This window comes from Rhinolophus hipposideros (assembly GCF_964194185.1).
Source record: "Rhinolophus hipposideros genome assembly, chromosome: 19".
In the NCBI taxonomy this organism is placed as follows: Eukaryota; Metazoa; Chordata; class Mammalia; order Chiroptera; family Rhinolophidae; genus Rhinolophus; species Rhinolophus hipposideros.
Window position 1 is genome coordinate 46,782,472 of NC_138065.1, and position 487,587 is coordinate 47,270,058.

The window sequence follows — 487,587 nt, forward strand, 5'->3', positions numbered from 1 at the left end:
AGGCTCCAATCTGTCCTTTCTGATGACTCCAACTGCACTCATCCTCAAGGGCCTGTCTGAGGCCCCCTCCTTCTAGGAAACTCATTTCTCGCTTTCTCTGTCTACCAGAGCATGTGTGGTATGCGCTACACATTCGGAAACCCCAAAGTTAATGAACTTCAGAGAACACTGTCCCAGCTCCCAGGCAACTCTGAACTCCTTCCCCACCCTCCCTTTGGTTTCCATCCTCTGCCTGGCTCCTGCCTCCCCAGGGAGCCTACTCCTTGCTGAGCCAGCGCTAAGCATCTGAACATTCTCCAGTCTTGGAGCAGAAACATGCTTCTCCCTGGGACCCGCCTTCTGCACTTGGAGCGGGGCAGCCTCCACATCTTTGAAGAGCACTCTCAGGCCCCCTCCAGGTCTTCTAGTTCCCAAACAAGACAAGGAGAACCTCAGCAAAACCCAAGGAATGTGTTTCCTAGAGGCTGTGCCTTCCGACGGCAGTGCCACATGGGGCCATTGGCAGTTGCATTGGGACATGGCTCCCACTGTATTTATTTGTTCACTGTTCGTGGAAGGCCAGTCCTTGGGTTCACAGTCTGCTTCTGTGGAAGGTTCTAGCTGGTGGGACCCACTGGCCTCCTCCTTGGAGAGAAACATCGGCGTGTCCTGGCTCAGAGGGGACTTCCGTCCTCTGGGCTTTGGTTCCCTCTCTATAAAATCCCGCTGTTAAACTCGATTCTCCGAGGGCCTTCCAGTGACGACATTCTCCAGCCTAGGGTCCAGGGGTGGGCCTTGCTGACCCTGCTCTCTGGGACACCCAGAACGGGGCCGGGGCCATTAAAACCCTGTCCTTGTGGGCCTGCCTCTAGCAGGTGGCTCCTGGCACAGCTGGGAGAGTGAGCTGCTGCTTCTCCCCAGACAGCAGGCCTTGGAAATTATTCAGGAATAACAAACGGGCCAGAAACATTTGCATAAGGAATCACACAGAACAATACATGTTATTTAAACCATCTCTGGTTGGCAACAGAAGCAAAAAGCAGCTGAGATAAATCTGCAATGCAGATCAGCCTGATTTGGGGGTGGGGGTCCCTTCAAGAGACGGAGAAAACAAGGCGTCATTGTCTCCACCCCCAACTGTGCCTTCTCCCCCTGACTCTGGCTCCGTAGGTAGGTTTTCTCATTTCTGTCCTTCCCTCCCTTCTTCAGCGATTAATGGAAACAATTTGTCATCTACGGTGACTGTAGCTTATGAATTCTTTGTCTCACTCTAATCCTTTAAATTATCCACATAATAAAATATGTATCCAGTGATTTCAAGTCATAATTTGATCTTCCAGGGAAAGTGGGGGTGGGGTAGGTGAGCAGAAGGGAACCCTGCTCATAGCTTGTTCCTCTTCATTTGTCTTTGCCATCCGTCCGTCCGTCCGTCCGTCCGTCCATCGATTGCTTAATGAGCTGCTCTTGCTTCCTTCCCGCTCTGTTCACCGCACTTCCGTGGTGTTCCTGGGGTCCCGGGCGCAGGGCGGCAGCTCGGGGCTGGGAGGCAGGCCAGCAGCCTGCCTGGCCTCTGGCACAGGTGGCCTCTGGCACAGGTGGCCTCCCTCCGACAGCAGCGGGGAGGCCCTGCCCTCCCAGGGCAGCCCGCCCTAGAGGACGAGGCTCTGATTACCTGAGGTCTAAGGGGCTTCAAACCCCAGGTCTCCCCGTTGTCCGTGCGTTGGGTCTTAAGGACGTGACAGTTCAGGTCACGGTCTGGGTGGTGTCCCTCATCTGTATGACATCAAATGACAACTCCCTGCAAAACAACCCGAGTCCTTCTGAGGAGGGTCTGGCCGACTGTGTTCCATCATCCCCCAGGACCTCAGAGCCGTGTAAGGGGGGCCGGCCCCACCGTCCATTCTGAGAAAGGTGCCCCTGGACTGCACACCCCCGCGGGCCATGCACTCAGCCCACCTGCCCCAAAGCCCCCGTGTTCCCCATGGAAGTCGGGAAGGTGCCTCCTAGGGCCACAGTGTATGATTGTGCATCTGGTGGGCCTGCACATGGCCCTGAGCCTGCACGTGGAGCTGAATGTGCACATGGAGCTGAATCTGTGCATGGCACTGAATGTGCACACGGCCCTGAGACTGCACACGGCACTGAATGTGCACACGGCCCTGAGACTGCACACGGCACTGAATGTGCACACGGGCCTGAGACTGCACACGGCACTGAATGTGCACACGGCCCTGAGACTGCACACGGCACTGAATGTGCACACGGGCCTGAGACTGCACACGGCACTGAATGTGCACACGGCACTGAATGTGCACACGGCCCTGAGCAATGTGCACACAGCCCTGAGACTGCACACAGCCCTGAGCCTGCACACGGCACTGAGCCTGCACAAGGCACTGAATGTGCACATGGCCCGGAGCCTGCACACGGCACTGATTCTGTGCAAGGCCCAGAGACTGAATGGGCTCTGAGACATCAGTGGGGCAGTGTCCAAGGGACAGGGTGGACCATGGGCCTTCGGGCTGTGCCTGCCCGGAGAGGGAGGCTTTTTATAGTTTGCACAAAAGCATCCTAAGGTGAGGCTTGGCCCTGCCCTCATCACCATTCTATTTTGCACATTGTGTCCTAGTCCCAAAAGGAGCCTCGCCTGTGCCCACCCTCACCACCGAGAGGGCAGTGCCCGGGTGAACCCGCCTGCGGTGCCAGGTGTCCTCCTCAGTCCCCTCCCTCGCAGCCGGCCTGCACCCGACCCACCACTCACGTGTCAGCTAAGAGCATCCAGACCTGCAGAGAATGTTCACAAAAAGCAGAGTCAAACAGGGGGTGTGCTTGGAAGTGCGTTCTCCCCCGGCTGAGAAAATGCTTTTGAGAAGAAGGGTTCTGCACGTTCTCTTATGCGTTGGAGATTTAGGAGGGAACGGAAGGAAGCGTCCCTGAAGGTGGTGGCAAAGCGTGCAAGGCGGGCTGGGATGACAGGGCAGTGAAGACTCGCCCTCCCACTTCAGGAGACGAGGTCTGATGGGGCAGAGCACACAGGCTCCCGACTGGAAGCACAGCCAAGATCACCGTTTCCTAAAGACGTTGCAGCCTGGGGCGTGACCGCCCGCCATGACCTGCCCAGTTAGGCATTTAGGACCCAGTCACTCTGAGGTCACTTGCCACCGAGTCCCCTTTTCGCCCACACATGTAAACCCCTCCTGTCACAAGGAGAAGCATCTCCAGCTTCCCGCTCAGCGGAGCCTGTGCAAGGAGAAGCCCTCTGCCGGGTCAGAGAGCGCCCGGAGCCCGCGCTTGCCTGGGGAGCAGCAGCTGAGGGAGTGAGGGAGGCACTGGCGTTGCCTGGGGGTCTCTGAGCAGACGGGAGGGATGAGAGGAGCAGGCGCAGGAGACCACGGGGGTGGCAGCAGGGAGTCTGTGGCCGGAGGGGGAGGTCGGTCAGGCCTTGTCCACAGAAACCAGCAAACAGCGTCTTTATCTACCTCCTTTGGAGGCAAAACCTGTCCTGAGCTGAGGCTTTTATTTCTAGGCTTTATTTATCCCACTTGGTGTGAATATTCATGGTGCTCCCTGAAGAAGTAGGAATGTGCCTGGTTGCAGGGAGTTGGCCCCCAGCTTGCGGGGACGTTACCCAGCAGCGGGGCCACGGGTCAGGTCACCTCCCTGAAAGCTGAGCTCTGAAGCGCGTCAGGCCCCTGGGGTCAGGAGAAGGGCCTGTGATGTAGGTGAAAGCACGTGGCCTGTGTGAGGGGTGGCGCTGGGCACCGGAGGGCAGGGACTGGGGGCCAGATGTTTTGAAGGAGGTGGGATTAGATCCAGGGGCAGGAGACTAGAGGGAGCAGACGGGTGGGGGCCTCAAGGGTGCAGAGGGGGCTCGGTGGGATGACCGCTGAGTGGGGACGGGCTCCTTTGAACTTTGCCAAGAATGGTGATGAGTTTCACGTCAGCTGTTTTTCTATCAGAAACTGTGTTTGGAAGGAATTCTCAAATGCACTGTCTCCCCTGGGGAAACAGGCTTTGGTTGTAGGGCAAGAGGTGCCAGGATTGTACAAAGACCAACAGGGCAAGGTGGCGGGTTTGTGTCTGGGGCACCCGCGGCTGCAGCCCCTTGGTGACCTCTCTGGTGTGAAAGGGCTGCGGCTGTGTGGGGCTGAGAGGGAAACACAGCGGGAAGTCAGGACGGCAGACCCCTTTGCTCAGGGATTCTCTGCCCAGGCGTCTGGATGGGGTTCTGTGGATCCCACTCTGAAAATGGCTTCAGGCAGTGCCCTTTCCAGAACCAGGAGTAAACCCTTCCAGGAGCCCGCTCTGCCTCCCCATTCCACCCCTCACTCTCTAGACCGAGTCTTCCCACCTTGCCGTCCCGGAACCATCCAGCTAAAGTAAACTGAGGCAGGGAAGGCAGGAATGACAGGAAGCCACATCACGTGGCTGCGATGCCCCAATGCCTGGTTCCTCACAGGCGAGGGGACAGGACACAGTGCCTTGCTGTCTGATGTAAAAGCTGTTTTTTCAAAAAAACACTCCAGAGTTGGGCTGACCTCTGACCTTAGAGACCATTCAGTCCACCCCACTTACTTTACAAGGGGAGAAACTGAGGCAGAGCAAGGGAAAGTGGCTCTGGGCCCAACTTGTGGGTTCTTCCTCTCCCCGGAATCTTGTACCATTGCTCCCCTCCTAGTGCTTCCCTTCTGGTTCCAGGCTAAAAACAATGCCCCATCCTGACGACTCACACGTTTTAAATATTAGGAGACTGTTGTCGCATCATTCTGCTTGTTGCTTAGCCCAGCAATCCAGCAATGTATATTTAAAGGCTTTTTTTGGGGTCTAATGCAGCCTTCCCAGCTCCCTCTCCCTCCCTCCCCCCCTCCCTTTATCCTGTGGTTGCCCCGCAGGTCTCATCCCTCCCCCTCCAGGAGATTGGGGGTTGGGGGCATGGGCCTCTGGAGATGTGTGTGGGTGGGTGGTTATCTGGGAGCGGGGCACAGGGAAGGGCCTCTCGCCCCCTGTGAGCAGCACTGGAGCCCACTCCCCCACCCCCTCCTTCTGGACTGGGGTGGGCGGCCTAGGGGGTCCTGGAGGCCCTTCACATAGTGAGAAAGTTGGAGGAGTGCGGCCGCTGGCTCCAGCCCACGGGCAACGGAGTCCAGGTCTTGTGTGACCCCGATCGGGTAACTCAACATCTCAGCCTCAGTTTCCTCATCTACAAAGTAACCTAACAATCGCCACCTTAACGGGAGGCCAGAACTAGGACCTCCATTGTTACCTGACTTTGTTTACTGATGGCATCTTCCAACCCCCAAAGCAAGACAGACCTGACCAGGCAGGCAACTTACGGGGACAATGGGGAGATTATCTGAAGTTAGGTTTTCCATGAAAAATCCAGAATGCATATTTGGGTTGTTCTTTTCAGTGGCAAAAATAGGTATCTCATTACAATTATTTAATAATACGTGTATTTACCATTTATTTGGCATGTTTTAGTTTACATACTCTATTTTCATTTAATTCCCACAAGTCTTAAGGCAAGTGTTAGTATTATTGAGATTCCCATTTTTAGAGGAGAAAGCTGAGCTCAGGTTAAGTGACTTTACCAAGGTAATCTGCGTAGTACACAGAACCAAGACTAAGTCACCCAGTCTTGTCCTCTAGACTTGGTAAGGCTTGTGCCGTGTTAGCCCATTCTAAAGCCAGGAAGATAAATCGCTTCCTTACCTACCAAAGTCATTCCCTGGTAAAGACTTGATGCCTTCCAGAATTGGAATGAGAAGGCATAAATACATCGTAGTATATATTCACGCAATGGAATACTAGGTCAGGACAAATCAATAACCTAGAGCTCCATAGCTCAACGTGGTTTCAGATTGAGGGAAGACACGTCGAGAGGGAAGTGAGTTGGGGAAGAATACACAAACAGTGTGATACCATTGTATGTTTAAAAGAAGTGGATCAATACCATGTTTTAAAATAATAGTATGTGCTGACCAGATAGTCCGGACATTCACACCAGAAGAACAAAAACTTATGTTTTCCCCAAAGCTGCTACACGAATGTTCATAGCTGCTTTATTTGTAAGAGCCCCAAACTGGAAACAACCCATATGTCCTTCAGTGGGTGAATAGTTCAACACACCCTGGTGCATTAAGGTTTGGTTTGGACATTGCAAGGATTTGGTGTCTGTCAGGTGTCATTAGTGCATTGGGAACTGGGCCAGCATTAAGAGCCAGGCTATGTCCCTGTCTTGTAGGCTCACCCCATAAATGACTTGGGGACTGAGACTCAACAACACTTAAATCGACATAGCAGCCGCAGCCGCCTTCCTTGTGCCAGCTTTGCTGAGAATAAAGTAGCCCGTGATAGCCCAACACCCTTTTGCTACCTAGGGGCCAATGTAGCCCAACCAGGTCCCCAAGCACCCAGGCCGGAGAGCCCAGCCCAGGGCGGGGGCAGGCAGCACACTTCGTATCAGAATTCAGCGACTGGCCCTAAAAATGATCAGAAACTAAAGATGTAGGTAACCCTTGAAGGAGGGAGGAAAGGAAGCAGACTGCCCCTAGTTTTGTCCACACTGCTTTCCTGGCTGGCTCTACTTCCTAGACTCTCCACCAATGGGGTGATTTAAGGCTGGGGAAAAGCACGTGGAAGGTTAGGAAAGTCAGCTGAGTGTCGAAGTCCCGGATTGGTTTGTGTCTGCTCTGAGTAAGGGGCAGGCCCTCAGCAGCCTACCGTGTATGGTGGTGCGGGCAGTACACTGCCCAAATCCACGAAGGGCCATGCCCGTGGAGTCTGTGGGACAGGGAGTCTATGGGACCCGCATGGTTGTGTGTGAGTGGACCTGGGTGGGTCCACTAACATCTATTCAGCACAGAATAGGAAAACTATTCTGCATCAGGCCCCATGCAAAGAGTATTACGGATGTGATTTGATTCTCAGCAGTTCTGCAGGTAGGGATTTTGCCCACTCTATAGATGCAACAGGAAGATGGCAAGTGTTTGCTTCCCACATGAAGAGTCCCTCCTGACTCGCTGACTCAGCATATCTGACCACTCATAAGATGGTGGGAGACAGAGAGGGCAGCTTTGACCACCAGTCACCTGCCACCTGTCACAGCTTCTTACAAATCTATCACCACAGGAAGCCCTACCTCTGCTGTCCTGCAATGTCCTAAAAGCCTGTGAGAAACCCTCCAGGGTGCCCTCACACCCTGCACAGGGAGAGGGGGAGGGGAGTTCGGGGGGGAGACAGTGGATGGGAGTGGAGATGGGGGTGTGGGGCCAAGAAGCAAAGAGGGGTTTCCTTCTGCAGCGCAGGTCCCTGGGCTGCCACTCGCTCTCACGCTCCCCTTCTGGATTGAGGCACCTCACGTGTTCCCTGTCTTGGGGCACAGGCCAGAGACTCCTAGCAAAGGCCAGGTCCGTACCGTTGATGGCTCCCAGTTGGCCCAGCTGAAGTTGCTCCGTGGGCCTCCAGGATTTATTCTCCAGCCCAGCAAGGCTGCCTCTCGGTTCTGAAGGAAGCCCAGGTCCTTTCTGTCTGCACGGCAGACACATCCTGTATTGCAGAATGCTCACTTCCTCTTTCTTGGACGCCCCCAGACTTCTCAAGTTCCAGCAGCAGCACTTCCTCAGCACTTTTGTCCCCACAAACTAACAGCCCTCCTCTCACTTCTCATCTCCCCCCGTTCGCTGCGTCCACACTTCACGCTGCGTCCACACTTCAGTCTTCTCTTTGTCCCACCCGCAGCTTAGCTTGTGTTCCAGACATCTCAGGGTGTCTGTTCCCATCATTCTGTTTCCAGTGGGTTAACTGCTCCCTCGGAACTCCCCCCTCACCGACCAGCGGCCCCTCCATCACATGTGGTTCTTCCAAAGAGTTCAAAACACATTTAGATGTCTGCTCCCTTCTCCTCTCCCTGTGAGCTGGGGAGAGACAGGAGGAAGGAATAGGAAAGATTTCTGTTGCACAGCATTGCCTGCCAAAGCATTTGTCAGTTATTTGACTCCAGATACCACGGTAATTAATAATGTAATAGGATGCAATTTATAGGCACTCATGCCTGAAGGCCTCCCGTCTCCAGGCCCTTGGTAAAAAACAAAATGAAAAGCATCTATAATCTCAAAGCGGATGGCATGATCAGCGCTCCCCGCGGCTGAAGCTAACGGGGCCACGGGTGCTCCGTACTCAGTGGACAGCAGTCCAGGCTCTCAGCTCCCAAGAGAATCCCACCCCCAGTAGCTAGACTCAGCCAGGTGGGAAGCTGGTCCGCTGCACTTGACTGCCAGCCTCCCTTCAACGGGCTCACAACAGACCTCCTAAGGAGAGCCGCCTGTTCTTTACGGCTCCTATTGGAAAGGGAGGTACAGGAAAGCCACAGGCGGACATCGGCTGGCGTCCCCTCTATCGGGTCATGGCTGTTGACCTCGAATGCCTCTCGGCACCTCAGTTCCCACTTTATAGGATGGTTGGGTGGGTGACTGAGAAGAGCTGCAAAGCCCATTTGAGTTTACAAAGTGCTTTTTGTGGGCATTATTTCCGGTCAATCTTTAACAACTGTCTGAGTTTTTACAGCAGGGACGACCTGCCCAGTATCTATTCTCATCTCCTTCCTTCCTAACAGATTACAGTAACTGCTGCAACAATGGTGTTTGTAGAATCGATTTCTAGAAGTGTAACTATGGGTCTAATAATACAGATATTTAAAATGTTTAAGAACCGCCAAATTGCAATCCAGACAAATTTTGCCAGATATCATGTCCACCAATAGAATCCAAGGCTGGTCGTTCTCTCCTGACAACGCTGGGTAGTCTCAATGTTCCAAATTTTTGTTTCTCCAGTGGGTGAAGAATAACACCTTGTTGTTTTAAATTGAATTTCACTTGATTACAAGGTTGAGCACCTTTTAAATATATTTATTAGCCATTTGTATTTCTTCTTCTACAAGATGTCATTCATATCCTTTCCCTCTTCTTCCATTGGGTTTGGTGTTTTCTCTATCAATACGTAGTAACTCTCTATTCCAGATACTGATTTTATGCCTGTTACATGATATGTATGGCAAGCATTTCCCTCTGGTCTTTCTTTCTTGTCGTTTAACTTTGTAGTGTCTTTTGATGTATGGATGTTTTTCATTTCTATGTAAGTATTGCCTCTCTTTAATTTTTCAAATGATCAAATGTTCCAAACTTATAAACAAATACAAAGAATAATATATAATCTATAGACGTACCAACAGCCATATAAACCCTTAACATTTCGCCACCTTTAAATATTCCCGTCATCCTGTCATTTTGATGTGGAGTTTTAGTTTTATTCTTTTAAAAAATGACAAAATACTATTGGTCTTTTACAGTAAACTGGCATTACTGACATGTTTCCTATCCCTCTGTGCTCGCCGGCACTCCTTGTGGTCCTGGTCTTCTCTCTGAGTTGATTTCTAAATGAAGTGCGGCCTTGATCCCGCTGGTAGTGAGAGGCAGTGGCGGTTAAATTCTTTTAGTACTTCTGACGGCTAAGAATGCCTTTATTTTGCTCGCACCCTTAAATAATAGCTGCAGCAGTGCCAGCTAGCTGCTCAGCCTACGTCCTCATCCTCCTGCTTCCTTAGAAACAGAACTGGAACACTGATTTTATTTAGGGCAGTTGTGTGCTCAGCAGAAAGACTATATTTTTTAGATTCTTGTAGCCTTGAGTGGCCAGTGAGATGTAAGCAGAAAACATCCCGGGGTCAGGGAGGGAGGTGGGCTGGGGCGGGGGGGGGAGGGGGGGGGTCTTTCTAAAGAGGGCTGACTAAGCTAAGAGGGGTATACTTCTACCCTTGCTCCTTCTTTCATGGGACAGGGAGGCTTCATGAGACAATGAGCCACAGCTAAGGAAGCAGAACAGAAGCAAGGGGAGTGGGTCTTTCGGGCTCGATGGCATCTCATCCCACTCCTGGGCTGTCACGTCCTCTCCCCCGTGATATGACACATGAACCCTGTATTTAATTCATTTAAGCCTCTGTTCTTAGGTCTTTGATGCTGACAGCAAAATCCAATTTCAGGTTGACATTTATTTTCCTTCACCCTTGGAGGGTGGTGTTCTATTGTCCCTGGCACCTGTTATCGCGGCGAGAGGTCTGCTATTGGTCAAATTGTTCTGTCCTCTTGCCTGGTAATTTGAAAGATTTCCCTGTGATCCTTCTTATTCCTTAATGTGTCTGTGAGTGGATTTATTTTTATTTACTTTGGTAGATGTGTAGAATCATTTTCCATTAATGACTCCTGTCTTTATTTAATTTTGGAAAGATTTCAACAATTATCTTCAAATATTGACTTTCTGCCATTCCTCACCATTCTCTCTTTCTCTGGAATTAGATGAATGTTAAATCCTCTCTCTCAATTGTTCTTTCTTATCTCTTAACTGCATTACATATATTATGTGTATGTGTGTTTCGGGGTTTGGTTTTGAGTGAATTTCTTGGTTCTATCTTCCAGATTATTTAAAAAAAAATAAATTAACTATCCTATCTTAGTTTTTACCAACTACTAAATTTGTAAACTTCAAAGACATTTGCCTTTAATTTCTAGGATTTCTAATGGATTCTCTTTCTTATCTTCCTATCCGTATTTTACTGCTGCCTAGTTTGGTTCAATAATTTCTTTTTTCAATGCATAAGTTATGGCTTCCCTTTTCTCTAAGAACACACTGAAGATTCTGTCCTTCCTTAGCTCTCCTGCAGCATCAGGGCAGCACTTTCTCTCCGATGTCACCAGGCTCATCATTTGTGAGCCGAGCCAGTCAAAAGAGCGTCTGTTGTGAAGTCATGATTTGCAAAAGAAAGAGAAGACGTTTTGCTTGTCCCCACAGAGCTGATAATCTATTTTGAAGTCAGGAAAAAAGAAAAACACATGGAAGGAAATTTTCCAAACAGAAGCAAGAGTCAGTACCAACCAGTGACACCGAGGCTGGCAGTGAGGAAAGCAGTGACTTGAGGTGGTGTTCCAGAAAAGGAAGCCACGTAATTACTGAGCATCAATTGGAAGCCCCCTAGGTGATCTCACTTAATTCCCGTTACCGTTTTATGCGGCAGGCTTTGCCATCCAGGTTTTATAGAGGAGGAAACTGAGGCTCAGAATGATTAAACGCCTTTGCCCTAGGTCACATGACCAATGAATTCATCTTCTAACCCCACACTGTTCTCACAAATCCATGGGTCAGTGCTGGTTAGTTGGCACCGCGAAATGTTGGCAAGACAGGTCATATCATAGTGCTCACATTTTAAGATGAAACGCAAAGTTGGTAAAACACACAGTCTGAAAGGACTACCCTGCCTGCCGTATTTGTCATCAGTTTTTCCTGTGCTTTCCTAGAGACAGGCAGACCTTGGGTGGATGAAAAGATACTGAAAAGGGAAGGAATTCAGAACTGAGGCTATGGATGGTTCTGGTAGTGTATTTCTATGTCTATGCCCTGACTTCTCTGAGCCTTAGACTGATTCTGGAGGGCTCATAGTAATTGGAATCGCCACCCTGAATGATGTTATGAGATACACCGTGGCTGGGTGTGGATGGATTCCCTCACGGTGAGTTATTATGCTCTGAGAACTGGGTGCTCTGGAGTTTTATATCCCCGAGTTGGGCATGATGACTTCCTCCGAGTGGCAGAGACGCCAGTAACTTATTTCTGTCTTCTCAAATATGTGGCAGTGATGTTTATGACATCGCACACCCCGTCCTGTATGCTGTCACCACTAGTTTTCGGGTGCCTTCTCAGCCTCTTCCACAAATTTTGGGACGCAAGATGGGGCATATTGGCTACAAGTTGAGCTTGCAGGCTGCCTGCAAGTAACATGGAAATGTACTTGTGCTTCCGCTGTAGAAAATGACCATATTTACGTGATGCTATCTGAGCACTGAATTGGGGGAAATGGTTAATTGTGCTGGAAACAAGTTGGGAAACCTCACAACTGAGTTTGTGGGCCTGAACTAAAAGTATAGGCGAAATCAGAGAGGCGGAAGAATGTGTTCCCTTGAGCATTCCCCTCCCTCCAAAAAGCCTTGAGGAAAGCGACAGAGAGAACTGAGCCAGGAGAGCGCCGACTTTAAATTATCCGCACCACTGCTTCCCAGTGTTAGCAAGTATGATCAGGAGATACGACGGACTCAAATCTCGCTTCATAATAGAACCTTATGCTTGAGTTTCCTTTCTAAGTTTCCATTTGCATGCATTCATTCTCTTATTCATGCATTTATTCAGTGAGTGTTGATGGAGTGCCTGCTTTGTATCCAAAAGGTTATTGAGTCCCGGGATACAATGATGAGTAGACATTAATACAGTCCCCACTCTGATGGCGCTCACAGTTCGGTGAGAGAGGCAGCTGCTTGTCAGTCAGAAACCACTGTGATGATATTACCAGCAAGAGTTCCTGCTGTTCTGAAGATCTGTATGTCAGGTGCTGGCCTGGGGGCTAAGACATAGCAGTGACCAGGGCAGAACTGGGTGCTCAGCCACAGGAGACGAAACCCACATAAACATACAGATTCAAAATAAATGCATCATGTAATTCCAGGTATTAACAAGGCTACATGAAAAATAAAGTAGCGTAAGTGGTCAGAGGAAGCGTCCCGCTGAAGGGATGACTCTTCAGCAGAGAACTGGAAGAACTGAGAGAGGATCCCGCATAGCTCTGAGGGAAGGTTGTTCCAGGCCGAGAGAACAGCATGTACAAAGGTCCTGAGGCTGGAGGGACCTTGGCTGTGTGTTGACACAGACTGTCGGTGCCCAAAAGCGGCAGGAATGAGGCCCACAGGAGGCTGTTGCAGGAGCCTGGAGGGGAGATGACGGGGCTTGGTCCAGGTTGCTCGTGGTGGGAGTGGTGAGGTGGTGTGGGCTATGGGATTCCCTGTATCATGAGAGGATTTGGCCTGGGAAGGGAGATCAGAGCAGACTCTCCTGGGGAAGTAACGGCTTCAGTGTAAGTAACTAGGCAAAGTGGAAGGACTAAATATTCCAGCACATGAATGAGCAGGTTCGGGGGCAGTGGGGCGGGGGGGCAGCAAGTCAAGTTGGAGGCACTAAAAGAAGATCTGTGTGCCTAGCATAAAAGAGGAGTGAGGGAGGGAAGGAAAGATGGGTGGCACAGACCAGGTGGGGCCTCGTCAGCTGTGTGGAGAACCTGGGCTCTTTTCCACGTGCTGTGGGAGTCATGAAAGGGTTTCCAGCAGGAGCGACCTAGTCAGATGTATGTCTTAGAAAAGCTTCCAAATGCAGAGTAGAGGAAGCTCCATTTTCCTACTGACAGTCGCCCTCTGAGGAAGGTTCTCCTATCCCCATTCTACAGACAAGGAAACTGAGGCTCAGAGAGTTGATGGCACTTAGCTAGGCACACAGCAATAGCTGACTCTGGAGTCTAGAGCCATCACTGGTCACATTGGCTGCACTTTCCCCTTCTCTCCCCAGCAACCCCTCCCCGCCCCCCTTGACTAAAGCACTCGGTAGTGACCAATGCAATTATGGTGGTTTCGACCTCTTCCTTATCAGACGGGGAGCTACTGTCATCCCCTTTCCATCCTTCCAGAGCTTCGACTTCTCTCTCTGTGTTGGACAGTTCCAAGGATGCAGTTCCCTATACTAATTAGCATTTTTGAATTCAGCTTTTTGTCTTTTTCATGCAGTCCTGAAGGGGTAACATTCATTTCTTCCCACCAACATCATCCCTCCCTCCTTTCCATCCTCTCTCCCTCCAGCTTTGACTGGATTCTATCTATACACCAGGCACCAGGTTTCTAGAAACAATCCTTGGCCAGTCTAGGGAACAAGATATGAAAACCAGCTGTTACTGATTCAATTGATAACGGTGTGTGAAGAAGTTGGCCAGATGTTTCCCTTTGCTGGAGACCCAGGGGGGGTGAGGGGTGTGGAGAGAGGCAGGGATTGGGCCTCGAAAGAGGGAAAGGGATTCAGAAATCACTTCCCAAAGAAACTTGCAACTTTGCCTCAGTCCAATCCAAGAAGAGACACTGAGTTTTAGAAAAAGCCTCGCTGAAAAAATGTTCTTGGTCTTTCCAGTCCTTACGGGTTGCGATTATAAGGAAGATATGAACTGAGGAAGTATGCGATTTCCAGCAGCTCTGGAATAAGGGGCCCAGCAATGGGGGCAAGTACTCCTTGGACCGCCAAGGGAAAGAGACCCTGCGAACAGCAGACACTCTGGGGGCCTGGTCTTGGCCTTGCTGGCCTCTGCTCCCCTGCCCTGCCCTGTAGGCACAAAGGCCAGTTGGTCCTATGGGGGCATGCGTGGCTGTTATTGTTTCGGGTGACTGTGGGTTGTGTTTACTTATTTACTGATTTATTTTGCCAGCCAAATTCAGCTTTATTGACAGGGCTCGGCCTGCCCCTGGGCCCTTCCACCTGCCGACCTGTAGTACACAGAGAAATAATTAGTTGCTGAGGTGTCAGGAGCAGATGTCGAGCTGACATCTTCCCTTTCCTGGTGTCAAATTCAGCAGTTTTCCTGCCTCCCAATAAATTACCAGTGGCTTGCTGCTTTCCTCTCGCTGCCGCCTACCTGGTGGGGCCTTCCTCTCCCCTTAGGAGCAGAGCCAAAGCGAGGGTGCTGACCTCGGCCTATAATGGGCCCCCCTTCTTCCCTATCAACCCTTTCATCTTATTTATTCCTTTTTGATGGGCGTGGAGGAGAGTGTGGCTCCGGTAGGCTCTGGTTCCCTCCCCCCTCCCCCCACAAAGCTCTGGCTCCCACTGTTTCTCACAGGCCTGAGCCCCGGGAGCCTCTGGCAGGGGCGCAATTAATTGCTTCATATCAGGGCTGTGACCTTTGTCTCCTTGGGGCACCCTGAGACTTTTCTGCAGATGCCTTCAAAGTCAGGTGCACTTTCAAAGGCCATGCTCAGTTCTGAAAAGACTATAACTTCTGTTCTGAAACCACTAGAAAAGGCAGGGCGGGGTAGTGGGGGGGAATGTAGGGAAATGACATGAGGTAGGGCTAGACAGGTTGAGAACACGTCAGAATACAGAGGCGTGTCAGGCATTGTGCTTTAGAGATGCTGTCATTTGGGGCTGACATCGGGATATTGTTATGTCAGGGCTGGCAGGAAATCTGTTAGTCACTCACTGAGCTAATATCCACAGAGCTCTTTCCTGGGATGGGTGTGTTGCTTGGTCCCGGGGATGCTGGCATGAGCTGCAAGTGGTCCCTGCTCTTAGGGGCCTACAGCCTGCAGGCTGGGGAGTCTGATGGGCCATACTCATCATACTCAGGAGGCCGTCCCTTGCACGGTGGCACTGGGGAGCCTCTGAGCAATGGTAAGCAGGGGAGTGACGTCACGCACTCTGCGTTTTAGAAAGATCACTCTGGAGGCTGGATTAGGGGTTAGACTCTGGAGGACACCAGGGATCTCCTTAGAAAACTCGTGTAATAGTCTGGCTGAGAAATGACCAGGGTCCAGCAGATGCTGAGGGGATAGGTATGAAGAGAAAAGACGTTTTGGAGGTACAGTCAGCAGGATTTAGGGATTGGGGTTAAAATACATTTAAACCCATTCTCTTACAGCCTAAAGAAAGTTCAAGGGTCTGTTTCAGGTCACGTAGCCTGTAAGAGTTGACAGACCAAGATATGACTTCAGCGCCCTGATTTCCTTCCGAGGATTCTGTTCACCACTTACACGCAGCTGCCGCTCCCTCCATATGAAGACCTGGAAGTTGCCTTCTGTTCCCTAATCTCACAGAACCTCAGGTTAGCCGGTGGTCTCGTCTAGCAGTTCACATGATAACCACCCTCGTCTACAGTCTTCCCACCAAAGATGTACCCAATACCTGACGCAGAGAGCTCTCCACCTCCTGGGGCTGCCCGCTCTATCCCTGCAGGACTTCTTCCCAAAACTATACCCAAATCAGTCTCCAAGGTTCTGCCCCTGTTGTTATTTCTATGCGGGGAGGTCACAAAACAAAACAAAGCACAGCACACAGCAGATTGGAAAGCTCCTGATGGATAGTGAGCTCCCATCCCAGAAACAAAATCTGCTTGAGAGAGAGAGCTGTGAGCTCAGAGCTTGTCAAGCATCAAACATGGGGGATTGGTGAGGCAGGTAAGCCACCTCCTCACACCTGTCAGCTGACCGAGCCACTCCTCACTAGGGAACACATTGGGTCATCTGGTCAATGCAGGGAACACACGGATAATATTTCATTGTCCAGACCCTGGCTTTTCTAGATTCCACACCCATGCCCCCCCCCCCACTCTTGCTCTCTGTGAGGGACCTGGCGATCCACCAGGATTGTTTGTACCTGTGACAACTTCAGGTGAGGAGTGAGCCTGTGAGAGCTGAGATCTGTAACCTTGTCTTGTCACTAAAACTACATACCCAACCTTATCTGCGTTATCGGCTCAGATAGGAACAGCCATTAGGTTCCATTTCTAACTTTTCATTGGCTGTAAAGTGTATGATCATGACCTCTTACTAAACTCTTCCCATTAAGCTTTCAGGTTTACAAAGCACCATAAATTTGGCTCATCCATCTTCTAGAAACTTCTCCAATTTCTGCCTCTTTCTGTGAGGCCAGTTATCTTCCTGTTTGTCTTGCAGGTCTATTTGAAGCCTGAGACTTTGTGAATTACAAGACAGAGAGTGTGTGAATCTGCGCTTCCTTCTGCCCCCCACCCAACCTGGAGATGCTCCAGGTCTCCTCTTTTTCCCATCAACTTCCTTTTGGAAACAGCCTCTGGTTTCCTCTCTTTCAACCATCTCTGGGTCAATTAACTCTTCTCTTCCTTGGGTCACCTATGACTTTTATCATTTGGACCTGTCCTCAGCCAGGCACTGGCACTTTTCAACATTATTCAAAGGACCTATGCCCCCCTGCTGCTGAAAGTAACCCAAATTTATTAATACAAGTTCTGAAGCAGGAAAAAAAAAATCTGTAAAAGCCCAGGAAAAATGTGAATAGTGACAGAAATGAAACAAATATACATCCAAGGCAGGATTCAGGAAACAGAGAAAATATGCCTGGAAATAAATGAAAGAAAATTTAAGTCTGAATAATTAATAATAATAATCACAAATAGGTTGAGACTATAGTTACATAATATCATGTAAAAAAAATCGAATGTGGTTAGAAATAAAAATTCTAGAATTGACTCTGAAACAATAAGTAAGATATAAGGTGAGCTGCAAAATTAAACAAAAACATAGATTAAATAAATAGATCACTGTAATGCATGAAAAACATCACAGACTAACAAAAATGCGAAGATTCCCTCTATGGAAAATAGCAGACAAGCTTAACAAATATGGAAATAGTAAATAAAGACAGTTTCCCTGAGCTTTTTTATGAAGACTTTAATCTGCACAGCACCCCTTTCAAGATTAATTACTGAAAAAAGATGATCAGAAAATGCCATTGTGAAGCTTTAAAGACAGAGGATATATGAAGTAAATAAGAAGCGAAATATAAAGTAGCTGGGATCTTACAACCCAAATATCAGAAGCAAGGGGTATTAAAGTACAGCGTATAAAATTCTTAAATACAGTGTGACAAACCTACAGTTCTACACTCCCATCCAAAAGGAGGAAATCTTACTCCCGAGTGACAAAGCAAGTACAGTAAATGACAGCATTCTCTTGCAGCTTTGATCCTATAAAAATTAACAGTGAAAATACCCCATAGAATTGGGGTTATTGTAAATCTTGATACATAAGAATAAAAACATCTGGAAAGCTTTGCATGTTCATTTCTTCTGTGAACACTGGATGAGCCCCTGTTGTATACCAGGTACCGTGCTGGTTGCTAGAAACTTGCTCTCGCAGGGTTTTTTTTCTGTTTGTTTCTGTTTTTTTTTTTAAATACAGTGACAATTATTAAGATGCTATAGTACTGGCTTAAAAACAGAATATAGGTCATTGGGAGATAATAGATACTCCAGAAATAGAGGATAAAGAAAAAATATTTTTAAAATATTTGACAAGAGAAGTGTAAGGAACCACAGGGAATCACACGATTGTATGTTTTTTTGGGCTCAGTAGTAGCAGTGTGGAGAAAAATCCGGATCTGTAACTTACGCCTTATAGCATCCTGCGTCCCAGTGGAGTAGGGACACTGTATTAAGAAAATAAGATGAAAATGGAATATTATCCTTATACAACTGTGAAGGAGAGTTCATTTCTTCCTTGCTTGAATCATTAGCATTTTCAGTAATAAGGATGGCAAGTTAAGACCCACATTGACTTAAAACCAAATGAAAAACAACAAAACGCAGAGACAGAGGAAATGAATGGGACATGTGTACCATGGACATGGCGGAGAAAAGTCTAAATTCAAAATATACGAAGAGCCTACACCCGCACATCTCTAAGGGATGAAACTGCTGTCCATTGAATCAGTGGCTGGAGAATGTAGACAAATGCTAAATACAATAGTAAGTCAGTGAGGAAGGTAATCCATCTCATATATAACTAATTAAAGAAAAAAAAGAAAAAGGTAAAGCAAGTATGAGGTCCCACTTCATATCTATTAGCAAAACAAGCTAAAATACTAAAACCCGGAGCCAGTGCACTTCTCTGCACACTGGACTTCCCCCCCATCACCAGTGTCAATCTTCATATTGAGAGGACACACCCACACATGAGTCCATACTTTGAACCAGTGTTTCCCCTTCTGGGAGAGCCAAGGAAATGACTGCCTATAGTGTAAAACCTATTTTCTACAGGTGCTTATGGGAGCATTGCTTTTAATGGTAAAGACCGAAATACAAACGGGGGAGAAGTTAAGAAACCAGAATCTTATTAGTTCAAAGGAATATTATAAAACCATTGGCCACAAATGGAAACCTATTCAGATACAGGTAACACGGGGAAAGTATTAATATATACAAAATTTTTAAGAGGACACCATGTAAGAGCCATTGAGTAGAACCATTAGGAATTCTATGTATTTTATGGAAAATTACAAGAGATTCTAAGAAGTGATGGTTGTGATGATAGTGACAGCCAGCTGTCATTGATCTTTTATTTTCACCATGCTCTGTGCTATGTCCTTTATGGACATTATCTCATTTAATTTCCTCACCACCCTATGCAGTAGGTATGAGCTGCAGAGAAAACTGTAAGTGCCTGGTGAAGCACCTTGCCCAAGGCAGCTAGTAAACTATAGGGCTGGGATTTGGACTCTAGAGTCCGAGCTAACGTATGGCCTAACAGCACCTCAGTTATTTCTTGAGACCTACAGTCTACGGGTATGTGGTGTTTATTTTCCTGTCACCTCCTTTTCCATTTCAGGCCCATGGAATGAGTCCCTGCAGAGGAAACACAGTGTTTGTGACCATACTGACCCATGGCCCAGCGAGGGACTGAGAGCTAGAGGCAGAATGATTCTAGCATGTTCCCAACACTAGAGAGATGAATTCCGTCCCATGGGAGCCGAATCATAACCATCAGGACACAGCAAACCCACTTTCTTCACCAGGAATATTTCCTGGTTCACCACTGGCCTCACGACACTAGAGGTACATTTTTTTTTTTTTTTAATCTATCTCCCAACTGTTTCCTTAGAACTCTCAAGAAGGGATTTTCACTTAAAAAGAAAAAGAACTTAGGCCCGGCTCTGAGCCCAGAGAGTTTATCTTACAAAGTTGTCTCAGCAAGAGAGACGAGCTATGACTCATTGTAATAAGGTAGATATTGTGACAAGAAAGATGTTAACATCTTAATAAAAGCCCTGAGGGCAAATTTGCATAAAACACTCTCTTTGTTGCTTAAAAAGAGCCACTGATGCCTTATTAAAGAAAAATCAAAACCCAATTTTGTTAAATATTCAGTCCAGGAATGATTTTGGAGCATTTTCCTTATCTCCCGGGGTTTTTTTTGTTTTGTTTTGCTTTTCTTCTTAACAGAATCACAGATGCTTGGCGTTGAGGAGGCCCCACCCTCTCTCAGCCCTCCCTCCCTGAGGGCGCTGTGCTGAGTGCATTGTCTCACTCCTATGTTCCGGAGCTTCCTGAAGTCCGGGAAGAACCAGAGGACAGAGACTTGAACTCCAAAAAGAGAATAGGAAATCCCTTTGCTCCGTCCCCCTCTATGCCCACACGCGTCCATTCCTTCCACTGAATTTTAAAAAGATTGAGCTCAATTGCAATTTGAGTCTCCTGAAATCTATTTTTTGTTTTGAAATGTGTCTGACATTTTTGACAGATTATTTTTTGAATACTCCCCGTGACGGGGAACTTACCACCTCTAGAGGCTGGATATGGTACACCTGGCTGGAATTGGCCTCCCACTAACCTCCAGCTCTGGCCTAGCACTTCCTCTGGGATTAATAAATGATCGACTCCAAACCCTATTCTTTATGGCAGCTTTTCACAGGGTTGTAGACATTGATTGTCTATCTTCTTAGGGTCCCACAATAGCAGGATTCTTTTCCCCCAGTCACAGTTACATCAAAGAGTTCTGTAGAGCCCGGCCCCTCTGGCTGCTTTCTGGGGGCATCACAAAATCAGTAGAACTTCTACAAGGAAATATCTCCCTGCTGGAAGCCAGGTGGTTCTCTCTTCTTATGCAGATGCTCCTCGAAAAACAAAGGCAGGGGAAGCAGGGGCCAAACCTGGTGTTTGAGGGAAGTCAGAGGGATTCTGCAGCAGTGGCCATGGTCACTTTTTACCAGAAGTACTGGATTTACACTCTGCACTCTCTTGGGAGATATGGCAAGTTGGGAGGTGGGCTGGACTCCACAGCTCCAGACAGTGTCATATACATGGTGGGAAGTTTGGGGGAGATGCGTGTATCCTCCTGGGGTACCCAGAAGAGGGACAAGGAGGGCAGAGCATCCTTGCTGGGGACAGGGACATTTGATCAGTGGGGTCTCACTGGATAGGAGGAGAAGGAGGGTCCTAAATGAACCAGGTCAAGGTTACTGGCCTAGCCCAAGGTCAGGAAGTGGCTCAGAAGGGGGTGGTAACATGAGGTTTCCTCCCTCATTCATTCCCCTGGCCACACGCCCCTCCCTAGTGTGAGGAAGTCCATTTGCCAGTTGCACAGATGCAGAATGTTTGTTTAGCTAAGCACCAGCAGCACCAGTGGCAGCCTGACTTCCTGTGGGCCCCTGTCTTACCTGCCTCCCCACGCTGCAGCACTGAGTCCTGGCCCTGTGTCACTGTCCTTTGCAGAGCTTCTAGAGACAGAAACAAATGGCCAGCCCTTCTGTGGCCCAGATGCCAAGGTAGAGCGTCTCTGAGTACGCCTTCCAGGGCAGCTCAGCTCCAGGTGAGGGCCCTGCTCCTGGGGCGTCTGAGACAGAGAGCTGAGCTCCCCAGAAGAATGTTCTGGGCTCTTTGTTTTAGATCCACAGCTGGTCTCACTGTGACTTTGTGAATAACAAAAAGTATCCTGCAAAAAACTGTCCCCATGTTTTCCTACTTCACGACCTGCCTCCCTCACTACCCCACAGACAGTGTCCGTGTAGTGGTCAGAAGTGGCCTGTACACTTCCCTTTCCTCCTTCCTCCTTTTTGCCGAAGGAGCATTCAGGGGTCCACAGAGAGCTGACAAACACACTTTGACAACTGGGCTCTTGTGCCCTATGGGGTGGCCAAACCCAGAAGGACCTGCGCAGTCATTTACTCAATGCTCGTGTTTTTTCAAGTGAGAAGAACAAGATTCTGAGGGGTCGAGAGCAGAGCCTCTCAGCTGTGGAGAGACTCCTGGGCCACCTCAGTATTTTCTGAGGCTCCTTGTGTATTACAATGAAAGAAGCAATTACAAATGTGACCTAAAAATCAGAAATCTTCCTAGAAAAAAATGCAGCTCAACGTATTTTGGTCGTCACAAGGTCTAGAACAATATGAATTCACAGTCATCCTGCACTACAGGCAGGCAGTGTTGTACAGTCACGAACGCAGTGTAGGTTGAATGATGAGTTGTCGCCTTTCTGTCCTGTCAGTGTATTTTCAGGCCTGTATGAGGAACTTCATTTGCAGAGAAGATCACAAGTCTAATGTGAGGCCCTGGTGAATACAGAGGCCAGCGGGTTCTCCTGCCCTGTCCCTTCTGAGCTCTTCCAGAAACCAGCTGTACGGTCGTGACCACTCACATCTTAATCAGGAAGAGGATCTAACTGTGTTTTTGGCTTTCTTCGATTTGCTCTCTCACTGCTTGTTTAAAACACATACCTGGGTCACCCAGCTTCCTGCCTATGGTTATTCACCACCTTCTCCTTGCCTGGCCTGGTGTCCGAAATTCTTGCAGCTGAGGGGCTTACTCTTTTGGACATCGTTTTCAGCAGTGTCATCGTAAAAGGCAAAGACCTCTGTATGTGTTTTTATCTTCACCCTTAAACGACAATGAGCTAACCCCTGAATGGACGGTGGTTCATAGCCAGCTGAGAGGACGGTACTTCTGGGAGAAAGGACTTGTGAGTAAGAGATGAGAATAAATTTTATCATTAATTAGAAAACAACTGAGCGTAGATGCAGAGTTCAGGGAACCCAGCTTGAGCTCTTGCTTCATCTATAAGTTATGTGATTATAGGCAAGCCATGCAACCTCGAGCCTTAGTTTTCTCATCTGTACAATGGGAACAATACTAGTATGTAATTCACAGGTTTCCCCTTCCCAACTCCCCTGAGGATAAGCAATGGTAAGACATATGCAAGTATTTATATGTCAGAAAGATTTACACAAAAGTTAGCTTATTTAAGTATAATCTGTAAACAACAAAGTCAGCTTCCCAAAATTGGAATAAGTGGGCTCTTCCCCCATTTCTTAAGTGCCTTTTCTGTGCTATGAAATATTAGAAATGGGGACATACCAATGAATACAATAAGTTTCCTGTCCTCCAGGAGTTCACAGTACTTGGAGTGATAAATGAGAAAACAGGCAATTACTATAGAGCGTAAAAAGTGCTAAGCGCAGAGTAACTGACTCATTTCTTCATCACACATTTATTGAGTGCCTTTCCCCACAAATCAACGTGCGGGGTGCTGTGGATTCATGAATGACGATTAGGATGTCCATAGAGAAGGCCACAGGAGGAGATATCATGAGCTCAGTCGTCCAGTTGGAGGAGACAGTCCAGCGAAGTTCAAGAATAAGGGTCCTGCCGGCGGGACGCGTGAAGGCGTGGAGGTGAGCACCAGTGTGGTGGCTTGAGGCCCCTTCCGGCGTCTCAGCACTGGTAAAGTTAGCAACATTAAGAGAAACCATCTCTGAAGGGTGGCTGGAGAGTCTGGGGGCCTGTTGACCCAGAACCCTGTGTAACCAGTTTATACCCAGTCAACGTGTGCCTGATGCCCTGGGGGGGAGAGCCTGTCAACTCCCAATTACCTGTCAGTGTGACAGCCCCAGTCCTCCTGCTTCTGTACTGGGAGTGACTTAGTACCAGCTAACTTAACTATTAGTCCAACCGATACTGGGGTTGATTAAGCTAATAGTTAGGAGGATACATTTGTTGTGCAAGGAGTCATCTGGGGTAGGCCAAAGCCGATTAAAATTAACATTAAAATGAACTGCCACTTGGGGTTCCCTGTATCCCTGACCTCTCTGTTGGCTCAGACCACCCCTCCCGGACTGGACACGAAGGAAGGCCCTTTTCTTTCCTTCATGTTCACGTCTGCTGCTCAGAGCGTATAGCTGCCGGGATGAAGTAGGGAGAGCAAGTGTCCTTTGGGGTCACACACCCATTCTCTGATGCGGAGAAATGTCTCATTGCTTTCAAAGGAGCAAAGTAAAAGATCAGCTGATTTCATTTCCTCGTCAAGATGGATGATTTCCAAGTGTCGAAACTGAACTAGATGCTTAAACCCATTTCCTCCCAAGTCCTAGCCCTTCTGGCAGCACTTCTCCCTCACCTGCTGTGCCCAGCCCTCGGTGACAAGCGAGATGAGCTCAATATGAATGGGCATTTAATTTGATTTCCAGGGTAATGTATCCCCTACAGGTGTAGAATCCCCTAAGGAGGTAAGATGGGCTTATTATTCACAGGGAAGAGTTATCCAGACACCCTGAGTACAAGACGGAGCTGAAACAAGTCACATAAATGCATCCTAGGAGCCTGGTGTCTCTCCCCAAATAAGACGCGCTGTTTTGAGGGATTACCCTTCTGGGCAAGGAGCCTGAGGATTTTGTGTCGCTCCTGCTTGTCTCTTACATACGGGCTTCCGCCATCCATCACGTCCTGGCCAACATGCTGTGCTCTAAGTCATTTCTACTTCGGATAATAAAAGGGATATGAATCTTCTTGCTGATGGGGAAGTAAGGATGTTAGCTCGTCTCTTTGCCTTGGTTCTGGGTGTAAGCTGCACATGGGCCTTGGTGAGCTCAGCCCAGCTCTGGGCTTCCATCTCGGGCTCAGATCAGCTTGTCCTGCTCGCCTCTCTTTGTCAGAGTTCCCAGGAACTAAGCTTCCCACCGGCAGCCACTCTGCCCTGGGGTTCTTTCCTCTGAGGTCCGTTGTGAAGCGCAGTGCTGCCGTGTCAGTTTCCTCCCTCCTTTTTGTTCTCAGAATGACAAGTACCCATGTGCCATTAAGTCATCTGCTACAAATCCGGTGCTTTGGCTCTCAGGTTTCATTTCTGAGTGTGGGACTCAACAAGTCCCAGGATGTTTGGCTCGCTCACTGCTAAATGGTTTCACTCACGGTCAGAAGCCTCGTAGCATATGTGGTTGAAATCTGTGCCTCTGAAAAGTTATACATCTCCACATGTCAGAGATCTTTGGGGCTGCTGGTAAACAGTGAAGGTGATAATGTTAGCTTCTTGGATGCCCAGGATCTACTGAATCACAGTGTCATTGGGCCACAAAGTGTAAACAGAAAATAAGCAGTTAATTGGGAATGGCTGCCATGATTGTTTATCTATGCAAAGGATAGCTGCTATGAACACTGCCGTTGCTGGAAACTTTCCCAAGTGTATCTTCTGCCTATACCAACGCTTCAACCCCTGGAAGCTTCTTAGAAGTCCTGTTATTGAGTTCAGAGGATCAGTTAGGCGTACCCTTGACATTTTTAAAGGATCTTTTTGTTTTTTACTGGAATCGGATACTGAGGTATATCTGATATACTTTGATATTTCTGAGGTTTTAACAAAGAATATTACAGCTGTACACTCAGCCATTTGTAGAAGATGTTTTCCTGGCAGTGCCCTGGATTGATCTTGGCTCAGTAAGCCATGTCTTAATTTCAGTGTTCTCTGCTGTCCAGAGTGGCTGAGGATTTTCAAAGCCATAAATTCCCATTTCCTTCATGTTTAATAGTTCTTCTTTTGGTATGTCTTTCTCCTCTTATATTTCCTATAACCACTTCAAGCATTTTGCCTGTAGATATCTCCAGCTAGATCACGCAGTTCATTGGGTATAGTTTTTATTTTCCACATTACTGCAAGTGGCAGTATTGCTAAACTTTCTGTCACTACATAACAAAGATCCCCTTTCCTCCAATTTCTGATACTCAACAAACCATATGAAGTCGTCATGTTTATAGGTAAAAAATAGTTGAATGTTGGACAATTTCATAGAACTCAACCTCACAAATACCCCATTTCTGGTAGTTTTGTGAGTGGGAGGGATTAACGACTGGCTTTGATTTCGCACCTTCACGACCTTGCCTGCATGCCAGAATCACCTCCGGGAGATTTGGAACTTCATGATACTCAGGCTGTACCTCAGAGCAATGAGATCCGTCCCTCGTCCCTCGGGAGGCTTGGCTCAGGCCTCATTGGTTTCAAAAGCTCCACAGGTGATTCCAGGGTGTGGCCAACCTCCAGAACTGTGGATTCAGGGTATGTATGCAGCTTATTTTCTGGTGTAAGTCTATCCACATGTCACTGTGGCCTTAAGTTACCTGGAACACTATCCTGATTCTCCAGCCCTAACACTGACTTGAAAGTTAAAACTGTCATGTCAGAACTCTCATTTTAGAGAGCAGTATTTAAAATTTGAGGTAAACACTGAAATAAATTGTTCTGAAAATAGGAAATTAGAATGGCTGTTCCGTCACCCTGTGATTAATTCATTTCCCTTATTCTCTGGTGCTCATGATTTTAAGGGTTCTCCGGAGGACCAATGGGAAATTCGCTTTTTTTAAAGAGCTCTCCTTTTTCACCTGTTGGATTCATGGCTTCCTTAGTTTTGTGGGCTTTGTCGTCAATTTCCCCCCTCTTACCTTTCAGAAAATTCTTCTGCTGTGAACTGCTAGTTGGCTCCTCTCTTGACTTTCCGGTGCTGCTGTGAATTTGTTTTTATAGGTCTTTTGTCATTTCTGTGATAACGGAAGAGAAGCACTATTCCGTGTTCAGTTGGTTAACACTGAGCACTTAGCGTATGCCAGCTTCTTTCCCAAGAGCCCTCCATCTATCAAGTCGTTAACCTGACTTGTCAGAAAGGCATCATTATTTGTATTCTCAGGGCTCGCCAGAGAAACAGAACCAATAGAGAAAAGATTTATTATAAAGAATCAGCCCACGTGATTATGGAGGCTGATGAGTCCTAAGATCTACAGTTAGTAAGCTGGAGAACCCAGGAGAGCTGACAGTGTAGCTCTAGTCCGAGCCCAAAGGCTTGAGAACCAGGAGAGCTGATGGTGTAACTTCCAGTCTGAAAGCCTGCAGGCTCAAGACCTAGGAAGAGCCAGCATTTCAGCTTGAGTGCAAAGGCAGGAAAAAGCAATACCCCCGTCCAAAGGTAGTGAGGTAGGAGGAATTCTCTGTTTCTCAGGGGAGGGTCAGCCTTTTTGTTCTATTCAGGCCTTCAACTGATTACATAAGACCCACCCACATGAGGGAGGGCAATCTGCTTTACTCAGTCTACCAAATCTGCTTTACTCAGTCTACCAAATGAATGTCATCCACAACACCCTCACAGAAACACCCACAATAATGTTTAACCAAATATTTGGGCATTATGTGGCCTAGTCGAGTTCACACATAAAATTCACCATCACGTTTCTTATTTTGTAGATGAGAAAATCAAGGCACAAGAGAAGTTAATTAACCAAAGCTCAGGGAGCCATTGAGGGATAGCGCTGGGATTGAGACCCAGAGGGTCTGGCGCACATGTTCTTAACCACTACAGATACCTCTCTACCCATAATGCCTAGTTCTATGTGTACTTTAAGGAAGGCTAGGGTACAGTAGGGAACTTGGGGGCATGCTGAATGTTTGTAATAACTGTTGTAAGTAGGGAGAAAGAGAAGTTTCATTAGGGATAAGGGAAAAGGTTGCCACCCACACTGAGAGCACAGGTGAGGCTGGAGAGCTGGGATTCATGAGCAAAGCAGAGTTCGCAGGGCTGGCCACATTTCTAGAATAGGGGGGGACACAGTCTCCCTCACTGCTCTCTTATTTGTGGTCCCATAAAATAGACCTATAGACCTTCTTTTGCTTTAAGGGTTCTATCATCTTTAAAGTGTTCTCTACTGAGAAAGGGCAAGGAGAAAGGGAAAAAGAAAAAAACTTGTGGGAATTAAAAAAGTTGTGGAACCTTACAGCATTCTTATAAGAAATTCTCCTGTTTATGATTCTTTTCCTATATCAGTAACTGGAAGCCCTGATTGTTCCCTGATCTCTTTTTCAATATACGATGATGGAACTCATCTAAGCCTCTCTTTCCCTCTGTCTACGGGATTCTTTAGACAGGCAATTAAAAAATATCAGGAACATAATTTTTTCCAGATATAATCTTACACAGTCTCCCAAGACATGAAACACACAAAGGTAGCATTGTGTAAATATAAATTTATTTTATGAACTCATATTAATACTTTTTCCTAATTCTTACAAAGTCAGTCAAAGAGAATGCTGAGTCTACTTTGATAAACACGAACATTGGAAATCATGATTGTGGCTGACATTTGTAGTCTTACACAAGTCTCAATATCCAATTTATTTCTGTAATCTATTTTGGACAAACAGTATCAAGAAAATCCTGATCCAAACAGATAAGCAGCTTACCTTGCAATTTCAAGATTCTCTTCAATCAAATGGATCCAAAAGTGTTCAAGAGGATTTGTAGAACTTTTTGGTTTCAAAATTGAATCACAACAATATCTAACAACTAGCTCACTTCCTTATCATAGATATAAAAATCAATCAATAAATACCCTGCACTGATGAATAATGCTAAACGTATCAATTTTATGACAGTGACACAATGAAAAGTGTTCTGATTTTACTTGCTATTGCATGGTACTGTAGTTCAGTACAGGCTGGATAAATGTGCCTGAACTTTGTTCGTGGCGAGAAAAAAGTGCCTAGATGGGCCGGCCAGGTGGCTCAGGCGGTTGGAGCTCCATGCTCCTGACTCCGAAAGCTGCCGGTTCAATTCCCACATGGGCCAGTGGGCTCTCAACCACAAGGTTACCAGTTCAATTCCTCGAGTCCCGCAAGGGATGGTGGGCTGTGCCCCCTGCAACTAAGATTGAACACGGCACCTTGAGCTGAGCTGCCACTGAGCTCCCTGATGGCTCAGTTGGTTGGAGTGCATCCTCTCAACCACAAGGTTGCCGTTTGACTCCCGCAAGGGATGGTGGGCTGTGCCCCTGCAACTAGAAGACGACAACTGGACCTGGAGCTGAGCTGCGCCCTCCACAACTAAGATTGAAAGGACAACAACCTGACTTGGAAAAAAGGCCTGGAAGTACACACTGTTCCCCAATAAAGTCCTGTTCCCCTTCCCCAATAAAAAAATAAAATTAAAATAAAAAAAATGAATTAAAAAAAAAGTGCTAGAGAAGAGCTCACCACCTAGTTGGCATAAAATAAATGTTTTATGAGTGAGTGAATGAACAAACCAACCTTGCCTGATCTCCCCTGAAGGATTAGATTATACATACAATTTTATTTTTACTTTTTGATTTGTACTTGCACATGCTTGAATTTAAAACAGATCAGTCAGTGCAGAGCTGCAGACTTCATGATCAATGACTCCCCAGTTTACAAGAGTTTCAAATATATCCCCAGCTAGGACAGTGGACGTTTTTTTCCAAGGTCTGCATGAAAATGAATTAATGAGGCTGCACGAAGTTAATCTGTTGGTTAGTTGTCTCAGCACCAAAGTTAGCGTAGAGCACATCTGAGATTGTGTTGAGTCTCATTACAGTTTAAAGAATTATAAGTGTGAGTCAAAACATTTGTAGAACCAAAACATGTCGCGGAACTCAGGGTCCCCCTGGGTCCCAAGGAGCACAGTTGGAAACCACTCCTGAAGTGTATGTAGACCACGTCCTCCACGAAGGCCTCTCTCTCCAGCACGCAGCTCTGAAGGCAGCTCCACGTGGAAGTATTTGCATTGAACAGGAGAAAATGCTTCATACCACAGCTCTGAAGGCAGCTCCACGTGGAAGTGTTTGCATTGAACAGGAGAAAATGCTTCATACCACAAGGTCTTTGGTTAGGGGCCATTCAGTGAGACTAATGGGATACTTGGTATTTGCTAACTGCCCTTTCTCTACAATGGTTTTAAACACTGAGCCGAAGGTGAGAGTCAGGAGGCCAGTTGAGGGGAGCTTCCAAACAGCTGTGTCTGAGGCATGGATTCCTTGAGGCTCTGGGGTCACTAGAGCACTTTGGCCTTTATGGCTTAGAAGAACCTGTAACGGTGCTCTGAGTGCACCCCAGTTAGCCCAGTATGCTGTGTCAGTATTGCCATCTTATCTCTGTACCGTGTCTTTAAAAGGTTTGCGTTCACTGAGGAGAAAGTGTCCTTGAGAAGGGGTTGTTGGTGTCCTGAGACGTTGTTGGTTTGATTTTCCTGGACTACAAGCTGGAGTGTCAGACGTAGGAGGCAGTGACATCATTCTTGTCTTCTTGACTCATCCAGGGCTGGTGTCCTTGTGTATGAAGAAGGAGGCTTTTAGAGTATGTGCCAATTTTTGCTCAGAAAGTTGAAGACGCAAATTAAAAGGTTTTACTGGCAGGATGTTGCCAGTATACAGGGAGGTATTTGTTAGAATCCACATGGGTCTAAGGCAGTAATAGAGGGAGCTATTTTCTGAGCTTTTCAGTTGAGTGATGGGTAGGGTCAGTGTATTTGGCGAGAGTTGTCCTAATCTCCCGGAACTCAGTAAGTACTGGCCCAACTGCCGTTCCTCCTCTGTCTTATTTACCAACGGTGCCAAGAAACTGTTCTTCAGACTCATCATAAGGAATTTTGGAAGAGTCACAGGAGCAATCCAGAATCACAATGCTGAGAGGCACAATTATGGGCTGGCAGGAAAGGGTAGGTAGATGGCAGAAAATGCTGCAGGCTTTGGAAGCACAAGACTTTGAATGATCTATGTGAAGCTGTTCTAAAGGGCACAGATGTTTAAAAGAACTATGTGGAGAGAAACTCCATAACCTCCCCGAATTTAGCCCCTGTAATAGGAACAAAGCCTGTAGATATTTTACCATGGCTTTCCTGGTCTATCACCTATGTGTCATCTATCTTTCCAGATGTGCATGTGATTGATGCCTTTTCCAATCTTACCGGAAGAAATATAAGTTATAGACATTCACTATAGAAAAGACTTGTTTTTTTGCAAAGCAGCTCAGGACCAAGGTTATTCGGCAAAAGAGTCCTGTCTTTTCTTTTTAATGAAAATTAAGAATTTATCTTAAGCAAGTTATGGAAAGGCTGGTTCATTTATTTGCATAATGATAAAATGTGCCAGCAGTTCTCTTTGCTACAAGCAAAGAATAGAGAGGCACAAAACCTCAGTAAAAGGAGATGACAAGCACCGAAGCACTCTTTAGATCTCTTTTATAAACCAGTTAGCTTTTCAGCAAATGAAACTGGCACTTCTAGAAAAATGTATTTTTATAAAAATCTTTTGTAACCAATAAATGCCTGTTTAAATGCATGCTAGGCAATGTGCTACTTCCTTCCTCACGTGTGGTGTCTGCTTATTATGTTACCTTAACACACAGAAATGCATGTGTTCCAATAACTGCATTTAATTACTCTGTAAACAGATTAACACTGACCCAGGAAATGGAAGCAGTTTCTGACAACTTACTGGGCGTGGGGATTGAGAAAAGAGAGAAGTCCAGGGTAATTCCCTGCGTCTGGCCTTCATGTCTAGAAAGGCCGTTGTCTGAGATGGGAGAAGCCGCAAAGCTCAATTGCCTTTGAACATTACACCCCTTCAGAACAGAGCCAAATCTCTGTGATTCATTTTAAGAACTGCTATCAGACTGAGCTAAAAGAATTTGTTAAATGTTTTCTGAAACATCGTAAAAGGAACTGACCTCTAACAAAAACACTGGACGCTAATGCCCGGTGAGCTTTCTGAGGGGCAGCAAGCGTTGTCACACATCGTTGCTGGGAGAGCTAAATGTGCCCCCATGAGAATCCCCTGGGAGGGGACACCTGGTTTATGCCTGGTTTTTCCTGGACTTTGACCCGTGTACCTCTCCCCTTTGCTGATTTTAATTTGTGTCCTTCTGCTGTAATAAACTACTTGAATATAACTACTTTTCTGAGTCTTGTGAGTCCTTCTAGTAACTTTTGAGTTTGAGGGTGGCTTTGGGCACCCCTAACACAGAACCTCAGATGCAAAAATGAGGCTGGAAAAGGGAGATTGGAATAAACTTGAGTGTGTCCTGAAAGACCCTGAATTGCATAGGAAAGCAAAGTGGTTCACAACATCTCCAGGTATTGAACAAGGTATTTTGGAGTGTACCCTCAGAGTTTGTCCTGAGAAAATAGATGGCATTCCAATTTCATCCCACAGGCAAAGAAAGGATGAGTGTGTTGAAGACTTCAGGGAGAAACCCTTCGAAACCTTTAGGTAGCAGTCAGGAGTCCATGCTTGATTCAGAGGTAACCTTGGCTCCACCTCATGTCTCTGAATGACCTTGAGCCAGAAATAGGACATTTGATATGTAAGCAAAGCCTGGAAAGGGAACTAGCTCCATTACCAGATCTCCAACACATTGCTGAACATTTCCAAAGAGCTTTAGGACAAAAGCAGAATAAGGCTAATGCCTTACAGATAAAACAACTAGGTAGTCCCACCCTAATCAATAAAATCAGATAAAGGATCCTCTTATTTTACATACCTGTAGATTCTATAAACAAAAAGGACATGGGACAAATGATTGTTCTCTGGTAGCTAATAAACTGCAAGAAAAATAATAGGGTGAGACTTGAACAAGGGCCCCAAGCGTCAGGCCACCTTCGAACATCTCCAAAAAGATTTCATATCACCCTCCACAAAGGTCTGAGTATGACCATTGCTTGCTTTATTCTCAGAGTAGGATTTTCTTTTCCTTGCCAGAGAGGTGTGGCTCCAAAGGTAGTGAAACATGTCTTGAGTCTTGTGTTCCAAGTCTTGGGAATTCCAATCTAGCTTTCTGGTAACAGGACATCCGTTTTGCTGGGACTTTAATGACAGTACCAAGGTTTTAATGACAGTGAGATCAAGTCCTGGGGTTCCTCAACTCTCCCTTTATGAGAAAGCAAAAAGCTGAGCCCTGTTTCTAGCAATATCACTTCTGACCCTAGACTCTGCTCTGTTTCATGCAAATTTGTTCAAATATGCAAGAAACTCGTGTAACGCACCTAATGTTAGCACCAGTAGGTGTGGGCAGCCTTTTTTCAACATCCTTCTAAACAACAGTTGCATGACCTAATCCCTGAAAATACGGTTTTCTGGAAGAGACATCAGAGACAGATTTCAAACTCCAATAAAAAGAACCTTCTTAGGTACTGTGAAGAAATAACTAGCCTGGTAATAAAACTCCAAGGGGTTGACCCTTGGATTTCTATCTCTCAAATAAAGAAGATACAAGAAATCCTCGGATCACTGGAAGACTCTTCTAGCTGGAGACTTTAATAAGCTGAGGATTCTGACATTCTTCAGAAAGGAGAAGACAGCTTCTACCCAGTACCTGGGTCGAGTGGACAGGGTAGTCATTTGTTTCTGCAAACTTCCACTCAAGACCCACAAAACAAAATCCAGATTCCCAGTGCCAGATTATCATGCTTTAAATTGCATTTCTTGTTCTTTGTTTTCTTAGCCAGTTATTCTTTCCTCTTTGCTAGTTAAAAAAAATCTGTTAACAGGCACTTGTTAACCTAAAGTATGATACCCTGTCCCTGTCTTACTACTGCTCTTAGATCCCTAGGCACTCCTTGATAAGTGTATACTATCTGTCTATGATTTGCTCATGATTTGGCTAAACTATACAATAATACCCACTGTCAGTGTTTTGCTTGGTTTTCTTTGGTCACCACCCATCTTTCTTCAGTACCAGTCCTTTATAAAGAATCAACTGGTTTCCTCAATCACTTGGTGACGTTTTAGATGGCAAACACCAAAAAGGCCAGAGAGCCAAAAATCTGAGACTTGCTGTCACATGACACCTAGGATGGACGTTTCCTATTTCCACTGCAACAACACCTGGGAACCTCTACAGGAACCAGCCTATGTAACTGAGCATTCCCAGAAACAGATCTTGGAAAATAACTATGAAAACATGTGGGCCAGGGGACTCTGAACATTTGGGAGCTGCCTTACTTTTGCAGACCCTTCCAGAAAGGCTCACTGAGAAAACCCAGCTTCATGTGCTTTTTGTTTCAGATCTACCTAATGCTCTCTCTTCTATAAATCTCACTGGCTAGTGCCAAACCCCTCTTGTCAAGTAATGCCCAAACCAGATAATACTATTCAACATATGCGTAAGGATATTTTGGCTGATTACTGATTACTAGGTTCCCAATAACTAGGATTGGATTTTGGGCCCAAAAGCCTACAGCTCATAAGCCAGATGGGCATGTGTTATCTCGAAAAACTGAGGCCTGCCTTCAAGTAGTCTCTGATATCACCCAGAATTTGTTTTGCCTATTCTTTTCCCCTCTTGGAGGAAGAGATTTTTAGGTAACTCAAAGAGATGAGCCTTAATCATTAAGGAGAATTTTGAACTATTTTCTTTTTCTGAACCCTTTTTATTTCATGTGCAAAATTTTAAAGGCCCCCAAAGTCTGGAAATTCCTATATTTTATGTCTCACCCCTTGACGGGGGAGCTGGACAATGCTACTAATGTCACAGAAATTCTGACTTGAGAAGTTCTAAGGTTGGGCAGATGGTGGTTCAAAACACAGCAGCCCAGATATGTTGGCTTTTCATGGTGCAACCTGTGCTATCGTAGGGAAGGAATGTGGTACTTCAGTTTCTAGAGATCTGGGAAACTAGCATAGAAATGAGGAAAGTGGGTTATTTAATCAATATCTCCATGTATGGTTCTGGGAGCTGTTCCCATTGGAATGGGATCTTTTCTGTCAGACACACTTGGTGCCCAGCTGAGATGTAAATTCCGAGTTCTAATCACAGCCCCTTTCTCTGTATCTGCTACATTGCAGTGCTCAGATACCAGTGTGCGCTCTGTTCCATCGAAAGATTGAAACAGTGACCAGCCAACACAAGGCAGTGTGTCCGTTTCCTACTGTGGCTGTAACAAATTACCACTATCTTAGTGGATTGAAACAACATGACTTTGTCATGTCACAGTTTTGTCGGTCACCAGTCTGGGCTGGTTTGACTGTTTCTCTTGCCTGGTTTTCAAAAAGCCAAAATCAAGGTGTTGGCAGATTGGGGTCCTATTGGGAGGTTCTGGGAAGAATGTGCTTCCAAGCACATCTGGGCTGCTGCCAGAATCCAGCTCCTTATAGCTGTGAGCCAGAGGGGCCCATTTCCGTGCTGGCTGTCAGCTGGGGACGACCCTTAGCTCCCAAAGGCCTCCCTTTGGTCCTTGCATGCAGTCCCCTGCCAGCAAAGGCACGTCCAATCCTTCTCGCAGGGAATCTCTCTGACTCGCCCTCTGCTACATCTTTGCTGCTTCCAGCGGAGAGTGTTCTTAGCTCTCCAAGGCTCTTGTCATTAGACTGGGCCCACCGGATAATCCAGTATATTCTCCCTATTTTAAAATCAGCAATGTCAATGACATTTGCAAAGGTCCCTTTGCCCTGTAATCTGACATAGTCACAGATTCCAGGGATTGGGTGGGGAAGGCCCACCACAGACAGGAACACCTGATGCTTGGAGAGGACCAACAGCGACACCGGAACTTGACACGTGGGTCACAACACCTCACACATCTGTGCACATCTGGGCTGATCACAACCCTAGAAGGAAGGGGTTTATCCTCCAGCTGAGGCTGAAGAAGAGCTACAAGGGTGACAATGCAATCTCCCTGTTTGCAAACCAATGTACGTAGGCGAACACTTCCTGTGTGCACTAACAGCTCACTTATCAGAATAATAATTTGTTTACCTAAATAAACAACTTGCTTATCCAGCAAGAGTGTGCATATCAATATTTCCATCAAGGCCCTCTCTCTGCTGTCTCCACTAAACGGTGCCTAATTCCACCTAGGTCCTTCCCTTAAAAGACCCGCCTTAAACACTCTGAGACTGGACGTCCAAGTGCTGTCAATACGCTTCCTTAACTTCCCCCTTTTGAAACACTGGTGGCTGACGCGATGATGTTTTCCTTTCTATAGTAAGTTTGATAACCTCGGTTTCGCTTGTTCAACAGGTTTGTCTGAGAGGCAGTTGACACGTCCCTGTGGGCGCCCCTTCTCTCCTGATTGCTGAAAAGCGGGAATGGGGCGGGAGTGGGGCGCAGCAGAGGTCCAGCCAAGGTCCAGCCAACGTCAGTAGGTTCGGCTGATGTCATTGATGAGACGGATGCCTGAGGGGCTGCGTCTGCATCCCCGTTAAAGCTGCCGTCCTAGGAGAGCCCTGGGCATCTTATCAGTGCAGCACCACACCCTCTGGAGCGGCAAGCTTCCCATTATCCCCGGAGGACCGATAGTGTTTCCGGCGTGGGGGCTCTGCTGGAGCCTGCCTTCCCTGCAAAGTGGGGTAAGTCTGAGGGGGGAGAATGGGGAGACAATCCTGTCACGGACCCTTTTACTCCAGGACAGTACCCCGTTGTGCATGACAGGAAGGGGGTTGTTCGCGGGCCTGTGAGAGTTTGAGCGCTGAAGACCCTCTGTGGTCTCCAGCTTCACCATGAAGGAGAAAACTACAGGCCCCATTGGCATCTTTGTGCTAAAGCCCGTGACACCAAACCTAGATACTCCCTGACCTAAGTGCAGTTTCGACCTTCACCATGAATCACCTAATAACACCATGAGAGCTTCAAATTTACCTGGTTGCTATTTATTCTTTAACAATCCCCACAGGCACCTACAGGTGGGGCATCAGGGGTTGAGGCAGAGGGTCTTGGGACAAGGCCTGAGAACCTCCTGGAAGTCTGGAATAAGGGGATAGTGATGACTGTTGGAACTAAGAACTTGTCCCCACCCCTGCCGACTCAGGGTCCCAGGTTCCTTTCCAGAATATTCAGATCTTGGGAGCAGTGGAAGACGAGTGTATAGGTGAGGGAAGCAGAGATGATTAGACATTTGACTTCTGTTTGTGGACTCGTGTGACTACTTCCTAGAAAAGAGGAGACTTTCCTGAGTGTCCCATCACTGAGGAAACTCATGTCCCCCCATCTTTCATTAGAGCGGTTTTCTAGTCCCTCGGTTTCTGGGGTCACAGGCAGCTGCCCTGCTGGGCTGGGACTGAGGTGGGGCCCACGTGGTTCCTGCCTTTTCGGGGCCTGTTCTGGCCACACCCATGCCGCAGCAGTTGGGAAGCTGGCCCCTCGGACATTGGCTCTGCACATCGCTTTGTTATTTCTTGATTCTAGAACACATAGACCAGGAAGGAGAAAGGCTGAAGGCCCAGAAACAAGAGTCTGAGATCCTGAAACTTCAGAGTTGTGATGAGCCGAACTGTGTCCTCCCTCAGCTGAGGTGTTGAAGTCCTGATGCCCAGGGCCTCAGAATGTGACTGTACTTGGCTCTTGAGTCATTAAGGTAAAACGAGGTCATTAGAGTGGGAGCTGATCCAATGGCTGGTGTACTGACTAGAATCTGAGAAAAGCATACAATTTTTATTGAAATTTTACTCGTACATGGGAGCTGTCACAAGAGAATGTGGACTCAAAAAAGGTGACCAGAGCAGGATGCTTTTATACCTTTGAGACAAAGGAACAATAAATTTGTGAAGAATTGACAAGACAGATGGGTTGGGCTGGGTGGGGGTAATTAATTAGTAAAGGGTGAAGAAGTAACCAGGAAGATAAGGGTTAGTTGAATGAAGTTTGTTTTTATAGATTTCTTTCACTCCAGTTCCTACCTCAGGTGAAAAGAATATCTTCCTCTTGGTACAGAGAGTAACTTTTGCATGAGGGTTTTATGACCTGTTTCAGGAGAGAAGGATGAGGGCAGGAGGTCAGTGTGACCCTCACGCTTCCACTGTTTCCTCAAAGTCCTTCAGCTTAAGAGAGCCGAGGTGCCATATTGGTAGCGTGACCTGAACCCCATCCCCACTTCATACATTTTCATGGAGGTGAAATCAGGTGAATTTAATAGTAATACATGTTTCTTTATTTTAAAAAATTGAAGTTTTTTTTTTTAATGTTAGTGGCTATACACCCTTTTCCATTGTTTGCTCCTTGAGTCTCAGCTGCAGCTTTCCTACCGTCCTGAGAGAATTGACCAAGTCAGCCTAGGAAAGGCAGCACTGAGACTGCGCCCCACCTCCTGCCAGAGCCCTTTCCACGCTTGTCAGCATCCCAGCAATGCTGCAGTGCCCTCCCTGTCCCCATCCTTAGATTCTGGTGGATCCAGGAGCCTGGGAGAAGCGTCATGCCATTTTTTCTTGATCTACTACAAAGTATTTTTTGGAACCTGCTGCACACATAGCTTTTCCAAGATGCCTCCTCTTTAAAATGTGGGGAAATAATTCCTACCACACAGAGTTACAAAGATAAAACAAGGTATAACACATGTGGCAGTATTTTGTAAGCTCCAAAGAACCAGTGTCCGATATTTTATCCAGCATAACGTATTCACAAAGCCACTAGAAGGCAGGGAGTGAAGAAGAGACTGGGGAATGGGAAGAACAACAAGGTGGGGTTCAGAGGAAGGAAATGTTCCTCAAACAGGTGTGAGGAAATGTACATTTCCCTTCTCTCACTTTAGGGACTGGGCAGAAAAGAAGGAGTGAGACTGGGACCTGAGCCAGGCTTGGAAGGCATGGAAGAAGAAGGGAGACATCCCCGAGCATGGGGCAGCATGAGCGCATTCCAGAGACCACAACACAGAGAGTGTGTTTAAGGAACAGCGAGGAGCAGAGATGCAGTGAGAACCAGAGATCCTTGGGAAAGACAGGGCGGGGCCTGACAGCCGAAAGCTCTTCGTACTAAAGGGTTTGGTCCTCACGTGATCTCTAACAGAGCTCTTCCAGTCTGGGGGTAGAGAAGTGACACTACCAAAGGGATATTTTAGCAACATGACCATTGAGCTTACCATTGAATTGTAGGAGCGAGAAGTTAAGTGTTAGGATCCCAGTTGCACAGTCCAGGAATGAGGTGACAAGAGCCAGATGACCTTAGGAGATCATGCTGGAATGGAAAAGGGAAGCAGAAAGAAACAAGACAGAGACGGAATAGGAGAATGAAGGAACTGTCTCAATTTGGCAGCCCGAAAGAGAGAGGGAGAGGGAGAGGGAGGTAAAGCCAGCATGCTTTCAAATCTGAGTGACTAGGTGAATGGTGGATCAGCCATAGAAAGGAGGAAGTCACCAGGTGGCCCTGATTTGGAGGGCAAGTAATAAAATCCAAAATTAGGCATTTTGTGGTTTGATTTAATATTGAGACAGCAGCAGGTGAAATACTCAAGAAAAAGATCAATCCTGGAAATAGAGAGTTGGGCAGTATTCACCGAGAAGGTGACATATTTGTGAAAATAACAAGCTTTCCACGTGTGAAAGTCTGAATACCACCACCTTTAGATATTTACACATATTTCCAAGGGGAAGGTTTTAAAAATTATTTTGTACACCAGGTGATTTATAGACGAGGTCAAAGCAAAGGCCAAACAACACTCCAGGTCCTTTAGAAAGTTCTCACTGTCACTTCACTACATCTTCTAGCCTGAAATGTGTGTCCCTGTGTGGGGTCCAGAAGGATTTAGAGCAGGAACTGTCAGGGAAGGGCACAGGGCCGCCAGATGGAAGCCAGGGGAGGGAAGTTTCACAGAGGAGGGTGTGGTTAAATATTGACGCTGGGGAGGATGGGGAGAGTGATGTCATGATGTTTTAAAAAAAGCCACTGTATTGACTGCTCCACTGTGGTTATGCAACCACCTAAAAACTCACTCTTCTGAGAATGAGACGCATCACAAATAATTTATTTTAGGAATTGGTTATGCAGGAGTCAGTCCTAAAGAGTGTTAAAGCATGTCACTGAAAAGTGGTTAGCTTAATGACAATGTGTAGCTGTGTCCTCAATGAGCAGAAGAATAAATCAATGGGACAAAAATGAACTATTTTCCATTCATTGATTTTGTTGCCCTTCAGAGTCACGTCTACTCACTCACTTTTGGCGCTTTCTGGGCTGCCCCTGGGGAGTCCAGTCAACATGGAGGGTTGCCTCAGAGACATAAAGGGCCAGACTTCTCCCCAGAGAAGGCTCCACCTGGTCCCCAGGCAAACAGGAGTGTGGCCCGCAGGCTGCCTCTCTGCTTTTCCAGGAGAAAGAGGCGCTCCCTGGGGACTGCGGGCTCCTGCACCCTCGCTGACTTTGCTGCCCCGAGGCACTGTCTCCTGATCTCCCTAAGCCCCAGCTGCCCGTGTTTCTGCTCCCTCTCCAGGCGCTGGGTGGCCCCGGGTCACTGCAGGTCTCTGCTGGCGCTGGTCCTCACTATGCTACCTGGCAACCCTCTTTGGCGTGTTGGCTCCCTCAGCAAGGCTTACAATGGCCACTCCAACTTTTCGTGTTTTTTTTTTTTTCCATTTTCCTTAAGCTCTAGATCTAGTCTATTTCTGGGGGGGGACTTGAGAAAATCAAGAACCTGTCATGATCGTCACCATCCTCCATCATTACCTGTGCGTCTCCTGTCCATGTTTCAGAGGGCAAGGCAACCTGGCACATTGATTGCAAAGCTGACCTCAAGTCTTTACTTTCCTGTATTTGTGCCCCTGGCAATGTGACTTAGTGCTTCCTCCAATCAAGAGGTGGGAGCTTCTCTGCTCCCCTTGAATTGGGGATCGCCTTGTGACTTGCTGAGACCAAGAGCATACAAAAGAAGTGATGGTGGGCCAGCTGGAGACTGTGGGCTTTTGCTGTCTCTCTCAGAATCCCTCCACAGCCATGAGAATAAGCCAGGGTAGCCTGCTGGGAGATGGGGACCCCAGAGAGGACAGCTAAGGCGCTCCATCAGAGCCATGTCAGACCACCTGAGCCCCTCGCCAACTCAACAGCTGACTGCAGATGCCTGAGCCAGCCTCGCTGATAGCGGCCAGGCCTGGGTCAGAAAACTACTGACCAGCCTACGTGGAAACCTGTGATACAAATTAAGTGTAATGGTTTGCATTGCTGAGTTTTGAGGTGATTTGTTATGCAGCAATAACTAACCGGTACAGAGAATATTTCCCTTTCTGGGGCGAATCTATCCCAGTCACCTGCTCCATTCTCTCTCTGGAGGGTTCTGGCTCCCTCACTTGGTTTTCTAAAGCCGGTCCCCGACTGCCCGCCTCCTCTGCACACTGAAGGGGGCAGTACACCACCGCTTCTAGCTCCGATTTCCTGCCTTTCTCTTTCTGGTAGTGAAGTCGGTGAGGCAGTGGTGATTTTTTCTGTCAGGTTGTCCCTCTGGTCTCCAGCAGGTTGGCCTCCCTCCTCGGTACTCTGCTGAGAATGTCTCTCAAAATGGGCCCCCAAGGGCCATTGACCGGGTCACTTTCTCTCTAGGGGGTCTGTCAAGGTCACTTTTACAATGAGGGTCTGAAGTCCTCTCTGGCCATTGACCCTGTCTGTCACACTCCCATGGACCTCTGCGGCACTGTCCGCTCCTCTCTCCCGTCCTTCTTCCGTTGCCATGCCTCCTTCTCCTCTGCCCACTGTTCCTTCCACTTCTGGAACTATAGGCATCTTCAATTTTCTGTCACATGCTTCCCTCTTGTCATTTAATTTACTTTAGGCAAGTGACTCGCAAACACAATTTCAAGCCCTGGCCTTAAATTCCATCCTATCATTTTAAAGGTCTAATTGGACCCACTTTCACTTGGCTGTCTGGCTGTCACCTCAGACTCAGCATTTCTGAAGATGATCTTGCTTTCTCCTCTAAAATTGCACCCCCTTCATTCTTTCCACCATTTTCACCGTCATTTTCTCTATCAGGCAAGTTGGGAAATCTTTGATTTCTCCCCTACGTTAGGCCCAGATGTAAACCTTTGTGGAGACACACACAGTGTTATGTTTTCCACCATCAGCATGGCCACCCCCCTCATTCAGGTGGTTATGATTTCTTGTCTAACTGTCACAGAAGCCATCCAATGCCTCTCCCTACATCTGATCTCTTCACCAACATCTTACCCTGACATTCCAGCCAGATTATCCTCCTGGAACACCTCTTTCATCGTGGCAGCCCTCTGCTCCAGAACCTTCTATGGCTCCTATTTTGTTTCTGCCACCGGACTTGCCAGGACACTTCCTTGGAGAGCCATTTGGTACTAGGCTATTGGAGTCCCCACACTTGGTGGGGGGAGGGTGCAAAAAGATGGCAGCTGGCCCAGCTCCTCCTTTATATGGGGTCAGGTTCTGAAGTTTTCTTCCTGTTAGATTACGCTGGGAGGCAAACCCCACAATGAGGGCCTCAGTGGTGATGTCTGAGCTGTCATGTGCCTCTCTGATAGCAAGGCTCCTACACCCAGGGTCCCCTGTGTGCCCCATTTTGTCTGGACTCTTGTCTAACTTCCGCCTTTCCCTGTAATCTGTCTTGACAATGGGTGGATCTTCCAGCCCTTAAAATCTAGGTTCGATTTCCTCCGGCAGCCACTACACACCCCGTGGAATCTCAATGCCTGTATCAAGGTCGCCCTCCTCGGGACGTGTGAGTTCTCTTCGCTGCCTCCGCCCCGCATGTCTGCCGCTGTGGAATGAACTCATTTTATGGAGCTTCACATCATCCCAGGGCATCAGCTGCTTTTCTCGGCCCCACATTGACCCAGCTGGGAAACATGTCTATTTTCTTTGATTCAAAATCTTTGAGTGTAAAACAGATTGTAATGTCAATTTGGAAGGGGGTGGGGTGGGCGAAGGTGGTTTATTTGCATTGCAGCAGTCCACATCTTCAAATTAAACAGTAGGCATTTCTGTTCTGAAATACTGGTGGGTCATCTGCCCCTCAGGTTTTTTTTCAAGGCTTCTCTACCTCTGTATGACACCCATCCTCACCCCTCACTCCAGACTGAACCCCTGGACCTTGGATTCTTCTAGCTCCATTTACGAAGAGCCAGATAGAAGGTGCTAGAGAAGGAAGGCCCAGCCTTGGTTTCTCCATATCCATCAGATGCTCAGCAAAACAGAGCTTTCGTGGAACCAGATGTGCCCTCCTTAGAAAGCTGTTGGGGTTTAACTACCACCCCCATGCCCTCTCCCTACCATGCAGCAGTTCTTGGGGTATATTCTGCACCTTCCAGCCCCTTCCCTGCTAACCCCGCTCCTGATCATCCCAGCCTGGCTGCCACTATGGCTCTGAGAATCATCTGATGCCTGGGTTTCCCAGCTGCTGCCAACTGTGAGAATGTTCTGGAAGTTCAAAACTTCGGGGTATACCTGGGAATTCGGCCTCTTGAACCTGCCCATGCTCTTGGGTCCTGTGTCTTTCTGAGGCACGCTTGCTGGTAGAAGGGAGCATGCCCTGCCCCCACCCCCATGTGCAGGCCTAGTCCACCCAGATTAATTCACTGCAGCTCGATAGCTACTGGCTCCCTGCCCCTGGCACCCAACATGCTCGTGTCTCTGGCAATGGGCTGGGGAACTCTAACCTCTGTGTCCCTGGCAGTCATTTTCCCTGCAAGACACAGTGGCTTAGGTTCTTTGGGGTCCTGGGAATTTAGTGGACTGGCTCCTATGAATGACATGAGTCTACCCATTTGGTTTGGATTTAAAACAGTCATTTACTTGGATGAGCTCGTTTAAAAACTGGCCACCAGCTTCTGAAGACAAGCGGCAGGTCTGCCATTCACTGAGGATGCTGCATTCGTCACAGTGTGAGCCTGTGGGGTCGGTGGCGTTTTCCCCGCTTAAAATACCTCCAGCTCTTTGGCCTTCAAATGAGCCTTTCTGGCTGCTTAAATTTAGAAACTGGAGGTGTCTTTGCCAAGTGAGGGCTCACACATTGCACAGTGGGGCATGAGCTAGGAGTCTCACCTACAAGCTGTAGGCAGTTTCCGGCCTGCCCATATCCCTGGGAGCCACTGACGGGGGCTCCAAGCCCCTCCTCCCTCTTCCTAGGCTCATGACAGCTGCTGGGAGGCCTGACAGAGAAGGTCACGTGTACGGCCAGCCTATGACAAGGATGGAGGCCCTCCTTCTCCCTGCCCCTCATGTGTCAGTGACTCCATAGTTGGTGAGGGGTTTGCCTAATAGAGACCTTGATGCTCATTCCTGGATCTAAGAAAGGATGGTCGGTGGGGAGAGGAGGAGGCAGGCACGGGGATTTTCTCTGCTCTGCAAAGACAGCCAGTTACACAATGAAGTGGCAAGCGGTAGTCTCCGCGAGCAGGGACCTCACAGTCCAGCCGAGGTGACGGGATTCCCGCAGCTGAAACACTCCTGTGTGTGAGTCATTCACCCATAAAGCACTTGGGCACACAAAGCTCGAGGAGTCCATGTGTGATGGGGACCCAGGTGTGCAAGGGGACCAGTCCCATACAATGTGGCCGGTGTGACAAACGCCCCACCGTGCCTCGGTTGGGTCTCTAGGGAGAGTTCATAGGAGCAGTGAGTTTTCAGTTTAATTTTTAAGGATGAAATGAGTGTCACGCGGGGTGTCAGGCGGGGTCTCAGCTCCCGCTCCCCACATAAGAACGCAGGACATGGTGAGGCCAAAAAGGAACACCCACGGAGCCATAAGTAGGGGAGTCATATCACTATAGTCTCGCTGGCGGCATCCGCCTCTCTGCAATCCGCTCTTGCTAGCTCAGCCACCATCTTCTTGCTAGCCCCCATTTTGCTGCTAGCGTAGCCATGGCAGTTATATTAGTGGCCAAAGGCTCACTGGTTACAGCTGACGGCCAACTAGCCACAGCTGATGGCCATCCAATCACAGCTGATGGCCATTTACTACTTGAGTGAGCACCTTTCCACGTGAGGCCAAGAGCCTGGAAACTGCTTTCTGGGGCTATGTCCCCACAATGAGATTTTCTCATAGAGAAGGTGGTTCCAGCAACAAAAACAGCAGGTGAAACAGCAACAAAAACAACTGTCAAAGCATGTTGACTACAGTAGCTCCTGAAGCGAAGCCTGGGATAGAATGAAACCAGAAAGGATTGACACTTAGTATGGGCAGAGGGAAAGGACTGGGGGATTTAGGCTGAAAAGAGACCAAGTCAGATTTGTGTTTTAGAAAGAAAGTTGAGGAAAGGGTGGAGAGAAGGGACTGATGGGGGAAGGCCGGGTCTGAGGTTAGAGACCAGGATGGAGGCAATGAAAATCATCTGGGTGAGAGGTGATGAAGGAAAACGGGCAGATGGGAAAGATGTGCATAACGTTAAGTCCGTGGGGCGTGCCCACTCCCTGGGTGTTGTGGTGAGAGAGAGGACCTGGATGGCCGTGTGGCCTGAGGAAAGACATGGAGAGGAACGCAGAAACGGCTTCCACTCAGCTGGAGCACATCATAGGATGAGAACGTGGCTGGAGGTAAGGATGGAGAGTACTGGGGGGTGGATCTTGGAGGGTTTTACGGGCTCGACTAAGACGTGTGACATTCATTCTGTATGCTGTCAAGTGCCTGGAAAGGTTTGGAGAGGAGATAAAATGTGAATAGATTTGTGTTTGAATTATCACTAAGTTTATAGGTGATGGAGGCTAGGAGACCACCCTGGAAGGGGGATAGTTTGAATAAGAGGGTCAAAGACTGAACCTTGGGAAATACTCTCTTATAAGATGTAATATTGGGGGTTAGGGAGAAAGATACAGTGAGAAAACTATTGAAATTTTAAAGTGAGTGGTTCTGAAAAGGAGAGAAGAACATGGGCTGGGATAGGCAGCCAAGACCTTATGAATAGATGGGACTTGACACATGGAGAGATATAAATATGACAGACATATTAGAGATAGAGGAGGGCTGGGGTAAGGTATGTAACTCAGTGATTCGGTCTCTTTCTCTGTGAAAGAGGGTATAGGAAACCTCAGAACCAGCCATCCAGGTAGGTTGCCTTACCCATGAGATGATGGGAAGTGCTTACCACACTGGAGCCTCATGGGTCACTGGTTAGAGTAGAGCTTCGAATCTTTCCCAGGGAACTTCTGTGTCTGACATAAGAGGCCCCTCCCAGCCCCCAGGACCAACCAGACAGACTTGCTATTCTGACTTCTCTTCCTGGGAAGACTGAAATATAGCAAAGAGAGACCAAGGATGAGACCAAGACAATTCTAGCTGCCCGTAAACAGAGACATCACTGAGACCAGGGGCAGCCTTGGAGATGTGGGAAGGGCTGGGACCTTGTCACTGGGTCTGGGTTTCTCCAGGTTGGTGCTGCTCCTGGGCTGTGGTGCCCTGGCCACATTTGCTTCTGCTCTCTTTGTGACCTAACCCCCCAGATGGCCAGTGGGCCACCACAGCTCCCCCATCTTCACTGCACAGCAGAAAATGATGTCATGCTTATTTTTAATGGCTCCTTAGGATTCTGGTCCCATCCCAGCACTCACACAGCTATTTCTGCTGTGTGCTTCACCAGTAGGTCCGAGATGTGAGCTGGGGCCGTGCACAAAGGAGCAATCCTGCTTACTGCCTTTTCACATGGGATGTGGCCCTCTGTGTGCCCCTGCCAGCCCATCCTGGTCCCTGCCTCCCTTCCCCTCAGGAGCAGTTCAATGCACCAAATATTCCCCAAGAACCCACTATGTGCCATGGGCTGATGCTAAAAGTGTGCACCCCATTCTTTGTCTTAAGAAATTAGAGTCAGGGTTGGGAATGATGGAACACATCTGTTCCAGTGATGGAGAACTGACTGTCACCCCACCAATCTCTGCCTCTCATTGTCACAGCCTGAAATGCCCACAGAGTGTGGTCTTGAGGGTGCCTGGACAGGACTTTTAGCTGAAGAAAATGTATACACATACCCGCATGTACACAACACATGTATTACATACTATTTTTTCCTTTTTCCCAACTGAGGTGAATAGAACTGGAAAGAAAATCCTGTCATTCAATGAATGATGGAGGAAGTCACCAGGGTTTTGACGTCAGAATAGTTTTTCTCACATGAGCTGGTTGTCACCTTGGAGAGCAGATGCCTCAGTCTTTGGAGGCACAAAGATCAAGGTTCAAACCCCAGCTTCACCAATTACCAGCTGGGACATGCGAGAGTTCATTGTCCTGCAGGGTTATGACCCTTGGTAGGAGCCCTAGATGCAAATCATTGCATTTAAGCCCACGACAGCCAACCAGGTAGAACCACAGCACCGGTTTCCCTGGGAGGTCGTGGGGGTGAATGGTGTTACTACCGAGAGCACCAACAAGCCACCTGCAAACCCACAGTCATCATGGCTGGTCTTTGCACCAGAGTGGGACACAGGACATGTAAAGTCCGACGGTGTGTAGAGGGCGAGCTGCAGGAGTGCTGTGGCTGGAGCCTAGGGTGCGGGAACAGCCCCAAGACCCTGGGACTGAGGGTGGGGATGGGAGGAGGAGGAGAAGGAGAGGGCTGTGCTCCAATGTGCTCGGAGGAGGCACTCCTGGCATATTTTGCCTGCATCATAAGTTTGTCTGGCTTCGTGCCCCACTAGATGGTGGCCTGGTGTATCGGTCTGCTCAGGCAGGGGGGCCTACACAACAGACATTACTTTTTCACAGTCTGCAGGCCAGACATTCAAGATCAAGGTACAGTCAGGGGTGGTTTCTGGTGACACCTCTCTCCCTGGCTTGCAGACAGCTACCTTTTCATTACCTTCTCATCGGCTTTCTTCTGTGCACACATGGAGATCAGCAGCGCCCTCTTATAAGGACACCAGTCCTTGCGGGTTAGGGCCCAACCCTTATGCCCTAACTTAACCTTACTACCTCCTGAAGGGTTCTGTCTCCAAAGATGCTCAGATTGGGGGTTAGGGCTTCAACATATAAGTTTTAGGGGGCACAAACATTCAGTCTATAACGCCTGGTGGTGTCAGGAACAGATCGACAGTCCTCACCCACACGTGCTTGGCCTTTTCAACGTAAAGTAGTGGTTGAGAGCAGGCCAGACTGCCTGGGTTTGTATCCAGGTCATTACTTACTGTCTAGATAAACATGGGCAAGTTGCTTAACCTCTTTGTATCTCAGTTTCCCCATCAGTGAAATGGGGATATTCCCTCCTCATAAACTAATATTCCCTCCTCATAAACTAATTGTATGGGTTACGTGGAATGAAGCATACAAAGCTATTAGAGCAGAGCTGGGTCCAGTGGACACACTGTAAACATTTGTCAACAAATCTAAACCCAGGGAGGGGGTGGTTTTCCACTCAAATCTTCTTTGATTGAGTATCCAGCCCAGCCTGTGCAGCTGCCTGGCCCCATTTTAGATTGTGTGTGTATGGGGGATACAGATTAATTTAAAGACACATGCTCTTTCCTAAATAACCTACAATTTTCTTAGGGCAATTTATATCCAGGAAACAATTTTAGAAAGAACCAGAATATTGTTCAACATCTAAGGCAATTTCCCCGATGTCACATCCAAGGTCTTTCTCAGTCTGCAAGGCCAGTCCCGCTTGTGTTTCCCTGGGAAGGAAGTTCAACAGGGTCCACTTCTAGTTGCAGCTGAAGAAATCTTGGGCTAACCCCCCATCAGCTTCCTGTAACCTGAGTCCCCCTTTTCGGGAGGTTTCTGAGTGGAGTTTTCCGTTTTCTACCCTGTTGTTTTCATATTGACTTTTGCCTGTAGCGGCAGAAAGACAGTTCATTTCTGTTCTAAACCTTTCCAGAGAAGATACTTACCTCCCTTCCCAACTCGCTTCATTACTAGGCCCACTGAGCAGGGCTGCCCTGTGTTCACGTTGTTAAAATCCTTCTACGGCACCCACTCATGTATGCCATTTCCTCTTTTCCCAGCAGGTAAAAACATGGGTGTACCACAACCCAGGGCAATTATGCATCTTGATTCTTGCCACTGTCCCTCCCCGCCCCCACGAGAACTTATTCCCCATCTGATTTATTTCCAATTAATTAATTATCCAAGCACTTGCTAAGCATCTGTAATGTGCCAGGCGTAGTACCAAAAGACGGAAATGCAAAGATGAATAAGGCAGTCCTTACTCAGATTCTCATGGGGAAACAGACGAGGCAGCAGCTACGGAAGAGAATGACAGGTCCTATAATATACGGGTGCTATGGGCAACCATGCGCAGGAGGCAGCATCTGAATGAGAGCAAGCATTCAAGGAAGCCTTCCCAGCAGAGCTGATGTGGAGCTGAGTTTTAAAGGATGAGCCGCAGCTGAGCAGTAGTAGACAGCCAGAGGAAGAAGTAATGGCAGAGTAATTGTAAATATATGAAAGCTTGGAAGCCCAAGAGTTTAGTGTGGCTGAAGTCAAGTGTGTATAGAAGGAGAAAGAGGGGAGGAGGCTGGACAGATAAGCCAAGATCAGCTTTTCATTACTCTTATTCACAGAGGGAACGACTGAAAGGTTACCTCTAGTCTCCACGTTAGGTATTGGCAGAGCTGGATGGACACCCGGGGACTTGAACTAGAAGTAGGAGGAAAAAGGAATTCTCACTGCTTCTGTATTTTCATATTTGTCTTGATGGCGTTTCTTCCCTCCTCATATTTCTTCCTGGGCTTGGCAAAATTACCCCTGTTCCCTTCCAAGGACTTACTATGTGTTCTCTATAGACTCTGCTCCTGGGAATGGAAGAACCAGTCGTTTCTCATTTATCTTACTTTAGGTGCCGCAATCAAAGGCATTAAATATTTTTGGTGGATTAAGTCATGTTATCAGGCTCTAGCTCGGCACCCACCCTCTGGATAAGACATAAAATTAAAGTCTTAACTGTAGTTCTGTACTAAGAATTCCCCAGATGCTATTCTCAAGGACAAATGGACATTTTGAACATTGAAGCGACTTTTCTAAGTGACTCCTATCTTCTGGGAGGTGGGCTAAGAGTTGGGATACAGAGACGAGCAAGGGACATTTGCTTCCTTCGCTCCATACAACGTGGCGGGGACCTCTCCTTAGACACCGTGAATCAGATGGTCATGGTTGGGGTGGGTTGTGGCTGCTGCATTTTTAACAGGCACTCTGGGTGATTTTTCTGCGTACTGAAGTTTGAGAACCATGGTTCAGATGGCTTGGAAGGAATTGTCACTCAATTCTAATTACTTTTCACATGGGAATTACACATATATTCTTCATTTAAGCTCCAAAATAATTCCCAGATATGAAAATAGCACTAGTTATTACTTATCGTTTACTATGCTCTAAGTATTGAATCATACACTCTGCTTTCCATCCTGGTTAAATGGCCCAACCATTTCTTGAGATCCATAGTATTAACCCATTTTACAGATGATGGGTCATGCGGTTAAGTAACTTGCTAGTAAATGGTCCTGACTCAAGCCCCTGTACAACCCTGACCAAAGTACTTGCCCTCCTAGAGTTCCTAGTCTCTGTGCTATGACTCCAGGACATCCACCCACATCTCTTCCTGCCCCCAAAACCTCCTGGGAGGATGAGCTCATTAGCCTAGCAGTTGCCTGTGTGATGAAGAAACAGTGTGGAGCTTGGGGTGTGGCAGCCGCAGGCTGGAAAAGCAAATGGCCGCAGTAACCATGGAGCGGGGCTCCAGTGACCCTCAGCTTCCAAAGTTCTCCTCCAGACCCTGTTTGTGGTCTTCTGTGTTTACATTCTACCTCGTAATGAAGCAATCAGCTTTTTCTCAACGGTTACTCATAGTCTCCTCAGCTGGCAAAAGTCACTTGACCTTTGGCTCTACGCCTTCCAGTCAGAATGTGGCCCAATGCATGGGCTAATCACCCAGAAGCCGCGCTGCCCACCTGGCCTGCTTGCCAGGTGCAGCATTGTGCCCTCGGTTGCAGCTGCCTCACCTGGCCTGGCCAGGGTACCTGTCACCGAAGTTTCTCTACAGGAAAACAGGCTTTATAGATTTGGTTGAGATTTGCTGTGCCCTTTGGGTTGTGGGTGAGGGCAGCTGTCTCCTGTTCACACTTGATGGGAAGGCACCTGGGAGGGTTTCTGCAGACAGGGAGCCCACGGGTGTGTCTTTGCAGAACTTGCTCTGTTGCTGGACCAAGCACCGGAGAAGATGTGGTGCCCAGCGAGCCCCTGGGAGGAGACTAAATCAGAGCTGTGCGGCTTGGTATTTATGAAGCGTTTGAACAGTCTGCAAGCTCACAACTGAAGTTTCTTACCTGTTTACTGAATAACTACATGGTTGTGGGTTTTTACAAATATATGCTGAAGGTTTATAGTGCGAATATTTTACGGTTATAAAACACATTCTCTCTTTTCTCTCTCGTCTCCTTTAGCTCTACGTTTCATTTTCCTCTTCTCCAGTGCAGTCAGCTTCCATCTCTGCATTTTCTCTCCCTGCCTCCCCCTTCTTAATCATACTTTGACAATCCTTCAATGCTTGTGTAATCTGGGCAGGAGCTCAATTGGATTTTGTGTCGTGTCATGGGAGAGGATGCCCTAAGATAAAAGAAAAGCATCAAAAACAACCAAGGGATCGCAGGACTTGTCTAAACGTTTGTAGGCTCCTTGAGGACACAATTTATTTCTTATTATTCTTTATACCGTCTTTGTCTCTGATCAGTTACTAATATTTTCTACATGTGCATTTAATTAACAAAAGGGTGAATGCAGAAGCGAATTGGAGCTTAGGTTTTGTGTTCGTTGGGACCAGCGTTGGTCATCTCTAAAATGATTACCTTTAAGTAATTTGCAGGGCCCTTATTACATCTGGGGTTTGCTGGTTGATGAGTGACAAAGACGGGGGTCAGGGTGGTGCCGCTCCTATGCTATGCAGCGCTCCTCTCTGCAGATTCTATGCCTGCTGACATCTTCTTCTGGAGTCTCTGATACACCTTCATCAAACTCCTCTCCCACATGCCAGTCTGACCCTGTCCCCCATGGCACAGGAGTAGGAGGAAAAGGAAGTGGGGAAGGGAAGGTACAGGGTAGCGCAGGAGGGGTAAATAAGTCATAGAGCCTCTTAGAAGAGGGCGTAGTACATGAGATCAGAGAGGAAAGCCCAGAAATCCACCCATTCGGTTAATATTTTGTAAGCATCTACTTATTTGCTAGGCACAGTGGTCAGTACCAGGAATACACAGGGCAAAACCAATCATGGAGTTGGCTGTCAGAAACACATCTTCTAATTTGGATGGAGTTGCTTAATCTTCAATGTGCACACAGATCAGCTGGAGACCATATAAGCAGGATTCTGGTTCAGCAGGTCTGGGTGGGGCCTGAGATTCTGCGTCTCTAACTAGTTCTTAGGTGGTACCTGTGCTGCTGGTCCATGGACAGCACATTGGATACCAAGGATCAAAAGGAGAAGGTGAGTCTTGAAGGGGCTGAAAATCTTGGAGGGAGGAGGAAAACCCAAAGTGCATCAGCAGCCAAACTGGACAGGGGAACAGTTTAGAACAGAAGGAGGGGTAAGCACTTGAGGAATCAAGGAAGCAGTCAATGGAAATGGAGGGAAAAGACAGAGACAGACAGAGAAGGCAAACAGAGAAAAAGATGGGTGGTAGGAGCCTGCCAAGAGGTGGAGTGGATGAATGCTGGAGATGAAGGTTCAAGGCCTCATGCTGGCCTTCCTCCAGAAATAGGCTCCCACAAAAGCCAGGACAGGACAGAAAAGGCCTGAAGCCAAAGGAGTTAGGATGTCAGGAATGGAAAGGCCCTCTGAATTTGGGCCACCTGTATGGCAAGAAGAAAGAGAGAGATGGAAGATGAGCACATTAATAACACCTATGTAGTATGTACCAAGAGCAGGGGCGAGCCAGAGCAAATTAGTGAAAAGCACCAATTTTAGAGAGAAATAATGCTTTGTGCTATTGTTGAGGAGATCTTGTAACTCAGAGTAGGTGAACAAAGGCTGACTAGTTCTTAAGGGACCTCATTAAATGAAGAGATGAAAATGGTTTGTAGTCAGCCTGATAATAGACAGGTACTATGTAAATGAACCTTTCAAGATGGCTAAGGGTACTTGAGAACAGCTCTTCCTGACACGATTGAAATGTCCTCTGTGCGGTTTAAAGTCATGAGTTAGTGACTCATGAATGGATGAGGTGCTCCTTCGTCCCCATCCCCATCGCCACCATCTCGGGCAGAATGGAGGTGTGTGAGCCAATAGCTCCCAGCTGTGTCATTTGGAGATAGCCAGGGACGGGTCACCAGCTGCAGGACTGATGGAGTTCATGCTTCCCATGTGGTTCCAGGGAATGGGTGGACCAGAGATGGTTCTGAACGAATCTTCCCTCCAGAGTCTTCTTTTCCCCTTTCACTTCTCCTATCTTGGCATTCAGTGGGCCCTGCCAGCCCATAATAACACCGTGATGAGATGCGGGGTCTGCGTCTGGCTCTCAGTAATCAGAAAATTCTATGCGACCGAGCTTAGGGTCACTGTTGCAGAGGTTCTGTTGCTGTTGAGAAAGCACATCGCTGAGATGGGGAAGGAAAGACTCCATCTGTTCATGTGTGTGCCTGACCAGCCCTGCCTCCTCGAGCCCTTTGCTCTTTCTCTCCCTCGCCTCACGGGAGGGTTTTCTCTGGGTCTCTTGCTCTCCTCAGCAAATGACACTCTAGTTGTCACTAGAGAAGCAACAGCAGGTGGGCAGGGACAAGACCAGGGTTCACTGGGCCGGCAGTGGGGCACACGGCCACTCTCTAGCTCCTGAAACATGTCTCCTGTAGAAGAGAAGCAGGTGGGCCAGCTTCGCTCCACTCCCTAAAAGAGAAAGCTGGTGCACAAGAGAGAGCGGTTAGAGTGGGGGAGGGGTTCTGCCAGAGCACCCACTGGGGGCTGTGACAGACCAGGGGACCTCCCAGGGGTCGAGAGAGACAGGAGGGATCTTCCTTTCTCTTGGGATATTGGAGTGCGATCCCATATTGAGATCACCTGAGGTTACTTAGCTCTTTCTGACACTCCTGCTTATATCACGGTGGGGACAGCCACGGGTGGTCTCCAGCTGCAGGACAGATGGCGTCCACACATCCCATGTCAAAGCTGCCCCAGTCAGGCCTTGTCTTCCTGGTGTGAGGAAGCCCCAGCTCTGCTCTTAAGGCTTTTCACCTGGTTGAATCAGACCCATACAGATCACTAAAGGAAGACAACCTTCGTTGAAGTCCTTGGATGATGGACTTTGATCAAATTTACACAATATCTTTTACCTATTGTAGTATTTGAGTGACTCACTGGAGACTGTCCCCTTGTCATACCCACTAAACCATTAGCTCCCTGCATGCTGGGGCCAGGATGCCGTCTCTGCATTCACTGGCCTGGCGTTAAGCTGCCACAAGGCAGCCACCATTTGTTGAGTGAATACATGAGAGGAGGCCAGATTATGGAGTCCCTGGAGGGTCCTAAGTAGGTTGAGTTTTATCCCAAAGGCAGTGGGGAGCCATTGCAGGATCTTGAGCAGGGGTGGGGGGTGGGGGAGGACATAGCTGCTGCTTTCTCTGTTCAAGCCCTGTGCCAGCAGATAGCTGCTCTCTGGGAAAGGGAAGACTGAAGTCTGGTGCCCGTGTCCCTTGGGGTTGGGCTGCTCCTGCTCGGGGGAGATTTCTCTGGAGTTCTTTCTAAAGGGTAGAGACTCCCTGGGGAACGTGTTCTAGACAAGCCGCTAAATTTAGTCCTTTGCCTTTTTACTAAAGCAAACCCAAACTATCATATAAAAATTACATAAAATGTTATAATTATATAAAATTATACCCAGGCTTTTGAGGAGAGCAAGTTGCCCAAGTGGCTGAGGCAGAGGGTCCCTCTCAAACGTGACCCTGGAGTCTCCTTTCTTGTGGCTGCTTCTCTGATGCGAGGGGAGATAGATCTCTCCCGCTGGTGGCTGGATGGTGACTTGGAGAAGGCGGCCAGTGGGCTGGCCCCACGTGCAGAGAGGAAGGGAGAGCAGGTACCAGCCCGAACGGAGTCCCTGCCCTCGAGTCTTCTGTCCCAGCGAAATTATCCAGGCTACAATAGACACGAAGCATGGGCTTTCCACATCTCAATCAGAAAACAAAGGACAAGGTATCTGTCTCCTTTATTGCGATGCCCCCAGGCCCCTGCGCAGCGTCCACCGCCTCAGAACCTCAGTAAACCCTGTCAGAACCCCTGGCTGCATGGACATCTGGGAGTCTTACCGCAGAGCCGAGACTTGGGTGTCCTTGCCCATCTTACAAAGAAGACCCAACCGGCCCAGGACGGAGCCAAGCCAAAGGGCCACCAGCAACTGCGAACACAGAGAAACATGCTTATTTCTTCTTTCAATGCTCTGATCAAAGCCTCAGATCCCCTCCCCTCATTGAAAGGATTTAATATTACTTCAATCACATCAATATTATAATTCTCAATGAGATTTTTGGGGTTTGGGGGGGAGTTCCTGCTGCTTCTGGAATTCCTTGAGGATGTTGGAGGGTTCCCCATGAGGTCTAGAGACCCGCATTTTGGAACCTCACACGTATTCTATGTGAGCCTGAGGATCAGAGGCCCCTGGAGCCTGGGCAGTTTGTCCGGCGGTCCTGGGCTGCCCCAAACTAAGTGAGTTCAGTTCTAAGCAGTTCAACCAGTATGGACTAAGCCCCTCCCATGCCATCCCGTGTGTATGAAAAGATGAGTTAGACGTGGTGCACTGTCCTCTAGGGACACCGCAAAGTTGGGGAGACAGATACAGACTGTGATGATATAGGATGGTCCGGGCAATGCCAAAGAGGTGCCCAGGGTGCCACATGAGGCTGGAGGAGGGCACTGAATCCACTGGGCCAGCACAGGCTTTCCAGAGGTGGACCTGCATTGAGTCTTGAAGGATGAGTACGAGTTTCCCAGTGATGAAGAGGATGAAGTGAAGTAGAGGAGAAGGGGACATTCAAGGCAGAGGGAACAGAACACGCCGAGTCACGGAGCTGAAAACAGCACGGGACAAGGCAGAAAACAAAGCCTAGATTGGTGTTGCTGGAAGGTAGAAGTGACAGACCACAGGGCAAGCACCTGGGCCTTTATCTGGGAAAGGGGGTGGCATGGTCAGACCTGGTTTTGCAGATACCTCTGTCCGCGGCGTGGAGGATGGTTTAGAGGAAGGCAAGACCAGAGCCAGTTAGAACTAACTGCCATTGCGTGAAAGGTGGTGTGTCGTTGACCTTGGAGAAGAGAGGACAGCTTCAAGAAAGTTTGAGAGAAATCATCAGGCCTTGAGCATTTGGGATACCATGTCCTTGAACTTGTTGAAGCAGCACACCTGATACTGTGAAATTCCTTCTGTGACCTCCCTCCTAATGCGACGCAAGCACAGTCCCGGGCACGGCTGGGAAATCCAGAGCTGAGACCCTCAGGCGCAACCTCCACTTCACTCAGCTGGGTCTGGTGCTCAGCTCGCATTCACTGTGATGCACGTGGAACGCGCTGAATGTCGTCGGGGAGGGAAGCCGTGGCTGGGGCCTCCTCTGCCAGGCCCCTCGGCCCGTGCGAGGCTTCTCAGATGATCCCTCTGCAGTCCCAGATGAGAACACCCCCAGGTTCCCTTCAGAGACTCGAGGGCGCAGTGTTCAGTTAGATGATTAATGGTCTAAATTGGGGCACGAAGCCCCAGAGAGCATGTGTCTACCAAAGTCCCTGGGCATGATGCCGGTGGAACCCTTATCCTTGGTGGGCATCTCTTTTCTCATCTGTCAGGGGAGCTAGTAACACTGTCACTGCATGAGTCTCACTGGAATACGGTGACCTGGGATGTGCCGGGAAGGTAGTGCCTAGGTAGTGTGAGCCACGTGGTGTGGGTGCTGGGACATGGGCAGGGTCTGACCACTTTCTGTCCATGCCCTGAAGGATCCCTCCCTGTCCCTCTCGTGCTGGGAGGCTCTGGAGCTGAAGGTGGGGACCTTCCTAGATGCCCCTCATCTCCAGAGCAGGGGAAGAAAAAGCAGTGTGCTTTTCTCTGCCCACTCCCAGCCCTGAGAATGAGGCCATGGCGTTCTGAGCTCCCCCTGGAAGATGCCTCACCCTCACCGTCAGGAAGCAGTGAGGGCTGCTTAAAGAGCGGGTCCTACCGTGTGCTCATGGAAGCTGCTCACGGAAGCCCTGGGCCGCGTCGTCCCCAGGAGGCGAACAATCAGACATAAAAGTAAAGCTTTATGGGGGAACTGAGCTCTTAGTAGATAGCCCTGAGGTACTTCATGCAGCTCCTCGCAGCCAAACCATAAGGAAATGAGGCTTCTGAGAATTTCCTGAGAAATTTAAAGCTCCTGTTAAATAGGAAGCAGAACTTCTGACAGTAGGGAGGGGATTTCTGGGGTGCTATATTTTCCTCAAGTGCATGGAACCTCACTTCTGAGGCACCTACCTGCCTTCTGCACCCAGAGTAGGAGACTGTCTTTATGGGGCTCCCCATCTGGGTCTTCAAGGCCTGCTTCACAGCTTCCCTTTGCACACATGGAGATGAAAAAGGAGCAGAAACAAGGAATGTTGGGGAACAGCATCAAATAGAATTTCCTCATTCTAGAACTCAAGCAAGCATTGCAGCCTCTTTGTGGAGCTTTTCTTAGATTCTCAGGGAGCCACTTGGTGGGTGGGGAAGATGTTTTTGGCTCTATCTTCATTTTAAAGATGAAGAAACTGAGTCAGAAAATGGCAAACTTTGTGGAAAGGGAATGGGGTTGGGGATAAGGAGACGTGGTTTCTAGTCCCTAACGCACCTAGACTTGCTGAGTTGTGGACCCCTCATCTGTGAAAGGAACAACTGGTGGGATGAGAATCAGTCGCTTTCAGGCTGGAGTTCCTGGGACGATGCGTGCCTCTTAGGCTCCTGAGGGGTGGGGTGGGAGCCAGGAAGCCAGGGAGCCAGGTCTCAGAATTGCCATGCCTACTGCCATCAGAGCCCCCACTTTTATGTTTTATATTGAGATCCCACATGGAATTTCATTGGAAGAGATAGGGTTTCTCACTCTGAAAAGTTTGAAAACCACTAGACTAAACAGTGTCTAACCCCCTCCGATTTCTAAATTGTGTGACTCCCTTGAGTCAGGTCTCCTCAGCCATGATCCGGTGCCCTCTCCACCCCAACTTTGGGACAGGTGGGTGACCAAGAAGCAGGACAGCTTCTCCTCCCCAGGGTGGGTGGTCTGTCTCAGATAGGTTGCCTTCACTTTGATCAGAAGTGTCTCCCCCATGGAGACGGAGTGAGGACTGGGTTTTTCCATTTTGGTGTCTCTAGTGCTAGGCCTGCTGGCTGACTCCATCCCGTTTGCCACCAGACCCTGCCATTATGCTTTATTTTCATACCTGGAAAATGTATTGGGGGCAAAAATTAAGTTTTAGTTGACATATTTGGATTTATCGCCTCCCTTGTATCACGTTGGCGCTAGTATTCAGGCCTGTTGGGATGTCGGGTGAAGCAAAGCTCTGAGGAGCCTGCAATGGGCAGACTGGGGTCTAACTGAGTGGAGTGCAGGCACCTACACTCAATTCAGTGACAATGAGCCATCCCCAGAATGGAGGGGCCATTTGAAAACTCGCCGTGGTCTTCCGCTCAGATAGCCTTCATTCAGCCCCCAAGGTCTCCTGCCTCAACTTCAGGACGAGGAGCTTGCCAAACGTATTGTAAACACCCAGAGAGTAATTTCTAGATCTTCTGAGAGGCACGGAGAGCCCAGCCGGACAGTCGCCTCAGGGCTGGTGTCGGCAGGTTTGCTAACAGAAGCTGGCGATGTGGGCAGTGGGTTGGCTCTGTAGGAACCAGTGCTGGTGACACTGCTGGCGGCCTTGCTATTGTGGCGTGGCCATGGCAGCCCTGCCTGCCGGGGTTAGTGATATATGTGGGCCCACCGTTGGAAGCAGTCTCTTTAGCTTTCTGCTGCCAACCTTGCCGGAAGGGTCACCTGGAGGACCTTAGGGGACACTAGCCGTCAGTCAGGGGGTGACAGAAGTGGGTATCAAGGGCATTGCTGACATTTTGGTAGAGGCACCACCAGAGTGAGCCTAATTTGAAGCTGAGCAAAGTGGCACAGGTACCCACAGCTGCGCTCTCAGAATCCACGAGACACCGCTGGCCGTGAAGGGAGCAGAAACTCCCATAGAGCAGCAAGGTGTGGAGTGGCGAGGGCCCTCTTTTATGCTTGTAGTCACAGTGTTCCCCGTGAAGGCTGGGCGTGAGGGGTACATGGGTCGCCCTAAAGCTGGAGCATCCAACACCCAGTTTGAGTGGACTGAGACATGTTTCAACTGGCCAGGAATCTCACCAGAGGCGCCACTTTCTTAAAAGGCTGACATTTCTGAACAGGTAGAGACGGTTCTGGACCCCTGTCCCTACTGAGAGGAAAAGGAGACGTGGGACCCTTGGAAAGATAATAATGTGTTAGAGAAATTGCTGAGGATGTCGCCTCGACACCGGGCCCAGCTGGTGGCCTTGTCAGGAGTTCCCAGAATCATTCTCTCTCTGCCCTAAGCCCTTGCTGTCCTTTTAGCAAATTCCTTTCTTTTCACTTTCCAAGGCCAAAGGGGTATTGGCATGACTTGTTCCCACAGCTCAATTTAGTTTTATTCAATTCAATTCAATAAATATTTACTAAGAAAGGCAGCCCTGAGCCTGGGTATAGAGAATATGCATATGAGCCAGCCACTATTTGGCTCATTATCAACCCAACAGGTTTGTGATTATTAGGGGGATGAGGTGGCATGAGACAGGTGCACGTGGTCTCACACACACACACACACAGAGTAATGCTCAGAGCCCCTAGTTCTCTCAGCGAAGGGTGGCAAGCTCTTGGCTTGGGATTCTGACTGAATTACACATGCGGTGAGATCTTTTATGGGGCCCCGCGCCTCTCACCTCATGAGCAATTCATAAAACAAAAAATAGTTAGTGACAGATTTGGAATGCAAGCTCTTTGGAATAGAAGACACTTTAAAAGCCTGCCAGGATTGTAGTCTATATTCAGGTTGCATATTTCTTCCACTCTACAAACCTATGCGTGGGGTCGAGCATGATTGAGTAGTGGGTGATTTTATTATTGGACTTAGTGACCTTGGAATGAAGAGAAATGAAAAGAATTGTGTTTTTCATTTTTTTAAACCATAATGTCTATGTTCATCTCTTCCTGGGGGATGGCCCCACAATCATGTCCCAGGATACCGTGGCCCTGCAGCCTGCCTTTCCCTGAGGTACAGAACCCACACTGGAGAAGCAGAGGATGGAGTCCACCGGCCTGAAGGCTGGGCACATCCCCAGCGATGGTCAGCTGTGGCAAGCTGTCCCCTCAACCAGGCTGTGCTAAGGAAGCAAACACCATCCCACCACCATCTCGCAGCTCAGCTCTGTTCAAATATCTCGTTTTCTCTCCTGCAACTTCTGGCAAGTCCTCTGTTTATCCTGATCTTTCTCTTTCCCACCTGTGAACTGGCATGTTCTTTCCTCCCTGGGATTTTCACTTCAACGCCCACCCCTTTCTGTGCCTGAACTCACTATCTACTCAGTTACTCTTGGTACCAGATAATTTGGTTTTTGATTGTAGGGCATTCTATGGATTTAAAGATGTCAGTTTGTTGCTTTCTAGGTTGCTCTTAATAGCACTGTTGTTTAAATGCACTGCCCAAGCTACCCAGCCTGCAGGAGCCCTGGGTCCTGACACTTCCCCGTCTTCCCTCTAGGGGAGCCCTTGGCACCCTGGGCCGTTGCCTCACTGCAGACCCGGGACGTTTCTCCTGGAGGAGGAGTGTGGGCTGCTCTGTGCACGACAGGGCACCTCTGCATCCAGCCAGCGCTGCCTCACACCGAGGGCTCGCCCCCACATCCAGCTGTGTCAAGCGGAATTTTCTTTCCTCTTGTTGTTGTTAAGCTTAAGATAGAGATCCTGGGTGACTCAGAAACATAACAAAAGGTTCAAGGAACCTCTTCTGGGCTTCGGGCCAGCTCTTTTTCTGGAATAAAGAAAGTATATGTGTGGGGCGGGGGACAAGGGGGGTGGATGGTGAGAAGCTCACCAGGAAAGGAACGTTCTGTGTATCTTTGAATGGTTTGGGAGCTGTGAGCTGGGGCCAGATTCTATGAACGGAAAGCCCTGGGCACAGTATTGCTATTTGAATATGGTTTTGCTTAGAGTATTGTTTGAACCTCTCTAGCTTTCAGTATCTATGAAATGGGGATGGTAGCGCCTAACTGAGTCAGGCTATCATGAAGAATGAATGAGAATATATATATGTAGTGAGTATATATAATATACTTTCTTTGGCCTCTGTCCGTGTACACACGTGAACAACAGTTATCTGGCACCTGATCAATGCTAAATAAATGTTATTAATTATCCTGACTATGATTGTGTAAGAAACACAGCCCTAGAGACATAGGCCCCCGGGCTCCATAACGTACTTGCTGTGTGAATATAGTCGAATATTTAATACTCTATTATTGTCATTTATTATTTATATTAAGCTTTTATCGTGGACATTATTATTTATAATCAGTTAGGTGTTATCTTTGAGCCCACACACTCTCGTTGGGAAATGGGATAGAAAACCGCTGCTCTGTGTCCTTCACTGGGGGCTGAGGAGACGGAAATGTGTGGGGCAGAGCAGAGCAACTGGGTCCGTGCAAGGGCAGGGCGCCTGCGCCGGTGTGTGGTGGGCAAACACCGGCTGCATAGACGCTGCGTGTTCCCACCACCAGGCCTCCGTTCACCCCTGCACCCTCTGTCCTTACTCTGCGATGCTGGCGCAGCACCCCAGTTCCCATCAGTGCTGGGAATCGACTAGTACTTGTAAACCACGGTGATCCACTCTAGTAGTTTCCTCGGGGAACGGAGGAGACACACTAGTCTGCCCCTAGTGCACTCTGGGAAAGTCATCTGACTGCTCTCTGACGGGTGGGGTTGAGCCAGATGACATGTGGGCTCGGCCAGCTCCAATGTTCTGTGACTCTACGTTTCCAAGGAACAGCAGGTCCAAAGGACAGATACCAAGTCTTGAGTTTTGGGACTGTCCGCAATCAGGACAGTGGGGCCACAATCCAGCAAAGGTCAGCTGGCTGCTGGAGTGGGTGCACATGGAAACCAAGGAGAGCGTGTCATTCGGGGGCTTAGATCGGTAAGCCTGGTGGTCAGCAAGAGCCTTTGCTATGCCATGAGCCGCTGCGATGACAAATGGCACTAACAACCCATGCACAGGTTCACAGAGGACTGCAGTACTTGAGAAATGACCCTTCCGCCCAGGACATGTGTGACTTAATCTTGCTGCTGTGGGCACAGAGACACACTGTTAGGTTTCCCTGGATGACCCCTGGCCAAGGAGGGACACTGGTTACAGCCAGCGGTGTCAGGGGGTGTGTGTCACTTCCCTGCTTTGAACCTTGGCACCCTCATCTGTAAAATGGGACAGACAGTGAGTGGAAAAGATCAGTTTGCGGCTCTTTTTAGTTCTGACATTCTATAAGTTTATTATTTCCTTTCTTCTAGATACCTCTGGCTAGCAGCCCAGACTAAAACTGGGCTCTGTGTAGGATCTTTTTAGCTACTTCCTTACCAGGCCTTTTCATTCATCTTCATTCTCTGGTGCAGGATAAATGTACGTTTACAGCTATTTAGAAACCTTTTTCCTCCATTTTTCTTCCTTAGCATTTAAATAAATGGAATCTAGTATGTAAAGTGCTTAGCACAATGCCTGGCTCATAATAATATATTCATAGATATATATAATATTCTATGTATATATATTATATGTTCTCCTAATATATATCTTATCACTTTTTCCTCTAGCCTAAATATTTGTGTCATTTAAACTACTTTTTATTTTTTTACAATTCAGGGCCACTTAGCTTGCTCTTTGCAAAAAAAAGCTTTCTTGCGAGACCTGCACATATGAATATATGCAGCTCATATATTGAGGTTCACAGCACGGTGGGTCTCATTCCCTTTGAGGTGCTCAGCACCATTTCTGAGGCTCCTTCTTCCTCAGATGCTGAGACCCCCCCACCCACCGCCACCCCCCGCAGCCTCACATTCACTCCCAGAACACACTGTATGGGACGCAGAGCCCAGATTAGAAAGTATCGTTCTCATTCTTTGAAGGGGAAATGTAAACTCAAGAGCCTACACACAGAGGATGATGGGGAAGGCAACTGGCCTTGGGGAAGTGGCAGGTCCCCTGTTGGACCAAGATTAGAAGCTGTGCTCTCTGAGCGGCCTGTGGGTGGCGTACAAACATCTTACAGGCTGACTCTTGGATGGGGGTAGGCAGATCATGGAATAAACTAACGTGGACACAACAACCCTTATCACCTCCTTCAGGAAGCCCATGGAAAGTGCATTGTCTCTGTACTTATTCTAACTCTGCAAGCTAGTGTACTTATTAATAGAAGCATATAGAAAATGTCACAATAGGGCAAACCCACCGCATTCACTCTGACAGCTGAAATAGGGAGGGACAGGCAGCGAAAAGTGTCACTTGTCTCCCATGACAAGGCCTCTCAATGTTGGGCCTTCTACCTCCATATCTAAGTCTTGGAATCTTATCGCCCTCTGGCCACTGGAGAGAGGACGTTAAAGAAAGGAGGGTGGCGGAGAAGATAGGAGACGTGGGGAATCAATATCACTGGAAAGAGTCTCTAAGGGGTAAGGGGTAAGGGGTCCGCTTCTTAAGGAAAGAAGAGGACAAAAGCCAAACAAGGAGAGAGGAGACGGAGGATGACTCTTTACGTAAGAGTGAAGACACAAAAGATGGAAAGAGATACCGGAAGTGAATATTACAGACCTTACAGAAGAATCAGACATGAAGCCAAAAGTGCCCGTGGGTGCTGGTGACAACTTTCTGAAAATTGGAAAAATGTTCTTTTGGCCACTCTGGTGCCTCTGGTGAAATGTGTTCCATGTTTGTGGCCCTCAAGCTAAACTAGTGGCCGATGCTTGCTTTAAAGGCTAGTAACTTCTACGGCAGACCCAGAATACTGCTGCCAGCAGGAACTCAGAGAGACAAACACCCTGTGGTGTAAAGGAGTAGCGGGAGTCCCAGCGATCCTCAGAGAGCAGGAAGGCTGGAAGAAGAGACCGGCTGGAAGGGAGGAGATCAGAGAGAGGGCCAGTTCATGCCGTCTTTCCTTTCCTTCCGTCACTTACCCATTCACCAAGGATTTAATGAGCTACCCCCGCATGCCAATCACTGTTTCAGGCACCATTATCTCCGTTAATCTTCACTATACCCCTATAGTATAAATATTATTTTCTCTATTTTACAGATGAAGAGGCAGGTGCGCAGAGTACATTTCTTAAGGTAGAAAAGGGAAGGTTTAAATTTTGTTCTGCCTGATTCAAAACCTTACTGCTTGTAATAAAACACGCTACGAGGGAGCTGAAAACGACTAGGGTATGAAATATGCTTTGAAGTGGCAATATTTATTGAACAAGTTTGCAACAACCAGATGCTGTTCTGGGCTTTGGGGTACAATCCAGGCGGAGGCCCTGCCCTCCTGGGGTGAAGTAGGTGCAGTGGGGGATGGGACAGTAAACAAATAGATGGACTGTATGACACGCCAGCTAGTGTCAGAGTGTGACAAAAAGTAATGCTGGGAGGGGCCCTGGGAAGGTGGCAACACCGCTGGCCATCTGAAAGGGGGTGTCCGAAAAGCCGCTCTGAGCGGTGGCCTGGGAGCAGTGCGGGGCAAGTTCAGGGGCCTGCAGACAGACATGACACCCACTCAACAAGCAGCTGTGGTGTTTTTACCGTGTTTTTGACTCTGCTCCTGAAACTTGCACACGTTATTTCATTTGATTGATACAATACCATGGAGAGGGTATCATTATGCCCCCCCTGTTTTAAATGAGGGAATTGAGATGTGAAAAGATAAGTGAATAGCCAGAGGCCGCACATCTTATAAATGGCGCAGGAGAAGTTTAAACCCAGATCTGTCCAACCCCAGCTTTAAGCTCTCATGTCCTTGAGACCACAGAGGTCTCCTGAGGCAGACGCTGCCGAAGCCCGTGGAGCCAAAGTTCGGTCAATCAGGAGCCCAGGGGCAAGGGCTGAAGCCAGAAAAGACATGTATTCGTAAAGCCGGAACAAGCAAAAGCCAAGTCAAGAGAGATTTTGTTTTACGTGTATATTCAAAAATGCTTGGCAAATAATAGTGCGTGAATGGAACGCTCATCGTAGTAGCTGCTGTTCCACAACCTGCACACCTCCCTGTGTCAAAGGTACCTTACCATCCCCAGTGTCCACATGGGCAAACCCAAGAGAAAGCTGCCTTTCCCCGCTGACAGAGTGGAAGTGCCGGAGCAAGGATTCAAACCCAGGCTGGCCATCGTGGGAACAAGCTGCTGTTCTTATGCTCTGGTGCCTGCAGGGAAGGCAGAGGGAGGTGTGAGCTAGGCCATCGGGTGGGGAGGTGTCAGCTGCTGCAAAGTCAGGCTGAGGAAGACAGGAGGGTGGAGGGTCACAGAACAGTGAACCGGAACGGACCCTGGCCCTCCACGCCTCATGCTGCTGCTAAGGAGCTTAGGACGCAAGGCAGCAGCGGATAGCAGCTGGAGAAGGGAGGAAGCCTCGTCTCTGCCACAGGGGAGAGGGCTGGGGAGGAAGTGGGGGCTAAGGATTTGACATTTCTATTATAATAAGGCCAACACAACCAGAAGACGAAACCTAAAAGAAGGCCTCCATTTTCCTCTTCAGAGACCAAAGGAAATGAGTATTGGGGCTCCAAGAACAAATGAGAGTAAGAAGTTTGTAGAAGGAAATCCATGCTCAGGGCAGCTAGAGGATGTGGGGCAGGAAGTGAGGACCGTGGAGGAAGAGTGAGGGGTGAGGGTAGCTGTGACCCCAGGCTGCCTGACCGTGACGTGTTCCCGGAGCACCTACCCGGAGTCCCCAAACATGCTCTTGTCTATAGGGAAAGGGGAAGAGGCTGACTCTATCCCATCTCATCTTTTGCTGCACTGAAGGCAGACATCTGCTTTGCTCTTGCTAATTTAGTGTGGGAAGCCTGGCCCGCTCTCGGGTGTAGATAATGATCCCTGCCAGCTGGCAGGCAGGCTGGGGAGCCAGGGGCCCAGTCGCTTCGCTCCCTGGCTAGCATTCCATCACCCGGTGGCTGGCACCCCAGGCAGGCTGCAGCTGCCCAGTCACCCTAAACGCCCAAGTCTCCCCCAGGCTCGGGGCTGCGGCCTCCCGGAAGAGGAGGACTCTGCTCCAGCCCTCGAGCCAGCTGTGCCCAGACAGGAGCCAAGAGATGAAGAGGTATTTGGAGCAGATGTTCCAGGCTGGGTATGCCGGGAGCCTGGCAGGCATGGGAAGAACAGATTTGTCAGGGACGGGCATGGTCCCTGGGGTTGCCATCCTCAACCAGAGGGGCACTCTACAAGCAGGGCAGCAGAGCCCATGATGCCCATGGTGACAGGTCCTGGGCACAGTATCTCTCTACCTGGAAAAGCACAGGTAGAGAGATTACACAGGCTTCAGAATGAATGTGTGCTCTGGGGCAGGCCCACCTCACACCTCTTGTGTTCCACCAGCTTCTACGCCCACAAGGCAATGGCTGCCTTTTGCTTCACTGAGCCTTCTCTCTGCTCGCCTCAAGAAAAGGACTGAGACCTCATACTTGTTCTCGCAGACTGACAAAGAAGGAAACGTTTACCTTTCTTCCCTGCCCCCCACTGGCATGTTTACCCATCCTCCACTCTGCCGCCATGCCCTGAGCACTGATCTACCCTTAGGCTCCCAGTGAAGCATTCCTCACCCAGGCTGAAGGCATACTCCCTGAGAGGAATTTAAATTTTCCCAGGCTCCTTAGGAAAACCAGGGGCCAATGATTGCCAGCTTCCAAGAAGGAGACTGCGACAGAGGGGCTTTGTCTCTAAGAGTAGACCAGAAGCTACGAAATCCACAACTGATGTCAGTCCCAGTATCGTCTTCCACTAACATTACGAGCCAATGAGCAAGTATCGTGTGGCTATCTACTGGATACGAAGACTTCAGCTACAAGAACTAGAGAAGAAATATAAAGTTTGATCCAGGGACCAAGGTAATAGAGTCAGGATTCATTCAGGCCTTAGTCTTAGATTTATCTCCCATTGATGGTCTCCATCCAGCAACTAGCACGTCCATGCAAATGGCACCATAGCTATATCACCAACCTCAGGTCTTTGATCTCTAGAGATTTACTCCAACCACTGCCTAAACATCTCTAGTGTGATATATACCTAGCCCTCCCCAAATTTGATGTGTGCAAAGCCAACTTTATCCATCAACCTCACTTCCCCTCTACCCCTCCCAAATCTGTTCATATTCCAAAGTTTGACATCCTTCTGCCTACAATGAGCTTTTATTCTCTTCTTTCCATGACCACTGTTCTCACAACTCAGATCTCCTGTCTCCTATGTATGAAATGCCTGGGTTCCGTGGAGCACAGCGTGGTTTGTCTAGGCTCTGTCTCCTGAACCCCCATTCAGGAGAACTCTCCTTCCTTAGCACTTAGTCTGAATCTCCTTTAGCCTTTTTTGCATCCCCCCCCGTTCAAATACAAGTCTCTAATGTACCTCTGAACTAGCCCTACTCTCCAATACACTTAGTAATTTCACATCCACCAGAAACAATGCTGCCATTCTGAATTTCTCCTTTTTTGTACCGCTTGGTGCCTTCTTGTGTCCTCATCTAATACGAATGGAGCACAATTCCAGCTTCCTCGCTGTCGCCACCTCAGCACTCAGGTACTATGTGCATCTTATTGAAACCCCCATGACATTGTGTGTGATGATAGACGACAACCTGCTGCTTCCCAAAGATGATGATTTCGGAGTCACATGGATGAACAGTTGACTTGGGTTCTCCCTTTACGAGGTGTGTGACCTTGATCGGGCCACTAACATTTTCTGAGCCTCAGTTTCCCCATTTCTAAATAGGGTGCTGCTTACCTTGGAAGTCTCACACGGTGCTCTCTCACCTCTAAGTGTGCACCTGCTGTGCTGTGTGCTTAACTCTCTCCCCCACTCTTTGCTGCCTCAGCTTAGATGACACCTTCCTCAGGAAGTACCCGGGGCTTCCAAGACCATCACGTGGGTCATCCTTCTGTGTGATCATGTGTTACATTGCATTTGCCCATGTTCTAGCACTTACCCCCCGAGCCTAGTGGTCTTTCCTGCTCCTTCTTCCCCCTTGGAGGAATTGGAAACTCCATGAGTCGGGGATCACGATTTATTAACTATCACGTCCCATCTTTGTCCCGTTCCATCCACTTTTGATCCAAAGAAAGTCAGAAAAAGTAAACGACAGTAGGTAAGGAATTCATCATTCTGAAATTCTGAAGAAAATGTCAACAGCTCATTGAGTACATTTTGCAATAATTCAGCTCCCCTCCTAATATTGTATCAGGCACTTGGCAACAATCTGCTTTTGGTACAGAAATCGAGTGACGTGTCTTCTGAACTGATGTTAAAGCCCAATAGTTTCCAACTTCATGAGATTGACAGCCAGTTTTGTACATGTGAAACTCCCCAAATCACCAAGAGAATTTGCTTTTTTTTCATCAGTGATAGCAATTTCCACAGTTTGTTTAGCACTGATAGTTGGAAATAATTTATTTTAAAAAATTCAGCCGTATATCAATTTATTATAACAATCTAGATACTTTGTCATGAGCAAAAATAACAGCCTTGGTGCTATCTTCTATTTATTTCAGTTGCTGTCACTTCTGAAGTGCCCATTTATTGTATATAGTGGTTCATAATGAATGCCCCAGGATCAGATGGCCTGTATTTCAACCCCAACCCTGATATTCACAAGCTGTGTGATCTTGGGCAAATCATTTTATCCCCTCTGTACTTCAGTTTCCTGGTCTATAAAACAACAATAATAGCATCTGCATTATGGGGTTATTGTATGGACTAAATGAGCTAATACATATAATGGTTTACAGCAGTGCCTGACGCCTGCTAAATACTCAATAAAAATGCTAGTGATTATGATTTGCTAGGGGTGAAGCAAGCATAAGGAAAGCGTTTGCACATGATCACTTTTATTTTTTATTTTTTTGTATTATAAACATTTTTTCAGAGAATTACACATGTATAGTTTATACGTATACTTTTAAATTCCCTTCCAACGCTGAGGTTCTGTGTGTCTATGTCATTCCCATCCCTCAGCATTCCCATTCAGTAGGGAGGGGGCAGCATTATCCACATTTTACAAACAGTGCAATTGAGCCATACAGAAGCAAAGTGTCCAGGAAGCGAGTGGCAGTCTGAAATTAGAACGCAACTTTGTAGAAATAAGTATGAGGACTCTTTCCGGGATGCTGGGAGACTGTACATTTATTGAAGGGTGTGAGACATCCCTTGGGAGCCTGTGAGCAGTGACCCCTTGATGGCCCTTCTCTGCCACGGTTCTCCATGGATGCTTAACAAGGTCACTTTTCTTTCCATTTCTGAGATGATCTCAGGCTGTGGCTTCCCAGAGATTTTTCTTACCAGTGTTTCAAAAAAGCCATATCAGGGCATTAGATGAGGTGCCGGCTAGGTACTCTCCCCTTAAGAACTCCCGTCCTGGGTTACCTGAGTATGGATCTCTCTCACCTGGCTGCAAAGCCTGATGCTTTGGAGTCTGTCTGTCTGCTGAGCCAGGACCTTAACTCACGTGCCCCCCCGCCCCCAACAGGATGTACCAAAACGTCCTTTCCACAATCCTCTCACCCCATTCCACCCTTTACTTCTGCAACTGTGGGCAAAGGATCTGCAAAAGCTCCTCCCTTTTCCTCTGCTTCTGTCTTCCCACCTGGGTTGGCCAGAGGGAGGAAGCTGGCTGTCCAGGACCCTATCTGAAGGGGAGCAGCCCCCGGGGAATGTGTGGGTACCGGGAGTGTTCTGTGCTGCATCTGGACCGTTCAAGACTCAGGATGCTTCCTTCTTCTGTCCACTAGGCGGCTGCTGGTAGGGGGATGGAAAAAACGGAGGCTTAAAAAAAATCATGCTGCTGAAATTTCAGCAAGAGGGGAAAAGAGAGAGCGCGTGAGAGGGAGAGAGAGAGACACGGAGACAACACAGCAGTCCAGGCTTTCTCCTCTCCTTCCCGTCAGAGGCAGGAACCGCCTGTGCGAAGGCTGTGGGCACAACACGCAGAGCCGGAGAAAGGTGTAGACACAGACAGTGTGAGAAGGGGGTCCTCCTGACCCAAGGAATTACCACTAGTGGAGTAAAGCCGCCAGACTTTTTGATCTTATTTTGCTTGCCTCCTCTTTCCCTTTCCACTCCAGCCAGCTTGGGTTTCCTTTCTTTGGTGGCGCCTCCTCTCTTCCTCCCAGAAGAGGAGGAAGAGAAGGGAGAGAGGTGGGCTGGCGAGGTGCGCGCATCAGCTGGCTGCAGCCCCCACGGGCAAGAACCCTCTTCGCAGGAAGCGCCTTACTCCCCTGCTGCCCACCCAGAGCCCGGTGAGTCCAGCGCACTTGCTCCTTTGATTTCCTCGCTAGCGTGATTTCAGCACCACGGAGAGCTATGAGATGCGTTTTGGTTCCTGTGTCTCTGTGTGTTCCTGCAAGGCGTTTGGCACTGGGGTTTCATCTATCTCTCTGCTGCCAGTTGAGCCGGGTTCTGCGTAGGGAAAAGCAGGGCACAAAACTATGCCTACCGAATTAAAGGGGGATGTGGACTCTGGCCTTAGAGGGGTGTGTGTGTGTGTGTGTGTGTGTGTGTGTCTTATGCTGTTACATAAGACAGGTGAGGTCTGAGCTAAACTGACAGTGGGTTCCTGCATATCTCGGTGTAGGGCTGTTCGTTTTCTATGTAGATAAGAGGGAGGGTTTGGGGAATTAGTCGTGTGCACCTTCTTTAACTCTTTCCCGACAACGATAAGTCATCCATGGAGGGAAAGTGTTGCAAAGGAAATCTGGGGGGGGTTGGGAGTGGAGGTAGAGTTAAAAGTTATGCCCTTCTGAGAGGGGTTGGAAGAGGTGGTATTTTAAATGTCACTTTCCACAGGATTCTCTGGGTTCTTGCTGTGGAGACAGCCCAATCTGACCTTTTCCTTTCTCTCCTGGTGGGAATCTGTGGCAAGTGGGCAGGTGCAACAGGTGAGCCCCAGGATGAGGTGGTTCATGGGCTGAGGTCCCCAACCTCATAGTGGTAGAAAAGTGTCTTGAGCTTTGCAGAGGTTGGCCAAGGTGGATTGCACTACAGTTGCAAGGAGGCAGGAAATGTTCTCCACTTGGCTGTCATCCTTGACTGTGCACGGTTGGAAAGAGGACAAAGTCTGTTCTGCCCTGTTTTCTGCCAGGGGAAGACAGCTCAGGGGAAAGGTTTGTCTCTTCGTGTCTGGGGAAACAGAAGTGAACCTAGACAGGTCCTAACCTAGGAAGACGTGAAGTAGTACTATGTCCTCCGGCACTGAGAGACTCCACAAATGGGTTTGTCATTACTTTAGACTTCACTGCTGCTTCTTTTTGCAAGGTGCTGCTCTGTTTCCTCTGCTTCCTGCCTCTCCGAAATATATTCAATGAGTTCCCCACATCTACCTTCGGTTTGCCTTGGAAACACTATCTGCCTGCCCTCCAACCCCAACCACTTCAGTCTTACCCACAGCTGCCTGGGTGGGGCCATTCCACAAGTGGTGTTAGGGGCTTCCTTCAATCATCCAAGTCTCCATGGAACCAGCATCCCAAAGAGGATTTAAAGAGATGTAGCTGCTGGAAAGAGCAAACCTTGCCTTGAATTGGTCCCTAACTTTTAAAGGTTCTGGCCACTTTCTCCAAGAGGAGGGGGTTCACTCCTTCCAACACTCAATGAACTCTAGGGTAGTGTTTCTCTTGCTTTTAATTCAGCTCCCTGGGCCCCTCCTCCAAGCTGAACAAAATTCTCTCTGCCTCTGTTTGGGGAGCCCTCTGGGTGAGTGAAATGGCTCCACTTTTGTTTTGATTTGTTTTATTTTGTTTCTCCCCCGCCCCATCCTTGCTATGGAAGATCCAGAAATCTGAGCATCCTAGAATGCAGTGAGGAAAAGCATGAAGTCAGAGGTTTTAATGGTAGGGGAAAAAGACTGAAATAGAGAAAGCAAAGCATCAGAAACCAACACTGACTCATTCATATTTCAACTCTCCCTGCTCCTCCCACTCTTGCAATTTTTCAGTTTGAACAAGAGAGTGGATGGATTTCTGCATGACATGTCCCTGAAGGATTGAAAACAAAAAATTCATGTCCTTGCAGCGGACCCCATCCAAAGCCACCATTTATTACTGAAGTCACCGTACTTAGCGGTCATTATCTCATTAATGCCGTTAAATTCTCCCTGAAAGAAGCGCTCCGTGTCATTACTGGGCCCATTTAAAATATGGGGCGACATAGGCATTAAAAGTGCTAGGCCAGAGGGTAGCCAAAGTGGAAAGAGAACTTCTAGTCTCCTAACATCTCATCCCCTGTGAAACGTAGAAGTGCTCATGTGTAGGAGAGGAGAGCAGGGATGGATAGTTCCCCAGTGGACAGATTTGCAACTGAAACCTTTTAGTGAGCTCAGTGTAGAGGAGTGAGTTTCCCTCTGGTAAGAGTAAAAATCAGCCAGGAGTCTCAAGGTTTTGCTGGCCCTAGGTTCTCAGTTTAGAAGATGGCCAGCAGCGTGAGCTCTCTGAGCTGACTCTGAAGAGGGTCCCCCAGGCTAGAGGCCTCTAGGCTGAACTGGTGTCAGACACCTGGTTGCCCCACTTGCCTTGTCCCAGAAATCCTAGTTGAAGACACCCTTCTGGGTGGCCATAGCCATACATGTCTCAGTTTTAGGTGTTTGATGACTTTTCTGTCCTCTGAACATTCTTTGGGAGCATCTCCACCGAGACCTCTGTGGCTCAGAATATGGGCAGCATGACTCAGGAGCAGAAAACAGCTGGGCTCTGAGCACGTAAAGAAACCTTAGGAGAGGAGTGGGAGACTGGACACAAACCCACCTCACTTATAAAACCTCTGTTCCCTGGCAGCCCTCACCCTCACATCGGGCCAGCATTTTAGAGAAAAAGCCATTGTGTTCTCCTATCCAGCCCTCGTTCACAGAGCAGGGAAGACTGCTGGGCTGCCTCTGAGATCTGGAGACAAGCGATGTGGGGAAAGTGGAGGGTAGGAGAAGGTCAGCATCCTGTCCAATTCTGTACAGTCATGGGTTGCCATCTTTAACCTGGAGAGCACTGTTACAACTTTTTTTAAAAAATCAGGTATAGTTTGCATATAATCAAATGTACTGATCTTAAGTATTTACTTAAGATTAGTAAGTTTTGACAATTGTATGCACTCATTTAACCACTACCACAAACAAGGTGTACAAAAGTTCCCTTGTGCTTCTTTCTAATCCATCTTTCCTTCCTCTAACCCCATCACTTTCTGACTCCCACGGCCACAGCTTCCACTGCTACATTTTGCAGTGGGAATATATTGCTTAATACATTATTTAACAGATGTGTCGTGTAGACTCTAGACTTTTAAGGGAACATTTCAGAGGTCTGAGGCTACTCTTACTGGGTGGATGGCAGAGAGGGTGGGAGAGGGGTCCATTCTTTGTTCAAGTTTATGGTCATGGAGTTGGAAAGTCAAGTGGTCATTTCAAGTGTGAGTGTGTGTGTGTGTGTGTGTGTGTGTGTGTGTGCATGCATGTAAGCCACAGTTAAGTCTAAACAAGAACCACTGAAGCCCCTGCAGGCCCCTACCTCTGAGCTGACCGGAGTTATGTCATGGTACAGTACATGGAAATGATGTTAAAATTTCTAATAAAAACTTGGAATTTAGCATTTAGGTGTCTGGGCATGAGTCATCCCGTCTGGGCTCCAGGAGGAAAGAGTACCCGTGTGAGATTACTAGGGGAAAAAAGAGGAGAGTTGGCTGCTATAGTGCTTATGCCATGAAATGCAGCTCCATCCACAAACATCGTGGCTCGGATTGCTATTCCTCCTTATTCAGGAGCGGTTTTAGAACCAGAAGACACTTTTCAGAGACTTACATGCCATTGTACTATCATAGCTCCCTTCAGAGACATCTCCATTCATCCTGCTCCCATCCCTCCTGGTAGGTCAGGGTAAGGGGTCGCTCTTCTATTTTACCACGAAGAAGCAGTGGAGTTATCAGATGGCGATGACTGCTAACAAGGTACACACACATAAACCTCTGCATAACCAGTCCTGACACCTCTCTTACCCTTAACTGTAGATGCTCTGTGTTCAGAGAATGTTAGATAGAGATGGGGCATTTTGTGCACAATTCGAACATGAGGTCCTCAACTGAAAATGTAAATAAACAAATCAGAGGTTCTGACAGATGAAGGAGTAAATCAGAGTCTTTAGTAAACCTCAAAATTTGTCCAAGTAGGTCACAGAGCTGTTTACCTGCTTGGGAGATGAACAAGTCCTTCTGCCTGCCTTCACTTGGAGACTTCTCTGAGCACCTTCTCCTAGGCTCCGTCCCTTTCTGGGGTCACCTGTCTCAAAGCATGCACCGTGCATCCAGAACGAGCTCACTCATGGGAGTCTCCTTCCTGAGTCAGCTCTCCCAGCGAGGATCCCAGAGTGCAGTGGGGGCTGCTCAGCCACTGGGTCATGGCAGGTTAGAAGACAGCCACAGTGAGGACTCCCTAATATCCAGGCAGATATTTGTGCAGAAATGCATCCTCTGAGTGGTTTGCACCAGGCCACTTCCAGCAGATGACTTGGGAGAAGTCCATGGATACATTTGGCCTCTTCTTGACGATTGGCTGTTAACAGAGGTCAGATGAGACTCCCGCCTCACTGATATTTCATCTTAAGCGCAAGTTCAGTAGGAAGGGGAAATTGGAAATTGGTATTTTAAAAGTTATTTCCAACCATACATAAGAATCACTACATCTTTACCTTGGAACATGACTTTGGACTGGATTTGTACTGACACATGTAGAACACAGCAAGCAATCAATACACCAGTTGGCAAAGGAAAGTTAAGTAGTCGTGCCCTCTTCTCGTTCCCTCCTTTGTTTTCTTGTGATAAAGTATGCATACCATATAATTGACCATTTTAACCATTTCTAAGTGTACAGTTCAATGGCACTAAGTACATTTACATTGTTGTGCAACCATCACCACCATCCGTCTTTACAACATTTCTATCTTCCCAAACGGAAACTCTGTACTCATTAAACAGGAACTGTCCACTCTCCTTCCCCGCCAGCCCCGCGACCACCATTTTACTTTCCATCTCCATGAATTTGACTACATAAGGTACGTCATATAAGTGGAATCATACCATATAAGCCCTTTTGTGACTGGCTTATGTCTCTTAGCATAATGTCTTAAAGGTTCATCCATGTTGCAGCATGTGTCAGGATTTCATTTCTTTTTAAGGTTGAGTAATCCATTGTATGTGTTCACCACGTTTTGATTATCTTTTTGTCCATTGATGGACAGTATGTTGCTTCCTCTTCTCCTCCTTTCATTCTGGACAATTGCCTCTGCTTATTCTCCAACAGAGTAGGAAAGGGAGATCTGATCATGGCTCCCACTGGAGCTGAAATTCTTCCCTGTTCCTATGAACACCAAGCAGGCGGCTCCCTGGATGCAAATCAAGGAGGATAAGTGGGGGTGGTGCACTGCCCTCACCGCAAACCAGATGAGTTGGGTCTGGCTCTTGCACTCTGGCCCTCATTGTTGAGTATACAACAGACACAGTTGAAGTAGACGGGGGTCCCAAACTCTCTTCCACTCACTCAGTAGAGTGCCCCAAATCTTACCCCAGAGAGGTAACAGGGGACAGGGAGGGGCCAGCCCTCACCGTGGGTGGGCACATCTCTGGGTTGAGGTGAGACTCCACAATGAGAGAAGGAGTTCTGGGCTCAGGGACAAACGACCACAAGACTCATCCTAGGTTTCTGAAGGATTCTAGTCCTGATCTCCTAGGGGCTTCTGTCCTCAGAGCAGGCACTGCCAAGCCCACGCCCATCTGGCTCCTATATTAACATCTTATGCTCTGGCTCTAGATGACTCCATAAAAGTTTATTACCAGGACCCAGGAGGAATTCACAGATCTCTTAATCTAGATGAGACCTCATCTTACTACATGGTATGCAGGAGACAGAGAGGACAAATCCTAGAACATTGGTCCCAGGACCGTATGAACCCCGAGTGGCTAATATTTGACAATGGCTTAGCAATGTCTCTGGCCTGGATTTTGGTCTTTGATCCTAGTTCTCCTAAGAATTCATATTCCCAAGCCCTGGCAGCTTGGACCTTTCTATTGCATAATGATAGTACTAGCAGCACTGACTGCGTACTTGCTATGGGCATCAGCCATGTACTTGGCACAGAGAATGCCCTTAATAAACTTCTGTTGTTATTATTAACAAGTACTTTACATTATTTCGTGGCTAGAAAACATTATGACATATACCCATTTTACAGATGAGGAAACTAAGGCATAGTGATTTAACTGACTTGTTCAACTTTTCACAGCTAAGAGGGGCTAGAAGAGGGACTCCAACCCAGGTTCACAGCCTGCGTCTTAACCGCTTTCTTCTATTGCTTTTATCGTTCACTTGGCAACTAACGATGGCTCCCCTGTGATTCCTCCTAAGCATTTTTAGAGGAATTTTTCTGTCTTGCATTATCGATAACCTTATATGTGAAAGTCTAGGTGTTTCTCCAGCTAGATCACCTGTTCTACGAAGGCTGGGAGAACCCAGCACAGGGCCTGGCACATAGTAGGGCCCAATCAAAACTTTCTCATTTGTTAGTTCTGCCCAATTTAAGTATGAGAGTTCCTATGCTTGTTTCCATTGTTTAATAATAATAATAATAATAATAATAGCAGCAGCTATTATTTATGGAGTGTTTGTGACGTGCACTGTATCGGGCCCTGCAAATGGTACCACACTGGATCCTCACAATAAGGGGAACCGGTAACTCATCTTTGCAGGTTGCTGTATAGATGTTGTCCATACCTTCTCTTACGTCATCCTCACAACATCCCAGGAGGAAGGTTGGCCAAATGAGAAAAGGAGACCCTAGTCACAGCTTTCCCCTATGAAGACCAAAGGGGACAGAACGCATAGATGAGGGAAACAGAGCCCCAGAATTCAGAGGCTGAACAGCTCGCCTGAGGACACACAGCTAGTAGGTGGTGGGGCTGGTTTTAAACCTAGTCTGTTGGAAACAGAGCCCAAGCTCTTACTCTCCTTTCTGCTTCTGCTGTCTTAGCCACACCCTTTCCTACCCTGGGTATGCAGCAAAAAGCAACACCGGGGGGTTTATTACCAGGCTATGTGGCTTCAAATTCCCATTCCACAATGTCCTGACCTTGTGACCTTGGGCCATGACTTAGCCTGTCTTAATCTGAGTTTCCTCATCAGAAATCTCTCTACCACCCTCCCCACCCAAAAATATTCTGTAGAGAATATCATATCTTCTTTCAGGGGTTCCTATGAGAATTAAATGGGGGCACAAGTACAAAGCGCCTAGGACAGTGCCTGGCAGAGACCATAAATGATTGTGCCACTTGCTATTTTCTGTGGCCTGGGGACTGGGTGCCACCTGGGGCCTTGGCATTTTAACATGCTAACAATTACCTGGGCTGACCTGGATTTTATATTCTCCTCAAGAGCTAATGGGCTGGGCTGGCCCTTGTCTTACATCACCTTGATTTTAGGAGCATGTGTTGGCTATTTTTCCTTCTCCTCCTTTAGCACCAACAGCCTGGCAGGCTGATATTTAAAAATATCTGAAAGATGACTCTTGCCAATTAATTACCTGAAAATTGTACTAGACTGAAATTAATTTGAGCCTTAAGGAGACACCAGGTTTTTGAGCCCCATTCCACACTCGACTGGAGACCACAAAGCTTAGGAATCCTGTCCTCTTGCCTTCCCCTCCCGCCAGATTCTTCTGCCATTCTGTGTTTTATTTATGAAACATTTTCCCTTCCTTTATAATTATGTTTTCCATAAGAAGTACATCAACAGCCACCTCCTGGCTAGGCGAGAGTAATTGTGTGAATTTTTTGACTGTGTGCAATTTCAAAGGCTTGAGTTTATATGGATTACCTTGAATTTATCTCCGTAAATGCATCAGGAGAGAAAGCTGCTGCCTGCCTCCTGATGTACTGTAAACCTCGTAGCCATTGAGTACCTGCATCTGTGTACGGTCTGTTTATCTAAATGGATTCCCGTAAAACAGATTCATTAATAAACCAGATTTTGCCAGCCTGCCTGCCATCTCCTATGAGCCTGTCAATACCAAGGTCAGTGGTGGGGCCTGGGCCAAGGGACAGGTGTGGAGAGGAAATCAGGTGACAGCCGGGTGCCCTCCACCTCCCCCTGACAGCAGGCCGGGCCAGCTGTGAGCCAGGGGTGAGAGAGGAATGCTAGGCAGCATCAGAGCGGGGAGCCCCGCCAGCAGAAGGGGCAAAGCTCTGAATACCAGACGAGAGTCCTGCAAATGGTGATGCTGGAAAGGGCAGAGGCCATGCAGTCTGTAAGGGGGCTGTCTTCTCGGTGCCCCCGTGTCTGCCCTAGGGAGATGGAACTAATAAACCCAGCATAAAACCTCTCGCTCAAAGCCGTATATATTTATAGAGATATAAATGAAGTTTAAGGCTGATGAAACTCACTATAAAAGCAAAAGACTTCATCTGTATCTATACTTCAGGAGCAGAGCAGTTCAGGGCTTTTCCAGCAGAGAGCCACCCACGTGCACGCCCCCATGTGCACGCGCCCACGCGCTCCCCAAGCAGCCCGGGGAGTGGGGGAGGCTCCCGGCAAGGATGCCTTTTATCTCTGAGGGCTGTTTAAAAGCAGCGAGGAAAAAGCACTGCCAAAATTAAGTGGCTTCAAACATCAGGAGTCTGGCTTTACATAAAACAATTTGGGGGAGGTTGGCTTTTCAACTGCCTCGGCAGCTGCCAGGTTTCTGCCCCTCGTAGCTCCAGATGGGATATGGCTATGAGACTGCAAAGCTGGCCCTGCATGGCCTCGCGCTGCTGTCCCCACTGCCTGCCTTGCTGGGCTGGCAGAAGTGCTTGATGAAACCCTGCCAAACAAGGTTTGAATCCTGGCTTTGCCACTGACAGGCTGTGTGGCCTTGGGGGAAGTCACCTGACTTCTTTGAGCCTCAGTTTCCTTCCCCGTGAAATAGGGTAAGTGGTTCCTACCTCTCAGGATTGCTGTGTGGGTGAAATGAGATGTCATTTTCTATACTGAGGCTCATAACAGCCCTTAGTATATAGAGGTCTTCAGTCAATAGAATTTTTTTCTTGATGGAAATGACTAGGGAAGAAGAGGTACACTTTGAAAATAGAGGTGGAGTCCCATGGCTACTTTGACGTATATTCTCCCCTCCCAGGTGGGAGAGACACTGTGTGGCCTGAAACTGACCATAGGAGCAAGTGCACTGGGATGATAGGCATTGGCCTTGACCCCGGCCCTCTTTTCACTCCACACCCGCTCTCCTCACTCCTGCAAAGGCCTCCGGGCCAGAGTGCCTGGGGCAGCCACTCAGGTGACGGCTGACTGACCACATAAGATGGCTCTTACCTTCCTGGAAGTGCACCTGTCAATACCCGTTTGGTATTGGACCCGTTTGCATGCCTGTAACTGGCTCTGTGGAAGGAGCAGGGCGGCAGTGCTACTCACCGGGCACAGGTCCCTAAGGGGTGGCCCTTCCAGACCTGACCTTCAAGAGGTCAGCACATCATGCCAAGGGCATGGCATGCTTCATCCAAGGTAGGGGCTGAGTAGAATATTCTGGAAAAGAGAGACAGAAAAGGGGACTGTTGATCTGGATCCTGATATGTACAGATGGGGGTGGGGCGGAAACCACTATCAGTCAATCTCTTATTAAAAATGATCTGAGGCACCGTGCGAGAGTTATTAAAATGCAAAGAGTGTGCCAGACCCTCTTCCCCACCCCACCTCTTTTTCATTTGTATTTTATCAGCTTAATTTAGTGAGAATGAAAGGCTCAGGCGGCCATCCTTGGAGACTGGGAGGGACAGGGAAAAAGCCACCGGAGAGGGTCTGTGGTGGCTTTCCTGGAAGCATCCTCCGTCCAACCCCACCAGGGTCCCCTCCCAGGGTCCGCAGCACTTCCTCTGGGTGGCTGGAGCCCAGGAGACAGTGCACAGTTTGGAGCTCTCTCTCTCTGCACATGTATCCATCCATTGCTTCTGTGCTGTCCAGACGGCCTCCTGCGGGGGGGGGGGGGGCTCTGGTGACCACATTTGACAGAGGGGCCCAGGGATCTCACCTGACACCCACAACTCTGCCATGGTAGGAAGCTTGAGAGGAGACCCACTCCTGCTCCTTGAAACATTTTGCCCTTTTCCTTTTAAGTTATTTGTTTAGATAATAGACTTGTGTTGTTTTGTTTATGTTATTGTATTCTTTAAAAGTTAAATGTATGGGGGTAACATTGATGAATAACACGATCTAAATTTCAGGTATACAGTTTTATAATAAGACATCTAATGGGGCGGGTGACTCATGCTACTTGGGGTGCCCCATTCACTAGAGAAGGAACAGCCTATGCGAAGGTTCAGAGTCCTAGAAAGTATGTTGGAAGGTAACTGAGGAATACGATGCAGCTGGAACACAGGATCATTGGGTCATGGTGATGAGGTGCTGAGAATGGTGGGAGGTGGTGCTGAAGAAGGAGATTGGAATTTGGACCTTCCTGTAAGCGTACCCACGGGGAGAATTACCGACAGCTTGGGTGCTGTAGGTATGAAATCTTAAGCCATGTTGTAGGATACAAGCAAGCTTGTTGCCTCTTGCATCAGAAAATTAAAGGCACAGCTTAAGCCAATTTTATTTGTTGAGATATTCTTTTATATTAACCATATCTTTTACTGCAACATCTCCGAGCCAGAGAATGATGGGGGAGACTTGGAGGGGAGTGGAGGGCGGGCCCTGCAGAAATCCACATCCCTTATCTGACAGAGCACAGGAAGGCTGAGCTGCTCTCCTTTTAAAAACTTGAGGCCAGTTCCCAGCCGCACGAGGCTTTCTCTACTTCCTCCCATGAAAATGACACCACTCTGATTGTAATGCAGAGGTTACTGGTGAGATTGTTTCATGAGAAGGAGGAACCGGGAACGAAAGAAAAGCCCCCGAGACCAGAAACCTCGAATGCTCATTCTGTTTCCTTTAACTGTGGCTTGTTGAAGAAAATCGTCTGCTCTGTTTCTTCAACTCCTTCTCTTCTGGAGAGTGGATGTGCCTGGGAGGCTCCCAGGCCAGGTCTCCAGTCCGAGGAAAGTGCTTTCCTATTGATTTGTGTGTCAGCAATTCAAATGGGGGTATTTATCCTGTGGCTGAGCACCTAATAAAAATTTAAATTATCGTTTAAAAAAACCAGAAGGGAGGGAAAAAAAACCCTCAAGGAACAACCTCAGAAGGAAAGTAAGAAAACAGCCACACGCACGATTCAAGGGCCTCCGGAGGGAGCTGGAAGACGAGGATTGAGGATTGTGAGGTTTGCCAAGATGTGCCTCGGGCCCTTGCATTTCTCCTTTTAAAAGCCTCTGCCTCCCATCCAAATGCCTTTCCAGGCTTTGCAGCTCTGACCTCAGATTCGGCTTCATTACTTGTTAGCTGTGGGTCTTGGGCAAATGACAGACATTTTTCTCTGAGCCCTCCTGTTGCATAAATAGGAGAAAACAAGAGCGTCACACACGCGAAGCTCTTGGAGCAGAGCCCAGCACATAGTAGGTGCATAATAAATGTTTCGTTCCGCTTTGCAGATGCCCTATTCCAATTCTTTCTTAAAAGCCAGGCCCTATAGCCTATTAAAATCTGATTGCAGCCAGCTGCTGCCTTACTCGAAAGGTTCTGAGCCACTAAATCACACCTATGTATAAATGATTGATAATAAATTAATAGCTTAGGTGGCAGCCCGTATGGAAAGCAGAAGAAAAGAAATGAAGGGAGCTTTAATAGCAGAATGTCAGAAACCAGTCACAGGCCTCCGCAGAGGTATTTAAGGCAATGGGGCTTTTGCAGCATTAAATCATGCCTATTAGAAACCCACCCCTCGGTCATCTCACCACAAGTCAGGAAAGCAGTAAATGGGTCTCTGAAATTTTAATGACAGCGTCAGAGGGCTACCCTCTCCTATGACCACATCCTGACTTTTGACATCACCTTCTCCAAAGTCCTGATCTCAGGCTTGCCAACTCCGGCCCCTCCTCTTCTTCTTCCGCCCTACTGTGCCAACTCCAGCAGTTACACAATGGAATCGATGTCTTCAAGCCCCTGACTTCTTTTTCTTTGCTGTCCATTGCCTCACGTTACCAGGCTTAGATTCTATCCTCTCTTTCCCATTAATCCCTTGCGAAAACCTCTCTGGACTTCTTGTCCTGTTCTCACCTGATAAAACGCCAACCTGCTGAAATCTGACGACTGGCCGTGCTTACATCTCAATAACTGCACATTGCCAGAGAAAAATAGGTAGTAGTGTGGACTGTTGTTGCTTTGCAATTATGACTGTAAATCTCAAGTAGATCCTGGGAACAGCCTGTCGATTCCACGACACCTTCCTAGTATGTTTACATTTCCACTCTCCAAAATGACAATTTTACGTCTTTCTCCAAAGACTGTCTACCCTTACCTTTAACATTTCTTTTCTAGCTGAATACCTTCTCAGGCATCTTAAAGACAGGTGCTCCCTCATCTTCCTGCCACTGACTCCACACCTCTCGCTGTCACTGTGCATGTCCTCTGGGTACCCCCTCCTTCCTCCTGGGTGCCATGGCCCGGCTCCCTGCAAAGGACCTTGTATTTGAACCTCATCACCTTGCACTTCCTAAGGACTTCGTTCCTACAAGTCTCACCACTCCTCTCTTGAGTCTTCAGTTTCTTTTTCACTGTTGCATTTTCCTATAAAGCATATAAATGTGCTCTGATATCTCCCACCTTAAAAACATGAAAGCCTCTCTCTACTCTCCTACCAGTTTCCATCCTATTTTTCAGCTCTCATCAAAATGTTCCCAATTCTCATCACTGTTCCCAATTCTCACTTCCAGTGTCTCTTCATCCAGTCAGGCACCAGTGGCCTTCATGTTGCCAAATATCGTCGTCATTTCTCTGTAACTTTCACACTTGACCTCTCGGCATTGTTGGGCAATGATTCCTTTCTTTAAACCTCTATCTTCCCCGTGGCACTGGTGACATACACTTCTTAGGTTTCCTTCTATCTCAAAGGCTACTACTTTGATAGTTTCTCTTTTTATACTCCATCTCTAAAAGTTAGAGGGCTCTAGAATTTAGCTATGAACCTCTTTTTCTTCTCTAGTCTCACTGTCAACTCAGGTGACCACATACTTGTCCACCAATTGGGTACCAAACCCACGCCTTTAGCTCAGACATCTTTTTAGAACCAAGCTTGGAGAACCCAATAGGCCACCTGGTGTATCTGCTTTGATAGTAAAGTCCTCCAACTTTCTTGTGTCCAAAGAAAACTCCTGATTCATTGATGTCCTACAGTTGTTCCTCTTCTAGTCTGGCTCTTCTTGGTAAAAGGTACTACATCTACCCAGTTGCTGAAGTAACCAGAAGTCATCTTTAACTCCTCTTTTCCCTCACTCAGTACTCCATATTCAATCCATGAGCAAGTGCTGTTGACTCCCTCTAATGAACTTTTCAAATCCTTCTTCTAATGCCCCCAGCTTTTCCCCTGGAGCCAGTCTATACCTAAAACCAAAATGATTTATTGAACATTTAAATAAGATTATATTCCTTTCTTTCTTAAAATCCTTCAATGATTTCCCTCACACTTAAAATAAAATTCAAATGTCTTACCCTGATCAACAAAATACTACATATCTATCTCTTTGACCTTCATTATCTCCCTCTTTCTACTGTTGACTCTGTTCCAGTCATACTAGTTTATCAAATGCCAATCTCAGCACCTCGGGACTTCTGTCATATCTGTTCCCTAGAATTTACAGAAATCTTTTGAAGCATCTAATTCAATTCTCTTATTTTATGGACAAGGAGACTGAGGTAAGAGAAGGGAAATCTCACAGCAAGTCAGGGGTAAAGCCAGGACCAGGTCTCTCGGTCACCCACAGTGTTCTTTCCACTGGAGCATGCTGGGTCATCACTGCCCTCTGAATGCTTCCTTAGTGGCTCGTCTTGTGAACTGCAGAGACCTCCACCTTCGTAGAAGCATAGATCTGGGATTTGGTTCAGTCTTGGTTATAATTTTAAGCAAGTTGACCTGGTTAGTTTTAAGCATCGTTGTGGGAATTATCCTTGAAAGTTGCTATGAAGAGATTTGGAATTTTTGACAAAGATCTCATGGATCTAAAATTTCTGGACAATATATGACTCCTCGGGAAAAGAGTCACCATTTTTTTTAACCCCACATGGACTGTTTAGTAGACAACAAGGTCAAACCATCATTAGAGTTTTCTTATCATTCCTTAAGCAGACCCCTCGTCATAGCATGGCCCCTTTCTCATCTACAAGTAGTTTGGTCAAGAGGATCTTCATTTCAGGCTAGCATAGATCTGTGGCCTCTTCGTGTCCTTATTTTCACTTGTCTGTCACTTTGTACATGCCATATTTGGGCTCAGTCAACCTGATTTCCCCAGTTCCTCCCACTTCCACCTCTCTGTTGATTTGCCTATAATCAAGGGTTATTTGTATATCAGATTTAGTTCACTGAAAAACAGCCATCACTTTGAAGGATTTCACATCGTGCTACCATATAGATTATTTTGGAAACATAAGTTTTGTTTTGTTTTAAAATACCCAACCTTTGGTATACTGTGTGATTACATTTTTTCTTTTTGGTTTTCCTCTTATATTTTCTATCACTGCCCTGACTTTGGGCTTTAAAAGTCTACCCTTCAAATGCAGATCTTGCCCCAAATGCAGATCAGGCTGACCTGCCATTGACAAAAAGGGTATCACTCACAGAGCATATTCTGCTTTGTATATGTGTTTTCTCTGACCACAGACAGGAAGGGGAGAAGGACTTTTCTTGTGCAACTGTATGAACAACACCCTCTAATTCTTATATGACTACATGTAATTTATGAGATGGGGGAAGGATATTTGGGGTATAATTTTACTATCATGTTGAGGTTCAGGCCCAAACTGTAGAGAACCTCTCAAATCAAAATTTTAAACTTAAAAAGTATTAAATAGCAACAACCTGGACATCATCCTACAACTCCAACGATTCCACCAATGATATTGCTACTCTTCCTTTCTTGGTCTTTTGCAATCTGGCCATATGTAGAGTGGATGCCCATATCATCTGTTTGAGTAACGATTCATTGGCTGCTGTTTGTCATTTATTCCTTATCTGGGTGCTATTTGAGATGTTCTTGAAGATTGGTGTTTTAGCATACCCCGTAGCACTAGGAACTTTATGTGTTCTCCTTTCATCATATTTACTATCATTTAAATAATCCATTTTCTGCTTCATTTACTTGCTCATTCTAGGAAAGAAGTACGGGAATCCTCAGGGTGGCTCCTAAACACTCTAATCTTTTTGTCTTCATTGCATTTTTTATGTACTTGACACCTCAGAAACATTCTCCCATTATTTCGCTTCCATTTCCACGACACATTCTGGAATGCAGATATGAGCACATTGAAGAGTCCTCAGGTAAGAGACACTGGTACTCCAGAAATTGTCCTAGGTTCTGAACATCCAGGAGTGACGAAGACTCTGAGCTCATGAAGTGTACATTCTAGGGGAAACATGCAACAAATCCATTGCCAAGTTCCTATGATTTTAACTCCTCAATATCTCTTATATCTGTCCATTTCTCTCCATCTCTAACTTATTCAAATTTTTATCATCTTTTCTACAATTGAGATAAGCTTCCCAGTAGCCTCCCCACATCCTCTCTTGCCTTCTTCTAAACTATTCCTACGCCTTAGTTAGAGATCTCATCAATTTGTGTAACTGATCATGTCCCTCCCCTGCTTAAGACCTTCAAGCACCTCCCATTGATCTTAAACAAATACGTTTAACAAGACTGCGTGGTCCAGCTCCCACCTCTCCCTCTAGCTTTGTTCGTCTTCACTCTCTGGGCTCTAGCCACACTGGGCTCCACTCCGAGTCCCCCAGGCTTCCTAGGATCTGTTTGTTCTGTGCTATGTTCTTCCCTCTTTTCCTTCTTCCTCTCCCTGCATCCCATCTCTACACACCTTCCTCCCTCTGCCTAACTCATCTCCCTCTACAAATCTCAGTTCAGATGCTCCTTCTTCCAGGAAGCCATCCCTGGATCCCCAGACCAGGCCTGGTGCCCCTGTTTCATGCTCTCATGAACTCTTGCAGGTTTCTCTTTATTGTTTAAAGTTTTTAAGTTGTGAAACGAAATGTATATACAGAAGCATACATAAAACCTAAACATCAAATTTAATAATAATTTTCCTAGTGCCCTGGAACTGCCATAGAGGCCAAGCCAGAGAACATCACTAAGATTCCCAGGACACCCCCATCGCCCTCTTTCTGATCACAAAGCCCTCCCTCCCCTGGTTTCCTGACATCAGGGTAAGAATTTCTTTATTTTTAGCAGGTTTAGAATCTATCTGCTCAGAAATATGTATATTAGGAGATGGGGGAAGAGGGATATTTGGGGTGTAATTTTACTACCATAAATCTATAAATATATTCAGATGATGCCAAAAAGTGCATACACATTTTAAGAAAGGAAAAACCTGTATTAAAATGACACTGATGGTAACCACTTTGAGCACCTCTTATAATTGCAGAAGTCAAACGTTACTTACATTCATCTTTTGTCATCGGTATATATGGAGTATTACAATTTTAATACAGTTATTTCCTTTCTTAAAATATGTGTACATTTTTTGGCACCCTCTGTATTTATAGTTTACATGTTAATATCAATTTTATCAAAATATTAAAAATAAAACCATCAAATTTCATATAAACATATCACATTTATCGGTATATACACATGAATCGTTTATACATAGGACCCCTTAACTAATCTCCAGTTTCCCAGTTGTTGGTAGGTTCCAGAAGGTCAGGGATTGTGCTTATTTGCTCACTTTGTCTTCCCAGGGTCTTTCTCAGTTCCTGGTACACAGTAGGTCTTCAGTAGACATGTGAGGACTGAGTAAATGAGCTGACACTCAGGTAGACTCTAGGTAGGAGCTGAGTTGTTATGAGGGTCCTGATGAGAACTGCATTTCAGAAGGGGGGGCTCCCGATTGGGGGTTGAGACATCCACTGCATGGGAAGAGCTGCATGTTCAAAAGCAGCTTCCACTCTCTTCCCAGAAACTTTAAATAAATAACAAAGGTGACTGAGGTAGGCCCTGTGGGGAAATAATTCTGTCTATTTGTGCATCTGTTTATTTATGTAACGATTCATTTATCTATCTATCTATCCAACCATGTAATGTGCAAATATGCACCTATTAAAATATACTAGGAAAATAGAGCATCGGAGAAGAGCAGAGTAGGAGACATGATAAGTGTCTCACACGCAGGCATAAGTATTGGCCTCCATTCGTGACCTACAGGAATAAACTATGTCAGCAACTCAGACCAGAAGATGGTGAGAAAATAAACTGTGTCTCGGGGATTTGATTCATGAGGGAGAGAAACCATGGCAGGATCATGGAAACACATGAATTATTCACAATTCAAACTAGGTAAAGGGAACGAGGAGGAGGGAATGACCAGGAAACACACATCAAGAAAATGAAGCTCTCTATGCCAGGGAGAGACCCAGAAAGGTGGCGATGGGAGCAGCCTAACATGAGGACTGAAACCGAGTGACAGAGGAGGAAAACCAGCGTGTCCCTCAGACAGGTTAGCTGATCTTGTTTTGACAATGGGAAGGGTGTCGGGAGTGTGGGAAGGGACAGACAACAGTGCGGAAATAAAGGAGCAGTTGGTGTATCTTCCAGCAAAGCCTCTGGGGCCATTCATTTCATCATGGCTTTTCTATTGAGGAATGCTGGAGCTTGGACGTCTTTGCTGCAAGACTATAGTCTTTCCACGTGAGCAGCCAGGGGCCAGCCAGGCAGGAAGAACAGCAAAACGAAGGAGCACTTTTTGATTGCTTACTTTGTCCCAGGACTAGTCTAAGTGCTTTCCCTATACTCACTTGCTTCCTCCTCATATCGGCTGCCTCATTTTAATGGGAAAACTAAGGAAAGTGAAGTAACTTGCCTACATTCTCACAGCTGGAAATGGCATCTGTGAAGCTCAGATGTGAACTTCTCAGGCAAGACCCTAACCACGGCACCGTGCTGCTTCTGCTGTCACCCTCCCGTGGGAGTGCTGCAAAGGAGGCCTGAGGACCTTTGCTAGGCACCAGGAGCCCGGTCCTTTTTAGATCATGCCCTGACTCCCAGGACATGGGCTACAGCACACACAGAGCTGCCAGCTCTTCTGAGGATTGGGGGACACTAGATGGGTGGGCTGGTGTTTGCCCCATCCCCTCCCCGTTGGGCTTTTCCTCACCCTGACTTGTGTAGGGCGGGGGCCAGAGAAAGGGAGGATTATAGGATCTGAGGAGAAAAGAGAGAGAAAACTGAGAAATGAGGCCACAGAAAGGTCTGTGTGGCCACAGGTGACAAACAACCGCAGACTCATGTGACCTCCTTATCTGCAGTTGGGCAGGCTGCAGCCATTGAGAGGAGGGTAAGTACATGTCCCTGATAGTAAAATTCAGGGAAGCCCTTGGCCAGGAAACATTCTTCTTGCCCAGCACCCCAAGACGGTGGTAGACATAGAAGCCTCGACTCTTAGAGTGGCGAAGTATGCTTCCTACAAAAGTACTGACTGAACTCAGGAGACCTGAACTATAGACCCACCTTGACCATGAATGACCCATGTAACCTTGGACAAATCAGAATCGTCCTGGGCTTCTGTTTATATGATGTAGCTATTGATGGATCTCCAAGGCCCTTCCAGCTCTTGCACATTCTTGAGCCCTCAAGAGACACCATTAGGAGTCTCAGTTTATCAGTTTATTTAGGCTGCTGAGTATTAATGGGCCCATTAATGAGAGAAGAAAAGAAGTCTGTGTGACTTTGCCAAGCTCCCAGGCCAACCCAACTTACTAAAACTGCCTTGAAAACTGCCGCAGTGACCAGCACTGTGGGTTCTGCCTGCTCCCCCCTTGCTTTTGCCTAACTGTGACCTCAGCCACCTCATTCCCCATCCTGTCCTCCAGGTCCTCAGCTTCAGGGGGAGCTGTGACAGGCCTTGCCATCTGCCTTTCTCTCCTGGGTTTTATGGGATGAATAGGATAATGTTTTCTAATTACTTTGTGCTCCTTGGAGCGCAAGAGCTCTGAGTCAGGCTAAAGGACTCTTCTAATCTAGTTGCTTTCAGAGATTATTCATCCAGAAACATAAATGAGCATTTCAATGAGCTCAGAAGCTGGGGGGATACAGGCCAGAGGAGGCCACGCAGAGGGGTGGCAGGAGGGGCTGGGGCAGAGCCCTGAGGGTTGCTTGGCACTTGCCCTCTGATCTGCAGGATGTTTTGTTGGACACAGGATCTCAGGCCTCCCAAGCTTCCGCATGTTTATTTTTTTTGCTCCAGAATTCCTCCAGACTCATGCCCCTCTCTTGCAAAATATATTAACTCAGTAGGTGGCTGCCCAGAGGGGACAGGCTATTACCTACTGACAGTGGGAACCTTTGGTATGTAAGAGAACACTTCGCCATGCGTTACAGAGGTGGGTGGACCAGGACCTCTAGGCCCAGGCCTGTCCCTGGAATGCTGGCTTGGAGGGTGTTTGCTGGAAAGCTGGTTTTCTTGATTATGCAGGTAGCCGTGAAAGGGCAGCATGATTTATTAGCTGTGTGTGTGTGCGTGTGTGTGTGTGTGTGTGTGTGTCCACGCACGTGTGCGCACTCATCCATTAGGCCAGCCTGCATGAAGACAGTGAAACTGTGACATCTTTGCTCTTGGCTTTGACACCTGACAAAAAGGACATGGTTTAAATGTCACAGCAAGGGCCTGTGACAAGGGTAGTTAGGAAAGCAGATGTCTCTGTGCTTGACTCCACTGTAGGAGGCGCTGGGCTCGTGACCCTAGGTGCCAGGGGATAGTGGATGGATTCTCTAATTTGGAATTCTTTTTAGGAGGAAGAAAAAAGTCTATGCTAAAAATCCAAATATATTCATTCCTGTTTTCAACCACATATTAAATGCTAATTGGCCCGAGCCACTGTTAAGCAATGTGAAAGACAAAAATTGTTGCACTAACAATTATTGTTATCGTCAGAACTCCCATGAACTAGATAGTAAGCATGATTCCCATTTTGCAGAACGAGAAACTGAGATTTTAAATAACCTGTCCAAAGTTATATAGCCCACGTTTTATTCATGAGGTGTCGGAATGCAGACTTAGCTCTTCTAGCTCCAACTCAGAAGCTCCCAGGAGGTGACAGTGAGGCAAAGGGATTATGACACGACCACATACCATAGCCTAAGGACGAGCAGGGTGTGTCTCACCCGTGATGTATAAGTGCTGCAGGAATTCTGGGAAGGGATCTGGAAAGGTTCCCTAGAGGAGGGAACATTTGGGCTGGGCCTGGAAGGATAGGGAGCATTTCTATCATTGGAGGGAGAAGTGGAGGCAGAAGGAAGGGTGGGGACCCAAGGGCACAGGAGGAGGAAGCAGGGAGTTTGCACACAGCAAACAGCCTGGCTTGGCTGAAGCAATGGTCCTCATCCTGGCTATGTATTCAAATCACCTGAGTAGCCTTTCAAATGACCTTGGCCTCCTGTCCAGCTATTCTGATTTCATGGGTCTTAGCGATTGGTCTCATCATTGATGTTTTCCAAAAGTGCTCTGGGTGCATCTATCGTGCAGCTTGCTTGGATTGAGATCCTCTGGCACTGGGGAAAGCTAGGAGCTTCCAAACGGAGGCTATCACAGCACCCAGGTCCAACATAAACGGGGTCTGAATAAAGGTGGGAAAAGAGGGAGCGTTCTTTAGAAGGCGATGCCTCGAGGACTGATGGACAATGGTCTACGGGCGTACACAAGTCGTGATCAGAAGGTGGAAGCCTGGGCACCATTCGCAAGAGTTCAATCTACAGGATGGAAAACAACATGGTTTGTGTGGGTGGATGTGGGGAAGAGGATGGCTTTGCTTTTAGACATCTCGCGTCTAAGAGTAATAATTACTGGGCCAGGAGGCAGGAATGCGCAGCTAGAGTCCTGTGAGAGAATTCACCTCTGAGAAAGTGGTAGCTGAGGCCGAGGATGTACTTGAATTTGGAGAGAAGAGCAGAGGGCTCAGGTGGGAACGCCTACGTGTGGGAGGCAGAAGGACAAAGAGAGGCTTAGAAGCAATTCCTAAATGGAGAATTGTTCCGTTTGCATTAGCCAATGTCTGAGTCGGGTGGGGTGATGGGCAACAGAGTCGTTTTTCATGGGCCTGGCTCCCTGCGACTTGGAAATTGATCAGCTGAGTCAATAGCTCCGTGCTCAGACTCAAAGCCCTGGCTGGTGTGTGTGCAGGAAGTAGGGCAGTTGTGGCCCAGCTCTCCTTCCCCAGAAACGGCCTTCTCGGGCATCTGGAGGGACAGCCAAGTTCATGTTGTCACCAGCTTTGTTCTCTAAGCCCCAGTAGCATGAAGGAGGAATCAGCTCCAGACACACACAGTTATGAATTCACCTATCACAAAGAAGTCCTTTATTCTGAGTCCCAAAGATGAATTCCTGTTTTCCCGGGGAAAACAATTCCCTCAGTCCTTGCTGTTTTAAGGGAACCCCATGAGAGCATTTCTTGGGACATCCCAGCCTTGTCCTATGGGACCAACATAGTCCCTGAGAGGAACCCTGAGGATTTCCCTGATACCCACCCTTTGAGGTTCCTCAGATGAATGAACCCTGGCTTCAGAGCTGAGGGGACAATAATCAGGAGTACTTCAGCATTGGGGGCTTGACCCATGTCCCCACTGGTTCTGCCCTGGGATCCCTTTAGGGACTGCCTCCCCCACTGCTGACCAGGGAAGGGTACCTGGGAAGGGAGTGGCAGGAAAGTGGGTAGGGAGGTGGTCTGGGGCAGGTGTTCTCAGAGGGCTCCACCCAGGCTGAGTCATAGACCCTGGCTTCTCCTCTGGCACATTATCCATTGCCCGGCTCTCAGCTTATTGGCTCCAGAGGCTCCCGGCTTAGGCAGAGTAATTACAGTTGAGGCCCTGATGAATTGGGGGCCAGTAATTAAAGCGCCTATTGATTTTCTACTTAGAAGTTCCCTGTAGCTGGAAACAAAAGTGGGAAAAAGAGAGAGATAAACAATTCAGGCGAGGTATTTCCAGACACCCCTGTTGTTCTGTGTGCATTAGGGGGGCCTGGCAGTCACTGAGGAGGGGCTGTGGGGTAGTCGTTTATCACTGCCCCATCTGTCTAGAATTTGAGAATTGATCGGCTAGTCAATATGTTTCTGGGGTGTAGTGCCAGCAGAGTAAGGGGAAGGAGAACTGTCTTCTGCAGAGCTCATCCTTAGATCTGCAAGCCATGAATCCGTCTTGTTTTGCTGCTTCATTTGGCTATTTTAATTATGAGTTCAAGCAATTACCTCGTTTGTATCATCTGCCTTCATCAGCAACAATGGGCTTTCTGTCTCTAGAAATTTGGCTTCTGGTGGCTTCTGAAGCCAGATACCAGAAAGTGGGTTTGGGAGAGGGGCATGATGGGGAGGAGAAGGTTGAGGAAGGAGAAGGGCTGAAGGCAAGTAGAGGGAGCTGGAAAGAGAATGGATTCAAAAAGAGTGCTTCAGGCTGATCAGGGCTGAAGGATAGGACGGGTTTCAAAGAGAGGGCAAAGTCATTGAAAAGAAGCAACTGTACAAGCAGAGGACATGACAGAATCCAGAGAAAGAATGGAAGCAAGGAAGAAAAGAGGTCCTGCCCTTAACAGTTCTTAGAGGGAGGAGGAAGAAAGGCCCAGAGGACATAGATAGCCAGAGAGAGAGAGAGAGAGAGAGAGAGAGAGAGAGAGAGAGAGAGAGAGAGAGAGAGAACCGGAAGAGGGATTTTGGTGGAAACAGAAAACGCATTTAAGTCTTATTTAAAGATTGCTTAAGTTATTTTGGTGCATTTAACTCTTAATCCGTCTTCCTTTCACTGAGCTAATGTGAAGTGTGAAAGAAAAACGAATGAGAAGAAGGCCTAACTGGCAATTTTATTTTCATCAGCTCTGGGAGCTCTCTCTTCTCTCATGCTGGGTCACTTGATCAGAGCTGATTCTTTTGTTTCTCAGGGAGATGTCGCTCTTCTCCTAAGCCGTTTCCTTTCCCCCATCTTCACTGCTGCAGCTGGTTTGGCTGCTTAATGATGATGAAGTTAGATTAAAATCTGGGTTTTGATAATGAATGAAGCTGAGCAAAAAGAAGTGTTTTAGCATAATGCATGTTGGAACACAATTACCCTTTATCCCAGTCAGTAGACAATAGAGGTTTGGGGAGTAGAGAGTTGTGGAGAAGTAAGCAGGCTGTTACTTGTTATAAGTTGGATTTTTTAAAAACGTTCCATAGAAATACTAAATGGATTTATTCAGCTTATTCAACCTCATTGCACAATGCACTTGCATCTGAAAAAAAGTATTCTGCAAGTATGCCCAATCAATGGCAAAAAGGGGGGTTTTTAAGAGTGTTGCTTATTGTGTTAAGTAACTGCTGTGTGGATATGGTTGTACAGCGCACTGCACACAGAAAACCCAGGTCCTGCCCTCACAATGCTTGGAGGACTACAGCGCTTGATTCCTACGTGTCACTACATTTATCTGGCTCGAATCTTAATGGCTCCCTCGTCTGCAGAACAAAGTTAAACTCCTAAACCTCAAAGGAAAGACTTAGGTTGGATTGATCCCAGCCTATCCCAGCATCATCCCTCTGCTTCTTCATGCGCCCTTCTGCCCCCGCCTTCCAGATCCTGACCACTCTCCCGTGTTCCCTGCCTCAGCTAGAGGCACCATCCTTTACCCAGTTCTCCCAGTCAGAAGTCCATAGACATGCTGGATTTTTCCCTATGCCTCCAATTCAATGGGTCATCAAGCCTTGTCATGCTACCGGGTCACGCTTGGGCTTTGTTCCCTCTTTCCCATCCCTGCAACCCCAGCCTGAGTATGGTCCCACATTACCTCTTCTTCGGACTCTTGGGTTATTGCAGTGGCCTCCGCGTTGGTCTCATACCATCCTGATCTAACTTCTGGGCTATCCTCAGAGCAATTTATCCAAAATGAACATCTGACAATGTTATTCTCTCTCTCTCTCTCTCTCTCTCTCTCTCTCTCTCTCTCTCAATGTCTCTTCACTGCCTGCAGAATGAATGAAGTTCTTTCCAGCTGTGTGAGCTTCGGCAAGACAGGTCAATTCTCTAAGCCTAAGATTCCTCATCTGCAAAAATGGGGATTACAATGGTTGTTTTGTGGGGTCATTGTGAGAAGTAAATGAGGTCATGTGAGAAAAGCCCTGGGACATAGAAATTACCAACACTGAGGCGGGGTGAGGTGGTGATGGTATGAGAACAATGGTTCCTATTGTTATTAGTACAGAGGAAAGTCTTTAGGATCAGGACCTAGATTTATACCTACAGCTTTGACTTGCCCCCCTGAGCTCCAGATTGAGGTGTGTGTGTGTGTGTGTGTGTGTGTGTTTGTGTGTGTGTGTGTAACTGGCTACACAGTGTTTTATTCACTTGGATGTCTAATGAACATCATAAATTTAACAAGCTCAACCCTGAACTCCTTATATTCCAACCTCTAAACATCTTCTACCCTCAGTTTTTCCCAGTTGTCAGTAAATGACAACGCCTTCCAGTAGCTCAGAACAAGAACCTTGACTGGTCCCTTTCTCTCATCCTCCACATGCAATCGCTCTGTAAATCCCATTGTCCCTATCAGCAGAATCTACCCCAAATCCAGCCCCTGGTCCCAGCCACTCTCCTCCTGCCCAGATTACTGCAGTGGCCTCCTCCCCAGCCTTCCACTCCTGTCCTCTGCCCTTTATGATATAGTCTCTGCACAGCGGCCAGAGAGCTGCTTTTACAATAGACGAATCACTCCTCTGCCCCCAAACCTTCCAGGGGTGCCATTTCAAGGCACTTCTCCATCTGATCGCCACCCCTTGTAACATTAACTTTGTCTTCTCTGTCCTGGCCCTCACTCACTCTGCTCCAGCCAAACTGGGCTCCCTCTTGTTTCTCAAATGGGTCAGACAAACTCCTGCCCTCGGCTGTTGCATTGACCATTCTCTGTCTGCCTGAAACACTCATTCCCCACACATCTACATGCTTCATTCTCTCATCTCCTTCAAGTCTGTGGCTCCAGTGGCACGTTCCTTCTCCGAGATGCCTGCCCTGGTGGCCTTATATAAAATTGCACACAGACCCCTCCCTATCACTGCCCATCTCCCATACTTGGTTCCCTTTTCCACACAGTGCTTAGCAGCTTTAACATAGTATACTATCTACTTATTTACTATGTTTTTAAAAAATCTCTCTCCTTCCTCTAGAGTGTACGTTTATGAGAGCATTGATTTTTGTCTAATTTGTCACTGTTTTCTTTGGCGTATAGCACATAGTAGATGGTTGACAAGTCTTGCTGAAGGAGTCTTTTGCCATTTATACTACCCTCCAGCACGAGAATTGTATGCCAAGGAGCTCTCCTTCATGCACATTGGGACATTTGTTTGTACCTATTTCCCTACAAGACTGCACATTCCATTTCCCCTCCAGGGATGCTTACAGAACTAGATACACATTTCCATTAATATCATTGACATGCTGGTTTTAAGGAACTCGTACAATTAAAGATGATAATAGCATTTTCTTTCATAAAGTTCTTTCAAAATGGACTAAGGTTCCGTTCATCTGAATTGGTTGGTTGGCAGCTGAAATGCTGCCCTCTTAAAGACAGAAGAGTGTTCCCCTCCTTACCTCCCCATCAAGTCCATATTTCATTTGTCTGTTGGTGTCACAGAAACAGGTCTTGAAACCTGGGAGAAACCAATGTCAGAAGGTGGATATCTGTCTCTAAGTGCTGGGGCCTGTCCTTTTACTCAGTGCAGTGAGTAAATGCCCCCGTAGAATGTAAAAATGGAGAAATGGGGGAGGAGAAGGTTAAGTCACTTATGAAAGGTCATATATATCACCTTTGAGGCAGAGCTGAATAAATAGAGGGCAGCAGCAAAGCTATGTCTGTGTAGTCTGAGGCCATCTGATGGAAGGCCTCCAGTCACAGGGTGAATTGATTATACTGTATTTGTGAGAGGATGGGGAAACATTAGAGGGTCACCATCTCCACCCCTCCTGTCCCCATGGCTCAGGAGAGGCTCCTCTATCCAGCCAGGAACTAGGAAGTTATCCTAGGTCCCGCCCTCCCCATCTCACCTACTCACCATGTTCTGCCAGTCATGCTTTATATACCTATAGAATCTGTCCACTTGTTTCTCTCTCCTGCCACCACTACTCTCGGCCTGGCAGCCACTCTGTCTCCTAGACAATTGCAGTAACCTCCCACGTGACACAGTGGCTACTCTTGCCACTTTGCAATTCATTCACTCTAATGAAGTTTTATTTATTTTTAATATAGCCTGAGTGATCTTTGAACAATGCAGACCTAGTCATAGTTTTTATTTTATTTTTTCTGCTACTGAAATGCACGGGTAGCTTCCCATCGTCTTTAGAATAATCTGCTAAATCTTTAACAGGGGTTCAAAGACCTACTACTGCAATCTCAACCCATATCTGTCTCTTCCTCACTTTGTATTAGAGGGAGATGCAGAGATGTTGGTGTCACCTGAAAACTATTGAGCTCTCTGAAAGTGGGATCACATCTGAATACCAAGGTGAGTATCTGACATGTGTATTAGGGTTCTCCAGAGAAAGAGAACCAATAGGGAAAAAAAAAAATTCATCTATCTATCTGTCTGTCTATCTATCATCTGAGAGAAATTTTTATAGGATTGGCTCCTATGATTCTGGAGACTGCCTGCTGTCTGCACCAACATTACAGAGCTGTCATGAGGACTGCATGAGATAACATGCTTGAAATACCTCGAAGCCTGGCCTGGCTCCCGGTAGGCACTTATTTCCTGTTCCATGGCTGGAAACCAAAATGTGAGGAAAAACACAAAAGTGGTAGAATACATCCTTGCAAGATGCAGATGCTCAATGAGGAGAATTCGGCTTTCTTGCTTGCTCTTAAAAAACATTTTTACTCCTAAAAATTAAGAACACAACAGAAAATAGTTAATTAAAGGTGTTAGTTAACCCAGATTTTACTTTTCATTATTTCTCGCCTCCTAATTATAACAGAGAAGTGTTGTGGTTTGGAGAAAGGGAGGAAGCCCTAGGGTGAGATCATTATTCTTTCCCCCTAACCCCAGGAAGGTACAGGGAAGGCACTGCCAGGAGAGCCTGTCCTTCCAGCAGGAGCTGAATCTGCCTCCAGGCCAAAGCCGTACTCACCATCAGCCCAGGGCAGGGGCCTGTGGCTACAGCTCTGTCTGAGATGGGCTTTCCATATTGCTGACTCTCAGTAAATGGAAAATAGTAAGTTATGCTGTGCTAACACTTCCCCAGCATTGCTGCACTAAGATGGAAAATTATATCTACGTTAAATATATATATATATATATATATATATATATATATATATATATATGCATGGCTCTTTGTACCTGTTCTTTGTCGGTTAAAAATGTGTTTCTGAAGTGTTAAATATATAGTGAATTGCACAGTTAATTCATTATGTAGTGCTATTTTTTTTTCTTTATAGAACTCCAACCAAAGTGAACCCAACCAATTACTTGAAGTCTTAGAGATATCACAAAAAGAATGACTTAATTTAGTAAATAATTTTAACTTAAGTAATTATTTACTGAAAGAGAGAGTTTGCCGAGTGCCTCAGGAGATTGCTTGCTATTGGCTTCATAATAAACCCGTGTAATTCTTGATTAATTACTTACACAAGCAACATTTTATTTACTTTGAGCAAGTTGGGTTTTAAGAAGAGATTATAAAATATCAATGAAGCCACACTTCTTGGTCTTTTTCAGGCCTGTGAACAAAAGAGTGGGGAGTCGTTTCAGACTCCCCGTATCTCGGTGTTTCTTTTGTAAGTTAGGGATATTCTTCCAAACCAGGATATTTACAAGCTCACCCCATTTTATTGTTTTGCTCTTGTTTGCTACATACTATGTCACACACATAGTAAGCATTTGAACAAATATCAGATAATTAAATATAGCAACACCAACAATGGCATTTTAAAAAAATACACATCTGTCAAATACAGAATAGCATTCATGTTTTTTCGGAAATAGAAGAAAAACGGCTAAATGAGCCAACAATTTTCAGCTTGCCTGGAATTGCAACCTGGACTTTCGAGAATATTCCTGCCATGCTCGTGGGCATATGTTTATTCTTTAAATGAACGTGAGTTAAAAGAGTGTTCTGAGAAATTTGTGTAAACCAGAAATACCCTCAAGTGTCAGAAAAGTCACATGTAGGGATTATGGCTCCAATTTTTATGCCTCTCTAGGCCTCAGATGACAGGCTGGGATCAACACGAGAAAGACCAAGCCGAAAAGCGCTCCTCACTACAGGCCTGCGTCGTTCTGGTCATGAGGACGGTTTGGTCAAGAGGGGTGGTTTCTTAAGTTGATAATGGAGCTGAAAAATGCCTATGGCCTAGTGACGCCATAGCTGTCGTAAAGTCTTAGCGTCATAGCATCGTCGCCATAGTAACAGCGCAGCCGTAACCTTTGTCAGGTGGGAGCTATGATTAGGTGACTATCTGCATCAGGTTGCAGCGGAGGCAGGGTGGTAGCGGTTGGAATGTCTGTAGCCCTTGCCAGGTGGTAGCGTGACACGTAACTCACAGTTATTAATATCGAATAAGGATATCAAAAAAGCAGTATTTTTGGATAGCTATACAGTGCGTCTGTGCTTTAAGCTAAAGTGTTATTACAAAAGAATTGAAACGTTAACAAAAATTACACGTTTACAAAGGAAACCAGTTATAGCAAGCTAAGGTTAATTAGGAACTGAAGGGGAAAGTATTGATTTAATAAATTCCGTGTAGCCTGCGTGTGCAGGGCCTGTGAGATCTACAGTAGCGAGCAGTCATGGCCGAGGCCGTCACCCTCACTCTCCGCTCACACACCGACTCACCCAGAGCAGCTTCCACTCCTGCGAGCTCCGTTCCTGGTAAGTGCCTGATGCAGGTGGACCATTGCTGATCTTGTATACCGTTTGTTGACTGTACCTTTATGTTTGGATACGCTTACGTGCACAAATACTTACCATTGTGCTTTGGATACGCTTACGTGCACAAATACTTACCATTGTGCTACAGTTGCCTACAGTATTCAGTACAGTAATGTGTTGTACAGCTTCGTAACCGGGAGCAATACACAGCCTAGGTGTGTAGCGGGCTGTACCCTCTAGGTTTGTGGAAGTGCCTCTGTGATGTTGGCACAGCGATGAAATCGCCTAACGGTAACGTGTCTACATCCGGAAGCGATGCATGACTGTCCTCAAGTTTGCTTCTGAGCGGTGCAAAGAGGAAAGAATGACAGTGGGGCCTTCGTGTCTATAATATAATGTTCTAACCCTGAGGGGCAGGTGGCCAAAAATCAGCCATCTGGAGGATTAATCTTTAAAAACAGTCCAAATTTACCTGGAAAGTTTTCTGGTATGTGTATGTTGGAGGAAGGGGAACTTTGGGGAACAGGGTGGGGTGGGTGCGGGTGTCATTCTCTTGATTTATTTGAACGGCTGTTTATGGAGAAGGGAGTGTCGTGCGGGGCGGCCTGCGGGGTCTCAGCTCCCGCTGCCCACATAAGAATGCAGGATATGGTGAGGCCAAAAAGGAACACCCACAGAGCCATAGGTAGGGGAGTCACACCACTATAGTCTCGCTGGCAGCTGGGTTGGAGAAACAGGAAACAGGAGCCACACAATCCCAATCCGCAACCCTCTGCTCTGCTTGCTGACTCACCCACCATCTTCTTGCTAGCCCCCATTTTCTGCTAGCAAAGCCATGGCAGTTATATTAGTGGCTAATGGCTCACTGGTTACAGCTGACGGCCAACTAGCCACAGCTGTGGCCATCTAATCACAGCTGATGGCCATTTACTACCTGAGCCAGCACCTTTTTACGTGAGGCCGACAGCCTGGAAACTGCTTTCTGGGGCTCTGTCCCCACAGGGAGATTAAAATGGACCTGTGTGGTCCCAGGGTGCTAGAACCTGGAGCAATGAGTGGAAGAGTCGTAGGGAATGAGATTACCACTCAGGGTAAGAAAGAAGTTTCTAATAGCCCAGGAAATGGTGGGTTCTCATTGCAAAGTCTTCCAGCCAGGACATGCATGCTGTGCAGTAATGATATGAAAGCGTTAAGCCAGGTGTGGTGAGGAAGCCAGGTATGGTGAGGTAATGGCAAGTCTGTCAGGACTGGGAGAGACTAGAGGAGCCCCCTGGTCCTTACCACACCCTTTAAGATCTCTTACCACCCTCTTTTCCCTCTTCCCTGGATATTCTTTGGTTGTCAATGTTCTTCTTAATGGATGATGCCCAGTACTGAACACGGTATTCCAAATTCAGGGTCTAGTGTCGAGTGGGACAATGAGACCCTTTGGTTTGGACCCCATATTTTATTAATACAGTCTAGCTCATTTCAAGTCTTCCTTTGCACCCAGGCCTGACATATACCCTTCTGATGTTTGATACTGAATTGAAAGCAACCAAATTCCGGTGATTTTTCTTATCTGAACTGCTACCAAGATAGATCTCCAATATGCTGACCTTATAGAATGGATTTTTTAAAATCAGAACTTCATACTGTTACATTTTATCTCATTAGTTTCAAACTATGATGTATTGACTTGGGAGGGGAGAGTGGTAATTTTGAATGCTGATTCCACCCTCTAAGGCAATAAATATTCCTACCGTTGTGTCTTCTCTGGCTTTGGAAACATGTCTCTACATTTTCATCCAAGTTAGGACAGGTTTTGGCAAATCTTGGGAAATGGCTCTTGGGACCTTCCTCCAGGTAAATGACTCATGGGCCGAAGAGATGGCTAAGACCTTAGTGAATGTCTACTTCAACATTTTTTATTTCATAGAGGAAGAAATCTGGATTTAACAAAATCAGTAATCTTGGGGCAACATTATTTAGTCAGTTACAAATCAGCCTACATTTGTTAATATCCTGACCATGTTTTTCCACTTTGTCCTTGAAACATTTAAAAAAAATCTTGCGGATTCAGACACCATTGGTTTGTTATCTATTTTTGTATTATGTTGGCTTGAATGGATCAACTTTTTCTTTCCAAAGGCTCATAAGCCATCGCTTTATCCCTCTAGAATGTAGATCAATCTTCAGTGTAGAGAATATTTTTACATTCAGTTTCATAATTTATAGAAAACAATACATCAAAGTGGTTCACTAACAGTTTTAAAAACATTTTTGTCAAAACAAACAAACAAAAAACCCAGCCTACCAGCCTAAAATTCAGTTCTAGAATTTGGGAATCTACAATAGCTGAGTTCCAGGCTTAATTCTGCTTCCCGGAAGTGAGTGCCTTTATTGGGCCTTTTTCAAATCACTGGTTCTTCTCTAGATGGTCTTTCAATCTCCTGGTGTGGCCTTGGTATTAGGTTGGACTGCAGACTGGGATCCGCCCCCATTCCAGCTGCTGGAGACTGAATCTGGCTCCAGCCCTACACTCATTATGCTCTTTGCCTTTTTGTTTCTACTTTGTTGAGAAAATAAAACGCCTTTAGGACCTCATACCTTTCTCCCTTGCCCAGACACACTGCATAGGAACCTAAAGGAAATTACCTGAGAAAGAAGGGTGCCATTGAGAAGCCTCTGTGGGTGTCTGTGAAGGCACACATCCTCTGAATGATAGGTTTGCATGTAAACAGCCGCAGCTCATGAAAATAGTTTTTAATCTACTTGAAAGGCATATTCTCAAAAGGAATTCAAGCTCCCTCCAGGTGTGTGGTGGTGCTTTGAAAGAGGAGCAGCTCCAGCAAAAATACAAGCGATTATGAGATTCTACTTCCTATGACCCTTTTCTTTTCTTCCTTCTGTCCCACCCCTCTTTGCCCCCTCCCCATTTGTGAATTTATCTCTGGAGGGCTTTTGACTGGAGAGAGAGGGAACACAGAGTTAGGAGAATTACATTCTCTCTTTCCCCACGGATCAAGGCCAAGTTTCATCAGTTGGGCACTGCTTGACTTTCCACTGAATGTCTATCCAATTTTATTTCCCATCTGTTTTTTTCAAGACCCTCCTTCTCTGGGCAGATGGGTCTCCCCATTGCCTCTCTCCTTTTCAATCCTGCCACTCTCCAACTCCTCTCCACCCAAATCCCGTGTCCTCTAAAAGCTCAGCTTTTGCTCTGTGTGGCATAGACTGACCTTATCTAGAGTCATCCTGCTGTTTCATGTTATAGTATAAAAGATTTTAAAATTTAATTAAAATTTTTATTGTGGTAACGTAACATTTACTATTTTAACCATTTTTAACCGTACACTTCTATGACATTAAGTACATTCACATTGTTTTCCAGCCATCACCATTATCCATCTCCAAAATGTTTTCATCATCCCAAACTGAAACTGTACCCATTAAACAACAACTTCCTATTTCCCCTTCCCTAAATTTTAATTAGATAAATAATAGAAGAATGCAGTATAAAAAATAATACAAATAAGGTAAAGTCCTCTTTGACTTTCACTACTGGTACCTCCGAATTAATGACAGCGTATATATAATAAAAATTTGTATGTAGTTTTTACACCAATGATGCATAAATATATACCAATTATCATATCACAAGTATTTACAATGATATCATATCAATGTACTGATACTTGCTATTTTCACTCACCCATATGTCTCAGAGGTCATTCCATGTCAGTACCTAGAAATCTACCTCATTATTTTAAAGTGTTATGTAGTATTTATAGTTATACCATAATTAGCTATTCCCCTATGTTAGAGTTTCCAGATAGTTTTCGTTACATATAAATGCTGCCGTGAGCATGAGAATGAAACAAATATGTGTTTCTCAAGACTAGATACTTGGAAACAACTGCAGGGGCATATGGTATGGGTACCTTTAATTGGAGTAGAAGCCACTGCACTACCTTCCAAAGTGGCTGTACTAATTTATATTCCAACCAATAGTATACAAAAGTATCTGCTTCTCCACATTCCTCAACACTTGATGCCAATAATAGATAAATTTATCAAGTGGTGACTTTCTGCCAGGCTCACTTCTGAATGCTTTATGTGTATGAAATCATTCAATGCCCACGACAAACCAAAGAGATATTAACATTATTACCCCTTTAGAGGCACAGGGGAGTTGAGAATCTAGTCCTAGGCACACATTGGCAAGTGGTCGAGCCAGGATTTAGACCCTAAGAGCCTGACTTCAGAGCCCATGCCCTTACCCACTTTGCTGTTTTACCTGATTGCTGCCAGTCTGATGGGTTAAATATGGTGCCTCCTGGGTGCTTTAATTTGCATTTCTCTGATTGACAGTTAGGGGGAGTATCTTTTCATGTGTTTCTTGGCCATCTGTACTTTCTTTGTGTGTTTGTGTGTGTGTGTGTGTGTGTGTGTGTGTGTGTGTGTGTGTGTGTGTTGCCTGTTCATGTTTTGCTCTTTTTTTTTCTTTTGGGTAGTTTATTGATTTGTAGTTTAAGAAATGATTCTGTCTGACTTCTTTGGTGAAGGATCATTATTTATACCTTAATTAAAATGATCAGTACAGCCAAGTGTTAACTGAGTCTTGACCCCACCATAGCTGTGAAAGGCAGGCCATATGAAATTCAAATATTCTTGTAGACAGTCAAGAAATTTTCATACAAACATGGTCATTTTTCATTCGTTTATCAAATAATTTTTTAATTGAATGATATCTCTGAACCAAGCACTGTGCAAAGAAACATCACAGACCACAGAAGGGTTAGTAGAGATCGTATTCAAAACAAACAGCTATTAACCTTTACAGTAAATTGATCTATAATGAATGAATTACTAATTGTTTTCACCTGCTTTTATTCTCAGCCCTCTACTAAAGAATATGTAGACTATCAATTAAGCAACATAAGAATCTGCCAATGTAAATATTCTTAAACTTTATATATGATTATTCTAGAGAGGAAGCTACTCAGACAATATTTATTTTAATCTCCCCTCCCTCTTTTCCTTTTTTTTTCTTTCTTTCCTTTTTTTTTGTTTTGTTTTTTGTTTAATGTTTTTTTTTTTTCCTGGAATGTCAAAATGTGGTACTCTGTATAGAGCAGATGCTAAGAATTATGGATGGGTATTTTGGACTATATTTCAGCAGGAAACTGTCTGAAATGGTAGCAAACTGAAAACTTTAGGAATAATTGTGCTTTTTAAAAAACGTATTTATTTTTGTTGAGGTAACATATGTTAATAACATTATATAAATTTCAGGTGTACCACATTATAATTTGATATCTGTATACTCTATTGCGTGCTCACCACCCAAAGTCCAGATTCCATCTGTTACCATATATGTATTTGGCCCCCACGACCCATTTCGCCCTACCCCTACCCCCTGGTCGTCACGATGCTGTTCTCTATGCTAAGTGAAATAAGTCAGATGGAAAAGGATAAAAACTGTCTGATTTCAGTCATAATGAAGAATACAAAACAAAAAAGTAACGAATGAATTAACAAAACAAAAACAAACGCGTAGCTACGGACAACAGAATGGGAATAATCATACTTTTTAAATGAAAGCAGATCCAAAGGATTTCATGGGTCGCAAGCACATTGTTATTCTGTGCAGAAAGATGAAATCTACCTCCTCATTTGGTATTGATCCAGAACAGCCCGAAATGCAGAACGTTTAATGGCTTCAGATGTTTATCTCTGTGTGTTGGGCAGCTGTATCCTAATCAAACCTAAAATCTCGGGGATCGGTGGTGCGGACACTGCCATTCAGACAGACCTGTTTTCTTCCCTGAGCTCGTTTTTTGGTAACGGCTCTGCGTGCACACACACCTGCTGTGCCTAGAGGTAGCACTATGGGGAGTTTCTGACTCTTTACCTCATTTCAGCATGAGATAAACAGACACTGCCCCTTCTTCCTACTCATTTTCCCGCTCCTCCTCTATATGTGGGTCTGGAGGAAGGAAAGTGATCATGGATCCGAAAATCAATGCTTCCAGGGACTGTCATTCATTCCATGACAAAGAGTGCTGGCTGGGTGACAACTCAGAGGCAGCCTGTCAGTCTGGGAGTAGCTGAGAGCACGGTGCAGGCCTCTCCCTGGGTGAGGTGGAGCTGAGAATCTGTGAGGCCCCTAGATGTACTTGCTTCTTCCCACCAAGTGCCTGATCTGCAGTGAGGTGTCCTCGTGTGCGGCCATGTAGCACACACAAAAGACGCAGAGCCACAAACTGTGCCTTGGAGTCCTCCTCAGACTATCTTCCTTGAAAATGTCCCTGGAAAATGAGTAACTTGACTTGCCATTTATAGAAGACAAAAATAATTAAAGGACAGGACTGTTTAATCAGTCTGTCGGTAAACAAAATTGATTTAGCATCTATTGTGTTACCAAGAGCTCCCTGTTCTCTCCTCTAAATTGACTGCCAACTGTCTGTTCTGGAGCCTCTGATCCGGCTGGTGACATCGCAGTCTTGGAGTTGGGTTCATGGCCGAGGTTCTCTGGGTCGTGCCTCTTATGTGTTAATGTGTATAGGAACCACGTGGAGACCTGCAAAAGTACGGATTGTCACTCGGGAGTCCTGAGTGGGACCTAGACTCTGCATTTCTCACAAGCTCCCTGGTGAGCCCACACTGCTGTTCCTCCACCCACATTCCAGAACCCCCGTTCTCACTTAATGCTGGCATGTCTTCTTAATTGGAACCACTGTTAATGGATAGCTGAAAGAATTTTGGATGGCGTGTCACTGTACCTGGGTTCTAGCTCTGCCATTTATTAGTGGGTAACCTTGAGGAAACCATCTGTAGAGCTTTGCTCCAAACTTTGTTATTATTCTGCCTCTAACCTCACCCCTATTCTCGAAAAACCCCACCTCTCGTGGGAGTGTCCAGTGGGTCCCTGCCGGCCAGCTGGGGGCTGGGCAACAGGACTTGTTGACTTGTTAAGGCTTTACTCTAACTGGCCCTACTATTGGTAGGAGTGTTTTCTGTGTGTTGTTTTTAGGAGAAACAGTTTGAAAGGGATGCACTGGAGCCTTCTTCAAGGCCAGAGTGAGAAGTGGTGGGTGGGGGAAGTGGTCTGTGAGGCCCATGTAGATGATGACGAGAGGACAGTGGGAATGGGAGCTGTGGGAGACGGAGATGCAGCCAGAGTCCAGAGAGAGGGAAGGAGAGAGAATCAAGATGAAAGGAGAAAGTGCAAAGGCCCAGAGTAAATTGTGTTAGTCGAGTACCTGGAGTTAGGCAGTCCCTGGAGCTCCAGCCGGTATTTTGGCAGCAGGCACAAAAGTGCAGCAGACTTGAGAAAGAGAGAGTGCAGAGGTGGCATGTCAGGACTTACGGAGGGATGTGGAGTGAAAGGAATTGCAGAGGGAAAGAGAAATCAAAGGTGTGTTTCATGGCGAAGGTGCAAACTGACAGGGGCTGCGATGGTCTTTCTTTGGGTGGGAGGCCTGAGAAACCAGCTTGGGGGAGGAGGATGAAGCCTGTGAGGTCATGTGTTCCGACAGTTGAGTTTTCAGGTATCAGTGAGTGGGCCATAGGGGACCGGGAACTGGGCAGGACATGAAGAATGACAAGTGACTAGAAGACAGCAGTCCTTTATAGAGAAGGGGAGCCTGCTGGTGTCATCAGAGTTGACACATGGGGTCAGAAGAGGCCTTCCTCCACCACCATGGTCTGCTGATGAATGGAACCCCTTGCCCATGTGCCTTCCAAGCCCAGCCCTTGCAAACCCAGTGCCCATGCACATTTTCACTGTGGCGGCTGGACGTGAGCTTGGCAGGCAGCCTGCTCAGTGCAGCCTCCCTGAGGGCACAGAAACTTCTCCGAGGCTGAATCCCTGTGGATTCAGAGAGCCCCATGGTCGAGGCAACCGTGAAGGGGCACTGTGCCCACCGGCTTCTGTGGTGAAGGTCTCAGCCATGATCTTAGCAAAGGGCTGAAGGGCACAGGATAGTGAGTTCAAAACACGGCCGTGGCTCCTGAGCTGAGTCCTGCAGCCACACAGTGTGGCATCCTTGACAATGCCCTCATAGACCCCCAACTATGGGCAGCATAATTGACCAAGGGCCCCCAGTGATGGGCTGTAAAATCCACTGCTGGACGGGCTCTAGCCCACGCTTCTCACGGGCTGCTCCCAGCCCGTGACAGCGGGTGCGGACGCCTTCGGCTGGAGGACTCCTAGACAACCTTGCCTACACTTAAACCTTTGTTAGATTGCACAGCTCTCTCGGTGCTTCCACCAACCTCCCCTCTCTCTCCCCCTTCGCTCTCCCCTTTGCTTGGGGTCAGCCTCACCCACTCCCTCCCCATTCCCTCTCTCCCAGACATTTCCCTTGTGTGTTTAATCCTGTGACTTGGGCTTCTCAGAGGACACAGATTAACACAAGTGGGGACCAACACGGGCAGAGGAAATGAGCCAATTTGTATCTGTTAATGATGTAAATATCAGAAAGGAAAAGGATTCATGGAAAAACATGCATGTAGAAGAAAAGAAGGCGAGCCTAAGATACTGGAGATGCCAGGAAGATGATTCTCGGGGTCACTTCCTCCTATTCCCATACCTATTGAACCTCTCTCACTGCCAATTTCTACACCCACCCCAATCTCCATGTTACGCCTTTCGGTCTCTGATCACTACCTCCGGGCTTTCCCAGTCCTTCTAATATCCTTACTGCAGCTATTCTTCCACCTTTCCAAAATGCATAACCTATGGGTCCTGCCTGCCAGCTTCTCACTGTCTTCACCCCTCTTGTCTTGCTCCCCTCATCACCCCACTTAGAGTCCACTGATCTTATCATCTCTCCCACGCACAAACTCGGTTCTCTCGTCCATCTTATCCTCCAGTGTACTGACAGGCAAATTCCCAACCTTGGCTAACTCCACTCTGCGCCTACTTCATCCACCCTTATAGAAATGCATTTAAAATGGCTAGATAGGACAAAGCCCCAAACCCAGCCATGACGTCACTTTAAATTCATGGCCATAACCTCAAAGTTAGCCCTCAGCTCTGCTGGGCAATCCTGTTGCGTTTTCCTAGTTCCATTCACTCTCCTTTCCAATATGGTGATTTTTCATCCTCTCTCTTTTCAAACCCCCCCCCTCTTTGCTATTATCTAATTTTCCTCCTCTCGTAGTCTTCTCCGTCTCCGTTTCGGCAGCTCCATTCTTCTGGTGACTTAGGCCCAAACCTGGAAGTCATCCTTGATTCCTCTCTTTGTCTCTTATCCCACATCCAAGCCGTTAGCTGACCCTGTTAGCTCCATCTTCTAAATATCTGCAAAATCTAAACATCTCAACATGTACCCTATCTCCATCAGCTTGTACCTGAAGCCTCCTAATGGGTCCTCCTGCTTCTGGTCTTGCCTTCCCACTCCCAGTCTGTTTTGAACACAGCAACCAGAGTGGTCAAGTTAGAGAATACCACCCTTCTGCGGACAACCCTCCAATAACTTCCCAGCTCGCTTCGAGTAAAAGTCCGGGCTGTTCCAACAGAAGGCCCTCGTGCTGTCCGTCCTAGGTCGTGACCTGATCTCTCACTGCTGGCCCATTTTGCTCATCAGTCTAGCCTCACCTGTCACACCTCCTTGATTGGGACAGCTCCAGCCACAGTGGCTTCCTCACTGTCCCTCAAAACACCAAGGACTTCAGCACATTTGCACTTCCTGTTTCCTCTACCTAGAACCCTCTTCCCCAGCACAAGCTGAATTCTCTAATTCTTCTAGGTCTGCTCTTACATGTCACCTTCCAATGAGGCCTCCCTGACAACCCAAATAGGAGGGTGAGCTCCTCTTCCCCACACCAGCGCACCCTACCCTGTGACCTCCTTGGTCTTTTCTCCTTACTTCCTAGCACCTGTCGCCATCTGACAGGACACAGTACTTGCTTGTCGTTGCCTGTCTTCCCTAACGAGAATGTAAGTTCCACCAGAGTACGTTCACCACTTTGCACAGGAGGTGTTCAACGAATAGTTGTTGACGTAATAAATTAATGCAAGTGGAAAAGAGTCATCTAGCTGATGGGAGAAGCGCAAAGGTGGGGAGAGATTTAGACCACAAAGAAATATTTTCTGATGGGAAAAGCCACGAAATGGGAAAGAGAGAGCTCATCGTGGGGGGGAAAGGCACCGCTGGCTCCAAAGTCAGGATTCGTTCTCTGAACAGGAAGCTGCCTCTGGAAACCGCAGTCCCCTTCTGTGTAAAATGTGGGCGGGAGGAACTGACCTCTCTGAGTTATGGTGACGCTGAAATGAGATCCTGCCGGCACAAGCCTGGCATGGGCAGGGTGTCCGCTGGGATCTGCTGGGCCAAGTCCCTGTCTCGCCCCATGTGGAATGAAGGCTGAATATCAGCCACCATCTGCTGCTTGCAAGATTAATTAAATCATGAAAAACCAACTCAGGTGAGGGGCGTGTCCCTAGGGTGGAGATGGCTGCAGGCTTTGAAATCAATGGGTAGAGAATGGGAGGGGGGCGCAGTGAGGTGTCAGGCACACTCAGCCCCCTGGGGGTTGGGCTGGGCTTTTCTCTCTTCTGTTTGTAGTCAGAGGAAGGAGAAGCCTTAATGGGAAACTAGCAATGATGTGTTTCTGTATGCAGAACACCGACATTGCTCCAGAAAGAAATGAGAAGAGATTATGCAGGAAGGGAATTGAGTCTGTCAGGAGCTCTAAGAAAGGGAGAGAGAGAGGAAAAAAGATGTAGAAAGGAGCTGTTTGTTGCTTTTTGTTCAGGTTTTTATCTCTAGAGTTGCTTTATAAAAATGTTCTCTCTGGTCCAGGCTCTCACTGTTGCCTGTATGCCTCTCTGCCCTGCCCTTGTTTGACTTAAAGCTCTTTTCTTGATTAAATAATGAATAAAAGCTCTTCCCAAGTCTAGCCTTCCTGATGCGAGGGAGAAATTACAGATATATGTACATGCCTATACATGCAAAATAGCCTGAGATAAAGAGGCTCAAGTTAAACAGGTTTCTAGTTGTTGTTGTTTTCCTTTTAAAGAGATGTCATTCATAAGCTACACTTACAAACAACACAGATTCAAACTAGGGCAAACCAGCCCTAAGTACAGCTAAATAGTTTGATTTAATAAAGATCTTGGATTTAAAAGCATCTATTTTTATTTGAAATTACAATAATTCTTTTAAAATATGGGTTGGGTCTTTCTCCTCTAGGGTCACACTGAGCTACTCTTGCTGTAGGAAGGATTCCATCCAGGAAGGATTGTCTAATTCATACCCAGTGTTCCTCTTTGGTCTTCTTTTCTCAAAGCTCATCAAGGAAGACAAAACCCTATGCGGTGCACCATCGGCACAGCTGCCATGTTTTTTCTCTCCAAGAACTGGCCCTGCACACGCCTCCTCATGTTAAACCTCTTTGATCAGGTCTCACAGCTGTAAAGCGGAGGCGTGGCCACCGTCCCAGCTGCCTCACCCAGGTACCTGTGGGGGCTGTACCCCTTTATCTGCTCCAGGTTTGGAAGACAGTCCCTTTCCTGTCCTCACTCATAAACAATGACATACAGGATGGAATTTAGAAAAGAAATTTTGCAAAGATACTAAAGGAAGGTAAAATAATTTTTAACGGCATAAGATGAATGAACAAATGACGCATAGATTTCTGGGCCCTCGTTAACTCATGGTTAGCTACAGATTGGTTAACAGTATTTGTAAATTCACAGATGGTCCTGTAAGTAGGAGACTTAACATAAGGACAATTCTGAAATGTAGGGTTTGTTCATCTGCAGATATCGGCTAATATCCATTCATCCATCCATCCATCCATCCATCCATCCATCCATCCATCCATCCAACAATTATTTATTGACTGACTAAATTTTATAGTTATTGGGGACATAGAAGTGAGCAAAAACAGCACCATCTCTGGCTTCAGGGAGCTTATAGTCTAGTGGGGAAGACAGACATCAATTCAATATTTACCTTAATGAATGAATAATAAACTGGGGAAAGTGTGCTGAAGGAAAGGAATACGGTTTAGTGAGAGCATATCACTAGACTAGGGATCAGTAGAGATTTCCCTGTGGAAGTAATGCTTGTCATATGATCAAAAGGATGAGTAGGACTCAAATGAGGAAGAATGTAGGGGTGCATTCTAGAAAGAGGGTCTAGGGGACTGTGGACAGTCTAAGGCCTGGCAAGAAAGTCAATGTGGCTGGAGCTCAGAGAGTGATTGATAGTGGTAAGAGCCTAGGAGATCGAGTCAGGTCATGCTAGTTATTTACTGCTGTGTAACAAATTGCCCCCAAACTTAGCAGCTTAAAATGACAAAAGTTTATTATCTCACAGCTTCTGTGGGTCAGGAATTCAGGAGCAGCTCCACCAAATGGTTCTGGTTCAGGCGGTCTCATGGAGTTACAGTCGAGACATTGGTGAGAACTGTAGTCATGTAGAGGCCTATTTGGGATTCAGGATCTGCTTACGGGATACCTCACTTCCATGGCTGTTGGCAGGAGGCCTCAATCCTTCAACACATGACCTCCATACAGCTTCTTGAGAGTCCTCATGACATGGCAGCTGGCTTCTCCCACAGCAGTGACCCAAGAGAAAGAGAGCAAGAAGGAAGCCACAATGCCTTTTGAGTTCTCCTCTGGGAGGTCACACACTCACTTCCACCACCTTCTAGGTGAACCGCCACGTCCATCCTGCACTCAAGGGGAGGAGAATGAAAGTCTCCCTTTTGAAGAGAGGAGCATCAAAACATTTGTGGACATATCTTAAAACCACCCCGCGAGCCATGGAGGCCTTGGCAGCCCAACTAAGATGCATTCAGTTGCTGGAGCTGCCACAACAAAGCACCACAAACTGGGTGGCTTAAATAATAGCAATTTATTTGTTCACCGTTCTGGAGGCTGGAAATCTGAGATCAAGGGTTGGACAGGGTTGGTTTCTCCTGAGGCCTCTGTCCTTGCCATGAAGATCACTGTCTTCTCCCTGCATCTTCACGTGGTCTCCCCTCAGCCTGTGCCTGTCCAAGTTTCCTTTTCTCAGAAGGGCACCAGTCAGATAGGATGAGGACCCACCCTAATGACCTCATTTTAAATGAATTACCCCCTTTAAAGGCCCTAACTCCAAATAGTCACATTCTGAGTTATGGGTGGGGTATGGCTTCAACATGTGAATTTGGGGGGAACACAACCTTCAGCACATAACATCAGAATTTGGGTATTCTTAGAGCAGCAGGAAGCTACCGTTATTTCCCCAGAAATAAGGCCTAGCCAGACCATCAGCTCGAATGTGTGTTTTGGAGCAAAAATTAATGTAAGACCCGGTATATATTATATTACATTACATTACATTATATTATATTATATTATATTATGACCGAGTCTTATATTACATTATATTATATAAGACCCAGACTTATATTATATTAAACTAAGTCTGGGTCTTATATTAATTTTTGCTCCAAAAGATGTATTAGAGCTGATGGTCCGGCGAGGTCTTATTTTCGGGGAAACATGGTATTGAAGTACACTGAGGCATGGAGTAGGGTGGTACTATTAGCTTTGCATTTAGAAATTCCTCAGGTTGCAACGTGGGGATCTGATTAGTGAGGCAGCCAAGTGACTGTTGACTGGAAACCTTAAAGTGGTCGAAGGGCCGGGATGGGTGTTGAGAGTAAGGTGGTGCAACAGACGCAAAGGGAGGTTGAGACAATTAGGAGGCAAAATTGTTAGGACTGTGGATAGACTGAAGGTGAGGGCAGCGAGAGCAAATGATGATGCTTGCATGGCTGGCTTGTACCACGGGATGGTGGTGAAATTATTGCTGAGCTGAGGAATGGTGGAAGTAGTCTAGGCTTGGATATGGTGGTGGGAAGATGATGAATTAGTTCTGGTTGTGTGGTGTTGAGGAACCTGGTCAAGTCCTTTAGGGTATTATGGAGTACTCAGTTCTAAGATTCAGAGAAGTCTGCCTACAGACATTGCTCTGTGACCCGTTGACCAAGAGGTGGTACCTAAAGAGATGGCATAAATGAGATTGGACAGGACTAAGGTACAAATGAGAAGAGAAGGAGGCCTAGGGCAGAGCCTCCAAAAACCATGGCCTATGCACACACTGGAGTCTTAAGCCTTACTCCTCTATTTTCCACATACACTGAATTTGAAGTATGACTCAGCTATGTCTTTTTGGAACTTGACATGATACATGTGAGAAGAATAAAGGACAAGAGAGTAGTCAGAATGCACTTCAGCATGGCCCGGGATCGTGTGGTCCAAGAATGGTTCTGCCCACCCACCTCCCCTAGTGCTGGACACCTGAAGGGCGCCGGCTTCCCAATTTCATGCATGTATGTGTATGTCTGGAAATGAGATGAAATCAAAGCTTTCTCAGACATTCTACATGGCAAATCTTAGAACAGTTGCCTATGGGACACAGATAGGATACCGTGTTTACCTGATTCCCATTCTCTCCCGGAGAGGGAAGCGTTGCAGGTGGTGGGTAGAGATAGGGCTCTTGGGAGACCTAAGGGGGAGAGGAAGGGAAGGGAAATCAATCATAGCAATGAGATTTTTCTCTTTTCTCCCTGAGTTCGATCAACTCTCCTTGCGGAAGGAGAGTCACAGGGGAGGATCTGTAGAAAAGGGACTCCAGGGTAAAAACATAATCTCAGAAGAGACTTTCTGTCAGGGGACAGAATTTGTACTCCCAAACTAGGATGACTAATCCATTGTCACACGTGTGATTGAGCACTTTGTCTGTGTCTAATACGTGTGTAGTACAAGTTATGGGCAGAGGAGGGTGTGTGATGGAAGAAGAGGGAAGCGACAAGTGTGGCCTCTCTGGCCCCAGAGCTTCCTGATGAGAGAACAGACAGCAAGCTGAGATTGGCTCCGATGATGCAGTGTTTAGGATAGCACATACTTTAGGAGAGGTGGTGTCTTTTTCAAGACTTTGCTCTCGTCGCCTCTACCATCCTATATACTCTACTGTTTATCACATTTCTAGGTTGTTGTCTGAGTCCCATTGCTTGAAGAGTAGCCCCACAAGGGCAGGGTCACGTCTGGCTGCACCAGATCATGTTCCAGGCATGGCCAGTGGCAAAGAGCCTGAGTCTTTTCCAGCACCTGGCGTGTCCCACCCCAGCCCGTGTTCACTCTCACCCCTTCCTGGAGCTGTCCTTGAGAGCCTCTGCTCTTCCATGCTTTCGCCCCAAGGTTAATTGGCATCTAAAATCATTCGTTCTCTCCTAGCCCCCCTTTTCTGACACCCGGGGATACATTTGTCTTCATTGTGATTTTCACCTCTGGTGGTGACATTTTTGACTGTGCAGTGTGTCATGGGAACCCAACTACTTTGCCAATACAAAGTGCAAAATAGAACCTAATTGGGAACAAAAATTAAGTATGGATGAAAGAATTTCTGAGGGAATGTAGAGACGAATATGGGTAACTGTCTCAGGGAAGCCCTCGGAGGAGGTAAGAGTTGGATGAGGATTTGGAGCAGTTTTGGGACGACGCGAAGACCATACGATATGCTTAGCAGCTGGTGAGAGGATGAGCCTGGAGGAAAGGTTTGTGTTGGAAAATAGAGCAAAATAGGAAACTTGATTACTCTCCACAGCTGCAGCCTGCTAGTCTGTCAGCTAAGCTAGCAGGTTTCCCGTGATCGGAGCATTGAAACAGACAAAGAGATTAATAAACCAAGTTTAGGGCTAAAAAACAACAGAACTTCCGGAGAACTCAGTCAGGACCTGTTTTGAGGCTCAGAAGTTGATCTGTAGGAAAAAAGGACCTGGGCATTGCCTATTCAATGAACACAAGGGAAGGAAGACCAGTGATTTCACTTTTAAGTAAGCTGTCTGTGCCTCCGTTGTCTCATCTATAAAATGGGGAGAGTAACAGCGTCTCCCCCGTTCTTCTTCTTTTTCGTCGTCATCATCATTGTCTCCACGTTCTCCTTCTTCTCGTTCTCTTCCTACTCCTCCCACTTCTATCATCATCATCACCCTTTAATCTCCCTCTGTTTTCTGGCCATTCTCTAGGTCTGGCATTCTCTAAGTTGTCTTCCTACCGTCCTGGCCTCTCTTTCTCAAGCCTTCTCTGCAGTTCTCTTCCTCTGCTCTACCTCTGGATGTGAAGGTGTGGCACAGATGAAACTGGGTCCCTCCCTCATCTATAGCTCTACGTTCCCCATGGTGATAGCCAACTACTTATATGGATATTTAATTAACAGGGAGCTTAAAATGGCCCAAATAGAACTTTATTTTTATTTTTATTTTTTTAAGGAGCGCGCCGCTCACGGTGGCCCATGCAGGAATCGAACCGGCAACCTTAGTGCTGCTAGCACCACTGAGCTACCAGCCACCCCTCCCCGCCAAACAGAACTCTTGATGTCCTACCCCAATCCTCCCAACCAACTCCTCATCCAACTCTCCTCATTTCAACAAATGGCCCCATAAACTCACCAAGTTGCTCAGTTCCAAAACCTGGGAGACTTTCTGGATTCTTCTCTCTCCCTTTCACCTCATATCCAATCTAGCAACCAGTCCAATTTATCCTACTTCTTAAACATATCTAACATAGGTTGACCCCCCATTCCTTCAGTGACTCTGGTGCTCCCTAAGATACTGTCATAGTAGCCTTCTAACTAGCTCTATGTCTGTCCTTTGGTTCCACTCTAACGCTTCCCCACACAAAACCCGAGGAAACTAAATAAGTATGTCCGATAGAGTCCATCCTCTTCTTGTCACAATCAAAATGAAATACGAATGGCTTCTGCTGGCACATAAGGAGGAGGGTCCAGATCTGCCTGCCTCTCCCCCTCACCTGCCACCTCTGAGCCCCCTCACCTGCTGTGTTTCAGCCATACTGGTCTTCTGTCCTTTCCTCAAGCCCACCCAGCTCATTCGCACCCTAGGATTACTAGTTATGCCGCCTGTGGGTCAGGCTGCTTCTTGCAATTCAAGACTCACCTCCTCAAGAGGATATCCCAGTTTCTCTACTTACCAGTAGCCAACCTGTCATTCACTTTTACATCAGCCTGTTTGAACTCTGCACACATGTGTCACCAAGTAATAGTTCCATGAAGTATTTGTTTACTGCCTTGTGATGTCCAGACACTGGGACAGAGAACTTGCCCATCTTCAGTCACTTCAGTGTCCTCTGCCTGCAACTGTATCTGGCACGTGGTCGGTACTCAGCAACTATTTATTACCTTTGTTGAATTTAAAAAACACACGGCAGTATAATTGAGTAAAAGTGCATAGAGTTTGGGTCCAGACATAAGCGGAAACCCTCGTTGTTCCTATGTGACCTTGTGGTCCTGCCCGTCACTCTGCTCGTAGCGGTGTGACCTTGAATTCACTTCTCAACTACTCGGAACCTTGATTTCGTCATCTGTAAAATGGCGATACCACTTCCCTTGCTGAATTTTGAGACGAACGTATGAGATAATGAAGGTAAAATAGTGTGCCTTGACCACTATGAATCCCCAACAAATATTACCTATTTTTATTAATGTCGAACCTCTGGGTGGCAATGGAAACTGAGGCTTCAGGTAATGGACAGAGGGGCTTGGGGGGAGAAGCCCTCTGCCCCTAGACTGAACAAAAGCAGAGTGAGGCGGAGAAAACACAGCCTGTAGCCATCCCTCCCTCCCCCTGCTGGACACCCTGTTACAGTGCTGCTGTTGGCTGTGCCATCAATGGACGTATGTAAATATTGGCGCATTCTAATGGCACCGGATCGAGGCCAATCAAGGCAATGAGAGGCAAGGTTATTGAATCCTGTCTGAAGGCCTCCGCAGGACCCAAGCCAAGGCTGTAATAAGGATCCAGGCACTGCATCAGCCAATTGATTCTCTATCACCCCAGAAGTTTCACACTGAGGGGCGGTGGCAGCTGGGGAGGATGGCAGGCTTTCATGAAAGTATGCAGATGGCCCCGCTCCAGGTGTGCTTTCCTTCCCTGGCAGCCTGTGCGCCTCCAATCTAAGGGGCATTTGGCACTTTGGGTTTATACTGATGAAAACAGTGCAAGAAAACCAAGGTGTGCAAAATGTTTGGCCATGCCGCCTGGTATGACCCTGCAAACAGGAGCTCTTTGTGACATGTTTTAGGCAGAGAGGCGGTACTGGAGAGGCACTGGAGCCCTGAGGTCACTCTCAGTGGCCGAGCGGCTGCATAGCCTGGTGGAGGGCAAAGGGCCCCAGTCAGGAGCCAAAAGAAAGTCCCCGAGGAGCAGTGGACCCGGCTCAGCTCTCTGGTCCTCTCTTGGCTTCACACGCGCTGTTGGTGGTGAGGTCCTGATGTGGTATCGCAGAGGCATCTGGGGCTGTGGGACCCCTCCAGTTTGGCAGGGGGCCCAGCACTGTCATTCTCTGTTTGCCCAGTCTCTACTAGACTGTGAGCCCCTGAGGGCAGCATGACTCAGAGGGCACAGCAATCAGAAGTGCTGTTGTTGACGCACGGGAAAGCTCTCTGAGACAGGTAGAAAGGTGAGAATGCCAGAAAGTTCTCTCTGAGAACTGGCATGTGGGTGGGGTGTTAATGGGAAAAACTAACAGAAACCTCAGGCCTGGTCCCCACCCCACTCTGACATAACCAAACAACGACAAACCCTTACTGCCCCTGGATTCTGCTGAGCTCAGCACGCTTTAAGCATGGCTGGTGCAAAGGCAAAGCCTGCCAGGACCACCCAATGGTGCTGCCCTTTCCTCCCCCCTAACTGGTCCCATCTCCCTCTACTCAGCAAACAAAATCAAACAAAACTTGTGTCTGCAAAAAAGCAAAAGCATTTGGAATCTCCCACAGATTCACTCATTTTCTGACTCATCTGTTCATTCATTCATCTACTCAGTAATGTTCATTTGGTCTCTGCTTTGCTCCAGGGCCCGGGATTTCCTGGGCAGTCACACAGGGTCCCACCATAGTCGCTTAGAAGGCTTACTCCTGTTTCCCTCCAGACCACTTTCAAAGGCAGGGCTGACTCTGAAGTGCGCATCCTCCAAATCTGCAACTCCAGTGGAAAGCACATGTGCTGGAGGTGTGTCTGCTGCGTCCATCCTGGCCGAGTGTCCTCCCTGCACCGGCCAGGCAGAGGTGACCTGGAATCCCAGCACACAGCAGCGCTAAGGGCTAATTGGCACAAAGCAGGCCTAGTTTGTACCATCCGAAGGTGCTCTTAGCAGTCAGTTTCCTCTCTCTGAGATGCCTATGCTACCGTCGTGCTAAGTGTGGAAGCTGGGGGAGGAGGAGGAGCGCTCAGCACGCTAGCCCATCTAACTTTATTTATAACTTATGTCACAGCAGCAATTAGTGTGTATTGTTTACATTCCTTCTTAACACTTTGCCCAAATCCCTGGGTGTTTGAGATGGCTGGTGTATTCACGCCTGACTTGTTGGGAGATTGGAGCGTGTTCTGGGAGAGGGGAGGGTGTATGTGTGTGTGTGTGTGTGTGTGTGTGTGTGTGTAGGGGGCTGGCAGCAGAAGATGGGGAGGCCATACGGGCTGCGTCTCTCGTGAAGCATGGGATCTGATGAGAGCATGTGCCTTTTGTTGTCTGTGACTCATGTTTTCTCAGCAGGGATTTGATCATGAACTCAGTCCCCACTATTGTGTTCTGAAAGGAAAAGACGGGACATCGGACATATGCCTAGGAATGAGGAGCCTCAGCACGTGACATCCCTTGGGCATTTGGGGGTCAACCATGACCTTCCTATGTCTAGAAAGTTCTGAGGTGGGGGGAGAGGCAAGCTGGAGGTTGCCTGGGAGAAAGAAAGGAAAGGAAAAGAAGGGAAGGGAGAGAAGGTGCTGCTTTGTGTTGAATGCTGTGTTCTTTCCAGGAGAGCACGCCTCCTTCTGTGGGTGTGAAGAGTTGGCAGGACTGATGGAGACTGAGTTTTTGGAAAAATAAGTGTTTGTAACAAGGCAATAATGCAGGGGTGGAGGCAGGGTGGTAGAGGACAGAGTGGGCAGTGGGGTTCTGGAAGGACACAGAGGGTCCAAATGGGGCTGGAAGAGGCAGGAACCAGCTGTGCTGGAGAGAAGGCTGAGGTCTCTCTCACCCACTCAGGGGAAAGCATCGAGTCCGGCTGACAGGTGGAGGGAGTGGGTTCTGCAAACTAACAGTGGTGAGGAACGCTCTGTGTCGGTACGCCATCTCTTAAATTAGGGACTGGTAGAAGTGTCAGGAGTGTTTTCTATGACGCTGGTAAATGATGCTGGGTAGGAGTGCTGTTTATCTTACGTTTTAGATATTCCCAGGTGTACTGGGAAAGCAGAATTCGATGAAAACTTAGGTGGATAGAAAAATCAACTTCTGAGTGTTTTTTTTTGTTGTTGTTGTTGTTTCCTATGGAAAACACTGTGTGTGTGTGTGTGTGTGTGTGTGTGTGTGTGTGTGTGGTCAAAATTCAGACCCTGTCGCACATCTGGTGGTAGGAAGTTTCTTGCGAAAGGAGCATATTGCTGGTAATTCTGCTGAACACTGAACATTTTTTAAGGTCAGTTCTCTCATTTCTTCAGGTCTGATTGGAATCTCTGAGCAACACATATGAGCCATAGTGCCAGGGGGAATGAAGAAATGACAGTTAATAGGAAAAAACATTAGGCTTATTTGAGTAAAAAGGAATAAAAGGTAAATGTTACGCTATTTCATGATGACACCGTCATAGAATTTTGCAGGGGGAGATGTTTTTAGTGACGACTGGAACCTAGGAGAACTGGGTGGGTAGCTGGTGTAACGAGGAGCCGATTGTCACTTGGACTTGACATGACAAAGTCCCATGGTGTGGACTTGGAGTATTTTTTCCTTTAGAGGTTACAAATTGAAGCCAGCCAGTCACAGTCCTTTATCCTGTCCCCTTCATGCCCAAGGACACCCATTTGAGAGACTATTGGCCAAGGATCAAGGTCATGGCCAGAGTGAAACTCATGGGCCCAAAAGAAGTCCAACCCATGAACTTAAAACCTTGTCCCCATAGTTCTCTAACCAGCTTTCCATGACACTTCCTAGTGACTCTGGGGTAAGAGTGCTATATGTCTTATATTTCTAAAATTCACAGTCCTTGACCTGATTTGGGATTTCCCAAAGTTCTGAGGAGTGTCTGTGTGTGGTGTTGAGATGTGTTCCATAAATAAAAGTGGCCTTAGCGTATGTAACCTGTACGTCCGTGTTCGATAAGTATTGTTCAAATAGATGAATGGACTGTTAGATGGAGAAGTAGCTGATGGTGGAGAAAGGTCAGGGCTTACTTATTGGATTTGTGATTTATGCCTAAAAGGATGACCGGTGAGGTTTCAAGTCTTTTCCTTTTTCCTTGACGACCTAGGAAAAGCAAGCTTGAAGCAAATTGAACAGCCATTACTGAGGGGCAGAAACAAGTGAAGTCTTCCAAAGCAATTTAGAGAGCAAAGTGAAGAAAATTCAGGAGAATAGGGGACCCCAGAATTCCAGGGAAGAGGGGTATTCAGAAATATGGAGAGTATTTTTAGAGTTGAAGGAAAATGAAGACTCAGATCTATAATAATACAACTTTAGAGGGAAGAACCAAGACTCCTTCCCCCCAAAACAGAAAACAGGAAAAAGGCAACAAAGGAGAGTGAAATGTCTAAAACTGACAAAACTTTCACTGAGATGGGATTTCCCACCGTTCTGAGGCACAAAGGCGTGTGGTGTTAAGATGTGTTATAGAAATAAAAGGGCTTCCATAAATAAAAGCGGCGTGGGGAACACCAGGTTACACGATGATAAACAGAGTTATTTCCCACAGACCTCAGCACCTTTAATAAAATCATGTATACTGCCAACCTCCAGAAAGAAAATCCAGTGCTGGCATTTCCCAAACACTTACAATGTTTTTCATAGACCGTTTGACTGAGCAGGTATTCGAAGAACATACTTCAGGAGATGAGGAATACACTTCATTCATTTTGGGTCGTTTTGGATTGTGACAGTGTGGTGTGGCAGGAAAGGTGTTAAAAAGTGAATGGCATTTGTGCTCTCTGGTGCCACTTGCTACCTGTGTGACTTTGCACGTGTCCGACCACCTGTCTTGGCTTCATTTTCCTCATATGGCAAATCAGGGAGCTGGAGGATATTGAAGTCTTACTCTGGTTGAGGCTTTATCATTCTAATGGGCTCCTTCTGAATATTGGGAACCATGTGCGTATTGTGGGATGGCTGGGTGAAATCCATTCATCACTTAATGGGTTTTCTGTCTCCCTCACTAAACTGTAAAGTTCTGCGAGGGCAGGGTCTGCGTCTGCTTTACTTGTAGTGTTGTAACTATGGCACCCACCACCGGGCCTGCCACACAGGAGAAGCTCAGTATATTCTGTTGGATGGATGAGGGAGTGGCTTCATATTGGATGAGCCAGCATGCCATGCCTGCCAGAAGGAGAGATGGTCTACATACTGGACCTCAGCCTTCCTGCAGTGGCTGAGTCAGACTGACGCACACGCCCAGCACACAGGTATCACACGGACATTCTCCTGGACAGACCTGGCCTGGCTTCGGTGCCCACAGGGCCCCTGCCAGCCCCGGGTTCCTGAGTCCCACATTCGCTGGAGGGCAAGCTCTAGGAGGAGTCTGTCTACCAGCGCAGGGTGGCTCCTTCCCCACTGCAAGACCAGGCTCCCACAATCACTCCCTTGTTGGTGAGGCTCATAGATTGCCTCGTCACAGAACCAGAGCTGCCTGGACACAGAACTGACTGCTTCATTGTCAGCTCTGCAGACTTGGTGGCTGGCAGTGAGAATCTATTTTCTCGCACAAAATTAATCACTGTTGGATGCCGATCTCCTGGGGTTTCCCCAAACCCACACCAGCTTGCACACTCACGTGTTTTCTTTTCCTCTCAAGCCACTTTCCTCAGTCTGTCCTTTCCTTGCCTCTTCCTTCCCTCCCATTGTGGGGACATTTTGTCTCCCAACTCTTATACCTTCCCTCCCACTGCTGGTATTGGGCTGAGGTGGGAAATAGACAGACAGGTGCTGGCACAGACACCACCTAGGTCTCTTTGGAAATGTCCAGAAGATGGGGCACGACCATTGCCTCCTGCTGGAAGGGGACAGACAGGAAGGGCAGCTCAGAAGTTCTATCTGCCAGCTCACCCTTAGCCAATTTAGATGTTTTCAGGGTTTTCCTAGAGAGGGTGGTGGCCGTAGAATCGCTCCTTGAGGAAAATTGCTCCAGTAAAAGCAGCTCTGACTTTGATCAGTATTGGTAACACATTACCACTTACTGCCTGCAAGGAGGAGGGTAGTAACCTGATTTTTCTAGGACAAAACGTTATTATCTTTCTTGATGAGTCCTCGTTGAGTTTCCTAGTCTCTTAAGGGAATAAGCGGTGTGAGGGTGTGGGGCTGCGTGTACACCACAAATCTTCTGCTATAGACTGAATGTTTGTGTTTTCCTCTAACTCATGTGTTAAACCCTAATGCTCAGTGTGACGTTTTTGAAGGTGGGCCTTAGAGAGGTGATTAGGGCATGAGGCAGAGCCCTCGTGAATGGGATTAGTGCTCTGATAAAGAGACACCAAGAGCTCTGTTGTCCTTTCCTCTATGTAAGGACAGAGCAGGAAGATGGACATTTAGGAACCAGGAAGCAGGCTCTCACTGGGCACCAAATCTGCCAAACCCTTGATCTTGGACTTCCCAGGCTCAAGAACTGTGAGAAATAATTTGTTGTTGTTTATAAGCCTATGGTGCTCTGTTGTAGCAGCCTGGTCTAAGACACTTTCTTTGGGATCCTTTGAGCACAGTATAAAATCAGTCAAGTAAGCAGACAGAGAAAACGGGAAGCAGACCCGTACACCCTTGCCCAGTTGTTGGCAACCCCTTGCCCCCAGCTGACCCATGGTGTCTGCAAACAGTAGTTTGGAGAAGTTTGAGTCTTATTGCAAACAGAGAAGTGGTGGCCCTACTATTTAGTAGGTTTCCCTATGGCTCGAGCTGCACAGGGAAAGCTTCCCAGAGCAAAGACCTTTAAGGTTTGGACCGTTGGAAGAGGGAAGACGTTTCATCCCCTCACATATTGTGCATGGGGTCGGTCTCCAGGGCACCAGGCTCCTGCACCCCTCCTATTGCACAGGAGTTTGAGAGGATGGTTTCCTGGTATACCGCTTTCCTGCAGCCTGTTAGGGAGGGGAGAAGGGAGTAGAGCTGACATCCATCTCCAGGCAGACACCTTACAGAAGGAGTTTCCTCTGCCAGAGTTCTGGGATCCTGTCTGATTGTAAGGAGCGTCTCTGGAGCCCATCATTGCATCCTACAGGGGTGGAAGATGATGAGACTTGGGGGTAGGTACTGCCTTCTCGTGAAATCGAATTTAAGTAGAATCTGAAATTAAAGGAAATCCATGCTCCTTGGGAAAACCCGAGTAGACTTAGAGGCAGATTTAGACGAGGGAAGAGGAAGCCACCCTCAGTGTAAGCCTGGCTTCCCTCTCTGAACCTCTGCTTTTGTGAGAAACATGAAATCCTAATCCTCTCATTCTGCTCTGTAGGGTCCTTGTGGATTTGGGAACTTGCAGGTCTAAGCAGCTGGGCCCTGGGGAGACTCATAGGAAGTGACAGCTCGATTATAATATGCGTCACCGCAAATGAGCACTGGCAGTAATTAATACGTTTTCACGTTTCAACGTGTCCTTATGTTTGACACTCCCTGCTCAGTTCCAGCACCAAAAGCCTGGTTTAGCAAACTGGGGATTTAAGATACTGGATTCCTGCATTTTTTCCTCAGGATGAAAACCATCCGTGGGGGCCCCACCTGAGTCACGAAAACATCATCTCTGATGACAAAATGCCGTTCTGTGAGCAGCCCCTGCTAAGTGCAAGGATGGGGCTCAGGTTTGCTGGGAACTGGCATTGGTGGTAGCTGTGGTCCGGGAGGGGGGTAGAGAAGATCTTGCCTGTCCTCGGCTCCCTCCCTGTGGTTCCCCCTGAGATCCTGAGTGCCAGCCTCGGGCTGCAGGGGGGCTGCAAAGGAACAAGCTTCCTGCCTCTTTCATCCCTTGTCCTTCTAACCTGCCTGACTCTTCACTCCTGCCCCCGCCTCTTCTCCCAAAAAAAGTAGTTGATTCTGTGATTCTGCCCCTATGACCTTTCAGCATCTGGCTTAGCAGGGTGTGTCGTCTTCACCTCAGTTCCAGAGGCAGTCATTCCTTAGGTCTCATACCACTTTAGGGAGCAAGCACTCATCCCCTGGATGGCAGGAGAGGAGCAGGCTGTGTGAGACAGTGGTGTGTATTTACTCTGATTCCCCTTCCCGGGCTTTCTGGAAGACCAACAGGGCAAGCTTCAGGCATTCCTCACAGAGGGAGCTCTGACAGTCTTCTTCTGGACCTCAGGCCTCCAGCTCCTTCCCCAACCCCATTCCCAAACCTGCTGCAAGTGCCACTGGCAGGGAGAGCCTCCTCTCCCTAGGCCCCCCGGCTCCCACTGGCATCTCCAGCAAGTCAGGTTCCTATTGCCTCCTTAGCATCAATTGTGACACTGGCCTGTGTCTCCTTTCTCCTTTTTCTTGGCTCAGGCTTCATCACTCAGCCAGTTGTGCTGATCCAATGCTGGGAGCTGTTCTCGCCTCAGCCCCATGGCTCACAACAAAAAGTGTGTCAACCCAAAATAATAGATTTGTCAACAGAAGGTGGGCTGGCCCTTGGCCTTTGCTTGTCCCTGCCCCCCTCCGCCAAGAGGAAGGATGGTGTGTGCCCACCGTGCTGCCCACACCTGCAGCCCCGAAGGTCTTCCGATCTGCCAGGCCCCGTTTTCCATGCTTACACTCCACAGCGCTGCAGTCTTCATGACAACCCTGTGAGGCTGTATAATACTATCCCCATTGCACAGAGGGGAAACTGAGGTCAGGCTGGTTCCCTAAGTTACCCAAGGCCACACCCTGGGGAGCAGCGGGACTCCAACCCAGGCAGTCTTGCTCCAGGGTGCATGCTCTTCCTACTACGTGAAGTTGTTTCTTTACACAGCTGCATACAACACAGGCAACGCTGCTCCTTTGTGTGGAGGCAGACGTTGGAATGCAGTCCTTCCACTCAGACCCCCTTTATCCCTCCCTAGCCTCTCTGTGCCGTCCCCTCCCCCCCACGATCCCTCACTGTGTCTGTGACTCCTTCCACTGTTTCTGTCCCTCCTACATTTCTACAGTCCCAGTCCTTCACCTCAAGCTGTCGGCCTTTTTATTTTTCTCCTCATTTCCCTGGCATGGGTTTTTCAGCTGTCATTCTGCCAGCGTCTCTTCTCTATGTCTCTGTCAATATCTCTTTCTGTCACTGCCTTTTCCCGTCTCAGTACCCTCTCGCCTTCTTGTTCCTGCTCTGCCATGCTTCTCTTTTGTCTCCCTCTCCTGTTCATTTAGTGGCCCCATTTATTACATCAGGGCACCACCAAGAGCGGCTCTGTGTCTCTGCTCCACCCCCTCTGCCTTCGCCGAGACTCTCAGCTGTAGGCAGGAACCAGGTTCAATCCAAGCCCTGTTCCTCGCCAAAGAACAGCCGCGAACTCAGGACGCAGGGAGGCAGAAGACAGAACAGCTCTGTATTTCAAGAGACATCCCGGTCTCGTGGGACAAAATGACTTCTCTTGGTTTATTTATTGATACACTCGGGGGCTGGGGCGTGCCCTGCATACAGATGGAGCAGCTGGGGCTGGGGGGATTGAGTTCAGTTAGGGGCCTCCAGGGTGCCCAGCTAGGACCTCCTGTCACAGCCAAGGCCGAGTTGTGTTCAGGTAGAGTCTGTAAAGTCACAGGGGAGCTCTGTCTTCCGTGGGTGCCCTCCATGAGACAGGAACATGGTGGTGGAGGACCTCCGAATTCCACAGAGGGCAGTGGCCATAGACGTCTTTGTCACTCACGCTGACATCCATCACGCAGGCACAAGCCTGAGGCCAGAGCCACGAGATGACTGCAGCTGGAAGCAGAACCAGGCCTGCCTTCTCCTTCTGCAGGGTTCTTGGTGTCTCCACGCTGCCTTCTGGTACAGGGCTGTGATGGCAGGGATGCAGTGGCCTCCTGGTCGTCCCTGGGGCTTATGTGTGGACGCCCTGGAGTGGGACGCACTCACCCTTTCTCGCATGAGCCTGGCCTCTTTCAAGAAACCTTTAATTCTTCCAGCCTCACTCCTGTCCCTGCTATCCTCAGTATCCCCTCATGCTGTCTTCATCTTTAGTCTGTGCCTTGTTGATAACGGTCTGTGACATCATCTTCCTGGCTGGGGGACAGCACTTCATGAGAGAAGGAACATGTAACTGGACATCTGGTCTATCCAGCTGAGCTGTATTTTAATGACACGGTTCTGTCTTCTCTTCCGGTCGTCTCTCCCCGTTGTCTAGCAGCTAGTCTAGTGTTGAGCACCCAGTAGGTGTTCAGCAAATGTGGTTGATGGACCCCAAGGGCCTGCACCTGGCTGGAAACTTGAAGACTCCTCACCAGGGCCCTGGCTATCAGGCCTGGCAGCCTGTCCTATGACCCAGGGAAGAGGCATGATGTCCGGCCAGCTTCAGAGAGGAACACCAGCAATGGAGGCTGGGGCCAGCCAAGCGAAACCACTAAGAGTCCACCCTTATTTTACCCTGACCCCCAAGGGTAAACTTTATCAGTAGCAAAATATAAGAATTAGGTGGAAAACGTGTATTTTCTGGAGCCCCCGTCCCCCCCCCCTCAGGTCAGAAGCTGCTTCTTGGGAACTGCTTTTCTCCCTTCTGGCAGCGGAAGGGTGCCCACCTTACTCAGCCTCCTGGGTGTGTGGACAGACATGGGTGCAGGGAGAAGGGAGGAGCTCAACCACTGTCTAGAAACGTGAGGGCACCATAGCCAGCCACCGGACTGGCCCCAGCTTCCCATCTGTTTATTTAACCATCAGTGCCACCTTTGCCCCAGAGATCTCCCTTTGCCCGATGCCCTGAAGCTGCCAGCTAGCCCACTCCTAGGTGCTACTCCCAGGAGTGTTTCTGAGTATAGAGAGGGATACATATAGGGCACGAGGGATCCAATAGGAGAGGTGAGCAAACGGGGTGCAGGATTGTCCCAGCACCCTGTCCCCCAGAGGGGACCTATCTCTGTGAACCGACGAGCCACAGGAAGGTGGGCAAACCTGCAGATCGGTCCATGGTGGCGGGGAGGACAGGAGGTAGAACAGTGATTTTTAAACCTGGCCATGAATTAGAAGGACCTGGGGCATGTTAAAAATACAGTTGCCTGGGCCCCACCTTGGAGATTGTAATTCAGTATGTCTGGGGTGGGACAAGGGGCTCTGTATGTTTAAAACGTCGCTCCCCTTCCCTCCAACCAGCTGGATATTTGTCTGGGAGGCACAGAATTATTCATTTCTATCCCAGCTCATCTCCGGGGGAAGGGGTGTCACTCATGTCCTCCCTCACTTCCACTTCCCTCATTCTTAGTATTGCCCTTTCTAGGATGGCTGAGGGTAAGAAAGATGAGACTTTGTGTACCAGGCTGGGGTTGGAGAAACAATTGAAAGATTCACCATGATATCTACCAACCACAGGTGCCACGAGCTAACTCTTAACGTCTTATAATTGATGCCCATTAGGAATAGCTTTCTCTTTATGCTCTTGTAGAAAAGAAGGAACATTTGAAGGTCCCTAATGCATTCCTCTGTGGGGAAGCATTCATTTCCACTGGCACTTACTCCTAGCCCTCTGCGTTCTTCTCTCCTCTTTCCTTGTCACTCTTGATCTTCCTTATTCTACTTAATAAAAAATCCCTTTCATTTACCTTTCATTTCTTTAGCCCTTTACAGCTTTCAAACCTCTTTCCTATGTATTATTTCTTTCCAACAAGAATCCAGTGGGACGTGCAGAGATTTTTAATTCCCAGTTAATAGATGAAGTTCAAAAGCTTTCAATGACTCGGCCAAGGTCACTTAGCAGTAAGTAGTGAATGTGGCTTTGTTCTCTGCACCAGGTTTTGTCCACTGTCCCAGCCCTGCCTCCTGCAGGCCCTTCCCTGGGACTCTTTCCACTGCTTGCTGCCTTGGTTTGTCCTCCCCGAACGAAGCTGTTAGACAGAGGATCCTTGAGAGATTTTTGCAACGGGTGGAAGGGCATGGCCAGGAGGGCCCAGAGCAGGAGGGAGGATTGAGCAAAGCCCTCCCAGCAAGGGCATAAGTGCCCCCCCCTCCCCCGCTGCTGCAGGAGAGGGTAAAACTGTCCCCCACCCTCGCCAATAAGTGAAAAAGCCCTAGAGGGAAATCAAAGAAAGGAGAGGTGGAAATCCACGTGACAAAGTCTCACTGAATGTCCTCTGGCCACACTTCTGACACACTCTCCCCAGCTTTGCATTCCAGTTCTACCTGGCTGCTGCTGGTGGAGGAATGAATGCAGGTATATCCGGCCCACATCTCAACTCCTCTTTTGGCAGCCCCCCTGCACCATACCTCTCTTTGCCAGCACAGCATGGGGAGATGGGAGAGCCCTCCCCTGGGAGTCATATGCCGACCCCAGGCCTGTCTCTGCTGCTTATTGCCTGAGTGGCCTCAGGCATAGCTCGTCACTTATCCACAGAGCCTCAGTCTCCTCACCTGTAAAGTGGGCACAGTGATGGCTCCTCCCAGTGCCGGGGTGGGTTGAAGTGAGACCACAGGTAAAGGACTGGTGCTTGTTTGAAACCCAGGAGATTACGGTCCTCTTTGGGCTCCACCTCTAACTAGCTTCTTGTGCAGAAAAGTTCAAGGTTCTTTCTGACATGAGTATTTGCCAGTTCTTTATGCATGAGGGCAATATGACGAGTGATGAGTACACACTAGGAGACGGTGTAGAGGGGAGGCAGATAGAGGATCCTGCCACTTCCTGGCTGCTTGTCCTCCCCTCAGCTTTTCTGTTCGTTGCCAATGCTTCCTCTCGCCTTTCCAGCTGTGATTCTGATCCTCAGTCTCTTTTGAGTCCTATCAGGAGACCTGGTCTTTGTTTCAGTCCCAAAGAGAGTGGCCCTGCCAGCTATCTCACCCCCTGCATGTGGCCAGGTCTACATGGTCTGCCCTGGTTGCCAGTTCTGCTCTCACCAGGTTAGTTATGCACTGCCCTAGCTTCTCCCTCAAGGGTTGGGTAATTACCTGGAGTTTAGCCCCGAGGAGGGTGTATTTGTGTCCAGTACACCAGCGGCTGGCGTTCAAGAGGCTGGGCTTTCCCTCTCCTGAGATAAAAGGTAGCTCCATCCAGCCCACCGCCTCGCACACAGCTGAGCCCTGGGTGAGGTATGAGTATCTCAGAACTGCTAAATCACAGCTTTCTTGGCCTAATCGTGTCACCTGCCATTACAGATCAGAATTTAAAAAACCTCCCACGTGTAAAGCTCAGTGCAGTACCCACTCCGGTGCTGCACCAGGGAGAGACTCAAAGTCGTTCTCCTCCCCAGCGGTGCTCATGGCACCATGCCCATCAGGGACCAGCATTCCTCACCGTCTTCCCTGTGCGACATCGACAGTATCCAGTGTTGCCAGGGGACTTTCTGTTCCCAGAGTCTGCACCACTCACCCAAGAACAGCAGCCCAGAGTCTTCCCACAAATCCCTCTCCCTACACCCCTGTGTGGCCACCTGCTAGGATGAAAGTGACAGCTGTCTAACAGCTACAGCGCCAGCCTATCAGGGAAGCAGGCACTCAGATCTCAGGACGCCAGTGGGAGGTCCCTGCTCAGGTAGCAAGAGGTCCCAGCAAGGGACAAGCCTCTGCTGCAGACAGACAGACGGGACAGTTCCATGTGGCAGGTGCGCTCCCCTGGGTATTTGCAGATTGGCACTGGCGATTTCATCGGAGTGCATTTCTGTTGTGTAGACTTGTGGGGACACCTGCCTGTTCCTATGCACACGTGGAGCGTGTATACGCTGCACAGCACACGATATGGCTGTGTGTGAGTCCCTGTGGGGTCGAGGGGAGTTAGGAATGCCAGATTTGTGCTCACACTGCTCTCTGCGTGACACGGGGGCCCACGAGCTCCAGGTTGGCAGTGCCAAGCTGTGCTACCCTCTGAGAGGCAGGTGCAGAAAGGAGGCTTGGAACACTCAGCAGTTATCTCTACAGCTTCAGAGGAGCCACAAAGGCCCATCGCTCAGGCACCGCTAACAAGCCGGCAGCGACAATCCTATGTGCACAGTGGGACCTGGGGAGGGCTGAGCAGAGACGCCCCGGTACGCCTGGCTGCTCTGTGACCTGCCGACACTCTGCTTGTCCCGGGCACAGTTGATACAACCTTCCTACGTGACGTGTCTGGAATCCCTTCGCCCCAAAAAATAACGAGCTCAATATTCATTTTCCAACTCCAACTACCCCCAGCGCCCCAGTCCTGCTCCCCACTTCTGGCTTTCCCTTCTTTCTCTCTTTCTGAGCTCCCACTGAATTAGATTAGTCACATTCTTAATTAACTGTGCTGGTAAGAGCTCTATTAGGTATTAAATGTTTGTCACAATCCAATTAAAAAATCCATCACAGCAAGACAGGCTCTTCGAGGGCCAGTAGACTGATGCTGGGGGGCCCGGTGCTCCCCTCTCTGCTCAGGGACAGGTAGGAGGGGCAGGGCTCCAGAGGCTGGAGGGGCAGGCGGGCTTAGAGGCAGAGAGAACTGAGGGGCGGAGGGTGGGAGACTCACAGGGGCTTCCTGGCCTGGTGCTAGGACGTCACACTCCAAGCATCCCATATGCATAGAGGACTCAGACTATTGTCGGGGAACCAGCCTTCCCAGCTACCCCGGACTGTCTCAGAGGGGACCATTGGTCAGCTAGTCTATGGTGTCACTGCCTTCCTCAGCCCTGTAGGGTGATGGGGTAAGGCCAGTGTGCTATGTGTGTGTGTGTGGGGGGCACGTATGTGGGCCAGGGTGTGCTGGCATGGGGGAGGACAAGATTGATGGCATAAGCCTGATGGGAAGCTTTTTGGCTCAAGTAGAAAGGATGGAATTTAATGGAGTTGTGCTGAGGTTTCCAGGGGGTCCAGCTCTAGGCCAGAGCTGCCATTCAGACTTGTGTCCTTGTATTTCATTTTAAAGAGACTTGCTCAGGAGAGAAGCTATCTCGTGGTGAAGAGAAAAGAAGCATTCATCCTGGACTCCCAGCTTTTCTTCCTGTGTTTCCTTGGCCCTTTCTCCTTTTCCTTTCACCTGTACCAGGGGTGAGCCCTTCCTCTGCACCTCCTTCCCAGCCAGGCTGGAAACACTCAGGCCTCCTTGCTCCCTGACAGGTGAATGGATGGCTGGTGTTAGAATCCCCGGTTCCCTGCACACCATTTCATCTCTCCCACTTCCTCTTGGCACTAGGATGGAAAAGAGAGGAAGCACATAGCCTTATGGTTCCACAGTTCTGGGCCGCAGGTCAGACAGTGAAAGCGGAAGTTTGCGCATCGGTCCCGGGCCAGGGTGTGACCACGGTAAACGCGGTGTGTGTCCCTGGCACCTCCCAGCCTTGAGCCCATTGCGTGGTTTGTCACTTCCAATCTCCCAATGTGGTTTCTGAGCTGCTTGTTCATTGGGTGCATCTTTTGTGGTTTGGTTAACCAGTCACAACTATACGTAATTGCTTCTGATTATGATTGGCATGCCAAAAACGTCTTTTCACTCTTAATTCTTTCTAACGCTACCTTCTGATACCAGCAGATCTTGAAATCCGACTTTCCAAGAAGACTGTCTGGATTCCTGTCTGGATTTCTGTGTCAGAGGGGAAGTGTCTACTCGGTTGATTATGAGGTCCCCTGGTGCAGGAAGCATGATTCATCGGTCTGTATGCCCTCAGCACACACCTCGGTGCGGGGGTTCATAGGAGGCCCCCAAAAGCATCTGTTGACTGACCAAAAGAGCTCGCATTCCAGACTCCCTTTCTTATTTTTCTGGGGCCCTATATCATGCTGTCCCTTTGCTTCCACATACAGCAAGCATTAGTTTGCAGTCTAGCACCTATTCCTTCTTCTGAATGCTTGTACATTCTCTAACAGAATCACCTCGTCTGTCTCAGCTTATAAATCCCAAAAGGGCAGGACCCCTGTCTGTTTAATTGTCTCCTCACAAGATTTGGAGTCCTGTTAATTCTCTGGACAAATGACCGTCCTTGCTGCTGGCCGGTCATTCTTTCATTTGTCCTCTAACCATTCATCGAGAGCTTACTCCTGGGCCAGGATGAGCTCAGGTTTGAGGAGGACAGGAAAGAAATGCCCGGTCTGCCTTTGCCTCCAAGAGCTTGCGATCCGGTTGAGGAGACAGGACATTCAGAGGAAACAGTGAAATAGTAGATGGAGGCAGATTTTCCGGGAATGGTGCACACACACATGCTTTAGGAATGCGGAGACATGTGAGGGCCCTGTGTCCTAGGGGTCAGAGGAACCACCCTGGGGCAGTGCTGTGGCAGGTGTGATTTCCAGGGGGAGGAAAGAACACAAGATATGCAGACTGGGACTTCGAAATGAGTGTGTTCATTGCGGGAAGAGTGGAGCCTACCTAGAGGGGAAGCAGCATTGCAGAATTGAAACGGGAATGTGAATGGAAGCTGATGACAATAATGACTCCAATCCAAATCCTGCAGGAAGCACCTGCTTTCTCCTGCTTTGAAAACCTCGAGCAGGCTGGGAGCCCATGGGAACCTCACCGCAAGCAGTTTGGAAGGTTCTCAGGTGCTGCCAGCGAAAGGGGTTGTGGAGTGTCTACTGACCAGGTTCGAATTCGCTTTTCTGCCTTCGTGGGGTTTTGGCCTGGACACAGGCTGGCTTCACTGAGAAAGCCTGCAGAAACTGCTTTTGTAACGGGAGTAACCGACTGTCAGTCAGTGGACGTTAAATGACAAAGACCGTTTATCCTTACTCTGGGAGGACAACCTTGCTTCGGGTTGTCCCACCTTCTGCCCACCGCACTAAAAAAAACAACATTAAGTGATTGAAGTCAGCTCATCTCTCTTTCTCCTGCGGCATCCGTCTTTGGATGGACCCAATTCATGGGCGAAAGTGGGGGTGGCTGTTGAGTAAGGTTGCCAGAGCCACGAGAATCTCCTTCCTGGTCATGCTGGCCACAGCTCGCTAAGCTGGGGAACGGGATCCAGCAGAATGGGCGGGCCTGCCCTTGCTGTCCCTGAGTTATTTCACTGGGTTTTTACAGTAGGTCTACAAGAGGTTTTTATCTGCATTTTAGTAATTAGGACATTGAAACTGTGAGCTAAGTAACTTGCCCAAGGTCAGCCTGTTTGTGGGGTAGGTCTCTGAATCTTTCCATCCATCTCTTTATTGAGATGTTTATTGAGGAGCCATTTACTACGCTGGGCCCCTGTGCCAATGCCCGTTAGTGGAAGATCAATATCTTCTGTCACACGCACAAAGGTACACAGCTCTCTGGGCCTCTTTGGACGCGGAGAGCGCATGACAGGGACCACAGATCTGGCCAGGGCTTCCCCCAGCACTTATTTCGCTACTTGCACAAGTAGAAGTTTCTGGGCCTACTAGGATCAGGGCCTGGAGGTGGGTCCTTGTAGAGTTGCCAGATTTAGCAAATAAAAATACAAATTTGAAGCTCATAGAAACAATTAATATATAAAGATATATTTGTAAAAGTATATCCCCTGCAGTATTTGGGACCTACTTATACTAAAAAATGTTTGTTGTGGTGGTTTATCTGAGATTCAAATTTTACTGGCTGTCCTTTTATCTGGCAACCTTACCTCCGTGGTGTCTGTCATTGTCACAATGCTAAGTGAAGGACAACATGTCCACATCCCTTCAGGAGTCCTGGCAGGATGGTGGAAGTGCCAGGGGTACCAAACTGCCCCTGCCAACTCAGGACTTAGGGTGTCCTCACTCTCTCAAGCTCGGGTGATCGGTGCCTCTCAGCAGGGACTGCACATCTGCCTGGCTTTTCCTCAAGCCTGTGCCTCTTGCCTTGTTTCTTCTATTAGTGAATGCGCTCACCCAAGCTAGAAACTTTGTTCTCTTTCTAGCTTACCGCCCCTCCCCCCCATACTCAGCAACCACGTGCTGTCTTCCTCCCTCTTTGCGCCTCTCCATCCTGTCCTCTCCTCTTCTCTAGGGCCTAGCCCGAGTTCCAGCCATCATTCCTCACCCGAATGACCTGACTAGCTTTCAACTCATTCTCCTTCTAATCCAGCCCCCACAGAGAGTTCTCAAGGTGATTTTTTCCAAGACATAAACCTGATTCCACCCTTACCCATATTCCAATTGTCGCTGACTCGCCACTAAAATAGTATTAAGATCCTTAGCTTAGCCCACAAGCCTTTGATGATTTACTCCCCTGCCCCCAGACCTCTGTAGACCCACCCCACCTCTCTCCCGTCTATATCCCTCTCTATCCCTCTGAAACCATTGCACTTTCCTAACTTTGTCCTTCCAAATTCGGCTCAATTGTCGTCTCTTCCAGGAAGCCTTTCCTGGCTTAGAGGTTGTGTAGGTGTTCCTTTGGGTTCCCGAGCCCCCTGGGCATGATCAGCTAATCACCGCTCACGCTGCTGCATTTGACTTTTTAGTCCCATGGGGAGCACAGTACCTGCACCTGGAAGGCGCTCAATAAATGGTAGCTGAATAAGTAAATTGATAAGTAATTACAAGATTGGAACCTTTTTCATCACACATTCCCTGAGTTCATAAAATGCCAACCAAGGCTAAAACTACTTCCTTGTCCCTCAGTTTGTTCATACGCAGCCCCCTCCTCTCTTTCCTTTTCTTCCCTGTGTGAGATGGCAAGTACCAGCAGTTCACCAGATTTCTCACTCCAGGCTGCATGGCCTGGATTTCAGACTCTAGATCCTAATGTTATTGAAACCCCCAAATAGGCTTTGCCAGCTCTCAGGGGTTAATGAAGTAGCCAGCTTTGTGGCCCTGAAGATAGAAAATATTGCTGGGACAGAGGTCGCAGTGTAAGTGAAATGAATTTCGTGACCTCAATCTGTTGCCTGAGCCGACATTTCCCCACAGTCCCAAGACTCTCAGTGGCCTATGACTGTTGGCTGACCATACCCAGGAGCGAGGAAAGGATAAAGGCGAGGTGGGGCTGTCGGTCAGGCGGGAGCGACCAGGAGGCATGGCATGCGGCGTGAGCTGCATGATGACAAGGATTGCCCAGGCCCACCCCTGAGATTCTCCCTCAGCCAAGCTCAGGAAGCCAGATGCGGGGACAGTCCCTGGCCCTGAGTTGGAGATGCTCAGATGCGAGAAACATGAGAGGAAAAGGGAGCATGAAGCCGGAGACGACAGTTGCTGTGTTCCAAGGAAACCAGCCCTTCCTCCCTTCCCGCCACCCAAAGCCCCCTCCTCACTGCCGACTCTAAGACTCCAGGCCAAAGGTCTTAGGGGTTTCCTCTCCACCCCCACTGCTTGCCCCTCTGGAAACCCGGCTCAGCTGGTGGCGAACATTCCCACTCTTGTAGAGACTTTTTTCAAAACCTGAACTCTGTTTCTACGGGAAATATATCCAACCAAGTAATGACATGCCCAATAACTGGAACACCTACAGTTTTACTAAAAAAATGATTAATTGTTTTATACCTAAACCGGGGTATAGTGGGCCTTGTGGAGCAGTGGGAGAGGGTACAAAGTGACGCCACCTCATTGTCCACCGTATTTCTGCCGTGTTTTATGCAACGGAGTCTAAATTTGGAGGGCACCCAGGCTTGGGATTAGACAAGCCTTGGGGTTTTCCTTAAGTTGTTCACTCAGCAACCACACTGAGTACCAGGTACTGTGCTTGGAGCTAACTCTTCCCAGAGAACATTTCTGACCCTCAATTACGGGGAAAAGGGGACTTCCAGCTGAAGCATTCTAGTGGTTACTGCATTTTATCTTTCAAGGGCTTGACTATCATTATCTCTTTGGTGAGATCATTATCACTTACTGCTGTCTGCTGGGAAAATGTGGGGACATTGAGGTAGAAGCAGATTTCCCCTTCTGACTTAGAAGGACCACGGTAGCTGTCAGACAGGCTGCTGGGAGAACCTGGCTTCCAGTGCACGTCTCATTCACCACGGCAGAATCCCAACGCTCTGGGAGGCACGGCATGCTTGGCCACGCAGGCAGGGCGGTGGGAAAACCGCAGGCCTCGGAGGAAAGAGATCCGAGTCCCAGTTTCCACCCTCTCTCTTGCCAGTTCTGTGCTCTTGTGTAAAGGACCTTGCTTCTTTCAGCCTCGGTTGTTCACTTTTAAAAGGGAAGTCATGCTTTCTTCGTAGGGCTGTTGCGATCGTTAGAACATGTGTAATGTTAGCGCGGTGCTCGTCACGGTAGAGGTTCAATAAGTGCAATTGTTATGCTGATTACAACCGTGTCCGGTGTCGGTCCCTGACTCTTTTCGAGATGCCAGTTGGCAGCGTCAGTGACTGCCAGCAAGATTCGCTTGTCCTCTTTACCCAGTCCCAGGGCAGTCAAATCACTCTACCAGGACGGACTGCGTCTCAGAACCCAGTAGGCTAGGCTCCGAATGGCTGTGGTCGGGTGAAAGCACGGTCTCTGCTGTGAAGACACTGAATGTATGGGGGTTGGGAGCGGGGAGGACGAGACCCAAGACATCGCTCCTCAAACAACCTGAAAGTCACTCAAAGTGCGCTCTAGCAAAGGGTGGGGCTCTCCTTCCTCCTGCGTGTCTCTCATTCTCAGTTCTCTCTGGTTAGATGCTTTGTATGTCACTTTCTCTTGTAACAAACTTCTTGGGTAGGTGGTACACACTAGACTTGCTCCTAACCCCATTTCTACATAGGAAGACCCTGCACCTGCTTCCACGAAGGCTGGTTGAAGGGTATGGATTAGACCAGTGTTTTCCAGGTGTGAATAAGAAGCATATGAATCACCTGGGAATCTCTATAAAATGCACCTTCTGGATTCATTAGATCTGGAGTGGGACCTGAGAGTCTGCATTTCTAACAAGCTCCCTGGGGAAGGCCATACAGTAGCCAGAGTAGCCAGGGATGGTGGATTGGGTCTCCTTGGGTGACCTTCTGTTGACTTGCTCTCTCCCCAGTTTGTTCAACTTGTCCTTTCATTCCCCTCAGCGAGGGTGGCCAGAGCCCGCTGCCACATCCGAGAAAGCCCTATCTGACCAAGAGTGTGCGAGCGAGTTAGGTTCGCCTCCTCAGTGTTCCTGTATTCAAATCACCTATTTACTTGGACATCTTACCAACTAGATTAAAACCCCTCAGAGAGGGACCTTATTCAACTCTGTGTTCCCAGCACCGGGCATAACGCCCAGCAAAAAGTAGGCGCTTAAAATAATGTTTGTGAATGTGAATGATTAATGGATGGCACACACAAGCGGGATGGGCTTCACTTCCTGGATCTTTCTTCACTTGTAGCCTGGGATTGTTTATAAAGCGTTCGGTGTGGGCTGGGATCTAGGCTGAAGGCTGAAGCGCGGTTTGCTGGCATGGGGATTCCAGACTCATGGGGAGACTCACTGGCCTTAAGGACCCATCACACACAGCAGACTGTGCTAAGTTTTGTTCCATGGGGTCCTGTCTTGGGAGAGCACAGAGGACGGACAGGCAAAATCTGGCTTGAGCAGCAGAGGAAGACATCATGTAGAAGGTGGTGCATGGTCCAGCCTTTGAAGGAGGGGCAGGTTTTCAACCTATGAAGAAGGATGGGAAAGATGATTCAGAAAGAAGGAGCAGTGTGATCAAAAGCATGGAGCTGGGAAAGAGTTGATTCCAAAGCAGGACTCCAAAATTTCCAAAGTGGGCTTCCAAACATGTGATAACTGAGTGTTACATTAGGGCCAACCTGACCCAGCCAGAACCCCTCCTGTCGGGAGCACAGGCTTCACCCGTGGCCTGACAGCATGACCTTGGTTTGCCTACTTCCGAGCAACATTAGATTAGGCCAGGCAGCCACGAGGACCCGAGATGAGGGGAGCCATGGGGATAATTGGCCCCACACTGTCCCACTCCTTGGGGGACCCATGGATGGCCTAGTACACTGGGGTTTGGAAGCTGGGCTTCACAAGGAGTCATGGAGAGTCAGGGAGCCATAATTCTATGACAGCGCAGTTAGAAAGCTGTTCTGTGCAGCTGTGAAGAACGAGCTGCCCTTGACAGCCATTCCTGGCTACTTCTGGCAAGTCCCTAGGAAACAAGAAGCAGGGAGGCAAAGCACCACCTTCTTTGGACTGTTGGTCAGAGAGGTGGAACTGGTCAGTGCACCATGTTGTCTGGACTACGGTCAAGAATTGTCCCAGTCCATTGGGCAAGCCACACAACCTCTCTGAGTCTTAGTGTCCTCATCTGTATACGGGGGATAACGAATATGGCCTACCTCTGAGGGTCATATGAAGTTTGAGTTCAGCTATATATGTAAAGCCTCTAAGGTAGGCCATGTACTTGGTAGAAATTTAATATATGACCATTTTAACTTTTTATATTTACTTATGGTGAACTAGGAGGGTTTTCCAGAAGACGGGTCCGTTCCAAAAGGGAGAAACAAACTTTGTCATTAGTGGAGTTGTGGCACATAGTAGGTACTCAGGAGACAGGAGCTGCTAAGGTCGACTGTGCCGGCCTTCCTTAAGCAGACGTCGCAGCCCTGTCTCCAGGTTCTGTAGCAGCATTGAGGAAGTGATGGCAGAACATTTCCTGTTTACGGCCGGACTTCCCCACTAAACTATACAGCACTTAGGACAGGAATCCATCTCCACGTAAACACCCCTCTCGCCCTGCCCACCAAAAAAATCAATTTTTTTTTTCTGGGATCCTACAGAATAGTGAGGTCCCGCTCTCAAAGCATGCTTTCAACTATTTGACATGGATGCCTTTGGACTCCGACTCTTCAGTTCCCCACTCTGAACGTAGCATTTCAGTCTGCCTGCTGGTCCCTATAAGTCTCAGTTCCCAGTCCCCTGCCAGCCTGAGCCTTCTCTTCTGAACGTCCTTCTGGTCTCCCCTGCCATTTAAAGGGTGGGATCCATCCTCCTTCAGCCTCTCCTTGGACCTTTTGCTTCATCTTTCTCGTACTGCTAGTGAATTAGCATCGCAGGGCCGCCCTCTGCCTGCCCACATACTGCAAGAGGCTTCATTAGTAGGTTTTCCTTCCCCCTGCTCCTCCAGTAGACTTTTCTTCATTCTCCTCTTGGAAGAAACCCAGGCGATGAAGTGGCCTGGTTGGTTCTAGAGTCTCCTGTGCAATTAATTTTCTGAGAGGGAACGGAGAGAGCAACACCCAGAGTGGGGAGCAGAGCCCAGCTTGTGCAGACCCCTTGCTAGGAGCCAAAGGAGGTCTCTCTGGCTCCTGGATTCTAATATCTCCTTGACAGTAAGATCTAGGCAGCATGGAGACCAGTGACTTCAAAAAATAATAGTATCTGTCATTTTTGAGCCCTTACCCAGGGCCAAGTGCTATGCTAATGGCTTTATATAAACTGTGTCCTTTAATCCTTTTAACAAATCAGTGAGGTAGAAATTAAACCCACTTCACAGATGAGAAAAGTGAGGCTTGAAGATATTACTGCTCCAGCTGGTATTTGAGCACAGTTCTGTCTGAAACCAAACCTCAAAATCTCAGTCATTCTACTTGGAACAGTAAGTTGTCTCTCTGTAGACATGACCTCTGTTCCAAACAGCTGAGCAAGGTGAGACCTTGAGGGTATGAGCCTCCTGGAGGAAGGCACTGCAGGCCCTCTCAGCTCCACTCCCAACACCAAATAGTACAGGTCTTGCCCAATTAATGGGATAAATGCTTTCCTTGGATCCAGAGGACAGGTAACAGATACCTTCCCACCCCATTCTGTTTGACACCATAATGACAAAAAAGAAACACCCATTCCTGCCTGCCTCACAGGTTTGTATGAGACTTACAGCCAATTGATCAGTCATATGTATACACTGCTGGCCCCCAGCCAGATGTCCTTCTAGAAGAAGCATTAGGCCTGATCTAAGCACTGCAGAAGCCCTAGCTGGGGGACAAGACTTACACACAAAAAACAGCAAGAGAAAGAGACAGGACCGGAAATTATCAGGAGCCAAACTGTGAGAGGTGGACAGCCAGGGCTACAGGAATCACTCACCAGGTTTTGTGGGACTTACAGTGGGTCCTGATGGGTGGGTGGGTTGTAATATGACGGCTGAAGCCCGGGGAGATCCTGTAGGAAGAAGGAAACCAGACTTGTATGAGAGAGCTTTGAAGCTCTGCAAGAGTGACACAGTAAGCACAAGTGGCATTAAATGTCACACGTCCTTGTAGTCATTGTGGCCCAAATCTGGTCTCTGACCTCTACCCTAATATTCATGAGCCCGAATCCATCTCCCCTCCTTGCTCACCTATGGTTTCTGGTTCTAATCCCCAGGCTCTAATCTTGGTCTCTTCCCCCTAAAACATGGAGAGGGCAAGTCTCAGGGGACCGAGCTTTTCTCTGGGGAACAGTCACCTTTAGGGTTGGGTGGTGTCAGAGGCTGGGGATGGAAGCAGGAGCGTCTCCCTTTAGGCTTGTCAAAAGAGCTGTTTTGTCTCGTCCTAAATGTATGAACACTGAAAGCATCCCCTTGAGGCCAGAAAGCTGCTCTGGAGAAAAAAAGACCTCCTCCTCCCCGGTAGAATGTGGGTGGGGGCAGGAGATAAGTGGCAGAGGGTAGAGAAAGAGAGGGGTGGGGCAAAGAGGCACAGAGAGAACAAGATGCCTGGAGGGAAGACGGGGAGGGATGAAAGGGGGAGGAAGAAGGGAGAACAAATAGGTAGATATAGATGGGGTGGAAACAGAGAGGGAGAAAATCAAAGTCAAGGAAAGAAAGGGCGGGGGGAGATGTGTGCAGCTGACACGTACCTTAATCTCTTTAAGTTTTTCCACATTGATTAGGGATTTGCAGCAAAATCCCTCCCGATGGAAAGACATTTGCTTTCCTCCCACTCTGCTGTCAAGGGGAGTGGAGGCCGCTCCCTGGGTGGGGCTGGCTGCGCAGTGAGAAAGCAGGATGCAGGCAGAGGAGGTCCTGGAACCGGGTCCTCTCTCGAGGCCCTTCTGAATGTCCCTGCAATAAAGCACTCCTGCAATGGATGTCACAGCCCCTGCTCTGCGCGCCTGTTTCCTTAACTACTAGACCAGAATTTCGTAGCTGAAAACAGGGACTGTTTGATCATTTCTCGTGAGTCCTACGGTCAGAAACTGAGATAGGCACAGTGGAAATGGCTCATCTCTGTTCCATGTGGCGTCAGCCGGGGCTGGCATGCCTGAGCTACTCCTCCATTCTGGTACCCAGCGCCCTCACGAGGATGGCTCCACTGGGTCGCGTGTGGGGGCCCCCCATCCCCACTGCTGACTGCTTCCCTGGCCACCCCCAAAAGTCTGGTGGATAGCAGGAGCTCAGGAAACGCATGTTGGAGGAATGACTTGGTGACTGAAGAACGGAGGGCAAGAACACTGCCTGTTCTGAGGTACCACCCACATCCAAGGACTCTGAGCATTATCAAAATGTCACATGTCACGGCACATCCTGGCTGAGGCCTCTGGCCGGTCGTGAAGAGAAACAGCTCAGTGTCTTTGGGCAAGCGTGGCGTGAGTGACACTGATGCCATTCCTGGGAGCAGACCCTTCCCATTCGTGACCCTGTACCATCTGACGGCTCCTCCTATCTCTGAGGCCCCACCTCTGGTTCTGCATCTTCTGGAAGCCTCCATTGAATCAGCGGAGTTTCATGTGAACTTCCCTCCCCGTCTGGACACGCATTGCTGGGGTAGCATCCCCCATTTCCCCCTGTCCTTTCTTACCTTGCCCCCTTCTCCTGTAATGTAATAGGAGCTTGTGAACCCAAGGCGCTCTGGTCTCTAGACCCTGTCTCACCCACTCTGTCTCCCTCCCCAACATCTATGGTGATACTGGGTACTTTTTGAGGTTCCCATAGATACTGAATGAACAAAGACCTGTGGAAGGTCTGTGCTTCTTACAGGGCTTTCATCGCTACCCTCTCTTGATTGACCTGGACCCAAGTCTGAGCCGCACACACACATTTTGCTGATAGACCGAGGCACACAAAAGGGGGAGGATTTGGCCAAGGTCATGTGGCCAGTCAATGACATTAAGGAGAGCAATCCCTCGTAACATTGTCTTTAAGCTGGTCAGGTGGGGGACCTTCCTGGTCAGGCCCTGGAGCTGTTCCCAGGTCACTGTGCTGACTGGGGCACTGAAGGCGTGGCTTCAACAGCTTGTGACCACATGGGAGGTGATTGATTTGTTTCCCTGTGTCTTTGTCTCCCAAGCCTCTTTACCCCTAGTGGTCAGGAGGTCTGAGTCACATCTCATCTGGTCCTTTAGCGGAGTCTCCTGCTACCTCCTAATTTTGAAGGTGTAGAAACGCAGTCCGGAGAGGAGACAAGGCTGGTTCAGAGTCACTCAGGTTGTTAGAATCGGTGTCAGGAGAGGCCAGATCTCCTGTACACACTCTGCATCTCGGTCAGGGCTCACCAGTTTGCTAGCAATTCTCTCCTAGTAAGAAGGGAACCCAAATCCACCTCCAAAACTTATATTCAGAAAAAATTGGGTGAAAGAAAAATGAAGGGAGGAAAGCCACCAAAAGACCCTCTGTAAATCTAGCCAATTTAGTTTTGCTAGCAAAGCTTCCCAGAGTCGTTATTTAGTTGCCAGAACCTGCAGCTCTGTGGCTTTTGCAGCTGTAGTCTGTCTGTGTGGCTTCTGGGTCTTTGTGGTACACGGGCTCCCTCGCCCAGGAGCAGTGCTTTAGACTTCACAGACATCAGCTCCTTCGGTGCTCAACATGACTGCCGTGAGAGGCAGGGCAGGGACCACTCGTCCACCTGATGGGCAGGGGATGGAAGAAGGAGGACTTGACAAAGTCAGATGCCTCCTGAGTCTCAGCTGGCCCTTCTGGTCTCCTAGGAAGGGATCATTCTGAAGGTGAAAAGTTTGGTGGGGCCAAGGGACAGCCTGCTGGGTCACCTGACACCTGGAGGAGGGTCTCTTCCTGCTTCGCCCTGTCCTCGCTGGCACACAGGGTCTCTAAAGCGTTTTGCCCCTGGCAGATACAGAGACCTTGGTTTGCCTGCCATCCACAGGGAGCTGGGGAGAGTCTGCTGCAGTAGGGCTCTGATCCACCATTCTATCTCCTGCCCCCAGCCCCTCCCCATCACTGGAATGAGCTGGTGCTCCAGGAAGTTGGGGGTAAGCCACTTTCCTTTGCCAGCCTGGCTCACCCAATAAGGCGGTTGACCTCAGACGCTCACCAGCTCAGCCCAGCAGAGGCCTAAGCCATTGGGGGCGGGCTTCTGATGGGCTGGGACTCGGAGGCCAATCCTTGGCATCTTTGAAAGTGGAGTGCAGGAGGACAAAGGCAGCTTCCCCCCCATTCCCTTTTCTCCCCCTCTCCCAACCTGGCATGCATGCCTTAGGTTGATGACCCTCCCCGGACACTGCCAGCTTCCTCTGGCCTAGCTCAGCTCAGTGGTGCCTGGAAAATCCATGAGCCAACACCCAGCACAGCACCTCATGGCTGTTGAGTGCTTTACATGGGTTGGGTTTCTTCCTTCTCTTCCTCCCGTCTGCTCTGTTTCCTGAAATTGGCTCCAGGGATTGGCAGGAGCGTGGAGGAGAAAGTCTGTCTCCTAGTATTGATTTTGGAGAAAAGAGAACTCCCTATTTGAGAGAGTCTCTGATTTCAAGGAATTGATGGAAATGTGTTTATCAGGTAGTTGGCCTGACCTGGGCAGAGTGTGAGTGTGTCAACCATTCCTGGAGGAGGAGAGAAACGGAAGGGGTATTACCCAATCCTGGACATTGGCTCTGAAGAAGTTCCAGGCACTGCGCCCCTAGAGAACGTGATCCTGCTTGATAGGTTTCCACAAGGCGCTGAGCACTTTCCACCAGAATGTTCTGTTCCTGTGCAGGTCTGTGCCACCAGTGGGGTGGACGGGGTGGGGTTTCCCGTGTCCTGCGCCCTCCCGGCATGGCATTCTGCACAGAGCACACAGCACTGACTTACCCACCCACAGGGCTGCTCTGCCCCTACACGTCTGAGATCCGAACCCTCTCCATGCATGTCACGTACTCAGGGACGACAGAAGAGGAAAAGAACTCTGGTGACCTGTGTAACTGCTCTGTCCTCTGGTCTCCTCTCTGTACGATTAGAGGGAGGTAGCGTGTCCTTGCTGCGCTGCTGTGGCCTTGACCCCATGACAGCTAAGAGACAGGGCCTGGGGGGGCAGAGTCAGGCTGGCGGGAGCTGAGGCCCATCACCTGGGGAGCCGTTGGCCTGACGTTCAGGGGTGAGAGTGCAGCAGCCTCGGCTTCCAAGCTCGAGGTGGGAGGGGTGGTCTGGGAGAGCCAGAGCCCTGGGGCTGGGGGCCTCTGACCCCTGGCCGCTCGTGATGGGACACAGTTATCAAGTGTCGGTGATCTGCATGCTGCTAGGGTGCGGAGTGGGGTGCGGCTTTGCTGTAGCTTCTGCTCCTCTCCATCCCCTAATTAACCTGGGACCTTAATGGGGACCTCAGAACATCCATCTTGTAAAGAACGTGCCAGCCTCTGCTTCTGAGAGCCGGCCACCCCCAAAGGGCCGTCTCTGCTTCTTATAATTGCTGCATCTCTTCCATCTGCAGCTAGTCTTCTTCCTCCCAACTTCCTGTATTTTCTTTTCTCATCTCCTTCCTCAAAGGCTTGGTCTCTGTCTCGCTCTTGTGCTCAGTATGACAGCCCCCTACAACAAACATACAATAAACACACAACCATACGTATAGCCTCTCTTACCGTCCCCTTAATGCATAACCACATTCACATTCCTTTACACGTAATCACGTGTGTACAACACACACACACGCCACTTCAAGCTCACATGCACACCACTTGTACCCTCACTCACAAACGTCCTCCTCCATCAGTCCTCATCTTTTCGCCTCTGCCAGCGCCAGTTAGGGGCTGAGGTGACTGACAGCTTAGCTCTGATGAGCTGTCAGTCTCCTGGGGACCAGTGGCAGTGATACGCTCTCCCCCAGACGTGGCTAACTGGGGCAGGTGGGAGTGTAGGGAGCTAGTCAACTCAAAGCCCATCCAGGATGTGCCGGGCACCTCCTTAACACCAGGCCCCACCAGTGGGGATGTGTTCAGAACTACTCTAACCAGGAGCGGGGCTGGGGGGTAGCCGAGTTAATTTTTACTGGGAAGTCATTGGTTCAGACCCAGCTTCAGTCAACAGGAAATGAAAAGTACTTGTATCTGACAGCTGATGGCCACCTTTAGCTGGCGGAGGGTCTCCTGCCTGTCCCACAGGCAAGTGGGGTCGTTGCTAATCTTTGTGGCACCTAGGGGTTGGGGCACACCTGGCATAGGACTTGACAAGCTGATGGAGGCTTGGGGACAAATTAATCTCTCTCTCTCTCTCTCTCTCTCTTTCTCTCTCTCTCTCTCTCTCTCTCTCTCTCTCTCTCTCTCTCCCTTCTCCTCCCTTCCCCCTGCAAGGACAGAATTTGAAAGCATGCCCTGTCTGGGCAGATGGACTGATGGCTGGTGGCTTGATGCTTTAGTGTGATTCTCCCTCTTTCTCTGGGAGATCACCATCCTGCACAGCACACAGGGCTGCATTCCAGAACCCTCGATCCCAGGGCACAAATCACATCCCCACCCCCAGCAGCCCTGAACAGGTCCCCCCCACACACACCATTCCATCTCTCCACCCAGCTCTAAGGAGCCTTCTCATTGTATTTTAATGGCAGTTCAGAACCAAAGGGTGACAAACTTCCTAGACCTCTCTGTTCCTTTCCCCTCGTAGGTGACATGTGGTGCCTAAGCTGTCCTTACTTGGGGAATGGCCAGAGCGGTTCAGTGCCATGGGTCATAGCTGGCTCCTTGTTTACAGCGGTGGGAGAAGCAATGACAGTAATACTGCTTATATAGTTACAGGGCAGACAATCCTTCACCATTTCCAAAGTGCTTTTACACATGTCCCGTCCTCCTTGTCAGGCGCCATGACAATGAAGATTGCCACAGCGCTCACCAGGGTTGGTATTTGGGGCGCAGCCCAGTGTCGTGGCAAGAGAATCAGGCAGACCTGGGTGTGAATCCCAGTTCTTGCCTATTGCTACATAAGTGACAGTTTTATTGCCTCTCTGAGCCTGTTTATTTGCAAAATGGGGTTAATGCTACCTGCCTTGTAGACTTACTGGCAAAACTAAAATGATTTTTTTTTTTTTGTCCTGGGGTTGAATATAAGGTGAATTAGTAAGAAAAGTTATGGAGCCCAAATAAGGAATTAATTTTCTGGAAGCAGCAGAGATATGACAGGGCAGGTCTAAGAGACTGAACTTTGCTTCTGATTTACCTGATGAGACATTTTGGTGCACACGCTGCCCATGGAGTGCTGTGCCATGCGTGGGGGGCAACAGTGGACAAACGGCCACACCGGCCGGCGCTGTCTTAGCCATCACGTTCCCAATGCACCATAACCCTGGGTCAGTTGTGAGCGTCCAAACAGGCACGTGGGATGAAAGGAGGGTGAGAGCACACTCGCTTGGTGGAACGAGGAAGTCTGTTGGAACTGGTAGAAGAGACTCACTGACATCGATCTGAGAAGGGTTGAACAGGTGGAGGCTGGGAGGGAGGAAGGAGGTGGCATGCCAGGAAGACGAAAGTACCTTTACACAGGCACCAAATGTGGACGAGCAAAACAGCTCACTGTCACCAGACCTTGACATTCATAGTGTATCGGATCCCTCAGAGAAACCTGGACACTGTATGGTCCTTGTAAAGAGACTGGGAGGAGAAAACATAGTTACCTCTCAAGTGGGGATCGAAGGGCAGCATTCGGACCTGGTTTATGTGGGCCACTTAATCCCCCTTCTCTCCGAGACAGAGTGGGGCTCCCCTTTGCTGTACCATTCTTTTTGTTTTCCGCGGCATATACCACCTGAAGATGCTTCCCAAACATCTGGGACTTTCTGCAGCTAAAACCACACCGTGCTCCTGAAGAGCTTCATTTTAAAACATCTTTCACGTATTCACACCAAAGAGGAATTGGGGGCCTCAGGGCCATGAAAGGCAATAAGCAAGAAGGATTTGGGGGAATTCACAGAAATGCTCTTAAACCAGTTCCGGGGAGGAACAAAAGAAATATGTAGATGTGTCAGGGCATCAAACCGCTGTGCCTTCCGACGACACTCAAATCTCAAGCAGCCTTTCACATACTGAAATAAGGAAGGAAAGGTTCTCTTGTAGAGACAAATATCCTCAAGGACTCTAATGTTAAATTATTTTTATTATAATGGTACTTAAATCTGTGCAAAAGTAAGACCAAGTATGCTGTATTCTTAACCCTTGGAAACCTTACATAATTATAGAACAAGAATAAATTTACAAATGAAATCAAAACTGAAAAACTCACATTGAAATTGACCACATTCCTTTAATGTGGTTTGCTGCTGTTGTTTTTTTTTCCCTGAAAATAATATTTTATTTTTTGTACACCAATTTTTTTTTATTAGTTTCAGGTGCACAAGACAAAGTAATACTTAGATGTTTATCATTTATATTCCTCACACTCTGTGAACCCCCTCCCCACATCCACTATCCCTCTGACATTGCACACAGCCATTACATTTCCACTGTCTCTATTCCTAATGCTGTACTCCGCTTCTTGTAAGTATATACATACATAAGTATACATATATATATATATAAAATTATAGTTGGCATTCATTATTGTTGGTTTGCTGTTGTTTTAGCTCAGAAGAAATCTCTGCTTACAAAGTGAATAGCAAGTTTGACTACTGAGCCATACAGCGCCAATTCTTTGATTTTCAGATATATAAGTACATAGATGTTATATAACAATCCAATGTGTTCCACCGCTTGTCTTTTTTCTTTTTTTCTTTTTCTGTAAACCCAAGATTTAGAAAGCTGGATTAATTACATTCCTTAAATTACAGCAAACTATGACAATTTGTCAATACAAGGCCCCTCTCTTCTATTATTCCATTTTATCCCTCCTGCCCTCCCATTCCCCTCCCATCCTCAGAAACACCTACTTGAATATGTGTGATTTGTGTCCTTGGACACCCAGGTTTTTCATTTGTTTGTGAAATATATAGTGTTGTTTTATGGTCTGTTTTAAATTTATGAAAATGATATTGAGCAATATACTTCATTCTATTTCTTACTTGTTTCATTTACTGCCATGTTGTTATGAATTACCCATGTTGCTGTGTGAACGTCTAAATATTCCTTCTCACGGTGCATGCAGTGTCATGCTAAGCGCTGGCTGTGTTCTCATCCACTCGTTTCCGAGGGTAAACACCCAGAGTGCCTCCGATTTCCAGCTGCCACAAATAAAGCTGTGGCGAATCTCCTCATCCATTTGTGTGGAAGTTTCTCTAGCGTGTGCCTCCAGGAAGGCGCCTGGCGCTTATAAAATACTTGCACATAAATAGTTTCTGTAAGCTTATTCTCCATAGTTGCTGTGTCAGTTTCCATTCCAGTCGGAAAGAGTATATTGGGTTTCTCATCTCCCTTCCTGCCAGTGCTGATAGTGTCGGCTTGGTTGGTGCAAAGTAAGGTATTTTAACCAGCATTTTTTCCCGATTAATAGTGAGCTGACCATCTCTTCATATATTGGTTAGCCAGTTTGCTTTTATTTGCTGTGAATTTTCTACCCATAACTTTTGACCTCATTTCTATGGAGGGTGCCAAAAAATGTATACATATTTTAAGAAAGGAAAAAAAAGTTATTAAAATTGTAATACAACGAATGATGCTAGCTAGCATTCATTTGATTAATGCCATCTTTTGCACAAATATCATACTATGCGTTGCTACCGTAATTCAATTCAACTTCAAAAAGTAATACATAGATAACATCTCTTAAAATGTGTATATTTTTTTGGCACTCCTGGTATTAGGTTTCCTTTCTTATCGATTTGCAAGATTCTTTTATATCATGGATATTAATTTCTCTTTGGTTCTATACTTTGAGACATCACTTCCAAGTTTGTGATCTGTCTTTTAATTGGGTCCATGTGGTCGCCATTGGATAACTGCACCTCTACTTTTGATGTAGTTAAGTCTATAAATTTTTCACTTTGTTGTTTGTGCTTCTTAAATCTTTTTTAAAAAAATGTTTTTTGAAATCAAAATGACAAATATATTCTCATCATTTAAAAAAATCTGTGCATTATTTTTAAACCTCATGTAATGTAGGTTTGCTCTGAGATTTTAGTATATAGCATTTATCAGGTTAATGGCATTCTATAGTTTTATACTTCATTAAGTGTTTTTTCTAAATATATTAAAATAATAATATAAACACTATATGATATAGTGATTTAGCATAAATTCCTGATGTGAAACTACAATTTTTTTCCTGGGATAAATCTTTTTACTTGACTATAATCTTTTAATTATTTCAATTCACTGTTGTATTCAATGACTTAATATTTTATCTAGAATTCTTGTTTCTGTGTGCATAAGTGAAATGAGCCTATAATTTTTGTTCTTGGACTGTCCTTATCCAGTTCTAAACTCACAGTAATATTAGCCTCATGAAATGAGTTGGGCATCGTTCTTTTTCTATTTTCTGAAATAGTTTACATAATGTCAAGATTATCTATTCCTTGAACATTTCCCAGAATGTATCTGTATAAATGACCGGGCCTGGAAATCTTGGGAAGAAGTTCTTCAATTACCTTTTCAATATCTGTAATAAATATAGTATTTTATATATTTCAAGATTCATTTATTTTATGTAGTTTTTAAAAATTTTACTGAAACATAGCTAGTCATAATATTCTTATGTTATTGTTTACAATCTCTGTTGTGCCTGAATTTTCTTTCTTTAACTTAATTCATTCATTAGAGCAAAAAGCCTCTGTGCTCTTCTCTGGGTTTGACCCTCCACACTTACCACCCATTCCTTCCCTCACACCCGGGTGGTCCTCCCCCTGGGAGAACGTATTGCACCCTTCGCCTGAACAAAGCTCCTTTCCAACAGAGCTAGCTCTTGCTTCTGAGAGCCTGGCCCTGATCTTTGTGAATGATGATGCTGGAAGAGGAGCTAGTATGAGATTGGGGCAAGGGAGTAGTGAGGTGAGGCAGGGGAGTAGTGAGATGGGACAGGGAAGTAGTGAGGTGAGGCAGGGGAGTAGTGAGGTGGGGCAGGGGAGTAGTGAGGTGGGGCAGGGGAGTAGTGAGGTGGGGCAGGGGAGTAGTGAGGTGGGGCAGGGGAGTAGTGAGGTGGGGCAGGGGAGTAGTGAGGTGGGGCAGGGGAGCAGTGAGGCAGTGAGATGGGGGAGGGGTAGTTGCTGTGTTGTCCCACTATCACTTTCTCATCAGCCTGTATCAATTAAGCCCTATTTAGTGCCAAAGTTACTATAAACAACAATGCAAACACAGGCATTGTAGTCACATTGGAGCACTTGGTTCTGAGGTGGCCACCTTATGGATCCAGATTATGCTTCTGTTAACTACTTTTTAAAGATCAATATCAAAATGAAGCTCCGACTTTAAAAATTCCCTAGGGTCTGTGGGTCCCTGTTTGAGAAGCACTGTTTTAAGGGATTTCTGCTTGTCCGCATGCTTTGCTCTATTTATTTTTAATATTAATCATTTATAATCTGAATACATGTTAACATAATCATATTTTACCAGCTTAAAAAAAAAATAAAAACAACAAAGAGAAAAGGTCATCCAGATGGAGAAAAGAACACTTGCCAAGATACGAAAGTAAGAGAGGACAGGAGGTGAACACCGAGTAGAGGTTTCTAGAACACACGCGCATAAGAGTGGGCAGTAAGGGTGGGAAAACAGAGCTGTGACTGCATGAAGGGCTATGGAGACACAGAGAAGATAAGGGCTGCATGAAGATCACCTGATTGCCAGTTAGGTGCAGTTGCAGGAGAGGGGTGGGGGAGGGAGACCAGTGACTCCTGGGCTGAAAATCTCCCCTGTGGGAGGTCATTCTCGTTCTGAGCCCATTCTACATGCTGGGCTCTGTGCTCAGGGCTGTGGCTGCCGCAGGAAACAAGAAAGGCCATGTCTGCCCTCGTGGAGTTTATGGCCTGCCGATGGGGACAGACGCTGCCTAAGCGGCCAGTACCCCGACAGTGTCATGGGGAATAAGTGCAGAGTCCTGGGAAGGAAAGAGCAGATGGTCTGAAGCAAAGTAGCTGCAGGCAGAGATCCTTTCAACAGGGGTGGAGGCACTGCTTTGGGAGGTGACTCTAGGCTGAGACCTGAAGGCAGAAGGAAAACTTGGGAAAGGGCTTTTGCCGTAGGAGGAACAGCACGTAAAGAGCTCTGAGATGGAGACTTGATGGGCACGTTCAAGGAAAAGCAGGTAGGTCAGAGCATCTGGAGAGAAGTGACAGCGAAGGTGGGGCAGGTGGCACCCTGACCACTGGGGGCCTCTGATTCCTCCTGGGGTGGTGGAGCCTTGGGAGGGCCTCAAGCAGGAAGGAGCGTGGCCTAAGCTGCTTTCATCCCTCTGGCCCCTGGGAGGGATGCAGGTCCTGGAGTAAGACAGGAAGCAGGGTTCCAGTTTACATGCTGCTGAAGTGCTCCAGGCATGAGATGAGGGGGCGAGAAGTGGGCAGATGGGGTAGGTATTCTGGCCACCATGGGACTTGGGTAGGGGGCGAACAAAAGGGAGATGTCGAGAAGGGTTTCTGAGGTTTCAGGCTGAGCCACTGGGCAGATGGTGTCGCATTTACTGAGATGGGAAGACTGAGGGTCCACCAGTAGGGGCACAGGAGGGCAATAGAGCGCTGCTAGTGGTGAAGAGGAGAAGGGTTACGTAAGAATGTAGAAGATTGTGTTACCATGGGAGACGACTGAGTCTGCTTGCAGTAGAAGGAGAAAGGACCACTGACAGGCAAGTGTGAGAAGGGGCAGCTGATGAAGTGAGGCGGAAACGGTGTGTGGACCTGGGAGCGAACTGTCAGAGAGGGACCGGTCCTTATAAGCAAGGGAGAAAATGTGCGATGGTGAGCATTAGAATTGCGCCATCTCAGTCTTCTTAGGGTGCCCAGCCGTTTGCTGCCATGTGGTGGTGGAGTGGGGGTAAGTGTGAGGGGCGAGGTTGCCCTGTAACCTTGTTTGAAACTGATAAAGTACCTATGCAACTTACATCCTACCTAGCTGGTGTCACACAGGTCCTTGCCATTCCAGCAAAGCAGCTGCTTTTTAAAAAGTGGAACCCTGTGTCATGAAACATTTATGGAGTGCTTACTATTGCCCCAAAACTGCAGGTTTGAGGATACAAACAGCGGAGGCATTGTTCCCGGTCTCAAGGAACTCACAATCTAGTTAGGGATGGTGACAGCTAAACCGGAACTATAAAACCGGGCAGAATAAAAGAAATGCTAGGAAGGAATTGCAAGCAACAGCTAGCAATGAAGAGACGAAATGGAATATAACTCCCGTGGGTGAAGGGTGCCACGGATCAGAGGCGGCTTCATGGAGAAGAGAATTTAAAAGATGGCTGGAATCTTGCCTAAAGGTGAATGGGGAGGGGGCATTCCAAAAAGGGGGGAACAAAGACGAGCAAAAGCTGATTATTTCTGCCATCTGCACTGCACACACTTGGGGAAGGGCATTTGCTAGGGACTGAAGTGGACAAGGTTGGAAAACTAGGGCTTCTGCCTTAGGAAAGAAACCATGCCCATCAGCAACGAAGCAAAAGGACAGAGGCAGCCTTTTCTTTTGAGGGTTACTTGGGGCTTCTCATCCTGACCTACAGCCCTGGAATCACTGGGCTTCCAGGTAAGGAAGGCCCCTCTGTGGAGAACACCTAAGCACGGGAGGAGCTCGCGTCTGCCTGGGACTTGAGGCTTTCCAAAGCACAGTGGGGACTGCTGTTAGGACTATTTTCATTACTGTTACCATCATAATTGGCAATTCACACACCGCCTGTTATCTCCTTCTGGTGTTTAGCAGCTTGGAAATGTTCAGCCGGTGCTTTTTCATCTAGGCAGAGCCATTTACTCCAGCTTCCCTCCTCCCTTCACTGTGCTTCTTTCTCCTAAAAGAGATAGCTGGAGACCAGGAACTTTTTTCTTTAGCATTAAACAGTGACAATCGTGTTTAAGAATATTGTAACAAAGAAAGACATTATGTGGTTGAAAGAAAGGCTCTTAAAGAATTAAATAAAACCCCACCTCCTTACATTTTAAATCTGTCCCTCTCCCCAAAAAACACTCGAGCAATTTTGTGTGTGTGGTGAACTTATCTATTTGTTCATAGGTTAGGAAGTACTTTAAAGAAAATACAATGGTAACTCTTTTTGCATATGCCGACCATTTTCAACCAGGGCAAAGCCATTACTATTTTAAACAAATTGATTTTTCTGGAGGGTGCTGTAAAAACTATTGCCAGCAGAGCCAGCTGGGGGCAAAACAGTCTGAACTGATCCAAGGTTGTCTTTGGTACTTTCCTGCCTCCTTGAACCTATTCAGGGCTTGACCTCTGAGGGCACCTGTCCCATCCTGCCTGCTGAGGGCTTAGAACTGCCATGGAGAGAAGTGGGAGCCTGGGAAGGTGGGGTCACTTTCAGCTCAGCCACTCACCGGACGTGCAACTTTGAGCAAGTCTCTTGCCCTCTTGGGGACATCATGTGGGAGTACTGGGTCATGAAAGATTAAAAACGCTAATGATCATAGGACGAGGCAGGTCATGTAAATGGCTGAAGCAGGCTTGGGAGAACCCTAGGGAATGTTGGGGCCTGGGGCAGAGTGGACATGACCTGCTGTGATGAAGGGGCAGGGGCTAGTACATGCCAGCTGATTGTCATCAGAGGTAGTACGAGCCCGGCATCGCCAGAGAGTCTCATTTTTTAAGTGGACTGACAAATTGGAGTTTCATGTGAAAATTTCATATTTTAAACCACTCTTCAGGCCACACAAATGCATCTGCTGGCCGAATTTAGCCTGTAAACAGTCAGCTTGTGATCTTTGGGCCAGGTTACGTCTGTGACCCTTCAGTTTTATCAGCAGGCATTATGGTTCTGCTGTTTCTACTGAGTATTTTAGCTACATCCTCTTAGAGATAGGAAGCCCAAAGAGGGCATCTCTAATGGTGCAGCTGGAAGCTTTATGATGGGCCATCGGGAACGTTATTGGCAGCAAGAATTCCACCCGGCTCTGTGGCCACTGCACTGGCATTGTGCCATCTCAGCAGCCTGGTGCTGCTCCCGCACACAAGGCCAGCCCTGTTCATGGGGTTTGTTTCTGGTAAAAAGTGACCCAGTCAGTACAGTCAAATCCACATGCAAAGTAGGCCTTACATCCTGAGTAACATTTAAAAAGAATAACTACCTGAGTCCAATGGGAGCCCCTTCAGTGGCCATGGGGTGGGAAATATGAGAGGCGTGAGTTATGAGGCAGGAGGGGAAAACTGTAGGGTGCGTCTTTGGTAATAAAATTGCAGGCAACTAGAATACCTTTATTTTACCTCCCTGCCCCAGGCATGTTCACCTTTTAATATTCTACTCAAATCTCAGCTTCTTGCCTTAGCACCCAGGAATTAGGAGAAATCGGGCCCTGTCTAAAGTCCTTTTTGTGGCTCTTAGTCCAGGCAAACGTAATGGGTAGTTTTCTTAACTTTCATAATAAAATATCAGCTTTGCCGTATTTGCATGTGTATATAACGCATGTGACTCTCCATTCAACATTCTAGTGTTTGCCAGAATTTGGTGCCAAAGTGATTGCGTTTTAGTCCAGACAAACCCTTAGTTGAAATAACTGATAAATTTTAAATTATATCGAAGTCTATGCCAATCATTTATTGCTTCATATTTATTAAGTTCTCTCCCGACTCTCGTCGGGTCGTTCAGAAAGCTATATTCCTGGACCATATTACCCTTGTTCCCTGCAGAAATACCTTCCCTCAGTCGTGTTGGTTATCGTGCCCTTGACTTTTATGGAAGGCCATTTTAAGAATCAGCCAAATGAAGAACATTTCCCTATGTTCTCTGAAATCTGTGTGGAAGCTATTGTCCGTTGTGTTGTTCAATGTTCCTGATAAAATAATCCACATTATAAATTCCTCTTAGAATTAATATCAGGAAAATGTTTGCTTCTCTTGGAACCATTGAATGCTTCGTCTTGAGTGATTGGGAAGATTCTGCCTCTCGTCATGTCCCCTTTCCTCTTATTGCCCTGGCTTCTGGGAATCTTAACACCTGCCTTCATGCTGGTGGCAGCGACCATATATTCCCAAATCGGGAATATAATTATCTTACTGCTTCCTTTTCTTGGCGTTATCATTTTAATTGTTTTCTACATATATGTGTTGTATTAAATGTCGATGAAGATAGTTTTGGGAAGTAAGCAGTACATAAATTGTACATACATTTTGTGCTCAGTTAAACACATATGCTATTTTATTATAGTTTTCAAATTACCCCATTTGTATCTCTTTAATCTTCTGAGCTGGGATTGTAACTTTTAAGAAAATCTTTCAGTTGTACTTACCACAGAGCTTTGCACCCTGTTAGCACTCAGTAAATACTCGTTAATTTGTTTACGTCACGATTGGTTCATTCCCAAGACACTGAAAGAAGGAAAAAAACTTAAATCATATAGAGAATGAAGTTTATTCATAATTATGAAGTGAGAGAACAGACAGGTTTCACACACTCTCTCCCTCCTCTGTAAATGAATAGGACATTTGACACAGAAAGTAGAAGTGTGACTTACTCAGTGAAGGCCTGGATTCCAGTAGGAATTCCTAATATGCAAGGACATTTCAAGACTAAAAAATGGCTTCTACTTAATTAAGGATTTCCTGTATTCAGCAAAGGTGCACTGAGTGTTTACCATGTGCTTGGCACCATGGCAGGTAGGGAAAGACAGAGATGGTGAGGCGTGAGTTAGTCTTGGGGGTTGTGTAGAAAAGCAGGTAGAGCTCAGGGCCACAATTCACAAAATGGCTGTAGGACGTTGCCATTAGGGTCATCTCTTGGAGTTGCCCGGCTTTGTGAAACTGGGTGAGAGGTACAGAGAGGTGGCGACAGGACTCAACCACTGGTCTCCTTAATCATATGTGTCCTCACAGTCTCTCTTCTTCCAATTTTTGGACCAGCAAATCCACCACCACCATGTTTTTGACCCTTCTGCCCACAGCCATGATCTGACAGAGCTGAGGTGTGACATAGAAGTAGCTCACACCAGGGATAGAAATATGCTGATAGCTAGGGGGTACCATGAGGTGGCACTGATTAGAGTTGCAGTCAGCTGTTACCAGCTACCTCCAAGCTAAACAGTCTGCACCGCCAAGAGGGGAATGGCATTTTGTTGGGCAATATGTCTGTTGGTGTACATTTACATACATTGTTTACTGACCCTGTGGGGTAACATGACTACTTGGTGGCTAACACCCCCCCCCCCAATTTGTGGTACTAATCTCTTATGACATGCATACTATTAACTCACTAGGCAATACATATCGCTGTACTTTGATTTTTTTTTTAGCGATGATATTTTTGGGAAAATAGCAAACGATGGTCACAATTTATTTCAAAGGGTGTTTAGTAATTTGGCATGCATCTGTGAAATGTTACTTAATCCTGGATGGTCTGTGTGCATAATTATATCTTAATTTGCACATGATTACTGACTCATATCACTTAAATAGTCAGGACGCATCCAATGACTGGCTGTTGTCTTGTAACATTTTGTTTTTCCCTGTGGAACTATTGGAAAGAGACCATCACATCCCACAACCATCTGCAATATTGCGTGTGTATTGCTGAATATTGAATAGATATTATGAGTATTGGATTTGGCAGCACTTCTGTGGTCATATCGCTACGTATTTTTTATTGCCTACTGAAGAGAAAATGAAAAGAAAGAGGGAAATGATTTAAAAAGTTCTCTGGGTTCTGCAGAATTGCCCTTGCATTTCTAGGTCCCTCTCTTGCCACCCGTTATTTTGTAATAATAACGACAGTATCTTACCTTTGCCTAGTACACGTGTTTTTAAAACAGCATTATCCAGGAAAGTAGTGTGTTTGGTCTTCACACTAGCCATGAGATGGTAGCACAAGACTTGTGAAACCTCCATTGTACATATGAGAAAACTGAGGCCCAGAGAGCTGGTGACTTGTGGTGACCAATATTACTATGATTCAGCAGGAGCTTCGGAACTCCTGATTCCTACCTCCACGCACGTCCCACTCATAACTCTGCCTTCTAAGTAGAGGCGGATAGAGTGGGAGAAATTCCTAACACAACGCAGAGCATATCTCCAGCATGTTAAGAGTGACTATGGAATTGGACTTATGGGGCTAACATCTATCTAAGAAGTGGCCCATTTATAGGGGAAGGGTCAGAAATAGGCATGTGCTTCTCCTTCTGCATCCTCTTGGTGCATTATCACCCATTAGGGACGAGAGAAACGCCTTAGACTCCTTTTCCTCACCCCTCACCCAATAGATTACAAAGTTCTGTTAATGTTTCCACTGAGGATTCTCAAAACCATCCTTTCCCCCTCTGTCCAATTGTCTCTGCCCTATTTCAGGCCTCCGTCCTTTCTCATAGACCACTGCTATATCCTAGCCAGTCTCCAGGTCTTTACTCTCTCCCTACCCCACTACGCTGCCAGCCTAATCCTTCCTCCATGGTACTTCAAGGTTTATAGAGAATGCAGATATGGTCGTGCCCACTTCAGTGACTCCTTGTTGCTTACAGAAAAAGCCCAAATCTCCTTTTTCATGCATGATTTGGCCTCTGGGTGCTTCTCCAGATGGGTCTCCTGCAACAGGCTGTCCCTAACCTAGTTTCGGTGATACACCCATTTTCTTGCTTCCTTGCTCTATGCTCTCTCCTAGGTTTGCGACACCATCTCTCTCTAGCATTCACTCCACAAACCCATACAGACCACATGTGTGTAGGCACACAATGCGCGTGCACTTTGACACACTTGGGCTATCTATTAGGGGTTGGGAGCAGTAATGATGGAAGTGTTCTCCAAGACTCAGTTCAGGGATTTCCTCCTCTGGGTTGCTGTTTCTGATCCCTCTGGGATGGGTTAGACGCCCCTTCACTTTGCTGCCAGCGTATCCTCAAGAGTTGACATGGCCCGGGTAGAAATTATTGAGTCTGCTTTCTGTCTCCTCTGGTTACGACCTACTGGACAGCAAGGTCAGGATTTCATTAGTCCTCAGAGTATTAGCTTAACAGTACCTAACACGTATTAGGTTCTCAACAACTGTCTATGGAACTGAACTGAAGTGAACTGGGTGCAGAAATTCTACTGACTTCCTGGAGAGATAGGCTCCAGCACCTTGGATAGCTTGTATCTTTAACCTGTGTGCTAGGGGCCTCTCCTGGTCAATAATTGACCACATCTTCCCCCTGTTTAATACAAAGAATTCTCGCCACAGCCTCAGAGCCTAAAGCAAGCCCATTTGTAACCTGGCTTCACAAACAAAGAGCTACATTACTAAAAAGTTATTTTTTATTCCAGTGTCAGACATGGGGAAGACTTCTAAAAAAAATCCTAGCTGAAAGACCAAAATGTATAAAGAAGGTCACTGTTCTGCCGAGCATTCTCCTTTTCCTACCCCTGGGGTAAAAACTCCCTGTCCCCCACACAGGTCATTCTACCCCACGGTACGATGAGATGAGTGCTTTATTAATCTTTCTGTTACTGTGTCCTACCTTTGAGGACACTTAGGAGAACTTATTTGATATTGTCACCTGGATACTTCTCTTGGGCAATTCATTTATTTTTATCCTACGGACAGTGCAAATCATACAATTGATTGTTACTCTGTCTCGCATCAGCTGCTAAGAAGTTAGAAATCAGACTTGTGGTTGGCCTCTCACTGGTATGTAAGACCTCAAAGCATGAATTTTGTGTCAGAACCTCACTTTGAGCTGCATCTTTCCCCTGTTTTAGTTTCCTTTGGCCAATTTCCCCAAATTTCATGTATTTTATTTTACTCTACAGTATGCTTCTTTATCATCTACTTTGGATTCTTTTGTTATCAAGTGTATCAATGAGTAAAGTATCACTAAAGAAATAGATATCACAATAATTAAAGTGAGAACGCATATAATTTTAAAAAACAGCGTGATTGAAAATTCTGCACCGAACTAGATTGTCATCATCTTTTCAAGTGCGTTTCAGCCACTATATGATCGCACACAAAGCACCTCTACTTGGTAGGGCCAGGACTTGCGTGTTAAATTCTGTGAAAGCTAGTTCATTTTTTGTTTCTGGTGTTTTGTGGTGTTTTTAATCCATCATATATATATGTATTTCATTGGTTATAACACACTGTTGATTAGGTGAAATTGGTTAAACAATTAATCTGAGCACGGGATCTTTAAAGGATGGGTGAGAGCATTACCTTGCAAAGGAGAGAACACGCACGCAATTTGAGGTCTGCTGTGAGCCTAGGGGAAATGAAAGGGGATGGCAGAAACCTGACCATGGGTCCTTCTACATAGTAAAGGACTACTACATATGGCTCCTTAATAAAGTATTTTGAGTAAGGCAGGGCAACATAAGCTTTTAGAATCAGGATTCTCCATTAGACGGAGAGGCAAGTTTTGAATCAAACATCTGCCAAAAATCTTGGCAACATGGGTGCTGGGGGTAATGGTACCAGCACCTGGCTTAATAAACAAGTCCCCCAAATTCTCCTCCAGGAGCATTTAATGAAATCATTGCCCTTACAGCCCACAGTGAGAGTTCCAGAAAGGTATGCTCAGAGTTTTCCTGGAACACAGGCTATATATAGGAAAAGGAAGAAGGAAGTTTGAGGACCAGGGAACTCTTGTTCAGTGACCCCAAACCATTACTTGAGTCTAAGCTGAGTAAACAGTATGCAGGGCTAAAATCTTCAGACTCTCCCATTAAAGGGAATGTTTATCCCTGGAAGAACCTAGTTACCCATATCATCTTCCAAATATGCAGGAAGTTTTATTTCACTGATTTTATTCGCGTATACCTACCAGGCACTGTTCTAGCTCCTGGGATATAGCAGGAAAGTAAACGGGAAAAGTCCTTACACTCACTGAGCTAGCTTACATTCTCATGGCGTTATCAGGTTTTATGGAGAAAATCGGCAACTTCAGGGGAACAGGGCATTAAAATAAATAGCTCTGGAAAGCTTCTCTGATAGAAGACATCTGAGCAGAGATCAAAATGAAATGAGGACAGGAACTATGGGAATAGCTAGGAGAAGAGCATTCCTGGCTGAAGGAAGAACGAGTTTAAATTTTCCAAGGTGGGAGTGAACCTGGAAGCCAGCGTGTCTGGTGTGGAATAAGCCAGGGATCCTGAATGAGGTTGGAAAGTTAGCTGGACAAGATCATAAAAGGTCTGGTGGATCATTATGAAGTCTGTGTCTTTTACTTTGTGTGAGCTGGAAAGCCAGTTGAGGAGTGACAAGCTATGACTGGGGATTTTAAAGAATCACTCTGGCTGCTGTGCAGAGAAAAGGCTGTAATGGCGCAAGGGTGGAAACAGGGACACCATTTTCCATGAGTGATGCTGGTGGCTTAGGCCAGGGTATGTGCAGTGGAGGTGGAAGAGTGATCATTTTGTGGATATATTTTGAAGGTAAAGTTGGTCGAATTTGCTGATGGATTAGATGTAGGTGTTAAGAGAAGGAGAGGAATCAAGGAGTCATTTAAGAAAACTCTGTGTTCCCATACAAAGAGTAAGAATTAAAAGATGAACAAAATAAGGAAAATTGGTACTTCTGTTTGGAAAAACAAACAAACATTCTGGATGCCAACAAGTAGAGATTGTGGCCTAATTTAGCCCTATGGGTGAGTGATTTCCTGAAAGATGGATTTGACCACTAGTTGTTTGTTAGTCTTCCAATCAATCAGGGAGGGATCCTACTAAAATTAGACGATGACGAGGTGACATGCTAATCTCAGCTGGAGGACTTTGGTACCTTAACTTTCCCTTCCCTGAATAGTCCAGCATGCAGGCCTTCGTAACTTGTAATAAACTAGTTCAACACCGGTTTTGCCTCTTCCCCTAGCTCTGGGGCTGAGGTCCAGGGGCAGCATTTTGCTAGGTGGTCCTTTTGTGCTAAGCCTTAGCATGAGACCTAGTCATCGTGAAGCCACCTGAAGGAGAATTGGCCCAAGTGTGTTTGGTGTTCTTAATACAAGAATGACAGAGAGCCAGACATTTCCCAAGGAAGGAGGTTGGATAGTCTCTGGAAGTCATTGAGGAGTGTCTCTGGCCGAGAGTGTCACAACTGGTATTGTTCATGACTGAGAGACCTCATGTAATTCATGCTCTTGTCAGTTAAACAAGAGCGGATTTGTGAGACATGTCTTCCAGCAGGAGCCTGTATAAAAGGAAGTTTGTTATCAGTGTCTCTACCCCATCCCGAGGAGATCTCAGCGTCAGCGTCTTAGGGACATGACTGGAAGGTCTGTACTCCTTGTTCTACAAGAGCCAGACTCACAGCTACCCAGCTGCAGGTGTTGTGCTTGCACAGAGAGGAGCAATTAGATGCTTGTATGCAGCTGGACAAGTAATGCAGGAACCCTGGAAATCCAGGAGTTTCTCCTAAGTTTCCCTGGAGATGGGGTGGGGATAAGGAGCTTGTCATCCCTGGGGAAGACGCTCATTTCCCCCTCATTATATTCAGCATCTCCTCCTCTTCAGAGCAGGGTCTGATGGTGATCATGAGGCCACACGTACAGATAAGAAGCCTGAGCAAATAGAGCTAATCCAAAGTCACAGCTGAGACAACTGTTAGACAATGAGAAGGAGTCCAGATGGCATTAGATCTGACATTTCTCCCTTAGTGAAAGATTTCTTCTTGGAGCCATACAGAGGTTCATCCAACATTTAATTATCCAGGCACTGACTAACTGATACCTGGCTTGTTCTGGCCCCTAAAAGTTATTTTCAAGAACCTATCATGGAAATATAAATGTATTACCTCTCACACATTATCACCGAGGCATGATTAAGCAGACTGTGGAGCACCCAGGGCTTCTCTATTTTTTTTTCTTGTGCTACTCTCTATCTTTTGATAATATTATAAACCGTAGGGTGGGAATGAGTAGAAAGAAGAGATACAGCTTAATATAGTCTATGTGTTTGTGAGTTAGGAACAAAGATTTGATGTGGGAGAAACCAAATGGCTTAAAAATGAAATTGGATTCTCTTTAAGTTTTAATTATCCACGATATCTTTGCTTTCATTATTATGGATCCCCAGACCTCAGGAATAATGGGTCCACGGTTGACAACTGCATCATGTCATAACAATGTCTCCTCTGTAATCACATTCCAACATGCTCTTTATCAGGGGCCTTTAGAACTCAGGATGCTGGAGAGCAACAGAAATAAACAGAAGACAATCCCAGGGTGCTGTCTTGAATGTCCCAACCATCTTTCACTAGTACTTACTCTCTTAAACACCAGATGCATATGGGCTAAGTCTATTCTTATGAATTTTCAGAATTGAATTTGTAAGATCTATGATCAACCTGCACTGTGTCACTCTCTTCATTATTGGGATGAATTGAGTTGATTTGAAGTCATATCCAATGCGTGGTATTTAGGGAGGTTCCAAAAGGAACTCATTGTTGGACACTCTTGCTATCTTGTAATTTTTGTCCCCCAGACTCTGGCCTCAGGTAAAGACCTGGCATGGGACCTACCCCAATCAATCCCACGTTTGTTGGGGCTGATGCGGCTCAGTGTCTAAACAGAAAGGCCACCTTGGTGAAGAGTCACACAGTGAAGGGCACTGTGGTTCCAAGGTCAAGGGCTCCAGCAAAGACTCCACACAGAGGAGTTTTGAAAATCAGGCAGAAGGCGATATAGTCATTATCTGGGAATCCTGTCCATGGGTAACAGGTCCTGGTCCTTGAACTGGGTTTCAGGAGCAGATCTCTAGTCTAAGAAGAAGGACCTGGAACAGCAAGAAAATTGGGCAATAAGCAGAGTCAAGTAGGCAACCAGTCCTGGGACCCGGTGCCTGAGAAAGAGGGCGGGGGCTCTCAGGGGTGGACCATGACTCAGCGGTTAGTTGGAGAGCTTAAAAGCACCTGCAAGTACGAAGTGCTTAGGACATTGCCTAGAACATAGTCAGCCATCTTTAAGTGTTAGCTATTATTACTATCACAACCATTGTTATTTTCATGGGACTATCCTAGGAACACCATATCCTGATTCTGACAACAGAGGAGGCAGTGGTTAGTATGGAGCACTTGGGTCTCAATTCAGCAAGGTGACAGATCGTAACCCCAACTGTTATGGGTGAGACTGCTGCCTTTTTTTTTTTTAATATATTTTTTTAATTTTTCAATTATAGTTGACATACAACATTATATTAGTTTCAGGTGTACAACAGTGATTAGCTATTTATATAACTTATGAAGGGATCACCCCCAATAAATCTAGTACCCATCTGACACTATACATAGTTATCACCATATTATTGACTATAGACCCTATGCTATACTTTACAACTCTATGATGATTTTGTAACTACCAATCTGTATCTCTTTTTTGTTGTTGTTATTATTAGTTTCAGGTGTACAAATCAATGTAGTAGTTAGACATTTCATCCCTCACAAAGTGATAATCCCCTGTAATTTAATCTGTGTGTATAGTCACGGAATGTGGAGTACAGCATAGGGAATAGAGTCAATGGAAGTGTAGTAGGTATATGCGATGTTAGATGCTGCCTTTCATATCTCTGGATTGATCTTGGAATTGGAGCAAGGATGACCCATCGGGAGGTGGGAACAGAAGTTTCAGTTGTGGGGAACTGGACAGAGAGGACATGAGGGGTGAGCCTGGTACCTATGGTATGGCCTGAGAGTAGCCTAGGTAGGTGACTTCCAGGCAGTAAAATATGATAAATAGCTCTCAGTAACTGAGCATGCCTAATCTCTGTGTGGGGAAACATAAATCCTCTTGGATTGAAATTGATTTTTTGTATTGCGAAAATAAACACCCAGGAATCCAAATGTGAATAATGCTAACTGTCTTCTCAGTAATCTAGAGGCCTCTATGGACTGGAACAGTCCGAGACGAATGAGATCTGTTGTTTGATTGAGAGTCTTCCGCAGACTGGGTGAGAGTAGCATCGTACAAGAGTGTGGACAATGGGACGATAGCTGAGGACCCCTGTAATTAATTCTGTCTCTATAGAGTTAATTCACTCCAGAGCACACACTACCAACTCTGTCTGTATCTGCGCAACTGGATTTGGGGGGAGTTTTTATTAAAAATTATCAAATCAGTTCAATATAGGAGAATTACCTCCCATGCCATTCCATATCTCCTGGCAAGTACTTGATAAAATGTGTTCTACAAATGTAGATATGGAGTCCTGATAAGAAAACTCACTCTTGCTGGATGTTGGAATTATCTGGTGGATGTTGCCGGCAAATGTTAAAAGCAGGACAAATCCCCACTGGAGAATTTCCAAACTGCTCCACGTCATCCATCTCCCTGGGTCAAAGTCTGAAGGAAAACATTGGACCCTTCAGTTTACCCATGTGTAGGTGAGCAGATTCAAGAGGGAATTTTCCTGACTGCTCAGAGTTGCACGCCTTCCAGATACGTCCTGTCTAACCAAAGAGTCCATGTCAGTGCCGACGTGCGTCTGTTCCCTCAGTGCTACAATCAGTTTCTTGCAGGATGACTGTCTCCATTTCACGTCAGGGTGTGTGGGGGCATGCAGCCGACCTCTGGTTTTCTGGGGACGTAGCTTGTTAACTGTGTAAGGAAGCAGGCCTCTTGTCCCCGCTACTCATGGCCAATCTCACCGGCACCTGCAAAGGACCGAGGAGGAGCTGAGTAGGGAACAGTGACAATAGGATATTGGCAGGAGAGCATTTGCCATTGAGAGAATGAAGAGCGCTGGGCCACCTAGTCTAGCCATGGCAACCTCTTTTCCAGTCGTTTTGTCGTGAGGGGGCTAGAGGGAATAAGTAGTATACAACTGTAATTTGCCATGAAATGATTTGTATAAAATGTGTATGTACATTTTTGTACAAATTTGTATGTAAATATTTAGACAAATGTAAAATCTGTATAAAATGATTTGTATATAATTTGTATAAAATTATAATTTGCCGTGAAAAAGCAGTGGTTTATCACAAGTGCATCAGTTGAGAAGAGGAAACTTGGGACTGACTTCTGGTGCTCTAGGAGTTAGGACAAGCGAGGCATTTTCCATTTCTGTGCCTCAGCTTCTACACCCGACCTTAGGACAGTGGAGACAGGGAGGATGAGGGGACATGTTTGGACCTTTCCCACTCGAACATTTCAAGTCCATGACTGCTGTCCCTTGCCCTGATATACTAAATCCCAGCCAACATCCATATTTTCAGTCCACTGAACACTTAGATTTTCTGTCTGATACATTTCACTCTTCACACACACTTGGCCTATTGAGATAAAACACTTGCCTGAGTGGACAAACCATCATTTAGCCAAGAAAACAAAATGTGACAGAAGATGAAGGCCCATCAGCAGAACAGATGGCTCCACACACAAGGCAGAGAGACCCACAGGTGAGAGAGAGGGCAGGGCTGATGGGGAAGCAGGATAAGAGAGGTGGCAGCTGGATGGATGGAATGGGGGAAGGCGGCACAGCAACGTGACAGTGACAAGTGGAGCAGGCTTATTATCAGCACCGACATCTTACATGGAGAGACAGCCATTCAGGGGACTTGAAACACAGGGCTACAGCCCTGCCCCCCTCCCCAACTTTTCCCCTGCCAATTTAAACGGCAAGTGTTTTCCAGAATCAAAGTAGGGAATTGACAATCACTGAGTACCGTGGGGCGTTCACTGCGCCAAGTGGTTTACGTATATTAGCTTATTTCATCCTCATAGTGACCGCATGGCGGTGGCCTGATTTCTGTTATTGTTACTCTGGTTCTATGAATGAGAGAAAAACAAAGTCAGGAAGGTCCACTCTGCTAGTAACTGCCAGTGCTGGGCTGAATTGCGTTAATCTGACTCTTCAGTCAACATCCTTTTCTCTGTCCTCCGCTGCAGCCAGACTCACTTCTTGTCTTTGGCACACTGGTTTGGGTGCATTTTCCTAATTGTCTTACTCTTCTCCCCCCTTCCTCTCTTCTTCTGAGATGCAGGTTAGAGCATGAAGAGGCATTTGCTTCACTCTTTTCTTCTCTCTGCCTCCCTCCCTCCCTTTTCTGACTGAGACTTCCATTAACATAGAATATACTAAGGGGCGCTCCATTCACCACTTCCCTAATTTTTATGGCGTTTGTGATTAAATCAACTCAGAGACTTTGGGACGCTTTGGTAATTAAATAACTTGAGTAAAAGAATATTTAATTAATGATAATTACATTTGCCAACTTGAAAGCCATTTCTATTTTAATTTTAGCACAAGCTGGATTGTACAAAAACATGGTTTCTCGTGGCTGTCAAAACCTCGTGTCTTTTTCTTTCCTTCTTTTCAGCCGTTTCTCCATCCTGTGAAGCTTTACTTCCTTCTTTCCTTGTATATAGAGGCACGAGAAGTCAAACAGTGCCAGCCATGCTGAGTTCTGTGTGGTAGGGGTAGTAGAAGCACAAACAGAGCCGAAGAGAAAGTCGTGGCCTAGAAGATACATGTGCTGTAACTGAGGAGGCAATCCACGGACACATTAAAATATGAGTAACACAAGCAGCCCACGGATGACAGTTACATGCCCAGTACACTGAAGAGGATGGAGGTGGGTTTGAACCAGGCCTCTAGACTTGTGTAGCATTTGTATTGATAAAGGGAAAGAGGAAGAACAGATTTCGTATCTACAAAAGGTGATTTGTATTTCTTGTCTCTGTATACTCTTCTTCATTTATTCACTCACTCATTCGTTCATTCAACAAATGAAATTAATTTTTGAACAACTATGGATGCCAGGCGGTCACCACTAAAATGTCTGCTCTGGATCCAAGGAAACTCCCTGTCATCCTCTGTGCTCGGTGAGGATAGCAGAGCCGGGCCCTGCTCTCCAGGGGTACTGGACAGGCCCCCTCACCTCAGAGCCAAGCTACTGTCATGGCGAGCTGAGTGTGTCCGTTGCTGGCTGGGATGGTCCTGGTATGTCCTCACCAGGATTGAGGCCGGGCCCTGCCTAAAGGAATAGGGCTCAGGTCACAGCTGTACGGGTGACACAGAGGGTCCCCTAGTGGGTCCCCTAGTGGGTCCCCAGGTGTTTTGCCACACCCCCACCCAGCATCCCTTGGGGCTTTCATGGTCCAGGTCTCTGGGAGGCTCCTGTGATGCTGTTGTCTGGAATTCTAGGACGTGAAGTCATATCATGGCTGGCGTGAGACTCGTCTCAAAACTGGTCTCTGAATCTGCTCTGAGAAATCTGCATTTTCTGACTTCCATAGTTTTTTTTTTTTTTTTTTTCCTGCCTCAGCTTTATTGGTCCAGATAACACAGGAGGACACCAGCCCCACGCAGACAGCAGCCCAGGGTCCCCCAGTCTCTCCGTCCTCCATCGGCAGACAGAGGTCTCTACTGTGGAGCCTTCGTGGCAGCCTGGGCACCTTTGGGAGCCGGGGCCTGAGCTGGAGGCAGAGCTCCAGCTGCAGGACCAGCTGGGGCCTTGGTTTGAGCTTTGCCCTTGGCCTTTGGCTGGCAGAGCCTGAGACCCTTGGCGATGCGGGCTCGAGCATGCTTCCCAAGCTTGGGGTGGGCGATGTAGGCAAGTCGACTGAGCTTGCGGCTGCCGCCCTTTGGGATCTTGGGCTTGACCTCCTTGGGCTTTCCGAGGGCCTTGATGGCCTCAGCCCGTGCACTCAAGGCCTTGGCGTTGTTGGCCTGCATCTTCTTCAGGCCCTTCTTGTTGTGCTTCTTGGCAAAGCGCATGTTCCTCAGGAACTTGGGGTCCACCCCCTTCAGAGATTCGTATCTTTGCGATCGGGGTTTCTTGATGCCGTTTCGGTGCCATTTTCGGGACTGGTTGTGCGTGGTATGGTTCTTGGACTTGGCCATGTCTGCACCCAAGCCCGCAACTCTCTTCCATAGTTTTTGCCGTCTGCAGTTATCCCATCAGGAGGAATTCTGGTTTCACTCTAAAAGGGGACCTGGGATTGGTGGCTATTCATTTGTTTGTGTTTCGTTTGTTCGTTCATTTGTTCATAAAACGTGTCAGGCAGCTTCTGTGTATCAAGTACTGTGCTGGGCTTTGTGGGACATAAGTGAATACATGATTCTGTTCTCAAAACCCTTGTAGATACACGGAATTTACGCGATATGAAAAATTACAAGTCAGGGAAAGCTAAGTTTCACAATACAGGAAGATGGAGGATATGCCTAACTTGGTTTGGGGAGTTGAGCCCAAACTTGAGATGAGTAATAAATTACTGCAAAGCAGAGAAGAGGAAGTGGACATTCTAGATAGCGGGGACAGCTTGTGCTAAGGCATGGAGTCAGGTGCTTGGGGCATGGTGTGCGTTTCTTCCCTGTAAGGAGTTACATGGCCAAGAAGCATATCCAAGACTATTGGCCCCTCTGTGGGAAGGGTCCAGCATAACCTACTATGGGAAGGCCTCGTGGCACAGCAAGAAGCCCCAGTTTCCAACTAGAAGTGCTCGATTTGCATCACAGACACCAGAATCCCTGGGTCTGAATTCTAGCTTTGCCGTGTATCATCTGTGTGGTCATGGCAGGTGACAAATGTCCCACATCACTTTGTCCTCTGTACAGTAAGCACAATTAGATCTTGAAGAGCTGTTTCCAGGATAAGTTGCACAGCGCTCAATAGGCATTTGATAGAGGTTGATATTACTATTTTTTTTCTTTCTTTTTATTTATTTATTTATTGGGGTGACAATTGCGAGTGAAATTACATAGATTTCAGGTGTGCAATTCTGTATTACATCATCTATAAATCCCATTGTGTGTTCACCGATGTTACTATTCTAATGGCAAAACTTTTTGTAAACTAGGCACTTTACAAATATAAAGAATTACTGTAGTTTCTGCAGATCTAGCAAAATGTCAACCCTAAATTCAGGGTTACCAGAGTTTTTAGATCTCAGATAGTTTTGTTGTTTAACTTCATCTATCCCTTGAGACCCTGTTCTGCAAGTGAAACCAAATGATCTAATGTTGAAATAAGAGTTCACGTTAGAGCAGAGACGACATCAGTGACCAGGTAGCAAAAGCCTGGCTGCCTTGCTCTTACAATCCACACGGATGGATGCGGGGTAGAGTCCTCCGTTCTTCACAGAGAACTGAGGAGCCCTGGGAACCCAGACACCAGCTCCGCTCACACCACCTACAGTGATCAGACTTCTCTGCACTTTTGCCAAAGCTGCCTTCGCTTTGTTGATAAAGCTGCTTTTCTTTTGTTTTCAAAGCTTAGCAAGTGGTTAAGGAAGCTGTATGAGTAACCCTCACTATACTGCCTGCTCTAGGAGTACCGTTTGAGCGTAAGTGAGGTCCAGGAGGTGGAGCTTTCACGGAGCCCAGAGCCCGCCTCGCAGGGTGCCTTGGGGCCACTTTGGTGTTATTTTCTTCATCCCACACCTGTCTCCTCCAGAGCAAAATTATGTTAGTGACGATCACATATTGATATTGTCAGCAATGATGGGTGGTAATGGCCATCCATGCCTCCTGGTTTTTCTAAATAGTTTAAAACATAATTTAAAATGGTTGTTTTTAGTTAAAAAGCATTCCGTGCTTTTTACAATATGTAAAACAGTGTATAGATGTATAAAGAAAGAGCTAATATCCTTCTGACGACCCTAATTCCACTCAACTGGGGTGACCAAATGTTCAGTTTGGTCCATGCATACTTCCCAGGACTTTCTCAGTGTGTACACACACACACACGCACACACACACACACACACACACACACTTTCCTGTTTGTTTGATTTGGCAAATGGGATCATTCACTGTACATTACCCTATAATTTGCTTTCAATCTACAGACCTAAAGATATAACTCATAGACCTACACACACACACACACACACACACACAGACTCATAATGAAGAGTTGCTTATTGGTCTTGTGCAATTTTAATGTTCACAGCACATCCCGGGTGATGGTCCACAAAACTGCTCCAGCAATGTTTGAGAATACCCATTGCCTCCCATCTTTCCTAGTCCAGTAACAGTCTCTACTTTTTACAAATCGAAAGAACTGGAAATTAATGAAATTAATCTCCTTGCCCAACCCCTTCCCCTCGCAGTAGCCAGACGATCATTGTCCGGGTGCCAGCAGCTTTGTGCAGAGGGCTGAGCTCTCCCTCTTGTTTGATGACAATTCAGCCGGTTATTTATCCGCGGTTCAGCTTACCCTTGTTTAGGCAGCCGAGCTCAGTGAGTCCTCAGGAAGAGGTAGGAGTGAATTTAGTGTGAAATAGCCCTGACAGTTCTAAAAGGTTCTGTTTTATTCATTAAAAGGAGGCCTACCCGTGAAGCTAAATACCAAAAAGAATTCCCTAAACACCTGAGGAGAGAGATTTGAAACAGAAGCCAAACCCCTCTTATCTGCCCAACCCTCCTGTTTGCTAAAGATGTAAGAGAAAGAGCAGAAGGAAGGGGAAGAGAGGGAGCAAGTCTGGAGCCGTGTCCTACCCCTCGGAGGATGGTTACAGGACCAGCAGTGACGCACATTCAGCCCCTAAGCCCATGCCTGCTCCGTGGTGAGCGCTTCATAAATTGTGACGGCTGTGACGGCTGTTATTACTATGGAATAACAAAAAGCAACATGATTTTTTTTTCGACTTGTGACTGGCTACTGGTAGATACTTCCTCAATTAAACAGTAATTTCAGGGAGGTTTCTATTAAGAGACTTTGCTGATTTGCAGTTTCTAGGGATAGGACAAGAGTCTCTCTTTCCCACAGGCCTTTAGCAGAAGGCTCTTGTCCACAAAGCAAGATAGAGTCTGGCTGCTCCTCAGGTCTGTTCAGAGTCCAGGTAACCTTTCAGTCCTTGGGTGTCCAGCTCCACGGCCAGGACCATGGAATGGGTGCCCCCAAGCCCCACAGAACTCTGTGTTCCAGGGGAGGCCTGGGGAATGAATGACCTTTAGGCAGAGGTTGTAGGAGAAAGTCCCTCCCCAGGATTTAGCGAGTGTTATCTGAAGTATCTGAGGTTCATCCTAAAGAGCTGATAATAGTCACTTATTTACACAATGAGGAACCATGTGCTCAACCTTTGCGACTTTTATTTTCTATAGTTATGCATGTATTTCTATTCACTGATTGTATCTGTCCTACTTGACACAATCAAGTAGGCTCTTGTTTAGCATTCATCTGGCTCTTGCCTCTAACCCTCTTTCCAAGCTGTAAAATTCTTGCATTCCAAATCTCAGTTTGGGCCTTTGCACCACGGTGTTGGCTTTGGTCTCTCAGAGCTGACACTGAGGTAGATAGCGCCTGGCCCTCCGACGCCTGCAGCCCTGTGCCGCCCCCTCGCTCCATCCCTCTGATACTCAGTGCGTGACCTCAGCCTCACGGTGGGAAGGCCTTAGGTAGGCCGGTCCCACCTGTCTTCACCCTCTCTCACCTCCATTTCTCTACAGCAAGGACAATTGGGCCCAGCGATAAGATGCAATGCCCATTTCAGTACAGTTCAGACTGCGGTCTTTCCTCCATAGTACTGCATGTCTTGTGTTTATAGGCTGCTCGCCAGCGGTCCTTTAGAGCACCACATCCTGGAATCCCAGCATGAGATCTGTGGGCCTGGTGTCATTTCCAGTGCTTAGAAACTTTAAAACAACCCATTTTCCCCTGGCAATCTGTAGTGGAAACCTCTTAGCCTGTATCTACAGGAAGTATTCAGTGCCTCAGGCCTGCTGACCGTACATTAAAGCAAAGGGACGAAAAGGTCAGTTGCTGGATCCAGAGGCGGCAAATGATCGCCACTCTCAGGAGTCCCTGCGACCTGCGGACACCTGGGCCGGGGGTGCCCGCCATGCAGGAGCTTTGGGAGCCGCGGAAAATCTAGTCTGATCTACTCCATCCCTGATAGGATCATAGCCTCAAGCCCTGGGTAAAATTAAATTAGGGGGAAAATGAGATTTCTTTTGTTTTCTGCAGAGTCCCTTAGACGTATTCTTTACAACTTGACCTTGATGGCAGCAGGAAGCCCCATTGTAGGCACCAATGGAATAAATTGGTGGTTCCTTTGATGTCCGGCTCGGCACGACTATTGGGGATGAGGGGCTCCTCGTTTCATCTCCCTCCAGGCCGGCACTAGGCAAAACTGCAAAGTCCCCAGCCCCTCTTGGTCCCTTCTCTGTGGCGCCTTCTCCTGGTCAATCCCTGCTCTTCGCAGACCAAATGTTAGCCACACGCTCCATACCCAGTATCCCTGGGTTTCACTCTCTCTCAGCTAGAACTGACCCCATCAGCTAAAATGTTAACAGTGGCACAAAAAGTGGTTGACTCTTTACTTCTTCCCCAATAGTCCTTTTCAGGCCTTTAAGCAAAGGAATAGCTAAGCCACAGATTTCAGAGGTCCTGCCAAGACCCTAGGAACCTGGAGGAGAGGTTCCCCCACCCCAGGTCACAACACTTGGGCCCTCTCTCCCAGGGAGAAAGTGAAGCCTGAACACTTGCTTTTCTTGCTGGCTTATGGCAGCATTTCTGAGCGTGGGTCGCAGACAAGCTGTGTCAGAATCACCTGGCATACGTGCATGTTTTCTGTCACCTGCCCAGAATTACTAAGTCAGAATCTCTGCCATTGCTTCCAAGGAAATAGCCTTCTTAATCTGCCTTCCACGAGATTCTAAGGCACATTTTAAGAGCCACTGACTAAGAACTTGGGGGCATTTCCCCCTGTGGTACTGGCTCCTTGGGACAACCACGTGTCTGATGAGTTATCTCTATAGGGACAGAGAGAGCTGGTTCCTGTGGTCCTTCCCTATAGACCTCCCATTACTAGCAGGGGCTACCGTGGTGAGGGCCAGGGGCTACTTAGAAACCTGCAGCTTCCTCCCAGCCCATCCTCTTCAGCTCTTTCTAACAGGAGAAGTTGAGTCTTTCCGAAAAACACGTGACATAAAAATGTTAGGAAAGCCTCAGGTTAACCTGAAAATAGGACCGATCTTACTGGTAAGTAGGGATGATGATAATCATAATTACGACCACTATTTATTGAAGGCCAGGTGCAGACTGTTCATGGTTATAATTTTGTTTACTCCTCACCATCTTCTTACATAGTGGATATTGTTATGCTCTTTTTACAGATGAAGACACTGTGGCTGAAAGTCACGTAACGAGTGGCTAGTGCAGTAGTAGAATTTGGTCCCAGCTCTGTCTGAATCTAATAATTCCTTCCAGGTATATGCAACTGTATGGAGCCAAAGCCCTTTCCCATACACCCTCCTGTCTTGAGTTCTACACCAACAACCCTGTGAGGCAGACAGCAAGTTTTACAAATAGGAAAGCTGGGGAGAGAAGGGATTAATCATTCCAGACCAGGTACTGGTGAGAAACACAAGCAGGATTTGAACTCAAGGCATTTGCCTCTCAGACCAGAGCTTTTTCCTTTATGGTACCCTGCTCCGTCCTCCCACCTGGTGCATCTCAAGTTATACCCAAGAGGTGACAGTACTACATACTGCCTCAGTTTAACAAGTGCGCGTGTTTCCTAAGGCAGTCGTAACGAATTACCACAAACTTGGTGGGTATCAAGTGTCATGTTGATGCTTTATACAACCATCCTAAGGGCCAGGATGCCATTAACTCATTTAATAGGTTAGGAAATTGAAGGCGCAGAAAAGTTGAGTATAATTTGGATTATGCACCTGAGAGTGAGGGCAACAGCCAGAGAGAGAGAAAGCGTCCATTAAAGACACAGAGGTGGAAACCTCAGGGGTGAGTCTGAGGGCAGGAAGTAGCTAAGTCTGGTGGGGGTGTCAGATCCATGAAGAGACCAAGTAAGGTCAGATGGGGCCGGATCATGGCCAGCAGGGAATTCAAGCTAAGGGTTTGGACTTAATTGAGTAGACAGTGAGGAGGCATTCGAGATTTCAATCAGGAAGATTAATCTGACAGCAGGACTCAGGCCAGAGCGAGGACAGACGTAGACAGGAAGTTGGGCGAGGGGCCCGTTATGGTAAATCGTGTCCATCCTTTGGTCAACAATATATCCTGAGTTTGCTACAATGTGTCAGAATAGAGTGGTCAGCCGGGAAGAAGAGTTCTCTGCCCTCCCATGCTGGACGGTCGAGGACAGTGACAGTGATGGCTGAATCAAGGCAGAGCAATGGCAGAGAGAAGGGAGGGGGGTGGTAACAGCATTTCACATTTAGAATCAACAGGACATGGTGAGTGAGACACTCAGACGGCTCTCAGCAGCTTGAAAATGAACCATGCCTGTGGGTTAGGGGCCAACCTACCTGGGAAGTACATCTGAGACTAAAAATGACTCAATTTATAAAGCAAGTGGGAGTTTCGCAGAGATTTTTTTTTTTTTTTTTAACTCACACAAACACATTTGAGGTTGAGCTTCCATGAAAGGGCATTTCACACACCTGCCAATCCCAGCAAGGGGGTCCCACGCGATGGCTAAGGGAGCCCTGGACATCACAGGCCAGCCTCTTGCATAGCATGACCGGTGTGACCAAATGTCATGAGCGTATCCTGGGTCGTTAGTCTTTGAACCACCTCCTGCCCCTGCTCTGCCCGATTGTGCCAGTTTAGCTCATTCGGCCCCTCTGCTTGTCCCTGCTCTCCCTCCTGCTGTCAGCCTTTGGGCTGTGTTTCTGTTGTTAGCAACTCTGCTGGAGGGAGGTAGAGGACGAGGGCATAGGAAAGTGTCCAGAACTCAGACTAGTTTCTTGGCTCTGATGAAAGCCAGGTTGGAGGATGGGGGTGGAACGGGGTGAGATGACTGGGTCAGGTTTTTCCTATCCTTCTCCAGTCTGGGTTTTATATATCCTCCACCCCCTTCTCCCTGCCTATCCCAGCTCTATCAGGCTTCAGAGAGCCCAGGTCACATCCAGTAGAGGCTTTATAACTGTGGGGTTGGTGATGAAACGGACAGCAGCCCTTGTACCTGAAGTCACACTCGTTGCTCTGAGCTCCCTGGGCTCTTGGAACACAGTACTTGTTAATCTCTTACAAGCCAAGAGGAAAGGCTCTATGCCAGAACTTAACTTCTGGGCCCCTGAAATCACTTTTTGGACTTGCCATACAGCCAAAGAGAGTTATTAGTAAAAATGACTCTGTCTATGTGAAATTGCCCATTATAACAATCGGATAGCACTTTACTTTCCATTCAGTTCCCCCCTTCCATTGAATTGGTGAGGTAGGTTTTATTATTATTCCCATTTTATGGATGGGTAAGTTTCAGTTCAATGATTTATGTAAGAGACTGGGCTACTTGGGTAGAAATGAGTTGGAGTGAATGTTTCTTAGTCCAAAGCCACTATTGTTTCCATTCCAACACATGACCTTGGTGTTTCCACTGTTTCAGTGGTGATTGGCTTTATTCTGTTTTTTTCTTTTTCTTTTTTTCCTTTTCCAAGGGGAAGGGCAGGAGAACATGTGTGGTCACCACCAATTCCCTGAGCTTCACAAACCTGGTTCTCTTCCTGGTTCAGCCTTAGCTCGTGTTGGGCCTTGAGAGCAAGTCTGGAAACATCTCTGGGGCTCTATTTCCTCACCTGGAAGATGAGGGGTTTGGATTGGATAATTTCCCAAGACCTTTCAGGTTCTAAATTCTGTACTTCCGTGACTAGTATTGGCTCACTCCCTTGTTAGATCCAAAGCTGGCTGTGACAAACACTGGTTTTCTCCCCAACCAGGCCAGCCTTAGATAGATTGATGACCCCGCTTAGCTTTGTTCTATCCGATACATCAGGTGGCTTCATGTGTGACTTTTCTGGTCTCCTGAAACTAAAATGGTCCTGCAGTGAATCAGCGAGATGATGTACTTGCTACTCTGGGCACAGTCCTGGGAGGCCATTCCTGGGCTGGGACTCCACAAAGTTCTGGGTGCTGCAATGTGACTTCATAAACACTAGATGTCCCCTTCGGGCCTTTGGGCAGTAATGGACAGGAGGCTCAATTGCAGTGGCTGCCCGTGGGGAGGCTCAGAGTCTAGTATGCTGTCTGCCTTCCCCTGGGAAGCTGGACAGCCCAACATGGCCCAGGAAGGGTGTGGAGGATGAGGGGCTGAAGGGACTGGACCCTCGCTTACTAACAGAGACCCACCCAGCGTCCCAGTGCACCAGGATCTCTGTGGAGGCAGCTTTCTCTCTATTTGCCTTTCTAGCCTAACCCATCTGGACAACGAGCCAGTGAAGCACAGCTGTGTACTAATGAACAGCCAGATGGAAAACCAAATCGTCATGTCAGTGCCCAGCCCTCCTAAATGAATCCCAACCTACGTGCTGGGTGCTCCTGGGCAGAAGGCGAGGGCAGTGTTGGATGAATGGCATTGCCCAAAGTGGAGCCTTAAGTCGTCTTTGCACCCGGGTCAGCCGTCCCCCAAGATTGCCTCACAGGCAGGTATCTGACAAGTGACTTTGGGCTCCTTAGTAAATTACAATGCAGATGCATTCAGGCCAACCAGGTTAAAGGGTCCCACTTGCTGCAGTGGCCCTCTGGCTTTCTGTAGTTCTCCTGAGACAGAGCTTTGGGGCTAGAGCAGGGCGTCTGCCAGGAGGGCGGGCACACGGAGCAAATGGTTTGCTCATAACCAGCTGGGACCGGTACCCTTGTGTGAAACAGAGCTGCACTTAATGGCAGAACAAAAGCAGCTAAGTGGCTGCCAACACACATCCAGATGAAGCCTCAAACCATAGTACAAACAATGGGGATGGGGAAATGACCAGCCTGGTTAATTTGTAGCATCTGCAATGATAGTACATTTGTATTCCGGTCCCATTGAGGAGGAGGTGGTCTCTACTGATATCACTTTTAATCTCAAGGCCAGACATATAATCACCTGCCATTACTCTTTAATTACATGGTAACTACTGTGCCATCACTTTGTAACTCCAGTCTAATTGCAGCTCACTTCAGATTAGTGGGCAATAAACATTGTAAACAGGGCCCCAGACCGATTTCTATAAAGCTTAAGGTAGCTTAAGAGAAGGAATGCAAGCATACAAATTGGGTGACTGCAGGGAGCCTGCCCCAATAATTATAAGGAACAATGTTGGTTGAACTTAAATGACCATCCTGATTAAAGTATAGAAGCTGTTTGGTGGGGGAGTAGGCAAACTGTGTCCTACTAAGCGTAATGCAGGAGATCCCAGAGTCCTGAGTTCAAGTTCTCTTGTATTCACTGGCTGTGTGATCTTTGCTAAGCACTAAACCCTTCTGGGTATCAATTTCTTTCCTGGTCTGAAATGGGTAAAATAAATAAAAACTGCCGTGCAAAGGTAAAGATTTAAAAAGATCGTATCTGTGGAAAAGTTCTGTGACATAAACAAGGTGGTGTAGTTGTTAACTATCACTCTGATTTCCAGGGTGAGGAAGGTCCTGTGATGGTGAGAGAAAGCAAAACCATTATTTCTTAGCCTTCAGCTAGTGCTTCTCAGACTGTGAAGTACATACAAATCTCCTGGGGCTCGTAGATGCTGCTGTAGTAGGTCTGGGTGGTGCGGAGATTCTGCGTGTGTCATGAACTCTCAGGGGAGGCTGACCCTGCTGGTTGCAGACCACGCTAGGAGTAGAAGCCTTAGGCCATCCTGACTCCAGGACTCAGCTGTGGTCTGCGACAGGACGGTCACATGGTCCCTGAGGGGAGGAGGCCGGCACCCACGGTGGCCTCTCCTCCCCGTGCAGACAGCAGCGTCGTCTAGGAGATCCAACACCACTGTGGACCCCAGGCGCTCACACCTGACCCAAGCTCAGGTCCTCGGTGTAAGGGTCCTGCATTTGAAGGTAAATCTCCATGAGAGGACACCAGGAGGGTCTGAAGAAAAGATGGTTTTGTTTGACGGTGCAAAGGTGTTCCTGATCTAAGGCAGCATGGTAATCAATCCTGGACAGGGTCTCCAAACAGACGGCTCCATCCTCAGAATGCGACCACAGAAGGGGCTCAGTTACTATTTGATGGAAGGAAGGAGCGAAAGAAGGAAAAGATGGAAAAGATGGAAGGAAGGAAGGAAGGAAGGAAGGAAGGAAGGAAGGAAGGAAGGAAGGAAGGAAGGAAGGAAGGAAGGACAGAAGGAAGGAAAGAAAGAAGGGAAGAGGAAGTGAGGGAGAGAGGGGAGGAGGAAGAGAATTTATTTGGGGGATAATGGGAATAAACATTGCCTACTTCACACTCTTGTTCATGGCTGGCCCTGGAAAGAATTCCGGAATTACAGACGTTGAAGCTGGAAGGCATCTTGGAAGTCACCTTTTGCAACGTATCATTTCACAGTCCAGAAAGCTGAGCCGAAGCACCTTTCCTTCAGTCACACAGGCAGTTAGCTGGTGACAAAGCTAGCACCCAACCCAGTTTCCACAGTTCTCAACCCTGTCTTATTTCTCATGCTCCTCACACCACATGAACACAACTCGCTTCATGGAATGTCCTTCCATGCCAAGCGCCCAGAAAGAATGGAGGCCTGGTAGCTTGAGCCCAGCTGGCCCACCAAGGACCGGGCTCCTCCCTGATTCTTTGCTGAGCCTCTTGGTTCCCTCAGCTCTGAACACCATTTGATTTCCGGGAGAAAGCATTGTGTTTCCTCTGTCCCCATCGTACAGCAGGGTGATACTAGCTTCCCTGGGACCCCAGGCCCTCTGAGCTCTGACTCAGAGTGGTGGCCTCTTGCACGTCCCTGGACCCCACAGCACACCCAGAATCTCCTGCCAGCATCTGGGCTGTGCCGGCTCCTGGGGAGGGGTAAGGGACAGTGCCTCTTCCTCAAGGAGACAGCTGGTGTCCCTGAGTGCGAAGTACCTCGCCAGGCAGGTGGAGGCCACGCCGTCAGGGCCAGGAGAAGGAGTGCTTTGGCAGTGAATACGCGCGCGTGGCCAGACTGAAGGGCAAAGCAACCTGATAAAACGGTACCTCTCAGAGGACACTGCTGAAAAGAACCCTTGGGATCTGGAAATGGGATCCCCAGGGGATTGTGGGGAGAGGTAATGAACGCGGAAGCCAGTGTGGCCTGCGACACACCTCCTGGCAGGTCCTTTATCCCACAGAGCAACAGCCAACAGCCCATGCTAAAGCAGAGCATGGCCCCATGCCATTCTTCCAGTCCCTTTTTAACATAACCTCAATCTACACCCTATGATATGTACATTAGGTGAGCCAATTTAGTATAAACTCATATTACAAAATTACTTTGGAAACTCCTATTAGCGAGCATGGAAAGTCATTAAGTATCCTTTTAGCAAAGACTCCAGTGAGATCCCTAACTATTATGTAGAATACAATCTAAATGTACATGAATATAGAATATTTTAGAAGCCTACTCAAAGGGTGCATGCTTTGTTTGCGAGACAGACTGTCAGTAAGAATGTTTAAAGTTGCAGGTTTGTTTCTTATCTCTGTTTAGCACCTTAAACACGTCATCAGCGGGAAGCCCAATTCCTTCCCTTCGTGCTCCTCTCTGGATACCAACTATGTTGCCCACGCCTCATACAGGAAGACACTGAAGTTCAAAAGGTCAGGACACTGCCCAAAGCGACCAGGCCAGGGTTGCCCTGGCCTGGAGCTCACACACCCGAGTGCCCACCAGCAGTGAGGACCTGTGGGTCTCCTCAGGTGTGGACCTCAGAACCTGGCCTCTCCAGGTGTGGGATCCCTACCTGCATTAGTGGGCGGGGCTTGGTGTCCTAAACATGCCTGAGGCATCTCCAGGTCATCACACCAAGACTGACACCTCCTGGGCCAGGCTCAAGGTTTAAAATCAGATATTCTGAGTAGGGAGCCGTTAAGGCCTAATCACCTGCCCGAGCTTGGTGTTGCATATCCTTTTAAGTGGAAGCTCCCAGAATCTCCTCCCCTCTTCAGCTGGGAGACACAGACCAGATGAAAACAGAATTCGCTTATCGTCCTTGTAGGCTCTGAGTCATCACCAGCCTCATCCAAAGAGGAAAGGATCACAATTCTGTTAGCAGCAGTCTTAGCCCCCTTGCTGTCCTTTCTTTATCTTCACGAATGTAATTAAGGCATTTCACTTCCTTCCTTCCCTTCACTCTCAGGAAGGAAGCTGCTTTCACTGGCTTCTCACCAGCCCCTGGTGAGATGATGGGGTCCCCTGATGGGGCCCTATGGCTGCACAGCAGCCACCCTCCAAGCTCTCCATGACAGGAAGGGAGCTCCATGGCCCTTTTCCCTCAGTATTCTTGCTCACTGCCCCCTCGTCCCGTTCACACACATAGCCCGCCACTGTGCAAGATAACCTGAGTGCTGAGTATTTCTGTGTGTGCACAGTCAGGAGGAGGGGCGGGGTGAGACCAGATTTATCGTGAGAAGCTCCCGTGACAAGGTCCCCTTCCAAGAGGCAGAAAATCCCAAGGAAGTATTTACCGAGGGACTTGGCAGGGAGAGACCTGGAGGACAGCATGGTGACCGAGGGAGCTGTCCCAGGTCCTTCTTGCCCAAAGCAAGTGCCGATAGTGTGGGCTAGAAAGAGTCAGGATTCCAAGCTCTGGGGAAGAGAACGTCGGGAGAAGCTCTACAAATGCTGGATCTTTTCAAAGTAACCTGAGATGATTTTGATGATGATGATGATAAATTTCTGCTGAGGATGGAAGAAATGATCAAGAAAGGAAGTAAAAAAAAAAAAAAAGGCTCCCAGGAGTTAGTAAGGAATCAAAACCTCTACCAAGAAGATGGTGAGACAGTGAACATGGGTGGGAGAAGGAGAGAAAACCCACTTCCTGTGGCCTGGAGTCCTGACTGACTCACAGTCTAATTTCAACATCAGCTCAGCTTCACTACCCCACCAGGCTCTCTCCCTGCCATATTTGGGTCTCTTTTCTCCACACTCCCCTCCCCTTCCACCATATTCCAATTTGACGACAACAGGATTTTAATAGAGTAGACTCTGTTCTTTAGTGAGACAAAATTACAAAACAAACACATAAGCAAGACGTGGTAGCTAACACTTATTGAGTGCCTGCTGTATACATCATCTCTAATCATAATGGTAGTCGTGCAAGGTAAATACTATTGCCCCCAATTTACAGATAAGGAAACTAAAGCTTAGAAAGGTTCATTTCCCCAACACCACACAGCTAGGAAGTGACAGGGCTAAGACTGGACCAGATTCATGTTTCACCAGAGCACATGTTTTCTCCCAATACCATAAAATCTTTCTGATGGAGGTGATGGGGATTTAAACTGTGACACTCCTTGAGCAGAGACAGCCTTGTTCATTTTATAGGAGGCATTTCCTAAAGATTTGATCTAGACTGAATATGCAGAATGTCTGATTCTTATCCAGTCTCCACTGGCTTTGTTGACAATGTTTTCTCCAAGAAGGGAGAGGATAGTCACTTGATAATTGTCAGGATGCATTGGCCTGACTCAAAGTCCGTCAGTGGAGGTCAGAGGGCCACCTGACCAGGAAGTGGTAATGCAATTGCAGTAACAACAAGACAACAAGGCAAGCTACGGGGCAGAGAAATAGGACCTCGAGCATCCGAGGATAGAGAAGCAGATAGGCTACTGGGGCAGGTGCCATGGTGACAATGAAATCCGTTTCAGGGCTGAGGTCTGTGGAGGAGCCAGGCAGGGTGTGCTTGTAGGTTGGCTCTGGAGCAGTGTGTTTGTGTGTGTGTGTGTTGTGGGGAGGCGGGGGGCGGTATGCATATGCTGACTTGTAGGACTTGTCAGTTTCCATGATGTAAATGTTTCTAGCCTGGCCAATTTCAAGCAACCAGTGTGATAGCAACTAGCTCCCAAAATTCCCCCAAATTTGTCCATTGGCTTCTACCACTGGAATGAGGGAAGTACTAAGGCAAGAACTTAGATGCTGGACAGCAAAATACGACCTGCTTACAGAGGCGCGGAGGTCTGGAGAGGACCACCGGAAGTGGGAGGGATCGTGCCCTCACATTGGAGGTCCATTCTGGAAAGATCACGCTACTTTAAACAATGTCCACAGGAGTGCAAAGTCTCTCCTGAAACCCTCTCACTGGTTCCCAACCCTCAAAAACGCACAGCTCTAGGTATCTGCACTGAATAGCTCCAGTCACACGTTATTAATCCATTCATTTAGCAAGTATTTTTTAAAGACTCACAAGGTGCCAGGTGCTTGTGAGGTGCTCTTGACTATACCCATCTTAAGGGAAGGGGCCATGTTCGTACACCAGCACATAGCACAGTGCCAGGTGCACAAAAAACATGTGTATACTTGTTGAGTAAATGATTGGAATCCAGCTCATTAATGGAAAACAAAAATACTTTAAAGGAAAACAATCTATCCTCCAGGAACTAGGAAAAGTTCATATTCCCATGTTATCTGCTTCTCCTTTCTTTCTCAGGCTTTCTCTCATCTCCGAAGTGGTTTGGGATTTTAAAGACATCACAGAGAGATTAAGGGTACCTTTGTCAAGGTTAGAAGGTCCTTAATTCATCTGTAAAGCAGCAGCATTATTTTTGGTGTTAAGAAAAGTGGGCTTTTTTTCCGAATTGAAAAGAAAAAAAAAAGGCATCTATCAATGCCAGCAGTCAAGAGCTCCAGGGGTGGAAAGTCCCAGTGTTAGCACTGCCTGTGGGCCTGGCCTTTGAGTGACAGCACAGGCCTGACCCCCTGACTGGCGCCTGTCCCTACAGGGCATTTCGGAAAGAGAAAGCCATTACCCACAACCCAGATTTCTTCTGCAACCAAGTGGAATCCCTATAAAAGTCATCAGATGTGCAAAGACAGATTGAACGAAGGGGACTCAGATCTCCTGAGCAAAACCACATGGGTCATTCAGAGCCTTGAGGGCCACCTTTGCTGGAACATCGTGTAGCCCAAGGTGTGTAAGAGCAACAGTCGGGTGGGGTGGGGGCCAAAGGTGAGCCCCACCCACCCATACCTCTGAAACCTAGTTGGGGGGAGACTGAAAGGAGGTGCTCTCAGGAGCTATAGAAAGACAAGGGTGGATGATAAGGGAACCCAGGCCTGAGCTCTCCTGCCCCCTACCCCCCAAAACCCAACCTGCGGGTAGCTTCTCCAAAATCAAGATTGGGTGTGTTTACCAAGCTCCTTCCTGGGACAGACTCTGTAACTGGTGCCTAACAGATGGAGAACTACGTTATCCAGCCTGTGACCTCTGAGGAAGGAATCATCTAAAGGCCCCCGAGGAAGGTTGGGTATTACATAGAAGACATGAAATACGTTCAGCTGTTACTTGTCTGTGCTTCCCTATTCCCCCCACACCCACTGATTTAAACTCAATACACAGCACTTTATTATTTTTTTCACGCCACTATTCCAGGATTAATCGTGTCATGCTATATTACTTTATATGTCTTTCTCCCCTGCTCTCCGCCAGCTTCTCACTGGCAGAGAGGGCATCTATGTGTTTGCAGAGCCTCGAGCAAACCCCGAGATAGAGGCAGTGCTCTGTATACAGCAGTCCCCCCTTATCCACGGGGCTATGTTCCAAGACCCCCAGTGGACACCTGACACCGTGATTAGTACTGAACCCTATAGATACTATGTTTTTTCCTATAGTACATGCCTCCATATGTTTAATTTATAAATAGGCATAGTAAGAGATTAACAGCACAAACTAACACTAACGTAGAACAGTTATAACAATATACTGTAATAGAAGCTGTGTGAATGTGGCTTCTCTCTCTGATAACCAGTCTGATAACCAAGAGGGTGGCTAAGTGGCTCATGGGCTGGGGTCAGATGCCAGACATGGAGATGCTGGATAAAGGGAGTAGTCAGGGGCTGGGCAGGAAGGCGTAAGATTCCGTCAACTACTCCGAATGGCGTGCAATTTACCATTTAGGAATTGCTTATTTCTGGATTTTCCGTTTAATATTTTGGAACTGTGGTTGATTATAGGTAACTGAACCCGCGGAAAGTGAACCCACAGATAAGGGGTTGCGTAGTGAGTGAACCAATTCATTCATTTGTTAATGGCTCAGGAGAAGGAGAAGGAAAGAGAAGGAAGTCCAGAGCAGAAGCGAAGGAAGTGGTGCCTGAAGAGCAAAAAACACACCTTAGAGAAGGAGCCTGGGTGGCCATCACTGCATGCTGACGTGACAAAGTGAAGGGCGGCTCCCAAAAGACCAGAGGCTCAGGGAACCAAAAGCTGCACTGCTTGCTTCCCAAGTGAAGGACCAAGTTAAGTCACTCTACAACTTCTTACGTTAAACACACACACACACACACACACACACACACACACTGGGGGTGCCAAAAAATGTATATAAGTGGACACTTTGGTCGACGTTGCTCAAGCAGTAATTCATCATCATCAGAAGTGTCTGGACGCTGATGGTCACCACTCTGAGCACCTGTTGTCATTGCAGAAGTCGAACGTGACTTGTGTTCATCTTTTGTTATCGGTATATATTACAATTTTAATACAGTTTTTTCCTTTCTTAAAATGAGTATACATTTTTTTTGCACCATCGGTGAAGAACCAAGCAGCAAAGGGCAAGGAGGAGTGGCTTTTCAACAGACACATCAAAGGGTGACCTTTAAAGTTGGGCAAGAGCACCTAGATCGCGGGGTCTCCAGGCCGACCAAGCAGCTGGGAGCATTGAGCAGCCTGGATGAGGGAGTGACATCTTATCCCCCACATAAAGGGCAACTGCCCTGAGATGGCCTAGACATAGTGACATAGTGAGCACTCAGGGATCCTGTCCTCTTTCCCTCTCTTCTTTCCTGCCATACTTAGAGGGAATCTGGATGGTGGCATCTCCTCCAGGGCACTCAGAGAAGCGGGAGGGGAGGGTTGCTGAGGTGTGTCAAATTTTAAGAACCCCTACTCAGTTGGTAAGGAGAGACTTTGCAAGGAAGGATTATTTCAAGACAGGGAAAGGGACTATTTCCGCCTTACCCATAGACCTGCAAGCATCCCGAAGTTAGGCAAAAGGAGGATTTGTCTTTTTTATTGGGAGGAGTAAACAAGGCTAGGAAGAACCTGGTGTGGGGAAGTGAGGAAAGCGTGACATGATGGGACAGGAGATCAGAGAATGACGCTGAGGCCAGTTTATTCTCAGGAGGGGCTGTTTCAGAGTTGTATGCTGACCAAAATTCAGGGATCTGGTGAAAGGCGAGAAGCTTAACCAAAATTTGGTTCACAAGCATTTTGTTGCAACTGATTGGTGCGGACAAACAGTTTAGTTCATGATTTATGAGGCAAAGGATGAGCATTTAGGGGGACTGTGTGCAGCTTGGTAAACTAGGGAGTGTCCAGGACTCATATCTCCATCATCTGGAGAAGGGTGGTCCTTTCCCAGAACAGAAAAGAATGGGGTATTTTTTACCTTCACTGTGCTCCAGGATCGCAGGGCTCAGGTAAAAATCAGCCAGGTGTGAGAAAAGGCTCCTTTACAGTTTATCCATCACGGTCTGCCGAGATCAGGGCAGTTTTGTTTCCTAACGTGGTTGGTTATACGTTGTCTAGAACCAAGGAAGCTTCTGCTTATATTTAAAATTAGGTCCCAGTGTGCGGCCTACCTTTCGTTTACTTGGCTATATTAAATTAGGTGGTCTCTGTGTACCCAAATTCCAGTATGGATCCGATCCTGGTGTTCTGTTCTCATTAGCAAGACTATCCCTGTCGTGCGACAATTCCTGGAACGCTCTCAGTCAAGTGACATTTTGTAAGATCATTTACATTCCTTTTGCTTTATCTCTGTCCCCATCAAAGAAACCTGATTATGATTTGACTTCTCATGTAGTTTGACTCCAGGGAGAGAGTGCACTAATCACGCAGCATTTGGTGGTCTGGTTGTAGGACAATTACTTCTCATTGTAACTTAATCAGTTGTCCTGACACCTACTTCTGTCTCACACGCATCTCAATTAATACAGGTTGGTCCCCAGGGTCGCGTGTGCCTTGATAGAATATATCTGTATGCCTGTAAAGTACAGGCCAAGTTCAAGAATATGGGGACATCTGTAAGGTCCCCTGAGGATGACACCTTAGATGACACTAATGTCCAACTCCCATTTTCCAAAACCTTCAAGTCTCTTCAACCAAAGGCCATCCAAAAGGTCCACCCACCAAACTGCTTCAACCTCAGCAGCGTCTGAAAAAGGAAACACAGATGCATTCCCAGTGTTAATGATTTTCCTTTTCTTTATTCATTTATTCCTTTCTACCCTCCTTCCCCACCCCTGTTCTCTTATCTCCATAAGGCAGTGATTTTAATGTGCTTGATGTAGGCATATGTCCTTGCAAATTATGTGTAATATTGTTCCGTGTTTTATATTGATGGAGGTCAAGCTGGGTTACAGATACCACAGAAGTTTTTACTTGCTCTGCCTCCCACGGTATTTGAAAGTGCCATCTGTGTTACTTTATGTACACCCAGGGCACAGCTTCCACTTTATAATCTATAGCTGCAAAGTGCTCCATGGTGTGGCTGTGTCATGTTTGGCTTCTCCATTCTCCAGAAGGGACGCTCGGAGAACCACCCCCACACTGCCCGGCAAACAGTGCTGTGCAGGTGTGTGGGACATGCCTCTTTGTGGACCTATGGGAGGGGTTCTGTGGGACGTATGCCCAGGCGCAGGTTTGTGGGACCCCAGGTTGTGTGTACTCCTGTTGACGGAGGGCTGCCAGACATGGCTGCACAAAACTACGCTCCCATCTGCGGACCATGACGGCTTCTGTCGCCTTGTCCCTGCCAACACTTGGCATCATCCAGCTTTCTAATTTTTGCCACACCCACAGTTTAAGTAGTGCCTCATTCTTTTATTTTGCACATTTGTGATTACTGATGTGTTTGAGTAGCTCTTCCAATGATTATTACGCTTTCGAGTTTGGCTTTCTTTTTATTTTCAATTCTTATCCTTTGCCCACGTTTCTGTGAGACTTCCGACCTTTTTGTTGTTGATTTACACAAGCTCCTTCTACATTCTATACATAAGTCTTTTGTCGATTTTAGACGTTGCAAATATTTCCTCCAACAATGTTTGTTAATGTCCACATTGTCGATAAATCCTTAATTTTCAATCAGTCAAATTTCACCTTTTTTGCCTTATACTATACACTTTTGAAGTTTTGTTTAAGAAATCCTCCTGTCCCCTAAGGTCATGTTATTCTCTTACATTGTCTTCTATGAATCTTCTTCTAATCATTACATTAAGGTGTTTGATTTGTCCACAGTTCTACCTTTGTGTGTGTGCTACTCATTTAAAGGAACCTAGTTGTGTTTTGTCTTTTTTTGTGGGTTTTTTTTTTCCCCAGAAAGATACCTGCAGCAAATGTAAGTCAAATAAGTCCATAAAATCTGCTAGTTTCTCAACACCATCTTCTAAGCAACTTATCCCCTCCTCATTGGTTTGTGATACCACCTTTATCACATATTAAGTTTCCACAGAAATGTGTATTATCAGAAAGTTTACTGATTGGATTCATTTATTAGACAGCAATGAGACTTCAGAAGAGTCTTCAAAAATAGAAATAACAAAGGCCTCTAAAACCCTGCAGTACTTCCAGGGCGAGCTGCAATCTAAGAAAACACTTATGCAGACAGCAAAGCTTCCTGGCGCTTCTTGGTGAGGCTTCCAGTCTGAGGGCCTCTGCTCTCCTTTCTCTGACCATAGAACTGACCAGGCTCAGCAGCAGCCAGTATTAGTTAACTGGCTGCAGTGTCTCTGAACCTTTCATAATTCCTTTAAAGGTACTACCTCACGTACCTTAGGAAAACCTCACGAAGTTGTTAGCATCACCTCAGTTTTATAGATGAGGAAACGGAGAGGCAAAGCATTTAAATTAATGTACACCAGCAGATAAGGTACAGAGCTCAGTATGAATCTAGGTACGCTTAACTCCACTACTGATGACCCTTCCCCTTCATTATACTGCTCTTCACTTCTATATTTGTTCCATCAGACCATGTTTCCTGAGTTCTGAGAAAGATACTGTACTAGGTGCCAAAAGACTCATCAGATGAGAATTTGATCCCTAAGGAGCATCCAGTCTAGTCTGGGGGAGAAGACGTGTCCACAGACAGGTACAATAGAGGTCAGAAAAGGAGAGGTTCCTACAGGGCCACTGAGTTCTGTAGTTGCTCAGAATTAGGAGAAATCTTTCCAATCTTTGTCTTTTCCCAAGAAGTACCCATCCCATTCAATTTCTACGTATGTTGTAGTCACAACAAGTTTGGATGTTGACAGTTGGGTTGCACAAATGTTTAGCAAAACTGTAGTGCCAGAGAGTCCTTCTAGGCTTGCAGGAATTAAAGGAGCTAGCCTTCATTTTACACGAAATGTTTTTCTCACTTGAGCCATATGCAAGTTTGGCATTTGACCCACAGTCTCAAGGCCACTTAGACTCAACAGTCTTCCACCATTGGTCTACATAGAGGCCAGATATACTGAAGACATGGAAAGGAAGAAAGAGGATAGGTGGTTATGTGATTAACGGAGCATACACTACTAACTTTCAGATTTGAAAAGCGTCATAGGTTGGGTTTCCCCAGGACACGGATTCGTGTAAAAGCAGCTCAGGAGAACCTACTATGAGAGAGGGAGGCAGAACAGGGAGGGGAAGATGCCAAGCGAAAGTAACACATCAGGCCAAGCCCCAGTCTCAGCCTGCTCCTGCAGAGTAGCTCTGGTGCATGCAGGACCTCTCAGAGTTTGTTCAGACTTGAAACAGTGCTGCTGGGGCTTTCAGATTCCAGCATACATCAGACATTGGCTAAGGCCAGAGGGAGATGAAATGGTAGAAGGTAGGTGAACCCCCTGGCAGCTCCAGCTGTCCAAGAGCTGTCCTCAGAAAAGAATTTGGTGGGTATAGAGAAGTAAAGATCCACAGAGCTGGTAAAGTGGGGAGGTGGGAGGGTTGGGCACAACATCAACAGTGCTGCTCTGAACAGGGTCTGCAACACATTTATAAGTCAAGTTCAGGAATTCTGCTGGCCTGGAGCCACTCCTAGTAGTCCCCCCTCAGTTTACAAGTGAGACAACTGAGGTATAGGGAGGTGAAAGTAGATGCCCAAAGCCATATAAACTAATTGGTGGCAGAATTAGAATTCTGGGCTCCTAAACTCAAGTCCTGGCCTCTTTCAGTTACATCTCCCCACCCTGCTCCCCTGTGCTGATCACAACCCTCAGAACTTGGAGGAACGCGGTGCCAACCCAGTAGATCATATTTTTCATTTTATTTAGATCATTCTCTGCCCAGAGTCTGGCTTGTTTCAGGCCCAGCATCCATCCTTGCAGGCCCAGCTGGCCCATGGAGCCCTGCTTGGCAGCCCCGTAGGAAACAGACATTCCCTTGATGGAGAACCTGGCAGTCATCTGGAAGACTTATCTAGGTAGTCAAGGAAACCTTGACGCCTGAAGAAGGCACTCAGAAGATGACAGGTCTGAATAATCTGACAAATTTTTATTGCCCCCAAATCTCCAGTCCTGTAAGTCATGAAATAAATCTCAGCTCACATCAAATAAATTATTGTCTGCTTAAGAATGAAAGAGTGGATGAAGCAAAAAGCACCCAATCTGCTTCTGCCTCTTCTCTCCCTAGGCTCAATATCAGGGATTTTTCCAACTAGAGCTTTGCCTAACCCTTCTCCACACCAAATGTCTCCCTCCAACTCCCCTGATAGAGAGCTGGGCCAAGCAGCAGAGAGCAATCAAGGGGTTAAGCCTGCTTTTGAAGAATTGTGAGGACCACCCGGCAGGGAGGAAAGAAACTCTGAAAGATGAGAAAGCTGTCATGCTTGCTGGTTAGGCAGATGAAGTGGCCAGCAATTCCTTAGAGCACTAAAGATTTATCAGCAAAAAGAAAAAAAAAATCAATTGGCCAGATACTCTTAAAAGAGAAGAAAGGAGAAAAAATAATGCAAGTGACTAAGGGGATGGGGAAAGAAAGTTGAAGAAATGGGGATGTGTTCTCTGGTCTCCATGGCACAATCTGAGCTTCCTTCGTCCTCGCACTTAACAGACTGAATTATAACCATGCAGTTGCTTACCTGTTTCTCTGGTCACAATGCCATCTTCCTGGTGACAAAGACTCTGTCTTTTTTGCTCACCCTTAATGTATGCCAGGCTCACACAATGTCTAGTACAAAACAGATGCTTATCATATATTTGTTGCATGACCAAGAAAATAAATGAATGAACTGGTATTTTTTAGGAATCACTGTTGACCAACACACAGTGCTAGACATCTGAGCCCCTTGAGTCATATAAACCTCTCAACAATGAGACAGATATTATCATAGTCATTTTGCAGATAAGGAAATGGAGATTCAGAGAGGTTCAATAATTTCCCAGAGGCCAGACAGCTAATAAATGGAAGAGTTGGAATTGAAAGCAAGGTCTGTCTGACTCCACAGTCTGATTTTTGTTGGATTTACTATTTATTTCTAGACAATTCTTTAGGATGTGAGGTCTGGCTGCCCACTCTTAAGAATGAGCCACTGTCTTCCCTCCTTTTTGTCATTCTGCCCGCCATGTTGTCATTCCACCCTTCGCCTACACTTCCTCCATTTGGTACACTGGAGAAAGGAGAAGAAAAAAAAAGATGAAATCCAAGCCAACCCATTAATTATATCTTGTCAGGCTCTTCTCTCTGGGTGTTTCATTCGTGTACGTGTTTTCCTCTCCTTTGGTGGTAAACTCCTGGGGGGCAAAAGCCACGTTTTGTGCATCTCTGGCTGTTTCTACCCCAGACACTTAAAGGTACGGTTTGGGTTGTTGACCGTCATATCACTGCGGATGGCATCATAGCTGGGGTGACAGAATGAGGGCATCAGGGACTCGGGGGACTATGGCACACAAATGGGAGGTGCGCAGGAATTACCTTTGAAAGCCCTACCAAAAAAACAGTCAATCCATCAGTTGTACGCAAAGCAGACTGGTTCTCGAAGAACAAATGGGAAAGGAGGGGTGAGGATATCATAAACACAGGTTCTCAAAAAAAAAAAAAATGAGCACAGTGGAGTCAGCCCGTCTGTCTCTAGCTCCCTCTCCTCTCTGGGCAGCCAGAGAGCTTCCAGCAAGGAAGAGTGTTTGTCCACTCCTGCCCCACCTTGTAACTGTGACCTTGGGTGACCTTTCCTAGCCTGAGTCTTCCCAACTATAAAAGGAGTGCTGAGGCCGGCCCACTTCTTTAACCCAGAGCTCCTGGAACCCCATGCCAGGCCTCTCATGTCACTGGTACCTCCCAGAGCTGGGCAGGGAGAGGAGGGAGCGCCCGTGAGGGCCCAGAAGTGCTGAATTCAGCTTATTAATAGAATCGCACCTGAGTATGGCCTGCTGAAGGGCCATCCATCTCAGCCGGCGGGGCTGAAGGGAAGGAGCGAGATTAATGCTGCTGGCAAGCGGGCTGGCCACCCACCCTTCGCCCATCTCCTCCTCTGAAGGCTGTTTGAAGAATTCATTAGGAAAGGGCAGCAGGGATGGGGGAGAGCTGTGCTGTCCTAATCTTCCCACCCATAACCCCCTCTGGTTTGCCTTCTTCAGCTGAGATGGTCAGGTTTCATCAGGATCCAATGGGTCCTCCTGGTGGGAGCAAGAAAGGGTCAGCACTGGAGAACCACTCCCAAACTACAGAGCACGGCTAAAGGCCTTCGAATGCTCCTTTATTCACCTGCAAATAATAGGGGGCTTGGCCTCCTGTGTTGACCCTGCTGGAATCTTCTCTGGCTGTCCCCCAAAGGAATCTGTAGTCTGGCCACAAGGACACCACTGTACAGGGTGGGACACGGAGTAAGGTGGGACGCCAGAAGAAAGGCTCACCCCACCTCGTCCAGGCCTCCTGGAAGGGGCGAAAGGATGCTGGGTTGGTCAGAGAGTCCCCCTAAGTCCGGAGTGATCCATGCAGACTGCCAAGCAGCCAATATCCACTGATTTAACCCCTGAAATGTGGGCTACCTGAGCAATGGCTATTACTTAACCATTAGAATCATTCTTTGTCACCCCTGTGATTTTTAGTCTGAATTCATCGAAGCATCATTTTTAGTATTCTGAGACACCCTTACCACTCTTGCCCTTGCTGGTGTCAATTTAGTAATTGCTACAGTGACTGCTGAGAAGTGGGAGGAATTATCAACCTTCTCCCAACTTGAAAAAAAAAATCCTTTATTAATGATTCAGGTCATCTTTTCAAGTTTGTATACATTTTTGCTGACCCTTTACTATTTCCTTTGAGAGCAGGAGTGACTAGGCTTGAAGCAAAGTCATTTTATTGATTTTTTAGGTTGGATAACTTGACACCAAGCACCGAGGCGGGGGCCCAGTTATCTTGATGCTTTATGTACAGGAAGCAGGAAAGACTAGAAAAAGGTCTCTGTTGCTAGAGCAGGGAGATTTATGCTTTCATGCCAGGTCTACAGCATGTAGCTGCTGGATAGTGGGTAAATCACTTTAGTTACTTACTACACTAAAAGAGACAAACAGCACATGTTTACGGACACCAACTTCCATCACGGCACTATTTCTTGTCCCCTTAGAAGTAGTGCACATAATTTTCACCATTTCTTTAGTTCATTATTTATGTATTTATTATTTTCTTATACTAGGAAGGTTTTGAGAAATCTTACAAAAAAAGGAAGGAAGGAAGGAAGGAAGGAAGGAAGGAAGGAAGGAAGGAAGGAAGGAAGGAAGGAAGGAAGGAAGGAAGGAAGGAAGGAAGGAAGGAAGGAAGGAAAGAAAGAAAGAAAGAAAGAAAGAAAGAAAGAAAGAAAGAAAGAAAGAAAGAAAGAAAGAAAGAAAGAAAGAAAGGAAAAAGAGGTTGAATAAAAATATATGACAGGGAAAATTAGCCCCTAAAACTTGTGCTGTAAGGTACTGCCTGTTTCTTAGCAATAGGCTCTCTGTTGGTCTCAGAACTTTCTAGTGGCCAGATGAAGCCATGTAATGTGGAAGGGGAAAGCATTCTCATCCTAATCATTCTGGAGAAAACAAGCAATTTTCCCTGCTTCTGAAAGAACAGGGACTTCTCTCTTGGACCCTAATAAGAGGATGTTAGGAGATGGAACAGCCTCAAGTTCTTCACAAAAGTGAAGATGGCAGGAATTTCTTCAGGCTCTTAGTATTGGTTCTCTGTGCAAGAGAAGGACACGGGCTCAGCAAGGAATTACAGGTTGGGAATCAACACGAAATGCTGCAAGTCTCTCCGCTGTCGGCTTGAGCTGTTGGTGAACTTGATGCTACCTATGTAAGTTCTCCAAGGGTAGCCCTGAACCTACTGTAGCAGTGTCACCTGGGACGTTATCAGACATACAAGTTTTCAAGCTCCACCCAGGCTTGTGAATCAGAAACTCTGGGGTGGGGCCCTGAAATCTAGGTTTTCACAATCCCTGATGTCATTTAAGAACCGGTGATGTAGAGAACAATGCGTCGATGGCACATCCTTCCCACAGTTACAGAAACACTGCGTTTTGCCTCTGATCCTTTGATTAGAGTGGGGCAGCAGTTAATTTTGAGGTATATTTTTTTTGGCAAGAGCCCGGAGAGGAAGCACTTATGTTAGTAATGAAAAGCAGATCCATACACTTTCAAAACCACCCAGGTGATGGTCTGGTTGATCTCCTTCCTCTTCAGCATGTGAAGTCTCTCCAGAGGTCCTCTGACCCCCCTGCTCTAGGGTAGGTAGGGTGCCAGGGCAGGCCAGAGGGGGTGCCGGCTGCTTCCTCTGAAGGCACCTTCACAACACTGTATGCACTTCTTCTTGGCTTCTTTCAAACTGCTGTAATGTGCTTTGCATGTATATTTGCTTTTTCTTACCCACTGTTTCTCCCAGCTCTAAAATCACATGATTCTATTAGATAGGCGTAGAATAAAGGAGAGCCCTAATGCCGAAAGGGACTAGAGAGAGAACGTATTACAGTCTCCTCATTTTGCAGGTCATAAGCGAGTCGAGAGCATGGACAATTTCCCTTGTTGTATTGCTTAGCTCAAGACCCGGCACATAACACGTTCTTGGTGACTTGTAGCTGAAGCTGCTTGTTGGCTGTATGGAGTGTTTCATAATTTTCACATGCCTTCTAGGATTTTGTCCCCACAAACATCAGGCTAGTATTCTCATCCCCATTTTCAGGCCAAGCAACTAAAGCTTCAGCAGCTTGGATGTTTCCTGAAGCTTCGCAGCTTTCAATTTACAGAGATCCTCTTACCTATGGCCCATTTACCTTTCCTTCTCTGCTGGATGGAATCTACCCCGTGCACCTACAAGGGTGTCAGTCACTCACTGGGCCCCCGCCGCCAAAGGCATGTAAACCTGTGTCAAACTGAATGGGTCACTTCCGTGTAAATAGTGGCTTTGGGCAACTCCAGTCAACTCAAGGAGACAAAGGCAAGGACCTCGGCCTTTTCGGCGACTTGAGACAGAACCCACACACCTGCACGTGAGTGAGGATTGGCCGTGTGGCCTTAGGAAACCGCCACTGGCTGTAGAGCAAACGAAGAAAGTGGTAGATTTTACCAGCCTCCTCTGAGACATGCAGCTACTAGACTATCAAAGTCGGCTGAACACAAACTGAAGATGAAGTGGATAAAGGTATTTCCACATCTTTATCTTTCGACACTTGTAAACATAGTTCTGCACATATATCAATTGGGTGAATATGCAGAGACTGCATGCCATTTCTTGTACAGGCAAAGTGATTTGATCTCAGCAAAATTAATCTAAACAAATGCAGCGACGGTAGCAGAAAGACAAAATGTCAGATTGAGAAAATGCAAGAAATTGTTTTACTCAAGACCACAACTAGACTCAGAGGTTCCTTTGTTGCAGGCGTTTTTAATCCAGTACCTGCATCTGAGGGAAATGTCTTGCCCTCTCCCTTTAAACATTTTTTTGGGTTCAAGTTAGCATTTTCTGTGACCTTCCCAAAGGTCACAAGGCTGCTGGTAGCCTACGGGGTTCCTTTGTGAAAATTAAGAAAAGGTTCTTCTTCCTTCGGGCAGACTTAGCCCCAGTTAGAGAGGATGGCTTGGAGAGTGCAGCAAGGACTGAATTCCAACTTCTACTCACCTATCAGCTGCCACTCTTGTGCAGGGCACAACTAACTCAACAGTGTGTGGCAGTTTTGTCTTTATGTGCAAACCCTGTGTGCACTACAACAGTGGGACCATCCAATCCAATATGGTCAGTGTCGGGGGGACAGCTCACGTATGGGCATAAACAGAAACCTTCCTTCCTGCTGAGCCAGATCACCTTTAAATCAAGTAGGTGTTACTGTGTTTCCCCCAAAACAAGACCTAACCGGAAATAAGCACCAGCATGATTTTTCAGGATGCTCATAATATAAAATAAGCCCTAATGCATCTTTTGGAGCAAAAATTAATATAAGACCCAGTCTTATTTGGGGGGAAATACGGTAGGGCTTATTTTATATTACAAGCATCCTGAAATAATATGCTAGGGATTATTTTCCAGTTAGCTCTTGTTTTTTGGGGAAACACGATAGTAGCCAAGAATAACACACAAGACTGCTGAACTGTCTCACATACACTGGAAAATCATGTTTTCAACCCTCTTGTTTATAAGACATTTCATTAGGAAAGTTCAGATTAACACTAATAACACTAAAGATCCTATTAGTAAGAGCTAACATATATTTAATGCTTACTATCTGACAGGCATTATTCTAAATGTTAAATATATTAACTCATGTAATCCTCATGACACCTCTGTAAGGTAGTTACCATTATCATCCCCTTTGTACAGATACAGGACTTCTCAGAAACACAAAAAAGTTAAGTAACCAGGTCAAGGTCACCGCCAGCTCCAGAAGCTGCTGTTAACCCCTAGGATACCTGTGTAAAATGTTGGAAACATAAAAGGCATGTATGTATAATCAAACGGAAGTCCTACCATCTCATCTGGCCCTCCCCTCCTGAGCAAACCTCTCCAGGTGAAGGGGTATCTTCTTCCTGAGTTGAACCATCCTCTTACCATGAATCTAACTCCTAGCTATCTGGGAAGTGCATTTTCTGGTTTCAAGTGAGACAGAAAACTGTTGTGAGAATCGTACTTGGTAACAGGGACTCTAATCAACTGAGACATAGAGGAAGCCTGGGCTGTTTGCAGAGAGGAGCCACATGCCTCACGGCTTGGCCACCTTCCGGCTGGGCCCCATTACCACCAATGATGACACTGCCCAGCGCCCAGTGCTGCTTGAGACCCCATTCATTAATCCCAGTCACTACCACCACCACCACCACCACAGCTCAGCTCAGCCCCACCTGTAAATTACGCCTAAATCTTTGCATTTCCTGGGAATGCTCTAATGGGCTGCTTCTGTTGCATGGCAACACAAACACAGCTCCAGGAGCCCTCTAAGTAAAGGGGGCATGTTTGTCCTCAGAGGGTCACTGTCTGGTGGGCCGTGTTGGCATTGCTGTACAGTCGCAGCTCAGCAAACCCTGGAGCTACTAATGGGAGGCGCAGTGACTCAAGTGGGACTTGGGCTGGCCCAGTAGAGACTTCTTGCTGACCTGTTGTCCTCCCTTCTGCTCCATGACACCCAGGCCCCCCTCACCTCTCCTGGGGCTGCAGCCCACCCGCCAAGATTCCCTCTGTTAAAGGAAAGAGCACCTGGGTGGAGTCTGGAGGCCACGGCTCCAGTCCTGCGTGTCCACTTACTGGCCATGTGACCTTGGGGAAGTCTTTTCACTCATTTAGAGCTGGAGACACCTAAGAGTACATTGCGTTTCAGGGTAAATCTCCTCTCTGTTCAGCAACACTGCCTCCCTACTGGATGGCTACCCCCCTGGAGTTTACAGTTAGTTTAGTAGAGCATTCCAGAAATGGGAAGAACTCGGGGTTCTTGAGCTCTGTCCCAGAGTGACAGAGTGAGTCACATATGCCACTGAGCAGCTAGCTGCCTGGATTAATGGCTCTTCTTCAGTCCTTGACTGTTTCAGTATCTTCTTTTAGGGTGAATGACACATGCACAACGCTTTACTAAAATCTCTGGACCAATATCATGTTTGACCTGTATTCTGTCTTTATATGACTGACTTCTAGAAGCTAAATGCAGAGTCCATACTTCCTTTAAAATGCATCTTTATTTATTTTGGTCTATAGTGTTAGACTCTCATCCTCTTTTAAATTTTGATTCCAACAGTCACCATGCCCCGTTTCCTCTCCTCTGCCCATTTATATGGTATCTGTATGCTTGACAAGCATATACTCTATGCTTATGTCCAAGGCCTTGAAGACATAGAACACACGCTTACGACAAACCGTAACTGCATTTTATTCACGTGAAGTCATACGGTACTTAGTGTAACTTCTATTTGTGTCCATGAAAAATAGCAACATTAATTCTGGTGGATTGATTTGTTTTTATTTTTTCAATGATATACCTAATGGTGTGATCTTGACCAAGTCACTTAACCTGTTTGGCAGATACTCTATAAATCATAGTTAAATTGAACTGAAAGAAGGAATTGAGCTACAGTTAAATCCCCAGTAAGAAAATACCTTGCATTGGCACAGTCATTATTACTTCCTGAGAGATGTTCATACATTTGGTTTCCAGAAGCTGTTACTCTTCTTCTCAAGTACAAGTCCTGCTCACTCCAGGCAAGAATGCTGTGTACCACCTAATGTTTTTCTCGGCGTGCTCAGTACACAGCATTGTGGTCTTGTGAGGGTAAGAACTATTTGCTGTTGATAAAGGTGAGATCCAGAAGAGATAACCAAAGTTTATTTGGTTCATTGAGAACTCCTTGAGAAGTTGGATGAAAAGACCCTCACGGTCCCAAAAGTCTGTTCATTTTTTACTAACCTTTCTATCTGTTCTCTAGTAAGGATTTAGAATGGGAACGAGAATTCTGAGCCTAGTGGAAGAGTCAGTTGTTTCTATTCTTATTAAAATTCATTCTTCTCCCACTGCCATCTACTGTCTAGGCCATTCATTCATTCTTCTCCCACTGCCATCTACTGTCTTTTCTTTTCTTTTTTCCTTTTCTTTCCTTCATTCCTTCCTCCCTCCCTCCCTCCTTCTCTCCTTCCTTCCCTCCTTCCCTCCTTTCCTTTCTTCCTTCCTTTTTTCTTTCTTTCTTTCTTTCCTTCTTTCTATTTTTTTGCCTACTTTTCTTTTGGGCCAGGCCAGTTGCTCTGGAGATGAGTGTATCAATGCTAGTTGAACCAACTTGTCCTGGTCGCTCGTGGGTTGTAAAAACATTCACAAGGCACAAAGGAACAGAAGTTAGAAAGTTTATTTAAGAAAGAAAAAAAAAACACTGGCAGAGGAGTTGCGGGCAAAGAGTCTAGAGTAGTCAGCTCTGCTCAGCTTCTCTTTAACTGTGGTTTTATAATTTTCCAACCAGGATGGAATTTGCTTCGGCCTGTAGTGGAATCGTCTATTGTGTTCAGCATTGTCCGTTGGGGTGGAGGAAGGTGTGGTTAAACTTGTTATTGAAACCTTTGTTGCGTAAACTTCAGTTGGGGTGCCCCCCCACCACCACTATCAAACGGCTGCCGCCTCTGAAGCTCGTTTCTGTTTACCCATACCTGTCTTATCATGACTGGCCCAGTTAACTACTCCCCTTCCATATACATACTCCAAAGACACCCCTCAGCCAGCTTTTACCTCAGTATCCCAGATAAGCAGGACTTGCCCCCCCACCCCAGCTTAATCATCACCAGATAATCCACGAACACATTTGAAAATGGGCCCCAGTGTGTGTGGAAAGTAAAGAGAAGCCTTTGAAAATTCAGCTCTTGGGTACAATTTGGACTTGAGCACGATTACGTGCATCTGGACGTCTTGAGACTAAGGTGGCATTCATGCCGCAGTAATACTCTGAATGCCCCTTCTGTCCACAGTATCCCAGACAGTTTCCAGATGGCAGGACCCAGACATGGTTTTCCTTTGCGCAAGCCTCTGGAAGCTGCACAAGGACATGTGGGGCACAAAGTCACTCCTGACCTCTCCTAGGAAATGCTGTTCCTCACAGAAGCCTCCAATGGCAGCCCAGAACCACAGCTCTATTTCCAACCCAAGGAGCCTTGGCCTGGGATTATGGGCAGCTCATCTCACCCCTGCCCTGCCTGAGGGGACCTTGTACCTCAGGGATAATCTCTCTTGTCCTTACCTGTCTCACAGGGAGGTTGAGAGGATTTAATGAGATAATATTTGTAAAGCTTTTCTGAGCTCCTCAGACGAAATGAATGGTGCTATATAAATGCAAAACATTATTATTATAGTGATCACAGAAGCATTCACTCTAGTGAAAGGCAAGGGGGAAAGAACCCTGATTCCATTATCGTCTATTTCTGAGTGCTGATAACATTCTGAAAACTGCATCCCTTTTCCACCTGATATTCTCCACCTTATAATCTGCTCAGAGGTGAAATATTTTAGGAGAATTTTAGAAATTTCTCTTCAGTCTCTTTTGAGAAGGAAGAGCATTAAATAAGCACAGTTTGCCTGCTAACAAAAGAGCTGTTTTGACCAAAATCATTCAGAAAGGCTGAGCTTTATGACTTCAAATTTAGCTGGTCTTCAGTCCCCACTGAGATAAATGGAACAGTGTTAAATCTGAAAGGGGGAAATTGGTTTGGCGAGGTTCTGATGTTTGAAGCTGGCATTCAAAGGTTGCTGAACAGAGGTTGATTTTTCCATATGACGAAATTGTTTCTTTCTAAAGAAATTATTCCAATAATTTTTCCCACACTGGAAGATGAAGTTTGTTATTTTCACAATAATGCATCCTTCCCCATTTAGAAAAAATCATTGCTTTTCAGAAGCCACTCAAAGTTTTTTGTTCTCTTGTAGAATCAGTCCCTGAGTGGCAAAAAGAGACCTGTGTAGAACTAACTCACTGAAGGCATACACTGTGGGAATCTCAAACTGAAAAGCTTCTGGGGGCCAGGCAGGCAACACCAGGGAAGGACGTAGGCTAAGCAACGACATGACAACCACATTTGGCCTCCGGAGGGGAGGAAAACCTTTTTCCTCCTAGGTCCTTGGCTAGGGCCCTGCAAATTAGACTGACAAAAGCCAGATTGACAAGAGAAAAGCAAACTTGGATTTATTAACACGTACATTGATTGCACACAACATATGGGAAGACTCAGTGATGAGTAACTCGAAGGGGGTCGTTAGAAGTTGGGGCTTATAGAGCCTCTTCAAGAAAAACAAATGATTTTGTAGAAAAGTGAGAAGATGAAGGAAACAGGGTTTAGGCCTGTAGGGGGCAGCCAACGGTGGGAAGGTAAATATGTGGGGGAAGCTAAAGGAAGAAGAGGGTTAGTTAGTTAGTAAGCTGTGTTTAGGTAGACTCTTTCTTGGTGCCATCTAGTCTCTGATGTCCTCTAGCCTCTAAGGTAATTAAGTCCTCTAAGGTTGCTCTCCCCTTTCTGATATAGGAAGTAGAGGGAGGGGGACACTTTTACAAGGGGAATTTATGTTGTTTCTTTGGGGCAGACTGGGAGGCCAGAAAGCTCATGTCTGTGTCTGTTTTTTTCTCAACTGCATTCAACTCAAAATACTCCTTATGTCAGGGAGGCGTATTTTAGAGTAGCATGTTCTGACCCCTTCACCTGCATATCGGGAGTGGTAGGAAGTGGAGAGGGTGTTGGAAACTGAAGAACCCAGCTACCGCGTGCAGTGCAGAAACACAATTCTGGGGTTTCTTCCAGTTTTTCAAGGAAAGCCCAAAATCAATAATTCTATATGCCATCTCCCAATTTTAGATGTTATTCACAGATTCTCTTCTTTTTCTTCTTCTTTTTTTTTTCTTTTTAACAGTGTGTAGCCAAATCAAAACATCCTGCCCCTGGGATATTATTTCCAACCTTGGATTTAAACTAATCTGAATTTTTCAATGAAACTATAGTGGAGGGGAAAAAATGGATTTTTCTCTATAAGGCCCATAGAATCTTGCAATAACATAAAAATGTAGAATTCTGACAGCTTCTCTTTCTCCCTTTTGGAGAGCCCCTTCCTCCATTAAATCCTTAATTTCTCTCTCTGGGCCTCAGCTCTCTTGTTTACAAAATCGGTACAATAAGAGCACAGACCTCATCGGATATGGTGAGTAATAAATGAGAGAATGTATATAAAATACCAGGACACTGGCACGTGGACACTCAGTAAACCCTGCGCTATATTATTGTTGGTTCATTTTTAAACTAGCTAGACCATGGCCTGGTAATTAAGTCCACTGCCCTTCTCTCTTGTAACAAGCACCATCTCAAACACTGCTTAATTCACCTCAGTCCAAGTATGCTGATAATATGGTGAGCTCACTAGAGACTTCAAATGAAGAAGATGGGACAGACTGCTGGAAGGCAGCACTCATGAGAACTGGGGGATGGGAAATGGTGGCAGAGCCCACTGAGTCAATGCATAAGTCTCCCAATTTTTGCCCTCCCAGTCAGTTTCTCAAAGGAAACAGGGAAGTTTAGCTTCTCCAGCCATTTATTTGAAAATGGAATAGATAATTCAATTATTGGTGCTAAACTCTTGCCGAGGGGGCAGCATGGGACAGAGGAAAAAGCTCTGGAATGGGGCTTACTCTGGGTTTAGTTTAGCTAGGTGCTTGGGCATGTGAAAGACTTTTTTATATTTGCTTTTGCATCTCATTGTAAAATGAAGGAGTTGACTTCTTCAGGCCTATTGACTTCTCTCAGGCCTATTGAGCTTTCTTTCTTTCTTTTTTTTTTTAAGTAGGTCATGAAACAAATTCCTGCCCTCATGCCCACATGTCGTTAACATTTTTGCTTTAATTTTCTGAGTCTGTGTCTTCTCTCGGTATCTTCTTCCACACGACACATTCCCTACCGATGGTAAGGCAATCCAAAATCTATTGTGGGTAATAATTCTTATCCTGAAAGAGTTTATATCTCACTTGGAAGAATAATAGTATATGCCCCAAACAGATCACAATACAAGGTAACATATGATTAAGTAGAAGAACAAGAGAGGCAAAGAAATGCTTTAGGAGGTAGAAAGAGAAAGGGAAGCATAAATTAGACCAATAGTAATAAGGGAAAGATTGAATCATGGGTGGATTTTCCAGAAGGAAATAACAGCCAAAGCCAAAGCTCAGAGGAAGGAAGAACACTCTGAAATGTCCAAAAAGCCTTTGCTTTTTCTCTATACTGACTGATACTTAAATTCAAAACAGTGGGGAAGAAAAGCTCAAAGTGACTTAATCTCTGTAGGCCCCAGTGCCCACCAGGAAAACATTTCCAGTGCCCACCAGGAAAACTCTGGAAAAACTACGTGACCTAATGGGTTTCCTCAGCGTTTCCCTGTTTCTTTAGAAAGTGTGCCACGGGACTCAAGGAACTCAGGGCTGATTAAAAAAAAAAAAAAAAAATCACATCAAGTAGGAATCTTCTAAGAGATACTAAAGGAACAGGGGGATATGTGAGGATACAGAGATCTTCCCCCGATACCCCCCCTTAATTCTGTTACTCTGGACTCTCCCAAAATTGGCCATGTGATTTTATGGGTGAGTAGTTACTATGGAAATTAAGTCTAAGAAAAGAATTTCAGCTCTGCTGCCAGCCCTGGGTTCTGGAGTCATGAGTGTGAAATATTCTGCTTGTACTTTGTCAGTTTTGGAGGACACTAGGTGCTGTGCAAGGGAACTCAGGGAACGTTTCTCTGTCTCAGAGAAAACAAATGATCCTGGGCCCTGCTTGCCATGCAGAAGACGTCCACACGCTTCTCCTCTGCGCAGACAAAGGAGCAGAGGCCCGAGACCCAGGAGTTCCCTGGGCTTGTCACAGACAGGATCTCTGAGGGACAGGCTCTTTCGAAATGGAATTGTATTGATTGCTGTTCAACCAGTGAAGGAAGCTCACGGTGATGATGGAATTCAGAGCCGATCGAACATTGCTAGTTCCTGCAACGTGTGACTCCTACAACTTGGGCTGACAGGGGTGCTGAGTTTCTGTCATCGACTCTTATTTTCATGGGAATTATGTGTCCATAGAACCACGTAGTCGATCTCAGAGGGACTGACATTTAAAGGGTATCTATTTTTCTCACTGCTTTTGGAGGTGCAAACTGTTGGCTTGGGTTGGGTCAGATTGGCATCTCAGTGCTGTCTTTGACTTTTCTGATTCTCCCTTAACTGGCTCAACATGAGACTCAGTTTACAAGAAGAGTGTGAAGAGTTCCAGGAGCTGGGTTGGAAGGTGGGGACTGACTTGAGTTCCTGCATAACCTCCATCACCACCTTCCACCCAACTCTTGCAACTAAAGACACTAAGGAAAAGCAGAATGCTTGCTCTGCAAATGCTGCAAACTTCAAGCCGAGTCCCCTGGACCAGCTGCCTTCCAGTCTGATTGCTACCCTTAACTCCTCTAGAAATGCAGCCACTCTCGATACTCTTTACAAGAGATTCGACAGGTGGTGTGTCAAAGGAGAACTCCGATCGGAGAGGCACTGCAGAAATTCTTCCTTTCCGCCATAGCCAAGGACAACACAGACACAACTTCCAGCACTGTATGTTGGTAGATACCTGCTAAACAGCAGCCAGAAGCTCCCAGAAGAATCACTCCTCCTTGAAGAATTGTTTGGCTATTAATGAGAAGCAGGCAGGAGTGACGAGAGAGGAGCTTTTAAAATCAACCTGAAACTAAGAATTGCCTCATCTGTAATACAGGTGATGCTCTCCATTGGTTAATAGCCAAGTGAAACAGTGACGTAAAGGGCGAAAGTGATGGACCCTCAGGGCAGTGTTGCCCAGATGAGTAATGGAGGGGGTGGGGAGAGTGAAGGCAAAGACCACCTCACACAGCACCAGCAGGGAAAGTGGGAGTCAGTCAGGGTCCCGCAGGGACGCAGTTATCTACATGGAGCATCATCCAGTGGGGCACCATTAATCATGCCAACAGCAGATGTACCCTGGCACTGCCACAGACAAGCAGCGAAACGGGTATTCCTTAGCTGCCTATCACTATGAACCAGGAAGGGAAATACCAGCTTCCTTGAGGTAGGGAGATGTACTGAGCCCTGGAGGAGAATCCCACCCAAGGGGGCATTGGGAACAGAGGTGGGCCAAGAGCACCTCTGCAGGCTGGAGCCTTATCAGATATGTGGAGAAGCTTTGTCCAAACCCAGGGGAAGCATTTTTGGAGGGACCAGAGGTACTACGCTACTCCTGCCCATGTTCCTGAGGCATCGTCCTGGCAGAGGCTAGAAAAACCCCAAGCAGACATAGTCTCTCATATTTTCTTATTCATCTTCTCTTTTACAAGGAGACATAGGCCTTGTGCTTCTGAGGAATTTCTGCCTTCACGTTGCAAACAGCTGGGTCTAGGAATGGGGGTTGGAGGTGAAAGGATTTGTGGACATGGATAAGCAGAGGATTTCAAACAGCTCTCTCTACGTATAGTATATTCAGGCATTACAGCGAATGGTACGTGCTTAGGGGCGGTCACGTAGACCTCAGAGGAGGGAACCTTCGTGAGCACTGAAGGAGTTGTTGGGGTGCCCTGGAGAAAGTGAGGCTTCCACAGAAACTTGCCACCTGGGTGAGACCTGGGGAGCTGGAGAAGGCAGGCAGGGAGGGCACCCCAGGCAGAGCCGAGGCCAGAAGCCAGTCACAGCTCTGGGGGCTTACACGCCAGTGAGGAAGAAGAAAAGCAAGGTACATTTCCCTCTTCCTCCCCAGCACCTGCCTTCTTTACTCAAACACATCTCCTCTTTGGATACTTGAATGAGTTGAGAAAAACAGTAAGCAAAAGAAAACGATTTCCCTACATAGTTCCCCTTTATCATAAAGCCTTATTTCCTATTTTTGTTTGCATTTTTTAAAAAAAGGGAAAGGAAAGGCTTCTTGCATAGTTTCCTCTTCACAGATGCCATTTACTCCTGCTCTTGGAGAACATTATGGGAGTTCACACCATTCGCCTGGGTGAACCTGAGGCAGGGGTGTTCCCTTCATCTTTTCTGGGCTGGGCTGTGAAGGGCTGGCCAGGCAGGGCCAGCATTCTGGTTACCGGTTCCAGGGTGCCTCTAAGGGGGTTGTGTGCTCTGGACTTCAGTTTTTAAATCTGAAAAAAGAGAAGTGGTTAGAATAGATGACCTTTAATATCATTCCCAGTGTTCTGGGTCAATGACTCCATAATGCCAGATATTCATTCATTCATGTATTCACCATTCAAGACATGTTCTCTGAGCACCCATTGCCTGCCAAGCTTTGGAACTACAAGTGTGAACAAGTTATAGTTCTCCCACATAGTTTGGAAAAGACAGCAGGTAAAAGACAGCAGGTAAAAGACGGCAGCTGCCGAAAGGAAAGACAGCCAGAACTCTGTGCGCAGCTGTAGAGTGACCAAAGCATGACAAGGCCTCTCTGGGCAAGTGGCCTAACCAGGATGTCTATCAGAAAGCAGCAGGTTTCAGGGACAGGGTCCCCAGCTATGGGTTTGGGAGAGGTAGATATGAACTTGAGCTGCTAAGAAGGTTACCAGAGCAGGCCTCAGACCTTGGAAATCACATGAGAATCCAGCTACCACTTCTGGGATCCAGCACCGGAAAGGGGCAGGGCTCCAGGTGGAGGCCCAGCAGTTGGAACAGAGGCAGAGAGTAGGGCTCAGTCTATACATGGAGGACAAATGCCTCCATGTGGGATGGGGAAGAGCTGCAGAAACTGGGGGCCAGGTTGGACCTAAGAAGAGAGGTCTGATAGAAAATGTGATAGTAATATGACGCTAGTAATAATTATCTGAGCTAACAATGATTGAGCCCTTATAATGGCCTGAGAACCTGCTAATGATTTCATATGAATTATCTCTTATAAATCCTACAATAACTGTAATATATAGATGTGATTTTCCTCATTTTGCAAGTGAGGAAACTGAGCCTTCTAGAGGTCGAATAACTTGCCCTGAACCAGTCAGGACCACTTATTTGTGCTGCAGTAACAAAAGTCTTCTAAATCTCACAGCTTAAAAGAGTAGAAGTTTACTTCTCATTCATGTGGACAAAAGGCTAGCAGGGATCTCTGCTTATCTTCGTCACTTAAAGTCCCCGACTAAATCAAAATTGACATGTTTCCTCAATTGTTATGGTACGGGAAAAGGAATATGGTAAATTTTGCTCTAGGTTTTAAAGCTCTCATTTCCACATCATTCCCCTTCATATTCATGACTGAAGCAAGTCCCATGGCCACACCTGACTCCAAAGCGGGCAGAGCGATACAATTCTACCATGCGCCCAGTTACAGAATGGGGATATTTATCAACGGCCCTATTCCTGGCCACCGATAGATGGGGAAACCCAAGTTTAAATCCACATTGGCTGACTCCAGAGCCCCTGTGCTAGTCTCACATTCTAATGGAAGAGAAGGTCAGCCATCTGGGACAGTCTTTTACCCCGTCATGCCCATTGTCCTGGCATGGTTTTCGTTTCCTTTCATGTCCTTCCCTTCCCTTCCCCTCCCTTCCCTTCCCTTCCCCTCCCTTCCCTTCCCTTTCCTTCTCCTCCCTTCCCTTCTCTTCCCCTCCCTTCCCTTCTCTTCCTTTCCCTCCCCTCCCCTCCCTTCTCTTCCCTCCCTTCCCTTCCCTTTCCTTCTCCTCCCTTCCCCTTCCTTCCCTTCCCTTCCCCTCCCTTCCTTTCCCTCCCTCCCCCTCCCTTCCCTTCCCTTCCCTTCCCTTCCCTGCCTTCCTTTCCCTTCCCTTCCCTTCCCCTCCCTTCCTTTCCCTCCCTCCCCCTCCCTTCCCTTCCCTTCCCTTCCCTTCCCTTCCCTTCCCTTCCCTTCCCTCCCTTCCCTTCCCTTCCCTTCCCTGTTTTCCTTTCCCTTCCTTTCCCTTCCCCTCCCTTCCTTTCCCTCCCTCCCCCTCCCTTCCTTTCCCTTTCCTTCCCTTCCCTCCCCTCCCCTCTCCTCCCCTCCCCAGGCCATGCTTTAGGAGACAAGCACCAGGTGATTGATGGCTCCTAGTGATGGTGGGGTAGAGATGATGTAACAGCATGTTCTGAAGGAGCCATGGCTGGGAGCCTGCTCATAATAGCAATTGAAGCGCTAGTTTCTGCTGGGCTTGGAGTGCCAGGGTCTCAGGGGTTTATTAATCCCACAGCAGTCCTGGGAGGGGTTCATTGCTGTTGTTATTTATACGTTTTGCTGTGCTCATCCAGCACGGAGAGTCCGCTGGGATTATGTGCCAGGGACACAGAGCCCTGGCTGCCTTCCAAACCAGGGCTGAGGAGGGCTCTTCCTTCCCGGCCCACTCTTAGGCTGCACTGACAGAGAGGGCTGAGTGGAGGCGGTACAGCCATGGAAATGCAGACACGTGCATGGCCTCAGAGAGGAGGTGGCCAGGGGGGTGCGAAATCGTGGGCCTTTGATAATCCCTGCCTACAACCTAAGGGCTACCTCCTCTGTGATCGCCCATGCCCCGTCCAGAGTGACTGACTGTCCCTGCCTCAGAACCACTGCCCTCTTACAGCCTGTCCCTCCCCCTTTGTTAGTTACTCAGTTTCAGTGTTTCTTTTTCCATATGACACGCTTTGTTTGCTCTAATTAAAGTGAGTTCCTCAGAGCATAGATTATAACTAATGCTTTGTGGGGACACTCAGAGCACCGGCCACAGGCAAGGTCAGTGTTTGCAGCCCGTGGCTCCTGCCCACTTATGCCAGCCCACCTTTTGCCGTGCCCACCTATGCTTTCACTTTACACCCTGCCATCTTGCCATGGCACCCCTCCTTACCCGAGCAGGCACTTTCCTTCAGCCTGGAGCCCCCTTCCTTCCCCTCCTGGATGCCAATCACCCATCTCAGCAAAGTAGATCCCTCTCTCCTTTGTGCCTACACTTTCCCTTGCACGTATTACAGAAATAATTACAGACATAATTATATGTCAATTACTGTTTACCTGTTTGTTTTTTCCACTAGCCTGGGAACTCCTTGAGAATAGAGACGTCATTTATTTGTTGTCTCCTTCAGCCTTTACCCATGCCTGGCCAGGATCAGGATCAGTGGGAAGTGAAAGAGGCACTTACCTGGGCCCAAAACTTAAGAGGGCATCAACAAATTCAGTAATCGAAATAAATAATACTTAATGCAATATTTAAAAAAAAAATTAATGTGAAAGAATCTAAGATGAACAAAATATCAAAATAAACATGGAATCAATAACAATATCCTGCCAAGTCATACTGGAGCTTGACACACACACACACACACACACACACACACACACACACACAAATAACAGAAATACTGATTCCGTCTTTCTTTAAAATTTTGATATTTTTTTCATCTCAGACTTCTAGCATTCATATTTTGCATAAAGTTTGCATTAGCATTTATTTTTAAAAGTATTTCCTAGAATGTGATAGGTGCTCGGTAAACATCTGTTGCATGAGTGGGTCAGCAAGTGACTGAGTATGTGGGTAAGTGACTGGAGAAACTGCAGGTTGGACCTCCCATTTTCCAAAGTTTTGGTATTTACCTTTAGAATTATCCATGTGTTCTTACCAACTCCTTTTTCATTCAATGATCTTCCTTTTGGTGCGGGTTCTCTGAACTCTTTCCCAAGTTTAGAGAAAAGAAAGAGAAGAAATACAACTGCCAGACTCAAGTCAGTGAAATGTGCTTTGCCCAACTAGTTGTAGCACTTGCGATGGGACCAAGATTTGAGATCCCATCTGTGTGGATCGGTTGCTGGGTTTGAATGCAAAGGCAAAACGCGCCCTTCCCCCTCCCCAATCCTAGCTGGTCACTATGCAAACAAATAACCTTGGTCACTGGCGACACCAAGTAGAAAACTAGCTCATAGATCAAATCCATCTCCACTCCCAGCAATCCAGAATGGACAGCCCTAAGGAAATGGTTGACATTTTTGGTTGAAATGAGTTCTTGTGTCTTTTATGAATCATTGTTGTCATAGATAAATGCCCAAGAACTGGCCATATAGCCATGTCTGGAGTTGTTCTCCTGTCCAATCAAAGGCATTAGTGTGGACCAGTGGGAAAGGCACTGGGCCCAGAAAATATGAGCTTGGCAATGGACCCAGTTCTGCTCTCACTAGCTGTGTGACTCTGACCCAGTTACTTAGCCATTCTGAGCTCCAGTTTATTCATATGTAAAAAGAGAGGGTTCTTCTGCAAAGCTGTGGTTTTCAAATCCTATAGCGTGGAACTCAAGGGCTCTGAGCAGCTTTCTCAGGGGCCACTGAGAGAATTGTGAAGGAGATGGAAGAGATACCCACCGGTCTTCACCCAGAGCAGCCCCACTTTTATCATTTATTAGGTTCCCATGTGGGATTTTTTTTTTTTTTTTATAAAAGGGGTGGGAGGTTCCAGTGCTTTGAAAGAAGAATGACATAAAACACTGGTCTAGATAATTTCAATAATCCCACCAACTATACTATGTGATCCTTGGCTGTAGTTTCAGGAGTGCCAAGCTTGCGACAGTTGTGTCTGGAGGATGTATTCAATTAAGCCCATGGACTAGAAGGGACCAAGGTGTAGAGACACACAGAGAATGATGGCTTGAACTTTTTCATTCTTCCGCTTTATAAACATCTTTGTCCCAAGAAATTACTCAAAATTAATTATACTGCTATCACCACAAAGTAATGATAGAGGCCATTAAGAACTAATCCAACTGCTTATTCAATGCTTGAATCCCCTCCTCTCCATCCCCATCAAGTAGTTATGCAATGTCTTCTTGAATTCTTCCCATGACTGTGAACTCATCACCTTTGGCCATATCTGACTTGAACCCCTGAGGGATTCAGGCCATACAAGACAAGCTCAATCGCTCTTCATAGAATAACCCTTCAAATAATTGAAGAGAGTGGCTCCTCACCATCTTCAGTTGGTCAAGCTAATCACCCCGACCTTTGAGCTCTTCTGTTTATGACATAGGTTTAACGCCTTTCCCCATGCAAGTGGTCTGCCCCATTTGTTTTTCCTCTCTCGATGGAAATGCGCTAGGATGGAGTGAGACATCCTGCACAGGCTGGCCAAAGCGGAGTAGAACAGACCACTTCCCTTTTTCTTGTCCAGCACGTTTCAACCCTATGCACATTAGAATCCCCTGGACATCTTTTGAAAAAAACATTGTATTTTAGGCTTCCTCTCTGAACAATTAAATCAGAAATTCTGGGGGTGGGGTTTAGGCTCTGATGTTAAAAAAAAAGTCGAAGCAATTCTTTTCTGTGGCTAGAATTAAGAACCACTGCTGTTGACACTAGGTGCTCAACAAATCAAGACACTAAGTTCTTGATTTTTGCTTCTGATTGGCCAATAAGCTATTGGCGTGTACTACACAGCTTGGTTGGGAGGTGCATTTGAGGAGAGAAAAGGAGAGAATGTTGTTTGAGTATCTTTTATACATACATAAGTACTGAGCTAGACACTTAGGCACATTATTCCGTTCATTCTTCATCATGAGTTAGGAGGTTTTTTTGGCCCGGGTTTTACAAAGGAGAAAACCGAACCTCAATGACATTCAGCAATTCACTCAAGGTCACTCTGCTAACCAAGTGGGCAGAACTGGGATTCCAATGCAGATCTATTTGAGCCCAAAGCCCACCCTGTTTTTTTATCATACTACTTTTCTTTCTTTAATTCTATTAATTTCACAATGATGTATTAAGAATCAGGAATGTGCTAGATGTGGCCTGGGCCAGCCAGTGTTGTGAGCTGGAGTTCTGTGGTCATATGCCAAGCTCTGCCAGGACACAGGACAGGTAATGTGCCAAGCTCTGCCAGAACACAGAACATTTTCTTTTTTCATTCAATGATTTGTTTATGGGTACATTTTCTTGAAGGAAAAATCATGTCGACGTAATGTAGGCTTTGTAGAGAAATAAGTCTTTGGTATTTGGTTGTAAAATAAATGTCAGAATAAAATGTTTGAGAAAATAAAGAGCTGTCTATGAAATCACTTCCCACAGAGCTGTAGAATACCGATGGTCTGTGGCTGCTGCTTCATTATTTAAGGCAAATTTGGTACCTAAGGAAGGAATTGTTATACCCCAGAAGCTACTGAGCTCCGGGGCTATGGGCCCTCGTCAGGAAAGACCACAGAGTGACTTCCCATTGTCTTAGCCACAAGGTGTCTTATCCTTTAAAGGCTATCTCACTCAGGCAAGTGACGTGACCAGCAACCAGTAGCCCTGAGACTCTTCTCATCAAATCTTCCGGAACACACTCAAATAAAGAGGTTGGCCACTTTTTTTCACCTTAGATGGACGAAGGCCATTGTGGGGGCTGCTTATAGGCTGAAGGTACAAGTCAGGGAGGAATAACAAGGTAAGCATAAATAAGGTGGTCCAGACCAGAGAAGGAGCTAGAAGAGGAAGTGAAATGGAAAACAGAGAAGGAACGAGACAATGAAAGGTGTGTGTGGATCACGGAAAACTCTAGATGGGAATTCCTGGCCATAAATGTCCGCCTACCCCGCCTCTAGCTCTCTCCTAGGCTGAAAGCAACCTGACCTTCAGAGGACAGCCTAGAAATACCCACTTCCTTGGGAGCTTCCCTGATCACCTCAGATCAGGTCACTACCTCTCCCTTCCGTGCTCTCCCAGTGCTGTACTCACCTCGTCCCAGGACACACAATACTGGGTGAACTTGGACTCATTCCTTAGCAGTCTCCTCCTTTGATCCTCAAACCAAAGCTTCTTAACTATGTCCTCCAGGTGACTTACAGGTGTGTCCAAGCTTTTGCACACCTCAGCGCCTAGGCCATCCCAGTTGCTGGAGCCCTGAGCAGCCTAGTTTCTTTAGCCAGTATGTGGCAAAACTATTCTTTGTGTGCCATGATATAGAAAATGTTCGGCAGCACTGTTCTAGAATGCTTCATCAATAACTAAAAGGAAGAAAGGGAGGGATGGAAAGAAGGAGGGAAGGAAGAAGGAAGGAAGAAAGGAAGGAAAGAAGGAAGGAAGGAAAGAAGGAAGGAAAGAATAAAAGGAGGGAGGGAGGAGGGAAGACAGGCCCTAGTGGAAATAGGTTTTCAGCAACTGGAGATACTCAAGAACCATTATTACCAGGTGGTTTTGCAAACAGTTTCTGTCTAAGTCGGAGGTTACAACACAGACATTTAAGGTCTTCCTGGTCTTTTGAGCCCAACTCCTGGTGGGAAGGACATGGACTTTGGATTCAGAAAGCAATATGTGTGAATCCCACCTCTAAGACATGATCCCTAGAACTCTGTTCCAGTTACTTAACTTCTCTATGCCTCAGTTTTCTCATCCATATAATGGACATAATACTTTTGCAATACTTTTGGCACATGTTAGACACTCAGTATTTTTCCTAAGATTTTTAAATCTTGTTCCAGAACCACTTTTGCCACGAAAGACAGTTAATGTGATTTAGTGATGAAGTCTGAGTAGTTGAATTCAAATCGTGATTCTATATATTGATTAGTCATATGACCTCAGGCAAATCCCTTAACCTTCTCCCAGCTCCCGTGCCTCTGATTTTTTTATCTATAAAATGTGGATAACTGCACCTACCTTACCAGTTTTTGTTTGGAGGATTAAATGAGTGGACATGGGTCGTGTCTTCTGAACACAACCTGTACATCATAAACACTCAAGCTTATGTTCACTCTCATCACTATTATCCAGAAGGAGGCAGCTAACGGTAGCCGGTAAACGGATGGCGTGTGGACGCACCCAGTCTGGGGTGCCGTGGTGTAATTATGGGGGAAACACGACAGCATCCACAACTGGTACCGTGTGCTGACAATTGGGTGGGAGAGGCAGGAAAGTTCATTTGCGGTTAATATATATTCAGCCGTGCTAATTAGCACACGCCCCAAAGCCTAAAATAAATTAAGCTGGTCTTAAAAATAAATGAGGCTGTAGGCTAGGAAGAACATTGAGAAAAAATTTTTTAGTATTATTGTTGTAGTTGCTGTAAGAGTGAAAATGTTGATACAAACCAAGGTTCTCTGTGCACCAGAAGGTTCTGGGCCCCTGTGTCCAGAGTCATACAGAGATTTGCACATAAGCCAGCAAGTATTGTGGTAACTTTCAGTGTTTTAGGATCTGTTACGTGGTGGACACTTTTCATATGTCACATATTCATTCAATCTTTGCAAGCCACCTTTATCAGGGTCCTAGGGCTGCCATAACAAAACTGGATGGCTTAAAACAAGAGAAACTTACTGTCTCCATTCTGGAAGCCTGAAGTTCAAAATCAGGGTGTCAGCAGGGCCACGCTGTCTCTGACATCTCTGGGGGAGAGCCTTCCTTGCCTCTTCTAGTGTCTGGTGTCTGTTGGCAATCCTTGGCAACCATTAGCTGGTAGGTGCAGCATGCAGTCACGTGACCGCCTTCTCCTTGTGTCTCTTCACATTGTCTTCCCAAATGTTCCCTTTCTATAAAGCCACCAGTCATATTGGATTAACCATAATGACTTTATTTTAATTTCATTCCCTCTGCGGAGGCCTTATTGCTAAATAAAGTCACATTCTAAGGTACTGGGGCTTAGGACTTCAATATATATGTGTATATATGGAGGGAATGCAATTTAACCCGTAACACCACCCTTTAAGGTGTATATTATCCTCTTGTTTTACAGATGAGGTATTTGAGCCTTAGGGGACCAGACATGTGTCCAGGTCACATAGCCGGCATTTGGAGAAGCCCCATGTCTTTCCGACCCAGACTAGACCCCACACTCTTCTACCTTAGTGTGTGGGCTCTTCTGGTGTGTCGTGGTGTTGCAGGTTGAGCTGGCACTCCTTGTGACAACGGTTGATCCTACGCTTCACTCCAACACCTGTTTGTCTGAATTGGCTTAATCAGTTCTGTGGTCTTTGCAGAAACTATCTCACTGGGAGATGTCCCTTCCCTGTTTGAAATCCTGAGCAGCCGGAGGACACTCTGACGTGCTGCGGGGATAAGTGGGAAGGGGTAGATGAGGAGAGGGGTGTTTCCACCAAGGCTTGCTGCTTCCTCCAGACCGTTGAACATCAGCTGCCATGTCTGCCACACCTTCTTAGTTGACCTTTGTTCCCCCATGGTCTCCACCGACCAGCCCAGGCAGTGTCCCTGGGTCCTGACTCACGTAGCCCTTGGATTTGCTGGCCCCCATCCATCACTTTCTCATGCCTCTTGGGAGTACGCTAGGCTCCTGAATGCAGGGCTGGGAACTGTGCATGGTCTTGGCATCAGGAGAGCTGATTCTGGTCCAGGGTCTGTTCTCTGCTCTGGCTCACATTACGCTGTGGCATGGGTGCCATTTCTCTGGGCCAGCTCAGCAAGTCCCCCAGCCAGCTGAGCTCCTATGTCCAGTTGTCACAGGCAGTGTGACTTTCTCAGGCTCCACCACTGGCTCAGCCTTTGCCTGGGCTCTCCTGCTCCTGGATGCTCTGGCAGCCTCCTGGCTGTCAGGTTGTAGCCACTTTTGTGTTCTACTGAGGCACAAAGGATTCCCTCCGTGCTCCTCGCAAGCCAGCCGAGCCTCAGTGGGGGCTGATAGTGGGAGGAGCTGTTTCTTCAGGACCTCTCACTGCCCACACCTATCCTGCCAACCCTTCCATCTACACGTCTCACCCCATAATTGTGTGGGCCTGTGTGTCTAGTGGTCCAGGCAGGAAGCACGGTAAAAAACACTCTGCCCTGTATGTGGAGTTCTCCACCATCCCCTCTCCCAGAGTTTCAGACTCAAAGTGGAGCATGGAGCATGGTCCACAATGCAACTTTTTATACTCCTCTCTCCAACTTCTTCAGTTCCCCCCACTACTACCCCAGGCCCAGAGAAGGCTCTTGTCTCCTCTCTGTATGAAGGGGAAACTACCTTGACACAAGCCTTGGGTGTTTCCCTCCTTCCCTGGTTGGTGGTATAGATTCCATGCTCGAGCCCTCCCGCCCTTTCTCTTGACACTCAAAGCTAGGGTTTTGATATTAAAACAACAATGTAACAATACAATGAATGTGGCTCTACAATAGCCTTGGCTTTCAGGAACTCAAGGCCAGGAATGCAAATCTTGGTTCTCATGTGGTTCTTTGCTGTCATGTGGTGTCTTTGCAATTAATTCACTTCAGCCTGATGGTCCAGTTTTAAAATTAAAAGAGTTGTAGGGTAAGAAGGAATGATCTAGAAAGAAAAGCCCTGCGGTGATATCTTAGAAGGCTGCCCTACTTTTGTTTTTGCGTTGAGATTTTTGCAGCCAAGAAGAGGATCCTTTCCTGGAACCACCTAGAGTTTGTGAGTTCAGTTGGTTGAAGCATCATTTTAAGGAGTCCTAGATTCTGGCTTCTAGGAAAGGATTGCTTTTGCTCTAGTTCAAGGGCAGAGATAATATCTCTTATTCTGGCTCCCCCAATCCCATGCATGTGCCATCAGTCCCCAAAAGGTAGATATAGATAGATTGGTGCAAGGTTGTCCATGGCCAGAACGTGATGGAATATAGTGAGCTGTCACTGAGTTACTAGCCTCTTCTTCCGTGATTAGCAGAAGATTTGTCACAGTATGCCTGCCACTGTGACTATAAACCTGATTATCTTGTCCAATCTCTGTCATTTTACAAATGTAGAAACAGAGTCCTAGAAAGGAGAGAAAATTGCCCCAAAGGTTCCAAAGCTTCATGGTTAGGAAACCCTCGCAGGGCCTTCTGAGCACAGCTGAGCTTCCCAAGCTCACGACTCCCACACTTTCTCTGCGCCAGCCATGCTGCCGTGAGCATTCCTTACGCTTCCCAGCCTACAGCTTGTTTTTCGACTATAATTATCCAGTTTGGAGGTGGAGATGGACAAGTGCAAATGCTTGACCCCAAGAAGCCCCAATCCATCTGCTCATGGCTGCCGAAGACAGAATTTTTGACAAGCTGGAGCCTCGGTTTCTTTGCCAAGAGACTTCCTTCAGCCTGCTTGCCAAGGAAGGACCAGTTCTCCACTCAAATGAACTCCCGTTGGGAGTGTGGAGATTACAGTGCAGCTGCTCTTGATGAATCTATGCTGCCCCATCAGAAGGCCCCTGCCCCGGAGGAGGCACTGGACAGACACAGACAGGTGGCCGGGATGAGGGGGGTGCCCATCTTTCGGTCGACACCACTGCGGTAGCAGCAGGTTCGGCAAAGCCTGGGTGGGCCGCAGCGCTGTGCAGTCATTTCTGTGGATATGTAAAAAGCAGCTGTCAGCCCAGACACATTCCATGGAGCTTTCAGCCCTGATGGCTAGATTGGCAGGAAACCTGGGAGGAAAGCTTACTGACTGTCAATCACCACGGTGCACCTTTTCGCTCAATTTTTGTTTTCAAAGCAGAAACTGCCTGAGGACTTGAAATACTTTGTTCCTTCTGTAAGAATATATAGGAGTTCCCCACCTCTCCATGGAAAAATGGTAGTGAGGATTTGAAAAGCAATTGAGGCTAACAGATCCACATGCCATAGAATGGTGGTGGTGGGGGGGAACAGTGCGAGCTCTCCCGGGTTTGACCTCCAAACAGACCCCCCCCCCACACACACACACGACCCCTCCTCCCTTTATACAAATAAGATCAGATGAAAATATACATCATAGGCAATCCTGAAGGTAAAACAGAAAGTAAGTCACAGAAAGGCTTTGAAAAGGGGAAATAGAGTCCCACAAGCTTTCCTTTGCTGAAAGTTGCAGAAGGAGAGGGTTTGTTCCATGTGCATAGGGTGATTATAATGGAACAAGACTGCTGTTCTTGTGTGGCTCGTCAGCTGTTCTTAAAGATAATTCTAAGAGAAATTCAAAGGATATTCTGAACTGTGGGAGAATCAGTGAAGGTGTTACTTTGAATGACAGCCCTCCCTTGGATGATGGTAAAAAGTTCCATCACATTTCATATGCAAATAGATATACCCCCACGTATACTGTTGGGCTTCATTCATTCAAATGGTATCCCTGAGCTCTTATTCTGTGTGCAGCCCTACGTCAGGGGCTGCAGGACAGAAGAAAAGATAGGTCTGGTTCTCCTGTCCCCTACTCTCTTTGGGGAGAAGTTAGGATGTACAGAACAAAACGTTTTACTGACACGGCAAGACAGAATTGTCAAAAAGAATTGGCCACACCTCATATGAGTGTCTAGCTGTCTTATGTCAGCTGCTAGAGCCAACTCCCCACTTTGTGTTCCCCAGAAGCTGCTTCCCTAAAGCAATATTTAGGTGCCAGGTAGGAGGGCTTGTTGAGGTCAACTGTGCAGGTGAAAGAAAACCTGATGGTGGGGTTCTCACTCCAGCTTTCCTTTCCTGTTGGGACCTCAGCATCTTTTTACGGGATCTTTGATGTGTCAGAGTTGCTATGGGGACCAATACCCTCCTTAGAAACTGAAGCTGTCCCATGGAAGAGGAAGGGAGAGGGGAAGGGAAAGCATGGAAGGATAAAAGGCAGGGCCTGCAGGGGATAAGGACACATGTTGGGCATCCCCAGAGAAAGGACTGTGGAGACCAGAAGCCTTGGGGTGCTGTTGGCAAGAAGGAAGCATGAGTAGTGTTTCCACGACGCTCGCAGCTCTATTTCCAGGTGGACCCTGTAGTGGCCTCTCTGTGCTCCGCCCCATGTCCTCCCTATCATTTTATCCATCAGCACCCAAAGTTCCGACTTGGTTTCTATCCCCCAAAACCCTCCACCTCATGCTGAACCTGACACCTCATGAATGCATCCTCTTCTCCCCGAAGCCTTTGCCTTCTCCAGGTACCCTGCACCTCCCTTCAGCCTGGAATGCTTTTCGCACCCATCTTCCCCTGTTGAACCTGCTATCTGTGGGTCCCCTTCAAAGCTCGCCAGCCACGCACAGTAAGCTTTTCTTCCTGCCTTTGAATTCTCATCATCTCTACAGCCTGGAGCATTCCTGTAGTCCTTATATAATGTCTTGTGCTATATAATGTGGCTGTGTTCTTAATAAATGGTCAACGCAAGCAGGGAGGGAGGGAGGGAGGAAGGGAAAGGAAAGGAAAGGAGGAAGGGAGAGAGGGACAGAGGAGGAAAGACTCCCGTCGTCCTTTCACTCCGAATAAATAGGACTTATGGGAAGTGATAAAACATTCTGAGTCAGTTATTTTTGCTTAATTAAGACAGTTATGTGGATAAAACTCTGAGGTCGGGGTGGGGTGCTTCCTGAAGCTTGGTGGTACCACGTGGTAAAGCGAAGGACACCTGACTTGGAGTGGGCTGAGCCAGGCCTCAGATGAGAGCAGGGGGCCCTGGCAGGAAAGGGGGCTCCTGCCCAGAGCGAACCACGCTCTCCTTGGGGTGGGCACAGCCCTGCCACCTGACTCAAGCATCAGAACCCTTAAAAGTTCTTCCTCTCAGGCAACCACACGAGGACACCCTAATTGCCAGGCTGACTCTCATTTAAATTCCTCTCAATGGCAAGTGCAGAAAAGGTGACAAAATCCTGACAGGATTTCCGTTTGTTTTAATGCTGCTTTAGCTCCAGGGAACTCCTCATTAAGCCACATCACTGCAGCCGCGTGGGGCCAGAGCCCAGAGCAGAAGGCAGCCAGCCCGGGCGGGTGGGGCTGGGGCCAGGGTCTCCCTCCCTCTACACTCCTGCTCCTACACCCAGGGATGGAGTCCTCTCTCTCCTCCCCGTCCACCTGCGAGTCATTTTCATATTCTATCCATGGGGCTACTTCTACTGTTTATATTTCCTGTCTATTCTGTTTTATGGCCTCTTTCCATCTACAGAATCTATCCTGTTGATATTCTGGTCTATTTACATTCCCCGGCCTGCTGAGGCCCCCCTCCTGTTTAATCTCCTTTATCAATCTTGTTTACCTTCTCCATTGCCCCTTCCTCTTGCTATTATCCAGTTATCTATTCAATGGCCCTCACCCCTCCCTCTCTGTCTCCTGCTTTCACTTGAATCCCGTGGGGGACCGGCCTGCTCCTCTCCCACGCCCACATCCTACACTAGATAGGTGAGCCTAATTAAGCTTACCTCTGCGGCAGGACTTGCTCAGCCAGGCACCCTCAGCCATACACCGCGAGGTCCTGTCCTACCGCTGAGAAGCAGAGCTCCCCTGTCTGCAGCATCCAGCACGTGTCATGCCCTGAGCCCAGTCTTCCTTTCCTGCTTCCTACAACCTTTCAAGGCAGTTTCCCCTCTATCAGAGGAGGGAGCCGAGGTTCAGGGAGGTGGAGTGACTCACTGAAGGTCACACAGTTAATATGTGCAATATTGACAACCCACTTAGTTATCTGCATGAGCAACGGTCTGGATAATCTCCCCCTGCAGAAAAATGGAGCCCTTGTTTCTCACAGGCTCTGAGTGTTGTGTCCAGGGCAGTGGATTTCGCTCCTGGGGCTGCTGTGCTGTGGCTGACAGTCAGGTGCAGTGCAGGAAAGGCCAACGTATGGACCAGGGCTATGCCACATTCTCCACAGAAATGGTCATGCATGTAGGCTGCAGTGTCCGCTGTGATGGGGAGAGCCAGCGTGCTGGCTGCCAGCCTGCTCCCCAGCCCTCCGTCCCAGCACGACAAGCCAATGCGATGCCCTGTGTACCCACACTGACTCAGGCTTGTGTGGGGTGGTGTCTGATGCCTAATGAAAGCCCAGGGCAGCCACCCAGGATTCCATATGGCCTTGGACAAATAACAGAGGATAATTGGGTGTCCCCTGTGATTTAGGCACTGGGGAGACGCCTGTCATGGAACCACCATGGGGCAGATGGAGATAAGTGAATCCTCAGGCCACTTGATCAAGGAGGAAAAAAGAAATGACTACTTCTAGATCAGTGAACTCCTAAAACAGGAACCCCAAAGTCAGAGAAAAGCAACAATGAAATAGAACCCCCAGGCAAACTGTAGGGGAAGTGAAGGCAGCTTCTTCCCTGGGTCCCTCTTACCTCAAAAGTTGAATTCAAGACCCTCCCCACCCATAGCCTACCTCTTGTATGTTATGTGCCCTAACCCTCTGGTGGATTCCTCATCTCGGCACCATTAGAATGACACAAGGTTCCCTGGTCATACCATGTCTGGTGTAGGGAAATGACTTGAGACCCCTGGGGGCTTGCTCCAGAAAGAATGGGTGGCCTTTCTGTGGCCAGCAACTAGGGTTTTTGTACTGGTTCTGAAAGGTTTTTCAGAGTCCAGTGGTGGCAAAAGCACATGTACCTCAGCTACTGCCTTCAGAGTAGAGAGGTGACGGGCACCAGTATGAGTTAGGAGCACAGGGAAAGGGACACGTCTGCCAAAGACAAAGACAAAGGCTTCGTGGGAAAAGGGGGCGTTTAAGCTGGGTCTTGAAAAACAGGATTCATGCAGATACCCTAAGTGGAAAGATCATTAGCAAAGGCAGGAACGTTCGTGGAGTATTTACAAGCTCGGAGAGAAGAGCTGGGCGTGATGATGAAGGTGGAGAAAATGATGCTTTTCTGGAAGTACCTGACTTCCCCCGGGGCGGTGGCCACGTCTTCATAGCTGCTGGGTCTGGCGCGGTCATGGCTGGTGCCAAAGGAGTAGCTCTAATCACTGGCTGTGTAATGACGATGGCGGTGTAAGGGTGATGCTGATTCTGCTTAATGGGACTCAAGCCCCTGTCACCATAAGGCTGAGGACCAAGGACCAGAGCCCCAGAAAACTGGGCGAATTTCTAACTGCATGTCCTCCTCTGCCCGCTTCTTCTTCAAGCTTTCTCCAACCCACGCTGTAGCCTTTGCAGGAAACACAGATAGGGGGTGGCCAAGTTGACTGGGATCACCTGCCCAAGGCCATAGACGCTGTCACAGAAAAGTAATTTCTCTGTAAACGTCTATCCGAGGAAGTCCCCCTGCTGCACACAGCAGGCCGGGCTGTGCCACTGCCATCCTGCCACCACAGTCTGGGGAATAAAGGAAAATGCTCAGCATTCAATTTCATGTAAATCAGAAGCTTTATTTGCTCTGGTGACAGGTTATTACCTTTTGCAGGAAAGGAGGGGAAAAAACGGCTGCTGGCTGGAGACACGGCTCCCCTACGGAGAATGTGTCCAACAGCCCCCGCGGCCGAGTTGTCCATCGGGCCCACTCCTTGCTCTCCCCTCTCAGTGTCTCCACCTGCATCTGCCGTCTCCCAGAAGGCTCACCTTCGCAGCGCTGGCCCTAAGACTTGTCACTGGTTGTGAGGGGCCATCTACTTACACCGACTTCCCCCCAAGCCTGTCTTACGCAGCCCTTCTGCACACTGTGGAGGGGCCCTCTCCCTTCCAGAACATTCTATTTGCTTCTGTCCTCCTCCTCGCTGAACTTGATCAATCCTTCAAGGCCCAACTCAAGCCCCATACCTCCATGGAGTCCTCTCTGTTCTCCCAATCTGGGTCTCGGTCTCTCTCTCTCTCTCTCTCTCTCTCTCTCTCTCTCTCTCTCTCTCCAGTTGGTTTACCCTCAATCTCTGTCCTATCTATAACCTGTCCTGTCCCGACAGATACCCTTCTACCAGCACTCAACACATGTGCTGAGAATCTGCTATGTGCTTACAGGGATGGTTGTTGTTTTCTGCTATGGAATCTGTGTGCCAGGCCCGGTGCTCGGCAGGGTACAAACATGCCTGGGTCACAGTCTCTGTCCTCAGCCTGCTCGTAACCCACTTGGGGAGTTACGTTGTACACACGAGGAGGAAACCAAGCGTCGCTCAAAGTCCATAGTAGAAGCTTGATAAATGTGTTAGTCAAGATAAGCCAGGTTATGCTCCAGCAACAGATACCCCGCAAATTTCAGTGGCTTAAAAACCACAGGGATTTCTTTCTTGTCCTTGCCACACGTCCACAGTGGTCAGCCAGCAGACGGTGCTCGTGGTATTATACTTATTCAGGCCACCATGGGAGAATGTGGCAATGAAATAAAGCTCTCTCTTGGAAGTGACACAGCTCATCTCCACTCACAAGTCACGTGGCCCCACCAAACATAAGAGGGCCAGAAAGTGCAGTCCTACCAAGTGTCCAGAAGGCAGAGAGCTAGAAATACTTGGTGAATAGCACTGATGGCTTCTCTAAAGTGCCTAGTTACTACATGTCATGAGGGACGAGCTACATCGGAGGTCTCTGTCCACCGCTGAGTCCCTTGATAAATACTGAGGCTGATGGGCAGCATTGGGTCTGATCCTTTGTCTTGGTGCCGAGCTCACCTATGTGAGTTTTTGGCCTTGAATCCACCTTCTGTGTCTCCTTAGACCACAAACCCTTAGAAGGAGGTGGCCGCACCTTCATTGCTTCATACCTCTTCCACATAAGGGCAGTGAGGCTTAGGCACATCCCCTCGCCCCGCAGGAAAGGCAGAAAACAAGAGGCACTTAGTGTCTGCTGAGACTGGTCTTAATTATTTGGTAGTAAGCAGACACTCTTGGAAAAGTATGTGTACAAAAGCTTGTGTGTGTGCTTGCGCACGCACGCGTAACAGCTAACACTGGAAGGGAGGAAAGCAAACAGGAACTGCATATTTTTTCGCCGCCTATCTCCCACAAGTAGTTCATCAGCATTGTGTTTGATGCAGTTTTGGTGGTGGGGTGGGGGGGTCAGAGGAGAAGACCTTGGGAGATGAGGGTGTGATCCTTCTTTTGGCAGCTTTATCTGCTCCCCTACTGTGAGTGCTGGTTCGTACTCCCATCTTTTCTTCCATTTGATCCGTTTTCCTCTCCTCTCTTCTGCCTCTTTTCTCTACTTTGATAGCCTGTCCCTTTCTCCAGAGTCACCATGGCAGGTGGGAAAAGAGGATAGGGAGAAGATATGGCCTGAGTCAGGAGTGTGAGAGAACAGCATTGGAGTCCGGCAGCAGATGGCCAGCATTTGAGGCTGAAGTCATGGCTCGAGGGTCCGTGTCATGGTCATGGTTTTAGATATACTTGACCAGGTTTGGGAGACTTGGCAGAGGGAGTTGGGAGCAGAAATCATTTGAGGTTCTGTGTCCTCCCCTTCCCGCACCACCCCTCGTGTTCTTTAAGACCTGCGAGAGAACACAAGTGGGATCTGATCCCACAGCTTGTGGGCTCCTGTGGGCATGCTGGGGTCTGCCACCGGTCATGCCCAAGCCTGTCTGGGTTTTTGCAGCATCTCTGATCGAGGGCTGCAGGTCAGGGAAGGCAGAGCTGCCCGAGTAGCCACACTTCTGCCTCCACAGCCCCCGACGCTGGAGGGCTGCCAAGCTCACCATCTGTACCCCACGGCCAGGGGCCGGTTCTGCCAGCTTCGGCATTAACTCCCCACCCCCGCCTGTGCTGGGAACCTGCCAGCGCCCCAGACTGCATCATACAATCGGATAAGCTTTGCCAGGTTTATGGCCGGTAATTTATGGCCTTCTTTAGCTACATCTATCACGCTGTACAGTCGTTAATCCCAGAGTCTTTGCCCACTTTGCAGAAAATAGCTTGCAATTCCTTACAATGTAGCATTTGCTAACTCACCTGTCCGACCGTCAGGCTGTGTAGGGGTGACAAGCCACTCTCTAGTTACTTCTTTCCATCTTCCTTTGCTTAGGTGAGTCAGGCCTCCTCCCTCTGGAAATAGCAACAAGGATCTTTGTTACCCAGCTACTGTCCTGCTCTCTCCTATAACTGCTGCAGTGGCAGCTGCAGACCTCAGCAAAGGCAGTGGGGGTGCTGAGGGAGGGTGGGCTGACAGCTCTAGCAAGGGAAGAACCTTTCTCTGCTACAGAAGACAGGACAGGCTCCAGGCAGCACAAACTTACTTCCTCCTTACGCAGTTTTGGGGGTGGGATGTGGCCTGAGGGACCATGTACACACTTACAAAGAAGCATGGGCTATGTGAAATGGTCCTGTGCTCAACCCTGGCTTAGGCAGCCAATCAGAGGGTCGATTTGGACCACTGAAAACTTCCAACGACAGCAGACAAACGGATACATCAATAAGACGGCAGTGCCTTTGGCTTCAGGATGAATCACATGGTATTTCATAGCCAATACTTTGAATTGAAACGATTCCAGCGTTAAAATTAAGTCTCCTCTTAAGTGAAGTTGCTTGGGAAATTCTACATCATGGTGAGGAAAGGCAGGTAGGGTGAGAAGATTTAGGCTGTGTTCATATAGCACCTCGAGTATATGTACCAAGGTTGGATAATTAAGTTCACGAACTTTCCACTGTGTGAGTGCATGACTTTTGCATTGTCCGACCTTTTGTATATGGGTAACATATAGATATCATATTGATTATATGTATTATATATATATAATATATATGTATCCCAGTTTATTTTTATACTTGGAATAAACACATCCACCACAAATGAATGACAAAGCTCATTGTGCTTGCCCCGTTGATCGACGTGACTAGCGTCCAAGGTGTCTGTCCCTCTCCTGGACACTCCTAGGACCAGGAGAACATCAAGAGGCACATCTATCTGTCCATGTCTTGTCCTTGGGCCCATTCTCTACTAACGTACCTGGAGCTCTCTGGTTTCACATTTGATCTTCTGCCAGTAAATACAGCAAGACAGTCTCCATTACTGAAGAAGTGGAATGGCTCCCAGTGCAAATGTCATATTTTGTATCCTCAGTGCTTAGCTCAGGCTGCTCAAGAAATATTTATTGACTGGGTAAATGAATGAATGAATGAATGAATGAATGAATGAAGTGACCCTGGCTGCTCTTCATTTCAAACAAGCCGGCGGAGGCCGTAGGTTCAGGCGGATGTCATTTTGCTGTCCCGGGTGTGAGTACATCAGCATCAGGACTGTGGGCAGCCGCTGCTGGGCTGCTTGTTCTAGTCCAGAGCGTGGGCGGTGCTGACACAGCACCAACTGGGCCAGTGGGGGCGCTCTCTGTACTGGGACTGCAGGCACAGGAAGGTTTCCCACCCAAGGCGCAGTCCACCTTAGGGCGCTGGTTTGCTTGTTTATTTCTCATTATCTGCACTCTCTGTGAAAGGCAAGCACATTTCTGCGGGCTTTAGAGCGGACCCGCTGCAGTCGCTGGCTCCTGTTGTCGTGCCAGGGTTGTCTTTGATGGTCCATCTTCTGCTTGATGCTCTCTTTGCAACTTGGCCTCTGCACGTTCTCAGCTAGAGTGGTGTTGACATTAGACTCCCTGATTTTGGAGGGTGAGGGGAAGAGATCTTTAAGTATATGAGTCTTTGCAGCCCAGAACTTTAGGGGGTAGTCAGCTACAATGTAGAAGAAGGTCATCAAATGCACACACACACACACACACCCCCACACCCACACCCTTTCTCTCCAAATGGTAATGGAAGCAGCTCCCTCTTTCAGCCTCTATCTCCTCCGACCTCAGTTGCCATCATTCATCACTTTAATCAGAGTTGGAGGGGTGAGGAGGATGAGAAAGTTGTGCAAAGAACCCCGACCCTCAGCCTGAAATTGAAGTGAGTTTGGAAAGTTTATCTTGGGAACTCTGGAGACTTTCACAAAGACCACAAATCAAAAGTTTGGTTTTCTCCACGCAGAAGGGTCAGAGATGAAAGAAGCAGAGTTTAAGGGCCAGTAGAATATGTACGCAGAACTATGTGACACTTAGGAAGGGTTCCCATGCTTAGTATTTGCAGGAGAGCCTTTTTATTCATCACTGAGTGTGAGGCAGGGGTGGGTAGGTGCATAAAGGTCAGAACTGACACCCTGGCCACAGGCTAAACATGTTGCCTCAAACTCATATCCATTGTATATGGGGGCTGGCTGGCGGCGGGTGCATGGATGATAGAAGAAGCCACAGTCTTGGGTCCCAGACTTAATAACGCAGTGACCCTGGGAAAGCCACTTAACCTTCCAAGCCTCATTGTCCATCTCCTATAACCCTGTGTGCTGAATAGGAATCAAAGAGGTCCGTGTTCGTGAAAATATTTTGAAAACATGAAAGTTCTTTACAAATGCAAAACATGATTAGAGTAAGTGCATAATAAGTACTTGTTGAATGAGTGAATAAATGGAGCTCCGTCATGGTGTGCTATTAATTTTGATGACATATTGATACCCCTAGCAAGCATTTTATCGATTGATGGAAATTCTATGAGCACTGGTCAAAACAAAACTGCAAAAACCACAAGTTTCATCGCTGAGTGATAGATGGCTTTATACTGGTTTTCTTCATTTCATTTGTCTCTGTCTTGTCCTCCCCAATTATACTGTAAGCTGCTTGAAAGAGAGATCTGCTCGTACCCAGCTTACCCAGTATCAGCGAGGCACAATAGTTGACCTTAGTGAATGTCTGGGGATTGAATCTTGGATCTTTGTTGCACGTAATCAGAGCTGCTATGAGCAAGCATCTGACTGGGCTGCCGTTTGCTGGTTGGACTAGAGGGGTCGAAAGGAAGCAGGGTGGATGGAGGGTATAGTTGCAGACATGCCTGCAGACCCCTTCATCTCTCATGTTCACCACAGTTGGCTTTGAATCAAATAAGAGAATAATGGGATGTCCACAGCAAGTGAAATTAATCTGCAATTTTCTCCCCAGCCTTCTGGATGATGTTTCACCCTCTCCGGAGAGGGGTAACTAAGTGGCTGGCTATGACATCTCCCTCCCCACCATTTAAATGCTTTCTCTGTTTCCTGGCCAGCTGAAGGCTCTTCCTTGGCAGTCTCTGGCTAGGAAGTAGAATAAAAATACTGAGACTGGGGCAGAGAAAAGCTTTTCTCACACACACACACACACACAAGAAAAGAAAAGAAAGAAAGAGTAGGTGAACAGGCAGGCAACCTTTAAAAGGAACTTCTACTTAGACCGCATGAAAATGCAGGCAAAGTCTTTCTTTTCCAGGAGGCCTGCCCTGAGGAGAGTGAAATTGCTCTCCCTCTGTTTTTATTATGTGGAAGCCTTTTTGACTTCCTTCAAGTGTCTCCAGTCCCTAAGAAAAGTGTTGCCCTGAGCTCCAGCACACTGCTGTCCTCTGCATGTGCCCCACCATGGAAGCTGTGAAGGGAAATGGGGTAACTTCCATGGGGCTCCAGCAATTGACCCAGGACAGGGCAGGAGGCAGAGGGTGCTATATACCAGACAAGCAGCTCCTGACACTCAGAAAGCGAAATTAAAGCTGAAGGGCCAGTGGGATGGGAGAGCATGGTAAGTACCACAAACAAGCACAGATAAAGGGTATAAACAAGGCTGATGGATGGAGAGAGACAGAGACCATTTCAAACCGGAGCACCTTTTGTAATACGAATCATCTCTGCGGGGAGGGATGGAGCTATTAAAAGGATGAACTGATTGCTGAGCAGCACCCACCAAGCTTGTTCCATGGACCCAAAGCTCTTTAAACAATGACGTGAAAAAGGTAGAAACTAGTTATTAACAAGGAAAAGAAACTCCAGAGGCCAGTCTTCTTTGTTTAAAGAGAGCACAGCCATGATTCATCATCATACTCAGAGGCTAAATAAATATTTGCAAAATGAGGGCAATAGTAAGTGAGAGGAAACCCGTAAAGCTGTCCTTGAGAAGGTGCCTGTGTTCAGGGGCCTTGGGTGGGGCTTAGCTCTGGGAACACAGGGGCTTGGCCTTGGAAGAACGTGTTAGACGCAGGTTCTCATCACGTTCAGCAAGTTCACAAGACCCTGGAAAGGTTTTGGGCAGGCTTCTGTTCCTGTAAATAGACCTGCTAACATGTTATCATCCCGGATTAGGGGCATATGGGCAACAGGGAAATGGAAACAAGAAAATAGCCACACTTTCATTTCAATCATTAATTTCTCCAGTGACTGGTTCCTTGATGAATCTTGTTGTTATTGCTGTTGTTGTTTTAGTTCAACCATAGAAATTATGGGACTGGAAGAAACCCACCAAAAACATCTATCCCATTCCATTTAGATAAAAGTATCAAAGAGTGATAGGATGATCAGCTGGGAAGGGCCTTAGAAATCCCCTAGTTCCAGCACCATTTATATAATAGCAGAGTCCAACCAGTCCCAGAGGGGAGAGAGGCTCATCCAGGGCACACAGGGGCCTGGGTCCCACCCCCTGCTTCTCACCACCACGCTCCCTTCCCTAGACTGCGATCTCCGCCCCAGTTTGGTTTTACCTCCTTTTTAGTTCCTCTACTCAGCCCATTTTGGGGTTGCTAATAAAGTACATCATAGGGTAAAAGGCTGACTGCTAGGGGGAAAGAAGGAACATGCAAGCGCCAAGCTAATGAGTTAATTGGATTTTGATGTACTAAGAGTCCATAATGAACTCTCGATTATTCAGGGATACATTCCCAATCTTCTTCGTTCTCCTCCTGCTCTGCTTGAGGCTGAGTAATCTGGGACTTGTATAAAACAAGGAGGATTCTTGTGGAAACAAAACAACCAACCATGGTCTAATTTTCTTTACTTGTCTCTTAAAAGCCTTTGGAAGATTCTGCTTATTGTCCATCACCTCTTAGAATGCAAGCATTTTGAAGGCCAGGGTCTAATTTACGTTCACATCTTGCCGCCCTCCCAACACCACTCATCAATAGCTTATAAACCTTTTTTTAATGTCCACAAATGGAATTCATTTTTAGCGATTTCACAGTATTTCATTGTATGCTATACTGTAATTTATGTCACCAGACCTTTATTATCGGGCAATTAGATCTTTTTTTAAAAAAAATTTTTAGTGTCTCCACAAGTGCTTTGATGAGATGAGCCTTCTTATAAATAAGCTTGGGCACTTTCCTAATTGCGTTGTGAAGGTCAAGTCCTAGAAGTAAATGCTGGGTAAAAGCGGATGTGTTGTTTGTAAGGATTTGCACACATTGCATTCTAGAAATATTGCACTAGGGGTGGCCGGTGAGCTCAGTTGGTTAGAGCGTGGTGCTGGTTGCACCAAGATTGCTGGTTGAATCCCTGCATGAGCTGCAGCCTCCTGAAAAAAAGAAAAGAAATATTGCGCCAGTGGTATATGAGAGTTCTTATTTCCCTGCACCCTCCTGCAGTGGTTTCTGGGAGGAAATTTCCCAGTGTCCGATATCAGTGAGAAATAACTTCCTTCTACAGAGTCCCTCCCAGGGAGCGGCATTATTATTCAATGCCTTTACCCTCAGCTACTGGTGTCCAAGTTCAAGCCCTTTCAAATCCAATACTGTATATTTATAAAGGTCAGTCTATTGTTTCCATCCTCCGCTGGTTTGTCTGACCTCATTTGTAGACTCACCGTTTCTACATCTGGTGGGGCTGGGTGAGGGTGGAGGAGTGGGGATGGGAAGACTGAAAAGACCAGAGCTCCAAAAAGAAGCGACAGGTCCTCCTCGCTCTGTCTTAGGAAGGCAACATCCTCAGAAACAACGTGCTGGCTCCACAGGGTCATCCTGCTTGTAAAAAGGAAAAGAGGTGACGAATTTGGTGATTCTCTTAAGACCCAGAATTCTCGATGGGCTGAACCATCTGAGACAATTGTTCTCAAAATAGAAAAGTGATCTCATCTTTCAGAGCTTGGATCTGACATCATAATTCTGGTTTTATGGCAGTCCCCTGGGCATTCCTGCCTTCCAGACAGTCATTACAAGATTGAGATAAAGAGAAAGATTTTGAAACAAAGTTAGTGATGAGGGAAAGGATGAAGGTGGAGGTGTAGAGCTGAAGGGGGAAAGTGTGACTAAGGGAGCCAGGAGACATGGAACATAGATGGGGCAGAGGAGAGAGAACGGGAGAGCGGATGTGATTCAGAGCAGCAGTAATGCGGAGGGCTCAGAGCCCAGGAGTGTGTGGGAGTGGCCCCAAATCCATCCTACCTCCCCTCCCCAAAAGCCACCCCAAATAAATATTTAATCTCAGTTATGTTCCCTAAGCCTGTCCTTCAAACCTAATTGCATCCTTAAGTCTCTCCTATGAAAATTCTGTCAGAGGGATATCTAAAATCACCATTGAAATATGCAACCAATACAAAATTCCTGTGAATTATTCTAGGCCTCCAGGTACCATTTGATATATTAATTATGTAATTCACTGATTAAGAGGATTAATAAAAAACCACTACTCATGAGATTTTCTAAAGCTCTTGACATGACATTTCTCTCCCATCCAGCTGAATGCCAACAAGAGAGCTCCTGGTACCCGGGGCTGCATTCAGGGTTCACTTCCCAGCCGCCCTCTCCTGCCTGCAGTGGGGAGGTGAGCCAGGAGCAGGGACACAGGGCAGGAGGGAAGACAAAGGGCCTCTGATGGAGAAGACACAGGTAGATTTAAAGTACCATCCACTGTTGAGTGCCTTGAAGAAGTCAGGACCTTGGAGAGCAGCCGGATTGCGGGCTGTTTGACTTGTTGATATTTACACATCTCTCTGAGAGCACTTTTAATGGTAATAATTGTGCTTTTGCTAATCTTTGTTTAAACCAACAACTGGTTCTCTGGTTGGAAAGGTTTACTGTGACTCCACCTAACGCATGAGGATTCAGTGCACACCAACCTCCCGAATGACATGGGAAAGCAAACAACTCCAGTTCATTCAGAGGGTTTTGTAAGCGGCTTTGCATGAGGATGACGTGAGCCTTAGCAAATAAGCACTTTGCTAAAATGCAAGGATGTAAGAGAAAACCCTCTATGGCCTAGCCAAAGTGTCAGGAAAGACCCACTTACTCATAGCTGATTAGAAAATATCAGACCCCCTTCCCAAGACTCAGCAAGGGAACAGGCCCGGGGACAACCCCAGCATTCAGGGCGCTTCTTTCTGATGCATTCAGATAGCAATGCATTTTCCCAACAGAAGCTTCCATGTCGTTCCCTTCCAAGACCAAGCAATGAACTTGGAACTTGGGCCAGAAGAGCTTAGTGTAGGTGTCAGTACTGTGTAGAGCTTTGTACAGCTGCCCTTATTTCCTCGATAGATGGTCTCTTCTCAGGGATCGGGGGCTCTCAAACTGGGCTTTGAGGAGACTAGCAAAGGGAGACATTGTGTTCACGTTGCCCCTTTTGTCCTTAAGGATAATACCTGGTGTGTCTTTTGTACCCGTTGATAGACTATGGAGGAGCATTAAATAGACACACATTTGGTAAGGACTGAAGTAGTGACATGGGGACTGCTAGTTTGCTAAGTGTTGATGGACTTTGGCCAGAAAGCAGTGCAAGGGATTTTTGTGAGCCAAGACGTTTTTGGACCAGTGAGAAAACTTATTGAAGCCCAAGTGATATTCATCTGTGCTTTAAAAAAAAACCAAAATACTAGTTTTCCCATTCTGTCTTTCTTTTCCTGTTGTGATGGGTCTAAGAGAGAGCAAGTCCCCACTCTTTTGTGGATTCTATGAAAACATACTTTAAAGGAAAGAAAAGAGAGAGCCATGGTGGATAGATTTGAGGTTCATGCCAATGTCATGGGTTCTTTGTAAGGAAAATTTGCAGACAGCCTTTTGTGCCCTAATACAATACCATGTTTGGCTGATGCTCTGGGGGTAAGGGGAGGGGCGGGCAATGGGATCGATCCATTGTGCTCTCTGATTTGGCCTTGTCCATTTGGTCAAACAACTGCTTGTATCGATTTCGTCATGGAACTTGGCCAGACATTTGATTGAATTAACCAACCTGTGTGGCTGTATTTTTTCTAGTAGTCACAAACAATGCCTCAGGCTGTCATTAGACATTTTACTTCTGGTGTGTGGGGCCTGGCAGAGAAAAAGCAATATTGACTCTTCACGACAATAGCTAAAAGCTGGCAGCTTTATATCACCAGCCAAATCCCCTGTCCCCTTGTCAGCCAGGCTGCACCAGGTGGAAGGCTTCCTAGCGACATCTTCCATGGGGCCCACGTAGCCCTTCTCTGGCCATGCTGTCCTGCAGTGTCCTGTCTCTTCTTTTCTCTGGGATCCACTGGGGATTTGTATTTCTGCAAGAATTTCTTGGGTGTGTTGTATGCTCTCCCTTGCTTAGTCATTCAGCCATAACCTTTCCATTTAGACTCCTGCCCTGCTGATGGTTCAGCTCCCTAGTTCAATATTTTACATTTATCTCTATTGAATTCCAGTTGCCTCCTGTTACAAGAGACACTTAAATTACCCAAGCCTCGCTCCACAGGCCCAGGCTTCAAGTCCAGGACAAATGTGTTTAGCACTTAGGAATCATTGGCTGTATGAGGGGCTTGGGCTTATAAATGTGTCTGAATTGAGCATTTCTTAATGATGGCAAAAGCGGCAGACTTGGGTGGAGAGCATGGGAACCACTGAATTTATAAAATCTCAATCAGGATTCCTCAGTACTGGGGGAAAATGAACCCAAAACATTACTTGGAGAGTAAGAAAGTAAATATAATAGTATCACCTTGTAGTGAACGAACAGGTAGCATTTTGCAGGCACCTACTACATATGAACAGTGTTACGCACATTAAAAATATAAGGCAGCCTTTCCTTTAAAGGAGATTTATGACATATTATGGCATTGTTGCCCCCCACTGATGAGGACAGAAAGTGGCATGATTTTTCTTGTATTTCAGGGTTGCAGAAGTGGTTCAGGAAGGGAAAAGAGCTTCTCGTATGCCAAAAGTGGTCCCCAGCTAGCTGATCTATCCTAATTTTCTTGCCAATGGATTATGGCCACTGAAAGACAAACCAGACAATGAGGATGAGGGTCTTTAGAGGGAAGGAGTCTATATGGTGCCATTCGACACAGCAAGATGTGGAAAAACCCCAGCTCTAACATGGGAGGGAATGCGTGGCAGACAGTGTGAACCAACTTCTTTCCCTAGATGCACCCCAACATTTTGGAATCCTGATCTTATTGACTCTCTAAGGTCTGAGGCCGTGGTTTGATGGTTTCCCCTCTGGGATCCAGTAAGTGCCTTGAGTATTACGAATGAACCTATGAATCACAGGGCCAAAGAGGGCAAGAAGGTTGAAAGGTCACTTGCAACCATGAATCTATGGTTTCTTTCTGATTTGACATCTTTTGCCTCCCTGTGGGTAAAGGGGCTAGAAGAGAAAAAACCAACCACAGGAGGTGAGGTTGGCATGGAGAAGATTTATGCAAAGTGATGACTATGCTACTTTCTGTTTGTCTGTTGGGCCCCCTCCTTCCTCTGTAGAAGTAGGTACACAATAGCATTGTTTCTGAGGAGAGACTGGGAAAATGAGGTGGTATCCTGAAAGAACAGTGTGGCTGCTCAGAAAGCCCTTTGATTAACTCATATATTAAAAAGAAGAAAGGAAAAAGACATAACCAAGGTCAAATACAAAAGAATATCACAAGCCTGTAAGAATGGTGCCAGGAAGGCTAAAACTCAGAATGAGCAGAGGCTTCGGAACATGCCGGGGACAACACAAAAGCTTTCAGTAGCTATGTTCAGGATGAAAAGGGAGAGGCTCACTGCTTGGGGAACTTGGTACAAGGTTAAAGATGAGGAAAGAAAGGAGAACCACTCAAGTATTTTGCTTCTTTACCAGAAGGCAAGAGCTTTCAGCACAAGAGAAGAGAATCAATATTGTTAAAATAATCTCGAAACTCAAGCTGGATAAACAAAAAGTAAGTGGTTACCTGGAGGCTTTAAAAGTTTCCAAACCTGACATATTACATGCCCGGGTTTTGAAGAAACTTTTATAAATGCTCATAAAACCACAATGTAGAAATGATTGAAGGAAGAGACCGAAAGACTAAAGATGAGAAAAATCTGGAGTTTCATAGGAAGAAAGCAGGTTCCAGATTATACTGCCTGGTGAATTTGATACTGAGCACCACCGAAACTCTAAGATTAATGGCTATTCAAATTGCCTCTGGGATCTCAGAGGGAAGTAGAAATCACTAGAAGCTAGCATGGGTTCACTGAGAACAAGGCATATTAAATAGAATCTTATTTTCATTTTCAGCAGATTGCTAATGCTAGGTATATAAACCAGCTGAATACTCTAGACATGACAAGGTCCTTCACAAAGTTTGCCTTGATGTACTTGTGGCTTGAATGGGAAGTGAAGACTGCAGAAGACTATTAGCTAGCATCATGGTTGTTGGCCAGCCATGCCCAGGCATTGGGTTACATCGACATTGTGAGGGCACCTTGTTGTATGTTGAAGAGTTTCATCTTTGACTCTACCATCTCTGTTTTATCAAGGATTTGGATGAAAATTGAGAAAGGCTACTTACCAAATTTGCAGATGGAAAAGTAGTAGCAGGAGTCAAAATATCTCTACAGACTGTAGGGATGGCTAAAACTAACAAGGTGAAGTTCAATAAGAATAGAGTTAAAGTCCTGTACTTAGGTTTAAAAAAAAATCCACTATGCAGGTGCAGACTGGGGATACCTGGTTTAAAAGTAATTCATACTAAAAAAGATTCTTAGAGACCACTGCCTGATAAAATATCAATAGCAGATTACTCTTTATAAGGCATTTGAAACATTTCCTGTAATCTCAGGCAGCCGGTAGAAGTGTTCTTTGTAGAACAAAGGAGGCAACCACCTCAGAACTTCTCCCTGGAGGGCAATCTTAATGGTGAGGCAACTCAAAACCTTGTTGTGAGAGTAACTGAGCTGTGAGAGCTAAAGATACTCCTACAAATATAACTAAGAAAACTTCTTGCACCTGTGCACAAAAAGGCATTTATAAGAATGTTTCTAGCAGCATTGATTGTGATGGCTAAGAAAAGAAATAACTTAAATATCTATCAATAGGAGAAGGGCTAAAGAAAATATGGTATATTCATACATATCACAAACAATTCGAATGGAAAGAGGAAGTTGAATGAGAATACCTACAGTATGAGAACATTTATTTACATTGAAAAGTATGCATAATAATACTATTTATTTTTCAATGAAACATACGTAACTGTGAACGAAAACAATAAAGAAATACATGGGAATGAAAACCACCAATTCTAGGGTGGTGGTGACTCCCTGGGAGAAAGGGAGCACACAGTAGAATGGCATGGAAAAATAAGACTTACTATCTTCTATTTTTTCCCCACAATGTTTCATTTTTAAGCTGAGTGTTGGTTGTATGGGTCTATGTTACTATTATTCTTAATACCATTTGTCTGTTAAAATTTCCAAAATAGGTTTTTTTTATTTTAAAAAATTATTGAAATAAAATTCATATAACATAAAATTAACCATTTTAAAGTGAACAATTCAGTGGTATTTAGTACATTCACAATGCTGGGCTATCACCACCTTTATCTAATTTCCAAAACATTGTCATCACTTCAAATAAAACATCATATCTATTAAGTACTTTCTCCCCATTCCCCATTGAAGTTTTGTTTTTTGAGGGGGTTTTTTGGTTTTTGTTTTTTTTTCTTTTTTAGATAGTGAGAACTTTTTTTTTCAGTGGGTCTTTTTTTGTCTTAAAGAGCACTTTTAGGTCACAGCAAAACTGAGAGGAAGGTTTAGAGATACCCCACATAACCCCTGCCCTCCCACAGGCATAGCGTTTCTCAACGTCCCTCACTAGAGGGGTACATTTGTTGCTACTGATGAACCTACACTGACATGGCATTATTACCCAGAGCCCATAGTTTACATTAGGGCTCACTCTTGGTGTTGGACAGTCTGTGGCGTTGGACAAATGTATAAGGACATGCAGTCACCATTTTAGTGTCACACAAGGTCATTTCATTGCCCTATATAAGGCCTCTGTGCTCTATCTGTTTATCCTTCTCCATAATACATTTTTAAGGAGCACGCTAAAACAAAACAAAGCCAAACAACAACAACAAACTCACAAGAAAGAAGAAAAGGGGGATACATGATAACTATCTTTACCAACTGAATAGAATGACTGTGAAGAATAATTAAAAAGAAATAGGTAGCTGACAACATAGTGAATAGCACAGAATAAGTGCTATGCATAAATATAAAATAAATATTAAAAATAAAGGAAGCCTTGTCCATAGACAGAATGATTATCTTCTAAAACACTGAAATTCTCAGTGCTGGCCAAGTTCAAATTGAGGCTAAAGGAGATATCGTCCTCCTGTTATATTTGTGGGTGCTTCTAAGAGTGAAATGTATTTGTTCTCTATTTCATTGAGTAATATTACCACAATCATAGGGTCTTTGACAAAGCACGCACATTTATTGTCTCACGGTTTCTGTAGGTCAGGCTTGGGTTCTCTGGCTCAGGGTCTCATCTGAAAGCTGCAGTCAAGGTATAGACCAAGGTTGTGGTCTCTTCTCAAGGCTCTTCTCTTGCTTCCAGTCTCACATGGTTGTTAGCAGAATTTAGCTCCTTTCAGATGATTGGAATGAGGACCTCCGTTTCTTACTAGCTGTTTGCTGGAAACTTCTCTCAGTTCCTGGTAACTGTTGGTGGGGGGCCGTCCTCAGTTCCTGGTCAGTTGAGCCTTCCCAGCATGGCTGCTTGCTCCATCAAAACCAGCAAAGGAGGGAGTCCTCCAATGCGTTGTTACCCTCTTATGTAACATAATTATGAAAGGGACAATCTCTGTGGCCATATTCTGTTAGTTAGAAACAAGTCATAGATTTTGTCCACACTCAAAGTGAGGGCATTCCATAAGGGAGAGACTTTGGGGGGTGGTGAGGATAGCGGGGGCTCATTTTCACATCTGTCTACCGTGGGAAGAGGACTGTGTGAGGAAACAGGAGTGCAAGTGCTGCACTCATCCTGTGAGAGGCTAACAGAGGAGGCAGACACAGACGTGTAAATGTGGGAAGGGGCAAGAGGAGAAGACTTGGGGAAGCCAACAGGTTAACCAGCAAAGCAGAACTCAGGGAGTGCGAGTGATTGTGGGCACCCCCAGGCTTACTGAGCAGCCATTATGGCGAACGGGCCTGCTTGGTGTGAAGACAGTCTGTGCCTGGAACTCTTGACAGAAAACACCCTGTTTTCATGGAGTGTAGAGAGATGGTTTTTCTCAGAACGTGTTTAGATACGTGGATTTAGGGAAAGAGAAAGGATATGTGCCAAGATCAGGCTTGGTTATGTACTAGATGGAACATCAGTCATTTGTTCACGTACATATACTTAGTTGTTTTGTGCTATGCCTGGCTAACGCTGCCTGGCCATCAGTCATGCTGTGCCCATCTTGGTGCCATAGATCATTGGCCCCCTGGTGAGGAGCTGGATAAGCAGCAGAGAGCAAGGGGCTGAGGCTGACGCCCCAGGAGGGCAGCCCCGGTGGCCAGGGAGCCAGCCTCTCTTTAGAATGGCCCTGCATTTCACCACATGCCAGCAGGGGTGTGCGTCTTCTTATTTGGAGCAATACTTGCCAAGGGGCCCAGAAACTCTAGTCACCACACCATAGTGTTTCAGTGATCCTTCCCTTGGGAAAGCTGACATTTGCATATTGTGAGCATACCATCTCTGGCCAGACCCCGAGGAGATGGCTTTTTCTGCCCTGTAGATGTGGGTGAGTCAGCACTAATATGCCTGTGACTCAGACCAGGGTGGGCGAGCCATATTTCACCCAATACCCTGGAAGAGAGGGGCAGCATGAGGCACCAATGCTTTGTAGACTTCCTGGGGAGCCTGAACCTGGCCTAGCAGGTTTTATCATGGAGCTAGAAAATGTGCTATGGAACGAGTAACAGGAGATGTTCCTCAGCTCCTCTACTGACAGCTGCAAGAACTTGATTAATTCAGATATCTGCGATTTCCTCCTTTGCAGATGTATTGGTAGGGAAAGGGGAGGGAAAACGGAAATGACGCTGGGACTCAGGGCACACCTCTGGACCAGGCACGGTGTGAGGCTCCCTCCAAATATTGTTTTCTTTGGCATCTACTGTGCTCTCTCCTTTGTGGTTCCTTTGAACTTGCAGCACCTAGCATGATGCTTAACCCATACGAGGAATTCAGTAGCAGTTGCTTACTGAAAAAGAATTCAGTCTATACAAGGAGGAGGATGGGGCACTGGGTTGAGAAGAGACCCGTGTTCTAGTCCTGCCCTTGCTCGGCTGGTAGGTGACCTTGGGATAAGCATCTGCTCTGGGCCTCAGATTATTTAGCTACAAAATGAGAAGTTGAATGCTATGATCCCTAAGGTTGAACCAACTCTAACTCCCAACAGTTTTGTGATTTGAAAGCATGGGAATGGGAGAATCCAGGGTTTCACAATGAAAGAAAATAACCAATACAGAGGGAAGGGTCCTGCTCACAGGCTCAGTCTCCCCAGATTTGAATGTGCTTATAGTGAGGGCTGGAGACATCAGGGAGTAAGGAGCCTGTCGTCGCAGGGCCAGGCCCACAGCTCCAGCTCTTAGCAAGCACAGTTCAGCTTGAGGAAGCCTGAAGTAACTAGCTACGGGAGAAAGAATTACCAAATTGCCTGAAATAATTACAATTTCTAAACAAATAAAACCTTATGCTCTCTGTCAGTACACACACACACACACACACACACACACACACACACAATGACAAGAGGTCTTTCCCTAAACCCTGGTGGGCCCCATATATGCAGTGTTAATCTCTCAGGAGTACATGTAAGCATGTATTTGTGTGCACATGCAGACGCCCAGAGTTTAGAGACAGGAATTCCACCTCTAACATGGAAATGACAGCACCGCTAGCGCACACCATTCGATTTTGTCTGGCAATGCAGAGCTTTGACTCCCCTCCCTACTAAGCAAGAGCCAGAGCGAACTAATGCAGAGAGAACATAGGTGGCGGGTGTTTGGAGAGTCTTGAAAATGCCAAGTCTCTGGGGGTTTGACCAGAGAGAAAAGGTGCCCATCTCCAGCCATCCAGTGAGAGAAGGGAGGCGGCCCCTCCCTGGTCATCTTTCATCAGCACTCGCCTCACTGAGATTGTTCATTTTGTGGGGTGCCCAGTGTTTCAGACGATGCATTTATTCTGCCCACAGAATGACAGTATTGCCATTAGTGCTTTTTGGATCCTGTTTCTTTCAGAAATGGGGGACTATTCTTGTGTGTCTGTTTGGGTGTGTGTGTGTGTTTATGTATGTACATGTACTGTGGATGTGTGCATGAGAGTGTGTGTGTATTTCCACATGTGCCATCAGGTGCTGAAATTAAAATACAGCCAAGTCAGCTAACAGAGTCGTTCTTAGACCCTCTTCATGTTATTGTTGTATTTTTTTGTTTTCTCTGAATTGAAAATACCGCAGAGCTGAGGAGCTGCTCTCGTCTTAATTACCGCAGAAACACTGCTAATTAGAAACAAGGGAAGAAGTGTTAGGGATTTGCCTCAGAATCAAAGGCAGCATTATTTTCCAATGGATATTTAAAGACTTGCAAAAGAGGCTAAGATGATGTGATGGGTAGAGTAGTGAAGTATGTTTAGAGCCCCAGCGGTAAAACGGCTGGAAGGGGAAATTAAATATCTGGGAGGAAAATGTTCTTAGATGTTGGAATTATGCCTGCAGCCATAACAGTGGATGCTGTGATCCGAGCTCTCTCAAAAACAAAACGGGATCAAGAGACCACCAAGAAACCGGATGGTAGAAATGGGCCTCGCTCACCTCCTTGTCACTCAGCAGACATTGGTAGTGGACACCAGTGCACGTATTTGAGCATTTTCTTTCTGCTCCTGCCACTCTTCCCATCTCATTTTTTTTCACCATTTCTCTCACCTCCAACTGAGTGTGTGCTTCAGGAATAGATCAAAAGATTAAAAGACCAAGAAGAGCCCATCTTCGGAGGTCCACTTTCACGTGGCAAGACCCCTGAGTTTGTGGTAGACTAAACTTTTTGATGGGCAGAAAGCTGAGGAAATAACATAGGATGGGCTGGGTGCCTTGTGGTCTGATTCAGATTCCAAGGCTGGGACAGACGACCATCGTTACTGTTAACCACGAAGACAGAACCACGATCATAACTTACCCCGTCACTCTCAGCTGTTCCCATGTTTCAATTCCTGAAGCTGAAAATTAAAACTGGAGGCATGAGGAATGGGGTAGGGATGAGATCCAGGCAGTGACATGAGAGTCATTCAGGCATGGGAAGGCAAAAGGTAGGCACTGGCATGGCAGAAAGACAGGCGAGATAAAGCGTAGAATGACTCCCGATACCTTTCTCCTTTCGGCTTACTCCTTTGTTTTGTGGCACACCTCCTCTTCTAGTATCCTAAGAAATGGTGCATTAGAGGGAACGTTTTTGAGACTGAGAACTTAGATATCTAAAAATGCAATTATTCTTTCCTCACACTTGATTGGTAGTTTGGGCATAAAACTAGGTTGGATGTTATTTTCACTCAGAATTTTGAAGGAACTACCCTATTGTCTTTTAGAATCCAGTGTTACTCTTAGAAAGCTGATGCCTTTCTGATGTCTGACATTTTGTATGTCGCTTGCCTTTTTTTTTCTCTGGAAGCTGGTCTGAAATGTCATGACAGTATGCCTTGGTGTGATTCTTATTTTCATTTATTGTGCTGGGCACTTAGTAAGCCCTTTCATTTTGGAAAGTCATGTTTTTTGATAGAAGAAAATGTTACTATTTTTCTTTAATAGTTTTCATTTCTCTGTTTTCTTCGTTCTCTCTCTGACTCTAGATAGTTGAAAGTAGGATGAATCCCCTACTTTCCTTATTTTTTCTTTTCTATTTTCTATTTTTGTGTACCATTTTCTGGGAAATTGCCTCACTATTATCTTCTACATATTTTGTTGATTAAAAATGGTTTTTTTCTATCTTAATCTGTAACATTCAACATCTTTTGTTTTCTGAATATCCCTTTGTAAATAGGATTCTATTTTGTTGTTTCATAAATGAAATGTGGTTTTTTTTCTGTTCCCTGCATTTTCTGTTCCTTTTGACTCTCATTTCCTTTTTGTTTGTCTTGTCCTCTCTATACTAGTCATTCCTCCATGTTTCTTCATTTTTTTCTATCTGTTCAAATCTTAAATACAAATGAGCTGCTAGGAAGTGAAATAGATGCCGTATGAGTATACATTGTACACATGTGCACACATACTATGGGGGGTGGGGTGCTTATATTATTATAGAATAATTAGTAGGGTAATTAGTTGTAATTCCAGCCATTTAATTAGGAATATTTAATTTCTCTAGATATATTTCCCATTTCCTTAACAGGGGGTGAGAGTAATATATGCTTAACTGAGCGGGGGAACAGACTAGGTAGGGGACAGGGGGAGTCTCATGGTTCAGAATATTAACTTCACTCTACGCTGTTGCCTTGAATACTTTCCCTCACATCTGCTATCAGCTGTAATGAGTATCCTCAACTCCATAGCCTGTCTGATCAGTGTCTCAAGAGAATAAACTATTGCCTTCCTAGAGGTGGGGTAGGAAAGTTGTTTGGCTGGGTCCCCACCCAAAGAAAAAGGAATCTCGGGGGTGTAGCAGCTCCTTATGCAGATTTTCACCTTGTCTTCCTGTTGGCAGTGCCACCTGAACCCCAGCTGTCAGAGGCAACCATATCTGTAGTTCCTGAGTTCCAAATCAGATACTGCCTTGAGCTTCCCCTTCTGCAGGTACTTTGCAGGTACTTCTGCAGGTACTGTGCTTCTGATGTAGTCTCAGTGGTCCGAACATGCACTGCCAGGTGAGGTCACTGTCCGGGCACGTGCAGGGACGTGGTCCACCAACACTACCCTGCTTCACGAAGATATTACCAAAGAGAGACCGCACCTTGGCACAGGGACATGGTGACTTTTTCTGGCTTGGCAGTTCCCAATGGTAGTTGTTGTATTCAGTGATAAATCACTAATTTCTAGACCCCTAGACTAGAACCTGGAGGTGGGAGATAAATGGGAGGCGGGGGGGGGGTGTTGCTCTGAGCATTCCAGCAGATAAATGGCCAGTCGTGATTAAAAGATGGTTTTACATTTTCTGAGTGTAATCAAGTGAGATGTAACCAATATTCTGGAGCTCATTAGCCTCATGTCTCTTAACCTTCACTGTCAGATGCTCCCTCGTGGACAGGCTTCCTGTCCATCTCATTTTTTAAGAAAGTTTTAGCTTAGAGTAGAACTGGTGGGGGAGCCGCTGGCAGGTAAGCAGCAGCAGGAGAGCGCCTAAAGGGAGGAAAAGGTCATACATAATTTGGTCTTAGACTAAAAGGGAGAAGAGAGAAAGCATGGTGGCAGGAATAGGGAGAAAGATTAACAAGGGGAAAAATACTCTGGTTTCAGTATCTTTCTGATGTGGATGCATTTCTTAAAATAGCCACCGGACACCAGCAAGCCAAGACAACGTGTGCAGTGTTTGGAAGAAATTCACAAGGTGCTTCCCCTTCCTGTTACTAAATGGAGGAGCAGCAGGATATACCTTACTCTATACTCATTCACTCTATACTCATTCCTAGCCAAGGGTCTCTGGGCTTCCTTTTCAGAAACTCTATCCATTTTCCTGTGAAAGAAGGGGTGGAGAAATGGGATCCTGAGACCCTAACACAGGGAGGATATGAGATTCCATCCTGCAGAAGGGTTGACAGCCCCTGTGTGAGGTCTTGCCTTGGTTGTTTCTGTTTCATGGTCCACCTGGACCACCATGGTGCTCAATGCTGAGAGACTGGCTGAGGTCTCACCTGGGATTTCAATGGCTTCCCACCAGGTCTGCCGCAGAGTTTTACCCACTTGGATCCACCATTTATGCAGCCACCTTTAGATTTCTAAATCTCAAATCTTACCCTATTAAATTCCCTACTTAAGAGCCCTCAGTGGACCTCAGTTGTCTACAGAGCCAAGCCCAAGGCCAAATTTCTTACCAGGACATTCAGTGTTCTTTACAACAGCGTTATTTGTAGCTGGCACGCTCCCTACATAGGTGTATGTTTTAAGTCCACTGAATTGCAGCTCTCCCTAAATTCACTCTGTCCCGCACACTTTGGTGACTTTGCACATGCTGTTCCTTCTGCCTAGAGCAATCTTCCTTTCCATGTCTGGAGATCAGAAAAAACATGCTATTCGTCCTTTAAGTACCAGCCCCAATTTCTCTTTCTCTGAAGTTCTTTTCTTGCCACTAATTCTTACTTCATCTTTTCCACTCTGAGGCACACTGGGATCAGCAGAGTTGGCTAGTTATTATAATTCAGGAGCAGTAAAGACTGTAGAGCCTGAAAGTTGCAGGTAAGGGGTTGGCAGAGTTGTGGACTCTCCCAAAGTGGAAGGCTACAGTCTAGCACAGAATAAATGCAGGGACATGTGACTTCAACATGAGTCAGGTAGGAAGTGTCAGTCTGATGTGGAGGGCACTGGGGTAGGAGGTACTTGTCAGAGATGCTCGAATGAGCTGTATCTTGTGCTCTGGGGTCAAAATGCTGCTAAGCACGATTGTAGGAGACAAGTCAGCCTACCTGGGAGACAGGTCCCCTGCCACACATAAGATAGTTAGTGTCTGTGGTGTGTCTGTTTGGACAGCAGTTGCTCTTCAGCAGAGAATCAGGGGGTGAGCTAAGAAAACAAAGCAAAGTGCATAGGAAGGAAGGGAGAAAGTGACAGGTGCTTTTCAGTGCCAATTGTTCACGTCACTCCAGCTAGGCAACAGGCTTTATCTAGGAACAAAACAGACTCTGGCCGACTTGAGGTGAATCTCTCTGCCCACGTGCCTGCCCTGCCATCTTGGAAATTTACTTGCTTCCCTCTGCATACATATCTTTACCTATAATGGAAAAAGTCTGCAGACTTCCCCAGAGTCCGGAGAAAGCCTCTCCAGTTCAGAGCTTCCACCACACACTGAGGTGACAGAGAGTGACCTGACAACTCACAACACATCCTGCACACTCAATAGTGATGAAAGACCACTCACACTTTGAAATGCCTCCTAAAAGGCACGCCGAGCTGGGGTACTTAGATGTATGGTATCATTTTAAATTTCTCCATCTTTGAACTCTGAAAAGCAACCCCACCCCGTGGCCTTTCTGCCGTTAGTCCAAGTTGGAGAGGAGTTCCACATTCCGTTAGCCGTGTCCTGATCGTCACAAAGGAGGGGGCGTCCTCAATGAGAGGTTACTGGCAATTTGGCTTGTCACTCGGTGGAACCTGTGCTGGCAGATTCTGTCCCTATGGCTCACTTTTCCTTAGCCCTGGTGTGCCCATCACACTTAACCTCACCCCAAAGTCGAAGTTGCCTCTTGTGTCCACCTTCCCATTATCCTGGGGAGCAACTCAGAGAAGGGGCTGGGTCTCCTCTTGGAAACTCCCAGCCTGGCACAGTGTGTGGCACGTGGCATGTAGTGAGTGATGAGAGTACCACAAAAGTAAGCATGGCTTCCTCCCCTTCTCCATCTTTTTAATCTATTTTTTTCCCTCTTATACTCCTCCTTTTCCTCTTTTCTCACCTCCCAATTCCAGTCAGACTGATAGAGGCTAAGGGGGGACTGTAAGAAAACCAGGCTGGTACCCCAAATGGAAGGCTCAATGCCATCACTTTCCAATTCCACTCACTCTCCAAGAACCCAGAACATTCTCCTTCTTGGGCACTCCCTTTTGATTTCTTTGCCACATCCTGCATTTGTGATGCATATGACCCTCTCTCGCCCATCATCTCCCTCGGCAATGCTTATGAATCAAAACCTCTTTCTGTCTCCATGAGATCAACATGGCACAGTGGTTAGGGACCTGCTTCCTGGAGCTGGATGGCCTTAGTTTAAATCCTGGCTCTGCCACTTATTAGCTGTGTGAACTTGATGAGTTACTCATACTCTCTTTGCCTCAGTTTACTCATTTACATAATGGGATTGGCAATATTAGTACGTACCTCATAGAGTTTCTTTTAAGATTAAATTAATACTTGAAAGGCAATTAAACTCTGCCAGGCACTTCATCATTACTACATAAATGTTGGCTACAATTTTTACTATTATGAGGGAATCGCAGATACAAATATTTTCAGGTATATAGCCTCAAAACTTACATCTTCAATCTTTCCATTTCCAGTAAGTCTTCCTCCTCAGTCTGCAAACAGTTTCAAATATCTTCTATCCTAAATAAAACTTTCCTCCTACTCTGTATACACCTTAAGCTGTTTCTCTTTCCTTCTATTCCATCAACATCAGTAAATGAGTAATCTACACTTACAATCTCCACCTCTTCGCCTCCCATTCCTGCCTCAATCCATAGCCATCTGGCTTAAGCTAAAACTGTCCTCACTGAGATCACCAATAACCTCACTATTGCTCCATCTAATTGCTTCTCTGTCCCTTTTGAACTTATTGACCACTCACTTTTTCTTGAAGTGTTTCCTTCATTTCTGAGACACTATTCTTTTCTGATTGTAATAGTCAGTTTCGGCTGTGTTACATGAAAGTAATAATCCCCAAATCTCAGTAGTTTACAACAACAAAGATTTTCCTTTATAGTCACATCCCACAGCACTGAGGGTTGAATGTATCTCTGCTCCTTGTGTATTCTTCATCTGGGGGACTCATGCTGCAGAACAGAGGGCCTGCTGGCAGAACCACACAGTGACTCCTAAGACTTCTGCTTGGATGTACATCAGCCCTGCTCACATTCCATTGGCCAAAGCAAGTCACATGGCCCAGGCCTTATAGCAGGAGATCAAAGAAATGTAATCCTGCAATGAGTGGAGACATGCAATGATCTCCCAGCAAAGACAGCAAATAATAGTAAGCAATAATACAATCTACACAGTGGCTCTCCATCCACCTTTCCAATAGCTTGTTCTTAGCCTCTTTCATGGATCATGTTCATCCGCTCACTTCCTAAATATGGGTGTTTTCCAGATTTTCTCTCTCTGTAGGGCCTCTTTAGGTCATCTTATCTATGTCTATAACTTCAATAAGTACTTGTATTCTATGCTTATGACTTCCACATTCCTAGCATAGACCACCACTGGACATGATTAGTGGTCCCTTGAACTTAACATGTCCAAAATTCAACTCCTTTCCCATCATGATGAATGACAATGTTGTATATCCAAATGTCTAAATCAGAAATCTGGGAAGGCTTAACTGTTCCTCCTTCCTCATCCCATCCAACGAGTCAACTACAATCCTTTCCACCTTTAAGATAAATCTCTAATCCCTTCCTCACTCTCTGTTTACTCTACTGTTACCTGAGGTGGGTCTTACTATTCCTTGCTTACATATATCATTGATTCTCTAACTAGCCTGCCTGCTTCTGTAGCTCTTCACTCAAATCCATCTCTACATTGCAGTAGAAGATATCTCCTCCACTCTGATCTTTTCCTCTCTGATCTCCAGAGTGAGATCCTCTCCACTCTGATTATCTCTGCTTAAATAACTTCAAAGGCTCCCCCATTAACCTGCAGTAAAATCAGTAAAAATCACTAGTAAAAACTAGTAAGTGTAAGAATCAGCATATGCATGTGAGATACTCAGGAAATGTTTGTTGAGGGAAATGAATAAACAAATGAATGACATAATCCAGACTATGTCACATTAACACAATGGTCAAATTCTTACACTTACTAGTTGTATTCTCTGGCTAAATTGGAGGACTCACTTCTTGCCTTCCTGTTAAAAAGTGGTCTCTCTGTATGTAACCCCAATAGCCTCAATTTGATGGCTCTAGCCTTGTAGGATTCCTTAGTAAATTCCCTTTCCTAGAGCCTTGCCTGTCCTCCAGCTTTCCTAAAGGGCCCCCTGCTGGTCAGCTTAGCCACTCCTTAGACTCTCCCCTGGGTCCCTCTAAACCCTGATTACACCGTCACTCCGCTGTCTCCAGTTTTTCTCACTATTTCCTTACCTGTCCATCCCTGGCAAGACTGGCTGTGTACTCTGCAGAGCCCGGTGCAAAATGAAAATGTGCAGCGCTTTGTCCAAACATTATTAAGAATTTCAAAATGGCCGTAGCAAAGCAGTAAACCAAGGACGAACATGGATCCCTCCTGAGCACCGGGCCTGTATGACCACACATTCCCCATGAAGGTGGCCCTCAGCTCCACCTCCCAGTCCCAAGCCGAAGCCACAAGTAGAGGTCAAGCTAGGAATATATCAGTTCTTTAGGAAAATGAGATAGCAAGGATGAAGAGAAGATACATTTTTGCCTGCATGAGAACAAAAACATTCAAAAGAATTTGGTGGAATAAGTTAAATCTGAATAAAGTCTCTAATGAATGCAGATGGGAAAAGGGAATTTAAAAAATTGTGAGTGTGTATGTGTATTATATACTCGTATATGATTAATATGTATGATTATTTAGTAAGTAAAGAGCTTGGACCAGTGCCATGTAGAACTTATTTTAAAAGTAAGAATAAGCTCTCTCATTAGAAGCATTTTATAATTATGAAGAATTTGCTTGTCATTGTTTGCAGCAAATAAGATGTAGGGTGATGTTAATTCCATGGCTTGAGGGTGTGGAAGCAGAATGCTTATAACTTCTATTAACTCCTATTAGCACCCAGTGGCAAAGAACCAGTGACAGGCCAACAGGTGGGGTTGAGAGCTCATTCATTGATTCAGCCATGTATTCAACTAAGCATTTATTTATTAACTCATTTCATGCCGGTGACTCAGATTCAGAAGTTTCTCAGAGCAAGGGTGGTGAGAGATCAGATTTGGGGGCTGGCCGGCCCCCAGAGCCAGAGATGGGTTAACTGTATCTAATACCAGACAGCGCCCCTCTCTGAGCTCACTGTAAACTTACAGTGAAATCAACTTAAAATAAATATAATGCCAAATAAAATGCCAGCAGGGATGGGGTGAGTGTCCTGGTGGAGAGGTCAGGCTGAGAAAGGGGGAGCCTGGGTTGGGAATTGGAGGAGCTCTTGACCTCTTTTTGTCTTTCTCTTTCCCCGTCTTCCAACCTAACTTTCATTCATGCAAATGAGGAAGGCTCTCAGGTCCTGGGATTTGCCCCAAGCTGAGTACCACACTGCTGCGAGTTGTCACAGTCCTGCTCTAATGCTGGACAGTACTTCTAGTGAGCCTTCCATCGGTAGAGTACCTTCTAGTTTACAACCACTATCTCGTTTTGATCCCCACAATAGCCCTGTTTGCTCACTGGTTGAACCATACAAAATCGCCACTTCTCTCAGTCAAGTCTAGTCAAATGCCGGCGATTTCGTACGTTTCAATCTAATGCTGTGGGTGTTATCTCCATTATTATATTCTCAGTGACAAAGACAGACGCTTAGAGAGACTTTAGTGATCTCACAGCGCCAGGCATGCGGTTTGGGCCCCAAGCAGAACCTGAACTCAGATTCATGCTGTTTCTGACATTTGCTATCCCTTTGGTGTAAATGGTGAGTCAGCCTCATGCTGGGAGTCTCGCGTTAATGTGCTTTTAAGTGTCCTTTTTTTTTAGGCTTCGATTCCATAATGGTTCTCTGTACAAACTCATTCATTTTTAATCAGTTGACTGTAATGATTTGGTACAAATGATCTTTAATTCTCAGCTGCAGTTAATCAGTACTGAAAGGCACTTTTCCTGTTATTTTATTTGGATAGGACTCTGAGTGAAATGCTTGCCTGCCCTTACTTAATCACTTGTTTGTTTTTCCTCCGCACACAGTTTCCAGCAGCATCCAGTAGTAGTTAATGTGAGAGTTTCTCCTTTACTGAGTGAATTGAGTTCTCCGAGCTGTAGGTGCAGGGAGATGCCAAGGGGACCTCTAAAGGCGCTTGCTGTGGCTTGATGCTAATGATGCTCTTCTGTGGGCCGAGCACTACACCAGGTGTTGGGGATACAGTACTGAAGTATATATATGGGCAATTGAAACACAACTTGGACAGGTTAGGAGAGCATGTGGTGTGGAGGAGAGGAGGTACAGAGAGGATACCCTTCCTGGAGTATCAGGAAGTCTTCCTGGAGGAGGTGACTCCTGGAGAATAAATCTTCACCATGCAGATGTTTCTAGGCAGATGGAACAACAGCTAGTTGGAGCGCATGGGAATGGGGACTACAGGCAGCTGAGCAAGGCTGATGTGCAGAGAGGACGCAGCGAAGGGTGGCAGAAGGGATGGTGGAGACAAGTGGGACCAGATCATAAAGGGCCTTGGGCACATCTTCCACCTGGAGAGGTTTAAGAAGGGAAATAACCTGAGTAGATTTCCTTTAGAAAAAGCCTTCTGGGAGCAGCACGGAGAATGGATTGGAAGGGGGCTGAGAGTGGAGATGGGAAGCCTGGGGAGGAGCTGATGTAACAGGCAAGAGATGCCGTGGCCTGAGCGAAGGGAATGGCTATGGGGATAGGAGAAGGGGGCGGATCTGAAGTGAAGGCAGCCCCCCACACTCCCCCCACACCCCCGCCCACCCTCTGGGAAGAAGCCACGGGAAAGAGAACAGGTAAAGATGAAGTTCTAGTTTTAATCTTTCAGGGCTGGGTCGGGGCACTTGTTTGCTCTCCAAAGAGATCAAACCCTCTAGCTGCAGGCCAGCGTTATCCACAGGCAGGAGCGGGCTGCAGGCAGGCAGACAGGCCTAAGGAGCGGGCTCTTTCCTGAGCCATCAGGGATCTTGAGGCAACTGCAATCTGCTTTGCGTGATCTCACAGTGACCCTGACCAATGAAAGGAAATTGATGCGCTTCCCCCCCCTGCCCCCTCACGTTCTGGTATCTGTGACCTGTTGGGAGTGTGGCATCACCACTGAAAGATCTGAGTCAAGCCCTGGAGTGGAACGATTCCGTCAAGTTACCTGTCAGATTCATTTTGTCCGGGAATGTGATCAGTAATGTCTCCGAGGGAAACTCAGCCCCACGGAGAGGCACCGTCTGCCTGAGATAGATTTCTTCCACCGCCTGTCTGTGGAAGGACCCCACAGCGTTTGAAGGCAGGGAGGTCACGTGGAGCCTGTACTATCAGGGTGGCACTTGTCATTGTGATGAAAGGAAGGACTAGATGATGAGGGAATTGCCATAGCAATGATATGGTCTGATTACAGAAGCAAAAACCAAAAATTAAATGCAGTACCAGCACCCTCCCCCGGCTCCATTGAGGACCTGTTGCCAGTTGGTGCCTCCTCTGCTGTCCTTTCTGTCAAAGCACAGAAAGTGTGCGGTGGATTTAATCTGCCTTCTTGCCGTATTTCCTTTATCCCATTGATGTCTTCTATGGCATCCTTAAGTCCCTCTTCTCTCTTGCTCTTAGAGCAATAGCTCGTGATACTGATTCATGCTATAGTGTGAGTGACTTCTGCTTTAGTTTGAAAGGCAAGTATCTCTGGGAAGGGCAAATAATAAGACAAAAGAATGAATCTCTTGCTAGAAAAGTGAATTTCAGAAAGAAACAGGGACTTGGAGGGCTTTGTGAAGACCTTCTGCTTATACTGTATAAGCAACTACTGGGCCTAAGAATGGGCCCTTTTGGTTCTGGCACATTCTCAAAAGGAACTGTGAGGTTTCTTTAGAACTTCAGTGATGCCGATTGGAGAGGGTCTGTGTTTCTCTTCAATTTCACTCTGAGATTCAGGAGCCGTCAGGTCTCTACATACCTGGTTCTCTTCCCCTTCCCTCCCTCCCTTCTCCTCACTCCTCCTCCTCCCTCCCTCTCCCTCCCCTTCTCTTCCCTCCCGTCTTCTCCTCTCCTCTGCCCTCCCCTCCCCTGCCTTTCCCTTCCCTTCCTTTACCTGGGTAGCGGTAGTCATTTGTTTTCAACAAACGACTGCCACATGGAAAGCTGAGTGGAATTTGGTTTGGGAGAATCCCTCCAGCATTTCTCAAGGCTACACTGTCATATTCATCAGGCCCTTTTTGGAGAGACTAGTTACAAAAGTCAGTCTTGGTGCCTTTAAGGATTTCACAACGGTCAGATCCGACATAGATGTAAGAGGGTGGAAATGCTGAAAGCACGGTGTCCTCTTAGCATATGTAGATGGTCTTGTCCTGAAAACCCACTGCTGACGACTGGCCCACTTTGGCATGGGGGAATCTGAGGGTTTGAGGAGGCTCCCGAGATTCTGCCTCAGATTCCTGGGTATAAACCCAACATCTGAGAGATCAGTGACCTCCCTGTAGTCCTAGAGTTGCTGGATTAACCAGAGGTTGTCCTGCTTGCCCTCCTCCTTCCCACCCTGGGAATATGTGCATATTGTAGTCAGAATGCTTGGTGGAGGGCATGTCAGCAAAGGAGACATGGACACCAGGGTTGAAGGTCATGTGCAGTGCCTTGGACAGTCCCAACTAAGGGAGAATCAACTTACCCAAAATGGCCGTAGTGCCTGCTCCAAGTTCAAGGCCAGGTGACAACTCAGACCATACCAGGGCACCAAGAATCCAAGGTTTCAGATAGAATTTTCATTTCTGAAGACAGATGCTGATTAAAAAAATTAAACCTTCATTTCCAGGGCCTACTTCATGTTAATCCACACTTAACACTCCTGTACACTGGATTCAACGCCACTACCTCCACAGATTGTGCTAATACTGAGATTCTACTCAAGCCACTGAAGCCCAGAGAGAGTGACTGGCCTGGTCGTCACACCACAGGTGACCACTCTCTCTGCTCCAGTCCCGCACTTGCCCTTTCCTTTTCCCACAAGGCCAGCATCTGAGCAGAGCATGTTTGGACACCCCAACCTCGGGCATGGCCCTGCAGGCTCCGTGTGCATTGTCCTGGCCTCGTGCCCCAATTCCTGGGCTGCTCCTGTACACACCAGGCTCTAGACCTCTGGCTTGGCTTCCTCTATCTTGCTTTGGCACAGTTTTCTTAGGTATTCTACTTCTTCAGATTTTAACCTTGGACGGTCTCACCCCAAAAAACAAATTATTGCACTCACAATGACAATGGTGTCCCCACTGGATTTATACTGAACCCTTGGATGATCCATTTCCTGTTTGACTGAGTGACTCCCCCATCCTTCTCCACCATCCCTCCCAGTTCACGGGTCCCAGAAGCAGGGTCTGGTCCACAGAGATGCCTGACCAGGCCCCTAACCTGGGAGAGGGACTCAGGTGCCATCTGTGTCGTCTGCTCTGAGTCCGAGTCCCATGTCCTCCATGCTCATGTTGACCAATGGGGATGCCTCAGAGGTCTGGTCACAGCCCAGCCAAACCCTGAGGCCAGTCCTGTGTCAAATGCCTGGGAAGTGGATCATTTGTTGTTTTAGTACCTGACCCCCTGCATTGCAGATCCAAAGGAGATGAGGATATCAAGCAAATTAAAATTGAACTTGTTCAGAAAAGGCAGGGATTCCTGGGCCAGCTGTAAAGATGTGCCCCCTGGTCAGGTCCTTGGAGAGGAAATTGGCTATCTTTGAGGAGGACCCGAGGGCTACCATAGAAACACTATACACAGCCTCTGGACCTGAGAGTCACACCTTTGCCAGTCGAGTCCTGGGTTAGCCAATGACCTGCCCCACGGGAGCCATATAAGGAGAGAAGAAATACGCCTCTGTTCACATGCGGGCAAGGCTGAGCTTTGTATCAGGTGAAGCACGGGCCAGGGCTCACTTTAGATCCCAAGCTTTCTCTTTCCCTCTTTGGCTTCAATTTTGGCTTCTTTCACCAAGGAGAGCACATGGCTTAAAACAGGAAATTACCCCAGTGATTGATGTCTGGCAAATGCAATTGGGTCCCAGTTAAGTGTTCTCCAAGGGGCGCCCTTCTCGTGTGGTGGTCTGAGTTTGGTGATCACCAAAGGACCGTGTGCCTGAGGCCTCCTTGTAATGAGGCATTTGTCTCTGTCAGGCTCTGGCCACCAGAACGTCCTGCTTCCTTTAGATGAGACAGGCTGTGGGCCAAGAGGTAGGAATGGAAAGTGGAGTGGAGAAGAGGCAGAGGAGATGCTGGGGAGGGGGACCTCCAGAACAGGAAAGGCCAGGTTGGCCAAGGACACACTGTGGCTTCCAAGCTGAGGCTGGAACGTGACTTGGGAGACCAGAGGTGGGGGTTGCCTTCCATGGCCAAGATTTTATAACATTTACTAATCAACCTAGTGCTTGGAATATAATTCCTTCATTCCACTACCTTGGGGGCTTCGGACGGATAAATAAAGAAAAATGGCCTGGACCCAATGTTCGAGGTATTTGCACTATCGTTGGGAAGGTCAAGTACACCCTGTCACCTTCCAGGCAACTCCCATCTGGCTTGGCCACACACAGACACGTGAGATAACACATTCAGTATTGACCCATCTGTGGAGCTAAGGGAAAAACAAGGTTGACCATCTGCGTCCTGCCTGCCTGAGCTCTTAATCAGCTCTGCCGCTTAGAAGCTGAGTGACCTTGAGTAACTGACTAAGCTCTTGATGTCTCCATTTCCTGACTGTAGAATGGGAATAGTAGCAGCACTTTCTTTGCAGGCTTTTAGGGAGGGTTCAGCAGGGTACCTGGACCACAGCAGTGCCAGCACAGGCCAGGTCGTTCCTCCCCTCCTAAGCCAGGCCCAATACACCTTTTTATGTCGGGGACCACTCTGGCTGCCTGGTGAGAGAATAATAAACCTTCTCAGGTATAGAATGATAGAATATACCTTCTCAGAATAATGGTATAAATGTATAGGGTGAAATATATAGGACTGCAGACAAAACTGCATTTTTATTGAAATGCAGTTATCAAAAAACTAAAAACAAACACAAATTTGCTGTAGAGTGATATATGTGCTTCTTTATTAACACAGTAAATAATCAGATCTGCTGGTTATAACTACTGTAATTTTGAAGTAGTAATAAGCTTAAACAATATTTCAACATCTCTGTATCAACTGTAATGAGATATAAAAATATCTGTGATTTCTGTTGGTGACAAAATTACAGCTATTGCTAATGCTACTGTGACTTGTTGTCTACGTTCAGAACGAGAGGAATTGCTAAATTTTTGTTAGAACTTAGAAATAAAGATGCAGTCTTTTTTTCCATCTAAGTGAATGGGCTCTCTGTGAACCCCAGGCTAAGAACCATTGCTTTCAGTCTTGATAAAATAAGTGATAACCATACTTTATAAAAATTTAAAATAACACTTATTTTCTCATTACTAAAGCAAAAATACAAACGTAAGAGAAAAGTTAAGAAATATAGAGTAAGTAGAAAACGACCAAGGAAATAAAACATGCCCCAGAGAGAACCACTGCGAATACCTGGTGTAGTAGTTTCACTTTGAATACTCGGAGCGCATTGAGGTGAGGTAGCACGATGAGGTAGCACTGAATCTGGGAGATGTTATTCAATCTATACAAACACACTCATGCAGCCAGCGAAGGACCCTTGTGCCACCCCAACTGATCCCCTGTGGCGACACTGTGCAGCTGTCTCTGGGGTGAAGAATGGTCCAACATATGTTCAACTGTCACAAGTCAACCCTAGAAGACTGAAGGCTTGGAATGGCTTCTGCTAAATTATGCCTGTGGAGAACCCACCAGGTGTGAGTTTTGAACACAAAGGAGGCCTGGCCCCAGATTACTTTCCTCAAGATCCCCGAGAATGCAACCCCATGAGCCCGCCACACCGTGGCCAGTTTCTGGGCCCCTACTTGTCATCCCTCCCATGAGTACATGAGGTTGTGAAGCCACCAGCACCAAGTTAGGGTCTCGCTGTACCTCTCGATTAGAACTTCTGGGAGATCAAGGCCAATGGTATTGTAGCACCACTGGGAAAGCACCTCCCCCTTGTCTTCTCCAGCTCAGACCTTAGAGCCGAGTTCTCTTCTGACCTTCAAACCAAGACCTTCCCTGGCGGGGAGGAGAAGGGTGTTAATGAAATGTTGCCAGCATACTTGGCATAGTTGTCCAAATGTGATTGTGCGTTCTCCTGGAGGGACCTTGCTTCCTCTAGGCCTAAAGATGGCAGCGCAAAATAACAGACCCGCAGAGCTGCAGGGTGTGAGGCACCACCCAATTTCAACATGGTTTTAATAAAACAATGTGGAAAGGGCAGTCTGTTCATTTTGATTCTTCACAGGGTCATTCAATTAGACCTGAGATTCTGGGAAAACTTGTACCACCCCGACCAAATTTCCATTAGTAATAATGATAAAAGATAATTATTGAGCCTGCCTCTCAGATATTCCAGACACCTGCACCTCCACTTAATTAATTGCTAATTAAGATATGAAGAAAGAACGGCAGTGTCTCTCACACATCCTGACTTTATTAAGCCTCAGCAAATCCTCCTCAGGGAAAAAGAAACCTAAATTGCCAAGGCTGAGCCCCTCCTTTGGTTTAGAAACCAGGGGTGGAAGGGAGTGAGATGGAGAGGAAGGCTGACTATGAGTGAAGGTCATTTACATCATTCTGGTGGCATATGAAGATTCTGAGAGGAAAGAATGAGGGGGAAAGAGAGAGGGGCTAACAAGTTCTGAGTTCCTACCTTCTGCCACACACAGAGCAAAGCCTTTTATATCTATCATCTAATCAATCCTCATTGCAATCCTGTAAGGAGATATGATTATCCCCATTTTACAGATTAGGAAAGGAGTGCTTAGAGGGATTAAGTACATATCTTTTTCCAAAAGTGTGGGTCTGGTAAGAGCTGGAATTTGAGAGCCAAATTCCATTTGCTGTTCCACGGAGATACAAGAAACAGAAATGTTTTCTTCCAGATCTTTACCATTGTTGACAAAGGCAAAAAGACATTCGTGGTCACTAGCCTTCAAGACGACCCCCAATGAACCCTTGCTTTCTGGTAGCCACGCCCTCATGTTGTCTCCTCCCACATTAAATAGGGCCAGCCTATGGAACCAATAGGATGCTGCAGAAGTCATGGGAGGCTGGTCATAAAAGACATTGTAGCTTCCACCTGACTGTCTCTTGTATCGCTCACTCTGGGGGAAGCCAGCCATCTTGTGAGGACACTCACTCAAGCAGCCCCCCAGAGGCCTCTGTGAGGAGACCCCCTGCAACACCCAGCATCACAAAAGCAAACCACCCTGGAATCACACCCTCCAGCCCTCACAAGTCTTCAGACAACTGCAGCCCTTGTCGACAGCTTCGCTGAAACGTCATGAGAGACCTAGAGCCGGAACCACCCAGAAAAACCACTTTTGAATTCCTGACCCTCAAAACCATGAGATAATAAATGTTTATTGTTCTAAGCCGCTGAGTTTGAGGTAATTGGTTATGCAGCAATAGATAATGAATTGAGCATTCATGAACTTCCCACATCTTGCTGAATTGCAATGTCTTGCCAATACTAATGGGTCAGAGAAATCCTGAGAAACATTCGAATGTGTATGCCTGAACCGAGGAGCCCCAAACAATAGTCATTCAAGCATTCAAGGTCTCTTCTGGGAGGAGTGCTTATGAGTTTAGGAGCCAAATAGGGGTCAGATCACCACTAGTCGCCTAAATTCGCCATTTTCTCATTAAGGTGACGAAGGACAATTTGTTGGCCATTTACAATCTGATCCATTTTCAGCAACCGAGCTTGGGGTCCACAGGGCTTCCCGGGCTGCACTCTGGACGGCCCTGAGCCTCAGATCTGCCTGGGCCAGCAGTGGGCAGGGAGCCAAGGTGACAAAGTCCTAGCCCGGCCACTTGGGTTCCTGTACACACATTCAGTAGATGAGGGAAGAAAATACAACGCACATTTTCCAGACATATTTCATAAGAAAACTTTTTTGTTTCAATGATGAGCTGTTACAAGTTGACCCCAGAAATTGGATATGGAAGAAAGGTTGGGCACTACAAAGGGAAGTGCAGGTGAGAAGGTGGGGTGAGAGAATGGACAGAAAGAACAAACACATCAGTTTGCTCGAGATGCTGGGAAGCCAGGTCACCACGCTCTATCGGCTTGCGAAATTCTCTTGTGGTTCCACGTCGCCTCTCCCTCAGTGCCCCCAGAAGTGTGTAGGCTAAAAAGATTGGGGAGCATGTGCCCTATGCTTGATATTTACCTGTGCTAATGGTTTTGCCTCTGGAACTTGGTACCGCAGGCGTACGTGCCCACATTGTGACACACCAGCCACGTCAGTTTCTGTTATAATAATCCTTTGTCTTGGATGAAAATCTACTCCAAGAAAAGGCCTTTGTGTGATCTCTTTTCAGGCCTGTCTGGCTTGTTAATCAAATTAAATGGCTCTGTTAGTGAGATGATGCGTATTATATCACTAGTACATTAGGTTCATTACGAGCGTCATGCTCACAGAGCCTGTGTGCTCATGACTTCCGGAAGGTCAGCACACACTTGCCTGAACTCAATGTGGCCATTGCTCGGCCACAGTGTGAAGCCTGGTTAAACAAACAAACAAACAGAAAAACTGGTTAAGTGGGAAAGAGCACAGGACCGGAACACAGGAGCCCCACGTTCTAGTTTCAGTTCTCTAAATAACTCTGTGTATGGTGCAGGCTTCCATAAGTGAACTCCCCCATTGGAACTACCCGTCCCACGTGGCTTTCCTTCATGGCAGGAGGTCCATGAGGGCAGAGGCTGTGTCCTCTTGTATCTCCCGTTTCCGGGGCAGGTCTGGGCAGTCAGAAGGCTCTGAATCAATGATTGCTCCCAATAACCGAAAAACTAAGTGCATCTAATCTGCTGTCACATGAGCATGGACAGAAGTACAAAAGTCTCCATTCCAGGCTGTCAACAAGGGGTCCCGGGTAGTGGGGATGGAAGGAAGGAAGGAGGTGGAGAGAGGCAAGCGGTAGAGGGGAAAAAGAAAAAGGAGACTGCACTACAAAAGCCTGGATGTATATTATGATCTTTTAAATATGAAGTATGGGTATGTATGCATAAATAAATTAAAGGAAAAATGATGATGTACTTATGTTAAGTCAGAACAAGTTGCAGACTATTTCAGTTAAAAACTGTAACCAGAAACATCCCATATACCTGTATACATTGGCATAATTCATTAAATGAGCATAAGAGTGGGGTGTATTGTAGGTGCTATGGGGTACCACTCAACTAAGACACTCAACCCCCAGCCACTGGGAGTGTTGGCTGCTGGCAGCTCCCAGACGAGGTCCTTTTCAGGAGTCACCCTCAGCCAAAAGGACCTGCTTTGCCTGAGGTTGTCTCCCTAGGGACAGCCAACATCTAAAGACTAGTGGGGTACAAAGGCCTGTCCATTTTCAAAGCAGGACCGCTCCAGAGTTCCGTCACGCCAATTCTTCTTCCTGTAGTCACCCATAAGAGTATGTATGCTTCAGTAAACCTTCAGTGCACATATCCTGTCTCGGTCTATTTCCTAGGAACTTGACTTGTGACAGTGTGAAAGGATATGTACTAGTCTATTAATATGTTACCTCAAGGGGCTGGGATTGGAGGGAAAGGATTAGCTTTTCCTGCAAACATCTTCATATGAATTCACTTTTTACAGTGAGAGCTAATCACTTTTATAATTTCAGGAACATCAAATGACTTAAAATGTAATAAACAAATATGTGAGTTGAATGAAGGCATGACCGCATCTATATCTAGTTGGGGAAATAATAACAAAATAGCGCATCACAGGTACCAACGTTTAATGAACTAACCGGAAGGGGATTTTGCCCATACTTTTGATGACTCTTGACCTTGTTGTTTCAAAAGAGATTGGACCAGCTTCCTAAGAGTGAGAATACCACCTCATAGGTGAGATGAGAAAGAAAAAAAAAATGCCAATGGATAGAAACAAAAAGGAGAGGGAGTTTTAATTCTATGGAAAGCGAGGTTTTGTAACATGAGAGCTATCTGCCAGTAAAATAGGCTGCAAATTTTGGGCAGCTCCTGTCCAAATTACAGTCCAGAGGACCTGTGATTTTCCCACTTAGTGAGCAGCCAGATTAGAAATGGAGGAGACAAATACCTGGTACTTATATCACCTGTAATACCTGCTGCCCAGTCACACAGCCTCAGGGTCCTTCCCTCCTCCACTCTCCAGGCAGCCACTGCCCATGCACCTGAGTGTTTGTCAGCGATGAAATCCATTCGCCTTTCCAGAACTCAGTGATCTTTCCGCTTCCTCCAGTCCTGATGTTCCATTGGGTCATGCCTCCAGGGAAGGTTGATTTACTCAGGAACAACTTAGATGAGCCAAAGGCTGGCGCCTTCCTCCATCCGTGCTCCTTGCAAACACATCCCCTCTAAATGAGCTCCCTGAGGCGTGGTGTCCCCCTTGGGGAAGGCTCAGAAGGGTTCGTGTGAAGCAGGCCCTTGAAGGGGAAGCATCCAGCTGTGTACTGTGCCAGGGTTGCCGAGAGCTGTGTAGGGCACCTGTTGCCAGCTCTGCATAGGAGCCCAGCTTAAAGAGACTGACAATGTGCTGACATGGAAACTCCCCCTGCAATAGACGTCACTGCTTCTATAGGTGGTGGTTCCCACCGGAGAGAATTACTCTCTGTTATGCATTCATTGACTCAGTGAGGATTTATTGAACTTTTCTGTGCTGGCGTTATGCTTGGGAGTGAGCAGGACAGAGAATCTGCCCTTGAGGAGTGAAGAGTCCAGAGTGAAAACAACACAAAGGAAGAGTTTTACAATCAACGGTGACTTTTATGGCAGGGAGCCTTGGATGTCAAGGACAGAAGAGGGACTCGGGTTTGAGGGGGATGAGTAGCTTCCTGGAGGGAGTGTCAAGTGTTTGTCATAATGAGATAATCTAAATACATAACTACAGCCACCTTCGAAGATCCCACAATAGATTTGCTACCTAAAACACCTTTCAGGATTTATAATCAGTCTGTACAATTTTTACCTTAAGTATAGACCACTTTATTGCAAAACTATTAGAATGAATAAAAGAAAATTAATGAAACAAATAGAACTCTCTGGAGAGGGAAAAAACTGAATAAATAAGAGTTTTCTTTGCTTTAGAAATCTGCCTGGTGTACCTACAAGTGTATTGAAAAGAAGACAAGGCAGTTGGAATGGAAGGCAAACCGAGGTTCCTTATTTTGAAACCATAGATGGATTTCTTCCCTCTTCCTGTTTCAGGTGGCCGTGTCATCATAACTGCGCAGAGGCTGGGACAGGATTAAAGAACGTGCAGGAAAAAGATAACATTGAAGACACCATTACTAAAGGTACCATTTCCTATGAACCTTTTGTTATCCATCATTGCAGTGGCCAGTTTGAACTGAAATGAGGTGGTCAGAAACATTAACTCCCTGGGTTTCACACTATCTTGGAAAAAGCTGGAGAAACTGGGTACCCAGGTTTGGGATTCTCATCAAATATTTCTGAAACGCATTTCCTGATGCGGTTGGTGATAAAAGTGTGTTACTGCCCTCAGCCCCTCCAAGAAGCTAAACTTGATTCCAGCCCAAACGCGCCTGTACTGGGTCTGCATGAATCAGTTGCTAAATTATTCACCAGCCTGACTAGGACATTTCTGGAGTTCCAAACCTCTCATAAAGCATTATGAAAAAATATCCATCTTTTTATCTCTATCCATAACTATTTATAAGGCTAGAGGAAAAAAAACGTGTCGTTTTATTTCTTTTAATGTAGAAGCTTTCCTAATTCTGTTTCCATACCACCTATATATGTCTAAAGAATTTTCAGGTTGAAATAATAGCCTCTAAAAAAAATGGTCTGCGGGAAAAGGCTCACAGGATTCAGGGCTGACAGGTGCAGTGAATATTTTGCTCCCTTAGTAACTGTCCCTGGCAGTCAGATTTGATGTGCTGAATTGGGGACTTTTTAAACAGGGGAGGCCCTTTTTTATTGTACAGAACAATGACAATATACCCACCGGCCTTCTCTCTATATTTGTTTATATGGTTGCTAAAGTTTGTTCATGAAAAACTCATTTCCTTCTTCAGACACATCATGCACTCATTATCTATCATTGTAGAGTGATAAGACAGGTCTTTTGTGAAACCCCATGTTTGAATCCACCCAGAATATCCTCAGCAACATCCTGCCTCACCTGGGGACACTCGACTACAGAGAACCCGAGCCATTTAAAACACCTCTGAATGGACAAACTCACAAGAGACATCACTGCATTGAGCTGGCTATCAGCCATCACCACTTCAGAGTGAATTGGTTAATTTGGTGTTTCTAGGCTAACAGCTGGTTGAGATTAAGTTCTATGGAACCAAGCAGAGCTGGAACAGTGTCGACCATCTGGGCAGCAACTAGGGGTGATTGTCACAAAGCATCACTGGACATGTATTAAGATGGAGACATTTTTACCTATCAGCACTCTTCTCAGAGAAAATACTTGAGTAGCTAAAAGAATATTTGACAAACCACTTGCATTGAAAGATTAAGGTATCCCCCCCCCACAGACAAAAAAAGCTTACTTAAATAAAAATAAGGGCCTCTAAACTGACTTCTGAACAAGGTGGGTTCAACGAGGGTATGAGATCTAGGGTGCTGCCATCCTCCTCTAAACTACTGTTGAGTATTAATAATTACTTAAAGAATTTTGGTTTAAGTGTGAGACAAATTATTAGCTTAACTAGAGCAGCCACATATTTTCATCCAGCCCTGGTATTGGAGGCCTCTGATGGAGGGGTTAGAAGGATGAAAGAGGGAGCCCAGAACTCCCTCGCCCCTGTGTGCAGGTGGTAGACAGTGGACAAGGGGTGACTAGTGAAGAGAAATATCACCTCCTTTCTGGAGCGAGCTTTCCCCTGCCCCAGACTTCCTATGGGATCAGTCTGCAGGCTGACCCAGAGAACACTCACGAAAGGCAAGGTTGAGCCTGCTGTTTAAAGTAGAACCTAGGATGCTCTCTGTGATGTTGTAAAGTATAATGAGAAACATATAGATGGTTTTCATCCCAGTTTCTGGCATAGAGCTCCTAAAACCCTTGGCATTTTTTAAGTGTGGTAAGAGAGATAAAGGTGTCTTGATATTCATAACAAACACCTTTTGACCACACCTTATGTTAATGAGGTGATTTTGAGGGGAAATCCCTAAGGATTCAAACATGTGATTAAAGGGTTGGAACTTTCAGTCCCACTCTTGATCTACCCAGGATGAAGGGCTGGAGACTGAGTGCAATCACCAGGGGCCAACGATTTACCCAGTCATGCCGATGTAATAAAGCCTCCATAAAACCCCGAAAGGACGGGGTTTAAAGAGCTTCCAGGTTGGGGAACCAGTATACTTCCGGCCCCAAACTCCACAAGGACAGAGGTTCCCTCCTTGGGGACCATGCCTTCTGTATCTTCATCTGGCTGTTGATTCATATCATTCATCTTCATATTCATATTACAATATCCTTTGTAGTAAACCAGGAATCTAGTGAGCAAATGCATTTCCTGAGTTCTGTAAGCTGCTCTAGCAAATTAATCCTCTCAAGGAGGGAGCTGTGGGAACTTCCAACCGGTAGCCCGTCAGCCAGAAGCACAGGTGACAACCTAGACTTGTGATTGACATCTGAAGTGGAGGGTAGTCTTGTGGGACGGAGTCCTCCACTGTGGAATCTGAATGCTCTCTTTGGGTAGACAGTGTCAGAACTGAGCTGAATGGGGGGACACCCCGCTGGTGTGAGAAAATTGCTTGGTGTGGGGAAAGAATCCCACATCTAAATTGGTGTCAGCCTCAGCATCAGAATGCCAAAGCACGTCAGAGCCCTGAACATACCAGGGTTAAGTTCCATTTCAGTCTAGGGCTGACAGAGATTCTGAACTCAGGGGGAGTCAAACCAAAGCTGGATGTGAGGGCCCTCCCTGGAAGCCAGCTAACAACTGCTGGTGGGTCCAGACGGGTGGTGGACCCTGCCGGCCTCTTGAGGGTGGTGCTTCTCAGAAGTCTATAGGGTACAGAAGCAGTTCTCAGAAGCACCAGCAGCTCTGTTGATTACATCTGAAAGCCACTCCTGGCACAGAGGCCAGTCCATCTTTCTCTGCCAGGCTTGTCACGTGTGTACGACTGACATCGCAGGAGAGAATGGATTGACCAGAACAGCCCTCTCCCGTTGTACTTACAAATAACTGTGCACCAGCCTGGTTTGGTGTTGGGATTACACAACTTACCAAGTATTACTATGAAGACCTTTGGTTGCCTTCTGGTCCTTTAGCAATTTGAACAGAGGTGCGTTCACCAGGCTGGTGTGAACTGCTTTACTCAGCCCGCTGCAACCCTACCTTCATTCCCCATGCATTTAAAAGCAGCTTATTTTAAAAGCTGATTAGATGAGCCCTTAATAACATTAGAATTTAAATGGCCCCAGATAGACTTTCAACTTCTTGCTAAATTGAGATAAATGTTATATTTGGGGAGCTGAGTTCCCAGCTTTCAGGCTGCTCTGGACAGCAGACAAATTTTTGAAGCACCGGGTGTGTTACATGCCCGTTGAGTCAGCTCCGACTCCCGGCGAATGAGTGACATCTACAGTTCCCTGTTCTCAACAGCCCTGCTCAGCTCCTGTAGACTCATGCCTACGGCTTCTTTTATGGAGTCAATCCATTTCCTATTTGGTCTTCCCTTGTTCCTGCTGCCTTCCATTTCCCCCAGCATTATTTATTGTCTTTCCAAAGAACCCTGCCTTGTCCTGATGTGCCTGAAATAAGACAGCTTCAGTTCCGTCATTTTTACCTCCGGCGATGCTTCGGGCTTAATTTGCTCTAGGACCCACTTGTGCGTCTTCCTGGTGATGTGGGGGTAACCGTACAGCTCTCCTCTAACACCATATTTCAGCTGAATGCCCTTGTTTTCCTATCGGTCTTCTTCACAGTCCAACTTTCACGTCTCTACATAGTGACTGGGACTACGAGGGTATGGCTGATCTTAACCTTGGTCTCTAATGACACATCTTGGCTCGTAGTCATCTTTCCTAATCCTTCCATTGCTGTCCTTTGAGTGTCAGTCTTCTCTTGATTTCTTGGCTGCAGTCTCCATGGGAATGGATGACTGAACCAACGTAAGTGAAATCTTGAACAATTTCAGGGTCTTCATTGTCTGCATTAACGTTGTATATTTCTTCTGTAGTCATGATTTTTGTCTTCTTGATATTCAGATACAGACCTGCTTTGTCACTGTCTTCTTCTTTCCTCAGAAGTCGTTTCAGATCATTGCTACTTTCTGCCTCCACACGGGTATCACTTGCATATCTTAAGTTATCAACATTTCTTCTACCAATTTGCACTCCTCCTTCCCCTGAGTCTAGCCCAGGTTTCCAAGTGATACGTTCTGCATACAGATTAAACAAATAGGGAGATAAAATGCGCGCTTGTCTGATACCGTTGCCTAGAGGAAACTACCTTCTCTCATGTTTTTCTGCAGCCTGAAACTGGGTTTGTGTGCGTCTATAAGGTCTCTTTTAGCTCTAAAGGACTAGTATTGTGTATGTTGATGTGTCTTGCATTTTCGAGGGAAAGTGGTAAATTGAGGCCAGGACAGAGTTATAATCTACTTGTGATACTATGGGAAAACATCTCTCTCTCTATTCCTACACTCTCCGATAAGTTTCAGTTCCCTTATCGAGCAACTACTACTCAGTTATTTAATTCAATATTAATGTTGTTAATACCTGGCTTTTGCTGAGAATAATGCAAAATGGCCAGAAGTATGAATGTTTCATCTTGGTTAATATGTTTAGCTCCCTCTGTAACTTTTATAGGGGGGTTCAGTGCTGTGAAGGGGAAATGCACTTATCAAGCTATAGAAGTATGACTGCTTTCCAATTATTCTCTTCTGTAAGTTTTAGTAAAAGTTAAACAACAGAATAGGATGGGTGGAGTGGGAAAGCAACGAAAGGTGAACATAAACGACTACTTCAATATTGAGGTAAAAGTATTTTTACAAATAAACAAAACCTCAGTTATCTTCTTTTCTCCATCTTTCCCCAACTAAACTAGACACCTGGGATTCCTTAGAATTAAATCTTGAGATTCTTAAAAACGTTCTTTGCCTTTTTGATGTGGTGGTCATTGCAGAAGTGACCCTGAATTTAAGCTTCTTTTTAGAAGGCTCACCAAATAATAGCCACTCTTGGAGTGTTTCAGTAGAAGCTAAACCTTGAGCTTAAAGCTTGTATTTGCATTCCGGTCTGCCATGGTTCCCTGGAGTGATGTTAAGAATTCTAAAAATCAGGCTCAGAGAGGAGGGGAGATTTTGGGCCTGGGCACAGCTGTGAGTAAACCCACTCTTCTTGCTCTGGCCCTAAGACCCCAAATCTCACCCATCCTCCAGGGACCCTTTAGGAGAAAAATACGGGTTGTCCATTGAAACTGTGGTTTGAATGGATTCAAACAGAAAGGACCATTTGAATGTGAATGGCCACTTCATTGCCTCGTGACAACAGAGTTCAGGAAGATGAGTGAAATGGGGCTCCAGACTTGCAGGATTTGACTCTCTCCAAACTTCCGATCAGCCTCCAGTGGGACACAGCTCACCTGGGCTCCCACGCTGCTCCACATTGAGGAGAAAAGTGTCAGAGTGGTCTCCACAGAGCGTCCTGCTCAGTTCTACTCCTTAGCAAATTAAACACCCCATTCAGCTTTGATAAACTTTTACCAAGAGCATACTAGTACCAAAAAGGCCATTGCTCGTTAAAGTACTTTCTGAGTATTTGTGTTTTCTCTCAACATCTTGCAGTTAATGGGAAAGGTACTGGTGTTGGGTTGTCCACTGGCAGTTTACAGGCAAGCTCACCTCTCCCTTTGCCAAGCCTGCGGGCATGCAGAATGGGCATTGCTTAGTCCTTCTCCTCTCATTCTCAGAATGCCTCTGTGTGGCCAACCCCTTAATTTGCTTTGTCCTCTGTCTGGAGAGAAAGGGTCCCTGCTCCGTGCAAGGCAACCTCTTCCACTGCATTGACTCTCAGTCCCTTCCCTACCATCTCCTCCAGAGCTGGCATTCATTCATTGGATCCTCACACATATTTCCTCTCACTTTCTATAAGTTCTTTCCCTTCTGTGTATAAACAAGACTTGGTCTCCATTAAACAAACAAACAAACAAACAAACAAACAAACACAGTTTATGAATGATTTTATGACTCTCTCCTTTTATTCCACATTCTGTGATAGAATATTTGACATTTACTCCCCTCCATGTATTTACCCCATAATCCCGTGGGAAATGGCGCATCCTACCTACCCACACAACAGACTCAACTGAATTCAGCAAATGTGCATGGATCACACACTATGTGCCACACCCAGTCTGGATTCTGACCATAGAAACACTCTTATAAAGCAGGCAAGCATGCCTCCACCTTCCCTGAATTACAAAGTGTGTGGGATGATGAGAAGCATGATGGAACTCAACCGCCTTGTCCTGGGGGCAGGAGGCAGTGAGGAAAGTGCCATCCGAGATCTCTAGACAAATGGGGAAACCAGGAAGGGAGAAGAGAAAAGGAGACAGGGAGGAGAAGGAGAGAAGGAGAAGGAGCAGCGTGGGCAAGGTCATTGAAGCCACTGAGAGAGCGGGACATGTAGATAGCATTACGTCCATGGCGGGGAGACAAGGGGTATTGAGGCTTGAGAGGATGACAGAAATTTCATCTTCAAGTGTGAGATCCTCAGAGCCTTTACTGTTTCTTGCAGACAGTGGGAAACAATGGAGGGTTCAAAGGTAGGCAATGACAGAATCAGATTACATTTTTTTAAAAATCACTCAGGAAGCAGCAATTAGAGGGGGGAGATCAGATAAGAAGCTGCTCTAATCATCCAGATGAGAAATGATAGAGGCCGAACCCACAGTGGCTCTGAGGGTAGAGAAGAGGGAATGCTAGCACCGTCTCTACCCTCCAGGAGGCCCCTCTGGATTTACCCAAACAGGTGATGGCTCTTCCTGCTCAAAACCCTCGCGCATGTATTGTGCTTTTCTTATTGTACTTACTTGGCTTGTATTACAGTCAATTGAGTATTTCTGTGATTTTCCTTATCAGATTGTATCTTTGTCTCCTCTTCCTCAGATTACAGTACCTTGCTCATAATATAGAGCTAAAGAAAAGGTTACTTAGTTGAATTGAATTTTCGAGAGCTTCAAACCATGAATAATTGAGGAATCAGCCATGTACAAGTGCTCATCATTTACATAATTGTGTAAACAAGCTGATAAAAAATCTTTATTTTTCCCCATTATTTTCATTATCCCACAATGCCCTACCGTCTTCTCAGTTCTCCAGATTTTAGGAGAATAGTAAACAAGGGTTCTCTCACACACACAAGTGGCAGGGTGCTGCTTGGCTCTCACCTCCGCAGTCAAGGGAAGCTGTTAAAAGGAGGGAACAGATGATCGCATTGATTGAATATGAAAGCCATGTACAAATATTGAGAAATGTGCTGTCTGAGGAGACAGAGTGGCAGAGCACACTGCATGATGGAACTGGCGCGCGGAGTCCCGAAGGTCAGTGTGCAGATACAAATTGATTAAGCGAAGTACTTACTGAAATTGCTTTCCAACGTACTGATGAGAATTGATCATAACCTGCGCCCATATTTCTAGTGAAAATGCTTATGTAAAGTTACCCTTTGGTATGTCATCAAAGCAAATTAAATCGTCCAGATTTCCCCCCAAATAAAAGTATCTACAGGATAGTTAACAAATATGTGGTGAGGAGTTAACGAGCATTGACGATTTTGTGGTTGACTTTCTCTGTGTGTAGCCCTGATTGGCCTTTTATTGTGGCACCTTTTTATGACCCTGAGGTTAGCCTCTCCCTTTTCATGCCAAATCAAAGGATGCTGATTGGCTGAGAGTCAGTCCTATCTAATGTGGTACTCAAACTGTCACTCTTAAACAAATCGCTAGCTCCTAGGAAGCTAAGAGTCAAAAATTTCTTGAACCAGGACTATCTCCAACAGGCTGAAGCCAGGACTGAGAGAGCCACATCCTGGGGCCCTTAGGCAGCAGAGAGGAAAAGGGGAAGTGGAATGGGGTGGGTGAAAGGAAGGCAGATAAGTGGAAAATAAGAGAAAGGGGCAGAAAGGCCAGTTAGCAAGTCTTTATTGTGTAATTCTTATGTGTCCAATACAAAAGGATGTGCCATGGGTCACCCTAAAGAAGTACAATCATGGCTCCCGCTCTCCAGGAGCTTAAAGATTTAGTCCACAAGGCAATTCTAAACCCAGAAAACAAATAAAAAACCAATGCCTGTCAATATGACAAAGCACTAAATACTACACCCCGGCACTGGCTGTGTCACATTCCTGAGAACCAAAAAGAGCGATTGTCATAGGCACAGGGAGGTGGAGATGGCCAACCCAGAAGACCTCATGCAAAAGGGCGTGGGCATTGACAGTACAAGCTGAGCCTTGAAAGTATAGGTGGTACAAAGCCAAGAAGGAAAATGAGCATGACACCTCAGACTATGGAAAAGCAAGACTTACAGGAAAGGGAAAGGGAACAGGAAATGGGAAACTTTACTGGTGATGGTGCTGGTGGGGCCGCTACCACAGCTGCCTCCCATCATCCAGGGCTCCTGCGCCAACCCTTAGATTGCCTTGGCCGAAGACCAACAGTTTAGAGGCAGAAAATGTGCTGTGGTCCCAGTAGTCTCTGTAGAATTGGACCAGTGCCAGCCAATTTTTGTTGTCTCTGTAATCAGAAAGTGAAGCATCGTTTTTCCTCATGTTTGCTTGAGAAGAATGCTGTTTACATCGAAAGCTTCACACACCTCAGCCTGATCTTTGACAACTGAATTCTCATATTACTAGCAATTGGGTGTAAAGAACCCACAGAAACTTCACAACAGATGAGATGGCTTCATTAGCTGATGGTTGCATAGCCTCTGAGAAGTGGAGAGATTTGTAAATTAAGCATAATTTATTAGGTGCATTTCAAGTGGGTTTCATAGAGAGCAGGACATGCCCATAAAATATATTATGATTGGCACTGTGAAATCACTCTGCTCCGAAAAGTACTCCCCCATCCTACCCTCACCCACTCTCAAATGTTCAAAAAACAAAATTAAAAAGAAATCACCTTGTTCTGCCCCGTCATCTGAAATTTTACCATTTGAGAGACATTCTTGGTAAGGCATGGTGTCTCCCAAATGTCTGCTCAAAAAGGCAGGTGACCCCAGAGAGACCTGTTTATCCACATTAGAATGCTCATTATTTTATGAGATCATTTGCAGTCTAAAGGCCACTGGTGGAGGAGAATGCAGCAAAGAGGAGGAGAAATGATGGTGGAAGAAGAGAGAAAAATAATTTCAGAACATGAGGCTCTGCTGGGGAAGGCAGGATTGCGGAGGGTATTGAGTGCAAGGGGTGGATGGTCTGGAGAGCTAACAAGCAGAAGAAGGGCAGGGGGGCAGAAGCGGGGGGGAGGGAGGAAGGGGAGAGAGAAAAAACACCAAGATAGAACAAAGCTAAGCTACAGTCAAACGTTGTGTCTTTTGTCGTGTGGCCTGGAGCAGGCCTGGCTGATTGGATGGCTCCTGCATCATCGTTGAGTATGTTCAGGTCCCACCTGAGAAGTCCCAGCATCACTCAAGAGAAGAAAAAGACAGAGGACCAGGAGGACAAGACTAGCAGGGAGGGCTACTTGTGAGGATTTGCCAGTGCAGGATGAATGTACGTGTATGCAGCTAAGTGAGGTCCGACCGCAGCAACACCACCGCGAGTCTTCATTAGGTGCAGAGAAGATGCCTAGAGCTCACTCCCTCCTCACCCCCACGCCTGGTGCAGAACAACTGACACCATGGGGCACAGGAGCGCCATGGTTCCCACTGAGTCAGCAGAGTGCAGCGAAGCTGGGAAATGATGTAAGAACAGTGATGATGAAACCCTGCGAGAACTCTGACAATCTGCCCCCAGAAACACACACCTATTAAATGTTCATTCTAGGACTTGAGAGGTTATTCTAGTCTAATCTCATCTTCTAGCTAAGGGGAAAATGGAGCCCTGAGAAGTGTTAAGATTTGTTGAGTGCTTTTAAGTGCTATTTTGATTACTTTATGTGCATTAACTTATTTACTCCTCCCAACAACCAATAATAATAGATATTATTATTATCTCCATTCTACAGATAAGGAAATTGAGGGATAGAAAGGCTAAATAATTTGCCCAAGATCCAACAATTTAGTAAGTGGCAGAGTGGGGATTTGAACCCAGGCGTTTGAGTCCAGAGCTCCTCCACATAAGCCTACCCTGAACGATTGATCTGAAATCACACAGCCAGACACCAAGAAGCAAAATATGAACCCTGGCACGTGCAGGTCAGAGTGTAAGTGTCACTTGTGCAATGATGAATGCCTGTTGGAGAGAGGCCACAAGAGACCTGGTCATTCCTTGTGGGGGCTGCAGGCTGTTCTGAAAGGGAAGCAGGGCATTGTGGCGGAGTAGCCTGTCCCCCAGTTACTCAAGGCCACCTGGTGGAACAGTCGTGGAGCCACGGCCATGAAAGCCGTGATAATTATTGAGATAATGGCCCAGCCATGGAAGAGTAGATGGGTCTCTCCTAGAAGAGGAGGGTAATGAAATCCTAAAAAGTGTATTGATGAGGGTTTGATAGTGATCAATGAAACAGCAATGGACTGAATGTGAAGAGAAAGGAGGAGCCGTGACGCATTGTCACCCAGTCATCCGCCCTCTTGGGGTGCTGACTGTCCAGCTGCTAAGCACCCTGGAAAGGAATGAGGCCTGGTCCAGCATGAGTTTGCAATGTAACAGCTAAAACAGGGCAACGGCAAACAATTCGCCTCCCCTGATGCGCACAGTAGAAAGTCAGACATGCAGATGTGCGTCACCAGTTATATTAACATGGGCTGCTTTGAAGAAGAAAGCAGTGGTTAGGATTCTTGAAGTCAGACAGGCAACGGTAACAGGGCTTTGTAGAGGAGAGGCTGCTGTTTTAAGATGAGAATTATTATTGTTTGTGACAGAGAGAGAAATGAGTAGTGAGTTGTAAATAGAAATGACAATGGCAATAGTGAAAATGCCATGGAAAGTGGCAGATCTTTTGTGGTTAACGTTGTAATGGGCAGTTAGATAAAGGAAAAGAAAAAGCTTGTAACATGAATGGGGATGTTGGAGTACATGTCTAGTGTGGAATAGGGACGCCTGTAGCTGTATCCAAGGTGGCCCGGGTCTTCCATCGTAGAGGGGTGGATAAAGACATTGAAATTGTTATGGGAACAATTATGACTGTAACCAAGGTAATAACAAAGATAATGGACCTGTAATTGAAAAGCTAGTGGCTGAAAAGAAGAAGATGAGGGCAACCGAAATGTAGAGGGGGTGATAAGGGAGGTAGTGGTGGTGATGGAAAAAGTAATGGAGTTATAATGAGGTGAAGGCTACAGAGTGGGGGGGGTTGATGGTCTTAATGGAAGCAAGAGGGACTGTGTGGTACAGGTGAGAACTGTATGCAGAGTATTCATCACCACAGCTGGGGTTGTGGGTGACCAGCCATGTAATGAACAGCGACACCCCCAATTCTCTTGACGGCAGAAGTTCTAATGGACCCTGGAATAAGCTAATGACGCTAATGGAAAAGATGATGACCGTCTGAAAACCAGGAGCCTTGTGACGGTATTTAGAACGAGCTATGCAGTGGGCGAGACGAGAGGAGGCACGGGGGTGGAGTCGAGTGTGGACCGGTGTGGACATACGTGTAAGTCCCAGGAATGAGGTTCCCGAGAGCTGTTCTCTAGGCACGTCCCCGCGGCTTATTTGGCTTTCGTGCCGCTGCTCCTGCTTGTACAAGTCCCGTGCTGTGCGTGAAAAGAGTCTGGGATGACTAGATGTGGTCAGAGCAACAATTCAAGCTTACTGTCTAAATGTCGTTCTTAAATTAGCCCTGACAACACACTACCTGAGATATAATACTTGGGCGAGCACGTGGGTAAACAAAGTGTCTGGGAAATGCATGAGTTGGCCGCAGAAGTGAGGGTGCACAGAGGATTTTTTTAACGTCTGTTTTTTTTTTAACCATGAATGCCTCTTCCAAGCGGAGAAGTGGGAACTTGGTCCTCCGGTGTGTACTGTTCGACTTGTGCGACTTTAGTTGGGGAGAGAGGCTGTGGCCACTTGTGCGGCTCATCTGGCCAGGAAAGCTCGGAGGTGGGCTCTGGGCGAACAGGAACCTGGGGGAAGGGTCTTCACAGGCGGCCTCAGGGCTGCTTGCACCTCGGTATCAGGCAGCCGAGAGACGTACACAGCAGGTCGACCGTATACCTGAAAACAAACAGATGGCCCCAGACCCACATCAGGCATCCAGGAGACAGGGGCAGACGTAGAGCCTCTGAGGGGAGCAGAGATAGCCCAACAGACTCGCTGTCTCTACAAGGACGCGTGCATGCAACACAGGTGTGCTCTGCCTCTGGTGCCTACACACCAGCCCTCGGACCCACTCCATCAACCTACTGGGGAAGCTTTTACAAACATACAGATTCCTAGGACCCACTTCATTAAGAGTCCGACTCTGCTGCTCAGGCCCAGGACCTGTACATCTGTGCTTTGAAAACTCCCCAGGAAATTTCCCCATGAGTCTAATGTGGGACTGTCTACGTGTCGACCTGGGCCTTTATGAGAAGAAGGTTAGGGAAGAGGTAGGGAAAGCATACTTCATGAGTGTAGGCCAACCCAACCTTTGGAGCAGATGTGTCCTAATAGTAGGATTTGAGCAGCACTCAGAACCCTCTCTTTCTCAATAGAAAATTGCCTTCCACCTGCCTGCCCCTCCACCTGCCCATGGGGTGTACTTTTCCCTCAGTGAAGACTTACACCATTGACTTAAGCAGTTTGCCAGCAAGGGTCTCCTAGGATGGCACGATGGCAGAAGGCAGCATAGCGCCCTGACCCTATTTCCACTAGAATAGAAGGAATGAAGCAGTACAGGGACTGCAGTATCTGAAGGGAGTAGAGGAGGAAATGGAGTGCGGAAAAGTGAGGAAATGTCCAGAAAAGATGTTTCAAATATCTCTGGTTGTGGGAATGGATATGGATATAGAGATGGGGGTTTGCACCCATGTTCTTTTAACACTCTCTCCCACCCAGCCCTCAGGTGTCCCATTTGTTCTTCAGGAGTCTCTAGGGTTAAAAGTATCAATATAATAAAAATAGTCCATTTATGTTTTGGGAAGTACAAAATATTTCTGTCCTCACATGGCATATCAATTGTGTGTCTGTCTGTGCATATGTCTACACCTAAATCAACAAAATTAGAAAATGGGTATGATTACTAAACAATCCATTACCAAAAAAACACGTGTTTTTTCAATTGCTGAACAAAATGTTAGAATATTTCTCAATAGCCTGTGTCTTAATTCTCTCTGTTCCCTTCAACTTGAACTTTTAGAGTCCAGGACCTCACCGAAAGAGTCTCATACAAAGCCGGTCACTCCAGATGAAAAACTTCAGGTTCCGTTAGGACCAGCTTGCCTGAGTCTGTCTCAGAGAGAGAGAGAAACTCAGGGTGTTAGTCCACGTTCCCTTAGGGGAGCAGTGGAGTTAATCCCTCCTTGACCCACTGGGAGAGTGAGTTCATGAGCAAAGTGGTGGCCCTTTCCTCAGCCCGTCACTTCTCCCTCTCTCCCTGGTCACCACACCTACCAGAAAGTGGACCACACAGCCCTTTCAAAGCAATGACTCACTTTCCCAGGGATGGTGACCCACCACTTGAGAAGTGCCACGTTCTTCCTGAGCTCTATTGTCATTTGTTAGCTGCTAATCATTCATTAACCTCCCAGGAACCTCACAGAAGCCAGGACCTCACCTTCTTTTGCGAAGGTGGTTCACTGGGTCCCCCTTTAATAAAATTACAACTTTAGGAAACAAATCATTTATATCAAATACAATCCCATGGCTTCCTCTTATGTTAATCATTTCAGGCAGGTGCTATTAGGTAATTCAATCACCAGGCTACAGAAAGCCGCCACGGAATTAATGAGGAATGAACTCAAATTCTGAGTAAGAGATTTTCTGAATAAATGGCTTTGAATGAAAAACCAGGAGCCAAGCCTATAATCACAGCAGATGACAACAATACACAATGGCATATTAACCACAGCCCTCCCTTCCATCTATTCTCAGTCCACAAACTCTCCTGGAGCCAAAAGAACATATAGCGTCCACCAGCAATAGCCTTCCACATTTGTCACTTTCCTAATATTTCCTTAGCACTTCTTCTGGTGAACTGAACAAATTCCGAAGCTCTCATCCCAATTTAGAACGAGCCTTCGTTGGTCCCCAAGACTGGTCTTTCCTTAAAAAGGGCCCGTTTTCACGTAGCCCCACTCAGACTCGGAACTTCTCTTGGTTCCATCTGGTCCACCTGCCTGCCACCCATCCAGGACAATTTCCTCACAGCCACCAGGGTGATCTTTCCAAAACTCACCTCTCACTGCATCACCCCCTGCTTCGCACCCTCCATTCATTTACTCAGTCCCCACCTCCTTAGCGCATCACACGAAACGCTTCTTGACCAGGCCCCGGCTTGTCTTTCCAGCTTCACTGCTCTCGTTCCCCTGGAGGAAAGCATCCTGAATTCCAGTCACATCTCAGTTCTCAACGGCTCTGAGTGTTCTGTGATCTTTCAGAGCGCCATGCTGTTTTTCCCACCCGAGTGCCTGCCGTCGCCTAATGTTCATCCGTTAAACTTTATCTGGAACTGCACCTCTTCTACCCCTCTCTGATTCCCCCTTGCCTCCATTCCTAGACCGAGTTGGGTGCCCTTTCTCCATGCTTCCTTAGTACCTGGGGGCAGAGCTCAGTTATTGAACATCACACTCAATAGTATCATAGCTGGAGCACAGTCTTCCTCTCCAACAAGACTGACATCTCCTTGAGAATAAGACTACATCATCCTTGACCTTGTATTCCCAACGCTGGGCATCTGGTAGACGCATGATAAATATTTGATGAATGAATGCACCAGCGATAGAGTCAATGAAATCAGGGTTGGCTAAATGAATGAACCCAAGGACACGCGTTCTGCCAATTCTAGCAGCCACACTTTCATTCCCCACCTCTGGGCAGAAACGTTTAAAAAGTTTTTTTTTTTTTGTAATCTGAAATCCAGTCGGTGAAGACCTGGCCCAGAATGAGCGAGTCTCCCTACAGCTGGTGATACCATTACAGTATCTTCAGCCTCACCCTCTTTAGTGAATAATCTGAAAAAACAGACTCTGCAGCATGGGTACGATGCTTCCCTGTGGCAAGAAACCCCTTTGGGGAGGAACCACGTGGCATGTCGTTTGCCTTGGGCCCCGGCACCCAGCGCCACGCAGCACTGGATCTGGTTTTCACAGAGTCATGGTCCCCTGGCGTTTATCATGCTGTGCTTCATCAGGGATTTAATGAGGTCTGAGTTTTTCACAACGTGCTTGTCATGCTCACTTAACTTAAAACCAAGTCTGTTCAGGCATTAGTGGGTCCCTTTCACTCAGTCCGGTAGTTCTGTCATTGAAAACTTTAGAATTTGTCATCAAGGAACACTATACTTTTTTTGTACAAAGGAGCCCTTGGATACAAAGCCTCTCAGGCTGGTTTCCTGGTTGAAATATTCCAGCCTTAGGGATCACGCTGCTATTAAGGAAGTATCTGTGTATTCGTTTTCTCCTGATGTCTTCAAGATGACCGCACACTTAGCAGCTTAACACAATCTGTATTTGTTATCTTGTAGTTCTATAGGTCAGCAGTCTGGTATGGTCTCACTGGGCTAAAATCAAGGAGGCGGCAGGGCTGCATTCCTTCTGGAGTTGCCAGGGAAGAGTCCATTTTCTTTCCTTTTCCATCTTCTAGATATCACTCATATTCTTTTGTCCATGCCCCCTCCCTCCACCTTCAAAGCCAGCAATGGCTAGTGGAGTTCTTCTCATATCATATCATTCTGGCCTCCTCTTCTACCCGCCTCTTCCAGTTTTAAGGACTCCCGAGATAATATTGGGCCCGTCTGGTTAACCCAATATAATCTCCCTATTTTAAGAACAGCTGATTGGCAACCTTAATTACATTTGCTACCTTAATTTTTCTTTGCCATGGAAGGTGACATCTTCACAAGTTCCAGGGATGAAGGCATGCACATTTTTGGGGGACCTTAACACTGCCTACCACACCTGTATGGCTCTGGACCTCTGGAAGTCATCCTTTGTATAACTTCATAGGTGCAGTGTGGACATCCCACCAGCAGCACTGAAAGTTCGTTGAAAATGAAAACTCACAGGCCCCACCCCGACCTTCAGGATCAAAATCTCCATTTTTACGAACTGCCCAGGGATTAGGTATATGTACAGTGAGTTTGAGAAGCACCACTCCAGAGGTTCCCCCAGGGGCAGAGAAGCGCTTGAACTTGGTTTTGGACAGACAGTGCTCTTATCAGGAACTGTGTCTGTAATAATGGGGGATCTCAGGGAGCTCAATCAAGGGCTTCCCTCTTCCCTGTCAAAGAAAACAGATGTAAGACAAAGAAATGGGCCATGTAGGACCAAGCTGTCACCTTGATAAGCTGAGATCTGGTAATGTAGCTTTACCTGCAGGTATAACGTTGAACCTCACAATGACATCGTGCCACCCTGCCATGGCTGCGCCAGAGTAGGGAGTCCCTGCTAGCAGGGGCAGAGCCTGTGTAAGAGGATTTCTAGCCAGCAGGGCATCTGAGAGCATGGGCTCTCTGCAAGCAGCTTATCTCCCAAAAGGAAGGCGAGAAAGAGGCAGGGCTGCACATGCCTGATTTCTCCTTCCAAATTCAGCAACCATACGGGTCACTGACGAGTAAGGGGATAGAGATAACACAGAAGTGTTACAGCTAGTGGAACTGCCTCCAATGGAAGGAAACATTTGGAGAGGGAATGAGCATTTCCCCGGATAAATGACGCCTATGTCACATGGTCATTGTGAAGAAGGTGATAGAGCATGCGTGGCAGCACTTGGTCCTTCATAATTCAATTGCAAGGATTATGGTGTTATCCAGCAGTTCTAACACCCGGCGACCACAGGACTACCCTAATGTCTTGTTACAACATGTCGATTCCTGGTTCCCCATCCAAGGGGAGTAGGATTCAGCAGGTCTAAGGTGGGGCTTGGGAATCAAACAGACCTGAAATCCTGAGCACACATAAGGGAGAACACAGCTGATGTCATGGGCCCCTCAGTCTTTTAGGCAGGACTTTCCCTAAACCAGAGAGAATTACCATAGACAAGACTCTTTGGGTTGCAAGTTACAGACATCAACTTGAGCTGATTTACCCAAAAGAAGGAATGTGTGTAGGACCTATGGGTGTGTTACAGAACGAAAGGACAAACGGTGTGTGTTGGGAGAGAACTGGCCTCGGGAACTAGAAGCTTTCAGAACCCAGTGGAGCTCTCTATCCATCTTCATTTCCTCCTCTTTCTATGAGCAGTGCCATCTTCTCTCTGTGTGTTTAAATCCGTGGTGAGCAGAAGATGGACTCTACACAACTCCGGAAGGTGCTTTGTCCCAGGACACTACAAACAGATTAGCCTCTTTTAGTCCCAATTCTAAATTCCCAGAACAGAGAATCTGATGGACCCAGGTCAGTTCAGCCATGCCCACCAGGTTCAGGAACTTGAGGTCGTAGGAATTATCCCTCCATCTTTGTGGGGGGGGAGGGCAATTCTCAGAGAAAAAGAGTCATTGCAAGTTTGATGGATACCCAAAAGAATCAACTAGAAGCTGTTATCTGTCCTATGTTTCTATTTTTAAAATTGCTTTCCCTTAGTAACCAAAAACCCCCCGAAACAAAAAACCATGTGTGTTTGGGTGTCTATTAAAATTTTTTTTCATGTTTTTAATTTATACTTAGAATCAATCTCATTGAAATATTAGCTCTAGTGAAATCCTCAGGATCATGTCTCTCCTGCTTATTTGGAATGTCAGAGATCTTAACTTCTTTCGAGAGGATGCTTCTATTTCTAAGTTGAGTTCACTTCCCCCTTTTTGAGTTCAGGGCCCTCCTACATGCTTTTTCTGGTGTGAAGAGGGTTCTTTTCCAAGAATACATTTTCTCGGCATGACTGCCAAACTTAGGTTGTAATTATTTTTTATGAATGTGTCCACCTACCAGGTCCCAAGTTCTTCCAGAATAGAGATTTCATCTCACTCATCTTACATCTTCAGTGCCTATGACAGCGCCTGGCTCAGAGTGGCCACTGATTACATGTCTATTGACTTTAGGAATGAATGAGAGTCATTGTCCCTCAGAAATGATGTAATAATATCATGCGGAACGATGCCAGAAGAGAGTCCCAGAATTCAGGTTTGCTCTGCCCTTCTGAGAGGAGAGTGCACGATCACCTGACTGGGGGGTGAGGGGAAAGAAAGCAGAATGCTCCGAGATCTGGCTGTGTGAGAAGCAGGCACAGGAGTTAGGGCTGGAGACTCCACAACCCACACATTAAATTCGCCTCCAGGCTTTCCTCTTTCCCTGAGGAGAGGGAAAAGTGCTCCTTCCCTCCCTAAAGACATAACATCCCCATTTCTTGTCAGTCTGCTCAGGTACCCACTCCAGGATATGCGTGAATCATGGGAACCAGGAGTGTTACTTCTCAGAAGTGCCAACTGGCAGCTGTCATAGGGTCCTTATAGGGAGAGGGGGTATCCAGACCCTTTATGAATGCTTTTTTTAATTGCAGTAAAAAAACCCCTTAGACTCACCATCCATCATACTGCTACAAAATCAATATTACAGAGCTAAAATATCTTTATCATGACAGTGTTTTATTTTAAAAATGTATTTTCTTCTAAAAATGTATGTTATAACTTCTAATATAATAAAAAATATAGCTTTGGCATGACAGTCGCCTGACGTAAAGGAAAACACAACTTAACAAAATGACATTTTATGAATTTAAACTGAAACAAATATTTGACGTGCTTTATTTAAATTAATTTGTTGGACATGCTCTGTTGTTCCGACCGGACGTGAGCTCTGTTGTATTACACATTTACTGCTCTGGGCTCTGGGACTTGCTGCTGAAGAAGGAAAGCTAAAGGATGCAAGGGGACCCAATTCTGAGGGTCCCCCAGGCCCACCCTCTGGTTCCATTGGCAGTAAAAATTGGCTGGATTGGGCAGGAAGTTGTTTAACAAAACTACTAACTACATCTACTCTTGCAAAACAAGAGGCAGGTAGGCATTCAGCTCCACGTTGGTGCACTTCTGCCATATAAACGTCAAAGCAATTTCAGTAATCCTAAACCAGTCCTCATGTGCATTTTATATCAATTCGAATCTGAACTTTTTTTTTTTTTTTTTTTGCATGCATGCATGCATTGTGAATACCATCTCTTTCTAAACTTTCTAGAAAAATGATCTGTCAGTTCTAGGACGCTAATACTATCACTTCAGTTGGGAAACTGAAGCACAGATATGTTCATTAAATGACTATTTGGTCCTATAAGAAAAAGCATGCCAGCCCCTGGAGCTATAGAATAAAATTCATCTGTAATAACTGAATAATACTGGTTTGATTTGGAATTCCAGATATTAATTCAATTTCTTCTTTTTGCAACTTCCTGAGTCAATAACTTGTAGATCTGATTTAAGAGTTTCCCAACAGTTTATAGTTGCAGAAACTATTTGACTATGGTTGTCGTTTGCTTTCCATGAGCACTAACCTGGCATAATGGCCTCTATCCGGGAAGGGGGGTCTGAAATAATAATGATGGTGGTGACGACCACCGTGATCAGGTGATGAGCATTCAGGATAGATGTTATGAGCTGGCTGTGGGTCAGGATCCAAAATAATATGCAACTTTCACACATGTGGATGGTAACTTGTGGTGCCATTTTGCTCTTGGACAAAAGTCTTCACAGCTCTTAGAATCAAGTGCACTTTGAAGATGAGGATATAATGTATAGACAAAATACAGAACCTGGGCTTAGGATGGGGGCCTAAATACATTTTAAAAAGAGATTTCACACACACACACACACACACACACACACACACACACAGAGCCCATCTCTACCATCTTAAAAACTTTCATTCCATTTATAGAAAAAAAATGTAAATGCAGTGTAGATGGCCCCTTATCCAGAGATATCTACATTTAACAAAGCATCTATTCTTCATTGGTCAGAAATTGTTTAGACACAGCCCTTTCAAACCAACATCAGACAGGGTAAATTCTTAGTTCTTCAGGATTACCGTTAGGCCAAGTCATTGGGTTGACTGGAAAAGATTCCTTTCTAAAAGCCTATGCTCTGTGCACATTGTTCCTCATTCCCAGTGTCAGTCATCAGAGGTGACACAGTTTGGAGGTGCCAGGGACAAACTCTTGAAATGAGAGTGAAGAGGGGAGAAGTTACTTAGGTACCCAGGCAACTGTGAAATAATGCAAATGAGATAAAGCCCAACAAAATCAAGAGGCAGGAGAAAAACTGGAAGCAAAAGAATGTAGTGGATTACATTTTTCTCTAAGAACCTGGGAACAGGCTTTATCCCCCCAAGATCATTTCTTCTCCCATCTAAGAATTTAAAAAGAAGAACAAAAAGTATCAGTTCTACAGCAAAGTTCAGCTTACGTAACCTTACCAGGTAACTGAAAAAAATCTTTCAAGTGTTTGGCTAATTTTTTATTTTTTACTGTTATCAAATAAAAACTCTTCTGGTAGGAGGAGAAACCATAATTCCTATCTAGGACCAGAGAAAACTAAATGTTGGAGAATAGAAACAATTGACTCAGCAAGTAATGGCTCCTGATTTTCCAATAGGAAACAAAAAGAAAAAATCTCCCAAGTTAATTCAATAAACACTCTGTAAAAAAAAAAAAAAAGAAAAGAAAAAAGAGAAAACAAAATGCCTATTTACTTTGTAAAATGTAATCCCTGCCTTCAAAGAATCTGTAATCTACTTCTGGTGATAGGACTGACTCATGTCATTAGAAAATAATATATTATATTGTATGAGCATGCGCTCACTCTAATGGTGCTGTGGGACTTAGAAGGGAGAAACACGGGGGACCAATTTGGAGCACGTCACTGTATTAATTGCCTACTGCTGATAACAGATTACCCCAAATGTAAGGATCTAAAACAATAATCATTTATTCTCTCACTGTTTCTGAGGACTAGGAATCTGGAAGAAGCTTAGTTGCTTGGTTCAACTTCAGGTTCAGGGTCTCTTGTGAGATTGCAATCAAGCTGTCAGCTGAAGCTGCAGCTACAACTGGAGGAGGAGGTGTATCCAAGTATACTCGCGTGGTTGTTGGATGTTCTCAGCTCCACACCATGTGGGCCTCTCCACACGCACTTCACAAGATGGCAGCTGGCTTCTGCCAGAACTAGCCATCGTAGAAGCAGTCAGAAAGAGGAGAGAGAAAGAGAGAGAGAGAGACCCAAGATGGAAGCCACAGTCTTTTTATAACCTAACCTTGGAAGTGACATCATTACTTCTCCCATAGTCTATTCATTAGAAGTGAGTCAAGAAATCCAGCACATACTCCAAGTTCTGGAGGCTGCAAGTCCAAGATCGTGGTGATGGCAGGGTTGGTTTTCTCTGAGGCCTCTCTCCTTGGCTTGCAGACAGCCACCTTCTCACTACCTCTTCACATGGTCTTTTCTCTGTCAAGGTACACTCCTGGTGTCTCTGTTCTTGTAAGGACACCAGTCAGATTACATTAGAACCCACCTTAGTGGCCTCATTTGAACGTGTGTATCTCTTTAAAGGGCTTATCTCCAAATACAGTCACGTTCTGAGGTTCTGGCAGTTAGGACTTCAACATATGAATTTAGGGGGAACATGATTCAGCCCATAACAAGGATTAAATGAGCTAATGTAAGTGGTTAGAATGTTGTCTAGAACATCATGCCACAAAAATGCCTGAGGTTACTATGAACACTTTGGAAGGAACAGATAGAAAACACATTGTCTGTCTCTGAACCTCTATTACAAAGGTACACTCTAGACTCAGCTCCTTTTTAAAATTTGTCACCCCAATAAATTAAAATATATATATATATATATATACATATATATATATATATATATATATATATGTAAGATAGTTTCTAATGGGACATAAGTGAATTATTATACGAGTTAAAAAAATGTTTTGAGTTTTGAGGCTCATTCAGCAAGTCAGAAGGAGAGATCCATAACTCAGTGTTCCTGCATGGATCATGCTCCCAGGGCAGCACTGGTTCCCCCATGAAAATGGCTCTCCAATCCATAATCATATCCCATCTTACCCCATAGATAACTATCATACCGTCACTTACAAAATACATTTCATCTGTTGTTTCCTATATGCTCTTCACAACAACCCTGTTAAGCCAAAATTATCATTTTACAAATGGGAATAACGAGGTCCAGAGAGGTTAAGTAACTTGCCTAAACTCACACAGCCAATTAACGGCAGAGCCAGATTCAAACCCAGGCATTTTCGCACAGCACACTCTCCACAAATGAGGTGCTGGTCCAGTCGTGGAAGTCATCTTCTCTAAACTTCTGCTTCAACCCAGAAACACTCTGACGTCTCAGGCCCCAAACATGGATATACTAAGGCAGAGGCCTGACTGAGGGTGGCCTAATCAGGAAATGTCCCCAGAGTGTCCCCAGGTGAAAGGGAAGAAGGAGGCAAACTCACATTTAATGGAATCTGTTCCCCACCTGCTTGGACAACCCTTTGGTATCACTCAGCTGCCTCTCAGTCAGTCACTTGTCCTTCCTGGGGAAGGCAGAGATAAGCATGGCCGGCAAGAGCTCTGGAGCAGGGAAGGCTTCCTGTTATGTACAGAGCCACTGTGTCAGCCGAGAGCTCTAGACGAACACCACGCAGCAGCGGCAAAAGGAGCACAAACCTAGGGAGAAGCAATGGTGGGACAGCAGGAGGGGACACATCGGAGGTCATACTTGTATTAGTCACATGGGGCTGCCAGCACAAAATACCACAAACTAGGTGGCTGAAACAACAGACATTTATTTTTTTCAGTGCTCTAGAAATCCAAGACCAAGATTGATTCCTTCCGAGGGCAGTGAGGAAAGACTCTGTTCCAGGCCTCTCTCCTTGGTTTATAAATGGCCGTCTTCTCCCTTTGTCTCTCCACACGGTCTTTCTTCTGTACGTGTCTGTGTCCCAGTGTCCTCTTCTTATGAGGAGACCAGTCATATTGGGTTAGGGCCCACCCCAGTGACCTTGTTTAATTTAATTACCTCTTTAAAGACTGTCTCCAAATAGAGTCACATTCTGAGGGACTGGTAGTTGTGCTTCAACATGTGAACTCCTGGGGGGACACAGTGCAGCCCACACAGCACTGACCCAGCTTCTCTGAAGCTTGGAAAAGTTTCCTGACAAAACCTCCTTTCTGAGGAGCTGGGCCCCGTTGCCTGGCGTGGGAGTGGCACGGCTCACTGACCCATCCTCCCCACCGCAGGGCCTGGGGTGGCAGCTGTCAGGGCAAGATATGCATTCCAGACACAGAGCCAACCTAGAGAGCAGCAGCCCAGGCCAGAGCCAGTGCTCAGGCTTCAGAGTGAGGGGTGAATGAGAACCTGTGTCACAGCAGAGGCAGGCCAGCCGTTAGGACAAGGTATCAGGGACTGCTAGGGGGTGCAAGCTGGTGGCAGCTGTACCAAGTGTTATTCCAGTGAGCTTTTTTCACTGCTGACCTGCCTCCTCCGCGTGGGTGGACGAGTTATCCACTCTCTTGAAGGCTCAGTGTCTACATCTATAAAACAGATATGAATAGTGCCTACCTTGTAGATGTGTAAAGAATAAAGAGATAATGCATATAAAATGCCCAGCATGAAGCCTGTAAAGGGAGCCATTCCTTCAACACTGGTTGAATGGAAAGTGACAGCTATAATCACAATACGATGAAATATTAAAGACACCAGCGGAACCACCCAACCCAAGGGAGATTTTTCACCTTAGGAAATGAAACTTCCTTCAAAGGCCAGTTTTCTCTAGGACCAGCCTCATGGTGGGTGAAGCAAGTGTGAATGTTTGAAGAGTTCCTGGGTGTCAGCCCTCTAGCCCATCATAGCATCTACCATACGATGAGCTTTGCGAGATTCAAAGCCTTGTTAACATGGCACCCCAACATCCCATCCAGGACGGCATGCCACACGGGCACAGTTTTGCCTTGTTCCCATTGCCAGTATAGTGTTCGTATGCAACAGACTACAAATTTCTCAATCATTACAAATGTCTGCCTGCCTCCTTCTCTTTCTTCCTCCTCATCTCCTCCGTCTTCTCAAGATCTGTTAGAGGAATTTTCTTCCCTTTCATTGACTCTGCAAATTGCTCCGCTGGAATACTCTTGTTCTAGGGCTCTGTGAATGGAGCGTCGTGAGCTTTCAGCCCACTCGCTCTGCAGGCAGCGCTCATTCTTCAGGGAGAGAGCTGCCCTTGCCAGTGGGAAGCCAGGACCCGCCTGCCCCAGGCCTAAGGTACCTTGTGAAATAGCTAATTATGCGGCTTCTCATTTGCATAGGGATTTATGTTCTCCAGCACACAGTCTTCCCCATGAGCTCATTTACATAAATACCGCAGAAGGCATAATTCCTTTCATCGGTACAGTTCTTTTCCCGTTTATCAAGTACTCTCATCTATTTTACCTAATTTACAGATAATATATGATACTCTGATGCTCTAAAAATATATTGATTCCTTCCATATGAATAGTGCTATTACAGCCCATTACTGAAAAAGAACATGGGCCAGCTGGTTCCCGACACACTGAGCACCGAGGAGAAAGCAGTGTCCTTGGTTGGGACCCATCCTTGGGGCTAGTGCTGTGGGAACACAGCCTTGCAGATGCAGCTGCCAGAAGCCAGGCCTTCCGTTCCTTCAGCCATGGACCCAGTGGCTCTGTCCAGTCGTTCTGATCGATGTCACTCACTGAGCCTGGTCCTAAGGACCTGTGTCCACACCCCGCACAGCTGCAGAGGGACACCCTGCTCTCTGACGCCCCCATGTGGTCACCCCTGGGAGCTGGAGTGGGATGGGCATATCTGGTAGCTGCATTTTAAGACGTGGTGACTGGCGCTTAAATTGTGGTCTACTATTTAGGGATTAATTGTAGAACACCTCAAAAAAACTAAGTATATCCTTGATTCATCCACTCGGTGCAGTGCATCCTGCAATCTCGGTAATCTTTAAGGGGCGTATTTGGTCACGTCCACCACACCTGTCTTTTAGTCTTGCCACCCTCAAACTCTCCATGTCTCTGCCAGCACTTGTTATCCATCGTCTTTTTGATAATAGTCATCCCGACAGATGTGAGATGTTATCTCACTGTGGCTTTGATTTGCATTTCCCTGATGATTAGTGATGCTGAGTGCCTGTCTTACCAGCTCTTATTCATTGCTTTAGATTGGTTTTCCTGGAAACAGACTCTGAGCCAGAGTTGCATGCGGGCAGTTTACTGTGGAGACAAATCTGTAAGGAGGTGAGGAGGGCAGGACTGAGCAGAGGGAGGAGGTGACTTCCAAGGCGGTTTTAGTGGAGGCCTCAGTCAACCCCACAGGGAGCTCTGGAGCTAAGAAAACCCATCAGAATTGTCCCAAACTGAGGCAAGGGGCCAGGCCTTTGTATCCCTGAAAAGGACTAAAAAGGGAACCTTGGGTGGAGAATTCCCTGCCTCCCTGGGCAATGCCCCGTGAGGGGCACAGCTGGGAGCCTTCAGCAGCCACTGGTCCTAGCTTGGGGGCTCCATGTATCTACCCCTAAGAGGGGGGTCTGAACAGGACACCCCCAGCATTCGCGCGGTCCCAGTGGTTCCCACACCTGGCTGCACCAGGGAAGGAATGTTGGAGACCACCTTGGAATAGCATGCTGGAATACAAGCCCATCGCCATTCTGCCTGGCCCTGCCTTTCTTCCTCACCCATCAGCACTGGACAGCTAGCTATCTTTGCCAAGACCTCATGCAGGTGGCAGCACAACTGCTAAAAGGGGAAAGCTGGGCAAAGTGCTGGCCAGCCTTCTGCTCCATACGTACGTCTTCCATCCAGCCCCTTGGAACAGGGCGACTCCCCTTCTACGCCGTAGTCATGATCAGGCTTTTCTAGGTCATGCTACATTCCTTGCCCTGCTGCCTCCCTGCATGGAACCCTCTTTTCCTAATTTATTTTCAGCCCTAAAGCTGATCTCAGAGGCAGCATCTGGTTCTGCTTTTAAAACGTAGTTCTGGTTGAATGGAACAGAGGCGCACAGGAGTCAAATGCACACTTGTCCCCAAGGTCACCCAGCAACAGTCAGTCCAGCCTTGGTCCTTCCCTGCCCACACCACCTCCTCCCAGCATCCTTTGCTGTCAACGCACACCTTCTACTCACCTGGGCCTATGACAGGGTCCTGGGATTAGGGAGGCTGCAGCAAGGTCAGAGCCACTGGGCTTCAGAGGCCCTCCCAAGCCCACATCCACTCAGAAATCCACATCCAGACAAGGAAAATAGAAACTGAGGAGAATGTGACATGAAGCTGAGCTCCACTTTTTAGCTTTCCCTTTGGCAGATGTAGAGCCTGCCAGCAACCACCAGGGCTCAACATTCAATATCTAGAAACCTAAGTGACTGATGTTAAAGTCACAGAAGTTAAACTACCCCCAAAACGCGGCAGGAAGTACTGAGTCATTCGTGACTCCCAGGTGGTGAGAAGTCAGCCTTTGCACTCCATCGGGGATGTTCTGATTTTTCTCATTCCCATTTTGGTTCAAGTCTCAGTAAGACTGAGGCTTTCATGGAACGACTGGCATCACCCTGTGGGGGGCAGGAGAGACATGCAGCCAGTCATTTGTGCAGTTAAAACTCTCCTCAGATGGTGGAAAGGGCTCTTGCATGGTGACCATGACCATGGGCATTGCATTTTCCAGGGTGCTTTCACTTTGAACTATTCTGTTGTGTTGTCCCGTAATTTGTGTTCAATTCTAGTCTAAAACTATGATCACAGTAGCTCTGTAGTGAACCGACTAGAAATAGGGGTGGGAGGAAGGAAGAAGGAGATGGGCTGAGAAGACAGGTATGCTTCCTGCTAAGAGATACCCCACAAAAAAATGTAGGTTCTTCCTTCACTCTAAGCCCACTCCTATATTTCCCCACTCCAAAAGGACATCAAGGGCCCATCAACCAGAACACTGAAGGCATTGGATTCTGTAAGGGGGAATCACTTTGATTAACGAGGTATGGGAGGTAACTACTTGGTTAGCTCATTTGTCCCCAGAGGAGGCTATCCCAAAGGAAGGTCCTCAGAGAACAGGGCATAGGGATATGACTAGAGCCTGTCACGTCCGCTAGGACGGAAACATGGAGACACCGAGTCTGGGGGCTCCCTGAGGGCGTGAAGAGAGGTGGACAGAGGCAGCTAATAGAAAACATGCACAGGTCTGAACTTCAGCTGGGGGTCCAGAGGAAACACGGATGGGGGAGAATGTAGGTCAGCATTTCCGCTCAGCTCTTGTCCCTGCACGGGGAGCCGGGCTCTACCGTCCTGCGTTTGACAAGGTAGCTCTTAGAGCTACGCCAGATCCACATGAAATACTCGGAAATGTCAATTATTGTCACTGTAATTATTATTACTCGTATGCTCTCCTTTGTTATTTTTAATTGGAGGGGAGGACAATGCCACTCCCAATTTCTACTCTGAAGAAATGTTTCCCTGCCCCTCTGTCTATGCTTGGAAAGGAAAAACCAACAACAAAAACAAAGAAACCCACAGAAACTAAACACATGATTGGAGAGATCCTGCACAATTTCAACCTTGAAGGAGCCAGAGTCCAAGAGGTGTGCCTTGTAGAAAGTTGGCTTCCGTAGGTTTTGCTTCTGGTTTATGTTTCCTCGGTTTGTTGCTGTCGTTGTTGTTTAATTATGATCAAATGACCTTGTTACATAAGTTGTGGCTCGAATACGAGCAACAGAAGGTTGAGTTTAATGCCATAATCACATGCAACCTACAACCACGCTCTTATGGCACACGTTATTGATAGATGGTGACACTTCTAGCTTTGCGTGCTGATTGACAGTTGGCCACCCCTGCTAGGCAGTGCACTTCAGTTACTACTGGGAGGATGACTCTTCTCGAGTCAGGTGTTAGGTGGCCTCCGCCCTGCACTCTCTGCCAGCTCTCCAGCATCTACACTCTCCCTCCGTGGTGGTTTCTCTGACACCATGTCCCTTCTCTGCTTTGTCTCAAGCTAGGGCACACAGCATCCCTGCCTTGAGAAAAACACAAGAATCGAAGGATTGAAAAGACACCTAAGTTGGGGTGACACCAGGCGCTGAGACAAATAGACATCCCCCAACAGAATCCCAGTGGGGGTGTCCTCGTTGGCCCACAGTTTTCCTCCTCGTGGTGACTGAGGGTCTCCGGCTCCTCTGTCTGTGTCCGTTGGTCCCCAGAGTTCTCCGCACCCAGGTACCCTGTTTCCCTGAAAATAAGACCTAGCCAGATAATCAGCTTTAATGCCTATTTTGGAGCAAACATTAATATAAGACCCAGTCTTATTTTACTATAAGACCAGGTCTTATCTAACATGATATAACATAAGACTGAGTCTTATATTAATGTTTGCTCCAGAAGACGCAGTAGAGCTGATGGTCCGGCTAGGTCTTATTGTCAGGGAAACAGGGTAGCAGAGGGAGAAGAGAGGGGGAAGTGTGGGGAAGTGACACATCACTCAGGCTTACGTCCCACCAATAAGAACTTGCATGGATGCGAGCAGGATGGAATAACGTAGCCCGCAATGAGACAGCTGCTTAGCATAGCATGGAAACGGTTGCACAAGTTTTGGGGGTAGTCAGCCGTCTCTGCTACAAGGCAGTTTGCAAGAGCCAAGCAGGACCTGTCTGGTTTAAGCACTAATGATTATTACCTAACACAAGCACTGGGGATTCCCAGGAACGGGCTTATGGTACTGATGAGGGATGAGGGCAGAGACCACTCACGAGCCCCAGGGAACCCGCGAGCATGTATTCTTACATAAAGTGGAAGCTTGTTTCTCCCACAAGACCCCCCACCAGCAGCTGCCCCAGGCTTTGGGATCCAGGAGCCTCGGTGAAACACAAATGCCTATTTGTTCGCCCTTTACAACAAAACCACGGTGAGCAGATTGGTTTCTTCAAAGGAAGCAATTGTTGTTGCCCAGCTAACTGGGTACTTTGTCATGCTCCAGTAAAAATATCAGATTACCTGAACTTGTTAATTCAAAATCCATTCTTCCTGGTCCCTTGCTTTTCAAATTAATGACATTTGCTGAAACTGACATTGAGAGAGAGGGTGACGGGGCAGGTGGCAAAGCCAGGATTTCTGGAAGGCAGTGCCTTCCTCTCCCACAGACCTGAACCCAAGGCAACGTCGAAGGAGGAGGAAGGCATGGTGCTGGCTGGAAAGTGTGTGTACTGAAAAAGCTAGATTTTAAGTACTATTTCCCCTCCGAAGGACTCTGGGAAGGAACCAGGAAGGGAAAGAAAGCCTGAAATTAGGGTCACAATTAAGAAGTTTAGAGAAGGGTCGGGGGCAGGGGAGGGGGTCCTTTTGATGGACTTTGTTCTGTTGGAGTCACCCTGGTCTTAGCCTGGGCAAGTCCAGGAGCTGTGAGAGGTAGCCGAGGCCTTGGCTCCACCGTTCACCAGTTGGACACCTGTGTGCATGCTCCTTAGCCCCTCTGTGCCTCAGCTTCCTTATCTGTTGATGTCAGACAGTATCTACCTTGAAGTGCAGTTAGAAGGATGAAATGTATTACTATTTGTAAAATGTTTAGAGTGGCACCTAGAACACAGCCGGCCCTATACAGACATGCATAAAATTAAAAGTCAGTTTCTTGTTCGTAAAACGAGGCTCATTTTGTGGCCTCCCAGAATCATCTCGTAGGTGGTGAGCTTAGCTGAGACTGCAAATGAGAACGTGCTTGCCCAGTGCCTGGCACAGAGCTGGCAGCTAATAAATGCTAAATGTGCCGCATGTGTCAAGTATCCCCAGATCCCAGCAAGACAGAAAATGAGAGCCGTCGGTAGGCAGTGCCAGAGAAACGCCTGTGCAGGGCAGCCCCGAGCCACCACGATGAGCGTGCGCCAGCTCACACTTTAATTTTTACTTATTTCACAGAATAAGCAGCCATGGGTGTGCTGAGCTCCCACCCAGGTTATTAGAGAGACATATGGAGCACATCCACACAGATTGGCAGGGTGGGAAAACAAGAAGTTAGGGAATACCTGGTGAAAGGTACTTAAGTAAGTGAGATGGATTTGGCTCCCGCAGCAGGCTTCAGTGGCATATATGCTGGGAGTTTTAAAACAGTGCAGAGACACACGAATCCAAGACAAGCAGGCACTAAAAAAAATAAGAGCGACGAGCCTTTCTATTTTAGTAACAGGAAAATGTACAAGAACATGAACTTCTCTATACAGGAAAACTATCAAAGCTTTCTAGAAGTCAGCTCTGAAATGCCTGGAGGAGGATGCATGTTAAACATCGGCCAGTAGGAACTAGCCAGCCTCCTCCCCCTGAAGGATAATCCAATGTCACTGTGAGCCCATGACAGGGTCTGGGAAAGTGACCCAAGGTAATACTCAGGGACTGTAGCAAGGCTTTTGAATTCTGCTCTTCTTTCTGAATAAGTTAAAAAAAAAAAAAAAAAAAGACAGTCTGTGTGTGTGAGAGTTCGTGAGACTGCCTGTATAAAACGCCTCATGCAGGTCCCGGGGCGGCATAAATGGCACCTACGGTGTCACGATTTGCACACGGTCTCAATAGACGACTTCCATCAGCCAGCACGTACTGGTCACGGAGTGTGTCACAGGAATGGCAGCAGGCTGGAGCATTCCTGGTGCATGGTCCTGAATCTAGTGTTGGGGACTTTCGTCATCAGGGACCTCAGTAATATTTTGTTCCCCAATACTGCTCCTGATAAGTCTAAGCTCCGGATGGCAGGGGTCCTCATTTCCATCTTTGTGTCCTAAGGACACCTTCATTCTCTCGACAAACATTCAGTCGGCGCTTATACTGAGCCAGGCCGGGTGCAGGCGTGAGAGTGAAAAATACAGGTGCCCCATGATCCATGCCTTGAGCTTACAGTCCCGCCAGAGGCAGACAGCAGACAAACGTTTAGTGATGTTTTGTGGGTGCTGAGACATTCCTTACGGAGTTCCATGGGAGAGGGGATGTAGAAAGGAAGTTCAGAAAACCTCAGGGAGGAGGTTACCTTGACCTGCAGAAAACATGCTAAGTGGATATTTGCACGTATGATTGTTTACTTAGAATCAAATGTGTCTACCTGTGTGAGAGAAGGGGAGGGAAGGAAAAGGATGGGGAGAGGAGGAGGGGATAGGGGAGAAGGAGAAGGAGGAGAAGGAAGACTTGATACATTGGGAAATTTCAGGCCATTCGGAGTTTGCTTGCCTTTGTTTCGGCAACCTGGGGCTTTTCCTCCACTGGAGGAGGCAAGTAATGGGCCTGGGTCCTCCACGGATGTTATGGATGAGTGTTTGTGTCCCTCCCCCCAAATTCATATGTTAAAGCCCTAACCCCTAAAGTGATGGTAGTGGATGTGGGGTCTTTGGGAGGTGATTGTGATTAGATGAGGTCGTGAGGGTGGGTTCTCATGATGAGATTAGTGCCCTTATAAGCGGGGACACCAGAGAGGACTCATCTTCCCCCTGGCCAGGCCTGGTGCCGTGTGAGTCACCCAGTAGGAGATCCATAAAAGGGCATTAAATGAATGAATGAGCGTGTACAAGGATGAGGAAGAAGGAATGAATGCATGTCTCCAGGCCTGTGGAAGTGACAGCTGAAGACAGTGGTTAAGACCTGAGAGGGGTCAAGTTCAGGAGGAGATTGCACCTGGGGCCACATGTGGGACTGGATTCACTATAGGCAAGAATCTCCTGACACTGAAATGTTTTAGACCCCGAGGACAGTGTGCCCCTTCCCTCCATTAATCCGTTCTTAGAAAGAAGCTAGCTTTTCCTCTGTCTGATATCACTGAGGCTTTGTCCAGACTCTATTAGAATTACTAGGTTTCAATGGCAAAGATGGAATAGATACATGGCATGTAATCCTTACCAACAGAGAGAAAATGGATCACCAGCAGGTGTTGTAGGAGCCACAGGACTTTTTAGCATTCAGTACCTAGCCGGACATCTAAGTACAAAGGTGATAAACAAGCTGCCAGGAGCCCAGTGTCAGATACCTGCCTGTTCTACAGGTCCGTCCAGGCCTCGCAGCCAGCAGACGCCCGACATAAACCATCCCCGGCAGACAGGTGGTCTCTTTGGCCAGAAAGCTCTACTGTGTCTCCCCCCACAAAGCAAATGCAAAATCAATGCTTCTCCACGCAGGCCGTCCTTTCCTGGTCATTCTGCTGCAGTGACAGTGGCACCGACTCCGCCAGGGACTAGAAATCAGCTCGCATGCCCGATTAACATTCAGGCAGAGGCCCTGGTGATGAATATTTTAATATATAATGTTTACTGTTTACTCACATGAATGGAAAGAACTTGCATCTGCCAGTCCACCTGTGCGCATAGAACTGCAGCCTAAACAACCAAACCCCCAGAGAGCCCAGCTGTGTAGAGAAGCCAGGGGGTAGCTGGAGGGAGGGGCCGGGCCAGGGAAGAGTTAGGGAGGGCAGGTGCAGACCCAGACACAAGAAGGGACATAAGACAGGATGGGTCGGAGGGAGGAAGAGCAGGAAGAGCAGCTGATAAGAAAGAAAATCTGAGCCTTTGAGAAGATAGCTGGTAGGCCCTCCCCACTGGGAGCATGTGTGAATCCAATGCACAGAGCTGGTTCCAGAGGAGTCTCTTCAAGTGGGTGCAGCTAGTTGTGAGCACGCAGTCATCGGGATTCCCCGGAGGACAGTGAATGCTCTTAACTCCTATCCAGGTACTGGCTCCCATGGCCTGGCCTGGTGGGACTGTCCCCACGAGGGTCTCAAGCCCAAGCAACTCTTCTCCAGTAGGAAAGGAGGGAGGGAACCCTGGAGGCAAACTGGGAGCTAAGAATGGAAAGTGTCATTCACAAGCTTAGTGCACAGTGTTTGTGGTTTGGGAAGGGTCTGAAAGGTGACCTGGCAGCAGCTGCCCTGGCTGGAAAGGTGGTCACCACTTCTCCCACTAAGGTTGTAAGAAGCTGGCAGTGGCCTTTGCCTGGTGGGTGAGGGCAGAGCAAACTGCTCCCAGATGGGCATCCGCCAGAGAGGGGTCAGGACTCTTTTGACGGCCAGAATCACAGGCCCACCTCTTCTGGGCACCTGCCTATTCTGGAGCAATGGCCTGTGGAAGCCTCTCCCCCAAAGACGAATGCTTCTCATAAAACTGCCTTGGTTTTGTGTTTACTTTGTCACTCTTCTATTCCCTCTCAGCTTGCTCTCTTTCTTGGATTATACCTTAGATTAAGGTTGGCCTCTGACAGAGGCTTTAGTTCACATTTGATTTCTACCAGCCCCTTCTCTGGTCATATCGCTAGGCTGCATGGAACCCCAAGCTTCCTTCCTTGGAGAAATTGTCAAGTGTTTGGAGAAGGAGGGGGGAAGAGCTATGGTGCATGAGAAAAAGGCACCTGCTTTCTCATGGTACGATAGAGAATAATGTGTCACTAAGGGAAGTGTGTCACATCTACTCTTTCCCTCTCTCTCTCCCCTTTTGCTTCCTCCTCTCGGCCTCTTTCTTGTCCTGCTTTCACCCTCATCCACACACTTCTTGCTCTTGCTATGCCTGTTTCCATTCTTGCACTCCAATGGCCATCCACTACGTGGAATTAATCAAAGGCTGAATAGTATTCATTGTACTTCTTGGAGCCCAGATGTCGGAGCAAATTGTTTTTAACTTTTGATGGCAGAAAATTGTTTAAAATCATAAAAATAGAGAGAGTTGTCAATAAACCCCATGAACCACTCAGCCATAAAAATCACCAACCCAGCACCTCTCTTGTTTCATCCAGAACCCTCAGTCCCCACACTCCCACACACCCCCATGGGATTTTCTTTAAAGACATTCCATTTGGCCGTGTCATTGTATCCATAAATATTCATGGGAGCAGCCTGACCAGTGCACTGACCTCCCGACTGGCTCAAGCCCCAGAAACCAGCTCAGGCCTTGGCATACGTCTGCCTTGAAGGATGGAAATTCGTTGACCCCTCATTGTTTCATCCTGTGGATTTCATCATCTTGCCCAAACTACCCTTCTCAGCAAACCATTGTTAGAAACTAATCAGTGTCCCAGCTCTGGACAACTTCATCTAAGGCTTTAGGCAATTCCTTTTCTTTGCTCCCAGAAGAAATCATTTTGTGAGCAAGTCAGCTTATCAGGAAACATACCTGCATGCCAGATGTGCACAGCTGTGTGCAAGCAACTGCCCCTCCATCTGCAGAGCTCTCTAAACAAGGGAGGTATGCATTGTGAACACCAGATGACTCGTAAATGACAGCAGTACATGCAATATTCAAAAGCAGCAGACAAAACAAACTTGGGCGTTCTCCAGGGAGAAAAACCAAGAAGTAAGTGCTCCTCCCCGCTCCCTGATTTGATGAAATCTGTTCATTTATTGAGCAGGAAAACAAATTTGTTCTTGAAATGGTCACGGGGAGGCCCAAATTGGAGCCCCCTCATCTGACTGCCATCAATGGCCAGTGGTCCATGCTAAGTGTTATTCCTTTAGGCAACTTTTAAATAATGTGTGGGACAACAATTCCAAAGTTTATAGTTTCAAAGTCTGGGACTGGGCATTTAGATAGAATTACATTGGTGCTTGTACTATGGTAGAAAGGGCAATATTGAAACTCAGGAGGCCTGGGGGCGTGATCCTTGAGGCAATTACTTGACTGGTCTGGGATTCTGTTTTCTCATCCATAAAAGGGAGTAAATCATCAGTTTAGTCTCCCTCATTGGTCAGTAGGTAAAGAAGCCAGGAGATGAAATACGAGAAAGATATTGTGAAAAGAATAGGAAATAAATTAATATTTGAATTATTATGTTTATAACAAATCCATATCTTGTGGATTGAAAATGTATAATTCTTTTGGTTGATGTTAGAAAAAAAGTATATATACTGTATATATAATACTATGATATTATTATTATATATATACACATATATATCAAACTGTTTCAACTTTTTGAACAACACAGTGACAATAGATATAAAGTTCTTAGAAAAATATGAGTATTATTTTAAATTTAAAGAGTGTTATTAAAAATTTAACATAAGGGCCGGCCTGGTGGCTCAGGCGGTTAGAGCTCCATGCTCCTAACTCCGAAGGCTGCTGGTTCGATTCCCACATGGGCCAGTGGGCTCTCAACCACAAGGTTGTCAGTTCAATTCCTCGAGTCCCGCAAGGAATGATGGGCAGCGCCCCCTGAAACTAAGATTGAACACGGCACCTTGAGCTGAGCTGCCTCCGGATGGCTCAGTTGGTTGGAGTGCGGGCTCTCAACCACAAGGTTGCCAGTTCACTCCCGCAAGGGATGGTGCGCTGTGCCCCCTGCAACTAAGATTGAACATGGTACCTTGAGCTGAGCTCCCGGATGGCTCAGTTGGTTGGAGCACATCCTCTCAACCACAAGGTTGCCAGTTTGACTCCCGCAAGGGATGGTGGGCTGTGCTTCCTGCAACTAGTAACGGCAACTGGACCTGGAGCTGAGCTGCGCCCTCCACAATTAAGACTGAAAGGACAACAACTTGACTTGAAAAACAGTCCTGGAAGTACACACTGTTCCCCAATAAAGTCCTGTACCCCTTCCCCAATAAAAAAAAAAAATCTTAAAAAAAAAAAAAATTAACATAGTTGGGCCCAAAGGGCTCTCAGCCCACCATCAGCAGTTTCTTATGAATGTTCACAAAATCAAACAATCGACAGGTGCCCTTGAACTTCTATTCAGCCGGGTCTCCCTGGGTGATGAGACCACAAGGCAGGGAATGAGATTACATGGTCCCCCCCAGGACGGCACACACTGACACATGGTTCGGTTGGCTCAGCAACCGTGATTTACATGGGAGTTGGGAAAAGCACATTCTTTGTACAAACCCTGAAGGAGACTGTAGAAACGCCAAGCTTCTCCCTAGCAAGGGTTGCACCATCTGTACATTCATCCTTGTGGGGTGACTGAGTCCCTGAGGACCTCACGAATCGCTCAGAAGTGGAGCTGGCCTGTGTGAGCCAGCTGAAGGGAAAAACACTGGGCCAGAATTCAGGCGGTTCTGGGTTGTTTGTGGCTCTTCCTAGTTGACCTTGGACTGTTTCACTTTTCTGGGATGGCTCTGCTTGCCCATGTATTCAGTGGGGATAACCATACCACTACTTTCCACCCTTGTAGTGTAGACAGGAGTCTAAAATGTGTGTGAAGATGGCAACAAATAAATTGATAAGGTCATCTGTGGAGTTCCAGGGCTATGACAAGTGTACCACTACACTGGGTGAATTTTATTCATCTTCCTTGGGGTAAACTTCGAATTCACTTGCAGGTTCAGATCCCATTCATTCTGAACATTTTTTTGTCCTCTAGATTCCTGTTCCTTTACCTCACTTACTCCACTTTTTTTAGCCTTCCCTCAAAGTGCAGGCAGCTTTCCCATATCCTCACGATGTCCCATCTACCCTTCTGGAGACCAGCAAAAATATTCCCTTCTCATTCCTCCTTCTTCATGTAATCTGCCAGCTTTTCATGGTGGCAAGGGATTCTGGGAGTTTCATCTTCTTGAATTTCCTTGAGTGGCATGTGCACTGGCCCATCCTAGAACTTCCATGGCCGCTGGGGGTCAATAATCAGTGCTCTGACCCAAGTGACTTTCTTGGAGAGAAATGCCTGGGAAACACTTGAAACTGCCCAACTTTCCACCAAAGACTGTGCAGGGCCTCTGTTGATCCCCAGCCCTGCCCACGCCCACCCCCACCCAAGTCAATTTCCCAGCCTCGCAGAGAAATTGGTCAGGGTTGTATTGAATCTATTCCCCTCCATTGCCCCTCACTGAATTCCCAAATCACATCTGACTTCCAGCACTTTCTTCCAAGCAGCATTGAATCCTCAGTGGTAATCCTTTTAAGAAATTTAATTTCATCCCCCACCCTTCTCTCTCCACCCACCAAGAAAATAGTTCTGGAATTTTCAAATTTTTGCACCACGTGAAAATGCCTTTGTTCTACAAAGTACTCATTCTCAATGCCCAATCCGTCGTCCAGGACCACTGGCAGGGAGGCACGTTCCTGGGATTTATAGATCTCTCATTTGCTTGCTGCTTCTTACAACAGCAGAGAAGTTCGGCCTTTTAAAAATCAATCAGGGGCTCTGCTTTCTTGCACCCACCTCAGAGTTTGCACAGAATGGCAGTCTGTGCACTGAAGTCTCCTGAAGATATTATTAGCTCTTATTTTTGCAACCACCCCCAGGCCTGCAAGAAAACACCAGGGCAATGTCCTCTCCCCACGCTCACATAGGCACATGCACAGCCATTTGCACACTCAACCCCGCCCTTCCCACGAGGAGCATTTTGGGAATTTGGGTGGTAAGTTCAAAAATCCCAGGTACCATCAGAGAGCTCTAACTAGAACCCTATGAATCTATAAATGACCAGGACAAACAATATCAATAACAATAAAGTAACAATTAAAATCAGAATGAAAACTCAACAGCACTAATTTTTTTTTTTTTGGAAGCTCACTCCATATGAGGCACAGGGCTACGTACTTTGCATTGCAATCCCCAGAAAATGTTCAACAGTAGGCATTGTGATTATACCCATTTCTCAGAGGAAGTCGAGGCACGAGGCAGTGAGTGACTTACTCGAGATCACACAGCCAGGAATTCATGGAGTTCGGGTTGAGTGTAGGCTGTCTGACTCCAACGTCTGTGGCAGGTATCCACCACAACACTGCTTTCCTGAGACCAGCTTGAAGTATCTAAAGCAGGGCTCAGTCTTTCTGATAAACACGCTGGGGGGTGCTGGCGGATCCAAGAACAGGAACTGAGCTTCAAGAGCAGCGGGAACCAGGGACTGAAGAGCCGTCAGTGTAATGTAGGCCTGTGATTCATTCTCACTGTCTCCCTGCAGAGCAGGGGCCTCGCTCCTCCAGGTCATGTGCCAGAAAACATGGCTGCCACCACATGGTAGAACTTCAGACTGATCTTGCTGTCTCTTACTGGATTCAAAAATGTCTTGGAGGGTGAAGGGGTGGGGAATGATTAGCAGGAAAAGAGTCACAAAAAAATCATGGCGGCTCCCACAGCAGCCATGTGGGTGGAAGGAAAGGGAAGAGCAGTTCCCAGAAGGAAGGTGATGATCCCCAAAGAAGGGGATGCCGGGAAGATCTTCAAACGGGTGTGTCTTAGACCTTGTGGAGGTTAAATCACCTTGTGAAACCTGGATACTTCCTCTGGAGGATGGTGGTAATAACGCGTTCCTCACAGAGCTGTTGTGAGGACAAAATAAGGAATTATATGTAAAATGCTTGGCAGGGTGCCTGGCACGTGGTAAATACCCAATAAATGTTCGCTATTACTATTAGTAAGTCTGTAAGCCATTGCAAGCTCACAGGGCCTGGCTCAATTTTATTTCTTACAAATAAACATTATTATATAGAAGCCCTTGGCAGACAAAATTCTCAAAGCCAGGTCTTTTACCATTTGGGGAAAGTGAGAATGAGCTAAGGGAGAGCCATGATGTCCCCAGAAGAATCTGCTGTAGGATTATAATGGATCCAGCAAGTATTTATTGGGAAAGCTGGGCGTGTCTTTCAATGCGTCTTTTCTGAGTCCACACCAGACCGGAAATTCGAGGGCTCTGAAGTTGGCTGCGATTTCTCCATTTTGGATGCCCTTTCTCCTTGCCAATGGCCTGGTCTTCTTGGCATATTGCCCAGCCTCCTGGAGACCACTGATGTGGATGAGGCGAGGGATATCCAGAGTTTTTTGCTATTGAGGAAAGAAAATGGATTCCTTGCTACTTCCCCCTTAGTCTTCAAAGCCACTTATGGTTTGGGAAACTTCCAGTGCTGTCAAGACCTCTCGCGCCTTCTCCTCACTCCCTCCTCAGACTCAGGGAGTCCAGCATTCGAGAATATGTTTTGGTTGGCAGGTTGGGGCGGAATGAGGGAATCAGAGCCTTGGAGCCCTGAATGCCAAATGCATCAGTCTAATTTATTCAGACAAGTTTCCATCTGGGTATTTTCTATACTACCAAACTCTGTATCCTTCAGTGAAGGCATTTGTCTTAGCTGAATAAAATCTCTTAATGGCTTAATAAAAAGCACTTAACTCAGTTTTCCTAGTTTTATGAGTGCCTTGAGGTCCTTTAGGAGAGCAAACATCTTTGCTGGGATCATTGAGGGAAACATAATTATTTTCCTGCCTTCTGATATATTATTTTCTGGAAAGAACAGTTCCAGATGCTCATCATATGCTCCCAAATTCTCTGAAGCTTCATCAAAGGACGGAGTATTCTCAAAGAGGGCTAAGTGTTGTCACTTCCACCTTCCCCAGCTGACCTGCCCGTCCCTTCAAAGACATCCTCTACTTCTTTATTGCTTTCTTTGCTGAAGTAGCTTCCACACCATTATCATCACCAATCTGCTCTGTTCAGAATAAGTGGAAACAGAGAGTCTGGAGGTCACTGAGAACCAAGTGCCAGGAGCACCAGGCAACCAGGAAATTAGGTTAGTAGAAATTTCATGAAGACAAAAACGTTTGGAAAAGGAAAGGACGACTAAATGAAAAGAAACAGGGAAGAGTCAGAGAGAGAGAGAGAGAGAGAGAGCGAGAGAGAGAGAGAGAGAGAACCAGGAGAGCCAGGAAGGAAGACGCAGGAAAGGGAAGAGTGACCTGACCTGTACAGAGAGGGAGAGGAGAGACGAGGGGAGGGAATATATTAAATAGAAGAGCCAGGGTACAGTGCAGGGCTGGGACACAGCACATGAGCACATGACCATAACACATGAACAAAACACACGAACACAACACACAATGCACAGTAGGAATCATAGCGAGGGAAAGAGAAGAGTGGGAACATGGGGAGAAGAGGAGGAAGAAGGTAAAATGGATGTAGGGGAAAAGGGAAAGCAACACATTCAGGGATTGTAGAAGGTGGGAGTGACGATTTCATAATTAGACAGGAGCATAGGGGTGGTTTCACTTCACCCGTGAAGTAAATAAGGGCTCAGAGAGGTTTTATTCATCTGTCTGTCCACTTGTTCACTCACTCAGTCATTGAGCGGGTATTTGTTGGTGACCGTCTGTGCTCCTTGCTCTGTGCTTAGCACCAGGGACACCATGCCAGACAAGGTCCCTGGGACCCTGCAGAAGAGGCCCCTGGCAGCTGTGTGTACTGGGGAGGGGACCTGCAGGCCCAAAGGCCAGCCTCCAAGGACCCCCCAGCTTGAGAGGAGTTCAGTGACAGAGCCTGAACTGGAAGCCCAGCCTCCTGGTTTCCAGCCCCCTACAACCAGCTGCCTCTGGGTTTGGTTTTGTTCTCTTCAAACGGCAACATCCTAAGAACTCCTCTCCAAACTGAGTACAGAAGATCAAATGCAATGTTTCCTATCTGTCTGGACATGGAATATCCAGGATTTCCTATCTGTCTGGAAATCCTTCAGTGCTCACCATTTTCTTTAGGATCCAATCCAAACTCCTTGCCTCCAGATCCTGCCTCCTCCTCCAGCTGTCCTGTGTTCACCCTCTGTCCATCTTCTTACCCGACCCTCCTCCCCATTGTGTCCTAGCCACACTGAAGCACGTGCAGGTACATGAATGGGGCTCCATTCTTTGACAGGTAAGGCCCTCTTTGCTGGGGCATATGCCACCCCCATCCTTGCAGGGCCCTTGACATAGACTCCGAACTCACCCCAAGACCCAGCCCAGACTCCACCTCCTATCAAAGAGCCCTCTCCCTCTCGCCACCCTCTCTGAGCGGATGTGATCAGGGGTCCCCTCCCCTGGGCTCCCACTGCATCTCTCTCACAGCAGTTCCCACATGGATGTCTTAATCACCTCGTGACTTCTCCGCCTCCCCCTGTAGACTGTGATTCCTTTGAAGGCAGGGATGGTGGTCTGTTCACTCACCTGTTTACCACTGGCACCTGGCATAGCTCCGTGCGGACACAAAGTGCTTAATAACTGCTTGGGAAGCTGACTTGAAATGAGTCCCCAGTGAGTTGTGGTCCAGGCACCCTCTAATTCCGTTTGGAGTGAGTGATAACCTCTCCTCCCACAGGAGACAAGACACATCTTCGTCTGCCAAACAGGACTGCCAGCTCCCCCATGAGAGTCCATGGGGTGAGGTCTCCATCTGGTGAGGTCTTGCTTCCTCTCCTGGCTGTGTTAGTGCAGGTCGAATTTCTGCTCTCTTGGTGCTGGCTCCACGTTTTGTAGAACCTTAGAGAAGTTTCGCTGAGCTTGGCGCCTGCAGTCCATCGTGAAGGCAATAGAGAGATCCCACCTTGTTCATTTACCGCATTGTTCCCAGCCAGTTAATTCACTCCTATGTTCCATTGATAAGTACAAACTACCAGGCTAGACAGTCACCTTCTTAGTGTATCCTCTCGGTTTGCATTTATTTTATATTATGCTCGAGGTACAGAGTGTTACCGTTCTTTGCTGGGTAAACTTTAATCAGTTTTGTCCTCATTAGCCTATGGTAGCATACAAGCTTATGGTTCATGCAATTCATTTTATCTTTTTAAATTTAATAAGACACAAGTTGGATGGTCATTAAGGGTCTCCTGTTGTGCGTGAAGAACCGAAAATAAACATGGATAAAATTAACTCCGGTTCATTATGTTCAGCAAGAGAAGTTTTATCCCTTGCAGTCACCATTGCAAGGGCCACAGTGGCAAATTCTGTTTTCATTCCCTTCGCTTTCCTGTCATACATGTGACAGAAGTAATGCACCATTTAGATAGTAGGTCTGGTTTATTCGGTCATCCTAGTAGCGGATTGAATTATCACCGTGCTGCCTAGTGGATTGCAATCACTCATTCTTGTAGGATGTAAAGATGAAAGAAAAGAATAACGGTCTCTGTCCTTGGAGAATTCATACCGTGTTTCCCCAAAACTAAGACCTAGCTGGACCATCAGCTCTAATGCGTCTTTTGGAGCAAAAATTAATATAAGACCTGGTATTATATCATATTGTATTATATTATGTTACGTAAGACCCAGTCTTATATTATAGTAAAATAAGACTGGGTCTTATATTAATTTTTGCTCCAAAAGACGCATTAGAGCTGATTGTCCAGCTAGGTCTTAGTTTCAGGGAAACACAGTAGCGACATACCCAGAAAAAGACAAACTGGCCACTCAGTATGGGTATATAATGTGCTGACCCCTGGGCACAGGTGTGGTTTAGGACGCACAGTGTGGCAGGGGGCATCACAGAGCGGGGGACCCCTAGACACTGTGCAAGTGGTTCTGCTACAGAGGAATGCCAAGCAGAGTAGATATTCCCCCTTGTGCCCAATAGGAGGCATTGGGACAGTGCTTTGTGGGCAAACGAGTATGCTTATTCCTAAAAAAAAAGTTCTGGGTCCGTCTAGATTTCTAGATTCCTGTCTGAGTGAAAGTTTGAACTGGGGGGTTATCTAGAATACTGCTCTTTGGGAGTGCTCTAGTCAGAAAGCAATACCAAAAAGCAGAAACTAACCTTTAGCCAGTGGTCCTTAACCCCAACCACCATCGTCTTCCCCAGAGCCACCCACAGATGCGGTCTGATAGGGGAGGATTTGCTCTGATTATTCTATTCGGGCTGGGTCTCATGGATGTCACAACAGCATGGATCATTCTAGGTCCCGGGGAAGGGTCCTGCCTTCTCTCTAAGCAACAGAGAGAACAATTCCTTGTGTGTACCTGAAACCTCTGATGAAGGGCTTGGTGAGGGGAGGGAGCCCATTGAAATTCATATCCGAATCTTTTCCTCAGAATCAACCTTCAGGATAACAGAATTTTCCATGCCCCAGGCTCTCCCTTCAATGATTAGTGCTAACAGATGTTGGAAAATGTTAACAGTGACCCCTACTGTCCAGACATAGTATCACCACATACTTAAATCTTGTCCAGATATTTTCATATTCATTCATTTCTTTTCACTCATTCATCCAGTCAATTTTCATTAAACATTTATCGAACATTTACTGTATGTCAAGCTAGTAAGTTAATGTGATTCAAAGGGTACAGGGATGAATGCCCCATTCCCTTTCCCCTAACCTCAAATTTTCTCTCTCAGTGGTCCAGACATAAAGCCTGAAATTTGCAAATTTATCTCTCCTTGGTGTTAAGGCCTAGTAGTCCACTGTGACAATGCAGAGAGTTTTTAGTTTAAGATAAAATATTGCTCCTTGATAGTCATCAACACTTTAGCAGAAATTAGTTTCTTCTGCCAGAAGGCATCCTTAGGATGAATAAATACAGAACCATGTAGTGTGGATTAATAAAAGGATAAGAAGTGGTCCAGGATATACCTGTAGAAAGGGTAGTGCAATGAGATCCAAAGGGCTAGAAAATGAGAGTTGAGGACATTAGTCACCCGGTGAAAAGAGGAAGGTCAGAGAAAAGGCAGAGTAAAAAACTAGAGGCTTTAGGGGACGTATTCTGAGTTCAAATCTGACCTTTAATTTACTAGCATTTGATTTTAGGTGAGCATTTAACCTCTCAAAACCTCCTTCCTAACTCTTTCTATAGCATTGTGGGAATTAAGTTATATAATGTCATATAAAGTACTTAGCACAGTGGCAAGCACAGTGTAAGCCCTGAGTAAATATTAGTTATTATGACTGGAGGGGAGGAGAAAGGAGGCAGGCTGTGGAGGCAGCGGGGACACACTAATGCTCAACGTCAGACTGAGTCCAGCCCTTTCCTCTGCTCATCCCAGTCTCTGGGCCATAGATGGTGCAGCTCTCCTTGAATGAGCACAGCCTTGGAGCACATCCAAGCTCCTGACCTTGCAGCGAGGAAATGGTACCAAGGATCCATCCAGAGACCTACCTATAGGAAGAGTCCCAGGGTCACTGTCCGTCCTGGGGCTGCTACCAGGAGGCTGTGGGAAAGTCTTCATGGAGATTCTACCAGAATTTAGCACATGTGGGCAGATGGGTCCCGAGCCTCTCCTCCATCTGCTCCTGCTCCTACTTGGTTTGTGTCACCACCCGTCCTTGTTCCTTCTAAGGAAGATGAAGACAGGAGCTACTTCCTGAGGGTCTAAAATGCCTTAGCGTTTTTCTAGAATCTCACCCGCATCCTATTCCTGGAGAGTTGAACTAGATTTGTCGAGAGTTATGCATCTTCCAAAATTAGCGTGCCTCATTAGCTTGGCTCAGAAGTAACTGGAAATGTAGCTACCCATAGCAGCTGGGAGGGTTTTCCAGCAACCAACGAGCCACAAAGCATCTCAGAGGGATGCTATGAGATCCTTAGGACTCCAGGGCTCAGAGCTGTGTGAGTCAGTAATCAGCGAGTAGCCAAGCTGTGTTGTTATTTTAGCTTGCTATTGAGAATGGTACGTGGGACTAATCTGAATATCAACCTCGGGAACTCTAGCTGCCAAGTTCAGCCAGAAGACCTGTGTGCAACAGGAGCTGACAGGCCCATGGAGAGCTTAGAGAAATTAGGGGTAAGTTTGAGGTACCAGGTCACCAGGATTATAATTCTTAGGGAGAAGAGGAAGATAAAGACTCTTCACTTAGAGAGTCACCATGTAAGTAGCCTAATTGCCTAACACAGTTGGGGTTGTAAGCACCACCTGAGGATAACTGACTCGGGGAGACTTCTTTAGGGGGTGTCCCTGGGAGAGGCCCTCTCAGTGTAGTCCAATCCAGCGCTAGGAAAATAGTTGCCCCAAATTCTTCAAGGAAACCAAAGAGTTATACCACCAGTGGAGAGAATGTTCTTCCTATAGCAGAGGGCCAGTTGGGCAGGCACTTGGGGAATGAAAGTCAGCCTGGGGCAAAATCTCACCAGTGGTTGAGAACAAATTGTCTTGAGTTTGAATCCCAGCTCTACCTTGTGCATCATTTTGAACAAGTATTTTAACTCATCTGAACCTTAATTTTGTCGCCTGTCAAGTGGGGATAATAGTGTCAAGCTAATGAAATAATGTACATCAAGGGCTGGGCACAAGATAAACGCTCAAAGAACATAGGCCAATCCAACCCATATGTTCCAGGATTTACTAGCCTGGAACCATAATATAAGTCCTATTTCCTTTTAATGTCTGCGTTTGTACAGTACGGGCCCCAGTGGTCTCATCGCTAATGGTCCTAAGTGGAATTTAACAAGAGGATGCTGACAGCTTACACATAATTTCTAGAGAAACATGAGCAGGTCCTATTGTGGGAAAGCAGCCATGGGACCTTATGCCAATAAGGTCCCTCGATGTCCTTTTGCACAGTGGTGGGGGACTTGACTCGGGTATTGCTCTCCTTCCGTCTTTTCTTAAGTCATCCACCCTGGTGATTGCTTGCTTGAAGGAAAATGTAGAGAGTGTTTTGTTGTTCTTTAATGGAGGGTGCATAGGTATCCCCATAGGATTCTGGGCTGGAAAGAATTCATTCACAGACACAAAGATGAACGTCAGGGTTGACTCGACTCTACCTCTTGAACCATACCAGAAAGGTAATTCATGTTTACAGAGCATAATCAGAGGGAGAAACTGAGGCCCAGAGAGGATACGCAGGGTCAGACAATGGATCAGTATGTACAATGGACTCCATCTCTGCTGTCTGTTGCAGTCTGCTTTTTTTCTAAATTCATGTGGCTGAATCCTGCCTGCTCTGCTCTTCACCCTCCTTTCTCTTCTTCTCTTCCACTCATACTCCCATCACTCCATGTGGGTAATATATGCACACATACTGAAAATTGGTGCAAGTTTTCTCACCCAAAACTGTGTAGGGCTGTGTATAAATTAAACGGGTACTTTCCAATTACCCACTCAAAAGAGAATTGCCAACGAAGTGAAAAAAATCCAAGAGAGCAATTGTGCATAACCCCAAATGGTTTGTTTCTAATGTGAGAATGAAATATATGCCCCTCTATTTGCAGCACATTTAATTTCTCTATTATGCTTTGCAATCACTAATGCTCAAGTGAATTTGCATTGTTTGAGTCACCCAGCAAGTGACAGCATAGGCAGCGAGCCACCCAGATGCATGCTGGGTGGCAGCGGAAGCCAGCTGGAGATGACAAACACAGGGGGAGGTGAAGGGGACAGATAGTTTCTAAAGGTTCCTTCCAACCCTGTGTTTGTGTAAGAACTGACTCTGTATAGGCCTCTGTTAGAATATCCATCACCTAATTTTCCTCCAGTTCCTTCCCTATGTTTTCTCAGATCCTCTAAACCCTGACTGGCCTTCCCTGATTCCTAAGCCAGCAGCATCTTTCTGGGTCTTGTATGTGTATGATTTCCAGTGTATGTGCCTGTCTACTTTCATTCGATGGTGCTCTCCCCAGGGCAGGGAACTGGGTCCCCGTGCAGTGGCAGAACAATGTGTAGGTCCAGCATTTTATAAACAACAAACAGACAAGAAATTGGGTAATGCCTGAGATAAGCAGTTGACACAGAAATCCACATGCAGATGGCATCTCAATGAGAGGTAAAAACAAAACCCTCCACGTGGGGTTATAGGAAGTGAGCTCTTCAAACAGATAAATGTTACAACCCAGCAAATTTCATCAGCAGAAATATTCTAAGCAGGTTCCTCAGACTGTGTGTGGAACATATGAAAACGGCATGCCTTGTTTTATGCTGGAGCTAGAAAAGAAAATGTTATTAGTGGGACTGACATATGAGAGCTTCACTGTGAATAAATATAATATAATATTATATATATATATTAATATATATAATGCATAATAATAATACCTCAAGTCTATACAGTGCTTTTCTTCCCAGGAACTGAAAATGATCCATGGTTATTACTATCTCATCTATCTTTGCAGATTTTTTTTTTCATTTATATTTTGCTAGTGTATTACCAAAATACAGAAACATTTAAGAGCTATTTTTCTGGCACTTCTGTCCCATGCAGTCTTACCTTTCCTTTATACACTCCTTAAAATGTTGTTGGGGGAAAGAGCTGTAATTCTATTAGAGGATTCTGCAGTTTATTCACAGGGCTTGGAAGCAGACTGCCTGTGTGCCTGCTGGGTGCTGTTATGGGTCTCTGAAGACAAACAGGCATGGTTTGCTCCCCCAACCCCAACCCTGAGTTTCTGTGGAGTTCAACTTCCCAAAAGGGTCACCATTTGGGTTTTGAGGAGTAGCATGTTAGGTGATACGTGTCTATTACCTTACAGGGGAAGAGTCACACACAATGCCCTTATTACCTGCTAATGCTTTTGCAAAAGTCACTTAGCAGATAAATTAATCAACTTTCCAGCAAGCCTGGAAGGGACTTTTGAGTAGCAACTACAGGCTTTTTGATGGGGAGGTGTGACTTTGGGAGGTTGGGAGGGAGTGTGGATTGTGAATTGTTTCAGAGGCCTCCAAGGAAGGGAGGCTCAGAGGGCAAGCCTGGCCAAGGCATCCTCAGGTCACTAAGCAGCAAGAGGACGCTGGGAACTGCTCAAAGGAGTGAGATGCCAAGGCAGGGAAGTGTCCTGAGGGGAACCAAAGCCACCAACAGGGGCATTCTTCCTCGAAGCAAAACCTAATCTGTACAGAGTTCTGAGTTAGAAAAGTACTGTTGGATGATGTCATAAAAATGGAGGCGTGAGGTGAGCCTCTTGAAATCTCCCCTGGAATTTACAACAAATCGAACAATAACTCCACCAAGGGCTCCCTGCGCAGCAGACAGGCAAGACGAAGAGGCCCACTACTGAATTCACCTAAAGGTGGGCAAAATGCGTGAGCGGAGGATGAGGGTAGGGAGAAGTGCAGAGACAAGAACGAGTGGGCACAGGACGCAGACCTATCTCAGTGTTCCGAGCTCGCTGCATCCCGGAACTACCGCAGCTGCGGGAGAGGGAAGAACTCGGACTGCTAGGGCTCTGTTTATGGTCCACAGGGCTGTGGGGACAGCACATAACACAGCTGAACCCAACACTCACGGCAGAGACCTTGGAGCAAAGACTGAGGGAAGAAGGCTGAAAACAGTAGTTTAAGCCCTCACTACCGAGCAGAGAACAGAAGCCTTAGGCACTGAGACTAGCTGCCACCTCCCTACCCTCCCAGAGCTCGCCCCGCCCCCACCTGCCCAGTGCTAGAAGCGGAACAGTAGCAGTGTCAGATCAAAAGAACAGAACATTTGCAGTTCTGAGAACTGTGGTCCACAGACACGGACTCACAGCCCAACTAGTTCCGACAAAGGGGAGGGAGCTGTGGAAGCAGGACTGGCTGTGGTGGTGGTTGTTGCCATTGCTCTGGGTCAACTCTCACAACCCACCCTGACCCTGTCCCCACTTATGGATCCCTGCAGGAGTAAACAGAGAGGCTGAAACACACAGGCTCTGAATCTGGTGCAGGAAGAGCTTTGGAACTTCAGAAGCTCTCCACATCCCCCCGTGGAGGTGGTGCCCTATGACCCAGGCACACTGTTCACAGAGATACCTGCCTTCCAGAGAATGACCCCAGTGTGTGAGAAGCTGGAATATGACGAGAAAATATAACACTACAGTATGAGAAAGAATAAAGAGCTGCAGTCGGAGAGAAAATAAAACATTCTACCAACCCCTTCTGGAAAACAAAAGAAAGACCTCTTTCTATCAACCTGTTGCAGAGGCCGCTCCTGTAGATGTCTAGGAAGAGAAATAATAAATCATTAATTGCCATGAATAACCAAGGTAACAAGACAGCTCAGAAAGAAAATGAAAAGTCTCCAGAAAATGAATTTAAACACATGGAAATATGTGACTTAAATAACAAAGAATTCAAGATTGCAGTTCTTTATAAACTCAACAAGATGCAAGAAAACACAGACAGACAGTTTAATGAACTCAGAAACACAAAGAACAAAATGAACATTTTACCAAAGAGATTGAAATTAAAAAAAAATAATAATTTATGGAGATTAAGAACTCATTTAAAAAAAGAAAAAATGAATACTGAAATAGCCAGCTTAGGCAGTAGAGTTGACCAAATGGAGCAAAGAATCAGTGACATCGAAGATAGAAATCTGGAAATGACACAAATGGAAGAAGAAAGAGACTTGAGACTTAAAGAAATGAAAGAACTTTACAAGAACTTTCTGATTCCATCAGAAAGAGCAATATAAGAATAATGGGCATACCAGAAGGAGAATAAAGAGAGAAGGGAACAGAGAGTATATTGAAACAAACAGTCGACAAAACTTCCCAAACTTGTGGAAAGAACTGGATCCTCAAATCTAAGAAGCAAATAGAACACCTAGTTACATCAGAAACATACTTTTAAAGAATGACTGGGTCAAAGAAGAAATTAGAGGAGAGACCAAAAGATACATAGAAACAAATGACAATGAAAATATGTCTTACCAAAATTTTTGGGATACAGCGAAAGCAGTTTTAAGAGGGAAATTTATATCATTACAGGCCTATCTCAAGAAACAAGAAAAATTCCAGGTAAATAACCTCACTTTACACCTTAAAGAACTAGAAAAAGAAAAACAAATGAAACCCAAGGTCAGAAGAAGAAAGGAAATAATAAAAATCAGAGCAGAACTAAATGAAATAGAGAACAAAAAGCAATAGAAAAAATTAATGTGACAAAGAGCTAGTTCTTTGAAAAGATTAATAAAACTGACAAACCCTTAGCTAGACTCAAACAAGAAAAAAAGAGAAAAGACACTAATAAACAAAATCAGAAATGAAAGAGGGGAAGTTATCATGAATTCCACAAAAATACAAAGGATCATCCAAGAATACTAGGAAGGACTATATGCCACCAAATTCAATAACCTAGAAGAAATGGACAAGTTCTTAGAAACATATAGCCTTCCTATGCTGAACCATGAAGAATTGAAAAATCTAAATAGACCGATCACCAGTAACGAAATTGAATCAATCATCCAAAACCTTCCCAAAAGCAAAAATCTGGTACCGGATGGCTTCACTAGTGAATTCTACCAAACCTTTAAAGAGGATATAATACCTGTTCTACTCAAACTCTTCCAAAATATTGAAGAAGAGACAATACTCCCAACTCATTTTATGAGACCAACATTACCCTGATACCAAAACCTGGTAAGGATAATACAGAAAAAGAAACTACAGACCTATATCTCTGATGAATACTGATGCAAAAATCCTAAACAAAATTCTAGCAAATCAAATGCAACAATGCATTAAAAAGATTATTCATTCACGACCAAGTGGGGTTCATCCCTGGGGCACAAGGATGATTCAACATCTGCAAATCCCTCAATGTGATACATCACATAAACAAAATAAAGGACAAAAATCATATGATTATATCAGAAAAAGCATTTGACAAGATACAACATTCATTTATGATAAAAACACTTAATAAAATAGGTATAGAAGGAAAATACCTTAACATAATAAAGGCCATATGTGACAAACCCTCAGCTAATATCACTATTATTGGTGAAAAACTGAGGCCCTACATTCAGGAACACGACAGGGCTGTCCCCTATCACCTCTGCTTTTCAACATAGTGTTGGAAGTCCTCGCCAGAGCAATCAGGCAAGAGAAAGAAATAAAAGGCATCCAAATTGGGAATGAAGAAGTTAAATTATCACTCTTTGCAGATGACATGATGCTATATATAGAACACTCTAAAGACTCCACTGAAAAGCTATTAGAAACAATAAACGAATACAGTAAAGTTGCTGGCTACAAAATCAACGTACAAAAGTCCACTGCATTCCTATATACTAACAATGAAATCTCAGAAAAAGAAATTAAAAAAAAAATTCCTTTTGCAATTGCAACAAAAAAGAATAAAATACCTAGGAATAAACTTTACCAAGGATGTGAAAGACCTACATGCTGAAAACTGTAAGACATTTTTAAAAGAAATTGAAGAAGACACAAAGAAATGGAAAGATATTTCGTGCTCATGGATTGGAAATATCAACATAGTTAATATGGCTGTATTACCCAAACCAATCCCCATTTAAAGCAATCCCCATCAAAATCCCAATGGTATTTTTTAAAGAAAATGAACCAAAAATCATCAGATTTGTATGGAACCATAAAAGACCCTGAATAGCCAAAACAATCCTGAAAAAAAAAAAAAGAACAATGCTAGAGGTATCACACTCCCTGATTTTAGCTTGTACTGCAGGTCAACAATAATAAAAACAGCATGGTATTGGCAGAAAAACAGACACACAAACCAATGGAATAGAATTGAGAACCCAGAAATAAAACCACATAAATATGGACAGATAATTTTTGACAAAGAAGTGAAAAACATACAATGGAGAAAAGACAGCCTCTTCAATAAATGGTGCTGGGAGAATTGGATAGCCACGTGCAAAAGAATGAAACTGGACTGCTGTCTGTCACCATGTACCAAAATTAATTCAAAATGGATCAAAGACTTAAGCATAAGACCTCACACAATAAACTGCATTGAAGAAAACATAGGTACTAAACTTATGGACCTTGGGTTCAAAGAGCATTTTATGAATTTGACTCCAAAGGCAATGGAAGTTAAAGCTAAAATAAACAAATGGGACTATATGAAACTCAAAAGCTTCTGCACAGCAAAAGAAACCATCAACAGAATAAAGAGGCAACCAACTGAATGGGAGAAGATTTTTGCAACCAGCGCCTCTGATAAGGAACTAATATCCAAAATATACCAGGAACTCATGAAACTCAACAACAGAAAAACAAACAATCCAATTGAAAAATGGACAGAGGACCTGAAGAGACATTTCTCCAAAGAGGACATACAAATGGGAAATAGACATATGAAAAAATGCTCAACATCACTAATCATCAGAGAAATGCAAATAAAAACCACAATGAGATATCACCTCACCCCAGTCAGAATGGCTATCATCAACAAGACAAATAGTAACAAGTGTTGGAGAGGCTGTGGAGAAAAAGGAACCCTCATACACTGTGGGAATGCAGACTGGTGCACCTGTTGTGGAAGGCAGTGTGGAGGTTCCTCAAAAAATTACGAATAGAATTACCATACGACCCAGCAATCCCTCTCCTGGGTATCTACCCAAAAAATCTGAAAACACTTATCCATAAAGACACGTGTGCTCCAATGTTCATTGCAGCTTTGTTTACGGTGGCCAAGACATGGAAACAACCAAAATGTCCTTCGACAGATGAATGGATAAAGAAGTTGTGGTACATATACACAATGGAATACTATTCGGCGGTAAGAAAAGATGATATAGGAACATTTGTGACAACATGGATGGATCTTGAAATTATAATCTAAGAGAAATAAGTCAGACAGAATAGGTAGAGAACCATATGATTTCACTGATATGTGGTATATAAACCGAAAACAACTAGAGAACAAGACAAACAAATGAAGAAACAAGAACTCATAGACACAGACAATAGTTTAGTGGTTACCAGAGGGTAAGGAGGGTGGGGGGAGGGAGATGAGAATAAGGGGGATCAAATATATGGTGATGGAAGAACTGACTCTGGGTGGTGAACACACAATGGGATTTATAGATGATGTAATACAGAATTGTACACCTGAAATCTATGTAACTTTACTAACAATTGTCACCCCAATAAACTTTAATTTTTTTAAAAAAGAAAGAAAAGCACTGTTGTCATTCACGGTTCACTTAGTCCTCTGGGCAGTCTTAGAAATCAGACCATTTTATCGATGGATAAACTGATGGTCAGAGGTTGTGGTTTCCCTGAGATCTCTCTGTACCTCAATCATGGCACAGACTCGCTTGCTTCTAGACTCTGGGAGACAGTCATATAGTCTCCAAGGACTCTCGCCTATTGTCCCTGATGTCCAAAGATGGAATGGAGTGAGAACAAGACAGCAGGCTACCAAGCATAGGTGTGTTGAAGAATTTATGGCCTTTGAGCTGACAAGCAACATGACATTCCTTTGATTCTCCCACGTGGCTGAATGTGGTCTTCCTCTCCAGCTCTCATTTACTGCCACAAGGCTCTTCACCCTTTGTCCTTAATGTCCCCATCTGACTGCAGAACTAACTAGCTTGCTCCTTCACATATAATTTTATTATAGGACTGTTGAAATTTGGAGGGACAGCCATATACTCTGGAAAAAAAGACTGCTTCTTTTAGTCCTTAGAGGATTTCAAATTCCTAATTATTTCTTGGGTTCTTCTTATATTTATGTATTGGTAGTAAGTAAGTAAGCTGGATAGGAACAAGTTTTCTCGTCTTATCCAGGGTGAGAACTGAATTCTCATTTGGACAGTAATGAAGGAGACTTCTGAGTTAGGGCCTCTGGACTTTAGAAGACGAACATAAATTCACTAGATTGAAAAAGAGAAGGAAGAGTGCTCCCAGGCAGAGTCCACACAGCATGTGCAAAGGCACAGTGGCATTGACCCAGCACTGCATGCATTCTGCATTTGTGTAGCATAAACTGTGAGTGACAGGAAATAAAGCCAAAGAAGAGTCCGAAGGATCAGATTATAAAAAACACTTTTGGCGCCAAAGATCTTGATTTTATCCTTCTCAACCCCGAAAAACTAGCATGTCCACAACACTGAGCACGTCATGTCATGCAATTCCTTAACCATCTCACCAACACCCCCACACCCCCTGCCCAAGCTCTTAGGTAATGGAGATCCTAAGCAGAAATGCGTCATGATTTTTAAAATGTTTCTTTGGCAGAATCGTGGAAGAGACATCAGGGAAGAGAGAATGCAAGGAAGGTGCCCCTGGAACACAGAAGAGAGTCTAGATGAGAGTCAGTGAGAACCTAGAGGAAAGCAGTGCGAGGGAACAGAAGGGAAGGGAGGAATCAGGGGACATTGAGGTGATAGACAGGACTTAGTGACTTAGGTGATGATGAGTTCATTGTCCCCGGGGGTGTCCTGTTCTGTTATTTCATGAGCCACTGTTACAATAGATTTCTTAACATTGAGCCAAGCGACTCACTCACTTAACACACACTCTGCTTGTGCCAGACCTTGCTCTAAGCACATTAAAAAGTAGTAACTAATTTAACCCTCACAGCAGCCCATGAAGTAGGAACTACAGTTACTCCCACTTCACAGATGGAAAACTAGAGCATCACGAGGTCACGTAGCTAATACACGGTGGGGCCGGGGTTTCAGTGTCTGCACGTCGGACCGCTATGCTATGCCATCCTTCAGTTTGTTCAGCAACATTCAAGTAACGTGAGCTGAGCAGCTATCTACCTCCCCACCTATGAAAACGCGTTACTGGCTGTTGTCAACACTGTCACCTCCTGCTGCATGCCCCAGTGTTTTCCTTCTTACCAGTGGCAGCATTTCAAACATTCAAAGACAGCGATGGTCGCTACTACCAACACCCTCATTCTCTGTTTTTCAGCCATCCTCAGATGTCCTCATTAACGTCACTCTAGGAAACACATAGCTATGGGCTACCCCCTCGTGCCCTTGGATCACTTCCTTCTCGCAAAGAATGAGCAACCTTTGGGTCTTGGGTTAGGTTGCTGGGACTAACATAACAAAATCACAGACTGGGGGGCTTCAACAACAGAAAATTAATTTCTCACGCTCTGGAGGCTGGAAGCACAAGATGAATGTACCAGCAGGGTTGGTTTCCTCCGAGGCCACTCTCCTCGGTTAGCAGGTATTGGGGGGCCTCTTGTGCCTTTTCACATCTTTCTGTGCACACATGGCCCTCGTGTCTCTCTCTGTGTCCTAACGTCCTTATAAGGACACCAGTCAGACGGGGTTAGGGCCCACCGTGATCGCCTCATTTAACTTAATCACCTCTTTGCAGATCTTATGTCTGATACCTTCACATTCGGAAGTACAGGAGATTAGGACTTCAATATATGAATTTTGGAGGGACACGTAATAGGACTCTTCCTCCTATCATCTCCCCCTACCTGGCTCATAGCTCAACGTTCTTTGGAAAGACACCATATGAATGGAAATAGAGTGACTTCAGTTGAACTATATGCAGCAGTAATGTGGATCTTTCCAGAAATACGGAATTTTTGCAGATGTGATTCCTAAAATGACATTCTTCTGCCTCCCTCCTACAGAGTAGCGTGTGCTCTGACAGCTCAAGGGAAGGCAATAAGATAAAAGCACACAGGCTGGCCATGAATCTTCTTATTTTAACGCACTTCATTAAAACCAGCATTTTTATTACAAAGACCTGCCAAAGTGAATATTAGACAGAAATGCATGTTAAGCTGCCATTGATCTTTCCAGGTAGATTGTACATTAAACAGTATACTTTCTTACTCGGTTCGCTGCTCACACATAAAAGGAAAGCAAGAATCAAAGGTAAAGAGCTTCAGCCTTATGCCTCCAACCTCAGCCCTATGTTTCCAATGCCAGCACGGCTATCCAGTGGGGTTGAATGGGCAGAATCAGGCCAAGGGGTAGGAGCCACCCAAACCTCGTTTCCAAAGCATTTTAGACATCCGTGCCTTGGCCATCTTCTCTGCCCACCCATCTGGCCTTCCTTCTCCCTTGAGGAGGTCGAGGCCCGTTTACCAGATTGCTGTTTCTAACCTGGAGCCTCTGGTTCCCAGGAGTGACTCTGAGTTGTTCCATTTCTCAGGAACAGCGGTTCAGCTACAAGCTTGTACAGGATAAAGTTTTCCCCACGGTGTTTCCTCATCCAGGGGGCATGTTAATTCAAACTGTAAGCCAGGGGCATCTTTGAGGGCCCGCTGGTAATGAGCATATGTCTGTGCTTGCGTGTTTATGTTACCACATTGACGAGAACAGAAACCAGGCGTTTCATGGAAGGAGGAAGAAAATTCATTTGGCAGCGGGGAAAGAGGTTATACAAAAAAATCGTGCGTCTGGGGTTTACTACAGCCTGAGATGGAGTCAGGGCTTGTCTGCAGACAGTTGGACAGTCCTCACTAGGATTTCTGTCTGCTAAACTCTAACAATTCAAGAGGAGTGACTGGGGCTTAAGCACGAAGGGCCAATCCTGCCAGAAAAAATCATTTGTTTCAGGACCACCACTTATTTTTAAACAGTCACCTTTCCCATCACTCCTGTGTTCCCCACCTCTGCTCAGACCCTTTTGTCCTTATACCCCATCTTAACTTGTGCCCCAGTGGAACCTTTCCAAGCTAGAGGCCATACTCCTCAGTAGGGCTGTGAGATGGGCCCCCGCGGTGGCCCCGAAGTGCTGGTTTCAAGGGGAGCAGCAGAGGCCTGATTTGTCGTCAGCTAAGCCAGTGGTGGTAAAGGTTAGAAATCAGAGATCCAAGCACTCAGAAGGGACCTACACAACCAGATACCTCCTTCCTTTAAGATAATCATCTTTTCTGCATTTGACAGCTCCCCCAGTCATCGCAAGCCATCATACAGCACAAATTATCAATATTGCAACAAGTATCGACTGATGTGATCCCGGGTTCTGTTCAGGTCCCCAAATAAATATTTCTACCAGCTGTGATGCAATAACTACAGAGATGGGAAGGGAAGGATTTAGTGGGTTTATTACTCCGACCAATGAATTAACTTTAGTCTTGTCATGACTCATAAGACGGCTCTTCGGTTTGACTAGTTGCCGTGTATTTATTGCTCTGCTCTGCTGGCTGTCTAGTGCAGATATGTCGAGCAAGACCAGTGAGCGCCCTGTTCCTGACAGTGCAGACTAACTAGCTTCTTCCTTCCACCCCCAGGGGTGCACCCCCCACCACTCTCACACCAAAACTGCTGACATTTCTGGTGTATGTAGTTACTCCTATGTCTTCATTTTCCCTGACTTTCTGCAGCATTTGCTAGTATTGAATCGTATTGAATTATTTGGCAAACATTCATTGAGTTCCCACCTAATGCCCAACCTTGTGCCAAGTTTTCAGCCAACAGTGATGTAGGACTCAGCCCCTGAAATCCAGGAGTCCAGGAGCAGATGGAGAAGCAAGTGAATAAACAGAGCCGCACCCTGTGTTAGAGGGAGACCAAGGAGCTTAGAGGAGGCACGTTTCTTCTCTCCGACGTCTGGGATGTTACTCTAGGCTGCTGCTCTTCTGAGCCCTCCATCGCTCTGAGTCTGCTCTTTCTACAAATTGGCCTCCTCTGCCAGCTTTTGCACGCAATGTTCCCCTGCTTCATCGTCGGCCCTCCTTTTATTCCACTCTATGCATTTCCTTTAAACGATCTAATCCATTCCCAAGGATCCCGCTCCATGTTTACACTGGTGACTCTGAAATCCAGCTGCTTTCTTCGATTTCTTCTCCAAATGCTCCTCTTCCCGAGCTCTCTGTCACTTGGTGGCAATCTCCAAACTGATGGCCATTTTTGACTCCACCCTCAGCCCTGTTCTCTGCCCATTTTAGTTCCTAAACATCTCGAGTGTCTGCCCTCCTCTCCATTCCCACTCCAACACTCTTTCTGACCGTCAGTGACGGTCCCTGGGACTGCTGTGCAAGAGTCTCCCAACCAGCGCCCCCTCCCCAGGCCATCTCCACCTACTGCCAGCCCCACGGTCATCTTCTTGACAACAGCCCTTCAGGAGATCCCTTTTACAACTCAAGAAAAGTCCACCCTGTTAAGCATGAACCCTCTGTGGTCAGAGGCTGGGTTGGCCTCACCCGCTCCTGCCTGGACTCCATCTTCCACTCTGGCCACAGAGGCCTCTTAAGCGCTCCACGCCGGTTCTGAGTACCACGCTTTTGCTCCTTTTCACCCCTCTGCCTGGAGCACCCCTTTCTGCTCGTGCTTAAGACTCAACATAGGTGTCGCCTCCGCCTGGCAACTTTCTCAGATTTGTCCCCACTTCCTCAAAGTGGGTGAATTCCACCTCCTCTGTGTTTCCGTAATCTCTTCCTCGTGTTTCAGGTGTTGCACTTACCACAATGTCCAATGAAACTTGGGGTCTGGAGACATGTTGTTCATGATAGGAACTCAACACATGGGGCATAAACGAATATATTTTGTTAAAGGAATGTCTAAAGGTGAAGGGAATGAGCTAATATTATTATATGCCAGGTACTTTATATGCACTCAGTTAAGTCTCACACAAAACTTATGGGGCAAGTATTATTACCCCATCCATATACGATTGAGGAAATGAAGGCTCAGAGAGGGTAAGTAACTGGCCCAGAGGTGACCAGGAGGGATTCAAAACCACATGTACACCTCCATACCCATGCCCTTCCCTCCACATTGTGCTGCCTCTATTACTAGACTGGCAGCAGCAAGCTCTCCTGCCGTCAGAAGATCTCCAGGAAAGAAGGCGGCCCAACATCCCCAAGATCAAGACCTCCTGTCCCCCCTCGTCCCTCCTGCTACTCTGCAAACCTCCTTTAGCTCTGCACGTCTGCAGGCGTGGAGCTGAGCAGAGCTTTCTCTGCTGCCATATCGTATTGCAAACTTCTATCTAATTTGCCGTTCCCTCTCTCCCTGAGGGCACATTTACGTTAGTACTTTAAAGGCAAGCTTCTCTCTATGAAGCAGGCACGAATCCATTTTTCACTGGCATTCACATTATGGGAAATGTGGTGCTTTCTATATTAACGAGTAATTTTCTTTGCCCAATGCAGTTCAAAATTCAATAAATGCCATTTAAGCCCAATTTTCCCACTTGTAGGTCAGAGAGCAGCCGCGTGGGGGTGGGGAAAAAATTCCCACATATTTCCTTGCCCTCACCCCATGGATATCAGTATGCTCAGTATGACTGTCACTAACTGTCAGCATGGCAGCTGCAATCTCCAGCACCAGGGGTCAACGATGCCTCATTTCATCTCCCACCTCCCGATGTCTGTCTGTGGGGGAGCCCCTCAAGTATCACCCCAGTGGGCCAAAATCCCACCATGAGAAAGGTCATTCCTCTGAGTTAAGCTCTGCCTAATTCTGTCCTCTTTTAGAATGTAAATGTGCCATTGAGTCACTTACACCTTAATTTCATCAAGTTCATTGTTTCCTTTTGCCAACCTGCTCAACTTGTGGTTCGAACTTGGGTTTCAAGGGTTAAGGAAAAAGAAGAGACAGAAGGCAAACTGTTCGTCTTTGTCATTCTTCCCAGGTGGACCTCGGGCAGTAGGGAGTGGGAGGAGGGCAGGCAGAGAACAGGCTGCCTCTGGCTCCCCCGTGGGCAGACCATATCCACCCAGCTCTGAGCACAGGACATCTGGGACACTTAGGAACATGGGGCCAGGTCTGCTCTCTGTGTTGCATAATAATTCAGGAAAATCTCAATTAAAATCAAGTCATAAATCACATTTAATGTTGCCCTGACGGATGGACTCCAATATGCCAGGCCTATTAATCACCTCCCAAGCCCTGGAATCCCAGCTTCCCTCTCCTTAGGATTCAGGGGTAAGGCCTATGTCTCCCACCTCTGCCACCATTTGATCAGACCCCAGAGAGCACGGGCCAGGGAGGTGTGGGACCATGTCATGTCCCAAAGATGGGGCTTGGCAGCCGGCATACATTTGGGAAGCCCATAGGGTAGAGGAGACTAGGTTCCTAAATAGGCCATTTATCTGCTGGGTGTGGACCATTCCGGTAATGTATAGATGAAGTTTCAGGAGCCAGGCATACAATATGCCAGGTGAACAAGTTCTCCGCAGCGTAGACAACGCCAGGTAGGCATCTGAGGTCTGAGGGAAGACATAGGGTTTCCTGACATAAACAGATCAATGATGGGGAGCCCCCGTATAGGGAACTGGTAGACTACCTGGCTGGCCCTGGAACACATGGCCATGATGGAATGAAGATTCAGGGCAGGACTTGGGTTCCTGGGAGGGTGCAGACCAAGCCTGGAGAGACCGCGTCAGCGGCATACAGTTCACCTGGGAGATGGGGAGACCAGAAGGGAGGGTCTTTCCTGAGGCCTCAGGGGAACTCTGAGAGCTGAGGTGGTGTCCCTAGAAAAGCCAACGCTGAAGAATGCTAGAACGTGAGATTTGAAGCCAGAGACTGACATTTGAGTCTTAGCCATGTCTCCCTGAGCCAGACACTATACCCGCCTGAGCCTCCGTCTATAAAATAGGAGTCACAACATTTAATTCCCAGGATTGTTTTGAGAATTAAAGGACATAATAATGTCCATCGTGATGCCCACATGTGACAAGTAAGGGCTCAAACAAAGAACTCTATTGTTAGTGCAACAGTGGAAAGGCCACTTCTGCACAAGTTCAAGAGACCAGAGGCTGAATTGAGGTTGTAGAGCCAGGGTCCAAGTTGGTAAAACAGGGGAGGGATGAAAAGGTGAGGACCAAGTGAGTGCTGTCTTAAGCCACCCTACACCACCGTGGGGCCCCACCAGTGGCTACGTCAACCAGCAGGTCTGCTTACTGGGGATAGAGGGGCTTTAGGGTCAGAGGCGGGGTGGACGTGGTCAGATTGCCACGCTGGGTGTCTAGGTCATGGGGGCAGTCCTGGCTCCAGAGGTCAGCCTGGGCCATGGGCACGGCTGCCCCAGAGTGAGAATAAGGTGGGCCTCCTGGATACTTCCTCACTCCTCCATCCCTTCCTCATTCTGTTCTTCCGCCTTCCCTTCAACATATATTTCTAGGTCTCTACTACATGCCAGGCATTAGAAGCTTGATCCTAGGAACTTGGATAGAGCCAAATGGACAGGGACTCAGAGACGGCCAGCAGGCTGCACCCCCTCTAGGGGGGAAGCAAGCAAGTTCTTACTTTTGAAAGAGCTCATTAAAAAAACAAAAGATCACCTAAGGGCACTTAGCTGATTCATGATTAATACTCTTTGATATCCACTTAAGCATTTCTCATCACGTCTCAGTTTATGCCACTGACTGACGCAAAATAATAGTTGGCATTTATCGAGCATTTACAGTATTCCAGACACCGAGCTAAAAAGTTTACAGGGGTTATTTATTTCACTCTCCAAATCTAGGTATTCTGGCAGTTTTACTATCCCCCATTTTACAGATTAAGAAACTGAGGCTAAAAGAAAGAAAGGAACTTGCCAGGGTCTTACAATAAGCAAGTAGCAGAGCTATGATTTCAATCAAGACCAGCCGTTCTTTGAACAGCTGTGTGTCATAGGCCCTCCATCCAGGGCCAGCAGGGGTCCTGCTCATTTCTCCTGGCTGCCACCTGACACACGGGCCTGGAACCCAATGATGTTTCTCCCACCAGTCTGTGAAAGCTCAGAAAAAAATAACCTGATCAACCTGCTACCTTTGCCCAGATTCAGTGCCCACTTCCTCAGGAGCAAGGCTGGATACACCACTGTCAAGGCTGACAGCCCCTTCTCCACCAGCCCAGGAGAGGCAAAACTCTACAAAGCTGGCTCTGCTGCAGCAGGAACCTGGCTGCTGATTCCCCAAGCCTTGCATTTGAATAATTGTCTTCATTTTCAGTGCCCTTTCCTTGGCATTAGAATGGAGAAAAATATTAAGTCAATTGATAGGGTAGGAGACAACCAAAAACAAATGTTATCTATTATAATGAGCATTTTCTGGCTTCTGCTAAGGTAATAGGACAGTGGAAGGTCCTGGAAGGGCTGCTTTTCTAACTGAGAAAACGACCTCAGCCTCCATGAACTGTTGTTGTTCACATTCATCCTTTCTGTTTCCAACGTTTGCTCAGCCCCTTGCTAGGGCACAGTCCAGTGTATGACGCAGAGGTTTCGCAGGTGCTTGAATGCCTGTGTTCTGAGGACTGTTACACCTGAGGTGTGTGGCTTTCCCAGCAAGTCCTGGCTTCTCATTGCTCATCTCTGGTTCCCAGCGCCTTTTGCTCGTTTCTCACCTTCCTTGGAGGCGGCTGTGTCTTCTCGCTCGGCGCCATCTATAGGCTTTAGGATGGGCTTTGCGCTTCTTCAGGAACATTCACATTTCACTCAATATTTTAATTCTGGGTATTGGATTTCTGAAGCTCTGGGGCTCCTAGGACAAAGGTTAACCCATGTCTCTTTAACCTGGTGGGCAAAATGGATTTGTTCCTCATTCAGAAGTGCAGACTTCAATGCAGTGGGGATTTTCCTGTTATCAAATAATACTTCTCCTTGACTATTGCCCTTTGAGTTGAAGGCTTTCTGTCAAGTTTTGGGGAGAAGAGATTTGTGGCTTAGATCTTGTGAGGGAAGTGATTAGTCATGTGAGAATCAAGGGACCAACTAGTGAGAATTAACAAGCCCATGTGGTAAGTGCAAATTCTTATTGGTAACACACCAATGCTTCAGGTTCAAGAATCCTAAGACAGGTCAGACCAGAGAGGGAATAAACATCACTCCTTGATATCTCTCTGCTTCATATATGCTTGATTATGTTACCAACTCCACCGGAAATCATGTGTTCTGTGTCTATCTACCCAATAGCCTTCTCTCATTTCTGCCTTGCCAAAGAATCTTAATTTGGTTCAAGTGTCTAATGGCAATCAGTTTAGGAGGAGGCTGAGTGCCACTCCAGCCCCTGGTGGGAAGCGGGGAGTCAAGATCAGTCTGAACCAGTGATGGGAATTCTGTGCTTCCTTGCAATGAATATTCATGGAATGGACATGCACAATTCCGGCTGGGAGGCCGGAGCTGGGAGGCAGCTTAAGGGAACATTCTCACTTTTAAAAAGGGACATTAAAAAGGGAGATGAAGAAGGGACAGTCCCTCTTACTCCACTCCCAAACTTTGGATATTGCAGAGTAAGGAGGTGATAACTGGAGCGGTGGCAACCATTTTGGAATCAAGAGGAGTCTCGCCTGAGAACAAAAGCCAATGTGATGAGAAAGCCAGGGCCAGACAAACATAACCTCATTCCTTGATGATGCATTGAGCTGCTAAATAAACTGGCTTTGCCCATGCTTTTGCTTTGACAAGTACATACCTTGAAAGGGTGGTAAGAGAAGAAAATTTGAGGGTGCTGGCAAGAGCACAGTAACTGGGGTTTATGAAATAAAACTAGGAAAAGGCCCAAATCTCTGGGAAACATGAAGGAATCAGGAGCTCCTGTTGAAACCTTTGAGTAGGTGGTGGAGGGGAATCTAATGAGGCTCCACCTGCAGGTCACCTGCTGCCTGCAGCATTCTTGCTTTGAACTCTAAGCTCCCTATAGATGCAAACAGATACAGACTCTTTCAAGGCAGAGCTTCTCCAATGCAATTCAGAGAAAACTGCCCTTCTACTCTGGCCCCCGGACTTCTAGAAAAGTCACTGATGATCTGTTGCTTCCTCTAGTAAAAGTAAATAACACCATTCTGCATTCTGCAGAAATCACGTCCAAAACATGGTGTCTCATTATGTCAAAAGAATAAAAATCACCTTGCTGGCAAAGCAGGTTATCCACAAAAATATCCCTCTGCTCTGGGGTGCAAATTTTTGCCACCCCCCCCCGACCCCCAGCCCTTTCAACTATTGCTCATGTTCTGTGACCAGCTGTCTTTGTCTCACTGCTGGGTTCCTGGTTTTGTTTCCTTGGTGGCTGTGGGACATGGCATTATTTGCAAATCCTCACACTCACCTTGTCAGTATGAATTAACTAACTTTTAAGGCAGCACAGATGTCCCCCCACTGTTATCATCATTACAGTTCCAGAACTGGTTCCCAGTGAACCCAAACACTGAGAATGCTTGTTTTACTGAAGAATCCAAATACACAAAATTAGCAAGATCAGCGCTTGGAGTGTCGGCCTCGCCAAGTTAGTATTCAGGACACTGTCTGTGTATATATTATTACGTTGCGCATGAGGGTGGTGAGTGCCTAGAAAATGACTTCCCTGGACGGCAGCAATTTTATCTCGCAGCCCACGACAGCTTGTTTGAACCAATGAGCACCTTTTGATTTTTCTTCCCCATTTATCACAGTGTTTTCAGTGCACGCACGGAGTGTAAGAGGAGTGATGGTCGTACGCATGTCAGCCTCGTAATTCCCTTCATTGTTTAAGTTGCTTCTGTGTGTTTCATTTGACTTGGCATCCAATCAAACCTGTCCTGTTTGAGATCTTGCACATACACCAAATTAAGGACCTTTCTACCTTTATGTAACCTGATTAAGCCATGCAATTTAGTCTAGGTAAATTAATGACTCGGAAAAGGACAGGAAGTAGACACATTTTATGGTCTAAAGAGAAAGAGTTGAAGGGAACTGGAAATTTGTGGGTACCTGTTAAGTGTCAGGTCCTGGGATAGGTACTTCCCCACAAACTCTCATTTAATTCTCTAAACAGCAGTACATTGTAGGTGTTATTAAGACCATATTTCAAATCTAGAAACCGAGACTTGGAGACCAGTGCAAGTGACTTACCAAGGTCATGTTACTATGAAAGTGGTAGAGTCTGGAGTCAAATTCATATTCATTCCCCATCCCAACGCCCCTGCTCTTCCAAGAACACCTCTCTGGAAAGGATGGAGGGGGAGACCCAAAGAGAAAGATGAGAAAAGGCCCATATCCTGAGGAAAGTAAAAAGCAGAAGAAATGGCAGAAATAAGGGACTGTCTGGACAAGGAATTCATGGTGGTAGAAGGAAAAGGTCTCATCTGGGGAAAAAACAAACCCTAAAAATTGACAGAAAAAAAAAAAAAGTATGAGCAGAAGCCTGTAAACACTTAAACACAAGGAGTAAGATTTCCCAAGAGATGTTGCAGAAAGAAATCGAAGTAAAAGATGAGCGCTAGAGGGCTGTGTAGGGGGAAATATTAGATGTAGAGAATTCGTTTTCTGTTATTTCACAGAAAGTTCCTCGTAGATTATTTGAGTGGAGAATCGAGAAAAGACCCTTTGAGAAAATCACGTGTCAGCTCTGACATTAATGTTATCTAATCTTTGGGGAAGTGAATTTAAACTTTATTTAACATTTTAGACACTCTCTCACCCCTCAGAGTGATTCCTAAAATCCAAAGGTGAGCCTGGGGAGGGAAAACATTTTCTTAGGAGCAAGAGTTGTCCTTCCTGTGAGGTAAATTACATCTTCCTGGACACTGAGTGCTATCAGTCGTAGTCCCAGCAAATTGTCGCCACTGACTGCTCTGAACCCCAACTGGAAGTCAGTGGCTTAAAGAGGCCACGGATCATGATACTCCAGAATTGCAGACCCCTGTAAGGTAGAAATCATTTCCTGGGGCCCCTGGCTGGCTCCGTCCATCCATCTGGGACCACTCGGAGGAGTGATTCTTGAGGCTTTAGGTGATTTCTCACTGCAGTGAGGGGAAACAAACTGAACAGCAGAAACCCTCTCCTACTGGGATCACTCCTGTGGCTTCAGCTGTGCAAGTGTGCATGCGTGGGTGTGTGTGTACCTGCATGTATGCACGCATCCATGCATGCGTCTGTGTGATGTGCGTTCGTGTGATGCATGTCCCGTGCATGTGTGGGTGAATGCAGACGTGGGTGTGTACGTGTGCATACGTGTGCCCACATGTGCATAACCCCTCCTCCTCACACACAAAGAGCAACAAAGTGTAGAGAGGCAACCTTGAGTAGTAAAAGCACTGAACTTGGAGTCAGAAAACCTAACCTAGAGCGTATTTGGAGTAAATTCTTCCTCTTACCCACTTTGCTACCATGGACAAGTTATGAAACCTTTCCTAACCTCAGTTTGCTCCTCTACAAAATGGGGGTAACAATTCCTGCCTCATCGTTGCGAAGATCTAAGGAGAAAACATGTGGGAGGATACTTTGTAAGCCCGAACACATTGCAAAAACACATGAGTTCTCACTTGTTTAAGGGAAAATGGAAGGTAGTAGGTGATGATCAAATTACTAAGTTTTCACCTTCAGTCTATTTTCCAACTTGTTTGTCTCCTTGAAATCTAAGGGCTGGCAGAGTCAGGACAGGTTTCCAATATCCTGGGTGCTTCTTCCTTCCTGCCAGGAATGAGGGGTCCTCCACTGGCCACCAGAAAGCTGGGGTACAAACCTCTGCACCCTCCCAGGCCCCACTGGGTCTCACGGACGTAATTTGATGCAAAGGGAGAAGCTAGCAAAAGGGAGCAGAGCAAGGCTCTCAAGATACTCAGTTCCCTGCTGCCTGTGTCCTGGTGTCTCCACCGTGGTGGCACAGGTCATCTTCTTGCCAACTATTCCTAGGAGCCGAGGACACACCAAATCCTCCATCTTCTGCCATCTCCACTGCCCCCAGCTCAAGGGAAAAGCCAGGTTAACCTTTCTGACATTACAGCAACGTTAACAGCCTGCTTTGCCTGTCATAATGCCAATCCAGACACCAGTCATTCACCGTCTGTTAGAAACACCGAGAATATATGTCAAAACTCAGCCACACATGCCGAATCGGAAAAGAATAGTTATTACTGCAAACTCCATATCCATTATTTATCAAATGAACTCTCTGCAGTAGGAATACAATTCATTTCTACTCTCCCTCTTGTTCTTTCATTTCAATAGGAGATGAAAGAAACCATTTATAGAATCTTTCTGGGCATTACTCATGCAGCAGTATCCCTGCTAGGGTTTAAAGTCAAGGCTGTCTATTGCCTGAAGGGAATGGGCTGCTTCGAAGGGGAGAGAAACAGCCCCTGTGTGCCAGGTTTGCTCAGGCTCCCCTCTCCATGGCCTCACCTCCTGGATCTGGATATCGCTTCAGCTCTCCAGGCACAGTTGAAAGAAGTGGGGACCTTGGCTCAGAAGAAGGCAAGTACCTTTTAAATGCATTTTCTTTGTAACACCAGCTTTAACAAATTATCATAAAGTGGGAAAGATGTTCCCAATAGATCATTTGGGGTCAAGACCAGCACCCGGTTGGCCGCCCATTAAAGAACAGAAAAAATAAAGCGCTTACTCAGTTTAAACTAGTGTAGCCCTTGAAAGGAAGTCCACTCATTTTGATAATCATCTTGGCAGAGAGTTAGGAGTTTTGCCTGCTAGGGATGGTAATGGTGGTGGTGGTAGTTATAGTGGAGGTAATAGGAGTAATAATGGTGGTGATGTTAGTCGTGAGAGTAGAGGTGATAATGGTGGTTGTGGTGATGGCAAAATGGTGATGTTGCAGGTGATAAAAATGGTGTTGATGATGATGGTGGGTGGTGATGGGATGATATGGTAGTGCTGTTAATGTGGTGGTGATGGAGGTGATGATGGTGGTGATGGAGGTGATGATGGTGGTGATGGAGGTAATAATGGTGGTGATGGAGGTAATGATGGAGGTGATGGAGGTGATGATGGTGGTGATGGAGGTGATGATGGTGGTGATGGAGGTGATGATGGTGGTGATGGAGGTAATGATGGAGGTGATGGAGGTAATGATGGAGGTGATGGAGGTAATGATGGTGGTGATGGAGGTAGTGATGGTGGTGATGGAGGTGATGGTGGCAGTGTGGTGATGGAGGTGATGATGGAGGTGATGGAGGTGATGATGGTGGTGATGGAGGTAATGATGGTGGTGATGGTGGTGATGGAGGTGATGATGGTGGTGATGGAGGTAACATGGTGGTGATGGTGGTGATGGAGGTGATGATGGTGATGGAGGTAATGGAGGTGATGACATTGGTGATGGTGGTGGTGATACTGGTGATGAAAGTGATGGTGGTATTGGTGGAAATGATGACGGTGGTAGAAATGATGATGATAGCGGGGCATAGTGGAGGTGGTGAAGATCTTGATAATGGGGATGCTCTGTGTGCTATGGTAGAGTGTGACAATATAATCTTTGCATTCAAAGCAATTTCCATTAAGGAATGGAATACTTCTTTTGAAAGAAGGCACTTTGTTCCTCTTTCAGATCAGACCTTCATAAAACCCCTTATCTGAATCCCATCCAATTTTGTGTATCTCAGAGTAGAGATTATGAAATGAAATTTCCATTTCTGAAGGACTGATTGCCTGCTGGTGCCCAAAATACTACCTTGACTTTGGGACTAGATGTCCTGACCATCTTCTCTTCTAAAAGTCAAATCCTGATTGCTTTAGAGCCCAGCTCAAGCTCAAGCTCCACACCTCTGGCCCATGCGGCTCCCTTCCTTATTTGGCCTGGCTCATTTATTGCTTTCATTATTTTATCTCATGTGTAAGCTTGTCCATCTCAACCAGATTGCAAGCTTCTTGAAGACGAGGTCACATTTCTTGCCTTTTTTAAATCTCATACCCTTTAAATAAATATATATTGAACACATGAATGAAAGGACTGATGAATGAATCTATAGTATTATCATTTTCTTCCAAAACTACATAACACAGTGGTGCATACAATAGTCAAGAAATTAATTTGAGCATAAAGATCTTCTCTGACATTGTAAGAAAGAGGGAATTTGAGTAATAATACTACAGTAATACCTGACATTTATTGAACTCTGTGCCAGGCTCTGTGCTAAGCACTTCACACACATTATCTCCTTTAATATTCCCAATGATTTTACGAAGTCATTAGTGTTTCCCCATTTTACAGAGGGAAAACTGAAGATCAGAGAGTTTCAATAATTTGCATTAAAGCCTCATGGGTTAAAAGTACTATCTTAGGATTCAGATGAACTTGGTTTCAAACGACAGCTCTGTCGTTTACCAGTTGCATGACTTTGATTAAGTCAATTGTTATCTCTGAATCTTGGTTTCCTCATCTGAAAAAAGGGGAAGTAATACTTTATTGTACTAGGGAGAATTGATTGAGATGACTTATATATTTATAAACATACAAATAGTTAATATAATATTGTTACAGATTTTACACATACCCACATATGCACACATACTCCTTTGCTCAGTGCCCAAGACAAAGTAATTGTTCAATAAATAGTTGCTCTTGTTTTTCCTTCTCTATTTTTCTGCTTAAGGTCTTATAGCCTTTGAGTGATGAAAGTAGGGCTTCAACTATGTATCTAGTTGTAAAGGCCATGCTCTCACACACCATATGTTCAGCCTCCAAAATGAACTACTTCTGTGGGCAACGAGGGTGAATCACAGGGCGTCTCCAGGAGTGATGGTGCCACACAACCCAATCGATGAAAACCCAGACGGGCCAGTTTGCGTGGCCATCCCTGTGGTCTAACACCAATCTACAAAGTCAATGTCTTGCTTAGTAATCCACCTGCATATGGCCATCAACCTTAGCCTGGGACCCTGCCAACAGCTATTATACAGCTAGGGAGCGCTGCCTATGCAAATAGAGCCCTACCTCTATATCCAAATGGTGCTGAGGGGCAGTTTGTACAGGGATTGGGCCGGTGTGGCAACTCCAGGGGCACATTTCTCTTCTGCTACTTTACCCAAGTGTTAAAAATTAATTTAACTCTGATCGTACTGACGGGAAAAGTTAATAGAAGTTTTATTTTTAATATATGAGGGACCTTAACAGGATTTAAACTTAATGCCTCAGAAATGGGAAGGACTGCTGACAATTTATCTACCAGAATCTGCAGACTTTAGTGGGGAGCTAAAGAAATGGAAGAAGTATTATTTCAGCAGCTGGAGGCAGGATTGAAATACCCCCCATAGCCACTGGGAGAAATCCCAATAGTCTGCCAACCCAAGGAAATTGACTCATAAATTGCCCAAATCCTCAGTTTCCCCTTATTACCCTGACCTCCAGTTTTCTTTACTGTCCAGAAAAAATATATATCACTTCAGTTTTTTAAAGACATAACAGAGCTAGCTTTTCACTTAGAATCTGAGAATTTTAGAGCTGATTTCTTCCAGCTATAATAATTTATGGTAGTAAGAGATGAGGAGGGAAAGTTTATAACAGAAAATTGTGCTGAACATGGGCCATCCATTTTGTTGTAGACATGGCTCTTGGCTATTTTCAAAAGCTACAAACTTAAAAAAATCTGTCATGCAAAACATTCTTCAGTACCCTTACACTGACCTGCCCCAGACTATTCATTGTTAGACTATATTTCACCAAGGAGACCGGTCGACTACTTTGGCTTAGGAATTCTTGCACTGGGTATTTATTGTGTGCCTACTAAGTGTCAGGCGCTGTTCTAGACAGATAGGGGTGCAGTAGCACATGCAACAGCCCAACTTCCTTGCCTTTCTGGAACTCGCATTCTAGCAAGGGAAGACAGCAATATGAGCAAAATGAAGAGTAAGCTATATAGTCCATTAGAAAGTGATGAGTAAATAAAGAAGTGAAAAAGACAAGGCTATTGAGAGAGTCCATTTTAAGCAGGGTAGGCAGGAAGGGACTTAGAAAGAAATGACATTTGAGCAAAGACTTGAAGAAAGTGAGGGCATGAGCCGTGTCACTGTCCAGGGGAAGGACATCCCAGGCAGAGGCCAGAAGGTGCAGTGAGGCTGAGGCAGGAACTTACATCGTGTGATCAGGAATCATCAGGAAAGCTAGCGTGGCTGGCCTGGGGTGGGCAAGGCAGATGGAGAAGTAGGAGGGTTGGCCAAGGGCCTTCAAGGTGGTCTGTAGGGATCGGCCTTAGAAAGCCTAGAGGTGTGCTGACCAGACCTCCCAGCTGCCTAGAGCAATCTTGAATTACACCGTTGTCCTGGCAGAATTATTAATAGTGGCCCTGTTCATTGTCAAAGTGCCCCAGTTTGGATGAGGCATTACTGTGGGAGGAGGTCACTGAGAGATGTGGCTGCTGGTTGACCACAGAGCTAGACCGGGTCACTCGGAGGCTCCCTTCCCTGTCCTTGGAATGTACATTCTGCCCTCTGTTCCCATAGCTAGAGCCGTGTCAAGGTCATACCCTTGAGAGTAAGGTGTTGTTGAGACCATCTGCACTGAGTACATGACAAAACCCCATGGAGGGCTCTGTAAAAACTCTAAGCTTCTGGCAGGTGGTCACCGAGATCTATCTGCTCACCTAGCAGCCGACCTAAACGAGCCTCGTATGTAAATCCCCTTCTTGTCACACATGCCACCTACTGGTCTGGGGTGATCTGCTTCTTTTTTCGGTCTCTCCTGCCCTCTAAATGGGTGTACAGTGGACCCATTTAGAATTTCACCCAGGGAACTCCCGAGGGTGCAAACCAACAATTATATGGGCTACTGTTCTGTACTTGTGGGCTACCGTTAGGACTTTGGCTTTTACTCTGAGCCAAATAGGAGCTGATGGATTAGAACAGAGAGACTGGACCTGATTTATATCATCAAGGACTCACTCTGGCTGCTCTGTTTAGAAGGGCCTGAGAGGCCGAGATAGGAGTAGGAAAGTGACTCCAGAGGCCTTTGCCAAACTCATGCTGTTGCCTCTCTCCCTAGAGTGCCCCTCTCCCACTTTGTCTGGTCGGTGAGCCAAACTACCTTGCTAGTCTTTTGGGCCTGATTTACATGTCTCCTTCCTCTAAAGTTTTCCCTAACATAGACCCACAGCCCCCAATCCCCACATATACATAATATTTGGTAGTTCCTTTATTGATTTTTTTTTTTTGCACTTTGTCTTCATATCTATTACAAGGCTTACACGTCATACTTAGTAATTAGTTTCCATACCCACTTCTATTGCTAGACAGGGAGGCTTTTCCTTTTGAAAGGGGAAATTCCTATTTATTGGGGCCCTAATGTTATGATCGAAATGTTTGTGTCCCCCCACTAAATTCATATGTTGAATCCTAACCCCCAAAGGTGATGCTAGTAGGAGGTGTGGTCTTTGGGAGAGGATTGGGTTGTGAGCTTGGTGACCTCAGAAATGGGCCCTTCGTGCTCTTATATGAGCCCTCCGTGCTCTTATAAAAGAGTCCCCACAGGGCTCCCTAGCCCCTTCCACCACGGGAGAACACAGTGAGAAGTCTGCTACCCACAGAGGGCCCTCACCTCACCATGCTGCTACTGTGATCTCGGGCTTCTAGCCGCCAGAGCTGTGAGAACTACAAAGTTGATGGCCTCCATAGTAACACGCCCAAGCTCATCTTTCTTTCCCTGTAAGGATGCTATCCACCTGAGAGGAGGGTGACAGGGTCCGTCTCTGAGAAAACGACCCTGCCCACCCCCCTCAGTAACAGCCTGACCTGTTCATAAAGGTGAAATGTGGCTAAAATGAAAGCAGCTTCACCCTTGATCAAAGACCGCACACCAGAGACCCGAGCTCACATCCTGGCCCAGCCATGCATTGGCTGCGTGTCCCGGAAGAGCTCACCTCACCTCCGGGCCTCAGCTATGTTAGGTGGAACTTCGTGGTCTGCAGCCTGATCGCGGCCCTTCCACATCTAACGTTCTATAGTGCCAGGGAATAAACTACCAATGTCTCTCCTTCCCTCAGCCCTCACGCCTAAAATATGCATACGTAATATACAATTTACCATTTTCACCATTTTTACGTGTGCAAGGCACTAACATTAAGTACATTCACACTGTTGGGCAACCACCATCACCATCCATCTCCAGCATGTTTTCATCATCTTAGGCTGAAACTCTGTCCCCGTTGGACACTAAATCCCCACGCTCCCCTCCCCCAGCCCCTGGCAGCCGCCATTCTGCTGTCTGTCTCCATGGATTGGGAGCTCTCTGGGGACAGAGGTACCTCTCTCCAGGTACCTCATATAAGTGGAACCATACAATATTTGTCTGGCTGATTTCTTCTGACTGGCTTATTTCCCTCAGTACAATGTCGTTAGGTTTTTATCCACATTGTAGCACGTGTCAGGATGTCCTTCTGTTTAACACTCATAATCTGTTGTACATAAATACCACACTTGGCTTCTCTATTCACCAGTTCACGGACATTTGGGTTGTTTCTGCTTTTGGCTATTGAATAATAGCGGCTGTGAGCATTGGTGTACTGAGTCATCTTTTTAAAAATACAAGTCAGTGCCTGTCACTCTCCACTCCTGTAAAGCGCTCCAAAACTTCATGTTAATAATAAAATCCAAATGCCTTTCCCTTGTCCCCTAGGCCCTCCAGGTTGCCTCTCTTTATCTTTTCTCTTGCCTGAACATATCAGGCTCCAGTCACATCAGCCTTCTCTCTGTTTCTGAAACACACCCACCACTTCCTCATGAGGGCCTTTGCACATGCTGTTCCCCCTGCCTGAAATGTTTTCCCCAGCCCTGAGCATGGTCTGCTCTGCCTCTTCATTCAGATCTGGGCTCAAATATCCCCTCCTTGGAGAGGCCTTTCCCATGCAGGAGCCCAGGCACCCATCCAGGCACAAGGCCTGTTCCCAGGTTTCTTTGCACCCCTGACGTGACATAACATCCCTGTCAGGTGCAGTCAGACTCTCCCACTCGACTGAAAAGCAGGCTGCCTTGTTCACTGCTGAGTCTCAGAGCCCAGAGAGTGCCTGGCACCCAGGGGCACTCTGTTTGCAGAATGAATGAAGTCTGAATATCTATCTTGACAGCCCACAGAGGAAGTGCAGCAGGATAAAGGAGTCACAGGACCCCAAGAGGAGTTGACAGAAGGGAGGTGCAGGGCACACAGTGCGGAACCCCATTACAGTCTCGCTGTGACCTCTTCCTTCAGGCGTCTGGGGCAGACAGACGTACGGCATGTCAGGGTACAGGTGGTACAGTCCTACCCAAGGCACGTGTCCACTCAAACGGTGTCAGGCTTTGTATCCAGAGAGCTCAGGGATGGCTGGGGAGACCTGGCTGGGTCCGGCCAGAGCCATTCTTTATAGACGAGCCCTTAAGTCACTATACGACATAATATATGTCAGGAGAGACCGCATTAGTCTGTGTCCCTCCAACGTTCAAAATGCTAAGCCATTTTTCAGGCTTGGCTTGATTTCTCTTTCATCAATAAGAGCTACAATGCTGCCAAGCTGGGGACAGACCGCTCTGACTGCCCCTGAGATGGGTGGTGGCTCCATAAAAGGTGGAGGGAGTGCCATTTGCATCTTGTGCTCGGTGTGGGGTTCCACTGTCTGTTCTTTGGGGCTGTTAGGGGGGTGGGGAGCACAGCAGCATGGCCTATCTTGGTGCCACGGCGATGGTATCCCCCAATGGTGAGCACAACCGAGATTTCCACTGCGGAAAACAATGTGGCACGGTGGACACAGCAGCAGCTCGAAGGCCTAGAGGCCTGGCTCCCAGATTTACTAACCCTTTACTAAATAGATAGCATCAAGAAGTCTTCTTACCTCTTTGGACCTCAGTTTCCTCAAGTGAAAAGGCAAGGAATTGAGCCAGATGGTCCATCAGACCTCTTGGAACTCAAAAATTTTAACCCTTTAGTGCAGTGAAAGGGTACAGAGAGAAATGTGGGGGAGACGGAAGCCCCAAACGCTGCTTTAATCCCCTTTCTGCTCTGCCTGCCATGCACCAGCTGTGGTCAGAGGTGCACTTTAGGACTCTAAGCCAAGGGTCAATTTATATGGGTGGGAAAAAAGAACAGGAGAAGAAATGACTCTTCCTCCCCACGAAATGAGTAATTGAAAATTGCAGATGCCAGCTGATGAAACAGCTTTCTCATTGTTATAAAGATGCAACTGGCTGGGCTTTCAGGCCACTGTGCTGCAAATGGCTCCTCAGGACCCCCTAGATTTGCCTGGGTCCCTTTAGGGACAGCCCCTGGCTCTGACTACTCTATCCCATACAGTCTACCTGGTCAGGGTTCACGTTTCCATGAAGGATAGGCTTCATTCATTCATTCATTCATTCATTCATTAATCAAACAAAAATATGCTGAGCACTTACTTTGTGCCAGACACTCTAAATAGAGATAAAGGATATCGGCCTAGTTCTCTAGAAACTCCCAATCCAGAAAACCCACACAGAGTGAACAAGCCACAGCAGTCTGCTGTGCTAAGAGATGTGGGAAAGAGCGCAAGCTGCAGGGGGCCCAGAGCAGAGAACTTAACCCAGAGTTGGGAGCCATGCTCTGCTATCATGGGAGGAAATGACACCTGAGCTGTGTCTTAAAGGACTCTATCTAAATCTCTTGATTTTTGTCTAGCTAAAGGTTACTATCAGCTCACAGCTACAAGAGACTGTGGAGAGATGGTGATACCAGGGTTTGGGAAGAGGAGTGACAGTCTGATGGGATGGATAGAGAGGGGAATTATGAAACCCCACTTGGGCCCAGCTTCAGCTGGAGACCCTGAATCTTTAATGACACCAAGGTTGGGGGATAAGATTTTTTTCCCCATAGTGCAAGGTGAGGCAGAGAGTCCTGTTGATGGAGGGTTGAGATTGTTCCGGAAGTTGTGGTGGATGGACAGGAGTGGGAGGGGGCTAACCCTCCCTGTAGGAGAGTGGTTTCAGTGACAGGCCAGGGCCTAAACCAGACGGGAGAAAGAAGGTATGCCAGGAGGGAGTGGCACTGGGAGAAAATGGAGGCATGGAAAACCAGTGAGTCAGCGTGGGTGGGTGAGTGAGGGCTACAAAAGCAAAGCATGAGCTGCTGGAGGCAGTGACGGGGCTACAGGTGAGATGACCTGGGTCGGCTGAAAAATGAAGGCTTCTCTGGGTTACAAAGAAGAAGCCTTGGGGAGGGAGGCTCTGCCTCCCAAATCACACATGAAAAGTAGCAGAACTTTCTGGTGCTCTGAACTCAGAGACCTCTCCTTCCTCCTACGTGAGCAGGTGAGAGAACATCCCCTCCGAAATCCAGCCCAGCCACGTAGAGTCTCTACTTCCTCTGACATGTTAGTCAAGCCTCCACATTTCCTTACAGCTCCATCTTTTGTGTCCCCTCTTCACCTGAATCTTCTCAGGACAGATGGCAGCCATGTGGATCTGGTCTTCAGGGCTAGTCTTTTAGCAGTGACCCTAGCGCAAAATGGAAATGTCTCCTAACTGGTCTGCACCACTACTCAATATTCTCAAGAATTCAGCATTTTCAGAGGAGCAAGGAAAAGAAGAGGAAAAGGGGGACAATGATGTCCCTTAAGACATCCCACAGGACAGGCCCACCCCTGAGGTATTCAGGCTGTGGGGGTGCCCTGGCCACTGCTGTGGGCATGTGTATATTGGTGTGTGTGCATGTGTGTGCTGCTATATGTGTGCCCACGTGTCTGCATGTGTGTGGGCGTGCCAGTGTGCAAGAGGGAAAAGGTAGCAGAGCTCCATGGGGAAAGGAAGGCTTTGCCGGCCGATTCTGTGGTGGGCTCTAGATATCATTCAATCAGGCTGCATGGGCAGCCTGCAATTTCCACAGTGTTTTCTACAACTCCAAGTGGTCTCTGCTATTGGGAACAGCCCAGGATCTTTGCAGAACCTTCCATGATCTACCCCTTCAATGTATCAGCAGGTGGCCGTACCAGTAGGTTTATCACTGGGTCAGAAACGTAATCCTCTTAGATCGGGGCCAGCCCCAAGGAAACGGCTCAAGTGTGCCCAAGCGGCTTCAACATTCCCTCGGCACCCCCACGCTCCTCATGTGGGGCCCAGTGACAGACCTAGGCTGCTGTCAGCATGGAGGGACACAGGGCAGCTCAAAGTCAAACCTGCTCCCCCACCAGGCTGCCCTGCCTGCCACAGGGGCAGGGACAGCTCCCAGCTTAGTCCTGATGACTGAGACTTCTAGATGTCGCCAAAATGCACATCAGGAGTCTTGAACCAGGAAGCACCTGCCTCCCACCCAGGAGGGCATGTGCCTAGTCAGCTTCCCCCGCAGCTCCTGGTGGCCTCTGCTGAGCCCACACAGCCAGGCCTCTTCACGTCCCAGGTGACCATCCACCTTGACCTGGTCAGAGGTGGACAAGGGGAACACAGTGGGCCGTGCCCACCAGACTGAGAAGCTAGCCAAACCCCCGACCACTCCTGAAAGCAGAATGTGGGAAGTAGAGCTAGAGCGTTGGTGCCCAGGCTCAGGTGCCCAACTGGGGTGGGGCGGCCAGTGATGGGAGAAAGGTATCCGAGCAAGTCACTGGGGCTCTTATGTGGCTTCAAACCACCTGTGTGCAGTCCCAGCGAAGGCACATCCAGGCGTCTGTTGTCTTCTCCCTGTGGAAAGTAATAAGCAGCACGACAGTAGTAGTAATAAGAGGTAATGTTATTGAGCCCTTACGCAATAGTCAGCGTGTAAATGGTTCTCATGGATTAGCTCATTAAATCGTCATAACAGCCTGAAGAGACAGGTACATAATTGGTCTCATCTTACGTGAGTTAGAATAAAATTTGATGCTAGTAACTGAGAAATTTTTTCCGTGCTGAGCACCACACACCTCCCTCCCCACGTGGAGCCAAAGCCTTCATTGCCTCAGTAGTCACTCCTTGCCCACGAGTGGGGAGGATACAAGATCAAGAACAAAAAACAACCAATAACGAAAAACAGAAAACAGGGACATTGACTGTGTCTCCAAAAAGACATTGTAAAGTCACCACAGAGACTACCGTCTTGAAGGAAGTACAACGCCTTCTTGCAAGATGCTCTGGGTTGGAAACCCTCCTCTCAGGATCAGGGGAGAAGGAGAGGCAGACATGGGTTCGAAAGTGACAGCCACAGCTCTCCAGACCTGGGCAAGCATGAAGCCCCCATCCAGCCAGAGTCTTAGAGATCAGTATGAAGAGATTTAAACAGCCAGACACACAGCAACCACGTGTTTCCCAGAATGGTTCAGATGAAATTATATTGTCCAGCACATTTTAAAAGCAAGGAGCTTATTTCAGACAGGGCCACACAGAGGCTACAATGTATACTGTGACAACTCAGTAAAGGAGAACATCTATGAAAACATCTATGCATGAATTATTAACTTCGAGGAGTTTTCTGTCGGTTCTGGGAACTGTGGATTGCATCTCAGGTATACAATTTGGGAGATACTGGTTCTCCATTTCATAAAAAAAGAGCTTGAAGCAGGAAATGTAGTTATTTCTTCTTTAAATATGTACTGTAATTACCAGTCGGCAATGACTAAATGTTATTATCCATCTGTTGGCTCTTCAGGGACCTGTAATAAGTAACCCTTAGCAGGTTCATACTGTTTTCTGTAGCATAGTGGCTGGGGCATGTACACACCTGTAATGTATTGAGAATTTGTTTGGGGAAATTTTTATAGAGACCAAGAAATGAAAATAAAAAAAGAAAATCCTTGAACAGTTTAAAACTCCTGTTCAAAATCTTTTGATGAACTCTCATTACAGTCAGAATAGAATCTAAGCTCCTTTGTTTGGCTTATAAGGCCTTATACGATCTGATCCATGTCCGTTCCTCAACTCTGCGTCTTGCCTCTCGCCTCTCTACTATGTGTCAGCCATCCTGGTCTTTAAGAGTTTTCAAAGGGGTCAGTTCTTTCCCAACTCAGGGTTTTTGCACAGGCTTCTCCCTCTCCCTGAGCCATTCCTCTCCACCGCACGCTCTCTGTCTGACTCTCTCTTTCTCACTTTTCAGATCCCAGTTTAAATATCACCAATGTCTGAACAACTTTCCTTTTTCTTTTTAAGTAAAAAAGTGTTTTTCAATTATAATTGACATACACTATTTATGTTAGTTTTGGGTGTGTAGCATAGAGACTAGACGTTTATATAACTTACAAAGTGATCACCCCAATAAGTCTAGTACACACCTGGCACCATATATACTTATTGCAATATTAGTGACTATATTCCCTATGCTGTACATCTCTGTAACAGTTTTTATATCTGGCAATTTGTACTTCTTAATCCCCTCCTGTTTTTCACCCATTCCCCAAATCCCATCCCATCTTGCAAACATCAATCTGCTTTCTGTACCTATGAGTTTGTTTCCATTCTGGTTGTTTAATTTATTTTGTTTTTTAGATTCCACATATAAGTGAAATCATGTGGTATTTGTCTTTCTCTGTCTGACTTATTTCACTTAGCGTAATACCCTCTAGGTTGCAAAAGGCAAGATTTCATTCTTTTTATTGCTGAGAAATATTCAGTTGTATAAATGTACTACATCCTCTTTATCCATTCCTCTATCACTGGACACTTAGGTTCCTTCCATATCTTGGCTCTTATACATAATACTGCAATGAATATAAAGTGCATATGTCTTTTTGAATTAGTGTTTTTGTCTTCTGTGGATAGATAACCTAGAAGTGGAATTGCTGGATTATATGGTAGTTCTATTTTTATTTTTCTAAGGAACCTCCACACTGTTTTCCATAGTGGCTGTACCAATTTGCAATCCCACCAACAGTGCATGAGGGTTCCCTTTTCTCCACATTCACTCCAACATTTTTTGTTTGTTGATTCATTGATGATGGCCAGTCTGACAGGTATAAGATGATATCTCATTGTGATTTTAATTTGCGTTTCTCTGATGATTAGTGACATTGAACATCTTTTCATAGGTCTGTTGGCCATCCATATGTCCTCTTTGGAGAAATGTCTATTCAGGTCCTCTGCCCATTTTTTAATTGGATTGTTTGTATTTTTGGTGTTAAGTTGTATGAGTTCTTCCTAAATTTTGGAGATTAACCCCTTATCAGATGTAATATTGGCAAATATCTTCTCCCATTCAGTAGGTTGTGTTTTAATTTTGTTAATGGTTTCCCTTACTGTGCAAAAACTTTTTAGTTTGATGTAGTCTCATTTGTTTATTTTTTCTTTTGTTTCCCTTGCCAGAGGAGATATATCAGAAAAATGTATTACTAAGAATATATCAGAGAGTTTACTGTTTATGTTTTTTTCTAGTTTATGATTTCAAATCTTATATTTAAGTCTTTAATCCATTTTGAGTTAATTTTTGTATGTGGTATAAGAAGGTGGTCTAGTTTCATTTGTGTGTGTGTGTGTGTGTGTGTGTGTGCATGTATTTGTCCAGTTCTCCCAATTGAATAGACTGTCTTTATCCCACTGTATATTCTGTTTCCTTTGTCGTAGATTACTTGACCGTATAGGCATGGGTTTATTCCTGGGCTCTCTATCCTGTTCCATTGATCCATGTGTGTTTTTATGCTAGTACCTGCTGTTTTGATTACTAATAGCCTTGTAGTATAGTTTGATATCAGGTAGCATGATGCCTCCAACTTTGTTCTTTTTTCCTCAAGATTGCTGTGGCTATTCGGGGTCTTTTGTGGTTCCATATAAATTTTAGAATTATCTGTTCTAGTCCTGTGAAAAATGCCACTGGTATTTTGACAGGAATGCATTGAATCTGTAGATTACTATGTACATTGTAACAATGTTAATTCTTCCTATCCATGAGCACAGTACATGCTTCCATTTACTTGAATCTCTTCAATTTCTTTTTTCAATGTCTTATAATTTTCTGAGAACAGGCCATTTCCCTCCTCAGTTAAATTTATTCCTACATATTTTTGATGCAATTATAAATGGGATTGTTTTAATTTCTCTTTTTGATAGTTTTTTATTGGTGTATTCCAAAAAATTCAAGAGGAGGGAAGGCTCCCAAGCTCATTTTATGAGGCCACCATTACGCTGATTCCAAAAACAAAGATGTTACAAAAAAAGAAAATTATAGGCTAATAGCCCTGATGAACATAGATGCAAAAGTCCTCAGCAAAATATTAGCGAATCGAATTCAGCAATAGATCAAATAGATCATACACCATGATCAAAGTGGGATTTATTCCTGCAATGCAAGGTTGGTTCAATGTCCACAAGTCAATTAACATGAGACACCACAGAAGGAAAGTGAAGGATAAAAATTATATGATCATATCAATAAGTGCAGAAAAAGCATATGACAAAATCCAGCATTCATTTATGATTAAAACTCCTTACAAAGTGTGAATGGAAGGAACATACCTCAACATAATAAAGGCCATGTATGACAAACCCACAGCTAACATCATTCAGTATAGTGTTTGATGCCTATCCATAGCAACCAGACAAGAAAAAGAAATAAAAGGTATCCAGATTGGAAAGGAAGAAGTAAAACTGTCATTTGCAGATAACATCATACTATAGAGAGAGAGCACTAAAGATCCTACCAAAAACTCTGAGAACTAATAAATGAATTCAGTAAAGTAGCAGGATACAAAATTAATATTCTGAACTCTTCCTAAATAGCTTCTGCCTGCCTAGCATTATTCTCCCTCTCAGCATCCGATTGGTTTCCTCCAGGTCACTGATTGCAATTTAGGGTCGTGCAGTTGCGGGTTCACAATCTTAGGCGTCGGTATCTCCCAAGGGACAGAACAGCTGAGACTGTGTCTGTATTATTTACCACTGTAATTCTAGCAATAGAAAAGCCCCTGCTATTTATTGAACAGATACATGGATGAACCACGCTATTTTTATTTCTTATATGTGGTGTGTGAGGGACAGATTTGAGTCAGGACCTATAACACATTCATGTGAATCAGGGCCCAGGAAGCTCTGCCCACAGACCAGTGGGGAAGGCACCCCATGGTCAGCCAGCTGCACTTCACATCCCCCATATTGCACCTCTGTGAGCCTCTCTTTTGGCATGCACCCAAATTCCCCTTGGCTGATGCAAATCCCTAAACCTCCTAAGGACTCTGTTAAGTCTCACTTCCTCTGTTGAAAAGGTCTTAGATAGCTTGGTCAGAAAAAGAAGAGACTCCGTAAAACCCTCATTTTGCAGGGCTCCTTTCTCTCCCTCTGACCCACCACAGTCCTAAATCTCAATTCACCACTTAATTATATGTCATCTCTATCACACACCTTGGCAATGTATGCTAGTTTTGATTTTTCTGTCAGAATGCAAGTATTTTGATTCAAGTGTCTGATTCTGGTGCCTCCTGATCCCGAGAAACCTAAATTTAATGGACGGAGACCCCCAAGCCCATGGCCACATGTAGCTAAAGCTCTCCTAGGGGCTATGGTTTCACGAACTCCTCTGCCTCAACTCCGTGTCAACTAGAAATTCAGTTCTCTATTACATTTCTCTGAAGAGACACTTCCCCCATCCCCCCCCAAAAAAATCAACACCCAAACAGAACATTTGTAGGGGAAGTAAAATTTCCTGAAGATTTTGGAAGCTGCAAAGAAGGAAATTACATCTCCAATTATGGAGCAACCAATCTCAGAGTCTACCTTATTGCATTCCTTTCGTCTCAAATCCTTCCCAACGACTCCATCCAGATTCTATCATTCTTTCTCACCGTCCTCCCTCCTTTTTTGTTTCCATATTTCCTTTCCTCCTCTTCCTCACAGCCAAAGCAGTTTTCCTTGGCTCTGGCAGAGAAATGTAATGATCAGCCATGGAAGCTGAAACATGCATGCTCTGGGGGTCTTAGGCTCCCTTCCAGGCTCAACGTGGCAAAGCTTTTTAAAAATTTCTTACCGCGGATTATGATCTTGCTTCATTATTTCCCCTCAGTCCCTATCGCAGTGCCAGGCACGTAGTAAGTAATCAGGAAACACTTGCTAAGCATTGGCTGGATGACCTGGCTGTGTGGCTTAAATATCACGAGCACTTGGTAATGATAGAACACTCTAGGTTGGCTCCATGGCCCCAGTCCTGGTGTGTGGAATTAGAGTTCCCTTCTCCAAATCTATAAGGAAACTCTGCCATCCCAAGAAAGGAAATCCATAGCTCAATTTAAAATAAGATGGCAATAAAGTGACATGCAAATATCTAGTTGTAAACGCTGAAGGGACTTAACTTAATCAAGCAAAAGGGCACAGCTTTTCTATTACAGCATAATGTGAAGGCATTTTATTACTCTGGAAATTGGCAAAAAAAGTCAAATGACTTTATGGGGCTTTTTCTAAATGACCTTTATTAATACATGTAATATTGTTGAAAAATTATACTACAGAGTAAATGTTCCATTGAGCTACAAGTTGCCTGCAGGAATGTGTTGTAAATATACATGGGTGACTATGTCGCTATCTTTACAACTCATTTTGCACTTATTATAGCCTTCCGAAACCCAAGTAGCACTGAATACTTGGAAAACTGTGGATATTTTACAATAGCATGGGTAGTGTACAGACAGCATGGGTAAATTTGTGGAGCCTGGCAATATACCAGTAGTTTTAGAATATGGCCACCTATTTGGGAGTTGTTTTAAGCCATCTTTTTTCCAGATCCCTCACGTCTTTCTGCTTTGTTGACATTTACTTTTAGAAACCTTTTCTGGCTGATTTGAATAACTACGGTCTTGGGCACTTGACAGGACTTTTCATATTTATTGTACTTTAATGCTTGGAAACAGAAGAGCTAATGGCTGAGAAGGATGCCAGGAAGGATGAGGGTAAAAGCTTTCGCCTCTTCCCTCCGGTCATTCTGTATACATCTATCATGATAGGTGATGCATCTAGTTATGGTCCAGGGATTCCAAACACAATCTCTCTTTGCCTGTCTAGTCAGCTCGGAGACTACCCTCTCACTCTCCATGTTCTAATAATCCAGCCAATATCATGTCAGAGCCCTAGGATTCGACACCAATGTTTCAATCCATTCCTCTCCCATCTCATAGCCTCTCCTCAGGCGTGACCCCAGGGCTACTCTATCTTCATTCGCTCTCCATCTTGTTTCTGCTTAAGTCTTCTAACACTTTCAAAGCTCTAAGTCAAACTGATGAGAGTCGTCTTGTCCTAAATCGTGAGGCTCATTTACATGTCCTGCTGTCTGCTCTTCACAGTAAATTCCACACACTGGTTGAAGAAGGAGAATGGCGGGGTGGGTGGGGGACCAAGAGAAAAATAAGATGTAAAAAAAGATAGGTCAGTGAGGCAATTGACTGTACTGCTTACTTCATAGATTCCTCCAGAGTTTCCATTTTGGAGACACATGCCTCCCCTTCTGCAGACTGAAGCCACAGCGGTCCCCGAGAACCCAACATCATCCCATAAATGTCAGGCTTTGCCCCCTCTGTTCCCACTGCAGCTAGTTCCAGCTGAGAAGACTTCCAAATCCAAACAAAATATGTCACACTGAGACATAACTTTTAAATTCTGTTTTTTAGTAATCCACATTCCCTTTCTTTGCTTATCTAACCCCCATCTTGTTGGTCTTCTATTGTTTTGTAAAAGCCCATCTTTATGTTTTTCTCTCAGCAATAAGATAGAGTATTAGGAGTGTTTGAACCAAGTCACTGAGAAGTAAGTGGTTAGAATCATCAGCTGGCAAGGGAGAACAGGACACAGTCCTACCCATTCCAGAGTTAGGAGAATGTGGATGAGACATAGCAATGTCCCTCGTGTATCTCAAGGGGATACTAGAAGCCCCCCTCTCCCACCACAGCTCCTCCTCTGTCTCCCAGGGGCCTGACTTACCACAATCTGTTGAAAGTATGTGTATTTCTACAGTTGTTAGAATGTCATCCATGTCTATCACAGCGAAGAACAATGACTTCAGATGGTTTATCTAATACGTAGTATTATAATTGTTAACATCTATGTAAATTGCTTTCATCTTTCTAAGTATGTATATGTAACATATACTCATATATGTAATATATGTGCGTGTGCGTATATATACTTATGCATTTATATGCACACACCTTTTTAATCGAAAAGCATTTTGTTTCTACTGTGGGATCCTATCTTGTTGTACAAGTCCAGCAAATGTTCTGAACACATAAACAGAGCAAAACTAGAGTGGTGGTACATTTCCCAGGCAACCAGAAAATGCCAAGTCATGGGGTAGAGTTTCAATTCATCCACCATGCGTCAGTGACAATCGTGTGGCAGGTGCCATGTTAATTGCTGGGGACACAGAGATGAATAAGAGATGGGCCATCACCTTCATGTTCAGCTAACAGCCTGGCTTCTTACTTCTCTGAGACATGGAAGCAACCAGAAAAGCAATTCCATCCACTTCTCCTTTCCCATCTACCAACCCACTTGCCTTCCCTTCAGTGACCAGGCTCTTATCTAAAGCCAATTCTCCCCATTGGTATACTGGATGCCACCCCTCTTGCTTACTCAAGGACATCAGTCCACCAAGTGTCCTATTCTGCATCAGTTATTTTCCCCTGCTCTGAAGTCACTGATGACCTCCACATGGCCAAATCCATGGTCACTGGTCAGTTCCCCTCTTACTGGATTGACTGATAGCTCCTAACACAACTGAATACTGCCTCCTCCCTGAAACACTGTCCTCATTTGGTATTGATGAATCCACGTTCTCTTGGTTCTCCTTGTACCTCAGTAGGTGCTCCTTCTCATTCATCTATGCTGATTCCTCACCATCAATTGAATCTCTGAGTGCTGGTGTGCCATGAGGATCAGTCCTTGGGACCCTCCTGTTCTCCCCCTACACTCACTCCATCCATTTCTGTGAATTTTCACTGACCACTTTCAAGTTTATATCTCTAGCCCAACTTCTTCCTTGAATTTCAGACTCCCATATCCAACTTCCTCCTGAGTATGACCTCTTAGAGTTCTAATAATTATCTCAAACTTTATATATCCCCATTCGAGCCTCTGATGGCTCTGTGCTCTGTGCTCTCTGATCCTCCTGGTCTTTCCCATTCTAGTTAAGGGCAATGCCATTATTCTATCTGCACACATTTTGGTGCCATCCTTCATCCCTTTCTCTCCCTCATCTATCATATTCAATCAGCAAACCCCTTAGCTCATCCCCCGAAATGTCACATAAGTCACATCATGTCACTTCTCTGCTCATAACCCTCCAGTTGTTTCCCATCCTACTCAGAGAAAAACCCACACTCTTTCCATGGCTACCAAGGCCCCACGTAACCAGCACCGCTCTCAGAAGCTCTCTTGACTTTATCTCATGCCTTTCTTCCTCTTACTTACTTGCCTTCTTACTATTCTTGGAATATCTCAAACATTACCTACCTCTGGGCATTCTCACATGCTGGTCCCTCTGACTAGAATGCTTCTCCTCCAGATATCTGCCTGGCTTCATCCCTCACTTCCTTAAAGTCACTACTTAAATATTTTCTCATCAGAGGTGTCCTAAGACTTCGCAGTCTATTCCTTTTTACTCTAGTTGAACTTTTTAAATAACACTTGTCATTACTTGATTTATTATATTTATGTGTCTTTTTTCTCTCCTCTACCACTAGAGTGTAAGTTCCTTGGGAGCTCTTTTGTTCATTGCAGTGTTCCCGGTGCCTAAAACACACAAGATACTCAACAAAAATGTATTGTGGGTGGAATTAGATGCTCAGTCCTTGCCCTTCAGGAGTTTACAATCTAGCAGAGAAGACAGAAATAGAAAAATACGTTCACAAGGCAATGTAGAAAGTACAATGACAGAAAGCTGTGGGAGTGAAAAAGGGGCACACTTATTACCCCAACCCAGGGCGGATCATAGGTAGCTTCCTGGAAGAGGTGAGAATCAGTCTTAAAATTATGGAGGAGTTATCTGGGTAAGGTTAGCATTGGTGGGGAGAGAAAGATAGGGAAGTAGGGAGTAGGGAACAATTTTCAAGAGCGTTGTAGGCAGAGGGACAGCAGGAGCAAATGTAGAGGATTCAGAGAGTCCACGTTGCATGCTGGAACACGGTAGGAACCAGCATAGGTAGAAACATGCTTGTAAGCACAAACCGAGAGTCCCAGAGGAGTAAGAAGTGAGGTTGGAACCCTGATGAGTCATATCATGGAGCACCTTCAATGCTGAGTTCATGAGCTTGGAATGTATGAGTAGGTGTCAGGGAGATATTTCAAGGTTATAAGCAGAGCTAGGATGGTGTTACTCAGAAACTCCATAAATTTCTTTTGAATTAATAGGCAAAGTGCCAACCATAGGGCAAAAGGCACTGAGGTCACAGTGTCATAGTCCAGCAGGAGACGTCTATGAGCAGCTACAAGGCAGGAAAGGATGGAGAATGGCCTGAGCCAGATCACCTCCCTGGTTGTGGGGAGAATCGCCAGGAGGGAGACACACAGGAGGCATTGGCAGATCAGGTGGCTGACTCTCTTTCCAATTCAGGCAAGAGATGATAAATGATCAGGCCCGAGGAACGAACGTGTTTCCAGAGCCAGTCTATACCCCATATGTTGTCATCATAAAAGGGAGAGCATATCTGGAGTCTTCACATCTCTTCCAGTGCTTCAGCTCACACCTGCTCTCTGGAAATGGAGATGCCTTACCTCCCAGGCTGCCAGAACCTTCCTGGGAAACCAGCATGTGGATGAAGCTTGAAAATTCAAACTGGCTCCATCCTGAGAGCTTCACATGCTGGTTCTCTGGGACCACACACGGAGACACTTTGCAAGAAAATTTAACAGAAAACAGATGGCAAATGTTAGGGGGCCTCGCGCAACTGAGAAAGCAAAAGAGTAAACCAAAAAACAAAGTGCTAGGACCACAGTTCTGAGAGCAGAGTCCCGAGAGTGGTCCCCTCTCCTCTGCCCCTTGACTGGGAGATGGGAATGTGACTGACCTCCTGCAGGAGCCACTCTGCTCTCTATGACCCGACGGACTGTGGACAGGCGTGGTGCTTAGAGTGACGGGTGGGTTGTCTCACATCTCATTCTGTTCCTTTACTCTGAATATTCTTTGAGCTTATTACAACAGCTCAGAATGAACCCTCTAAATTTAGACTCAAAGTATTTCATGTTTCCAAGGGAACTGTAAATGGCTTTGTAAATGTACATACAACGCAGCCAGGAAACTCTGCTTGATGAAGCCCTCTCTTACGCTTGGTGTCTGAAGGCACCACATAAATTGCTGCCTTGTTCAGGCTCCAGAACAGCTGACAGCCTCAGACAGACAGCCTTTACTTCCCCATATGACACTTCTGTCGGCGACTCTGCTGTGGGTACAAGGGACTCAAACCTTCAGCTGCTACAGCTCCAAACCCCCAAAGTCCCACATGTGCCTCTGAAGGATTTGTTGAATAGAGAACAGAGTCAAGGAAATCCCATGAGTATTATGAGCCACGTAACATGAGAGTGCCCAGGCTGTCCCTCCAAGCCTCAGCATCTTACCTGATGGTGTAGACAGAAGAGTCAGTGACTCGGGAAGGAATAGAGGAGCATGGGAAACAGTTATTGATGAGGGTAGTGGATCACTTGGGACTGAGGCCAGTTGTAGTAAGAGAGACTAGCAATAACAATGGCTTCCACAACCTAGAAATGTATTTCTCTCTTCATGAATGAGAAGCCCAGAGACATCCAGTCAAGAGGTAGTTATCACCAACCCAGACACCTTCCATCCTCTCTCTATTCTCATTGTGTAGTTTTCATCCTCAAGTTCACTGCATGGTCCAAGATGGCTTCTGGTGCTCCAGCGTTCGTGTCTGTGCTCCCATCAGCAGGAAGGAGGAAGGTGGGAGGGCAAAAAGGCTGCAGCTGTCAGCTTTTCAGCTGTCAGCTTCCTGTATGCAACTTTCCCAGAGTCCCACAGAATCCCTCTTACATTTCCCTGGCCCAACCTTGATTACCTGGTCATTCCTAACAAGAAAAACTGGGAAACATAGTCTTTTATTTGGATACAATATGGCCCCAGATGATATTATGTGTTTGCCACCAAGAGAGAAGAGGAGAACAATTATAGAGGGGACTCTAGCAGTCTGGGTTACAGTTAGATTGTAATCATATGAGGAGTGGAGACCCATAAGCCCTTCATATAACACCATGGAATGTAAAATAGCAGCAAGGATTCGTCAAGAGGAATGAGTCGTAAAATAATGGAAGGGCTGAGAGAAGGAGAGAATGGAAAGAAAGACTGAGGAGGGAAAGAAAAGGACACGAAACGAGAGAGGGAAGAAAGGAGAGTAGAAAAAAGAGCAGGGACTAAGAAAAAGATATCAAAGGAAGGCTAAAGAAAGGAGGAAAAGGAAAATGTAACACAGGTGTTTCAGGGCACCCTCATTTTCCATCCTCAGGGGTAACTTCTGCTACCTGGGGAAGTTGTGGTTTCCTCTTTCTCAAGCCTAGCGTCTTCTATGCCTTCCTGTTTCCACTTATAACCACAGATATTCTAGCCCCTTCTCCTTCAGTGTCTAGAAAATGGTACCAGCCAGGTCCCTATATCTCTGGGCTGCCCTTGACCATGAGCTCTCCCCAGACTACGCATTCTGTGACGCAGAGTACACCCTCAGAGTAGTCTGCTATTGTACCAGTGTGGAAGCTGCTGCTCAGTTAGACAACCCCTTCCAGTCTGTTCTCTACAGCATGGGGTCCTCTAGAATTGCCTCTTACAGCCCGGGACATGCAGCCCCTGCATCAAGACTCCCAGTCAGGCGCCTACCCCCTCTCCCGCCCTCCCTAGAAGAGGAGGCTCACCCACATTTCTCCTTGCATTTTGCTGGTTGGAGCAGCAGTGCCTCAAGCTTTGGCAGAAGGCGTTGGTGTTCTCACTTCCATCAGTAGCCTGCAGAGAGAGCGTTTAAGGTCCATAAACAGGAAGAATGTGGATCCCCAGTGAGGGTGAGGCTGATGTCCTTCCTAGGTAGCCTAAGAAGGGATCACCTTTCACAGAGGCAAGCTTTGGTTTTCCTCAGCTTTTGACCCTGCTCTTCAGGAACCGGAAGACCCCACACTATGGCCTTCACCTCCTGCTCTATGATTGTGCTAAGAGGCATTAGTTCTTTCCTGCTCTGCGGCCTGACCCCTAATACAAGAGAAAAAGTCACTGCCAGCAGAAGCCCTTCTGGCCACCTGGGAGAAAAAGTGCCCACACTGATTAAATTATTTTTATTTTAAAACCTCCTGGGACCTGAAGCACTGGGTGGATGGTAGTTCATTCTTCCATGGAAGGAAGGAAAGAGGAGAAGGGGGGATGTTGCCTGTGGTCATCACCTCAGTTAGAATTTTAGCTTCCATGGAACAGAGCCTGTGAGCTCACATTTACTTTATGTCACCCTCAATACCAAACATGGTGCTCTCCACACCGGGTAGATACTTGACAATACTCGTTAAATAAACATAGCAGAAAATATGTATTGTTTTCCAGCTCCACATAGCTGAGACACAAACCTTAAACACTTTTTTTTAAAAATAATGAATGAATGTGAAAAACTTCCAAGGAAAAGATTCAAGTTCTGATTTTTCTCCCAGTTGATTCATTCCTTCCTAAGTGTCCATTTGGTACAGTCCCCAAATGAAAAGGCAGTTTTGAGAATGTCATGCACATGATTTTGCAAAATGCAGGGCCCTGTGGGGGGCTGTGAACGATTCAGTTACATGAATAGGTATTCTTATGAGAAAAAGCAGGTTACGAGGACAGTACCTCCCCAGTCCAGTATATATATATATATATATGCACAAAACAGGGGTGCCCAAATTGGGCCCCAGAGAGACTCCAAAATACTTGAAATGGCGCTAAAACAACATTTTCCTTCTCCTCATAGAAAATGGCATTTTCCCTCCAAAATATGAAAGAACCCGTTATTGCTGTAGTAATTTCCTTTTAAGTAATGATGTTTCACTGGACCCTGTTCTCTATACAATAGATATAAATAAGTTTTATCTAAGTAAAGGGAAGTAGAGAAGAAATTTGAAGGATTACAAAAAAAAAAGAAACATGGTACTCTGTGGGTATAAAGGGAAATTATGAGGCAGTATCGAGAAGGAAGATTGTAAAGCGGAAAGAGCCTGGAGCCAGGAGTCAGGAGACACACATTCTAATCTCAGGTCTACCCCTAGGAAGTAGCATCAGATCTTCCTCACCTGTCAAGTGGAAAGGTCTAAGGTGAGCTCTAGATTCTGTTGATTCCATCATTTGGAGCGTGTACCCATTGGAAGTACAGAGATGGGAGTGGAGGGTACAGGAAACGAATTCTTGGACATGACAGGATCTCAGCTACTAGAATGATCCTTCTATCCTGAGATATGAAATAACAAATTTTGTTACTATGACGTTTATCTGATTTTTGCTTCAGGAACCCTGTTAATTCCTTCAGAAGTTAATTCCTAAAGATTGTCTGTGTTGCCATTCAGCCACCTCCCCCACCAATTTCTTTACCTTTTTTACTATTACTATGACTACCACAACTTTTGTTGTTATTTTTCTTCCTCAAGCTGTAAACAGAGCCAACTCTAAACAAAGCTGGCTGAAAATTTGGTGACTTGGCAGGATGAGTTGTCCAACCCACACATTGGGGTTTCAGCAAACCATCTGTGGTGAAGTACTGCCACTCTCTTCACCACCGAATGATGACTGACTCAGGACTGCAAAGTAGGTTCTGATGCAGAGTCCATCCTTCTTGGAGACATGCATGAAGTGCTATGTTGAGAGGATGGCAAGAGACAGTGTCATGGTCCATTAGCAATGTCCGTCATGAGGGAAGAAGGTAGAAGTAATGACATGCATGCCACTTACTTGCTGTCCCTGGGCCCCAGGCTCTTGGGCTAGCAACCTGCACCTTCTTGGAGATGAAACTACAATAGTGAGGACCAAATGCCTTAGTGACAATACCTTTCCTTAGCAAGTGACCTCATACAAATACAACACTCTCCTCCAATCTTCCAGAAGATGCCTCCCTAATCCTACCCAGTTTCTTCACCTTTTCCAACCCATGCTCTAAGTCCTTGAGAAGCATTTTATAAAGAGTATTCCATGTAAAATGAACCCCATAAGCTGTTATAAAAAAGAAGAGTCTTTGGTCATACATTTGGGAAATGCTATATACTAAATATAGTCAACATTTTCATCGAATAATTATTGAACTTCTGTTATGTCACAGGTTCTGTTCTAAGTGTTTTGCATGTATTAGTTAATTCTCACCACAACTCTATTAGGTAATGTCCATTGTACAGATGAGGAAACTGAGGCAAGAGGTCACACAACTAGCAGCTATTGGAACCAGGGTTCAATCTAGCAATCCAAATTGAGAATCTATTATTTTAACCACTATGTAACACTGCTTCCCATTTCTATATCTATCTGTCTGTCTACTATTTGTCATTGTAATTGGTATCGTTACCTACATGTCTAATCTAAATCTATATTTACAACTACATCTATAACTATCTTAATGATTCACAAATCACATTAAAGGCTCTGAAAATTTCTTTTATAAAGAAATCAATTTAACTCTGTCTAATTAGGTGATTGATTTCTAAACTTATTTGACACAAGACATCCCCTACAGACCCTTTTCTTTCCTCTTTTTGCTTAACTTCTGCTAATCACTCATGTCTAGAATGTTCTAGAGCACCATGAAAATATGCTTTTGAGGATTTTCTGAAGGATGAGAATCTTGAATCCCAGATTTAGCTTTCTGCTTTATTTAGACCATTATTAATATAACCAGATGACTCAAAATCCATGTGAGATTTATCCAATTTTTGTGGTTCTAAATGAGTTTAAGGGAGTAGGTAAATGTGAAAAACAGAATGGACTCTGTCCTGAATATTAAGTTGTTTAAGTAACTGAAGACAGATAAGTTAAGTCTAACCAAGAATGAACTAATAGTAGATTCTGAGCATTTGCACTTACATAAAATGGGAATAGTACAGTATGGCATAAAAAACACAAAATTTGAACTAAAGAGATTTTCATTTGAGACCAAATTCAACAAGTATCTGGAACTTTATTCCTTGTTATATGTTCAATGTATAATATTGTAGGTGCTTAAAAAAAATATTGTAGGTGCTTAAAAACATATATGTTAATTTGAACGAATGTTTGACCTTAAACAATTTACTTAACTTCCCTGGGTCATTAGTTTCTTGGTATATAACATGGAAGAGAATTTCAACTTCATGGATTGCTGAGAAAATTAAATCAGATGCTGTATTTGTAAGCAAGTCTTAATTTCAAAGCCTGATGTAAATGTCAGCTGCAAGGGCCGACATCACCAACAATAATAAACTTAGTCAAATTTGAAACCCAGTACCCCAGTTCTCACCAGTTCCCTCAGCCATTCTTCACCCAGAGTTACACCCTGGGTGCTGGTATGCAGCAGGTAGGCAGGGAGAAAGAAGCAAGTCGCTAGTATGGAAAGAGTTTTTAAAAGGCCACAAGGGACAAAGCGGGGACCATCTCTAAGCAAATTAGCTTCTGTCCTCGTGCCCAACACCCTTAGGTGTTGCGACCTTGGTTTACTGTTGATACAGAGTAAGCTCTCAGTAATTATTTGTTGAATTCAGCTAACTTACGGGTCTTAAGGTTTACTGCGGAGGTAGAATGGTATTTCCCTAACCTTCCCCTCGCCTGTTCCTCAAAGCTACATAAAAGGTAGGATTTCTAATAATAAATCCAGATACCAATGTCAACTCCATTCTGCTATAATGTATTTCTTGGTGCTAGAGTAGAGGCGGCTGGGAAATGCAGCTTCAAAAAAAAAAAAAAAAAAAAGGTTGCCCGTAGCTCACCCATCTGTAAAGACTCTGATAAACACTTCATTCTTCTTCCCTGACCTGTCCTCGAAAGCTGCCCAGGCCAAAAGGGGCGTTACCAGCCCCATATGATGACTGAGAAATTGAAATGTGGCTAGTCCACATTGAGACGTGCTGTCGGCATAAAACACATACTGAATTTCAAAAATTTAGGATTAAAAAAGTAAAATAGCTCATTAATAATTTTTAATATTAATTACATGTTGAAATAATGTTCGCTATGTAAAACATATTATTAAGATTAATTCCACGTGTTTATTTTTACCTGTTTACTGTAGCTACTAGAAAATTGCAAGTTATATATGGGGCTCACATGGTGACGTGCATTATATTTTTATTGGACAGTAGTCCTCTAAAGCAGTGGGTTTCAAATGTGGCTTGGGACATACTAGGGACCTCAACCAGTTTTGTGGGTTATAACCTATATTTTTTCTTAATGAAGGAGAATAGAATAAACTATAATAGACTGGATTTGAATATATTCAACACAGTATTTTGTGAAATTTGGTTTCAATTTCATGTGTATATATATATATATATACATATATATACATATATATATGTATACACATATATATATATATATATGATTTATGCATTACATATTGAGTTACAAAGTAAAAAATGTTTCTACTACCCATAGAGCAAAGAATGTTTGAACACCCCTTCCCTAAGTGGTCCATATGAGACAGAACTTCCTTGAGCCTCAAAGTTCCAGGAGAGACACCAAGGCCGTAAGAATTGTATCTGACTAGGGAGATTCAGAGGTCAGTCTGGTCAGTGCTGTAACATTAAGTGTTACCCATGGAAGCCTTGCAGCCTCGCCTGATATTGTACTCAAGTGGGAGAGAAGGCGCCCGCACTGCCTGTTAACCTGCAACCCCCCAGGAGCTCCTGGACCCCGGTAGACAAGGATGGGGGGCAAGTGGCCTCGGAGTGCCCAGCGTACCCCAGGAGCAGGGAGCATTCCCCTCAAAGGCATGTTAGACCTCGTGTTACTCATTTTATCCACAGAGGTCTGCTTCCCCCTCCAGCACATCTCTGCGTGCCCGGGGAACGTTTCTTCTCCAGACAGCTCAGGGAATTCCCAAATCCAAAGACTTCTTCCCTCCAGATAATTAAATTAGAAAATACCCGCACTGTACTTTGTGGAAGCTGAGCCTCAGGGATCTCAGCAGGCTCCTGAGGCAGCTCTCTCTGCGGTCAGAGGCTCCGTGTTGACTTAAGACCCCAAAACAGCATGGTGGGGAGCCATGGTTTGAAAAACCCTGGCCCTCCAGGGGGCAGAGGGTGAGCCCCACACAGAGGTGGTCCTGACCTGACCCACTGATCAAGATCATTGCAGCTGTGGAAGCTGCAGCTGCCTGCATTGCAACAGCTGCTTGAGCCCACGCTGCCCCGGGGGTCCCAGCACTGGGAAGAAGGGCTCTGTGTTCCCCCAGGAGGCTAGAAAAAGGCTAGTCTGCCAAGTCAAGTGCAGAGGCAGTGGGCAATGTGTAGGAGGAAAGGGTGCAAACTCATGCCATTGCTGCCAGCTGCCATGTACTCTGTAGGGTCATTGTCACCAAAGGGTCTTTTCATAGCTGATCAGGACCCTGCTTCAGGAATGGATGTCACAGGTTTGGATAACAACCAGTTCTATTCCATGCTCCTGAATTACTTAGGGTACTTAGATCAAAACGCCTCAGTGTCCCACTGACGACCTCGGGAAACATTGCTAGTCGGGCTAGCCCACTTTCCGAGCACTTACTTTGTGCTAGGCCATGCATTATGTGCTTCAAACAGCCCTGGGAAATCCATACATTATTACCTCTATTTCACAGACGAAGAAATAGAGGCTCAGAGAAAATATGTCACTTGCCCACAAGCCCAGCAGGCTCAGCTCTAGACCTATGTGAGTCCCTAGCCCCACACCCATGGCGCCATCTTATCTCCCACTTACACTAGACTTAATTCAAGATCTTAGACAATAGCTGGATGAGCCCACAATAACATCCACAAGCCTGAGCTCCAAGGTCCTTGTAGTGCTTGGAGCAAGAGGCCGTCCCCTCCAGACCCACAGGCATGCTAATAGCTACAACACTCCTAGAGCCCTCCAGGTTCGAGTTGCCCTCCAGGGTCTTTGAATTGATTTGGCCTTCAAACACCTGGAGCTCTTTCCTAGCACACCCTGCATCTTTGCCATCTTTGCCAGCAGCGTGTTTTCCATGCAAACTTGGCCACTGGCCTTTCCTAATGCCCTCTGATGGAGCCTAGCCGGTACAGGCTGGCACGTGGAAACCTGGGACTTCCACCTCCATCCATCATGCCTGCTCTGGCTCCTGCTCCAGTCGCTCCTACTGTGCTGAAACTTCATCCACCCTCCTAGGTACCCTGCTGTTCAGAGAGAAAGTAGAACTTTCTCTCCCGGAGGGCTCTAACAGACTCGATCCATTATTCTGATCAGGACTGTAACCGAATGGCCCCCACAACAGCTACATGTTCAGCTCAATTCTACACCCCTGTTACTGAGGAGACCTATACAGAGGAAGCTAGTCACCCTGCCAACGCTTGCCAGGCTCCCAACTGACAGAGAAGTGTGCTTGGTGGCAGGGGTGGATGGGGAAACACAGAAGCTGCTCCTTTGTTGGCAGCTGCCCAGCTCCCCCCACTGCCTGTCCAGGCCTGTCACCTGTGGGACCCTGCAGCCTGGCAGCTGGTGTGGGCCTGTATGGGCCTTAGACCTGCCTTCTGGGCCTTCTCACTGCCACCAGGCGGTGCTCCCTCAAAGACAGCAAACCCAAGAAATGTGTGGGTTTAAAGGATCTGTTCCAAATACTGTGCACTCTCAATTACATAAATGAACAGAGAAAAAATTGGGGGGGAAAAAACACGCCAAAATCACTAGTGATTTTTGCTGTGTCAGGGTATTAAAAACACAACCTTTCTGTATGTTCTAGTTGGTTTATAATGAATATTGTTTTTCTGATCAGAAAAAAAAAAAACCTTTTAAAAATATATGAACATGTCGGTTTAGCGTTAGGCCATGGGTGCAGGCATTCTAATTCCCAAGGCTTATAATGTTTGGCACACCCCTCCCTTTTCCCTTGGGACATGTGGGGTTTGCATACTTATTCTCTTTATGTGTCTCCTCTGCTTTTACTTCTGACCCTAGTGGCTTTAATCCAGCTCTGTGACTTTCAGACCCTGGCTGGACCCTGCATAGGCCACATTACACCCCTCAGTCTTACCCAGCTCAGGACAGTCCACCTTAGCTTTGGACCTGAAGATGGCCTCTTTGGTTTCATGTCCAGCTGCTGTAGCCAGGTGAATAGCTTCGACCCCTGGTGCCCCTCTGGTTTCTGGGAGCCCAGTTTCAGGGAGCAAACACAGCCCAGGTGTGACCAAGGAATAATTTAGGAATCGTTGTGGTTCTCTTTACATTCTAATCACCCCACGCTGGAAAGCAGACCATTCCCTGGACGTTGTTGACCACCTGCATGAAATTACGGCCCTCAATACTATGGGGCACACGTCCTGCTCAATTCAACAGTTACCAACTCAGCCTCTAGTGGTGACTCTCCATCCTGATTGTGCCTCTCTAAACACTGGGGCTGAGAAAAGACCGGAGAGGAAAGCTGTCCCAGGAAGAATCTCTGAGCCACACAGAGATGGACACCACCCACGGCATCATTCTTCACATTAGCAATGCTGACGCCTTTCCACTGGTTACGTGCCGCATCAGAGTTTATACAGTATTTTCACATAGACTTGATCCTTGTTCTGTCATTCCCACTTTACAGATAGGGACACTGAGACTCAGAACAGTCACCTGACTTGCTCAAGCTCATCAGACCAGGAGAGGGAAGGGACAGGAGACCCAGAGACATGTTGTGCCTTCAAGGCAGGTGCCCGGCCCACCAGGAAATGACCCCTCTTCCCAATCTCTCTGAGGGGGTCCCTGGAGGGGACCAGCGCACAGCCAACAATCTCCATCAAGTCCAAGGGCAAGGAGGCCACAAATCACTCCTTCATTTCTGAGAAGAATCAAGTAAATCCATCAGAGACTGACAGGGCCGGAGTAATCAGAGAATCCAGCTTTTCAGTGAAGATGGACGCGTGGCAGATAAAGACAATTGGGGGGTGTGAACGGTCTGACAGGTACCAAGGTCAATAATGAGAAACAATGTGACAGCAGCAGTAATCAAAAGAAAAGTGAGGGGGGAGAACTATGATCCTGAAACTCTCAGTGAGAGAGAGGGCAGGCAGGTCATTACTACCCTAACAATAAAAGGTGCTGATGGCTAGCAGAACAGTGTGTCCCCAGTCCCCTCAGAGTACCACACCCACTCCTGGCAGCAGTTCTTCTGGACAACACTTCCACGAGGAAAATGCCAGAAACTGTGGAAGCAGGAAAAACCAATCTGTGTGACTATGCAGCCACCTGAGGAGAGAAGCCTGGCTGGGACCACGTCGCATATATGCATATACACATGAATGTATGCGTGTATTTAGAGAGATTGAGAACCCACTAGACTTCGGGATCTGTGCTCCATGCTGGGACAAAGGTTAACTGGATCACAGACCTGCTCTCTAGGGACCCTCCCTCAGGGGGACATGTGCGGGTCGGGGGGAACAACTCTGTGGATAACTACTGTGATAAGTGTAACAACCAGTTCTGCTTGAGCTCAGGGAGGGAGATAAGTGTCACCAATTCCTTCTCACATGAAGGCTTCCCAACACACTCGACACATCCCTTTACATTCAAAAACACTTTGGAGCCAGGCTGCTTAAGTTTGAATCTTAGTGTCATCACTTAACGGCTTTGTGATTTTAGACGAGTCACCTAACTAACTCTTTGTGCCTCAATTCCCTTATCTGTAAAATGGGGATGAGCATAGTAGTTTGTACGGTTGCTGTAAGATTAAATGAGTTAAAATATAAAGACCTTGGCAGGGTACCTGGCATGTGCCTAGATGATGTATGTGTCTGTCAAAGAAAGACTTTCCTTTCTTCATGGTGCAACCCTGCCTGCTTATCACAATAAGCAGACCTCACCAGGCTGTGCGGTTGTGTCTGACCAGCTTTGCTGAAGGTGGTGGGGGTTTTCTTTCCAGTCAAATGCAGCAGATTTGAACAAACCCAGCCAGCAGTCCCACATTTTCAGTCATCTAGGAAAAGCCCAGGATCTTGTGATTTGGGAGACAGGTAATAAGTATTCATAGTTGATTTAATACTGCGAACCCCACTTGTAGATCAAAAATTTGAATCATTCTAGATACATTTGTGGGTCTAGACTAATGAAGGTAGAATATTGCAGAACAGTAGTAGCAGTCATGTTACTGCCTACCTCATAATTATCTTCCAACACAGCCCCTGAGGGAGAAGGCATGAAAACTTCTCAGAAGCAGTTTGGGAAATAGGCCGCCAGTTGGGGCTTCTCATTCAGTGAATCAGGCTGGTTTCTGGCTCAGCAGGGGGAAGAACACTTTTATGAGTTCCCTGCGGGAATCCTGTGTGATAACAAACTAGGATCAAAGGAATAGGTTTTCCTCTCACAAACTCCAAAGAAAGGACTCAGTTTTGAGTGGTTGCTAGGGGAACCTGAGCGCCTCAAGGTGTCTTTCTCCAACTCTTCTAGGAGGCTTGTGAGATAAACCCACAGAGAGAAACAGAGAAAGGGACCCTCTGCTGACCAGCTTGGGTTGCTCCACACACTCTCCTCTGACCTTGGCTGCCAGACCCTACCCCACTTCCAGCCCTGAAGCTGAGACTCAAGGGTGCTGAACCCCTTTATTCTCACCCCAGCCAGCTTCTCATTGAGCACCTATAAATGGCCAAAGAGTGGATAAGGTAGAAAGCTGAATTTTTATGGCTTGTTTTTTGCACCAATGAGCCTCAGTTTACTCATCTGTAAAGAGGGGCAATATACCCACCTCACATACTTTAAAAAATGTGTAGAAGGATCACATGAGATGATGTCTATGAAAGCATCTTGAATGCTACAATGAGCTCTGCACATGCCAGGAGTTCTGTTACTCCGGCTCATGTTAGTGTTTTTCAAAAGGGGAAAGGTAGAAAGATCAATGTGAGGAAAAAAATGCTGAATCTTTTCACAGGCAATGAATCTTATTCTCTGCTATGGCATGAAACCACACTGAACCATGTCCACTGTTAGGTTAGTTGAAGGCTGTTGTTAAAATGAAAATGTCACTGTTATTTATGGTGCAAGGCCTACCTGTTCCCAAATAGGTTTCCAGAAGGCGTTAATTTATTGCCAGTACTGGATCTTGTATTACTTTAGCATTTGACTGCTGAGGGAATGAGGCACAGAGGACAGGTGGGGACAGGAGAAATGTCTGGGTAAACAGCCCTTTCCAGGAAGCCAGGTCCCTGATGGTTCCTGCAGAGATGAGCACTGGAAAACTGCTGTCCATCAGTGAGCACTCCGGACCTGGACCGCCAGGGTGAGTAGCAGCTGAGCTGTTACCATCCTTATACCCCAAAAGAAATGAGGTTATACCCCAAAGGAAACTTGGCAGAGAGGTTACCAGAACCAAGAAAGAGAGTCAGTCATGCACAGAAGGTCACCTTGAGAGAAGCAATGCCCTCCCCCTGAGGGACACAGCCAGACCTGTGGCCCTCCCAGAGAGGAAGCCAGGACCCCCGTCTCCTGCGAGCTAGAGCTGCAGCTCTCCTGCTGAAAAGCTGAAGAAAGATCAGGAAGGAGAAGGGTAGACAGAGGGTCTGGGATGGGGGTGGCAGATGGGACTGCTGCAGAAGTGTGTGTGCAGAAAGAGAGGGAGCCAGGCCCGGAGCAGCACCCAGGAAGCCTGGGGGAGGAAGGAGAAGGTCCATTGGGGAGACCAGGACACCATGCACAGTTTATTTAGGGGACCAATCCCAGCCCATCAGAGACATTTTGCACCCTTTCATGGGCTTCTTTGTACCCTATGCAAATCGCACATGGACTTCGGGAATCCTCCAAATATGCTTGGCTCACCAGTGCCTCAGCAAGCAGCTATACTCAGAGCCTCCTCCCCGTTGCTTGTATTCTTCATTTGTCAGAAAGGCAGCTGTTTGTAGCTAAATAGTCAATTTTTGTCTTTATTCAGATTGAAAACATTGAAGTCCGATATTTTACAAAACATCTTCCGAATTTAGCAGTCCCTTAAACAACACTTGGATTTCACTGGAGCCCCCTTTTAACAATCATGAACAAAGATGAGACTGTGTAACTTAATGGGGAGCGAAATGCCTTTTGTCGGGAAAGAGCGGGAGAGAGAGGCAACTTTAGAAATTATGTTCCCTGAAAATCGTCACTCTCTAAAGTCATGGAGAAGGCTGACCTGGGCCTCCCCAACTAAATCAATGCAAACTAACATCAACGACAAGCAAAACAAATTTTTGAGTTTTTCGGATTGGAATTCATCTTTGGGACCAATTGCAACCACGGGTGTGAAAGGGTTTCTTAATCGTGTCCTGCCCCACCTGAGAAACACCGATGGCTCGGCAAGCCCACAGAACCCAGAGCACATTCATGAAGATGCCAGTCAAGATTCGCTGACATTTTCTTCGAAACTTTCATGCCTGAACACACACAGTCACCCCCCAGGTCACCACCCCAGGGACCATGCCCTCCCTCACGCATGGTGTCAGAGTGAGGGGTCCCTCCCTCACTTCCACTGCCTTTTCCCCTGCCAGCTCCTTTCAAACTCTATCTAATTCATCGAGACCCAACGCAAAGGCCACTTTTTCCATAAGGGCTTCTCTGGAGTGTCTTGCAGTATATATGTTTCCTTCTGCTGGGCTTCCAGACGAATTTCCCTAGACCTCTGATAGGATGCGCACCACAGTCGGCTATTTATTCTCCAATGCCTTCCTCCTGGTTGCCTGGAGGGTTAGCTGAGGTTTCTCTAGCACACCCCTGACATCTCAATGAAACCGAGCCCAGTTCCTGGCCTGCAATCGGTGTGTAACTGAACTGAATTAAGTTGTGCTCTATCCACCAGTACTCTCAGCGCTTCCTCACATTTCAGTTAGAAAGTAATTACGTTATTTCATGCACTAGAAAATATAATTCACCTGTGTAGAGTCTTTGGGTCAGGGTGGTGCTATTTTATGCTCTAAGAGACAATTTACACAATGAAGAAAATAACTCCTTTACACCTTTAGAGTTGAACTTTCATAAGCTGTCATCTCCAACATACAAGTCATCTGAAGAAATTAATGCATATCCAATATAAAAGCAATTATTCTGCTCCTCCTGGAAGGAACAACTCCAATATAGTTATGTCATAATTGAAAACAGCATGAATTTGATATTTGAATCTGTCATTAGGTATTTTTAGAGCAGATGAAGTATCTGGTATTCTGCCTGTGGGTGGGTATAATTTTTAAAGGTGACTATTCCTCAGATTTGTTAGTTTCTAATGGCCCTAGAAATCAAACAAACAATTTCTACATTTACAATGATAATTAATTAGATGTTCTGAGGCCACGTTTATAAATTGTCATGGTCCCACGTTGGAGTCCTGGACCCACTGGCCCATGGACATCAAGCCCTAGAAGCATTGCTCATACATGATCAGCTCCTTTTCTCATAGGCACACACAGGGCATGTAAATTATATTCAGAATCTAGTTTTAATGGACTTTAAACTTTTGCGAAGACTGAAGATGGTCCTTTCAGAGGCAGAGAACTTCCCTGCTTTTGACCTTGCGGCTCCAGTGAACTCTGCTTATGCTTTGCCTTTTGCCCCCTCTTCCCACCTGCTCCCCATAACTCTATCCACCTTTCTGGCAACACTCCTCCATCTGAATTGGGTCCCTACCTCTTTAGGAGGCCTTCTTCCGTTACTTCTCCCACACTTACCTCTGTTCACTGTTAGGAGTTCCTATTAAACTTAAAATGAGTGATTTTCAGTTTAATAATAAAAATGGACTGCCGTGCTTTCTGTTTCCATTTTATGTGTAGGAGTTTAGTCTTCTCAACTAGATTATAAGGCCCATGAGGGCAAAGACCACTTTTTCTATTCTGAATCAATTTCTCCATCTGTTCTAAAGAGCATCTCGGGCAGGTGATAGAAATCGTTGGTCTGGGCTACAGTATTACTCGCCATCTTTCTTACAAGGGAATTTGCTTTGCAGTTTTATTAAATGTAAAGAAGATAAAGATGAAAAGTAATATGATGACTCTTCAAGAAGAATAATTGAACAGCAAAGGGTGACACACTGTTCTCCCAGCTCAAGGAGCACAGACGGAAAACAAATATTAATGGTCGCAAAAGGTCAGACTGTTGGAAGAATTTTTGGCCAAAATAGTTGACACTAATTAGGAATTAATTATTTATATCCTGCCTACTTCCAAAGGATAGAAACCACTGATGGAGAGAGGCTGTGGCATCTGTAACTAAACTGAGAGTCTGGAAATAGGATTCAGGATTTAGCTTGGCTCAATTGGGCAAATCATTCCCAAACTTTAAGCATTATCTATAAAATAGGAATAGTCCCATCAACTGTTGTAAGTGTTAAACAGGGCTATATTTAATGTATATACTTATATGTATGTCTTCAAATGCTCTCCAGATGTTAAGAATTCTCTGGGGTCTATAAAAATTGGATAAATTCTCACCTACATGGGCTCTCTATTAACCAAAAGTCATGGAGGAAACCTGGAAGGCAGACTATCAGCTGTCCAAAAGGAAATAGGTTCCTCCCAGGGGTAAAATTTGCCCAGCCTTCCCAGTTGTGTTGTAAAATGGGAAAACACACTTGGATGACCTCACACTCACTTCCAATCGCGAGACTTCATTACTCCCTGGGTATTAGTCCCTTGCTTGAGCTCCAACACCCTAATTTTCAGATGAAGAAGGAATTGCTCTGAGAGGTCAAGTCAATTAGTGTTCTCTCAGACCGTACAAGACAGAGCCAGAAGATAAGACCAGAAGCCGGATCCCACATCCTTGCTACTGTGACTTCTCTGGTCCACTCTGACACAAAGCCACGAACAAACTGGGCTGACCACTTGTACTGCAACATGATTGTGCTCCTTCCGGTTCTGCACCAAACACCCATCCTGAAGATTCCCAATGGGGGCTCATCAACGTGTACGCAGTTCAGGAGCCTTAGGCAGCCAGACCTGGTGCGAGGCGACACCCAAGCCTGGCTTCGCATATTCTCCCACACGGCTCTGTTCCACGGCCTTCTGACAGCTCTGGGCCAGCCATGCAGTCCTGTCTGCAGGGAGTTTTCTGCCCTCAGGTTCTTCTCAGAAATCTGACAGGCCCAATAAAGTCTCCGCTGATGGAGAGAGCGGGCTCCGCATCCTCCCAGCAGCCCTGGCGCTGCCTCCACTGACACAATGGGGCCGGCTGTAATCACATTACACCTCGTCTTTCATAATTACTCTCTTTCTCCCAGTGACAGAGTATCCCAACGGCAGGGAAGGGAACTATTTTTAAACTATTTCTAACTAAAAAAAAGAAAAGCCAGAATCATTTTTTCACAGATAGAGTTCTGGTTTATAAATCATCCTTAGGGACAGAGTGGGGACTAAAGTTGGCAGAAGCTAGAAATCCAAATAGAGCACTGGATTCCCATACTCCCCCTACAAGAGATCGCCTCTCCCAACCAGCCCCACAACCTACACATTCGTTTGTTTCTCTCCTTTTTTGTCCTTCAGGTCTCTCTGCCCATGTTCAACTCTTCTATCCCCTCTCTGATTCTACGAGAAAAACAAAAATACAAAGGCACAGCTTCCGTGTGAGTGACTTCTGGCTTTTTCTCTTCCTCTTTGTCCCCTCCCAGACCTCCCTCCCACGCCACACCCCACCTTCTTGTGGCTAGTTCTCCTCTCCCTTCTCCTCCAGTCTGCGTAAAGGTGAGGGCCTGCAGAATATTTTTCTATAACAGTAAGAAAGCTCTTCAATGTGAGGAAATAAAGTCAGGCGAGGGCATGGGGCAGGGGCAGGTGAGGTTGGTAAGAGAAAGAAAAGCCATTTTAAGAACAAGCTTAGCAGGGGGCAAGAGCTTTAGCCAAGCTCCAGGCCACCCGGGACATGAGGGGACAGGAGACTGTACTTCAGTAACTTGGTACCAACTTGGCTGGAAGACCATCCTGCCATCCTCGTATCTCTTACAAATTACCCGGAGACACATCTGGTGCCGGCCACGGTAATTATACCGATAAGGAAGCAAGAGTGGAGGCAATGAATCAGTGGCACCTCATGGATTTCCTGAGTATCAATCTATCGAATTACTGCAACTCTCTGGCACTGTCATGTGTGGGGTCAATAACGATCTGTCTTGTTCACCATGGTTAGTGTATCATTGAATCGGGGGTCTATTATCTGTTCCTCAGGTTTATATTGTCTCATTCTACCTATAGAACTCTTGTCTGATCCCCTTGTCAGCCTGGCACACTGCCATGTTTTTTTCCTCTCCATTTTCTCTGCTTTCCCCACCCCTCTCCCACCAGCACTTCATCTCTTTGACTGGCCCATTTTGCTTCTAGTCCTGGAGTCTTACTAGCTCTAATCAGAGGACGCATTTGAGAGATAGGAAGATAGTGAAGGGAGGGGAGAAGGCTCTGCTCGTCCCCTCCAGCTTCCTAAGTTGCTTTTGGTGACAGATTTTGTATCTAGCTTAGAGATGCAGCCACCACCTCATACCAAAGCCAGACCTTGGGTCTCAGAGCATGTAGGACCCACCTAAAGGAGACAGAGGTATCAAATACAGCACCTGGATATAGATTAGACCAGGATTAGACCAGGTCTTCTTCGGAGGAAGTTGTGAAAATCTGCCCACCAGCATTGCTGAAAAAGTGCCACAGAGAAAGACCTGGAGAACAGTCAGCATTCCTAGAGATATAGAGGAATGGGACACAGAGAAAGAAGCGAGAAAGGAAAGCTTTCAGGGACACAAGGAAGAAAGGCCACTTTGAAATAATTATTACGTGACACGAGCTTAGCAAAACTAAGGGCACAGTTATTAAGCAAGCATTAAATAAATGTTAGTTTTATTGCCCCTTCAGCAGGCTTTAGATGAAGAGAGAAAAATGAAGCCCCTCATGCCATCCATCCCACCCTCTCTCCCCGCCTGCCCCTGAAAGAAGACACAAGAGAAAAGCAGAGAGGTCTGTGGTGTGGTTAACAATGGCTGTGACTGAACTTGGTGGGGACTCACCAGAGGGAACTCAGAGAAGTAAATGATGGAACTGGTGCCCCCCTGGCTTTCTGTAACCGCTGTCTCAGTGGGGAATTGTCCTGCCAAAAGGCAAATTTAAAATGTCTCCCGGCTCCTCTAGGAACAAAGTTTCCTGGCTTAGAATTGCTCTTGATTCTTTGGGATGCAGTGGAGACTGGGCAACATAGACGAGCTCTCCCTCCAGGAGAGACGGAAGTGATTTCTGGGGTACTAGCCTGGATAGGTGGGAAAACACTAAGCTGAAAGTCATCGCTGTCAGGATGACTAAATCTCCTAAATCTGATCCTAGGAGAAAAAAGTGTTCATTTGTAAGTCTTTTCATGAGCAAGGTCTGTGGCCCCTAATTAAAGCTGGCTGAGACATAGCCCTGAAGGGTAGACTATGATCAGCAAGATCTGGGTTCAGTCTTGGCCGCTCTGCTCATTATCTGTGCAGCACTGGTCAAATTCCTTGGCCTTTCCTGAAGCTCATTTTCCTCATCTCAAATAATGGAAACTAAAAGAGGATCTACCATCATAGCGAAATCACCACAGAGCCCTGCTGGTTGTTCACAGCCAATCTGATTAATTGATGCCTCTTCTGATTGGTTGTTGCCTGAGCCAGACCAGTTACTAAATATCACTCCCCCGTCTCCTATAGGGTTGTTGTCAGGAACGAATGCAATAATACAAGGAAAATGCTTAGCTTGGTGCCTGGTAAATGCCCAGTTAGCTATTGGTATTTGTTATAGATTGAATCGTGCCCCACGAACAAGATAATGTTGAAGTTCTCACCCCCAGTACCTAAGAATGTGACCTTATTTGGAAATAGGGGTCATTACAGATGTAATTAGTGACGGTGAGGTCATCCTGAGTGATGGGCCCCTGATCTAAAATGACGGATGTCCTTGAAAGAAGATGGCCATGTGAAGACACAGTGACACAGGGAGAAGGTCATGTGATACAGAGACAAAGATCGGAGTGAGGCATCTACAAGCCAAGGAATGCTAAGTGCTGCCTGCCATCCCCAGATGCTAGGCAAGAGGCATGGAATAGATTTTCCCTCAGAGCACTCAGAAGGATCTAATGTTGATGACGTCTTGAGTTGATACGCCTTCTTGTGTAGTTTTAAGCTACCCGCTCCGTGGTGGTTTGGTATGGCAACCCCAAGAAATGAACAGTCTGTAGTGGGTAGATTCCTCAAAGGCCATTAACTCCTAACGTAACAGGAAAGAAAAGTCCTTAACGTTCATTTTAGTCCAGTCTCTTACATGATTCCTGAAAGCCCGTCGTCAGCATTCTTATTAAGTAATCTTTCAGCTTATGCCTGAACCCCTCCAGTGACCAGGAACCCACAACCTATCATGACAACCCAACAGCTCTGACTGTTACAAAAGCTATTCTTTACATGGAGCCAAAACTCTGTTTCCCCATCGATTCCTCCACTGGGTAGAAACTACCTCCCTTGGACCTTTTGCCATATACAAGTCCAATCCATTAGCATTTAACAGCCCTTCAAATCCTTGCATTCTCTAAACATGCCATGTGCTTGCACATGTCAGAGTTTTAGCAAATGCAATTTCTTTTGTGTATAATGAACTCCTGTCTTCTCAACCTAAAGAGTGATCTATTAAAATCCAGTTCTGGATGACATATCTCCTCACAGACTCGTTTATGCTGTGGGCGAAAACAGTACCAACATCTGTGCTTTGGGAAACCCAAGGGTCACATCTCTCTCATGTACTACACATCTGCTACGAATCCTCAGGGGAGCTCTGTTTGTTGTAGTCAGGGACCCAGACTGAGAAAGCAGCCACCAACCTGACCATTGCCCGTCACTCTGGGAGGGAGAAAGCTCTGGAGGGTCTCCCCTCAGGGATTAATGCCCCAGCCCAGAAGTGACACATATCACTTTTTCTCACAACTTATTAGCCCGTCCTAGTAGCATGGCCTCACCTAACAAACAGGAGGCCCAAAAATATAGTCATGGAGAAGACAGTCCTGCCATGTGTCTGGAAGCCAGGCCAGAAGCCCTCGGCCAGTGGTACTGATGACTACCCCACCCCCTCTGAGTAGCTTTCCCCACTGTTCCAGGCCCAGCTGCTTGGATCACGTCTAGCCCGCAGAGCATTTTGTGTACTTGTTAGTCCTGGTAATGATCATGTTGCAATGTCATTATATACCTGGTTGCCTCTCCTCCAGGAGACTGAGAGTTTCTCAAGAACAAGGACTGGATCATAATAAATACTCGCTATATGGATGCATTTGAGAACAGTGACCATACTTCCATTCAAAGCTAAAGCCCTAACATTGGTTACAAAGCCATCTCTGATCTGGATAAGGAAAGAACCAGCACCATCATTCTGGTCCAGAAATCATACTTATTTTAGTGAATGCTAAATTACTACTAGTTAAGTAGTATACAGATAATAACTCAATGATCACTACAATTCTGTAAGGTAGGCACTATTATTATACCCACCTTATAGAAGGAGAAACTGAGTCCCAGATGATCTCATGGCTAGGAAACAACACAAAGGAGCTGGGTTGGAACCAAGGCAGTCTGACTCCACAGTCCGGATCTTAACATTTGTACTGAAATCGTAACCTCTCTAGGCAGAATTTGCTCCATTGTGAGATGGGAATAATCATAACGCTCCATCATAGGGTTTTCTGAGGGTCGAGTAAGGTCACATGTGAGCCGCACAGAGCAGTCTACACAGCACACGTTAGCTTCATTTGTTTCTTCTCCTCAGACTCATCGTTACTCACACCCCATCCCTTAGTTCTTCATCTTCTTCGTAGCTCTAACGCTGCCTTAGACGTAAGCCTCTTTTCTGTTTTACATAGGGAATAAAAAAGAAACATAATTTCTGTAAAACTGATTTGCATTACAGTAAATATTATTCTCTGGGGTTCTTGGTGACTCGGTAACCAGCAGAGGAGCTAATTTATTATATTAGCAATTTAAACAGGACCTCGGAAGAAAGGGCCCCTGTGATCACTCAGCACTGGGACGATACTAATGAGAAGATTAAAAGAAAGTTCAGCACAAACAGTCCCAGATCATCACGAATGGACCCAAGGATTATTAACAACCACAATTACCTGGAACTACATTATCTGCCTGGTTGGTTATTCTAAAGTCAACTTGTATTGAAGAGATGAGCTTAGAGGGGTTGATAAGTTACTTTGAAGTGGCTGGCAGGGCTCCTTCATAATAAATATCTGGGGAAAGACGAGGGGGTGGCTAAGCCGCCACAATGCCCTTCATCCTAATTCTCACCCAAAAGGGAAAGGAAGCTCTGAGCTCTGGGAGGAATAGCCTCTCCACTGGGCCCCCGGGGCCCATCCTCGCAGGCCCTCTTTGCTGGAACCACTTGCCGACAAAGGGGGCCAGACTCATTCATGCGTTCTAGATAAGTCTTCTGGAAATCAAAACGTCCTTCTGTAGAAGCAGCGTCCATTTCAGGGATCCATCCCTCTAGGGGACAAAGCCCCGGGCTTTTAGGACCCTGGTGATCACCATCCCTTCCCAACCTCCCCTTTGCAAACCTCCAGCCGCCTGCTCTTTGGCTTTGCAGGACTGTGTGCAGGGTGAGATACCCAGGTGCAGGTCTCAGAGGTCGTCCTGCTCCTGCTTTCTCTTGCAGATCCCTCCACTCCACGCTGCGTGCTGCAGGCTCGTGCTGAGAGGATGGGGGCGGACGGGGAAACAGTGGTCCTGAAGAACATGCTCATTGGCGTCAACCTGATCCTTCTGGGCTCCATGCTCCAGCCCTCGGAGTGTCAGCTGGAGGTGCCCACGGAAAGCGTGGAGAGACAGGCAGTGGAGGAGGAGGGAGGAGTCCCCAGCATCACCAACTACAACACGTCCGACAAAGAGCCGCCCGTGGTCTTCAGCCACGTGTACAACATCAACGTGCCCCTGGACAGCCTCTGCTCCTCGGGGCTGGAGGCCTCGGCTGAGCAGGAGGTGAGTGCAGGAGACGAGGCTCCGGCAGAGTACCTGGGCCAGACTTCCGACCCGGAGACCCAGGTCACCTTCACCCACAGGATCAACCTCCCCAAGAAGGCCTGCCCGTGTGCCGGCTCAGCCCAGGTGCTGCAGGAGCTGCTGAGCCGGGTGGAGATGCTGGAGAGAGAGGTGTCAGTGCTGCGGGACCAGTGCAATGGCAACTGCTGCCAAGAAAGTGCGGCCACAGGTAGGGCCGGGGAGCAGGCACTTGCCGTGGGTCTCAGTGGGTCTCAGGGAGGGCTGAGCGGAGAGGGAGAGCCTGTAGCCGCTCCCTCTGGACACCCCCGCCCTCTTCAAGCAGAAGGAAACCAGAGCCCCAGGCTGCAGCTCTCTGATAACACATCCCTAAGATCTAAATGCCACCCTTGGGGTGGGGGGCAGGGAGGACTCAGCACCGCTTGCTTAGCCAGTTTGAAATGCATTAACCTGATTTTGGGGGGATGAGTCAGGTACATCAGTTCAGTACAGCAACTTCTGTGGCGAGCAGGGAATTCGATGTCTGTCTTCATTCACCTTTGGTTTTCACAGGCTGTTGAATTGATATCTATCCGTGTTACCCTGAGGGACTAGAGAATGCAGGCGCTGCATTCACTCAGTCACAGCCTTTCTCCCATCTGAATAGATGATAGTCATCAAGATCCCCGAGTACCTGTCCCCGTCTTCTCCAGGAAGCTGGAAGTTGTGGCCCCTGCCGCCTCCAACAGCACACACACGTACACACATTCACAGAGCTCATTCCACCCCCCAAAAGGCTGAGTGTCCAAGACAAGTATCTCTAGCCTCACCCACCCCTGACTAGTGACACTTATGAGTCACTGTGTGTGACTCTCTGACAGAAGACATTACGTCACCAGAGCCAGACTGCCTGAGTTCAAATCCTGGCTCTGCTACTTACTAGCTTATGACTTAAGCGAGTTCCACACCTGTGCCTTCCTTTCCCTGTTGACAAATGGTAACAGACTGTAATTACAAGGAGTTGATAAATGTAAAAGCATCTCTTCACGTGAAACCCTGGCTTCTGTAAGCCCCACATAAGCAATAGCTGTGACCAGCAGACCCTCAATGAGCAGAAATTGCGTCTGTCCCCTTATGGGGCCATCTTCTCTCACCCAAGAGGTACCTTAGACTCATGCCAACTCATTCCCTAATGAGAAGAGGAATTTGTCTTACTATCTTGGGTTCAAGCTTTCGCTTCTATGGGGTTCCATATCCCCAGGCTTTCCCAGGGATGAAAGCAGAAGGTGGCAGGAATGACATTTTCACAGGGCTCAGAGGACTCACATGTCCAGAGGGATATCACGCAGGTTCGCCCAGAGACACAGTGAGATTAGGGGCAGTCTCTGAGTAGCGAAATATTTCATATTTCTCACCTCTTTCCCCACCTCATAACCAAAACTATAAATAAACAACCTGAAGAAGAGAAGAAAGTCCAGTTTTTCAGACTCCCATTCCTCAGTGATATCTGCCAGGTCAGTTCCTTTTAGGGGTGGCTTTTTATCTGTTTCTTACCTGGCTCCCTGACAGATGTGGAAAATTATACAAGGGAGAGCTATGTTAAACAATGTCAGTGTAGTATCCTTTCAGACCCCAGGGGCTGCGTGAAGTGGCAGAATTAAACAGGGTATAACTTACTGGACTTCATGTCCCCAGGGCCAAGTGCAGAGAAGGATGCCAAGCAGGTACTGGATTTGCGTCTGCTTAATACGTGTGTGTGATTCATGTTAGCCAGATAAATTCACCACTGTAGTTCTAGAGCGGTAAGGGCTAGGACAGAGGTATGCATTGAATCCTGAAAAGATCCCAGCAAACAGTCTCTCAAGGAGACTGAGTTTCCAGGAAGCCTTTGTGGTGACCCTGGTGCTGAGTTGTGATGAATGAGCAGAGTTCCACGGCAGGAAGGAGAGGGAGTAAGATGGGTCTATACGACCTTGCCCTGAATAGCAGGCTCAGCGCTCAGCCTCCATCCCCTCGGGGCCCCTTCTGTCCCCACAGCACCTGCTGTCTTTGTCAGGGGCTGTCCTTGGGCTGTGGGGACCTCCTTGGCTTGCCTGGAAAGAGAATGGAAGAGCCTGAGCACGTATACCCCCAGGGACAGCTTTTAGCCCAGGGTCATGTGTGACCTGCTCTCTGACCAGAGCATCCTGCAAGATGGAACCCACATTACCCCCCCAGGACTTGGTGTGCTAATGCAGCCTGAGTTGGGCTTCTTCCCTCCCCTGGTCTTCCCCTGTCCCCAACCCGTTTCTCCTGCGAGCACTTGACTCCTCTCCTAAAGGCTCCTCCTCGGGAACCCAAGCTGAGACACACTGAGGGGGAGCTCTTGACGACAAGCGACCCGATCCCATCCATCCTCGCCCACAGCACTGTGCGAGGCACAGACAACACGCCAGGGGAAATGGTTATGAGACTGATTACACAGGCTGAGCTTAACTCTCAGCAACGTAAATCTGATCAGAGAGGTCTCTCCCCACCCCTCCCCATGCACCGTCGACAGGAGGTGCCACTGCTGCCCTCTGACCTTCTCCTTGACCTTTCCAGGACAGCTGGACTATATCCCTCACTGCAGTGGCCACGGCAACTTTAGCTTCAAGTCCTGTGGCTGCATCTGCCATGAAGGCTGGTTTGGCAAGAACTGCTCAGAGCCCTACTGCCCCCTGGGCTGCTCCAGCCGGGGCGTGTGCGTGGATGGCCAATGCGTCTGCGACAGTGAATACAGTGGTGATGACTGCTCTGAACTCCGGTGCCCGAACGACTGCAGCTCCCGGGGGCTCTGCGTGGATGGGGAGTGTGTCTGTGAAGAGCCCTACGCGGGCGAGGACTGCAGCGAGCTGAGGTGCCCCGGGGACTGTTCAGGGAAAGGGACATGCGACAATGGTACCTGCTTATGCCAGGAGGGCTACGTTGGTGAGGACTGCAGCCAGCAGCGGTGTCTGAACGCATGCAGTGGGCGAGGACACTGCCAGGAGGGGCTTTGCTTCTGCGAAGAGGGCTTCCAGGGCCCCGACTGCTCGGCAGGTAGGAAGGGAAGCTCCGTGGGGCATTTGGCCGGGGTGGTCCAGCAAGCTAACTGGAAGGGGAAAGTGAGATGGAGGGAAGGTGAAGTTTAGGGAAAATGATTCCCAATTCGGTTGTGTTCATTTGCTTCCCAAGAGAGCTGATTTCTTGAGGCCATCACAATTGAGGAGGCCGATTTAAGGGGGGAAAGGGCGGAAACCAGAAAAGGTCAAGTTCAGGATGAAAGATGGCTCTTACCCTTGGACTGGAGCAAAGGCAATGGTAATGGTGACAGCATCCCACTGTCCTTGAGGTAGAGGAAAGCCATGGGGCCACTTTAGGCCAGGCCACTCTACCTCAGAGGGCATCCAAGAGCTCGCCAGGCTCCAAAACACCCCCTTTGCTTGGCCTCATGTCCCGGACATGTCTTTTTACAATGCCGCCATGTGAGAAAGCGCTTAGTCTGTGCTTACCAGACTAACCAGCCCCTCTGGTAATTTTGGAGCTTACATATTGCAAAGTGGTGATCATTTATGAAATGTTCTAGCGTCTGCATGGAAAAAAGCATTTGTACGCAAGGAATTAAGTGTAAATGGGAATAAAGCACTAAAGGCAACGTGCAACAACTCACATTTGTACCAATTAGTACAGAATATGAAAGGCTGTGAGTCACTTTGTCCAGGCGTCACATAGTAAAATGGAACCAACCCCATATACACGAGTAGTATACACCATGGAAACCAAAATAAAGGCAATGTCCTGAAATGAAGATCTAAATCCAGCAGTGGGAAAAATACCAACTTCTCCTTGGAGACGACTTCTTTTTGCCTGAAGAAAGATGATTTTCATCACCTCACTATTACCGCTCTCCTCTTCTGATGAAATGAGTGACTCTTGCTGTTACATCTGGGTGTGTTTTCAACAGTACAGATTAAGCACCTGACCGTGATCCTTTCCATTGATAGTTCAATTTGTACCCGTGGGCTCAGGGTGCCCCTGGGGGAAGATTTAAAATTTAAAAATAACAACCAACAAATATTTTTAAACCTCCTGACGGGTTGATTCTAGGAATTTTTCTGACCAGCCTCTGACCTAGGTTTACGGGAGAAAGCCTAGGAGGTCTCTGGCTTTCGTCAGTGGTTCACACCTGGATAATAGACCAGTTAGACAAGGTTCCTGCACCTGTGACTTCATCTTAAATTCTTTCCAAAGATCAATGGCAATAGCAACAACAAAAAAAGAAAATCCCACAAACGTACAATAATGTACTGCTTAGGGGAAAAATAGTCTCATGTTCCCTCATTTTATTTCAGATTCAATTATTTCACTGAGCCGCCTAATTTTGTTTACTGAATTGAAAAATCTTTCTAAAAATATGCTGAGGCATTACATCAATTTTTCTGCAGGAAAATTCAAGCAGAAGTTAAGCCTCGATGTTTCTGAATGTAAAGCCACTAGGCAGTTGCTGGGGGAGGGGAGGCTGGAGTGTGGTCCTAGTTCCTGCCCACAGGACAGGCTCCTTGGGGCCCCATCAGAGGATGCCAGTGCTCAGCGGTTCCACTGGAACTGCTGCTACCTATGGCTATTCGATAGTCCACATGCTTCGGAATAGAATTGATCTCTTTTGGGCTGGACATACCTGTAATGTTCTTGACCCTGCTTTTCTACAGGGACAGGTCCCTTTGCAGACAGAATTTTAACCTGATCCAGGGTCCAGCCTGAACTGGAGAGAAACCATGCTGGTCACTCAAGGAAGACTCAGCAGCTGTCAGCACAACTACAACTAGACTGAGTCCAAACCATGAACACAGGTTCCCTCCAACACGTTCCCTCTGTGCTGTTCGAGGAAGACTTCTAGAGGCCCAGATAAATTACTTTCCAGGTTCCCAAAGCATGTGAGGAAGGACAGTTACATAATCTCCATCTGTTTCTATAGCAACCCTGGAGCCACCACTCATTGCAGGAGGTAGTGCTCTCAATGCCTGCCTTTTAAACCAAATGCCACGGGTCGCTTCCAGAGAAGTATCTAGGTCATTATCTAAAGTGCTACTTTGCTTGCTCTTTGTGAAAAGGCTGTAGGCGAGGGGGCTATTTGTCCACTGTTGGACATTTCTGACCAGGTGCATACACGACAGTGTTACTGCTGTTCTCGCCAACGGGAGTGAGGAGAGAAGAGAGAAGAGTGAGGAAGATGAAAACATGGAGAGCCACAAAATGTACTGCCTTGTAGGTCATTCTTTCCTCTCTGGAAAGGGGGTGGAAAATAGCTGCCCATTGTGTGGATTTCATTCTCAGGCCCCCTGGGCAGCTGGAGCCTGAATACAAGGTCACCGTGTTTGACTCCTGGCCTTGATCTTTGTTCATAGTGTGTCTTGGGATGAAATCTCAACCTTTCTGCCTCTGTTCTCTGGCTGTATGAAGATAATAGGACCAAAAAAAAAGTTCATGAATATGGGCACTTAAAACAGACCGTAGAAAGAAGCTACTCTGGGCTTCTCATTTCACAAATTTAAAGAGCAGCAGCCCAGAGACCAGAAAGATGTTTCCAGAGCCAGACAGCTAATTAATGGTGGAGCAAGAATGAGAACCCTGGTCTCCTACCAACTTCTAGCACTCTTTAATCCTCTCCAGGATGCTAAGTAAAATTAAAAAATGTAAAAGTCACATACACAAAGAAATAGTCTTTTGATATGAAAGTCAAGCCCTGTCAAATGATTTAAAAATGAAATTAGATGTTGGAGATGGGAAGAGAAGCACATTAAACCAGTTGTCCATTCCTACCCCCAGCGAGGGAGGTAGTGCGGATGCTGGCCAGTGAGCTGGCCGAAACTCCCAGTGAGTCAACGGGATAAAAGAACCACCAGAGCAGGAACTTGAAACAATCCAGAAAACTGTTCCTTGGACTTCAGTCAGACCTGTGGGGATTCATGAACGTCAGCCTCTGCCTCTGCCAGCACTGCATCCAGCCCAACCTTTGGCACCTGAAATCACTCGCTCCTTGGAGCAAAACCCTGCATGGAACTAATTCTAACTGTTCTCACCACAAATGTGCCAAAGTGGTGCAAGCCTACCAAGTAAACAGCATGGCTTCCTTGCAGATAAGCGACTTCAACAGTTCCTGAAGCCCAGTGGCTCCCTTTTGAACTGCCTGCTCTTCCCCAAGTTTCAAAGTGGGAACCCCAGAAAGGAAGGCTAAGTTTACTTCGCACCCACCCTAAGTTCCCTGGATCGAGGCATAGGACTCTTTTACAGTCTGCTTTCTACTTCAGCGTCACTTTGTTGTGAAAGAATGACTGACACCCAACGTACACAGCTGCTGCTCGATTATTGGGCAAGTGGTGATGGTTTCCTCCGTGGGGCTGTCACTCTCCAGAGGACTTCTGCCAGGAATGACACTTCCTCCTTTCAGAAGTGAAGGCAGGGGCACCACCAACCTCAGGTCTCAAGGTAGAACTTTGCCAAGTTAAGTGGGCGAGATAAAAAATCCTCCCGCGCCTCTTTTTTACTTTAAATTCCTAAAATGCTCAGCGCGGCGCATCCCCTATTGTCATTATTAGTTTGATTTCCTGGAAGAAGGAACCCAAAAGGAATACTGGCTTGTCCCAAATGCCCCCTGGGTTGTTGGTCACTTGAAATTTGGAAGGACAATTTCTGTCACTCTGACAGGAGAAGTCCTACACAGGAAGCCTGGAATCGGTGTGCTGAGTCACAGGAGACAAGCACCAGAGAACCTTTTTGAAAAGAAAGTTTTACCTCTAGCAGAAGCACCAGTCTGGAAGTCACCTCCTAAAAGACTCTGAATTATTCTCTAATCCAGTTTCCCTTTGAGGGCTGTGTGTACATGAAAAAAAGGCATGTGGCACAATGTGTAATCCATTTGACAAACTACAGGGGAAAGAACATAAAGTATAGAAGATCTGTGTTTGAGAATCAGTTCTGTTATGACCCAATTCCCTGACTTTTGGTGAGGGTCTCAGTTTCTCCATCTGCAAAATTGGGATCCTGATATCTACCCCATGGACGTCATCGGGCTTCTATTAAAGGATTTTTTTTTAATTCTAGTTGAATGGTATGTCTGAACATGTTTTATAGATTGTGAAATGCTATGCAAATGTAAAGTGGTGTTGTTTACTGGATAAGAGGTTCTAGACTCGTTCTGCCTGGTTCAAACCCTAGCGTATGTGTTGCTGCCTATGTAAACCAGTTTCCTGACCTATAGAATAGGAGTCGTAATACCTATCTCAGGGCATCGGTGAGAGGATGAAATGAGATAAGCCATGGAAGACTGTCTGGCATTGTGCCTGATGCATAATAAATACTCACTATAATCATACTGACAGGTTCTGTTTTATATGCAGTTTTCTGGCTATCCCAAAATTCTTAGTGCGTTCAGAGCTTTAATAATGGCAGAATTAGAAACTATATAAGCTTATAAATTATCTTTTGAAAGTTTATTTACATTTCATTTACAGTTATTTAGTTTTACACATTTAAAAATTATATTTCACATTTTTTCTTTCGGTCACCATTTGCCATCTTCAATCAGAGGAAGCACGGCTATCTAGGCTGTTTTATACGATGAACAGTTCTGGGCAAAAGCAGGCGAAGCAATTGCCTACCATTGCAAATATATGTCCCTAAATGCCGTCCCCTGAGTCTGAGCTCCTCATTTCTGCTGCTGACAGAGAACAGGCATCCTCCACCCCCATGTCCCATGCGCAGCAGCTGGCTCTGCCCTACGCTCTTGCAAAGCTGGAAGAGTGAAAATTCTCAGAGGAGAAATTCTAAACCAAAGGCAACATTTAAACTAACCATGCCTGCTCTACATATAAATTGATAAACTAATTATGCCGATTTAAATATTGGCCCGATCTTTGATTCAATCTATATGCAGGATCAATTACAGGCACACTGGAGTTTGCCTCCTAATTGGTCTTCAAGGTTCAATTATTAAATACCACACTTCAGGTGAATCTTCCCTTCCCAAGAGAACCATACATGAAAGGCGATATCAAGGAGGTTTCATCTATGGCAATTCTTTGAATAGCATTTGAAAAGTAGAACAAGGGAGAAGAGCAAAGCCCTCAAGAATGTTTCTTTATCGTCATCCCCAAGATCAAGGCTAATAAAAATTAGTTTAACACAAGTTTCATTTCTTTCAAAATTTAAACAATCTCCTTTTAACAGAGAAAAGGATACAACAAAGTGTTATTGAATATCTTCAGCAGTCCATGATATCCAGGACTCACTGTTTTGGCTTCTATTTTCCACGATAATTAGGAATAAGCCTTTATTTCCACTTGCAAAATCAAATATTGGCTCCCAGGGTAATCTGGTGACAATTATTTATTAAACTACCAAAAATGTTGGCCAGAGATATGCTGTTAAATAGCTAACTAGCTCCCTGTGGGGAAAAAAGAACCAGCGCTGCTTTGTAGCATTTGCCAATTCCATGGTGTAAACACTCCCTTTGTGACTAATTCCACAGTACCAACATGAGGCCACTAAAGCTGGAGTTGGCAATAGCTATTCAGTCAAACACAATCCTATAGTATTTCCACCAGAGAGACACAACCCACATAAATTACCTTAAGGGTACAGATAAAGGGAGGAGGTTTGAGTATTTATTAGCTTTGTTTTTAATTAATTTACCCACTTGTGAGTTTATGAAATTTTATCTTTCATCATGGCTGTATTTAACAACTGTCTTGCAAAATTCCTGAACATTTGACAACCAACTTTCACGAGCCAGTAGGAGCGGGCTCCAGCAGCCCGCTAACTCAGGGCACTCTGGAGATGGGAGACCTGAGCACAGAAGGAGGAGAACCTGCCCACGAAGCGGGTTACCAACCTCCCACAGCCACTGAGCTGAGCAGCACATGCAGACAGGGCACGCGGGTGAGACGTGAGGCAGACGTTGAGTTGAGGATGGGGAAGGCGGTCCTCTGAGCTCATGCTGTCTGTGTATTGCCTCCCGGTAGCTGCCCCTCCAGAGGACTTGCGAGTGGCTGGTATCAGCGACAGGTCCATTGAGCTGGAATGGGACGGGCCGATGGCAGTGACGGAATATGTGATCTCTTACCAGCCGACGGCCCCGGGGGGCCTCCAGCTCCAGCAGCGGGTGCCTGGAGATTGGAGTGGTGTCACCGTCACAGAGCTGGAGCCAGGTCTCACCTACAACATCAGCGTCTATGCTGTCATTAGCAACATCCACAGCGTTCCCATCACTGCCAAGGTGGCCACCCGTACGTACCATGTCCCCACCCTGCTTCATTGTTCTTTTCTCCTACATGAGATCATGGGCATTCATAATAATACACAGTGTCTTTTCATCATTCTCCGGGGATGCCTGCAGGAATCACTGCTCTTGAGGGTCAGGGCTTCCGCCATGGCCCACTTAGGAAAGGGGACAGCCTTAAACAGGCACTTCTGATTAAGAGCGTTTCCAGATTCAGTCGGCTCCCATCAGTGCTAGAACCAAAGGACAAAAAGTACTTTGATGACTGAGTTCTGACTTGTTATAAGCTAGAATCTGATTGGAAGTCAAGGAAAGTATGAGAATTACACAGACTTTGAATCGAGTTCGAGTTTCAAAACCAGATGTGAAATAGGAAGTATCATATGAAAGGGCTAAATGGTAGGTTACAGATGGTGAGTATATAGCAGAGTGGGACAAATCTTATGTAAAACCACAGCCGAAAACACCCGCTTCTCATCGAGAGGGGGCATAATTTCTTGCCGGTCTTTGGTTTTGCAAAATATCTTGATAGTTCACTTTGGTTATGAAAGTTGAGGCTTTAGAATATAGATTAGAAAAACTCAATGGGGAGAAAAAGAAAGCGAGACTGAGACAGAAACAGAGGGCAAGCTCAACTGCTCACCATGAGAAATGGACTTTTTTCTTTCAGACAGGGAAATACTCCCACAGGTGTGTATCCATATATTGTGTGTTTATTTAAGCATAGAGAAATTTTAAACGGTTGCATATCAACTATTACAATTGACTACATGAAGGAGTAAACTAGGAAGGCACTGTTCTTTTCTTTTTCTCTTCAACCATCTTTTCTGACACCACTTACTTCTCCAACTCTCGGATGCCAACAGTTCAAATCAATTCTGACACTACTTACCTGGAGTGAGTGTCAGATCCCACAAATTTAGGCCGCAGTCTCACAGGACTGCCCCCACTTCAGGTACCCGTCACAAGTCCCAGGTTGTCACCAGTACTTCTGACCCACTGGCTATAAATTCAAGGGGTTCCCGTAATCCCTTTAGATTGGATGATTCATTAGAACAACTCACAGAATTCAGGGACATGCTTGACTTAACTGTTCCTGGCTTATTATAAAGCATACAAAGCAGGAACAGCCAGGTGGACGAGATACACAAGGCAAGGTGTAGGCGGAGGGGCGAGAAGCTTCCATGCCCTCTCTGAGCACAACCCCTAGCCATGGCTTGGTTTTTCTGGAGACGATCGAGGACCCCCAGCCAACAGTTATCTCATAATCGTAAAAAAGACACTCATTATTCCAGAGATTCCGAGGGCTTTAGGCGCTGTGTGCCAGGAACCAGGGACGAAGACCAAATATTTATTTTAATTATATCACAAAAATTATATCACACAGAGATTTTTAGCAGCAGCAGGGAACTAGGACAAGAAGTGACCATGAGAAATAAGTCCCGGGTCAGTCAATGAGACTTATCACCAAATATGGGATAAGAGACTGGAGCCCATATTACGTAGATCTCAAATGACAAGATGGCATTCGTGTGACAAATGCCATGAAAGTTCAAAAAAGGGGGAGGTCAAAGTAAGAAGAGTTGGCTTGGAGGCTTCACAGAGACCCAAGGGCTTGACCTGAGCTTTGAACGATGCAAGAATAGGGACAGGCAGAGGGGACAGGATTTAAGAAGTCATCTTGTCCCCTTGCTTTTCAGATGACAAATACCCAGTTAGCATATTGGACTCTTCCTATGAATGCTGACTCTGTTAATATGCCTATAATTATCTCTGTTTATATTTGACCTTTTTTTTTTTTCAATTCCTCCGGTGCCTGAGAACTAGTTTTAAATATCTGCAGTGATTGTGGAGAGGCAGGTCACCATCTGCCACTTTCCCCACCTTGCTCGAGATGAGTCACCACAGCAAGCACCTGGCCTGGCTCCCAAGTGTCTTCTCTTTGATCCATGAGCACATGCAATGATGAGGTTTCCATCTCCTGTGTCATTTCCGATGCCAATTCAGGGCATCCCCTCAGGCAGGCTCCCAGGTGACAAGGACAATTCATGTAAGCTCACCTGACATGCCTTCATGTGGGCTCAGAATCAGCCCCGCCTTCCCACCAGGAAGTGTGAGGAAGCTTCCGCACAACAAGAATGAGACTCTGTCTGTTTTTTCAGTGGGAATATCCCAAGGGAAGCAAAGCTAAGATGGGAGCAGGCTCCCCCCAGAACTGAGAAAAGTCACACTGGCGTATTTCAGGGCCAGTACTTCCACGTCACTAGACCTGTCCGCGCGTGTGTGTGTGTGTGTGTGTGTGTGTGTGTGTGTGTGTGAGAAAGAGAGACAAAGAGACAAAGAGAGAGAGAGAGAGAGGGAGAGAGAGAGGGAGAGAGAAGAAGAAAGAGATTAAAAGAGGAAGAAAATAACAAAATAAGGGAGGCAAAGGTGAGTGAGGGAGAGAAGAGAGAAATAATAAAGGAACAATTGGAGAAAAGGAGAGAATCAAATGAGAACAAAAACCCTGCTGTTGTCCTTTGTAAGTGCCTATGCTTTGCTCATGGACAAGAAATGGAAATCAGACCATCCAAGACTTGATGGTTTGAGCTAAAGAAAATACTCTTACTGCCCATCAGAAGATCCAGGTTTCTATTCTGAAGTGGGCTTGTTCCACATCTTTAGCCAACTCTCTGTGCTTCCCTTTTCCTGGGTATGAAATGGGAATGCTGATGTTCGCCATTGTATTGCTTCTCAGGAATCCGTAAGGCCTCCAAAGACAGCATTCGATTTCTCCAAAAAAAGGGCATTAGGTTAAGTTCTAAGATTTACCACACTAGTAAGGAAAGTGTGACTTATGTATTTTCATATTAACCTATTAGGTAATTGAAAGCATTAAAAGTATTGATTAGCTTGTTAGTTATGTTTACTCAACACTTTGTACAAGGTCACCATGGAGTGGGCCAACCCTGCATCTGGGACCCACCATGTATGTAGTAAGACAGGGCTCATCCACCTCATCCATGGCATGGAGGGTGTGCCCTCGGCCAAAGCCCAGGTAGTGCTGTCCCTGCCAAGGAAGCCGTGACACGGTCTTCCACCATGCTGTGTTCCAGATCTCTCTACTCCTCAAGGCCTACGGTTCAAGACCATCACAGAGACCACCGTGGAGGTGCAGTGGGAGCCCTTCTCTTTCTCCTTCGATGGATGGGAGATCAGCTTCATTCCAAAGGTAAGGCCCACTGCCAGACTGCTAAACAGCCTCGTTTGGAGGATTTCTACCCTCAGCGTGAAATTGGGCAGCAAAGAAAGCACTGCCCGATCTCTCTCTCTCTCTCTCTCTCTCTCTCTCTCTCTCTCTCTCTCTCTCTCTCTCTCCCACTCAGGACACAAAGGGGCATTGTGTGGGTGTCTGGGCTAGAGAATATTCCTTTCACAACCTGTGGTGAGAACCCCGCGACACACATACTGGCCTTAGGTGACAGGATGTGGGAAGCAGCAGCCACCATCCCCAGCTCTCTGCTCAGGAAGCTCTAGTGTTTAGCAAGCTGTGATTTTCAGCGAGTCTGATAACCAGACCTTCAAAAAGCTGGGGCTTCTCTTTAGGACCTAAGGGAAGCCACACTGAACTCATCACGTGATCAGCTCTCAACTTCCTTCTGTGCAGACACATGCACCAAAAGTCAGCTTACGTGGCTTCAGTCTCTACAGGTTAGAAGATTAACGCAAAAACACCTTTTATAACCTGTTCATTGAGAAAAATTTTTCTTCAACCAATTCACATTGTTGGCCTTTGAGTTAAAAGTATCCTAAGATTCCTTTCTATTCTTCAAAGTAGTATTAACCTAAAACTATTGTTTCCAGAGGTACTTGACTAGTTCTAGTTTTCCAGGACCTGTTGACCCTACTGATGTTTTCCCCAACTCTGTCACTCATGGGGGTATAATGTCTTCTCATACTCCTTCCCTCTGTCTTCATCTTTCAATATCAAAGAGCATGTCTTCAGTCATTCATCAGACTTAACGATACATGACACATTTTTGGCCAGTAAGACTGTGACGACACGCTTCTTAGAGGCATGGACGGTTGGAGCTACGAAAGACCTTCTAGTTCACGGAGTACAACCCTTCATTTTATATCAAGTTTGTGTAGTCTATAGAGACTAAGACTCTGCAAACTTAAATGACATCAGGCAGCTAGTTGATGGCAGCTAGTTCAAACAACCACCTGGGAGTCCACTTCCTGTTCCAGGCCTCTGTCCACTAAGCCAGGATGTCCCCTCACCCCCACTTATGTGGATACAGTCATGTCATCACATGCTACATACATCTAAACAGACATTCTATACAAATACTTTATCATATGTCTTATTGGTACTGACATGATCAGTAAAGTATGGCAGGCAAGTGGGTTTATAACAATTCGAAGAGAACCATGTCACCCTACTGCTCAGGCAGAAAAAACAATGCAGCTTTGCCTGCTTTATGTCTAACGTACAAATAAGAGGGGTTGGCTAGGGCATGCCAAGGTCAAATACACGGCCACATAGAATACCGGTGTGATCTGTAGGTTGAGGCCACTGGGGGGCATTTGTCACACTGATTTATAAGCGTATGGCTCCGAATTACATATCGGGCATTCCAAAGGACAGGAGAGAAGGGCAGTGCCACAGAGTTCTCTTTGTCTCCTCCATTTCCAAGGACATACATAGAAAATGTATAATAATAGACAGACAGATAGGTAGGTGGGTAGGTTGGTAGGTAATATAACATCATCACATTGATCTTCCTCATTTCTCTTCCCCCGATTTGTCTCTTTCCTTTCTCCTTTGTATTATTCTTTGTTCCATGCTTCCTTTTTCTCGTCTCTGTACTTCATAGTTGGTTGTGTCACTGACTCCTAACTCATCTGGGTGAAAGGGAAATAAGACATTGACAAATTTGTACCCAGTGTAACACCATGAGAAACTCCAGACATAGCAAAATAATAGCCCTGGCTCATTCAAAAACGGGAATGTCTTAGTTTGGAAAATGCTGTGTTTGTACACGGAGATGTTTACACACACACACACACACACACACACACACACACACACACCTCTACTCTTCTAAATAGCCAAGGACATGCTCATCATGATAAATGCCCAAAAATCTGATGGATATTAACTGTAACCATGAAACATTTTATTTATGGCAAGAGCCAATTCACATCACCTGATGACTAATTTTTATTGGACAACTCGATAGACTCAGGAAAGGCCAAAGAAGTGTTCTTGAAAATTGGTTTTCTCCATTTGCCAAATCCTCACAGAGTGGTGGCCTTCTTACTGAGCCTGCCGGGAGTTGTTCCTGGCCCCAGACACCCAGCTCTCAGCATGGAGGGAAAAGGAGTAGTCCCCATTTCTAATTCACAATTTGCAAACAGTGGAACACCTTTCTCTGCCAGTGATTGTCTCTTTTGCTTTCTCTGCTTCTCCCTTCCCCCCACCCTCCAGAACAATGAAGGAGGGGTAATCGCCCAGCTCCCCAGTGATGTTACATCCTTCAACCAGACAGGACTGAAGCCTGGGGAGGAGTACACTGTCAATGTGGTAGCATTGAAAGAACAAGCCCGGAGCCCTCCCACGTCAGCCAGCATCTCTACCGGTGAGTGCCTCCAACCTCCCTCCCTGTGGTACCCATCCCGTCACCCAGGGGAGAGAGCTGCAGACTCACCCGAGAAATAGGCAGACAACGGGGTGCTAAGACTTCTCCCGGAGCTGAGAACCATTTTGGTACCTGGAGATGGAGCTACTCTACCAGATTCTAAGGTGAACATCTTCTGTATTGCTTCTCCTGGCAAGTACAGAAATCTGGCAGAGAATTCTCTGGGGAAAATTCTTGATTAAGCTTTCCAGTTGTATTTCTTGTGATCTTACTTATCAGGAGCCCTCCTTTGTCAGCCCCTAGTATCTTGAGCTTTGGAGCCAGCAAGGGCTGACTCACTCTTACCCACTGTGAGATTTGAAGAAAGTCATCCAACACTTCCCAAGCCTTCATTCACTTTAAGATGATTAGCAATAATACTTCCTTTCTGGAGTTGACAGGAGGATACGATGAAGCACGGGAAGTGACTAGCATTGTGTGGCCAAGAGTCCGTGCTCAGTACCTGGTACACACACACAGACTCAGAGAACACACTTGGAAGTGAAAGCCTAGAGCACACGTCGTTTAAAACCAGTAGTGTCGGCTGGGTCTCTGTTCAAGGTGATGCCTTCAGTTGATTACTCTTTCATCCCCACGGTTCGTCTCATGTGAGATCATATTTCTAGGTTTGATTCATTAACTGTGTGGTGTTTTGCCATAGCGTTTCCTTGGTTGACAAAGGCTGTTCAACTTGAATGCTGTACATTAGCCATGGTGAGGCGCGTCTGGATGCCCTCACGACACACTTTTCACAAGTTATAAATCTCATCTGGTATCATTCTCGGTTCTCATTTTATGGATGGGAGGGCTGAGAATCGAAGGTTACGCAACTTTCCGTGTCAGTCACGGAGATATGTGAATATGGGTACAGCTTTATTTTTCATAAACAGCAATTGACACCTAAGAAAGCCAGTCATGGGTCGAGGACAAAGGCCGAGTTGGCCGGAAAAGGGAAGCACAGCACTGGGTCATGAGACGTGTTTGGATAAATGAGTCATACTTTGCTCATTGGATCCAAACTAAACAGCATCAGGTGCTGAGGCTTATGGTCAATCTAGAAAACATTGGTTTAAAACTCTCGTGGTATTAGATTATGTTTCACGAAAGCACTGGGGTTCCATGGCTGGGCCCTGAGGCGAAGACGAAGTGGACATCCAGGCCTCTAATTACTCCCACTTCCATGCCCATCTCACCCTTCAACTAAAGCAGCTCCATTTTTATCTGTTTTACACTTTACACGCTCATTTAAGATTTTGTTCTTAAAAAAAAGAATATTATCATCCCAAGAAAGGCTTTAAAACCAGTGTTCTAATCCAAATATGTGTTAGAAGCAACCCCAGAGCCATAAAACCTAAAAGTTTTCTGTAGGACTTTCTGCAGATGCTAGGGGCTTTGCTCCCCAAGGTTATCCCCCAAGAGCTGATATCTCATAACATGTATATTCTCTCCTCCTTTGATATGAAATGTTTCAAGGTCCCCAAGTCCTTCTGGGAATTTGATATTCAGAAAGCATTACTAGAAATCCAAAGGCTAGAAGAAAGAGATGGTTTGTAAGAGGGCAGAGAAGAACACTGCAGTTGTAGAATGTTTTTCTTCCAAAGTATTGACAGCTCTTAGAAAAGATAGCCCAACCCGACCTTAGTCGTCTACTCAAACCACATTTTTTATGACTTTTGCAGTATTATTTGGTTTGGAAGTTTCTTAAGACGAAAATTCAAAAGTCCAGATCTAGAAATTTGTGGTCAAGCTAGGGAGAATTATTTTTCCAATTAAGAAAAAATGTCCCAGTTAATATGTTGGCATTGTGTACCGAGACATGAAGAAATGGAAAGAAGAATATTTATTCCATTTTGCTTTTTGAGGAGGACTTGTGTTTGTTTAGAAATTAGGGCCTAAGTTGAAAGCAAGCTGATACCTCCTTGACTGGAATGGAATATCTCAACTAAGTGGCCAACCCAAGGGCAGAATCCAAGAGTGGCCGCAGAAAAGATGGTTGGCTCCCAACCCTGTCTGCTGTTTTTAGAAAACAATTGTTTAATTCTTTCCTTCTGCTAAGGTCTGACCTACACCAACCGCCTTCTATGAAGCTCTGAGTCCTCATCAGGCTCTCAGACTGGCTTCTTCCAGGCAGGTCATTTGGGGCATACAAATTACAAGACTTCCTGCACCTGGAACTATCTTTTACACAATCATGTTCTAATATGGGCAATCCATTAATACTAGGGTTCGGGGGATAAAAAGAATTGGAGGACAAAACTCTTACATGGTCATTTGAGTTTCTGTGACATCTTTTTTTTTAAAATAAGTTCCAATTCATTCAAATGCTTTCCCTTCTTTCTCATGGATACAAAGGATCATTCATTCACTTCATATACGTAACACCGATCTACGAGTATCTACTATGTTTCAGATGTTATGCTTATAGAGCAGCTAGGAGACCATTTTCCCCATTTCACTGTTAAATGAAATTAAAAAGGCCCAAGTTATCTAAAAACCACTAAATACAGCATGCTGAAAACATCTGGAGGTGTTCTGGTAAATCACATTATTACCCTAAATATGAAAAACAGAACTTTATTTTAACTTCAAACCAGGTGGCACCAAAATTGTCTGGTGATTTTCATTTTGGCTTGTGCTAGACCAAAAATCCTAAGCTGCTTAATAGAGAACAGGACTGGGCTAGACCCAGAAAGAGGATTGAGAGCCCAGGGAAAGGCTTAAGGTCAGACTGAGACAGTCCCAACTTAGACACTCAATTCTGGAGACAGAGGAGGAGGTGGTCCAGCATGGATTGATTACAAAACCAGTCTTCGTCAAGATTCTCTGGTAACAAGGAAGAAAAACTTTCTTAATTAGCTAAAGCAAAAAAAGAAAATTTACTGGAAGGACATAGAGTGTCTCATGGAATCCCAGGGCCAGAAATGCATCTGGGTCTCATGAGAGACTTGAACCAGAAAATGGAAGTCGGGAATCGAGTTACTGTCTATATCTAGAAGCTCCACATAGTCACTCATTTCTGCTTCTCTCTGTATATTTGCTCCTAAAAATCTGCACCCAAATCCAGTGGGGGAGAGCACGGAGGTGCCCCACACCAAGCAATTCTCTGAGACACCAGCTGGGTGTCCCACCATTCAGCTCAGTTCTGACACTGTCTACCCAAAGAGAGCATTCAGATTCCATAGTTGAGGGTTCAGTCCCACGAGACTACCCTCCATTTCAGATGCCAGTCACAAGTCTAGGTTGTGACCTGTGCTTCTGACCTACCGGCTACAGACTGGAGGCTCCCACGATCCCCTCTTTACGTTCAATTAATTTGTTAGAGCAGCTCACAGAATTCAGGAAACCCGTTTGCTCACTAGATGACTGGTTTATTACAAAGGATATTAAAGGATACAAATCAACAGTTAGATGAAGAGATACATAGGTCCCAAACAAAGGAACCTCTGTCCTCATGGAGTTTGGATAGGATATGGTAGCACATGGAAGCCTTCTGTTTCTCCAACCTGGAAGCTCTCTAAACCCAGTCCTTTGGGGGGTTTTATGGAGGCTTCACTACATAGGTATAATTGATCAATTGACTAGAAATCAGGTAGGACTGAAAGTTCCAACCCTCTGATCACATGGTTGGGTCCCCTGGCAATCAGCCCCCACCCCTTTCCCTCTCTCCCCTCCTTTTGCTTCTCTCTCTCTCTCTCTCTCTCTCTCTCTCTCTCTCTCTCTCTCTCTCTCTCTCTCTCCAGATCACATGCTTTCTATTTATGTGTGACTAGGGTAGAGAATGGCCACACCAGCTTTCATGATTCAAATCTAGCTAGCCAGGGAATCAGAGTCTCTGGTTCCAATTCTAAATCCTTGAAGAATAATAACATGAATATTAATCAGCTCCAGCCAGAGGGGTGTAATCACATAATAAATGCAAACATGGAAGCTGGGCCTACTCTTTAGAAGGTCATGAGTAATTCATAGAAGAGCATGCTGGCCGTGCAGACATACCATGAGAAGTGGAGATCATTTTCTATTTTCCTCACTAAGTCCTTTCTCTATTTCCCTTCCACATTCTTTCACCTTCCCTCACCCCCACCACCATCTAATTCCATATGAACAGGACCCTATGTGGGTGCTAGAACCATGGATGGTGGGCCCTATAGGAAACCATCCAGCTTTTCTAGGGTGATGCCATCCCATCATGGTGTCCCCTCAGCTGCTGAGTGTCTGAGGCAGGACGCATGAGGGACATATGCTGAGTAATCTTCAGGGACTATGTGTGACTGCAGTGTCCTTCTGGCTCAGGATTTTGCAAGAAAGGTGGGGGAAACATAGCCCACAAGAGACTTCCAAAACTGAAGTTTTTTTTTTGTAGAAGAGAGTTTCACCAGAAGGTATGTTTCATGTCACAAATGCAAATGTCTGTTGGGTGTTGGTAGTGTCTTAGCAGCTGGGTTGACGAAGTTGTTCCTATGGCTGAACAGGGACATTTTTGGGTACTCATGATTCCCTGTTTAGCAACCAAGTTGGAAGTCTCAGAGGTTTAGATACGGCTGATAATTTTATAGATCTTTCCTTGGGGGTCAAAGAAGGTGAAAGCTGGGCAGCAGGGCATACACCAAAAGTTCGGTTTTCAGTTCTCTGTCCCACTGTCTGCAGACAGAAGCTATGTTGTCCCTCTCAAGCCAGCAAGTGCTCTTCCCCTGCTCAAACTGGGACATGCCAGCATCGAAAATCCAGAACCAGTGAGAGCAAGGTTCAGGCGAACTGAGTCCCAGAGCCTGTCCCCTCATTGCCAAACTATGTGCCCACGGGAAAGAAATTTCTTCTACTGTGTCTCATTTTCTTCATCTGTAAAATAGGATAACAGCATCCGTCCTCTCCCTGACTGACCAGGCTGATGTACCAAGGAAGGGAGAGAGCGAATGTCAAATTTCACATACTCTTTTCTCAAACTGCCTTTTCTGTTCGATCCTTCTCATTCAGTCATCGATGGGCCCACACAGATCCTGGTGCGAGATGTCTCCGACACTGTGGCCTTCGTGGAGTGGACCCCGCCTCGAGCCAAAGTTGATTTCATTCTCTTGAAATATGGCTTGGTGGGCGGGGAAGGCGGGAAGACCACCTTCCGGCTGCAGCCTCCCCTAAGCCAATACTCAGTCCAGGCCCTGCGGCCCGGCTCCCGTTACAAGGTGTGGGCCAGCGCTGTCCGTGGGACCAACGAGAGCAAGGCCACAACCACTCAGTTCACAACAGGTGAGGCTGTGGTGGGGCGGAGGGGAACAAGGAAGGAGAGGGGTGAGCCTGCTGGGGGTAGGGATTACTGGGGGAGTGAGAGGACGTGTGCTGGAGGGTCCATGTTACCACAGATATGGCAAAAAGGGAGCGAGAGGTTTCGGGGCCTCTGCTCCCAGCCAGACCTGTAACTGGATACAAGCCTCTTCCCCATGGTCTCAGGTTTCTCATTTGTAAAATGAGAACTCTGTCCTGAAGACATTTACGTATCCACATTACTAGCCCAAGGGGCAGTTTGGGGAGAGTTAAGGAAAGGCACAGCTGCCTCGAGACAATATGGCTATTTGCTGGATACCAATAATTCTATAAATCTATTATGTCTTCCCTGCCATGATGGCTCCCATTGGATGTGTGGGAAGCCCCACTTGCCTGATGGGAAGTAGACCTTCACTGGAGATTCTGTGCCTCACTCTGCCATGTGGCAATACTAGAGAAAGCCAATGGGGGGCCTGCCTCCCACAGACACCAGGCTGAAGTAAGCCCGTGTCAGTGCCGCCTACCATGCCCACCCACCTGCTTCCCAAGGCTGTCGGTCTGTTAAAAGCTTCCCCGACAGTCGGGAAAGGCCAGACCTCACGGTGACCTACTCCCTGATTGTCATGGAGCCCATCAGGCTGGCCATCTAGTAGGCAGATAGGACAGGCACCATCCAAAGACAGACTTCCTGGCACCCTCGCAGGGCCTGTGATCACGTATGTAACCCAGATTCTCAGTCTGGGCCCCTCTGCCCTCGGGAGGTCACATGTCAAGGAATGTCTCTGCTAACACTCAGCTGAACGATCAAAGGAAACTGCTCGTATCCGTAAGACCTAAGAAGCAGCGTCTTCGGACAGGGTGTAGTAGAAGGGAAATCATTAATTTAAGCATCCCACCTGGGTTTGTGGCCGAGGGACTTCAGGGAGGTTCAGTAAACAGCACCCCACCCCTCTTCTCTACCTGTGTTTAAAATCGATTGATAAGGAAAGCAGAGTAAGACAGACGGGGCCAAATTAGCCCCTAGGTGAAAGCAGGCAGCTTAGTGTTAGAGCCAGATGGGCTTGCAAACTGACAGCCCCTGTGGACCTGGCAAGTCCCCCATGGGGTAGACGTAGTGGAGGGGCCAATCAAGTTCAGACTTACAGCACAGAGGAACCACCAGAGGCCTGACCCCTGGGGGCAGTGGATCCGACACGAGAGGGGAGCAGCAGGGCCGGGCCCAGGTCCTGCCCCAAAGCTCACCGTTGAGTAAGTCCTTCCTCCCCAGTGTAAGAAAGACAGAGGCCAGGAGTCTTATCAGGGGGCTCCCTCCACACAGAAGGAAACGTCGGGAGGAGAAAAAGCTTCCCTGCTAAAGGCAGCACGTGTAGACATGACAAAATGCAGAAGACAGGGTCTGATTCTGAAAGAGACCCTCTTAGGGTTTCTCTTCAGCCCCCGGGCTGGACTGCACCCACCGGACGCAGTGGTTAGATTTGTTACTGAACACATCTTGGCAGCCCAGTGACCGAGTGCACACCTTTAAAATAAAGGAACAAAATGCTGCCCTTTTCTCTTCCCTTCTTTTCCCTCATTTCACCAAAACTGCTCAGGGCCTGGCATGAGGGGTCACCTCACACTGTGTCCCTTCACAGTGAATTCAAGGTCAGCCTTTCCTCCCCCAGCCCTCCAGTGCCCCCACAACACTGCCCGCCCAGACTGTGGGGGACTCCTGGGGGCCGCAAGTCCTGCATTCTTTTAAAATTTAAAATAGCATTGATTTGAAAAGTGGTTTCTTTGTGCTTTGCTCAGATAAGGAGTTTGAACAGGCAGAAGAGGGGATGAGGGGACGAGAGCTCTTGAGCAGCAGGATGAAAAGCCAATGCCTGATGTTTAGGTTGACAAGATGGAGGCAGGGTTGGCTGGTGGCCCAGGAAAATTCCAATCAAGACAATTACATTCTGCCTCCTGGAAGCTCCCCTGGAGTTTCGGTTCATTGCTACGCGATTCTGTATTTTGGGCTGCCTGGCAGATTGGCAGCTGTGAGGTGGCTGCCTTCTCAATGTGGCCTCAGCCTGCACCTCCAACTTGCTCCCCTCTGCTCAAGGGGTAAGGGGGTGGGAGGTGGGGAGATGTGAACAGCTTTGCAGACAATCCGGCAAGGCCCCGGGGTCGGCAGGTGCCGGTTGAATGATGAGAGTGCCTGGCCCCTCGCGGTAGGACCCTCCGTCATGTTAGTCATTTCAGAACTCCGCTTAAATTCAAATTAGCCAAAGTGCTTTTCCAGGTGATGGCTTCAACACCAGGAGCGCACTAATCGCACAGGCAATTAAAACAGAGATTTACTTCCTGCGTGGTGAGCAGGATGTCTGCCTGGGTCTTAGAGCTGTTTGGAAAGAAGAGAACACTGACAGAAGCACACCGAGTGAGGCCAGCGGCGAGACAGAAGCCAGGCTCCAGACCCTCCCTGCCCCTCTTCGCTCTGGTTTCAGTTTCAGGAATGCCTGAGACTGTCCCCATTGGAGGCCCTCTGTCTGAGCACATCCTTCCAGCCACCAGGGTGTTCAGCCAACCAGAGGCTGCTGCTTTAACCTGAATGCCCCAGACCCCTCCTGAACGCTGTTATGGAGTTGAATTGTGTCCCCTAAAAAGATGTGAAAGTCCTATCTTCAGTCCCTGTGTGTATGTGACCTTATTTCAAAACAAGGTCTCTGCAGAAGCTCAGATTAAGAAGAGGTCATTAGGATGGGCCTTAATCCAACAGGACTGTGTCCTCATCAAAAGGGGAAATGTGGACCCAGAGATGGAGACGCACACAGGAAGAACACCGTGTGAAAACGAGGAGAGGGATTGGGGAACTTCTTCTACAAGCCAAGTAATGCCAACGATTGCCAGCAAACCACCAGAGAGAGGCAGGCATGGAACAGAAGCTCCCTCACAGCCCCCCAAAAGAAGCGACCCTTCCAATGCCTTGATCTCAGACTTCTACTGCATGACACAATACATTGCTGTGGTTTAAGCCACCCAGTCTCTGGTACCTTGTCATGGCAGCCCTAGGAAACTAGGACAAAGGCCCAAGTCACAGCAGTTGGGGCACCGTCCTGCCCGGCAGTGACTGGACTCTGGACTCTTACAAGTCCCACCCGGATGGCACCTGTCACCCCAGCTGAGACTAGCTGCCCTCGGGCGAAATGGTTTGTTTCCCTGACCCACTGGCCCCAAGCGTCCTCAGGGCCCCACAGCTGAAGTATTGAACAAGACTTTTCTAATGGCTTTAAGAAAGAAACTGACAATAGTTATTGAGTCACTTCACATGTCCTTACTAAACACCTACTAGGTGCCAAGCACTGTCCTAGGCCCTGAGGCTACACAATAAACAAGACAGATAAGATCCCAGTTCATAGGAGTGCCATTCCAGTGGAGGAAGCCGGACAAGCAAGAAGAAAAACACACAGGGTCATGGCAATCAGGAGTGCTGTGCCGAGAAGTGAAATGGATGATGTAGAAGGAGCCGTTCAGATATGTTTCTCTGAGGAGGGGAAGTTTTAACCATGACCTAAGCCATGGGAGGATCCAAGAAGAGCATTCCAGGCAAAAGTAGCAGCCAGTGCAAAGGCCCTGAGGTGGGAATAAGCTTGATGTATTTTAGGAGTCAGGAAAAAAAGGCAATACAGCTGGGACACAGTGAGTCGGGGTAGAAGTGTTCCAGCACGACGTGTGAGAAGCAGACGCGACTTACCTGATTGGTCATACAGAGCCTGCGGCCACTGCAGGAGTTTGTAGCAGGAAGCAAGAGGCACGTTTTCAGCAGAACTGCTGGCTCTATGTAATGGTTTAGAGACGAGATGTGGCTATTTCCAGAGTCCACAGCCCCAGGCTGGACCAGCTGTCCGCTGTCTTTGCCTTGCCCCAGGCTTGCTGGCATGTCACAAGGGTGCCCTTCAGCTGCCCCTCCCAGAAGGCAGGTTTCAAGGCCCAGGGGAACAAGCCATTTCATTCCACTCTAGTCCTAAAACCCTCCCCTCCCAGGACTCATTCCCAGGATTGACCTCTTCTGGGGTCATTGACATTAGAAGTATCTGGTCCCTTCAGAGAAAACACGGCCCGCTATTCACAGGACACGGGCCTTAAGACCAAAACAACCAGAAAACAAAAACCATAGTTTCCAAGGTCTGGGATTTTTAGTTGTGAAGAGCAGTAAGTCGGTACAAGACTCCACCTGAACCCTCACCCTAACTTGTATTCACTCCAGTTCCATTCAGGCCCCACACCCCAAGCTGGGTCCAGTCCCTTATCCCAGCCACTCTGCCTGCATGAGATTTAGGGGTGTGCAGTCCAGGGCCGTCCTCCCACATGCCTCTCAAGCTCCCCCCTGCATCCAACTACCAGAGAAATAGCACACGCAGCCTGCCAAGAACGCACAGTGTCTGGATTCTAAAGCCACACCAAGTAAGGAAACATTTCCCAGAAAAAGAAGCTGCAGAGACATAACTTTGCTAAAAGATTCACCCAATTTACATCACTGAGCAGAGCCCTTCTCACGCAGAAACAGCTACGTACAGACGAGTCACATCATTCTCATCTTCCCCAAGCACAGTTGGTGGACACTTGCCTGGCGCTTGCAGATTAAAAATGTCTATTAGAGGGTTTCTCAGAACAAAGGGCTGGTCTGCTCCAAAGTTCAATCCAAGTCTCAAAGACAAGACCTATTTAGAACCTTTTAAGTGGCCGTTTTTCATGATCGCACTTCGTTACCTGCAAGTTGTGTGTGTTGTTTGTACCAAAATAAGCCTGAGGACATGACCAGTCCTGGGAGAGAGAACCAGCCCCCCAGGATTGTGGGAGAGAACGCCGTGATGGTGGTCTCTTCATTGCATTGGAATTACTGGAATCCCAGAGAGCAAGCATTGGGAGTGACATGTTTTTGGAACTCAGGAAGCGCTTCGGAGGCAGCAGGAAGTCCGCCCAGGGCTGGGGACCTATTTTTACACAAGGCATCATGCCATGCACTTCGCATGGATTGTCCAATCTGTACAGTAAGCTGAAATGTCGGTATGACTAGCCCATTTTACAGGTGTGGCCATCAAGGCCCAGTGAGGTGAAAAGACTTGCCCATTGTCCCTTTACAATAAGCGGCAGAACTGGGGCTCAAAACTGACACCTGACTCCAAAGTGCACGTTCTTTCCACTACATCACATCCTCTCTATACATAATTTTCTAACAGTGTCGATGCTGGTAAATCCAGGGGAGAACAGCTTATACTTCAAAATTTGGCCATCAACAGTCTTTTTGCTTGGTGGTCAAATCTGATATTACTTTAGTCCATTCTAATCCCTTGGACACCATCTCTGATTTTCTCCTACTGAGCTTTTCCTTGCTGAGTTGCAAGCTTAGAATGCTAACTGGCTCATATTTAATTTCTAGAACACCCCTGGAACTTCTGAACGGACAAGGGACATACGTAAAGTGTGTTGATATCTAACTCCCAAGTCAAACTCTCCGAACGGCCCACGAGTCTGTCGTGGCCAACCTGGCAGACCAAAAGCTGCGGGGCAGCCCTGGGGTCATTCGCACGTGAGGCAGAGGGTCAGGAGGTGCGGGCAGAGTTCAGGAGGCATGACAAATGCACGTTACCCCATGTGACGCTGGTGATGTCTGACTCTTTTTAGAGATTGACGCTCCCAAGAACCTGCGGGTGGGTTCCCGCACCTCATCCAGCCTCGACCTCGAGTGGGACAACAGTGAAGCAGAAGCACAGGACTATAAGGTCGTGTACAGCACCCTGGCGGGCGAGCAGTACCACGAGCTGCTGGTCCCCAAGAGTTTCGGTCCTACCACCAGAGCCACCCTCAGCGGTGAGTGAGCCCTGGCGCCCGAGGCCACGCCCTCACCGCTCTCTCCGCAGCCCACCCACCCCACATCCAACCAGAGCCAAATGCCATCGATTTCATCTCTCAGGTACCATCCGTCCATCTACGTCTCCTGCTCTGTACCATCGGCTGGTCTAAGCTACCTCTTGCCTTAAGTTTCTGATTATGCCATCCCGATATGCCCACATTTCACAGCTGCCGTTGCTCGTGGGAGAAATCCCAACCCTCAGCACAGCCCACAGGGTCCTGCCTGGGGTCCCTGAAATCTTCCCCTGTATCCCCTCCGGGCCACGTCCCCTGGGGCTTCCTGTCTCTTTCAGTTCCTCAAACACCCTGCCCTCCTGCCGCAGGGCTGGCACACCTTATTCCCACTGCCCGAAGGCTCTCCCACCACCCTCTTCGTCTAGTTGTGTCTGCTTCCCTCTCTGCTCTTGGTTGACTTGTCACTACTTGGGGAGCCTGCCTGGCTCCCAGGGCCTGTCAGATCATGTGTCCCCTTAGCTCCCTGGTTCCCACTCACCTCCCAGCACTCCTCCAGTTAGCACTGCACACTTGTGGTGTGATGATTCAGTTGTCCATCTCCACCCTCAGCCTCGAGCTCCGTGAAAGCTGGACCATCGTTGGTGTTGCTCGTCATCGGCCCCCCCAGTGTCTAGCACTTAGTAGGTTCTAGATAAAGCAACGAGTGGACAGATGAATGATGGACGAATGAATGAATGAAACTGCAAGCGTTCACTCTGACTGGGGCAGAGACGACAAGTGGTCAGTGATAAGCTGAGAGCCTGCTCAGACCTTATACATCCGATAAAGAGTGGGAGTGGGAATCAGTGAGAGACTTTAAAGAGGGTGATGTAATGACTGGATTTGTGCAGCGCTGCTGTGAAGGGGTGGGAGGAGGGGAAGGCCAGAGGCACAGATCGGTCAGGAGGCTGTGCTGGGGTCACAGGGAGCGACGTGGCCACACGTCCCCGTGATGCTGGGCTGCGGAGCATTCCCTGTCCCCAGCCAGTGTTCTGCCTGGGCTGCAGACACACCCATCCAGGAAGACCTGCCTGTGGGACTTCTCTGAAAGGTAGATGACTGGTTTTCCAATGAAGGAGCCTGTGCAGAGCCGCCATGCACCAGGGGCTGCCAAGGTGCTCGCAGATGGACACTCTGTATAGCTGTGTCTTGGCTTCCTACAAAAGCATCTGCCATCTTCGCAGACAAGGGACACACAGCAAAAGCTGTGTACAGTAAACAAGGGCAGTAAAATCAAAGCTGTTTTCCTCCTGAACTGAAATCCCAGGCCGCCTTGCCAAATGAGGCCAGTTAAAGTAAATATAATAAATGCTTTTTCCAGACAGATGCACTCCTGAAAACACAGCAAGGAGATGGAAAGATATGCTGACCAAGCAGGTTAATGGGGGTGAATTAGACAAAGCAGGAACAGACCAGCTGGCAGAAGGGCCTTTACGGAGAGCTGGAGACATTCACAAAAATTAAGCTAAACAAAAAAAAAAACTGAAATGATGCAGGAGGGAACTGATTCTGAGTGCAGCCCATCCCTGCCTGGAGCCTCAGGCTGATTTGGCAATTAGCAACTTACAGGGATACTGGCTAGCTGTTCAGATGATGGAGGCACCATACAATCATGAAAGATAAAGGGAGGAACCCAGTCACATCCTACTCATTGTCACCCACTACCAGAGGACAAAAGATTCTACCCTCAGTGATCATCTGTGTAATTCCAGGCACTTCCCCATTTTATGGATGAGGAAACTGAGGTTCAGGGAGCTTGGAAACTTGCTCAAGTTCACAAAGCTAGAGAGGGGCATGGCTGTGACTGGAATGCAGTTCTGAGTCCTAGTCAGAAGCTTCCCATGCCGTGGCCGCTCCTAATACAGGAGTACAATGAAAGGGACCGTCAGAACTTAAATGCTGCAGGCTTGTGAGGAAAGGAAAAATTATGACTGAGGAGTGGGCTCAGATAGGTCGATTTTTGTGGCTAGAGTTGAGCTGATGAAATTAAACTATAAATATCTATTACTCATAATTATCCCAGGGAGCTCACTGCTGGGGAAACTTATAAAAGCAAATACCTTTATGTGATTTAAGCAGGGATTATAGGCGTGTAAGGAAATCAAGTATGTCTGGACTTGCTGACATGCAAATTACAAGGACTGTTGGCTCTCTTGCTGTGGCGTCTGGGGAAGAGAAGGAAAGACCGTGAAGAAAGAAAGGCAAAATGATAGAAGTTTGACCCCAGCTCTAAACAGTTGTGTTTTCTCCCTCACTCCCCACCTTGGATGCTGAAGGGGAGAGATTGTCAGTCTCCAAGGCCTTTTTATTTTTTTGGTCTGGTTCCAAACAAGTTGTTTTTTTGCATTTAGAACCCAAGACCCTGGGAAGGGGACTCCAGACTCACCTGCAGCTATTCCTTCCTGTCCAGAAAGAGTGGGAAGGACCAGAAACTGCAGTTCTCCCCAGCCCCACCCCCATCCCCTAGTAAGAAATCATGGGGGCTCCTAACAGGAGGTCCCCTCTCTCGCCCCAGTTTTATTTGAATGCTTTGCTCTGAGGAACATATTAAGAGCCAGGACTTTAGACTCTGTATCCAGGCCCAGCCACTTCCACTGTGATTTGTACCAATAGACTTTACCTTTCTAAGCCTCTGTTTCATCATCTGTAAAATGGGAATAATATCACTTACCTCATAGTGTCATGACGAGGTTTGAATGAGAGCTGAGAGCGTATTTTTAATGAGTTTAAGACAGCACTTGTAACAGCAAACTACTCCATGTGTAGCTAATGATGGTGATGAAGGAGGCGGACGAGATCAGTGAGCTGATGGATGGTCTAGGACGACCTCCTGTAATTGATGCGGTTCAGTGCAGAACCTTGCTTCTCAAAGTGGGGTGTGGGGACCAGCAGCAAGGTATCACCCCGAAAGAAGTTAGAGCCCTCTCCCCCCAGACCTACCAAATCAGACCCCTTGTTTTAGAAGACCCCAGTCCTCTGTGTGTGTATTAGTGGGCGAGAAGTCCTCCTTAGAGCATGGCTTCCAAAGTGACCCACTGGGGTTTGAGACCCCCTTCATAGGAGTGCGTCCCTGGGCAAATTCCTTCAACTTCCTGGCCTAAGGGACATCATGTCTACCTCGTAGGGTTGTTGTGAGATCGTATCATCAATCTCTCTATCTCTCTATCTATCTAAGCACTTAGGATGGAGACTGGTACATAGTTACATTCAGTAGCCGTTTGACCTTTGATTGTTTCTAACCCCCACGAAGCTCAGACCTGGATCCGTGGCCACCGGGCCTTTCCCTGGTATAAGTTCACACCCCTTTATTCTCACCACTGACTTCAAACCCTTAAAGTCCTCCGGCATCTGCATTTGTTCTTCCCTGCAGACGCTCTTGTCCCTGCTGCCCACATTCACCCCCTTGCTGTGGACCCCAGGCCTCCCTGACTCTCCAGGTCCCTGAGTCAGGCAGAGGGTGGCAGCATGCACCCCCTCCCCCCCGACCTCCCCTTCACAGACCTCACCCTTTGTATCACCGAGGCCAGGCTGGAACACAACATACAAAACATTTCTTTTTCATTTTTCTCTCTAGCAAACTCCCTCTGGAGCATGAGTTTGTTTCTGAACAACAGACTCGGTGTCTGCAATGGTGTGTTTTTTCTCTGCTCTGGTGGGCCCTTAATGATACGTCTGTTTTCAGGCTCAGCCTCTCCGCCCAGATGATGTCTGCTTGGCCTGTGTGCCATACCTGGCATCCCAAAGGGGTCTCCAAATATTATATACTTCGCAGGCTCATCAAGGGGCCTCCAGGTCCAAACTGGCAGCACTCACCAGGGACTCGGGCCACCACTGTTTTCTGGGTAGCAATACAAAGCCATAAACCATACAGAAAATTCCTAAGGAGGGAGGGAGAGAGAGAGAGAAAGAGAGAAGAAAGGAAGGGAGGGAGGAAGGGAGGAAGGAGATTCTCATTCTTTGACTGGAATCTGGTCAAAAAACACTACCTGGGACAAGTGTAAACTCTAAACCTGCTCTGGCCTCTGCCTGAGGCGACTCCTCTCACCTGGTGTTGAAAGGCCTGTGGCTGCAGTGTTTTGTCGGGGTCTATATACTCTTGTCTGGTCCTCCCTCATGAACAGGAGCCCACACGGGAGGACCCTGTGCCAGGAAGAAGGCAAAAGGAGCTGGTCCATATGTCCTGTGAGCACAGGGCTCTAACCCAGCCCTCCAGGGCCCGTCCATCATATCCATCGCCCACCCCACGGGCACCTACCTGCATCCCTCCTGATGGCACTGGCCAGCCAGCTGCCTCTGCATGGTGACTACCTGGCTCTCCAGTCAATGGGATGCTAGTCAGAAAAAACATCCACGGCGCTCGAAGACTCCCCAAGATATCAGAGTGTAATGTAGGAGGCAAGAAAACAAAGACCTACAGCCCGCCACACCCCGCCCCGCCCCAAGGCTGCCATCTACAAGCATCCCCAGTCTGGTGTGCCAGTCGCCACCTTCAAGGCCTCTGGTTGCTGGGGACATATTCTCCTGGGGGCTCAAGTGGGGATCTAGTGGTGAGAAGGTGGTCTCCTCTAAGTGCAAAGGTGGGAGATGTGCTTGTCCACAGGAGGCTTTTCCATGAAGAAATCCGAGCCTCCTGGAGGAGTCCAGCTGGCAAATCAGCGCTGACCAATGCACTCAATGTTGACTTCACCCTGTCTGCACCCTCTGACGGGCCAGGGCGCGAACACCAAACCAAGTGCCAGACCTTAACGCCCCACAGGCCCTTCTGGGGAGAAGGAGTCGGGCAGCGGGCCCGGGGCCAGACCAGACTGCTCAGCCTCCTCTGGGCGAAGTCACAGTGACCCCCAGTGGTCACTTTGGGAAGGCAACGTCTGAACAAGGCGCCACCGGAGGGTGGAGCGTGGGCTGCAGAGACCCAAGCAGAAGAGAGAAAGGGCAGAGGCCCCCACGCTCCTCCTTCTCCAGAGCTCGCACCTAAGGGTGTCTGTCCCCATATGTCTGTTAAAGGGCTGGGCCAAGGGAACCCGGAGAAGAGCCAGGTGGGAATTTCCAGAGACAGACATTCCTGTAGAACAGGGGTTGAAAAGCCATGTTTCTCATTAACGACCCTGGCAACAAGGGAGTTGCATCTAAGAGTTCCTTCGTATTATTATTATGTCTTTTAAAATACAGACGTGTGGGGCCAGTCCCTGAACATCATCTGCACTCAAAAGGCAGGGAGATGACCTCCAAAACCTGACTCATTCAGGGAACCCTGGAGAAGCGTCTGTCATTACCCCAGGAGATGAGAATGGAGACCCTAGGAGCTTAGCCCTCCATTATATTAAAAAGTGGATTGTTGCCCATCTGGTGTGATTTCAGGGGCTTCCAGAAGATCCCCTGTCTCCAAATAGCTCCCCATCTATGAAACCTCTGGTACCTAAATTCCACCTCTGGTACCGAAATTTCCCCATGAGGGGTCCTACCTTAGGTTCCTGGTTTTCATTAATTATTTGACCAGACCTGTCTCTGCATGTGTTATTCCCTCCGCCTGCCATGCCCTTTCCGCACCCAAACGTGCCCTGATCCTTCAAAACCCAGTCTTCCCAACACCCCCCAACACCCTCACCCTGGCCATGCTGCTTTTCGGCATCATTTTTGTTTTCACTATGCGACTTACTGAATTAAAATATAAAAAAACATCAAATCCCTTCCCCCAAAGACCTAAGGGTCTAGTGAGGACACCAACATGAAAACTAACAATAACAATATAATAACATAATTGTTCTAAAAACTGAGAGATTGACTGCAAACTCTTTGGGAACAAGGTCCTCGGTGGGCCCCTCCCTTTGAAAGCAGATGTCCTTCAGATGCATTAGAGCCCACCAAATCCCTCACCCTAGTTTGGTAAACTTGAGCTTCACAGAACTTGACAGATGAGCCCAGAGCTTTAATGATGAAAAGGGTCCATATTTCTACATGTTCACCTGAACCCAACCAAGCCTGCAGGACCCAGGTGTCTTACTCTGGATTTTGCTGGCAAGAGACAGCCATCTCCATTTCTGGGGCGTCCTCCTCCCCACTACTTCCCAGCTAACAGCAGGAAACGTGAAGGCTCCGTCTCCTAAACAGAGGACGTGAGTCCTTCTGCCTTGATTACCCATGGTCCTTGCAGTGCCGGTGAGAATGTACTAGTTCCTATTGCCTCTAGCCCTAACTCATCTCTTCCTGCTCACCACGCCCCATCCTGACCACCAGAGAATTCCACAGCTCCTTCCCTCTACCTTTCCTAATCTAGGCTAGCTTCCAAGGTTCAACTCAAGTCCCTTTTCTAGAAAGCCTTCTCTAGCTCCTTCAGTTCATGCTGGTCTCACACCTCCTCCCACCAAAATGATTTTCTTAGCAGCTCTTGGTGTAATGCTGAATCAATCTCCAGTTCCAATTTGCTTACTCCACTCCCCTCATCTAGCCTGTAAGACTCTTAGGGACACCGACCATGACGTGACGTGTCAGAAAGAACAAAGGACCTGGGCTCCAAACCGTTTTATTGTATATGAGCTTTGTGACCTTGGTCATGGAATGGACCTCTGTGTGCCTGTGTTTTCTCATCAGGGTGCCCTCCCAGCGGAGCTGCAGAGGAACTCAATGGCATGACATGTAGACTCTCTAAGAAACTGTAGTTAATAATATTACTCTTGGCCATCAGACCCTCACAAATTCTCCTTTGATTTGTATCCCTCCTTCCTTCCCTGCCTTTCTTCTTCATTACTTTCCACATTACCTATTGCATGCATGTCGGTTCTTGGCATAGTATAGGCGCTCAATAAATAATTAATTTCCTCCTTGAGTTCAGATTTTTTTTATCACATGGAGGGCAAGGTCCATGTCCACTCAGCTCATCCTGGTGTCCCCAGGACACAGCCTTGTGCCTGGCACAAAGGAGCCTGTCAGTAACGTCTGCTGAGTGAGTGCACTGTGTGCTTCGGGCGCTCAGAAGAGAATGGGTGTGCAGTGAAGGAGATGAGCACAGCGTCACCCTGCCAGCTGAACAAGAGGGTCTGTAAGGGATGGAGACTGGTGGTTTCCAACGGGATGTGTTTTCTGAGCCATTGCTAAGAAAGGGATTAGAACCATTTCTATTCTCCCACTTGCAGGAGTTGGATGGAAAGATAAAGGGAGCACTGAGAGAGAGAGAGAGAGAGAGAAAGAGAGAGAGCAATGGGAACTCCAAACGTGGGAAATCCCATGGAGTCCTACGAGTGCTGATAGGTCAGTGCCCTGGATATGCTTCAGACACACATTTTCTTCTCCAGCAGAATGTATTTTACCTGCTGGCAAAGAGCAACAATTCACTTGTAGCACAGGAAGAAAGCTGCTGAAGAATCAAAGGGAAGCAGCAGGCAGGAGCTAATGGAGCAAGTCCCCCTCCCCGACTCCCCAGACAGAAGGCCTGGGAAGGGGGCTCTTTAAATTCTGCACCGGTTCTTCTGGAAGGAGATGCCTCCATTTTCAATTGCTGAACATATCATTTAAGATTCATCAATAAGAATCTCGGCGAAAACACTACATGTTAGATCTGCTTGGCAACATATAATTTCTGTCTTACTCCCTTTGATCTGTCCCCGCTTCATCTACGTCGGAGAATTTCTACTTCATTATCGGCAATTGAAGGTCTCAATCAGCTGCCTGGGAAAAGTAGTTTATGTTCCACAGGTAATCTAATTTCTCCAACCAAGGATGTACCTAGGACTCGCCAAACATACTGACAAAGATAAATGTGTATTTTGAACAGATCTGGGGCCATTGCAATCACCCCATCAATCTGGCAACGGGTACTCGGCCCAGCCAGGGGCCAGCTCCTGACTGACAGCTGAACTCCCTGAATCACTGGTTTTATTGGAGCCAACAGGCTAAGCCTCAGCAAAGCGACAACAGGTGTGCCGAGGCCCAGCCTGTATCTGCCTCAGGGAACACACTACAGAAGGACACAAAATCCTGCAATAGTTCTCTAGCGAGGTTGTGATGATATTGGCTCCTATCGCGATGAGCCAGGCGCTGTACTTCACACTTTGGTTCATTGAATCCTCGCAATGACCCTCTGAGGTAGATACAATTATTCTTCCCCTGCTGCAGCAATGGACGCTCAAGGAAGTTAAGAAATCACAGTTAAACGGGTAAAACGTGGCAGAGCCTGAATATTCATATCAGTATGGCAGGTCTCAAAGTCTGTCAGCCTTCAAAGTCTACCGCCACTGGTGTTGGCACTTTGAAGGAAGAAAGAACTAAGGGTTAGGAAATGGGTGGAGCTGATTTGAGAAAGAGAAAAAGAGGGCTGATTCTAATGCATTCCTGCAAGGGAGCCTGGTCAGTAAGGCCTGCTAGGTCCTGCCATCCTCAAGCCTGAGGGGATTGATTGCATAGGCTGTGTGTAAGCCATACTGGGAAGGGGGTCTAGAACCCTTGGGCTACCCTGCAGCACTCCATTAAACCAAGACGTTTGTGAAGGAAAGGTTGCTCCGTGCATTTTCTCTCAAGATTATTCCTGATACCTTGGGGATCTTGTGGCAGTCACAGCTATTCTGAGGAGAGGTTGAAATGGGGGGCAGGGCATTTCAGTCCTCCTCAAAGCCCTGAACCCTGAGGCCAGAAGCCTGAGTCATCAACAGCTGCTCGCAGACTTACTCTTTGCCTTAGTTTTTTTAATAAAAAGGTGATGCACTGGTTTGAATAGTGCCCACCCCTTCCCCCCAAATTCATGTCCACCTGGAACCTGTGAAGGTGACCTTATTTGGAAGTAGGGTCTTTACAGATGAAATCAAATTAAGATGAGGTCATAATGAGTTAGGATGGGCCCTAAATCCAATGTAACCAGTGCCTTTATAAGAAGAGAAGATAGAGACACACGTGTTATGGACTAAACGTGTCCCGCCAAAATTCATATTTTATAATCCTCAAACGTCAGGAGATGGGACCTTTGGGGAGTGATTAGGTCATGAGGGTGGAGCCCTCACGAATGGAATGAGTGTCCTTACAAAAGAAGCTCCACAGAGCTCCCTCGTTCTTTCTGCCATGTGAGAACACAGTGAGAAGACTGCCCTCTATGAACCAGGAAGTGGGGTCTCATTTGACGTCCCCTCTGCTGGTGCACTGATCTGGGACTTCTCCATCTCCAGAACTGTGAGAAATAAATGTTTGCTGTTTCAGCCCCCCAGTCTACGGTAGTTGTTAGAGCAGCCTGAGCCGACAAAGACACCCTGGGACAACAGAGGCAGAGACCGGGTGACTCAGCCACAAGCCAAGGAACACCAAGAACTGCCGAGATCCACCACAGCTAGGAAGAGGCTGGGAAGGATTCCCCCTTAGAGACTTCGGAAAGAGCGTGGCCCTGCCAACACCTTGATTTGGGCTCTCTAGACCCCAGAACTGAGAGAGAACACATTTCTGTTGTTTGAAGCCACCCAGTTTGTGGTCATTTGTCACAGCAGTCCCAGGAAACCAATGCAGATGAGAAAAGACTCCTCATCCTCACAAGGTTGTGGTGAGGGTCAAACACGCAGGTGTTTTGAAAAAAAACAAATGTTCTGTCAGCGCAGAAGAGCGTGATCATCAGCTACGGCTCTAGCAGCCCACACAGGGCCTCACAGAGAGCCTGCTAGAAGGCCTCAGACTGGCTCTCAGGGCCCCCGGGGGTGATGGTTTGCTCTTGCTGCATTTTGCTACAATCCCAGTCCTAACCAAGGAGGGTAAGTGTGATACTAGTTTGATGCTACCATAATGGCCCCCAAAGAGCCCACATTCTAGTCCCTGGCTCCTGTGACTATGTCATCTTACATGATTGAAAGGAATGTGTGGATGTGATTAAGTTAAGGCTCTTGAGATGGGGAGAGTAGCCTGGACGATCCAGGTGGGCCCAATGTCATCACAAGGTTCCCTACAAGAGGGGTGCAGGGAGATCAGAGTCAGAGGAGAAGGTGTGATGATGCAAGCAGAGGTCAGAGGGAAAAACAGATTTGAAAATACTATGCTGCTGGCCCTGAAGATGGATTACGGGGCCACAGCCAAGGGATGTAGGTGCCTCTAGAACCTGGAAAAGACAAAGAAATGGATTCTTCCCTGAGCCTCCAGAAGGAAGGCAGACCTACGCAACCATCTTAGACTTCAGACCTCCTAAACTGTAAAATTCTGAGCTACTTGCTTGTGGTGCTTTCTTACAGTAGCATTGGGAAATCAATACACCAGTCAAACCAGTTAGTCTGTAAATGAATGTGGGAGAGTGTAGAGATGCCCCCAGATAATTCCAGATGTTCTGGAAGGCTCCCAGGGATCCTTTGTTTTAAACCTGCAAAGGATTTCCCCAGAAAGGATTACACCCTTTAATTGGACCATTTTTGCATATTTCTCCATATTCCCAGAGTTCCCCAGAGGTCATCCTAAAATTGGAGCCCTATCTGCAGCCTGAATTACCAATCTTGGTAGGAAGCCCATCGCAACAGGGCTTCTGTGTGTCCCTGCGTGAAAGGCCTGACAGCCCTGTGCTCAGAGAGAAAGCCTACCCACTGTCCCTCTCTAGAAAGGAACCCAGGAGTCCCACATGGCCTCCGTCACTATGTACAAAAGGTGCAGCTTGGTCTCCATGTACAACATGCAAGACATGCTTTAAAGGCCTACATCCACATGGTCCCTCTTGATTATACTCTCCGCAGTTCACAAATGAAGCAAGAAATCCCTTCACCAGTTATAGCCAACCTGAGACCCTAAGTACCACGGGGTGACCTTCCACAGGAGGGCATACTTCTGAAGGTCGCTGACCAGGGCAGCCTTACTGCCTTCCCAAGGAGACCAACAGGAAAAAGGGAGCTCTGCCCTGACCAGCTCATCCTACTGACTTGGTGTGGATTTCCTAAGTGGTGAAATTGGGATTTCCTAATAGGTAGAACTAGGGGAGATGCAGGAAGGAGTAAATACAAGATCTGAACAGCAATCTAAGATCGTTTGCTTCCCTTCTGTCAGTCTCCCCCCCCCCCCCCAACACACAGAATAATGTTTGTTTCCGCATCTGTTGATAGATCTGGTACCTGGTACTGAGTATGGAGTTGGAATATCCGCCGTCATGAACTCACAGCAAAGCGTGCCAGCCACCATGAATGCCAGGACTGGTGAGTAGAGGACTGGTGCGGAAAAAGACCAGGATCCCCTATAAGCCCAAGGAGCCATGGAGGCTGGCCTGGCAAGGACTGGTCAGAAGGCAGTGCCCCCCAGTGAGCAGGTCCCTGGGCAACAGCTATCAGCCTAGGAGCAACAGGCAGCTGCAGCTTTTTGGTTCCCTGTGCCAAACCCCTGACACCTGACTTGCAGGATAGAGTCCTACCCTGTTCTTCGTACATCTGTGCAGGGGCCCCTGTGGTCTGAGGGGCTGTCCAGAGCTGTGCAGAGCAGAGGTAGAAAAATCCCAAATAAGTTGCCATCATAGTGGGTCATATTTCTATCTAGCCCACCCCACAGCAGGCAGGATGTGGCAATCCTCACTGGGTACCACAGAAGCCCGTAGAAAGGCACGAGGTGAAGTTCTAGACTTGGAAACAACCCACGAAATCTAAGAGCAATGGAGTTTGAGGCCCTTTCTGCTCTAGATCCAGCAGTTTTACTTCCAAGCCCCAGGTAAATTTCAAAATTGGTACAAGCCCGAGGTTGGGCTGGAGATTTTGGACCAACCCCTTCTCTAAGGCTCAGCCAAGGCTAGAGAGCCTCTCTAAAGAACCACATGGACATGGGTCCCCAGGAGTCTTCAGATCTAGTTGCCTGCCTACCCAAGGCCAGGTCAGTCAAAATGGCCTCAGGAACAGGAGTAGCTACTGTTGCCAAGAATGGCATAGCCCTAATTGCTGGTGGCTCCTGTTTTGCCCTGCTTGGCTTCCTGAGAAAGGCTGGGAGACAATGAATTTGCAGAGCTTGAAAACCGGCAGCCTGCTTTGTCCCAGAGGTGGATGTATTCCAGTGGCCTTGGAGCTAATCACGCCTCTCTGCAGATTGTCCATCTGTTTGCCAAGGCCCTGGCCATCTTTCAGAGGGAAGGTGCTTAACACACGTGAGCTAAGTGTCAGCAATGACAAGCTAATCCTCATGTCAGCGGGCCTGCTGATAGCTTAGAAATCCACAGGGGGTCCAAGTCCCACAAATACTGGCCCTCCTGTGGAACCTGTGTCAGACAGACTGCTTATGTTGATCCACAGAACTTGACAGTCCCCGAGACCTTATGGTGACAGCCTCCTCAGAGACCTCCATCTCCCTCATCTGGACTAAGGCCAGCGGCCCCATCGACCACTACCGAATTACCTTCACCCCTTCCTCCGGGATCGCCTCGGAAGTCACCGTGCCCAAGGACAGGACCTCGTACACCCTGACAGACCTGGAGCCCGGAGCAGAGTACATCATTTCAATCACCGCTGAGAGGGGCCGGCAGCAGAGCTTGGAGTCCACTGTGGATGCCTTCACAGGTACCAGGGCAGCCGTCCAGCTGGAGTCAGGGATCACGGGATCTTAGTGTGAGGAGGTCATCCAGGCAACCCACTCTTCCAATGGCTCCTTTCATTTAGAGAAAGAAGAGATAGAGGAGAAACTAATAAATCATCAAGTGGGGATGGTTAGGAGTAAAGGGGAGAGGTGAGCGAGGAGAGCAAAGGTGTGTCTGGTTTGGTCTAGCCCAGACAGAGAGGCTGCTCCCGTCCATCTTTCTCTGCCCGCACTAAATCAGTGGGTCCTGAGAGAATCCATGGGGTCGTGTTAAATGCCTTCCAGAATAGAGCTTTGAAATCCTGGATCAGTCTTACAAATAACTCAGAGAGGTAATGCTGGTTTTACCCTCCCAAGGGTATTCATTTTTCAGTCTCTGACTTGGAGAAAGGAGAGTGGACAGGACTGAAGAGTGAGCAGGTAGAACCTCTGGGTCAGAGGGTGGGAGTGTGGTCCTCATTAGCAAGGAAAGCTGATCCCTTCAGACAGATGGCTCTGTGAGCCCGGCAGCCCCACCACCTCACGTGTGTTTCAGAACCTTCCATCTCCTCTGCTTCGCAGGCTTCCGCCCCATCTCGCATTTGCACTTTTCTCACGTGACCTCCTCCAGCGTGAACATCACCTGGAGTGACCCATCCCCTCCGGCAGACAGACTCATTCTGAACTACAGCCCCCGGGATGAAGAGGAAGAGATGATGCAGGTTTCCTTGGATGCCACCAAGAGGCATGCTGTCCTGATGGGCCTGCAGCCAGCCACCGAGTATATCGTGAATTTGGTGGCAGTTCACGGCACAGTGACCTCTGAGCCCATCGTGGGCTCCATCACTACAGGTGAGGCTGGAGAACTGGACAGCAGGTAGTGAAGGGGGATCCCACAGTAGCCTTTGACAAATCAATGAATATACAAAGCAAAACACCCAAGGAGTTGGAGACTGCCTCATTTGGCTAACGGGCAGTCTACGAGCTGTTCTGAAAAAGCCACCTCTTCCAGGGCTGCATCTGATGGGAAACTCCCATGTAGAAGGGAGGGTAGACCCAATGTCTTGAGGAGGCCAAGCCTTAAGTGCATTGGTCCAGAGATCCTTCTACTACCAGCCTAGGAGAAAATCCTGGAAAGAGCTAGTATCTAAGAAAAAACCCTTGTACAGCAGGAGATATTTGTTCCTATTCTGGAGAACCATCTCTCGACTACTCAACAAGGTCACTAATGCAGATTATGCTTCCTCAAAATCGGATGGGGCTGGCATTCAACCAAGTAGGGCTCCTGTACTCAGAGGGTGAGGTTGATTTGCATGTTGTTTGGAAAACACGAGCACTCAGAGATGGATTGGATCATTCTCATCTCATCATCCCCAAATACAATCCCAAATATGAGTGCGCATGTGGGCAAGGGTATCTGTTTGGGTAGTTTGCTGCATACTGTCAAGAACTCCCATATTTGACAGGTAGATTAAACACTCACCTGTCTTGGATCCTGTGATACTCCAGCAGTCAAAAAACTAAAGTACATAGTAAAAGTGAAATACAGTTTGGGAAAGTGAATTTGCTCTGGACTTGTGCTCTGAAATCCCTCTCTCGTCAATAGGCAGTTTCTCCAAATTAAACCAAAGATGGATGCTAAAAATATAAGAGACAGAGACAGAGCTTGGTTTGTCCGGGAGAAGCTGGGTTTGCCCCAGGTAAAATGGCCATGTTACTCCCAGTTCAAACAAAACATACAAACTTAAAGGAAAGTTCCCAGTGGAGCTTCAGCAATAGTCGCTGCACAGGCACAGACCTTGCCAGCTTGACTTCCTGTTATTCACATATTCTCCGGGAACGTGGCTTGGGCCACATCTATGAGGCAGCAGGTGACACTTCAGCCTGACCACGGTTTTCAGGATGCCCCAGTCCCCAGGAAGGTCTTATCTGCCTCTGGGACACCATTAGCTCTGGGTCCACATAAAACCAGGGACAGGAATTCCTTTTTCACACTGTGCTTTCTGTCTTTTTCCCACCACCACTTGGGTCTTTGTAGGAATTGATCCCCCGAAAGACATCACAATTAGCAACGTGACCAAGGACTCGCTTGTGGTCTCCTGGAGCCCCCCTGTCGCATCTTTTGATTACTACCGCGTATCATATCGGCCAACACAAGGTAATGAAGTGACTCGATTTCTCACCGATGAATGGGACTTGGAGCTGAGGGAAGGTTGTTCTGGGAGAACTAGCATATCCCAGAGGATATCACCCCCGGCTTGCATTTTTCCTCCTCTCTGTGGCAAGTTCCATCAGAATGAGAGAGGGTAGATAAGGAGCGGCCAAGGGACCCTCACCAACTCCTCTTGCAAAAGACTAGATTATATTCACCCAGAAAGCAGGTCTCTCTCCAGCAGAGCTCACTGGTCACTATTATCCAGGCAGTGCAGTGAGGAACAAAGAGCCCTCAAAGAATCTACCAAGAGCCAGGGTCACGTGCACGTCCCTGAGACAGTGAAGTCTAAGATTAGGACCCAGGGGCATGCCAACAGACCAGCAGGACCAGATGCAGGCTTGGAGGGAACCACGGTGACGATGGCCCTATTTCTGCCACTCCAGCCGGGTTATGAGTCGGAGGAAGTTGGCTCGGACCTCACCTGCATCCTGTCAGTTCTTACTGCTGCGTGTGGCATTGCTAACAAAGTGGGAGGCACCCTCACTTCCAGGGAGGCAGTGGGGATAGTTTTGCAGGCTCCTGTGTCTCTGGCCTGTGAGACCACTCTTTGCAGCCGTGCCCTCTGTACTGCCTTAGAAAAAACCAGCTTGTTAGAGAACCACCTAATACGTAGTTCTTTTTACTTTGCTCCAAGAAGCCTGTGAAATGAGGGGGTGGAACCAGCATACAAGGCCCTTTCAGACTCCAACATTCCCCATCCAGGAAGCTTCTCTTCCCTCCCCACTGAGAGCTCAGAGGCTTGAGCCCATGACCAAGCACTGCCAGAAGCTCCTCTGTAGACAGTACCACGAGCTGCCTTGATGAGAGCTTCACTGACCCTTAACCGTGGCTTCTGCTCCTCCTTAGTGGGACGGCTGGACAGCTCAGTGGTGCCCAACACTGTGACAGAATTCACCATCACCAAGCTGTACCCAGCTACCGAATATGAAATCAGCCTCAACAGCGTGCGGGGCAGGGAGGAGAGTGAGCGTATCTGCACTCTGGTGCACACAGGTAGGCGAGTCTCCCTGTCATGGGCCAGGTCAGGACCCGGGCTGAGGACCTACCACACACAGAAGAGGCAAAGATTGAAGGTGTTCCACTCAAGACAGAGGACGCTGGTTCTGGGTTGACGGGCTCCATTCCTGGGTGCTCTTCTGACTCACTGCGTCAGGCAAAGTAGTTGGTACCTTCTCTGCCCGCTGATAGTCCTCTCTACTCCTAGGAGTTTAGTCACCCTCTAAGAGTCTCCCTAGATGAGATCAGGAATTTTCGTGGCACTTCCAATATGAAAAAAAGACTTTCAAAGATCCACGATGGAAGGGAATTTCAGAACAGATGTCTGAATCATCCCATATAATGTTTTAAAAGACTCAGAGAAGGGAATTTCACCTCGGGGAAGGAAAGGTTGGCTATTCCAGTAACAACCTTTGGGGTCATAAAACCTCCCATCAAATATGTTCACAAATCACCGAGTAGCTGCATTTGCTCTTGCTTTATGCTGCAGGGAGGAAGAAGGGGGTGGCCTTCCTCTGGAAAATGAGCCCCTTGGATGGGCCTGAGGACAACTCCTGCAGCAGTTCTACTGCTCCTCCCTCTCTGGCCCCTCTGCCAGCCCGCCATGCAGCACTAGGTCAGATTCACTGTAGAAGTCACTAGAGTAGACAGTCAGCGTTTTCTGTCCCCAACCCCCAGACCTAACTTCCCACTTAAGCTATCGTTCCCATGGTAGGTGGGAAAACATTTAGCTTCCCTCATTAGCAGAACACCTGGATTTCCTGAGATCACTTACTTTCCTCAGAGAATGGTATTTCCTAAAGGAGGGACCTGCACCTTGGAATTCCTCACCGCTTTGTAGATACTCTCACAGAAACATCTCCAAGGCCACGGCCAAAAACATTCCTTCAGAAACTCAAAAACTTATTCTTCTAAAGATACCGCAGGATAGTCTAATCTTCCCTAGTTTTCTTCCAGGCCTGTGACTACAGATAACCCAGCCATGTTTTGGGTTCAGTCTCACCCCTTTCATCAAATTATTTGTGACCATTAAAGTATGAAGAAATATTGACCCAAAGGGATGGCCAATGAGTCAAAAGAAGCCCTCCTCATACCTTCCTGAAAGGAAGAGGAGGGGTTAAGAGCACGTATGAAGTTAATGAATTAATTAAAAGGGAGATGGCAGGATCAGGTACTTGAGAGGAAGACAGGGAGAATAGGAGGGGCTAATGGAACCAGAAGGGGAGAAAGCAAAGCCGTCTCCACTCCATTGTTTTGCACTGCACAGCAGCTGACATTCACCATGGGTGAAACTATGCGAGACTCACATTGGGTAGAGCTATAGGAGATCATTCACTGACATCCACCCTGCCAGTTGATCCTACATTACCCGACATTCTCCAATTCCGTTTCAGCCATGGACAACCCTGTGGATCTGATTGCCACCAACATCACCCCAACAGAAGCCCTGCTGCAGTGGAAGGCACCTGTGGGTGAAGTGGAGAATTATGTCATTGTTCTCACACACTTCGCAGGTGGGTGTCTGCAGGCCTACCCATCAGGCAGGTGGGCATGGTGGGGACTGCGGCTGGAGATAGTATGGAAGTAAAAAACAACAATGACAAAAAAACCACTTTGTCAATCTGAGGGACAAATCAGGAATGTTCCTGCTCTTAAGATGTCCCCAAACTCTATCAATGTTGGGAACTGAGAAAGCAGGATCTGAAAAGTTCAAGAAGGACATGTAACCAAGGGCAAATACACAATCAGAAAAATCACACTAGGAAGATGAACTCAGAATTGAGTTGAAACTTGCCCCCAAATGTTACAAGCAAGAAAGCAAACTTCTCTAAAAATGTACAGAGCAAGAAAAACACTAAAATTACAGGACCATGCTTGGAGCAGATAATGCATAATAAGTGACAAAGGACCCATAATTAGTAAGCTCTTCTGTAGCCTTGCTCTTTTCTACCCATATCTACCCCAAAAGTTTGAGGCCGCGTAAATCTTGAGTTCCAGTCTCTTCTTCACTATGCATGTTTGCCTTACACTACCTGGAATCGAATACAGACGCCCAATGCAAAACAGTGTTGAGTGGTCCAAGTCTCTAGGCCTACGAAAAGGATTCCCCTCCTAAAATATGATCACAGCATTATTGTGGGTTATAATCGGGAATCCAGAGAACAAAGATACCAGAAGACAGAAGGCAGGCAGATGTCTTAATTTTCAAAATTAAGAGAAAGCCAATTCTGTAAGCTGCAAAAAAATAAATTGATTGTCAACGCTTGGGAAAATGAAAACCGACACAGACTATTAAACAAATTGGAAAAAGAATTAGTGATTGCTACATACCCACAGAGGTTCCCTAAGAATAACTTTTACCAAAATTACTTTATGTCCTTGTTGTTTTTTGGCAAATCTGCCAGCACATTTGTATTTCAGCCAAGTATTAGAAAACCCCACTTATCACTTAGACGGTAACATACATGATGGGTCATGTTTGGAGTTGCACAGAACCATAGCTGATTAAATGGCCCTCCAAAGAGAGGGTATATCATTCCTCTATGTGTGTCCTAACCCCCTGTGTGCGCACTGTGCCTTTCGACTCCTACCGCCCCTTCTTGCCCATCATGATCTGCATTTCTTACTTCTCACTGTGCCTTCTCTAGCCACCACGCATTTGCACATGCTGTTTCCTCCACCAGGCAATTCTTTCCCCAATTGTCTGCTTAGAAAACCCATCCTTCAAGTCTCAGTTTCAGCACGACCTGCTGTGTCAAAGCTTCCGTTCGTCCCCTAAGTCAGTCAGATGTACTTGATTACAGGTGTACGAAAGTGCATGGCTCCATCCTAGCGATTAACGGTCAGTCATTCAACAAATCCTTCTGATGCCCTCCCATGTGCCGTATACGCTATTGGGCTCTAAGGATTCAGAGACAGGACACACAAAGTCACAGAAGTGACGCCTAGTGATGACACGGACAAGTAAATAGTTATAACCTAAAGTGAGCAGTCATGTGTAAGCAAGCACACAATGTGACTGAGAGGACTGGTGAGGGGGTGAGGGGAGGCAGAGACAGGAGACACAGAGAGAGAGAGAGAGAGAGAGAGAGAGAGAGAGAGAGAGAGAGAGAGAGAGCAGGCTGTGTGCTTTTGCAGCAATATGAGAGAGCTTGGGGGGTGTGAAGAGCTGCCAGATTTTGGTTTGGCTGCGTCACTGACTGATGGCAGGATATGGCAAAGGAGAATATTTAAAAGCTGGAGGTATTATGTGTACTCACATGGAGAGTTAGTTTAGATTGTGACCTGGTAGCAGGCCTTTCTATGCCGTTAGCCCACAAGAAACTTGACACCTCAGGTCTTACCTTGTTTGAAGAAGTGCCTGGTGACTTTGTTATTGCTGAATGACTCAGGAGTATTCTAAAGGCACAAGACAGGGCTTGGCCCTGATCTAATGAACAGTTTTATCAACAGCTTGAATGAATACAGAGAAGACATGGTTACCAAATTTGTGTATAAAACAAAACTGTCATGGATAGAATCCAAATTCCAATATATTTTAATGAACTGAAAGAGTGCTCTAAAACCCAGTCAACAAAGCAAGATGCGATAGAAATAAATGCGAAGTTTTGCCCATGGGTGCAGAAAGTCAACCGCACAAGGTTGGGTTGGAGGTGGTTACAAACAAGGTGTTTGATGAGCAACAATCTGCTTGTGACACCGATATCACATGACTATCTCAGAACCTAATGAGTGAACATAATTGGCACAAATAATAGCGGAGGTTGGTCCTGTTTATCTCATTGGTCAGTACGTCTCAATTATTGTTCTCAATTCTCTCCTGAGATTTACATTTCATCAGGGACACTGGTGAACAGTTACCTGTCTAGAGAAAGGAAGCCAGGATTGGGGGAATTTTAGAACTGTCTCATACAGGTAACGGGGGTGAGGGTCTGAACGTTCTCAGTCTACAAGAAGAGAGGGGGGATGGGAGAGGGAGGAAGGATTTCTGCAGACAAAGGATTCGGCTTACTCTGCAATGCCAAAGGCCTGAGTAGAAGTTACAGAAAGACAATTCGACCCCCAAACAAGGTATCTTTTTCTCAGTTAAGATGCAAAACAAGACAAGAGGGGATCCTTGTGTGGAATCAAATGCTAAGCTAAATAACCGCTAAATTATTTTTTCCAAAATTCTCAAATACTGAGTCCTTGTGAAATGCCTTTGGATTTGGTCTTTCCTAAGTTAAATAACCTTATCCAATCCATATCCATCCGGGTTTAGTTGCTGGAGAGACCATCCTGGTTGATGGAAGCAGTGAGGAATTCCAGCTGATTGACCTGCTTCCTCGTACCCACTATATTGTCACCATGTATGCCACCAGTGGCCCTCTCACCAGTGGCACCATCAGCACCAACTTCTCTACCCGTGAGTACATGGTCAGCTTCACATCCGACCCCTGGAGGCTTTCATGGACCCTGAATGTGATCAGGTTCATGTGGTAGACCAGTTGATAGTCTCCCGGTTGGGACAGCGTAGCTATGAGTTTAATGAAGTCCCAATAGCAGTGAAAGTGAGCTGCAGCTCTCAGCTAGCAAACACACCTCTATTTTCTGCTCCCATCCTGGGTCTGGTGACAGTAGTAGACCCAGACCAAGAGAAGCCAGTACTGGAGATGCATCTGGCCCAGAAAGTCTGATGAATATTAAAGGGCTTGAGTTGGGGGAGACAGTTGCTGGATATGGTCATGGCCGGGAGAACGGTAGACAAAGTTATAGACGTGAGAATGTTTTAAGTTCAAGAGTGAGTTCACAGACATGCAGGTGTAACAAGGTCATGATTTCAGACAGAGGGTCAGATTGAAAGACGTCACTCCTAGGCCCAGAGGCCCTGGCGAGGGAGGTGGGGAAATAGCTGCGAATGATTATGACACTAAAGGATTATCTTTGGAGCCAGGGGCTCCGTCATCCACACTAGAACTGGGGTCAGCATGTGAGCCGCCCAGAGACCACATAGGCAGGCAAATAGACAAACATGCCTGGAATCAAATAGGGAGGAGCTGGAGGGGTGGACGCTCCTGAGGTTTTCTCCTCTTTGCAGTCCTGGACCCTCCTGCAAACCTGACAGCCAGTGACATCACTCGACAAAGCGCCCTGATCTCCTGGCAGCCTCCCAGAGCAGAGGTGGAGAACTACATTTTGACCTACAAATCCATCGATGGAAGCCACAAGGTGAGATTTTTCTGCAAATGGAAAAGACCATTTCTATCAAACAATCCCCAGGGAACAAACTCGGTTTCCCGCGATGGATATACATAGCGTGCTGTTGACGAAGAGTCCTAGTCTGCAGCCAGAGATCGGGGTACTTGTCCTGGCTGTATGGTGCCTCTCCATACAGGCTGAGGCAGAACACTAAACCTCCTAGATAATGGGGTGTCTATCCTGCAAAGTCACTCGGGTGTGGGGTGCTGCCAGGATGATGGGGCAAAGCACGCCGGAGACCTCCAGCCTCTCTAAGTACATGGTGCTGGAGGGCTTTTCACTGGCAGGGCTGAGCAAACATGAGCAGGATACCAAATTCAACAGCCTTTTATGCCCCTTGATAGGCGTTCTAAAGGCTACATCTATGTAGCCTACAGTAAAGAGGTGACAAATCCCTGTTTTATGTGACAGTTGAAACAGGCCTTCTAGAGCACTGCTTGTCAAACTTTGGTTAGCAGTGAAATGCTTTTCTAAAGTGAAATCACACTGAGAAGCTGAAAATACAGAATAGATATGAGCAGAGCTAGTCTGTTGCATATGGAGTAGGGAGGCCTAGGAGTCCACTTACTCTGTTCTCAGGAAGCCAAATTCAATCTGAAAAGCACCCGATTCAATCATCCAGGTGCCTATGTTTACTCAGCGTACACCTGGGAGCTAGGAGGTGTCCTCTCTGCCTATTGGCTCACTTTTCTCCTTGTCATGGGGAGAGAGGGAGACAGTGGCCAGTGCAGTAGTGGCCCTGCTGGCCATGGGATCTGGACCTCTCGTCCCCACTCCCCACTCCTCCCATCCCTCCCTCCCAGCTCCCTTCCTCTGGGAATGAGCTTCCTCATTCCACAGGAGCTGCTGGTGAACGCAGACGATACGTGGATCCGGCTGGAGGGCCTGTCTGAGAGCACAGACTACACCGTCCTCCTGCAGGCAGCCCAGGACACCGAGAGGAGCAGCGTCACCTCCACCACCTTCACCACAGGTGAGATCCCACCGGCACGTAATGCCTTCTCCCCTGCGTGAGTCTGGCTCCCGGGCTCTGCCGAGACCTGGCCAGAGAGGAGCCTAGCAAAGAAACGCACCTGCTTCTTCCTGCAAAGGTAACTCAGAATTTCCTCTATTCCTGCCTTTCCCCCTTCCAAGGCCCTGCCAGGGAACTTCTTATGACCAAAGCAGCCACAGGCACCAGCAGGATAAATCCCTGGTCCCACGTGACCAACGAAATATACCATGTAAAGGCATCACGTTCCTGTTCAGATTTCTACAGGTGTTTTTCCAGCAGGTTGTCCCTCTCTCCTTCCTCTGCTGCCTGTAATCAGAGATTCACCTAGGAAAAGTCGCAGTAGTGAACCCTCAGTAGTACCTCTATGGTTCACACAAAGCACTCTTGTATTCCTGGGGTCTCCACTCAGTCCTTATAACTGGTAAGGGAGGCCTTATGATCCCATTTCACAGATGGTGAAATGGGTGCGTGGAAACCCAGTGACTCCCAGGGCTAGTGAGTAGCTGGGTCAGAACTTGAACCAAGGTCTTCTCTGCCTTCCCTCATTCAAGCATCAGCAAAGGGTACTTGAAAATGTCCTTAAGGGATAAGTGTCCTAATGTATATAACAGCAAATAAACTAACATCTAACCTTTGAGGGCTCTTTGACTGGCACTGTTTTAAGTGCATTGCATGTATGATCTAATTTATCCTCCTGACAGCTTATGAGGCATGTTTTGTTGTCCCTATTGACAGATGAGGAGATTGGGCCACAGAGCGGTGAGGTAACTCACCCGGGATTCCACTACTTTAAGTGGGAGAGCGGGGATTCAACCGCAGTAGTTATGGCTGTGGGTTCTATGCCGTTAATAGCCCTTCCTTCTACTTCCCACGTGCCTTTCTACCATCTGTAATGCAGGACTGCCCCATCCAGACTTTGAATTCTCTCTGTGCTCCACATTTGGGGGGGGGTGGGGAGCAGTGGCTGTGCATGTGTGGGGCTAATGTGAGCCTGTCCCTTATCCCTAGTCTATCAGAGCACCAGGGTGATGGATTCCTGACTATGCCCCAGAGCCCGTCCCCCATCCCCAGAGAGAGGTGATGGAAAGCCCTCCCCTCCCCATGCCTACCCAGGTGCCTTTCCCACTAGACTTGTTCTAAATGACCAAGCAGGACATCGGATCAAATACACCAAATGTCACCAGTGGTCCATTAGGACTGTGACATTGTGAACAAGTCCCCTTTTTTCCTGCTTTATTATACTTTTCAATATCTTACAAAGTGTCTACAATGAGCACATTAATCAGAAAAACAACTTTTTAATTAAAACAAGAAACCTTGGTCTCACAACCAAGACATGACTCCAAGACGTGTCCTTACCAAGTAGAACGTCACCCCGTCTCTCTCATGGGGCTAAAGTCAGTTATGCCCACCCTCCATACCCTTTCGAGGGGCTCTTATCTCAGAACCAAGGTGCTACCCTCTTCTCGTTCTAGGCCTTGCCTCCATACTGACGGGCTCATTAAAGGGTCCTCCATGCTCCTCTCTGCCAGCCTACCACTCAAAGACCCCTGGGTTGAGCTTTTCACTGAATTAAGAATTTCTTTCCCATAAAAGGGACATAAACGTAAACAGTGATCCCATTTTGCAAGTCTAAGCTAATCATTTCATCCCCAAATGCGTGGGTTTCAGAGCTTGCTCAATGTAGTATGAGCTTTTAATTCCAACCATAGCCATGGTTGGAAGCAGTGTGACAATGTGCCTGGGTTTCTGTGACATCTTGCAGCTGTGCCTTGTTCCCAATCCACCTGGGCTGTAAACGTCTACCAGCTTCTGTGCCCACCACTGGCCTCTCTTAGCTGAAGCCACCCCAGGGGCTGTGCCGTAGTTTGGGTCTGGGATCCCAAGTCCAGCCGAGGGTTCGTCAAGATCCAATGAGCAGAGGGTTAACAATTCACGGAATTTGCCGAGGAGGCCAGGGTACTGCCTGTGTTTGATGGACAGTCGGGGTGGGGGGTGGGGGCAGCAGGATGAATTTAGGTGTGTGTTTGTTTTTACCAAACTCCCGTGGACACTGGGCTCCTGGGGCACAACCAGTACCAACTCGGAAAAGAGAACAGTGAAGAGCCCACGTTCCTGTACAACCCAAGCAGTTACTGACCGAGCGACTCATGCAGCGTTTGGGGTCCCAGAGAAGGACTTGTCACTACTACAGTGGTACACGGCATAGAGGTGACCGTGTTAGGAAGCTTTGGCAGAGCTTTCCTGGAAAGTTCAAATCTGACTTTCAGTTACTGATGCTCCCAAACCCTGCGGGCTTTGTCGTGGAGATTTATCAGAGCCAATGGAATGACCGGTTGTAAAGTGAACAGCACATGGACAGAAGTAACACACATGGGAGGACCTTGCCCAGAGCCTGGCACACAGCGGACCTAATAAAAGGTGGTTGGACTGAATAGGTAAGTCCCAGCTGCTGTGCACAGAAGAGGGTTCTAGAAACAAGGCTCTAGAGGAGAGGATTCTCCGTGTCCCTCGCAGGGACAAGGCAAATGGGTACAGCCTGCAGAGCACGCTGCCCCAAGTCCCTCTAATGTCAGGCTCTCTCTCTGCCACCCCAAATGTAACATTCCCTGGATAAATCACACTAAGCCTGCACAGTCAGCTGAAAATCAGTATTCATGAGTCCTCATTGCCTCACTCCGCCCCTCCATCAGGACCCTCACTGACTCCCTACACACACACACACACACACACTGGAAGCCACACGGCACGCCCTGTGGGCTCCTGGTTGGGAGAAGGAGAAGGAGAAGGAGAAGGAGAAGGAGAAGGAGAAGGAGAAGGAGAAGGAGAAGGAGAAGGAGAAGGAGAAGGAGAAGGAGAAGGAGAAGGAGAAGGAGAAGGAGGAACAAAAACAGAGAGCAGAACATATCGCTTACGGGGAAGACTGGCGTGCTGCCAGTCTGAACCCCAGGAATTACTGCTACTGAGCAAGAGGTCTGAGGGACATCAGAGCAGCCTCTCAAGAGCAAACCGGGGCTGATGGGTTTAGAGGCGAATTTTATCCTAGTAACCAGCATCCTTTCCGACTTCACTGACGGAACCTGGGCTTTCCTCTTAGCAGCATCCTGTTCTAGGACAGGCTGGTCTCAGCCAATCATTCGAAGCATTTCGTATGCCTTGTCTTATGAAATAAAGGGGCTTAAACTTGGGCCACTTAGGCCCCCTTCCACTGACAAACCCTCATCTTGTCCTGGGTGGGCCAAGAAAAGAGACTCCTGTCAAGCAGATGCCTACTTAATGGACTGGAAAAGAGTTGAGGTGTTAAATATAAAAATAAAAGAGAGATGAAAGAGACGGACTGGCTCCCACAAAATCCCCTTTGATCACGACGTCTCCCCTTGCTGCATTCCTGCCTTAGAACATAAGCCCATGTCATTCTTTCCACCACGTTAATAGCTTCCTGTCCTCTTGTCTCTGGTGTTTGCACAAGACTCTGAGGGAGGACTTAATAGAAATACAAGGGGAGAGAAAAAATGTGGATACATTATTTATAATTTGCTGTCGCCTGAAATTTCGTCCAAGGTCTACTTGTCTTTTGGAGACTTGAATATAAATGAGGAAACAAATACTCCCCACAGAGCAACGCGGACTGGTGAGATGATCTTCTGAGAGGCAGATTTCATTGTCTGTTTTAATACTATAAGAAGCAAACAAGGTACTCGGTAAAGCTTGTCCTCAGAGACAGTGAACACTTTAAAAGGGGCTCTCTTGACCTTGAGGTTAAGTGAAGACAGTCACTCGCGGAGGTTCCCAGAGATGGGTAATGAGACGTTTACTCTTTCACTTTTGCTCCTGTCCAGGCTGTCCCACCTCCAGGCTGCACTGCTCCCTGAGGCTTTACAGAAAGATTCCAAGAGTCTAACGCAAGCTTCCATTTTGGAGGTTGTGAAAATTAATGAAAGTTGGCAAACCCTGGGCTCTGGGGCCATAGATCCACTTTGGGGTGGATCTTGCCACTCCACGTAGTTCTTCGTTAATAGGGGTGTCGTTATTCAGGTTATGTGTTTCATCTTGGGTGACTTTGTGGTAGAGAAGAATTTTCAAGGAATTGGTCCATTTCATCCAAGATGTTGAATTTATTTAGATAGAGTTGTTTATACTATTCAGTAGGACAAGGATGTGTGATCCCTCTAGAGGGAGAGCAGTGGATTTTGTCAGACAGTAATACCATCTGCCACAGGTCATAAGATGACATCGTAAATGTTGTAGAAGGACCTTGTATGTCACCATAGACAGAATTTGATCTGGCCCAATTTTAGTCGTGTTGCCCCAGATGTTTTCAGAAAATCTCATTTTAATTTCCTTTTTCATAATCGTAGGCAGGAACATGGTGCTTACCTGGTATCATACACTTAACAAATACTGATTGAGCATCAACTGTGGGTTAAACCCTGTCCTGAGTGCTGAGATGGAGTGAAGGACAAGATAAGTCAAATGACTACCAAATGAAACTTACGTTCAAGGGGGTGAAGCCGTGGGGAGCAGACAAAAGAAGGACACAGGGTCATGTCAAGTAGTGATTGTACTATTGAAAAATAAACAGAGTAATGAAATAGGGACAGATGTGAACGGCTAACTTCTAGGACAGCTCCTATAATCAGGCTTTCCTGATTGTCACTTGCCACTTCCTTCCCCTAACCCCAGAATCCGGTCTCAAGTCGAGTGGTCAGGAAAGGTCTCTCTGAGCTGAGATATTTGTGCCAGAACATAAATGATGAGAGTGAATCAGACAAAGAAGAGCATTCTGGGACTAGGGAAGAGTGATTACACCACCCTGAGGGAGGAGTACATTTGGCATGTTCAATAGATTAAAAGAAAGTCCGTGAGAGGGGGGAGGAGTGCAAGGCAGAGCCAGAGCATGCAGGGCTATATAGGTCATGATAAGGGTATGGGGTTTTATTCTAATTGCAAGAAACTATTTCAGTTGGAGCCATTGTATTGGAGAAGCCACTGGAGGGGTGTTGGCAAGTGAGGGATAGGATGAGAAGGGATCGCACGTATAATATAAAATGATCACTGTGTTACAATATGGAGAATGGGTACAAGTGAGGCCAGGATAGCAAGAAGAGACCAGGTAGGAGGCATTACCATCCCCTAACCCTCTCCTTGCCATATTGAATCAAGAGACACAGAGAGGGAGCAGGCTGGCAGCTGCCAGTCTTTGATCAACCAATCTGCCATGGAATTGGGTGTACTGATGTAAGCGAATCCAAGGAATAGGGAGACAAATTATGTTGGAACGTTTCTCTGCTATTAGGGTGCCTTTAGCTGGTCTTTAAAGGGAGACTTGGAAACCTGATGGGTAGGAGGCAGGTGGTCTGCAAAGCTTGGGGACCTCCTTCAGCCACTCTGCTTAAGATGAAGACAGCCAAGCTGTCTGTTACTCGGTTGATTCTCTGTTCCCATCATCCCCTAAAGGCTGGTGCCACCTCTCCTCCTGGAGTCCCACTCCTGCCTCCTGAACGGGTCTTCCCTCCTGTCTCATCCCCATCTGATTCATTCTCCACACCACAATGAGAACAATCTTTCTAGAAACTGGAGCTTCAAATCTCACTGGGCTCTTCGGTCTTTTGCCTTCAGGAGAAGGTCCAACTCCTTAAGTGGTATAATCCAGTCCCTACTCCGCTCCCCAAGGCTCACTCTCACCCACCCAACCAGCTCTTGCTCTGTTTCCTGGCTTAACCTACAGTTTCCCAAACTGGCCATGTTTTTTCACTGGCTTGAAACACCCTTCTCCCACCAGTTGGTGGCTCACTTCCAAATCAGTTCTAACATAAGAAGCCCTTTATGATGAGCACTTGCCCATCCCTACCCCATCCCAGGCCCAACTGCTCACCCTCCCCTCACCAGCCCCAGGCTTCATTGCATGCTCACTTCCATATTTTGTTAGCTCCCTATGTTTATCTCTTTTCCAGAGCGCATAGAATTTGGGATTATATTTGTCTATTTCTCCCACCAGAATGGGAATGGGAGCAATCTGAAAGCTGGGACCATATTGTTTTCTCCTGTATATTTCCATCTCTTAGCCCAGTATCTGGAACCCAACAGACCCTTTCTATAAGTTTGTTGAATGAATGCATAAACGAATGAACAGATAAATGAATTAGAAGTTGCTGTGAAGGAGGCCAAGTTGCTGTGGTGGGTTTGAGAGCCCTTGTGGACTGACTAGGTAACCTTGCCCTCTCCATGGCCTCCGGCTGCCCTCCACAAACCCACTTATGGGAGAAACAAATCTAAGTTCTGGTGGCCAGAGGTGGTCACCTGTGCCTCTCTGGAGTCTGCCACACACTGCTCTGCTGTTCGAGAGAGACCTGCTGAGTCCGTTCTCAGAGAGAGGTGCCGCCATTGGCTTTGGTTCTGATGCTAAAGCCGTAAGGGCAGGGCGGGGGCGGGGCAGTGGACATTGACTCCGACCAGTTTAAAGACTAACCAAGAATGCAACACAAGTAAGGGACAGGGCAGGGACCGAGAAGCTCTCTTCCTTTACTCCCAGCCTGCTGGGAGCTGGCTGATTGCACTGTGTGTCACACAGCTCACTTCACGCAGCATTCAGCCTTCAGATGCCAACACAAACCAATTTCGGAGCAATTCTTCCGGTAAGTGCCCCGCTCCTCTTGAGCTCACAATTACATCTAGAAACACTTAACCATGAGACAGTCAGTGTCCCGATCACTTGGTATTGCTTTCCTCTTAACTTGGTAATCACCACAGTCTGTGCTAAAAATAAAAAAATGAAAAAATAAAAATAAAAAACAAGGCCTGTTTGTCAGACCAGGCCCCGGTTATTGCACCAAAGGGAAGAAAAGCCTTCCAGTTTTGCTCTCAGTCCTAAAATTTCTGCCTTGGGAAAAATTACTGAGATGATCTGTTGGGGTCAAAGGTGAGTTTCTGATGATATTAGGTGTTTTGACATCCAGAGAGCTGGGGATGCCTGAAATTTGCCCCGACAATCCCCTAAAACTGTCTTAATCACAATACACACCCAGGGAACACAACCCAACAGGAATCAGTGTCATCCTTGTGGATAGCTAAGCCAAATTCCACTAACCCCCAAGGCAGAACTTAATGGTAAAAACTAGAACCCAAGGCTTAAGTTCAAGGGTAAATAGAGTTTCTTATCCCCTTCTCCCATCCCACCCAAACTAATTCTTGGGACCTGCCCACTCAAGGCATACCTACCAGGAAACAGAGAGGGAAGGAAAGGGAGAAAGGGAAAGAGAAGAGGGAGGGAGGGAGGGAGGGAGAGAGAGAAAGAGAGACTCTCAGACTATTTATGCACTTGACCATATAAATCTAGACCACTGGGCCCCTTAGGGACACAGTCTAGCTCACCATTTATGCCTCTTGGCCTCTCTGAGGAAAGGAGACATAGAGTGGAGTTCAAATCCGGTTGGTCTTCAGATTCATTGGAGGAGCTTTGGTAAAACACTGATTCTCTGGGACCCAGCCCCTGCCATTCTGATTTGGTAGATCTGCCACGGAGCCCAGGAATCTGAATTTAATCAAGTCCCTGGCTTGGGAACAATTAGTGAGCCTCTGACTCCTCTCATCCGGTGACAAGGAATAATCCTTTGATAAAAGACTGGTGAGTGAGGGAAAAGTTTTCGTAACATTGAGGGAGAGAGGATGGAGTGGAGTGGTTTCATGGCGAAGTGTGTCCTCTAAGCTCCCAGGATGTGAAAATCTCAGGTTGCTGCTCTTGATATTCGTTGTTTTTTTTTTTTTTTTTTTAAGATTTTATTGGGGAAGGAGAATAGGACTTTATTGGGGAACAGTGTGTACTTCCAGGACTTTTTTCCAAGTCAAGTTGTTGTCCTTTCAGTCTTAGTTGTGGAGGGCGCAGCTCAGCTCCAGGTCCAGTTGCCGTTGCTAGTTTCAGGGGGCACAGCCCACCATCCCTTGTGGGAGTCGAACCGGCAACCTTGTGGTTGAAGAGGACACACTCCAACCAACTGAGCCATCTGGGAGCTCAGCGGCAGCTCAGTGGCAGCTCAGCTCAAGGTGCCGTGTTCAATCTTAGTTGCAGAGGGCGGAGCCCACCATCCCTTGAGGGACTCAAGGAGTTGTACCGGCCACCTTGTGGTTGAGAGCCCACTGGCCCGTGTGGGAATCGAACCGGCAGCCTTTGGAGTTAGGAGCATGGAGCTCTAACCACCTGAGCCACCAGGACAGCCCTCCTGTTCTTGATATTCTGTGCAAGCAAAATGCTTGTTGATTGTCTTTCCATCAGTGCCACAGACTACATTACAGTAAATCAAATCTGTAAGCAACCAGGTGGCCTTGCAAAATGTCAAAGGCGAAGTAAGTGCACCCAGCAACTATGCATCAGCCCCTCCCACATTTGGGGAGTGCCTCCGCCAACCACCCCAATGTGGGGTCCCTTCCTCTCTTGGGGTGAAGTCTGGAGTCTTCAGCCCATCTAGACTTTTAACACCCCTTAATCACACTTTACTCCTAAATTGATTACATTCCCATTTTCTGAGTTTAAAAAAATGAATTCTTCTTTTACATGACAGCCCTTCAGATATTGAAAAACTTCTCCAGGGCAAGTCATCCCAGTTTCCTAAATTTGGTTTTGCTAGATCTACCTTTAAAGCAACTAATACGTTTGAGCCTTTTAAAAGTATCTCTAACATAGCTTTTACCCTAAATCGTGATCAATGTGCAGAAGTCAGTACAAGGTCATTTGTCATTTATTTACTTATTCTGAAGTTTGGTTTAGTTGTATGTGTGTATTTGTATGAAGCTGTCATTTGGAGGTTTGGGAAAAGATGTTCTGTTGGAGACACCTTGGGTATTGGGAAGAACTTTGGGGTTCTGGTTCCTTTAAAAAGCTGAGTTGAAAATAATAAAAAGCTGAGTTGAAAATAAATAGGAGGAGAAAAGGGCTATTAGTGCATAAGGTAGGAATGAGCTGAAGATTAAGAACATTATGTGTTGATCTTCTAAAAGGAGGATCTCAGGCAGTGAGAGAAGAGGGCACAAAGGAAAGCAGATGGGCTGGTTGCCCCAGAGACCAGGTAGAGAATGGTCTGGAAGCCGGAAGATAATCATGGTGTTCCCAAAGCAACAGAGAGAGGGAAAGGAGCTCAAGGGCATCTGTCTCCTGAAATTTAATGGTGACCTCTAGGAACAGGTGGCATGTCAAACGCTGGCGAGCTGTAGGACATGCTGGAGATAAAAGTTAACAACTTCTCTGCAGCTATTAAGGAAATTAGTTTTCGGTTTTGGGGGATAAAGATATTTAACGTGAACGTAGTACTATTTGAGGTCATTTAACTTTTGGGGCTTGATGTGCTTACAGGATAAATGCAGACATTCACGAATCCTTGGCTACATGGATAGATGTCCAGTGAAGTATATGCTGTTCTAGTGCCTCTGTTAGCCAAGTGCAAAGAGCACTTGACTTGAGGTTGGAAACTGAAGTTCAAGGGACCGGAGGAAGCCATGGGATTTTTTGAGTGCAGTTTCCATCTCTGTAAAATAAGTTGTTGATTTACAACAACCTGCCTTCCTCTCGCCTTTCCTGCAAGAATTAAGCAAAAAATAAAAGCACAAGTTCTTCAGAAATATACTGTTATTCCCTGGTGTAACCATGCCCAAAGTCGGTGGTGCCTTTGTTCTAAACTGCCTTAAATGGGCGCCACTCTCCACCGAGGTGTGGCAGCTGCCAAGGGACAGTCCTGTGCTAGAGGAGTTAACACATCTCCAGAAGGGCCTTCCGTAAAGTCTGTGGAACCTCAACAACCTCTTCCTAACACAGGATGGATGCTTCACTGATGATCCATGACAAGTGTCTTAGGTGACCCAGGCATCCCGGAGGTTATGTCACCCTCCTCTGGCGCTGACGCACCGCAGGCTTTCCAATTGGCCTGCAGTCACACCTGCAGTGCATGAGTACTGCCAGTAGGGGACACTGTAGTGCCCGACACGTGAGGTCAGTACCCCCCAGCCTCTCCAAGACTCTGCTACGGTCAATCACAGCATTATATTTACAGAACGCCCAGCTCTGCCTTTCACTGGCTCCATCAGCTCCTATAGTCAGAAGAGCTCCCCTGCTGGGATGCCGGCTTCTGGGCTGTTCTGCTAAGCATTAAAATGTGCCCTGAAGCTGAGCTCTTCAAGAAGCCATTTAAGCTTCTCTTTCACCTAATTAGATATTGTTCTACAAATTGGGCTGTTCTCTCTGAAAGATGAGCAGCAATTTATTTCCCCATGCCCTCTCCTTAAACTTAAACTAAATTGTGAAGCAAGGCCATTGGATTGTTTCGTCCAAACGAGGGATTGTTTTGCAGGAGGAATAGATATCTGTGGGGACAGAGCCCCAGAAAGCAGTTTCCAGGCTCTCGGCCTCATGTGGAGAGGTGCAGGCTCAGATAGTGGATGGCCATCAGCTGTGGCTGGTTGGCCATCAGCTGTAGCCAGTAAGCCATTCGCCACTGATATAACTGCCGCAGCTACGGAGGGGAGCCGAGGAGAGTGAAGGAGGAGACTGAAGAAGAGTAAGGAGAGTCGAGGAGAGTTGGTCGGTTGGCAGCAAAGCGGACAGCAGGTCGCACGTCGTGTAAACCCAGCCTCCAGTGAGACCATAGTGGTATGACTTCCCTACCTATGGTTCCGTGGGTGTTCCTTTTTGGCCTCACCATGTCCTGCGTTCTTATGTGGGGAGCGGGAGCAGAGACCCCGCAGGCCGCCCCGCCGGACACCCCGTACGACACATGGCGTAGTTGGCAGGATATGGTGTCAGCTGAAACTCTAAGGAATATACTGGAGCAGTTTACACTTATAAAAGCTCAGTTTCGTAAGCAGCCAGCCAAAACCTACCAAAGCATGGTGGAGCGGTTTGTGCGTGTGAGAGTCCAGCTTCGGGAGGCCCATGAGAAGCGACACCGGGAACGGGAGGCGCGGTCTGCCTGGGAGACTCAAGCCTCCAGCTGGCACACCACCTTCTTGGCCATGGAAGGCGTTGCCCTTATTTTGGTGATCTGCTGCGGCCTTTAGGCTCCGAGGCTTGTGGATATCTTCCGCGGAGACCTCCACCCACTCAGACACCTGGCACGATGAGCAAGACTCCGACCAGGTAGGAATGGAGTCTGACTCTGGGCAGGAGGATGTGTGGCCCCTGCACAGTGTGTGGTGCTCGGTGGCCACTGTTCTCAGGAGTTGGACCCCCAAGGAGGGGTGGGAGGACGTGGATGGCTCTCCGGCCAGCATGGAGAGGGCCCTGCAAGCTCTGACTGAGCAGTTGCCGGAGGAGGAGAAGGCTACAGCCGGCCGCGTGGGCTGGATGTTCCTCAGGGCCTTGAGTCTTAACACAGAAAATGCGCTTAATGAAATGGCCCAGGTGCCGGACCAGGTGTCCCGGTTGGAGGCGCTGGAAGCCCAGGTCCGCCTGTTAGAAGAGGGGCCCCACAGTGGAGACAATGTAGCTCCCAACCCCCAAACCCGGCCAATTTTGAAGCAAAGGGTAAAAACGTGAGCAACCTTTGGGCCCCGGGGGCGTTGCTGCTGGCAACCCACCTGTGACTGAGTTCACAACCCACACTCCTTACACTCCCGCTGAGTTGCAGCAGCTGGGGGGGCGGGGCCGACAGCGCCCTGGACAGCCAGTCTCGGCTTGGCTTATACGTTTATGGGATGAGGGAGCAGACAACATTCTCTGCTCCCCAGGCGAGATGGAAAAGCTAGCCTTTGTGACAGTGCATCCATCCCTGCGACAGAGGTTACAGAACTGCCATAGGTTGACCCAGAACTAGGGCAACCACTCTCTAATGGAGTGGCTCACTGCTGCAGTACACACAGTAAGGGGACAGACTAGTGAACTGCCAGGTGCTGTGAGTCGATGGCATTCATACACAGATCTCATGCAAATTGTCCGTGAAATGGGTATGAGAAATACTATTATTTTTTAATTTAAATTTATTTATTGGGGTGACAATTGTTAATGAAATTACATAATTTCAAGTGTACAATTCTGTATTACATCAACTATAAATCCCATTGTGTGTTCACCACCCAGAGTCAGTTCTCCTTCCATCACCATGTATTTGATCCCCCTTACCCTCATCTCCCTCCCCCCACCCCCCTTACCCTCTGGTAACCACTAAACTATTGTCTGTGTCTATGAGTTTTTCTTTCTCATTTGTTTGTCTTCTTTTTGGTTTATATACCACATATCAGTGAAATCATAGGGTTCTCTGCTTTTTCTGTCTGACTTATTTCACTTAGCATTATACTCTCAAGATCCATCCATGTTGTCACAAATGTTCCTATATCATCTTTCTTTAACGCGCAGTAGTATTCCACTGTGTATATATACCACAACTTCTTTATCCATTTGTCTATTGAAGGACATTTTGGTTGTTTCCATGTCTTGGCCACCGTAAACAAAGCTGCAATGAACATTGGAGTACACGTGTCTCTATAGAGGAATGCTTTCAAATTTTTTGGGTAGATACCCAGGAGAGCGATTGCTGGGTCATATGGTAATTCTATTCGTAATTTCTTGAGAAACCTCCACACTGCCTTCCATAGTGGCTGCACCAGTCTGCATTCCCACCAACAGTGTATGAGGGTTCCTTTTTCTCCACAGCCTGTCCAACACTTGTTACTATTTGTCTTATTGATGAAAGCCATTCTGACTGGGGTGAGGTGATATCTCATTGTGGTTTTCATTTGCATTTCTCTGATGATTAGTGATATTGAGCATTTTTTCATATGTCTATTTGCCATTTGTATATCCTCTTTGGAGAAATGTCTCTTCAGGTCCTCTGTCCATTTTTCAATAGGGTTGTTTGTTTTTTTGTTGTTGAGTTTCATGAGTTCCTTGTATATTTTGGATATTAGCCCCTTATCAGAGGCACTCTTTGCTAAAATCTTCTCCCATTCAGTTGGTTGCCTCATTATTTTGTCAATAGTTTCTTTTGCTGTGCAGAAGCTTTTAAGTTTCATATAATCCCATTCGTTTATTTTAGTTTTTACTTCCATTGCCTTTGGAGTCAAATTCATAAAATGCTCTTTGAACCCAAGGGCCATAAGTTTAGTACCTATGTTTTCTTCAATGCAGTTTATTGTGTCAGGTCTTATGCTTAAGTCTTTGATCCATTTTGAATTAATTTTGGTACATGGTGACAGATAGCAGTCCAGTTTCATTCTTTTGCACGTAGCTATCCAATTCTGCCAGCACCATTTATTGAAGAGGCTGTCTTTCCTCCATTGTATGTTTTTAGCTTCTTTGTCAAAAATTATCTGTCCATATTTATGTGGTTTTATTTCTGGGTTCTCAATTCTATTCCGTTGGTCTATGTGTCTGTTTTTCTGCCAATATCATGCTGTTTTGATTATTGTAGCCCTGTAGTACAAGCTAAAGTCAGGCAGTGTGATACCTCCAGCATTGTTCTTTTTTCTTAAGATTGCTTTGGCTATTCGGGGTCTTTTGTGGTTCCAAACAAATCTGATGATTTTTTGTTCTATTTCTTTAAAAAATGCCATTGGGATTTTAATGGGGATTGCATTAAATCTGTATATGGCTTTGGGTAATATGGCCATTTTAACTATGTTGATTCTTCCAATGCATGAGCACGTAATGTCTTTCCATTTCTTTGTGTCTTCTTCAATTTCTTTCAAAAACGTGTTATAGTTTTCAGCATATAAATCCTTCACATCCTTGGTTAAGTTTATTCCTAGGTATTTGAATCTTTTTGCTGCAATTGCAAAAGGAATTGTTTTTTCTATCTCTTTTTCTGAGACTTCATTGTTGGTATATAGGAAAGCAATGGACTTTTGTACGTTGGTTTTGTAGCCAGCAACTTTACCGTATTCATTGATTGTTTCTAATAGCTTTTTGGTGGAGTCTTTAGGGTTTTCTATATATAGCATCATGTCATCTGCAAAGAGTGACAATTTAACTTCTTCATTCCCAATTTGGATGCCTTTTATTTCTTTCTCTTGCCTGATAGCTCTGGCGAGGACTTCCAACACTATGTTGAAAAGCATAAAAGTGATAGGGGACAACCTTGTCGTGTTCCTGAACGTAGAGCAAAGGGCTTCAGCTTTTCACCATTAATTATGAGATTAGCTGAGGGCTTGTCGTATATGGCCTTTATTATGTTGAGGTATTTTCCTTCTATACCTATTTTAGTAAGTGTTTTAATCATAAATGGATGTTGTATCTTATCAAATGCTTTTTCTGCATCAATTGATAGAATCATATGATTTTTGTCCTTTATTTTGTTTATGTGATGTATCACATTGATGGATTTGCGAATGTTGAACCATCCTTGTGTCCCGGGGATGAACCCCACTTGGTCGTGATGAATAATCTTTTTAATGCATTGCTGTATTCGATTTGCTAGAATTTTGTTTAGGATTTTAGCATCTGTATTCATCAGAGATATAGGTCTGTAGTTTTCTTTTTTTGTGTTGTCCTTACCAGGTTTTGGTATCAGGGTAATGTTGGCCTCATAAAATGAGTTAGGGAGTACTGGCTCTTCTTCAATTTTTTGAAAGAGTTTGAGCAGGATTGGTATTAGATCCTCTTTGAAGGTTTGGTAGAATTCACTGGAGAAGCCATCTGGTCCAGGACTTTTGATTTTGGGAAGGTTTTTGATGACTGATTCAATTTCGTTACTGGTGATCGGCCTGTTAAGATTTTCCAGTTCTTCATGATTCAGCCTTGGAAGGCTATATGTTTCTAAGAACTTGTCCATTTCTTCTAAGTTATTAAATTTGGTGGCATATAGTCCTTCATAGTATTCTTGGATAATCCTTTGTATTTCTGTGGTGTCCGTGATAACTTCCCCTTTTTCATTTCTGATTTTGTGAATTAGTGTCTTCTCTCTTTTTATCTTAGTGAGTCTAGCCAAGGGTTTGTCGATTTTGTTAATCTTTTCAAAGAACCAGCTTTTTGTCACATTAATTTATTCTATTGTCTTTTTGTTCTCTATTTCATTTAGTTCTGCTCTGATTTTTGTTATTTCCTTTCTTCTGCTGACCTTGGGTTTCGCTTGTTCTTCTTTTTCTAGTTTTTTAAGGTGTAACATGAGGTTATTTATTTGGGATTTTTCTTGTTTCTTGAGGTAGGCCTGTAATGATATAAATTTCCCTCTAAAAACTGCTTTCGCGGCATCCCAAAAAGTTTGGTAGGATGTATTTTCATTGTCATTTGTTTCTATGTATCTTTTGAGCTCTCCTCTAATTTCTTCTTTGACCCAGCCGTTCTTTAAACGTATGTGGTTTAATCTCCATGTATTTGTGTTTTTTTCCTGCTTTCTTTTTGCAGTTGATATCCAATTTCAAAGCTTTGTGATCAGAGAATATGCTTGGTATGATTTCAATCTTCTTAAATTTGCTGAGGCTGATTTTGTGTCCCAATATATGGTCTATCCTTGGGAATGTTCCATGTACACTAGAAAAGAATGTATAGTCTGATGTTTTAGGATGAAGTGCTCTATATATGTCAATTATGTCCATTTCATCTAATGTGTCATTTAGGGCTGCAATTTCGTTATTTATCTTCTGTTTGGATGATCTATCCATAGCTGTCAATGATGTATTTAAGTCCCCTAGTATAATTGTGTTTTGGTCAATTTCTCCCTTTAGTTCTGTTAGTAGTTGCTTGGTATATTTCGGTGCTCCCTGATTGGGGGCATAAATATTGATGACTGTTATGTCTTCTTGTTGTATAGTCCCCTTTACCATTATGAAATGTCCATCTTTGTCTCTTGTTATCTTTTTCACCCTGAAGTCTGTTTCATTGGAAATCATTATGGCTACACCTGATTTTCTCTGGGTACCATTTGCTTGGAGTGTCAATTTCCACCCTTTCACTTTGAGTCTATGCTTGTCCTTGTAGCTGAGATGTGTCTCTTGTAGACAGCATATGGTTGGGTTTAGTTTTTTGATCCAATCTGCTACTCTGTGTCTCTTTATTGGTGAGTTCAGTCCATTTACATTTAGGGTGATTATTGATATGTGAGGATTTCCTGTCATTCTGTCTTTAGTTTTCTGGTAAGGCTGTGTCTCCATTGTTTCTTTGCCTTTTTGTTGTTGTCTGTTATTTCTGTGTGGTGGTATTCTATGATGTTTTCCTCTGTTTCTTCTTTTATTACAGTATATAGTTCAGACTTGGATGTTTTTTGAGTGGTTACCCTTGAGTTTATGTAAAAGAAAGTTTGATATTTAGAGTATTCCAGTTTCTTCAGTACGCTTACTTTCTCTATTCCCATATTCCAGTTCAGGCCTTTACGCTCCCCCTTTTAGTGTTTCGGTTGCCACAAGTTGTCCCTGTTGATGGTGGTCTAATAGCCTCCTTTAGTATTTCTTGTAGTGCAGGTCGTGTATTAGAAAATTCCCTCAGCTTCTGGATGTCTGGAAAGGTCTTTATTCCTCCTTCATATCTAAAGGAGATCTTTGCTGGATATATTATTCTTGGCTCATGATTTCTCTCTTTCAATAGTTTGAATATTTCGTTCCATTCCCTCCTAGCTTGTAGAGTTTCTGCTGAAAAATCTGATGATAATCTAATGGGCTTTCCTTTGTAAGTTACCGTCTTCTTTTCCCTGGCTGCCTTGAGGATTCTTTCTTTGGTGTTAATTTTAGACAGCTTCAATACAATGTGCCTTGGAGAAGGCCTGTTGGGATTGAGGTCATTAGGTGTTCTATTTGCTTCTTGGATTCGAGGATCCAGTTCTATCCACAAATTTGGCAAGTTCTCATTAACAATTTCTTTGAGTATATTCTCTGTTCCCTTCTCTCTTTCTTCTCCTTCTGGCATGCCCATTATTCTTATATTGCTCTTTCTGATGGAGTCAGAAAGTTCTTGTAGAGTCCTTTCATTTCTTTTAAGTCTCAAGTCTCTTTCTTCTTCCATCTGTGTAATTTCCAGGTTTCTATGTTCGAATATCACTGATTCTTTCCTCCATCTGGTCAACTCTACTACCTAAGCTGGTTATTTCATTCTTAATTTCTTCTATTGAGTTCTTAATCTCCAGAAATTCCATTTGGTTCTTTTTCAAAATTTCAATCTCTTTCGTAAAATGCTCATGTTGTTCTTTTTTTTTTTTTTTTTATTAAATTTATTGGGGTGAAAATTGTTAGTAAATTTACATAGATGTCAGGTGTACAATTCTGTATTACATCGTCTATAAATCCCATTGTGTGTTCACCACCCAGAGTCAGTTCTCCTTCCATCACCATATATTTGATCCCCTTTACCCTCATCACCCACCCCCCACCCCCTTACCCTCTGGTAACCACTAAATTATTGTCTGTGTCTATGAGTTTTTCTTTCTCATTTGTTTGTCTTGTTCTTTTTGGTTTATATACCACATATCAGTGAAATCATAGGGTTCTCTGCTTTATCTGTCTGACTTATTTCACTTAGCATTATACTCTCAAGATCCATCCATGTTGTCACAAATGCTCCTATATCATCTTTCCTTAACGCGGAATAGTATTCCACTGTGTATATATACCACAACTTCTTTATCCATTCATCTATTGAAGGACATTTTGGTTGTTTCCATGTCTTGGCCACCGTAAACAAAGCTGCAATGAACATTGGAGTACACGTGTCTCTATAGAGAAATGCTTTTATATTTTTGGGGTAGATACCCAGGAGAGCGATTGCTGGGTCATATGGTAATTCCATTCGTAATTTCTTGAGGAACCTCCACACTGCCTTCCATAGCGGCTGCACCAGTCTGCATTCCCACCAACAGTGTATGAGGGTTCCTTTCTCTCCACAGCCTCTCCAACACTTGTTACTATATGTCTTGTTGATGAAAGCCATTCTGACTGGGGTGAGGTGATATCTCATTGTGGTTTTCATTTGCATTTCTCTGATGATTAGCGATGTTGAGCATTTTTTCATATGTCTATTTGCCATTTGTATATCCACTTTGGAGAAATGTCTCTTCAGGTCCTCTGTCCATTTTACAATAGGGTTGTTTGTTTTTTTGTTGTTGAGTTTCATGAGTTCCTTGTATATTTTGGATATTAGCCCCTTATCAGAGGCACTCTTTGCTAAAATCTTCTCCCATTCAGTTGGTTGCCTCATTATTTTGTCAATAGTTTCTTTTGCTGTGCAGAAGCTTTTCAGTTTCATATAATCCCATTCGTTTATTTTAGTTTTTACTTCCATTGCCTTTGGAGTCAAATTCATAAAATGCTCTTTGAACCCAAGGGCCATAAGTTTAGTACCTATGTTTTCTTCAATGCAGTTTATTGTGTCAGGTCTTATGCTTAAGTCTTTGATCCATTTTGAATTAATTTTGGTACATGGTGACAGATAGCAGTCCAGTTTCATTCTTTTGCACGTAGCTATCCAATTCTGCCAGCACCATTTATTGAAGAGGCTGTCTTTCCTCCATTGTATGTTTTTAGCTTCTTTGTCAAAAATTATCTGTCCATATTTATGTGGTTTTATTTCTGGGTTCTCAATTCTATTCCGTTGGTCTATGTGTCTGTTTTTCCGCCAATACCATGCTGTTTTGATTATTGTAGCCCTGTAGTACAAGCTAAAGTCAGGCAGTGTGATACCTCCAGCATTGTTCTTTTTTCTTAAGATTGCTTTGGCTATTCGGGGTCTTTTGTGGTTCCAAACAAATCTGATGATTTTTTGTTCTATTTCTTTAAAAAATGCCATTGGGATTTTGATGGGGATTGCATTAAATCTGTATATGGCTTTGGGTAATATGGCCATTTTAACTATGTTGATTCTTCCAATCCATGAGCACGGAATGTCTTTCCATTTCTTTGTGTCTTCTTCAATTTCTTTCAAAAACGTCTTATAGTTTTCAGCATATAAATCCTTCACATCCTTGGTTAAGTTTATTCCTAGGTATTTGAATCTTTTTGCTGCAATTGCAAAAGGAATTGTTTTTTCTATCTCTTTTTCTGAGATTTCATTGTTGGTATATAGGAAAGCAATGGACTTTTGTACGTTGATTTTGTAGCCAGCAACTTTACCGTATTCATTGATTGTTTCTAATAGCTTTTTGGTGGAGTCTTTAGGGTTTTCTATATATAGCATCATGTCATCTGCAAAGAGTGACAATTTAACTTCTTCATTCCCAATTTGGATGCCTTTTATTTCTTTCTCTTGCCTGATAGCTCTGGCGAGGACTTCCAACACTATGTTGAAAAGCATAAAAGTGATAGGGGACAACCTTGTCGTGTTCCTGAACGTAGAGCAAAGGGCTTCAGCTTTTCACCATTAATTATGAGATTAGCTGAGGGCTTGTCGTATATGGCCTTTATTATGTTGAGGTATTTTCCTTCTATACCTATTTTAGTAAGTGTTTTAATCATAAATGGATGTTGTATCTTATCAAATGCTTTTTCTGCATCAATTGATAGAATCATATGATTTTTGTCCTTTATTTTGTTTATGTGATGTATCACATTGATGGATTTGCGAATGTTGAACCATCCTTGTGTCCCGGGGATGAACCCCACTTGGTCGTGATGAATAATCTTTTTAATGCATTGCTGTATTCGATTTGCTAGAATTTTGTTTAGGATTTTAGCATCTGTATTCATCAGAGATATAGGTCTGTAGTTTTCTTTTTTTGTGTTGTCCTTACCAGGTTTTGGTATCAGGGTAATGTTGGCCTCATAAAATGAGTTAGGGAGTACTGACTCTTCTTCAATTTTTTGAAAGAGTTTGAGCAGGATTGGTATTAGATCCTCTTTGAAGGTTTGGTAGAATTCACTGGAGAAGCCATCTGGTCCAGGACTTTTGATTTTGGGAAGGTTTTTGATGACTGATTCAATTTCGTTACTGGTGATCGGCCTGTTAAGATTTTCCAGTTCTTCATGATTCAGCCTTGGAAGGCTATATGTTTCTAAGAACTTGTCCATTTCTTCTAAGTTATTAAATTTGGTGGCATATAGTCCTTCATAGTATTCTTGGATAATCCTTTGTATTTCTGTGGTGTCCGTGATAACTTCCCCTTTTTCATTTCTGATTTTGTGAATTAGTGTCTTCTCTCTTTTTATCTTAGTGAGTCTAGCCAAGGGTTTGTCGATTTTGTTAATCTTTTCAAAGAACCAGCTTTTTGTCACATTAATTTATTCTATTGTCTTTTTGTTCTCTATTTCATTTAGTTCTGCTCTGATTTTTGTTATTTCCTTTCTTCTGCTGACCTTGGGTTTCGCTTGTTCTTCTTTTTCTAGTTTTTTAAGGTGTAACATGAGGTTATTTATTTGGGATTTTTCTTGTTTCTTGAGGTAGGCCTGTAATGATATAAATTTCCCTCTAAAAACTGCTTTCGCGGCATCCCAAAAAGTTTGGTAGGATGTATTTTCATTGTCATTTGTTTCTATGTATCTTTTGAGCTCTCCTCTAATTTCTTCTTTGACCCAGCCGTTCTTTAAACGTATGTGGTTTAATCTCCATGTATTTGTGTTTTTTTCCTGCTTTCTTTTTGCAGTTGATATCCAATTTCAAAGCTTTGTGATCAGAGAATATGCTTGGTATGATTTCAATCTTCTTAAATTTGCTGAGGCTGATTTTGTGTCCCAATATATGGTCTATCCTTGGGAATGTTCCATGTACACTAGAAAAGAATGTATAGTCTGATGTTTTAGGATGAAGTGCTCTATATATGTCAATTATGTCCATTTCATCTAATGTGTCATTTAGGGCTGCAATTTTGTTATTTATCTTCTGTTTGGATGATCTATCCATAGCTGTCAATGATGTATTTAAGTCCCCTAGTATAATTGTGTTTTGGTCAATTTCTCCCTTTAGTTCTGTTAGTAGTTGCTTGGTATATTTCGGTGCTCCCTGATTGGGGGCATAAATATTGATGACTGTTATGTCTTCTTGTTGTATAGTCCCCTTTACCATTATGAAATGTCCATCTTTGTCTCTTGTTATCTTTTTCACCCTGAAGTCTGTTTCATTGGAAATCATTATGGCTACACCTGATTTTCTCTGGGTACCATTTGCTTGGAGTGTCAATTTCCACCCTTTCACTTTGAGTCTATGCTTGTCCTTGTAGCTGAGATGTGTCTCTTGTAGACAGCATATGGTTGGGTTTAGTTTTTTGATCCAATCTGCTACTCTGTGTCTCTTTATTGGTGAGTTCAGTCCATTTACATTTAGGGTGATTATTGATATGTGAGGATTTCCTGTCATTCTGTCTTTAGTTTTCTGGTAAGGCTGTGTCTCCATTGTTTCTTTGCCTTTTTGTTGTTGTCTGTTATTTCTGTGTGGTGGTATTCTATGATGTTTTCCTCTGTTTCTTCTTTTATTACAGTATATAGTTCAGACTTGGATGTTTTTTGAGTGGTTACCCTTGAGTTTATGTAAAAGAAAGTTTGATATTTAGAGTATTCCAGTTTCTTCAGTACGCTTACTTTCTCTATTCCCATATTCCAGTTCAGGCCTTTACGCTCCCCCTTTTAGTGTTTCGGTTGCCACAAGTTGTCCCTGTTGATGGTGGTCTAATAGCCTCCTTTAGTATTTCTTGTAGTGCAGGTCGTGTATTAGAAAATTCCCTCAGCTTCTGGATGTCTGGAAAGGTCTTTATTCCTCCTTCATATCTAAAGGAGATCTTTGCTGGATATATTATTCTTGGCTCATGATTTCTCTCTTTCAATAGTTTGAATATTTCGTTCCATTCCCTCCTAGCTTGTAGAGTTTCTGCTGAAAAATCTGATGATAATCTAATGGGCTTTCCTTTGTAAGTTACCGTCTTCTTTTCCCTGGCTGCCTTGAGGATTCTTTCTTTGGTGTTAATTTTAGACAGCTTCAATACAATGTGCCTTGGAGAAGGCCTGTTGGGATTGAGGTCATTAGGTGTTCTATTTGCTTCTTGGATTCGAGGATCCAGTTCTATCCACAAATTTGGCAAGTTCTCATTAACAATTTCTTTGAGTATATTCTCTGTTCCCTTCTCTCTTTCTTCTCCTTCTGGCATGCCCATTATTCTTATATTGCTCTTTCTGATGGAGTCAGAAAGTTCTTGTAGAGTCCTTTCATTTCTTTTAAGTCTCAAGTCTCTTTCTTCTTCCATCTGTGTAATTTCCAGGTTTCTATGTTCGAATATCACTGATTCTTTCCTCCATCTGGTCAACTCTACTACCTAAGCTGGTTATTTCATTCTTAATTTCTTCTATTGAGTTCTTAATCTCCAGAAATTCCATTTGGTTCTTTTTCAAAATTTCAATCTCTTTCGTAAAATGCTCATGTTGTTCTTTTTTTTTTTTTTTTTATTAAATTTATTGGGGTGAAAATTGTTAGTAAATTTACATAGATGTCAGGTGTACAATTCTGTATTACATCGTCTATAAATCCCATTGTGTGTTCACCACCCAGAGTCAGTTCTCCTTCCATCACCATATATTTGATCCCCTTTACCCTCATCACCCACCCCCCACCCCCTTACCCTCTGGTAACCACTAAATTATTGTCTGTGTCTATGAGTTTTTCTTTCTCATTTGTTTGTCTTGTTCTTTTTGGTTTATATACCACATATCAGTGAAATCATAGGGTTCTCTGCTTTATCTGTCTGACTTATTTCACTTAGCATTATACTCTCAAGATCCATCCATGTTGTCACAAATGCTCCTATATCATCTTTCCTTAACGCGGAATAGTATTCCACTGTGTATATATACCACAACTTCTTTATCCATTCATCTATTGAAGGACATTTTGGTTGTTTCCATGTCTTGGCCACCGTAAACAAAGCTGCAATGAACATTGGAGTACACGTGTCTCTATAGAGAAATGCTTTTATATTTTTGGGGTAGATACCCAGGAGAGCGATTGCTGGGTCATATGGTAATTCCATTCGTAATTTCTTGAGGAACCTCCACACTGCCTTCCATAGCGGCTGCACCAGTCTGCATTCCCACCAACAGTGTATGAGGGTTCCTTTCTCTCCACAGCCTCTCCAACACTTGTTACTATATGTCTTGTTGATGAAAGCCATTCTGACTGGGGTGAGGTGATATCTCATTGTGGTTTTCATTTGCATTTCTCTGATGATTAGCGATGTTGAGCATTTTTTCATATGTCTATTTGCCATTTGTATATCCACTTTGGAGAAATGTCTCTTCAGGTCCTCTGTCCATTTTACAATAGGGTTGTTTGTTTTTTTGTTGTTGAGTTTCATGAGTTCCTTGTATATTTTGGATATTAGCCCCTTATCAGAGGCACTCTTTGCTAAAATCTTCTCCCATTCAGTTGGTTGCCTCATTATTTTGTCAATAGTTTCTTTTGCTGTGCAGAAGCTTTTCAGTTTCATATAATCCCATTCGTTTATTTTAGTTTTTACTTCCATTGCCTTTGGAGTCAAATTCATAAAATGCTCTTTGAACCCAAGGGCCATAAGTTTAGTACCTATGTTTTCTTCAATGCAGTTTATTGTGTCAGGTCTTATGCTTAAGTCTTTGATCCATTTTGAATTAATTTTGGTACATGGTGACAGATAGCAGTCCAGTTTCATTCTTTTGCACGTAGCTATCCAATTCTGCCAGCACCATTTATTGAAGAGGCTGTCTTTCCTCCATTGTATGTTTTTAGCTTCTTTGTCAAAAATTATCTGTCCATATTTATGTGGTTTTATTTCTGGGTTCTCAATTCTATTCCGTTGGTCTATGTGTCTGTTTTTCCGCCAATACCATGCTGTTTTGATTATTGTAGCCCTGTAGTACAAGCTAAAGTCAGGCAGTGTGATACCTCCAGCATTGTTCTTTTTTCTTAAGATTGCTTTGGCTATTCGGGGTCTTTTGTGGTTCCAAACAAATCTGATGATTTTTTGTTCTATTTCTTTAAAAAATGCCATTGGGATTTTGATGGGGATTGCATTAAATCTGTATATGGCTTTGGGTAATATGGCCATTTTAACTATGTTGATTCTTCCAATCCATGAGCACGGAATGTCTTTCCATTTCTTTGTGTCTTCTTCAATTTCTTTCAAAAACGTCTTATAGTTTTCAGCATATAAATCCTTCACATCCTTGGTTAAGTTTATTCCTAGGTATTTGAATCTTTTTGCTGCAATTGCAAAAGGAATTGTTTTTTCTATCTCTTTTTCTGAGATTTCATTGTTGGTATATAGGAAAGCAATGGACTTTTGTACGTTGATTTTGTAGCCAGCAACTTTACCGTATTCATTGATTGTTTCTAATAGCTTTTTGGTGGAGTCTTTAGGGTTTTCTATATATAGCATCATGTCATCTGCAAAGAGTGACAATTTAACTTCTTCATTCCCAATTTGGATGCCTTTTATTTCTTTCTCTTGCCTGATAGCTCTGGCGAGGACTTCCAACACTATGTTGAAAAGCATAAAAGTGATAGGGGACAACCTTGTCGTGTTCCTGAACGTAGAGCAAAGGGCTTCAGCTTTTCACCATTAATTATGAGATTAGCTGAGGGCTTGTCGTATATGGCCTTTATTATGTTGAGGTATTTTCCTTCTATACCTATTTTAGTAAGTGTTTTAATCATAAATGGATGTTGTATCTTATCAAATGCTTTTTCTGCATCAATTGATAGAATCATATGATTTTTGTCCTTTATTTTGTTTATGTGATGTATCACATTGATGGATTTGCGAATGTTGAACCATCCTTGTGTCCCGGGGATGAACCCCACTTGGTCGTGATGAATAATCTTTTTAATGCATTGCTGTATTCGATTTGCTAGAATTTTGTTTAGGATTTTAGCATCTGTATTCATCAGAGATATAGGTCTGTAGTTTTCTTTTTTTGTGTTGTCCTTACCAGGTTTTGGTATCAGGGTAATGTTGGCCTCATAAAATGAGTTAGGGAGTACTGACTCTTCTTCAATTTTTTGAAAGAGTTTGAGCAGGATTGGTATTAGATCCTCTTTGAAGGTTTGGTAGAATTCACTGGAGAAGCCATCTGGTCCAGGACTTTTGATTTTGGGAAGGTTTTTGATGACTGATTCAATTTCGTTACTGGTGATCGGCCTGTTAAGATTTTCCAGTTCTTCATGATTCAGCCTTGGAAGGCTATATGTTTCTAAGAACTTGTCCATTTCTTCTAAGTTATTAAATTTGGTGGCATATAGTCCTTCATAGTATTCTTGGATAATCCTTTGTATTTCTGTGGTGTCCGTGATAACTTCCCCTTTTTCATTTCTGATTTTGTGAATTAGTGTCTTCTCTCTTTTTATCTTAGTGAGTCTAGCCAAGGGTTTGTCGATTTTGTTAATCTTTTCAAAGAACCAGCTTTTTGTCACATTAATTTATTCTATTGTCTTTTTGTTCTCTATTTCATTTAGTTCTGCTCTGATTTTTGTTATTTCCTTTCTTCTGCTGACCTTGGGTTTCGCTTGTTCTTCTTTTTCTAGTTTTTTAAGGTGTAACATGAGGTTATTTATTTGGGATTTTTCTTGTTTCTTGAGGTAGGCCTGTAATGATATAAATTTCCCTCTAAAAACTGCTTTCGCGGCATCCCAAAAAGTTTGGTAGGATGTATTTTCATTGTCATTTGTTTCTATGTATCTTTTGAGCTCTCCTCTAATTTCTTCTTTGACCCAGCCGTTCTTTAAACGTATGTGGTTTAATCTCCATGTATTTGTGTTTTTTTCCTGCTTTCTTTTTGCAGTTGATATCCAATTTCAAAGCTTTGTGATCAGAGAATATGCTTGGTATGATTTCAATCTTCTTAAATTTGCTGAGGCTGATTTTGTGTCCCAATATATGGTCTATCCTTGGGAATGTTCCATGTACACTAGAAAAGAATGTATAGTCTGATGTTTTAGGATGAAGTGCTCTATATATGTCAATTATGTCCATTTCATCTAATGTGTCATTTAGGGCTGCAATTTCGTTATTTATCTTCTGTTTGGATGATCTATCCATAGCTGTCAATGATGTATTTAAGTCCCCTAGTATAATTGTGTTTTGGTCAATTTCTCCCTTTAGTTCTGTTAGTAGTTGCTTGGTATATTTCGGTGCTCCCTGATTGGGGGCATAAATATTGATGACTGTTATGTCTTCTTGTTGTATAGTCCCCTTTACCATTATGAAATGTCCATCTTTGTCTCTTGTTATCTTTTTCACCCTGAAGTCTGTTTCATTGGAAATCATTATGGCTACACCTGATTTTCTCTGGGTACCATTTGCTTGGAGTGTCAATTTCCACCCTTTCACTTTGAGTCTATGCTTGTCCTTGTAGCTGAGATGTGTCTCTTGTAGACAGCATATGGTTGGGTTTAGTTTTTTGATCCAATCTGCTACTCTGTGTCTCTTTATTGGTGAGTTCAGTCCATTTACATTTAGGGTGATTATTGATATGTGAGGATTTCCTGTCATTCTGTCTTTAGTTTTCTGGTAAGGCTGTGTCTCCATTGTTTCTTTGCCTTTTTGTTGTTGTCTGTTATTTCTGTGTGGTGGTATTCTATGATGTTTTCCTCTGTTTCTTCTTTTATTACAGTATATAGTTCAGACTTGGATGTTTTTTGAGTGGTTACCCTTGAGTTTATGTAAAAGAAAGTTTGATATTTAGAGTATTCCAGTTTCTTCAGTACGCTTACTTTCTCTATTCCCATATTCCAGTTCAGGCCTTTACGCTCCCCCTTTTAGTGTTTCGGTTGCCACAAGTTGTCCCTGTTGATGGTGGTCTAATAGCCTCCTTTAGTATTTCTTGTAGTGCAGGTCGTGTATTAGAAAATTCCCTCAGCTTCTGGATGTCTGGAAAGGTCTTTATTCCTCCTTCATATCTAAAGGAGATCTTTGCTGGATATATTATTCTTGGCTCATGATTTCTCTCTTTCAATAGTTTGAATATTTCGTTCCATTCCCTCCTAGCTTGTAGAGTTTCTGCTGAAAAATCTGATGATAATCTAATGGGCTTTCCTTTGTAAGTTACCGTCTTCTTTTCCCTGGCTGCCTTGAGGATTCTTTCTTTGGTGTTAATTTTAGACAGCTTCAATACAATGTGCCTTGGAGAAGGCCTGTTGGGATTGAGGTCATTAGGTGTTCTATTTGCTTCTTGGATTCGAGGATCCAGTTCTATCCACAAATTTGGCAAGTTCTCATTAACAATTTCTTTGAGTATATTCTCTGTTCCCTTCTCTCTTTCTTCTCCTTCTGGCATGCCCATTATTCTTATATTGCTCTTTCTGATGGAGTCAGAAAGTTCTTGTAGAGTCCTTTCATTTCTTTTAAGTCTCAAGTCTCTTTCTTCTTCCATCTGTGTAATTTCCAGGTTTCTATGTTCGAATATCACTGATTCTTTCCTCCATCTGGTCAACTCTACTACCTAAGCTGGTTATTTCATTCTTAATTTCTTCTATTGAGTTCTTAATCTCCAGAAATTCCATTTGGTTCTTTTTCAAAATTTCAATCTCTTTCGTAAAATGCTCATGTTGTTCTTTTTTTTTTTTTTTTTATTAAATTTATTGGGGTGAAAATTGTTAGTAAATTTACATAGATGTCAGGTGTACAATTCTGTATTACATCGTCTATAAATCCCATTGTGTGTTCACCACCCAGAGTCAGTTCTCCTTCCATCACCATATATTTGATCCCCTTTACCCTCATCACCCACCCCCCACCCCCTTACCCTCTGGTAACCACTAAATTATTGTCTGTGTCTATGAGTTTTTCTTTCTCATTTGTTTGTCTTGTTCTTTTTGGTTTATATACCACATATCAGTGAAATCATAGGGTTCTCTGCTTTATCTGTCTGACTTATTTCACTTAGCATTATACTCTCAAGATCCATCCATGTTGTCACAAATGCTCCTATATCATCTTTCCTTAACGCGGAATAGTATTCCACTGTGTATATATACCACAACTTCTTTATCCATTCATCTATTGAAGGACATTTTGGTTGTTTCCATGTCTTGGCCACCGTAAACAAAGCTGCAATGAACATTGGAGTACACGTGTCTCTATAGAGAAATGCTTTTATATTTTTGGGGTAGATACCCAGGAGAGCGATTGCTGGGTCATATGGTAATTCCATTCGTAATTTCTTGAGGAACCTCCACACTGCCTTCCATAGCGGCTGCACCAGTCTGCATTCCCACCAACAGTGTATGAGGGTTCCTTTCTCTCCACAGCCTCTCCAACACTTGTTACTATATGTCTTGTTGATGAAAGCCATTCTGACTGGGGTGAGGTGATATCTCATTGTGGTTTTCATTTGCATTTCTCTGATGATTAGCGATGTTGAGCATTTTTTCATATGTCTATTTGCCATTTGTATATCCACTTTGGAGAAATGTCTCTTCAGGTCCTCTGTCCATTTTACAATAGGGTTGTTTGTTTTTTTGTTGTTGAGTTTCATGAGTTCCTTGTATATTTTGGATATTAGCCCCTTATCAGAGGCACTCTTTGCTAAAATCTTCTCCCATTCAGTTGGTTGCCTCATTATTTTGTCAATAGTTTCTTTTGCTGTGCAGAAGCTTTTCAGTTTCATATAATCCCATTCGTTTATTTTAGTTTTTACTTCCATTGCCTTTGGAGTCAAATTCATAAAATGCTCTTTGAACCCAAGGGCCATAAGTTTAGTACCTATGTTTTCTTCAATGCAGTTTATTGTGTCAGGTCTTATGCTTAAGTCTTTGATCCATTTTGAATTAATTTTGGTACATGGTGACAGATAGCAGTCCAGTTTCATTCTTTTGCACGTAGCTATCCAATTCTGCCAGCACCATTTATTGAAGAGGCTGTCTTTCCTCCATTGTATGTTTTTAGCTTCTTTGTCAAAAATTATCTGTCCATATTTATGTGGTTTTATTTCTGGGTTCTCAATTCTATTCCGTTGGTCTATGTGTCTGTTTTTCCGCCAATACCATGCTGTTTTGATTATTGTAGCCCTGTAGTACAAGCTAAAGTCAGGCAGTGTGATACCTCCAGCATTGTTCTTTTTTCTTAAGATTGCTTTGGCTATTCGGGGTCTTTTGTGGTTCCAAACAAATCTGATGATTTTTTGTTCTATTTCTTTAAAAAATGCCATTGGGATTTTGATGGGGATTGCATTAAATCTGTATATGGCTTTGGGTAATATGGCCATTTTAACTATGTTGATTCTTCCAATCCATGAGCACGGAATGTCTTTCCATTTCTTTGTGTCTTCTTCAATTTCTTTCAAAAACGTCTTATAGTTTTCAGCATATAAATCCTTCACATCCTTGGTTAAGTTTATTCCTAGGTATTTGAATCTTTTTGCTGCAATTGCAAAAGGAATTGTTTTTTCTATCTCTTTTTCTGAGATTTCATTGTTGGTATATAGGAAAGCAATGGACTTTTGTACGTTGATTTTGTAGCCAGCAACTTTACCGTATTCATTGATTGTTTCTAATAGCTTTTTGGTGGAGTCTTTAGGGTTTTCTATATATAGCATCATGTCATCTGCAAAGAGTGACAATTTAACTTCTTCATTCCCAATTTGGATGCCTTTTATTTCTTTCTCTTGCCTGATAGCTCTGGCGAGGACTTCCAACACTATGTTGAAAAGCATAAAAGTGATAGGGGACAACCTTGTCGTGTTCCTGAACGTAGAGCAAAGGGCTTCAGCTTTTCACCATTAATTATGAGATTAGCTGAGGGCTTGTCGTATATGGCCTTTATTATGTTGAGGTATTTTCCTTCTATACCTATTTTAGTAAGTGTTTTAATCATAAATGGATGTTGTATCTTATCAAATGCTTTTTCTGCATCAATTGATAGAATCATATGATTTTTGTCCTTTATTTTGTTTATGTGATGTATCACATTGATGGATTTGCGAATGTTGAACCATCCTTGTGTCCCGGGGATGAACCCCACTTGGTCGTGATGAATAATCTTTTTAATGCATTGCTGTATTCGATTTGCTAGAATTTTGTTTAGGATTTTAGCATCTGTATTCATCAGAGATATAGGTCTGTAGTTTTCTTTTTTTGTGTTGTCCTTACCAGGTTTTGGTATCAGGGTAATGTTGGCCTCATAAAATGAGTTAGGGAGTACTGACTCTTCTTCAATTTTTTGAAAGAGTTTGAGCAGGATTGGTATTAGATCCTCTTTGAAGGTTTGGTAGAATTCACTGGAGAAGCCATCTGGTCCAGGACTTTTGATTTTGGGAAGGTTTTTGATGACTGATTCAATTTCGTTACTGGTGATCGGCCTGTTAAGATTTTCCAGTTCTTCATGATTCAGCCTTGGAAGGCTATATGTTTCTAAGAACTTGTCCATTTCTTCTAAGTTATTAAATTTGGTGGCATATAGTCCTTCATAGTATTCTTGGATAATCCTTTGTATTTCTGTGGTGTCCGTGATAACTTCCCCTTTTTCATTTCTGATTTTGTGAATTAGTGTCTTCTCTCTTTTTATCTTAGTGAGTCTAGCCAAGGGTTTGTCGATTTTGTTAATCTTTTCAAAGAACCAGCTTTTTGTCACATTAATTTATTCTATTGTCTTTTTGTTCTCTATTTCATTTAGTTCTGCTCTGATTTTTGTTATTTCCTTTCTTCTGCTGACCTTGGGTTTCGCTTGTTCTTCTTTTTCTAGTTTTTTAAGGTGTAACATGAGGTTATTTATTTGGGATTTTTCTTGTTTCTTGAGGTAGGCCTGTAATGATATAAATTTCCCTCTAAAAACTGCTTTCGCGGCATCCCAAAAAGTTTGGTAGGATGTATTTTCATTGTCATTTGTTTCTATGTATCTTTTGAGCTCTCCTCTAATTTCTTCTTTGACCCAGCCGTTCTTTAAACGTATGTGGTTTAATCTCCATGTATTTGTGTTTTTTTCCTGCTTTCTTTTTGCAGTTGATATCCAATTTCAAAGCTTTGTGATCAGAGAATATGCTTGGTATGATTTCAATCTTCTTAAATTTGCTGAGGCTGATTTTGTGTCCCAATATATGGTCTATCCTTGGGAATGTTCCATGTACACTAGAAAAGAATGTATAGTCTGATGTTTTAGGATGAAGTGCTCTATATATGTCAATTATGTCCATTTCATCTAATGTGTCATTTAGGGCTGCAATTTCGTTATTTATCTTCTGTTTGGATGATCTATCCATAGCTGTCAATGATGTATTTAAGTCCCCTAGTATAATTGTGTTTTGGTCAATTTCTCCCTTTAGTTCTGTTAGTAGTTGCTTGGTATATTTCGGTGCTCCCTGATTGGGGGCATAAATATTGATGACTGTTATGTCTTCTTGTTGTATAGTCCCCTTTACCATTATGAAATGTCCATCTTTGTCTCTTGTTATCTTTTTCACCCTGAAGTCTGTTTCATTGGAAATCATTATGGCTACACCTGATTTTCTCTGGGTACCATTTGCTTGGAGTGTCAATTTCCACCCTTTCACTTTGAGTCTATGCTTGTCCTTGTAGCTGAGATGTGTCTCTTGTAGACAGCATATGGTTGGGTTTAGTTTTTTGATCCAATCTGCTACTCTGTGTCTCTTTATTGGTGAGTTCAGTCCATTTACATTTAGGGTGATTATTGATATGTGAGGATTTCCTGTCATTCTGTCTTTAGTTTTCTGGTAAGGCTGTGTCTCCATTGTTTCTTTGCCTTTTTGTTGTTGTCTGTTATTTCTGTGTGGTGGTATTCTATGATGTTTTCCTCTGTTTCTTCTTTTATTACAGTATATAGTTCAGACTTGGATGTTTTTTGAGTGGTTACCCTTGAGTTTATGTAAAAGAAAGTTTGATATTTAGAGTATTCCAGTTTCTTCAGTACGCTTACTTTCTCTATTCCCATATTCCAGTTCAGGCCTTTACGCTCCCCCTTTTAGTGTTTCGGTTGCCACAAGTTGTCCCTGTTGATGGTGGTCTAATAGCCTCCTTTAGTATTTCTTGTAGTGCAGGTCGTGTATTAGAAAATTCCCTCAGCTTCTGGATGTCTGGAAAGGTCTTTATTCCTCCTTCATATCTAAAGGAGATCTTTGCTGGATATATTATTCTTGGCTCATGATTTCTCTCTTTCAATAGTTTGAATATTTCGTTCCATTCCCTCCTAGCTTGTAGAGTTTCTGCTGAAAATCTGATGATAATCTAATGGGCTTTCCTTTGTAAGTTACCGTCTTCTTTTCCCTGGCTGCCTTGAGGATTCTTTCTTTGGTGTTAATTTTAGACAGCTTCAATACAATGTGCCTTGGAGAAGGCCTGTTGGGATTGAGGTCATTAGGTGTTCTATTTGCTTCTTGGATTCGAGGATCCAGTTCTATCCACAAATTTGGCAAGTTCTCATTAACAATTTCTTTGAGTATATTCTCTGTTCCCTTCTCTCTTTCTTCTCCTTCTGGCATGCCCATTATTCTTATATTGCTCTTTCTGATGGAGTCAGAAAGTTCTTGTAGAGTCCTTTCATTTCTTTTAAGTCTCAAGTCTCTTTCTTCTTCCATCTGTGTAATTTCCAGGTTTCTATGTTCGAATATCACTGATTCTTTCCTCCATCTGGTCAACTCTACTACCTAAGCTGGTTATTTCATTCTTAATTTCTTCTATTGAGTTCTTAATCTCCAGAAATTCCATTTGGTTCTTTTTCAAAATTTCAATCTCTTTCGTAAAATGCTCATGTTGTTTCTTTTTTTTTTTTTTTTTTATTAAATTTATTGGGGTGAAAATTGTTAGTAAATTTACATAGATGTCAGGTGTACAATTCTGTATTACATCGTCTATAAATCCCATTGTGTGTTCACCACCCAGAGTCAGTTCTCCTTCCATCACCATATATTTGAATCCCCTTTACCCTCATCACCCACCCCCCACCCCCTTACCCTCTGGTAACCACTAAATTATTGTCTGTGTCTATGAGTTTTTCTTTCTCATTTGTTTGTCTTGTTCTTTTTGGTTTATATACCACATATCAGTGAAATCATAGGGTTCTCTGCTTTATCTGTCTGACTTATTTCACTTAGCATTATACTCTCAAGATCCATCCATGTTGTCACAAATGCTCCTATATCATCTTTCCTTAACGCGGAATAGTATTCCACTGTGTATATACCACAACTTCTTTATCCATTCATCTATTGAAGGACATTTTGGTTGTTTCCATGTCTTGGCCACCGTAAACAAAGCTGCAATGAACATTGGAGTACACGTGTCTCTATAGAGAAATGCTTTTATATTTTTGGGGTAGATACCCAGGAGAGCGATTGCTGGGTCATATGGTAATTCCATTCGTAATTTCTTGAGGAACCTCCACACTGCCTTCCATAGCGGCTGCACCAGTCTGCATTCCCACCAACAGTGTATGAGGGTTCCTTTCTCTCCACAGCCTCTCCAACACTTGTTACTATATGTCTTGTTGATGAAAGCCATTCTGACTGGGGTGAGGTGATATCTCATTGTGGTTTTCATTTGCATTTCTCTGATGATTAGCGATGTTGAGCATTTTTTCATATGTCTATTTGCCATTTGTATATCCACTTTGGAGAAATGTCTCTTCAGGTCCTCTGTCCATTTTACAATAGGGTTGTTTGTTTTTTTGTTGTTGAGTTTCATGAGTTCCTTGTATATTTTGGATATTAGCCCCTTATCAGAGGCACTCTTTGCTAAAATCTTCTCCCATTCAGTTGGTTGCCTCATTATTTTGTCAATAGTTTCTTTTGCTGTGCAGAAGCTTTTCAGTTTCATATAATCCCATTCGTTTATTTTAGTTTTTACTTCCATTGCCTTTGGAGTCAAATTCATAAAATGCTCTTTGAACCCAAGGGCCATAAGTTTAGTACCTATGTTTTCTTCAATGCAGTTTATTGTGTCAGGTCTTATGCTTAAGTCTTTGATCCATTTTGAATTAATTTTGGTACATGGTGACAGATAGCAGTCCAGTTTCATTCTTTTGCACGTAGCTATCCAATTCTGCTAGCACCATTTATTGAAGAGGCTGTCTTTCCTCCATTGTATGTTTTTAGCTTCTTTGTCAAAAATTATCTGTCCATATTTATGTGGTTTTATTTCTGGGTTCTCAATTCTATTCCGTTGGTCTATGTGTCTGTTTTTCCGCCAATACCATGCTGTTTTGATTATTGTAGCCCTGTAGTACAAGCTAAAGTCAGGCAGTGTGATACCTCCAGCATTGTTCTTTTTTCTTAAGATTGCTTTGGCTATTCGGGGTCTTTTGTGGTTCCAAACAAATCTGATGATTTTTTGTTCTATTTCTTTAAAAAATGCCATTGGGATTTTGATGGGGATTGCATTAAATCTGTATATGGCTTTGGGTAATATGGCCATTTTAACTATGTTGATTCTTCCAATCCATGAGCACGGAATGTCTTTCCATTTCTTTGTGTCTTCTTCAATTTCTTTCAAAAACGTCTTATAGTTTTCAGCATATAAATCCTTCACATCCTTGGTTAAGTTTATTCCTAGGTATTTGAATCTTTTTGCTGCAATTGCAAAAGGAATTGTTTTTTCTATCTCTTTTTCTGAGATTTCATTGTTGGTATATAGGAAAGCAATGGACTTTTGTACGTTGATTTTGTAGCCAGCAACTTTACCGTATTCATTGATTGTTTCTAATAGCTTTTTGGTGGAGTCTTTAGGGTTTTCTATATATAGCATCATGTCATCTGCAAAGAGTGACAATTTAACTTCTTCATTCCCAATTTGGATGCCTTTTATTTCTTTCTCTTGCCTGATAGCTCTGGCGAGGACTTCCAACACTATGTTGAAAAGCATAAAAGTGATAGGGGACAACCTTGTCGTGTTCCTGAACGTAGAGCAAAGGGCTTCAGCTTTTCACCATTAATTATGAGATTAGCTGAGGGCTTGTCGTATATGGCCTTTATTATGTTGAGGTATTTTCCTTCTATACCTATTTTAGTAAGTGTTTTAATCATAAATGGATGTTGTATCTTATCAAATGCTTTTTCTGCATCAATTGATAGAATCATATGATTTTTGTCCTTTATTTTGTTTATGTGATGTATCACATTGATGGATTTGCGAATGTTGAACCATCCTTGTGTCCCGGGGATGAACCCCACTTGGTCGTGATGAATAATCTTTTTAATGCATTGCTGTATTCGATTTGCTAGAATTTTGTTTAGGATTTTAGCATCTGTATTCATCAGAGATATAGGTCTGTAGTTTTCTTTTTTTGTGTTGTCCTTACCAGGTTTTGGTATCAGGGTAATGTTGGCCTCATAAAATGAGTTAGGGAGTACTGACTCTTCTTCAATTTTTTGAAAGAGTTTGAGCAGGATTGGTATTAGATCCTCTTTGAAGGTTTGGTAGAATTCACTGGAGAAGCCATCTGGTCCAGGACTTTTGATTTTGGGAAGGTTTTTGATGACTGATTCAATTTCGTTACTGGTGATCGGCCTGTTAAGATTTTCCAGTTCTTCATGATTCAGCCTTGGAAGGCTATATGTTTCTAAGAACTTGTCCATTTCTTCTAAGTTATTAAATTTGGTGGCATATAGTCCTTCATAGTATTCTTGGATAATCCTTTGTATTTCTGTGGTGTCCGTGATAACTTCCCCTTTTTCATTTCTGATTTTGTGAATTAGTGTCTTCTCTCTTTTTATCTTAGTGAGTCTAGCCAAGGGTTTGTCGATTTTGTTAATCTTTTCAAAGAACCAGCTTTTTGTCACATTAATTTATTCTATTGTCTTTTTGTTCTCTATTTCATTTAGTTCTGCTCTGATTTTTGTTATTTCCTTTCTTCTGCTGACCTTGGGTTTCGCTTGTTCTTCTTTTTCTAGTTTTTTAAGGTGTAACATGAGGTTATTTATTTGGGATTTTTCTTGTTTCTTGAGGTAGGCCTGTAATGATATAAATTTCCCTCTAAAAACTGCTTTCGCGGCATCCCAAAAAGTTTGGTAGGATGTATTTTCATTGTCATTTGTTTCTATGTATCTTTTGAGCTCTCCTCTAATTTCTTCTTTGACCCAGCCGTTCTTTAAACGTATGTGGTTTAATCTCCATGTATTTGTGTTTTTTTCCTGCTTTCTTTTTGCAGTTGATATCCAATTTCAAAGCTTTGTGATCAGAGAATATGCTTGGTATGATTTCAATCTTCTTAAATTTGCTGAGGCTGATTTTGTGTCCCAATATATGGTCTATCCTTGGGAATGTTCCATGTACACTAGAAAAGAATGTATAGTCTGATGTTTTAGGATGAAGTGCTCTATATATGTCAATTATGTCCATTTCATCTAATGTGTCATTTAGGGCTGCAATTTCGTTATTTATCTTCTGTTTGGATGATCTATCCATAGCTGTCAATGATGTATTTAAGTCCCCTAGTATAATTGTGTTTTGGTCAATTTCTCCCTTTAGTTCTGTTAGTAGTTGCTTGGTATATTTCGGTGCTCCCTGATTGGGGGCATAAATATTGATGACTGTTATGTCTTCTTGTTGTATAGTCCCCTTTACCATTATGAAATGTCCATCTTTGTCTCTTGTTATCTTTTTCACCCTGAAGTCTGTTTCATTGGAAATCATTATGGCTACACCTGATTTTCTCTGGGTACCATTTGCTTGGAGTGTCAATTTCCACCCTTTCACTTTGAGTCTATGCTTGTCCTTGTAGCTGAGATGTGTCTCTTGTAGACAGCATATGGTTGGGTTTAGTTTTTTGATCCAATCTGCTACTCTGTGTCTCTTTATTGGTGAGTTCAGTCCATTTACATTTAGGGTGATTATTGATATGTGAGGATTTCCTGTCATTCTGTCTTTAGTTTTCTGGTAAGGCTGTGTCTCCATTGTTTCTTTGCCTTTTTGTTGTTGTCTGTTATTTCTGTGTGGTGGTATTCTATGATGTTTTCCTCTGTTTCTTCTTTTATTACAGTATATAGTTCAGACTTGGATGTTTTTTGAGTGGTTACCCTTGAGTTTATGTAAAAGAAAGTTTGATATTTAGAGTATTCCAGTTTCTTCAGTACGCTTACTTTCTCTATTCCCATATTCCAGTTCAGGCCTTTACGCTCCCCCTTTTAGTGTTTCGGTTGCCACAAGTTGTCCCTGTTGATGGTGGTCTAATAGCCTCCTTTAGTATTTCTTGTAGTGCAGGTCGTGTATTAGAAAATTCCCTCAGCTTCTGGATGTCTGGAAAGGTCTTTATTCCTCCTTCATATCTAAAGGAGATCTTTGCTGGATATATTATTCTTGGCTCATGATTTCTCTCTTTCAATAGTTTGAATATTTCGTTCCATTCCCTCCTAGCTTGTAGAGTTTCTGCTGAAAAATCTGATGATAATCTAATGGGCTTTCCTTTGTAAGTTACCGTCTTCTTTTCCCTGGCTGCCTTGAGGATTCTTTCTTTGGTGTTAATTTTAGACAGCTTCAATACAATGTGCCTTGGAGAAGGCCTGTTGGGATTGAGGTCATTAGGTGTTCTATTTGCTTCTTGGATTCGAGGATCCAGTTCTATCCACAAATTTGGCAAGTTCTCATTAACAATTTCTTTGAGTATATTCTCTGTTCCCTTCTCTCTTTCTTCTCCTTCTGGCATGCCCATTATTCTTATATTGCTCTTTCTGATGGAGTCAGAAAGTTCTTGTAGAGTCCTTTCATTTCTTTTAAGTCTCAAGTCTCTTTCTTCTTCCATCTGTGTAATTTCCAGGTTTCTATGTTCGAATATCACTGATTCTTTCCTCCATCTGGTCAACTCTACTACCTAAGCTGGTTATTTCATTCTTAATTTCTTCTATTGAGTTCTTAATCTCCAGAAATTCCATTTGGTTCTTTTTCAAAATTTCAATCTCTTTCGTAAAATGCTCATGTTGTTCTTTTTTTTTTTTTTTATTAAATTTATTGGGGTGAAAATTGTTAGTAAATTTACATAGATGTCAGGTGTACAATTCTGTATTACATCGTCTATAAATCCCATTGTGTGTTCACCACCCAGAGTCAGTTCTCCTTCCATCACCATATATTTGATCCCCTTTACCCTCATCACCCACCCCCCACCCCCTTACCCTCTGGTAACCACTAAATTATTGTCTGTGTCTATGAGTTTTTCTTTCTCATTTGTTTGTCTTGTTCTTTTTGGTTTATATACCACATATCAGTGAAATCATAGGGTTCTCTGCTTTATCTGTCTGACTTATTTCACTTAGCATTATACTCTCAAGATCCATCCATGTTGTCACAAATGCTCCTATATCATCTTTCCTTAACGCGGAATAGTATTCCACTGTGTATATATACCACAACTTCTTTATCCATTCATCTATTGAAGGACATTTTGGTTGTTTCCATGTCTTGGCCACCGTAAACAAAGCTGCAATGAACATTGGAGTACACGTGTCTCTATAGAGAAATGCTTTTATATTTTTGGGGTAGATACCCAGGAGAGCGATTGCTGGGTCATATGGTAATTCCATTCGTAATTTCTTGAGGAACCTCCACACTGCCTTCCATAGCGGCTGCACCAGTCTGCATTCCCACCAACAGTGTATGAGGGTTCCTTTCTCTCCACAGCCTCTCCAACACTTGTTACTATATGTCTTGTTGATGAAAGCCATTCTGACTGGGGTGAGGTGATATCTCATTGTGGTTTTCATTTGCATTTCTCTGATGATTAGCGATGTTGAGCATTTTTTCATATGTCTATTTGCCATTTGTATATCCACTTTGGAGAAATGTCTCTTCAGGTCCTCTGTCCATTTTACAATAGGGTTGTTTGTTTTTTTGTTGTTGAGTTTCATGAGTTCCTTGTATATTTTGGATATTAGCCCCTTATCAGAGGCACTCTTTGCTAAAATCTTCTCCCATTCAGTTGGTTGCCTCATTATTTTGTCAATAGTTTCTTTTGCTGTGCAGAAGCTTTTCAGTTTCATATAATCCCATTCGTTTATTTTAGTTTTTACTTCCATTGCCTTTGGAGTCAAATTCATAAAATGCTCTTTGAACCCAAGGGCCATAAGTTTAGTACCTATGTTTTCTTCAATGCAGTTTATTGTGTCAGGTCTTATGCTTAAGTCTTTGATCCATTTTGAATTAATTTTGGTACATGGTGACAGATAGCAGTCCAGTTTCATTCTTTTGCACGTAGCTATCCAATTCTGCCAGCACCATTTATTGAAGAGGCTGTCTTTCCTCCATTGTATGTTTTTAGCTTCTTTGTCAAAAATTATCTGTCCATATTTATGTGGTTTTATTTCTGGGTTCTCAATTCTATTCCGTTGGTCTATGTGTCTGTTTTTCCGCCAATACCATGCTGTTTTGATTATTGTAGCCCTGTAGTACAAGCTAAAGTCAGGCAGTGTGATACCTCCAGCATTGTTCTTTTTTCTTAAGATTGCTTTGGCTATTCGGGGTCTTTTGTGGTTCCAAACAAATCTGATGATTTTTTGTTCTATTTCTTTAAAAAATGCCATTGGGATTTTGATGGGGATTGCATTAAATCTGTATATGGCTTTGGGTAATATGGCCATTTTAACTATGTTGATTCTTCCAATCCATGAGCACGGAATGTCTTTCCATTTCTTTGTGTCTTCTTCAATTTCTTTCAAAAACGTCTTATAGTTTTCAGCATATAAATCCTTCACATCCTTGGTTAAGTTTATTCCTAGGTATTTGAATCTTTTTGCTGCAATTGCAAAAGGAATTGTTTTTTCTATCTCTTTTTCTGAGATTTCATTGTTGGTATATAGGAAAGCAATGGACTTTTGTACGTTGATTTTGTAGCCAGCAACTTTACCGTATTCATTGATTGTTTCTAATAGCTTTTTGGTGGAGTCTTTAGGGTTTTCTATATATAGCATCATGTCATCTGCAAAGAGTGACAATTTAACTTCTTCATTCCCAATTTGGATGCCTTTTATTTCTTTCTCTTGCCTGATAGCTCTGGCGAGGACTTCCAACACTATGTTGAAAAGCATAAAAGTGATAGGGGACAACCTTGTCGTGTTCCTGAACGTAGAGCAAAGGGCTTCAGCTTTTCACCATTAATTATGAGATTAGCTGAGGGCTTGTCGTATATGGCCTTTATTATGTTGAGGTATTTTCCTTCTATACCTATTTTAGTAAGTGTTTTAATCATAAATGGATGTTGTATCTTATCAAATGCTTTTTCTGCATCAATTGATAGAATCATATGATTTTTGTCCTTTATTTTGTTTATGTGATGTATCACATTGATGGATTTGCGAATGTTGAACCATCCTTGTGTCCCGGGGATGAACCCCACTTGGTCGTGATGAATAATCTTTTTAATGCATTGCTGTATTCGATTTGCTAGAATTTTGTTTAGGATTTTAGCATCTGTATTCATCAGAGATATAGGTCTGTAGTTTTCTTTTTTTGTGTTGTCCTTACCAGGTTTTGGTATCAGGGTAATGTTGGCCTCATAAAATGAGTTAGGGAGTACTGACTCTTCTTCAATTTTTTGAAAGAGTTTGAGCAGGATTGGTATTAGATCCTCTTTGAAGGTTTGGTAGAATTCACTGGAGAAGCCATCTGGTCCAGGACTTTTGATTTTGGGAAGGTTTTTGATGACTGATTCAATTTCGTTACTGGTGATCGGCCTGTTAAGATTTTCCAGTTCTTCATGATTCAGCCTTGGAAGGCTATATGTTTCTAAGAACTTGTCCATTTCTTCTAAGTTATTAAATTTGGTGGCATATAGTCCTTCATAGTATTCTTGGATAATCCTTTGTATTTCTGTGGTGTCCGTGATAACTTCCCCTTTTTCATTTCTGATTTTGTGAATTAGTGTCTTCTCTCTTTTTATCTTAGTGAGTCTAGCCAAGGGTTTGTCGATTTTGTTAATCTTTTCAAAGAACCAGCTTTTTGTCACATTAATTTATTCTATTGTCTTTTTGTTCTCTATTTCATTTAGTTCTGCTCTGATTTTTGTTATTTCCTTTCTTCTGCTGACCTTGGGTTTCGCTTGTTCTTCTTTTTCTAGTTTTTTAAGGTGTAACATGAGGTTATTTATTTGGGATTTTTCTTGTTTCTTGAGGTAGGCCTGTAATGATATAAATTTCCCTCTAAAAACTGCTTTCGCGGCATCCCAAAAAGTTTGGTAGGATGTATTTTCATTGTCATTTGTTTCTATGTATCTTTTGAGCTCTCCTCTAATTTCTTCTTTGACCCAGCCGTTCTTTAAACGTATGTGGTTTAATCTCCATGTATTTGTGTTTTTTTCCTGCTTTCTTTTTGCAGTTGATATCCAATTTCAAAGCTTTGTGATCAGAGAATATGCTTGGTATGATTTCAATCTTCTTAAATTTGCTGAGGCTGATTTTGTGTCCCAATATATGGTCTATCCTTGGGAATGTTCCATGTACACTAGAAAAGAATGTATAGTCTGATGTTTTAGGATGAAGTGCTCTATATATGTCAATTATGTCCATTTCATCTAATGTGTCATTTAGGGCTGCAATTTCGTTATTTATCTTCTGTTTGGATGATCTATCCATAGCTGTCAATGATGTATTTAAGTCCCCTAGTATAATTGTGTTTTGGTCAATTTCTCCCTTTAGTTCTGTTAGTAGTTGCTTGGTATATTTCGGTGCTCCCTGATTGGGGGCATAAATATTGATGACTGTTATGTCTTCTTGTTGTATAGTCCCCTTTACCATTATGAAATGTCCATCTTTGTCTCTTGTTATCTTTTTCACCCTGAAGTCTGTTTCATTGGAAATCATTATGGCTACACCTGATTTTCTCTGGGTACCATTTGCTTGGAGTGTCAATTTCCACCCTTTCACTTTGAGTCTATGCTTGTCCTTGTAGCTGAGATGTGTCTCTTGTAGACAGCATATGGTTGGGTTTAGTTTTTTGATCCAATCTGCTACTCTGTGTCTCTTTATTGGTGAGTTCAGTCCATTTACATTTAGGGTGATTATTGATATGTGAGGATTTCCTGTCATTCTGTCTTTAGTTTTCTGGTAAGGCTGTGTCTCCATTGTTTCTTTGCCTTTTTGTTGTTGTCTGTTATTTCTGTGTGGTGGTATTCTATGATGTTTTCCTCTGTTTCTTCTTTTATTACAGTATATAGTTCAGACTTGGATGTTTTTTGAGTGGTTACCCTTGAGTTTATGTAAAAGAAAGTTTGATATTTAGAGTATTCCAGTTTCTTCAGTACGCTTACTTTCTCTATTCCCATATTCCAGTTCAGGCCTTTACGCTCCCCCTTTTAGTGTTTCGGTTGCCACAAGTTGTCCCTGTTGATGGTGGTCTAATAGCCTCCTTTAGTATTTCTTGTAGTGCAGGTCGTGTATTAGAAAATTCCCTCAGCTTCTGGATGTCTGGAAAGGTCTTTATTCCTCCTTCATATCTAAAGGAGATCTTTGCTGGATATATTATTCTTGGCTCATGATTTCTCTCTTTCAATAGTTTGAATATTTCGTTCCATTCCCTCCTAGCTTGTAGAGTTTCTGCTGAAAAATCTGATGATAATCTAATGGGCTTTCCTTTGTAAGTTACCGTCTTCTTTTCCCTGGCTGCCTTGAGGATTCTTTCTTTGGTGTTAATTTTAGACAGCTTCAATACAATGTGCCTTGGAGAAGGCCTGTTGGGATTGAGGTCATTAGGTGTTCTATTTGCTTCTTGGATTCGAGGATCCAGTTCTATCCACAAATTTGGCAAGTTCTCATTAACAATTTCTTTGAGTATATTCTCTGTTCCCTTCTCTCTTTCTTCTCCTTCTGGCATGCCCATTATTCTCATATTGCTCTTTCTGATGGAGTCAGAAAGTTCTTGTAGAGTTCTTTCATTTCTTTTAAGTCTCAAGTCTCTTTCTTCTTCCCTCTGTGTAAATTGCAGGTTCCTATCTTCGATGTCACTGATTCTTTCCTCCATCTGGTCAACTCTACTACCTAAGCTGGATATTTTATTGTTAATTTCTTCTATTGAGTTCTTAATCTCCAGAAATTCTAGTTGGTTCTTTTTCAAGATTTCAATCTCTTTTGTAAAATGCTCATGGTGTTCTTTGATTGTGTTTCTGAGTTCATTAAACTGCCTTTCTGTGTTTTCTTGCATCTCGTTCAGTTTTTTCAGAATTGCAATCTTGAATTCTTAGTGATTTGTATCTCAAATGTCCATATCTCTGAGTTCCTTTGCTGGAGACTTTTCACTTTCTTTCTGAGCTATCTTGTTGCCTTGGTTATTCATGGCAATCACTGACTTACTATTTCTCTTCCAAACATCTACAGGAATGGCTTCTGCAACAGGTTGATAGGTATGCGAAGAGCTATGAAGTTCCAAATCTCTTTCTGCACCGGATTCAGAGCCCGTATGTTTCAGCAGTTCTGTTTACTCCTGCAGGGATCCGCCCAGATAGGTGGGGCCAGGGGCGGGGTGAGTTGTGAGAGGTGGCCCAGAGCAATGGCGGCGACCACCACCACAGTCGGTCCTGCTTCCACAGCTCCCTCCCCTTTGCCGGAACTATTTGGGCTGCGAATCTGTTTCTGCGGTCCACAGTTCTCAGAACAGCAAATATTCTGTCCTTTTGATCTGACTGCTACTTTATCGCTTCTAGCGCCGGGCAGGTGGGGGTGGGGCGAGCTCTGGGAGGGGAGGGAGGGGCAGCTATTCTCAGGGCCTAAGGCTTCCGTTTTTGCTCAGCAGTGAGGGCTTAAACCACAGTTTTCAGCCTTCTTCCCTCAGTCTTTGCTCCGAGGTGTCTGCCGGGAGCGTTGGGTTCAGCCGTGCTATATGCTGTCCCCTTAGCCCTGTGGGCCATAAGCAGAGCCCTAGCAGTCTGAGTCCTTCCCTCTCCCGCAGCTGCGGAAGATCCGGGAGCAGCGGGCTCAGAGCACTGAGCTAGGTCTGTGTCCTGCGCCCGCGCGGCTCCGTCTCCGCACTTCTCCCTTCCCTCCTCCCCCGCTTGCGCGATTCACCCACCTGGAGGTGAATTCAGTAGTGGACCTCTTCGTCTTGCCTGTCTGCTGTGCAGGGAGGCCTTTGTGGAGTTATTGTTGTCCGATTAGTTGTAAATTCCAAGAGAGCTTTACAGAGGCTCACCTCACGCCGCCATTTTGATCCGGAATGAGAAATGCTATTTTTAACCTTAACACGCAGGGGCAGGATGACGAGCTTTTTACAGCCAGCATGAGAGATCTGGTTTTGGATACTGCTCCTGAGAGTGCTTTTGGATCCTTGGTTGCTATTCTAACACCTTATGTAGGGCGACGGATCCATGAAGTTACAACTGCCATGGCCACCCTAGGGGATGTTGAAAGCTGGAGGCAAAGAAAGTTAAGACAGGAGGTCCACACAGTTGAGACCTGGAAGCCCAAACCAAAGGTAAAGGGGCGAGGTCGCGGGCCTCAGAGAGTAACACGCGCACAGATGTGGCGTGATCTCGTAGCAGCAGGGGTTGATCAGGAGAAAATAGACCAACAACCCAATGCATTCCTGCTGGAACTTTGGAAACAGCTGCGTCCGGAACAGCAATTCCGAAGCCAAAAGGAGAAGTCTGGGAAAGCACGACCTGTGTCCCTCCAGGACTTCATGCTGCCACTTGAGTACAACTCCATTCAGCTTGATTAGGGGTGGGGCCAAGGTACCCAGTCTGAGGGGACAAGCAGGGACCTGAGGCCCCATGTGGAACTGTCCATACATTGGTCCTCTTCTAATGTGCAGAGGGTTTTGGCCCTAGTTGACACTGGCGCAGACTGCAGTCTTGTCTATGGGAACCCAGAACTGTTCCCTGGACCAGCAATCTGCATTGATGGCTATGGGGGAAAGACTGTGACCGTGAAAGCCATTTCCTTGCCACTGGGTATAGGAAGGCTTCCCCCTCGTACCTACAAGGTTTATGTCTCCCCTGTTCCGGAGGATATTCTAGGGGTGGACGTGCTACATGGCCTCAGCTTACAGACGTCTGTAGGAGAGTTCCGTCTCTGGATCCGGGTGGTGAAAGCGGTGACACGCGGGCATGCTCACCACCCTCCTCAAGTGTTGCCACAGCCCTGGCGCGTGGTTACAGTGCGACAGTACCACCTGCCAGGAGGGCAGGAGGAGATTGGTCGTACAATATTGGAGTTGGAGAAGGCACATATTGTGAGGCCAACGCACAGTCCCTTTAACTCCCCAGTATGGCCTGTCAAGAAGCCAGACGGGACCTGGCGAATGACTGTGGACTATAGGGAGTTAAATAAATTGACACCACCCTTGCATGCTGCAGTGCCTTCAATACATGATTTGATGTATCGTCTGACTGTCCGCCTGGGGACATATCACTATGTAGTGGACTTGGCCAATGCTTTTTTCTCCATTGACATTGCACCCAAGTGTCAAGAGCAGTTTGCTTTTACTTGGGACGGGCGGCAGTGGACTTTTCAAGTCCTTCCACAAGGATACTTGCACAGCCCCACTATCTGCCACGGGCTCGTGGCCCAGGATTTGGCACAGTGGGATCACCCGTCCTCTGTGGCCTTGTTTCATTATGTCGATGATATTCTATTAACATCAGATTCTCTTCCTGATTTAGAGAAAGCAGCTCCCTCTCTTCTCCGCCACCTGAAGTCACGTGGCTGGGCGGTGAATGAGGAAAAGGTCTAAGGCCCTGGCTTATCCGTCAAGTTTTTGGGTGTTGTGTGGTCGGGTAAGACAAAGGTTATACCCGAGGCGATTATTGATAAGATACAAGCCTTTCCCCGGCCGACCAAGGTCTCCCAACTGCAGACATATTTGGGTCTGCTAGGATATTGGCGGGCGTTTGTACCCCACATGGCACAAATGGCAAGGCCCTTGTACAACGTGATTAAAAAGGGGGCCTCATGGGATTGGACAGAGGCTATAGAGCAAGCCTTCGTTGCCACGAAACAGGCAGTGCAGCAGGCATAGGCTCTGCAAGTAGTGGACCCTGGCCGCCCATTTGAACTTGATGTTCACGTAACCCAAGAGGGGTACGGATGGGGCCTCTGGCAACAGCAGGAGCGTCTCCGGTTGCCAGTGGCATTTTGGTCCCAATTATGGAAAGGAGCGGAGGTCCGCTACTCTCTGATAGAGAAACAGCTGGCCGCTGTGTACGCAGCCCTAGTGGCCACAGAAGCCATTACAGGAACGGCATGGGTAGTGGTTCGAACAACCTATCCTGTCCAGGGCTGGGTGCGTACGTGGACCCAGGGACCAAAAATGGGGGTGGCACAGACCACGACCCTCGCCAAGTGGGGCACCTACTTGGAGCAACGTAGCACCCTTAGCTCAAGCCCTTTGAGCACAGAGCTACAACAGGTCCTGGGGCCTGTGGAGCTTGTAGCCCAGGCTGAGCCAAGCGCTCTGCCTAGAGGGGAGGACTTGGAGCCCTCGCCCTACAAAGAAGGACAGTCCCCAGTACCTGAGGATGCCTGGTTTACTGATGGTTCTAGCCAAGGGGCTGCAGCTGTTTGGACGGCTATTGGTGTGCAGCCCAAAACAGACACCATTTGGTTTGATACTGGGATGGGCCAGAGTAACCAATGGGCTGAATTACGAGCTGTGTGGATGGTAATCAGCCATGAGCCTGGGCCCCTGGTTATTTGTACTGACAGCTGGGCGGTGTTCCGGGGCCTAACGTTGTGGCTCCCTACATGGAAACACCAAAACTGGTTGGTAGGACACCGTCCACTGTGGGGTCAAGCCATGTGGCAGGACCTCTGGGACCTAGGGCAGAGAAAGGAGGTAACCCTAATACATGTCACAGGTCACTCCCCCTAGTGTCCCCAGGTAATGATGAAGCAGATGCCCTAGCACGGGTCCGATGGTTAGAACGGGCTCCTGCCACTGATGTGGCCCATTGGCTGCAGAGGAAATTGCAGCACGCTGGAAGCCAAACCATGTGGCAGGTGAGCAGACGCTGGGGTCTGCCTTTGAAATGGCAGGAGATAGCAGATGCCTGCTATGACTGTGCCCTCTGTGCCCAGGACAGCCCCCAAAGGCGGACGCTCCCCTGGGAGACACAGCAGATAACGCGAGGGAGGGTGCCCCTCACTCGCTGGCAAGTGGATTACATTGGACCCCTGCCTAAGGCCCGCAATGCGATATACGCATTCACAGCAGTGGACACTGCTACGGGGTTGATGTTTGCTTGGCCGTGTCCGGCCGTGGATCAGCGGCAAACGGTCGTCGCTCTTACATGGCTGTGCGCCCTCTATGGGCACCCCAAGTCATTGAAAGTGACAGGGGTACCCATTTCACGGGGCAAGAGGTGCAGCGCTGGGCTGCCAGGATGGACGTGCAATGGTTGTTTCATGCTCCATATAACCCACAAGCAGCTGGCATGATTGAACGCTATAATGGCCTTTTGAAGCAAGATCTCCGGGTGTCAAAACACCCTCCCACGATGCGTGACTGGGCCTCGCGTCTATGGGATGTCCTGAGAGTCCTGAATGAGAGACCACGGAAGGGAGGACCGGCACCAGTAGAAGCTCTGCTACATCGAACGGCCGCTCCCATTCAATTATAAGTTACCACCAGTGAGACTCTGTTAAAGCCAGGCCACGGCAGGAATGGAAACATTTTGCTGCCAGCACCCACATGCTTGAAAGCAGGGGAACGGCAGCAATGGACTTGGCCCTGGCAGGTCAAAAGCCCCCATTGTCGATGGTTGGGCCTGATAGCCCCATGGGGGGCCAGTTTGACTCATGATTTGCAAGTGAGGCCAGGGGTGGTGGCTGAGTGGCCACCACAAGTGACTGTAGTATACGGAGGTCCCGATACCGGGGTGATTTTGCGGGGAACCTATGTGCTCTCACTATGGCCTATTATGGGGTCCCCTGTACTGTTACGTGTTGAAACTATGCAAGGGACCCCAAGCACTGCCATGAAAGTCTGGTACCACAAACCGGGAAAGGTGCCAGTGGCAGCGACCCTCCTTTCCCAGGACAAAAAGCTAGCGTGTATCCTCCCAGATGGAAGGGATTTGCCATTATTGGTTCCTAAGACTACCGTTTCTTTTCGTCCATAGGTGTCAATAGTCTAATATGGCACAGGGACCCTCGCGGAAGACGCTTGTCGTGTAGATTATGAGGCGAGAACCTGTAGGGGAGGAGTGTGGGGACAGAGCCCCAAAAAGCAGTTTCCAGGCTCTCGGCCTCATGTGGAGAGGTGCTGGCTCAGATAGTGGATGGCCGTCAGCTGTGGCTGGTTGGCCATCAGCTGTAGCCATTAAGCCATTGGTCACTGATATAACTGCCGCGGCTACGGAGGGGAACCGAGGAGAGTGAAGGAGGAGACTGAAGGAGAGTAAGGAGAGTCGAGGAGAGTTGGTCAGTTGGCAGCAAAGCGGACAGCAGGTCGCATGTCGTGTAAACCCAGGCTCCAGTGAGACCATAGTGGTATGACTTCCCTACCTATGGCTCCGTGGGTGTTCCTTTTTGGCCTCACCATGTCCTGCGTTCTTATGTGGGGAACGAGAGCAGAGACCCCGCAGGCCGCCCCGCCGGACACCCCGCACAACAATATCCATCTCCTCACTAAGGCTGAGCTGGTCTGGGCATTCCTTAGTGGCTCCTGTGACAATGGCAGCAGGCTTGGCTCAGATGCCTGTGGGGACAGAGCCCCAGAGATCAGTTTCCAGGCTCACGGCCTCACACGGAAAGGTGCTGGCTCGGGTAGTAGACGGTCATCAGCTATGACTAGTTGGCCATCAGCTGTACCAGTTAGCCATTACCCACCAATATAACTCCCGTGGCTATGCTAGGGGGTTGGTTGGTTGGCAGAGAAGTGGCCGGAGGGTTGCAGCTAGCAAGTGGGGTTGATTGGCAGAGAAGCGGACTGCAGATTGCGGATTCTGCAGCTCCTGCTTCCTGTACCTCCAACTCAGCTGCCAGCGAGAATTTAGTGGTATGGACACCCTATCCATGGCTCCGTTGGTGTTCCTTTTTGGCCTCGCCATATCCTGTGTTCTTGTGCGGGGAGCAGGACCAGAGACTCTGCATGACAATGCTTCTCATTCATTTGAAAAGTGGGCCCTACAGTGACGTGCTGTGGCCCATACATCTGTAACCATCATTTGAGTAACCCATCTCCAGCTGTATTAACACACTCTTGAGTGGAGGACGTGTTTATTATCCCCATTTTACTAATAAGCAACCTCATGCTCAGGAAAATCAGGCCATTTGCTAAGCTAAACCAACAGGTACACGGAGGGTCCAGACTGGAAACCAGCTCTTTCCTCTGATCCCATGAGAATGCATATTGTCTTACAAATCCACCGTCAGCTGGAGAGGGGGGGGATGCAGGCTGAGGCAGGGTTCCCACATGCACTGTGTGAGATCCAGACAGGATGTCGTACAGCTCTGGATGGGGTACCAAGAAGCCCTCAAAGACCTTCTCCCATGCAAGGGGTTCTTATGCAGAATGGGAGACAGGACCCTTTCTGGAAATCGCCTTTCTTCCTGTGCAGGGGGCCGGGTGTTCCCTCATCCTCAAGACTGTGCCCAGCATTTGATGAATGGAGACACTCTGAGTGGGGTCTACACCATCTTCCTCCACGGAGAGCTCAGCCAGAAGCTACAGGTGTACTGCGACATGACCACGGATGGGGGTGGCTGGATTGTAAGTACACACAGCTGCTCTCTGTGCATGCAAACACCCTGGTGTTCTAGGCCTCCTGGCTCAGTGCCTGCGGGTCCAAACTTCACCACCCTCTGCCCCTCCCTTCATTTACCGCCCCCCATCATGTTCCTCTTGGGGGTCCCTCTTTGTCCTCAGGGCCATTACTCTGCAGCCCAATCATAGGTTTGCCGAGCAGAGAGAAGAATAGCATGTCAAGGCTGCAGTGGCCTGGCCCCGGGGAGGGGCACCCTCTGTGAGGACAGGTCATGCAGCGGAGTCCCGGGAGAGGGGAGAGTGGCTCAGCCAGGCCCGGGGGTCTTGCCTACCGGGGACTGTGGCTATAAGAAAGGAAGAGGAGCTGAGCCTCTATGGGGAGGTGATTAGAATCCTTCTACTGGACGACGACACGTGGGGGAGCACAGGAGAGGCAGCACATGGATAGTCACCTTTAGTTACAAAGGACACCCCATCCCCATCCCTCCTTGCTTCCCTGGTTCTTCTCCAGAGTTGTCACAGCCTTCAGGGGGCACCAATGGTCAGGAAAAGAAAGACACTCTTTTCTGCCATCACCCTCCTCCCATGTTTGATAGGGCAGGAGGGAAGAAGAGAAAGGGCGACCTCACACATGGCCCCCTCCTCAGTGCGGCCCACTGTGGGGACGGGAGGGTCCCCGCAGCCTGGCCCCGAAGCAGCCAGCATTAGCTGGGGTGGGGGCTGATGGAAACCAGCTTTTGAATGGAGTGAAATGGTGGTTGTGCTCATAGTAGCTACTCTTGGGAGATATTTCCTTTTATGTTTCTGACATAGTTGTGCCTCCTTCTTAAAGCGTAATTGGAAATTGAAGCCTGGGCTGATGTATGGGAGGTTAGATGAAATTAACACTTAAACGGCTCAGAATGTGCAGGATACGCAATAGCTTTGCCTGTGATGGGATGATGACAGTTACTAGCTGATTTGAAGTTGGTTCTGTTCTCTTGGGGACAAATGTTTCTGCAGCACTCCATGGCCCGGAAAGATGAATTTGAGGGCCACGCCTATTTCCCCCAACTCGGGGGGGGGTGGGGGGGCTTGAGGCATCCCTGAATCCTTCCTGCATCACAGGGATGGAAATCAGTGTCAACATCACCACGCAGCTTATTCATCCGGGGCGTCTGCACTTCGAGACAAGGGCTCTGAGCATCTCCCACGGAAACGCTATGCACATAGATACCCAGCTCTGGACTGCAATGTCCCTTATCTGAGCATATTTGGCATCGCAGATATAAAACTCAGTTCCAGCAGTCTTACTCACGAGAGTCTTTTATCCTTGGCATCCCAGAATTTTCCCCCCTGTCTCTTCACAGGTGTTCCAGAGGCGGCAGAATGGCCAAACTGACTTTTTCCGGAAATGGGCTGAGTACCGAGTCGGCTTCGGGAATCTGGAGGATGAGTTTTGGCTGGGTAACGCCTCCTTTTGGCTTTCCCTGGGAGGGCTGCTCTGGCTTTTTGTCCACCTCTCTCCTTTCTGTGTCTGCCTGGGATTATCAGCACCCCCCGTGTCTGCTGAGAAGTTGACAACTTGTGAATTGCTTTCGGTACCTCTGGCTCTGTTTGGCTGCACTATTGATCTGTTTTCATCTTATGGTGGTGTTTTCCTCTTTGCTCTGTCTCTTCTCATGCTCATTAATAGTCTCTTATGCTCATGGGTTTTGACGTGAGGCGACTACAAAGAGTGAGCGGCCTGATGGGGGCGGGGGCTGGGGAGCACCCGGCTGGCTGGTCATCTCTCTCGCAAGCCGGGCAGCAGCCAGGCAGCCCACAGGTCAGGACAGGACTGAGGTCGTCACCGTATGCTAATTCCTTGGAGGGATGTTATCACCTGACTTGGCAAGGGAGAGAGAAAAATGAAAATGGCATTAGAGGCGACCGGCAATTTCCTAGAGGTCTGACTGAAAAAGGAGGTACAGATTGAAAACTGAACTGGTGTGAGAAGGTAAATACACAGCCGACGCGGGCAGATGGCAGTGATGCTAGTTCCGGAAAGCAGTACATTTGCTGTGACCTGTGTCTCCCGCTTGGTTAGATGTTCAGAGTGATTTGTACTGGGAGGCAGGGGGAAAGGAGAACAATTGTGTTCCATGTTTGAGGCCGCCTCTCTGTCTTTCTGTCACTGTCTCACCCAGCCCTCAGTATCTTTCTCCTGGATGCTCGTCTAGCAGCCCCCGAACTGGCCCCCCAGCCTCCACTCATTCCCCCATGGCCACTACAATGCTCTTCACGCCCCAACTCTAAGCAGTGGTTAACCCCATTTGTAAAACTTCTCAGAGACTCCCCATCACGACCAGGTGAAAGCCAAACACCTTTGCTCAAGTACCCGGCCTCTCTAATCTACTTCGGAGCCTGCTCCCCACCACTAAGTACCTGTCCTCCCCCACCTCCACCCCCAGCCCAACATTCACAATCACTAATGTTTCCTTTGCAAGGAAGTCTCTCTCAGCCACCTTTCCCCTTTCCTGTATACCTCGATGTCCATCTACATTATAATCAAAGACCTGGAGAATCCCTCCTACGCATTTTTCTCTCCCTTTGCCTGTGGGAGAATTGGTCACCCCCTCTTCTGGGGGCCCAAATGGCAATGACCATTTTCCTTTCTTTCTTGGCCATATTACGTGAACTTCTTTTAGGGCTGGGACTACATCAGATTCATCTTTTAACCCCACCGCCTATCACAGTGCCCGGGTGATAATAGACACCTAAAGCGTAGATATCAATCAATCAATCATCAGTCAACCAATGATAAGGATTTATTGAGTACCTGTTAGGTGCCCAGACCCGTGTTTGCTGAGATAGGTAATGAAAATATAAGGTGAAAAATATTGAGAGAGCAGACAGTTTGGGAGACAAACACTGTGCCCCTGAATCAGTGTGCCCACACCAGACGGGGTTGTTTCCCCCAAATCCTCGGCCACTGTGCACTGCTCTTACAACTTTTGTCATATCTGTCAAATAGCTGAGCTATCATGCCCTTCCATTTTCTGTATATCCCTTGTTTTGTTTAATTAAATCTTTTGCTTTGTGAATGAAACTTCATAGCATTGCCCAAATTGGAAAGCAAGGTATCACGTACAGTAATAAAAGGGAGCCTCAAAACTAAATGCAGTGCAAAGAAACCAGCATTAATATTACAAAATTGACAGTGAAATGTGGGGGCTCCAAGCCTGTTGCTGGTGGTAACAGTGGAGATTAGAAAGTATTGGGTGTTAAACCACAAAGTACTAGAGCCGAACTGAGTCTGCAAAAAGGAAACGAGATCGGGAGGTTGAATGAAGGCCCGTGGTGCTGTCTAAAGTCGGGAAGAGAAGTCTTGACTCAGTGTCATAGGTAATAGAGAACCAGTGAGAGGCATGGCCTAGTGACCTGTTGCTTGGAAACAGTCCTCAGGTTGGGGTAACACTGTGACCGAAGGTTTATGGCCTAAGTGGGATTCTCTAGGAGCAGAGGCCAAGACAGAGATACTTGTCCAAGCAATTTATCTGGGAGCGCTCTCAGGAGAAGGGAAGGGAGGGTGCAAGGCAAGATAAAGCAGGGAAAGTGCAAACTTGTGGGCTTTGGGGGAGACTCGCTTCCCCTGGCACATTAATTGCTCCCTAGAGTTGGGGCAAAAGGACCAGGTTTCTGTACGCCCCACATCAGGCATTGATGGAGGTCTGCCCCAAGGTAGGCAAATGGAGAGGGTAACCTCCAGGCGGAAGTGACTCCCGTTTGGTCAAGAGCAATTCTCCAAGAAGGAGGCAGCTGTGCAGTTAGCAGCTGGAAGCTGAGAGAAAGAGGGTGGTGTAAGGAAAGGTGCACAGAACCCCTTTGCAGGCTAGAGGAGATGGCAGGATGTGGGATATCCTGGGCCCCAGGGCCCGCCCTGAACTCCTCTGATCAGTGTTCTACGTTTTATTTCCTTTCCCTCACACCAAGGAGTCACGCCCATGTGATGCCTCCTGTCACTTTCACCCAATGCCACAGTTTGGAGTGGGATGTGGCGGGAACAGGGCCAGGAATCCTGAACAGGGCTTGTAGTCACTGGGTCAAGAGTAGGTGTCAGGACCCTTGAGCCGACCTGTGGTGGGAACTGCTCAGCAGACCTGGCCACATGCAGGTAGAAACTCAGAGTCTGGAAGGGTCTGTCTGATAACAGCTTGGGAAGGGCTGATGTCCAAAGTTCTCCAAATACCCCCCTCTCCCCCATCACATTTGTTTTGAGACCACTTACTTCCCCTCCAGCTTCCAAAGCCGCTGGGTTCAGGCTCCCTGCATTCTCTGTTCTTCTCTGCAGGGCTGGACAATATACACAGGCTCACATCCCAGGGCCGCTACGAGCTGCGCGTGGACATGCGGGACGGCCAGGAGGCCGTGTTTGCCCACTACGACAAATTCTCCGTGGAGGACAGCAGGAGCCTCTATAAACTCCGCATAGGAGCCTACAATGGCACTGCAGGTACGTTGGCCCTGAGCAGACCCCCAGAACCCCCATATTCCAGGCCCAAGCGGCCCAGGCAGTGGCAGCTCCCACTCAGCTCATGAAATCGCTGGCTCTGGGCCAGGCTGTCCCTGACCACGCAGGTGACCTGAAATCAATTTCCCAGGACTTCACTCTCCTCATCTGGAAAATCGTAATAATGATGGCTTCCCCACTTCACAGAACAGTCAGAAAAAAAAATGTGTTAAGTGCAGTGCACGTGCTTTTAAATTTAAAAAAAAAAAGTGCAGTGGGAGGGCAAAGGATTATTTTTCTTGTCTCGATTAATCAATATAGGCTCTTATCCAGAGAGAGCATAATCATCTACTGTCTGGGGAGAAATCTCCCCTGTAATGAATGACACCTAGGAAAGCCATCTTTGAACTAATGAAAATAAACCGGACCCTTCCTGATTCTGAGATCCCCCCACCCCGCTTTTATAGCGGTCATCATTATATCCCATCAAGGAGCAAACAGCGGCACTTAAATGTCTCTCACTGGCCACATTTCTTTCCCTTCCTCCATGAGAACCACGTACGTGGTCACATTTTCTCTATAGATTTTTGTGACATTTCTACTAAGCAGAACAACCATGTCTGGACGCCCTGTTGCATTAATAGATTTGTCGGAACATAACATTGAGTCGGCTTCTGAGGCTTTGCCCATCTGTTTCCTGGGTTCTATGATGGCACGTTTCATAAAACCTGTTTTGCCAAATATTCTGCTGTTTGGTACATGGAGTTCTTGGTCCTTTCATTAACTCCAGTTTTAGGGCTGAATGCTAGAGTATAATTTTAGCAACATTTTTATGCCTCTTGGAATTAAGATGACCATCAAGGTGTTGACCTTCCCGTTTCTGCATCTGTCCAGTTATTTCTCTTTTCAGCCAGGTCTATGATGCCTTCCTTTGTCATTCTTCATATTTCTGAGCATTCCCAGTAGCACTGAGACCTGCCTGAAGTGCCCAAATAAAGGTGCAATTTACCACACTGTGGGCATAAAATAGTCATTGAAATGGAGTATATTTAACAAAATATCAGACTAACTCATTTTAAAAACAACCAGGCTGCATGGGGGTGACCCAGATTGTCTCCCGACACCATAATTCATCACGGTGTCCTCTGGAGACAAAAGGAATCACGAATGTGTGTCCCAGTGCTGGCCTGGAGGAAACAGATGGGGGTGGGGGGTAAGGAGGTAGGAGCTGAGTGGACAGAGTTCTGAACAGAAGTCAGGGGGATGAGAAAATGAGTGAGAGAGAGCAGCACGGAGGTCTCTGGTCCCCGAGCTGAGGTGGAGTAAGAGTTCAGTACAGCCAGGCTGACGAACCAGGTGGAAATGGGAGAGGTAAGTGGCAGGTCCCTTACGTGGAGGTCAGATTTGTTGGGGGTCAAATGTCCAGAAAGTCCTGACAGAAGAGTGACAAATTGGACAGCCTGACAAATGTGTCTTTACCCAGGGGACTCCCTCAGCTATCACCAGGGGCGCCCTTTCTCCACCGAGGACAGAGACAATGACATTGCAGTTACCAACTGTGCCATGTCGTACAAGGGCGCCTGGTGGTACAAGAACTGCCATCGGACCAACCTCAACGGGAAGTACGGGGAGTCCAGGCACAGCCAGGTAGGTGAAGCTCTGCCGTTGTTTGAAATGTTTGAGGGCTGTGTAACCCACTGCCCCTTAGTATTCTGTTTGGAATGATCAGAGCTGTGAAACCCACGGCCCCTTAGCTTTGTGTTTGGAATGATCGAGGGCTCTGGAACCCACGGTCCCTGAGCTTTCTGTTTGGAATGTTCAGAGCTGTGAAATCCACAGCCCCTTTGCGTTCTGTTTGGAAAGATCAGGGATGTGGAACCCACAGCCCCTTAGCTTCATGTTTGGAACAATCTGGGTTGTGGAAACCACGGCCCCTTAGCTTTCTGTTTGCAATAATGGAGGGCTCTGGAACCCACGGCCCCTTGGCATTCCGTTTTGAAAGATCAGGGCTGTGGAACCCACAGCCCCTTAGCTTTCTGTTTTAAATGCAAATGTGGGTCTTACATTCCCTTTAAAAAAGAAATACTCAGAGTCTCAGGAAAGGACTACCATGAGAAATGACGCAGATACTGGGAGATTGGCAGGACAGAGTAGAAAGCAGAGGAAGAAGGGGAAGGTTTTGGATTCAGGAGCTAGAACTCTCCCAGGGAAGCCCTTGACAACCAGTCAAGTTCCGTTTCGTTTCCTCGTCTAGGAGATTCCATCACCAGCTTATCAGTTCCAGGGCCAGCTTCACAGGCTCAGCTTCATCCTGAGAAGTGTTCCAGGAAGGGAGTGGTTAGAAATATCAGTGTAAACTGGACTGCCTGTCCCCATTAGAGACCACATGGCCATAGGCTGGGTGACAGGGTGACATCTGGATCAACTGACACCTTCCTAGTGTTAGCACTGAAAGTCCAGCAGCCAGGAAAGCCCTTAGTCCTGCACAAACCAAGAAGGTTGGTCACCGTTTGTGGAAACCCCTGACTCTCCCACCAGGAGGGAGCAGCCAAACACAGTTATTCTCTTCAAAATGCGTCTATGCTGTCGGGATTTTGAAATGCAACTCCAATTACCGGTACATGCAAATCCTAAAGGCCAAAAACAAAGGTGGTGAAATGGAGTGACCTGGAACACGTTCCAGATAACGACCCAAGCCACAGGCATGGTTTAAAAAAGAAGCTGGAAAGAGACTGCTCCTTGCACCTTTTTTAATACTTAGCCACAGAGCTTGGTGTAAATGGAAAATGGTGAAACCACATCGTGGGTGAGCTGACGTGCTTCTCGTTCTCCCTCCCAGGGGCTCAACTGGTACCACTGGAAGGGTCACGAGTTCTCCATCCCCTTTGTGGAAATGAAGATGCGTCCCTTCAGCCACCGTCTCATGGCAGGCAGGAAACGGCGGTCCTTGCACGTCGGAGCAGTGGGCAGCTGCAAGCCAACTGACCTTTCCTGTCATTCGTTTGTATTTTAGAATCTGAAACGAGGGGTGGGGGGTGATAGGAACGTGCTTTGCAACATATTCTGAGTATCTGAAGGAAGCAGGAATCAGCTGAGAATCAGCTGAGAACCCGCTGCTTGCGGTTCCTCCTGCCCCCCAGGGCCTGACCCTCAGCCATCCTTCCTCCTACCCAGCCATCCTTAACCTTCCTCTCCCACCAAGGAGGAAAAGTGAGAAGTTTTCATAAAAAGACCAATTCAAAGGCAAGTCCTGGAGTCAGGTCTTGATGGTGACAGGCACGTGCCTTCTTTCCTTTTGAGCTGCGCTTCACTTCCAGGTATCTGTGCTCTGGTCACTGCCTTCGATGGCCAGGTTCTCAAACCAGCCCATGGAAGAAACCTCTGCAAGAGAGCTTTGCGAACACCACCACTTAAGAGGAAACATTAACCTCACCCCATCCCAGCAACCCAAGTCCTCTTTCATGGGCCAAAGATTCTCACCTCACAACACCTTTACTCTACCAGCCCAGTGGCCTCTGTTACCTTTCAAGAGTCGTAAGTTACCTTCATGCCCCAGTGAGTCCATCCTATCCTCAGAGTCCCACGATCCCACAAATACAACCAGCGTTTTGGATAATAGTTCCCCATGACTTGTGTTTGTTGCCCGTGACTGTTTCCATGTGGGTCATAAGTCACTGCCCCCACCCTCAGGTAAGACAGAGAGCAACCTTCTTTGGGGGGGTCGGAGGGGGAGATGGTTGTAGCTTTTAGTGCTTCGGGGGTGTCAGGTATTGAGGAAGGACAGAAGTGGAATTCAGGGTACCTGCCATCAAGATTTCAGATCCCACGGGGAACACAGGTCTTGGGTAGCTCCATTTTCTCTATTTCTCGTCCTATTGGTCATGGATTGTTTTCTGAATTGCAAATGGAAGGCCTCCTCCTCTCTCCAGCCAGGTTGTCCTTTGAGTAGGTGGCTTAGTAAGAGTCAGAAGGAGTTGCATGACCATCTAGCCATTCCCGATAGTCCCTGGGAATAGGTGGAATTTGGGGGTTTTGTTTTTTCCTCTTCTTTGGTCCTGTGGGAAACAGAAATGACCTCCTTAATGGAGAGAGATCATGAGAAGCCTTTCTCCATCTTCTTTTATTATTCTGCCTTTGAGAGGGAAAATGAAAAGCACCAGAGGAAATGACATCTAGGAATCCAAAGGTGAACAGGGGAGGGCCGGGGCCTACCTCCCATTTTATGAGATGTGCTCTCTTCACTAGCATGATTTGATTTTTAAGTCTAAGACAGCTGGAGGCTATAGAAGCCATGACCCTTCAGCTTCTCCAAAGCAAATGCCAGCTGCAACCACCCCTATAGCATCTGCTGAAATCCATGTCCAGTTTCCCCAGCTGCCCTCTCCCCTTCCTCAAGGCTCCATTTCCACTTTCTCTAATACCCAGGTTTACTCAAACTGGGGCATCTTGGTACCTTGCCCAACCATTTAGAGGATGTGCCTGAGAGTTAGCAATTTTCTGATGGAAACATCCACCATCTAACCAAGCCCAGATAACTAGGAAAGGACAGTCCCTCAGGCTGATGGTCACACCTGTAGTGTTGGGAGATGACATCAGCCACCACTCTCTGTAGATGCTCTCCGTTAGCAGGCCTCGCTCACGGCTGTGGTGTGGATGTGACTGACATACCTGGTGCTGGGAAACAGAGGTGACATTTTCATTTCTCAGTTCACCATGGGCATCAAAACAACTAGGAGAAGGCGGAAGAAACAGAAACAATCCTTTCGAGAAACCTGTGAATTAAATAAGATTGAACTAGAGTGAAACACCAATGAACAGTGGGAAGTACACTGAATGAGGAACCTGGGAGCTAAGGTACAGGCCTTCCACTGCCATTTTGCTTGCTCTAGGATATCAGGGAGGTGGCTTCACCTCTCTGGGCCTCAGTTTGCTCACCTGTTGCATGGAAGATTATACTAGAATGGCTTCTAACTTTCGTTTCCGATTTGGCAGTCAGTACTGCTAGTCTCTGAGTAGAAACTGTCATTGGTACAAGAACACAAGTAATGAAAATTCACCAAAGCCCCGCTTTAGTTAGGGAGGAGAGGAGAGTGGAAGGGGAAGGAAGGAAAGAAGGAAGACTGATTCAGAAGTCATAAGTAAAACATACACACACACATACACGAGAAAATACTACAAAAAAGATTGTGCCAAGAGGCTGAACTCATTTTGTCCATGAAAGCAGAGCCAATACAGCCCACCTCATGAAGGGAACTGAAATGGAAAAGGATGATTGGTCTTCATTCAAGCAGAAGCCAAGAAGCATCAAGGGAAACCCAAACCTGCCTCTCGCTGGCACCATCTTACCCTGTGGAACATGTCTATAAATAGTCTCAGCAGCATTGCCTGGATTCATTTTAAAGAATTTTAAAGAAACTTCAATGATTAGCTCACCCAGTCTTCTAGAAAAGGATTTATAGATTCCTTTTATTCAGTAGAGTGTTCTCAGAGTTTTTACCATGTTTAAGAGACACAGTACCCATTCTCTCTCCAAGGCCCGTGGTCAATTTGACTCAGAGCTTTTCCCCTTTACTCACTGACTCCTGCTTAGCCTGTTCCTCCAAGCACCTGTGGTCTTCCCACGGGAGGACCCATTAGGCAATACTCAGGCTAAGCACCCTCACAGGACACGAAAGGAATTAGACGTGGACCCTGCCCAGGGGCAGTTTAACTGCAAACACTTCAGGATATGTACTTACAAAAACAAACCAAAACCTTCCCACGACTGCACAGACTCACTGCCTAGACCCAAGATCCAGTTTTCCCTTTTTGCATTTCCCCATCAGAGAAAGGTAGTTTTCAATACAGCAAACTCACCTTCTCCACGGTTATTTCTGGAAGGTAAAGGAGGTTCATACAAAAGGGGGTCGGGAGGCAGAGGAATGCATAAGACTAATCCGTGGAAAACTCCAGCTGGCCTTTAGACCAGATTTAACTGGAGAAAGGGAGACATGCTAAGTGTCACCACAAGGTGGCGGTCACAACCCTCACCCCCTTCCTGTAACCCTGTGCAAATTATCTTGGGGGTGAGGACAGTAAGTCCCTCCATGTTTCCAGGAGAACTCACCCCAAACCAGGACCCAGGAACACTGGCCAACACATTTGCACAGCAGATTGATTTGTAAAAGAACAACAATAAGAACAGTGGCAGCCAGGCAATGCAGAGCAAAGTTCCACAATAGTTAAATCCGCCCTACCCTTCACCTACCCACACCCCACTCCACTCCTCATAAAGTGGCAAAACACCTCACACCTGCTCCCTGCCGCCTGGGAACCAACCAGCTCTCTGCACACTGAAAACTGTTCTTTCAAAGACAGACCTGAAGAACCAAGGCTGCCAGAAAGCTCAATGCCAAACCAAACAATCCTCACCACGTGTAGACGTTCACATCAAGTCCCAGAACAGAGCTGTAGATTAAGGGACAAAAGATCATTATGGAACCTTTTCAAAGAGCTCTTTTAAAAGCAGCAGTGGAGAAAAAGTGTATGAGTTCCTTTTTGTCCTCTCCTCTGGAAAAAAATAAAACAGAACCCGTGAGACCAACTAAGGGGGTTGAAATAGACTAGCTGGTGGCCCGGATTTGCAAATATTCCTGGGCCTTGAAAATACTTTTTTCTTTTTCTTTTAACCTCCACCCAGAATTTCAGAAAAGTTTGAGCCACTGACTCAGGATATGTGCTTTTCTTTCTCATTGGCAGACTCCTGTTCGATCTAATTCCTTACTTGCATTGCTTTCCCTCCAAAGGGGAACTCTTCTTGCATCTCGCTGTCCACTCTTAAAATTTTGAAAAGGAACCTCTGAAAGATTCTAACTTGAGTTCAGTTTCCATAATCCCACAGCAGCTGGGAAAGTCTGTCTGCACGCGCCTCAGATCTGTGAAGGCTGCAAGAAGGGCCTTGGTCCTCTGAAGCCTGGGGCCCTATTCTGGGCCCAGAAGTCTGCGTGGTGCACAAAGCTCCAGGTTCCAGGCTCTGCCTGGCCTCCCTGGGTGGTCGTTTTCCTCTAGGTAACAGTGACAGAGCCATGCTGGGCCCTGAGCGAAGGTGAGTCACAGACAGGGCTGGATTCTGGGCTGTGCCTGCAGCCTGTCTCTGGCTGCACCTCAGGGTCCTCTGGCCACGTTCCAAAAGATCTTTGACTAACCGCTTCCTTAAACTTTCGTTTCTTCCATAACCCAACCCCACACAGATGCGATAAGGTTTTCCTCAACAAGTGTGGCACCACCAGGCCTAATGGGAAATGACCAACCAAACAAAAACCTCAAAAAGCAAGTAAGGAAAAACTCCAGTCTACCTGAAGAGGGGGTGCTGGTGTAGCCTCGGGTCCAATTTTAAAACAGTGGCTCTGGTACGTCCTAGTTGTAGACACACTAGATTTGCTTCTGTCCATTCTGTGCTCTTCAAGCCTTGAGAACGAGCTGGGAAGAAGAAAACATAAAATGTAAAATACCAAGGAACATAAAAAAATATGCTGATGGAGCATTAGAGACTAAAGCAAGCTTTCCATAGGAGTAACAGCGCAGAGCTCAGGTGTGAGGGGCCCTGGTAAAGACCTGGCCTCCCAGCAGAGGCCTGTCGGTTCACCCCCTGCCTCTGAGGAGAAAGGAAGGCCCCAGAGGCCTGCCTCTGCACAGACCCAGAAACAGAAGGACTTTCCCGGTTTGCTTAACCAACCCTGCCTGGACCTCCATTTTCCTTCCCAGTCCCAAGCTGGTTTGTTACCTCCAGCATTTCTGATTAATTTTTCAAGGTCACCCCTCGCCTGAAGCATGACTTCATTGTCCAAACGTCCTTGGCAAACCTCACAGCCTTTGGACAGTGTTGCATTTCCTCCAAACCGGAAATCCTTGCTCGTTCCCCAAGCTTAATAAGGCTATTGCAGAATATCCAAATAACACAGCTCTTGTTCCTCAGAAAAACTTGGCCCCCCTCTCTTAATAAAACAGCTCTTCGTTGTTGTCGGCTGTGAGGCTGGGCTGATGCGAAATTTCCAGTTGAGAGATATTTAACCCTTTTAGTCTCAAACCGGGGTCGCTCTCCCAGGTACTGGCTCATTAGTCCCATGGGTTCCTGAGAGGCATTGCAAACATCCCAGGAGGCCGGGGACACCTAAGCCACAGAGCAGGTTTGGGCTCAGACACAGGGCCAGGAGGCAAATGCATGGATGAGAACTATTTCCTTTCTGTCACTCTTTAGCATCCCCCAGGGAGACCCTGTGTTGCTTTTTAACATCCTGTCGTTGAACGCTCCCTCCAAACGGCAAAGGTTGGAAACACACCTTCAGAGCTGGAGGGAACTACAGATAGGACATCGGACCCAACACTCAATTTCATACTTGAGAAAACTGAGGCCCAGAAAGGTTAGGCAACTTGCCCAGGTTAGCACAGCTAATTAGTAACAGAACTGAGATCAGATCTGGCACCGGCTTTTTAATTTTTCTCTCCCCAGATGAAGACGAAGAGAAATGGTATTTATGGCACAACTACCGTTTTCCAGATACTGGGCTAGGAGGTCAACATATATATTACTTTGTTAAATCCTCACCAGAACCCTGACTCAAGTTGAACCATTTTACAAATGAGACAGTGGAGGCACAGAAAGGTTACGAAACATGCCTAAAGTCACACAGGATTAAGTAGAGCTACAACAGGGAGCTCTTTGTCTAACTCTAAAGCCCTTGCTTTGCTACTTCATGAGACTAGAGCCTTTTATATTTATTTAGCCAAGTGGCGACCATCTTGGATTTGTTGATGTTTTCACAAAGGGGCTTCTGATACCACTTTCTCCTCTCCATCTTTTCAGAAAAGGAGTCAGTCTTTGCACTGCTTTTGCCATACATCCCAGAGGATCTTTAACCCCACTTGGCAGCTCTTTTACTTTCCTTTTTGTTTTGTTCTGTTTCTGGTTTTGTTTTGTGGGAAGTGAGGGAGGGGGTCACAACAGGTTGGGAGGGGAAGATAACACAACACAAACACTATTTCCCCGACTCCACTCCGTCAGGAATATGCAGCCTCTTTCTCACCCAACATTAGAAGAGTGGGAAATTCCAGAGTCATTCCTCCCAAACTGGGGCAGACAGTGTAGCCAGGATTGGGGAAGGGGAAGCCACAGAATAAACATGGTGGCACGTGTTCCTAGAGTATCAATTTTATGCCTGGATTTGAGAGGAAAATGGTTACATTATTAATATAATCAAACCAACGCAGATGGTATCAAATGCAGAAATCTTGTGAGCTTTTAGGCTAAAACCTGTATGTTACGACTCATTGGGGTGCCCTCCTTCCAGACTCTCAGGGGTACAAAGGTGTCTTTCTCCGTGGACCCCTGAAGGAGTACATCAGTGGAATATTTTGAGGAATGAGGCTAGAAGAAGACAGGAGACAAATTAATTCGTTCCTTGGTTTCTTTTTCCCTCTCCCTATCTGCTCCCACCTCCCTTAGTGGGCTGGGGGCTCAGAGGACCGCGGGCTACAAGCTCAGCTCTCTTTGCCACTTGGGGGAGTTGAGAAGGAAATCAGTTCTTGGTAACCTGTATTTTAAGCTGCCAGGCCAAAACTCCAGAAATGAATCCCTTTCTCTTCATCGAATGACATTTCTACACACAGGAATAGATAGATCTCCCCAAGAAAGAAATCTGCATTTTAGGGTCCTCTTCCACGTGGGGGCTGCTTGGGCAGCAGTGACACTTGCTGTTAGCAGTGACACCTATATGTTAGGTGCAACAGACACCGTGGTTTCTGCAAACACGTCAGCCAAGAAAATGCCCCCCTACCATCCCCCTGCCTCCGCCCAGGCCTCCCCGAGGACTAGACTCATGCCAGGGTCCCACAGGCTCAAGGTTCAGAATCTACGAGTTACTGTTCACACACAGAGCCTCCTTCCTATCACTCACCCACCCAGTTATTCCAAACTCAAATATGCTCCAGGCCCAGAGGAACTCCAGGCGCCCTAAGCAAGTCACTGTGGCTTAGAGGGAGCTGATCCCTGGGGCCCAGGCCGCTGAAACCCACCCTGTGGTCTCTAGATGGTTGTCCCGAGAAATTCCCAACACCATGCCCTCCACTCCCTCCGAGCTTGTGTTTGCCATTTTAACCTTTAACAGCCTTTTCAGGTAAAAATAACAAAGACCAATCTACTGACTTTATAGCTACAACGTGCTTGGGAAAGCATTTCCTCAAAAGGAAGGCTGGGAGGAAGAAGAAAAACACGAAAATGGAGTAGCCACTCCCTGGGCGATGTACACGGTAAAGAACTAAACTAAAAATGAAAGCCTACGGAGGAAGGGAGCGGACAGACCAACACGCCCATCCTTTCACGGCACTGGAGCTCAAAGACTGGAAACTCCGCTCGTTAACCATTGTTAACCAGTGTTGTTAGTCCTGATTACTTTTAGCCTCTGTATAGTTCCTTTTTTAAACACATTTTCTATACGTTAATAAAAGATCCTGAAGGAATGAGGTGCATCTTCCGGGCCCTGTGGGGAATTAAGGGGACACGCCTTTCTGCACCAGTGGCCTGCCTCCCCCTTTGCTCAGTGTTCACCTGTCACTATGGCCAGACGTCTTTTCTGTACCCTCCTTTCGGGTAGGCTGTTCTCATACCTGACATCCCTTTCCCCCATCCTGGTCCCTTGCCTTCCCTGTTCCTCTTCTCGCATTCTATCCTCACGATCTCTTTTTCCTACTCCTTCTCCTCCTCTTTTCACCGCACCCTTTCTTCCTCCCCTATCTCCCACCCACGTCAGAAAAGGTCACTGATGGGTGGCAGCCTCTGCTGGCTGCCCCAGCATCACCCGATTGGTCTTGACTGTCCCACTGCCCGGCTCCCTCAACCCCGGAGCGCCCCGTGGTAGCCAGATGTCCAAGGCTCTAGTGCCATCTATGGGCGCTGGTGGAAAATATGCAACACGCCTAACTTGCTGAGCCTGCCTACCCTGAGCTCAATCAATCTCCAGCTCCTGTGACCACCTGCTGCTCAGACTTGGGTACCTGGGAAAACATTCTCCCTTTGTCTCCCTTGAAAATGGGCCCAGTGTACATTGGAAGGTCAACTCTAACCTCCAGGGAGCATTAGGTGACCCCAGCCAGATTACAGCCCCAAGAGGAGGGTCATGAGGGAGACTCGCACCCAGTTCAGGGCCACAGAGCCAGGAAAACAGATAACTGTAACGCAGGGCGGTGCTGAAGGTACCAGAAATGCAGATGAGCTTTCTCGGCTGGAGTGGCTAGGGGTGTGCAGGGGACGACCTGTGGAGGTCCACCTGGCTGGGTCTCATGACAATAGAAACAATTCAGCGTGGGGAGGGAACAAGAGTAAGAGTTGGAGGACAGAAACAGCATAACCTGAAGGGGTGGGGCCAGGAGAGGTGGAGGATGCGTTTGCCTGGCTTCCTGGGCCCTGAGGTGGTCAGGACAGACTGAACACTGTGAATCCCCAAGGCCAAGAGGGAGGGACCTTGCTCCATGTCCCCTTGTAAAAAGGGAAACAGAACGTATTTTTAAAAGGGATAGAATCTCAAACTTGGAATTAATTTTTTTTTAAAGGTTCATTCCTCCCAGTCTTCTCTAGGTAGAGCAAGCCCTTCTCAACCCTGGTGCCACGTGAGAAACGGGGACAGAATCCCAGCTCCCAGCCAGGTGGCCATCTCCCACTGAAGGTGCCCTACGGGAACAGGGGGCAGAGAGCTTCCTTAGCCTTTTCCCCGGGCCTCGTTTCCTCTTTCTTCATCATTTCCTAAAAACAGATTTCTGGACTCTCAGACAATAGAGGCCCTTTGCAAGCAGCCGCATTTCCTGGTCCTGTTTCAAACAGGCCACCCTGGAAACCCATACCTTAGGATTATGTTGCTGCAGGAGTGACTGTTGTTGCCATATGCACATAAAACCTGTCACCCGCACAAATCCAAATCTTGAATCTCACCCTGCATGTTCTCTGGGGATAGGAAACTCAAGGGAGGGAGGGGACTTCAAGGAATTTCAGTAATTAGTGCTAATTCCTGAGGTGACTGAATGCTAACATTACAGTTCTAACTTAAATGAGTATAATTCACCCATTGCTTAAGACCTCTGGGTGTATTTACAACCATCTGAACAGAGATTTAATTATTGCTGTGTTGTGGGAACTAAGGACTGCCACGGGTAAAATTAAAAGTGGGTTATTAAGCAAGAGAAATGTTAGCAGCATTAGTAATCAGTGCAATTACCAAGAACCCGACCTAAACACAGTAGCGGCGTCTCTCCTGTAATGACCCAGTGTCCCTGGGGACACATGCCTCAGCAGCAGTCAGCAGTGACATCATCATGCAATGAGGGCCCTTGGAGCCTGTATTTCTCCTCTCATGTGATACGTGCAATATACCCCATTGCCCAGGCTTTCAGGGAATTACAAAAAGTGTGCACTCTGCACAGACCCACACTCACCTGTGTCTCTATACGTCTTCTCTCATCTCACCATCCCCTTCAACGAGCACCTACTATGGACCAGACCCAATGCTGTCTCTGGATGTGCAGGAATGAGAGGCCTGGTCCCCCTTGAAGAGATGTCATCTCATTTGCCTCTTTCGCCTCTTTCGTTTCCAGCCACTTGTACCAAACTCCCTACTCCCTAATAAGCCCCTCGCATGAAAGATTTTAAAACAGAATAGAGTACAATTTCCAAACTTATGTTTATGTGTTCACGAGGAACAGGAAAGAGATATGCAGTAAAAGAATTCAGCTAATTGGGATGAGGGTTGTCATTTGAATGTTGACAATATTTTTTTAAATTCAGACACCTTTCAAACGTGTCAAACACTAGGAAACATGGCAATTAAGGAACTTCTGGAATCTAAAAAAGCTAAGAGAAACTTCTCAAAGGATTAATTACTATAGCATCTTCCTTGGGGGAGCCGAAGGGGAAGAGGGCATCGGAAAATGTTCTGGAAGTTTTAGATGTTTATGTTCTTTCATGCCTTAAATAAGAATTGCTAGGAGCAGAGATCACTGCTAAACGCTCATTCATAGCTTGTGTGGAAGCTTCGGGTCTGCTCTTTGTGACAAACAATAAGCCCTTTAGAGGTTTCTGGGAAATGAGGGTACATTACAAGAAATGCGGTAGCAATTATGAAAATCCAATATGCTAGCTGTGCAGGAAATTTAAAGATCCAAGAAAAACAGTGAGAGAACGCTGAGGGAATGTGTAAATTATGTCTGTGTGCAGGCAATACCCAGTGTGATTTGTGATCCCCACTCACTTTTATGACTTTCCTTCCATAAACAAAACCCACGGAGTAATAACCAAAACTTGTATTTACAGCCAAAGCTACCCTGAAACAATTGGCCACGATGACAAGCTGGATCACTGTTGAGGCAACTCAGCTAGCTTACTGGCCAAGAAGACTCAGTAACAACGGAGTCTGCAACATGGAACCACCTGCCCTCCCACCCTCCCTCCAACTCCATCATGTACCATTTAAATACTCGGAAAGACATTCATGTACATCTGGTTTTCAACGCTCTTTTATTTTTTCCTAAGGAAATGACCTAAATTTTAACTCAGAAATGTCCATGGTTGCTGTAGGGGCAGGGTTTTCATATAGCAGTACTACTGACATTTTGGTCAGATAAATCTTTGCTGCAGGAAAATATCCCATGTGTGGTATAATAGTTCGCAGTATCCCTGGCTTCTACCCATCAAATTATAGTAGGACTAGCACCACCCTCCAAGTTGTATCAACCCAAACTATCCAGACACTCCCAAAGACAATTTGCCCTCGGGGTGGGCAAAATCACCCTCAATGGAGAATCAGAGAGAGATTTATCACCGAAAAAAAGATGACTTCGATTCAGACTTCATTAAGGCAACATTTTAAGAAGCATCATTCAGGCCATTTCAGTCTAAAAGACAAAAGAGCTCCCTTATATAGCTTTTCTATGGAATCTTTTTTTATATAGTTTATAAATGAGTGAAAAGCCTATCTATGTTTTATTGTAGCTTCGTTCTGTTGGAATCACTCTGGGTATTTTTGTGGCATGAGATTAGATTCCAAGCAAGGGAGTGGAATTTATAAGCTGGTGCTTACAGAAAATGAGAGTTTGGCTTACCCTGGTTCGATTTATCATGGCTTTCCAGGAATCAATTAAATTCAAATCAAGGGTCACTTGTAAATTAGACCTTTAGCTCTGTGGCTTCCCCGATGGACAATAATAAATGATATTGATTGTTTAGGATCCCCAAATACCTCACAATCTCATACGTCCTGGAGGTTTCTTAAGAAGAAAGAAACCAAGGGTAAGTTAAGCACCAAAGACAGAAGGAAGGGAAGGCTTTGTCCTAAAATTCTGCCTACATTCCCATTCTGGTATCACTCACTGCCTGTGCTCCCCAGGAGAATGTGGATATAAAGTCACATGCCTATGAGAGTGCTCCGTGACGTTAGGGAAAGCACAGGGTGAACCAGACTCTCAGCCAAGGAAAACTTGAATTGTGTCATAAGAACAGAGATGGAGCAAAAGGGGAAAATAGATAGTTGTCCATGAAAGAAATCCACTGCAGCCTCAGTATGTGGCAGAGAAGCACACCTACCACCAAACCCCTTTACCTAGCTCACCCTCCAAAACAAGCTGTTCTGGGACACAGAAAGGGGAGTGCGGGGAGGACGCCATGCTTCCTTCCAGCTTTGTCAGAGAAAACACAATGTTGATGTTTCTCTCCCATGGTCCCAGCCATGCCTGTTGGGCCATGTGGCCTCGTTTTGTGCTTGGGAAATGCAGTCACCAGCTAAACTACTGTGTAATGTTATGCTGGTTGTGAAAGTTACCTGGGATCAGGAGAGGATCAATGTGTGTGATCCTCTGTGTGACTGGCAGCAGTAGCCCTCACATTTGCTTCTCTTGGTCAAACGGGACAGGTCTGGGTCAGTCTCTCAAGTAATCCGATGAGGTCCCTTCCTGCAGCTGTGTGTGTTGCCACAGAGCTCACGGCAAGCGAGGAAAATTTGGGGTTCCCATCTCGGTGCCAAAGGAGATGTTCTGCTTTCTATTGGGATCTTTTTTTACCACAGAGTTGTCTTCAGATCAAAAGCCACTGAGGCAGGTCAGAAAGTGCCTCTACCATTAGGGTCGGCCTACAACTCATTATCAGACTTCTAGAACCATCTATTTCTCTTCCAAGATCAAGCTACTCTGAAAAGCTGAGCCAGCATCATCCTCTATCCACTAGGTACCAGTTGTGTTCACACACACACACACACACACACACACACACACACACACAGCTATGACAACCAAAAATGTCCCCTGGGGGCAAAATCATCTCGCCTTGAAAATCATTGACAGGACACAGAAGTTCAGGCCTGAACAAACCAGCGCACTCACGTTCTGACCCACAGTTACTGGTTCAGGGGTGAACACAAGTCCCAATTCCATCCCAGAAGAGTGGAGCAAACATGTTTAGGTGGCTTTAAAGAATGAAACTCTCACTCCCTCCGAATCTGCAGTACATGGATGAAACTCTTGGAACTGTGTATCCATTTTCTCTTCATGAAAATGGTTGGGCTCAGAATGAAGCTGACACTACATGGGGCTAAACACAGACACCTAAAGAAACCAGGTTCTGATACATTAAGAGACTGAATCCGGTCTGACCTGGATTCATGAATACATCTCCTTTTTCTGTTTAAGACAGTTGGTTTGTCTGTTATTTGATACTAAAAGAATCTTAGCCTCTAAAATATGGTAAGTAGGCTCATGACATTTAGACCCCAGGAAATTTTTGATCCAGTCTAAAAACTAACCTACCATTAATTTCTAGTTTTGAACAAAAACATTTGAGAAAAGTTGAAATTGTCCCTTTCCATCTTTGACCTCAGCACATCCATCCCCAAAATCACGTCTGTTTATGTACTCAAAAGAGTTCCATCATATCTCCCCCATCAAAATGTCCTTGATTACCAACTTGGTCAGATGGTCCTGAGAGATCCTATGACGGAACAGAAAGATAACTGAACACCAGGATCCTAGATATTTCTATCATTGCCTTGCTGTTGACATTGGGGAAATCACCATCAAAGGTAGCGATTGCCAAGCTGTGGTCCACAGATCCTCAGGGGTCCATGACACCTTTCCAGGGGATCCACAAAATACAAACTATTTTAATAAGACAGCTAAGAAAATATTTACCTTTTTCACTGCATGGACATTTGCACTGATGGTGGTAAAACAGGCGCTTAGAACAGATCAAGGCAATGGCAACAAACTGTACTCACGGTCGTATTTTTCATTCACAGTAAAAAAAAAAAAAAAAAAAAAAAATGCCTAGGACGGCCCAGTGGCTCAGGCAGTAGGAGCTCCGTGCTCCTAACTCTGAAGGCTGCTGGTTCGATTCTCACATGGGCCAGTGGGCTCTCAACCAAAAGGTTGCCAGTTCGATTCCTCGATTCCCACAAGGGATGGTGGGCAGCGCACCCTGCAACTAAGATTGAACACAGCACCTTGAGCTGAGCTGCTGCTGAGCTCCCAGATGGCTCAGTTGGTTGGAGAGTGGGCTCTAAACCACAAGGTTGCCTGTTCGACTCCCGCAAGGGATGGTGGGCTGTGCCCCCTGCAACTAGAAAACGGCAACTGGACCTGGAGCTGAGCTGTGCCCTCCACAACTAAGGCTGGAAGGACAACGACTTGGGAAACTCCTGGAAGTACACACTGTTCCCCAATAAAGTCCTGTTCCCTCTCCCCAATAAAATCTTTAAAAAAACACGCCAATTTCACTTACCAAAAAAGTAAAAATTATTAATATTATTGTATCTAGACCATGAATGCATATTTTTTCAATTATGTGACTAAATGAGAAGAATTCTTAAAGCACTTCTGCAGCACACCTAAGTACAAAAATTGCTTCTAGGAAAAGAACTGGTGTCATTGTCTGACTCTCCAGCTAAACCAGTTGCTTTTATCATGGGGCACCATTTTTACTTGAAAGAACAACTGACGGACAAACTATGGTTTTTCAGACTTGGGTATTTGGTAGACATTTTCTCGAAAATAAGCCAAGTGAGCCTGTCACTAGCTACAGTGTTTGTAGCTAGTGATAAAATTGGCGCTCTCAAAAAAAAAAAAAAATTAGAGTTTTGAAAAACTTGTACCCACCATGCTAAGCTTAATAGTTTCCCAATGCTGAAGAACTTCCCTGACAAGATCAGCGGTAATGTTAATAATATATATATACATAATTTTTTGATTTTGTATAATAAAATACGTCAAATTTGAAAGATCTGTATAACTCCTTGAATCGTTATTCTACTAGTTTGCCTGTCATTTTCTTATTGATTTTGGGAATTATCGTTATGTATTCTAAATAGGAAGCATTTATCAGTTATGTGAGTTTCAAACATCTGTTGCTTGTCTTTCCACTATTTATGGTATTTTTGATAAAGAGAGTTTCTGGTTTTGATATAATCAAATTTATCAATCTTCCCTTAATGGTTAGTACTTGTTGGTCTTGTTTCCTGACCCTGAGACATTAAAATGGTTCTGTATTACCTATGGTTTTATCTTTTACATTTAGGTTTTTAATCTACCTGGAATTTTTTATTAGGTAGAATTTTATGAAATAGCCTATATTTGACTGCTTTTTGACCTACAAAAGTGACAGTTCTATATGGTTCAACAAAATCTATGACGTGAGGCAGGGACATATTTTTATTTTTCCATGTGAATAATAAATTTTCCCAGTAGTATTTATTTAAAAGTCTACCCTTACTCACTGATCTGCAATACTATCTTTCTAATATGTAGTCTTTTTGCCAATTCCAGCCCCAATCACACAATATCTCAGTTATTATGGGTTTAAAGTAAAGCTTGGTAGCTATAAGGCAAGACTTCTCACTTTGTTCTTTTTCTTCAAGAGTGTTTGGCTATTCTTGACGCTGTACTTCCAAACAAATTTTAGACTCAGCTTGTCAAGTTCCATGCAGAAAAAAAATTGGAATTTTTATTGGAATGGAATTGACTCTAATAAGTTAGAAGAATGGGCCTCTCACAAATTTAAGTCAATGAACACAGAATATCTCTCAACTTATATGTTCTGTGATGTCTCTCGATAAAGGCTTATAATTTTCTTCTGAGAGGTTTTACACGTCTTTATTAGATTTACTGCCAGGTACTTTTTCCATCTGAGATTCGATTTTACCCTACTTACAAGCTAATAAGTTAGCCTATTATTGTTGCATGAATGCTGGTGGGAGACACAGGCTTGACATCTGTTGGACCACCCAGGTCACAGGAATTTGACTTATATGTCCACACAAAGGTCAGCTCAAGATTTTAATCATCAAGGAGAGGT

General features: G+C 46.2%; 2 protein-coding genes across 9 annotated transcripts; one reads left to right on the top strand and one right to left on the bottom strand.

Moving 5' to 3' along the window:
* Positions 1-69,168: 69,168 nt before the first annotated feature.
* Positions 69,169-486,672, top strand: TNR (tenascin R). 8 transcript variants are annotated; one of them, XR_013991784.1, is made up of 25 exons: positions 69,169-69,596; positions 258,548-258,636; positions 367,056-367,607; positions 369,959-370,435; positions 376,396-376,659; positions 379,748-379,863; positions 382,126-382,276; positions 387,287-387,556; positions 393,221-393,406; positions 404,485-404,574; positions 405,649-405,912; positions 406,490-406,759; positions 407,946-408,065; positions 408,969-409,115; positions 410,513-410,632; positions 413,380-413,523; positions 414,196-414,326; positions 415,197-415,329; positions 464,616-464,767; positions 466,111-466,207; positions 469,074-469,235; positions 470,716-470,879; positions 472,072-472,766; positions 479,420-479,516; positions 482,566-486,672. XR_013991784.1 is itself a non-coding variant. In XM_081026706.1 (24 exons), exons 4-24 carry the CDS (start codon positions 367,100-367,102, stop codon positions 472,243-472,245), a joined length of 4,140 nt encoding a protein of 1,379 aa, XP_080882832.1. In that variant the 5' UTR covers positions 69,169-69,596; positions 258,548-258,636; positions 361,902-361,981; positions 367,056-367,099; the 3' UTR covers positions 472,246-479,726. The 8 variants fall into 8 exon arrangements, 3 of the variants coding, with proteins under 3 accessions (XP_080882832.1, XP_080882833.1, XP_080882831.1); XR_013991787.1 differs by lacking the exon at positions 482,566-486,672 and adding an exon at positions 476,462-476,544 and having other exon boundaries at positions 479,420-479,726; XR_013991785.1 differs by lacking the exon at positions 482,566-486,672 and having other exon boundaries at positions 472,072-476,544; positions 479,420-479,726.
* LOC308510665 (large ribosomal subunit protein eL29-like) lies at positions 166,690-167,184 on the bottom strand (the record flags this gene model as incomplete). Its single annotated transcript, XM_081080349.1, has 1 exon — positions 166,690-167,184. Exon 1 carries the CDS (start codon positions 167,167-167,169, stop codon positions 166,690-166,692), a length of 480 nt encoding a protein of 159 aa, XP_080936475.1. The 5' UTR covers positions 167,170-167,184.
* Positions 486,673-487,587: the final 915 nt, after the last annotated feature.

Coding starts and splice junctions, on each gene's coding strand:
- TNR (XM_081026706.1), top strand. CDS start 367,100: ATGGGGGCGGACGGGGAAACAGTGGTCCTGAAGAACATGCTCATTGGC. Junction 379,864..382,125: donor AGATCAGCTTCATTCCAAAG/GTAAGGCCCACT, acceptor CCCACCCTCCAG/AACAATGAAGGAGGGGTAAT. Junction 410,633..413,379: donor TGTTCTCACACACTTCGCAG/GTGGGTGTCTGC, acceptor ATCCGGGTTTAG/TTGCTGGAGAGACCATCCTG.